The 576,716-nt window shown below is 32.0% G+C and overlaps 15 protein-coding genes, 1 long non-coding RNA gene and 1 pseudogene across 21 annotated transcripts; 11 read left to right on the forward strand and 6 right to left on the reverse strand.

The window, feature by feature from the left end:
- The first annotated feature begins 28,304 nt into the window (after nucleotides 1-28,304).
- On the forward strand, nucleotides 28,305-36,426 carry LOC103572291 (TBC1 domain family member 20). 3 transcript variants are annotated; one of them, XM_008550819.2, is made up of 8 exons: nucleotides 28,305-28,519; nucleotides 28,662-28,940; nucleotides 32,240-32,493; nucleotides 32,556-32,675; nucleotides 33,740-33,986; nucleotides 34,058-34,261; nucleotides 34,331-34,550; nucleotides 35,744-36,426. In XM_008550819.2, exons 3-8 carry the CDS (start codon nucleotides 32,376-32,378, stop codon nucleotides 36,047-36,049), a joined length of 1,215 nt encoding a protein of 404 aa, XP_008549041.1. In that variant the 5' UTR covers nucleotides 28,305-28,519; nucleotides 28,662-28,940; nucleotides 32,240-32,375; the 3' UTR covers nucleotides 36,050-36,426. The 3 variants fall into 3 exon arrangements, with proteins under 3 accessions (XP_008549041.1, XP_008549043.1, XP_053595960.1); XM_008550821.2 differs by having other exon boundaries at nucleotides 32,574-32,675; XM_053739985.1 differs by lacking the exon at nucleotides 28,662-28,940.
- Nucleotides 36,427-38,003: 1,577 nt separating this feature from the next.
- LOC103572293 (phospholipase A2 group XV) lies at nucleotides 38,004-45,595 on the reverse strand. The gene is made up of 6 exons (XM_008550822.2): nucleotides 45,247-45,595; nucleotides 45,022-45,164; nucleotides 40,953-41,187; nucleotides 40,456-40,855; nucleotides 40,256-40,378; nucleotides 38,004-38,430 (listed from the first exon to the last, which is right to left on the reverse strand). The coding sequence occupies exons 1-6, from the start codon at nucleotides 45,347-45,349 to the stop codon at nucleotides 38,172-38,174; spliced, it is 1,263 nt and encodes a 420-aa protein (XP_008549044.1). The 5' UTR covers nucleotides 45,350-45,595; the 3' UTR covers nucleotides 38,004-38,171.
- Nucleotides 45,596-47,695: 2,100 nt separating this feature from the next.
- Nucleotides 47,696-51,519, forward strand: LOC103572294 (heat shock factor-binding protein 1). The gene is made up of 4 exons (XM_008550824.2): nucleotides 47,696-47,823; nucleotides 48,030-48,183; nucleotides 48,264-48,330; nucleotides 50,690-51,519. The coding sequence occupies exons 2-4, from the start codon at nucleotides 48,088-48,090 to the stop codon at nucleotides 50,776-50,778; spliced, it is 252 nt and encodes an 83-aa protein (XP_008549046.1). The 5' UTR covers nucleotides 47,696-47,823; nucleotides 48,030-48,087; the 3' UTR covers nucleotides 50,779-51,519.
- Nucleotides 51,520-51,602: 83 nt separating this feature from the next.
- On the reverse strand, nucleotides 51,603-56,525 carry LOC103572295 (CBY1-interacting BAR domain-containing protein 1-B). The gene is made up of 7 exons (XM_053739986.1): nucleotides 56,431-56,525; nucleotides 56,226-56,327; nucleotides 56,007-56,135; nucleotides 55,701-55,878; nucleotides 53,144-53,368; nucleotides 51,769-51,927; nucleotides 51,603-51,702 (listed from the first exon to the last, which is right to left on the reverse strand). Exons 1-7 carry the CDS (start codon nucleotides 56,460-56,462, stop codon nucleotides 51,607-51,609), a joined length of 921 nt encoding a protein of 306 aa, XP_053595961.1. The 5' UTR covers nucleotides 56,463-56,525; the 3' UTR covers nucleotides 51,603-51,606.
- A 5,896-nt stretch (nucleotides 56,526-62,421) lies between these two features.
- Nucleotides 62,422-67,327, reverse strand: LOC103572296 (myb-like protein X). The gene is made up of 4 exons (XM_008550827.3): nucleotides 66,986-67,327; nucleotides 66,767-66,883; nucleotides 64,492-64,596; nucleotides 62,422-64,408 (listed from the first exon to the last, which is right to left on the reverse strand). Exons 1-4 carry the CDS (start codon nucleotides 67,139-67,141, stop codon nucleotides 62,483-62,485), a joined length of 2,304 nt encoding a protein of 767 aa, XP_008549049.1. The 5' UTR covers nucleotides 67,142-67,327; the 3' UTR covers nucleotides 62,422-62,482.
- Nucleotides 67,328-67,796: 469 nt separating this feature from the next.
- On the forward strand, nucleotides 67,797-83,436 carry LOC103572297 (probable deoxyhypusine synthase). Of its 3 annotated transcripts, none has more exons than XM_008550828.3 (8): nucleotides 67,797-68,197; nucleotides 70,166-70,333; nucleotides 73,116-73,390; nucleotides 81,202-81,420; nucleotides 81,519-81,711; nucleotides 81,774-81,877; nucleotides 81,971-82,096; nucleotides 83,279-83,436. In XM_008550828.3, the coding sequence occupies exons 2-8, from the start codon at nucleotides 70,237-70,239 to the stop codon at nucleotides 83,408-83,410; spliced, it is 1,146 nt and encodes a 381-aa protein (XP_008549050.2). In that variant the 5' UTR covers nucleotides 67,797-68,197; nucleotides 70,166-70,236; the 3' UTR covers nucleotides 83,411-83,436. The 3 variants fall into 3 exon arrangements, with proteins under 3 accessions (XP_008549050.2, XP_053595964.1, XP_053595963.1); XM_053739989.1 differs by having other exon boundaries at nucleotides 67,868-67,886; XM_053739988.1 differs by lacking the exon at nucleotides 67,797-68,197 and adding an exon at nucleotides 69,763-70,079.
- A 5,735-nt stretch (nucleotides 83,437-89,171) lies between these two features.
- On the forward strand, nucleotides 89,172-275,252 carry LOC103572303 (ecdysone-induced protein 78C). Of its 2 annotated transcripts, XM_053739894.1 has the most exons (8): nucleotides 89,172-89,193; nucleotides 115,356-115,524; nucleotides 117,489-117,568; nucleotides 209,204-209,328; nucleotides 233,268-233,409; nucleotides 246,313-246,848; nucleotides 262,120-262,419; nucleotides 274,590-275,252. In XM_053739894.1, exons 2-8 carry the CDS (start codon nucleotides 115,436-115,438, stop codon nucleotides 274,980-274,982), a joined length of 1,665 nt encoding a protein of 554 aa, XP_053595869.1. In that variant the 5' UTR covers nucleotides 89,172-89,193; nucleotides 115,356-115,435; the 3' UTR covers nucleotides 274,983-275,252. The 2 variants fall into 2 exon arrangements, with proteins under 2 accessions (XP_053595869.1, XP_053595868.1); XM_053739893.1 differs by lacking the exons at nucleotides 89,172-89,193; nucleotides 115,356-115,524; nucleotides 117,489-117,568 and adding an exon at nucleotides 155,765-157,435.
- On the reverse strand, nucleotides 89,896-91,941 carry LOC103572301 (uncharacterized). Its single transcript, XM_008550833.1, has one exon. It carries the CDS (start codon nucleotides 91,939-91,941, stop codon nucleotides 89,896-89,898), a length of 2,046 nt encoding a protein of 681 aa, XP_008549055.1.
- Nucleotides 150,522-153,447, forward strand: LOC103572298 (uncharacterized). The gene is made up of 7 exons (XR_008403857.1): nucleotides 150,522-150,681; nucleotides 150,776-151,335; nucleotides 151,563-151,660; nucleotides 151,747-151,782; nucleotides 151,899-152,103; nucleotides 152,213-153,047; nucleotides 153,108-153,447. It is a non-coding gene; the product is annotated as an uncharacterized LOC103572298 (long non-coding RNA).
- Nucleotides 275,253-295,449: 20,197 nt separating the features above from the next.
- LOC106694204 (uncharacterized) lies at nucleotides 295,450-296,184 on the forward strand. The gene has a single exon (XM_014444696.2). It carries the CDS (start codon nucleotides 295,450-295,452, stop codon nucleotides 296,182-296,184), a length of 735 nt encoding a protein of 244 aa, XP_014300182.2.
- A 3,103-nt stretch (nucleotides 296,185-299,287) lies between these two features.
- LOC103572304 (uncharacterized) lies at nucleotides 299,288-300,001 on the forward strand. The gene has a single exon (XM_008550835.1). It carries the CDS (start codon nucleotides 299,288-299,290, stop codon nucleotides 299,999-300,001), a length of 714 nt encoding a protein of 237 aa, XP_008549057.1.
- Nucleotides 300,002-320,006: 20,005 nt separating this feature from the next.
- Nucleotides 320,007-323,694, forward strand: LOC128668063 (uncharacterized; annotated as a pseudogene).
- A 27,337-nt stretch (nucleotides 323,695-351,031) lies between these two features.
- Nucleotides 351,032-363,078, reverse strand: LOC103569188 (centrosome-associated protein 350). Its single transcript, XM_053739827.1, has 6 exons — nucleotides 358,920-363,078; nucleotides 358,319-358,482; nucleotides 358,010-358,176; nucleotides 353,264-356,291; nucleotides 353,095-353,177; nucleotides 351,032-352,273 (listed from the first exon to the last, which is right to left on the reverse strand). Exons 1-6 carry the CDS (start codon nucleotides 362,687-362,689, stop codon nucleotides 351,551-351,553), a joined length of 7,935 nt encoding a protein of 2,644 aa, XP_053595802.1. The 5' UTR covers nucleotides 362,690-363,078; the 3' UTR covers nucleotides 351,032-351,550.
- A 2,734-nt stretch (nucleotides 363,079-365,812) lies between these two features.
- On the forward strand, nucleotides 365,813-367,893 carry LOC103569187 (uncharacterized). The gene is made up of 2 exons (XM_008546354.3): nucleotides 365,813-366,530; nucleotides 366,622-367,893. The coding sequence occupies exons 1-2, from the start codon at nucleotides 366,438-366,440 to the stop codon at nucleotides 367,045-367,047; spliced, it is 519 nt and encodes a 172-aa protein (XP_008544576.1). The 5' UTR covers nucleotides 365,813-366,437; the 3' UTR covers nucleotides 367,048-367,893.
- Nucleotides 367,894-372,297: 4,404 nt separating this feature from the next.
- Nucleotides 372,298-383,852, reverse strand: LOC103569186 (activin receptor type-1). The gene is made up of 7 exons (XM_008546353.3): nucleotides 383,517-383,852; nucleotides 383,252-383,427; nucleotides 376,584-376,779; nucleotides 376,238-376,509; nucleotides 375,523-376,163; nucleotides 375,205-375,439; nucleotides 372,298-373,024 (listed from the first exon to the last, which is right to left on the reverse strand). Exons 1-7 carry the CDS (start codon nucleotides 383,575-383,577, stop codon nucleotides 372,887-372,889), a joined length of 1,719 nt encoding a protein of 572 aa, XP_008544575.1. The 5' UTR covers nucleotides 383,578-383,852; the 3' UTR covers nucleotides 372,298-372,886.
- Nucleotides 383,853-537,481: 153,629 nt separating this feature from the next.
- On the forward strand, nucleotides 537,482-556,271 carry LOC103575580 (uncharacterized). The gene is made up of 3 exons (XM_014441152.1): nucleotides 537,482-537,658; nucleotides 555,731-555,816; nucleotides 555,902-556,271. The coding sequence occupies exons 1-3, from the start codon at nucleotides 537,482-537,484 to the stop codon at nucleotides 556,269-556,271; spliced, it is 633 nt and encodes a 210-aa protein (XP_014296638.1).
- Nucleotides 556,272-560,037: 3,766 nt separating this feature from the next.
- Nucleotides 560,038-561,157, forward strand: LOC103575579 (putative uncharacterized protein DDB_G0277255). The gene is made up of 2 exons (XM_008555421.1): nucleotides 560,038-560,708; nucleotides 560,761-561,157. The coding sequence occupies exons 1-2, from the start codon at nucleotides 560,038-560,040 to the stop codon at nucleotides 561,155-561,157; spliced, it is 1,068 nt and encodes a 355-aa protein (XP_008553643.1).
- Nucleotides 561,158-576,716: the final 15,559 nt, after the last annotated feature.

The following is a 576,716-nucleotide window of genomic DNA, read 5'->3' on the forward strand; positions in this document are numbered from 1 at the left end:
GTTATTGTTTTCACCCCGAATTTTGTAAAACGATTTTTTATAATTTTTTGATGAATCAACTGATTTAAATGGTTCCTGTGACAATTAAAAGAGTTTTTCAGTTGTCAACTTTTCCGAAAATTTTAGATCATTCGATCAAAAAGACCTTAAGAAAATGTAAAAATACTAAAAAATAAGAAAATTGTTTCTTAGATTTATTTATATTTCTCAGGAATAACTCCATGAATCGATTTGAAAATCTAATCAGCTCTAGAGTTTCATAATACGCGTCGATTATTGCAAGAACCATCTAAAGCGGTTAATTTATTCGAGAGAAATCGTTGACGAAAGAAATGCTAAAAAACAGTATTTTCTAAATATCCTCGAAATGGTTGAATTGATAGATTTTAAAATCTCATCAGCTCTACCCTCTAAAAATGAATCAGTAAAATTTTTTCCAATTAGTGAATATTCACTAGGAACCAGCTATAAGTATACCGCTGATTGAATTAGTGGTATACTTATAGCTGTAGAAATAGCGACTATCCATTGATTCACGAGAATTTCACTAATTCATTTTTAGAGAGTAGAATTCAATAAATCGCGTCGATTGTAACATTGAACGTCAAAATCGGTTGATTACTTCAAAATATATCGGCGCCGAAAAGTTTAAAAAATAGTATCTTATATTATTTTTCCGGGATAAATTGTTGTCTAGATTTTTTTATTAAAATTTTTTTTTAAATATCACGCTTTTTTGTCTTAGATGGTACTGTTTTTTCAATCTAACTATTACGCTACAGCTGGCACCAGTAGTTGATGGAGAGGAAAAAGCAAAAATAATAAAAATGGTAAAAATAAAAATGGTAGCTAAATTTTTTGTACTCTCTTAATGTGAATCAGTGGAATTTCACTGGTTCGCCAGTGAAATCTCACTGGTTTACTAGTAAAACACACTGATTCGACCAATAGTCTTGGCGGCAATTTAATCCCACTGGTTATTCAGTGAACTTCACTGTTAAACCAGTGAATTTTAATGGCGGACATAAAAATCACTGATTTATTAGTGAGAATTTCCAGTAATTCACCAGTGAGTTGATATAACTTTCATCATAACCCAACTTATACATATAGGGCATGATTATTTACGTAAAATGAATACATTAAAAACATATTTACGCAAATTTAGTAAAATTAACGTTCATTACATTAACCGTATTAAAATTATTCAAAGTAATATGTGGAAAAAAGAAACTGCACTCGAACTTTCTTCGAAATTTTACAAATATAATGGTCGATTAAATTATAAAAATTATCAAAGGCTCGGAGGATAGCTTAAACTAAAAACATAATATAATTTATGTAAAATAGAAAATGCAATAATAGGATCACAATTCAACTTGAAATGTATAATTCATTCAAACTACATTAATAAACAAACATCAGGTTATTTATAACTTTCTATAACCGGTATAACTAATCATTGGCCGCTGTTGACAACATACACTCGGGGTACTTAAATTTTGCGCTGGTTTGAATTAGTAAACCCAATACTCACTGGTTTACCAGTGAGTAACTTTGAATGCCACTGATTCACCAGTGACTTTTTTACTCACTGATTCAAATTAAGGAGCGTTAATAATCAGTTTTACGTTTTTAATTTATGACGGTTAAGCTAAAAGGATTGAAATAGTGTCTGTATGAACAAACTTTATATGTGAAAAAATATACTTTAAAATATATGAACATTATAATATGATATACACAGAAGAAAAGGATTACTTGAAATAAAGAATTTGCGTTCTTCCCAAATTTTTTCTTGAATCAAGCTTACATTTTATTTTCGATTCAAATAACAACAAAATTTAGATTTAGTAGCTAATTTCTTTATTGAATAAATAACTATCTCGATTCAAGAATAGAATTATTCAACTTGAAAAACTTTTGTTTTTGTTTAAAAACATTTCAGACTTATCTCAAGTATTTTTTTATTCAGTTTAAAGTATTTAGATTTTTGATTCCAGTATTTTTTTCTTGGCTTAATATAATTTAATTTTCGACTCAATTATTTTTAACTTCCCGCTAAGAAAATTGTGTTCGTCGGGAGCCGTGAATGATGATGGTAATTTGGTTGAATCAGCAAAAAAAAAACGATTTTTCAGGTTCTCTGCTTATTCGACCTGAATATTCTTTTTGAATATTGTCTTAAAGTTTTATTTTGTTATGTTACACAGAAAAAAATGAACTATATAAATTGAAAATGACAAGTAATATTATAACAAAGTGATCAGTAAATACCATTATTCTAAAACATGAATGATAAAAACTCGATTTTCGAAAATTGGGGTGAAAACAATAACTTTCCGAATTTTTTTAAAATTATCGATTTTCTCAACGGGAAGTTAAAAATGATTTCCTTCAAGACAAGCTCCAAAGTTTTGGTTGGATGAGAAAGGAGTCCTGTTAAAATTTAAGCTCTTAATGTTTACATTCCCTGACGGTTTTAAATCAGCCTGGAATCAGCCTGGAAACACCCTGGGAGTGAAAACACGGTGGAATCACGGTGGATCCAGGGTGGTTACAGGGTGGGTTTGTGCCATTTTATCACCGTGTATACACGGTGATTACATGGTGTTTCCATGATGGTAACACGGTGTACCCACCCTGATTCCACGGTATATTCACCGAGATTCCACAGTGTATCCACGGTGATTACGCGGTGTACGTGGAATCACGGTGAATACACCGTGTAATCACCGTGGAATCACGGTGATAAAATGACAAAAAACCCACCGTGTAACCGCCGTGGATTCACCGTGATTCCATCGTGTTTCCGGAGTGTTTCCAGGGTGAATCAAAACTGCGAGGGTAACAAAATATGTAAACTTCACTAATTCGAACGAATTCAAAACTTTTAATCAAAATAATGATTCTAATGAAATTGAAATGATATTAGGGGCGTTTATTAAAAATTGTAAACAAAATTTTGGAACAAGTTCTAATATCACCATAAGCAGAAAATATTTAATATAAAAAACTAAATCTGTTGAGACGTTGCCTGTCTAAAGAGTTTTATTATTTACTACACTAAATACAATCATACATTATTCCGAAAAGAATTTTTGAAACGGTTTGGATTGCAACTCGTAAAATATCAGATAAAAAAGAGGGCTACCTGTCACTACTTATCACGAGAATTACGTGATGGAGCTGCGAATTATTTGTCCTTCAAATGTGCATCGAAAACTTTTGACAAAAAAAAAAAAAATAAGCCTGTCAGGGGCATTGTTTGCCCTCGAAAGGCAGATAAAAAAGGTCGCACGTTTTGCTCTAGATGTGAGAAACCGATCTGTCAAAATCATTCAATTTTATTGCGTTCTGATTGTATAGATGATTCATAAAAAAAAATTGACATTTACTTCTGTTTCTGCCTTACAGTCTCTTTGCAGTCTACTATTTTTCTCAAAAAATTGTATAAAAATAACAATAAGGATGTTGAGAATAACAATAATAATATTAATATTTTGCTTGATACTGTCGAAAATAGTAAAGTCCAATTAATATTTCTTTAATATTAATATATTGTATTTTTTATCAACGAAATCTACCTATGTATGTAGTAAAATTTAATTGTTCTAATCATCAAGCTATTAAGCATAATGATTCCAAAGTCTTCAATAAATATTGTATTTTATGAACTCCATTTTCGATAATTAAATCATATTATAGTCATTCATTCTATTATAAACCATGCATTCTTTCTTTTAAGCGGACAATTTCATGTCTATCGATGTCTATTGAAAAAAAAAGCCACAGCATGACGATGAGCAACACATAAATATTGAAAAAATTTGCATTGAAATCAGATCCATACGAAACCTGTTAATAATCATCTAAATTGACTGCGAGAATCTATCTCTTCAATTGGCAGTCAAAAATGACATACAGCGGAAATTCGAGTTTGCACTGTTTGTTCGTAATAGAAATCATGTAGAAGTGCATAATTTTCATTACAAATATTGATATTTAACGAAATTTAAGGATTTTCTTCTTTTTCATGCGGACAATGTCATATTTGTCCATGTCCATCAAAAATATTTATATCGAATAAAATTCCAAGTTAGGTATCAATTACTAACCCTGATTAATCTGAGAACGAATTAAAGAACGTTAAAAGTATAAAGTAACCTAAAAGGTTTTCTCGACGAAAGTTTTGTTCTTACATTTCGCCGGCTAATTAAATTATAACAATAAGAAGCAGAATACAGAAATTATAAAAATTAATTAATTTTTTAAGTCTAACAAAACCTATATAGGGAAATCAAATCGATTCTTTTCTAATGTCGAGAAAATAATAAAATCAAAAAATATTCAAATCGAAAACCAAAAGTAAACTTATCAATTATTAAATTATATATAAATTTACGGAGTGGCTATTCGTACGCAAAACTGACTATAGCGTGACTCGAGCGTGAATTGAGCGTGAATATAAATTTTTATGGAAAATGAGCTTACTCGTAAGCTTTAGCGTGAACTTAAAGAATGGCGTGAAATAATTCATACGCATTAATAAATTATTTCAAGTTTAATTTAATCGTGAACAAATTTATCATTAAAATCATTGAAAATTAAATACTGAATAGATTATATAAATTATTTTAAGTCATAAAAAAAATTATATTTTAAATCAGATCTTAAATTTTATTTTATAACTGTAGATTATAGAACTTATGATATGTTCAGCCAAAGTTAAATATTACAATATGAATAATATCAAGAAAAACATTTGGAATTAAAAATGGTGACAAAGTTAAGGTTATACCACAACGAAAATAAACATGAAAAGAAGGAATAGTTTTGTTTCCATGAGTAGTATCCCCATCGTGAACGTTCGGAAATCGAGTATAATCGGAAGAAGTCGACAATACACGATCATAGCAACGTTAAATTTGAATTGTTTTTGGCGCGAAAAAGTAATGACACATGATTGAAATATTAATATATATCGATTAAAACAAGGAATCATAATGAAATGAAAATTTACAATAATCCCCAATTAATTACAGACACATATAATTAATTATTGTTGATAACTATCAGAAACTGAATGTTTGTAATGATACGAATCATTTAACATACTTGATAGTCTTAAAATGAAAAAGAAAAAAAACTTTGAATGTATTGAATAAATACATTAAACGATTCTTAGTGTATCGATATTTGTAAATTTGAATAAAAGCGGTGTAACTATATCTATGCCAATGACAATTAGCCAAGTACATGCAAGATACTTATATCTAGAAGGCAGGAATTCTGAATACGAGTACAGGTGCCCTGACTTTCTTGATAATATTAGTAATATGTAGATTCTATCTGGGATTAATTTGAAAATGCTGCGTGAAGATACAGACATTGTAGCTCCAGAACAAGTTTCAGTACCAGCAACTTGCATCAGCTATACTTATATTGACGTACAATTTCCCATCGCGTGAATGTAAAGAACTCTTATTTCCGCTGCGGAAATATACCGAACTTATATTCACGCGGCGTAACTTTCTCTACATACATAACAATTTGAAGTCTCTAATTAAGACCGATAAATAATTACTTACGTAAACATTATTTTAATTTATAGTAACTAGCGTCAGAGTCTGGCTTTGTAGCTCCAGAATAAGTTTCGGTACCAGCAACTTGCATCAGTTATACTTACATTATGGTACAATTTCCCATCGCGGGAATATAGCAAACTTATATTCACGCGGCGTGAATATATCGAACTTATATTCACGTGGCGGGAATATACCGAACTTAAATTCACGCAGCGTAACTTTCTCTACATACATAACAATTTGAAGTCTTTAATTAAGACCGATAAATAATTACCTACGTAAACATTATTTTAATTTATAGTAACTAGCGTCAGAGTCGGACTTTGTAGCTCCAGAACAAGTTTCAGTACCAGCAACTTGCGTCAGTTATACTTACATTATGGTACAATTTCCCATCGCGTGAATATAAAGAACTCATATTCCCGCTGCGGGAATATACCGAACTTATATTCACGCGGCGTGAATATACCGAACTTAAATTCACGCAGCGCTACTTTCTCTACATACATAACAATTTGAAGTCTTTAATTAAGACCGATAAATAATTACCTACGTAAACATTATTTTACTTTATCGCAACTAGCGTCAGAGTCGGACTTTGTAGCTCCAGAACAAGTTTCAGTACCAGCAACTTGCATCAGTTATGCTTATGATTTTTAAAGTAATAGATCAAAAACAGGACTTTTTACAAATATAAATAATAATAATAATAATAATAATAATAATATAGATGCATAAATTTACTTTAATTTTCTTGATAATTAAAACATGCTACCCTGTTTAGAAAATCTTATAGAATCCAATAGTTTCTTATAAATTCCCATAGACATTTTATAAGAATGAATAAGTTCTATGAGAAGTGCTATAGTTAAGTATAGGGCCTTATACCTTGGCTATAAGAATCTATCGGATTTTTTAAGCAGGGTAATGCGCTTCCGTAATAAGATGTCACAAATATTTTGATAATTTCAAATGCCATAATACTTTCGATTTTATTCAGTAAATAAGGAAAATTTCTTAATATTTTAAGAGTTATTTTATTACTTTTATTCAATGCTTTGAATATTCAGTTAATAAGATAGCTAAAACATAAAGCTGTAAAAACTTTTATCAACTGTCGACATTTTTAAACAAAAGACACTAAATAAATTGTAAGTAAAACATAATCGATTTTGTAACTTAATATATTTTTTATAAATATTAACAATAAATAAAAATATTACAAGTCCATGATATAATCTAGTTCAATCCTTGCAAATTTTCGGGACTAAAATTTTTTAAAGATCAAGAATTAATCTAGTTTTGTCTACCCGTAACGCAATTGTTTTTTAAAACAACAGATCAAAAACAGATTAAATAATTAACTAATTGAATAATTAATAATTAATTTTTACTTGTTGAAAGCTTACATAAAAACGCTGATTATTTCTAAACAAAAAACCCCGGGTTTTTTTTTACTGCTCGGAGCTATTCTTGAAAGCGTTTAGAAAAGATCGCCATTAGAAAAATTAAAAAATTTCGATTTTTTACTTCTATATTAAAAATCTAAAGCATTGAAAAATAATAAACGTAAATAAAGCAATCAAGAAATTTTATTTTTTTGATTATTTTGTTTTTTTGTTGCTAAAAGCTACACAACAATAATTTCTAAAAAATTTTTACTTGCATTGTTTAAATAATTGTTATAAACAAATGCATTGTTAATAAGATTTAATACAATTTTTTTTGAGAAAAAAATTCTTAATGAAAATAACGATTTTTGAAAAAAAATCGTTTCATACACTGAGAGAAAAAAAAAATTTTTTCAAGTATTTTTAATTTCCCGTTAAGAAAATTATTAATTTTCGAAAATTCGGGAAGTTATTGTTTTCATCCCGATTTTCAAAAATCGAGTTTTTATCCGATGTCGACTTTTGAGGTCCTTAGGAAGCTATTCTGACTATTTTCAGAATGATGTGTGTGTGTGTGTGTGTGTGTGTGTGTGTAAACTCTTTGTAACTTTTTAACTAATGAATTAATTTGGATGGTTGAGGTGGCAATCGAAAGAGCTTGAGTCACAACATTTACATTTATAAAAAAAAAAAAATTTATTAAAAAAAAAAAAACAAATAAACACAAAAAATATAATCCGTGTAAAAAACAAAAAATAAAAAATTTTAATAAATAAAGAGAGAGAAAAAATAAGGTGAGTGAAAATAACAAAGTGCAGAGACGCAGAGTGCAACAGAAAAAATTAGTATCAAGAATCACCGCTAGGCGCAGAAGAGCGCTGCAACATTTTCCTAATTGGACAGTTAGAATAGAAGTGATGAGCTCCGCTCAAAGAAGTAAAAAGTCGCGTTGTCAACTACTCACCTCAGGATAATATCCTAGTTAAAGAGTACAAGTACCCTAGGGGAAAATACCCGTGAGTACATTTTTGGAATGATTCTCAGGCATATCCAACAGCGCAGAGGATTCCAAAGAAGCATCCATACGGACTATTTTTAAATACTAAATATACATGTTTACCTTTTGAATTTGGATATTTTACATACTGAATGAGAATAGTCAATTTTTGTACTTAAGTATTTTAATTACAAAATATGAATTTTGAATTATTGAACTTGAGTTGTTCAAATACTAAATGAAAATTTTTTATTATTTTACTTCACTGTTCTAAGTAATAAATGAAAACTTATAATTATTAAATTTAAGTATTTTAAATGCTAAATTAAAATATTTAAATACTAACCACGATTATTTTAAATACTAATCTTCAATTTTTAATTATTGATCTTGAGTATTTTAACTACTAGGTTTGAATTTTTATTATTTAATTGGACTATTTCAATTACTAAATTAAATCTTTTTAATCATTTCTTTCAAGTATTTTAAATTCTAAATTTTAATTTTCTATTATTTAACATTAGTATTTTTTTAACTAAGCATAAGTTTTTAGTATTAATAGATTTCACAAGTATTTTTACTAGAATTAAGAAATTATTTACTTGACACTACTTAAGTATCTAAAATACTTGGATCAAGTATTTTTACTTGAAAATATGCACTTTTTTCTCTCAGTATAAAAAATTATTTTTATTGCCAAAAAGCAAATTTGCTAATTTACAATTTTTTTATATTTATAACAAAGTATTTATAAAAATTACTTTTATTCATAATTCATTAAGCAATTAACTCAGAGCTTTAATTAAAAGTTCAATTTGTTAAATGATTAATGGAGAATAAAAAAGACTTGAAGTGTTGTAGTTGTATCTTCAATAAGTTATTTTAATAACAATGAAGAAAAACAGGAAGATAGCGACAAGTCCAAGTGTACAATAATTTAAAAACTCATATCAAAAATAAAAAAAAAATTTTTTTCCAAAAAAAAAAACGCATAGTTGTTTTTAGTATTTAAAAAAACATATTGCGTAAAAATTTATTTGTTTATAACAAATTGTTTGCGTACGAAACAAATAGTAAATGAATGAAGAAATTTTTTTTTCTAATATAAGAGAACATGATAAATGATGATTTTAAAAAAAATTATGGTTGCTTAATATTAATATTGAGTAAAAAAAAGAAATTGTTAGTTAGCAAATACACTGTTTAGCAATAAAAAAATTTTTTTAAGAAACAATTCTTTTCTTAAAAATTGTTATTTTCATTAAGCGTTTTTTTTTAACTTCCCGCTAAGAAAATCGACGATTTTCAAAAATTTCGGGAAGTTATTGTTTTCACCCCGATTTTCGAAAATCGAGTTTTCATCAGATGTCGACGTTTTGAGGTCCTAGGAAGCTATTCTGACTATTTTCAGAATGATGTCCGAGTGTTTGTATGTATGTGTGTGTATGTATGTAAACTCTTTGTAACTTTTGAACTAATGAATCGATTTGAATGCTTGAGGTGGCAATCGAAAGAGCTTGTTGGCCTTCAACTTTCTTGAAAATTTCAGATTATTTGATCGAATAGACTCGAAAATATTGGCGAATTACGAAAAAAAAAAAAATTTTTTTTTTAGTTTTTGATTGATTTCTCAAAAACGACTTATACGATCGACTTCAAAATCTAATCAGCTCTAGTACTCAATAAAACGCGTCGATTGCCACCTCAAACATCAAAATCGGATAATTCGTTCGAGAGTTATCGCGGGAGAAAGAAATGGTGAAAAACGGTTTTTTCTAAATATTTTCGAAACGACTGACGCGATCAATTTCAAATTTTAATCAGCTCTAGAATTCAATAAAACGCGCCGATTGCCACGTCAACTATCAAAATCGATTGATTAGTTCAAAAGATATCGGCGTTGAAAAGTTAAAAAAATAACATTTTATGTTATTTTTTCCGGATAAATCATAATATAACGTACTAAAATGTGCCTGATATCATCCCAACTTATCTTTTTTATGGTTTCTTTCGATCATATAATGTCATCGAACTTGGTTTTTAGTTTAAATCATATTATCAACAAAAAAAATCGATAAAACGTAGTTTTTAATATTTTTATCGGATATTTCATATTTTATTGTTTCTGACATGAGTCAAAATTTATTTAAATCTTGATTTTGATCCCCGACATTGATTTCTGCCTCAATACACTTATTTTACTGAACAAAATCAGGAACTAAATTTTAAAAACCGCTTCATTGATGATTTTCGATTCTTAAATTTTCAAACTTCAGCATAACAGGTAACTTGTTAGAGCTTGAAAAGATCATAAAAAAACAATTGCATGTGATAGCATTTTCGAGCTCGAAGAGCTCGAAAATATATCTACACTAATGTTTTCAAGCTTTTTGAGGTCGAAAACAGCGGGAAGTTTTGGGGCTGGCCCGCAGGGTCAACCGACAGACCGATTAAATTTTTTTTTTCAAAAAAAAATTTTATTAAATCTTATTAACAATGCATTTATTTATAAAAATTATTTAAACTATGCAAGTAAATTTTTTTTTCAATTATTGTTATGTAGCTTTTAATAATAAAAAAAAAAAAAAAAAACAAAAAAAAATAAATAAATTTTACTGATTCCTCTATTTACGTTTTTTTTTTTCAATTTTTTAGATTGTTAGTAAAGAAGTAAAAAATCGAAATTTTTTAATTTTTCTAACGGCGATCTTTTCTAAAGCCTTTCAAGAATAGTTCCAAGAAGTATAAAAAAAATCCGGAGTTTTTAATTTAGAAATAATCAGGGTTTTTATGTAAACTTTCAACAAGTAAAATTAACTAATTAACAAAAGCATAGTTGATTAAAAAATCAGGATAAAAATATTTGTTCTCTAGATTATTATTGATTTATGTGTTTAGAAAGTACCAACTTTTTTTTATTCCTTAATATTTGAATTTCATCGACTCTGGGTTCATTCTGAAAACACTCTGATTTCATCCTGCACTCATTTTGAGCCCATTTTGAAAAAAATTTGATATCATTCTGGACTCACTTTGGGTCCATTCTGAAAACACTTCGATTTCATTCTGGATTCACGTTGGGTCCATTCTGGAAACACTTTGATCTACTCTGGATTAATTCTGAAACCACTTTGGTTTCACTCTGAAAAAAGGGCACAAAACCACTCTGGAAACATACTGGATTTAGAATGTTCGCATTCTGACTATGATTTCAGAGTGTTTCCAGAGTGGGTTGAAGGTCGTAAGGGGTAACAAATTTTCATAGATAGTTAACGAGACTCGTGAGAAATTAAGTAATTAAACTTTATTAATTATAGTTATAACATTAGTTTTTACATCCTCGGCAATACCATTCTTCATCAACGTCTTCATTTGTTTTAATCTTATATTTTGCACATTTAAAATGATACCATAAGAGGCAGCAATCGCATTGCAAACAATTTGACGCTGCCTTTTTATGGCATATTTTACATGTGAAGACTTCCTTTTCCTTCATCGCTTTTATTAAAGCTTGTAGCTTTGTAAAAGCTGACTTTGCACAGAATTCTTCGATCATATTTAATTCTATCTGCTCATCTAACAAGCTTTCTGGGAGGTTTTCCTTTAAATCTTCAGCAATTAGTGTAGCTTGTTTGCTTATAATTAGTTTGATGATTTCGTGCTTCGCCACGATCCATCGTAACATGATATTTATTTTTTCCTGGCGATTTTTATTTTTGTATGATGTTGCGTTAACTTTCAAAACTGCACCATGAGTTTTCTTCGGGCGCCGAAGAATAGTTAGTTAGATAGTTAACAAAAACAAAAAAAATGGTCTTTGGACGATACGATAGAAATTTACTTCGGAAAAAATGCTGGCGATTGGTGGTATCGACATTTTTTTTTTTTTTTTTTTTTTTTTTTATTTTCTTTGATTTTTAATGTAAAAGACTTAAGAAAAATATTTGTTGGGAGAATATATATGTGGAAGCGGAGAAAGTCATCGGCGCTAGGCGTCAGCGGAAGTAGTTCAGTGCTCGCCACTAGATGAGACTCAACTTCTTGTGCTGCTCCTGGTTAGATAGATATTTTAGAGTTTTTATATTCCATACTTGAGAATAATTCTGGCACCGATACTCCTCTGTTATTTGACAGAGTGTCAAGTGCCTGTTTTGGTAGTCATATAGTAGATCCTTAACTACATAATGACATCAATAATTCCTTGAATTATTTCTCGATATTAAAAAATAAAAAACGTTGTTAAATCAAAAACGTGACTGATTCTATTAACTTTTAGTGAAGCAAATAATAGAAATATTATTGTCAGTACTGCACTAGCTTGTTACAAGAACTTTATTTTTTTTTTTATAGTTATATCAACTATTCGAAATCTACTATGTAGACGTAGTTACTGATACTATTTAAATTTATTCAAATAAACTATGAATAAATTATCGTAACTACTGCGAAGGATTACGTTACAAAAACTAATTTTTCATAGTTATATCAACTACTTACGATCAATTAGATTAAAACGATTACTAATACTATTCTAATTTATTACAGCAAACTATTCAAACACTATTTTTCTTCACTGCTAAAATTCAAATTTTGATAACTTAATCATTATAATTATATCTACTAATTCATTCCCGCTGGGCTGAAATAGTTACTAACACTACTTTTATTTATTGAAGCTAACTAAAAAATTATTATTGTCAGTACTGCCCAAGCTTCAGCTCAAATAACTTTTTTTTTCAAGTTACGTCAACTACTCAACATTAACTAAGCCGAAGTAGTTACTGATACTATTTTAATTGGTTGACGCAAACTATAAATCGTAGTTATTATTACTATTAAATCTTAAGTTTCGAAGACTATTTTTTTATAATCGTTATGACCAGGTAAAAATTGTTTATAAAGAATAGTTAGTGCTACTATTTTGCATAGTTTCGTGGACTACCGTGTAGCACCAGTGACTACGAAAACTAGTTCACAGAACTAATATTTAATATCTGAGTTGTCGTAATTCAGGCTACTATGCATTTTTCTCTCAGTGTAATTCAATATGATTTATATTGATTTATTTCAAAATTTATACTCAAATTTTACTTTATTTATACTTTAATAATTTAGACAACTTGGAATGATTTAAAATAATTAAGAGTTACGTAATCTCAAATCATTCCGAATGAGACTTTTTAATCAAGGTAATTACTGTTCACTTACCACGCCATCAACGATCACTTCGTTACGCTCAGTAATGATGTGTTCACCAACATTTTCTTCTTGCAAGTTATCAGCAGCATTACCGACCACTTCTTTTCCACCAACGCTAGTACCGGCTATTTTATCTTGAGCGTTGTCTTTATTTTTTTTATCAAGTACTACTTGTTCATCGATTTCATTTTTATTTGCGTCGCTGTTTTCATTAGATTTTTTGTTTCTTTTATCTGGAAACTAAATGAGAGATAAATTTATTAATGCAAATACATATGTGTATATAGAAATATATATATATATATATATATATATATATATATATATATATATGTTTTTTTTTTAGTTAGAATTTGTTATTAACCTCGTACTCATCAGATTGATCGCCATTTTGGCGCACGAGTCCACGTTTCTTCTGTAAATACGAAAGAGATATTTAAGTTTTGAAATATTTCGATAAAAAAAATTTTTTTTTTTTACCTTCTCCGTAACAGGGTGGTTATGCACATCCTCAAACTCTATAACTTGCAAACTTTGCCCGTCGTCTGATGCTCTCAAGAAGAGCTTGACTGGACAATCGGTTTTTTCGCTTCTGAAAATATAAAAATTTTATAATTACAAGTATCTACATGTAGATCATACTTGTTGTGTTTTTTAAAACGAATTATATAGTAATTTATTTACTTACTTTCGTTGTCTTGCATTTTTCTTAGCTTTAGATTGAAATGTTCCCGCTCGGGGACATACAAAATATTTTTTATAAAATTTTAACTCTGCTCTCTAAAAATGAAACAGTGCATTTTCACTGGATCCCAGTGCATATTCACTATTTCTCACAGCTATAAGTATACCACTAGAGAATAGTGAATAGTCACTATTTGAATAAGTGATATTAAAGTACTTATTGAAGTAGTAAAATTTACTGTTATAATTAGTAATATTAACCGCTTATCAAACGAGTAAAATTAACAGCTAGCATTAGTGAAATTTTCACTAAAGGAATCAGTGAAATCCACTTATAACATCAGTGCAACGTAGCCACTTAATGAATTAGTAAAACTTACTTTAGCCGACATTGAAACTAAACAACTAATGAAATCAGTGAAATTCATTTGGAAAAATTGTAAAACTAATTCACTAGATACATTAGTGAAAATTGCAAAAAACATCAGTCAAACCGCGTAACTAAATTAATCAGTGAAATGCGCTGTATAAATGCTAGTAAAGATGAATCACTGAATCAATCAGAGATACTGGTAACAGACATCAGTAGAGCTCGATATCTGTGTTAATAAAATTCATTTGTCTGCATACAAATTAAATGCAGGAAGATCATGCATTAAAAATATTTACTTAGCAAATTAATTAATTATAATTATTATATTATTGCAATTATATTTATTAAATAATTATTAAATTACTTATAATTCTAAAAATAATACTAATAGGATCTGTTAGAGACAATTATATTTAAACAAACGCGTAAAGTAGTCCACAATTTATATATTATCAAATTTCAAATAAAAAACGAATAATGGTTTTACATGCATAAAATTGTGGTTATAATTTTTTTTTTTTTTATCAACTTAGTAAAAAATATTTTAATTGAAATTTGTATTAATAAATAACACATCAATAAACTATTCTTTTAATTAAACACAGAATAGAAACTTAATAATTTATGAAAATAAACTTAAGCTAACATAAATATTTAATCTTAATTAAATAAAACTCAAAAAAATATCTAATATTTTTTCTCGATAAAACATAATTGTTTCTTCGTTCTGAAAGAAAATTTTTAAATTTGTTTAACAAAATTTTAAATTTGAGTGAATAAATAGTTATTGAAGAATGTTATACTAAACATCGGACATCTCACTGTTATCACAGTTATCATTTAAATTAGCAATACTAATATGTAACGATGATACCCTACTTTTAGCAGGGACGTTCATTATAAAAATAAATTTTTTTTTTATGTGAGGAGGTAGATTTTGTATCGTGTAATAAAAAGCCCCTTGCTTATGTACCCCCGTTTTTGACCCAAGTGGGTTGACTATTTCAAGCTCATCATAGTAGAGTTGTAGTCTTAGAGCATGTGGATATCGTAAAAAAAATTCATGGTTTTGAGCATATTGACCATCAAGGAAAGAGCCTAGTATACCATGCGGAGATTTAGTTTCATTCAAAATAGCTTCTAGAATATCTGGGCTTGAAAAAACTAATTTTAAAATTTCAACAACTGATACGTTTTAAATGTTTCCATCACTGGGTCAGGCATATACGCACCAGATTCTTTATCAAGTCTAAGATCCATTCTATATCCAAGAGGAATATCCACTGGATTAACATAGCCATAATGAGCCTCTAGAGCTGATATTTGGTTGTCTAACGTTTGTAGTCCAGTAAAAACATCATCTAAATCAAATGCTTGTAAAAGATCTTTAGCTCGTTGATCATTAATTAAGTCCTGTTCAATTAAAAAATTATTCACTTTGATTTTTAACAAACGGCAAGTACTGATAAACATTTCTTCACATCCTTCCAAAACTTCAGTCAATGTTTTAGCAGTCATAGAAGCCTTACATTGAAATTGTGCTATCATTTTGACAATATATTTACGAATATCAAACTCATTATTATTATTATTATTATTATTATTATTATTATTATTATTATTCATATTATTATTATTATTATTATTATTATTATTATTATTATTATTATTATTATTATTATTATTATTATCATTATTATTATCATTATTATTATTATTATTATTATTATTATTATTATTATTATTATTATTATTATTATTATTATTATTATTATTATTATTATCATCATTATTATTATCGTCATCATTATTATTATTATTAATATTAATATTAAAATCATTATTATTATCAACGATATGGTCGTAATCATGATTATCATGCACATTATTATCAAAATTGTCATCATTATTATCATTTTCATCTTCTTCTTGATGAACATTACGATCATTGAGATGAATTTTTTTTATATGTTTCCTCAACGAATAAAAGTTTAAAAACCGACGCTCACAACCGTTCTGACCACACTCAAATCCTCCATTATCAACCCCACGAGTTATTGTGAGGCCATGTATATTAACGAAGTGTCTTGTCAAATCACACAATTCTACTCCAACGTTTTCATGACACAAAAAACAATTTAATTGTACCATAATTGGTAAATAACAGAATTAAATTACTTTTCAAAAAACGTCGAGAATAAATGGTAATATTTTCGAGATATTACTTACTTCTCAAAGCTTCAAGTGTATCTTCATCTTCTATAGTCTCACGTAATTTAAAAATTAAGTCTTCCACCGTTAAGTTTTTGAAACCATCCATATTTAATAATTACCCTATAGTAACAAAAAAAAGTTAGTTTATTATGAACAAATTTCAATATTAATGATAACTGAGAAATATAACTACATTAATTCTAAACAAAAAAACAATTTGATTGCTTTAAAGAACAGCGAAATTTGAATTTATTGAGTAAATTTGAGACTTCAAAAAACTCAAGCTAACCACCTGACGCTTACATACCACGGACATAGCATCAACTGATCAACCACTAATTTACCAGTAAAAGTCACTGGTTAGAGTCAGTGAATATTTTTGTTTTCTTTCGTAAGTTGTTCTAAATTATTTTATATTAATGTAATTTGCTGTCCTCCAATTAATTTTTAATTTTTTTTAAAGATATAATTATATCACGATATTAAATTATAAAAATTTTTAATTTTTAAATAAAGAATTGTCTTTTTTGAGGTTATACACATGTGAGAGTGGGATCTTGACCTTTTAGTTAATAATATTTAATAAACTATGAGAAATATCTACTACTAGTCACTATTTTATATTGATATTTTTAGAAAGTTGAAAAATTAAATGAAATGATATATATACCTGTTGATAAAAAAAATTAACACTCGTAGGCTGCGAAGTTCGTGAGGGTGCAAAGCAATATGGCGTTTCAATGATATGTAAAACGCTAGCCGAGTAGTTTCACTAATATAACAGTGAGTAATAACTATTAACTGGCAAAACCAGTGAAAATTTAACTCACACAAATACATTTCAATTGCAGTCACATATAAATAACGAATCTGATGTTAATTGTGTTTTATTAGTGATGGTTATAACTTTCATTACTTCATCGACTGATGGTGAAATATATCATGTATGAGAACAATATTTTTATACAATTTACTGTTTATATTTAGCGGGTTTTAATTTAGTTTACTCAAGAAACTACTAAAATAATTTTGCGAGTTCCAATCACTGACAATACAGTGAAAAAGTCAAATATATATAGAAAGCTACTGATCGAAATAGTTCACATTTCACTCACTGCACGAAAAAGTGATTACTTCACTGATTCCTTTACAAATTTACTACTTCTCCAGTAAATAATAAAGTTACTGCTAAAAATAGTGAAAATTTCACTGATTCATTTAGAAAATCACTATTTTTTCAGTGAGTAACAGAGCCACTGCCAAAAATAGTGAAAATTTCACTGATTTATTTTTAGAGAGTGGTAAAATATTTTTTTTTAAATTAGCACTGTCCACTTTTTTTGAGTCTTTTACACTAAAGTTATGTCCAGAACTTTCACAAAAAGCATCAAACTTTAGTGTAAATTCGCCCTGATTAAACAAAACGATTTGTGACGATTAAAACTGTTTTAATATTCACAAATCGTCAATTGATGATTCAAAACGATTAAATTTTTAATCGTCGTGAATCGTCAACTGACGATTCGAGAGGATTAATAACGATTAAGTTTATTAAATTAGCAGATTTTATTTAGATGAAAATCGAGCATTTATGATAGTATACATCATAGAAGCGGAATGTATTAGACCATTTGAACACTTATGGGAGATAAAGAACTGTACCGATGACACCATTAATTTACCGATTACAGCGGTCGAGAAAAAATTAATTTTTGTATCGATTGAACCTACGAACGCCGATGTTGATGAAACCTATAAAAACTATTTATGTATGCAACCAAATAATTATGAGATACAATAAAACATATATACTTGGCGTTTAATGGAATTGTTACTTTTTTAATATTTAGCAGTAGCTTAATTTAATTTATAACCAATTCCAATGACACAAAAAATAACAAATAATAAAAAATTCCTTAATTTCATAATATATCAATAATTGTAAGTAAACATCGAATCGTTATAATTTAATAAATATTGAAGATTGAAAACGATTCGTGACGATTAAAAATTTCAAATCGTCATGAATCGTTTTTAATCTTCATTCGGAACCAGAAATTACAATATTATTTTACGATTGAAAACGATTCATGACGATTAAAAATTTTAATCGTCATGAATCGTTTTTAATCGTAAAATAATAAATCGTCTTTTGACGATTTAGGACGATTAAATCTGAAAATCCATGACGATTATGACGATTAAAGACGATTAATGATGATTTAATTTTTAATCGTTTTTAATCGTCATAAATCGTTTTGTTTAATCAGGGTTCTTCATAGGTCGAAAAAGTTTCCCCCACGCGAAATGTTCGATCCATATTATATTATATTATAATTTTTATTAATTTACTAATTAAATTTAATGGTTTTATTTATTTTTTTTTTATTTTTTATTAATAAAGTTGATTAGCAGTTTTATTTAAACCAAATTTGGTATTTTTTTTTTTTATAAAAAACGCGAATAAATAATTAATGACGAGAGTAGCTTTCGGAACTTGTTCGTACTTGCTCGATCACGGTTATATGAAGAATTCCTTTGTTCGTTAAGACATGGATACATTCGATGCGTCGATGTTTTTTAATAATGTTGTCATGAGGGCGGGAAAAGTAGTAATGAATTCTACCAACTTGTAGAATAATTTTGAGGTAAGAAATTCCTTTACTATAGCAAAAACTAATCAAATACAGTTTGGTTTATGGCATAAAACAAGGGAATATGTGTTCAGTTCCATCTGGTGAACTTTCATATAACTCTTTGGGTGTTTTGAAAAATTATCACAGCTCAGTTTTCGATCTATTATGTTTACTAATAGGAGTAACGACTGGATGGATTATCCCAATGCTTTATTGAAGATTTAACTAACTAACGTTTACTAATCATAAGTTTGGATATTTACTGCGTTGTTTTTTGATCAATTGTATATAAAAAGTCATCCACTAAACTTTTCAGAATGGATTTTAATTTAGATAACAGGGTATTTGACAGTTATAATGACTTAAAATCTTTTATAGAGCAATATGAACGTCATATGAAACATTGTTTTTTAATTGCTCGAAGTAAGCTATTAAAAACTTATGAACAAAGTCGACAAACGGTGCTAGCATAAAAAAAAGTGGCTCCAAACAACCAATGCAAGTAATAAATGACAATGATATGGAAAGACTTGTATATTACAATCTAACATATGTATGTAAAATGAGCGGTGAATGCAAAACTACATCTACTGGACAAAGAAGTTCTAGGTATTGTTAAAGTATTTGCTTGATTAATTACACTCTAATAATTTTGTAAGATAATAGCTTTGATAATCTATATATGTATATTAGGGTGCGTCATTTCGAAGCAACATTTTTTTTTTAAGTGCATGTGGAAAAAATCATAGTTCAACACAAAAAAAAAAAATTTCGCGCAAGAAAAAAAATTCTATGTCGATTACAGAAGTAGCTCATTGAAAAATTCGATTTTCCCATTTAAATAACACGGGAAAAATTTTTTTTTAAGCTTGAAGTATCTTTAAATCTTTAACAAATCAATGGATCGAATAGACTAATGCATGATTTTGTAGGAAATTGATCGTTCTACAAATAAGGTTTCGTATCATATTTTGATAAATCGATCTGTTCAAAAGTTATTAGAGCTCGACATTAAAATGGGAATAACTAGAAAACAATGCGGAATTTTAAAAAACTTTACTGATACTAATTTGTAGAGAATAAAATTGTCAACAAAAAAGATCTTATAACATTTTGTGATGTTGGATAGTTTCACCGGAAAAGTAAAAACATCTCTAATTTTACTTCGAGCTCTAATAACTATTGAACAGATGGATTTATCAAAAAATGATGAGACCTTTTTTGTAGAGCGTTCAAATTCCTCCAGAATCATGTATTAGTCTATTCAATCCATTGATTTGTTAAGGATTTAAAAGTATTTAAAGCTAAAAAAAAAATTTTTCCCGTGTTATTTAAATGGGAAAATCGAATTTTTCAATGAGCTACGTCTGTAATCGACTTAAAATTTTTTTATTGCGCGAAATTTTTTTTTTGTTTAACTATGATTTTTTTCACATGAACTTAAAAAACAAAATGTTGCTCCGAAATGATGACACACCCTAATGTATATATATAAATTCAGATTTTCATGAAATTAAAAAAATTTTACAAGTTAAAAACTTTCTACAAAAATTTCAGATATTTTTATTTGCGATACATTAGAATTTTATAAGAAGCTTGAATTTAATTTGTATACTTATTTATTATTATAGCACTTATAAGAAAAATTGTCCTGCTTTTATTCGGATCACCGTCACAAAAGACAGAAAAAAGTTAGCCGTCAAAGAATTCAACGAGAATCACAATCATGAAGTGACGCAGGTTTGTAATCCGTACCATTCTACTGAAATATATTAATGAAGAAACGTTAAGTATCATTTTTATATTGTTTGAACTGGTACTCGAAAATACTGGTACGATAAAAAAAACTCTGGATGTAAATATTACCTTAATATTACTACAATATAATTTCGATTTTTGTTGTATTTGCGTGAAAAATATACTCATCTACTATTTGCTTAGCAATTGTTCAAATTTAAATTTTTGTTTTTTTATATTTGTTACATTTTAATTATACTGTTAGCATCCAAATTTTTATTTGTTAAATAGCTTTTGCATATTTCGAACAACTATTTGTGTGTATTTCAACTTTGAATAGGCATTCTTTGAAACATCACAAAAGTCATAATTACGATTGAACTGACAAACAGCTATTTGACTAACAAAAATTTCACATCAAGATCATACTTATTATACTGTATAAATAATTAAAAAAATAAAAGCATTCATTTAATAGTGATAGATATTCTTTACTAACTAAATTACTCTACTTTTTAGGAATATTTCGAGTATTATCCCAAAATTAGAAATTTAAATCCTGAGGAAAAAATAATTGTTGAGGATTTAATAAAAATGAAATGTCCTAAATCTCTGATTCAAAGAAGATCGAAGTGGAATTTCAAAAAAAAATACCGCGAAAGGATCTCCACAATATCGCCCAAGCCTCAAGAACGGCTGATGATGATTCTTTACCAGCGGCAGAATCATTATTACGGGAAAAATACGGTAACATTAAATCTACATACAAAACAAAATAAATTATTTAGATTCTATATTATTCATGATCATATTTACTATTGAGTAATTAAAAAAAGATAAAAAAACGCATTAAAAAATTTTTTTATTGCGCCTTGTAGCATACACTGATAAAAAAGTTGACTTGATTCGAGAGAAAAAATCTTGAACAAAGAATTTCATTTTGAAGAAAATGAATTTCTTGAGTCAAGAGAAAAAATTCTTGAGCCAAAAATTATTCTTGGGTCAAGTGAGTTTCTCTTGGTTCAAGAATTTTTTCTCTTCACTCAAGAAAATCATTTTCTTCAAAATATAATTCTTGGTTCAAAATTTTCGCTCTTGAATCAAGTCAACTTTTTTATCAGTGTACATATACAATGTCATTGGTCGGATTCAAATATTCTTCACGTCAACGTTTCTGTACATTACAAGCTCCAAATTTTATCATTCAATGCTACTCTACTAGCTTGTTCAGTGTTTCGTTAAGTCTATTAATAGTACTTACCTCGATTGCTCGTATTATTAAAATAAAATAAACTGTACCCATCGAATAAAATACAAATCTTCGGATTTTATTTAAAATTTTTAAGTATAAAAACAATAAGGAAAATATAGATATATAATTTTTTTATATTAGCTTTATTCTAATCTTTTTTCATTTGTTTACATATATATTTTCAATACCCTGCTTAAAAAATCTGATAGATTCTTATAGCTGTATGTATAAGACTCTATACTTCATTATAACACTTCTCAAAGAACTCATTCATACTCATAAAATCCCTATGAGAATTTATGAAAATCTATTGGATTCTATGAGATTCTCTAAACAGAGTAGTCCTATTGGCTCTTTAGGTATGGAAAGATCTGTCAAAAAACCAATTTTCATTTTTGATTCCCAGTTTCTTCAATTTAATTCTTTAAAACTGATTCAGAAAATTAACTTCTCAATTTCAAGTAAACAAAATTTATGATTTTTGAAATTTTGTATTGTGATGATTTTTATTTTTAAATTAAATCTATTGAAATTGATGAGTTGAATTAAAAAACGAAATAAATATAACGATTCATCTAATTATATTAAATTGAAATGAATATATAATGTATGAGAAATCAAATCTATTTAAAAGTCAACCACTACTAAAAGTTCTTCATTTTTTAAGGCCACATGAATGAACAAGTTGCATATTTTTTTTTTTTATTTAATCATTGAAATACTTGTTTTTGTTATATTATTAATGAATATTGAAATCATTTATGTAATCATTAAATTGAAAATAATTTATAAATATCAAATTGTTGAAAGAAAATTAAACAGCCAAAAAAAAATTCAGTTACTTGTGATTCTGTTGACTGAATTTTTATTTTTTCAGGAGCAGATGTAGAAATCTTACAAAATGATAAAAATGAGTTCGTTGGATTATTTTTCATCACTGAAAATATGAAAAATGCTATTAAATTGTATCCCGACATCGTTTTTATCGACGGAACGTACAAATTATTTAAAAGAAATTTTGCATTGCTACTGATTGTTGTGGAAGATTGTAATGCACAAACTATTATTGCTTCTGTCGGAATATTAGCAAATGAACAACGAGACACAATGAAATGATTCTTGACTTGTTTTAAAAACTATAACATCGAAGCATGTTCTAGAATAAAAAGTTTTATGACTGACAAAGACTTTGTAGAACGATATGTCCTCCATGAACTATTTCCGTCAGTACCGACTTATATATGTCTTTTTCATACATTGAGGACTTTCGAACGTGAAGTTTCAGTTTCGCATATGGGTATTAGCAAAGAAGCAAAAAACGTAGCTCTTCAATTGTTGAACAAGCTTGCTAAAAGCAAAACAGCAGAAATATACAACCGAGTCTATCAAGAATTTTCCACAACAGTTCCAGCTTCAGTCTTATAATATTACAATATCAATTGGCACAACATTAAAGAAGAATGGACAGTCCATAATATGGTTAACGGTACATTAGGAAACGATACAAATAATCGATTGGAGTCACTAAATGGAAAGATAAAAACTGCTATTCAACGTTACAACACTCTTGTTCAATTTATTGATGCTCTATTTGAATTTGAGCAATGCCGAGGTTATGAAGCACTGCATAAAAAAGCTAAAACGATTTTGAGACAAAAAGTAACCGACTCCAATTTAACTTCAGATGAAAAACTGTACAAAATGCACCTCACTGAACCAGCCTTTAACCATGTTATGAAACAAATTACATTAAGTAAGCGAATTCAATACAAAATTGAAGATGCGCAGGAAATGAAAATTTCTATTGAATTTTATGATGAAAGAATTTATACAACGCCAAATCAATGCAGCTTTAAAATTAATAAATCGTGGCTTCTTCCATGTGTCCACATTTTTGCAGCGCGCACATGTTTCAATCTATCATTATTTAAAAAAGAATTATGTCCTGATCGATGGAAACAAAATGATGATATCTTAAAACTGACGGATCAAGAGACCAATTCCACTCCAAAAATGAGGCGTGTGAAGATTAGCGAGATCGCGAGTCCAAAAAAATTGTCAGAAAGTCAGAAAAAAAATATACTTTCTCACGTCTGTAAAGATATAATTTTTACTGGATCTAAATCATCCCAAAAAATTTTTGAGACGACGATGAAAAAACTAAAAAAAATTCAAAGCGATTTATATAATGGCGTCAGCGATCTTTCATTAGAAGAGAAGTCAACCAAAGAAATTGACAATAACAACAGCAATGAAATCGAGACGTTGTCACTAAATGATTTAACAATTGACAATGTTAAGTTACCAACACCGTTTCGTATGATCGGTCGGTCAAAAGCTGCGTTATCAATATCTCAAAATATTTTATGACTTAAATATTGAGTCTTCCAGAGTTAAAAGACGATTAAGAATATCTAGTAAAACTATTATCTGCAATAACTTATAATTAATTACATATTTAGATTATTACATTTGATATTAATATAATTTTTAAATAATGATCATAGTGTGGTAGTCCTACGCTAGTTGTTATAAATAAAAAAAAAGTTAACATAGGTAATCAATTATTAGTCTTAACTGATTTCTTCATGTTGTTATATGAGTATGCCGCGTGGATATACGTTCAAGAAATTCACGCCGCGTGAATTTAAGATCTGCATATTCCCGCAGCGGGGATGTAAGTTCTGTATATTCACGCGATGGGCGATTATATGTCAATATAAGTATATCTGATGCAAGTTGCTGGTACTGAGACTTGTTATGGAGCTTCAAAGTCCAACTCTGACGCTAGTTACTATAAATTAAAATAATGTTTTCGCAGGTAATTATTTATCGGTCTTAATTAAAGACTTCATATTGTTATGTATGTGGAGAAAGTTACGCTGCGTGGATTTAAGTTCGGTATATTCACGTCGCGTGAATATAAGTTCCATATATTCCCGCCGCGTGAATATAAGTTCGGTATATTCCCGCAGCGGGAATGTGCGCTCTGTAAATTCACGCGATGGGAAATTGTACGTCAATATAAGTATAACTGATGCAAGTTGCTGCTACTGAGACTTGTTATGGAGCTTCAAAGTCCAACTCTGACGCTAGTTACTATAAATTAAAATAATGTTTACGCAAGTAATTATTTATCGGTCTTAATTAAAGACTTCATATTGTTATGTATGTGGAGAAAGTTACGCTGCGTGGATTTAAGTTCGGTATATTCACGCAGCGGGAATGTAAGTTCGGTATATTCCCGCCGCGTGAATACAAGTTCGATACATTCACGCCGCGTGAATATAAGTTCGGTATATTCCCGCAGCGGGAATATGAGTTCTGTATATGCACGCGATGGGAAATTGTAAGTCAATATAAGTAGAACTGATGCAAGTTGCTGGTACTGAGACTTGTTCTGGAGCTACAATGTCTGTATCTTCACGCAGCATTTTCAAATTAATCCCAGATAGAATCTACATATTACTAATATTATCAAGAAAGTCAGGGCACCTGTACTCGTATTCAGAATTCCTGCCTTCTAGATATAAGTATCTTGCATGTACTTGGCTAATTGTCATTGGCATAAATATAGTTACACCGCTTTTATTCAAATTTACAAATATCGATACACTAAGAATCGTTTAATGTATTTATTCAATACATTCAAAGTTTTTTTTCTTTTTCATTTTAAGACTATCAAGTATGTTAAATGATTCGTATCATTACAAACATTCAGTTTCTGATAGTTATCAACAATAATTAATTATATGTGTCTGTAATTAATTGGGGATTATTGTAAATTTTCATTTCATTATGATTCCTTGTTTTAATCGATATATATTAATATTTCAATCATGTGTCATTACTTTTTCGCGCCAAAAACAATTCAAATTTAACGTTGCTATGATCGTGTATTGTCGACTTCTTCCGATTATACTCGATTTCCGAACGTTCACGATGGGGATACTACTCATGGAAACAAAACTATTCCTTCTTTTCATGTTTATTTTCGTTGTGGTATAACCTTAACTTTGTCACAATTTTTAATTCCAAATGTTTTTCTTGATATTATTCATATTGTAATATTTAACTTTGGCTGAACATATCATAAGTTCTATAATCTACAGTTATAAAATAAAATTTGAGATCTGATTTAAAATATAATTTTTTTTATGACTTAAAATAATTTATATAATCTATTCAGTATTTAATTTTCAATGATAAATTTGTTCACGATTAAGTTTAATTTAAAGTAATTCATTAATACATATGAATTATATTCACGTCATTCTTCAAGTTCACGCTAAAGCTCACGAGTAAGCTCATTTTCCATAAAAATTTATATTCACGCTAGAGTCACGCTAGAGTCAGTTTTGCGTGTGGATAGAGTCGTCCATAAATTTAATTAATCCGTGTTTGAAATATTTTTGATTAAATGCTTTCAAAATTCTATAAATAATTATAATATTATTTACCTGTACTAAACTTTCTTATTATAATTAGTTACAAGGTAATTTTTTTATAATAATTGCACTATCGTACAATTTCTTACTCAGATGCTGATTAAATATATTATTGTACTATATTTAGAATTATAAAAATCATATCATTAGAGTTTACATCGGTTGTAATTGTTTATTACTATTATAAATAATAATATTAAAAGATTTACTTCGCTTCAATATATAAACCAATCGGCATGCTTACTATTTTCATACAAGTTCTCTAAGAAATTTATTATCTAACCAATTTTCAGTATGAATATGCCATCTATTAATAAACTTGCAGACTATTTTGTAAAATCTGCTTTATCTAAATATAGTACTTGTATTTGATATTTATACTTTTCCTAAACGCTACCCCAATGGCACCAATTATTACTCATGACTCTATGTGTGAACTCCTTTATGAATTTTTGGTAATATCCCCCCTTTCCCCTTTAATATCACTGCCACCAACCTTGTAAATTTCAGACTAGGCAGCCATTTTGTTGGCAAAGTGTCCCCATCTCGTGATTTCGTCGTTGTATTTATTTGATTTTATGTCTGAATAAGTACTTTACTCGCTCTCTATCGGAATTTACACAAACTATGTTTTCATCATTCTTCGTTATCAACATTTCTTTTTGCTGCTTTTGGCGCTCTGTTTTACCACTCTAGTTTCTTGGCGAAACTATCCCTACCCGATATATTATCTTGGACGGATAAAAACTCAAAACATAAAAATATACATGATCCCGACCTAATTTTATTCGTCGGCTATTTAATTAAATGAGGAATAAACCGCGAAAAATGTAATGAATATGAGATATCGTAGTTACCGCGCTCGGCCCCATAAAATTAATGCACAAATTTGAAAAATTTCAGAATAATAAAAACATTAACATAGTTAACATTTATTTACTTGAAAAAACAAAAATAATATTTTCAGTTTTCAAGTTTTTGGTTAAACTTTACAAACGTATCTTGCAATATATAGTCGGTTTTTTTTTAAATGTAAAGAACAAACTTTCATTTGAAGAGTGACTTTCTTTATTTTTAATAACTCCTGTCACGTTTGTAATTTTATCAACTTTTTCCAAAATATCAAAAAAATTTTTCAATAACACTGAACTATCTCCAGCCTCCGGAAATTTATAGAGAACTGCGTTTAAACTTTTACTTGCTTTACTCCGACAATTTCTTACTGCAGAAAATACTCAATTTTTTGACTTTTTACGTTCTCTAAATATTCCGACTTCGGTTTTAATTTTTATTTCTTGATAATTTGTTGTATAAAATTTATTGAAGATGTTAACAGCATGCATTTACTGTGTATATACTTGAGTATTGTAAGCTATCGTTAGTTTGCTTCTTTACCACCAGACTGCGGGACCCAGTTTGTCAGTTCCCAATAGGGCAGTAGCTTGTAGTTAACTCACGGTTAGGGTGGCTATCAAGATTATTTCTAAATTGAAGAAAATTAACCATAAATTTTTCTCTTTAACTTCTGCTGTCAAATTGTCAGCAAATGTCATGCGTTTTCAATGTCAAATTACTTTCAATTTCGAGTTAAAGTGGCTATTATGTCAGATGTATATATTTCTAAAATACTAGCAAGTTGACGTCAATTCATATTTCTCTCAACGTTAATTTCTTGCAGTCAACATGCCGTCAAATTTCAGTCAAGGATGTCTGTCAACTTGCAGTCAAGTTCGCTACCTGAAAACACTTCCGTTTTTAAAATACTAGTTAATATAGAAACGCACGGGTAGTAAAAAAAAAGTGATGAAAACACGGTTTGTACAATGTGTAACGTCAAGCATTAAATGTCATCAGCTAGTAGAAGTAAACATACGAAGATAAAACAATTCATATTTTCTCAATCTAATAGTTTTGATGTTACTACTTTACTGAAATATATATAAAATATATTTAATGTAACATGATAATGTAGACTTTATTAAACATCTGACTCTCTAAACGTAAGTTGTCATATGTAATTAATTGACAGTTTAAATAGCAAATATTAAATTTATAGTAATAGTAAATTGATCTGCGGATATTGTTTATTTAATAGTAAATGTAAAAGATTCATAAATATTTATGCACAAACACATATTTCAGTTCAAAATCACGATTTTTTGGAATAAAATACTTCAAAAAGTGTGCAGGAAAAAAAATTAAGTTATTGTCAATGTGCACCAAAGTTCGTTGGAGTTCAAAATTTAAACAAAATTATTTTTTAATACATTTTAATTTATCATCGTCATTGAGGAACGTCCATGAGTCTTATTATTAAATTTAACGATTCATGTTAAAAATTAGTGACAGTTAAAATTTTGCATTGTAGCACTGAGATAATTAATTTTCCGATACGAGATAAGGTTCAAAACTACTGACGAAGTACGTATTGGGAAAGAATCGAATGATTATTTTTTTTTTATAGGTTATCCGATTTGTCATCTGCATTTGACTTATTTTGAGTTAAATTCATATAGATTTATATATATAACGCACGTCACTCTGATAGCGGCTACAATTTTTATGGATCGCGATAAAAGATTTACTTATTTTTTTGTTGAACATCTTGATCTAGTTTGAAAATGAGCCAAATCGGCCCATTCTCCAAAATGGTGATTTGTTTAAAACCTTGGATAGGGTTGCGAATTCTTTGATGAGAATATTTGCAATTGAAAACTAAATTTTTAATCCGCAATTAAAATTATATCGATTAATATTGCGATATTATTTTTTAATTCAACAACTTGAATTGAAAAATTGAAAAATTAATTTTAATTCAGAAACGTGAGATTAAATATTCAAAAATTAATTTTAATCCAGAGACGAGGGATTCAAACTTTAAAAATTGGTGTTTAATTCGGCACGAGAGATTCAAAATTTAAAAATTAATTTAAATGTACACACGTGGGATTAAAAATCGAAAAACTAATTTTTAATCAGACAAGTCAAATTAAAAATTAAAAAATTAGTTTTTAAATTGACACGTGGGTTTAAAATTTAAAAAATTAATTCTAATTCAGACACGGGATTAACAATTAAAAATTACTTGTTAATTCAAACACGTGGGATCGAAAATTGGAAATTACTTTTTAATTTAGAGACGGTACGCAATCAGATAAGAAATCAAGACAAAAAAAAAATTGACAGCACTTATAACAGGAAAGAATACTGTTTCGTTTGACCTTCAAGTTTAAATATTTTTAAACTTACTCTTGATCGTCAGATATAATAGAATTCGAAATAAAAAGATCATTCAGAGTTGAGACATTCAAAAATTTAATTTTTTGAATAATTTTCAGTGTAAACAGAGAATTTAAAATTAAAACAACACTAATCCGATGTTCGGAATTTAAAATTTTTTATTTAATTTTTGATATAATAATAGAAAATTACAAAACGGAATGTAATTTTTTAGTCCCCTTTAGCTATGGCTAATTAAAATTTTGGATTTACTTTTCAATTATTAAATATGGAATTTCAGCTTAGAAATAAATTTTAGAATCTGGTTTTCCGAATTGAAATTGTTCATTCCATGTTTTATTTTAAACCGTAAATTTAAAAACTAAGCCATTAGATTTTAACGCTACTTTACGAATTAAGAATTTGAAATTTAATTTTTAATTCAAAAACGTAGGATTAAAAATTAAAAATTATTTTGAATTCAAAGACATTGAATGAAAAATTAAAAAATTATTTTTAATTTGTTTTTTTTTTTTTTTTTTTTGATTTTGAAATAAAAAAAAAGATTTAATTGAAACACTAATGCAATTATAAATTTAATGCGCTATTTGCAACCCTGACCTTGGATTTTCAAACAAAATCATTTTTAGCTGATAGCTTATTTTTGTTTATTGTATCTGATATTCTTGAACAAGCTTCGATTTCCATTGTTTAACTTATTAATTTTAACCATATTCTAGAGAAAACTGATTAAGTAAAGTAATAAAGTTAGTAAATAAAAATAATCATAAAATTCAACAGTTCATTCGTAAAAATAGAAAAATTTGGTAAATCCAAAAGTGCACGACTCTTAATACTCATTTGATCGTGGAAAATATATAAAAATAAAAGTTTTGTAAATTAAAATTAAAAAAAAAAAAAAACAGTAGCGAAACAGAGGCAAACTGAATTTTTTTATCGTAAAGTACACTGTAATGCTCCGCATTAAGAGTCGTGTAAAAAAATGTACGATAAAAGTTCCAAGGACAATTTTTTTTTATTCCTTTCTATTACACTAGAAATTCAAATTTCGCTCCAAAAAATAGTCAGCTATGTGTCTTCGCGCAGGCGCGACTGTTGTGACGGAAGTAAATGTAAAAAACATACATAGAAATACAAAAAATCAATTGTATTTTTTTATTAATTATAATTAAACGAGGCCGAATTTGATAGCCATTTATGACACATTTCTTCTTCGGCCCTAAAATAATCTTTTAAAAAAAGAAGTGATCCAAATAATGGCTTTTTTCTCGAGTTTTTGTGTTTACGGGTTACGGACACATTTCCCTGTTTAGTAAATCTCATAAAATCCAATAAATTCTCATGCATTCCTATAGAGATTTTATAAGAATAAATGAGTTCTATGAGAAGTGCTATAGTTAAGTATAGGGCATTAAACATACAGTTATAAGAATCTATCGGATTTTTTAAGCAGGGTTTCTACTACTTGACGGGAAAATTTTATTTTACATTTTGATGTTTTTTTAGGTATTTAATGCATCAAATTGGTCTTCATTAGTAATAAAATTAATCCTTATTAAATTCTCTATCCGATGATGTGTAACTTAGTTGAGCTTCGTGGACTTGCAAAAGTAAAACAGGATAAACAGTCGCGAAAAAGAGGCAAACTGAATTTTTCGATAGTAAAGCACTCTCTAATGATTCGCATTATGAGTCGTGTAAAAACATTCTCTGATAATTGAATTATTCATTCAATGCATAAATCAACTTTTGCTACATCTTTTATTTAAGAAATGTAGTTTTAAGAAATGAGATTCATTTGGAAATTATAATGACTTTTAACGGCAAATTAATGAATATGAAATGAGAAGTCTATTTCCTTTTCGGCTGTCAAATCGTCTTTTTTCAAATTACTATGAAAATATCATTAAGGATGACGAAAAAAAAAATTCTGTTACAATTTAAGTTCTTACTATTAATATTAAAAACTTAATTACCTCTTCGCAATGTTCTATTTCCCATTTAAATAACATGGCAAAATTTTTTTTTAATTCTTCAGAAGTTATTCAAGGTCAAAATTAAATTCATCAAACTTACCTTACAATGTTATAGGACTTTTTTTGTAGATCATTTAATTTCCCTTAAATTATTCTTGACAAAGTTTTCGAAATTCCGGAATTCTCATTATTTATCTTAGTATAAACGTCAATTTATTTAAAAAATCGTATACAGATCAGTTCTAATTGATTATAAAATTGCAAATAGTAGATTTAAACTAAAAGTTATTTCTTCACCATTCCAAATCATGAATAAGAATCTAATTAGGAAATTTTAATTCCATTTCCACATGACTATAGTAATTTTGACACACATTTTTTAGTAAGTTATACTGAATATTTTTTTTCGTGCATGTAAATCGTTATTGATTTTGTTTATAAATTTGCATAATTTTTGGGCTACATTCATTCAATACTTACCATCATAAATTTTTCTAAAATAAGGTATCGATAAAAGATGTCTCAATTTATGAACAAGTTATGATGTGCACTTGTATAACTTTTCAATTGGTATGTGGCACTTTAATGGTGATAATAAAGTCTTATCAAAAAGATTACCACAAATCAAAGTACACTAGCAATGGATGATCAAGATCACAATATAAATCGAGTTCCTCTTGTTTCTTTACCGGATTCATATCCAGCATGGACAGATGGTATACCAAAAATACCTGATACTGCTGAGGCTAATTCATCAGGTAAAATTTATGAAAATATTTATAACGAAGATATTTAATATTGGATAATTATCCGAATTCAGTTGGCCTAAACCATTTAGAGAGACTGAAAATAGATGTCATACGAAACAATGTTATCAAGCAAGATCTGACATACGGTGACTTTAAGCGACTTGGATCTAGCAAATTAGGATTTGTTACTGGTAATAAATAAATAAGATTATTTCAGAGATAAAATAAATTTGATTACAATGATTAATTACTTTTTTAACAAAAAATTGTTCAACTTTTTTTCAAGTATTCGTTCTTATAAATATTTAAAAAATTGTAAACTGCACATTAAAAAATATTGTGTTAAAATCAACGCAACCTATGTGTTAGAAACGGGCCAAACAATATTTATGTTTTTTCTTTTAACATAGATTATTTGTGTTAAAATTTTGATACAAATTTCAAGTTATACGAGACGTAAATTCAACACTTTTTTAATGTCAGTGGCGACACAAAAAAAATATTAACTTTTACATTTTATTATTGTGATATAAATATTCAGTAAATATAATTTTGAGGTCATCAATAGTGACTATTATTATTTAACATTCAACTGTTTTTTGATAGGAAACTATGTTTTTATTAGTCAGATTAAGTAAAAAAGCACGTAATATTTAATACTAATTGTAAATAATAACACCGACACACAAAATAAAAAAAGTGGTCTGTACTTTTGACCGAACCTACCTATCTATATGTATTTCGACGCGCTGAATCCGAATCTGAAGTCAGTTTTGCCCGTACACCCCCAAAATTTTAAGTAAATTGCAAAAAATCATAAAAATCGCCAAAAATTAGCAGTTTTGGTAAAAAAAAAATTATGGAACTATAGACCCAGTATGATTTTTACGTATTTTATTTCACTACATTAATTAGATATTAAGTAAACTAGCCCCCCCCCCCTCCTTTAATATATGTCGATAGTTTTAATTTTTGTACTGAGTAACACTTTTAGCGTTAAATAGTATATCGATTAAAAACTTTTAACTAACACAGTGAAATGTGTTGATTTAACAAAAAATAATCAATAACAAAAATTTAACACGGACCGTTTTTAACACAGATACACAATATTTTTTTCCGTGAGATTATTTCAAAGAGAGTAAATTTGATAGTAATCATTAATTATTTTTCTAACATAAAATTGTATTTCAATTTTTTTTTTTCCAAGTATTCGTTCTAATCAATGTTTATAAATTTGTAAACTAATTTCTAGATGATATACGAAGGGTATTATGGCCAAAGATATTAAGATTAACAGATAATGAATCAAACAAAGTAGGTGAAGAACTAGACAGTATTCACACCCTTATACCAGATGAAATATATCAACAAATATTAAAAGACGTAGCCCGTAGTGGCAGTCACTTATCACATAATGCAACTAAGTCTGAAATAGATACCTTTCATAATGAACTTACAAAGATTATTTGCTGGGTACTTTATAAGCACCCGAATATGAAGTATATACAAACATTTTGCATTTAATAACAATAAATATGAGATTTTTCTTGACTAATTTTTGTGTATGTAGCTATTATCAAGGTTACAATGATGTGGCAGCGACAGTACTAATCGTTATGGGCTTAAAACCAGGATTACACGTTCTTGAAAAAATATCAATTGAATTTTTAGAAAGATTTATGGAACAAACTATGGAAAAAGTTAATCAAGAATTATTTTATATATTTGCTCTCTTAGAAAGAGTACATCCATCTTTATTGGAACACCTTGAAAAGTAAAGTTTTTTATTACAGACATGAATTTAAAAAAAAAGAATAAAAAATTAATAATTATAATTTAACAGTGTAGAATTATTTCCACACTTTGCTTTGGCAGAGTACACAACGTGGTATGCTCATAAATTTTCTGAAAATCGAAGCTTACTGCATCGGTTGTTCGATTTCTTTCTTAGCTCTCCATTATTAATGCCTCTGTATCTTAGTACTATAATTGTTGCCCATAGAGCTAATGAAATCTTTGATACTACACCTGATATGGGACATACGCATAAAGTGTTATGTACAGTAAATATTTCCATGTATTTTTTTAGTTAGTAAAAAGTTTTGGGAAGACGTCAATTTCTTACACTGTTTTTGCTGAATGTATCAAATGCCTACAATATTTTATTCACCATACCTGCACCGAAAGCGTGAATTCCTGCCCTGTTAAGAGGGAAAAAAGTTATTCTCTCTTATGAGAAAACAAATGATAAAAATTAGTGCATGTGCCGTTCTTCCCTCAAACAGAGGCAAAATTTTAGGTAGGACCTCCCAATCTGCGTGTTTGCCACCCATGCCTTCGGCTCGGGCAGGCATCTATATACGCAATTGTTCTATTTTCCTTCCATTAGATCATCAATTTCTGATAAAAAATACTCTGTGAAGTTTTCCAGTTACTATTGTGAAAACTGATATTTTTCAGATCAGCTGTGTTTTTTTTTCTCAAATAATCAGTCGTGAACATTGATTGTTTCTTCTCAACAAGTACTTGATTTTCCCAGCAAACTAATCAGAATCTTGTATACAAATACATTAATTAGATATTCCTTTGATTTGGGTACACGATTAAATAGTAGTCAATTGAACATTATGAATTATTTTTAAGTAGGCAGTAGAACCGTAGAAAGTAAATTTTATTCAACACCCTATTAGGCAATTTTACTAAACGACTATTCATCGACCGGTGCAAAGAAGTTGAGTAAAGTCAAAGTAGATTTCCTCGTTTTCCACCAGCATTATGAAAAGTGAGTGTTATAATAAAATTTCACAACGCGTCTCAAGATTTTCGACTGAACTCAATCTATTAAACATAATAACTCGTGAATTTTAGAGTTGATGGTTTTTTGTAATTTCGTGGATGCACCGTGTCGCTAAACAGCCACAGACTCTGCTTCACAGGTTGTCATTAATCGCGTATACCAGGTAATCGTTGAATAAAATATAGTGCATTGTAGGACATTCAGATAGTCTTTAGCCGGGCCTTCGGCACGTGCATGTGACCCTACGACTCGTACTAAAAACATTGCTCTCGCTACATCAAGACTATCTTAGTATCCTAACTATGCAATAGTTGTACTGTTAATAGACAATTGAGTAGTAAGTATTTATAATGTACAAAAAATAATATAGGCATTTGATAGATCCAGCAGAAACAATGTAGGCAACTTAAGTCTTCCCGAAATTATTATTTTATAAATTATTAAAACAATATTTTTCAGCTACCGAGTGATTTGCCTTTTGAAAATTTGTTAGTAAATGCCGAAACTTTGTATCGTGATTATCCACCTGTATCAATAATAAAAAATGTACATGATTATGATAAAAAACGACGGCGTAAAGAACAAGAATGGAAACTAAAAGCGGAAGATAGTAAAAGAAAGTCAGAAAAGCAACGTCAACTTAAAGTATCATTACCACAATCAAGGTTGCCATATCATTTCAAACGTTATCGAACTATTACTGTCGTTACCATTTTGGCAATTGGGCTTTATGCATTCTTGAAAACAGGTTCTGGAATTAACTGACATTAGCTAATTATCGCCTTAGTTATAAATTATAATTTTATACTTCGATTTTTAAATACTGAAATATTTATGAATTATGTACCCTTCTCCAAAGATAATTCCTTATTATTCATGCAATGAAAACGGATTGAGATGATTGCTCTGGAAAAGGAACATTTACTGTAGTCCAGCATTTTTTTCTAGGAAAACTTGATCATTCCTGTCCTGCTTTTACGTTATATATCATGTCATAATATGTAATTAAATTCTATGTACAATTTTTACATGTATTGAAAGTATAAATTTGTCAAAAATGATCATAAAATTGTTAAATCTAAGAAATATAAAAATGTACAATTGAATTATAAGTCACAAGAATAAAAATTAGCTAATTTTTATTAGAAAAGATAGTTTTTATTTGATCATATTTCTATTGAATGTATATATAGCTCATAAATTTATAATAACACAGATATAATAAGGAAACAAAACTTTTTATTTGATTAACAATTTGGTATTTTAAAAAAGACAACTTTCACAAATTTTAATGTTTAAAATAAGATATTTACTGCTCGAAATTTCTTTTCTTTTTTTTTTTTAAATTTCAGAAATGAGTATGCTGATATTTAGACTTGATTTTATAAAAAATTTATAATAGTATATACTAGACTGGGCCAAAAAATCGACTATTTTTTTTTTCTTTCGATACTGTGAAAATATTATTCCTGATGACCAAAAAAAATTATTGTGCAAGTTTGAATCCTTAATATTGATATTAAGAGGTGTATCGTTACGACTATTCGTTTTTTGACAGGAATTTCATTTTTTACCCAAAACTCGTAAATCATCTATCTGAAAAATTTGAGCAAAGTATATTCTCAAAGGAAATTAAACTCCTTACAAAAAATCTCTCTTAGTAAATTGACGTAAAACGAGCCGTTTCCTTGTAACCGTGCCTTAAATATTGATTTGTTTTTTAAATTCTTTGTTTCTATTTTGGATTTTTGTAACTACTAGAAATATTAAAATTTTTTCTAGTCAAGATTCATATTTTTGAAGGAAATATAATGCTCTACTTAAAAGGTCTCTTAACATTTTTTGCTAAATTCACTCCTTCAAAAGTTATTCAAGGTCGAAGTTGAGTCAAAACGACTGATATAACCTGAATAACTTTTGAAGAAGTGAATTTAGCAAAAAATGTTAAGAGACCTTTTTCGTAGAGCATTAAATTTCCTTCAAAAATATGAATCTTGACTAGAAAAAATTTTAATATTTCTAGTAGTTACAAAAATCCAAAATAGAAACAAAGAATTTAAAAAACAAATCAATATTTAAGACACGGTTACAAGGAAACACTTTGTTTTATGTCAATTTACTAAGAGAGATTTTTTGTAAGGAGTTTAATTTCCTTTGAGAATATACTTTGCTCAAATTTTTCAGATAGATGATTTACGAGTTTTGGGTAAAAAATGAAATTCCTGTCAAAAAACGAATAGTCGTAACGATACACCTCTTAATATCAATATTAAGGATTCAAACTTGCACAATAATTTTTTTTGGTCATCAGGAATAATATTTTCACAGTATCGAAAGAAAAAAAAAATAGTCGATTTTTTGGCCCAGTCTAATATGTATACAAATGCGTAATACTAAAAGCATCTGAGGACTCTTCTTTGCATTTTTTAAGAATTTATATCAATAGATATTTAATTAAAATATTCTGATAGTTATATAGCTACATTTTATATTACAATTATAATAAAAAAAATAACGAATTATAAAATAAAATTTAGTTATAAATAGTACTACAAATTATATTTAATTACTATCATTACCAGGTATAATAAAATAAGAATAAAAGTTTTCGATTTAATTAGTTATCGAAATTAATCTAGAACAATATATTTAATTGATCGACGTAAATTTAATCTGGAGTTTTTTAAATTCACTAAAATAAAAAAAATAAACTTGGAGCTCTTTTTATCCCTGATATTTAATTGTTGAATTAAACTCATATTTGTTTTAATTTTAGAGGAAGAATTTTAATTATATGAGTATTTAAAATGATTAAAAGACTAAAAAGTAATATCCTTAGTAGTAGATGTAAGAAAAGTAATTAAAAATTGCTAAAATTTCAAATGATTTAATTGATCAATTTTTTAAACCTGGGATTGTATTGCTGACTCGTACTCAATGTTGTTCTAACATAATCTAAAACATGTTGATTCCTTAATATTTCCATATGATCTACTCCTGAAAATGGTTGATGATAAATTCTTTGTTTTTGTTTATTTCGCCAGTAAAGACAACCGTTTAAACTTCTTAAATTAACAGTTCCATCACCATCCCCGAGAATTAATTGAGGATATGTATCTATTGATACACCAGGCTTGTAGTATAATCTATTAAATATAAACAAAAAAAAATTAATGATTCGTTTCATTGATTAATTTTAACTTTCACATTTCACTACAATCATTTCTAGAGATATTTGCGCTCGAATTATAAAGAATATTTGATATTATTAGAGCGAATTTCAAGTTGTTTTGTGAAAGTTTTCTTTCAAAGAGCTTAAATAACTATTAAACGATGAAGATTATTAAAAAAACATAAGAAATAAGGTTTGTCGTTAGAAAAAAAAACTTTTTGAAATTGAAGAGATGAGTGAAAACCGAAGAATTGCTCATAATGCGATTTTTGGGGAAAAATATAAATTCAAAGCATCAGAACACTAAGAAAGAAAAAGCCCAGCGCTTTGAAATCTTTAGCGTTTTTTTTTTGGGACAATTAGAGGTTAAAAAAAACCAACGATATCCTTCCTTCATCTATTATATCCAAAGTTAAACTAAGATTCCTAAATATTCTTAAATATGCGAATTTTTTTCTTCAAGGTCGAAAATACTTTTGTATCCCGTTGTTTTCGAAATAAATATTTTTTACCATTTTTTTCTCCAACGATATCTCTTGAACGAATTGACTAATTAAGACGTTTAAAGTGGCAATCGACGCGTTTTATTGAGTTCTAAAGCGGATCATATTTTGAAATTAATGTATCTAGTCGTTTTTGAGATATTCCAAAAAAACCAAAAAAAAAGTTTTTTTTTTAATTTTTTCGTTTTCGATTTCGATCAAGCTCAATTTTTCACAGCTTCTAGATATTAACAAGCCGCGTCGAATGACATCTTAAAGATCAAATCGGTTCATCCGTTCAAAAGATACCAGTATTTACATATGTACATACGTACGTACACACATACACTCGGACATTGTCGAGAAATTAGTCAGGATATCTTCTTAGAACCTTAAAACGTCATGATTTGATAAAAATTCGGTTTTCGAAAATCGGACCGAAACCAATAACTTCCCGAATTTTCGAAAATTTTCAATTTTCTTAGCAGAAAGTTATAAATGACACGATTTTGATGGTCAAGGTGCCAATTGACGCGTTATATTAAATTCTAAAGATGATTAGATTTTGGAATTGTTTACTTCAGGTGTTTTAAAGATATTCGCAAATAACTGGCTTTTCTTAGCGTTGCTTTCTCCCGCGATATCTCTGAGACAAATGACCCGATTTTAATGGTCGAGGTGGCGACGCGTTTTAATAAACTGTAAAGCTGATCAGATTTTGGAATTCTTTAGTTCAGTTGATTCTCTAAAATTTACAGTTTTCAGAGTAGAAGAATAAATACCAGCTGATATTTTTTCTGCAGGTGTATTCTGTTGATATTTACGGTAATTTCCCTTATTTGCTTCGATTTCATTTATATACGGCCGTTTAAACCCGATCAATTTTTCAAAAATCGCTAATTTCAGATAGCTACTACTTTTTTTTGGAACTTCGATTTGCTTCAAAGTTGCTTTGTTATATCCCTGAAAAGCCCTAAAAATTTCAACTTTGGTATCGAGCTTGGATCTGAGTTATAAATTTTCTAACATCCCGAAAATTGCTTTGTTTGAAATAAGTTTTCATATATCTAATGATTTAATTATTTGTTATCAATACCTGATTGAAATTTTTTATGCTACTGCTGTTGACTCTTATTTAAGTAGTGTACTAAGTAATAGGGGCGATCGCAGCGATCTTAAACACGAAATATTTACTTAGTACACTACTCAAGTAAGAATCAACACACCTATCAATTTTGAGAGCAGGCATGCTCAAGCCTTGAACAAGATTGTTATATGGTCAGTGATAAAATAATTGTTTTTTGTTTTTTCAATTACCTTTCGACTGTGCCGATGTTTATTCCATGTAAACAATGGACTTCTACGCCAGGAGCTGTGAAATCGGTTTGAAATTTTTCAGTATCTTTTCGAAATTCCCATCCATTTGGCACATTAATGTCCCTAAAATCAATAAAAATATGATGCTAAAAATAACCAAAATTGAAAAACATAAAAAAACATTGTTTAACATTAATTACAAAAAAAATTGCTGTAAATCAAGCAGTGTATAATTTTTGATCTGTGTTTGCACCAACACTTCAGTCTCTTTCCAAAAAATCTTTGAGGGAAGTAGCCATCCTAGACTTGGACTCGTTATTTGCTGATCTTTCAAAATACTCTCTCTAAGAACGTATGCACCCAAATTATCTCCCACTGCAAAAACCTTTAGTGCTTTAACAGATCCTCCCCATACAGCTCCGAGAGATATTAATGTCTTTATGTACTGATCTTTCCACTTTTGAGATTGTTTTTGAAGAAATAGTAAAGTCATTGGTCCACCCATACTGTGAGCAATTAAAGTTATTGGTACTTTATTATTAATGATATATGTTTCTTCGACAAGTTGCTTTAACTTGATGAAAAACTCTTCATTCTCATCTGTTTAAAAGATTTATTGATAAATAAAAAAAAAATTCAAACTATAAATTCACAATTTTTTATCAGTTAAAATCTCAATAATTAATACTTAACTTACTTGGTGCTTTTCTAAAATCATATGGTGCTCCACGGAGTGAAAAATTTCTTACATACCCCAATTCGTCAACTAACATATTACCAATATTTTTAAAATAATATCCTGGAGATGCTTTACTAGAATCTAAATATTCTACTGTAAATGAATCTCCCCATCCTGGTACTCTTACAGATACACCATCGGTATTAGTTGTAGTTCGAGTATCATTATGATATATCAATTTCATATTATCAATCTATACAAAAAAAAATTCATAGTAAATATGACAAATCTTAGTAAGCATTTAAATACATATTAGTGTATTAAACAATTTTTTTCATTATGTATGTTAGAAACGGTCCACACATTATTTGCGTTCCTTATTACCACAGACTAAGTATTCGGGTAATACGAAGTGTATTCAACACTTTTTTAATGTCAGTAACGCCACAAAAAAAATGTTAACTTTTACATTTTATTTTTGTACCATAGGTATTAGACTGTGTCAGAAAAAAAAAATTATTTTTCATTTTAATTAAATACATCACAAAAGTTACTAATAAAAAAAAAAATTCTAAAATTTCAGCTCTATATCAGTTTTTATACAGTATGAGTGAAGCTTTCTTCTAAATTTCAAACCTAACGTTTAACTGTTATAGTTCTCTAACTGCACGCATTTATATATAAAAATTAGCATTTACTATTTTTTACAATGCTTATATCTCATAAGCAAATAATGTTATGACAAATATGCTTCGGGGCTTTTTTGTTACCTGATTATTAAACTATTCAAATATTTTTCAACTTCCCGCTAAGAAAATTGAAAATTTTCGAAAATTCAGGAAGTTATTGGTTTCAATCCAATTTTCGAAAACCGAATTTCCATTAGATTTTGACGTTTTGAGGTTCTAAGAAGCTATCCTGACTAATTTCACGAAGATGTCTGAGTGTATGTGTGTACGTACGTATGTAAATATTTATAACTCTTGAACGGATGAACCGATTTTGATCGTTAAGGTTTATGAGATTTTAAAATTTATTTTATTTTGATTATTTTCTATTTTCACTCTCATTTCTCTGAAAACAAATTGAAAGCAGAAGATTGGGGATAAATCGTGAAAATAATAAACAACACCCACTCATGGTTGCAGTGGTAAATAGCCCTTGGCCTGCACTTGCAAATAAGGGAGTTTGGTAACAGTGGGTGGATGTGGGTGATAAAAATGTGTGATGGGATACTTATATCTTTTATTCACACATTGTATAGCTAACATAAACTCATGCGCTTGATGAGTCTGGCTGTATCCAAACGCTCGGAGTACTTGAGCCAAACGAATCTGGTTTGACGTCAGGAATCTTTTTTTACAGTGTAGAGATTGTGCTGAATGACATTGAGTGCCTTTGTCGAGTGACAATGTTAAAAACCTTTCTAGAATATGATTAATGAAGATTAAAACTGTTTTTAATCATTTTAAATCGTCACAAATCATCAATTGATGATTAAAGAGGATTAATGACGATTAAATTTCTAGTCATTTCGAATCGTCATGAATCGTCTTTAGTCGTTAAATAATAAATCGTCTTTTGACGATTAGAGACGATTAAATGCGAAAAACTTGATGATTATGACGATTAATGATGTTTAAATTTTTAATCGTCACAAATCGTATTTTCTAATAAGGGCAGATTGCCCTAGAATGTTTTAGAATGTTTTCAAAATTTCAAGAATGATTTCTTAAGTTCTATAATATATCCACAAATACTTAAGATTATTAAAAATGATTCTTATTGATCTAGAATGTTCCAAAAATTTTGAGATTGATCTGGAAAGCTTTGAAATATTGTTTGAATTTTTAACACCATTCAAAAATTATTCAAATCAGTCCAGAATGTTCTAGATTGTTCTAAAAATGTCGAGTTACATTCGGAATGTTCCAAATCGCGCTCAGTTGATTTAAATCAATAAAAAATGATTCGAATATGTCTTAAGTGTTCTGGATTATTTTATAAATGTCTAAAATGATTTGGAAAATTCTAAAATATTTTTTAATTTTTAAAATCATTTTAACCAGTCGAGAATGTTCAGGATTCTTTGGAAGATTCCCGGAAAATTCCGAAAATCACATGGAAACCTCTAAATTATACTGAGTTATTTGAATGTCATAAAAATTATTCCAATCGGTTTTGAATGTTCCTGGATTGTTCCAAAAATTTCGAAAACCATTTGGAAAGTTCCAAATAGTACTCACTTATTTAAGTTTCATAAAAATGATTCTAATTTGTTTAAAATGTTTTGGATTATTCTGGAAATTCGATAATATTCTGTAAAATTCTGATATCTGTGTAAATGCTTCAAATTAGTTCAAAATTATTTTATCAGTGTCGAACGCTCTGGATTGTTTTAAAAATTTCGAAACATTATGAAAATTTCTAAAATATATTTAAAAGTTGTTATTTACACGAATATGATCTGAACAACCCAATCGGGAAATATTCAAGGACGATAAGAATTAATTTTAAGTGATATTCGACATTCAAATATTTTAGAACTTATCAAATCGTTTTCGAAATTTTCAGAACTGTCCAAAAAATTAAATACATAAATAAGTACACTACCAAAAAAACCAGCGAAGCGGGTTTTCGCAGCTAGTTTATAAATAATTTTGATGTTATCCATAGTGACAACAATTATTATTTAACATTCATCTATTTTTTGGTAATAAACAATGTTTTTATTAGAGTCGAATTAAGAAAAAATCACATAATATTGAATACCAGTTGTAAATAGTAAATCAATTGACTTTTCAAAACAAATTTTATGTTAATTTTAAAGTAACACTCAATAATGTCAATAACTTAAATTTTTGGATTAAGTAACACTTTTAGCGTTAAATAATTGATCGATTGGAAATTTTCAAGTAACACGGTGAATTGTGGTGATTTAACACAAAATAATCAATATAAAAAATTTAACGTGGACCGTTTTTTATAATACAGGTACACATTATTTTTTACTGTGAATTAAAAAAATGAATTTTATTCTGAATATTGTATTTTTGTCACTATACTGGTTAGGGTGGCCCAAAACGAATATTTTTTAATTTCGAGTCTCTTATGAAAATTAGTTGGTTTACGATGTTTTAAAAAGCCTCTCCAAAAATCAGCTCGACAAAAAAATTTCAAGAGGTCGCTTACAAATTTTGAAAATATCAGAAATGATCAAAATTTTAATTTTTTATTTTAAATTTTTTTCTTTCTCGTGGCAGCAATAGTTTATATTTGTGAAATCATGACCACGCTGAAAATTTAAGCCCGAAATTTGAATATTTAAACCTCGCTCAAGAATTTCGAATGTTTCCGAGTGCTGTATTTTGAACGTTTTCGAGCGACCCACGAATATTAAAAATAAAGCTTCTCGATTTTTCCACAATCAATTTGCATGACAATGAATGAAAATACAATCCGAGAAATAGAAATAATAAGTTTTTTACATACTTTTTTATTTTTTAATTTAATTCTTCGGTTTTTTCGCTTATTCAAAACTTACTAAATTTTATTGTTTAAAACTGTCCTGTATATTTTTTGTTATGCAAAAGTTATATTTTAGCGAAATGACAATAATTGAGTTATAAAAAAATACAAAAACTAATTCAAAGTATTAGTCACATATTATCAGTTAATATTAAAAATTCTTGAGTGCCGTTTAAAAATTTAAACTTTGGGCTGAAATTTTCAGCATAGACATGATTTTGTAAATATAAAATATTGCTGCCACGACAAAGAAAAAATTTAGAAGTAAAGAATTCGAATTTTGATCATTTTTGATAGTTTCAAAATTCGTAAGCGACCTCTTGAAAATTTTTTATCGGAGCTAATTTTTAAAGAGGCTTTTTAAAACATCGTGAACCAACAAATTTTCATAAGAAACCTGAGAAAAACTAATAGTCGGATTTTTTGGGCCACCCTAATACTGGTATAAGAAATATTAAAAATATTTCAAGTTCAATATTAATTTAAGTTGAATTTTATTTACAATTCTCAATTTTAAAGGAAGATTAAATATGAAAAGAGTATTAGTTTATAAACTTACAAAGCAATCAATTATGATTGGAACAAGAAGTTCAAGATTTAACCAAATATTAAAATAATCCGAGGAAACTTTTTCACAGAGATAATGAGGAACAGCAGTTTTATTAAGTTTTGCTTCCAGTTGACTTCCACCATCTCCAGGAACTATTTAAAAGTTTGTTTATTTTTATATTAGTTGTACTTAAGAATATTATAATAATTCATTAATCAAATATAAGAAGCTCACCTAAAATGACTGGTGATCGTTCTGTTACTTCAGGTCGCCAAGTCTTAACATCATTGATAATATACAAAAAAACAATAGTTATAATTATTATAACGAGTTTCATTGTCACACAGTCTTTACAAAGTTATTTGCGTTTTTACGTAGATAATTGAGTATTCATTGGTATTGATTTTACTGGAATTTTATTTACCAATTAAAATTTTATACATTCCGAAAATATTTATTTATGATACTTTTGCCATTTCCGTAATTTTAAACATAAATATCTCCCAATGATTGACATAATCAGCTGACTTAGTGTCAAATGTCTCAATCTCAATGTCCCCCATGGCAGAGGTTATATTTATATATACACACACACGCACACACACACACACACATATATATATATATATATATATATATATATATATATATATATATATATATATATATTGTAGACATTATTATAGACATTAAAAAAGAAATTCCCTGCAAGTTTCAGTCCTTAATTTAAATTTCAAGTTCTTTACATTTGATTTTGAAGTTTTTCCATTTAAAATACATAGGAAAGTTTTATGATTTTTTGTTTAATTCTCTATAACTCAGTCGCATTTCAAGTTATCGGATCACCGTTTGCGGCATTTTGTAGGTAATTTAATACTCTTTAAAAATAACTTAAGTAATTTTACTGAGATTCTAATTTTTTTTCCTGTATTGGTTCTGAAATTTATTTTTTTAAGAATAATTTGGGTTTTTAGTTGATATTAACTAAATAACAAAATTTACAGTCAAAATGCAGATAACGACTTTTTAGGAAATTTGATTTTCTACGAAAAAAGACCTCTTAATTAAGTGGCTCAAGTTCTTCCTTCATGTGAGGTAGGGATTTTATTAATTTTATAAATGCAGTCGAATCTCTCTAAAGTTGCCCTCCCCAAAGTTGACAGGATACGCTCTTTAAAGTTGCTTGGATTTTCTGCCACTTTTCTTTTTACTAGACGAATCAGAATTCAAGATTCTGACGCGCGATTCAAACATCTATAATTGATTAAATACATATTCTGTTATGCGAGATAGTTAACTTAGAAATACAATTTTTTTTTATCATTAACAAAACTATCCGAGCAACTTATAAATTATTAGCAAAAGTATTTTCGAGATATAATAAATTATATTAGTTTATTTTTTCAAATTTCTGCTCGGTAATTAAAAAAAAGTTTTTTGTCATAGCAAATAATAGTTCAATCAATGTTTCAAATTAGAGATTAATGCGCTTATCTATTATTTGTTATATATTTATTAATATTAGAATATTAAAAATAATTTAAAAATCACGATTTAAGGTTAGCCTCAATGTATATCTAACTTGGTTTGTTTTGATGAGAAGGGGAAAAAGCAACTTTATAGTCGTCCCATAGAAAGTTTGGGATTTTGCCCTACCGTAATTATTCCTCCTCTACCTCAATATTTGGATTTGCGCATGCGCAGAACATCTTTTCAAAATATTATAATAGAGGGAGAAAAGATAATGGTGTAAATCGTGATTTTAAAATTATTTTTAATATTCTAATATTAATAAATAAATAATAATTAATAATAAATAATAGATTAGCACATTAATCACTAATTTGAAACATTGATTGAACTATTATTTGCAATGATGAAAAAATTTTTTTTAATTACCTAGCAGAAATTTGAAAAAATAAACTAATAAAATTTATTACATCTCGAAAATACTTTTGTAAATTATTTATAAGCTGCTCGGATAGTTTTATTAATGAAACAAAAATTGTATTTCAAGGTTAACTATCTCGCATAGCAGCCCAAGTAGCACAGAGTCAACTTTAAGATGTCTTTTAAAAGGACAAGACAAATTTTTTTTTTGTCTCAAAATCATTTTTTTTTCATATGAAAAGACATGCAAATGTTGGTTCCGGAGACAGAAAAAATTTGTGTTGTTTTTCCTGTCTCATGTCAATTAAAAAGTCGTTTAAATGACTTTTTTACCACTATTTGTAATTTACTTTTTGTCGTCACTTGTTTTAAGTCTTTTAAGTAGTTATTTTTTCGGTGACATAAATTTTTGATCGTTTTGTCAACATATTGATACCTTATTGACAAGTCAAACAGTAGCCTAAAAACTGATATAGATGTCACAAAGGCAAGTGTACTACCTGGGAGAATATGTATTCAATCATTTATAGATGTTTGAATCGCGCGCCAGAATCTTTAATTCTGATTCGTCTAGTAAAAAGAAAAGTGGGAGAAAATCCAAGCAACTTTAGAGAGCGTATCCTGTCAACTTTAGGGAGGGCAACTTTAGAGAGCTTCGACTGTAAACATAAGAGCGGAAACTTTGAATGTTTACAACAATATTTTGAAGTGGGAGTGAAAAAAAAATTGTCGTTCTAAACAGACCACCCTAATATATATATATATATATATATATATATATATATATAGCTACTGGGTGTTTACGTGATTGTTAGATCAATTGATGGTGCCTCCCTCAAGTTGTCACTAATATCTGCTAAAACTGTACGTCACAGAGAAATCTCCCTATCTATGTAATCCTTCAATCTCTTGCTATAATATGTAAGTTCTTTCATGACATACACACATTACACAATATTCCTTACATATACATAGAGAATATCTTGAATGCAAGTAAACACTGAAAGAAACCAACACTAGGCTTTGAGGTTAATATCTGTATAAACACATTGTGTGAGCTGATCGAAAATTTCGCATGCGCCGGTCGAATGTCATAAACAATATAAATTTGTTGTATTCTGATATAGATACAAAAGTAATATTGTGTGATAGTTGTTCACAAAAATTGTGAAGTGAAACATTAGAATGGCGGATATTGAGCAAGAAAAATCTGATAATGCTGAAAATTTTTCTATGGCCACTAATGCTGATCCTAAAAATATGCAAGAATTAACACAATTCGTAAGCAAATAAATATATCATTTATTTATTAATCTAAGCTATTTATTATTATTTTTTATTTAATTCATTATTTTTTGCAGGTTCAAAGTCTCCTTCAAGGAATGCAAGATAAGTTTCAATCAATGTCTGATCAAATTATTGGAAGAAATATCCTTTTTTTATATTAATTTAAATATTGATGAACTTTTTGACGATAATTATTTTTTTTTCTTCGTGAAAGATTTTATATATTTAGTTTTAATTTAGTTTTTGATTTCAGAACGATTTTGATATTGTTTTAAATTATCTTACACTTGAAATAGGATATTATCTTAGGTACAGAAAAAGAAATTAATTAGGACCGATAACATTTTTTTTTTTTTAAATGAGTTTCTTAGTTTCAGTCACTCTGTTTTCTTAGTTCGAGAAACCATTGTTTTCAATTATTCAAACTCTTATATGGAGAACCACCAAATAATGTCTCTTATCATTTTATGATAAATCTATTTGTCCAAAGTTATCGGAGCTTGAAGTCAAATTTATGTAAAATTTCGAAATTTTTTTACTTTTCTGGCGAAACTATCAGACTTATCACAAAATGTCATAGAATCTTTTTTGTAGACAATTTTATTCCTTACAAATTATTTAAGATAAAGTTTTTTAACATTCCGCAGTGTTTTCTAGTTATTTTCATTTTAATGTCGAACTCCTAAAAAAATAGTGTTCTGATCGATTTCAAAATCTTGACATTAAAATGAAACTACCTAAAAAACACTGCGTAATTTAAAAAAAAACTATTAAAGATAATTTGTAAGAAATAAAATTATCTACAAAAAAGATTCTATGACATTTTGTGATAAGTCTGATAGTTTCGTTAGAAAAGTAAAAAGATCTCGAAATTTTGTATAAATTTGATTTCAAGCTCCAATTACTTTGGACAGATGGATTTATCAAAAAATGATAAGAGGTTTTTTTTTGTAGAGCGTTGAATTTCCTACGAAATTATATCCTGAGCTCATCTGAACAATCAGTCAATTCTAATGGTTATCGAAAATTCCAACTTTATGATTCGAAATTCTATAATTTTGAAGAGAAATGTACCATACATCTACTATTAAAATTATTTGAGGATTTACCGTATAGTTATTGAGAAAAAAATAATTAAAAATCGGGTTTTTTAAATCCTTATACATGGGCTCTTATGACAAAAACACTATGCCCCTAGCAATATTAACTTTTTTCGCTGTCAGCTTTCCAACTTTAAACTCTCAAAAACTGATATAAGAAAGTTCAATAAGCGTAGAATCAAATTATACATTTAAAATTTACTGTTATGGTTAAAATTAATAAGAAAAATGAAGTTGAAAAAATTATTTTAGTGGTTAATAAGTAGAGGCGATATAGAGGATAGACGTTTTGGCAACGCTGCCAGAGATAGCTGTTATGTGGCGCCAATTTTAAAAACACAAATAAAAAAAAAATGTTTTTTTGGTCTCCTCGGCGGAAATTCCAATTTTTAAGTAAACGTACAATATAATAAGACAATTTGAGAGATAAATATTTTGCATAAACCTGAAGTTCCCAACGTTAGATGCCAACGAATTTTCAAATTCCTTGAAAGCAGAATAAAACATTCCTGACAATACAATAAGATGCCGGATGTTGTAAAGATTAAAAAAAAAAATCCCTCTGGATACCGGAGGCCAAGTCCCACCCGCACAAATCAAGGTTTCAAATTTTAAAATCCGTAAAAAATACTCTTACACTTTTGTTCACCGCCAAAAAATTATGGAGGGTCTATTACACTTATATTGACTCAGAAAAAAATCTTGGACACTCTCCGTGCTCCGGAACCTAGTCAATCCAAGTCATTGTTGAAATTTTTTAAGTGTCACCAGTAACATCCGTGGGTGGATTGACTAGGTTCCGGAGTACGGAGGGTATCCAAGATTTTTTTCTGAGTCAATATAATTCATGGTATGAGAAATACCTTCTAGTTTAATAAACTTTTTGGTTTTTTTTTTTTTCGTCTACTGCGAAGGTCGCCATCACTGCAGCAGTGGGGGGACTTCTTTTCAGAGCGTTGAGAGATTGTGAATCACTCGCTGAATTTTGAATTTTTCCGTCTAAAAATTTATCTTGTATTCATTATATATCTACAATCTTATCCTTTAAACATTAAAACATTCCATGCGGTAGTTTTCTTTAAAAAAATTCCCAAAAATCATCTTTTTTCAGGCGATCATACTAGTGGTCCTGCTTAAAGTAAAAATGGTAGGTTCAGCACAATTTTGAAAATCACTTAATTCAAATTTATAATAAATTATAAAATACTTTGATACGTCATATTCTAATACATTTAGATTCACAAACTTATTTTTTGTAAAAGTTATAAAAACGCATTAGTCAGTTGAAATCAGAGACTAATAGTATTGATCGGGTTTATAAAAGTATTTTTTTTTTTTTTTTTTTTTTTTTTTTTTATAGAAATTATAAAACACTTTATGAACTCCTTAATAAAGGTTACTAGATGAAATGGGAAGTAGAATAGATGACCTTGAAAAAAATATTGCAGATCTGATGACACAAGCTGGAGTTGAGGGTGCTGATAAATAAATGAATCCATGACACAGAAAAACGTGATACTAAATTATTACCACTTGATATAAATTTTGTATCAGTGCTGATTATAAATAGAGTGATACTAAATTAGCATTTACTACTGATATAAATTATATACAAAATAAATTTTACATGACACTCACTATATACCTATTATACAGTATGCAATAGAGAAAATCTATGAATACAGATATAATTTATAACTTATATTTTGATTTTCTTTTATATAAAACGAAAAAATAAAATGGTATTTATTTATTGTTCATTGAATTTCTAAAAAATACTCTCTTAAATTTAAAATAAATGTAAAATAATTCATCTGAAAAGAAAGTTCAGTATACAACTTAACTGTATTATTTACAATCAGTAGTCAATGCAAACATACATGAAAAATAATACAAAATTTATATCACTGTGGTACACTAAACTGTTGAAACTGTTTCAAGAGTATTGATATTTTTTAGTATCACGATTTTTTTTTGTGTACGCCTATCGCTTCATAAATTTCCATATCAAGATATTTAATAATACTTTATTAGTATTCACAACACATTATTGAAATGCAATCAACATCAGATCAATTTTGATTTCTGTATACGTCAAATATGTATATGATTCTTTCCATTTTTCAAAATAATATTACATAAGTTATAATTATTCATACCATTAAATGATTTTGTTACAATGAATAATACTGTGAAATCAATTACAAAGCAATACATTGGATTCATTTTATAGTTTCTTTTATTTCCTTTCACAACAAAATGAATAGTGGCAATCTAATATCTAAATACTGATTTGGATTTCGATGTCACAGTATCGTCAATGGATAGTTTCACCTGTGGTATTGGAGCTCTCATCGTATTCATCAACTTGAACTAATTCTGAAGAATTAGTGACAGCTGTTTTCAAAGAATCCTGCAAAATAATTTTAACATTAATTTTTCAATAATTGAATTAATTTTTTTTTTTTTATTTAAATACCAATGATTCTGTTGTACGACTCAAGTTTTTCAACTGCACTGGTGATGATGACAAATGATTTGGTAAATTATTGAGAGAATACGATTGACGGAAAGATGTTCTTGTGACAGTATCAAATCGTGAGAAAGTTTCAGGGACATTTAACATCTCTCGAAATTTCTAAAAGCATCAAAATTAATTTTATAGAGGAAAGCTGTGAAATTATATTTATGAAAGCTAAAAATTGATGCATTTTTTTAAATAGTTTAATGTATAATGCCTTATAAATAATATGTATGCTAAATCTTTTACAACCAGTGTTTTTTTTTAACTTTCCTCTATGAAAATTGAAAATTTTCAGAAAAAGGGAAGTTATCGGTTTCGGTCCGATTTTCGAAAATCGAGTTTTTATCAAATCTCGACGTTTTCAAACCTTTACACGTTCATACATGCACACTAGGGTGTGCCAAAAAAAAAAAAAAAAAACAAATATTTTTTTTAACGTCTTATGGGCTCAAAAGTTATTTTATATAATAAGAAAAATCCTTACCAAATTTCAGCCAGATATCTTTGACATTAAGATTTTCGGAATTGAAATTTAATTTAATTATTGACTTAAAATATCATTAATTATGTTGATTGATTTAATTATAATAATCAGAAGAATTTCAGTAATGATAATCGGGTTTTATTTTAAGATAATTTAAAAATAAAAGTGAAAAACTGCATTTAGTGTATCTTTTGATATCGTCTTAATATTAATACTTAATATTAACAAACATTCTAATAGACGAACCGATGCTTGAAAAAATTAAAAATGAAATTTGACATTTTAGTAAAAATATCAAAGTAAATTGGTCTAAAATTAGATTAAATTCGTTAAAAACGATCTCTTCTTTGTAATAGCATGTTATTTTCATTATGTGTTGATTAAGTTTTCTATAAGCTGATAAGACAGTCTCGGTAAAGAGGTGAAAAATTTTTAATTTAGAACAGCACTGGCGGATCCTAATTAAGGTAATCACCGTAATTTACGGTATTCATAAAAATTACGCTAAGATCCGGCATTTTACGGTCAACGTAGGTAGTTCACAACAAAACTACGGTATTTTTACCGTAAACATGTACTAAGATAGTTTCTGAGCCTGAGGTAACTAGTCACCCCGTGTGACCACTAAGGGTTAAAAAAAAACCTATGACACTTACGGTAAAAATGCCGTATTTGACCGGAATTCACTGTAAAATAAAGTAAATTACCAATTATTACTGTGAATTTTCGTAAATTGTGGCAGAATGTAGTAAATTACTGTGATTCGGATCCGCCAGAGAGCACAATCAACGCTCAATTGTACTGTAGAAGTAATTGAATTTTTAATAATTTATTACTGGGACTCACCTCTAAGTCTTTAAATACATCTATCTCGGCAATATCTTGATAAGCTTTAGTGAAAAGTTCAACAGCTTTCGTGTGAAAACTTAACTCAATCATGACAAAATCGAGTAATAATGTTTTGAGATCGTGCAGTTTGCGTTTCTCAAAAGAATCTATCTGTTCTTCCAAGCCTTTGACAACTTTTAATACTTGAACTGTAGCTGTCATTGATTTCAAGTCAGCTTGCGACTACAGATTTTGGGTAAAAAATTGGTTGTAAAAGTTAAATAAATTTATAAATTATTTTTATATACTGCCACATATTGATATGGAAACACCAATTGTGGTCACTAGGGCCTTGCTGGACACTTATGTATATTTTGCTTTGATATAAGATGAATTCAAAAATTACTCTTATGACAATAGTAATATACAAGTATAATATAAGTATAATAAAAGTATTTTTGGATATACCCGGGAAAAAAAAATTAGATCTATTCAGATTAACTTAGATCTGATGTTTCGGATCTGAACAGATCTGCATTTTGGCCAGGTCTGTTTATATCAAATTAGATCTACTCTGATCAGAATAGATCTGCTTGGATCTGAACAGATCAAGGTAAATAACAAACACTCTTAGATCTGCTTAGATCAAATTTAATTTAATTCGCTAGATCTAAATAGATCTGTTTTTTTATCTCTATCCTAATGAAAATTGATATGTCTGATTAAAAAAATATTAAATATATCACAATAATATAAAATATATCGGATTGAAGCCATTCAAATTAAAAGTAAACGTTTCATATTCCATATGAAATCAGCTTTATCTTCTCCTTTAAATGATACAATTGAAATTTAACTTAATAAAGATTCATAATGAAGATCACTCTCCTCCAAGCAATACAAATTAACATATAATTAAGAAGATACTAATTTAAATAAAACAAAATATCCAATAGTTATTGATCTCGACGGTAATATAAAATGAGTATAAGTAATGAAATATTGTCATAAATTAGACTGATTTTTTTGTTAAATAAAAATGATTATAATCAATACGAAATATTTTGCATAAATATAAACGATCACTTTTTTATAAACAATAATGAAAGTAATCTCATTTTAAGATACATAAAGAATTTTTCGTTAAAGTATTTTATACTTATTTACCCAAGAAAGTCATGTAACAATGTATATGAAATACCTATATGAATATCAGATAATATTGATACTAGATTATTATCATGTTCATATTTTCTATAAAAAAAGAATAATTAGTTGAATAAACAAGAAAATGTATTTATTTTAATTACGATAGACTTTTTACAATTATCAACATTTAGGTAAATGTGTCAAAATTCAACTAGTTAATCTTATAATTATAATATAATGTGAAGAAATATTTCTTTATAATCTGTACCGATCTAATCTGATCAGAGCAGATCTGAACTTTCTTTCCCTAGAAACAGTTACATCAGCTCAGATCTGGTTTGATCCGTACAGGTCCAATTAGATCGATTTATATTTACTTCATAAATTGATCGTTTAATCAATGTTGATCTATTTTGATCTGACTAGATCTAGGTTGATCTGGGCTATTTTTCCCCATAGAAAAATGTCATATCTGATCAAATCTAGTTTGATTTGAACAGATCAAATCAGATCTACTCTGATCTGGGTTCAGTATAAATTATGATCAAATTTGATCTGAGCTGATCTAATTTGATCAGAACAGATGTAAATTTTTTTTCCTGGGTATAATAAAACATTAGTGATATTATCGTGTATTGTATAAATCAAGTTATAAAAAGTCTAAAAGTTTCCAAAATATATACTCAAAGTGTCCAAGATTAGCAGGTCTACTCTACTTTTAATAATTACAGTATCAACAATTTTGTGTTTATTCTAAGAATGTTTTCTTATTCTTAATAATCTTAGCTTATGATTACAAAAAATTTTATTCGTCTACAAATTAATTTTGTCATTTTAACAAATGAGTTTTTTTACTTTAATAGATCGATTTCGTAACAGTTACAAACCATTGTTAGGCGTCCTGGTGGATTCGAGTTACGGTAAATTTCGGTAATTACCATGATTTAGGATAAACTACCGCAGTTTACGGTACAATACTGTATTTTATGGCAAAAGTAAAATAAAAAAAAATAAATTCACAGTACGAGGAAGGTAATTTATCAGGAAATTGCGGCAAACCTGCGGTATTTTAACACAAAGTGAAGTATTGCAGTGTAAAAACTGTTAAAATGAAAAAATCTACGGTTTACGGTAACAATGCCACATTATGGTAGATTGTCGTATTTTGCCGTAATTCACTGTCAAGTATCATGAATTGCGGAAAATTTGCCGTAGGAATACCATATTTTATATCTTATCGACTGTTTTGTTATCTTTATATGAAGGAAGAAATTTATTACCGTTACTTTCTAGTTACGAAAAATTTTTTTCCACGTAATTTTCTCATAATAAGTGATAAAATTCTATCGAATAAAATATTGATACTGTAATTTTTGGAGTAGTATACAAATAATAAAAACAAAATTATTGAAATAAAATATACAACTGTGGGTGATTTTCCTGATTCCTTGAGCCGAAGCTTATCAATATGTTTTCTTCGAGCAAGTTCTTTATCACGGGCTGAGAAAGTGTTTTTAACATCTTCACGAGCATGTCGACAAATAATTGAATACTGCGATAAGATTGAGATTATCTTTGAATCAATACGTTGAACTTCAGCATCCCTGAAAAATTTTAATGACAGTTCTTACTACTATTTCACGGTTCGAGGAGTGAATTTATAGCAAAAAAGTAGACGATTAGAAAAACTAAGGGTCATGATGAATTGTTGCTACTTGTTGTCTAATATTACTTGTAATCACCGATGACTGATAAAGTTGCTGCAAAATTAGATAACCCATGGCTTAATGATATGTTGATAGTTTCTGATTCAGCATATGTTTGGATCACTTTGGCAACCTCGTCATTTTTATCTCGAAGCCTAAAATAATGAGTAATTTTATCGAAATGATTATACTAGATTTAAATGTATTAATGTAAATAAATTTATAAGTATATTATAAACTTTTACCTTGCAGATTTTCTTGTATAAGCTGCGAATGAAGTACATAATTCGGCGAAATGTTTTTCTACTCCTGTTATTCTTTCTTGAATGAATCTTGCTTCTTGTTCACTAGTAATAGAATAATATACAAATTAAAAAAACAGTGTTTGTAGTAGAAAGATAAAGTTTTGAATACAAAATATATAAAATTAAGCTTTTGATAAGATTGTACCAAATACTATTTTGCGATTTTGATTTTAGCATTATTTATGTTATTGTTTAACATTAAACAATCTTAGTTTTGAACTCACAATCCTAAAAAATGACCACTTAATACAAACTAACTTTTTTTTTATTCACATATGCTGCAGGATGACAGCTGTCTAGCGACAGGTGTTTGTTTACCAGGTGTGCTTTATATTTTAAATATATTTTACGGCAAAACATTTACTAATTTCGCCGGTAAAATAGAAATGTTCATAATAGACTAAAGGGCAATTTTTCAATTCGGATTATTTTAAATCCAAGTTATGGAGGGTAGATCGAGGTACTTCTACCTTATCTAAAATCGTCGGAAAGCTGGTGACCCATTTTGATGAAGTGTTTGATTCACTTCGAAAAACCATGCATCCTCGAGCAGTAAATAACAGCATTAGATTAATTTACAATCTTAAAAAATATGAATACATCACTCTATATCGTCGCACTCTTGGTTGACTATCAGTAAAATCAAGAATAGTGTATTATATAGCGTGTTACTTCAACAAATTATTAGAATTTGGAAAACCTCTTTATCTACGTGAGTTATTCATTGATGATGATGATACAAGACGTTCTGAAAGACTAGCTATTAAAAAGAACAATGTATAAATTTAAAAATGCCATACTTTTCTACTGTACTATCTGAGCAATCATTTGTTGTATCAATTATCCGTCTTTGGCAAGAATTACCCTTAGATCTGATTCAATCAGGCAGTATTGAGATCTAAGATCTTTAAGAACAAGTTGTATGATTATCTACTAAATCTAAATTTCAATTAACGGAATTTGTAACAGTGCATCGTTGAACTTTACATCCCTCATTATTTACTGTATTTTTGTCTGTATGACTGATTTAAATTGATAGTGTTATTGTTGTTTGATCACTTCAAATTTTTTCTACTTCTGTAAGATCATCTGTATGATTTCACCTTGCCATTTGGCCTGTGCCTTGGCATAAAAATTTAATAAATAAAAAAAAAAATCTTTTTTTTCTTTTTTCTTTACATTTATCGAGTAACCAACGCAAAAATAGAAAGAAAGTACAAAAAAAATTATTTTGTCATGCTGATGATGATTATACAATTAAATGAACAAAACTTGTTCCTTAAATTGTTAAGCAAAGCTTTGATCAATCGACCCCGCAAAACGGTTCGATAAATTAATTTAAAAATTTAGAGGGTTGTTAGTGTACATTAAGAAAGTACCTCGCAACATTAGTCTTTTCGTCGATATTTACAAGGTAGTGGTTGATTTACTAAAAACAACAAAAAAAAAGCATTTTTTTCTTCTTACTTCTAATGGATGTTAAAAATTAAAAAAAAAAATTTACGAAAAACGATAAAAGTATCTTGTAGGGAGTTTATTCGAGTTTTAAACGCCGCCTTCAAATTTACAGTGCGATCATTAGTACCCGAAATATCGATGATCAAACCCAAAAGAATCACTTTTCGTTTGAAGGCTGATATCGCAGCGACAAGTTGTACAAATCTCAAAAAAAATGCAAATTAAAGCTGATTGAATTTGCTAACCGACATTAGCATTGGTTTAGCAGACAAAGTTTTCCACAGCCCATGGAGTCTTTTAAAGAAAAGAAAAAATTTAGAAAATTTTTATCTCAAGGTATTTCTCACGTTTGCGCAATAGTCGTAGCTCTATAAAAAAATTTGATCAAAATGCATCGAAACTAGAGATTTCAGGCTAGAAAATGTTTTTTTTTTTTTTTAATCTCGATACGATTACACCGGCACACAAAAAAAATTAAGTAGAATGTGCATTTGACCGGACCTACTTACGGGTACGTATTTTGGTCCGCTGAATCCGAATTCGAGGTCAGTTTGACCCCTACACCCTTCGAAATTTCGAGAAAACTTCAAAAAATCGTAAAAATTATGAAAATTGACAGTTTTAATGATAAAAAAATGTTTTGGAACTAAACTAAGCGTGATTTTCGTGTATTGCGATCCGCTGAACATGAACCGAAACTTTATTGAGACCACGAGCCATTTTAAACGCATCTTAATTTTTTCAGTCTATTCACCCTCTAAAGCTGGAAAAATTCGAAAAAATTGTAAAAATTGCCATTAATAACAGAAAAAAAATTGATTGAACATGATTTAATGCCTAAAATAAATACTCAATAACGTAGATATATCAAATAACTTGAAATCTGTGAAAAACACAAGACATAAAAAGATAGAAAGAAATAATTTGTACGAATCCTATACTTTCCTTCGTTTGTATCGCACTCTTTTATCCTCAAATGATCTTCGTAGTGGATTCCTCTTTCGTTTACGATTTTATTCGGGTACTTCTCTTTTTAACATCCAACAAAAATCTGCCATCATGTAACACTCCAATTTCCTTGGTATCTACTCTCCATTTCACTGATGTCTTGGTGAAAATGTTTTTCCTGTTCTTCACTATAATCTCCACAATTGTCAGGGAAGTGGTCAAGATGAGAATCTAAAAAGTGTAATTTGAGATTCATTAAAAAACCCAAATTTTTGTAGTTTTCCAGCAATGCGTCAACTAAAGTGCTGTAATCCTCACTTCTGTTATTCCCCAAAATTTTTGTGAAACATTTTTGAAGCTTACCCAAGCTGCTTTTTCTGTATCGTTCATTGTTCCTTCAAAATTTGCATCCTGAAATAAAGATCGTATTTGGGGTCCATCAAAAATTCCATCTTTCAATTTCGCATCACTTATTGCAGGGAACTTTCCTCTCAAGTACACAAAACAATCACCATATTTATTCAGAGCTTTCACGTACTGTTTTATGAGTCCCAACTTGATATGTAGTGGTGGCAGCAAATATTTGGAAGGCTGAATTAAGGGTGGTCGTATAACGTTATGGGAACCTGGATTCAATGCAGATCTTGATGGCCATTCTTTTTTGACATAGTGATTTTTCCGGTCTCTGCTATCAAACAAACATAAATAGCAAGGATATTTGGCGAATCCCGATTGCTGACCTAAAAAGAAGTGTTGCAATTTTGAGATCTCCACAAATTTTCCAGTTATGCTCTGAATATTTTATTTTTCCCAATACAATCTGTAAATTTTCATAAGTTTCTTTCAGTTTTGTCGAATGAACTATTGGAATCGGCGCAAATTCATTCCTAATATGAAGCAAAACAGTTTAAAACTTCGTTTCGATGAATCGATAAAAAGTCTCCGCTCATCGTCCTTATACGTGTTCGGTTTCAATTCATCAACTAAAGCTTTAACATCTAAACTCTTCATCTTTAGAATATTCTTCTTCCGAACTTTTTTCAACTAGCGTATCGTCTTCTTCTACATCCATTTCTTAAACCGTATTAATTTCCTTGACAACTTCTATTTTTTGTGGCTCAATAGCTGATGAAACATTGGCGTATTTAATTTTGTTTTTTGTATTCCAGGTGAACCCGGTAGTATCTGTCATACAGAAATAACAATTCTGTAAACCAGTTGGTGAAGACCATATCATTGGTATTGTGAATTTCAAGTTGTCCTGTATCTTGTTTTTTTCCCATCGGATTAACATCATGTTACATCGACTACAAATCGTATGTGGAACCCATGCTCAATCCAATTAGTAATTTGGAGACCAAAACATTCTTCATAAATTTGTTTGATCTTATCAGATAACGATCTTCGATTCCTTTCCAAATTGAATTCTCCACAAATGTAACAAAATGAATCAGGACTTTTATTACACAGATGAGAATTACTTCTTGTAACAGTATACTCTCCAGTAGCCAAGTTTCCCACTTCTGAAGAGCTGCAGTCGCTTGATGACGACGCCTGCGAGCTTGCTTTCTCACCCTGACCAGACGCCGATACTGGGCCGATACCTTCATCGTAAAGTACTTATCACGTGGAAGTGCCCTGGTTACAGGCACAAGCAATCAAGTCTTCAAAAGTAAAAAACGAGAGAATAAAAACCAAAAAAATTACTTTTTTCGGAATTTTGGAGGGTTTGTGTGATTTTTTTACATTTAAAACGGCTCGTGGTCTCAATAAAGTTTCGATTCATATTCAGCGGATCGAAATACATGAAAATCATGCTTAGTTTAGTTCCAAAAAATTTTTTTATCATTAAAACTGCCGATTTTCATCATTTTTACGGTTTTTCGAAGTTTTCTCGAAATTTCGAGGGTGTAGGGGTTAAACTGACCTCGAATTCGGATTTAGCGGACCAAAATACGTATCCATAGGTAGATCCGGTCAAATGCACATTTTACTTAATTTTTTTTACTTTTAGCAAAAATTACTAAAAAATTTCTCAAATTTTTCTGTTCCTTTAATTTATGGCCAAAAAAAAATTTTTGCCATATTGTTGCTGCTTTTGTAATTTTTTTATGTTCTAGAGAAAAATTAAAATGAAGAAAAAAAAATTGTTTATAACAAATTGTTAAATAAATAAATTGTTGACAAAACAATTTTTTTTTGTCATTATATTTTGAAATGCAAATTATGACTTTTAGAAAAAAAAACGATTCCTTAATTATTTATTTAAACAATCAAAATATGAAAACAATGATTATAAACAATAAGATATTGTTTTTAAGAAAAAAAATTTTTTTTTAAATCATAATTTTCTGCCGCTAATAATACGGTGAAAGAAAATTTTTCAAGAATATTTAATTAATCCATTTGTTTATAAAAAATTTATAAATAAATGACATGAAAAATTTGAAAAGTCATCATATAATGCCTAACATGAGTATGAAATCAGTAATAGCTTAAAATTTAAAAACCAATTGTTTAACATACATTATTTTTAATTTTTTTGTTACTTCAAAAATTTATAATTAATGAAATAAAAATATTTTATAACATTTCATAACGTCATCTTGTTGAGGGTATTTATAAAAAGGGCTCCAAGAAACAAAAACTTATAGATTAATTTTATTTAAACTTTTATACCGCCTTTTATGACAACACAAACCCGTAAAAAAAATGTTAATTAACAATTGAAAAATGGTGATACAACTTTTAACACCGCGAAATTATCTTCTTTGAAGTGTCTAAATGACATCAGAATTTTTTCAAATTTTTTAATTAATATTTAATTGCATAAAAAAATTATGTAAAAACTACGCTCATGCCGAAACTGTCGCGCAAAAGCCGATTTTCAACCTTAAATTAAAATGATAAATTTTAGAGCTATGATTCGGGGAATCGAGAACTTTTTTACTCAAATTTTCTGCTCTGTCAGAAATGTTTTAATATTTGAGCTATCACTTATACTTTTTGAGATTTTGTCCAAAAGCTGGACGGCTAATTTTTTTAATGGTTTTTTGTTAATAACAATTGTAATTTTCTTTTCCAGAAAAAAACCAAAAAAAACGCTTTTTTTTCTAGACGCCATTCCAGATCGTTTAAGTCATCAACCATATTTTTAGGAGACCTGTAACTATTGTTCGCAGGTTTTCAACTTCTCGACTAGACTAAACTATGGATATACGTATGCATGGACTGTAGGTAAGGTTTCGCTGTAAGTCGGATAGTTACAACCGGAAAAATGTCAGCCATTCTCAATATTAGCTTAAAACAGTTCAGTAAATAATATATTAAAATGGCAGATGCCATAAAATACTTTAAAAATTTACTTCATTTTCACACCCGGCTCACCTGAGGGACCCCAAACTTACCGCGGCCGGGTTTAGCTAGTACCCATTGCTTGTTTACTGGGTATACGAGTCTCACGATGAAATTTCAGATACCGTAAAATATGTGTTGTCAGATTTAAGCTGGCTCTTAGACTATGAGTACTGTCCCTGAGAGTTGCCACTACTATATTGTTTTGTTCGTGAAATATGTAAAATATTTTTTATTCGGGAGTATATAATTTATACAAAATATTTTCAAAAATACATTTGACATTTTTGATATCAATGTCAAATAATTTGCTGTTCGTGAAGAAAAAAAAAACTATCAAAAAATCTATAGAATAAATTTTTAATTTATAGTAAAGATTAGTGACGATAATAAAAAATAACTTTATTAAATATTATTGTAACATTAATAATAAATTTTCAATCATCAAGTTTTGTTTTTTGTGTTTTTTCTCTCAATGTTCTTAACGCTGGAAAAGGATATTTCCGCCTCAAGAGCTCTTCGTAACCATTTGTACCAATAATTGATTTAATTTCTAAAGCATCTTTAATTGTAGCAGCTGACCAACACCTACAACGTTTTTTCTGTGATTGCAATGCTTCCAAATAATTTATTTGATCTTCATTGAAAATGGTTTCCATCATTGATCTCCATGAATCAAATTTAGCTTCAAGATCTTTTATTTTATATCTCGCAAAACCAAGTTTGTTTCTGTACACTCGAAGAAGTTGCTGTTGTTTTTCAATTAATTTGCTCATATAACTTACTTTGTCTTTATCATTACCACTACTTGTAGGCATTGACATCGACCCTGGCTTAAAATTCGTTGAAAACTGTTCTGGATCGTTGGTACTGAATGGATCATCATCGATCTCAACTTTTGTTTCGTTCAAATTATTTTCATTGTCTTTTGTATTGCTTGATATAATTTTCTCATTTTTGTCTTTTTTCTCAGGTTTTGAATTATTATTTATGATTTGTTCCACTTCGGTTGTATTTCCATTGGTTTTGTTTAAATGTTTTAAATATTGGCTTAACTTTATGCGATTTTCATTTAATTTTTCATGATTTTGATCGGTACACAACTTTTTTTGATCCCGAGTATCTTTGTTTTGACTTGAACGTAGCTTTCTTTTTATTGGACCAAAAGTTTCTTGACTTGAATTATGTTTTTCTTGGGATTGGATTGCATCCTTTTGAATTTTTACCGCCTCTTCTTGTTTTTTAGTAAGACTTTCTTCTTTTTGCGGTGCTGATTCTGGTTTTAGAATTAAAAATACTTGATTTTTAACTAAATTTGTTTCATTTTGATTCAAGTTTTCTTGGGTTTTCTGTATATTGTTTTGATTTTGAATTAAAATTACTTGACTTTTAAGAGACTTTTCGTTTTTCAAGTTCGATTTTTCTTGAGTTTGACCCGACTTATCTTCATTTTGCAGTAAACTCTCTCGATTTTGGTCTGATTTTTCTTGTTTGAGAATCAAAAATACTTTGTTCGTAAGATTAGAACTTAAATTTTCAAAAACTTGTGGCAATTTTTGAACGTTTGATGTTGAATTTAATTGTTCTTGATATTCTTCTTTTTCACATTTTATGGATTTTACGAGAACTTTATCAAACTTTTCTTTATCTTGAGTCGGATTTGTCTGTTTTTTAGATAACTTTTCTTGAACATGTAGTTTGTCATTATTCTGAGTTACATTTTCTTGTTTCACACATAATTTTTCTTTTGAGTTGTGAATTAAATTAACTCGATTTATGTGGGACTTTTTTGTATTCTGATCAGGACTTTCATTACTCTGTAACTTTTTATTGTGTTGCATTAAATTTTCTTGATTTAGACTCAACTTTCCTTGATTATGAATTAAAAGTACTTGACTATTACGTACTGTTTCTTTATTCTGATCATTTTCCTGATTTTCACGTAACTTATTTTGATTTTCAATCAAATTTTTATAAGCTGGCGGTGGATTTTCGTGTTTAAGGAGCAAAAGTACATGATTTTCAGATGATTTTTCTTTATGATAAAGCAAATTTTGTAAATCGGAAGAGTTTTTTTGCCATTTAATTATATTTTTTTTATTATAAAGTGTGGGGGCATCGTTTCCAGTTGAACTTTCTTTACTATTATGTAATTTTTCTGTGTTATCAATCGAATTTTTCTGAATAATACGCAGCTTTTTCTGACTTTTCAACAATTGTTTTTGATTTTGTGATAATGCTTTTTTTTCATCAACTATATTTTCTTTCTTCAGAGGAAAATTTTCTCGAACTTTAGACAAATTATCGCAGGTTTCACTCATTTTTTCTTGATCGTCTATTACGTCAAATTCTATTTCTTCAATCTACCAGCAAAAAAAAAAAAAAAAAAGTTAATTGTATCTTTTAAATGCGGTGCATAAATTTATTGTAATTATCTAATACGTACCACTTCAAACTCTGATGTATCATTATCAGAAAATAATATTTCATTATTTTTTAGTTTGAGATTCTGGGCTTGGTTTGAATTTTTCGACAAATTTGAAGACTTTACCTGCATTGTAAAATTGTGAATAATATATTTATTTGATGTTATTTCATTTGTAGGAATTATTTATATATTTTAGACAAAATTAAAATTATTTCTTTAATGATTAAAATCAGATAGTAAAAAACTAATATCCATATCAAAAAATCCATGTGGGATTCAGGGTTGCGAATTCTTTAATGAAATTATATGCAATCAAAAATTAAATTTTTAATCCGTAACTGAAATTATATTGATTAAAATTACGAAATTGATTGTTAATTCAACAACTTGAATTGAAAAATTAATTTTCATTTAGAAACGTGAGATTAAATATTCAAAAATTAATTTTAATCCAAAGACGTGGGATTCAAAATTTAAAAATTGATATTTAATTCGGCACGAGATTCAAAATTAGAAAATTAATTTAAATGTACACACATGGGATTTAAAATCAAAAAACTAATTTTTAATTGGACAAGTCAAATTAAAAATTAAAAAATTAGTTTTTAAATCGACACGTGGGCTTAAAATTTCAAAAATTAACTCTCATTCAGAAACATGGGATTAAAAATTAAAAAATTACTTGTTAACTCAAACACGTGGGATCAAAAATTGGAAGTTACTTTTTAATTTAGATACGGAATGCAATCAGATAAGTAATCAAGACAAAAAAATTGACGGCACTTAAACAGGAAAGTATACTGTTTTACTTGACCTTCAAGTTTAAATATTTTTAAACTTACTCTTAATCATCACATATAATAGAATTTGAAATAAACAGATCATTCATAATTGAGACATTTAAGAATGTAATTTTTTGAATAATTTTCAGCGTAAACAGAGAATTTAAAATTAAAACAACACTAATCCGATGTTCGGAATTCGAAATTTTTTATTTTAATTTTGATACGAAAATAGGAAATTAAAAAACGGAATGTAATTTTTTAGTCCCCTTAAGGTATGGCTAATTAAAATTTTTGACTTACTTTCCAATTATTAAACATGGAATTTGAGATCAGAAATAAATTTTTGAATCTGGTTTTCCGAATTGACATTGTTCATTTAATATTTTATTTTAAAAGGTAGATTAAAAAACTAAGTCATTACATTTTAACGCTACTTTACGAATTAAAAATTTGAAATTTAATTTTTAATTAAAAAATGTAGGATTAAAAATTTAAAAGTTATTTGTAATTAAAAGATATGGAATTAAAAATTAAAAAATCATTTGTAATTTGTTGATTTTCGATTATGAAATATAAAAAAAAATTTAATTGAAACACTAATGCAACTATAAATTTAATGCGCTATTTGCAACCCTGGTGAGATTGCATGGAACCCATAGGGATCCATATAAGACAGTATGGATTTATGTAAGAAACCATAGGAATTATTATAAGAGCATATGGATTTATATACGAATATTAGTGTTTCATTAAAATTATTTGCAATTTCTATAAAAATGTTATACTTCTTAAGTCAATCAATAACATATTACAAATACTGATATAAAGAGCATTAATTAATTTGTGTTTTTGTTCAAAAATATCTTGCTAACAAAATTTTATGTGGGTTTCCTACATGGGAATCCAGATATCCAGTTTCCTATGCGAAGTTCCATCGGAATTCAGTTACCTACAATTTCCTATGGGAATTTCCCATATGAAAATCTAAATACCCATGGATTTATATATAAATGCATACACTCCTATATTAATTCCTATGGATTCTTACATAAATCCATACTTCCCTATATGGATTCCTATGGATTTCCATGCAATCCCACATGGATTTTTGCGATAGGGTATTTTGATCTCTGATCACAAGGCTCAGTTACTCCATGATTTTACCCGATAAAAGAAAGATTTTATATAACTGTATACAGTTATATGTGAATTATATACAATTAGATAGAGGTGATGCATAATTATATAAAATTTTTATATAATTATATACAATCGTATATAATTCTATATAAAAATGCAAAAAAGAAAAATAAAATTATGTACAAATGTATATATTTGTATACAATTATATACGATTGTATATGATTGTTTACAATTAGATATAATTATGTCCGATTGTATACAATTAGATCGGGCCATTTTTTCTATCCAATTTTATAAAATCTTTTTTCATCGGGTAAATAAATCAACTAAACTAATAATTAATCAAAATGCAAATAAAAATATACCTTGTCACTGTTAGCTATTTTAAAAGTCTTCTGTTGTGAAAATGCTGTAGGTACAGCAAATGACTTAACAAATCGTTTACCATCAGGAGGTTTTGCAATCGTACCAGGTTCATGTTCCTACAATAAAAAATTAATTTATAAAAATTATATTATGATCGTCGTACTTTATTTAATAATCAACATATTTATTTATCTACGATTGTAATAAATATATAATACCTCATATAAACAATACGTATGTTCGCCTGGTGATCTATCAGTACGGCCAATGATTCGGATCCGTTTCTCTGGGCATTCATCATCACTGGACAATGTTTTTATTGAACGTTTTTTTTCTGATGAGTTATTACATATAGATGTAACACAATCTGCCATTTTAACTTTTTTTCATCAATTATTAATCAGGTTTATTTATTTAACAAACTTCCTGTTGTTTATGTCTAGCAATACATAGTTTTTGTCTTGGCTGACACTTCACTTCAAGCTTTACTATGTCTTGACATGTCTCTGCAATCTTCCAGCATCATATATTTTTTACTTACTTGTGGTAATAGTCGAGTAGTAAACGATCATAAAACTTTCTTAAAAGTAATTATTGAGTAAAGATGGCAGGACTTTAATGTTCTCCGCAGACCCCCATTCCTCCAATGGCAACTGTGACAGCAAATTGTCGTCAACTTATGTAATTACAATTTAAAATTTCTCTGATAGCCAATTTAGCTTGACATTGACAGTAATTTGACAATTGAAATGACCGAAATTTGCTGCCCGATTTTGCGGACAATTTGACAGCAAAAGTTGGGAAGAAAAATTTGCGGTTAATTTTTCCGCAATTCAGACGTAACTTTTTTTGCTAGACAAAAACCCTAATAACGGTTTCCTTGAAATTTTCCTCAAATGTCCGTCAACTTCGGGCTTTTCCGTTTTCGAGACGACAATTTGTATTGGGAACTGATAAACTGAGTCACGCCATCTGGTGGTAAAAAAATCAAACTAATGATAGCTTACAACAGTCAAGTAAATACACAGTACATGCATGCTGTTAACATCGTCAATAAATTTTATACAACAAATTATCAAGAAATAAAAATTAAAATCAAATTTGGAATATTTAGAGAACGTAAGAAGTCAAAAAATTGAGTATTCCGTGCAGTAAGAAATTGTCGGAGTAAAGCAAATAAAAATTTAAACGCAGTTTTCTATAAATTTCCGGAGGCTGGTGATCGTTCAGTGTTATTAGAAAATTTTTTGGATAATGTAGAAAAAGTTGATAAATTAAAAACGTGGCAGAAGTTATTAAAAATAAAAAAAGTCACTTTTCAAATGAAAGTTTGTTCCTTACATTTTAAAAAAACCGATTATATATTGCCAGATACGTTTGTAAAGTTTAACCTAAAACTTAAAAAAAAAATATTATTTTTGTTTTTTCAAGTAAATAAATATTAATTATAATAATGCTTTTATTATTCTGCAATTTTTTAAATTTGTACATTAATTTCATGGGGTTTTCTTTCACATGAGACGTTTATATACTAAGCGCGGTAACTAAGATATTTCATATTTATTAATTTTTTTGCGGTTTATTCCACATTTAATTAAATAGCCGACAAATAAAATTAGTTTGGGATCATGCACACTTTTTTTGTTTTGGGTTTTTACCCGTCCAAGATAATATATCTATGAAATTTAATAACATTTTATTTATTAACCCTACTATCGCATAGGTTACACATTTAAAAGTGTTAACTATCGTCCGACATATTTTTTAAGTCACGCCTCCGTGTCAGTTTCCAATGGTATCCAAAAATTAAAAGTATAACTAAAAATAAAAATTTTGGTCACACAATAAATTTTTTTGTAGGAAATTGAGTGCTCTGCAAAAAAAGTCTCTTATCATTTTTTGATAAATCTCACTGTTCAAAAGTTACATAAGCTTCAAGTCAAATTTATAGTAAATTTTGAGTTTTTTTTACTTTTCCGGCGAAACTATCAGTCTTATCGAAAAGTGTCATTAGAACTTTTTGTAGATAATTAAACCCTTACAAATTATTATGAATAAAGTTTTTCGAAATTCCGCATTGTTCACAAGTTATTTTCATTTCAATTTCAAGCTTTTAAAAATTTAGACCTCTAATTGATTTTAAGAGCTTGACATTGAAATGCAAATAACTAGTGAACAATGCGGAATTTCAAAAAACTTTGTTCGTAATAATTTGTAACGAATAAAATTATCTACAAAAAGTTCTAATGACATTTTTCGATAAGACTGATAGTTTTGCCCAAAAAGTAAAAAAATTCTCAAAATTTACTATAAATTTGACTTGAAGCTTAAATAACTTTTGAACAATGGGATTTATCAAAAAATGATAGGAGACTTTTTTTGTAGAGCATTCAATTTCCTACAAAAAAATTTACTGGGCATAAAAATCCGTCCATTGGTTCGTGAGCTAGAAAATTTAAAAAAAAAAAAAAAAAACAGTTTTTTCCCGTGTTATTTAAATGGAAAATAAAAAAATGGATTGTGGCAAACCTTAATATCATTATTAAGAGCCCGGATTGGTGCCAAAATTATTATTTTTAGTTATACTTTCAATTTTTGGATACCATAAAAAAAAAATTTGTTTTTTTCTTGAAACACCCCAATAGATATACTACTAATAGTAATTTAAACTCGGAAAATAATAAACCCGGTTCAAAAAACTGCCCCTAAAAATAAAAAATAAATTAATTAGTCAAAAATCAAATAATAATTAGTAATTTAAAGAAATGATCAAAATAATCATACATGTATCACCAAAGTGATAATTAGAAAAAAAAAAATCAATAATTATCATGAACGATTGAGGTGTGCACTTTTGGATTTTTTAACATTAAAAAAAAAAAATCTATATCGTTATTCTGTCATTTTGAATTCTATGGGATAGGTGGCAGATCGATCTTGGGCTCGGCGAAAATGTGCCACGGTCACTCATTGTCATTAATGCCTGGCCCCCTGCTTGGTAAAGAATTTATAGTCTGGAGGACCAGGCATTAATGACAACGAGTGGTCGTCTAGGGGAAATATAATTTTAAGCCTGGCACATTTTCGCCGTGCCCCATTTCCGCGAAATTTCGGAAGAAGGCTAATAAAGACATCTACTGTACATACTGAGAGTTTTGATGTGCAAACTAAACTCTGACAGTACTGCCGACAGACGATTATTTCATTGTAGAAACACAAATAATATCTCAAATAAACAAATACCTGAAATAAACAAAAAGAAAGTAACTTTATGGTTATTTCTTATCATAATCATTTTTTATCTGTAGTTATGTAATTAATTGTATAATAGTTTTTAATTTTATTCATAACTTAATACTATAAATTTATTTTCACGTGTCCCAAATTAAACATTGCAGTTATTATAATTAAAATACATCTGTCTTTCATGCATATTATTTATATTAATATATATAAGAATATTTGAATTATGGAAAATATAAAAGATGATAACAATATTTCAACATCAAGAACTGCTGTTTTAATGCCAAGTACATCTCTACCAAATGAAACTCCAAAAATTCAAGGTAATGTCAATTACTATTCATTTTAGTAGATTACATAGAAATCTAACTAAGGTAAATGTCCCAATACCGGAACTACGAAGGGTATACGACTGGTTTTTATCATTTTAAAAATATTCAAATAGATTATTAACCAAAATAATTTATTATATTAAATAGAATAGACACTTGCCTATTCAAAAATGATCAAATTAGTTTATTTTTCTTAAATTTAATTTAAAAAAATTTTTTTTTCCATGACACCCCAAAGACCCAATACCGGAACACTGAAATAGCCTTGTCCCAATACCGGAATTAGGTTGTCCTAATACCGGAACAGTAAATAAAATGAGTTATTTTTTACACTAATATGCATTCATTCTTAGTGAAAATATCAACAATTAATGAATAAGATTAATGTAAAATGTATTTAAAATGTTTAAGTGATTAAATATTTAATAAAAAATAAACATGGTGGCCACAAACCGGGAATATCGGGAATTATCATGGAATTAAATGCAACCGGGAAATATGGAAATGTCAGAGAATTTTGGAAAGTATCTGGGAATTTAATTGCAACAGTTCAAAATCAAAGAATTTTTCAATAATACACTAGTTATAAAAATTGAGGGATATTCAAAAAATTTCAAATTTGTGAGTGATTTTCAACAAGTTGTAACTCGAAGTAAAATGGTTGTAGGACAAAAACAAAAAAGGCAAAATGTAGCTTCAAGTGTTTAGTGTTCTGATCTGGTCTTTAAATTTTTTTATGATGTGCGGTTCTGGAGTAATCCTAAGAAAACTATCGAAAAATAAATTTACCAAATTTTTGCTCGTTTTCAAAACGGTTTTCGAGCTTCAATATATTTTTTTCGATAATTATGATTGATTTTGGATTGCAACAGAACTGTGCATAATAAAAAAATTCAAAGACCAGATCAGAAAACTAGACACTTGAACCTACAGTTTGCTTTTTTGTTTTTGTTGTTCGACCATTTTTCTTCGAGTTACAAACTATTGAAAATTACTAAAAAATTTGAAATTTTTTTAGAATCCCTTAATTTTTGTAACCAGTGTATTTTGAATTTATTTGAATCATAAAATTTTTTATTAAATATTTTAACTTACACATTCTTAACATCGAATAATCAAAAGTTGGCAATATTAATTCATTTTATTGCCATTTTTTATGGTTTCTCGCATGATTTAGTTATCAAATTTAATTATTGAAAATGAAAATATACGAAAAAATTTGAATATTTAAATGATATGAATACAATTTCTAAATCAGGGAAAATGTGAAAAACTTTACTGGGAAACCGAAAAATATCAGGGAATTTTGAAATTATTTCTTTGTGGTCACTCTGAATAAATATTTTGAATTACACTATAAAAATGATTAAAAAAAAATTGAATACAAAAATTTATTTTTTATGATTTAAATCAGAGTTTATCTATATTTAATGCATTTTTTATAACAATCATACTTACTGCATTGAATATTAGGTCTCCGGTAATAATTAATATTGCACTTAATTAACCCAGTCAATAAAACTCACCGTTAATGTCCATTGATAACATTAATATGACTGACTGTTCCGGTACTAGGCAGGGGTTCATTTGGGTGTATCAATAGACAAACAGTAAAATTAATATAATAATACTATTTTTTCATATTGTTAATATGTTTTCTTAGTTTTTATATCATTCAAGATGTAAATGCAAAAAAAAAATTATTGAAAAGTACTTTTATACATTTTCTATAAGCTTAAGATCATTGACTGATTTCTCAGTAAAACCATCAAGAGAAATGAAAAAGTCATGGATCCGAGAGTATTGCTATAATTAACATTTTTTATTGGGACATTTACCTTATTGTATTGTCATAACTAGTATCTAATAAGTTATAATCCCTTATTAAAAGAAACGATATAAAACGATTAGAAAAAAAAAAATCTCAAATAATTTTGCACACCTCAAGCGCGAAAGCGCTAAGGTTGCTTTATGATTGATCTAAATTTTTTGACTCATTCACTTACCTTAAATTATCTCTAGATTTTTTTGATTATATTAATATGGGTCAAATTTTATTCCAACACAAAGACAATTTATTAAAGAATAATTTCGATCCAGTATTAAATCGATTAATTATTCTATTAATTAATTATAAATTATTTTATTCCCAGTGACACGAGTCGTCAATTGTCCTGTATGTAACTTAGTAAACCAAATAACTCTCGATAGATACAATTAATCGGCCGAAACTTTTTTTTATTATCTTTGTATTATTGATAACAAGAACTCTTTTGAAAATCATTATCTAAATCCGTCTAGTATAATTGTAATTAAATAGAAAAATAGAAAAATTTTTTTTCCGCTTTAGCATTTGATAGCTTTCGAGTAATATATAGCTGTTAAATTTCGTTAGTTGTATGTTGTAACTTATCAAAAAAGCTTTAATTTTTGTTTTTATACTCTTATAATAGTTTTTTTTTTACCATACCTGCATCAAAAGTTTAAATTACTGCTTTGTTAAGAAAGATGGAAGTCGTTCTTTTTTCTTATGTGAAAATAAATAATAAATATTAGCGCATGCTCCATTCTTATCATAATCAGCGGCAAAAATTTAAACTTTCAGGTACAGATCTGGTGAAAAATATCGTATACACACCACGGGGGAAAATCGAATGTCCCAATGCGCCTGTTTGCCAATTACACACGTGGGTTGGAATGTCCTACTTTACTCCCTTGGTGTGTAATATACTATTATTTATGAATTTTAATAATGAACATTCTGGTTGTTTAGGATATGATTGGAATCAAGGCATTAATTATCATAATTTATTTGAAAATTATAAACATTCTGGTTTTCAAGCTACTAATTTTGGATTAGCGGTAGATGAAATTAAAAAAATGATAGAAACTAAAAAAATTCCATTAAGCGAAGAACAAAATGACAGGTTTGAAGAAGATGACTTTATAAAGAGAGATAGTTCTTGTACTATTTTTTTAGGATATACGTCAAATATGGCATCATGTGGTGTTCGAGAATCTATACGATTTTTAGTGCAACATAAAATGGTATTTACTCTTTTTTGATAATTATAATTTTTAGTTTCTTTTATACTATCACAATTTTTATCTTTATCTCAAATTTTTATGATAATTAAACATTGTCACAGTTCTCAAGTTGAATATAAGCTTACACAGCAAGCAAATATTTCTTTAATTTAGTTGATACACAGAAAAAAAGGAATTCTTGGGTCAAGAAGAAAATCTTTTCCAAAAATAAATTCTTAAATTAAAATATCCTCTTTTCTTGTTTGAAAAAATTTTCTCTTTAAAAAAATTTTCTCGTAAAAAAATTTTTTTTAAATAAAAATCTATAAAGCTTTCCAATAAAGAAATTCAATCTCGATTTAAAAATATAAATTTTTGCTTTAAATGTTTTTAGTTTCTCCGAATAAGAAAACAATTTAGTTGGCTCAAGAAAATTTAGCTCTTGTTTTCAGAAGATACCAACTCATTCTGAAAATATCGTTCTGTCGAATGTAGTCGATATCGATTCATTTCGATACATCAAATTTTTAAACGAAGTAACATTTAACTAACTCCAAATGAAAATTAATTCATTTGAAGATTTGATAACATTTAGTACAAATTTGTATTTTATTTAAACAAATGTAGACTTATCTCTAAACGATTAATTTTAGATTAAAAAAATAAAAACTCATTTTAACATTCAATTATATTTAAGACGTTCCCACCAAAATCACTTTTCTTACAATCTTCCTGAAATTTCGAATACACATGCATTTAAGTATCTTTTATGCGTAGAAATTTTTCAAAATCGCTCTTGCGATACTAAATTTGTAATTATTGACTTCTAAATTTTTATATTTAACATGTGAAGCCTACGCTGAGAAAAAAATTTTCTTCTGACAAATAAATTTTAGTTCTGACAACAAAACGATTTGATTGCCGATTGCCAATCATATATTCGGTTGTCTTAACTAAATATTTTATAATCCACCAACAAAACAAATTATTAGAAACTATAAAATATTTAGCAAAGATAATTACGCGTTAAGTAGCAAGCATTAAATCAAATTGATTACCTGTAGAGCTTATAAAGTCGTCATTCTGAAATATGTTAGTGAGCCTTAGAGAATGAGCTATTAATAATCATTAACTATTATTTTAAAATGACATAATGTTTATTTAAGAAGTAAATAAATGCATGTTTAGAAAAAGAATTTATTTACTTGACACGTACTTTTTTTTATACTAATATGACGAAAATCGTTCAGGGAAACATTAATATTAAACATTAATGTCATAGTGTCATACAGGATACCCCTGTATTACTATCAAAAAAGGGTTAGCGTCACTGCTAATTTATAGCGGGTAACCCGTCTCATAAATGCTTCAAGTTGGAAATATAATAACTCTGAAATAAGTTTCTTACCCGGGACACTTTAAGCTGTAGGCGCGATCTAGTGGCGAGCAATGAACTACTCCCGCTGTTGCTGCCTAGCACCATAACTTCCTTTCCACCATATTTATCTTTTCTCCCAAAAATTGTTTCTCGTAGTTTGATCCTCGATGCAAGCCAACAGCAGTGGGAGTAGTTCGTTGTTCGCCACTAGATCGCGCCCGCCTACAGTTTGTAGTGCCCCTGGTGAGAAACTTATTTTAAAGTTTTTATATTCCCAAATAATGGCACTCTGTTATTTATTTTAGTTAAATGAATATCTCTTTTTTTGTGTTATTAATCATTAGGTTTAAATATATATTTATTAACCTCAAACAAATATATATTTATTCTACATGAATATAATTTTCTGTGTCTAAGTAATATTTATTAGAGTTAATATAATAATATTTTGCTTTAATATTTGAGTTTGTTGACACTATAAAATAATTTAGTTGTCTATTAAATAAATATTTTCTTAACTTTACCAAATGATTTTATTATCTTAGAGAGAGAAATATTAATGTCAACCAAATAGAGTCTATTGAAACAGAATTTAAGAAAACCGATTTAATTGTCCAAAGAGAAATTTTTTCTCAGTGTACCTCGATCAGTGTTGTAGCACACGTTTTCGTGAATAAAAACAGAAATTTTCTTACGATTGTTTTAATAAACTGAAAATCACTAATTAAAGATATAACGAATATGTTTCTGTAAAAGTAAGAAAAACAAGCGGTATTTATTTTGTTGTAAAAAATTCTAAAAGTTAGCTACTCTTAACAGTTTTCGAATTTTTCAGTCATTAATTTTAACATTATAGAAATTTTTTGATTAATACAGCTAAACAAATGATAACCAACTTAAGCGAAATGGTTAAAGTTAGATATAGGCAATTTATAGTTTTATAGATCAAAATTTTACACTATTTGAAACATTGAAAAATAATCGATTTTAACAATCGATTTTTATTGAAACGATTCTACAACTTTAAAGTTGCGATGAAATAATCGAATGTCATATAATAGTCCCAGTATTGATTTATTTAACGGCGTGGGGATAACAGTAATGCGTGGGTCGAGAGCGCAGTTGAATCAAAATTTAAATTAAAATAACAAATGTAATTTGAAAAATCCCTATTACAATATATGGCAATATATGGATATATATGGTTCTATGTAGACACACAGATTTTTTAAATAAATGCGAGCTGACTATCACAATTACTTATTAAAAATAGACGGTGGATCATATTCAAATTTTGAGAATGCATAGATAAAGTACTTCTTTACATGTATACTAAGTTTCAAATCTTACAGTTGGAAAATCCTTTTTACATTAGATTCGGTCGAACCTCCTTGAAGCGTCGGTCTTTCGTGCGTAAGGTCCCAGGTTCGAATCTTATTAATGTGGATGTGGTCATTAATAAATCTAACGTTTTTATTCTGAATTAAAAATTTCTAATTCGATTAGGAATGCGATTATTCACATATCTAATAATCTCTACGTCCATGTATAGAGTACTCATATATGACCATGTATGATTCATTTTTCACGGGGATTTAAAACAGCATAAATAATAATTAATTTACTTTTTTGAGATTGAAACGACACCATTTAACTTAACTTGAATCAGGAAAAAAAATACCAGATATCATATAATAACTAATAACTACAATAACTCATATTTTTACTGAACACTACAACTCAAAACAATATATGTATACGAATAAGTTAATTGTACAATTAATAAACTAATACTATTAGAATATTGGTATGTAGTATATAATTGCACATATACGGCGCCAGCGCTGAATAGACTCGTTTTATTTTTTTGCGATCTTCGGGCGCCTATGTGTATATAGTCCACTTAATTTACTCTTAGGCGTTGTAGGGGGAAATTAACTACTAAAAAATTCCGTAGATCACGAAAATAATAATAAGAAAGTTCAATTCGGCCGCGTTTCTTAAATAAATAATAAAATAACAATAGGGAAGCCGAGAAACCGTGTATTTTCATTAAAAAACTTCTATCTATTAATGTAAAACCCTATGATGACTGGTATTAAATTAAAGGGCGATAAATTCTGAATAAGAAATGTCAAAAACCAATCTCTTGGGGCTTATTATGTTCGCGAAAAAAATTAATTAAAAAAACAAAATAATTAGTTGTTTACATTTTGTCACGCTGTCGGTAACAGAGCTGCAGAAACTGAGCTAGAGAGTGCGTGCAAGCCCGGGCTCAGTGGTTGTCATCTACTGCAATTTGAAATGTTCTCACTATTCTGTGTTATAGAAATTATTTTTTTTTTATTATTTATTATTTCAATTTCATTTCAAAAATTAAATTATAAATAATAAAAAAAATAACTCCACGCAAATGCTATTATTACGATGTTAATGTAAGAACGAACACGGAATGGTGAGAACATTTTAAATTGCTTAAGAGTAAATTAAGTGGACTAATACACAAAGTGTTGTCCGAAGTAGAGAAGCAGCATAGACCCAGAGTGCTGTTATCCGAATGCTGCTATGGACGGAAACGAGAGCTTGATTTTCTTGAGTTGAATTTCTTTTATTTTTGTTTCAAGCAATAGCCACTCGTTGGTTTAAGAAATCTGACTTCTTACGTAGAGAAGTTCAATTTTATAGAATAAAATATTTTATACATAAATGTAGAAATTCAAAATATAAATTCAAAAAGTAATTTACTTTTTTTAATAATTTTTCGTTTTGACCTAAAATGATATAATTTTAACTTAAAACTTGGACCCATTTGGGTTGAAAAAATAACTTTTTCAATCAAAATAATCAAAACTAAGAGAAAATTTTCTTCAATCAAGATATATTCTGTTTTCCTAAATATTCTCTTGGCTTAAGATAATTTTCTTTGAACCAAGATTACCTTTCGTTCAGTGTACGTTTTCAGATTTATTACAATTAAAACCTTCAATGAAACAATTGTCTCGTTGAATAAAAAAAAGGAATTGATAAAAGATATAATTAAAAATTAGAAAAAAATTCTTGCACTAAGAAAAAAAATTATTTATATAATAAAATGATATCTATCATTGGTATTGATAAAAATATAAAATATATTATTTTAATCGAGGGCTACTTTTATAAACTATTAAATATTTAAATTTTATTATTTAAGTTAATTTTACCTTTAAATTTGAAGCCCCCATACTATAAGTATATATCTGTTTGCTGAAGAGTTATAGAATTTTACTTGAAAAACGTTATTTTTTTAATCTATCCCCTTTGAGCTTCGATATCACTTAAGTGGTTGGATTTACGATAAACGTCAAAAAGTGTAAGAAACCTTTTTTCAAGAGCGATAAATTTCCTATAAGAAAATTTATAACGCTCAATTTTATGCCTGGGTGTCGGAGAGTTATCAAATCTCAAACAAAAACGCCAATTTTTTTGAACAAATCAAAGTTTAACCTTAAATATCTCTTAAGGTAGTTTGGCACCCACAGCTCTCAAACTTGACCCCCACTTTTTTTATTTTTATTTGAAAAATTATACTTAAATGTACCCCGATAAAAAAAGATTTTGTATAATTATACATAATTATATATGAGTCCATATATAATCAGATCTGAAAATTGGCCAGATCTGATCATATATGATTAGATATAATCATGCATGAACGAATATATAGTCATTTTTAAAAGCTCATTCAAAATATCTGAAAATTATTAATTAAGTAATTAAATTAGAATTTATTGTCTTTATTAACATAAATGTTGGTTAAATTTAAGTTGAAAAAAAAAAAAAAGTTACTATCGGTTAACTATTTTCGTACTAAGGGGTCACCCATCCAATTATTGATCCACGTCGATGCTGCGTCGATGAACTTTGGTAATCGCTGGATGGTAGTCTGATCCTCTAGTCTGTTATGAACTTACAATAAAGGAAAGTTTATGGTATAACTTAACTCAAATAATCAAATTGATACATCCTACTTAAATAATGCACCTAATGATGAATTTAGTTTTGTACATAAATTACGATAGAATTCATCAGATAGATATAATCAAATCTTTTTATCTATAAACTTATAAATATCCATATATAAATCGACATCGATATATACTTTTGAATTGCTGCCGAAACCTTTGAATATTTTTCAAGTAATGGGGATTTAAGTTTGATTGATAGTTGACAAAATGAAAATTTAATAACATTAATATTAAAATTGTCACATTATGTTATTTATATATACCCATGTAGGGGAAGGGGGCGCAATAGGGGTAGGGTAGGTAAAACGGGGTACCCCCAGAATTTCATAAGAGAAAATTTTATTTTTCAATTATTCCAAAATCACTTTTGTAAATATAATTGAGTAATATTTTAAATATTTTTCTTAAACTTTTTCAAAAATCGGCTTTCAGTCAAAAAATGTTGATGGCTTTTCATTTATGATAAAAACCAGTGAAAGATTTCTTTCTGCTTTTGCATCCAGTAATCGTGTAAGATGTAATGTTTCGTTATGGAAATTGCTCACAAAAAAATTTAATTTGATCAATTTTTTTTAATATGCAGAAATTTTTGTTTGGACCTTTTTTAGGGGATACCTTACTTTGCCCGCCAAGGTGAAAATTTTTTGTTTCAACGGCAACTGAAATTTTTGTTTATTTACTTCGCACATCATTAAAAACAAAAAGATTTAGCGTATTTGAATCCTTGGAACCATAGTATTTTCTTAAAAACCCCGCTTTGTTTCCCCCCCCCCCTATCCCACGTAATTAAATATTTATAGATTTCATATCATTGAAGCCTGATCAGATCTAATTATATATAGATTTATATATGATTAGACTTGATTATATATAGGCTTATATATGATTATACCTTGCTTTCATCAGTTAGATCTGATCAGATCTAATTATATATAGACTTATACATAATTAGACATGATCATATATAGGCTTATATATGATTATACCTAGCCTTCATCAGCCAGGTCTGATCAAATCTAATTATATATAATTCTATATATGATTATATATAATTATATATAATCATATATACTCATATAAACTTATGTATAATCAGATAAAATCTTTTTTTATCGGGACTTAAGAAAAAAAATCAGAATTTTTCACCTCGTCGTTTAAGAGATATAATTGATAAAAATCATGTAATTATACACGGGCTCTTATGGTTGTCCTTATTCAATTTTTTCGGAAATCAATAATTTGTAAAAAATTGGCAAACTTGACCCACAAAAAAAAAACTTTTTATTAGATAATTTGATATCTAAAGCGTATAATAAAAAAGTTTCAGAATGATTTACCACACGGTTTTTTTTATATTAATTTTTTAATATGATGATTAGCTATCTATCGTTGTTTATAGACGGACACTTACTTTCTCTCATGTTTACTAGGGAAAAAATGGCAGCTTCGTTGTGCGCGCTAAATTTGAAATATTCACTGAGAGACTAACTTATTGAATATAAATATAATTAATGTAAAGAAAATAAATAATGTAAATAAATTATTTACATAAATCCAGTTGACATTTGTTATGTAGTGGTTATGTTTACCTATTTAAAAAGTGAATAAACATAACATGTTAGAGAGATTATGGTACCAACTGTAAAAAATTTATGACAGTTGCTATAAGATCGAACTATTCTAGTTCTAGTCAATGTCATTTATGTAAATTTTGTAATTATAATTATTTAACTTTAATACATATTGATTTTGTCTTAATTATTACTGATATTAATTATAATGATAATTAATGAAAACAGTTGTTTCATTACTTTAAAAAAAAAGTCATTTTTTTGACTTGGGATGCGAGTGCCAAACTACCTTAAACAGTTGGATTTACGAAAAAAACATAAGTTACCTTTTACGAAGAGCGGTGAATTTCCTACGAAATTAAGTATTACTCATTACTGTAAACTTATTTTTAAGCAAGTAATAAAATTATGCTCATTGTACTAAAATGAGAATGTATCATTACTTAGGCAGGGTTAGACAGCATTAGAATAAAGTTTTTATTTTTTTATTATTATTCTTGGATCACAAATAAATGATCTATATCATGACCAAGTAAAAAAATCTAATTTGGTAAATAACGGACACCCTAATGTACATCTATATATTATTAAAATTGAATCGTTTAAATCATTTCTAATCGTTTTAAATCATTTTTTTAATCAAGAAAGTGTAAATACAATTTTTACGTGATCGAATCAGCCGGGACCGAGTAAGCGTTAGCAGAACACATCTCATTGCTCCACAATTGAGTTGTGTAATTGCTAGGCATCATTTTAGCAACTGAAATACTTCAATCATTTTTTCTTGAAAATATAGATTTTTTTCTCTGTGTGTAATATGAGATCTTGCACATTCATCATATTTTATAATTACTTATAATTAATAAATGTATTCAATAGGTTGATTGTATCGTAACAACTGCTGGTGGTGTGGAAGAAGATTTAATAAAATGCCTAGCTCCAACATTTTTAGGTAAATTTGGATTGGATGGTAGAGATCTTCGAGACAAAGGAATAAACCGAATAGGAAATTTACTTGTTCCTAATAATAACTACTGCCTATTCGAAGATTGGTTGATGCCTAAATTAGATAAAATGCTTGCAGATCAAAAAGAAAACGTTAATATTTTTATTACTAAACAACAACAAATAAAAAATCAAAATCATTCTCACTTTCATCAGTATTGTTTTGTGTTAATGATGAATTATTATTTTAGGGAATGTTGTGGACACCTTCTAAAATAATAGCAAGACTTGGTGAAGAAATTGACAATCCAGAATCAATTTGTTATTGGGCAGCAAAAAATAAAATTCCTATTTTTAGTCCAGCCTTGACAGATGGTAGTCTTGGAGATATGATGTATTTTCATTCATATAAAAATCCAGGACTTATTGTTGACATTCTTTCCGGTATATTTAAAATTTTTTAATTAATTTAAAACGTAACTAATGACTATTAAAATTTTTTACAGATTTAAAACGATTAAATACAATCGCTGTTAAAGCAATCAATACTGGTATAATTATAATTGGTGGTGGACTCATTAAACACCATATTTGTAATGCTAATTTAATGGTAATTCAATGAAATAATTTATGGGTCTTCTTTTCATTTTATTTATTTAGTGAAAAATTTATTTTTTTTAAAACAATATTTTTTTTTCTCTAGAGAAACGGAGCAGATTTCGCTGTATTCTTAAATACGTCATCTGAATTTGACGGTAGTGACAGTGGAGCACGACCAGATGAAGCAATATCATGGGGTAAAATTCGTAAAAACGCCACGCCAATTAAGGTAATTTTTTAAAAATAAATAGAAAAAATTTTGGGAAACTCAAAACTGCACATCTCAATCGCTCATGATAATTAATATTGATGAAAATTTCAAATCCTCATTAAGAACGGTTTTCAGATAATTTTGTCCCAGCTTTTCTCTGAAATAAAAGCTCTAAACGCAAAATAAAGACACAGACCCGATGCTTTACTCTATGAACTAGCGAAGTGCACTTGAATTTTTTGATAACTTCCATTTGTTTACGAAAAAAGCTTGGACAAAGTTCCTATTTAATATACAAGTGCAACAGAGATAGTACCGTTTATCCAGTTGAGTGCGAATAGAGAAACAAATGAAAACGCGTCTTAATCTTCATTTGAAAAATTTAATCGTTTTTAATCATCAATTGACGATTTATGACGATTTTAAACGATTAAAACAGTTTTAATCGTCACAAATCGTTTTGTTTAATCAGGACTGATTAGATCTGATCAGGCCTGTTCATGCCTGTTCATATCCGAGTAAAAAAAATTATAGATAAAAAATGGCCCTATATAATTATGTATAGCTATATATGATTATATATAATTATATATGTATAATTATATATAGCTATTTCTATAAAAATAAGAAAAAACAATTCGGGAATGTGCAGGATTTGAACTGTGGACCTTGCGCTTGAAAGTTTAACCCGCTACCTGTTGACCTAAGAGATTGACTTGAAAAGTAAGTTTCAAGTTAATCAATGCAAGTTTGCCATTTAAGTATTATTTTAATCAACTTAAAAGTTTATTTTTTTCATTTAAATTACAAAAAAATTTCTAAAATGTTCGATTGAGGTATTCTAATTTTTTTAAATTCATTCATTGTCAACATTATGAGAAAAACATTTAAATATTGAAAAAGCGATGTCGAGCTCATTGAGCGAGTTACGACGGTTTAAAATAATTCATTTTAAATCAATGGAATCATGAATCGATTAATACAAAGTCAAAATTATTCCTTAATAAATGATCTTCGTATTTGTGCACAATTTAACCAATTTTAGTGTAATAAAAAAGTGGAAAGATGATTTAACGTGATTGCATTAGTCGAAAAAACAATGTTGATCGTAAGACACAAGAAACAGCGTGTCACGTTTAAGGTGTACAATATATCGATCTATTTCGTTTTAACATACATTTTTTTTTTTATTCATTACAGATATATGCTGAAGCTTCTCTTGTTTTTCCTCTACTTGTCGGTGAAACATTTGCCCGAGAATTTCACTCAACTAAAAATTTATCATCTTCAAGCACCGAAGGAATCAAAATAAATAATTGTCACGACAAATGATCAAATATAAACACTATTGTAATATATTTTGGACTAGCGATTGTTTACTACTCATAGCATTAATTCAAATTTTCCCGAAGTATGAATTTTATCGCCCACTTCCTAATTTACACTTAAGATTATTCTCAGACAGTATCCCTCCCTCCACTTTTTAAAAATATTTGATAACTTTTAACTGTCATAACTGTATTGAAACTTTGATAATTCATTCAAAATAGTTGTAGAGCATTATTTGAAAAAAGGTAACGTAGCTACAATTTCGCTGAGATACAGATTTGAAAAAAAATACTCAAAGTTATTGTCAATTAAAACTTAAACCAAATTCGGTAAGTAAATTCTAGCCTACAAAATTATACACTTTCGAATTATACTGATGCAAAGATTTTACTAAAATTGATGTATCAAATTACGCTTGACTCCAATCTTAGTGGACCTAAATTACCGAAAATTTACGGCAAATTACCATCTTCTACGGTAAATCTACCTATCTTACGGCAAATTTTACCGTAAATTTATGGTAGGTTTACTGTAATTTCCAATGAATGTTAGCATATCCTGACGATTAATTATTTCACCTAGCGGATTTGAATCATGGTGTGTCCACCGTGGTTCCATGGTATATCCACCGTTTAATCCCGGCATGTCCACCGTGATTCTACGGTGTACCCATGGTAGCTTTGTAACATTTTATCACCGTGGTTCTAAGGTGTCTCCACCGTGGCTCTACGGTATCTCCACCGTGATTACGCGGTGTAACCGCCATGATTACACGGTATACTTACTGATATTTATATATAATAATATAAATCTTTATTGTTCAATTTCATTATTTTGTATATAGTCTTACATATTTATCTATTCAGTCAAAAAACTTAGATATAATTTTTCAATTTTTTACATAATTTTTTAAATTGATATAAAATTTTGTATGGTCATATAAAATTTTTAATAACTGAATTCTAGCAAATTCTATCTAATAGTAATTTCTGAGTGAGTGTCATGCTGTGCAGGTGTGTGAATCATAAAGTTTTGTAAAATAATTAAGATACGCCCATATAACGTGACATTATTCATAAAAACTTATTTCATGATTCATAAATCTTATAAAGTCGATGAAATTTCTTAATTTACCTCATTCATAAATGTTAGAAAGTTTATTACAAACTTTTTTAAAATTTCTGTAAATAAGCTAACAAGATCATTAGCGGGACAGTTAAGGGAACTTCGAAGTTTCCAAAATGAATTCAGTTATATATAACCGAGATGTAACTTACAAAAATTTTATTTAAGTTTGGAAAATTTCAACTTCTCATTTACATAATTAACCAAAACAAGTATTTATTGTCTCGTTATTAGTGGGTGTATCACTATTGGTCCTGTTACTGTATAAAAAATAATATAATTAAATATAACAAATAAGAAAACAATTATTTATTCCATATCTCTAATTTCCTTAAGTTCAATTTTATCTAAATAAATTCAATCAATCTCATCTTTCAGCCGTGAAATTTGGCGCAGTGGGTACCAGATCAGACTTCATATACCTCAAACGTTTAAGCATAAATTACCTTATGAAAAACTTGAAATCTTCAATAAACCACTAATCAAAATTATTAGAATAATTGCTGTTATTCTACTGCAATCGAATATAATGCAAAACAACTAGAAAGTAAGATTTATTTTTAATACACAATAAAATGTTAGATTAAGCTCAATATTTGAGTAGGCTCTACACTGAAATAAAAAAATTTGTAAGTGCACCATATAATTATTGTACATACACCATTATCCAATAAATATATTTTGAAAAAAAAAAAAAAAAAAAAAAAAAAAAAAAAAAAAATATATCAGACTTCAAATTCAAAGGTCTTGGGATCAAGCCTACAAGTCTGCGGATTTTTTTTCTCGCAATAAAATTTGTAGGTACATCATGGGACCATGGTGGGTACATCGTGGAACCATGAGAGGTACACCATGTAATCACGGTGGGATCATCGTGGGTTCACCGTGAAACCACGGTGGTAAAATGGCACAAATCCATCGTTTAACCACAATGGATCCACCGAGATTCCACGGTGTTTCCACCGTAATTCAAAACAGCTAAGGTAGGTTTCACTATATTTAAATAATATATTACCGTACAATGGACGACATTACTCAATGAGTACCCTGACGGTTTTAAATCAGCCTGGAATCAGCCTGGAACCACCCTGGGAGTGGAAACACGGTGGAATCACGATGGATCCAGGGTGGTTACAGGGTGGGTTTGTGCCATTTTATCACCGTGTATACACGGTGGTTACATGGTGTTTCCACGATGGTAACACGGTGTACCCACCCTGATTCCACGGTGTATTCACCGAGATTCCACAGTGTATCTACGGTGATAACGCGGTGTACGTGGAATCACGGTGGGTACACCGTGTAATCATCGTGGAATCACGGTGAGTACACCGTGTAATCACCGTGATAACATGATAAAAAACCCACCGTGTAACCGCCGTGGATCCACCGTGATTCCATCGTGTTTCCGGGGTGTTTCCAGGGTGAATCAAAACCGCGAGGGTTGTAGATTAAATTGAACGGAATATAGTATAGGACCGGATAGTTCAATTGAAAGAGCATGCGGCGTGATACCGACGTGGTCTGGGTTCGACTCCCAGTTCGGACTACCTATATTTCTCTCAATTTATCTATAAATTGTCTTATTAAGAAAGTTATTTGAAAGTTTAGGTTTTACTATATTTGAATGGTGACTATTAATGGTCATGACAAAAATATTGATCGCCCGAACTAGGATTTGAACCCAGACCATGTCGGTATCGCGCCAAGTGCTTTCTTTATCAAAAATATCCATATGAAAAACCAGCGTAGATTCTTATATGGGTTCGCCGAAATCCAGAACATGCCCAATCCATATGGAAAATCTAGTATGAATTCCCATGTGGATTTTTACGTCGCTTTCTTATTGAAATCTGATGCACCATGTCAAAATCCATATCGAAATCTTGTATGGATTAGGAATTAGATCAATTTACATAAAACGTCACCTTATTGATACAAATATCATAAACAGCGTATGTGTTTTCATAAACTTTTTTGGAGTGCAATGCCTTTGTACAATTTTTAATTTAGTGTTTTATGACAATTATTCGTCATTTCTATAAAGCTGTTATACTTCTCGAGTTAATAAATCAATAATTTATTACAAATACTGATATAAAGAGCATCAATTACTCAATATTTTGTTGAAAGATTTCCTGACAATAGAATACTAATCTGATCATTTATTCATACGGGTATCAATAGACAATAGATATAAAAATCCAGATATCCCAGATTCTATAGAAATTACTTACCCTAATTAAATAACTGAATTCAAAATTTTAATTCTGTTATATTCTGTCGAATTCTGCAAAACAGAATTCAACTGAATTGAAAATTCGAATTTAAATTAAACAGAATAAAACCGATTTAAAAATTTCAAATTCGTTTTAATTCAGTTTAATTCGGATTCAGAACCAGAAATTGGAGAATCATTTTCGAATTAATCAGAATTAAAGCGAATAGAATTATTTAAATTCGTTTTAATTCGGACAAATTCTAGTTTTCCTACCGAATTAGACAGAATTCATTTTCAAGTTAGGTACCAAATTAACAGAATTTATCTGAATTAAATAGAATTAAAAATTTAATTCTGTTTAATTCGATCGAATTCAGTTGTTTAATCAGACTAGGTAGAAACCCGAGTTTCTATAAAATTTTCCACAAAGAAATCCATTCATACAAGTTCCTATGCCAATTTCTTACAAGAGTATCCAAGTACTCACAATTTCTCTTATCGGGGATCTTGATACCTATGATTTCCTACGTGGATTCTTATATAAATCTATACAATCCTATAATAATCCCATGCAATCTCTTAAGGATTTTTTTGATAGGGTAGTCGAAAGTACATGAACCTTTTGTCTTTAAATTCGTTGATACCCAAACATTATAATGCTTTTTATGATAATTTGAAATACATCCGTGAAAAATAAACATATAACATGTTTTTCTGTAACCGGTAATAGTATATATATCTATAAGCGGTGTTGAAATATAATATTTTATATTTCTTTAATTTCATAATTTTATCTAAAAGGTTTTATTTGAAATGATTATAAGTATTATTTAAACTACGTGATATTAATATAAGCTATAATTTATAAAATCATGTGTCTCGTGAAAAATTTGAGAAAAATACTATGTTGTCATAATCAATAAATACTAGCACTAATAAGTTTAATAATAATATTGTTATTTTATTAAGAATAATTGAAAAGTTGATAATGTATTCCTGAATAAAATGATCCAAAAAGCCCATTCATCTCTGTGCTTTTATTTCAATTAAGAATACCGCAAACACGTATGTTACATTTGCCAGCAATTTTTCGGTGCAGCAAACTCGTATCTCATAAAATAAGCAAAAAAATATAATGAAATACATTTAATATTACAGTTGTTTTGAAAATTTATAGAAAGTTTGATTACTTTTTAAATTTGTAAAAAGAATTAATTAAAAAAAGCCAGAAGTTCCCTATAAAACGTTTTTTGTCTCTCCTGAAAAGTAATAGTCTATGAGATACGAGGTTGCTTCAGAAAACTCTCGAATTGACCGTCAGGTACGTTAGCATTCATTGAGCTATCCGGCCCTATAATGTATTCCGTTCAATTCGCCGTAATTTACGGTAAATCAGTACTTTGCGGTGGGTTATCGTAATTTACGGCATATTTACCGTAATTTACGCCCGTTAGGAAAACCAATAGTAAATGTCGGTAATTTATTTTCAAATCTATATCTCGGCGAAATGGTATCTACGTTATCCTTTTTAAATTAATGCTTCATCATTATTTTTTAAATAATCAAATTTTAACATGGTTATGAAAGTTGAAAGTCATTGAATCCCGAGTCAAAATTAAAACAGTATTTTGAGCCTCAAAAGCCTCAGTCCTGATTAAAAGAAACAATTCAAATCGATTCAAAACAATTGAATAAAAAAAAAATTCTTAATCGTTTTAAATCCTTTTGAATCGACTTAATCCACATCATTTTTTAAGAGTGAATGAAAATGAATTGTTCTGAATCGACGTACACAAAAAGATATAAAACGATTTAATTTTTCAAATTTTTCCAAATACTTTTAAATCGACAAAAAATTGTTGAATTTCTGTTCCGACTAGACTATTTAATGAGGTTCAATCCGATTCAATTTTTTATATAATACATGCTGAAAATAAACTCCGTTTAATGCATAATCTCGGCTTCATAAATTTTTTCATTAAACACTCATCATTTCTGATTGGTCGAATGCAGTGTTTAAACTTTCTTAAAGCATTTGTGCATCCTTTCTACCGCGAAATTCGACGAAAATAGGCGTGATATATCCCTACTCTATTATCCAAGTTATCAAAATGTTCTAGATAGGTTATCGGGGTGAACTCACCTTTACCTAAAGCTGCATACTAGCATAAAAATTCTCTAGATTACACACGCGCATAAAATTGATCGGCTAACGATTGTGGATCATCAATAACTGATAAATTTGTGTCACCTTAAATTTATAACCTGAGTTCTAATCTTATTAAAAAGTAATTGAAAGTGAAAATAAATACTACATTTCAATAAAATAGAATCAAAGGAGGATATTGATTAACCTAAAATTTTAAGACTTCTTAGTTTTATGTTCAGAAAAAAACTTGTTCAAGTTTTTATATTATACATGCATTAGACTTTTTATAAGGTTAGTTTTCATGTTTATTAATTAATAAAACAATAAAATAAAAAATCATTTTAATTTATATTAAATAAATAAGTATTCAATATTATTTTTAATAATTAAATAAATGAACACTTAAGTAATTTTTTATAAATAATTAAACAATCAAAAAAAAACATTGATTTCTATGGAGACAAATTATTAAAATGATCACGACCGCAAGACGCCGACGTTACACGGAAAAAAATGTTGGCTCAAAACCTACCAATTTTTATTATGCTTTCCTTCTTGTTTCAAGTTTGGTCGACAGCACAACAAAAATTGCTAGATTTCGAGTCGACACTTTTCTCCGTGTAAGCATTTAACGACGTTTTAATTTTAAGCATTTCCCTGCTTAAAAAATCCGATAGATTCTTATAGCTGTATGTATTAGGCCCTATACTTAACTATAGCACTTCTCATAGAACTCATTCATTCTTATTGAATCTCTAAGAGAATTTATGAGAATCTATTGGATTTTATGAGATTTACTAAACAGGGTTTTTTTTTTCCTCTTGCTAGGTTTTGTGCCCTGCTGGCCTCTGAATATTTCGTACAGCCAATGTTAATGGAATGTTTGCTGATTTGTTCAGCGAGTATATTTTCCCGCCATTAATTTGAATTAATTTTTATTATTATTATTTTATTTTATTTATTTATTTATTTATTTTTTTTTCCTTTTTATTTTTATGTAGTTGGATGTACTTCGTCGTCGACTATATGTGTGAGATTGACTGTTGATTTGATTTCTATTGCGAAATTGGTAATGATATTTAATATTTTTTCGTCCTCTGAAAAAGCCAGGTTTTTGATGTCATAGGGTGATTGAATTTTCTCCTGTTCTAATAAACTGTATAGATTCTCGGTTTCTGTTTTAGTGAGATCACAATTGAAGTATATGTGGTTTAAGTCTTGGATTTCATAACCGCATTCACAGGCTGGGCTGTCCTTAATTCGAATCCGATGTAAATATTCGTTGGTGCAAATGTGCCCTGCTCTTATGCGGTTAATGAAAGTGATGGTTATTCTTTTCAATTTTGTTTTTTTGAACCATGCTTTTTTTGATCTGATGTTTTGGTCTTTATATTTCCGATAAGTATGGCCCGATATTTTGAAAAAATCTTCGCTTATTTCCCTGTTTATGTTCAAAAACCTGCTTTCCATGGATCTGATGTATATTTCAGTGTTGGGTTGTAGGTCGATTGGAGTTCCATCTTGCCTTGCTTCATTCGCCAACCTGTCCGCTTTCTCGTTTCCCTGGATTCCGAGATGACTCGGGCACCACCATAGTTCGGTTTCTCTTCCAGCGGATTTCAGCCTGCTAATTAAGGATCTTATTTCTAGTATAATTATATTGGATTTTCCAGATAGACCAATGTTGTCCAGGGCTGTTAATGTGCTTGTCGAGTCTGTGCATATCAGAATTTTTTTGATGTTTGAGTATTTTATTTCTTTTAGTGTTTGGAGTATTGCCATGGCCTCGCCTTCTGCGATACTGAAGCTGGCACTCATTTTGAATTTTTTTTCGAGCTTTGGGCTCCTGCAAGTAAATGCTAGTCCCATGTGTATATCGTTTGTGGTTTTTGAAGCATCAGTGTAAAAAACAGTCCAGTCGGGTTTTTGTTTGTGGATTTCCAATCTGAAGTCATCAGCTTTTGCTTCTTTGTTTTTTATTTTCCTTCCTATAACAAAGTTTTGTTGTATGCGGTCGAGTTGAGGTTTAAGAGGGATTTCATAGCAAGGGAGTTTTTCATGTCTATGTATATGTGATATATTTTGCTCTTCTTCTATCCATACTGAATGGAGAAATGATATTCCTGTTTTTGTCATTTTTTTCTGTCTTCTTAGTGATTCGGCTTCTTTCAATTTGATGTTCAATGGATGTGATTTTGTGGCAAATATTCTGGCTAAAAATCTGCTGGTAAGAATTTTTGCTCGGATTTCTGTTGATGTTTGATTTGATAGGTCCCTAAGAACTACTGCTGGCGTCGCTGGATAACAGCCTAAGACTACTCTGAGAGCGGAGTTTTGCCCCCTCTCTATTTCCTTCTTTAAGATTGAGCATGCTGCCTGAGAGCAGAAACATGCCCAATCTGCTCTTGCTTTTGTAAGTTCTTTATAGACTTGTAGTAGGGTGGTTGGATGGGCTCCCCAGGCTGTTCTGGTCAGTGCCTTCATGACGTTAACGCTTCTGTTGATATTTCTTCTTCTTACTTCGTTTACAAATGGTTTCCATTTTAATTTCGTGTCAAGTATAACTCCTAAGAACCTTGCTGAGTCAGATCTACGTATCATGTCGTTGTTAATTCTTATTTGTAGCCCCCCTTGTAGTCTTTTTTTTCTGCTTAGAATCATGAATTTGGTTTTGGAAGTTGATATTTTTAAGTTGAGTTTCTCCAGCCAAGGTTGAAGGTAGGTGAGACCGTTTTCTAAATTTTGTATGCATTCTTGTTCGCTATCGCCTAATGTGTATAGACCTGCATCGTCTGCATACATGCCCACTTTGCATTTTTGTCCAACGTGCTTGTTAATTTCTCGTACATATGTGTTAAATATTATAGGGCTTGACACTCTTCCTTGAGCTGCGCCTTTGTCTATGGATCTTGTGCCTAGTAACCTTCCATTTCGGTAGAAATTGACGGTTCTTTTTTCGGCTAGTCTTGCTATTAGTTTTATTATCCTCTTCTGGAGTCTGAAATTGCCTAGCATGTCAATCAGAACTTGAGGGTTCATATTGTCATAAGCTCCCTCGAAGTCTAACAGCAGGAGGCCAACCAGTTTTTTTTTGCAAATGCATTATATGCTTCTGTTGTTATCATCGCAATGTTATCTTGGCAAGACTTGCCTCTTCTGAAACCGAATTGTGAGTTTGGAATTAGTAACTCTGTTTCAATGAAGTATTCCATTCGATTCAGGAAAGCCCTTTCGAACACCTTTAGTGTGCATGAAGCTAGGGTTATTGGTCTTAGGGCTCTGCTATTAGGCTTGGGTATGAGGCATATGTCGTCTATAAGCCATTCTTTTGGTATTTCTCCTGTCTCCAGAATTCTGTTAAAAATATGTGTCAGAAGTTTTGTTGCTTCTGGCGGGAGGTTTTTGATAACTTCGTTGGATACTTTGTCTGCTCCAGACGCTGACTTTGTCTTGAGATATTTTATGATAAAATTGATTTCGTCTTGCTTAAATGTTAGCCAAATACCTTGGATTGTGTTCGTACCAGCTGTTTCTGAAATAGAATTCGGTCGGGATAGACTTGTATCTTGAGGAGCTAATTTATTTATAGCTTTTTTTTTCTTCTTCTTTGTCCTCTTCTGATACTTTGTCCGATGACTTCTTTGACTTACCGTTATAGCTTCTGATTATGTTCCACACCTGTTTAATAGGCATTTTAGGGTTTAGTGATTCAGCGAACTTTTCCCCTTCTCTGGATTTTATTTGTTTTAATTTTCCACTGGATTCATTCATAACTTTTTTTAGTTCTGCCCAGTTCTGTTCACTTTGGTCTTGTTTATATTGTTTGAGCGTTTTTTTCCTTGTTTCTATTATTTCGTCAAATTCTTTGTTCCACCACATCTTGTTCTTAGTGGATTTTTTCCTCTGTATAGGATTATCTTGTGCTCTTCCAATTTCTTTAGCACCGTTGTTTCACAGTTCGTTTCTGATTGTGTCACAAAATTTGGTGTATATCGTGAGATGGTCGCTTGAGTGATAGTGCTCCTCTTTTATGACTCCTGCCATTTTTTCCCGGAATTTATCCCAATTAACTTTTGTCACGTAGCGATTCAAACGTGAATCGCTGCGCGCGCTTGTCCGTCTCGCCGTGAATTTGACAACACCTCCTAGCTGAAATCAAGCGCATTTATTTATTATTATTTAAATATTTGTATTATTTTGATAGATTATTTTAGTATGATTTAATTATGCATTTATTGATATTATTGTTTATTATGTTTATATAAATGTTTTGATAATTATTTTGAATTTATGTACTTAATCGATATTTTCATTTCAGTCAGGAGCACGCGTGTGTGTAGAGCATACATAAAAATATCGACCGAAGGGAGAGTAAGTCGATATAGTGGGTATAAAAATCAATATTTTTCTCCAGCCACGTGGTGCACTGGAATAATTATTATGTTATCGATTAAAGGGTTAATAATTATTATGTTTATGTTGATAAATAGGAAATATTGTTTAATTTATTATTATAACATAACTCAGGTCGTTTAATGATTTTGAATATTTTATTTTAATTGAAAATTTCGGGTCCGAGGTCATGAGAGGGGATAACACGGGAGCGATACCCCTCCCTCGGAAAAATCAAAGAAAAATAATCAGAGAGGACCGGGATTTTGTAAAGGTAGGACGTGTTGTTGTCCGTGATTATTTTTGAGTAAATTGTTCTGACCCAGTTGCCGTAATAAAGTTATTAAATAGTTAAAGTTCATTTAATTTGGATAATTAGTATTTTGTTATACTAAAGTCAAAAGTATAGTTTGAATATTGATTATGGTTAAATAGTTTCAGAAGTAAATTATTATCAAGGCCGATAACTCAATTGTATCATCATTTGTTGCATCAGCTATCACTGGTCCTTCAGTAGAGTTGATCGCGGTATTTGTTTCATAAATAATTGAACCTGAGTTATTGTTATAATAAGTTGAATATATTCGGTGTCCGTCACGGCATTTGGGCGCATATGTACTAAGACGCATCGAGTAAATTCCTTAGGAGATTAGACAAGGATAGCGTATGTAGATCCTTGTCTTACAACAGTACTTAAAATATTATTTCTCTGGGTAAAATTTATTTTATAATTTAATGGTATGCAACCCAGTGTTGCCAAATATGTATTGGGTACCCGCGTCTTTCTCTCCCCAGAGTAAATAACATAAAATAAAGAAAAAGATTTGTATTATGTTATTTGTTCACAATCTATATTAATTATATTGGGTAAAAATTTGGAATTTGTAATTTGGTTTCCCCAGTGGATAATTTAATAATATTATTTGAATTGAATTGATTATTATTGTAACCATTTGTTGAGTTTATTTAAATATATTTTGGATTGAATAATTTCGTAAAAGGAATCCAGTGATAGCCAATATTTATTTGTTTGTTTCCTGGATATATTTAGTAGTAATTATTCCTTATTATTATTTTTATTCATTATATATTTGTTTAGTTGTCATTCCGCTTGGTGCATACATTCTCGCTCGAGATTTTGTCCCGTGATCTCTCCCCTGATTGGTTATAATTTTTGTCCGTTTTTTAAAACGGGCTGGCGCCCTCGTACACTAACCCAGCCTGAGGAGCTGGTCCAGGCACACCTTTAATTTTTTTATAATTATTTATTATTTTTAGTTATAATTATTATCGTTATTCATAATTTTTTTAATACACTTGGGTGACCACATACGACTTCGGGTTTGTTTCACGTCTCCGTCGTGAAAATAAAAACGGTTTACGTTATACTTTGATTGTCAGAATTTGTGGTCTTGTTTGTTTTGTGCATTCTGTAGCGTTGGACATGGTGATCTGAATTACGACATGATCGCTGTTAAAAGTTTCGTCCGTAGTGTTCCAGGTAAAATCAGCTTGTGTGTTCTGTTTAACTATTGTAAGGTCTACTGAGTTGTTGCCGTGGTTATGGTTTATATAGGTGTGATCGCCGTTATTAAGTACGTGAAGATCTAGATCTATTGCTTCTGCTAGGTTTATGCCAGATTCTGGCGTTTTCGTGCTGCCCCAACGTTCGGGCGTTGAGATCTCCAGCAATGATGATGGGGTCATCTCTGCTGATGATTAGTAATTCTTTCAGTAGTGATCTCCAGGATGCTAGGCTTCTTTTGTAGTTTGGTGGATTGTAAATGCTTACTGCTAGTAAGTTTTTGTTTTGTAAAGTAACTTTGGTTGCTATGACTTCGAAGTGTTCTTCGACGAAGATAGGAGTGTCCAGAGTGATTTCTTCAAATAATAGTCCCTTCTTGAGGGCTATTGCTACTCCACCTCCTACTCTGTCTTCTCTGTCCTTTCTAGTAAGGTTCATTTTTGCTATACCGTAATTTATGTCTTCTATGAGCCATGTTTCAGATAGCAATAGAATATCGTTATTTGAACTAATGTTAGGAATCATATGTGATTCATTCCTTAAGCCGCGACAGTCCCATTGTGCTATATTCAATGTTGAATTGTTTTGAGCCATTTTATTGTGTATTAATGGAGATGGAGATGTTCTCCTTATTGTTAATATTCTCGTTTTGATTTATGTCATTGGTTTGTATAATTTGTTTGTTGATGTGATTTGTATTTTGTAGTGGTTCTTGGGTATTGTTGATTGTGTTTGTTATAACTTCTAACGGATTGTTAATTTGAGGTTGTTGTTTGTATTGAACTGTGACTAGGTTTGTCTCTCTTACTCCACTTTGTGTCAGCACAAAAATTGGACTTGTATGGGTCGTTAGTTGATCCGTCTCTTCTTCTTCCCTGATGAAGTTATGCTCAGACGATATAGTCGAGATTTGATCTGGATCGAGTGGAGCTAGGTCGTATTGTTGTGTCGTTGATTGTGTAGTAAGAATATAATCATTCTTCGTTTTTCTTATTTTCCTTTGTGATTGATGTAATTTTTTAACTGTATTTTTCCCTTTCGGTTTTATACGGTCGTGGTTCTCACTTGACACATGGCTTGTCGTTGATTGTTGTGTTGAGATGCTTGACCAGTTCGGTTGCATCCACGCACCTAGTGTGTGATTAATTGGGAATATCTAATTGTCTTCACTTTTTGGTTTTTTTTTAAGCCATAATGTCGCTTCATCTAAGGTGTTGATTCCTAGCAGTTTTTGTGCCTCCGTTTTGCTTATGTTATAACAGGGCTAAGCTGTTACTCTGGTCGTCCTTAAATTACTTTTTAAGGGCGCCACTGGAAGTGATAACGGCCTCCTAGAACCGGATCTTAAATCTTCAGGGTCGGTGTAATTTTATTTCATTGTAAGAGAAGGATGAGGAAGGATAACTTATAAATAATTTACTATTTCAATTCGCAAGTTAAACCTTTTATTTTCCAATGACCTAATTAACCTTTATAATTTAACTTCACTTATGACCTTTTATAAACCTTCTATTTTATACCTTTTATAAACCTTATAACTTCTTATATGAACCTTATAACATTAAACCTTATAAACCTTAAACCTTATAACCTTTTGAAACCTTAATTAACCTTATAACCTTTATAACATTAAACCTTATAACCTTTTGAAACCTTAATTAACCTTAAAACCGTTTATTTATTTACCCGCAATAATTTTATTTAATAAAATCAGCCAACTACCTTTGGCGGTTCCACACACTCACACATACAACAGTTTAAAATCGCTTAACCTTCGCGATACTTAATTACTAATATTTCACTAAAACAGCCAACTACCTTTGGCATTACCACACACTCACACACTCTCTGATTAAAAATCGCTCAACCTTCGCGATACTTGATTACTAATATTTTTCCTTAATTTCTTACTTATTTCACTCACACACTCACTCGGTCCCCTGGACTTATTTTACACACACTTAATTTAAATCAATTTTCCCGCAATTAATAATTTAATTAATTTAGAGAATTATATAATTATTAACTAATTTATTAATTGATTTTCCTTTCCTATTTTATTGATAACTATTTCTTTTCAATTTCTTATCACTTATTTTATTTCCATAATAACACGACCTTGACTTCGTAATTTAATAACACGTTACTTCAGGTACTTTTATCACCACAATAATTATCCTTATTTTATTTACGCCTTTTTCTTAATTAATTATAATTTCTTTAATTACGTAAATTTTTCTATTTAATTTACAAACGACTTTGACCACGGATCTCTCTTATCTTTCCGAGACATTTTTAATTGATTTTATTTACTTTATTAATTTTATTAAATTTTATTTATAATTAATTAATAATTGACTAGCGACTATGACTAGATTTAACAGTTCCGGTGCGCGCGTCACTCGACCCACCTGGAAACTTCTAGAACAATTCCGGCTACCTGCCTGGAAATATTTTTTTCGCAATGGCTCCGGCTACCTGCCTGGAGTTAATTAATTACTAAAATTTTATAATTATGTCCGAATTTAATTTATTAATTTTCTTTATGAAATTAATTTAATTCGCGAGAGTTTTCTTTAGACGCGACGATTTTAAACGTATGCTAAGTATTTAATAAACTTTTCCGGCTTCCCGCCTGGAATAAATTTTATAAATACTTCTCCGGTTAAACTTTCCAGATCTTTTTTGTCGTGTCTCTGTCCGGGTTTTGTCCGATTAATTTTCCTTGTTCTCGTTAGGTCTTAATGGTGGTTTCGTCTCTCTCTCTGTCTTTACTCTCATCTCTCTCTCTCTCTCCTTACTCTCCTTCAACCTGTTATAATCAGACGCAATCAGTAATGTTTATAAAAATACCGGCTAACTGCCTGGTATTTGTTATAAGTAATTGAGATTTTCACTGCTTGGTTCCACAAAAATAACTCAAGCTATTAATTAATTAATTACCTGTTATAATTAAATGAACGGCGTCTGTTATGATGTTGGTTACGGCGTGACTTAGTCGTTTTCTCCCACGTCTGTTATTCGGACGTCCCGATGGTTAATGCCCGTTTCTCGTTCCGGTCCCCGTTTATAATTACTCCTTCACTCTTGACTATAGTTGTCCTTTTTTCTCTCCTACTTAACTCTAGGTGGGGTCGACGGTCGAGCAAGTGAAATTTCCATTTCCGGACGACTAGTCGCTACCTACCCGGAATACCCGAAGTGGTAATGTCACATGACCGACAGTGCGCATAATAGATTTTATTTGAATTTACTTGAACGCGGTAAATACGAATTTACCCCGTTATAATGTTGAGGTGCGAACTTATTTTTATTGTAATCATGCTGTTGGTTTTAACTCTACAGCCTCTATCTGTTGCTTTGTGCTGATCCTTACAGTTCGCGCACTGTGTTCTAGTGTTATTGCAGTCCTTTTCTTCGTGGTTTTCTGCACAAATAGCGCATCTTTCTTTGCCACGACACTGCTTTTTTGGATGACCTATTCTTTGGCACTTACGGCATTGTTTTAGCCTTGGTTCAAAAGGTTGTATTTTGATGACAGTTTTAAATATTTTTAGTTGAGTAGGGAGTCTTTCACCTTCAAAGACAAACTTAACAGTCTCCGTTGGGACACTCTCGTGTTTCTTGTCCTTTTGATTTGAGGGTTTCGTAAACCTGTCCATGCGAATTACCTTAATTGCTTGATGGTCCCAGCTCAGGCCTTCCCTGATTTGATCTTCTGTGAGAGAGGCTTTGATCCCTCTGCCTACTCCAATTCTAGTGGTTTTGAAGTTTGGGACATAAGCTTGCCATTTTTGGGGGAGCCATTGTATTTGGTTGTTCATCAAGTTATTGGCTTCTAGTGCGTTGTTATATGTCACTTGTATCAAGTTTGCCCCTTTCCTGTCAATTCTCTTGATAGAGGCATCTTTACTTCTTAGTGTTTCGCCAACATCCATAGGATGGAGGTTTCCAATGTTTTTTGAAGTTGATTTACCGTCTCGATTTTTTGTGTGTTATAAAGACAATGTAGGGAGCTTTACTAAAATTGCTGTACCGATAGTTGGTTTGCGGTACGTCACTTTGCTCGAGATCTGTTAGGGGGCACCGCGTGTCTTCTCTTTTCCGCTTTGCTGCGTCTCGAGAAACTGATGGTGATTCTCCCCTCTCTGGGTTTCCTAGGTTAGGTTTTCCCTTGTTCATTTTATTTGTTAAATAAAATAAATTATCGACTCTGCGGAGTTAATTATTTTTTTAAAATATGTAGATTTTATATTTAACAGATAGAAAGCACTTTTTAGTTATAAACTGTGGTTTATTTGCTGTATCTCAATAATTTCACTTGCTCAATTTAAACGTGTGTAGTACGTTCGACGTCTTCCAGGCGAATCCTACTAAACAGGGTTATTATATAAAATATTGTAGACAACTAGTGACATCAAGGGTGCGTTCCACTAAGCGTTCACAACGCTCAAAACGCCTCAAAATCCTATCTAAATACACGTGAGCGTGGCATTGTGAACGTCAAGTAGAACGTACCCTTAAGGTATTATTAAATTGTTTTGAATTTGCACCAAGTAAATAATAATAATTATCTTAAAATTTTTAGCTCGAATCAAAATTTTTTGTCCTCAAGTCAACATGTTTTGATACTTAAGGTAAAAGCCTCTATACTCGCTCAGTATCATTAGTCGCTCGCTTTAACTGCTTAAGGCGTTTTTTTATCATTTTTATGAAAAAAAAATTACAACTAAAAGTATTTCAAATATATTAAAATATGATGTATCAAATCATTTTATAATAGATTATATAGTCGTCCCAATGAAAATTTGGGATTTTGCCCTACTACAATTATTTCACCTCTACCATAATATTTAGATTTGCGCGTGCGTAGAATCTTATTCAGAATATTATAATAGAGGGGAAAAAAATAATAGTGGTGAAAAATCCCAAACTTTCTCCGGGACGACTATAAATTAAAATTAAATAACTGTTTTCAAAATGGCACTCAGCCGGGGATTTTTTACTTAAACGTTCATTCGTTAGATTAAATTTAGGCTACGTCAAATTTTTTAAGAATTGTTAAAACTATATTTTTTGAATTCATTTTCAAAATTCATGTAATTTTCTATTATGAAAGAATAAAGTAGTATAATTCATAAATTATTTCCCAAATCAATAAGCTCATCATAGTTTAATTGATATTGTCGTTGAGCGACTATAGGGCCATGTGTTGATCGAGTAATGGTACATGACAACTTTTAGTGAGCGACTGTGGGTACACACAAAGACCTTATTTAAAAAATAATAATAATTAATTATCAACATTATTTTTCAAAAAAAATTTAATTTATATTAAGTTAGACTAACTAAGTTATGCTGGGTTGTTGTAACTAAAAATTTTATAGTATATTTCACTAGGAAAGCATAGTCATTTAGACTTTTCATATATACTGTCTTCCGAAATTTTGTTTTGATTCAAAAGCTTTTAATATAAGAACTCTAAAATATATATCTAACCAGCAACAGCACACGAGGTTGAGTGCCATCTAGCGAGCATTGAACTACTTCCACTGCTGCCTAGCACCGGTAACTTTCTTCTCTTCCACTTATATATTCTGCCAGCAAATATTTCTCTTAAGTCTTTTACATTAAAAATCAAAGAAAACAAAAATTAACAAAATGTCGATACCACTAATTGTCAGCATTTTTTTCGAAACGAATTTCTATCGTATCGTCCAGAGACTTTTTTTTTGTTAGCTAATGTTATAAATAAATCGATACGATGAAAATTCGATTCAGAAAAAATGCTGTCGATTGGTGGTATCAATATTTTGTCGATTATTTTTTTTTTATTTTCTTTGATTTTTAATGGAAAAAACTTATAGTTACATCTACTAATTCATTTCCACTGAGCTGAAATAGTTACTAACATTACTCTAATTTATTGAAGCTAACTACAAAATTATTATTGTCAGTACTGTCTAAGCTTCAGTTGCAATAACTTTTTTTTTCAAGTTACATCAACTACTCAACCTTACGTAAGCCGAAGTAGTTATAATTACAAGTATTTTAATTTGTTAACGCAAACTATGAAAAGTAGTTTTTATTAATATTTCATCTTAAGTAGCGAAAACTTTTTTTTTATAATTGCTATAACTAGGTTAAAATTGTTCGTTAAGAATAGTTGGTGTTGCTATTTTGTGTTAATTTTGAGCACTGCCGTGTTGTACCAGTGGCTACGAAAATTTTCACAGAACTAATATTTAATATCTGTGTCACCGTAGTTCAGCCTACTATGCATTTTTCTCTCAGTTTATCTGCTCTTAAAAAATTACTCATTAGTAGTGGGAAATTGATAAGTGAAAGATTGATTATAAGTTAAAACCAAGTGAATTAAAGATAATTAATAAATGAAAAAAACATTTAGCGTTAAAGGAACCGATCTATTAGAACTTATATTTTTAGTAAAGCGACAAAGAGAAAGAAGTTAATTAAAGTGAACTGTGTATGTAATCTAGGTCCGGTGGAAAAAAATTAAGTTATGATTAAGATTATGTCCAGGGGACACTAGAAATTAAGGAAAAATGCGGATTAACGTCCTGTAGTCGGTTTTTTAACAAGAGATAAAAATTAAGATTCAAGGTTTAACGTCCAGTGGACGGTGTTTTCTACAAAGTGTAGGTGTGGGAGCGTTCGGTGGACGATTAATTTATGAAGGAAATCATGAGGTAGATTGGTAAATAAATAACAGAAAAAGGATAAAAAGAAATTAGTTTATCGTAAGGATTTTAGTGTGTCATAAGAATTTTAGTTTGTCATGAGGAATTGGTTGTGTCATAAGTATTAGTTGTCATAAGTAAAAATAATAAAAGCACTGGCGGTCCTGAACCACGGTGTATTACGGTGAATCACCATCATGCTACCGTGATTCGCCGTGATTCACCGCGATTCACTGTGATTTACGGTAGCATCACGGTGATTCACGGTGACTTACCATGAGAGTCCACCGTGATGTTGCAGTAAATCACAGTGAATCGTGTTACGACCAGGGTAGAGAACACAAAAATTAAAGGAAAAAATCTATATATTGAAATCCTACCGTACCCTGGTAAGACAAACATTTTTAAACATAAGAAGAGGTATTCTCGCTATAGAAGCTCCCCTCCAAGTCGGAGCGGAGAATACGCGTGGTAGTGGGAACTAGAGCGGTGAGAACTGTGCGTGTCCCCTCGCAACCGAGTTAAAATTTTATTATTAAAGTAACATAGGGATTTTATTATTACTAGGGTAATAAAACATTCAAACACACCCTCACGGTCATCTGAATTAGGAGAACATAGAAACAGAAAACATAGCTGACGTAGCCTGCATGTGTACAGAGTAATAACTTATATTACTCAACACACCTACTAGGTACACTCACTCTCGAATTCAGTGTGCCTCTTTTTAATGCTGAGAAGAGAGGAGCAAGAGAGGACCCCTAATTTCACGAGTAAAACTAAAACACACTCGCGTTAGTTCTCTAATTCCTTTATTTCTACTCAAGATCGCAATCGCGTGATTTATGAGCCATAAAACCTCGGCCCTGACATCATGCTTGTCAACCGGTGATTCTAGCTTGTCCCCCAAGAGTTCTCGTTTTAATTACCCAGTAACAGGAGCCACTCAGTAGATGCTCTGGTGCTGGGCGATAACTCTTAGATGGCACCCCTCCATTCGTTAACTTGGAGGCCAAGCCGGGATGACGCGTGCCACCAAGAACAAGTCCATGATTACGCTTCCAGAATCTTCCTAACTTAACATGCATTAATTCTCACTCTTCGATGGAGACGCTGAATTTTTTTGGATAACCGGCATACGAATTGAAAATATTCTATAAAAAAGAAACCCTCAACTCGAATATCGAGTAATTAAAGAAATTATTTAATTAATTTCCTTCTCTTTTGACTTGACCTCGGGTACTGCACGTGCAGAATAAAACCGCAGGAGGAGAAGCACATTTAGAACTCACTAGAAAACCCATAAAACTAAACGCTGGTACAGCAAGCACCTCTTATATAGTGTACAAGATCCAGGGGCACGACTCGGTCCCCCTCGATTTCGGACTATATAAACCCGCAGTTTTTCGGTCTAATTGTCCAGTCTTCTAATCTCAGCTAAGCTAAAAACGTCGTAATATTTGTTGTACCGGGCATCGCATTAAAGAAATTATTCCGCACGGTTCTCAACCCTCAGCATACTGCCAAACCACATCCACCCAGGGGTACTGACTGAGCAGACGTTGAATACGGGGTCCTAGCCCAGTATACTATACAATTTACAAAAAAATCAACGATCTTCCAACCAACAACAACAGCCATCATTTGTACAACGGAAGCTGAATAAATTTTATAATTAACAATTGTAAGTTATCCAGTCGTTTTTACTATTATTTCTTTAGAATAATTCTCCATATTGATCTTATTCCTCATACTCATTACCGGAACGACGAGGTTTCCGTCGCCCGAGTAAAGGACTTAAGTGTCTTGACTCGAAACAAGAGACTGTACATTATATTTGTCTTTATTGCATGTTAGACGTAACAATCGACGCGAGATCTCACCGCGATGTCGTAGAACACGGCATTTTCGCGAAAATCACTGTTATTGTATATAAAAAAAGGCAATACATTATGAAGCTTCGATGGGGCAACAGAATTTTACAAAAATTCACCTTGAATCATGATAAATCTCCATAGTTCGATTATAGAACATCACCGTGATTCATCGTGAATAGACGTGAATCACCGTGGTTTTACCCCGAATCACCGTGAAAGCTCACCGTGATATTACGCATACATTCATGGTAATTTATGGTAATTCACCGTAAGTTCATGGTAATTCACGGTGACTCCCGGTGATTCACCGTGAATCTGCGTGAATCGCGGTGAATCACCGTAATTTCACTCTACACTGAGAAAAAAAGTACTATTTTCCAAACAAGAATTTCTTGGTTCAAGAAATCCATTCAAAATATTTATTTTATTATTTTTAATTATTAATTTCTTGAGAAAAGAGCATCAAATTTATTTTTGTTATTATATGAATTTGATATTATACTACGAGTAAACAAAAGAATAGCTTTACTTGAATTGAATAAAAATTATTTCCTTCAATTCTACGAATTCTTGAGACAAAATAATATATTCTTGAAAGTTATCAAGCATATATGTTCTTATATCAAGTAAATATTCTCATTAAAAGTATTTTTTTTTCTCAGTGTACTAGCGTGATTTACCGTGATTCACCGCAATTTACTCTATATCACGGTGAATCAGGACCGTCAGGGAGGATAAAAAGCGAGGTGCTTTTGGTTCAAAATAAATAAAATAAAGTGAACTTTTTTATACATTACTCCAGTTTATTTAATTATCTCTCTCCTTTCTGACAAAATCTTACGAATGATCCTGATTCAATTCAAACAAGTTTTCAACATCCGGTTCTAGAAAGCTGAGTCTATTTTCCAGTCGCGCCCTTATATTCGACCATCATATGAAGGAGTGATTAGACTTGGCAAGGATAAACCCTGCACATTCCCTACCAAAAGTGGCCTACTGATTTTTTCTATGATGCATTTTAAGCTAGTTATAAAAATCAGAAGACGCGAAAAAAATTTTTCTATGTTATTCTTATGGAAAATAGAAAATTGCAATGCGGTGTCTCTTAATCTTAATATTAAGAACTCTAATTTTCACAGGCGTCTTTTTATATCTAAATGAAACTTTTAAATTTATTTCCGAGAAGAAAAAAAAATTTGTTATTTTTGTAATCACCCTAATACATATAAGGAACATTCCACGCCAACTCGACCACTTTTGACCCCGACCCCTTTCGATTTGGCTGAAAATTTTTTTTCCTTTTCTACCCCATTAAAATCATTTTTCAGGAAATTTTCAAATTTTTTTTCTCAACCCAAAAAAAGCTATGAGTTTTTCCAAAATAAAGCTTTCATCTTTTTAAATAGCTATACATTCTTTAAAAATTGACTAATTGGGACGTTTTTTTTTTCAAAATTTTTGTCTCTGAATGAACTTTTCAGAAAAAAATACAAGAAAATTTTAAGATGATAAACTCTATGAAATTTTTGGCTTTTTTTAGAAAAACCGCCATTTTCTTAAAGTTCGACATTTTTGATTTTTTTTTTTAATTTCTCAAAAAAAACTTCAATTAATTTTGCAATTTTTCCCGCCAATCCCAGAGTAGGCACACTTTTCCTTCTATTTTTTTTATCAATTAAAAAAAAAATTTGCCCAGTTGGGTTTATTTTACGAAACAACACCCTAGAAATTTTTAACAATTTATCGACGACTGAGAAAAAAAATAGAAGATACCTATAAATAATATTATTGTAATTTTTTTTTTAAAACTACAATTGAAAAAAAAGAAAACAAAAAAAAATTGCCCTTTGGTTTATTTTTGACCAAGTCATAGGCTTTTGAAATAGCGATGTGCGTTAGATTTATACTTCGAAAGCATGTGAATAGGTCCCGGTGTGTGTACCCATGCTCCTGATCCACCTGTATGTTCCTCTTGGCTGTGGATTTAGCAAGTTGGTCTGCTTCGTCGTTTCCTTTCATCCCTTTGTGAGCTGGAGTCCATAAGAGGAATATGCTAGTTCCTAAATTCTTGGCTTATCTTAGTTGGTCTCTAAATTTTAGAGTCTCTAGTTGGTCTTTGGAAGTGTCGTATCCTTCCAAGCTCTTTATGACAGCTTGGGAGTCCGTGCAGATTAGTGCTTTTGGGGTTCCTTTAGCTAGTATGTAGTTGACAGCCATCTGTATTGCTCTTGTTTCAGCGGTGAAGATAGAATTGGTCTTGTCGAGAGCTCTTTTGTCGGTTTCTCATTCATTTGCATTCACCCATGCTGCTCCCACTCCATCTGTGGTTTTGGAGCCATCAGTGAAGATTCTTTCGTAATCCGGGTACTTTTCCTGCATCTGTTCCTCCCAAGATGCCGCGACTAGATCTTTTTTGACTGCTTCCGCTCCAATTTCGAGGTCGATTGTTGTAATTGTAAACCTGCTCTAATAATTTACCTGCGCTACCGCTGGTATATCGTTTCTGATTATATCTGCTAGTTTGGAACGTTCCGTGAGCCAGGTTTTATATAAGAGAGAGTAGTATCTCTTTCCATAATTTTGCTTGTTTCTATTCACCAGAAAATTCTGTGTGGCTTCCAAGAGTTTAAATGCTTTGTCCAGTTGATTCGTTTGTCTGCTTGATATTCTCGCTATATATATTCTTGCCAGGTAGTTGGATCTACTTTCTAAATCTGGTTCAGCTGCGATGTGCAGCAGTAAGTAAGTTGATAGGTGTGGTGATTAAATTCTCAGTGGCTTTTCTTAATGCAGCGTATTGTAGTCTTTTAATCTTAAGTAGGTTGGATTGCGAAGAGCCACGATATAGGATGACCCCAATCCGTCGTTGTTCTGATGAGGGCTTTATATATTTGCAGTACTGTGGAAGGATGAGCTCCCCACTTCCATCATGTTATAGCCTTTAGCATATCTCCGTATTTCCTAGGTTTCGACGGACTCATAAATTATTTTGCCACCAAGTGATAAGCTGGTAGGTTTTCTATTCTTTTTGCTTGTAAAGACCATCAGTATGATTTTATCCATGGAGACTTCTAGACCCCTGTCCTTTAGCCAAGGGTTCAGTTTCTCTAAAGACCGGTAGAATTTTTATGATGAGATTTAGGTCTTGTAGTAGGAGTTATACTGCGAAATCATCTGCAAACGACCGGATACTGACCCATTTATGGACGTGACATCTTATTGCTCTCTCAGGTGTATGTTAAAAAGGAGTGAACTGAGGATGCTTACCTGCGGTATACCTTTGTTCACGATGGATGTCCTTATGATCTCCTTGTTAACTTCAAAGTGAAGTATTCTATCCACCAAAAGTGTTTCGACTGCACTGATAAATATTTCAGGGATATACATGGCTCTCACCAATTCATCAACTCATCAATTAGAATAGGTATGTCAATATTATCCAATGCCCCTGAGATATCGAGTAACAGGGCACCCATGTATCTCCCTTTGATCATGGCCAAATTGGCTTCTAAGAGCAGTTGCGAAATGTTGTCTATGCATGATCTTCCCTGCCTGAATCCATTGAGCTCATTTGGTAAGAGCTTGAAGTGCTCGATCCACCACGATAGTCTGTCGCTTAAAATTCTCACATATATCTTCATTACGCAGTTGGAGATGGCTATCGGCTTGTATCCTTTGGATCGTTTCGGGATGAGGCAGACTTTGTACTCTTTCCAGCTATGTGTGATAGTAGCTTGCCTTAGAAAGTAATTGAAGAACTTCGTGATTAATTCCAACGCAGATATGGGCAGTTTGCATATGAGTTCATATGTGATGTCATCAGTTCCTGAGGATTTTTTTTTCTTATTTCTCGTTGATTCTACAGCAGCTTTTGTTTCGTCTAGAGTGATAGGATCTGATAGTATGTCCTGGTAGGTTTGATAATCTTCTGCTAATAGTTATTGCAGGTCGTTCTCTCTCTGGCGACGTTAATTTCTGGGTCGTTTGGCGAGAATGTGTCTTCGCTTGGCCTGACACTCAGTCTTCTTTTGAAGCTCTTGATACAGCTCCACATTTTATTGATTTCCATGTCCGGATTTATTGTGGTTTTTTTAAAATCCTTGTGTGCTTGTACAGCTTGGACATATGTATTTTTTCTAGGTTGTGTGCAAAAGCGACGCACTGCCAACCTTCTTGTCTCGATTTTTCTTTTACACTCCACTGTCCACCATCTGGCTGGTGGAGGGGCTTTTCTTAGTGGTGTTTGTTGTTATTATTGCTGTTCTTGGTATTATTGTTGTTCTTGTGATTTTTTTCTATTTTGTTGGAACTCGTTTCTTCCTCCTTTAATTCATCAACTGCTTTCTTGACGATGTTAATAAATTGCTCATATCCTGATGAATCTATAGTTTCGATTTTAGCTAGTTCTTGTGATATGTGTTTGTAAAATTTCTGATCGTTTATTCCTCTTGTGCAGAATTTCCTTGGTTGTTTGTCCCTATAGAAATTTGGAGCTTCCACAGTGATGATTATTGGTAAGTGGTCGCTGCCCATGCTGTCCTTGTACGTGCTCCATGTTATCTTAGTGCTTAGTTGGCTGTCGATGGTAGTGATGTCAGGAGCATTAATTTTGTTGGCACCCTCTAGCCCTGTTAATCTGGTACTAGTCCCATCGTTGATGATCATAAGGGCTGAATTGATTAATATCTCTTAGAGTAATAAACCCTGTTGATTAGGGATTGTGCTGCTCCAAGTCCAACTTTGGGCGTTGAGGTCGCCGTACATAATTAGGTTTCGGAGTTGTTGCAGTTTCCGTATAGTATCTTTCCATTGTACGCGGGTCAGTGATGCTGCTGGATCTGGAGGACGATAAACGTTTACAATATAGTATGTTTCGTTCTTTGCTTCTATTTTGAGCGAGATGTATTCCAGTTTGTCAGGAAGATTCAGAGTGTTAACTCTATCATAATATATATCATCCCTGACGAAGCATGCGACTCTACCCCCCGTCGTATTGATATTCCTATCCATACGTGCTGTGTTGAAGTCCTTTATGTGATATATTTGTTTTGGTTTAAGCCAGGTTTCTTCGATCAATAAGACGTCGATATTATGCTCATTGATGAAGTTTGGAATCGAATCTCTTCTCTGCCAGAGGCTCCTGGCGTTCCACTGGAAGATTTTCATGTGTTTTAATTGAGAATTGAAGGCGGTGGGGTCCCCACTGGAGTTTCCTCCACCTCCATTTCACGTGCTGCGTCGACTATTTGCTCGCTGAACTGATGAATACCTGGGATAGCGAGTATTCTGTCTAGTAGCTTATCCGTGTATTGTATTATCTTTTTTTCAACAACTTGATGGACCATTGTGTCCACGTATTTCTTGATAGCATCTTCCCCCATAGAGCTTGCTATTACTTTTACATCCGCGCTACCCGGCGTTTTGATTAAAGCATTTGGAGTTGCTTTTGCCTCTGATGATTGTTAGGAACGTGTGTCTATTGACTCTCTTCTTGTTTGGAGAGGATCTCGTCACTGTTTTGTATATCATAATAGAATGTGTCCTGGTGGACTGATGGAGAGATTATAGTCTCTTGAGAGTTGTAGGACGATAATCTGACTCTGGGTGTGCTCGAAGCTTTAATGGCTGATCTAGCCACGTTCCTCGCGACTCTGTTCCTGATGCTGTAGTTGATTATTTCTTGCTCTATGCCCCAGTGTGAGCACTGTTATGATAGAGTTTCGTGCTTGAGGCTACAGTTGGCACATCTTGGGTCCTGACTGATGCATTCCTTGGTCGGATGTGATCTGCTGCCGCATCTTTGGCACTTAGGGCGCTGACTCTTACAGTCACGTTTCAAGTCCCCGAAGGTTAGATAATTATAACACATGACTGGTCGGGGCATATATTCTTTTATCGGTATGGTGATATAATATATAGTGGCTTTTGCCGGAAAAGATCTGTTTCTGAAATATAATTTAACAGCTGTGGTATTTTCAAGTGTTATTGATTGAGAGTTACTATCATTCGCATCATTCTTTACTGGCTTTTTCATTCTTTGCACTTTTGCCCGTTGGACATCCAGTTGGTTGGGAAATTTAATGATTTTTTTAATTTCCTCATCTTCTAGAGTAGGGTCGACTCCCCTAATAACTCCGATGCGGAAGAAACTTTGTATTGGGATATAAGCAATCCAATTCTCACATAACTCGATCTTGATTAGATCCATAAATCTGTTGACCTCTAGATAAGAATTAAAAACAACCTTATGCTTTTCTTTCCTAATTGGCACTAAGCTTTCCATGGTTTTGTAGTACTCCTGGAGTTTTTTGCCCATGGACATGATGTGGAAATTGTCCAAGATATGACCCTCTCTCTCATCTGCGACTTGTACTGTAAATGGACCAATGTCCTTGCTGTCGTATCTGTTGCTATCTTTGATTCTTCTCTGCGCTGCTGGAAATGCATTTTTCGAGTCCTGTACTCTTGAATTTTTCTTCATATCTCTTGGTATTGTTGGAAATATATCTGCTTTACGTTTTAAACTTGAATCTGTGTCACTCATCTTAGAACTTGTAGACTCGATGACGATTGTGTGTGATTGACAACTAAACATTCGAGACGTTTGTAAGCTGATAAGAAAAAGAAAAAGAAAGTACATTATTTAATGTCTAAGCAGGAGGTAATCTTATATATTTTACATAGTTATATACTTGCAATTCAGTTAGACGTGATATCTATAAAATAATTTGCTAAGCTAGGCAAAGTTACTATCTGATAGTTATAGATTAAAGGCTAATGATATATTAAGCACAATTTGAATTAGTTTCAAATAATTAATTTACAGGCTTACTCTTACGGTATGAAGAGGTGATTGGGACAGGATAATGCTAAGTAAATGATGTTGAATTCCTTCTAATTTTAGGATCTCGTTTCTGACGAACACGTGCTCCAAATGTAATTCTTATAGGTCTGCTACTGCGAGTAACTTCCAAAATTCGAGGCTTACGCCTTGCCAGTTGTTATTTAAAGATTCCTTATATTGTATTAATTTGTCTCATCTTTTTATTGGTTTCTATGTTGTATGAAAATATTATTCCAGATGACCAAAAAATAATTATTGTTCAAGTTTGAACCGTTAATATTGATATTAAAAGATGTATCGTTACGACTATTCATTTTTTGACAGAAATTTCATTTTTTACCCAAAATTCGTAAATCATCTATCTGAAAAATATGAGCGATGCCTATTCTTAAAGAAAATTGAATTCCCTGCAAAAAATCTCTCTTAGTAAATTGACATGAAACAAGGTGTTTTCTTGTAACCGTGCCTTAAATATTGATTTCTTTTTTAAATTCCTAGTTTCTATTTTGGATTTTTGTTACTACTAGCAATCTTAAATTTTTTTTTTATTTTTGTAGAGTATTAAATTTCATTCAAAAATATATATCTTGACTAGAGAAAATTTTAATATTTCTAGTAGTTACAGAAATCCAAAATAAAAACTAATGAATATTTAAGGCACGGTTACAAGGAAATAGCTGATTTTACGTCAATTTACTAAAAGAGATTTTTCTTGGAGGGTTCAAATTCCTTCAAGAATATTTTAGGTTTCCACTATATTAAATTGGTGTAATACCGTACGATGGAAGGTGTGGCTCAATACGGTATAGATCAAATTGAACGGAATTTAGTATAGTGCCGGATAGCTCAACTGGTAGAGCACTCGGCGCGATACCGACATGGTCTGGGTTCGATTCCCAGTTCGGGCTATCTATATTTTTCTCAATTTATCTATAAATTGTCTTATTGAGAAGGTTTGCATGTTTTAGGTTTCCACTATATTAAATTGGCAAATTTTATTTCCTACAAATTATCATTGTTAAATTTTTTTTTATTATTGCATTGTTTTTTAATTATTTCCATTTTAATGCCAAGTTCTTAAAATCAATCAGAACACTATCTTTTTAGGAGCGTAGCATTAAAATGGAAATAAAGTTTTTTACAAAACGATTCCAGAACATTTTTTGATAAGTCCGATAGTTTCGCCGGAAAAGTAAAAAGATCTCGAAGTTTACTCTAACTTGACTTTAAGCTCCAATAACTTTTGAACAGATGGAATTATCAAAAAATGATAAGAGACCTTTTTTGTAGAGCATTCAATTTCCTATCACAAACTGTATTGAGAATTTCCGAATTCTCATTCGTTGACATGGTATAAAATTCAGAACGAGCAAAAACAAGTTCTTCGAATTTTATCAAACTTTGATGTCGAATATCTTGTGAATGGTTGAATTTATGCAAAACTCATAAAAGGTTTTTTTTGTAGATCAGAAAATTTACTGCAAAATGTTTAAGAAGAGATTTTTTGTATCTTGATTTTTTCGGAAGTTATGTATTTTTTACCACGTTACTAAATGAAAAACCGAAAATTACCGATGGCCACCTCTGAATATTAATATTAAGAGCTCAAATTCTAACTGTCACCATATTTTAGGATACCCTTTCGATTTTTCAATGTTCATAAAAAAAAAAGATATTTATATATATACAGGGTGATCCAGAATTACTTTCACATTTAGAAAATTTAGATAGAGGGGGTGATTCTAAGCACAGAGTTACTTTGTCACTTTTGAAAATTTTGAGTAGTTTTTGAGTTATTTAACATTTTAATCGACTAATTATATGTGAAAACTGGTATTTAAAAAAAAGTAAAAAAGAATAAATATTAAGTTTGGCAATGACGCAATTATTAACTTCAAGTCATACATAAATTTTTTACGAGTTTCGAATTCTGCAAAAGTTCGAAGAGCGAAAACAAAACATGCAATCGCAACTTCAAATATACTCTCATCGTACATTTTTCAAATTTACTTACTAAGAATTGTGAATAATGATTATGCTTTCATCATTACAGTCAGGACCACGGACAATTAAAGCACATTTATGATTGTGGGGCATTCCACGCTAAATCGATCACTTTTGAACCCGACCCCTTTTGATTTCGCGGATTTTTTTTTATTTTCTATTTCACTAAAGGCGTTTCTCATAATTTTTTAAAATTTTCTTACCCAACCAAAAAAAAAAAAGATACGAATTTTCAAAAAAAGTTTTTCTTTTATTTTCAAAATTCCATAACTTTTGCATTATATTGAGTTATTCATACACAATATAAAATTCTAAAAATGTTGACCACCAAAATAGGTACTAGTTACTCTCTCGTATGACAGAGAAGTGTTGATGCGAAAACTGCTTTCAAGTTTAGAATATAAAACTTCTAAAATAACTTTCTTACTGGGGACACCTCATAAGGTAGGTGATATCTAGTGACAAGCACTGAAGTACTCCCGTTTCCGTTGTCTAGTACCGGCGACTCCTCCTTTCTCTATGTATATTTTTCCTCCCAAGACATTTTTCTCTTGGTTTATTCAACTTTTATGTTCTTAGTTGAATCACACGAAATTTCCCGCGTTAAAAAAATAGTATTTATTCCGAGAAATTTAACTTTTTTTTTCAATTTAACAAATATTTTTTGGATCCAAAAAATTGTCAATAGAGTAAATAATTCAGTTAAATTCGCGAATAATTTTTGCAGTAAGCACAGCTAAAGAAATCGTTAGATTTTTGTTGAATTTGATTGAACAAGATATCCACAAGTATTAATTGTTAATTTAAATTAAATATGAAGCTAACGGCGTTATTTCGTGCCGCTTGGATACTAGTTAAATATTTTGACTTCAAATTTTTTTACTACAATATGTGCATACTTACTGCACCCTTTTACAGGTGGAATCCGTCATTTGGCTGATATAACAATCAAAGATAACAATTTTCGACACAGTTTAATGCAGCATAAAAGAATTTTAATCCGGTTGTCACGAAAATTGCCATTTTTTTTTTTCCAAAAAATTAATTGTAAAAACTTGTAACTTTTGAATTATAAGGTTTAAAAATAATTGAATAACATTATTGACGGATAATAAAAGGATCTACAAAAAAGTTCCTGACTTTTTGTTTTGTTACGTACGACAAAATTTTCGTATGGGACAAAAAAAAATATCAATTTTATTTCACACGATCTAATATATAGGGAAAGGAGAGGCAAACGGGGCACTTAAGGAAATAGTAAATTTTTAAGAACTCAAATACGTTAAATATTTTTTTTTTAAATATTTATAGCCAACAGAAAAAATTTTCAGCTGCCGTGAAAAAAAATTATAGTTAATATAGTTATCAGATTGTTATTTTAACTACGTGACGGTTGTAGTTACAATCATGAGTTTACTTATATTAATTGTAATCAAACGATTCATAATGCTACGTTTTTTTGTTTCATTAATACCAATTCGTTTAATTAAATTAACTATAAAGTTATAGTGCAATGAAGCTTCAACTAAAAAATTTTAGTTTTAGAAATTAACTCGATAATTAGAATAACTATTTAGTATTAACTATGAATCAACACTTCCGATTGAAATAATTTTTTAATTATTTGAACTAACGAAAAATTTACTGTAATTACTTAAAATTTATTTAATTGTAACTATATTTCAGTAGTTACGATAAAAAATTTTAATGACTATGAAATTCCAGTAGTACCAATAAATTTTATTATGTTTCAGCAATTAATAAATAGTTAATATTATTATCGAAAATAGTATAAGGAATTAATTTTAAATAGTTGAAGCTTTTTAGTTAATATGACTATCGATTTTTTTCTGAGTGTATAAATTAGCCTAATTTTGAGATATCGTTTTGAAACCAGTTTTTATTTGTAGAGCAATTGTTGCTTTTTAAAAGTGTATAAAACGGTTTTGGTCTAACTCGATCCATGTCGATTGTATCAGCTCCGAAAGTCAATTTTTTACTTTTTTCAATTATTTTCGTTAATAGTGAAGAAACGGCTTATCTTACAAAAAATATGCAAAAGACTAATCTTTTAGTAAATTTTGTCTTCTATAAAATTACTTACGACACTTATATTGCTAAAGTGCATTGTTCATGAGATACATGCATTTTAACATTTTACAGTAAAAAAGATTAGTACTATAGTAAGCTTACAATTTTTTTTACTGTAAAATGTTAAAATGCATGTATCTCATGAACAATGCACTTTAGCAATATAAGTGTCGTAAGTAATTTTATAGAAGACAAAATTTACTAAAAGATTAGTCTTTTGCATATTTTTTGTAAGATAAGCCGTTTCTTCACTATTAACGAAAATAATTGAAAAAAGTAAAAAATTGACTTTCGGAGCTGATACAATCGATATGGATCGAGTTAGACCGAAACCGTTTTATACACTTTTAAAAAGCAACAATTACTCTACAAATAAAAACTGGTTTCAAAACGATATCTCAAAATTAGGCTAATTTATAATAATTTAAGGGAGAAGTTATTCGATTTACGTGATTTTTAAATGGGAAAACTTTGATGCTTGAGAGGAAGTATTTAAAATTAAAATTAAAAGCTGAAATTTTCACGGAATTTTTGTCTCAACATAAATAACAAAATTTTTTTGTGTCCGCTAAAAAAAAAATGTTCGTTTCAAATGAAGCACCCTAATATATGCATATGTATTTAAGTTTATAAGAAAGACTGCAATTTGATTAAGAGTAACAAATAACTAATTCAAACGTTAAACGGACTACACAACTAAAAAAATTTAACTCAATCTACAGGAATTGAGAAGCTGGAGTTGAAAGAATAATAAATAAATATCTACATTATTCTGAACTGCGCCGGCGTATCTCTAAAACATTGAAACAGCAGGTGTACTAGCTAGCAAGCAAGAGCGCAGGGTTGTTCAGGGGGTTGATTATCATTGCAAGAAGGGGAAATATCGTTTGTCAGTTGTTAGTCGTAAGCCCGCGCACGCGGACGGGCGTGTGAATTCCACCCCCCTACCCTACTTGTTTCAAGCCCCGTTGTGAAGGCTACATTAATTAATTTTTTTTTTTATCCATTAATACATTCAGGAATATTTTTAAGAACTGTGTCGTATTCGTGATAATTAGTTGTACTTACTTTTTAATTCAAACCTCTGTGGATATGAAATATGATGGACGTCGAGGAAAATAATACCGTCTCCAACGCAAGCTCATCGCCGAGATCATCTAGTCCGGCTGCGGATTCTACTTTTATTAGGTGAATATCTTGGAGTTATTTTTATTTTCCGTTATAGGTCTTATACATTTATTTACTTATACGTCGTTTATTTTAAAAAATTTTTACTATTCAATAACATAAGCAAAAGTTTTATAATAGAATACGCTTAAAGTATATTATTTTATTTTACATTGATTTGTCAAAATTTCCTTGTGAATTCAATAATATTACTAGCATCTGAATAGTAAATTTTATCAAGGTTTTATATAATTCTTCAAATAACAGTGGATGGCTTTTTTTCATAATAAGTAACTGTCATTATCGAGCTTTTAGCTGCAGCCAATGCTTGTATAGATTAAAAATTTTCATTTTCCATTAAATCTTACTGCAAAATCGAGTGAATTAATATTCGTTGTAGCTTTTGAGAAAAATCAATAAGTTCTATTTTTAAACCAGTATTTATAAAACTCTGGTTTGGCTAAAATTTTTTGTAATACTTAATTTAATTCAATACAGTCGATTTTTACTCGATACTATTTTATGCATGATCAATACTATTAAAAAAAATTCTGATGGAATCCTAACGTCGATTCCCATCCACGGTTCTATTAGTAAATAATCGGATGGCGCGTTCATCCAAGTAGTCTTTGAGAAACAATCTCTCTAGCCTATTTCTGGAAACCGATTGATAGCTGTTGAGGTAAGTTTAACGTGATAAATAAAATAAGAGAATATAGGTTTAATAGCTTAAATATAATGTAAATTCGTTGTATAAACTGTAAAAAATTTTCGGGATTAAATCTAGAGTATATTCGGAGTGAATATGGAAGGGATGACTATTTATTTATTTAATCCCCTCAGAGTGAAATTTACTCCGAAGGGGAGTTCATTTTAATGTCGAAATTCCGAATCGGAGTGAATGCGGATTTAAATAAAATCCGCATTTATTCAGAATTCACTCCTGATTTTTTACAGTGTATTTTTATTTACAATGCATGAAAAATTCAAATATACATTGTGTATTTTTAAGTCGACTTCGACTTTATTTCGGGGTAAGATATTATTTATGAATGATCCTATAATGCTCTTTCAATTTAACAGTAGAACAAAATTTAATAATTAATCTTGGATAATGTGTACACATCAGATATAAAATTAATGCAATTCAACGACTATTTGTTGAGCCATACATTATCGTAGACAATGTTAAAATTAAAACAAAGTGAGATAATTTTTTATATTATATTTATTTTTCGGTGCCAAAAATTTTTACTCGTTCCAAGGAAATTTTCTCATCATAAATTGAATGTCCTAAGAAAATGTTTGTTTTTTATTTATAATGCAAAGTATTTTTTGCGCCAAGAAATCCTTGTTTTCTATGTATATATTGTCAATAGAATATGGAGAAAAATATTAAAAAAGTTTAGTTATTTTTTTATATCAGCTTTTGGTTGTTTTGTTTCATAGTTATGAGATAAAAGCTTAAGTATCTTTTATGAGACAAATAAACAAACTAATTAGATTATTAAGTAACACTCATAATGTAATGGAAATAAGATATTGTGCATGACAAAATACATTTATAAATAAAAAAAAACTTTTAAGTTATTTTCAAAGAACAACCTATAAATTGTTATATTTTTAAAACCCCTAAAATATACGTTTAAATTTTTTTATCTCACTTCCCGATTGCTTTAGGTATTTTTTTTTCTCATTTTCATTACTATTATATACATAACCTTGCCGCGTATATAGTCAAGGTAAAAAAGCTAGTTTAATTGGAAAGTAGGTCAGTGCTTCTTTATCACAGGATCTTTCGAGGGACCTTTCACACCACTGCTCCAATTTCATTTTTTACATGTTCGCAAGCTTCAGTAGTGCAGTCTTTATATGTATTTTGAATTCTATGAATAAAAAATAAATAGACATTTTATGTAGTTATTTTATTTAGTATTTGTACTAAATTATTTTCCTTCATTAATTACAAATTTTTCACTTTTCAGTATAAAAAGAGAACCCTGCACTGAAGAACCGAGCAGCCCATTAGAAGCAAATAGTCCTGGATCGATTTTACGTAATAATGGTAGGTTTTTTTTTTTTTTTGAAATTTGTAATAAGATAGAAAAATTTTAATGACTATTATACGTAATGTCATTGATACGGGTAATTGATAAAGTGAGAACCTCTGTTAACGTGTGCGGGAGGTAAAATGAGTTTCCCAGCTGTAGTCTCTCGCGATCGATTCAGAAGCGGCAGCATAGCGCCCCACCCTATTATGTTTTCTTCTTACCCAGTGAGCATCTACAGCCTCTGGGTTTTTTTTCTATCTTCTTATTGACATCTCCCTTGTTCTGTCTACTGTAAGCCTGCAACGGTTTACGATACAAGTAACCGGAAATGTGTTTGCAATGTTCTTTGTAATTAAATTCCATCTTCCTTTTTCGTTTATGATTGAATAACAATAATCTGTGTCAAGGTATTGACAATGAGTTTTCCTTGAATCTAGCTATCTTTTTTCTCTTCAAAGCAATGTAGAGAAGTGCTACAATTATTATTAGGGTTCTAATATCTCAGGATATTTGATAATTTCACGATGAAAATATATCACCGAGAGTATACATTTTCTTCAATTCTTTTTATATATATAAAGACTTCGTGATATGATTTTTTGAACTGGCAAATATCCATACCTGTCGTTATGATTGAATTTTAAATAATTGGTATTTTTTCATAACCTTGCAGAATTTTCAATAGCATTTATATTTTTCAATTCTTCGATATGACATTTTTATACAAATATAAATAATTAAAAGTGATGCTCAGTCCTTTTTTCGTCGGTTATAATATACATTTTCACTTCCTGCTATAAAAATAAAAATATCTCAAAAAAGTGTAGTTGAAAGCGGATTAAGAAAAATTATTTAAATTAAAAATTTTGCTGTTGTACATTTTTATCCAGATAATTTATAGAAATATAACTTATATAAATTATCAATCCAATAGATATACTATAATTTAAAAGGAGTCTAAACTTTTTTCTTTCTCACGAACAGTTCGACTTTGTCTATGTTTTTCTCTTAAACGAATGAATATTTTTTAAGAATGAAAACGTAGATTAATAGATTACAGGGACGATTGAAGAGCTTGGAAAAAAATTTCTGTAGACCCTCCTTAAGTAGATCTAATTTTTAACTAATTCTTTTCTTGGTAGTAAAAAAAATTCAATCGGTACCGAGAAAACAGAAATGAAAATATAGGGGAGAGTGCTAAGTACCCCTGGGGCACGGCGGCCCCCCTCAAAAATTTGGTACAAATTGTTTTTTTCATTTTCAGTCAAATCAAGATACCTCTTATGTTTTAAAGATATTTTAGGCTGATTTGCCATGTCTGGGGCATCATGGACCACCTAAAAAAAATTTGCAACAGAAAAAAATTTTTTTTTTTTTCTAAACTAAAATGAATTTAAAAAATTTGTTGATTAAAGCTCTTTTAGGTCAATAGATTATATTGTGGTTAAAATCAAAAAATGAAAATTTCAATAAAACTGTTTATATCAGCTAAATAAAATTTTTTTTAATATATTTGAAGTCTATGGGGTTATAATGGTAAAGAAATAGTCTATTTGTGCTTAAAAACATTTTTTTCAATAAAAAAAAAAATTTTTTTAAGCTTTTTTTGGAGAGAGGCCTTCGTATCCCAGAAAAAATTTTTTTTTTTTTTTAGTTTTGGTAAAATATTAATGGATTTGTTTAAGAGAGGACCAAATTAGGTTGACCTATAAATTAAAAGCCATAAAAAATAATTAATAGCTTAAGGGGGCCCCCGTGTCCCGGTCTCCCCTAGAGAAAACGAGGTTCAAAAAACGATTAATATTTAATATATTTTAGTACATTAATCCCTGTTTAAAAATATTGATAAATATTGAAAATATTGATAAATATTGAAAATATTGAAAAATATCGAAAAATCTGAAAATAATTAGAAATAATGAAATTCGAATTCTTTTCAACAATTTCAAATCTTTTGTTTGTATGTATAGATATACAGTTTGCATGGAGTAACCACTTATTAATTCTTTTCAATCCGTATTTTTAACCAGAGATCAAACCTCCAATTAAATATTCCGATAAAAACCGATTCATTCCAATTACAAGCCGGATTGTAAATAATGCATCACTTTTTTTAATGCATCGGCGATTATATTAATTATTAAATTGGATTTTTTAGTTGAAAAACTTCCATGAACTTTGAGACTCTATTTTTTAGTAGTGAAAATTTCCACTAACTATTTAATTAAATTTTTTAATGGAAATCATTTCTATTAATCATTAAATTCCATTATGCAACTGAGAATTATTTATTATTTATTAAGAATTTTACAACCCTCTGTGACTAAGAAATCTAATTAGAAATGAGTTGAAAAATCTAAATTATTTCATATTGTATTATATCAAAATAATTTGAAGTAATTCAAAATAATTGAAATATTATTTTTTAATTAAATTTAATTTGAAATGATTTGAGGGAGGTTGTAATAGAAGACTTTATGGTTTTAAGCTTACTATAGAAATATTTCAGTCAAAATCCATGTATTTGATGAAATAAAATGTGAGATTACAGGAAAAAATAGAGATGGTACTGATGTCGTCTATGTATGTGATAAGAACAACTATGAATTTGAAAAAAATACCGTTTCGAACTGATAGAAATCATTAATTTCTTTCCATCAATTTTGCAAACATTGTTGGTGAGAAGTTTTATGCAATTATCTTAAAATTTACTTTTTATTTTCCTTAATATATTATAGTGGTGAGTTCATCATATGACTTACTCAATAATAATACAAATGACTTCGAAATAATTGGATACTTTCTGGCCACAATGAACTACATAGAAAGAATTTTTGTATGAATATTGCCATATATGGTGTCGTGTAGGAAAATGGAAGATCTTCAAAAAAGATCTCTTATGATTTTTCGCTTTTCCCACTCGATTCAAAGTTATTTAATGTTAAAGTTTAAACTTAAATAGTTTATTGGCAATTTCACAATATTTTCAATTTTGACTTTAAAAATATTCCGGGAAAAAATGATCAGACCTGTTCATATATGATCAGGCTTGAAATGAGACATGATCAGGCCTGATCATACCTGTCTATGCCTGTTCATGTCTGAACCGTTGAATATGCTCAGGCATGATCGTACCTGCCCATGTCTTATCTAGCCTGATATACGGGATTAAATTTAAATTCTTAGTTATAATTCAATATGACTAACTTAGTTATAATTATATACAGTTAACGTAGTTATAAATATACATAAGTTATATAGAATTTCATATAACTATTAATCAATAATTAATAAATTAGATATCAAAATTTGTTGACCAAGAATCTATCACGTACAAGATTTTTATTACTTGAAGTTCGTCCGAAACTTATTTTTCAAGTCAACCGGTAGCGGGTATCTTTCGAGCGCAAGGTCCTTGGTTCTAATCCTGCACACGCCCGAATTTTTTATTTATTTTTTTATTTTTATAGAAATAATTATATATAATTGTATATAGTTATACGGATTTCCATTTCCGGTGACAGTGAAAGCGTGAGTGGTTTTGTGGCAAGTACAAATTATTTTGGAAAGTAGGCGAAGATAGGGGGAATAGAAAAGTGGAAAATAGTCGGTGGGAAAGAGAGAAGTTTTTAGAGTGCGGGGAAATAAAGAGTTGAAAGACATAAAGGAAGGTTTTTAGGGTGAGTTAGTGAGAGATCAGGGAAGTGAGGTTAGAGAGGTAAGTTCGAGGAAGGCACGGGAAAGAGGGAAGGCAGGAGTGTAAAGTAGGAAGTTTCAGGTGGTGACGCTAGGGTGGGTAAGGGAGGGGGTAGTGAGGAAGATATGGTAGAAAAGTAAAGAGAGCGATTTCAAGTGTAGTGTGAGTTGACTCCTCTACTGAGGTTTTTAAGAGGAGTAAATTAGTTGTAAGGGCGCCGGAGAAAGAAAGGAAGGAATGAAAAATGGAGGAAATGATGAAAATGGTAGAAGGAATAATGAAGTCGGAGTGCGATAAGATTGGGACGAGAGTAGGGGAGTTGGCATCCAAGACTAGGAAGGAAAGAGAGGAAATGAGGAGGTGGTGGGAGGAGAAGAAGGTTGCAACGGGAAAAAGAATAGCGGAACTAGAGAAAAAAGTAGCAAGTTTAGAAAATGACAGGCAGGAAGGTAGGAACAATGGTAAGGAGGCGAGAGAAGTAGAGAATGAAGAAGGAGGGGAATGGGGAAAAGGGGTTGAGGAAAGAAGGATTAGTAAGTTAGAAGTAAAAATGGATAAAAGGGAAAGAGAGACAAGATGGAAAAATATTGTGATCAAAGGAGTTAAATTAGGTGAAGGAGAAGATTATGAGCAGGAGGTAGAAAAAATTTGGGGTAGTAGGGGGTACGGTAAAAATGAGAAAAGTAAGAGGTGTAGATAGAGAGGGAAGGGGAATAGTATGAGTGGAACTAGAGGCGATTGAGAAAAAGAAAGAAGTTATGGATGCAAAAAGTAAATTAAGAGGGGAGCGGGAACGAATCGATGATGATTTATCGGCAGATGAAAGGAGGACCAGGTGGATCATTGAGAGAGAGGCACAGAAAGAAAGAATGCAAAGAAAGAGGACGAAAGTAGGTTTCATGAAGATGTGGGTAAATGGGGAATTCAAAGTGTGGGATGAAGTGAATGAGGTTTGGGTAGCGAGGGCGGGAAACAAATAAGGGAAAGGAAGGTAGGGGGGGCTGGAGAAGGAGAGAAGAAGGGGGAAAAAGGAGTTCTATATGGTTGGTTTTTGGAATGTGGCGGGATTGAAAAATAAGGATGAGGATTTTTGGATGGGGTTAAAGGATTGGGGTGTGTTGGTGATGATTGAAACGTGGCTGGATGAGAAAGGGTGGAAGGAAGTGTGAGGCAGATATAGAAAGAATTTAAATGGGAAATACAAGAGGCAGTGGGGAGTAAAGGAATAGGTAGAGCGAAAGGAATGGTGGTGAGGGTAAAGGAAGGGATAGATTTAGGAAGGGCTGGAAAAAGTGAGGAAAAAGGGTGGATGGAGAGGGAGGCAAAATTAAGGAAGGAATGGTGGTAGATGGTAGGAGTGTACATTAACGGGGATCTAGATAAGAAGTTAGAGCTGTTGGCTAAGTGTGTAGAAGGAGTGGAGGGGAAAGTGATAATAGGGGGGATTTTAATGCGAGGACAGTGGAGGCGGGGGGCGTTGTGTTCGGAGTGAATGGGAAAGAGACAGGAGTGAGGAGAAGGTCGAAAGATAAGGTAGTAAATGAGGAAGGAAAGAGACTGTGTAGCCTACTAGATGAAGGGAGGTGGGGAATATTAAATGAGTCAGTGAAAGGGGTTAAGGAGGGAAATTGAACGTTCATAGGTGAGAGGGGACGGTCGTTTATAGATTACGTAGTGATGAGTAAAGTGATAAAAGGAAGAGTGGAAAGGCTAGAGGTGGTAGAGAGGGCTGATTCTGATCATCTACTGGTAGTAGTTTTGGTTTAACGGAGAGACAGAAAGACTGTTAGAGAAGGGGTAACTGGGAGGAAGAAGGAGGTAGGGGGGGTATGGACAGAGAAAGAGAGTGAGATCTTTAGAGAAAAGTTTAGGGTTCGGGAATGGGGGGATAAAGAGGTAGAAGAGGGGTGTGTCATTAAGAGACAGGGTGAGAGAGGGTATAGGCGAAACAATGAAAATGAAAGGTAAAAGAAGTGTGAATGGGTGATGGGAAAAGGAATGCAGAGAGGCTAAAAGGACGTTGAGGGTGGAGCTGAAATTAGTTAGGGAGAAGGAAGGGCATATGGGAAAATGCAAAGAGAAAAAAAGAAGGTTCAGGAAATTATGTGAGGACAAAAGAAAGGAGGAGGGGGTGAGGTGGGAGGAGAAGTGTTAAGCAATAAGGTCAGAGGGACAGATCTGGGGGGTAGTTAATAAGGGTAGAAAGAAAAGGAAGGAAGTTAGTGATAGTTTTGACATGAAGGAATGGGATGGATATTTTCGGAGTTTGCTAGAGGGGGGGGGGGGTGGAGGGAAGAATAGTCAGAGAGGTAGGGGGGAAGAGAATTGTGGAGATGAGGAGGAGGGCATTCCTTTGAAAGAGGTAAAGGAGGTAGTAAAACGGTTGAGGGATAAGAAAGCAATGAGGGAAGATGGTATTTCGAATGAAGTATGGGAGGGAGGAAGTAGTGGTAGCGTTGTGCAAGTTATGTAGTAAATTGTGGAATGGAGAAGGGTGATCGGAGGGTAGGAGTGCTGGAGAAGAGACAGAGAGGAGGTAGAAGGAAAAGGGTTACTACCACCGAGTCAAGCTGGGCTTAGAAAAGGAATGGGAACAATAAATAACGTGTATGGGGTAAATTATTTGATGAATAGGGAGATCAGAAAGACTAAAGGGAAGTTAATGCTGTTGTTTGTAGACCTGAAGACGGCTTTTGACTCGGTGGAAAGAAGGAAGTTGTTTGAATGTTTGAGGAAGAGGGGAGTCAGGGAAGGACTGTTAAGGAGATGTGAGGTAGTATTAGGTGAGATAGCTAGTAAAGTAAGAGTGGGGATAAGTTCTGGACAGAGAGGGGAGTCAGGCAGGGATGCCCACTGAGTCCCCTTTTGTTTGTTTTTGTCAGATATGAATGAGGAGTTAGAAAAGGAAAGATGGAGACGAGTAGAACTGGAAGTCGGGAAAAAGGTCTATGGTTTGGCATATGCGGATGACGTGGTCTTAATGGCAAAGGAGGAGGGGGAAATGAAGAGAATGATTAGGACGCTGGAGAGATACATAGAAGGAAAAGGTGTAGAACTCAAGACAGGGAAGACGAAAATCATGAGGTGTAGGAAAGGGTGGGGAAGGCTAGGTATAGTAAAGTGAATTGGCGATGGATGGGAGAAGAGGTAGAGAAAGTGAGAAAGTATGTATATTTAGGGTAGGTATTGAAAGCAGGGAGTGTGTTAGGACAGATCTGGAGAATAGGACAAAGAAAGTTCAGGAATGACTGGGGGAGAAGGGTATAGTTGTTTGATAAGTTAGTGTGGTCGGTGCTGAGTTACAGGGTGGAGATCTGGGGGTGGAAGAAAAGAGAGGTGGTGGAGAAATTGCAGGAAAGGTACTTGAGATTGGTGTTAGGAGATTCAAGAAGGGTACCGGGATATATGGTCAGGGAGGAGTTAAGCAGGGATGAGATAATGGTAAGAGAAGAAATGAGAGTGTGGGGGTATGAAAAAAGAATAGAGGAACGAAAGGAGGAGAGCTGGCGCGAAGATGTAGGTTAGAAATGAGGAAAAAAGTGAAAGCGGAAAAAGGAGTAGAGGGGTGGGAAGATGAGAGGAGGGAATATTATGATAAAAGATGTTGGGACTTAGTAGAGGTAGAGGAGAAATGGGAGAAGGGAGAAATGAGAGGGGAAGCTTAGTAGAAGTAGATAGGAAAAGGCAGTGGGAGGATAGATGGGAAAAGATTAGGAAGTCGAAGGGAAATAAGGAGTATAAGTTTATTAAGGGGATAGGGTTTCCGGGGTATTTAAAGAGGGGCGGAAGGAAGAAAGGTGGAGAAGAGTGGTGAGGTTCAGGCTAAGGGATGGGATGAATGGGGGTAGGTATAGGAGAAAAGAGGAAGAAAGGAGATATAGCGTATATGGACACATGGAAGAGACATGAAAGCACGTGTGGGAGGTTTGTTCTGGTTTCGGGGTAGGGAGAGGGTGGCAGGAGATGAAGGAAGTATTAGGGGAGGATGGGCAAGGAGAAGAGTGGTTCAAAGAATTGGAAAGGATGAGGGGAGAGGGAGGGGAGGATAGTTAGAAAAAGAGCAACGGAAGCGGAGGTCACGGATGTGTGTGAGGGAGTGAAGGAATGAGGAAAGGCAAAAGAGATTTTTCTTTGAAAGTTCTTGTTGCCAGGAGTGTGAAGGATGAAGGATGGAAATTCTAGAGGATGTAAAGATGGAAATTGTAAAGGAGTGTAGATAGGATAAGAATATTGGTTTAAAGAATTGCTTTGATGTAATTTGGATGTTTATATATTGTTAATTTTTGTAAGTTTATGTAGTTAAGGACGAAAAGTCTGGTTGTAACCCATAAAAGAAGATTTTAAACTAATAAAAAAATTTATAGTTATCCATAATTATATAGGGCCATTTTTTATCTATAATTTTTTTACCCAGATGGGCATGAATAAACATGATCATACATGATCAGAACTGAACATGCTTGGCCAAGCCTGGTCAGGCATGGTCATTTTTCATGTCTGATCAGGCCTGAAGACTCATGCCTGTTCATGCCTGATCAGGTTTGATCATTTTTTCCCAGGATGGTTCGAAAATGAAAAAAATATTTTACTTTATAAATACACGTCACGTTTGCTGAAAAAATGTCAATTTTCTTTTGTAATTATTGATTGCAAATAATTATCATTTCTCACGCTCTAATTAAATTAGAGTTCTGAATTTATTTCGTTAGACGAACAATAATTTCTACAAAAACAATAAAATCCTGAATTATTGAAGTACTCCAATTTAAATAATCAGTGGTTTGTATGCTCAATTAATAAATAGTCTAAGGATTAAAGATATTGTCTTCATAATTTTTTAATTGAAAATAATTATTTGTATCACAATATAAATTTCAGAGCCTATTTTCAACTTACGAAAGTCAAATTTTAATTAATATTTTAGATTAATAGATATCAAATTGCTGTAGTAATTGTGATAGTATATCCCTGATTAAAAACTCCGATTGAAACTGATTGAAAACGTCCTATCAGATTTAATTGAAAAATAATAATTTATTTCTCGATTATATTCTGATTAAATCTGATTAAATTTGATTGAAATATTTCAATCAGATTTAATCAGATTCAGTCGAAATATAATCGAGAAATAAATTATTATTTTCCGATTGAATCTGATTGAATTCGATTAGACTTTTTTTAATCAGTTTGAATTGGTTTCAATCGGAAAATAATTTTTAAAAAATTATTATTTTCTGATTGAATCCTATTAAAATTGATTGAAATATTTTAATCAGATTCAATCGGAATATAATCGAGAAATAAATTATTATTTTCTAATTGAATCTGATTAAAACTGATTAAAATATTTTAATCAGATTCAATCGGATTCAATAGGAGTTTTTAATCAGGGATAGTTGAAAGATAATTAAGGTTATACTTTTATTTTATCTTTACTTTAATTTAAGATTCAAGACATCTTAAGTTTAAAACATTCAATCAATGATTATAAAAAAAATTCGATGTTTTTTTCAGAAAACGTGACGTGTACTTCATAAAGTGAAAAATTTTTTTCATTTTCGAAACTTATTTTTAAAGTTAAAATTAAAAATATTGTGAAATTGCCAATAAACTATTCAAAGTTAGACTAACATTAAATAACTTTGAGCCGAGTAGAACAAACAAAAAATCACAAGTGATCTCTTTGGTAGATCGTCCATTTCCCTACAAGGTTGAGTATCAATTTTTGCGATCCGATAATTACATGCTGAGTAGTAAAATTTTAAACATAAAAAAATTTTTTTGCTATGTTCTTTAAATAGGAAATAGAAATTGCAAATACACACCTCTTAATATTAATATTAAGAGCTCAAATTTTAACCGAATTTTTTTTTTTATCTCAAACAATACTTTCACTGCAACTAAAGAAAAAAAATCTGGGCGTCGGTTGACCCTGCGGGCCAGCCCCAAAACTTCCCGCTGTTTTCGACCTCCAAGAGCTCGAAAACATTAGTGTAGATATATTTTCGAGCTCTTCGAGCTCGAAAATGCTATCACATGCAATTGTTTTTTTACGATCTTTTCAAGCTCTAACAAGTTATCTGTTATGCTGAAGTTTGAAAATTTAAGAATCGAAAATCATCAATGAAGCGGTTTTTAAAATTTAGTTCCTGATTATGTTCAGTAACATAAGTGTATTGAGGCAGAAATCAATGTCGGGAATCAAAATCAAGATTTAAATAAGTTTTGACTCATGTAAGAAACAATAAAATATGAAATATCCGATAAAAATATTAAAAACTACGTTTTATCGATTTTTTTGTTGATAATATGATTTAAACTAAAAACCAACTTCGATGACATTATATGATCAAAAGAAACCATAAAAAAGATGAGTTGGTATGATATCAGGCACATTTTAGTACGTTATATTATGATTTATCCGGAAAAAATAACATCAAATGTTATTTTTTTAACTTTTCAACGCCGATATCTTTTGAACTAATCAATCGATTTTGATAGTTGACGTGGCAATCGGCACGTTGTATTGGATTCTAGATCTGATTAAAATTTGAAATCGATCGCGTCAGTCGTTTCGAAAATATTTAGAAAAAACCGTTTTTCACTATTTCTTTCTCCCGCGATAACTCTCGAACGAATTATCCGATTCTGATGTTTGAGGTGGCAATCGACGCGTTTTATTGAGTACTAGAGCTAATTAGATTTTGAAGTCGATCGTATAAGGCGTTTTTGAGAAATCAATAAAAAACTAAAAAAAAATTTTTTTTTTTTTCGTAATTCGCAAATATTTTCGAGTCTATTCGATCAAATAGTCTGAAATTTTCAGGAAAGTTAATGGCCAACAAGCTTTTTCGATTGCCACCTCAACCTTCAAATCGATTCCTTAGTTCAAAAGTTACAAAGAGTTTTTATACACACGCACACACACACACACACACACACACACACACACACACACACACACACACACACACACACACACACACACACACACACATACATACACACACTCGGACATCATCCTGAAAATAGTCAGAATAGCTTCCTAGGACCTCAAAACGTCGACATCTGATGAAAACTCGATTTTCGAAAATCGGGGTGAAAACAATAACTTCCCGAAATTTTTGGAAATCGTCGATTTTCTTTGCGGGAAGTTAAAAAAATAGTCACTTTTTTTGGCCCACCCTAATATACATATATGTTGTAACGTTATTTTTCGTATAGGGGTAAAATCAAAGGAAACGCCACAAGCACCAACGAGTTTTATTGTATTTACGAGCATGGTAACTTAAGACTTATAGTTTAGCTCATAGGAATTAACGGTTTTGATACAGATTTTGATTTGAGTAAAAGTTTAAAAATTAAATATGGAGTAACGTTTGGCTACAGTTATGGATTTTTATTGAGAAAAATTAGAGTAAAGAATTAGAATCAGATTTATGGAAATTCAATATGGGATATGGTTTAAAATTAAAGTTTAGGATAATGATAAAGTTTGAGTTTCGGTTTACAGTTTTGGTATTTTGAGTATGTTGACGAGTCAGAATTACCGTGGAGCGGGACTTGAATTAGTCACCCGGTATCATCTGATGACAGAACCTAGTTCTATCCCTCTGAGAATTCTTGGTAGATTGCAGAGGTCTAGCTGAGATGCTAGTGCTCCAGTATATAAGGAATCTGACGAATGCGGAATGGGATCAGTTTTGGAGACGTTTTTTTGGCAGGCCTCAACAGTAATTTTGGGACCGTTGCTGCTGTGGAAGCCGTTTGGTCATTTTTAATTGTTTCGTCTTGCAGGCCTCAGAAGACAAGCAATGACCACTTGTACCGTTGAGGAAGTCATATGTCATTTAGTTATAAGTTTTATGATCCCAGCTGAAGTCTGTTCTAGGAGAGCAACTACCAAGAATATCCATACTCAGAATTAGTTTTGTTAGTACGTTTGATGAGGTATAAGCCTCCAGTTATCGAAATAGTAGAGTTTGGGATTTGATTTACGAATTAGAGTATAGAGGTCAGTAATTGATAACGATATGATTGAGTTTTGAATTTTGAATTGGAAGAGGTCGAAGGGAGTCCTTTAAAGAATACGGGCGTGAGCATTCGACTCTCGCCACTCAAAGCAAGTAGACGTGTTCAGGAATGGTGCTACAGTATCATGGCATTGCGGAAGGCTACAGATTGAGATTGTAGTTAATGAAGTATTATTTTAGACCGTGTAAGACGTTACTCGATAATTTATTAATCAGTAATTAGGTATGAAACAGTTATTATAATTATCAATAATTAATTGAGCTCGAGTCAGAGCCTTGAGTTATTATGCTACTATGTTAATTGAAGAAAAGATTTACGATCTGAGAGAATTATGAGAATATTGTTACAGTTAGAGTTACGTTCACGATTTATTGTTAATATTATTTTTATAAAATAATTATGAGAAACATGTTATTAATCTAATTATTGTCTAAGTAACATCAATATGTCTACAAGATGGCGCCTACGGGGCACATGTGTGTAATATGTGATAAAAAATAAGAAATAATGGAGGTAGTATTTCTTGTTCTCCCTGATTCAGAAATCCAAGTTGAAATTATTCAAACACGATCTAAAACAATTCAAAGTTAGCAAAATTGACTATGTATAGGTATACACTCTAGCATGGATTGAATCATTCCAAATAAGATTTCTGAATAAGGGCTACTTGTAAAAACTTGCATCACAAAAAGTGTAGTGGACTTAATAATGAGGCATTTAAAAAGTTAGCCCTGGAGGTTAAGAGAACTGGCGTTACCAAGCAGTACTGCAATTCTTGTGTTTTGGAGGTTAGTATCATCGAGTTGGATGACGAAGATATTGATGATGACAAGAATACAGCTCCGTCAATAACAGCAATTATGAAAGGTATGGAAGCACTTCTTCTGAAGCATCTGGAGCCTGTCAAACAGGAGCTGAGGGATTCTAGAGATAATATGATGGTGTTGGATACGAAAATTAAAGCGCTAAAAGTATCGAATGTTGATATCAAGAAAATGAGTGATAAGAACTGTAAATCTATGGTTGACCTAGAAAAGCGTGTCACTAAACTAAAGATGATTAATCCTGATATCAACAAGGTTTTTCGTGAGACTAAGCATAGAAAGCGAAGAGATTCGTGTGTAATTGGGTACAACATTCCGGAATCGGACGAGTACAGGGGCTGAAAGACAATCACATGATAAGATGAAGCTAATGCAGTTGCTATCGGAAGATTTTGGAATTATGTTTGATAAAGTTAAAATCAATAGAATTGAGGAGCATCAGTTGGTAGGACAATACCAGTGGAAGTGGACCTTGCGACTAAGGATAACGATATGCTGGTATTGGGAACCAATTAAAAAAATGAGAGTGTTCATTTTAAGCCTGATTGGACATTTATGCAGAGGGATAAATTGAATAAGTTGTGCAAGGAATTAGAAGGAGGAGGAAAAGGAGGAGAGAAGGATTTGGTCATCAAGTTCAAGCTTAGTGAACCTGTCATCGAGAGGAAGGAGAATTTTCGGCGTGCTCGTCGAAGCGTGAAAGAATATTCGATAACATATCGCTTGTATATCAAAATGTCAGGGGATTACGGACTAATTTAAAGCAATTCTTCACAATATCTGCATCAAGTGAATTTAATATAATTTGTGTAACAGAATCGTGGTTGAACTATAGTATTTCAGACAGAGAGATGATTGACAGTACATACCACATATTCAGAAGAGACAGAGACTGTATTTCGAACGAAAAGCAACGTGGAGTTGGAATTTTCATCGCAACAAAAAAGGTAATCCAAGCTGATGTCTTGACGGTAAGTCATCAGGATGTTGAGCAGGTTTTTATAAAAATTAAATTGAAGCATGAAGACTTAATTATTGGCACAGCTTACATTCCACCAAATAGTGAGCAGGAAGTATGTGAGAAACGATTACAGGATGTGACTTATATGTCCAATAAATACCCTGGATGTGAAATGTTACTCTTGGGTGACTATATCCTTCCTGATGTTAAGTGACACGATTTTGGAGGTGATAAGGAATTCTCCGATGAATCTGCACAGACTGACATGGTTATGAGGGACTGCTGGTTGTTAGGCTTGACCCAGGTTAATAAGATATGCAACTGTGCTGGTAAATTCCTAGACTTATTCTTCACCAACTGCAATTTATCTATTAGGAAGTCGTCATATTTGGTTCTGGAAGACAAATTTCATCCCGCTATTAGTACTGAGCTTTAAGTTTATCGAACAATTAAACCAAAAGTATTTGAATATTTTAATTTTGAGAAGGGAGACTATGGGGCTCTGAACAAGTTTTTTCTCTGACATACCTGGATAACAATGTATGAGTTAAAGGACATTGACAGTATTGTTTCGTACTTTTATGATGTTGTTCGAGAAGGTATCGAAGTTTTCATTCCTCGAGCTGTTAGGAAAGACTCTAATTACCCCTGCTGGTTCAGCAGATCTTTGATCAGTAAAATAAAAGTCAAAAGGACAGCTCACCGCAAGAATAAGAGGGCAGGTTATGCTCATGATTATAAAAAATTCAGCAATTTAAGGAAAAAGTGTAAATCACTTTGTCTGAAGTGTTATCAGGATTTTATTGGTGGTGCTGAAGAAAGGATGAAAAAGGACCCAGCGTATTTTTGAAAGTTGGTTAGGATGAAGAGAGGATTAAATAAGGGAGTTGCGTCCACAATGCAATGGAATGACAAAAGGGCTGAGGGAGTAGAGGAAGTATGCAACCTTTTTGCTGTCTTCATCAGTATTTATGAGAATGATAATCCTCTGACCAAGAATGAGGTTGATATCTGGGAGAAGTCTGGGGGAATATACATTAGCTTGAATGGTATAGAAATTAAATTTGATGAACTTTTGAAGGAAATCTTATCCCTGGATCCATCCAAAGGATTTGGACCTGAAGGGATTCCTAATTTATTCCTGAAGGAATGTGCTGTGGGACTATGTGAACTTCTTTTATTCATATTTAACAAATCGTTGATGAGAGGAGTTTTCCCGGACTGGAAAAATGCATATGTGGTTCTTATTTTTGAATTAAGTTATAATCGTATAATTGGTGAAACATTTGTGATTCTGCTGAAGTAAAAGTTCCAAGAAATAATATTAAATAGTTACCACAACAAAACAAATGCTTATATATAGTTCAAGAAACTAGAAATATTAGTTAAGATGACTAATTTTTCATTTCCATCCCTTTCTAGTAACCACAACCATACACTTTTCTCTCAGTGTATGTCATCAATGTTAAATTAAAACCGTCATTGAACCTGCAAATTACGAATTTCCATTTTCACCTTTTTTGGGTAAATTTAGAGATAGAGAAATCTACCGAGCCGAAGGGGATAATTTGTAAAGTATTTTAAAATTTAAAGCCATAATAGGACGTATACTCAAGTTTTTTGCTTTTAATAAATATGTTACATACCGATTAATTTTTCCAAAACTCACAAGTTGTAGTTGAAAAAAAAAAAATACTATCTGGCAGCCGAACTAAAAAGTGCATTTCTCAAAGTCAATTACATTTGCCCTCTTTGATTTTTATTAATTTTCTAAAAACAGTTAATTTTAGAAAATCCAAGCTAGATCCTATCACGAAGGATCAAAAGCATTCAAAAACTTGTGTATCATGTTATTTTATCTCTAACAACAGTCACTGAGATACGAATACTTGTACCTATCACTGATGTTGTCACCAACAAAATGCTAAGTATTCCAAGTTTCATCGATTTTAACTATTATATTGCGCAATCCAGATGTCAAATGTTATGAACAATTCTATTTAAAGCATCAGAGGATATAACGAACGTTTATGTTACGCAATCTTATATGTATAATAATCTATCTTGTAACCAATTTTGTCATTATATTTATATTCCGTCACATTGAATTAAGATATTAAAGTATAATTGGAAGCTTATTTCATGAATGACAAGTTAAATTTAAGATATTTCAATTATAATTAGTGATTTAAAAGTTATTAAAAGTTGAAGCCACATAAATAATGTTTTAAATATAAAATTGTCAGAACAATAAATTAGCAATGGAAATTATAGCTGATTAAACAAGCGTTGAGATATAAGTAACAACCATGGGCTATGAATACATTGTGAAAAACTGAAAGTGATTCCTTAGTAAATACATATTTTATTTAAATTCGAATTCACTCCGTTACTCGGAGTTCCGGAGTTTAAAATAAATCACTTTACATATAGAGTGAATAGGGATTTCGTTTTGAGTGCCATGATTTTGGAGTGACACGGGTTTTATTTCAATCCGCATTTACTCTTGTCTGGAGTTTTGATTTCTAAATAAACTTACATTCAGTAGAAATAACTGTTTATGAAAAACAATTCTTTTAATACATCATTGATTTATGTATTAATAATTAAACATACAACATACTATTTTTCATTTATAAAATATTTTAGTAGCTCACTAAATTATAATTTCATATAGTACATAGTAAAAATGTTAAATTACTTTATATAATACATGCTCAAAATAAACGCCGTTAAATGCCTAACCTCGGCCTCATAAACTTTTTCATTAAACACTTATCACTTCTGATTGGTCAAATACAGTGTTTAAACTTTCTTAAAGCATTTGTGTATCCCTTCTACCGCAAAATTCGACGAAAATAGGCGTAGTATATCCCAAGTTTATAATCCAAGTTATCAAAATGTTCAAGATAGGTTACTGGGGTGAACTCACCTTTACCTAAAGCTGCATCACTAGCAAAAAAAATTTTCTAGATTACACATGCGCATTAAATTGATCAGCTAACGATTGTGGATCATCATTAACTGATAAATTTGTATCACCTTAAATTTATAAACTGAACTCTGATTTTATTAAAAAGTGATTGAAAGTAAAAAATAAATACTACATTTTCATAAAATGGAATCAAAGAAAGATATTAATTAACCTAAAATTTTAAGACTTGTTAGTTTTATGTTTAGAAAAAAACTTGTTCCAGTTTTTATATTAAATAATACATGTATTTGACTTTGTATTAAGTTAGTTTTCATGTTTATTTATTAATAAAACAATAAAATAAAAATATTAGCTTAATTTCTATTAAATAAATAAGTATTCAATTTTATTTTTGATAACTCAATAAATAAACACTTAAGTAATTTTTTATAAATAAATAAACTAAACTATAAGTCTTAAGTTACCATGCTCGTAAATACAATAAAACTCGTTGGTGCTTGTGGCGTTTACTTTGATTTCACCCCTATACGAAAAATAACGTTACAACATATATGTATATTAGGGTGGGCCAAAAAAAGTGACTATTTTTTTAACTTCCCGCTAAGAAAATCGACGATTTCCAAAAATTTCGGGAAGTTATTGTTTTCACCCCGATTTTCGAAAATCGAGTTTTCATCAGATGTCGACGTTTTGAGGTCCTAGGAAGCTATTCTGACTATTTCCAGAATGATGTCCGAGTGTGTGTATGTATGTGTATGTGTGTGTGTGTGTGTGTGTGTGTGTGTGTGTGTGTGTGTGTGTGTGTGTGTGTGTGTGTGTGTGTGTGTGTGTGTGTGTGTGTGTGTGTGTGTGTTGTGTGTGTGTGTGTGTGTGTGTGTGTGTGTGTGTGTGTGTGTGTGTGTGTGTGTGTGTGTGTGTGTGTGTGTGTGTGTGTATGTAAACTCTTTGTAACTTTTGAACTAAGGAATCGATTTGAAGGTTGAGGTGGCAATCGAAAAAGCTTGTTGGCCATTAACTTTCCTGAAAATTTCAGACTATTTGATCGAATAGACTCGAAAATATTTGCGAATTACGAAAAAAAAAAAATTTTTTTTTTAGTTTTTTATTGATTTCTCAAAAACGCCTTATACGATCGACTTCAAAATCTAATTAGCTCTAGTACTCAATAAAACGCGTCGATTGCCACCTCAAACATCAGAATCGGATAATTCGTTCGAGAGTTATCGCGGGAGAAAGAAATAGTGAAAAACGGTTTTTTCTAAATATTTTCGAAACGACTGACGCGATCGATTTCAAATTTTAATCAGATCTAGAATCCAATACAACGTGCCGATTGCCACGTCAACTATCAAAATCGATTGATTAGTTCAAAAGATATCGGCGTTGAAAAGTTAAAAAAATAACATTTGATGTTATTTTTTCCGGATAAATCATAATATAACGTACTAAAATGTGCCTGATATCATACCAACTCATCTTTTTTATGGTTTCTTTTGATCATATAATGTCATCGAAGTTGGTTTTTAGTTTAAATCATATTATCAACAAAAAAATCGATAAAACGTAGTTTTTAATATTTTTATCGGATATTTCATATTTTATTGTTTCTTACATGAGTCAAAACTTATTTAAATCGTGATTTTGATTCCCGACATTGATTTCTGCCTCAATACACTTATTTTATTGAACATAATCAGGAACTAAATTTTAAAAACCGCTTCATTGATGATTTTCGATTCTTAAATTTTCAAACTTCAGCATAACAGATAACTTGTTAGAGCTTGAAAAGATCGTAAAAAAACAATTGCATGCGATAGCATTTTCGAGCTCGAAGAGCTCGAAAATATATCTACGCTAATGTTTTCGAGCTCTTTGAGGTCGAAAACAGTGGGAAGTTTTGGGGCTGGCCCACAGGGTCAACCGACGCCCAGATTTTTTTACTCGGGATAGCTGTTATTTATTCTTTGTTCTGATTCTATTGGTTAACCTTATTCTATTCTGAAATAATAGTATTTGATATTTATTAAAATTTTTTATACTTATTTTCTTTATAGAAATATATGTAATTTTAATTTTCTCTATTAAAAATACAATTGCACTTTTTTATTTATATCTTTATAAATTTTTATATTATGTTTTAATAACGATTTTGGATTTTTTATACTGATTTTATATATCTCTTATAATGCTCGAGCATGATTTTTTGTAATCATTAGATGTCGCTTTCATCGCGCTCCCTGCCGATACAACATAACTGTCAGGATATTGAAGACCTATCATTACTATGTATTACTAAATTTTTTTATATTTTTCAAAACTCCCCTTCGGAGTGAAATTTACCCACTCTGCATTCACTCCGAAAATTTTTTACTGTCTATTGATTTAAATGAGACAGAGACATAAATCAGCTAAAGGCGATTTGTATTGAAAATCCAAAAAATTTTAAATACTCACTATACTTTCAAACGATATACTATTATATAAATCTGTATTGGCTCTGACTGCAAACTTATTTGATTCGTTGTGTGTTAAAAAGTCATGTAAAGACTCCATAATTAAATCAAAAATTCAAATTTTTCAAACCGTCCGAAAGTAGGGTGGAATGCTTAATATACCCTGATTAAACGACTGAACTTGGCAGAATTAAAAATTTTAATTCTGTTATATTCTGTTGGATTCGATAAGACGGAATTTGAAAGAATTCAAATTTTAATTCTGTTCAATTCTGGAAAACAGAATTCAACTAAATTGAAAATTTCAATTCTGCGATATTCGTAAAGACAGAATTGAAAAGAATTAAAAATATTAATTTAGCTCAATTCCGTCGAATTCTTGGGCCAAGTAGAAAAATTCAAAAAAAAATTTTTTTTTTTTTTGAATTTTAAAATCGTGAATTGAAAAAAAAATTCTTGCGCTAATGAATATTCATTCTTCGTATAAAATTTTAATAACTCCCTTGAAAATGTTTATTTCATAATTTAAATAAACCGTTCTCTTCATTCTAGACTATTATTTACTTAATTCTAATATGTTCATATTTCAACCAAAAATTTTACGTTCAAACACCAAGAATGATAAATTTTTAAGGCAAGAATTTGCTTTTCTTGCATCAAGAAAGTTTCTTGGTCAAAAGCTCCACCACTAAAGACCGAACTTCTAACGTGTGGTAGGGATACAGAAGTCATAAGTAAGCTAAAAGTGAAGAAGAGGAGAAAACCCTATTTAGGCTACTTGTATTTAAAAACGTTATCTTATTTCAATCGTTCACCGTGGCTACAGGTACAAAGCGTGAGATTGCCTGTCGAAGAGTCCTAAGTTCGAGTCCCATCTCTGACTAATTAATTTTTTTTTCAATGTATCTAAGACCTAAAATTTCATGTCTCAAGAAAGGTTTTCTTATTCCAATAAAACCAATAATCTTTAATCAAATAAAGTATTTCTTGAGTTAAGACTAAGGTAGTCTTCAGCTGAAATTAAAATTTCTTGTCCAAAGAAACTCTTCTTGATTCATAGCTTTCAAGTTTCAATTAAAAAAATTTGTTATTTTAAATTAAGAATTTTCTTTTTACACTCAATGAAATTACAATCTCTAACCAAAGAAATTTTTTTCTTAAGTTAAGAAATATATAACTTATTCAAATAAAGGGACTTTTTGGGCATAAAAAATTAGCTCCTTATTAGTAGATTTCATAGAAATCTACCCATTGTATTTGTCCTCATGATGAAATTTTCAAAAAATTTTGCTACATCTAAACTCAGCTTGACAAGATGTTCAGCAGGTCTACGATACACCCCTATGCCATAATTATTTACCCGACATCAGTTTTCTCTGTGGGATCTGATTAGGAACTTATTAAGATCCCTTACTAAAAAAAGCAATTTAAAACGATTTGCAATGTTAAATGACCGTAATAGGGTGATTCAAAAGCATTAAAAAGTATTTAAAATTTTTTATTTCGAATCGTTTTAAATCGCTTCTTTTAATAAGGGATAGCCCAATGTATAAATAAATGACTTATATTGGTTTTGCCACATTGGGATCCAATCAGGAACTTATTAGGGTAGCCCAAGGCAGAAATTAGTTAACTTTCATCAGGTTTTCCTAAGTAGAACCTGATTGGGAACTTGTTAAGATATCTCAATTCAAAAAAATATAACTTTTATTAGTTTTGCCACATCAGAACCCAATAGGGAACTTGTTGGGATATCCCAATGCAAAAACTAGTTACCCAACGTCAGTTTTTCCTGAGTGGGACCTAACTTAGAGCTTGTTGGGATAGCCCAATGCAAAAATAAATGACATATTGGTTTTGCCACATTAGGATCCAATCGATAACTTGCTGGGGTAGCCCAATGCAAAAATTATTATTATTTCAATAACTTTTATTATTCACATACAATCCGAAATGCTCAAAATTTGTTATTGAATTTTTGTTGTAATAATTTAATAATAAAACAAATTCAATTTTGACGCTCGTCCACTATATTTATGTTAGAATTATTTTTTTTTTATCTGAATTGTTTATAAACAATTTCATTTCATCAAATTTATTTAATTTTCAAATTAAAATATTTTTCGCTTTTTCTGAACAGGATATTCTATCCTGTGCCCCTCTCTCCTCTCTTTTCTATTTTTTCTAGTATAATTTTGATTGACTGAAATTTTGATTAAATTAATTTCTTCTTGTTTTACTTGAAGGACCCTGAGGTTTTAATTTGGTAATCCATTTGACCGTAGAATTTTTTATGTTTTTTTTTAAATTTTGTTTACTGGCAAAAAATTAAACAAAGTACAGAACAATTATATATCCATATAATGAGTACGTCGATCATTACATCACGGATTTTTTGTTTCTTCAAGTTATTTTTGGTATCATAATGATATACCATTTACACCCGTGCGATCGCATACGTGGGTCAGCACAGTATAGGTTCCCCATAAGGCAACCCAATAAGGTCCCAAGTGGGTGCACTTAAAAATTTCTAGTCGGGGAATTAAAAAAAAAAAAAATTTTCTTAAATTTCTCGAAAATGACTAGATAAATCAATTTCAAAATTTGAACAGCTCTAGATCGCAAGAAAATACGTCAATTGCCACCTCAACCGGTCAGTTCGTTCATAAGATATCGTTGGAGAAAAAAATGGTAAAAAACCTTCCTTTTCGAAAACAATGGCATACAAAAGTATTTGCGAGCTCGAAGAGCTCGAAAGTGTATTCACAACAATGTTTTCGAGCTTAGGGAGTTCGAAAACAGTGAGAAGTCTTAGGGCTGGCCCGCAGGGTCAACCGATCGACAGATTTTTAACTTCCTGCTAAGAAAATTGTAAATTTTCGAAAATTCGGGAAGTTATTGTTTTCACCTCGATTTTCGAAAATCGTGTTTTCATCAGATGTCGACGTTTTGAGGTCCTAGGAAGCTATTCTGACTACTCCCGGATGGGCCTCCGCGCGCGCGCGCGCGTGTGAGTATGTGTGTGTGTGTGTGTAAACTCTTTGTAACTTTTTAACTAATGAATCGATTTGGATGGTTGAGGTGGCAATCGAAAGGAGTTGTTAACCATCAACTTTCTTGAAAATTTCAGTTCATTTGATCAAGTAGACCCGAAAATATTTGCGGATTAAGATACGAATAAATTTTTTTTTTTTAGTTTTTTAGTGATTTCTCAGAAACCACTTGAACGATCGACTTCAAAATCTAATCAGCGCTAGAATTTTATAAAACGCGTTGATTGCCGCCTTCACCATCTCAATCGGTTAACTTGTTCGAGAGATATCGCGGGTGAAAGAAATGATGAGAAACGGGTTTTTCCGAATATCTTTAAAACAGCTAAGCCGATCGATTTCAAATTATAATTAGCTCTAGAATCTAATGAAACGCGCCGATTGTTACCTTAAACGTCAAAATTGGTTGATTAGTTCGAAAGATATTGGTGTTGAGAAATTAACAAAATAACATTTCATGTTATTTTTTCCGGATAATCCATAATATAATGCACTAAAATGTGTTTGAAATCATACCAACTCTTCCTCCTTACGGTTTCTTCCGATCATCATATAATGTCATCTAACTTGTTTTTTAGTTTAAATCATATCAACAAAAAAATTGAAAAAACGCAGTTTTTAATATTTTTCGCGGATATTTCTATATTATTGCTCTGACATGAGTCAAAACTTATTTAAATCTTGATTTTGATCCCTGATATTGATTGCTGCCTCAATACATTTAATTAAACATAATCGGGAATTAAATTGCAAAAACCGCTTCTTCATTAATGATTTTCGATTCTTAAACTTCCAAACTTCAGCATAAAACGGAACTTGTTAGAGTTTGGAAAGAGCATAAGAAAACAATTGTACGTAATAGCATTTTCGAGCTCGAAGAGCTCGAAAATATATCAACACTAATATTTTCGAGCTCCTTGAGCTCGAAAACAGCGGGAAGTTTTGGGGCTGGCCCGCAGGGCCAACCGCCGCCCAGATTTTTTTTTCTTTCTTTGCCCATTCAAAAGATATTTATTTATGGCATTAAATTAAAAATCAAGCAAAAAATGGACAGTTGTAAATATATACTATCAATGTGGAACATTTTACGTTTTTGGAAAAAGATATAAAGTCAAGAAAAATTAAAAAGTTAAAAATTATAAACATCACGAAAAAAATTTGGTAGCATTTGTTTTCTTTGGAATTGAAAGTTAAAACCTTAAGGAATTTTTTTCTGTATTTAGATCTGTTCGCGAGGTGGTCATAGAAGATTGAAAATATCATTCTTTGAAGGGCCACTCTAATATTTATATATGTAGTTCCAAAAAATCTGGGCGTTGGTTGGCCAGCCCCAAAACTTCCCGCTGTTTTCGAGCTCAAGCTCACTTGGTATAATTATAGCAGTGACACAATGAATAGTGACTGTTTCAGATTTAGAGAGTATTAAATTTTTCAATTTACCGCATTTATAAATGTTATAAAATATACAAAGTTTTTTAAAAATTTGTTTCAATAAGCTAACGAGACCAATTTTTGAACACCAACGGGAATTTCAAAGTTTTAATAATAAATTTAGATATAAAAAACTGAGATATTCAATTGCAAAATTTTAAATCAAGTTTAAAAAATTTTTACGTCTCGTTTTTTTTTAATTTACCGGAAGAAGTAGTTCTTGCCCCGTTATTAGTGGGTATACCGCTAATAGTCTCGTTACTCTATAAACTATATCATAATTGAATGTAATACAAATAACAAAATTAATCGTTTATCTGATGTCTTTAATTTTCTCAAGTTCAATTTTAGTCAAATAAATCTAATCAACCCCACATTTCAAGTATTTTTTGGTACACGGTTAATAGACCATGAGTCGGCTGGATCTTTTTTTTTTTTGTTTTTTCATGACAATTATTGTGTATACAGCTTGATAAAGTTATACACAATGTTATAAAATTGTATATAAATTTTATTCCCGAGATAACAATGTTGATCTCACTATATATATTCTGATATTTCCATATCAGAACATATCAAATCTGATCTGTACATATATTGTCTTTCATGGGCAATTTTCATATCAGGCCTGATATGGGCGGTTCAGATCAGGCCATCCCGGGTCGAAAAATTTGATCTGATGTTAGTCTAACTGGACTGTATTTGGACTGCTTAGTCTGTTATTGAACTTCTATAAAAATTTTAATCTGTTTGTAATCTACCTGGACCGAAAAATTTGATCTGATTTTACCCTGATTGGACTATTTGATCTGTTTTTGATCTTTTACAAAAATTTTAAGCTGTTTTCGACCTGTTGTTTTAAAAAACAATTGCGTTACGGGCAGACAAAACTAGATTAATTCTTGAACTTTAAAAATTTTAGTTCTGAAAATTTGCAAGGACAAAACTGGATTAAATCATGGACTTATAAAATTTTTATTTATGGGCAATATTCATTTAAAAAATATTAAGCTACAGAATTGATTATGTTTTGTTTACTATTTACTTAGTATCTTTTGTTTAAAAATTTCGGCAGTTAATGAAAGTTTGACATCTCATTTTCAAATTGTCTTGACTGCATATCATTAGCTTTTAATAAAAGCGATAAAATAACTCTTAAAATGTCAAGAAATTTTTGTTATTTACTGAATGAAATTGAAAATATTTTGGCATTAGAAAACATCGAAATTCTTGTGACATTTTATTGCGGAAGCGTATTAGCATATTTCAAATACCAAAAAATTAAAATGAAATTATAAATCTAGATTATTATTATTATTATTTATATTTTTAAAAAGTCCTGTTTTTGATCTAAAAGCGATTGAAAACAGACTAAAAATTTTAATAAATAAAGTCTATTTTTATCCTTAAAAATAATTGAACACAGGCCAATAATTATAATAAAAAAGTCAGTTTTTAGTCTAAACCCGATTTAAAACAGAATAAATATCATACGAAAATAAGTCTGATTTTGGCCTGGATAAGGAATAGTACGGGCAAAAACAGATTAAATTCCTATATAAAATAAATACGATTTATAAACTTAAATTAAAGTAGAAATATTTGAATTTATCATTTATATTAAAACAGATCTAATTTTTGATCCGGGATATCAGAAAATTTTTTTACGGGCCGTTATTTACCATTTTTTTTAACGATATCTCTCGAACGCATTAACCGATTGATATGATTGAGGCGGCAATCGACGCGTTTTTCTAAGTTCTAAAGCTGGGTAGATTGTGAAGTCGATCGTTCAAGTTGTTTCTGAAAAATTAAAAAAAAAACTAAAAAAAAAAATTTTTTTCTTTCGCAATTCACAAATATTTTCGAATTTATTTGATCAAATGATCTGAAATTTCCAGGAAGGTTGATGGCCAACAAGCTCTTTCGATTGCCGCCTTAACCATCCAAATCGGTCTATTAGTTCAAAAGTTATAGACCGTTCATAGACAACACACACACACACACACGCACACACACACGCACACACACACACACACACACACACACACACACACACACACACACACACACACACACACACACACACACACACACACACACACACACGCGGGTATCATTCTGAAAACCCGGGTCGAAAAATTTGAGCTGATTTTAGTCTAACTGGACTGCTTTTGGACTAATTGGTCTATATTTGAACTAGTTGATCGGTTTTTGATCTCCCAGGTCGAAAAATTTGATTCTGAGTGTTATTTGTTTCTGATCTAAATAGTCTATATTTGTATTTGTAAATCTGTTTTTGAACTTAGATGAAAAGTTTATACTATTATTCATTTATTGCTCGAAATATTTTTAATCTGTATTTGAACTTGTTGATCTATTACTGAAATTCAACAAGAATTTGGACTGTTTTTGGTCTACTGTTTTAAGTAACAATTCTGTTATGAATGATTAAAAGAAAACTAATTATGAAACTTAGAAAAAAATTTATTCTAAAAATCAATAAGGACAAAAACAGATCAAAACTTGTACTTGCAATTTTTTCACTTGCAAGTAATGGTCAGATAAAATATTTTAAGTACAACTTTGTACTTAGAATAATATCCTCAGGAAGGGGATATATTTGTGTGGGAGTGACTGAATTGTGCAGTTCTCGCGATAAATTCATTCGGAACAAATATTTTCGTCATGTCAAATTTTCTTTCCTGTAATAGAAATGTTAGGTATTAAAGTGATTTTATGTATTCGGAGCATAATTAGACACCCACGCAAAACTTTTAAAAAATTGAAGAAGTTTTTTTTTTTCTGTAAGTTTTTTATAGTTTTTAAAAAAGATCCAAATGATAAAGTAATATGTTAATCTTTGAATCAAGATAATTTCCAAATTATTTTTTTTATCGTTGACTCAAAGATCTAATTTTTTTTTTTTTACTGTTGATGTCTAATACACAAATAATTAACGATCGAAGATACTGAAGTCTTTTAGTAGTGACGAGTTTTTAAAGAGGATTTATTAAGAAATTCAGGTTAACAATAATTTTTAAAAAATATGAATCTTTAATATATAGTACTTCATACATTTATATAAAGTATTTTTTAAGAAATATACACGTGAGATCACAGATATTTCAAAAATTTTGTGATTATCATTTACATTATCCAATTATCTATGATTCCACGTATTAAGCATTGAACGTGAGAAAGATGGCTTAGAGACAAATTCGATATTTGAATTTATTTATTCACGCTCGTGGCTATTAATTTGGCATACTAAAAATAGTCTATCATCAATATAAGTACAATAGCACACACTTAATAAACTTTCAACAGGAGTTGAGGAAATATTATTTGTAACTTCACACTCATGTAAATACGGAAGCTTAAATTCATCTCCTTCAAATGTAAATTCAATATTTTTTTTAATTTTTAGACAATTTATGATTGCAAAATGTTTGCCATCACATAAACATTTATTAGTAAAACAATCGCAATCAGAAATTTTAATAAAATAAAGAATTTTTCCAAAATTTGATCTTTCCGCAGATTGGTACTGAACAAACGATGAATTCGTCCGTGATGAGTGACTATACGACGTTGAAGTATATAGTAAACCGCCCTTGAGTAAGCGAAAGTATTTCCTAGCAGTCATATTGTTATTATTATTATTATCATCATTATTATTATTATGACTATTATTACGACCATTGAAATTGTTAATGATGTTTTGTACTGCTAAGTCATTAATAGGGTTATAAATCTTATAGACTCCAATACTTTGAGCATCATTAAATGTTTCACAGATCTTGAACTGCTTTTTGTAACGTAAAATAAAATTTCGAAGGGTCCCTTCCGGTAAAGCTAGAGCATTTGTATTAAATTTTAAATGCTCCGAATGTCCACTCATAATTTGAGTTTCAATATTCGTTGTTCCATTAACACTACTAACTATTTTCCCATTCATATCTTCGAAGGAAAAACAGCTATTCACCTACGATGGTCCAAAATTCTTTACATCATTCGGTAAATGAAGTAGCTGATGAATATTCCCTGATTAAAAATTCCGATTGAATCCGATTGAATCTGATTGAAACTCAATCAGAGTTCAATCAGTTTCAATCGGAAACAAATTTTCAATCAGAAATGGTCGGGAGCGTTCGAGGTCTCCGATTGAATTTTTTCACGATTATTTCCCGATTGAATTCGACAGAAAATTTTCAATCAGTTTTAATCAGATTCAATCAGAAAATAATAATTCATTTATCGAATTTTTCTGATTAAATTCGAAGGACAATTTTCAATTAGTTTCAATCGGATTCCATCGGAAAATGACAATTGAAATAGTATTAATAATTATTAAAATTTGGGCAGATATGAATTTCATTTATCATAAATTCAGCAATTTTTAAAATATTCGAGTATAGAATTTTTATCTATCTTTCTAATTTAATCAATTTTATAAAAAGTTAAAACAAGCATTTTTTCAGGATTATATAAAAACTTTTTTTGAAAAACTGTATGGATCCCGGAAAAAATAGACCTGGAAAAAATAGACCCGGAAAAAATAAACCGGAAAAAATAGACTTGGAAAGAATAGATTCGGAAAAAATAGATCTGGAAAAAATAGATCCGGAAAAAATAAAACCGGAATAAATAGACAAGAAAATGAATCGGCAAAAATAGACCAAAAAAAAGCGGATGCAAACATCTCATGTTTTTCATTAGGCAACTAATTTGATTCTATTTTGTATATAAGGCTTTCTTCCTGAACCCTACCGGGACTTTGTCCCTGGATTCCTTAGAGCTGTCCTTTTTTCACGAAAGAAATTAACAAGTAAATTGATGGCTACATAACATTTGACCCGAAGACAATTTACCTGCGACAAAACACCCGCAAACCAAATTACTCGCAAGCCGAAATATCTATAATTAATATACTATCGGATAATACGCTAACAACAATTATTGTTATTAAATCCAACTTTTGTGTGGGTAATTAAAAAATTGTACCCACACATAAAAAAGTGTGAAAAATAGCACCCTTTTTTCACGAATTTTGTGTGTGTGCAATAAGATAATGTACCCACACATGAAAAAATGTCAAAAGTGGCACTAGCGGGTGTTTTGTCGCGAATGATTTGTCTTCGGGTCAAAGGTCGTGTTACCGAGTTCCGAATTAATAGATATTGAAAGGCATGATACCATCAAATTGTAGGGCCAAGTGTGAAGTTCCTCATGAAATCGGTAATCAGCTGATAAGTTGATTTGCTGGGTCTATTTTTTCCGGGTCTATTTTTTCTGATTACCAAACTGTGTTGATTGAATTTAAAACTATCACGAAAATAAAAGGAAACATCAATAAAAAATTTTATACATATTAAGTTGGTTAAAAAAAAAAATTTTTTTTTTTGGTATCCAAAAATTGAAAGTATACCTAAAAATGAAAATTTCGGTACCAATCCAAGCTCTTAATAATAATACTACGGTTTGCGTCAATCAATTTTTCTATTTTCTATTTAAATAACACGAGAAAAAAACTTTCTATTTTTTAGAATTTTCTAATTTACAAGCCAATCAACGAATTATTATGCACGATAGATTTTTTTGTAGGATATTGAATGCTCTACAACAAAAGTCTCATCATTTTTTGATAAATCTAACTGTTTAAAAGTTATTTGAGCTTAAAGTCAAATTTATAGAAAATTTTGAGATCTTTTTACTTTTCCGGCGAAATTATCAGTTTTATCAGAAAATCTCATAGCAACTTGTTTATAGGTAATTTCATTTCTCAAAAATTATTGTGAATAAAGTTTTTCAAAATTTCGCTTTTTGTTCTAGTTATTTTCATTTCAATGTCAAGCTCTACAAAAAAAGTTTTCTGATTGATTTTTTATCAATTCTAAAATATATTTTTTGTATTTTAACTTATATTTGACATTTCTGACACGTCAGAAATCTCTTTAAAAATATTATCATGATTCTCATTGTCGTTAGGATTATGTACAAGAAAATTATATTTTTCTGCTAGATCCAAAATCAACCGAGTTTGTTCTACAATAGATAAAGTCACGAAGTATCGGCCTTTTACTTCTTTATCGCAAACAGGACACTCGTCAATTTGTTTTTCCAGAGAAGAGCCACATATAGAACAAAAATACTTTTTAACTTCCCGCTAAGAAAATCGACGATTTTCAAAAATTTCGGGAAGTTATTGTTTTCACCCCGATTTTCGAAAATCGAGTTTTCATCAGATGTCGACGTTTTGAGGTCCTAGGAAGCTATTCTGACTATTTTCAGAATGATGTCCGAGTGTGTGTATGTGTGTGCGTGTGTGTGTGTGTGTGTGTGTGTGTGTGTGTGTGTGTGTGTGTGTGTGTGTGTGTGTGTGTGTGTGTGTGTGTGTGTGTGTGTGTGTGTGTGTGTGTGTGTGTGTGTGTGTGTGTGTGTGTGTGTGTGTGTGTGTGTGTAAACTCTTTGTAACTTTTGAACTAATGAATCGATTTGGATGGTTGAGGTGGCAATCGAAAGAGCTTGTTGGCCTTCAACTTTCCTGAAAATTTCAGATTATTTGATCGAATAGACTCGAAAATATTGGCGAATTACGAAAAAAAAAAAAAATTTTTTTTTTATTTTTTTATTGATTTCTCAAAAACGACTTATACGATCGACTTCAAAATCTGATCAGCTCTAGTACTCAATAAAACGCGTCGATTGCTACCTCAAACATCAAAATCGGATAATTCGTTCGAGAGTTATCGCGGGAGAAAGAAATGGTGAAAAACGGTTTTTTCTAAATATTTTCGAAACGACTGACGCGATCGATTTCAAATTTTAATCAGCTCTAGAACTCAATAAAACGCGCCGATTGCTACGTCAACTATCAAAATCGATTGATTAGTTCGAAAGATATCGGCGTTGAAAAGTTAAAAAAATAACATTTTATGTTATTTTTTCCGGATAAATCAGAATATAACGTACTAAAATGTGCCTGATATCATACCAACTCATCTTTTTTATGGTTTCTTTTGATCATATAATGTCATCGAAGTTGGTTTTTAGTTTAAATCACATTATCAACAAAAAAATCGATAAAACGTAGTTTTTAATATTTTTATCGGATATTTCATATTTTATTGTTTCTTACATGAGTCAAAATTCATTTAAATCTTGATTTTGATCCCCGACATTGATTTCTGCCTCAATACACTTATTTTACTGAACAAAATCAGGAACTAAATTTTAAAAACCGCTTCATTGATGATTTTCGATTCTTAAATTTTCAAACTTCAGTATAACAGGTAACTTGTTAGAGCTTGAAAAGATCATAAAAAAACAATTGAATGTGATAGCATTTTCGAGCTCGAAGAGCTCGAAAATATATCTACACTAATGTTTTCGAGCTCTTTGAGGTCGAAAACAGCGGGAAGTTTTGGGGCTGGCCCGCAGGGTCAACCGAAAGACCGATTTTTTTGCGTCGAATTACCTTAGTTGAAATATTTCTTATAATAATATGCATTTAATTTTTGCAAGCTTTGTGGGAGACAATGCATGCTTATTGCATCGAAAATATCATCAACACAAGCATCGGAAATATTATGTTTTAAAACTAAGCTCATCATAATCATCATGCTCTCTGCGACTGTCAATGGAGAACCTTCATAAACAGGAAGTTCATAGGATGCATCATCATAATGAAAATTATCCCTGTTGTTGTTGTTGTTGTTGTTGTTGTTGTTGTTGTTGTTGTTGTTGTTGTTGTTGTTGTTGTTGTTGTTGTTGTTATTGTTGTTGTTGTTATATACAATGTCATGTTCTATTATTTCTTCGTGTTCACATCCGTTGTCGTTTTCGGTACCATGAATACTTTTGAATTCATCGCTTCTTTCGTCTTCTTCCTGTTCCACTACTTCGTGTAATTCATAGTCATTTTCTTCTTTGGTTTCTTCATCTTCTTCTTCATGTATCATCATTTCTTGGATTTCCTGCCTCACCATTTCTTCATCATCTCGTCTCACTATCTCTTCGCCTACCTGTCCCATTATTTTTTCTTCTTGGTTTTGTTTGTCATTATTCAGAGACCAAATTCCTTCAAAATCATTACTTTCTCTCGATGTTGACGGAATCGCTGGATTTAAAAATCTGAAAAAAGAATTTTTTGATAAAATAGCTGTGATTTACTCGAGCAAATATAATTTAATTAGAGTGTAACCATTGCAAATATTTTTTTTTTAGTAAAAATATTCTGATATAATTGTGACATAATTCAAAGCTTGAAATAAACACTTAGAAAATTAAATAATAGGAGTTACTATCCAGTTATGGTAAAAATTTCTACCATCAATCAGATAGTAGTAAATATTATCTAGATAATTGTATAAATATGATAATATATTTATGATAATTGTTACAATCCTGTATATTAACTAGAGTTAATTATTATTATTATTATTATTATTATTATTATTATTATTATTATTATTATTATTATTATTATTATTATTATTATTATTATTATTATTATTATTATTATTATTATTATTATTATTATTATTATTATTATTATTATTATTATTATTATTATTATTATTATTATTATTATTATTCTAAATAGTTATATTTATAATCCAGATAGTAAAAGTTTCCATCAGAAATTATATTTGTTACCATCCTGATAGTAATTGTTTCGAAATTTATTGCAGAAGTTATCATCCAATAATTATTAATTCTATTAATAAAAATTATAACACTAACTATTTTTGCATTGAAAAACGTTCCAATCATTCTAGATGATTGGAATTAAAAATTTAGCATAATAAACGCAATTACTTCATTTTCTGAGTGTAGTAAACATCATTTTATAGGACGGCAAGGATATAAAATTATAAATACTTATTCAGCGAATAAAAAAATAATAAAACATCCAAATTGTCAACACTCCAAAAATGATTATTTTGATTGCAATGCTAAAAGAAGTGTAAATTAATAGAACAAATGGTATAACTATACGCAAATTGAGTAATAATTGTAAAAAAATTTAATTGCAATTTATATCAGTGTAAATATCAACAATAATTAACTCGTTTAATATTAATTTGCTAAGAATTATTTTCCAAGTATAATAAGCTTCCCTGTTTGTTTTATTTATATTTTCTCTCGATGGTTTTTCGCTCACATTGTGTGTACATGATGAACTTTCTTCATCTGATAATTTTAAACGTTTAAAAAATTTATTTTTACCATTTACAGTCAATTCATCAAATCGTTTTCGCATTTTAATTATATCGAGTTTAATTAATAAATTAAATCTGAAAATGCTGATGTTTTAAGTAATTAGCATTCAGCAATAATAAATAATAATAACAATGATACATGTACAGTTATTTTTGTGTCTCAGTGAATAAAAAACAAAAACATTGCAATAACATATATAAATTACGATGTAAGTATATGTATAGAATATATGTTTGTGCGCTCTATCTTTTGTTTTATAAAAGTCAATATTAAACTCCTAAGTTGTCAAAGATATTTTAAATTAATATTATTTACAATTTAAATAATGTTATTTAATTCAAGATGCTTAAAAAATTTTCTCTAGTTTACTGGATAAAAAGCAAAAGTATACAAACGCTGGAGTCTAATAAAATTCCAACTGCATCGAGATATGAAGGAGCCACAGCGAGATTGAAATTCCAAGATAATAAAAACAAACCAAAATATCTTGATGCTAAGATTATCAGAATGAGTAGTGAGTGTTTTTATAAAATTTCTCTTTAATTATTATTTTGAGTTTTTTTCTTAGTAATTAATCCAAAATTTTTTTTTTTTATGTTAATTATAAGTTGTTTTTCTCCAAAATTTTTACATAACGAAAATATAAAACTTCAAATAAATTTTCTAACATTGTTAAATTATTGATGATGATAAAGAATTAAATGAGCTAAATTAAATGAGGTTGATGAAGAATCGGGAGAAATTATTGATCATTCACAAAAAGCATTTACGAAAAAAATTTTAGCTTCAAGAGTTTTACTGCAGGAAGCAAAAAAAGATTGTGAAAAACGAAAAAGATCTGTTGAAAAAAAGCGTGAAGAAGATGCTCTAAATAATAAACCATTTTTAGCGGAAGAAAAAGGACCTAAATCAAAGAAAATTAAATCATCAAAAATTATAAAAGGCACTACTTCATTTCAAGCTCTTGATAAAGAACAAAAAAAAGTTAATACGGTTACAATGGCAGTTATTCCATCAACTTCATCCACCAGCGACCGAGTAAAGACACGAAGATCTCAAATACCGGGAAGTAATTTAACATCTGATACTAAAGACAATGAGGAAGAAGAAAAAGAAGAAGAAATTATGGATTCAATATCTCCAAAAAACGTTTGTTGGATACCTGGTGGTTTGTAAAAATTATTTTCTTATTTATCATAATAATTTCAATTTATTTAATTTAAACGGATATTCATATGAATATTTTTTCCACGCATAATTTTTACGAAACTATCAAAATTGTTTCATGACTTTAGAAGATTATTAACAGTAATTTAAAATTAGTATAATGCAAATAATTAATGTTTAATATAGAATCGATAATGATAATCTTATACTTTGCTCTTGTTTCGACAGTAACAACGGAAATTTTAGCTTTTCACATGAATCTTCTGGCATCAATCGAGTATTCTTTGAATCCTGGACGTCAAGATATTATTAATAAAGTGACGAAAGTATGAATTCTATATTTTTTCAGACAATTATTAATACTTAATAATTTATTTAGTAAATTAATTCCATTAATTAACTAATTTCACAGCTGACTAAGGAAATTTTGACCAATTCTGAAGATAAGGTATAAAATCTATAACATATGGATGAAATATATGACTTTTAAGTGATGATTGAACCAAGAAAAATATTTGATTTCATTTCCCGTTGACTTCAATTTTTTTTTGTTTTTTTTTTTAGGTAGAAATATTTCCTAATACTGGCTGCTATCTCCGTAAATCCGTAATGACAAGCATAGATCTTCTTAATTTCAAAGAAAATGATTGGAAAAAATATCTTACTAATATTTTAGTGCAAATGTTTGGGGACAAATTGAAATTTATATCTGTTAAAGGCTATCGAGGAAATCTAGCTCTGCATCCAAAAATTTAGCGAGCTCTTTTCAGTACATACATAAAAAATTATAATTTTATTTATTTTTAGCCTAAAATTGATTTTTTATAGTTCTAGGTTATTTTTAATAATTAAATAATTTATTTAAATAATTTTTCTAGGTTTAATGAATGATAAATCTGAAACTCAAATTTCTTCAAAGGCGTTTAACCAAGTCCTCAATAAAGCATGCACAAATAGAAAGGCAAATTCCATAAAATCTCTGTCATCATTGATGAGAAACAAGAAGACGAAGAAGATGACGATAATGGAAATTTTAACCAACATTTATCGACTTCATCGAATAATCAGTACTTACCACCACGATCTCTATCCTCATCACCGTGCTTCGATAATGATTCAAGAACATTATCACTAGTAATAGTTGACGACTGTAAAAAATTTGAACAAGTTCTGGAGAATAACATTGAAAAATCGCCAAATAATGAATTAATACTTACTTATTCGGAAACGAATGTAAATCTTAACGACCGATCATCGACAGTATTATTGAAGCCAGTCAATGACAATCAACTATCCGCAAATGGTGAAGAAATTAATGTAGGAGTGTACCCTTCACGAGTAAATACGCTTTTTAATAATGATACAGAACAGCAATCAACCCTTAAGTCATCAGCGATTAATCCTGTTCATTCAAAATCAAACTTCGAGAATCAATCAATAATTCCATCAACAGTTCCATCCACTCAATCAAATCTATATCCAAGTGCACAGTCAAAAGTTACTTCGACAATCGCTTCAATTCATTCCAATCCACACTTTCGCAATCAAGCGATGGTTCCATCAACAGCTCCATCCACTCTATCAAATCTACATCCCAGCGCACAGTCAACAGTCCCATCAATGATGACTCCAACTTACTTCAATCCACGCTTTTATAACCAGTCAATAATCCCACCAACAGTTTCGTCCACTTACTCAAATCAATATCCCCAGGTAGGTCAAAAGTTACATCAACAAATGCTGTAACAATCTAACTTTTATTTATACTTCCAGAATCAAACAACTATGACATCTGTCAACTCACATGCGTACCCTAATCATCGGTCAACAAACAACTTCGCTCAATCAACTGCGCACATTCAGAACCAATCAACTATCACACTTACTAACTTAAATTCATACTTTCGGCATGAGTCAATGATTACTTCAACAAATAGCTTACCTCACTCCAATTGATACTTTCCAAACCAACCAATGAATTCATCAACAGCTTCACCCATTTACTCGAATTCATATTTATATAATCAACCCCAAAATACTTTTACTGGATATCATGGTGAACCTAAATGGTATTCACATCAACAAAATTATTTTCCAAGTAACCAAAGTCAACACTACCAGCATCAATTAAATTTTAATTAAAATTTTACGAATCAATATCTACTAAAAAAAAGTTGTTTGTTCTTGTTCGAATTTATCATTTTTTTGTTATCGCTAATAAGTTGTTTAAGATTTTATTTTCTAAAAAGAATATATCTCGTATGTTTTTTTTTTTTTTTTTGGACCAATAAGAAATCTGTAATTTTAAAAATAAGATTTTCATGATTAACAAAAATTTGAATCATCCACTATAAATCTCAATTTTGGAATTACTATGAAAACACTGGTCGTATAGAAAAATCATAAGAGAAATTTTTTATATAAAATTAATTTTCCTACAACTTTTCTTTCTGAATATTTTTCATAAAATCAACATTTTCGCCATAATATCCAACATTTAAACCCTCCATTTTGAAATTAAAGCAAAAGTCATAATTATCAATTCTTTATGTTTATGTTAATTTGTTTAGTATAATAAATAATATACGTTTATCTCAAAAGAAGTTTCTTAAAAACGATTAAAAACCGCTTGAGAGTCGTTGAGCAAGAAGGTCTATTTTTGAGCTAAAAACGATAAAAAACAGCCAAATGAACGTGATAAATTAGTCTGATTTTGATCCGGAAACAATCAAAAAAATTTTAATATAATATTAAAAATGGTCTTGAATTAGTCTGAATCGGGAATAGTACGGGCAAAAACAGATCAAATCTTTATGTTAAAATGATATACATATTGAAGTTAAATTTGATGAAAAATATTAAAAATTTTCATTTATTCTAAAACCAATCAAATTTTTCGACCCGGGAATAGTCAGAATAGCTTCCTAGGACCTCAAAACGTCGACATCTGTTGAAAATTCGATTTTCGAAAATTGGGGTGAAAACAATAACCCTAATTTTTTTTTTGAAAATCATCGATTTCTTTAGCGGGAAGTTAAAAAGTACATTTTCTTGAGTTAGAAGAGTTCTAAAACATCTTAAATAATGTTTTCTAGCTCTATGAATTCAAATACAGCAGGATGTTTCAAATTCGATCTGCAGGATAATCGAGGGTTGGTTGGTGGGTCTAATCGTTTTTAACATTTTATTTTCATTTTGCTCATTGATTAAATACAGAAAGCTTCTAATTATATGTAAGTAATTTCATGCTGGTTTAAACTACCAATAGCTCATATACCGTAAGTATAGATACGAAAGCTAAGAGTATGCAAGGATGTAACCGGTTTCTAAGGTTCATTACTCTGACTTGGTGCATATCCTTTCCTGAATAAGTGTATATACCAAGATTTTCATGTTCATGATGGTATATATGTGGAACTTCATCCCCTTGTAAAGCCAACAAAAAAAAAGATCATGAAAGCAAGTTTTCGCGTGAAAATAAACAAATACAAAACAAAAAATGTGTCGTAAATAGATTTTATGACTGTGGTTTTGAGTACCCAAGTTCTATTAACATTTAGATATTTCAGTTCAAGTGAAAAACTTAATCAATGCTACTTATAATTTGAAAACATAATTTCTTATCAGCTAATGATATCTAAAGTTTGGATAAAAATGGCAAATTAATTATTATAAACTAGAGTCCAATAATTACCATTCGAAAATTTTTTAATTTTAAAATATTAAAAAATTATGAGAAAGTATGAAAAACCATAGCTTAGAGGAAATAAATTGAACATGTGTATTTCTCCTAATTTAAATAGTTCATACAATTATTTTTTTGGATTTTATTTCTTGTAGAAGTATTGTCACAAATCTACACCTTTTTCTATTTTAAATTCTCTAAAACAAGTTTCGATGGGATCGTAAAAAATATATAAAAGTTTGCACAAAATATTAAAGGTGCGAATAAAGAAGATTCGAAAAACATACACAGTCTTGATGAGTTAGTGAGTACGAAAATTCAGTTTTAGCATGAGATCGGGATAAAACGTTTGCTCGGGCTAGCTCGGCACTTCTCGGTCAATGAACTATCGTTACTGGTGAACCCAGTTGGTCCACTCGTTTCTCCCTCTTTACGTCTCTATACCTTCCAAACGAACGTGTGGAGCCTACTACCTCCTATCTTCCCCACTAACTCTTTCCCTCTTTACCTCGTGTCTACTTCGTTCATTTAATTCCCCTTCCATTCCATCCCTAACTCTCTACCTCATCATCATCATTCTCTTTCTCTCAAGCGTACCATCGTCTAACTCATACTTACCTTTTTCTTCTTATATACTATTCGTTGTTGGCGTTTTCGTCGTCGTCATCGTCGTCATCATTCTCCCTCGTGTACATGAGCCGGTGGTATCCCCACGCCCCGGACTACCTCTCGAATCTCTCGCGCGAGTTGCAATGCCGTAACATGCCGGGTTTTACTTACCTCACAGGTAAACCAAGCTCGCGCAACTTGCGTTTAAGCGTGCTCATACGTGAGGATTACTTGAGAAACTCAAATTCGCTTGAACCAGTGAAAACGTGAACACATGGTTTTTACATACACATGTTACTAATTTTTCATATCACCATTGTTGTTTATTAGATATTCATCTAAGCTAATAATTGTTCTTTGGCTTAAAGGAAACAAATCGGATGGTTTATTTTTAATTTATGTTCGATGTAATAGTGTATAAATATATAAACACATGGTTTAAGTGAATTAAAACAGTTAATTACAAATATGTTATTAAAATACCCTATTGCTATTTATTGACATTAAATATAAGTGATTTTCTTGAAACCATTGAATAACTAAAATATTCAGTACTGATTGGACTGCTGAAAGCAAAAAATCATAAAAAAACTTTTTTAAATATGCCACCAGTGCAAACTTAAAAATATTCATTAATTGAATTCAATAATTTATTGAAACTAACGTTTATTATTATTTTTTTTCCATTTGATTTCATTGGAATTAGCACTTTGGATACGCTGGATAATATATCAAATTTATTAGAAAAGTATTACTTTCTATTTTTCTATTTTCATTTTATTATGTACATATAAATATACAAATTTTCCATTTAAAATCAAACCACGCAGAGTTATGAAAGGATTTTGACAATGCTCGTATCCAAGGTGAATGCACTGTACTAGTGACGTATAAATGGAACGCGGAACCGCGGTGAAACATTGCGTTAGAGACAAATTGCCGTTTACTTACTGCAAAACATTTTCTCAAGATGATCTGTTTTTCATAGTGTAATTTAGTTTCTTTTCGTTAATTTACTAAAATTTTTATAGAAAATTTAGTTTTTTTCATCAATGAATCATTGACAATTACATTGTATGTGATCATGTTAAAATCGGCAAGCAAGTAATATGAGAATACGAATAACAATACGAAATTGAAAAGAGAAAAATTTATTATTCAAGTAAAAAGAAAAAAAAAATAAATAACGATAAAGGATTGTGAGTACAGAGAAAGAGCGGAGAAAAGAGACAAGACTTGTTAAGTCAATGTCCGAAGATTACGGCAATGACATTCACTTTTTCTCACTCTTCTCTTTGTATTTTTCGGCCTCTTTTTTTTTTTAACTTACCAGTATAAACTAAGAATCTTTTAGCATCCTGAGATTCAAATTATAGCGTGTAAAATAAAGTAATGAACTTTTATATTAATATTTCCAAGTAAAATTACATGAAGTCTTACGATTAAAATTTTTAATAATTCAGCCATATAAGATTATATAATTGCGAATGGTAATTAGTAAGACTAAGTTGAGGCTGTACAATGGATGTTTTTAAAATCGATCAATCATTAACGGTGGGCTTGGGAAGTACCCCGGCACCGGACACTCTTACGCCGGAAGTGTCATTTGATGCTGGAAGCGAGTTTAATCTGAGTTTTTTCGATGGTCCTGAGGACAATAGTGCCCAAGGCTTTAGTGATCCAGGATCGGTTGGGAGTGCAAGTGCATCATCTCCGCCTGGTACACCAGCTCATATTACTGTTAATTCGACGAATTCTGTCACTTTACCAGTAGTTCAAGTGCCTTCGGGTATTACCGTTAAACAAGGTTTGCTTTTATTTTATTATTAAACCGGAAATTATTATTATTATTATTATTATTATTATTATTATTATTATTGCTATTATTATTATTATTATTATTATTATTATTATTATTATTATTATTATTATTATTATTATTGCTATTATTATTATTATTATTATTATTATTATTATTATTATTATTATTATTATTATTATTATTATTATTATTATTATTATTAGTATTATTATCATTATTATTATTTACATTTCCTTATTTTTTTTATATTCAACTACTTTCACTCTGATGGCCTTTTACCTCTTCTTGCCACGCGTTTCTATTGCGATTTGACATTTCACTCTCACTTTAGACTTTTGCAACATTATACGACCGCTTTGTTCAAGTTTATAGACTGAGCATTTATGTATAATATTTTACAGATATGAATTGAAAAAAATTATCAAACTTATATTAACACAATCTATTACAAAGTAAATCATTTTTTAATAGGTATACATACGTAATGAAAAATCGTTTGTAAATTAGTGGTCAATATTTAGTAACCTTTATTGAGTGATAATCAATTGGAATCATCGATTTTGATGGTTAGATTTATCGATTTAGTAATTGTAAAGAGTGCGTCCTTGTAGACAGCTAATCGAATCGGTAATAACTGATTTTTAGTCAATAATAATTATTGATTCAATTGACAAATCTAACCACTAGAGCAAAAGATTTTTGAATAGTCGGAGTTACCGACTGCCAGTTATTAACCACTGATTTTTAATCCGAGATGTTTTAATTATTATATTCAAATTTACTTCTCTCTTCATAAATGAACTCTTCAGAAAAAATCGGAACCCATAAGAGTCCATGTAAAAAAGCATGGATTTATGTAAAAATTCATAAGAATTAATATAGGAGTGTATGAATTTATATAAGAATTCTAGTAGGAAGTCATAGGTTATCTGAATTCCCTTATAAGAAATCCATATAGAAAACTGGATACCTGGATTCCCATGTAGGAAACCTACATAGAAAATTGTGGGTGTCTGGATTTCCTTATAGGAAATTAATATAGGAATCTGGGTTTTTATATAAGTACTTTCGATCGATTCCAGGGTATCTGGATTTCTATAGGGGAGACCGGGGCAGGGTAGCCCCCCCAAGCCGATCATTATTTTTTGTGGCATTTAGCCGTCAGATCACTTTACTTTTGTCCTACTTCGAACAAGTTTATGGGCATTTTGCCGAAACTCTGAATTTTTTTTTTTTTTTTTTTTTAAATTGTTTTCATCATTAAGAATGTATTTCTTTCTTTTGACAACTATTTTTAGTTTTACATTATGCAAAAAAAATTTTTTAAGGTGTAATAAATCGTTTACCCACGATTAGTTTAATTACTGATTGTTATTTAATGAAAAAAAAAAAAAAAAAAAAAAAAAAAAACAATTTTCTACTTCTTATTTGCCATTATTTTTAGTGGGCAAATTTGCCCCAGTTATAGGGAATCATCCAAAGAATGGATTAATATATGGAATTTTTGATAATTTAACGATAAAAATATGAAAGAATCATTTTTTCAGAATTTTCGGCTGGCCCATTTTACCTCAGGTGTCATTCGTAGAGTTAAAAATGCGCAAATAGATCGGATTTACAGTAATGAGACAAAAAAAAAATTTTTGTTTTGATCAAACTTTCAGGGGGCCTCTTTGCCCCGACCTCCCTTACATGTCTATCGTATATTGATAGGCGTATATAAATGAAAAAAATTATTAATATTCTATTGGCTGAATACTTTTTGACAAAAAAATGATTAATCGATGCTCTTTATGTCAGTATTTGTAATACGTTATTGATTTCTTAATTTACTCAAAAAGTATAACAACTTGATAGAAATTACAAATAATTTTAAGGAAACAGTAAATTAGGAATCGTACAAAAGTATTGTACTCCAGGAAAGTTTATGAAAACACATACGCCTTTTATGGTATTTATATCAATAACGTAAAGCTTATTGTTACTTTCTTTAATTCCTAATCCAGACAAGATATCCATATGGATTTTGAGATAGTGCAGATTCCAATAGGAAATCGAGGTAAAAAATCCACATGGGAATCCATCCTAGATTCCCATTCCCACAAATTTGGCATGTTATGGATTCCCATAGGAACCCATGTGAGAATCTATATCGGCATTTACGCTAGATTCCTAAAGGAGAGCATATGGAAATCCATCTGACAACGCTATGTGAGAAACTATATAGGAATTTAGGCTGGATTCCTATATGAATCTTTTTGATGGGGTCGTAATCAAACAAGGCTTATTCTAAAAACATATAAAAATTGGAATTAATTGTAAAAATACCCAGCATTTTTATCAAAAATTAAATTGAAACTGGTTAAAAAAATAGTAATCTAAGCTTCAAAATCAAAACAATACATATTTAAAGAACGATCTTGTAGATCTTATGGAATCAAATAGATTCTTATGAATTCATATATAAGTTTTATGAGAATAAATGAGTTCTATAAGAAAGAGCTACAGCCCCATATAGGCTTTATGCATACGGCTATTATGAGAATCTATCGTTTCTTAAGCAGGGTGGTTTCATACATTAAAACTCTCAGCATCAATGCAGGTAATATAAAACATATAGTGCTTGGCACGGGATAAAACATGATTTCAGACTTTGGATGATGTTAATCCTCATCTTCAGCTCGGGCAGTCAACTTTACCCTTGTTTGAAGTCGTCTTCTTTCATCCCTTGCTACGCAATATTCTATAAACTCAATAATAAAAATTCTTTTAATTTTGATTTAAAAATATCGATGCATTATCTTCTTAAATGCAAAACAAAATATTTTTTTTTAACCACTACTTGTCTAAAAGAACCAATTTTAATAATATTAACCGCTTTTAAAAACAACAGCAATTGTTAATAATTATGAATTAAATGGTTGTGATCATATAAAGTAAAAATTAAATGAATGGTTCTTATATATTAAAGGAGCCATGGCTATAATTTTTTTAAAATTAATATTTCTAAATACCATAAAAAACGTTTCTTCATTAGTATGAGATATATTTCCGTATGTGCGTAAATAGTATATTAACGCATTGAGAGGAAGGTGTTTTCGACAACGAGTGTGATTGGTTCACGAGCCGTTAGGCGAGTGTTGCCAACACACGAGTGTCGAAAGCCAGTCCTACTCAATCCGTTACAATAGCTTTTGCATCGAACGGTAAAAAATAATGTCTTGTATTGGTAAAAAAGGACACTACATTAAATTTAATTTTTTAATTAAGCTCAAATAATATTCAATTGTATTAATATAAAATTAATTCCTGCATTGTTTCTGATACAAAAGATTATTAAATAATAATAATAACAATTAAATTTGATTGAATTGATTTTTATAATAATTTAAAATTATTTTAATTGTTTTCAACATATAGATACTAAGCAAAAATAACTAGAGTTTCGAGTCAAGGTCCATATAGTGAATTCCCGTGAAAAATGAATCATACATTGCCATGTATGAATGCTCCATGCATGGCCATATATGACCATACATGGTCATTTATGGCCATGTATGGCTGTACATAGCTTTATACGACCATATATGACTTGATATGACTATGTATAGAAATTTTAATTAAATTAAAATTTTTTTTTTTAAATTATTTTGGCGACGCAGAGATTATCAGATAAGTGAACAATTGAATTCCTAATCGAAATGGAAATTTTGAATTCAGAGAAAAAACGGTAGACTTATTAATGAGCGCACCCGCTTTAGTAGGATTCGAACCCGGGACCTTCCGTACGAGAGACCGACGCTTTGACGACTACGCTATACGACCGACAATTACAATAAAGTTTAGTTTTGCTACGTAAGGTTCAAAGAATACAATCACTTTCGAAAAAGTAAAATATAATCATCAACATGCTGTTAGTGATATCAAAAAAATTTCCTATTTTTTTACCACTACAACATTTTGTTTATAAGTAATTGTAATAGTTAACTAAATTTATTTAAATATATATATATATATATATATATATATATATATATATATATCCGTGAAAAATAAATCATACATGACCATGCATGGCCATACATGGAGAATATATGGCCATAGATGGAGCATATATGGCCATACATGGACATACCAACTTTTTTAATACAGTCATGCATGGCTATATATGAACCATACATGGCCATGCAAGGTTTTGTATGACTGTATATGGCCATACATGCCTGTATGAAAAAAGTTTATATGCCTACGTATGACCATATATGAGCCATACATGGCCATGTATGGTCATTAGACTGTTTCAAATTAGGGGACTACTTTTGTTTTTTTGATGAGCATTGAAAAATCGAAAGGGTATCTTAAAATATGGTGACAGTTAAAATTTGAGCTCTTAATATTGATGTTTAGAGGTGGCTATTGACAATTTTCGATTTTTCATTTAGTAGCATGGTAAAAAATACATAACTTCCAAAAAAATCAAGATACAAAAAACCTCTCCTTAAATATTTTGTAGCAAATTTACTGATCTACAAAAAATGTCTTTTATGATTTTTGCATGAATTCAACCATTCACAAGATATCCGACGTCAAAGTTTGATAGAATTCAAAGAACTTGTTTTTGCTCGTTCTGAATTTTATATCATGTGAACTAATGAAAATTCAGAAATTCTCAATATTGTTATTTATATGAGATTCAATGCCATACAAAAAAAGTCTCTTATCATTTTTCTATAAATCTATCTGTTCAAAAGTTATTGGAGCTTGAAGTCAAGTTAGAGTAAATTTCGAGATCTTTTTACTCTTCAGGTGAAACTATCGGACTAATCATAAAATATTATTGAATCTTTTTTGTAGGCAATTTTATTTTCTACAAATTATCTCTGATAAATTTTTTTTTAATTCCGCATTCTCTTCTAGTTATTTCCATTTTAATGTCGAGCTCTTAAAATCGATCAGAACACTTTTTTTAGAGCATTCAATTTCCTATAAAAAAATAATATTGAGAATTTCTGAATTTTCATTAGTTGACATGATAAAAAATTCAGAACGAGCAAAAACAAGTTCTTTGAATTCTATCAAACTTTGATGTCGGATATCTTGTGAATGGTTTAATTTATACAAAAATCATAAAAGACTTTTTTTCCAGATCAGTAAATTTTCTACAAAATGTTTAAGGAGAGGTTTTTTGTATCTTGATTTTTTCGGAAGTTATGTATTTTTTACCATGCTACTAAATGAAAAATCGAAAATTGTCAATAGCCACCTCTAAACATCAATATTAAGAGCTCAAATTTTAACTATCACCATATTTTAAGATACCCTTTCGATTTTTCAATGTTCATCAAAAAAATAAAAGTAGTCCCCTAATTTGAAACAATCTAATGGTCATGCATGACTGTATTAAAAAAGTTAGTATGTCCATGTATGGCCATACATGCTTCATATATGAGCCATATACGGCCATGCATGGCCATGTATGATTCATTTTTCACGGGAACTTTTTTAATACAGTCATGCATGGCCATACATGAACCATACAAGGCCATGTATGGCCATGCATGACTGTATAAAAAAGTTGGTGCCAAGTATGCCCATGTATGACCATATATGCTTCATATATGAGCCATATACGGCCATGCATGGCCACGGATAATTCATTTTTCACGGGTTGCGCATTATAATTAAATACAGTAAGATAATTTTCTATAATCTGGGACTTTCCGTTGTCCTAATTTGAGACGGCTATTCACTGGGTTTTCTGTTGGATCGTTTAGTGACCAATAAATAGTATATATATATATATATATATATATATATATATATATATATATATATATATATATATATATATATATATATATATAACGTGTAGATTTGTCATATTTTTCCCGAACAATGTGGACATTCTTCGCGATATTTGTTCTTTGCAGTGTCATTTTTAACCAATCTAAGACGTGCTTTCTTACTATGAGTTGCAAGAAATAATTTATGTAATTATTTATTCATTTGCATACACCAAAAAAAGCCTATCCGGATCATTGTCATAAGATTACAGTTTTAAACTATTTTTAATCAATTTAGTTATAGAATGAGGTAGCTTTTGAGTTACTACGGTGGTAAATTAATAAAGTACGATAATAAGTATTGAGGTTTCCCGTGCATATTTTAGCGTGACAGCAGCAGATTGGATTTGGAAGATTTTAATCTGGTTCTAATCTCATCCCAATTAGCTGAACTTTAGTCGACTATAATTTTTTCGAATGTGGGAGTTATGATCTCATCCTGATCCTTTGTTCCTGACTTGACTTAGCTAGTCAGGTTTCATGTTATATTTATGTTTCTCGTCGCTAAATCAGGTCTGAATATATTTTAAGATTTATCGAAAGGGTTTTTCAGTCGGATTGTTGCTGGAAGATTAGAAAAATGGCTGTTTTAAACATTTTTTTTAAATAGTTTCAAACATACTGATTTGAATACTCTTAATATTTTAACATTTCTTCACTTCGACAACATTTTTCAATTTCCATTATAATGATCTCACTTTGTTAATTAATTTTACAACTATAATGAACAAAATTCAAGTATATTTCCCTATTTGTATTAAAGTTCTTTAAGAGCAAACTCAAATGATTTTTAATATTAACCGGATCTAGATCGCGGTAAAACTTTTTGGTTGTCATCCTTTGTGGTGTGTGTGGGTGTGTGCGTACAATGTTTTTAAATAGAATTGACACGCTTGGTGATTTTAAGTTAATTCACATAGATTATTTAAAATTTGAATTTCTTGAGAACTTGAGATAGATCTGTTAAAAAAATTTTAAGTAATTCCAAAAATAAATTTTTTTTTTTTTCAATAACTTAACAACTAATCGAAAATTTGATCAGCTTTCAATTATACTCTTGTCAAATGCCGCAAAATTAATGTTAATTAGTGAATCATTCGAGAAATACCATTGACAAAAAATGATTATAAGAGAGTGAAGTTTATGTTTGTTGTACGATAATGCATAAAACGCGTGTTGTAACAATTAGTATTCGAACCGAAGGTGAGGTTGTCAACACATGAGCATCTCATTTGTAATTTTTCTAGACTCATGTATTAGTCTTAGTGAGAAATATTCGAATATACAGGGCAGCCTTAATTTAAATAGTATTACCCAGAGTATAACCGATAATTACGATTCGCACTATAAGTTTATGTTCGGTATTAAAGAGTCATTCATAAGTTACGAAAGACGATTTTTTATACTCTCTAGAAGTGAACTAGTGAAATTCACTAGAAATTATCGAATATTTACAAATTAGTAATAATTCACTTTTTTATAGATTACACTGAAAAGAAGGATTTCTTGGCGTATGAAATCGTCTCAAGAAATCTTTTATTACAAGAAAATTTTCGTTTTCAGTTGATAATACAGAAAATTTATTAAGGCAAGTAAAAATTTTTTTAGGGCGAGTAAAAATTATTCGCGCCAAAAAATCCTTCTTTTCTGTGTACACGGAGAAAACGAGTCTTGAGAATACTTTAATATTTAATATATTTAAGTAAGAAGTAGTAATGTAAATCAATATAATAAATAAGTGCATCACTTTTACTATTTATTACTAAATGTATAGTAAAAATGACAAAACAGTAATTAATACTATATGTTTATCTGAAAAATTGCTATATTATTACTTTTATTGCTAATTTATTTGTATCTTTAATAATCTATTCTTTATTAATCAAACAGCAAATTTTATAAAGAAAATATTAAATTATTACTAAACGTTTAGGACTATATTTGTTAATACGATTCAACGATTGTTGCTCTGTAAAAATATAAAAATTAACTATAAATATGCATTAAATACCAACAGTATACAAAAATAACAATCTGTTTAGCAATTTCTGTACACCAGATAAATAGCGTAGTATCAAGTATTGTACAGCAACTAAAAATTATTAAACGGCTTGTAATTTTTTCGAAGCAGATCGATAAAATTAAAAGTTGGTGGGGATATCATATACAAATATGTATTACAAGTTCAGAAACCTTTATCCAAAGGAGACATCGAACCACCAGACATAAGAAAAGACTAGCGTGCGGGAGATCAGGGTTTGAATGACGGTTATAACAAGCGATTTGTTAAAAATACAAATCGACATTAGCACCAATACAGATGACATAAATAATATAATAATAATGATAAAAAGTTAAAAAACTAAGAAATATTTAATTTTATTTATTTCCATTTTAATATAGTGAAATTTGCTAAGCGTGATAATAAAATTTATTAAATATATAGTCAAGTTTACTAATGCAGTTTATATTTAATTCCATATTTAAATTATAAAAATTACTAAATATAACTAAAAATTAATTTTTCAAGAAAGTAAAAGTTACACAATTTTAATAGCGTTGTAAAATTACAATATGAATTCAGTAATGTTCCTATATTTTTTTCTCCGTGTACATTTCAATTACCCCTTTTCGATATTGGACCCTATACGTAAGGCTCTGTGGGCAATCATAGATCGTCGAAATATTATTGTTAATTTCTATAGATTTTCATATATGGAATTGAATAGGTGTCACTTTTCTGTAAGCTGATCTGTTCGTTTGTTATAAGCAATTTAATTGTTTAAATCGATCTGGCAGATGGACCAATAATTTTATTTAAGAAATTTTAACATAGATTACTTGTTATTTTGTATGAAATAAATTTCGTAACAATAATTATTTCTTTAGTTCAATTATTTATCGATTTATTTAAACCAACGAATTGAAAAATGGCTCAATTAGTGTAGCGTCTTGCTCACGCTCCCTTACCTCCGCTGTCTGTCCTTTACACCTAACTGCGTTTATTTCATACTTATTGTTACCAGTCAAAAAATCACATTGCGCTTAGCTTCAAATTTAAATATTTTTACAATAATTATTAAAAATTTATTGGAATATGCAGTAATAAAATTACGAAAAATATAGTAATGGTTAGGATAATGTTCGTTCTAAGTCTCTAGTACCAATAATTGATAATAAAATCGTCATTTAACAAAAATTATTTACACACCTGTGAACTCTATTTAGAAAAAAATATCAACCATATCCGAAAGCTCTCATAGAAACTACTCAAATGGGTCGGAAGATAGGGAACCACATTGTTGTTTCTTAATATTTAAAGGTAATGTTTTATTTTCTTATATTTTGAAAGTTTGTATTGTGAATTATTATAACAACAATATTTAATTCTTTTCTCTTGAATGGATCAATGAGTTAAAATGTTATTTGAAATAAATCAAAAAAAATTTTTTTTCTGAACAGAGTTAAAAGATGTGTGTTCTCTAAAAATGAATTAACAAAATTCATAAGCGGCTAGTGAATATTCACTATTCAGTTTTAGAAAGTAATAAATTTATTATAAACTATGGGTCATAAAGACTTGTATAAATATTATTCTATTCATTATTATATTATTCAAAACTTTTTTATTCCACGTCACGAGAAATTTCTAATAGTTTCGAAGATATCAGGGAAAAATTTTTTTATGAAATTTGATGCGAAAAATGGACTGATAAAATTTTATAAATTTTCATGAAATTTTTTTTTTTCCGGGTATTTAGACACTATTCTAAGCACAATGTGTTTTTTCGACTCGTAACAATAAGTATGAGACAGGCGCAGTGAAAGCATAAAGTACAGACAGCGGAGGTAAGTGAGTGTGACAGAGATGCCACACTTGTTGAGTCATTTTTCAATATGTTGGTTTAAATAACTCGATCGATAAGAGAATTATAAAAAAAACCTTGCAAAACCATGCAAAATTTACTCTGTATAAAATAAAAAATATATCCAATAAGTTTGGATTTCTTTGATAAAGTAATTATTTTATCCCTAGAGCTTCTCAATGCTGAATTTTTTGTGTCATTTTGATAGAATATATTTTTAATAATCGAAAAGGCTTAAAAAATAATTACGTGAATTTTAGTAGTGTAATAAGAAAATAGTGACAGTATAGCTCTTTACTAATTTAACATTTTTTTATATTGGAACTCATACTATTGTTTTCAGACAGTATCTGTATTCAAATATTTATAAATTAAGTATACAGTAATACAGTATTTTATGGTATAATACTTTACAATAACATGTTATAAAGTATGGTATTGTATATTGCACTAATGCAAAATATTTAACGGTAATTTACGGTGAAAATTCGATGTTGTATCGTATCTTACGATAAACGGAGTCAATATTTAACAAAATTACGATACCATATCCTTAACATTCGGTATTTTGCCATACTGGAAAAATTTCGGATTTTACCGTGAAACACGGAATTACACCGCAAAGTACGGCATTCTATCGTAATCTCCGGTATTATACCGTGAAATACGATATTTTACAGTTCTTTACGGAAAACAGGGCAATCTACGGCAAAAATGCCGTAATTCACCGAAAGGTACGGTAGATTTCTGTAAGTTACCGTAATTCAAATCCGCCTGGGATAATTTAATATCGAAACTCAAGTTTTTAATATTTAATTAAATGAACGAAATTTTTTTTAAATATTTTTGTTACTTTCGAGTCAGTTGTTTTACCAATTCGTAATGGAATAATTTAGACAGTAACCCTTATCGGAGAAAACGATAGGCCCAAGCTTGGCTAAGGCTTGGTGCGAAACTTATTAACTTTAGAGAAAGCTTGAAATCCAAGCTTGGCCCAAGTCTTTCTAAGCATTGAAATAATAACCCCGAGTTAAGCCAAGACAGGCCTCGTTGTCAATATTTTTGTTCCTACAAGGGAGACACAATAAAAATTATTTAGTAGAGAAAATTAAAAAATGGTCATACTATTCAGGTTAACTAATCTACCCATATTTTTTCTACACCGAAAAAAAGGTTTATTTGAGCCAACTAAGACTTATCTGAGCCGAAGACATCGTTTATTCGGAAATAGCCAAATAAATATTTAATTGTGAATAAAGGCATAATATATTTGAGCGGTTTTATTACGTGAAATAAATGATTCATTTGTGGTAAAAAAATGACCCAATTGCTGCAAATAAATGTTAGTTGGGTTATGCGCTTCAAAGGTATGTTAAGTATAGCCAAATTCCCCGTTATTCGTCACGAATTTGATATCTTTATCACAAGTATTTCATTTACGTATCACAAATAAATGATATATGTCAGTCAAATTATAAAATCATTTTAATCAACGGTCATATTTAATTGTACCAAATATATTTATTTCCCTGTTCAGAAAATCTCAGAGATATATTACCTGGCCTAAGAATACTTGTAATTAACTTAAATTAATTTATTTTTCGAGATGAAAGGTGAGGGGCTCGCCTCGTTTCCCTGAGATCTGTGCTTATCAATTATAAACGGAACGGACCTGGTAATTTATTTAGTAACAGGTTTAGTTTTTATTATCACAGATAAATATTTTATTTGTTTAACCAAGTATCCATTTTACAATATGGAAGATTCCCCAATTTTATACTTTTGAATTAATTAGGAACAAATATAGCGTTAAGTTTTATATTTTAATTTACGCGGGAGGAGGCCAAGTATAATTTTAATTAGGGGAAAACGGAATCCCACTTATCGTGTACCTTACTACGTGCTCCAACCTTGTAGTCGTAGGTGGAAAATGACCCTCAGAAAATGCTGCAGCAGCGACGTAGGCCCAATCTTTGGTGGTAGAAAACCCCAGGAAATGACCAGCTATGATGTAGGACTCTCCAAATTTTATCGGCATAATTCACTTATTAAACTTTTAAATATAAATTTAATGACCACTTGTATAATTATATGGTGAATGCAAACGTTCTTTAGATAATGTTTTAAAAAAGTGAAATATGAAGCTAGTGGAAGTGATTTAAAGTAAACGGATCGCGATTTTTTGATTTGGTGACAATAGAGCACTACCTTTCTGCTTCGCGTTCGAGGTGTGCGATAATCACTGCGGCTATCAATACTAGACGACCAAACTCAAGGACATACAATAAATTAAATGAAACTCGTCTTTGGGAATTGATGACTAGATGTGACTTATCGTCATCAGTCCACTACCCTACTGGTCCGCTCTAGTTGGTGGCCAGGCCCTCAGTCGTTGAGCAAGTGCTTGCTGGCCTTTTTATAGGTAGATTTTGGCGACGTGAGACTACCCCACTGTCGTTTAAATTCAAGTAGGATTTGATCTAGGGGGCCTCTGACATGGTCCCGGGTGACTAAGAAGTGTCAATTAACATCCAATTATCATAATAGATGGTCATAGAATAATCTTAAGTATTTACGCTCGATTTCCAAGTCGAAAATCAAAATGCACTGTTACAGAGTCCAATAGATTCTCAAAAATTCCGATAGAGATTTTATAAGAATGAATGAGTTCCATGAGAAGTTCTATAGCTAAGCATGGAGCCTTATACATAGTTATAAAAATCTTTCGGACGTTTTAGGCAGGGTCGTCATTAAGAAATATTTAAAAAAAAGCCATAAATAAATTGATTTATTTGGGATAGTATATTATGGTAACCATTACCATAATAGTATGGTAATCATTACCATAATAGTATGGTAATCATTACCATAATTCTTTCACATGCGATATGGGAACTGCTACCATAATGATGGGAATTGTTTCCATACTTATGGGAACTTTTCCCTGAAAGTATGGGCCTATATTCCATAATTCCAAGTAATCATTGCCATAATAGCATGAAATAATTGTTCATAAAGTACTAGGAACGGTTACCATAAAATTCTCTTCGTGTATCAACTGTAAATTGCACGACTCTTAATACGAAGCATTAGAGTGTGCTTTACGATCAAAAAATTCTGTTGACCTCTTTTTTGCTACTGCTTTTACTGTTTTACTCTTGTTAGTCCACGGAGCTTAACCAAGTTACACATCATTGAATAGAGAATTTAATAAAGAGTAATTCTATGACTTATAAAGATCAATTTGATGTATAAAATAACTAAACAAAACATGAAAATGCAAAAAAAATTCCCCATCAAGCAGTAGAAAAAGTGTCCGTAACCCGTAAACACAAAAACTCGAGAAAAAAGACATTATTTGGATCACTTTATGTTTTAAAAAATTATTTTAGGGCCAAAGAAGACGTGTGTCATAGATGGCCATCAAATTCGGGCCCGTTTAATAATAATTAATAAAAAGAACTTAACTAATTTTGTATATCTATATATGTTTTTTACATATACTTTCGTCACACCATTCACTGATTTCAATGAATGTTTTGTGTTAAGAGATATGAAAAAGTAATAAAAACAACACATTTTAAATGTATTTTGACATTTAACACAAAATAACAGTTAACTAATTCCAAGAATACATTCAACTAATTGCATATTTATTATATGTGACCTACGTTAATTAAACACGAAAAGGATTTTACAAATTATTTGCAACATTAAATTTGTGTATGTTTTTCCACAAAACGTGTGGTATTAAAAGTTAATCAAAATTTTGTAAGCTGTCAGATCAACACTGAATTTGTGTTATTTGGATAAAGCTCAAAATTCTCGCACGCTTTGTCTTATTATTTACAACAACTATATTACTAGCGGCATCGTCGGCTTGATTTACTTACATGTTGAAAATACATCATTGATGTTGAAGCAATTACAAAAAATTCACGCCAAATCAACACAATATTAATGTCTTATGTTAATGTCCGAGCTTAATAAACATAAATAAAATGTTATATATTTATAGTATATATGAATAATATACTAATTTATTTAAACTCAACATTATACATATGTTAAATTCACACAAAATTTAATTTAAAGTTTTTCTTGTTGAACTTTTTTCAAAATATTTGTGTTGTTTTTCAACATGATGTAGTAAGTAAAAATAAAAAAAAAAAAATTGGTCTATCGGTTGACCCTGCGAGCCAGCCCCAAAACTTCCCACTGTGTTCGAGTTCCTTGAGCTCGAAAACATCGTTGTGAATACATTTTCGAGCTCTACGAGCTCGAAAATACTTTTGTATACCATTATTTTTGAAAAAAAACATTTTTAGCATTTCTTTCTCCCACGATATCTCTCGAACAAATTATCCAATTTTGATGTTTGAGGTGGTAATTGACGCGTTTTAATAGATTCTAAAGCTGAATAGATTTCAGAATTATTTTGTAAAGTTGTTTCAAAGATATTCGCAAAAAACTGTTTTTCACTATTTTTTCTCCCGCGATAACTCTCGAACGAATTATCCGATTGAGATGGCTAAGGCGGCAATCGACGCGTTTTATTTTGCTCTAGAGCTGATTAGATTTTGAAGTTGATCGTATGAGTCGTTTCTGAGAAATCGATGAAAAACTAAAAAAAAAAAAGTTTTTTTTCGTAATTGACCAATATTTTCGAGTCTACTTGATCAAATGATCAGCAATCTTCAGAAAAGTTGATGGTCAAAAAGCTCTTTCGATTGCCGCCGTAACTATCTAAATCGGTTTATTAGCTAAAAAAGATACAAAGAGCTTACATACATAAACACACACATACATACACACACATATATACATACAGACACTCGGACATAGTTTTGAAAGTAGTCATAACAGCTTTATAGGACCTCAAAACGTCGACAACTGATGAAATTTCGATTTTTGCAAATCGGGGTAAAAACAATAACTTCCTGAATTTTTCAAAAATTGCCGATTTTCTCAGCGGGATTTTAAAGAATTTAGATTTAATAAATAGTAATAGCAATAGTAGTAGTAGTAAACTTGGAGTAGGAAATAGTAATAGTAACCCGGGAAAAAAAATTTAGATCTATTCAGATCAAATTAGATCTGAACAGATCAAGGTAATTAAAAAGCACTCTTAGATCTGCTCAGATCAAATTTGATTTAATTCGCTAGATCTAAATAGATCTCTTTTTTATCTCTATCCTAATAAAAATTGATATGTCTGATTAAAAATATATTAAATATATCACAATAATATAAAATATATTCGATTGAAGCCATTAAAATTAAAAGTAAACGCTTCATATTCCATATAAGATCAGCTTTATTTTCTCCTTTGAATGATACAGTTAAAATTTAACTTAATAAAGATTCATCATGAAGATCACTTTTCTCCAAACAATACAAATTAACATATAATTAAGAAGATACTAATTTAAATAAAACAAAATATCCAATAGTTATTGATCTCGACGGTAATATAGAATGAGTATAAGTAATGAAATATTGTCATAAATTAGACTGTTTTTTTGTTAAATAAAAATGATTATAATCAATACGAAATATTTTGCATAAATATAAAGTATCACTTTTTTATAAACAATAATGAAAGTAATTTCATTTTAAGATACATAAAGAATGTTTCCTTAAAGTATTTTCTACTTATTTACCCAAGAAAATCATGTAACGATGTATATGAAGTACCTATATGAATATCAGATAATATTGATACTAGATTATTATCATCTATATATTTTCTATAATAAAAGAATGATTAGCTGAATAAACAAGAAAATGTATTTATTTTAATTACGATAGACTTTTTACAATTATCAACATTTAGGTGAATGTGTCAAAATTCAGCTAGTTAATCTTATAATTATAATATAATGTGAAGAAATATTTCTTTATAATCTGTACAGATCTCATCTGATCAGAGCAGATCTGAACTTTTTTTCCCGAGAAAGAGTTATATCAGCTCTGATTTGGTTTGATCCTGTACAGGTTCAATTATATTTATTTATATTTACTTCATAAATTGATCGTTTAATCAATGTTGATCTATTTTGATCTGACTAGATCTAGGTTGATCTGACTTGATTAGATTTGATCAGGGTAGATCTGGACTATTTTTCCCCAAAGAAAAATGTCATATCTGATCAGATCTAGTTTGATCTGAACAGATCTAATCAGATCTACTCTGATATGGGTTCAATATAAATTATGATCAAATTTGATCTGAGCTGATCTAATTTGATCTAATTTGATCAGAACAGATCAATTTTTTTTCCTGGGAATAGTAGTAAACTTGTAGTCTTAAGTTGAATTTAAAAAAAAAAAGAAGAAAAAAAAAGAGAGCATGTGTTATTGTTCGACATAAGCATATTCTGTTAAAGTAACACAAAAATTTACATCGACCTTTTGGGACATGTAAATTTTGTAAAATTTCTGACGATGCACTTCGATAACTAAAAGTTTAATTCAAAAAATAAAGAAATAAATATCCATGATTTAAATAATATATAATGAGTTCATTTTAAATATATATGAATGATCTAGGTACATTGCCCTTGCTTGTAAATTTTCTTCATTGCTCTTACTATTATTATTACACCTATTCACTATTCTATTTATATATTATACTAAAGTTCAATAAATTCTGAATAAAATTTTATTTATATTTATATTGTTTTATAAATTAAAACGGCATGAAAGGATAGTTAATTAAGATAAAATAAAAACTCTTAGGAAATCGAAAAAAACAAAAAATAAACATTTAATGAATCGTTTGAGTATTTAATGTACTTTTATTTTTCTTTTTACTTGTGTCTTCGTCTTCATTTCATTTCAACTTTACCTATCTTTTTTTCTTTTCCCTCTCTTCGGTCTCGAAGAGCAATGAACTCGAGGGTATATAATCGAAGGAGCGATGCTACTTATGCACATACGTTTCTGTATATATAAACTATTACATATACAGGGAGTTATGAAGACGGGCTTCTATATACATTCATCAAGTTACCTTTACTTAATGCATTTCTTGCATGTATGAAACATTTACACATATGTTTTGGAGTAGACACAACACAAATGTTACATAATCATTCAATTATGAATAGCAAGTATGCGTGTTTTAATAACTATCACGAAAAAAAAAAATTTTATAAAAATCGCTTAATTTTTAAATAAGAATGACAATGTATCTAAAAAAACAATATTGATAGCAATAAAAATAATATTTTTTCTTGCCAAGAAAATTGAAAATTTAAAAAATAAAAGGAAAGTTATTGGTTTCGGTCCGATTTTCGAAAATCGAATCTCTAACAGATCTTGACGTTTTGAGGTTCTAAGAAGCTATTCTAATTAATTTCAATATAATGTCCAAGTGTATGTATGTGTGTACGTACGTACGTATGCTGTATGTAAACATACAGTACCTTTCGAACGGATGAACCGATTTGGCTTTTTGAGGTGGCCTCCAAAGCGGCTCATTAATTCCAATAATTGAGCATGATCGGTACTGTGTTCGGAGCTATTTCAAAAATAAAATTCTTTTAATTGTTTCAAAACTGTTTTTTTTTTGTATAACTTGCAATGTAATCGATGGATTTATTCCAAAATCTAATAAGCTCTAAAACTTTATAAGCCGTGTCAAATGTGACCTCAACTGTCAAAATCGATTCTTTCGTTCAAAAGAAACCATTGTTAAAAGAATTGCAAGAAAGTTTTTTTTTCTAATAAATTCTAAATTGTTGAACTAATTGTTGACGGTGTTCTTTTGAACGATAGTGATTAAAAATCCGCGTCAAATGTTACCTTGAACGTCAAAGTTGATCCATTATTTCAAAAGATATTGATGATTAAAAATAAGAAAAATAACGATTTACTTCATTTATTCCAAATAACTCATAATACTATAAATCAAATGTTTCAAATAAAATTTTCAATAGCTTGAAGCCCGAAAACTGCATGAAATGTCGTTTTAAACGTCGAAATCAATTCATTACTTCCAAAGATATTGCGGATATAAATAAAAAAAAAACAACGATTTACTTCATTATTATTTTTTGTTATTGTTTATTACTTGAATTTTCACAATGAAATGTGTGGCATTACTATTGTTAAGCTTAAAAAGCTCAAAAGTGCATTGACAATAATGTTTTCGAACTCCTTGAGCTCGAAAACAGGCAGAAGTTTTAGGGTTGGCCCGCAAGGTCAGGAGATTTACAGATTGTTTTTTATCATAGCGGGGTATTTTTTTTAGTGAAACTGAGTTATAATTATGTTTATTAATATATTTATATCATTCTTTTATTTGACCCTGTCGGACAACCCTAAAACTTCCACTGTTTTCGATCTCTGAGAACTTGAAAACGTTATTATTGGTAATTTTTTGAGCTCTTCCAGCTCAAAAAACGGTTGGGCCGAAAAAATATATACTTAGTCGTACGTCCTTTTCGCGATAGGAAATACATTTCGCTGAGAAAAAGTAATTTCCTAATTTCTGTCTGAGGTTATCTTTGGAACAAATCAACTGATTCGCACGTGCTTTGCGGCAATCGAAAGAGCTTGTTAACACAAAGATTTGATCAAACTTAAAAAGAATCTGGTTAAGCGATTTACCAGTAATGCAACAAAAACCTAAAAATTTTGTTGTTTTAATTTTAATGTTTTGTATAATTTATAATCTACGTGATCGATCAACTTTTACACCCAATCATTTCTAAGTTTTGGTTGGCCCTTACGATTTCCGCCAAGTACGTATAAATCGGCTGATTTTTTACAAAGATATCGTCGAAGAAAACAAAGGTTACACACATACGCGAGCGTCTGTCTGAAAATGGTCAGAATAGCTTCCTAGGACTTCAAAACGTCGAAATGCGTTGAAAACTTAATTTTCGAAAATTGGACCGAAAACGATATTCATCCTCTTTTTGGAAATTTTCCGTTTTCTTAGCTGAAAGCTTAAAAATCACTTTACAGACCGATTCGGCGTCATGCGAGAGCTTTACCAGTTATGCTAACCGACCCTTCCTGAGAGTTCGTTTGCTTTACCTCTATCCATTAAGCACACTGTACAATGTAGAGCCTACACTACCGTCACTTTAGTATAGTACAGTTGGCTTTCCCAGGAGAATTTTCGCGTTAAGCCGTGAGTGCAGTTGCTGTTGGTTCAAACGTCTACACGTTCATTTGCCGCAACACAACAAAATACTTAAACCGAGATATTTCTTACCATTGAGTTGGGTACTTTTAATTCTTGACTAGAATCACAGATCATCCCGATGTAAAGTTAATTATTCTTAAAGAAAGAATATTTGACTCTTCGGACAATTAATTATATTCCATGGCAAAATATTTACTTTTCTCACCTTAAAAAAATATTTCTTAATTCAAGAAACAAATATTATATTGGCTGAATAAAAAAAAAATTTAGGTCAAGATAACTAAATTTAAGAAAATTTTGTTCTCGAACTAAGAAAATTTTTGTTTTCATTAAAAGTTACAAAAAATATTCCTGCGGCAAGAAAAAATTTCTTGTGCCAAGATATGCTTTTTTTCCATGTATACGTTCTGCGCGCTACTAAACATAATTGACATATATTATAAAAATTTTCTTGCTTTTAAACTTATTGATACCTTATTGGGTGTGAATTTTCATTGCCCTTATAGGAAAAAATGATAAGCCCAAGCTTGGCCAAGGTTCAGCGAAAGATTTATTTATTCTGGAGAATGCTTGAGATCCAAGCATGGCTCGAGTCTTAAGACATAGAAATTTCTAAATATCGAAATGAGAACACCGAGCCAAACTTGAGTGACAGTATTGTGCCAAGACTGCATCTAAGTATTGGGCCAATATCGAGAGTCAGTATTGTGTGGAGACTGCAGCTAAATAAGCATCTACACTTATTAAAAATCAATAAAAAAAAAAAAAGAAATATTAGTTGACATGTGCGTAATGGTGACATATGGAAATAAATTTGATCAATAGAGAAATTGGGTAGATCGATAAAACTAATTTTTTTTTTGCATTTGCTAGATCTCGAACCTGGTCTGCCATGGGTGTCAAACAAGTATCTTATCCACTAGGCTGTTACGCTATACATAGAAGCCAGAGGTTTTTAGGTACCATTTGTTATTTAAACTGGTAAACCAGGGCTTGTTACTTGAGTATTGGTTGAATCTTGGCCCAAAACTGGCAAACCAAGGACTGTCACTTGATTATTGGGTGAATCTTTGCCCAAGACTGACAAACTAAGACTGGTCATTTGAGTACTGGCTGAATCTTGTCCCGAGACTGGCGAACCGAGGCTTGCCACTTGAACGTTAGTCAGATCTCGGACCAACCTTTGGAAACCGAGCCCGGGTAGCCCAGTATTGTGCCAAGACCGGCCCCGTTGTCAATATTTTTTTTCTTATAAAGACGCTGCCAGACACAAAAAGTTTAATAGCTTTTAGTAATTATGTTTTATTGATGTGATCAATTACTACAATCGAAAGTGTAATTAAGTTAATAATAATTAGGTTTGAGTAGCACAAACTACGACAAAATAACTGTGTACGAGCGAAAAGGAAGTACAGTAGGACCTCGTTAAAAGGCTACGCGTTATAAGACTCTTCGCCTCAATTTGTTTAAACTCGCTCGGAACACTTCCCCCAACAACTACTCAATAAAAATTTTGTTCCAAAACCTCGCTATAAGACTAACGATCAGTACGACTAAAATTAAGATAAACTGTACATACATAAAGATTGTAGATTAAATAATTTATTTTCATAAAGAATACTTAAAATCTGTTTATTTATGATTGTATATGAAATAGATTCGCTGTATAATAAAGTAAAGTTGAACCGAATAGATAAATAAAACGTAAAACGGCGATAGTCTTATAGCGACGTTTGGGCGCAAACGCTGTTAAGTACAATCGTGGAGGCACCTCAATTCTAAGAATTTTTTCCCCTACAGCCCCGAGCTAGTCTTATAACGAGGTCCTAATGTAATTAATTTACTATGGAAAGGAATTTTCCGAAGTTTCAGTATGATAAACTTTCAATATTTTCAGAATGCAAAAATTCTTTCATTTAAATTATGAATCATCTTTTACCAGAATAAAAATTAATGTTGCAAGAATATGTATTTAAAAATATAACACTAATTATTAGAATTATTCGTTTTTTTTTTCAAGTATTTTTCGAACCAGAAAGAAATAAAATTCAATGCATAATTTTTGTTCAATTTGTGTGCTTTTGATTTAAATATTTCCAAAATTTGGTAAACTATCAAATAAACATAAAGTAATTTTCCAGATTTTAATATTATTATTCAATCTTGATTTGGATGACGCTTTATATCGAAATACCTTGCGTTTAATTACTTTACATTAAATACCAATTTAAAATAAATACAGCCATTTCCTTGAGTGTTTGAGAAGTGTCTATACACAGAGAGAAAAAAATAGTAATGATTACTATGCTACATAGGAGCCAGATTCGTTTTTTGTAAAATAGTAAATAATGCTATGTAAAATAGGACTCATTATTATTGTTCTGGTAATGATTACTATGTTACATTGAAATAACTAAAATTGTAAAAATTGCTATCTAGCATGGGAATCAGAGCTATGTAGAATGGTACTCAGTCCCATGCTGGAATAGCTGTAAACATGCGCGGACGCTTGCGCAGTAATCTATGTGTATGTGTATGCATGTATGCGATGTATTTCACTAAATATTTTAATTTATCCAATTATTATTAATCTGTTATCAAAAAATGATATTTCATTTTGACCAATATCTTAATTCAATTTCTAAATATATCTATTTATAGTAACCTGAGTTATTTGTTTTGTCATAACCTAATTTACTAAAAATTAAATAAATAAAACATCGTAAGCTTTACTAGGTAACATTGTAGTGATGTCCATTTACATAGTTCTCTCGTCAATGTAGAATGGTAATCAGTCCTATGCTAGCATAGTCACCGTTACTGTGTAGAATGGGGGGCGGGGATTACTCTGCCTGGTGAGTATCGACGCTAAAAAATCCTTGTTTCTATGTTTCATAGTAATGGTTACCATTCTACATAGGAATTAGAATTATTTTTTTCTCTCCGTGTAGTGTATTTGAATTTGGCTATAACTTTAGAAGTTTTAAAATTTTACACTCAGTAAGAGATTTCGATGCATAGTATTCATTTTTGCAACTTACAATATTAAACTGGCATTTTTATTATTATTTCAAATTGTGACTTATTTTTTTCTGTGCAATAAGTGACAAAGATGATTGAACAAGTAAAACATGTGCAACAGATCTTGTGGATTTTTATGGGACTTTCATATAAATCAAGAGTTCGTAAGGCAACAGGGACCTCGCCGTACAAACGCACGTGCGTAGTGTTTACAAACAAAAAGAAAAAGAAAGAGAGAAAGATCTTGACCTTGCCTCGAAGCTTACAACAGCTGGTTCGAGGGTCGACGTTTTTTCACCGTTTCAATCTTTCGAAAGGTATTATCTAATCTATCTACTATCCCTTTCGAAAGGGATTTATGTCTTGCTATTTAGATCGAATAAATTAAAAATATTATATATATATATATATATATATATATATATATATATATATATATATATATATATATATCTTATGTTAGTTAACAAAAACCGTATATTTTTCTAACTCTTACAGCCTTAGAAGTTAGTCTTAGATATTAAAAAATTTTTTCTGAAATATCAGCTCGATATTTATAAGGTGCTGTTTTTTTCGAATACTTTTTTTTTTAGATATATATAGCCTGATATAAAAATTTCATTGTAGACAATAAAACAAAAACTGTCTTAGAGATTGATTTTTGATTTTAATTTTGAAAAGTTTTGATCTATTTTCAAAGTTGTACCATTTAAATAGCATTTGAACACCATCTTTTTTGAAAAAAATTTTTACTCAGCTGACATTTTAGTTATTTACTTCTTTGTGGACTGATTTTGTAGAGCTTAAATCATGTTTAATAGTCTATTAGAGTTGTGACTGCTTTTTCAGAAATGAAAGTTTTCAACTCGAACAATTTAAACTTCGATTAAAAAAACATGATTATTGGATGTTATAATTCAAGCTCTCAACTTTTCCACAAAAATACAGATAAAAATTTTGTAGTGAACTCAATACTTTACAAAGAATTCATGAAACTTCAATTTTTACTTGAATACATTGTGAAACAATTTTTTTTTTTATTTTGGTATTTGAAATAAATTGAAGCTTGCTTGATTGAGCTTTTTTCTCAAATTCTCTTTTTAAAATCGTTTATTTAATTAATTAAAAGTTGAAATTATCTTTTTTCTGAATTTTATAATTTGTTAGCGTAAATTACCCACTAGCTATAATATAGTGACATTATAAAATTCAGCTAACACTAACCAAACTAAACAATAACAATCGAAGTGTGGATTGCTGGTGTCGATACCATTTTTAATATATATATATATTTATAGTTAATTGAATAAAAAAACATTACTAAACAAATATCTGTAAAACTTTCATATTAAATATTTATGAATTATTCATTCATCAATATATAACGACATAACAGCTTAAATACAATTTAGGTAGGATAAGAATACGAGCAAAAAGACCTGTTTTTCCCGCGCACTTTCACTTGTGACAAGAGCTCTCAATAATCTCGTTATCCAGCTTTTAACTTCCATTCTATTTAAATAGAAAATCGAATTTCTTGATGCACTAAGCCTCTCATCTACTTTAATTTCTTTTGAGTAGGAATATAATTTTTCAACTTTTCCCTGATGAAATTGGAAATTTTCAAAATAAAGGAGTTATTAATTTCGGTCCGATTTTCGAAAACTGAGTTTTCAACAAATTTCGACGTTTTGAGGTCCTACCCGTATGAAAAAACTATATGGTTAAAATATATACAATCATATATGTTTGCAACAAAAAAATATATGATATATTAGATTGTATATTATAAAAAATCATGTAGAGATTTTGGCCGATTCAATATAAACTTATAAACAGTAGTAAATATATGTATTCCATATATGTAACTTATATGTTTTTTATATTAAGCTATATACATTTACCTTATAATATACTATATTAATATATTTCCTTTTAAATTAAAAAAATATAAAATTTATACATGAAATGAAATATATGGTAGCATATAATTTATATTATATATGACACCGTATATGTTCTTTGCTATATTTAAATATACATTTTATTCGGCGTATGTATATGTATATGGATATATTATATATTCCCATCAAATTACCTAATTTTGAAAATTTTAACTGCAATTTAAAGAGTACATTAAAATTTAGATCTTATTTAATTAGAGTTGGTCATACGAATAAGAAATTTTTTTTGAGTAATTTAAAACTAAAAATAGTTGTCAAGCAAACGAAATTCTTAATGATGAAAACAATTAAAAAAAAAATTTATCATTTTTTGGAGGGGGGCCTTTCTGCCCCACAACAAAAATTGTTGTTTGCCTTCGTATCCACCAATGATGTGAAATGTAGTTTTTCTGTATGTATATTACTTATGAGCTATTTAAATTAATGAAATTTGATCAACTTTTAGAATTTTTTTTTTTCAACTTTTTTGAAGGGTAGCCCATTTTGCCCGCCAAAAATAAAAATTTTATTTTCTAACGGTAGTTAAATATTTTGTCTATTTACCTTGAATATCATTAAAAACAAAAAGATTCAATGTATTTTAGTCCTCGACAACTTAGTATTTCCTTAAGTACTCCCTTTTGTCCCCCCCCCTCCCCTAATTCATTAATTATGGGCATACATTATCATTTATAATTATACATAACTATGTATGTGCTACATAGCCTTACATGATTCATATATGACCATGCATAACTTTATTAAAAAGTTGGTATGTCCATGCTTAGCCATATATGACCTTATATGATTTATATATGGACATGTATAACTTTATTTAAAAGTAAGTATGCCTTATATAGCTATATATCGATACTGCCATTCTAATATGGCGTATCCTACATTTGAGAAATTTTTCGGGAAACGATAAAAACGTTTCATGGTCGCAAATAAAAGAAAAGTAGTAACTTTTTTTCTGACGTTTTTTTTAATGCATAAGTAGTAATAATAAAAGTAAAAAAAGTTTTTTTTGATAAACTATTTAATTATTATGTGGGTTACGACATATTGATTGCTGCTACCTGTGTGGGATACAACATATTGTCGTAAATAACTGCTTTCATTCGATTTCAAATTAAAAAATTTTTAATACATAGTTTGACATATTATATTTTTATACAGGTGCAGGGTACAACATGAATTTTTATTTTTATTTATTGATTTTTAGATAATTTTATATTTTTAGTATTTTTTACATTATCTTTAACTTTCTTATCATTGTTTTTTTTTTGTTAACTTTTGTTTTTTTAATGTTAGGTACATTCTCTTTTCCAGGTTCTTAATATTTTCTTTTTCTCATTTTTCTATCACAGGTTTTCTTATAATTAATAGCACCATTATTAATATCACTTTCAATTTTTTTTTCTTTACTATTTCGGTGTAATACTTTCCTCGTAACTTCACAATTATCTGGACTAGCTTTTCGTTTATTCTTGGTCTTCTTGGTTACTTTATCAATATTCTCATCCACGTCTTTTAAAACTTCCCTTGACAAAGATTAGTCAATAGTAGAGTCATCATTGTCTTTATGACATTTTATATTATCGTAGAAGAGATGAGTGTCTTGAGACAACACTTTCTTCAAGCCTTGTAAATTTTACCACTTATTTTCATTTATCTTTAATTTTTCATTAAATACATTGTGAGTATAAATCTTGGATAACGGTTTCCATGTCAGTTTCGGGTCAAAGGTCATTCCTAGTATTTTCATCCTGGTTGTGTTGCACATTTCGATGTTCTCTAGGAAGAGTCTGGTCTCTGGGAGTTTCTGATTTCTTGAGAAGATCATATACTCTGATTTTGTAAGTGAGAACTTGAATCGTGTTTTATTACTGGTTAGGATGTTTAAGCCCTCTTGTAAGATTCTGGTTGTGGACTGTATTTTTCAAGTACATTGGAGGGGAACATCATCAGCAAAAGTTCTTATTTTTATGGGCTTTGGTACTATTGAAAGAATTTTGTTTATAGCAACTAGAAAGAGTTTTACGCTTAGTACTGCCCCTTGAGGAAGACCATTTTATAATTTTATGATACTAGAGTAAACTGACCCAATGCGTACCTGGATTTTCCTGTAGATGAGAAAGTTTTTGATCATATGGAGTATGTGACCACTGAGGTTTAGTTCTTGGAGTATTTCTATGACTCAGTAAATCCAAACTGTGTCGTAGGCTTTTTCAAGGTCTAGTAATACCGAGATGCATTGGAGATTGTTAGCGAAGGCGTTACATATATCTGAATGTGGCTGGTTAAGGTGGTCGTTGGTCGACCTGAATTGTCGAAATCTAAACTGATTTTCTGAGATCAACTATTGGGATTCGAGGAACCACCTGAGTTTGCGGTTAATTATTTTTTCAAAAATTTTACAAAGGTTGCTCGTCAGTGAGATGGGACGGTAGTTCGTGAGTGGGGGTACGGTTTTTTAGGAGAACGATTTCGGAGTCATCCCATAATTGTTCAATTAGTTTATCTCTTTCGTCAGCGTATCTAGATCCCCAGAGTTGATTATGGCTGTTAGTCACCTAGAAGGATGAATGGTTTTGGGAGTTGGTTTACTATATTTTTTAGTTCTGGTAGGTTTGATGGTTGGCTGTACGGAAGATAGATGTTGCCGATGGAGACTTTGCTTGGCATCTTAATTTTTATGGCTATGGCTTCTAGGTCAGTGTCCAGAGTAATTTCGTCTGCTAGGATAGAATTTTTGGTGAAGATGGCTACCCCACCGCTCGCATTTTCAGTGTTGGTTCGGTTTTTCTGGTAATTGCTATATCCCTTTAATTCACTTACTGTATCTTGTTTGAAATTTGTTTCTTGTATGCATAGTATATATGGTTTAAGTTCGTTTTGTAGAATTTTTAGATGTTCAAATCTGGTTTTGGAACCGTTGATGTTCCATTGGATAATATTTAAGTCTTTTTTTAAATTAGCCATTTGGATGGGGTGAAAGTGATGATGTTATTCTTTGGTTTTGGAGTAAACTTTTTTCTTGGGATGCTAAGTTTCCATAAGATAGAAGTCTGAGGGGTAAGAGTCGGCTGTGGATTCTAGCTCTTCCTCTTTTTGTGGTTTAGTTAGGGACGATGGTCCGACAAAATTTGTTTTTTGTTCTTTTGCTGGATAGGCGTGGGTATAGACTTTTCATCATACTTATTAATTTATTTTTGTCTTCTATGATCTCGGCTGCAGCTTCTTTTGGTTGCACTTTACTGATTACTTTTTTAAGGAAATTTATCAGTTGTAAATAATTCAAGGGGTAATTTCTTTGATTCTCTGTAATTTCATTTTGTAGTTCGGATAGTTGTAGTGACTCTAGGGGGTTTGGTGGCGTTTGGGTTTTCAGTTTTTTTACTTTGTTTTGATTTGCAATTAGCCGTGCGAATTGTTTGCTTGGTATGAGAATTTAAAGCGTTATAAATTATTGGATTCGCAGTTCAATAATGTATAAATGTTGAAAAGAAATTGTTTACAACGAGTTATTAAATTTCAATAAAAAAATTTTTTTTCATACTTTAAGATTTTTTTTCTCGACAATAACCTAATGTTTTTTTCTTCTCTCAAACAGGTTTAAAAGTTTCATTTAGATATGAAAAGACGCCTGTGAAAATTAGAGCTCATAATATTAACATTAAGAGGTTCCGCATTGCACTTTTCTATTTTCCATAAGAATAACATGGAAAAATTTTTCTTTGCATGTTCTGATTTGTATAACTAGCTAACGATGCATCATAGAAAAAATCAACAAGCTATTTTTGTATGAAATTAAATGCTCTACAAAAAAAGTCTCTTATCATTTTTTGATAAATCCATTTGTTCAAAAGTTATTCGAGGTTGAAGTTGAATTTATATTAAATTTCGAGATCTGTTTACTTTTCCGGTGAAACTATCAGACTTATCACAAAATTTCATAGGACCTTTTTTATAGACATTTTTATTTCCTACAAATTATTACTCATAAAGTTTTTTTCGAATTCCGCATTGTTTTCTAGTTATTTCCATTTTAATCTCAAGCTCATAAAAAAAAATAATCTTCTGATCGATTTTAAGAACTTGAGATTGAAATGAAAATAACTAGAAAACATTCAGGAATTCGAAAAAACTTTATGAATAATGATTTGTAGAAAATAAAAATGTCTTCAAAAAAAGTTCTATGATATTTTGTAATAAGTCTGATAGTTTCACCAGAAAAGTAAACAGATCTCGAAATTTAATATAAATTCAACTTCAACCTCGAATAACTTTTGAACAAATGGATTTATCAAAAAATGATAAGAGACTTCTTTTGTAGAGCATTCAATTTCCTACAAAAATAGCTTGTTGATTTTTTCTATGATGCATCGTTAGCTAGTTATACAAATCAGAACATGCAAAGAAAAATTTTTCCATGTTATTCTTATGGAAAATAGAAAAGTGCAATGCGGAACCTCTTAATGTTAATATTAAGAGCTCTAATTTTCACAGGCGTCTTTTCATATTTAAATAAAACTTTTGAACCTGTTTGAGCGAAGAAAAAAAAAATTTGTTATTTTTGGAATCACCCTAATATATATATATATATATGCATGCTTTTGAACCAATGATACTTTTTGTAGCTACTTGATTAATTAGGATAAATTATGGATACTATGGGAAATTTTATGAAAATCGTACCGCGAGAACTAGTGTAATAGTTGGATTTTTATGATATCTACCAAAATCAGCTAATCAAACCAAAATTATCAAGCTTAATCAATGTTTTTATAATTTATAAATAATCTTATCAAAATCTTACCAGTGCTGAAATAGTGTAATTTTTACTATCTTGAGAATTTAATTTTTATTTATTTCTAGCAGTATCTTAACAGTTGAAAAACCACAATTCATTTTTACTTTCTTTAAATTTCCCTGTATATTTTATTCTTCACGTGAGATCGGAGAGCTTGAATACCCGTAAAAGTTTTTTTATTAGTTCGCGAGGTCATCTGTTTTTGAAATTTTCTTGAGCAATGCTGATCATTTAATCTATTAAACAGGTTTGAGATATAAGAATCATTTAAATTAACTGATCTGAGCGATAGGAAATGTCTTAATTGTAGCTTGTATTTTGCTTGTAATTATTTAATAATATCGAGATTTAATTATAAATTCTTATGGTAGCTATTTTTGTAGCTCTACGAACTCTCAATCCATTTTCGCCTCTGGCTTCAACTGCTTAGTTGTTTTGTCATGAGTTAAATCAGAGACTCGAAGCTTTCAGAATGACGGGAATAAACTTGTTCCGCATTGCGATATTTGTTATATTATCTCAAGATATTTTCTTATTATTAAGGTACATCAAATGTACATTGTCTATTTTTTTAACTTGTGCATTTTTTATGGATGCATTTCTAACTTTAGCATAAGGTTTGGGTATGCGTACAAATACTCTACTATGTCTAAATTATGCAGTCTTGCAATTAGATCTGACGACAGTTGAAGGTACTAATTAATATTTACAATTGAACCAAGTTTTGAACCATTCGGTCAAATGATTCCAAAGTATTGAAAATAAAAACATTTGCAAAATATTTTTTTCGAATAACTAGACAATTACTAGACCAATTGATCACTAAATCCGATTGCATTAGTGTACTTTTTTAAGCCTGCACAACGAAATATTTCTAAAACTATGTGCTCCTTTTTTAGTTGATCATATCAAGAACTCCTGATATGAAATGTTTCAAAATCTTATATTTCAGATACGAATTTCGATCGTCCATTTGAAGCAATATTCATAAGATTCAAATGTATTGAATCCTTCCAAAGTTTAATTAAAGTAATTAATTTCTCTTATTATTTCCATTACAACAACGAATTTCCGAGTTTATAGACAATAGAAACCAGCTAAATTTATATCGATGCGAATTAGCGAAATAAAAATATCTTTTTCATCCTTAGAGATGGAAAGATGGCTCGTTTCTGCCTACTGCATAAGTTTGTGATATCATTTTAGCCCATCAGAATCACATTTGTTTCTTATAAACCTTATTTTAACCTTTAAATTTCATCAATTTCGAGATCAAAAACTGTCAAAGATAAAAATAATCGAGTTTTGATCACAACTCAAAAGTCATTAGTATAACTTTAAATCTTCATGAAAGTTTGAAAAATTATCGTAAAACAAAATGAAAAAAAAAAACATAGATTATCCTATCAGCTTTGACGATCTTTTTAAATAATAAGGATAGATGTTTCCATTCAAAAGTTAATCAAGAAAAAAAAAACACGAAAGCAGAATTATTATTAAGTCGAAAATTTACAGTTGCTACCAGTTCCCAAATACTCAACTGGTTGTTAGGACAATGGTTGCTGTGACAACAGCTGTTATGTCAACGGTTGTCATCGCAACGGTTGGTCCTTAATAACTTTAAAATTTAGCATTTCATTGCTTCCATGCCTCAAACATTCACTAAGATAGGATTTCATAAATATCGTATTCAAAAGAGCTTCCCATTTTTTAAAAGACCCTCTTCTCAATACTTTCTCTTTTGCTCTCTCCTTTTTATTTTTTTCGAGAAAACTTATATTGAATCCATATTAGTATATATTATCTATATCACTCACTTATCGCAAGATCTCCGAAACTATAGATGCTATTCACTTCAAATTTGGCATATTTCCTTTATGACGAAGACACCCATTAAGAGCGGATTTTATGAACCTGCTCTCTTAAGTGCGTAAGCTGGCTGAGCACACATACAACTGCTTTCATAGTAACAGTTGCCATAGCATCTGTTACTTACGAAAAATTAAAATTTTCACGCTTTTTGACCAAGATTTGCAGACTTGAAATTTAAGATAAATATTAGCTTCAATACGAGAAATTCAATGAAGTCAATTTTTTTCATAAAATCAACTCTTGTGCGGCTTCCCGAGGTTTGGTTTTTTGAACCAGCAGACCTATATACTTGAAATTTTAAATGAATATTATCCGTATGAAAAAACAATATATGGTTTAAATATATAAAATCATATATGTCTGCAACAAAAAAAATATATAATCTATTATATTGTATACTATAAAAAATTATGCAGGGATTTTGGCTTATTTAATATGAAATTATATACTGTACACTGAGAGAAACAATTGTTTTCTGAATTATAAGAAACATAGTTGAATAAGACGTCCACTATTAATTGCAGTTTAGTTAACTGATATGATATTACTTAACAGTAACAGAAAAGTATAGTTAAGGCGACTATTTAGTAGTAAATTTAAAATTTCCTTATTCAGCATGTCCAGAAGAACATCGTAATGACAACCATACTTCGATAGTTAGCAAGCCTAATTCGATATAATTATCATCACAATATAAATATAGTAACCACTATTAAGAATTTTTTAGTTATCGATACAGTATTTGTTTAGTGCCTTCAATTATTTCAACCATGATACATTCAAAAAATTAATTTATCTTACAATACAAGGGTAATTACGTTTATACAGCATTAACTTATTAATATTATACTAACATGTTCACTCTTCTCTCTGAAAATTGGATTTTCGCCACTATCCTATGGAGGATTCGAACCTAACGCCTAACATACTAGATGCGCGAGAGACCAACGATAAGACCGCTACGCTACGGAGCTAGTTGGAAAATTACAGTTTGTAATATTCTTAAGATAGTTTGGCGTGGATAAAATAGACAATTTATTTTGTACATGATTATTTTTAACTTCCCGCTAAGAAAATTATCAATTTTCAAAAATTCGGGAAGTTATTGGTTTCATCCCGATTTTCAAAAATCGAGTTTTCATCAGATGTTGACGTTTTGAGGTCTTAGGGAGCTATTCTGACTATTTTTAGAAGGATGTCCGAGTGCGTGTGTGTGTGTGTGTGTCCGAGTGTGTGTGTGTCCGAGTGTGTGTGTGCGTGTGTGTGTGTGTGTGTGTGCTTATGGATGTAAACTCTTAATATCTTTTTAATAAACAGACCGATTAAAATGCTTGAGGTGGCAACTAAAGGAGTTTGTTGGCCGTCAACTTTTCTGAAAATTTCAAATCGATCGATCAAATAGGCTCTAAGATATAGAAGAAAAACAAGAAAAAAAAACATTTTTTTTTCAGTTTTTTTCAAATTTATCTGAAATGGCTCGATCGATCAATTCCAAAATCTAATCAGCTCAAGAATTCAACAAAACGCGTCGATTACCACCTCAACCATCTCAATCGCTTTATTCGTTCGAGAGGAATCGATCGAGAAAGAAATGTTGAAAAACGGTTTTCTTCGATTATCTTCAAAGCGACTCATCCGATCTATTCCAAAATTCAATCAGCTCTAAAACTCAATAGAACGTCGAATGCCGCCTTAACCATCACAATCGGTTAATTAATACGTAAGATATCGTGGGAGAAAGAAATGCTAAAAAATGGTCTTTTCCAAAAATAATGGCATACAATAGTATTTCCAAGCTCGAAGAGCTCGGAAATTTATTCACAACAATGATTTCGAGCTCCTTGAGCTCGGACACAGCGGGGAGTTATAGGGCTGGCTCACAGGGTCTACCGATAGACCGATTTTTTTTTTAATAAATTTAATGAGTTCCAGCTTAAACAATTTAACTTAATTATTTAAATCAACAAGGCATAAATGAAATGCCAAGATTGATATATAGTGTTCAACAAATTAAGAGAAATAAAATTTAACAAAATTCTCAATATATATTTTATTGGGTTTTTCCAAATATTGTTTTTTACCATTTTTTCTCCAATGATATCTCTCAAAAGAGTTGACCGATTGAGACGGTTGAGGTAGCAATCAACGCGTTTTATTGAGTTTCAGAGCTGATCAAATTCTGTAATGAATCGGATGAGTCACTTCAAAGATAATTGAAGAAAACCGTTTTTAACCATTTCTTTCTCGATGGATATCTCTCGAACGAAGGAACCGATTGAGATGGTTGAGGCGGCAATCGACGCGTTTTATTGAATTCTTGTGCTGATTAGATTTTGGAATTGATCGATCGAGCCATTTCTGAAAAATTAAAAAAAAAAAAAACTAAAAAAAAAATGTTTTTTTTTGTTTTTCTCCGATATCTTAGGGTCTATTTGATCGATCGATTTGAAATTTCCAGAAAAGTTGACGGCCAACAAACTCTCATGATTGCCATCTCAAACATGTTAATCGGTCAGTTCATTAAAAAGATATTAAAAGTTTACATTTACACACACACACACACACTCGCGCGCGAGCACACACACACAAACAATCGGACATCCTTCTAAAGATAGTTAGAATAGCTTCTCAGGACCTCGAAACGTTGACATCCGATGAAAACTCGATTTTTAAAAATCGGGGTGAAAACAATAACTTCCTGAATTTTTGAAAATCAAAAATTTTCTTAGCGGGAAATTGAAAAGAAAAAGTAAATAAAATTATAGCTTAGAAAAAAAATATTTAGTCAAACTAATAAAAATTAAAAAATTTTATGATCCTTAAGTTAGGAGACAATTAACAATTTTTGTTTTTTTTTCGGCTAATTAATTACAAAAAAAAAATCTAAAAATAAGCACATGTAGAAACTTTGAAAAACTATATGCGCAATGATTTGAAAAATTTTTTTTTTATATATTGTTTTGCATGGCTGAGGACGACGAAGAATTCACATTGTCTCAATTTATCTCGTTTAGATCAATGTATAAGCAATTGATTGTATATATCCATCCAATATGAAAATAATAACTAGATGCACAATTAAACTAAAGCTATTTTCAAGCTTTTTCAGAAACAATGTTAGTATCTTCAACCCTTTCTTTTCTTATAATAATTTTTTTTGATTGCTCAAAGAAAATTCATACTTTTTGAATATTTATGGAATTAGGGCATAATTTTATTAAATAAAATTATCAGTCTGTACACACAATATATAGATTATAATTCTAGTGAATTTGTTTACATGAGAAAGCATTAGCAAAGGGTTCATAAATACATTCTGAAAAACTGTAAATGTAAAACAGAGCTGAGGTTGAGAGGGGGGTAGCAGGAAGTTTTTTAAACACTATACCATCGAAGCGACATCGAACCTACTGTACGATTGTAAGAGCTACATTGTTTACTCTGTCGTTTCTTCCATTTTCCGGCTTTTCATTAACGTAAATAATTGCTCTGGTGGGGTCGTTGCACTTATTTGCGGGTGCTTATCTATGCAGGACAATCGAACGTGGGATCTGTGTGTAATATTCTAACCACAAGAAAAAATTATTGTTGGATTTATCAACGTCTATTTATATTTTTTGTTTAAATAAAAATATAACTTAATTCACAAAAAAGATTATCCTAACCTGGTAATCAATCAAAAATATTGTATTTGATAATGAAGATTCTGAAGTTTTAACAGTGATCAATTGTAAATTAATATTAAAATTTTTTTGATAATTGTTGGTCTATGCGTAGCATTTGAGCATCATTGAAACGCTCTATTCATTCTATAAATGGATTCTTATTTAATAATACTTTTATAAATCGTAGTATGGTTCACAATATCAAAATTTTCAAAAGTAATATTCATAATTTATTTAGTTAAAATTATTCAAAAGATAAACGATAGTTATAGAATGTTGGATAATACGAAAAGGTCAATGGCCGTTGCAGAGAGTTATATAGAGGTTAGCAAAAAAACATGATGTTTCACCACTTTGCTCCTTTATTCTATTTCTCTTCCGCTTATGTTTTTTCTCTTCTTGTTTGCTAACACGCTCCAGTCTACCGTTCTATGACTTGTTCGTTTTATTCCTTCTATTCCCTATACAGCACTAATCTTTCTTTACTTCTAGCTGCTTACATATTCTTCCACGATCGTATCATTACCAATTACGTCTTTATTTATTAATATTTATTATGTATAAAATTTTAAAAATGTGGATTTTTATCACTATTTTTTTTTTTTATCATTTCTTTACTTAACATCTGAATTAAAGCATATATATACATATATATGGAAAATAATAAATTTATGAAATTATATTATCGGTATTACGATGATGAAGTCTCATTAAACTCTCCCGGAAGACTTTTGTTTGAAACTATAACCTTTACAACAGACGATGGAGCCACCTACTTGGCTGGCAAGAAAAAAGTATCAAGCAGCTATAAGACAACTCTTCTGTATACATATACCTCTCTCTTTCTATTTTTACTTAATTTCTTATGTACTTAGAACAAATTTATGGCAATTTATTCTTGACGTCAACCTTTCGACTCCTAATCCATTTCAAACAGTAAAGACATTCACCGCGTCTTATCCACCGACCTATGCTATTACATAATATTTAATACTATATACCAATTACACAACAGATTGGTATTACTTTTAGATAAAAGTTAACTTCAATAACTTTTTTGCTTTTAGTATTGACTTTACTTCCTGTTAAGTTGATCATTATAATAAAATACACAACATGACCATTGATTATATTGAAGTTTTGTTTATATATTGTACTAACATGCTTATAATTGTTTTTATTTTATTCAAAAAATATTATGATACACCTATTGAACGATGCTGTTATTAATATTTGTAATTATGAGACAAAGGAATGATGAAGCAATATAAAGTATTATTTTTTCATCTAGATTCATTAAAATATTTGATAAGTTATTTATTATTGCTATAATAATTCACATGAAGTTGAAAAATAAAAATAAATAAAATGAAGAAAAAAAAATACAGTACGTAGTAAATAAAATATGAAATACAGTTTCGTAAAATGTAATATATTATGCTTAAATTTGAACGTTTTGAAAATAATCACGAGTTATTAAACTATCCAGCTAGAATAAGCCGAAAAAATAGAATAAATATATAAGTGTATAAAGAGACAGAAGTAAAACACATAGAATAATGGATAAAGCAGTTGTAGGAATCTAAAGTGCAAACGTCTTCACAGATACGTGACACAATTTTACGAGAGTATTTCTGTATACTCTTTGCGCGATTAAATAAGAGAAGAGAAGGAAATAAAGAAAACGAGAGAGTCGAGATTAGCGTCCGAATTGACTAGACTAATTAAGTCTCAAGCGTATGCTTGGTCACGTTTCCGGGTTCTCATTTCATAACACCTGTCCGATCTTTATTTCAATTCAAAAAATGAACTTTTCAAATATCACCATGTTTTATCTGCGATAAAATCATTATTTCCCGTAATATTTTTTCACATACGTCTGTCATTTTCTATATATCATAGAATCATATAACAAAATATAGTACAATAAATTCAGAGAGGTCGAAAGATAGAAACTATAAGTCTTATAGAGACCAACTGTAGAAAGTGCATTAAGGAAGTGATCAGATAAATGCTATCATCAATTATTGTCTCATGCTCGTGGTACTGAGTTAAATATAACTTGATTTAAATATATATATATATATATATATATATATATATATATATATATATATATTTATATGAGGGTTTGTTATAACGAAAAATATTTTTATTTTTATGTCTCATAGTCTAAAAAGTTCCTTCAAGACAAAAAAAAATCTTCTTAGAATATCTGTTCGATATCTCGAAAATTGAGCTGACGCCTTACAAGTTCATTTTTCTGTGTTAAATGAATGTTAATTTTTTTTTAATTTTTTTCTTTTATCTAATGATAGCTAAAATCGATAATTTTGATGTATTTTTTGTAAATTTTTTTATTTTATTTTATTTTATTTTAATGATAATTCACCATGGATGTAGGCATTACCTGTCACATAGTTTACAATATTACTTAGCTCAAGTTTCCTATTACCCGGTTTATGTGTGGCTGTGGACCGACTTGTGTCCGCTGTACTGCATCATTACAGGATGTCCTACACCTCCCCTTGGATGAGAGTGCAGTGGCAAGGGAAAACCACAGAGAAAACCCATTCCTAGTACAGTTCAGATCCGGTGAAGTTTCAGTGATCGATGAAATTTCCATCTTACCGATTACTGGATCTTCAACCCGCATGTAGCGCACAGAGACCTCCACTCAAGCTCAACGCGTGGCTAAGAAGTAATCCAACCAAGTAGCAACCATGCTCAATGCCACTTAACTTAGTAATCGTCCGATCCACACAGGAACCGAATGACTGCCTCTGCCGCCTATCCCGAGTCGGAAAATTTGATCTGATTTTAGTCTAACTAAACTGTATTTGGAAGGCACTTAAAATCTATCAGAAATCTATTTTTTAAGAGCTTGACATTGAAATGCAAATAACTTGTGAACATTGCGGAATTTCGAAAAGTTTCGGTCGTAATAATTTGTAAGGAATAAAATTATCTACAAAAATGTTCTTACGACATTTTTTGATAAGACTGATACTTTCGCCGGAAAAGTAAAAAAATCTCAAAATTTACTATAAATTTTACTTGAAGCTGAAATAATTTTCGAACAGTGGGATTTATCAAAAAATGATGAGAGACTTTTTTTGTAGAGCGTTCAATTTCCTACAAAAATATTTTTTACTGGGCATAAAAATCCGTCGATTGGTTTGTGAGCTAGAAAATTTTAAAATAAAAGAATTTCTTTTCCCGTGTTATTTAAATGGAAAATAGAAAAATGGATTGAGGAAAACCTTAATATCATTATTAAGAGTCCGGATTGGTACCAAAATTTTTTATTTTTAGTTATACTTTTAATTTTTGGACACCATAAAGAAAAAAAAAAATTGTTGTTTTTTTTGAAACTCCCTAATATATACACACACACATATGCATATGTATATATATCTATAAATATATATATATATATTCGGGTGCTTCATATGAAACGAACATTTTTTTAGTGGACACAAGAAAATTTTGTTATTTATGTTGAGAACAAAATCCCCTGAAAATTTCACCTCTTAATTTTAATTTTAAGTGCTTACTCCCGAGCATCAAATTTTTCCCATTTAAAAAGCACGTAAATCGAATAACTTTTCTTTTAAATTACTACAACTTAGCCCGGTTTTGAGCTATCGTTTTGAAATTAGTTCTTATTTGTAGAGTAATTTTTGCTTTTTATAAGTGTATAAAGCGATGTTGGTCTAACTCGATCCATGTCAATTGTATCAGCTCCGAAAGTCGGTTTTTTACTTTTTTTATTTATTTTTGTTAATAGTGAAAAAACGGCTCATCTTACAAAAAATATGCTTAGAACCAAACTTTTAAGAAATTTTGTCTTCTACAAAATTGCTCATGATACTTATATTTCTAAAGTGCACTGTTCATGAGATACATGCATTTTAACATTTTACAGTAAAAAAGATTAGTACCTTAGTAAGCTTACCATTTTTTTACTGTATATATGTGCAAATCAGGCCGCTGGAGAATTTTTTGAACTTTCCCAGACAGGAAAGTACGACGGGCCCAGGCTTGGCTCAGGCTTGGTTCAACTATGTTGAACTCTGGGCCAAGCTTGTAAGCTAGCCTTGTTCCAGCCTTGGTAGAAGTCTGGAATGATAACTGGGTGCCAAGCCTGGTTGCCAGCCCTGACCCATGCTTGCTTGCCAGACCTGACCCATGCTTGGTTGCCAGGCCTGGCCCATGCTTGGTTGCCAGACTTGGCCCATGCATCGAAAAAACACATAAATTCAATAAAAAAAAAAATTATTATTATTAAAGTACTAGAGTTTGTGATCATTAACGTTTAAACTATTTAAGTGAAGTAAATAACGTGAAAAAAACTCGGTGAAAATTCTGCTGGGCTCTGGGCGCGAACTGCCGTCCTTCTGATTGCTGGGTTTGAACGCTGGCTACTGGACAAACCTACTAACGTTCAATTGAAACTTTTATATGTTCTACTTGTTCATTTTACTACAACCACTCGGTTTTATGAAATATAAAGAGCAATTTAATTTATATTTTCGATTAAGAAAGAAAAAAATACTTTCGTATTATTTATATTATAATTACATAATTTTTTAAAATAAAATTTATTAAATTTAATTGATTATTTATCAAGAACCCAGCTTAATTATCTTACTCTACCACCATAATTCCCAAGTTAGGGTGACTCTAGGGTTGGCCAAAGCTAGGGTATTCAGTCTTGGCCCAAGCCTGGGTAATCATTGGAATGGCCAATACTAATTACCCAGTTATGGCCCAGGCATGGGACAGTATAGGTTTGCCAAGACGGGCTTCCCAATAATGTCCCAGGCATGGCCCCGTCGTTCAACTCGGGGGCTTCCTGTATGGGTAGAAGTTATTCATAGCTGGGTCCTAGCTAGGGTCTACCGTGGAAACCCAGAGCTCGGTTAAATAGTTCTGGTTCAAGCTTGGGCCAATATTGAAGAGCTAGAGCAGGGTTACCCATGACTGGGTCTCGCTTGGGGCCAACAGCGGAAAGCCAGCGCTAGGTTGCCCACGACTGGGCCTTAGCTAGGGCCGACACTAGGAAGCCAGAGCTAGGTTGCCCAGTCCTGGGCCTTAGCTAGGGCCGACACTGGGGAGCCAGGGCTGGGTTACCCAGTCCTGGTCCGTGCTTAGCCTTGTTGTCAGAGCTTGTAAGTTCCTACATGGGTTTAAAAAAGTCGATTTTTCATTAATTTTCAAATATATGTATCTCAACTTGTATATAACTTGAAGATTCCTACCCAGTGGCATTCTTCTCAGTAAGACTTCTGCTTTTATGAAAAAAATAGATATTAGGTCTAAACTTACGTCGGGCTTAGCTAATAGCTTCCAACTAAACAACTGTTTTGGTTAAATTTCGCCTATTTATAAAACACTATTATATGTACCGTATTTGAAATTGAGAGTCGACCAGCAGCTAATATCTTTTTTCGAGGTATATTTTAATGGAATCTACTCAGCTTTTGTTTAATTGCTCCGATTTTGTAAAGTAATAACTATTTAAAACCAATAAAACTTTAAAAAATCGCTGTTCTTAAATAGCTAGAACTTTTCTCTCCGAACTTCGATTTGTTTTAATCTTCTAGGAAAGTTGCTTTATTCTGTTTCTACGAAGCCTTGAAAATTTGAACTAGAGAATCGAGCTTGTATTTGAGTTATCAATTTTTTAATATTGTCAAAATTGCATTGAACCTGATAAGAAATTCTTTTATAGTCACCAATTTAGCACATAAAATAATGATTATTGAATTAAATAGAAATAATTTTAGGTACATATTCAATAGTTATTGAAATTTTATGTTCTAATCTTACGTAAAAGAACAAAAAATATAAAGGAAATGACTATTGTAAAAAATTTGAAAAATTTTTATTTGTAAATTCAGTTTAACTACTTTACGATCTTTTTCAAAAGAATTCACTCTTACTTCTAAAGAATTGTCGTTGATAGGTGTAAAGGAATGGTTAATTCGAGTGTCCTTGATGGTTTTCAAAGATTCAAATTATTTATTCAATTTTTTTTATGTTTTTGAATATCAGCATCAGATACCCATATCGCTCTGAAAATATAGGGTATTATTCACTATGAGTTATAATTTTACTCATGTTATCCGAATTACAAACTTGAACTTTGGCACAAATATTATCAACAATCTTAGAAATTCCCGACCAACGGTATTTTTTCTGAAACCTAACCTCCAGGGGGGTTTCAGTAGGGTCTAGAATTAAAATAGTCGCATTTTTTCATTATTTGGATTACAGGATTAAGCTTGGGCACAAGTATTCCCAACAATCTTACAAATCATCCACCTTTCCTATTTTCCCGAAAACTAACTCCAAGGGGGGTTTCACTGGGGTGAAAGATTCAAATACTTACATTTTGACATAATGAGACTTACAGGCGTGAACTTTGGCACTAATGTTCCCACCAATCTTAGAAATCCTTCACCATTTGTATTTTTTTGAAAAACCAACTCCAAGGGCGATTTCAGTGTGGTCGAAGCTAAAAATACTCCTTTTTTCTATCTAAAGTCTGCCAAAGGTGCACTTTGGCACGAATATTCCTAGGAATCTTAAGAATTCCCCATCATCGGTATTTTTTTCGAAAACTAACTCCGCGGGGGGTTTTAGTGGAGTTAACGATTAAAATACTCTCGTTTTATTTCATTATTTAAATCAGTTTTCGAAAAAATTACCGATGGTAAGAAATTCGTAAGATTGTTGAGAATATTTATGCCAAAGTTCAAGTCTGTAAGCCAAATAATGAATAAACGAGTGTATGTAAATCTCCTCACTGAAACCCCTCTCGAAGTTAGTTTTCGAAAAAATCCTGTTGGTGGGGGATTCATAAGATTGTTTGGAATATTCATGCCAAAGTTCAAGCCTGTAAGCCGAATAATAGAAAAATGAGAGTATTTTAATCGTTGACTCCACTAAAACCTCCCTCGGAGTTAGTTTTCAGAAAAAATACTGATGGTGGAGGATTTGTGAGATTGTTTGGAATATTTGTCCCACAGTTCAAGTTTGTAAGCCGGATACTGCAAAATCAGGAGTATATTTATCTTTCAACCTATTAAAACCCACCACAGGAAATCGAAAGAAATTGATTTTGTCCATCTTTTTGAACATTGAATATCAAGATGACGATTTCAACGTCCACTCGTCTGACTTACGACTCCAACGTTCATTACGTCCGACTGACTTCAGAATTTGTAAAACTTCTTTTGAGAAATTTACCTTCCAATCTGGCTATCTAAAGTGAAAAAATTATGTTCTTGATTTTTCGTGATCAATTATTACTGATTGTAATCCTTTTCAATCATAACTGCTGGAACTGTTATTATGGAATGATAACAATGAAGTTATTCCTGACAAATGAAATACATTAAAGACTGATAATAGTTGCAAGAATGCTCTGTGTGTTGTATGCCAATGACGAACGGAAAGAAGAAGCAGAGAGTCGGTGAAAGTAATATCGATATTCTCATATCTATATGCTGTGCGTAATAATGCTTATTCACGTAGAGTTAAGCCGTCATTAGAATGCAATCGCTTCGTTTTATAACTCAACGAATAGAGCACTGTATGAGAAACAAAAGTAATAAATAATTGAATTTTTTTTTTTTCATTTGAATAAATTCTATATCATCAATTCAGTTTTATGTACTCAACAATTTTAATTTTCTTCCATAAACCATTTCATGCTCCAAATTAACTTCTTTAATTTCTGATTAAAAAATTAAAAAAAATTAGAAAAGCTGTGGCTTTCAGTTTGATTTTCGATCGTCAAATTTTTTTTAGGTGTCGACGTTTTTAAGTCTGAGGAAGCTAATACTTGCTACATTTCGGGTGACATGCGTGCATGCGCATGCGTGTGTGTGTTTTTTTCAATACAGTTCAAATTATTAGTTTACAAAGTAGGTAGAATGCGACAGTTACATCAATTCAAACAAAACAAAAATATTTAAAAAAATACTTAACAACTTCAATTCTAATTTTTAAATAGATTTCTTTTCAAAATGAGCTTGTTGCAATGGGTCTTCTTAAGTAACTTTGTGAAAATTCTGTCACGGTTTTGTTTGAATGTTTGTCTGTCACGTTGGTGCTTTAATTCATACCCTTCATAAACCACATTTTTCAACCTTCAATTGTTTATATCTCGGGTAAAAAATTTTTTAGGTTTATGAAATTTTGGATAGGAGTAGAAGAGACTTCAATCTATCGATCTATATGTTTCACGTTCTAATGCCATTTTTTTTATATATAAGTTATTCATGTTTTAAATTTAGGGCCAATACTTTATGACCAGATAGTAGGTGTCTTTTCTCAGCTGTAAATTTTTTTTACAGTGAGACTGTATTTTTTAAATTGTCACCCTAACTTATTTTGCTATAGTTCGCATGTTAATTTTTAAATTGGCGCTTTAACTCATTTTAATATGGTACTTTCTATTTTTTTCATATACTGTAGCTAGCCTCACTTATTATTGAAATTACAAAGTGTCATTGTAAAATATAGTAGTGAGTAAATAAGGTTCACCAGTAATATGCACCATAATAAAATGTGATGCCCATGAAAAGTTAAAATTAATAGAAAATTTTCACAGTGTATGTTTTATTTTATCGAGTAGAATTGAAAAATACTATTGGCTCAAAAGTTTATATACTTACTAGCCGTAAATTTTCGGCATTTATGCACATGCCGTAAATTTACCGTAATAATTTGGTATTAATATGGTTATATTGGCCAGTTTTTTTCCTGGAGTTATGGCAAATACTTACTGTACTTATGCTGTAGAGTAACCAGATTACTACAGTAATATTACTATAAAAATGTCGAACTTTTACCGAAAAAATGCTGTAAAAAACTATAACAATACCGAACTTTTACCAAAAAAATGCTGTAAAAAAACTGTAAAAATGCCGAACTTTTACCAGTAAAATGCTTTATAAAAACTATAATACGATAATGTTGTAATAATAAAATCATTGTTTTTGTGATAATAATACCGTCAGTATCCTGCAACTTCACCAGATTTACGCCGATAAAGTAGAAAATTGTAAAAAATATGGTTTTATTTTTTGTTCGCTTCTGCATTTAAAATCATCGAAAATGTGCAAAATGTAATATTTTTTATTTAATTTTATTGGTTCACACAATTCTCACTCAAACAAAAAAATGTAACTGAAAATAACTATCTGTGAAAATTGATGTTTTCAATTTTCTTAAGTTTGTTTGTATCCATGTGAATACAATTAGTAACATATTTCAAGTAAGTAATTTGACATAATGGCTACCAGATCAGACTTTGAATAAATAGATCTCGGGATCGAGTCCACGAGTTGACGGGTTTTATTAATTTTTTTTTTTTTCATGACAGTTATTGTATATATAACTTTATAAGGTTATATATAATTATATAAAATTATATATAACTAAATAAAATTTTAGATAATTACATATAAATTTTTTTCCGGGTAGAACGGTTTGATGCTGTAAAAATGCCGAAAATATACTATAAATATGCTGTATAATTACGGTTTTAATGGTGTGAAAATACCGTATTTTTTCTGTTTTATCACCGTAAATAGTCTGAATTTATTTCGCAAATTTTCGGTAATAATGCGTAAAATAACTGGCCAAAATAACTCGAGTAATATCATATTTATGCAGTATTTATACCGTATAATTCCGGTATTATTTCAGTATTTCCAAAACCGCGAGGGTTGATATCAAAATCCTAGTATTGACCGTTCGAACATATTCGGCAATATTCTTATCCTATCACAACTTTCTATAAAAAAAACGTTGCGATTGTTAATGACGTAGCGTGAACTGCATTTTTATTATAGTAAAAAATAATTCAAATTTGATTTTCACGTCGTGTAGATGGTATCTATTTTGAGTTTTAAGCCTGTAGGGCGTTAAGATCAGAAACATGAAGCTTCCAATTCTTACGCCTTCGCGAATTTCGTAAGAGTAGATATTCTGAAGACAATTCACGCCTTCGATTTTCTTCTATCATAGGTAATAGTCGTTTTAAATTTCAAGTTTGTTGGTTTTTGACTAAAAATTCTGATTACTTTCATTTTTCACTTACCCGCAAACCCTCATCAGTTTAATTTTCTTAAAAAAAAATCACGCTATCGATTTTCTCGTACTGTAGAAAATGGTAATTCAAAATTTCGAGCTTGTAGATCTTTTGCTTTAAAAACATGAAAGCTTTTATTTTTCACGCTGCCATAAACCCATCTCAAAGCTTGATAAGTGCTGACGACAAACCGTTGCTAAGGACCAACAGGTGCCATATCAACTGTTGCTAAAGACAATCCGTTGCCATGACAATTGTTTCTAAGGGCCAACCGTTGTCAAAGCAACCGTTGCTATTGACCAATCTTTAGGGGGTTTGATAATAAGGTTAAAAAATACATTTTGAATTAGTTTCATAAAATGCGTTTTTAGTGAGCATATGTGCCATCAAAAAAATGCATACGAAAATTTAAAGTTAATAGGACCTATAATTTCAGAGATCTTGTGATGGGTGAGTGAGTGACATTTTGCTTATACACATTTATAGTTAATAGTGAGGTTCTTAAATATACATAAATTAATTAAACTGATTATGTCAAATAATTCTTTATTTAAAGAACAACGTACAGTAAAAAAAAACAGTAATGAAGTATAGAACAAGAATGTGTGTACTGTTCCACTTGTAAATGCTTAATTTATAAAATCTCAAAGGAATAGAAAAGAAAAAAATCGGTCTGTCGGTTGACCCTGCGGGCCAGCCCCAAAACTTCTCGCTGTTTTCGACCTCAAAGAGCTCGAAAACATTAGTGTAGATATATTTTCGAGCTCTTCGAGCTCGAAAATGCTATCACATGCAATTGTTTTTTTATGATCTTTTCAAGCTCTAACAAGTTACCTGTTATGCTGAAGTTTGAAAATTTAAGAATCGAAAATCATCAATGAAGCGGTTTCTAAAATTTAGTTCCTGATTTTGTTCAGTAAAATAAGTGTATTGAGGCAGAAATCAATGTCGGGGATCAAAATCAAGATTTAAATAAATTTTGACTCATGTAAGAAACAATAAAATATGAAATATCCGATAAAAATATTAAAAACTACGTTTTATCGATTTTTTTGTTGATAATGTGATTTAAACTAAAAACCAACTTCGATGACATTATATGATCGAAAGAAACCATAAAAAAGATAAGTTGGTATGATATCAGGCACATTTTAGTACGTTATATTCTGATTTATCCGGAAAAAATAACATAAAATGTTATTTTTTTAACTTTTCAACGCCGATATCTTTTGAACTAATCAATCGATTTTGATAGTTAACGTGGCAATCGGCGCGTTTTATTGAGTTCTAGAGCTGATTAAAATTTGAAATCGATCGCGTCAGTCGTTTCGAAAATATTTAGAAAAAACCGTTTTTCACCATTTCTTTCTCCCGCGATAACTCTCGAACGAATTATCCGATTTTGATGTTTGAGGTGGCAATCGACGCGTTTTATTGAGTACTAGAGCTGATTAGATTTTGAAGTCGATCGTATAAGTCGTTTTTGAGAAATCAATAAAAAAATAAAAAAAAAATTTTTTTTTTTTTCGTAATTCGCCAATATTTTCGAGTATATTCGATCAAATAATCTGAAATTTTCAGGAAAGTTGAAGGCTAACAAGCCCTTTCGATTGCCACCTCAACCATCCAAATCGATCCATTAGTTCAAAAGTTACAAAGAGTTTACATACACACACACACACACACACACACACACACACACACACACACACACACACACACACACACACACACACACACACACACACACACACACACACACACACACACATACATACACACACTCGGACATCATTCTGAAAATAGTCAGAATAGCTTCCTAGGACCTCAAAACGTCGACATCTGATGAAAACTCGATTTTCGAAAATCGGGGTGAAAACAATAACTTCCCGAAATTTTTGAAAATCGTCGATTTTCTTAGCGGGAAGTTAAAAAAAATATGACGGAAAACCAAAAATCACTGATCCGGCTTCGAAAATTGCCGAATAAATTATTAATCGCAGTTTCTGTGGCAAACGCCACAGGATTCCCTTTGTTTTTTATTTCCCGCGAAGAAAATTGAAAATTTGCAAAAATTCGGGAAGTTAAATGTTTCGGTCCGATTCTCGAAAACCGAAAGTTGAGGTGTCATTTAACGCGGCTTGTTAACCCCTTAACGGCGAAGTCGGACAAAATAATTCGCGCGGCACTAGAGTGGAGATCGCCTCTCACGTGCGCTCTTAGTCCCCACTACCGCAGTTTATGAGACTCAGGCTTGGACATTACTGAGATTCACTCATCTGATGGGCTCCATTAGTGCCCTTTCATTTGTTTTGTAATGTTTTTGCTGATTTTATTTTTTTAAATAATTAAAATCATAAAACTATACAAAATGAAACGTAAAAATTTAAAAGCTTTGAACAAAAATAACACACCCAATCAAATTTCAAAACAAACAAAGAAGAGAAAAATTCAAAATAAAATAGCGGCAATAAAAAGAAGTCAAAGTTGTAGTCGTACTGAAGAATACGAGAATTATCACAGTACTAGTTCGAATTGCTCTTTTAATGATGACGATGATGGTATCGATGATGATTATAATAATAATAATTTTGAAGGTAACAAATGAGTTAATTTAAAATTATAACTTAAATAAACAGCTGTAGGTTGATAATAAATTTTTTTTCTTGGTTTCATTGACATAGAATGTAACTATATCAAAAAAAAAAAGTAATTTAAAAAAATTTGCTTTTATAGACAAAAATATTGTCATTAAAAAAAAAAAATGGCTTAATGAAATAAAGAAAGCAGAAGTAGACAAATTTGTTGGGTATACTGGGCCTCTTCATATGCTCACTGAAGGTAGTATTGAACAAAATTATTTACAATTATTCCTTGACGACGATTTTTATGAAATGACAGCTGAACAAACAAATTTGTACGCCCAACAAGAACATGGAGCTGGTCGCCCTAATAAACGCTGGAAACCTGTAACAGGTCCCGAAATACAAGGATTTATAGGCATTATTATTTACATGAGAATCGTTACCTTTCCACAATTAGATATGTACTTTCAGGCTGATTTTTTTCAGTGTCCAATAGTCAGGAATGCAATGACCCGTGCTAGATGTAAGTTGATAAAGCAATATCTCCACTTTAATGACAACACTAAGATGCCAAAGTTAGGTTCAACTGACTATGACGGACTCTATAAAATACGCCCTGTATTAAATATTATAAATGAATTTAAATATGTTTATCGTCCCAATCGGGATATTTCAGTAGACAAGGCTATGATTGCATATAAAGGCAATTTTTCAGCTAAACAATATATGAAAGACAAGCCAACACCGTGGGGCTTAAAATTTTGGGTTATAGCTGAAGCTTCAACTGGCTTCACGCTTGATGCGAAACAATATCTTGGCAAGAAAGAAGAAACTGATGAAGATTTATTATTGGGCGAGCAGGTTGTTTTGAGCTTATCAGATTTCTTCGGTCAAAAGAATCATCATCTCTACTGTGATAATTTCTTTACTTCAGTAAGATTATTTAATGAATTAAAAGAAAATAAAATTTATGGCTGTAGGACTATTAGACAAAATAGAAAAGAATGGCCGGTGGAATTTAAAAATCCAGATAATTTAAAGTTGAAGAGAGTTGATTTTTTGCAGATGCAAATGAATGGCATTACTGCAGATGCAACTGTGTGGCAGGATAATCATCCAGTTACAGTTTTGTCATCTAATTGTGATTCTACAGAAACGGTCATGTTAAAAAAATACTCAAAAAAAGATAAAACGTATGTTGAAATTCCTTGCCCTTTGCCTGTGAATAATTATGATAAACATATGGGTAAAGTAGATCTCGCAGATCAGAAAAGAACTTATTATAGTATTTCTCGTCCATCCGAGAAGTGGTGGAAATATTATGTTTATTTTATACTAGATGCATGTGTCATTAATAGTCATATTATTTATAACGCAAGTGAAGCTAAGTCAATTACTCAGTTGCAATTTCGGCAGAATTTAGTAAAGCAGCTGATTAATAATTTTTCTAATCGAAAGCAAAGAATCGCTGTTGCACAGAATATGCCCGAGCCCGATGAAAATTCCAAATCCCACATATTAATGAAAATTAATGGTCTTCGCCGTTCATGTGCATTATGTTCAAAAGAAAAAAAAAGAAAAACTAAAGGATATTACGTACAAACTAATTTCCAATATCTTGATTGTGATATTCCACTTTGTCGATTTGATTGTTTTTCTCGGTTCCATCGTATTCAATGATTAACTCATTATTATAATAATAATTATAGTTAGTTGAGATAATATTTTTTTTCAGGATAATTTCAATTTAACTTTTAAGTACGTTTGAACTTTGTTATCCTGATACTTAGTATATTCAGAGTTAAAACAATTATTTTGTGTTCTTGATAGGCTTAAGTATCATAATTTACTATATCAAAATACTATTTTATTAATATAAATCTCATAAGATAAATATTTAATTTTATGCAATGTTTTATGTGAAATATATTCTATATAGTAAATTATATTTCAAATGTTTTATGAAATAAAATTTTTATAAAAAAAAAAATATTGTTATGTTTAAGTTCTAAAAAAAAAAAATCAAATTTAACTTTTTTTTTTTAATTATGAATCTCTCATAGTTATTTATTTTTTAAATTATTTTCTTTAATTGTAAGGACCTCATGATACGGTACTGCTCACGGATACACACTAACGCAGATACGCGCTGCCCGCTTGACCGGCTGCAAAGTGCGGGAAACGCCCAAAAGCGTTAAAGGGTTAATATCTAGAAGCTGAAAAAATTGAGCTTAATCGCTAGAGTGTGTTCGAAGATATTCCAAAAATAAACTTTTTTCAAAAATGTTTTTTTTAGATAACTTTTAATGTGCTCGTTGGATCAATTCCAACATCTAATCAGCTCTCAAATTTTATAAGCCGCGTCGAATGCAACCTTAACCATCAAAATTGGTTCGTTTTTTCAAGAGAAACAGTGAAAATGAAAAGAAATTAAAATCGCGTGAATTTGTTCAAATATTACATCGGGCTTTCTGTTTCTGAGTCACGGCTGTTGTATTTATTTGTTGCTAGTGTTAATTGCACACCAGTACGGGTGTGCAAGCACTAAGATTCTTGAAACAGAAAACAATGCTTGCTGTCTCCCAAAGCTTACAAATAACAACGATTTTGAGCTCTCTGTGTTCAAAAACAGCGAAAGTTTTAGAGTTTGCCCATTAGGTCGACCGTTGATCAGATTTTTGCGAAAAAATTTCACCTCCCAGATAGGAAAGTACGACAGGCCCAGGCTTGGCTCAGGCTTGGTTCAACTATGTTGAACTCTGGGCCAAGCTTGTAAGCCAGCCTTGTTCTAGCCTTGGTAGAAGTCTGGAATGATAACTGGGTGCCAAGCCTGGTTGCCAGCCCTGACCCATGCTTGCTTGCCAGACCTGGCCCATGCTTGGTTGCCAGACTTGGCCCATGCATCGAAAAAACACATAAATTCAATTAAAAAAAAATTTATTATTATTAAAGTACTAGAGTTTGTGATCATTAACGTTTAAACTATTTAAGTGAAGTAAATAACGTGAAAAAAACTCGGTGAAAATTCTGCTGGGCTTTGGGCGCGAACTGCCGTCCTTCTGATTGCTGGGTTTGAACGCTGGCTACTGGACGAACCTACTAATGTTCAATTGAAACTTTTATATGTTCTACTTGTTCATTTTACTACAACTACTCGGTTTTATGAAATATAAAGAGCAATTTAATTTATATTTTCGATTGAGAAAGAAAAAAATAATTTCGTATTATTTATATTATAATTACATAATTTTTTAAAATAAAATTTATTAAATTTAATTGATTATTTATCAAGAACCCAGCTTAATTATCTTACTCTACCATCATAATTCCCAAGTTAGGGTGACTCTCGGCTTGGCCAAGGCTAGGTTATCTAGTGTTGGCCGATGTTAGGGTCACCATCCAACGGCCGAGGCTAGGTTATTCAATCTTGGCCCATGTTAAGGTGACTCTAGGGTTGGCCAAAGCTAGGGTATTCAGTCTTGGCCTAAGCCTGAGTAATCATTGGAATGGCCAATACTAATTACCCAGTTATGGCCCAGGCATGGGACAGTATAGGTTTGCCAAGACGGGCTTCCCAATAATGTCCCAGGCTTGGCCCCGTCGTTCAACTCGGGGGCTTCCTGTATGGATAGAAGTTATTCCTAGCTGGGTCCTAGCTAGGGTCTACCGTGGAAACTCAGAGCTCGGTGAACTAGTTCTGGTTCAAGCTTGGGCCAATATTGAAGAGCTAGAGCAGGGTTACCCATGACTGGGTCTCGTTTGGGGCCAACAGCGGAAAGCCAGCGCTAGGTTGCCCACGACTGGGCCTTAGCTAGGGCCGACACTAGGAAGCCAGAGCTGGGCTTACTAGTTCTGGTTTAATCTCGGGCCAAGGATGGAAAGCCAGCGCTAGGTTGCCCACGACTGGACCTAAGCTAGGGCCGACACTGGGGAGCCAGAGCTGGGTTACCCAGTCCTGGTCCGTGCTTAGCCCCGTTGTCAGAGCTTGTAAGTTCCTACAAGGGCTCCTTTTTTATTCACTCAGAAAGCCTGATTTCTTCGGAATCGCACTGACGTCATCTCTTATGAAGTTCTGAACTTCCGGTGTCAATTTTCAGTTTTGTCTTATAAAGTACTTGCCTGTTTTGGCACTTTTATCTTCTATAAAGGAATATAAATGACGTGAGATAATCAAATACATTATAATCTTAAAATTATGATCTGAAATTATTAAAAATGGTTCAAACTTTCCAAATAAATACTTTCAAATAGTCAGCTTTAAATGAAAAATATTTATATGATGAGCTACAATCCCAGACAGAAATGAGAATATTTAAATTAATCAAAAATTTTTATGCATTAAGTACCCTTTAGAGTGAACTGTAATATTCGAAAGTATTTTAGAATTGTAGATAATTGAAGAAAATTAAAAAAATCATTATTATTCATCGTACTTGGCTTGAAGACTTGTCAGCCAGGAACACCTTTAAGTATTTTACAACTCTCTTGAACATAAATTATCAATTCATAATCTTTACTTTTTCATTAACTCAAAACCGATATTAACACTTTTTTTATTATTTTCTTTTTAATCTTCATATTGCTTCTGTATGTATTTCACCTCAATCGATAAAACTGGCACCTATTGGTTTTATATTATTAGGTATATTTTACATTTTTTGTGGTACCCATGCGCATACGTGATACATCACTCATCCACGTTTTTTTTCTAACCGAACCCTATATTATTTATTTACAAGGTTTTCTTAGAAAAGTGTCTGATATCTTCATAATTTCAAAAGTATTCCATTAAAGGACACTAAAAAAAAATCGTTTACTTTTTGGAAAGGATATAAGACACTCATTACAAAATGTTTTTTCTATAATTACAGAGCAACATTATGCAGCTGCAGATTCTAATAGTTCCACTCCTGCCAAGAGCTTTGTACCTTGTAAAGTTTGTGGTGATAAAGCTAGCGGGTTTCATTACGGTGTGACCAGTTGCGAGGGATGTAAGGTAAATAAATATTTGAGATTTCTTTTAAATAGTATAATTTACAAAATTTCACATACTCTTCGTGTTATTGTTATTTATTTTTATTGTAAATTTTATTTCTTTAAAGTAACAAACTTCTTGGTTCTTGAAACAGTTTACAAATTCGAGAAAATGAAAGATACTTCATTTTAAAACGGTTCAACTAGATGAATAACGTATGAAACAATTAATCAACTCTTTTATCGCTGTTCGAACGTTGTTTACAATGAGTACTAGGTGCTTTGTACCCGGTGAAAGTCAATCTTTGCTCATTAGGCAAAATATTGTTTTTCATGCTGAAAAAAAATTTTCGCTGAGTTTGGGCTCTTGATTTTAAATCTAAGTACTTCCCATTTGATTTAAAAGATTTTCACTCCAAAATACACGTAAATTGGATTACTTTTTTTTTAACTTTGTATGCGTAGCTGCATTTTATGATATCGGAGTGTTATCAATCTCAATTTGTAGCAAACTTAGTTTTCTTCGAGAGTACCTTGAGTAACTTAGCTGTTATTTTTCATCTTGCAGAGCGTAAACAAATAAAAATACACCAAAAGTGTTAATGAGAATTTTATAGAAAATTTGGTTCTCTTTGAAAAAGCCCTGTGAGTTTAGTCGCTAAAGCTTACTTTTGCAGTGCCAAGTTTACTTTTCTGTACGTTTTATCAATCGAGTCTAATTTGTATTGATGAGACTTACGATGATGCTAGCAAGTCAAAGAGAGTTACATAAGAATATGAGTTATTTTATTATGGCTCGGATAGCTCAACTGTAAGAATACTTGGTAGGCAAACAACATGGTCTGGGTTCAACTCCTAGTTCGGACTATGTTAGTATGACTGTATGTAAATATTTAGATTTGTGATTGAGTTAGGAGAATAATATCGGTTTAAAATTAGTTATCGATTGTTTGTTTTTATTCGTTGCACAATATATACATTTAACACTATAATTATTTTACACTATTCACAACAATTTTTTAAGAGCTTGATGCTCATATGGTAGCTCGTGTTAGTACATGTGAAGGTAACACCCACGTAATTAGCACGTGGCTAATATAACAACTGCACTGATCAATTAATTTATTAGTGCGAAAATTTATTGAGATAACACAAAAATATATAAAAATTATTTTAAATGAACTATTCTTGAGTTGACTGAGATTTTCAATTAATTAATTATGAATAAAATGGGCTAAATAATAGACGACAGCGTCTATAAAAATAATAATTGCATCGGTATAGGTCAACTCTCGTTATTTTAATGCTTGCTAATAGTAACAGTTAGTGTCTTTTCGTTTTTACCGGATCGTTACTGCCCAAGTCATTGATTTTCTGGCAATCAGAAAATTAATTAAGAAGCCAGAATTATTTTTAGCTGATAGAGAAGTCTGTAACAAAGTGGTGTGATAAGACGACCAATCATAGAATTCGTTACAAGTTATCGTGCTTGAGGCTACAATGCGTATGCGTCAGTAAATCCAAACGAAACAATTTTCTAATTAGCTGAAGTACTTCGGTTAGTTGAAAAAGTCGAAAGGTGCTGCTACCATGATTACTAATATGAATGGCGCGGCTTATGAACAGTAATATTATCGGAAAAATGTGAGAAAAAGCACTGCTTTTCAAACGTTTGTCGGATATTATATATTTTAAAGCTCTGATCTGATTCTAAACTCATTGAACTTTCTATTGAAATCGCATTCATTAATTTTTGTCCGAATCTATTGATTTCATTAAGCAAAATAGTGAACAAAATTTAAAAAACTGCTTGTAAAGATGGGTGGGCCTCAGCTTTGTTACACTAATTTTCTTTTTCTTTCCGTCAATTCTGGCCGTGTTCTGAGGAAGGCAGAGAAAAAAGCTTCGAGATCTCTTAACCAAGTAGTATGTCCATCAACACATAAAGTTCGTACAATGGGACAATCTACATAAGCCGGCATGCGGGGAACTGAATACTAAAGCTCTATATGTATGAACAAAAGGATCTTTGATCTGATCATAGGTTCTAGGGAATGCCATTAATGAGCTTATGCTCAATATGATGCTATGATAACATTATGGTTATGATTATATTATGGCTATAATTATATTATGTTAGTATAAAGAAAACTGTTTAAGTTTTTGAATGGAAACGCGATTTAACCGGAAAACGTATTTGACCACTCACGCGTAAATAAAAATTTTCAATATGTCCCAAGAATAATAAATAGAACAAAGTTGTGCCTGGACCAGTCCTCCAGGCTGGGTTAGAATACGAAGGCGCTAGACCGTTTTATAAATGGACAAAAATATAATTATTCAGGAGGGAAAAGTTGCGAGGGAAAATCGGAGCGTGTCGATAAATACCAAACCGGATTGATAAACAACGATAGGAAAAATAAATATCAAATTTCCATAAATAGTAGCAATAAATAGAAAATTTTACAAATAATAGTAAAATAGAATTAAAGAGACAAGAAAGATTCAGGAAAATAAATATTTAATATTCCCGGTAGCTATTGATGTCCACTTATGTATTAAAAATAAATAAATCAGGATTTACTTACAATATTTCGTTCTCGTTATCATAACTTTGATATTGAATTAAACAAATAAAGCCTCTCAATAGTCGTTCAATTCAATAAACAATACTTTTCAAAATTAAATAATTGATCATGTAAAATGAGCGAACAAACTAAGTGGATCTGGTTTAGGCGTAAGGGATTTAAATAATTAAAAATTTCACAATTTTTATCAATAAATAAATTAGTTATTTATTTACACTATTTACAATTAGAATTGTTAGAACTTTATTAATAAAGCGAATGCGACTAATAAAAAACGTGATAGAGAATGCAAACTATTAGAAAGAATCACGTACAATAAAATTGACACGTGGTCAATAGCAGTTAGCAATGCGGTAATTATTTTTTAAATAATTATACGCAGCAATCAGTAAATTTACTCTCAGTAAGTAGCAACCTCAATATACTGACTAAATATTAAGAGAATTAAGCGTAATATAATTAGCGGTTTTTCGCAAGAGACAATTACTGAAATTAAAGCGATTTTAAGACACGAGGTTGTACGATATAAAGCACGTTGTAGAATGATTCGTCGTGAATGTCGTCGTGAACGCTTGGTGTTGACGTGGCAGCCTTGCTGCATAAGACAAATTTTCCCATTGGCTTAAAAGTGCGCCAACAGGAGGTAGTTGATAGCGGATTTTCTCATTGGCCAGCCAATATAAGACGAATTGTCTGATTGGCCGGCTTGTAGCAGGTTCTCATGGCGTCTTGACACGGCCATGAGCTAGAACTTGTGTGTCTCGGGCTCAGATAGCGAGTGGCCCGGCGCTATTCTGACCTTGAAGTCAGTAGCGAGTTTGGCAGCTCCCGGACGTAGCAGAAACGCGCGAAGTTTATTTAAATTAATCAAGCCCGTGACTGAACAGATCTTTACTAAACGATGTAGTTTTTAATTTAAATTAAACTTTGAGGTCGTTTAATTAAGTAAATAATAATTGATTTACCTATTTAATTAGCCGCAGTAGCATACAGTAACATGATTTTCTATAGCCTGGGACTTTCTGTTGTCTTAACTAGAGACGGCTCGTTGCTGGTCTTCTGTTGGATCGTTTAGTGACTAATAAATAGTATATATATATATATATATATATATATATATATATATATATATATATATATATATATATGTGTGTGTGTATGTGTAAGAAGTGTTGACTTTCCATATTTTTTACGAAAAATCTGGACATTTTTCAATATGTACCATAGGCAGACCTCTCGAAGCCAACTTCGTCGAGGGTTTCTCTATTTCTTTAGACGGATGCAGTGTTAAATCCTCGAAGTATGCATTAATTGTGGCTGTGGTTCTATTTTACATGTTAATAAGGTTCGTTCTTTGTGCATATCGCTGGATAATGTCCATCCTTAGTCACTTGATTTTATTTGAAACAAAGGGTGCCACCTAGCCCAAATGATCTGGGGCGAAAAATCAAAATGTGAGCAACGCGTGTATATCTGAAATATGCTAGAATACGGCCTCCCGTAAAAAGGCGTTGACCATAGAAAGTAACTGGCTTCAATTGTCATTATTATTATTGTGTTATTTCAAGTTTTATTATTTCCGTAGAGATACCGTATTAGTCTGAGTAAATATTATCGTTAAAAATTCCTGGCAAAAACAAAATTACCGCTTTAAATATGTTTGCTGTCCCGGTTTGAATAGAGTCATTTTCAAATTGTTATGTTTGGTCTCTTTCATAATTTAATATTAATAAGAATGTCACCGGAAAATAAATAGCCGTCTAGAACCGGATGTTAGATTCATTATTTCTCAGGGTCATTGTAATAATCGTAAGAGTAGGAAATAATAAGGACTTTAATTAATGCTAAACAAATTATAAAAATATTACAATTTCATTTACAACCATCAATAAAATTAAAATTTCAGTCTCCTGGGCTTTATTTAAAACAACAACTAAATTTAGTCCCTGGACTTTTGTACTCATTCGGTCCCCTGGACCTTTTGTTATTTTATTCCCTGGATAATTTATTGATCTCCTGGATCTTAATTCATTATGTCTCCTAGACAATTTTCTATTGATCCCCCGGATTTTTCTGATTACATATAGGTCTTCGCACCTTGACCTTGAAACGTCTTCAGTCTTACTGTCCCAGTATAGTCGATTCCAGTGTGTAGTAACGCTTTAGATTACACAAGCGGCTGGCAACTGTCCCATTAATTATTGTGCACAAACACCTCTATATCTCGTGCACACGACGCAGCGTAGAATGTGTGATCTGACTGGAACTCAACCACCTTCTATCCAGACAGATCTTCGTAAATCAGCGAGAGTCAACTTCATCATCCAGCAGCGAATTCTTCAAGCGACCGCCGACTCTGAGTACTCCGTTGTAGTCACGAAGGGAATCAATTTAGCGAGACAATGATTTCGATGTAGAGAATCACCATCTTTCAATATCTTCAGCTCTTGCGAATACTACTCACTTTGAGTATACTTTATCAGCAAAGTCGTAGCGAGTTCCAGGTCAACTGTAGAGAGTGGTGTGGCCAGTGTGGACTGTGGCACTTATTTAAATTTAATAATGGCACTTAGACAGATTCTAAGAGTACGAAGTAAAGGTGACAACTTAGAGAATTTATCCAGTCGCATGTATAGCGGGTGTGATTCTGCCTTGAAGATGGTAAAAACCAGACCTTTAAGACCATCTTTAAGATGTGGTACCGTCTGCGTAGGGATGTCAAAAGATGGCCAGTTTTCTTTTGATTGACTGAGCCACTTAGGTCCCGTCCACCATAGCGAATGCTGTTCTAGTTTAGCTGCTGATAAACCTCTTGAAGCACAGTCAACTGGGTTAAGTTTCCCTGGAACAAAATCCCAGTTGACACTTGATAGCGATTCTTGAATCTGGGTAACTCTATTGCGAATGTAGACTTTCCATCTAGCTGGGTTATTTCGTATCCATGTTAAGGATACAGCGGAGTCTGTCCACCAGAAAATTAGTATATTATTCCTGGTATAGTATTGGGTTCCAGTGGTGCAACTTGTGGTTTGGAGAAATAGTGGAGCTCCCAGTAGCGTCAGTATTTTTTAAGAAGGCGATAGCAGCCATAGCGAGTTGTGAAGTGTCAAAGAATCCATGTAATTCGATCGATACACCTTTTTGTACAGAATTCCAGCAAGTTATTTGAATCTTTGAAATCTGATGCAGTTCATCTCGAATTAAATTCCTTTCTTGAAGAAGCAACGGTGATAGCGTAGCATTCCAGTCGAATTTCTGCAGCCAGCGCTTCTCCATGAACATCTTGGCTCTCACGATCATGAGTGCCAAAAAGCCCAATGAGTCAAACAAGTGAGCAATTTCAGATAAAATTGTGCGTTTTGTAGTTAGTGATGCTTCTGGAAGGGAATAGTAAAACTGGAATTTTTCCTGTGTTGTATTCGAGGTTAAACCGAGCACTTTTACTGTAGTGTCCCTAAGTTCTCTTGGTATATCTTCTTGGGTTTCAACTGGAGCGACTCGAGCAAGTAATTCTGTTGAATATAACTACGTATACATAACTATGTATGGCCATGCATGGCCTTATATGATCCATAGATGGCCACGCATAACTTTATTAAAAATTTGGTATGCCCATGCATGGTCATGTATGCCTATATATGATCCATATGTGCCCATGTATGAATTATTTATGACCATTCATAATTCATTAATTACGGGCATAAATGATCATCTATAGTTATACATAACTATGTATGACGATACATAGCCTTATATGATTCATGTATCATCATGCATAACTCTATTAAAAAGTTGGTATGCCCATGCATGGTCATATACGCCTATATATGATCCATATGTGACCATGCATGAACTGTATATGACCACATATAATTCAGTAGTTAAGGGCATGCATGGCCATATATAGCCTTATATGGGCATGCATAACTTTATTAAGAAGTTGGTGTGTCCATTAGGGTGTCCGTTCTTTACCAAATTAGATTTTTTTTTACTTAGCCATGATGTAAATCATTTATATGAGATCCTAAAATAATAAAAAATATTAAAAAGTTTATTCTAATGCCGTTTAACCGTGCCTAAGTAATGATATACTCCCGTTTCAGTACAATGAGCATAATTTTATTACTCGCTCAAAAATAAGTGTGCGGCAATGACTAATACATATTTTTGTAGGAAATTCACCGCTCTTCAAAAAAGCGCTTGTAAGTTTTTTTTCCGTGAATCCAATCATTTGAGAGATATTGAAGGTCAAAGTTGGATTTGTTTATAAAAATTGGCGCTTTTGTTTGAAATTTTATTAATTCCTAATCCATAGGCATAAAACTAAGCACTATAAACTTTCTTCTAGGAAATTTATCGCTCTTTACAGACAACTTTAACAAACCATCTCAAAATTTCGCTCTAATGATACAAAAAATTCCTTCTATTTTGAGCTTGAATATCTCTCAAACGGTTGAGTTTATTAAAAAAATCTAAAAGTCCTTTTTTGTAGAATGGTAAATTTCTGACAAAAACTTGTTAAATGCCCGAGTAAATATCTGTTTACTGAAGAATTATAGAATTTTAATCGAAAAACATTATTTTTTAATCCTATCAACTTTGAGTTTCGATATCGCTTAAATGGTTGGGTTCACGAAAAAAAGTGTAAGAAACCTTTTTTGACGAGCGATAAATTTCTTACAAGAAAGTTTATAGTGCTTAATTTTATGTCTATGTATTGAAGAGTAATAAAATTTTAAACAAAAACACTAATTTTCTTAAACAAATCAAATTTTGACCGTAAATATCTCTCAAATAGTCGGATTTACGCAAAAAACATACGAGACCTTTTTTGAAAAGCGGTATATTTCCTACATAAACATGTATTGCTCATTGCTGTACACTTATTTTTAAGCGAGCTTACATCCCTTAGGCAGGGTTAAACAGCGTTAGAGTAAGTTTTTTTATTTTTATTTATTATTTTTGGATCACAAATAAATGTTTTATATCATGGCCAAGTATAAAAATCTAATTTGGTAAATAACGGACACCTTAATACCCATACATGGCAATATATAATCAGAATCATAGAATAAAAATTTGGACACGTGTAATTTAAAACTTAAATGTCAAATAAAATAAAAAATATTTAATTGAATTATATCAGAGTCATAAAATAAAAATTTGAACATGTGTAGCTTAAAATTTGAATGTTTAATAAAATCTTAAAAAGTTCAGTCCAGTAAGAAAAGAATATTAAAATTTAAAATTCGAACACATGTAATTTGAAATTAAAATAGTAAATATAATTTTTGAATTGTGTGATAAGAGTCGGCTGCTAGTCACCTAATACTTCTATTACAATTGTAAAGAATTGATTAAAATAACGTACTTATATAATATAATATACTGAAAAATTTTATAACTGAAAATGATCTAGTACTTATCGCAAACAGTGTTATTAGAGAATAATCTTTTAGTCTCAACAATTTTGTAATTGAGTTGATAATGCTGTTAGAAATTAAAATTTACACATCGCTTAATTAATTTAAAAATAAACCAATCCGACTCAATGTAAGATCTCTGGGGTTTCCCGTCTATAGGCTTCGGCTTGAGCCAAATACCCACAAAACATCATTATATCAATTCTGACATAACAGTGCCTACATGCTGCAGCTTTGGTTTTCCGGCATGTTCATTAGCTTCACTATACCTATTGCCTCTCTTAGAGTCTCTCTAGAATATCTTTTTCTAATCAGCGGTTTTGTAAATATGTCAGCTAGTTGTGACTCGGATGGCACATGTTTTACTTCCAGTTCCTTGTTTTCGTTCGTATTCTTCTGCAATAAATGTCTACTTCATGTCCATGTGCTTGAATCGCGCATGGAAGTTTCTACACCGAAGCCACTTAATGGCGCTTTGATTATTGGCATAAAGTATAGGTTTTGTCTCTTCTTCAGTCAGTTTGCTGACTAGTCTGATCAGCCAGATCAGATTTGATGTGGTGTGACATGTTGCCACGAATTCAGCTTCAGATGTAGACAGAGTCATCGAATTCGGTTTTCTGGTCCCTCACATCGCTCGTGTGCCTCCGAGTTTTAGAAGATATCCAGGCATGGACTTTCTTGTGATAGCTGCATAGTCGGCATCGGAATATGTTTCTACGCTGGTGCTTCTTGTTGCGTTGAACTTAACTCCAGAGCCATTTGTTTTTTTTTAGATAATTAAATGATCTTTTTACTGCTTGCCAGAGAATTTTGCGTGGACTTTAACGGTGTCGACTTACGTGGTTGACCGCATATGCTATGCCTTGCACCGTCACCATTGCTAGAAAGAGTAGTCCTTCTACTGCTTCACGATATGGTACCTTGGCTGATAGATCTCGCTCTCCTGGTTCCTTCAACGCGTTCAAGTTTTGAAAACTGTTGGCTGGCACACTAACCGCGTTGGCTTCTTCCATGCTAAATCTTGAGATTAGCTTTTTTGTGTATAGGCCTTGGTTGGCCAGAATTGACTCATTTGTCATCCTTGTTAGATAAAAACTCACGAACATAGTTGGCGTCGACACCGTGATTTCAACTTCTTGCTTCAGTAGCTCAATAAACTGTTTTACCTTATATTTGTTTACATTCATTACGAGTCCATCATCTACGTGAAGTGTCACTATTATGCATTCTCTGTTGTTCCCTGGTGACTTGAATACACAAGGGTCTGCTTCTGTTGTTTTTAACTTGAATTTCTCGAAGCTTCTTGTAATTTTCCGATTCTAGTGCTTCGGTCCTTGCTTGAGGCCATATGATTCTCTCTTAATCTTGCAGCTTCTCTCTTACCCATTGTTGAAGCCTTCTGGGTGCTCCATGTATACGAACTCTATTAACTTACCGTGCAGAGAGACCGTATTCATATCAAATTGTTCAGCATACATATTATTTGATGTGGCTAGCGATAGAACAGTTCTGACTGAATCGTACTTTTATTCAGAGACTGAAAAATCTGTGCTGTCAACAAACAACTCATTCTCGATACAAAACTACCTACGCGATCAAATTTATGACTAGAGTAATTCCTGGAGGAATCTTATCATATAGTAATTTAATGTACGGAGAAAGAGTTTCAGATGATGCAATATTCGAACAATCTAAAATATTAGATCGACTGAAAAAGGTGAAGTAGTGATAGATGACAAAGGATTGAGAGTTGATAAACTATGCAAAGGTAAATATATTCAACTCAAACGGCCTCCATTCAAAAAAGAACAGCTCCAATTTTCTCGAGAAGAGTCGCGATTAAGCGCCAAAATCGCAAGAGCACTTGGAACGTTCTAATCAATGACTTAAAGTTTTTAGAGTCTTAGGCTCACGAATGTCAATCGGTTTAGTCAAAAAAGGCAAAGCAATATCATTTATGTAATTGTTAATTTAAGTTCTTCTACCTTGAAGGATGTTAAATTTTACGAAGTTGTCTATACGTAAGAAATAACGTAATTTTTCGTAATTCTTGGAATAGTCAATTAATAAGATCTAAAAATTTTTTTTTAAATATCTTTGCAAATACACATTTTACAACAAAAATGAACATGACCTTTCTTTGTCAAGAATTTGATTTTCTACAAATTAGTTTCTATGGCTTTTTCCTTCAATCTGCATATTTCATGAGATATTTAAAAAAAACCGCGATTGTATCGAAAAATGAACTTTGATCGTCCTGCGGCACGTGATCTTCTTACTTTTCCGGCGAAACTGTCAGACTAATCATAAAATGCCGTAAGATCTTTTTTGTAAACAATTTTATTTCCGACAAATTATCTTTGGAAATTTTTTTTTAAATTCTGTGTTCTATTCTAGTTATTTCCATTTTATGCCAATCTCATAAAAAAAATAGTGTTCTGATCGATTTAAAGAGCTTGGCATTAAAATGGAAATAACTAGAATAGTTATGCTGCAGGATCACCACCTCATTCTTTTCTATGCACTCCTCGATTTTCTTTGCTTTTTTTAACTCTCGTCTCTGTACTTTTGTCTTTTAATTAGTTCCGGCATTTTCATTGTCCTCCCAAGTATCTCATCCCAGTACCACCATTTACCTTCCAACAGCACCTTCATATAGTTTCTGCTTGCCCTTTTGCCTTCTTTTCTCAATCTTTGCACCTCGTCTTCCAGCCACTGAAGTACTCTGGCTTGCTGCTCCATGTAATCGTTGTCCACCCAGATGCCCGTTCCTTTTAGCAGTTCCTTCTTTTTCATCAACCTTATTTTAATCTCCACTTTATTCAGTACCAGAATATACTTAACCTTGTTATTCATTATCTCCCTCGTGTTTCTGACTATGATGATCCTCTCACCCAGCTTTTCCTCAGATAGTTTTTTAAATTCTTCGATTGACACTTCCTCCTTCCCGAAATCTCCCCACACCACTGTCCTATTCCTTCTGTAATTTCTTTCATTCTTTCCTCGCTCCCACACTTCTTTCGATAGCAGCTTTGGTCTCACTGCCCGCTCCGTCATGTCATGTGCGCCGAACTGCTTCTGGATTTTCCTTGCGCTGTTCGAATCACCTGACTTTTCCGATCCCTTCGCCTCTGCACTACTGCTTTTTCCACTTCCTTCCCTATTTAATAACTTGCTGTAGTTTTCACTGGCAATGCCTTTAAGCGGAAGGTCTCTGCCGTCAACGCTTCTTGAACCCGGCTTGACCTCCTTCGAGCTTTTATTTTACTCCATCCCTATTATTGCTACACTACTTATGTACACTTTCTATACGTATCTAGATATTACTCAATAACAATTACGATAATACTTATAATAGTATTACCAATTTTTCTACTAAATAATATGATTATCCGTACTTATCATTCAGGTCACCGATTAATTAGTTTTATCAATACGGAGGTGCAATTCTAGCACGCAAATACCTGATAGCGACCAACAGCTGCCGGTATTCACAGGTAAAATACCACGAAAAAAATACAAGGCACTTACTCGGAAATAATAAATCTCAGCAACATAGCGATCAACGCGATAAAATGGATAATTAAATCTCCCGGTGGCAATTAATCAATTAATATTACTTGATTAATTGTAAAATGAAACCAAAACGTAGAACGGAACATAATAGCAAAAGATAATAACGACAGTGCGCCTGCTCGCTTTGAAGTCCCGTATCTCTATAATCAGTTTTTCGGGTAGCCACCTGTTGACAACCCATGGAGCGCATCAATCGCCTCTAACTATTTAGCTTTAGGCCTCACTTTCAATAAATAATTTAATTATAAAAATATTTTCCTTAACCCTGAATGATACGCCGATAAATACCTAAATACACGTGATACTTTTTTTCTCAAAATTGATATTTATAAATCATATACTTAATTAAATAATAATTATTTTATTTCATTAAATCAGCTGCAGTTGTATTTAGGAAAAATATATCGATCTTTTTCACCCGGCGCTCAATGTTTCCAATACCTCATAAAACATGTTAATAAATAAGTTTCAATGTAAAAGTGTACTACAAGCTTATGCGTTGGCCTATTATTGAATAAACATTTTCGATTTACTTAAAAAACTAGAGTCAACAGAACACGGGAGAAAATTTGTAGCCTATGCTGACGACCTCCTCGTCATCATAGAAGGCACCTCACGTGCCGATATTGAGAGAAAGGGGCAAGGGATAGTAGACACAATACTGGGATGGTGTCGTTCCGCGAAGCTAGCATTGTCGGAGTCCAAGACCGAGGCGATATTCCTCAAGAGAGAGTACACCCGACGCGGTCCACGCAAGGACAAAGGTCCGTACCCCTATGAAGCGAAAAGACAGAAAAAGCCCAAGTATGATTCAAAGCCACCGAAAATCGTAATAGGTAAAACAAAAATAGCATTTAAAAAGAGCGTTAGATACTTAGGGGTACACTTCGACCAGGACCTCAAACCAACAACACACATAAAGACAAGGCGCGCGAAATTAGACAAAACTTTTGGTCGTCTACGCCGTCTCGCACGGACTGAATGGGGACTGCGCTTTCCGGCTATGTCCACTATCTACAAGGGTTACTTCCTGCCTGTTGTCACTTATGCGGCAGCAGGCTGGAGTGACCTATGTGGGGTAGAGGAATGGAAGGCTCTTAGGGCCCTGCAACGTCGAGCTCTGATTACGATGACGTCTTCATACAAGACGGCATCGTATGAGGGACTTTGTGTAGTTGCGGGGGCAGTGCCCATTCAGCTTGTGATTGATGAACGTTGCGCCCGCTACAATCTTCGCATTGGCAAACAGGCAACCCTTGGAAACGCGACCGTGCAGCCAGATGACGAAGAAGGCCTTGTCTCCCTCAAGAAAGAAACCATTCGCAGATGGCAAGAACAGTGGTCCACAGCGGAAACAGGACGAACAACATTCAACTTCTTCCCCGACGTTACTGAACGTCTAGCGAGCAAACACATCAGCCCTAATTTCTGGCTTACCCAGATTTTAACCGGACACGGCTGCTTTAAAGATAGACTCTTCAAGTATGGACTCGCAAAGAACCGCGAATGCCCCCAATGCAACGAAGGGTGGGATACCGTTCAGCACTTACTGCTAAAATGCACCGAGTTCGAGCCTCAGCGTGAGGTGCTCCAAAGCATAGAAGGGTGGGTCGCGGAGTGGCCACAAATCGGGCGGGTTCTTGCCGCATCCCCAGACTCCTTTAATATTTTCAATGGTTTCAGCAAGGATTGTCTCCACCACAAGCTCAGCAGCCAGTTCCAGCACCGAGAGGAAGGAGGAGAGGACTATTAGATCGCGGTTCAACTGGCATCCACTCAGTTGTTGTCGGAGCTTCTGGGCATGGATGTGCGGAGCTCACGATTTGTGAAGACTCTGTACATCCCGGGTGTCAGTCCGAAGTTAGGTGTGTGTGTGAATGTGTTGAAGTATGGATGAATGAATGTGTAACAAACTGGGTGTCTTCTTAGGAAGGCAGGGGAAGAAACCACGTCCCCTCTTGACCAATTGTGGTATGTTGACCAATACATGAAATTGGTACTATGGGGGGCCCATTCCAAGCCCCACTTCGACCAAAAAAAGTCTCTTTATTTCCTGAGACGGAAGGAGTGCATGGGCCCGTTTGAGGTAGGACTCGTAGTGGCTGTTGGTTCGGCACCCACACGCAAAGGATCTCCGATCCTAAGGGTTATAACATCCGCCAATATTGAGCTTGCTCAATGTTTCGCTTTAATAATATTATGGTAGAAGATAGGGGATTTACGCAGCGCGAGTATGCCCAAAAGGGCGAGGCCTCGGCTTCCGGTCGGCGGAGGTGAACTTAGGTTCCGTTACATTAATTAATTAATTATTGAATAAACATACACAAAATCCGTGAAAAAAGGGCACATCATGATAATAAGCTAATGATTGTTCTCAATTAATGTCTATAATTCTTAGAAAATTTTTTATTTATATGCTGTAATAGGGAAAGAGAAAGCAATATACCTTGTAGGCCATCCCTGACATTTCCCATGTTGGACCCAAAACGCAGTGTACCGAATCTAATAATAAACCAATTTTTTTTTTTTATATTTCTTAATAGAGATATATTGTTCCTGGGATATTTTGTCGGGGGATACTTTGTCGCGGGGATATTTTGTCGCAGCGATATTATGTCCGAGGATATTTTGTCAGGGATATTTTGTCGGGGAAATTATCGCTCAATACTAGGCTGGAATATTTAATTTAAAAATACAAAATTAAAAGACTAAACGAGCACGCCGAAGGCATGTGAAGTTTGATCGTAATTATACTTCGAGCTTCGTTCTCGAGATTAAATATATTCAAATAGATTTATTAACAATGTAGTTATCTCAATGTTTGCTAGAGTGCACAACTGTTTAGAGAAATTCGAGAAACATCGGTCTCTCTGGCTGCATCCATCTTGTACTTCCATGTTTAAGAGTAAGCTAGAAAAGATGAAGAGAAAATTTTGGATCATTTGTCTTATTTCCATTGGGTTGGGTGACCAAAGGATATCTTTGTGGGTGAGAAGTTAATCTCTTCGAATGAGGCTCGAATTATAATAACGATCAAACTTCGCACGTCTTCGGGTTTAATTTAAATGCTCCTTTCATAAACCTTAATAATAGTAAATCGGCTTCCACCTTCTCCTGGTATAACAATGAAACTGCGCACCTCAATGTGTTTAACCACGAGTATGAAACGCCTTCTATTTGTTTTGCAGTTAAAAAACGGAAAAGAGCGCTGCTGTTTGATTTCAAAGGGTCTAGCTTGTAATGACTGCAGAATTTACACCATCGCTGCAAAGCTGATTGATATTGTTTCATGGTAGAAGGTGTCAGTGAAGCCAAGATTATTTCTGCGGATTCTTCTGGGCAGCCTCTCTTGATGAAGGCTTGCCTGATAATAGTCCTGTTATTAGCTCTAAAGAGGCAGCTCTCGGGTGTTGTTTTTTCCTGCAAGGTGATAACAATAAATTGATATTAGACTTTCAGTGCAATGGATTTCCTACTAGGAGCTCGAGAAAGAGTGGGTACCAGGCTTGGTTCGGCCAATTTGGAACGACAATTATACCAGTTGTTTCTTCCAATTTTATCTAGTGTAAGACTCTAAGAATTAATGCAATTGGCGAAAACGCATAGAATAATCTGTCTGCCCATTTCACTGTAAACGTGTCTATCTTGACCGCACTAACGTCTGGAAACCGAGAACAGAAATTACTACATTTCTTGTTAGTTACTGTTGCAAACAAATCTATCTCTGGTCCACCAAAACTATTAATAATCATCTCAAATGCGTAATTAGCTAACTCCCATTCCGTATCATCGTTAGCTAATCTCAACAGACAATCAGCTTCTACATTTTCCTCTGGAGGGATGTGAGAAGCAAATAGAAAATTGTTTCTTCTCTCAGCCCATTGCCAAATTTTTTCTAGTCAAGTTGTTTATGCCAGCGCTCTTGGTCTCCTATTCAAAAGCCATGTATATTATTTATGCCGTCAGTAGCTACTCATCCTGTATCTGACGCGTATATAAAAATTGTCTTACCAAACTCTACCTTCTTAATCTTACTACTTTCTACTTTTGATTTTTTTACCCATCAATGGAAATCTTGGAGTAGGTAGTCCGGAATAACCACATTCGTGTCGTAGTCAAAATTATTTCTTGCCAGACTTATGCTCTTAAAACTTTCTAAAGGCCTTAAGTATAGCCAACCGTAGTCTACACCTGGGCAGGCTGCCACTAATTTCCTTAATAGCTCAAATAAGTCTCTGATAGAATGTATTCTTCTCGATATAAACGCGGTGAATAATTTACTCAAGTGCAGTCGCTTGTCTACTGTCAATTCAACCAGCTGCTTCTCTGAGTCTAACGTGAAGCCTAGGAAATTACATCTTGTTTCCGGATTTAATTTACTTTTCTTCTTATTTATCAAGAATTCTAGAGATTTTAATAACTTGGAGCCTTGATGTTTTCCTCACGTCTTTCTTTTAACTCCTCTACTCATAAGATATCATTTAAATATATGATCGATTTAGACCTTTGGATCTCAACTGTTTGATAGCCGGCTTCAACACTTTTGCAAAGACGTATGGGCTCGTACACAGACCGAAGACCAAACACGTAAATTGATAGATTCTGCCCCTAAATCTGAATCGAAGAAATTTTCTACTCGATGGGTGTACCGCTACCAGATAATATGCGTCTTCTATATCTAGTGTTGCTGAATGACAATCTTTGACAACCAAAACTCTAGCCGTTCTCAAGTCTTCCATTTTAAAATGAGATAAAGAAATAAACTTATTTAATTGCTTAAGGTTTAGAATGAACTGATCAAAGCCATCTTTTTTAGGAATCAAAAAATACGACGACAGAAACTGTCCCTGAACCTCATCGCACTCCTCGATGGCACCCTTAACTAGCAAGGCTTGAATTGTCCTTTCAAATCTTGTGATCTGACTACTATCAATAGCTACTCTAGGTTCCTCTACTTGAACAACCTGTCTATCAAATATTATCTTATAGCTTCTCGTACAGCCTAGAATGAACTTATTATCCGCCATCTTTCTCCAAGCTCCATAAAATTGTCAGTCTACCCACAACTTTACTTACTGGTATTTTTGAAGACTCTTGGTCTTCTGATTTTTTGCAGGAGGGACCATGTTCCTCTGTGATTGATGATTTAGCCGAAATGTTCCCTCTGGCTCTGCCTGCCGACTAGTCGTGGGCGACTCTGGCTCCAGTTGCCCTGTTGGTGGAGATCTGGTCTGCGTCCCATCGGGCGCACTAAGTGAATTCTTGTTTTGACTAAAACTTCCTTTAAGTGATGTTCTGACAATGGATGTAACTTTGTCTGCTGCTTTCACTGTTTTTATACTCTCAACCAAATCTTTTCCAAATAGAAACTCGTCAGCTTCTCCCTTTTCGAGTATGTCCTTTGTTGTTTCAGTGGGCTAACAAGAGTGAACTGGCAAAAGCAGTAGCAAAAAAGAGGCAAACAGAATTTCCCGATCGTAAAGTACACTCTAATGCTTCGCAAGAGTCGTGCAGTATATACTTAAAACTAGTAATTATAATTCATCAATATTTTTAAATAATAAATTAAAGTTACTTCATATACGCTCACACATACAAGGTGTGACGTGCATGCGCCTTTTTGTGAGCAGACAGCTGTCTTGACGCCGGCGCGATGGTGAAATGTCTTCATAACGATTTAACTTCAAACACAGGATTCAATTTCTTTCAGACTAACTAATTAATATTGAGCAAATTAAATCGTTACGTGACACTCCCCTCCACCAGGCCATGTTTTAGCCCCTGATAGAACACGGGCGAGACCCTCCATTTCTCACGGTCACCTGAAAATTAAACTCAATATTTATACCTAGATCTTATGTACTGGATACCTAAAAGAACTGTAATAATCACAAACCAAAAGAAAAATTTATATAACAAATAACTCACAGGATATGTCGACCAATCTGACACCCAACAACTCGCTTAAACCATCAGTGGAAAGAGGAGCGTGAGGGAGGTCAATTATTTCGGTTATCAAATAAAATAGTCCGTAATTGATTGGTTGCGTCATTTTATTAAATTTTTAGTAAACACGGGCGTCTTACAACAAGTAAATATAAGTATAAGCATAGGAAAGTAAAATAAAACATAATTACAAAGAACAAGTTGTACTCTTAGTAGTGAAAAACAATAAAAATATACAGGAATTCCTGTACTACGTTACCAGTCAGGTAACTAGACCTTCAACTGAGTCACCTTTAGGTTACTAGGGTCCATTTGTTCCGGACAATAACTCGCCGTATATGTTCATCGTTGTTTAGTCATCCCAACCATGAGACTGCACTCAATTCATCACCCCATTCCCGTGGCCATTTGGTAAGACTCGATCTGCAGTCGTTGCGCATAGACCATGCAGTGACCACGTGATGCCAGATGGAGTCTGCTATCTACTCCTCGGCATTTGCCAGTGTAAAAGCGCAAACACTTCTCACAGAAAGGTCGGCCCTCCAAGTGTTGGCTTATTCATAGTCTCGCCGGGTGTCCGAGATGTCCACACTTAGCATATCCAGATCTCAGATCAGCCCGGCGCATTGAATGGCTCCTCAACACCTTGAATTTCTGTTGCAGTGCTCTGAATCTAGGCACCATCTGTCTTGAATTTGAGCATTTACTGGAACTGTATGCAGAGTTACTTTAATGAATGCGTTACTGTTTTTTTGCTTCGTGAACTTAGGGTTCTCATGCTTGCCAGACCCTTTTTGGCCCCTTATCTTGATTCGACATTCTCTTTCCCAGTGCCCCGGAATCCCACAGTAATTAAATTTTTTATAACGCATAGATTTTCTTGACCGTCCTGTTGCAGCTAGTGCCTCGCCAGTGCTGGTTGACACACAGATTTCCATTCGTGTCTCCTTCGTCGTGAGTCACACCACCAGATTTAGTAACGTTTGAGCAGCCTGCGCCGTTGACTCCCATGCTGTGGTAAAATGTCTGCAATCGGATGGAAACGTAACGAGAATTTTTATCATAATTTCATTGTCTTAAACGGTCTCACCCATTGACTTCAATCTGTGCGCCAGGTCCTCTACTTTCGCAACGTGTGTAGCGATGTTGTCAGCATCATTTCTCACCATGGTGTACCATTGTTGATGCATCATGCGTATTCCGATGTCTGTTTTGCTCTCATATACCTGCTGCAATTTAGCCCAGATGTCCTTAGCTATCTTGCAGTTTATTATATGGAGCACAGCCTCCAGATTCGGGCTAGACGTAATTACATACTTTGGCATTGCCTCAAGACGTTTTGAAGTTCTGAACTGAAGCTCATATGCTTTGATCTGGACTCCGGTTGGTGCAGCGACCCCAGCTTTTCTCGGTTCTTGTGGTTCCTTCGTGTCGACCTTAATATCTATCTTCTTGGCCAGTAGCGCTATTTCAACTCTTAAGTTGATTTTATATTCGCGCTATTCGCCCTTTCACATATGGTCCGCTAATTTCGAAATTGTTATTTACTCAGTGTTTTGATAGCACCACCTTTTTTTTATAAATTAATTAGTTAGCATCTCTTACCCATACTTACACTTCAAACGTACTCTAACACCTATAAGTCATACCTATATCATACACGTACCGTAAACTTGATTCTACCTGAAACTCAACTCCACGTACCCACACTCATAGATACTACATATTTAACTCAAAGACACACTACTCATATTCGAATTCACATTAACTCACTATTGATACTTTAACAGATACCCAAGCTTTTTGGCGATACTAAATATTTTATTTAAGTCTACGATACAATCGTAACAGTTCCAAAATGTAACGTTACAAATCGTTGTTCAATTGATTATTTTACTAGAAAAACAAAGGCATTTTTCATGATTTTTGACTCGGAAAATAATTCTACTGATCCTGTACAATTATTCTGCCGGCAAGTATGTGAAATTTAAAAAAGTACCTCTTTAAAGCCTAAGCTCATAGGGGTGACTTAACTTTCTAGAAATATTGTTCCCGAAATCGAAAAGAGAATACTCTCTTAGATCTCAATGTAGGTCAAGACACCTCATGAGATCTTTGATTACTGCGGTATTATTGAAATCGAAGAGAGACACTCAAGAATGTTTCCTCGGAAGAATGATAAGAGTTCGTTAAGATTCCATATGTTTAAAGTAAGCTTTGTGAGTCTATGTAATTTCAAAATGTTCAATTTTTTCATTTGGAATGAGTTGAGAAAAATATATGCAGCTAAAAACTGATAATCAGAGCCAATCACATCACATCATTTTTTCTTAGGTAACTATCATAATAAAGGAATTTTAAGTATAGCGTATAGTATACACTTATCCAAAAAATTAAAGGAACAAGAAAATTTCATAAATTTTTTAGTGATTTTTGGAAGGCTGTATTTTCGTGAAAAATGATCGTATCGAAAAATAAAGCAAATTGAAGCTCGAAATCTCTAGTTTAAAGATCCTTCGACAAAAAAATTTTTTGAGCCACGGTTTTCGCGGAATCATATGAAATAACTCGAGACAAAATTTTTCTAAATTTTTTAGTTTCGTTTTTTAGGTCTACAGGGCCAGGAAAATTTTTTTTGAAGAAATCAATTTATGGCTCATTTAGAAAATTTATTCAGCTACAATTTGCTTTTTTTTGTTTCTCTGTACGACAATTTGCTGGTGAGATATCAGCCTTCAAATTAAAAGGATCCTTTTGTCTTCGACTATTGATATCTCAGCAACTAATGGTCGCACAGTAATTTAAATGGCAGTTTGAGAAACTTGATTAAATTCCCCACAAGCTCCATTTTTGATTTAAAAAAAAAAAATTTTTTTTCATCCTCAATATCAATTCGAAAAACTCTTAAAAAATGGCCATCTTCTGGTATTTAGTCAACTCATCGCTACTTTGCCAATATTGACGGAAAGGTTAATGTAGCCAGGTGATTTTACAGCTTAATGTACCCTCAAAAACCTTGTAAATTTTCAGATTGATCCACTGAACCGTTTGTCCCGATCGATTGCTCAAAGTTTTACAAAACAATCAAAGCAACAAGTTTTGTTCCTTAAATTGTTGAATCATCTTCAAAATGAAAAAATTCAATTTTTCTTCGAGTTTATTTCCGTTTTTTGTTAGTTACTCGATAAATTTGAGGTAAAAAAAATAAACTATTTTTTTTTTTATTTTATTTCTTATTTTTTTTTGTAAAAACTTGTGAAGCATCATTGGAAATAACACTGATTTATTTTGGAAATGACTCGGCCTTTGTGTATCACATTTCCACTTTTTTAAATCAATTGCATGAATTAAAAGTCGATACCCCCAAGGTGATTTCAGTGCTCAGTCTGCGAAGATTCAAACGATTTATTCTTATTACTCTCTGTGAAATTCGTTAGTGCAAAAGAAAAAAACAGTTTTTTTCAAAACTCATTTTTTCTTGTCTTTTTTTTTTTGGGAAATCAAAATTATTCCGAGAAACCGCTGGATACGGTCGACGGCGAGGACAAGGTCGACGTCGTGAAACAAAACCTCGAGACGATCGTGCAATTGTTCGACGTGTTCGTCGAGAACCATTTGCCTATGCAAACGTCATTGCACAGGACTTTCCGAGCCGTCGACAACAATAACAGCAGCAACAACCATAACAACGACAACAAAGACGGCCGTGAAACATTTCGTATCAAACCGTTATCAACCGATACCATGAGACTGGATTACGAACCAGACGTCCCGCCCGTGTGCCTATGTTGACAGACAGACATCGCCGAGCCCGTCTGGCGTATGCTCGTCAGCGGAACATGAGGCAATGGGGACAAGTTTTATTCAGTGACGAGTCACGGTTTTGTTTATACGGTAGCGACAGAAGACTCCGAGTTTAGCGTCGTCAGGGAGAGCGTGTTTCTCAAAACTTTACTCGCCCCGTTGTCGCTTTTAATGGAGGATCGGTGAGGGTTTGGGCTGGAATTTCAAGGTGGTCGCGAACTCCGTTAGTGATTGTCTGCCCAACCCTTGATGCTCGTCGCTACATTGACCAAATTCTAAGGCCGATTGTGTTGCCATGTCGACAAAATGTGAGGGGGTACATTTGTATACAAGATAATGCTCGCCCTCACATAGCAAACGTGACAAAACAGTTTGTCGAGAGGCACGATATAACGTTATTAAGACATCCAGCGATGAGCCCCGATCTCAACCCCATAGAACACGTGTAGGACATCATGGGGCGGCGATTGCGTCGCGAATATCCAAACTTGCCAAACCTAGCGGCGTTGGAGCGCACACTGATAAGAATGTGGCAAACGATTCCATAATCAGCAATTCGACGTTGCATCAATATGCCCGATGGATTAGCTGCAGTGATAAGAAGTCGCGGCGGTAACACACGATATTAAACACAAACAGACACACACGCATGGACGCACACACAGACATACAGACGGATGGATACTCACATACAGACAGACACGCACAGCAAGACAAAGAAACACACACACAGACATGTGCGTAATACACAAGAAGCGTAAATCCAACCGTGCAACCTCCACGTGGTACGCTTTGGGTAACGCAAATGCCGACGGTTAACGATACAAATTTTCGCAAAAAAAAAAATTGTTTTTTTTTTTACCTCAAATTTATCGAGTAACTAACAAAAAACGGAAATAAACTCGAAGAAAAATTGAATTTTTTCATTTTGAAGATGATTCAACAATTTAAGGAACAAAACTTGTTCCTTTGATTGTTTTGTAAAAGTTTGAGCAATCGATCGGGACAAACGGTTCAGTGGATCAATCTGAAAATTTACAAGGTTTTTGGGGGTACATTAAGCTGTAAAATCACCTGGCTACATTAACCTTTCCGTCAATATTGGCAAAGTAGCGATGAGTTGACTAAATACCAGAAGATGGCCATTTTTTAAGAGTTTTTCGAATTGATATTGACGATGAAAAAAAAATTTTTTTTTTAAATCAAAAATGGAGCTTGTGGGGAATTTAATCAAGTTTCTCAAACTGCCATTTAAATTACTGTGCGACCATTAGTTGCTGAGATATCAATAGTCGAAGACAAAAGGATCCTTTTAATTTGAAGGCTGATATCTCACCAGCAAATTGTCGTACAGTGAAACAAAAAAAAGCAAATTGTAGCTGAATAAATTTTCTAAATGAGCCATAAATTGATTTCTTCAAAAAAAATTTTCCTGGCCCCGTAGACCTAAAAAACGAAACTAAAAAATTTAGAAAAATTTTGTCTCGAGTTATTTCATATGATTCCGCGAAAACCGTGGCTCAAAAAATTTTTTTGTCGAAGGATCTTTAAACTAGAGATTTCGAGCTTCAATTTGCTTTATTTTTCGATACGATCATTTTTCACGAAAATACAGCCTTCCAAAAATCACTAAAAAATTTATGAAATTTTTTTGTCCCTTTAATTTTTTGGGTAAGTGTAGTTAGGGACTCAACATTATTGATTAGTTTAAATATTGTGCAAGCTTGTTTAGTTGTCTTATGTTCTGATTTTTTTTCTTGTTTGAGATTTGGTGCTGAAGCAAATTAGCGGTTAACGTAAAATTGGACGTGTCACAAGCTCATATACGATTATATTCAAAAATAATGAATGAGGTGACCAACCATCAATTGGTGGTTGGAATAATCTGGTTGCTTAAATTGGTTATTAAATATAATATAAGAAACCGATTTATTCATAAATAAAGAGATTGTGAGCAAATGCGAGAATTAAATTCGAAGTGATTTTATAACATCGGTAGTGTTATTACCGATAGCTTCGAGACCTGAGAATTGAGTGTGTTATTATCGAGTCTGACTACTTTAGATCGAATTCTATTTTCGACTGCCCTTTCAATTTCGCACAAAAAGTAAAGTTTTCATCATGATAGGTTTGGACGTAAAATCCGCTCGATAGCGAATAGGGAAGGGACATTCGAAATAATCAACATTCTCAAGTGATCTATTTTTTAATTTTTTTAAATGATTTCATACTCATGCGCTCTCTGTTATTGTTATAAAGAAATAAGTGACTTATCTGTCAATGAAACTGACCTTAAAACAAAGTAGATGATTATGCAACTGCACGTTTTGGGGAATTTACTCGAGACGTCAGCGCTCATTTCTAATTGATAAAAATAGGAAAAAATGAATTTGTCTACTTATTGTTCATATTAATATAGTTCAAATATTTTAAATAATATTATATAATGTAATGACTTGTAAATTATGCGGGTTGCTAAATAATCGATGTACCATATTATGAGTTAGATTCTAGTTTAGTTATTTGGTATTTACGAAATTACATGCTCGCGTCATCTGACATGCAGGATGGAACGTAATAGCTGCATCAGTAATTAATATGAAATTATATTCTTGTTAAAGGGATTCTTCCGAAGGAGTATACAGAAACAAATCGAATATCGATGTCTAAGGGATGGCAAATGTTTAGTCATAAGATTGAACAGAAACCGTTGCCAGTACTGCAGATTTAAAAAGTGCCTGGCAGTCGGGATGTCACGAGATTGTAAGTATTTTTTATAAATAAGTTTATTTCTTAAATTTGTATGTATTACAGCCAAGTCCCGTTATAAACAGTTTTGTTTTAAGTCATTTTCCTTGGTTTCTAGCTTTATTCAGATAACAAGTTCCTTAATGTTAAAAAAAGAATTATTAAATGTGTATTGTGAAGAACTGATCAATTAAGAATAAAAATTTAACACTCTCAAAGATATATTAGATAATTTTAGTTATAAATTATTCACTTATATAAATTATTTCAACAATGATAATTGCATCATGTAATATTTAACAACAAATACGTATAAATTTGCAATAAAAAGTTTAATTTAATAGTTATATTATTCTTTAAATAATCGGGACCATAATTTATCATCCAAAGAACGTAAAAAAACAACATTTTCGAATTGTGTGATCCCTGTTTGTTGTAATAATTAGTATATAAATACATGCCAGGACTGGTTGGTGGTTGGAATATTTAAAATATATGCTTATTAAAAATATTTTTATTCATCACAGGATATAATATCACTGAGTCAAATAAATAATTCGTTGATTCAATTTATTTAATACTGATAACTTTTTGAGCTCGTGATTAAGTGATAAATTGAATATAAATTATATTATTGAGCTCGAGTAATTAATCACCATTAATTGAAATAATTATATTGAGTCTATTTGAACACTGAATTGATTAATAAATTGCCATGAAAATAAGTAACATGAATTCAAAGTTTACTAAGTGAAGAATTAATATCAAACACTTAATTATTTCATTAATTGTGATTCTGAATATTAAACGCGTAAATATCCGAGTACATTGAGTTCATGAAAACATTGAGCACTTAGTTTAACTGATTTCAGAAAGTTTATAATAAATTACACTGATTTGAATTCATTTATAAACACGTGTTAGCATGATGACAGAGACTACCAAGCGAGAATTGAATTTTATAAAAATAATTGATCGTAATGATAATCAGAATAATTTGTAATGGGTCCACTTGTCTCATTAACTGAATTGTGGTCTCAATAAAAAAAGGGCCAACACATGTGTAGAACTTAAGGTGCCTTATGTACCTGTCTAGCTATGCTCTCTGAATCTCAGGACGAGGATAACCCCGTACTAGACCACTCAGTATTAAAATTAGAAAGAGATCTTATACCTACTTATCAGGAAGGTTGTTATTAAATGTATGAAATAAACATATAGAATTAAAATATAAAAACCTTGGCATTTATTCAAACGAAATCACTTTACAAATAAATAATGAAAATATGAACAATAACCCAAAATGACTGATAAAATTGACTCGACTGAATTTATTAAACTGACTCGACTAAATTAATTAATTATAACGACTCCTCAATTCAAAAATATCATTTTACAAACAAAATAGTTAACCCGACAAAAACAAAACGACTCGACTCACTTACTCCAACTATCTCCAATCCAAACCAGTCCTTCCTTCCACCGAACCTTTTCCTCCATGACTAAAGCCTCCAAACAGTTCCTTCGAAGTCCACCAATCCATTTCAAACCTTTCCAAATCTACCAGGTCCAATCCACAATAATTATTAATAATATTTAATTTAAACAAAACTTAAATAAGAATAAGCTTCCACCTGAGGTGGGCTTATATGCTCTCAGCCCATTTAAGAATATGAATATCAGCTTGTGTCGTAGCAGTAGTAGATAGTAGTAGTAGTGGAAACCAAGGTGTTAGTCGTTGAGCACGTCCGTCCGCGGCAGTTGCTTCGAGCCAAGAGACCGGCAGCTCGTCGTCTTCGTGCCTTGTACCTTTCTACTCAGGTTAGCCAACCCTTAAAACCAAAAGTCGAAAACTCGACCGTAGCGACCCCGGCGCATCAGTGTCTGTATTGTCTTCAATATTGACAGTTGTTGAAGAAGGAGGGCGGATCTTTTGGCGCGAGTCGAAATTAAATTTAAATTAAAATGCAGGAGCATTCCACCCCGTTACAAATTGTAAAATTAAGTCTATTATTTATTTGATCACTTGTAATCATTAATTGATTGATTGTGCACCTGTTATGATTTCCGTGAGATTAAATTTTTCAAAAACGTAGCCGTGGATCACTTGAATTTTTGAGTTCTTAATATTAACCTATTAGATGAGTTTTGATGTATAAATTATATAAATAATTATATAATTATAGAGCTCGATGATATCTTTAATTAATTAACTTATCATTTTTAATTAGCTTTTCGAGATGAGTGCAATCTTAATTGATTACAAAATAACAAGTGCTGTTACTTGAAAAGTACGTTGTGAAATATAATGGCGTCGGTCTTCTCGACACGAGGCAGGAAAAAGGCAATGTGTATGCGTCGCACTGTGCATGATCGAATTCAAAAGCTGTAGCCATTGGCCCCAGCAAGTACTACCGCTAGCAGCTGGAAGTGCGACTGTATTTGAATTCAAATGCAGTTGTAATGAAGCAATACTGTATAAAAAATTTTATAGAATCCATTATATTCTCTTGTATTCTTATAGATGATTTTTGTAAATCAATGAGTTCTATGAAAAACTTCTAAAGTCAAGTATCGGCTCTATTCATACAGCTATGAAAATCTATTTATTTTATCAAGTAAGGATGACAAACGACCTTTTTTTTATGAGCACTAATATTTTCATGAGAAAATAAAATGTCACAAAGAAGTGACGTAGTCATAATCGGTGAGAATTTTTTCGTTCCTGTAGAGGTGAGAATGCTCGGTTTTTATGTCTAACTAAACAACAAAAGAACTTAGATCAATATTATAATTGACAGCTGGTCGAGTTAACTATTGGTGCAATCGAATAATTAGTTAATGTAATGGCATCAAAAGAAAGGTGCTAAACAGTAAATTCTTTTATGGAAAATTTAAAAATTATTTAAAGAAAAAAAAGGTGACCTAACGAATAAATTAGGGGATCTTAATGGACCTCATAGAGACCTGTCGATTGAGGTCATGTTGAATACACGATTTTTAAGAAGAAGTGCTAAAATTATGTAGGTGACAAAGTTGTGATGATAAAAGAGCCTGATAATAAGGTCGTGCTCGTTGTTGATCAAGTAGAGGATCTTTACTTCGTGGGAGAGAGTAACAACGGATACGCGCAAGTCGTTATTCAAACCGGGTTTAGAACTTCAGAAAAGCTACCGAGATCCAGGACAGTAATTAGAATTTCATAGAATCTCTGGCATAGGAGATTGGGCCATATAGTTTAAAATGCAGTGGTCATCCTCTCTCTCCCCTCATACGATAGATACTCTCTGTCGAAAAATATAATCGATTGACGACTAAGGTGGACATTAACCAGAAGTATTAATTAATTAGACTCGTTAACTTACCACACAAGGAGAATATTGCAATGTGCAATGTTTGCTGCCGTGAAAAGCTAGCAGCAAACCATATGAAGAAAAAATCGACAGGAGCAAAATACATCGTGACGCTCACTGATGACAACAGTACGTGGTGTGAGGTTTACTTCTTGCGAAAAAATTGAGGCCCAATGAATCTAAAGAATATAAAAGTATGGTTGAAACTTTCACTGGTAGGAAAATTAAATTTTCGCAGTCGGATAACGGTCGTAAATACTGCATTAAAGAGTTCGACGATCAGAGAGAATAAACAGGACGCTGCTCGACACGGTGAGGTGCATTTATATTGGTGTCGAAAAGTTTTACAATAACATTTTATTTTATTTTTCCCGGATAAATCATAATATAATATACTAATATGTATTCAAAATCATACCAAGTCTCTGTCTTTATGACCTCTTTCAATCACTGCATAATTTAATGTACTTCGTTCTATTGTTTAAATAATATTATCAGTAAAGTAATTGAAAAAACTACATTTTTAACCCTTTAGCACTCCTGTGTTTTTTAGTGTCGCTTGCACTACAGCAACATTCTATAATGTGAATAGTGTCATGAGAGTAAAATGCTCATAATAGGAGTGCTGACGGGCTTATATTTTTTTCAAATATTTTATATATTAACGCTCTGATCTAAGTCAAAACTCATTAAAATACTTATTTCTATCACTTACATTGATTTCATGCTGAATACAATTATTGTATTAAACATTATCGTGAATAAGAATTCAAAAAACGCTTTTTCATAAATTACTTTTGATTCTCAAATTTTCAAACTTTAACATAAAACGTAACTTGTTTGAGCTCTAAAAGTTCATAAAAAAATTGCATGCAATAGTATTTTTGAGTTCATTGAGCTCGAAAACAGCGGGAAATTTTAAGGCTGGCCTGCAGAATCAACCATTGCTCAGAGTTTTTTTTATTAATAAAGTTATTTAAACTAAGAAACGAACTGTATTACGTTCTGTTGCGTCGAACTGTCCTCCATTTCTGATTTGGCTTAAATTTATTTAAATCGGAGCGTCTCACAGCTCGGAAAGTAGAAAATTCATCAAGGACTAAACAAGTGGATAATAGCTTGTTAGGAACCCGAAAGATAACAAGTGGAGAAAGCTCTTTTCATAGGGTATAGGGAGAAGTTCCGTCCCACTACTTATCCATAAGCAACCTGCTTACCAGCGCTGAGAGACTGATACCACAGGGGGCCTTTTCAAGCCTACTTCAATCAGAGTCTTTTTATTTCCGTAGATGTTAGTAGTGTTTCATACACAGATACTAGTACTGTGCGCAACGAGGATTTTTGATTATACCTCCAGTTAATGTCGTTCGATTTTGTCGTTTGAAAGATATTCACGAATACCCAATTTTTACTATTTCATTCTCCGACAATATCTTTTAAACGAATTAGCCGATCAAGATGGTTGAGGCGGCAATTAACGTGTTTTATTAGCCTCTAGATCTGATTGAATTTTGGATCCAATTAATCAAGTAGTTTTTATGAAATTGAAAAAAAACTCTAAAAAAATCTGGACAACGGTTGGCCCTGCAGGTAAGCCTCAAAACTTCCCGTTATTTTTGAACAAGCGTTTTGTAAATGTTTATTTCCAATTATGTTCAATAAAACAAATGAGTTCAAGCAAAAATCGATGTAAGAGATCAAAATAATTTAAACGACATTCGACCTGGACCAAACCAATAACATATAAAATATCCGAGAAAAGTGTTGAAAACACTGTTTTTTTTTCACTTCTTCGTTGATAAGATTCGTTAAATTAAAAAACCAGTTCAATTTTACTATGTCGTGATTCTTAATTATTTCGCATTCGAGTAATTTTTTACAATCAAACTGTCATTCTGATCTGGAAAAATACAGTGCAGTTTCTGGATACTTGTTATAGTTTTTGCATGTTTGTAACTATTACACAGTTCTTGTTCATTACTTATATTTACAATGAAAAAAATTTATGTTGATAAAAAATATGTATTCATTTAATAACAAACTCCTACTACTCACTATTATGCAATAATAATATTTTCACAATGAAAAACGACGCATTGAAGGCAGAATTATTTATTTTTTTTATATTTTTCAATTAAAGAAAAATATAACGGATCGAAATCGCATGGTGGGATCAGGCTCAAAATTTTCTATACAACATACATTATTTTTTATATTTTTTTCAAGGAAAAAAAAGTGTCATACATCTTAGAAATCGCACCTTTATGTTTAAAACAAAAAAAAATTGAAGTGAAGAATTTCAAATTCTCAAAAATTCATAACTTCTTTAAAAATCGGTATACAAATTTGAAAAAAATCGGGGATGCGTTTTTTAACAAAGACTAGAATAAGTTACAAAATTGGCTACGTACATCCATCCCGGAGTATATATATGTACTTAACTATACATTTACTCATTTTGGTATATTATTGGACCCCAACAGGCACTCATACATTCTTATACACACATGTACCTACCTAAGTTTCGCGGGTTTCACGTATACGAGTTACAAGATGCAAGTTACAAAATAAGATTAACACTACAAGATAAGGAGTTACAAAATTTTTTTCCCTACAGCACCTAAAGAAGTTCCACTTCAAAAACGTTGCTCCAAAATGACACCCTAATATATATATATATATATATATATATTATATGTAAATAAAATGCCGCTGATTGACTGACTCACTCCAAATCTCCAAAACTGTAGGTCCTTCTCTGATTGGTTACCAGATAACGTAGCAACCGTTGCCATATTAACCGTTACCATATCAAACGTTACCATAGCAACCGTTATCATAGCAACCGTTGTCATAGCAAAATAATAGTTATACTTCATGTCTTGTCCTTTCAAATTACAGATGGTACGTTACTTCATGCTTACAAACCACACGTTTGGAGCCTTAAAAGATTTGAAATTCCCACTGGCTCGCTCTTGGCGGCACCAGGTGCTCACTTTTGGCATTAGTTATTCGTGTGTCAAAGCAAATTACACGTTTGAGCAACTCCTCGTTTAATTTTATATTTTCAGCGAATACAGAGAGTATTTATTTAAAACAATGGGAAAACATAAGGAACGTTTATATATTGAAGATAGAGATGAAGATGTACACAACTAAACCAACATGGACATGAACAATAATAATAATAACAACGATAAAGGTGAATAATTTCCTTTTTACTCAATAATATTCAGCACATGAAAAGCGTAATAGGAGAGCTCGTACGAGAGACAAGTTAAATCCTAATTATTCAGTCAAGCCTGGACGAGAGGTAGGATATAGACTAAAAATCATTAAAATCGAAGTTGAAAAAATATTTAAAAAAAAATAAAAATCACACGAGAAGTGATATACACAAAAAAAAATATATAAATAAATTAAACCGGGACATGTGCTCAGTGTATACTCAGATACTATAAGCAACCACGCATACTCTAAACCAAACTCGTTTGGATCTGTTGCAGATAACGGCATTCAGACAGGAGACACTAACCGCAAAACTCTGGAAATACCTCCAGCTCAGAAGTTACAGACTCAAAACGACCCAATGAATTTATCTGGAAGTGGTCTACCGGCTCGGGAAAAAAACAAAAGAAAACGCAGCCCCGTCAACGCAAGGGGAAACAGGAAACCAAGCCAAGAACACAGATTCAGAACAGGCGCTAGTCCTCGATGAGGAAATTATAAAAATAATTAGTCAGACACCAAGAAAAGAAGAAACTTGCCAAAAATCCATTCATACATTTCAATTCAATAGAACGCATGGTTCAAAACTAGTCTGAAAAAAGAAGAGAAGAATGAGTTACTTATAAAATATACATATTACCCAGCCTTACAAAGCAGGTAGCGTCCTCACTGGAAGAGAGAGAGATGGATTCGTACTTATTCGGGAAAAAGCTTAGAGACAAGATTAAAGAAATAAAAAGCATGCATAAATTAAGCCATGACCTAAAAATCCAAGGCCCAAAAAAAAGTACTCCAACTAGTTTGGGAAACTAGAACGGCCCGTCGATACCTCGAAAACCGACGATCTCGACGGGCAAGAAATCCAAATCTCACAAGACTGTCACTCAGAAGATTTCATCGAGACAATCCAGCCAGCACAAAATGAATCAGACCCAGAATCCAACCCATTATCGTCGACACCCGAACATGAGCAGAACTCGGACTCAACAAGAATCAGGACCAGGTAAAACTAACAGGTAGATTAAGACACTTTTTGAAGCCTTGGGAACAGCTGACGCTTGATAAATTTATTAGACAATGCGTAACAGGCTATAAAATTAATTTTAAAGAAACACCTAGCAAAAATTTTCTTCCAAAAGAGAAAACCTGGTCTTTACGAGAAGCAACAGATATCCAAATGCAAATAGATAGGCTCTTGGTGATCGGAACGATCTTAAAGTGCTCAGACACAACCGGTCAGTTCCTAACAACCTATTTTTTTAAATTTTAAAGAGAAACCAGACGGCTCCAAAAGATTTATTCTAAATCTTCAGGAGCTGAACATGTTCATTGATACTGAACATTTCAAATTAAAAGACCTCAGATCTGCTTGCAGGTTACTAGAACATAACATGTATGTGGGAACAGTAGATATTATGGAAGCATATTTTGCAATATTAATACACAAAAGTCAGAGAATATATTTAAGATTTCGATTCTGGAGTCAGCTATATGAATTTACATGTTTGCCTTTCGGCCTTTCAGAGAGCCCGTACGTGTTTACAAAACTTATGAAACCGGTGATAGCAAGACTAAGATTAAATGGATTTTTATCGGTTATCTACCGAGATGACATCTTGTGCTTAGATAACTTTATAGAAGGGTGTCACTATAATTTACAAAGTACACTTTACTTACTTGAACAACTTGGCTTTATAGTAAATAGAGCTAAATCACAATTATCACCAAGGCAACGATGTAAATACCTAGGATTCGTGCTAAATTCTAAAGAAATGGTAGTAGAGCTCCCAAGTGAAAAGAGAAATTCTCTTATCACATACTTAAATTACTTAATGGGTAAGAAAACTTTCAAAATGAAAAAATTTGCCCAGATAATAGGTATGTAAGTAGCTAGTTGCCCAGGAGTGAATTACGGGATGCTTCACTGCAAGATGTTGAAAAAAACCAAGATAGAAGCTCTAGAACTTAGTCAAATGAACTATGACAAAAATATGAACATCCCAAACTACGTTGCCGATGACTTGATCTGGAGGCGTAACAAACCACCCGCAGAGGTTAAGAACGTTAGAAATTTTGAATTTCAAAAAGAAATTTCAAATTTCAAAAAGAATTTTTTTCAGACGCCAGTCTAACAGGGTGGGGTGTTTTTTGAAACGGTAAGGGGGTTCACGGACAATGGTCCCAAGCTGAAAAACCTCACCACATTAATTATTTGGAACTAAAAGCAGCCCTTTTAGCACTAAACCGATTTACAAAAAATCTACGCTCCGCTGAAATACTGTTAAGAGTAGATAATACTATTACTCTTGCATATATTAATAAACTAGGAGGGACAAGATCCGAAAACTTACATGACTTAGCCAAAAAGTTGTGGGACTGGTGCGAAAGTCGAGACCTGCGGGTGCACGCATCCTACATTGCATCCAAAGATAACGTGAAAGTAGACTCGCTGTCACGGATATCAAACCACTATACAGAATGGTATCTAGCAAACTATGCATACAAAAGAATAATCGAAAAATTTGACACCCCAAACATTGATCTCTTTGCAGCAGGAAAAAATAAGAAAATCTTTACCTACTGTTCATGGGACCGGGATCCAAAAACCTTAGCGATAGATGCCTTCACAATAAGCTGGAGCAAATGACATTTTTACGCGTTTCCACCGTTCGCAATAGTTGCCAGAGTAATTCAAAAAATTAAAACCGATGAGGCAGTGGGAATCCTAATAGTTCTTTTTGGCCTAGTCAAAACTAGTTCCCAGCCTTCAAAAAGATGATAGTAGGTGATTGGATCATTTTTGAACCAAATAATAATATCTTGTTTTTTTCTAGCCTCGCAACACACCCACTGAGCAAAAACCTTACCCTGGTGGTCGCGAAATTATCCAGCAGGTACTTTTAAACAAAAAGACGCCAGAAGAATCTATTGAAATCATGATGGCGTCAATAGCAAATTCGACGATGAAGCAATATGAATCAACATACAAAAGGTGGTGGAGATTCAACCAAAAATCTCACTGTAACCATCTCATCATTTCAGCACCTAAGGTTTTGTCATTTTTAAAAAAAAAGATTTCAAGAAAGAGTTAGCCACGGGACAATCAACACTGCTAAAGCGGCATTAGCATTAATTTTAAAAAAAGAAGTCACCAATTATAACTTGATCAATAGATTTATCAGAGGAACATACAAGAAAAGACCCAGTAAACCCAGCTACGACATAATTTGGGACGTAGACCCTGTACTAAATAAAATCGCAGAGTGGTACCCACTCAAACAACTCAGTCTAAAAAAGGTAACTAAGAAGATGGTACTGTTGCTAGCCCTAGGAACAGCGCACTGAATTTAGACTTTAGCAGCTATAAAGATAAGCAACATTATCAAAACACCAAAAGGCTTGGAAATAGAAATCCCGGAACATATTAAAGCATCGACAGCAGGTGCTGTACAGCCCCTCTTAAAGTTACCGTTCTTTCAAAAGAAACCTAGCCTATGCATCGCAAAAACCTTGCTCTATTATTTAACAATGACTGAAGATTTAAGGCGCAAGGATGACAGCTTCCTGATATCTTTCCAAAAACCGCGTGCAAAAGTATCACGAGATACGATTGGAAGATGGATGAATAGCACACTCAGTGAACTCGGAGTAGACGAGCGATATACGGCGCACAGCACTCGGCACGTGTCAACGTCGAAGGCAGCAGAAAAAGATGTTAATATCGACGAAATAAAAAGAGTTACGGGATGGTTATAGAAATCCAAAATATTTGCAGACTTCTACAAGCTCTCAATTAAGGCTCGGGAAGACAGCTTTGCAGAAAAAGTGATGCTGACATAAAAAAAAAAACTTTTTAATGTAACTCTAAAAATTTACATCTGTAATCTCAAAGGGCGAGACATGAAGTATAATTGAACCATCAAGCGAGGCGGCCGAAGCTTGATGATAATTGTACGAATGTCTCGCCTGAGAGATTACTCACCCAGTAAATGGTATTAGTTTTTAAACAAAAAAAAAAAATTAAATAATCAATTTTATTTTCCCAACCCAATCTCTCAGTAAAGTATTCAAAAATTTTCTTTATATTAATAAGAGGACACAAACTCTGAACAAAATAACGAAAGTGAACACCTGGTGATGCCAGGAGAGACCCAGCGGGAATTCCAAATCTTTTAAGGCTTTAAACAAGTGGTTTGTAGGCATGAAGTAACTGTTCTACATTTGTAATCTCTCAGGCGAGACATTTGTATAATTATCATCAAGCTTCGGTCGCCTTCGGCTGCCTCGCTTGATGGTTCAATTACTGATGAACTGAAAAAGTCAATGGTATAAATTTATTTGTTACACTCGACTCCGGTGAGGCTTTGCAGGGGCGTAAAAAATAAAAATTTTCAAGTTTTTTGGCCAAGAGAAAACTAGAAATTTGAAATAAAAATTACCAACGATACGAGAAAATCAATGGCACAATTTTTTTTAAACCGATTCTCACAGGGGTTCGCAGGGGTGTAGAAAATCAAAATTTTCGCGTTTTTTGGCCAAGAGACGAAATTTGAAATTGAAATTACCTAGGATACCAGTAAATAAATAATGTGAATTTTTTCTTTCCAACTGACACTGGTGGCGTTTTGCGAAGACGTTCTTCATTCACGGAGGCGTTATTCATTCACTTCCAAATCATTTCGAAGATAATTATGTAGCAAAATATCGAAAAAAAAATTTTTTTTTTAATCAATTTTCTTGAAAAAAAAAAAAAAAAAAAAAAAAAAATTATTAGAAATTTTTTTTTTTAATCAACAATTACTGTTTTTGATTCAAGAAATAATGCTTGTCGCTAAAAAATACTTTTTGACCATAAAGGAATGAATGAAAACTAAAGAATCGCTCCTTATGTGTTTTTTAGCAAAATCGATAAATTTAACTTCGGAACACTAAAAAAGAAAAATCGCAACGCTTTGAAATTTTCAGGGTTTTTTCAGGACACTTTGAGGTTAAAAAAAACTGACGGTATCCTTTGTTCATCTGTTATATCCAAATTTATACCAGGATTTCCGAATATCCTTAAATGTGCGAATTTTTACCTGTTTTTTAATAAACATTATCGCCGCAAAAAAATTTTTCCAGCAAAAGCCATTAATTATGCCTTATAGAGAATATTTTTCAGTTTTTAAAACCCTACTTTCATCCTCTATATGACCAATCTGTCCAGAGTTATTGATTATCAGCTCCAAAGTGGACTTTTTTGCTTTGATCAATGATAACTCGGCGCCGAATCGTCGTCGAGACTTTTTGAGACCGGCAAAATTAAGGGCATAACATATCCTAAAAGAACCATAAGATCAGATTATCAAGAAAAATTTATTGAAGCCCATAGACTTGTTGGACGACGAGCAAAAATTTGAAAAATTTTTTTTTCGTTGGTTTTCTGAAGATTACTCCGGAACCGTGCATGATAAAAAAATTTGAAGTCCAGATCTAAAAACTAAAAACTTGAGGCCACAATTTGCTTTTTAATTTTTACTCTACGACCATTTTCTACCGAGTTACAGCATGTTGAAAATCACCAAAAAATTTATAACTTTTTTATGTCCCTTAATTTTGTGATCAGTATAATTAGCGTACGCATTCATGGCGTATAATTTTTATTATAAAATTTGGGTATAGTTTAGCTTATACAAAATTTATATAACTCAAAGTCTTTTAAATCATAAATCTTACTTATAGTGATAAAGTATAATTAAGTATATCAAAGCAACAAAAAATAGTACCATGAGAATATATTGAGAATTACGTATTGAAGTATAATTTTATATAATACAATAATAATTTAAGATATACTTTTCGTCTAGACACTTTTTTCATGCGGGGTGTAAAAAATATGTTAATAAGTAATGGTACTAGAACGCCCATTCTCATTCTGAGACGAAAATGCTATTTCTTAAATGTTTTAAAATACTCAGTACGTGTTTTATTTTAATACGAATACAAATTATATTTATCTCAGTAATAATATAGTGATTGATGATAAATATTGAAACGTATTATTTGAATCATCTAAGAGTTGTAAATGTTTGAAGTAAAAAGTTAGTTTGTAAACGTTTTTAGGTGTTCCAACATAATTGAGGTTACCGTCTCAATGCCCTATATATTGATATTATAAATTATAATAATATTCAATGAATAATTTTAGACATTAATCAGAAAAAATGTTAGCATCTAATATATATATATATATATATATATATATATATATATATATATATATATATATATATATATATAAATATATATACTGATCACTAATTAAAGTGTTTCTCACTTATTGTCGTTTTTTTTACAGCTGTTCGATACGGTCGGGTACCAAAACGTTCGAGAGAACGTGGGTCTGATGATTCGATTCCAACGACAACAGTTTCAAATCAACAGCTTAATTCCGGCATTAACAATAAAAACAATAATAGTACTACAAACGCAAATAACAGTATCGTTAACAACAACAATAATATAAATAATATAAGTAATAATAATAATAATAATAATAACAACAGTAATAATAATAATAATAATAATAATAATAATAACAACAGTAATAGTAGTAATAATAATAATAATAATAATAGTAGTAGTAGTAGTAGTAGTAATAATAACAATGTCGTAAACAATAACAATAATTGTAACGGTAATAACAATAGCAGTCAAAATATAACTGTACGAATACCAACGGCTACCGTAGTTGAAGCCGATCAATCAGATGCTGATAATAAACAACTAGCTGTTTATGATGTTATTCTTCAAGTATCACAAGCTCATCATGCTCACTGTGGTTTTACTGAAGAATTCACAAAAAGCCTTGTACGAAAACCTATGATCATACCGGTACGTCAATGATTACTTATTTAATTACTTTAGAATTATTAAGAATCGAAAGTTTAAATTTGAAATGTAGTTTATTTCCATCAGTCAGCTTTAATTTTCACGTTGCAATAAAAGTTGTGATTCATATTATTGTCCTCTTTGCTATATCTCTTTGAAGTGGTAGGGTCGTATTATCAAATTCTCGAATTTGAGATTTCTAATAATGTTTTGAATATTTTGGGACTCGAATGATGAAAATCATCTGAGTAAGTTCGTCTCATGCATTTTCCGGAAGCTAAAAAAATCTCTGTTATGATAGTCATTTAATGAATTGATAGAAGTCTAATATTCTAAAATTTGTAAGATACGACCCAGCCTTAACACCATACTCAAAAAACAGCATTTATGCTCGCGGGATATTTTTGCTCTGACAGCAATATTAGTATTATAATATCATGAATACCAAAACTTACTTCACAGAAAAAAACGCATATTGACTAGACCATGAGTTGATTTCATTACGTTGAGAATACCAAAATAATAACTAAATGTCCTAAATGTCGCTTTATTTGCATAAGTTTATTTATATAACATGAGCATAGTATTAGCAGAACTAATGAAATAAAAAAAAATTTGATACTAAATGTAACACACAATCAGCATTGCACTCTGGTTGCAGTGAAAATAATAAAATGCAACAGGGAATGTTTCAATTGGATGATATAACAATGCAAGTTATGGTGATACCATCTTACATCAAGTTTTTGCCTAAGAATCAAAGTCAGTCATCTCAATATTTAGTCGTCTTAATTTACGAGCTAAATATTGAGAATAATATCGCTATAATTCAGCGGAATGAAAACTTACGAGCAATTAGTAATAATCAATAAGATTCGAAGCGACAGTCAAGCACGTGGCGACACGAAAGTTTTCACGATACAGAATGAGTATCATGGCGGCGTCTTCTTCCTTCGTTACCACTCGGTGGCGACTCGTGCAGCGTGGCTGCATAAGTGAATTTTCCCATTGGGTTAAAAGTGCACCAACAGGATGTAGTTAGCCGCCAATTTTTCCTATTGGCCGACTGGTAGTGGGGCTCTCATGCCGGCTTGACACGGCCATGAGCTAGAAATTGTATTTACCGGACCCAAACAGCGAGTGATCCAGCACTATTCTAACCTTGAAGTCAGTTGCAAGTTCAGCAGCTTCTAGACGTAGCGAAAGTACACGAAGCTTTTCAAATAATTAAGCTCGTGACTGAACAGAGGCAGATGTCCATATCTGGCATCCAATTATAATACAGTTATTATAATTAGGTGACTACGAAATTAGATCTCAGATAATTATTATTGATATGATCCGAATTTAACGCTCAGGTACTTCCAATAATTGTTATTCGGATTAAAACAATTAGTTTACTACAGTTTCAAACAGGTTTAGGTTGAAAACAGCAAGCTCCGAAATGAAATCACAAAGTTCAGCTTACATAATTATAAAATATAATAACAAGAAGTATATTGAACGATACATAATTATATTACCCTGATTATGAACACGATTTGTGATGATTAAAAACAATAAAAAATCTAATCATATTTAATATTCATAATCCTCATGGTTTTTCACATTTAATAATCTCTAATTATCAAAAAATTATCTATTATTTTGTAATTAAAAACGATTCATGGCGATTAAAAATTACATATGATCTACTTGCATTTGAGTACGGTATTGACTTAGCTCTATTACACTGTAGAGCAATCTTACTTCAAAAACTTTTGAAGGTTTCGAAAATATACTGTGATCATAAAGGTATCAATACACTTAAAGTTAAGAAAAAAATTAATATTTACAGAAAATTTACTCACTTCAAGCGAATCATCGCGAAGGATGAGGACAGATGCGGGCAACCGCGGCCAAATGCGGGCACATAACCAGGCATATTGAACCCATGTCTGGTATATGTGTACAGGCATCTGTATGTACAAATGGCATTGTGTGAAACTTCCTTAAAAAAATGGTTGGATCGTAGAGAAAACCACATGCCAGTGTCGAACATAAGTGCAATATTTATGCAAATCTTGAAGGGTTTAAATTACATACATTCTTACGAAATTATTCATCATGACATCAAGCCATGTAATATATTTATTTCTACATCAAAACTAATTCACATACAAATCGGTGATATTAGATTAGCGTGTCTTAATAAAAAAGAAAATAAACATGCTGATCCGTTTGGAACTAAAAATTATGCAGCGCCTGAACAATTTAATGGTTGTTATGATCCCAAGAATGATTTATACAACCTTGGAATTATTCTGATGGAACAATTATATCCTACGGCAACACGTATGGAACTTGATAGTACATTGAAATTATTAAAACTTGGAAAAATTCCTGATAGCTTAGAAAAACAATACCAAAAATTCGGTGAAATAATGATCCAACTTCTAAAACCTGATCTAACAGAACGACCATTGTCATCAGAATTATTGCAAAAATTGAAACACAATGAATATCTTATACTAGATGGATTAGAAGAAGGGATGATTAAAAAAGATGAAACCATACGTAAAAAAAAAAAAAAAGAAAGAAATTATACGTGAAAAAAAATGAAATTATACGTAAGCAAAATGAATACATACATGACTTAAAAATACAAAATCACATATTGCTGAGTCAGTTATTGGAAGTTAAAATGAATAATAATCCTAAATGAAAAAGATGAAATGTTTAAATAAAAATCAGATATTCTGATAAAAAATAATAATTTAGCACCGGTAATATATACCAGCGATATTTATTTGTATAGTGATATTGTAAGTTTCAATTGTAAGTAACGATGGCTGAATAGTTTAATAATGAATCATTATAGTTTTTTTTTTCTTTTTTTTTTTTAAATGAATCAATTTTTATAAAAAAAAACAAAAAAAAATGAAATTCACTTGAAACTCTTTATTAAGGAGTTATAAAATATAAATAATTCATAATTTTATTTAATCATGTATTTTTTTTTGTTTTTCTAAATTTTTCTTTTTTGTTTTCATTCACTCGTTGCAAGTTTGGTCCTCGAAGTGAGTAAACTTTCTGTAAATATTAATTTATTTCAAGCCGTAAGATGGACGGTGGAGTCATTAGGTCCACCCAGATGCCCCTACACATATACCAGACATGAGTTCAATATGCCTGGTTATGTGCTCGCATCTGCCCGCATCTGTCCTCATCCTCCGCGATGATTCAAGAACGAAAGTCAATGTTTCGTCCTTGAAGTGAGTAAATTTTCTGTAAATATTAATTTTTTATTTTTTTCACTATGAGTGTATTGAAAACGAAAAGCTTGAGGGTTAGCTCAAGTGTCAGATCAGGTAAACGTGATGCTCTTATTCTACAAGGATAAAAAGGTTGAAAACGTCAAGTCTTACGTCTACCTCAGTACCCCATTCAATTCTGCGCTCCAAAGAGACCTACAAACACTCAAAGGGGTAGCAACCTTAATTCTACACAAAAAAAAAGTCATATTTTCGATAATTTTTTTTGACGACCATGTTAAATTATATTCATTTTCATAATTACTACATAATCAAATAACATCTGAAGGATATTCAATAAAATTTTTATTAATAGATATCAAGGAATCGTCCGTTGACAGCAAATCTCCGCGGACGTTTAAAAAAAAAGTTCCATTGCGGTGCCCCTCATAAGTTATCACTGGATTATCTAACATCAAAAAACTAAAAAGATTTTATAAGTTGATAAATTTTGACAGATAACAACATTGAGTTTTTATTTTTTTATTGACTCTTTTTACAGCCCTTAGAAGTCAAAAAACTGAATTTTCATCAAAAAAATTGAAAATTTCGTTATTTTAAAATACGTTCAAATTAAAAAAAAACTCGACGTCATTAGCTCGTTATCAATGTAAAAAAAGAAAGTGCGTAATTTCAAAAAGATCGGTGCAGCAGATTTTAAGCGCCAGTGGGCATGCAGTCTGAGAAACCTAAGGGTGCGAAAAACGCGTTTGAAAGTTTTAAAGATTTTTTGACTATTAGAATGTATTTTTTTCTACTTACATTGAATCATCGATGCCGGTTTTATAATGTGAAAGGCTTTCAGTTAAGATGTCTAGCGTATCGTTTTGATCTTGCCTACGTCGAATTCTACTTTTCTTAATTTCTTTGGCAGCTTCTTGCTCCGTTTGGATTATTCGGATGCTGTCTACTGTCGGCACCCATTTATGAGAACTTATCCCAGTTTTAATCTCCATCTCTTGCATAAACGCCAGCAGAGCAAAACAGTCTTCATTAAAAATACAGACTGCTACATTTGCTGCAATTTCAACAATATTTGAGGAACCATTTCCAATTTTTGGAGTACTTTTCCGAATAAGTTCGTTGAGACTCTTATTGCCATTTTAAATGAAGCCTCCAACACATCACTCTAGCAGGGCGCTCTTACTCAAGTCTTTATAAATAGGCTTCATGGTTAAAACTTTATCTAAAAGTGCCGTGCAATTATCTTTAAATGACTTTAGATCTTCTTCAGCTGCAGTTTTCTGACATTCACACCATGAGTCTGCGCCACTTGGACACTTTTGCTGAGGTGGATTCTTGTCTGTCGAGTTGTAGTGGTAGTGAGTTGCCTAAGTGGCAGTTCTCATTTTCTACACGGAATCATGAATTCAAACATAAGTTCACTGCACGTGTATGACTGCTCGGTAGAACAGCAAATTTTAAACTAAACTTTCTTTTCATTACAGAATTTTAAGGCATAGGTATAAGCTTTTGCATACATCAACTCTTTCGCTAATGCAGATATTAGGGGATTTGTGACAAAGAACGAAGCAGCTGCTAGAAATTACCTGAAAAATCGTCTTTTGTTTGTGTTATCTCGTAGCTGGCCCTTGCAATACGGAACCGGACCAGAGAGGCAGATACTCACAACTCAATATCTCCGTTAGTTCAACTTCAATCGACTTCAAAGCCCTATAACTTTTTTCTCATTCATTTGACATATATATATGATATCAAATATAAAGGGCTGGCAATAGCCTATCGAACAAGGTACTTGCTCACCACAGCGTTGGACCAGGTTCGATTCCGGCATGCACCAATGAATTTTATTTTTACAATACTATTTATGTGCATTACATTGGCAGCACTCTGGTGGTAGGATACCGACAACTTTTCGACCGCTTTGAAGTGGCGCCGATTTCATGACAAAATGATAGCGAAACACAAAAACTCGATCGAATCTGCAGGGCTCTGCTGCCTCTATGACTAGGCTAGCGGGTGGAGCTTCTTATCAGAGAAGAACACCTGTACCAGCCGAGTATTGATGGCGGCAGAGGCCCATAAAACATTCGCAGAATCTCTAGCTTTGGTGTAAGCCAACGTGTCAAAGCAATGATAGAGGGAGACCTTCACCACCAACGTTGCCTTTAGATAACAGGCAAACTCCATTGTATAAGTACCTTATCCTACACAGTGAGCTCTGAAGGATCGATCATCATTACACCCACATTAACTTCTTCCCGCGACATGCTTCCTTGGACTCGGGGCGGGGAATCACCGAAATAAATCAATGTCGCCTCCACATATCAATTCACAAACAATAGTATCTGCAATACTCAAATTATAAATAGTAGTCGGAAGGACAGTGAGCTTGCTGAGTTCGTTGTTAGGTGGACTGGCAAAAACGCGAGGTCTAATAACAATGATCACCAGGACCACGATCCTTTTCGATAACTATAAAATTGTCCTTAATGGGCCCGGATACAATGGCTAACACAAGCTGAGTGCCCGGTTACCAACCAATTTAATTCCAATGATATCAAATATTTTTTTGTGGGAAATTAAATTTCTTACAAAAACGTGCTTGTCAAAATTTAAAAAAGAAAGCTTTTTGATAAAATGAAAATAAAAAATAACAAAAAATAATTTTACACCGAGGAAACTAAATATTTGTCGATCTTCAAAGCCCCGTAACTTTTTCCCAGTTTGTTTTACGTACATAATGCTTCAGCACTTTTTTGTAGAGAATTTAATTTTCTACGAGATTATACTCGGCGGAATTAAAATAAATCTTTTTCATAGTCTTCATAATGAAAAACTAGAATAAAAAATTTTCGTGTGTATTTTAAATGGGAAAGGGGACCTCCCTTTGAGATAACTGAATTTTAAAGATATCTGGCTGAAATTTGGTGAGGATTTTTTTATGAGGTAAAGTAACTTTTGTGGCTATACTCGGTTAAAAAAAATATTTGTTTTTTTTTGGGACACACTAATATATGTATATGTAGTGACTACGTCACTACTTATATTATTAATATTCATAATTTCGGATAAGTCCGTTAATCATCGATCGTCATTGATCGCCGAAGATTTTCCCCCACGCGGATACGATATGCGGTAGCAACAATACACAGTACAGTACACACGTACAAAAGAGAGATACACGGCAACTAGCTAACACATATCTAATGCGACCAGCATTATTCTGTATTATATAATAAATTATATAAAACTCATTATTTATTATTTTGTTGACACTAATAATTGGAGTCAGATAAATTAATTATCGTAGTGATTAAGATCCTAAGAACCTCGTCCCAGTCACTACACACACACACACACACACACATACATATATATATATATATATATATATATATATATATATATATATTTTGTGACGCTATTTTTCGTATGAGGCTTAGATTAAAGTTAACTGATTTTAGAGCACAGTCGAGCATAATGACTCAAGATAATAATTTAGCTTACAGTTATTAAGAATTTTTAATTCAGATTTTTATTTAGTTAAACTTTGTGAATTACGAGAAAAGAATCAAGGGCGCAAATTAAGTAGTGAGAGTGTGGAAGTTGTCATTCGGAGCTAGAAATATTGAGTATGCGGAGAAGTCAGAGTAACCAAGAAGTGGGGCTCAAGTAATTGCCACCCGGTTTCACCTGATGTCAGGATGCTTGCCTGACTTCATGAGACTTCCGTGTGGAGTTTGAAAGTCTAGCTGAAATGCTAGTGCTCCAAAATACGGATTATGGATTAGGCATATGAGATCAGTTTTTTTTATTCGTATGATTGGCAGGACTCAGCGATAATTCTGTGACCACTATCACTGTGAAAGCCACTATTTCTGGTCATTTTGAGAGTTTTCGGTTTTTGCAGAAGGCCTCAGTAGATAACTGTGACTAGTGTGCTGCTGAGGGCCACTGCTGGTTACTTAGATTTAGGAATTCGGTCTGCAATCTCGACTGAAGCCAAGTCCAGGAGAGCAAACACATTGGGATATCCATAGTCAATATAATTAGAGAGTCCTGGAGACGGGAAAGAAAAGACACAACTTAATTCTTGCCCGTTGAGTCTTTGATATCGAGTGGGAGTTATGAATTGGAATATAGAGCCGGTATAAATTACGATAGTAACTAGTTTGGGGAGTGCGGACGCGAGCATTCGACTCTAGTCGCTCGAAGTGAGTCGACGTGTTCAGAAATAGTGCTACAATTCTTGAGTGGATCTATCGCCACCATTTTTGTCCCTTAAAACATCAATGGCGTCCTCAAAAAGCTCGGAGATAAGTGAACACTAGGTGACAAATGAGGGCAAATGTGTATAATGGCTTGTCTCAAATCCTTAGTGCTTCCGGTTAACGTCCACTCTTAGTCAATTTTCGACTAAGAGTGTCGTCTGGGTGGTAAATGGGGACACCCCGCAACGCGAGTGTACCCAAAAGGGTGTGGTATTGGCTACGACAAGTAAATATAAGTGAAAGTAAAAGCTCTGAATCATCTAACGTCCGTGAACTTCCAAAGCTTACTGCGTGTCAAAAAAAAACTTAAAATTTATTTTTATCTTTCGGTGGCATGGAATGTAAACAAACAAATTAAAACTGATTGCAGTAAGACTGCTGCCTACCTTATTCAAAGATCTTTTTGATATAGTTTTATTTCAAAGAAGATGATAACAAATTTCATGTTGTCAAAATATTTTTAAGCGCTACTGTGCATATATATATATATACATTCATACACTGAAACATTATCAAATTATTCAGAATAGCTTACTGGTTACTTAATATGTCAAGATCAGTTCAAAAAATAGTCTCTGAAAATCGGACCAAAATCAATATGTTCTTTCAATTTTGAATACTTTTAACTCTCTTAGGTGGGAATGCGAAGAATTCAAAAGTGAGGTTAGTGGTGTGCTAGTGGAGTATGTGGACGATGATTATGATAATGATATCGTCAAAGTAAATAATCTGGATGCCTCACTTAAAAAACAATTCTCATCCTTCAAAAATGATATTGATAGTAGCCTTAATTCAATAAAAAATGTTATGAACAAGCTGTCAGATGATAACAGGGCAGGACTGGAAGAGAATGCTAGACTAAAAAATAAAGTTAACGAATTGGAAGATAAATTAAATAACTTAGGCCAAAATAATAAGTCTTATGGAGTCGACTCTATACTTGCTGAGATAAATGAGAGGGAAAAAAGAGAGTCAAAGTTGTAGCATTTAATAGACTTGAATCAAATAAGCCAAAAATCGAATTGAGAAACACCCATGTAACAATTTCCATTACAAGTTGCTGGCCAAGACGCTTTCCACAATATAATGGTGGGCCCAGGCTAGTGCGTGTCCAATAACCATTAACCACAGTTAATTAAATTTCCTGAATAATTTTAATTAGTTAATTTTAAATTACTAAATATAAATATAAATTAAAGATTATTTTGATGTTGGTTCGGAAAGACGGGAATTATATCTCAGGGTGTAGGTAGACTCGTTCTGACCGGACACGTGGCTGAAATATAACTTATTCTAAGAGACGCTGGTGATGAAAAAAATTTATTATCAGAGACTCATTTAAATTATTATTTAAACAAATTCCCCAAATATATATTTACAGAAATTTTCCCTTTTATTTATAAAATAATTAGTGGTGAAAATAGAATATGCGTCTAGCGACAAATAAATAAATTGTTGAAACGCGCAAGATTTATTGGACGTGGTAAACAAAATTATTAATCAATTAAAAATGAATGTCACGTTAAAGAGAGAGAAAAGGTTTGTGAATAGTTTGTCGAGACTTATCCGGTTGTACGTGAGTTACTGGTGATATCTGTCTCCGATTCGTTGCGGACTTCTTGGACTCAACTTCGATCCTCTTCGGGCTCCCTGGATTCGGTGTCGATCCTCTTCAGTGAAAATCCTCACGGGCAGACGTTGTGCACGAAACCACCACACTCACTTAATAATCGAATTTAGTTTTTTTTTTTTAACCAGGCGAAGGAGTCACAAAATCTCCCTATTTAATAAATTCGAATAAAGCAAATGTCACTTATAATAAAATTAATAATTTTGTTTAATATATAAGAAAATTTTCGATAAATAAAATTATTCTGGTAACAGACTAACCAAGATAGAACTGAATGTTGGACTAAATAACTAGATATAACAAACTAATAGACCAGATATCGTTAGGCCGATTCAAATAAATTGTTATGAGTCCTAGTGCTAGAGTAGGGACCTCGCTAAGCGTCCTCAGTCCACACTGGTTGTCTATGTCTTTATATGACCCTGTATCTTGCTGCGGACACTGGTCCAAAGATTTATATTCCAAGTCTTGCGCGAGACTTGTTATAAAACTTTGTGTAATGTTATACTCTAAGAATTGCACAAGAATCTTGAATATATCTTGCTCAAGATGTATTGGTACACTTAACTTGGGCACATCTTGCACTAGAAACTATCGGCAGATGCTCGAGTATATCTTGCGGCAGATCTACTCAAAACGTCATGATACACTGTCTATCTTACTTACTCCTGTCTTTCTCACTTACTCCTCTCCATCGGCACATATTACCATGGTTCAGCGGTACTCAATTGTAATTATAATTTGACAGAAAAACTTTTGTAGTATGAAATTCATTTTCTGAATGAGTATCGCAGTAATTACAAGATGCATTGACATATTTATGAGCTAATTTTCAAATTAGAAATAACTTCAATAATATTGATTTATTTAATATATTCGCCTTTTAAAATTAGGAAGTTTAATATTTTTATATTGATTGAAATATAAATTTGTTAATAAAATATTTTTTTGCAAAACACAATTTTCAATTCCCTGATAAAATGTATTTTTCGCAAAATAAAAAATTTTAGTACTTAAGTAAAAAATCAAAAATATAAAAATTTTTGCATAAATCAGAATTTTTAATATTATACACAAGTAATACAATTGATAATTAAGTATAAAAATATTGAAATTTTAAATTATTTTTGAAAAGAAAACATTCTTTGGATCTTAATTACTGATTAAAAAATAGAAATGTAGGTTTATTAGTTAAAGATTTATTATTTTTAAATTTAGTATATGTTCAGTCACGAGCTTAATCATTTTCAAAAGCTTCGTGTACTTTCGCTACGTTCGGGAGTTGCCGAACTTGCTACTGACTTCAAGGTCAGAATAGCGCCGGATCACTCGCTATTTGGACCTGGTACAGGCAATTTCTAGCTCATGGTCGTGTCAAGTCAGCACGAGAGCCCCGCTACCAGCCAATCAGGAAAATTGGTGGCTACGTGTCGAGTTTTTATGCTTGATTTTTTTATAGTTTGCATTCGCTATCACGTACAATACAAAGTTGGATTCGCTATTAAGTATATTTTTTCTTACAGTTTTTTCAGTGTACATATTGCTTAATAAAACCGCTCATTTATCATCTGTTATATTTTGTGTTAATTTTATTTATTGAATTAATCACACCTACACCAGAATCCTTTTGTGCACTCGCTTAATTTTACAGTTTAACAAGTAAACTTTTTTTTAACTTAAAAAGAAATACGTAGCTTAGTAATTAATAAAAGTTAATTGTCTACTCAAAAGATCGCATGAAAGTTTGAGGTGTGTGCTATTGAATTTGCCAATTTTTTTTAGAATATAAGCTAAGAACAAAAGGAAAAGTAACCAATGTTGACGAGCAATATAATAAAATAAAATTGTGGAAATTAACTACTAGACTGGAATATATCAAATTATGCTTTTTTTTCAAACTAATCAATAATATGATAGTTCCCCCTTGATTTACTGAAATAAGGGTTAAGGGGTTGATAGAAGCGACGCGAAAATGGAAAAAGGAAAAGATGGGAGAGTAGGATTTGGTGACGAAAGAGAAAGAGAAACAGGAAAGAGAAGGATGAGGCAAAATAAGAGAGTTGAGGAGTAACAGGTTGCAGAAGTATGTACTGAGTGTAGAGGTTTCAGGATACTTCGAAAAGGGGTAAAGTAAAGAAAGATGGAAAAGAGTGGCAATATTTAGTTTGGAGAATGGTCTGAAAGGGAAAAGCACTAAGATAGAGAAAGAGAAAGTATTTGTGAGTATCAGGAGGAGACGTTGAAGCATGTATGGGAAGTATTTCTGAGGGAAGGATGGAAAAAATTGTTGCAGGGAATGAGGAAAAAGGCGTTAGGAAACGATGGAGAGGCTGAAAAGTGATTAAGAATAAAGGAAGTGAGAGAAGAAGTAAAGGATAGGTTAGGAGGAAATGGGAAGTAAAGGGGTAAAAAGATGCAGTGGAAGTGGAGGTTACACGGTGTTTGAGATGGATGCAGAAATTAGCGAACGGCGGAACCATTTTCCTTTTTTATAAATATTTTTCATTTCCCGGTAAATACGAGTAAGGTTTGGAAGGATGGTCTCAAGAATTGTTCTGTACTTGAATGTTGATATTGTTGTACTAGAATAATACAGTATTTGTTATTATGTTATAAGAAAAACGTTAAGCCGAACGTTCGTTGCTGTGCCCCCGAAGAAGTTTACTAAGCTATTATTATTCTTATTATTTTGATAATGATAAATTTACAAGCTGTATTAACTCTTATTCAAGATTAATTAGAACTATAAATAATAACACTGAATTGTAGGTTTCGTAGAAAACAATAATTGTAGGATGAGCGAATATACAAAAGGATTCTGGTGTAGGTATGGTTGATTCAATAATTAAACTTAACACAAAAATTACAGATGATAAATTAGCTGTTTTATAAACAATATGTATACTGAAGAACTGTGAGAAAAAATATACTTAATAGCGAATGCGACTGTTGATTATATACGATAGCGAATGCAACGATACAAATTTCACGTATAAAAACTCGACACGTGGTCGGTAGCGGATCAGAACGCGTTAATTAATTTATAAGTAATTAGACGCGAGCAACAATCAATATATACTCAATAATCAGTAGCCTTGATATACTAGTTAATTATTGAGGATATTTTAGTGTAAGTTAAACGAAATTATTACACAAGAATAATTAAGACTAAGCGAAGTGAATTGAGAGTACATGGTAGCACGCTAGACTCCTCAAAGTAGGATGGAATGTCCGAGGTGATCTGTTGAACACCAGAAGCGAAAGGACATGGAATGCCGGCGTCTTCTTCCTTTGTTACCGCTCGGTGGTGATGTGGGCAGCATGACTGTCCCAACGAATTTTTCTATTGGTCGGCTGGTAGCGGGGATGTCATGCCGACTTGACACGGTTATGAGCTAGAAATTGCCTGTACCAGGTCCAAATAGCGAGTGACCCGGTGCTATTCTGACCATGAAGTCAATAGCAAGTTCGGCAACTCCCGGACGTAGCGAAAGTACACGAAGCTTTTCAAAATGATTAAGCACGTGACTGAACAATAATGATGTGAGTATATCACTGTCAGTAGAGTAGAATTGTAATCAATTGAAGTAATTGCGTACTAACGTTTAATTTATTTTAAATGAATACTCATAACAATTCATTCGCATATGCGCAGTTTTCAAGATTCAAAATGGAAGTAAAAAACGTTGTCTTTAGTATTGCAGGCTACGTTCTTCGAGTATTTTTACTTTTCTTTACAGTCATGCGTTGACGTGAAAAATCTTCATGTGAACATAGCACTATGACGCTATGTATTTCGAATCGGTAACGATAAGAAGGCATAGGAAAGTGCCACGCTGAAAGCAATAATGATCAATCTTTTTGTCTCAAGCAAATCGATTAATGTTTCTTATTGATGAGAAAATCCAGGGGACTTCTGAGCTTGAACACAGATCCTTCCGATTACATATTTTCGCTGCTATCCATTATAATGACCCACATACTTAGGCGCGTACGAATAAGTATTAATTGTCTATTTATGAAGATTCCAAAAAATTACGAATTTATAGTGCTTTTACGGTAAGAATATTGTGTTACAGTATCTTACCATCATGAGTGAAGTACCGTGACTCTATCATATCTCTATCGTAAATCTACTGTAATTTAACGGTGAGCTTACAGTGTTCTTGTTATTAATTTACCGTTAAATCACGACAAACTTTTCTTTGATAATTTAACGCTATCATGGCGAATACAACGTAATTTCACTCACAAACTCTATCACATTACAACTCAACCAGATGACAACCCTCCAAGTATCAAACTCAACCATAACAATCTCTACCACAACATTGGTCACTCATAAAAATGCCTATTATTAGCATCTCTACCATTTACAAGCCTACATACTACTACCATAAATAACACAACCATATTTTAACTATACCAGAATAAATCTTCATCAACAAAATTCACTACCAGAAGACAGCTCTACTATTTTCCAAGCCTACCCAATAAGAACACTACCATATAGTGGACACTATCAGAAAAGTAACAGCGTTTTTATCATATACTATTGTTCAGTCACGAGCTTAACTACTTCGAAAAGCTTCGTGCATTTCCGCTACGCCCGGGAGCTGCCAAACTCGCTACAGACTTCAAGGTCAGAATAGTACCGGGTCACTCGCTATCTGGGTCCGAGACACACAATTTCTAGCTCATGGCCGTGTCAAGACGCCATGAGAATCCGCTACAAGCCAGCCAATGAGATAATTCGTCTTATATTAGCCAGCCAGTGATAGGATTCGCCTTATACTGAGAGCTCGGCAGCCAATCAGAAAATTCGCTATCAAGTACTTCCTGACGGCGCGCTTTTTAGCCAATGGGAAAATTCGTCTCACGTAGCGAGGCTACCACATTACCTCCAAGCGTTTACAACGATGCTTCAATGCTCTCATCATCCATTATTCTACAACGGGCTTTATATCTTGCAACCTCGTGTATTAAAACTGCTTTGCTAATATAATTCTTGTGTGATATTTTTCTAAACAGCTACGCTAAATTATCATCAATATTTAGTCAGTATACTAAGGCTGCTATTTATTGAAAATAAATTGATTGTTATTCGCGTGTTATTAATTATTAAATTAATTTCCGTGAAACTAACCGCTATTGACCACGTGTGAAATTTATTATACGTGATTCTTTTTTATAGTTCGCATTTGCTATCACGTTATTACTTTGTCGAATTCGCTCTAACAATTAAGTTTTTACAATTTTAAGTGTAAATAGTGTAAATATATAACTAATTTATTTATTGATAAAATTTGTATAATTTTTAATTGATTAAATTCCTCACGCCTAAACCAGATCCATTTCGTTTATTCGCTCATTTTACAACTATGTATATGATAAAAATTCACTTAGTATATTCCATCGAAGTCAGCCAAGTATGTTGGATATGTGATGCTGAAAATTCATATCCATTCATTTTACTGCTGTTTATAATAAGAATTATTTAAATAAAGGAAATTATGAACAATATTATTCATTCCTTGTCCAAAAGTAAAGTTACCCAAATACTATGATAAACGGTCTCTTAAGTGTAATTACCTCAGTGAGTACTCGGGTACCTGGTCATTGAACGGAGGAGGTTTCAAGTTTGATATTTATTGATTGTTATTAAGTGATTGATTACAAAATTGTTTGACGCAAAATGGGTATCAACCTACTTCAATTCTAGGGATCCGGGTTATCATAAAATTTTTTTAAGAAGTTGATAAATTCTACATTAGAAACTAAAATAGATATCCAAGTACCCGGTTGTTGACTGGACGGTTAATTAATAGTTGAGCTTCAAATATTTTATTATACTGACATCAACCAATAAAGAATCAAGCTTTACGTTGACAAACTTAAGTGCAATAAACACACGTTTTTTTAACCACTATACTGAATTACTAAAAATACTTATATATCAACTTAAATTTTTTTATCAAAATATCGATATAAATGAATTAATTATCAAATATGCGATGACTGATTAAAGCAAAATAGAATTTATTCATTTAAAACAATTTTTAATTTTAAATGCTTTCATTTTTGTTTTAAACAAACGTTTTGTCTTTATTTATCAGCCGACAAGTCCAGAAGATCCCGAAGCAGCATCATCTACTGCTGAGACCGTAGAATCTCAACGAATTTGGCTTTGGCAACAATTTGCTGCTCAAGTAACGCCTTCAGTACAAAGGGTTGTAGAATTTGCGAAGCGTGTACCAGGCTTTTGTGAGCTTACTCAAGATGATCAGTTAATTCTCATAAAAGTTGGATTCTTTGAAGTGTGGCTGTGTCATATTTCTAAAATGACTACTGATACTTCAATGACATTTGAAGATGGGACTTACATTACTAGACAACAAATTGAATTAATGTATGAGGTAAGAAAAATAAAATTAATAAGGTTCATGAAAATTATGTAGTAGATTCTCGAATTCACCCTAATGTAATTGATTCAAAGTGATTTACAGGGTGAAAAGTAAGAAGTTGCCAAAATTAAAATATTATATTTTTTTTCTTAAGCTCAAAAAAAAAAAAATATTTGATGAATGATAAAATACTGGCATTCCATTTTCTAATAGTCTGTATTATGATATCTTTGGTCTTAGGTTTCTTAACATAACAATCATCTGCAAGATTTACTTACAGGCGCCACCAAGAGATCTAAAATATAGATCTTGATTACTTGGCCTTCTGGTACTAAGTATACTTTCACTAGCTCAGGTCTCAGGCTGGGTTAACCCGCTTCCTGGTCACAAGGAGAGTCTTAGTGATTGAGAGTAAGGTACTGAGAAAGCAACTGCTTGTAATTAGTTGAGTTGTAAGAAAAATTTTAACAAACTTCATTTATTCACCCGACAAACAATGAGACGACTTTACAGTCATAGAACATTAATAATAAAAATTTTATTGTGACTCTATATAATACTAAAAAATTTTATAAATTACTTTACTAAAATATTGATTGAACTTCAAAAACTGTTAAGTACAGACGTCGCCCAAAATGGCGGACGCTGACGTGGCACAACCACGTTTTCTTAGCTTAAACAATTTAAATTTATCTAATTTGATTTTGAGTCTATTTATAAAACCATAATAATGAATTTAATTTTTAGTGAGTTTCACTCTCAGTGTAAAACTCGCAAAACTCAAGTTTTGTTGAGTACCACTCGTGAAAAAAACGTATGATGAGATTTTATGCTGAACAATACCAATATCTTTAAATTTTTAAATAAATGTTAAACACCTACGTCTCGTGAGTTCTTGGCATAGTCCTCCATACCCAAGAAGGTCCAGCCTGTCGATTGTCTTGATAGTTTCCCATAGCCTCAATTAGTCTCGGTCCAGGTGTAGTTGAGTAATAATAACTTTCTAGCAGCTTCCGTCGTCCAAGTTAATTAGTTAATAGAATTATCCTCCACGTAGCGCTCGTAAGATAAAACCTTACGGCCAAAATGAATTTGTATCAAGAACTGGTCGAACTGTGACCATTGAGTGTGCGACGACGAAAGATAGCGAGCAGCCCGTAGCTGGGACTCATATATTCTTGCCTCTGTTTTCTGCGCCGCGCCTGGAACAACTCTCCAACTGACCGTAGGAACCCAGAATTAATTTTCTCCTTAACCATCTGGAGATAATCTCGCACAAGTGACACCAGTGACCAACTCCTCGAGCGCGTAGTTTGAATTTCCAAAGTACCCCGTTACAAAAAAAAAACTATAAAACGGTTGACACAGCAAGCCAGCTCTAAAAATTCCCTCTGTTTTCAAGCCTCTTGAGCTCGAACATATTATTTCAAATACATTTTCGATTTCTTCACACTCAAAAATGTTACGCAGTACATTAATGCCTTCGAAATAATTTATTATTCAAGTATCCTATCGAAGGAATGAGAATTTAATAAATAGTTAAAAAAATAAAAAAATGCTATTCGTTTTATTATTTTGGTATTTTTATTATCACTTTTGGTTACTCGAATTTTCATGTTCAATCTTTTATGGTATTGTTCGGTGAGAAACATACAGCGCATGCATGAACATCAGCTGACTAACAGTGCTCAAACGAACATACCTACATGTGGTAGTTCGGCTTCACTCTGTGAGATGGCACTGTACAACTCATGCCTCTCGCAGTACCTTATCCTTATGCCTGTTTCAATATATAACATTTCCAACATGTATCTGCCAACACGGCGTCTTAGGTGGGGTATACGATAGACACACCTGACTCATGAGTCTCAGCTATCATATACTTAGATGAAACGCCTCTCACCCCCCCCCCCCCAATTCCTTTTCCCTCCTTCCTTCTATTCATCATCTCTCACAACGTTTCACTCTTTGGTGTTTAGCAACTTAGGCAGTAAATATTTCAATCCAATCCTGAAGAGTCGTCGCTAAATATATGTAGGTATACAAAAGACCAGTGTTGTTCGATATTTTTTATTAATTATAAGTAAACGACACCGAATCAAACAGCCATTTTAAATAGCAAATAATCTGGTGATGTTCTGAAACTAATAAAAAAAGGATGGTCCTGATAAGTTTAGTTTTTCGGTCGTAATTGTTCTACATCGACACATGAAGACATTCGGACGTCCACCACAAATTTTTTTCAATCAGATTTTTTTCAATATCAAACAAAATATATATGTTTTAAACACATCAAGTGTGATAATAAGAGCATTTATCTTGATAATAGTGTGCGTGTATTAGCTTACAAGTATAAAATACACGACACAGAGGCAATTCAAGTCCTGGAAATTGCTGGACTTTCACATATTGAGAGTAATGCACTACCTCAAACGCTTCACATTATGATGCATGCAAAATAATTAATATAAAGACGGAAAGAAGCTTCGAATAAAATAAGACTGTTGGTGTATGAAGTATCTGAGATAAATAGCGAAAAATGTAATGTTTCGTTAAAGGTAGTATCGAAACTAATAAACCGATTACAATAAATTATGCGTTGATAAGAAGACTGTAAAGATGAAAATTAAATGTTGTTTTCGAAGTAATTAATAAATCACACTATAAGTAATTCAGTGAAAATGTGATAAATTGTTATTTTTTAAATATTCCGTCATCGATATTTCGTGAACTACTAAATTAATTTTAATATTTAATGCGGTATTCAACTTACCTTTTCGCATCTAACTATGATGGAATTTTAGGATCAATCAGTACAACGATTTCAATTAGATTAGAAAAAAACACGTTTTCGATATTTTTCCGTCAAATCTTTCAAAGAAAGTATCTGATTTTTATGGTTAATACAGCAATTAACGTAATTCATTAAATTTCAGAGTTAATTAAGCTTTCGTATCCATTAGTTCAGTCGTTTCGAAGGTATTTGTCGAAAACCCATTAGGACCATTTCTCTCTTTAGTGTATCTTTCTAGCGAGTAACCAATTAACATAGTTGTTGCACCAATCGACACACTTTATTGAATTCTAGGGCTGATTAGTCTTGGATTTGATCGATCCAATTATTTTCGAGGAATTTGAAAAAAAAAAAAAAAACTAAAAAAAAAAATATTTTTTTTTTCTTAATTCTTAATTATCTCAGATTCTGTGTAATCAATTAATCTGAAATTTGCTATACAAAGTTAATGACGAACAACCTGTTCGATCATCGCAGAAACTATTCCATTCAGTTAATTAGTCAGACATTTATAGAAAGCCTACAGACAAACACATAAGCACACGCGCACACGCACAAATACATACTAGCCCTCAAAATACTCAGAATAACCATCTAAGATATCAAAACGCTGACATCTGACGATAACTCGATTTTTAAAAATCAGGTCTATAACTCCCGAATTAAAAATTATCGATTTTTATAGTGGAAAGTTAAAAATAACACGTATTTAAATCTCAGGAATGCAGTGACTAGTTGATGTCTGCTTTGGCAAGTTTCGCATACTTTAACCCAATGGCGAGATCATCATTGACTTTGAATATTCCTCTAAGTTCATCATTGGTCCAATGTGTTGATGTTTTATTTTGCATAAATAGTTTTCGACAAATCTTTTTTTTTTTTTTTAACAAAAGGAAAAAAAGCCATTTGGCAACAAAATAAAACGAGCAGAGTTCTCGTTATTAATAAAAAAAAAAAAGTTTTTTCCGGCACTTTTTATGAATTTCAATATCATAAAACGTTGTAACAAGAACAGCCAAATTAGCGAGGTGAGCAGGTTATTAAACCAAAAAATATGTGTGCAAAGTTTCATTAAGATCCATTCAGAATTGTGGGCAATATTATGACCTCAAACCTCGATATTCATAATGAATCATATAGTTACTTCTGAATGTAATGAATAAAAAAATGTTTTTAGATGCAGTCAAAGCATGGATATATATACCTCTAGGTAACCGCAGGCTCAAGACCTCACAAAAGGTACTAACTCAACTGATTCTAAACATGAGTATCCTCGGTAGTTGCTTTTCTGGAACACAATTCAACTGGGGTCACACTTATAAACTAAGTGACCAATAACTTCATCATGAGTACAAAAGGTCGAGGCTTGTCCTGTGAGACCTGTCAGGATAAAACAATCAAGAATGACCAAGCGGCTTTTAAAACAGCATCGGTTACTAAATTACTATTGATACCTGCCAAACGAAAACTCAAAAACGGATCCTAATCTGCAACCGTCAGATTCCGCATATCCTGGAGCTCTAGCATTTCAGCTAGACCTCTAAAAGCCATTAAGAAGTCTCAGGAAGATAGAACTAAATTATATCATCAAATTTTACCAGGTGACTAATCACGTCCCACTCCAAGGTAACACTGACTCGTCTACTCACTCAAAAACCAAAACTGTGTAACAAAATTCCAACTTTTACTATTTCATTTTCTCAAATTCTTATCTAAGATAATGTCCCATGTTCAATTTCCATACACCTAATTCCAATCATTTACTTTTTTTTTCACAACAAAATCCATAGCTGTAGGTTTTATTATTGATATCAATATCCTAGCATTAACTGTTCGAATATTCCTAAGTATTCGTAGTCTTCTGCACCTTTTTATATGAAAAAAAAGAAAAAAACGTTGTAGATGGCAATAACGTTGTATTGAGTCAACCTTGAATAACTTGGCTGGTCCCATAACAGTCAGTTTTAGAAAGAAAAAAAAATTCACCGTTGATTTTTTCGTAGCGTGAATAATAAATATTTCGAGTTTCGAACCAACCTTTTGGAAAAAATCTGGGCCTCGGTTGACCCTGCGGGCCAACCCCAAAACTTCCCGCTGTTTTCGACCTCAAAAAGCTCGAAAACATTAGTGTAGATATATTTTCGAGCTCTTCGAGCTCGAAAATGCTATCACATGCGATTGTTTTTTTACGATCTTTTCAAGCTCTAACAAGTTACCTGTTATGCTGAAGTTTGAAAATTTGAGAATCGAAAATCATCAATGAAGCGGTTTTTAAAATTTAGTTCCTGATTATGTTCAGTAAAATAAGTGTATTGAGGCAGAAATCAATGTCGGGAATCAAAATCACGATTTAAATAAGTTTTGACTCATGTAAGAAACAATAAAATATGAAATATCCGATAAAAATATTAAAAACTACGTTTTATCGATTTTTTTGTTGATAATGTGATTTAAACTAAAAACCAAGTTCGATGACATTGTATGATCAAAAGAAACCATAAAAAAGATGAGTTGGTATGATATCAGGTACATTTTAGTACGTTATATTATGATTTATCCGGAAAAAATAACATAAAATGTTATTTTTTTAACTTTTCAACGCCGATATCTTTTGAACTAATCAATCGATTTTGATGTTTGAGGTGGCAATCGACGCGTTTTATTGAGTACTAGAGCTGATTAGATTTTGAAGTTGATCGTATAAGTCGTTTTTGAGAAATCAATAAAAAACTAAAAAAAAAATTTTTCTTTTTTCGTAATTCGCAAATATTTTCGAGTCTATTCGATCAAATAATCTGAAATTTTTAGGAAAGCTGATGGCCAACAAGCTCTTTCAATTGCCACCTCAACCATCCAAATCGATTCATTAATTTAAAAGTTACGAAGAGTTTACACACACACACACACACACACACACACACACACACACACACACACACACACACACACACACACACACACACACACACACACACACACTCGGACATCATTCTGAAAATAGTCCGAATAGTTTCCTAGGACCTCAAAACGTCGACATCTGATGAAAACTCGATTTTCGAAATTCGGGGTGAAAACAATAACTTCCCGAGATTTTTGAAAATCGTCGATTTGCTTAGCGGGAAGTTAAAAAATTACGTTCAATTAACTATAATTTATTATCTTCGATTTCTCCTTTTGGTAGCTATAGAAAAATTTTAGCGAGCGAGGAAGGTTTCCACTTCCTATATTTATGATTTATTGTGAGTTTTTTTTTCGAAGATTACGAACCTATCGTCTTCGAGCTTAGTTACGTAGCATTTATTGATCGATCAATTAAGAGAAAATATTCAAAATGACTCTCATTCACTTTTAGATAAGTTTTTCTTCTAACACGGTTGGTTGTATACCTCCAGAACTTTACAGCTCACTCGGCCTCGTCCTGAAGGAGCTAGTTGAATAAGCGTCACTGGTGCTGTAGGATAGAATTTTCCAATGAACTCACTAGGCTAATATTGAGATCTATTGTTTGTTTATATAACTTCTCAATTATAATATTTTCGATTAAATTGCACTTATACACTATAACTGTTGCAACTAACTGTAACTTAGAAAAGATATAGTTAAGAATAGAATTAGGCAATGCGTCCTTATGTAGCTTTATGCCTCTTTATGAGCAGATTGATTTGACATAAAACATCAAAACTAAAACTGATAGACAATTTTAGTTAGAAGTATCTTAAAGCTTGTCCAGTAAGCTTTAATTTTTCGCCTCAAACTTTATATTTAGACTATTTCTTTCAATAATCGATAGTCGTGAAAGCTTGGACATTGTCAAGAAAATTAGAACATATGGTTTTCATTCCAGATAACTTATACATTTCCTTATATAATTTTATTCCGTCAGTTATATTTCGTTGTGAACAAAATAGTCTGGAAGCTTTTGTTGCCGATTTTGATTGTTCATAGGGCCCCGGCGGTTGTTTACCACAATAAATCTCCGTATTTAGTGTGTAAAAGGTTTTGAAGTCAACTAGAGAATAAATTTTAATTCCATATTTCGCTGATTTGTTTTGTATGTACTGTCGAAATTTTCAACGTCCTTTGAACGCTTGTAGCATTTCATCGATGGTCACGTAAGGTCCAACTAAATATTTTTTTTGACATTTTGGAATAAATCCAGAAGAGAATTTATGAATTGGTGCGAGGTTGTCGAATTTTTTTCGCTTGTTTTGATCGCTGTGATTATCGAATCTTATTGACGTCATATATATAAAGTAGCCCGAAGAAAGAATGCAACTCTTGAACATCCGTTGGGTGAACTGAAGATTCTTGTTCATAATTTGGTCGTACTTTGTCGAGATAAATATTTGTATTTTTAACTATTTGTTCAATACAAACATCAGGGAAAAATAGCTTCCAGCACTTTAACGGAGTTTTAGCCGATTGAGCACTTTGTTTCACATTTGGTAAGCGAAAGCCAATGTTGTAATCCAGAGTTCTTCTTTTTTGATTGGGTAGATTCATAAACCATTGAGTTTTTTTATCATTTCCTAACAAGACGTGTCCGTATTTATTCACTTTCATCATCAGAGTTTTCAATGTTGTTGTTGTTGTTGTTGATGTCGTGATCATCTGATCCAGAGACTTCGCTTGATGATTCACTTTCACTATACGAATCGGTACACTCTGATCTACTTATATTATCATTTTGAGAATCATCCGATTCCTCAAAGTCACTGTCAGAACCGTAATCTTCATCATTAGCGTCTTGGTCATTATGCAACCACTCGGGATGAATCCGTGACAATTTTTTATTCATAATAATTTCCGTAAAAAATAATACGAATGAATGAATGGAGGCACTATCAATGAATCAAACCATCGTTATTTTTGCTATAAACATATACTCCATAAAATAATAAATTAATTTTAATAGCAAAATTAAACACATTCGTCGATACGTCAAAATTTTACTTAACTAAAGTATTGTTTTATTTTTTAATAATTAATTTATTATATTTTGTAAAAGCAACATAACCAATAATTTATTTTTTAGTGACAATTGACTTATGATATTGTAGACTAATGAAATACATACTTACATTATTGAAATAATTTAAGTAATTATATTTGAATAACACGGGTCAACACGAAATTTGACCTTGACTTAAAAGTGTGAAATTTCTTCAGTTTAGGTCACAAATACACCAATTTCTTCAAACATACCTTTGATATCATTGCAGAAACAAAGTCCATCCTCTTTTGTGAAAAACGTTGCAAATGTTTCATGCCTAATTCGCTGATCTGTTATATTGACATCATCAAGTAAATTCCACTGTTTTAACCGAGAGCCTAGAAGCTTTGCTTTATGTTTTGGTAAATTTAAATCTCTGATTAGATCATTGTAATCTTCTGTAGTAATAAAATGGTGTTTCGGTTGTTCTGGCGTAGGTAAAAATTCTTTATCGCAATTACTTTTATAAGAACTCAGAGATGAGTAACTTTTTTGAAATAGTTTCTTTGGTGGTTCAGGCACTGGTCGAGTTAGATCATGTGGAATTGGAGCATAAGAAGATGCAAGGTCAGGATATTCGACAGGTTTTGCATTTTTACCTCTACGTCGTTTACTCGGGTTAACAATACAAAAGTAGCAATCATGGATGTGGTCCTTTGGTTCACGCCAAATTCTTGGTGTCGCAAACTTCATAGACCTTTTTTCACCTCGATACCAGCCTAAAATATAGAATTTTAATTAATTTCTATTACCGTTAATTCACCGCTGAATTAAAAATCACTTACCTTCTGAACATCTTTTACAATAACCACAAGCAACATGTGGAGTCCATGATTTATCTTGATTTCAAACAGCACAGTCAAAATATGCTTCTTAGGTATCACAGAGAACTTGAAATGACTTTAACTCATATTTTGTGTCTCTAACTTCAATGAATTCACCACATATATAACAAAATGCATCAGCATCGTATTTACACTTTCTCGATGACATTTTAACGTTTTCTGGACATGTTCGAATCACCTGATCGTTATTTATCACTTGAGGGCCATCTGGAGGCACTTTCTGAACATAAAAACTCTACTCCAATCTCGCGGTATTTTTAAATGCATTAAAAATAATTAAAATTCTTAAAAAATCAAAAAAAGTGGATTGTTATTGTAACTATCGCAAAAGCAAACTATATACCAAAAAAATGTATTTTCTTCTCGTTTTTGTGTCTAAATAATCGAAAAATCGTAGTATAAAGTTTAGGACAAACAATAATTATTTTTTTGTTGACCCGTGTAATTAAAGTGACAGTTTTTATATTTTTCCAAGTAAATATATTTTTCTAAATAAATAATATAACTGATCATCATCCATTACACTAATATGTAGATATGTGAGTGTGTCTGAAAATTTAAGCAAACATGGCCGCTGCCGTACAGCGGAATTATCCGAACGACTCCGAATAGAAACGACCAATCAAATTTTTCATCCATTAATACTTTCACTATGAGAAAAAATCTCATAGTCTTTCGAAAAAAAATTTTTTTCCTTTATTTATAATGAAAATAAGTAATTTTTTAATAAAAAATTAAAAAGAACATAAAATTTGGGGAAGGTGAATAAAATTTCAAGTGGTCTTTCCATTTGAATTTGAAAAAATAATTAACATTGAAACCGAGCGTGTCTGAAATTTTCATAACGTGGGTACTGAATGGTTAAAGAACTGCGCCGATCCTAATTTCTGATGCATTGGTAAAAACTGCTCGATCCACGTCGTTTCTCGAATACTTGAGAAGTATTGCATCAGTAAGAGCTCGTTTAGCGGTATCAAAGGCGTTTTGTACCATAACTATGCTGTTGACAGGATGTTATCCTTTTTGTTCTTGGTCTTTTCGATGCTTTAGTTAATAATGCTAAAATTTTTGCAGCGTTCTTAAGAAGTTTTCTGCAGAAATTTATAGTACCTGAAAATCCACGAAATATTTTGGCAGTTCTAGGATCGAGGTTTACGACCCTGATTAAACAAAATTATTTGTGACGATTAAAAACAATTAAAAATTAAATCATCATTAATCGTCTTCAATCGTCATAATCGTCATGGATTTTCAGATTTAATCGTCCCAAATCATCAAAAGGCGGTTTATTATTTTACAATTAAAAACGATTAATGACGATTAAAATTTCAAATCGTCATGAATTGTCTTTAATGTTCATTCGAAAAATTGAATCGTTTTTAATCATCAATTGATGATTTATGACGATTTAAAACGATTAAAACAGTTTTAATCGTCATAAATTGTTTTGTTTAATCAGGGGATAGCCTCGAATTTTTCAGGCAATTATTTAATGCTAAGCTCGTTTACTAAATAACCAAGAAATTTAACTTCGGTTTGGCCAAGCTGGTACTTTAGAACGTTTATCACTGGCCATTTATCACGAAGATGTTGAAATGAAACTTTCAAATGTTCGAAGTGCTACTTTACGTTTTTGGATGCAATTAGGGTGTCATCAATGTATGAAAATTTATAATTTAGACCACCCAGCAAGGAACCCACTTAACTCATTATGATAGACTACGACGAAACTATTTGAAAATTTTGCCTTAAGGACAAATACAATAACTATATATCAAAGAAATCTTCCGAAAAGAGCATTTCCGACGTTTCTCTATAGCTTTCACTTGTAACAGTACTTTTTAACTACTTGTAACAGTACTTTTTAACTACTTCAAGTATATTTATTTATTTGGAATAGCTTCTCAAATATTTACTTTGATTGGATAAACCGGACTTGTTAAACTTAAATTCGAATTTTACGACAATTTGTTATTTCTAAACTTATGGCAAAATCTCCGATAAGTTTTAATATAATTTTGATGCCAAGAAAAATAGCACTCGATGAGATACTTTTTTCTCCATCGCTAAAATCCTTCGATTTCACACAGTCAAATAAATTTTCACAGCGTCTCAAAACAAATTCACAACGGCCTAGTACAGGTTGTAATATGAAAATTTAACTTAATGCTAGGTAAATTTAATCAAACAAATAAGAGCCTTGAATCAAATTCATTCAGGGAAAAAAATAAGATTAGACTACGTTACACTTCGCTTGCTGATCACCTTCCTTACCACCTTCAGATCTCGACGGGCGCCACCTATTTCCCTAGTATCTGTAACTGTCCTGTATAATCGTAACTGTATTTTAAAACCTAACATCTATATCCTTCAAAGATAAACGAAATGAACGGTGATAGCGGCACGTCTTGGTGCGCTCAGTTTGCTTAAGTTATGAAGAAAGGGTCGAGCTATATCCAGGTTGAAAGAAGATTCGTAAACTCAGCTATAAAATTAAATAAAATCAAGAATCAGCAATAGACGTGAATTAATTGGACATGACTCAGAAGATCTAGTAGTCCATGATATAGCATCTATTAGATAACGGATTTAAAAAATAAATACCTGATTATTACAGTAGAAATTGCATTCAGACGACACACATGACGTATTAACAAAATTACACCAGAATAATACATTAACAGAAGTTGCAGTAACAATGTCCATGAATAATATTAAATTATTCAATAAGGGTTGGGAACTTCTGGAGATTAAATTCACTCATACACTCGCCCACTCCCACACCTAAGACTTAGCTTAATAGGCCTTGCTGAATTGCCACTCACATTGGGCCCCAGAGTTTGTGTAAAATTTAGCTTCCTCGAACGTCGCAAACGAGGCCTGCCGCACATATATATTCGCATCCGTACTTCCTTAGACAGCACGTCGGCCAAAGAGCTTCATTCTAGACCCAGGCGTTATCATGGCTAATATCCATGACTCAGCAAGATTTCCAATATGGGACTGTCCTTACCGATACACACAATTCAACTATACTCCAAAACCCTATTATTCATAGCCGGATCATACATGTACCACAAACAACTCTTCATTAAAGACAAATATACGAACCCATACTCACACGTATCCAATACTTGACTACAAGACACACTATACATACTCGTACTCACACTTACCAAATACTAACACTTACTTGCTACTCATACTCTAACTCAAACTCATTTCCATTACCCGAAATTTCATGACGATATTGGACTTTTTACTCGAGTCATCTGTACAATCGTAACCGTTGCAAAATTTAATCTTACAAGGTATGCAAATATTTCAGTTGTTTCTATAAATAACGAAAGAAAGTTTAGAAAAAATAGTTTGAGCAACTTCTTATCTTATTACCCTGTGTAATCAAGTAAATTGCAATACTTGTTTCATTTTCTTACACTTTTGAATTTTATTAGTAAATGTAATTCCAGTTTTAACACTGCTGGCAACGTTACTACGTAATCAAATATTCAGTTAAAATGGTATATAATTTATTTATTGTAAATTTTAGCCGGATTTCGTCGCTGCATTAATGCAGTTCACAGCATCTCTAAACGCTTATCAGTTATCAGATGCTGAGCTTGGACTGTTTTCTGGTGCTGTCTTATTAAGTGAAAGACATGGGCTCAATGATGTTAAGGCTGTGCAAAAATTACAAGATCGTTTATTGGAAGGATTGCAAATTCAAAGTAGTAGAAGTCATTCTTTATCAAATGATATTATTCCAGTCAGTGGATGTTCACCAACAACTAGTATAACGCAAAGGATACCAGAATTAAGAGCCCTGGGTTCACGACATGCTAATTTACTTGATTGGTTTCGAAGAAACTGGACAAAGCTCAAATTACCACCGTTATTCGCTGAAATATTCGACATTCCGAAGTGTGAGGAAGATCTACAATGAAAGAGTATAAATAAATGTAACTGTTATTTTATTTTTTTGTTGTACTTTTACTCAAAGTATTGACTTCTAAACTTCATTGAAAAGTTATCTTCTTTTTTGAAACTTTTGCCTGCTCAAAGTGATGAATGATACAGGATGTTCAATTTACTCATTATTTATTACAATCATTTTTCTGATTAGATAAAGTAAACGCTTTGATAGTGAGAATGACTATAAGTAAAATTAAATTATAAAGTTATTGAATTCTGAACGCGACACAACTATAGTAGATAAACGTATTGTTTATACTAAGAGTATCTGTTGAAAACAGTATATAATTAATATATATGAATAATATATATATATATATATATATATATATATATATATATATATATATATATATAACAATTACAGAATCTTTGTAACTGCATGTGCTACGTATCTCATTCTATGCAATCTATTTTTATTACTTGAGATAGAATGAAAAAATAGATCTTATCTCAATGTCAGGCAGAATGAAAAGAAAATACATATCTCTCAGGTTTTCATTTTCTAAACATTAAAAGTAATTATCACTATTAATAATAATTCGTTATTGACATTTTAGCAATTGATTGTAAAAAATTGTAAAATACTATGTGCAACTATTCGTTTGCTCAGAAAAGCACAATCATGTCAATATCCAGTATATAATAAATAAATCTGGAAAAATAAAATCATTAATACACTGAAATATTCCAAATAAATGTTATCACTTGTATAAAAAAATGTCTTTAATGTTGAAGCAAACTTGTTTGTGATTTGATTTTGTATGAAAAAGGGTTTTTTCATCATTAAATATAATCTATTGACTGTACTTACTTTATTGTTTTTGAAATTGTTGCAGAGGACTTGATATTGACGAATATATTTCATACACACTTTTTCTGCTGATCGAGTTTATCATGACTTAAAATTATCGAATAATTAAATTTTATAATTTATATTCAAGTAAAAAATAACGATTTCTTAATTGTTTACTTCAAGTAGTTCGGGAAATTCATATATATATATATATATATATATACATATATATATATATATATATATATATATATATATATAATTGAAAATTTGAAATCAATGGTTTGTGCAAGCTTCAATTATAAAATTAAATGTGCAACACTAAAAAAAATTATTTTTGTTTTCATCGAAATTTTTACAATTTTTAATGTTGTACTTGATAATTTATTGATAATCACTTCATGAAGCAAACTTTTATCGATATTAAAATGTTTTTTAAAGAAAAAAGAATAATACCAGTTCAGTTAAAAGGCCATTAGAATGATAAGTATAATAAATTGGATTTCATTAAACAACTTAATCATATTTTAATGATGTATTTTTACTATTAAACTATTTCGTTACCATAATGAAAACTGAAAAATAGGAAACTATTTGTTTGTCAGAATTGATTAACTTGATTTATATAGGAGTTATATCTTTTTTTTTTATTTTTTTGTTCTAATGGATAAAAAATTCAGAATATATATGATTAAAATGAATATTTGATCATAACTTTCTCTGATTCTACTACGGCTAGTTGGAACTGAAATAAGTTAATTAATTTTTTATAGTCTTACATTGCATAAGAGAAAGACATATTCTATATTTTTGAAATATTAATAAATCAGAAAATATATTGAAGGCCAAAATAGGGACAGTAAATAAAATAAATAGTAATGAGGAATATCAATATAAAACAATTTCTTTCGTGAAAATTTTGAGAACACTTCAGTTTGCCTATTTCTTTTATACTTCATGACAAATACCCATAAAACAATCTTATTGAAATCTTTCGATAATCTGGTTACAATACTATTCTAGTTGTCTAGATGTTTATATGACTGTGAGTCTTGCTGCAAATACTGATGAAAAGGTTTTAACTGCAAATTTAATACACAACTTACGACACAAATGTATGGTATATTACATCTAAAGAACTGTGAAAGCTATTCTGTGACTTGTCAATAAAATTAATTACGCATTTCTGGTGCAAAAGTTGCGCCAGAAATTTATCAAAGATACGCATGCCTTGAGCCACATTTGCTCAAAAAGCGCTAAACATATATCGTAGGCCAAAGGAACAGGTAAAGTGATAGAGATAGTTGCATATTGATTCTTGAGCAAATCTGGCGGAAGGAATGCATGTGCATATTTTTAATAATAATTTCTGGCGCAAGTTTTGCTCAAGAAATGTCTAAGTAATTTTATCAACAAGCCATATGTAAGATATCTACAATATTATTTCATACAATATCATATGCAAGTCATACTAAAATCTTGCATTAATATCTTGTGACAGATTTATAGTTACATATAGACGTAGACACGTTAGAATTTCCTGCACGACACATTTACAAAATTAACACAAGATTGCTACAAGATTATCTTTTGTAAGTCATCTTGTGCAAATCCATGTAGTATCTATTAAAAGATTCTAGTATCAGTGTCTTGATCAGCAACTTGGGATCATAATTGTTGCATCCCTGTTTAGAAAATCTCATAGAATCCGAAAGATTTTCATAAACCCTAGTGGATCTGAATTACGGTAAATTACAGACATTACCATATTTTACCGACATTGCAAAAATTTACCGTAAATTATCTCACCTTGCTGCAAATTTCCGTACTTTACCATAACTTACGGTAATTCTACTGAATGTCGTAAATTACTGTAATTATTGTAAATGATTATTATTATTACGGTATTTTACGGTAAATTACGGTTATTATTGTAATTTGCCGTGATTTGAATCCGCTAGGGAATTCCCATAGAGATTTTATAAGAACGAATGGATTCTATAAGGAGTGCGATAGTTAAACATAGGCTTTATACACACAGCTACAGAAATGTATCGGCTCTTTGAGCAGAGATGGGTACTCATCTATTTTTTTCATTTTGATTTTATAAAACTCAATATCACAGTATTAACTCGAAATTATAGTAATAAAAAGCATAGATTCATAGTCAAAATATTATTTGGAAATTATTGATAGTATATTGATTGCCCTAAACTTATCCGTTGATTAAGCGTGACAATTTTCAAATTTCTTAAACGTTAACGAAAATTCAAGAGAAAATAAATGTTGCCTAATCATATCTAATAACATGTATCATTTCATATAGTCGTATGTAAAATTACATATGGTTATATATAAGCATATATAGAACTACATATGATCATATATAATCATAACTAGGTGCAAGCATGAATATATGTATATGGAATATATAATTAATTTTGAGCTAGTATAAGCTCAGATCTGAGTAAGTACAGATATAAATCCATACGTGCTTAGGCGTGATATTGTCTGTTTGGGTATGAGGTCATATATGATTTGATCTACACGAAAAAGAGAAATCTCTTAAATTGAATCACCTAAAAGATAGTATTATGTGTTTCATGACGCCAGTGTAAAACAAAATCATTAAAAAAAGGTCTAAAAATCTTTAACTATTGTATACTTTAAAACGTGACACAATGACAAATTTTTTTTTGAGAAAGTTGTGATATAGGCCTCATCAGTAAAATTTTATGAAAAGGAAATGTGATATTAAGATAGATGTCTAGAATTTAATTTTGAAAAATCAAAATTGTAGACCGATTGTGAAGTCAGATATTGATAATCAAAGTGCACATAACTAACATGGAGTGGGTCGGATTAACCTAAAAGAAGTCATATTTTCACGTACATTTTAAATAGCTCTTGGTAGAATCTTTTCGAAAACTAAGAAAGTGCAGGAAAAACAATTATAAATTAAACAAAAATAAAATAATTTCATCACTGATTAGTAATTAACTTGTAAATGTTCGAAAACATCCATCTCATATCGATCTAAGAAGCAAGCAATAGCACACACTATAGGTAGCACAAAAATTACTCTATAGTTGAATCTGCACAAGAAGTGGCTTTTCTCCCACTATTCACCTATGACGAAGTCCATTACTTTGCTATTTTCGAGCTAAAGGAACTCGAAAACATTATTTTGAATATTTTTTTTGAACTATAGAGAATTTCTAGTGCGCGGATGCGTGAATCAAAGTTTAACGAAATAATTTAGCTACAACCAAATAACGTGAAATTATTAAGAAAAAATTGGTTTGATAATGATTTATAAGATTTTATAGTTTCATGCACTTTTTTAATTTACGCATTTAACAATGTTATAAAGTATTTTCAAAAAAACCGTTTTTTCCCATTTCTTTTTTGAACGATATCTCTAGAACAAATTATCCGATTGAGATAGTTTTTGCGGCAAACAACGCGTTTTCTTATGTTCTAAAGCTTTCTGGATTTTAACATCGATTCACCAAGTCGTTTCTAAAAAATTTGGAAAAACCAAAAAATTACACTTTTTTCCGTATTTCTTCATTTTTTCAGAGTCGATTATATAGAATAGTCTCGAATTCACAGGAAATTTGACACTTGACAAGCTCTTTTAATAACCACAACTGGTTAATTAGTTCAAAAGTTTTAGAGTCTTTACACACACATACTCACACGCGCACACACACAGACGTTCCAATATTTGGTGAGTACTTTATATTGTACATAAAGGTTTTTTCATCGCGTAAGCTTTTTTTGACTTTATTGAAAATTCTGCCTTTTCTTATTTTTTAAGCATATTTTGATAGTATTAAATCAACCATTGATGTTTTCCTTGAATTCTCATAAATTCCAAAAATATTGCATAAAAGCCCGCCGTTGTATCATGTTTTGAAGTTTAGGAAGGTCAACGCTTTTTAATCTTTTTTTAACGACTTTTTCACACGGGAGGAAGCAATCTGTATAGCTTTAGCCCGAGTAGCATCTTTAAGGAAATCTTAGGTAAATCTGTATCTTCAGTCTTGAGCAAGTCTGCATCATTAGTCTGCATCATTAGTCTTGGGGAAATCTAAAGCATGAAACTTTCATAAGATATCTGAGTTAAATCTGTTGTTATACTTGGCTAAGATATTTGCGTAGGACACATTGGTCAGACTTACGATGAGATATTTGCACATCCCAATTGAGTAAGATGAGTTTTTAGAAGCTAAAATTATACGTTTTAATAAGAAAAAAATCGCAGTGTCTACTGTGATTGGTCTTGGGTTGCGCGGATTTAAAATCTGAACATTTAACCATCAGTCTAGATATGCGATATTAGTTGTATGTATTTGGAGGGTAATTGATTGAAGAATTTTAGAAATAACATCACATGATTAATGCTATTATTTTGATAATTTATATGATTTTATTGTTTATGTTTCTACAAATTTTCGAAAATTTAAAGTACGTTACAACATGATGCGGGAAATGAAGTTTTACGAAATTCTATCAGATTTTATAAGTTTTTGCAAAGTCATATTTTACATAATAATATGGTTATTTTACCTGATGAAAAAGATTCTACGAAATTTCATAAGATTTATACTTCAGCGTATCATAACAATCACTCAACAGTCGTCATAAAAAAACTTTGCTGGAAAGCCAATAAATGGCCTTGGTTGTATGCCCTATCCAAATGTTTATATTGAAACCAATACGAGTATTACTGCAATATTTTCAGATTTGAGTGAAGACAAAAAAAATAGTTGTTCCAAATGAACCACCCTAATATGTATTCCTGGCTATTTTTCGGATGTAATTATATGTATCGAAAATCAGATATAATCATATGTAATGATCAGACAAAATTTTGTTTGGTTCTGATAACCCTTGCAGTTTTAGCGCCACGGTGACCTCACAGTAAAAACACCGTGGAACGACTGTAAGAATGTGGTTGTAATGCAGTGGAGTTACAGTATTTTTCGTGCAGTTACGTCACTGTATTACGACCGCGTTTCCATTGCATTTAAAGAGTGTTTCCACGGTGTTTCAACCGTGAGGTCACAGTAATCTCACGGTGGTTTTACGGTGGCTCCACAGTGGTTTTCAGCGATCTTCATGGTGAGTTTACAATGGCTTTCCGATGGCTTGACAGTGTTTTAACCCTGAATTCACCGTATTTTCACGGTGATTTCATCGTTCAATGGTGTATCCATGAATTTTATAGCGAAAAAACAAAAAAAAAAATAAAGCCGACTCGAAGGATCGATCCCATCGCCTTCGCATTCAAAGTCTGATCTGCTATCGACTGTGCCGAATCACAAACCTGAGAATACGGATTAATTGTATTCCCATAAACACAAATGAACTTTAGAAAATTAAAAATACCAAATAAATGATTGATTTTTTGATTTGTATTACATTCGATTATATAATTGTTTGTAGTGTAACGAGACCAATAGCGGTATACCCAGTAGTAGCGGAGCAATAAAACTTTTTTTGGTAAATTATGTAAGTGAGAAGTTAAAATTTTTCAAACTCAACCATACAATATTTTAAATTTAATATCTCAGTTTTCTATAACTAAATTCATTATTGAAACATCAAAATGTCCTTAACTATCTCACTAATGGTCTTGTTTGCTTATTTTCAAAAATTTTAAAAAAGTTTGTGTACTTTATAACATTTATGAATGCAGTAAATTGAAAAATTTCATAGACTTTATACGATTTATGAATCATTGTAAAATCATTTTTTTCGAATAATGTTACATTATTTACTCGTATCTAAATTATATTACAAAATGTAACGATTTACATACCTGCACAGCATATTTACTCAGAAATTGTTATTAATTAGGATTTGCTAAAACTTAATTACATAAAATTTTGCATTATAGAATATTAAAAAAATTTACTTTGGGACTGGAAAAATTTTTTGACGCAAAAACATTTTGTTTTCTCCGAAAAAAATTTTTTTAGGGCAAATCAAAATTTTCTTAGGGTGAGTGCAACTTTTTGGCGCCAAGAAATTCCGTTTTTTTGTGTACTTATATTGATAAGATAACTTAAAATAATAAGCTTTGTTCATTTCAATAATTTAACAATACATTTGAGAAAAGGTAATTATCAAAAATACTGAGTAAATAAGAAAATATGATTGACAGAGATTTGGAAACTATAAAAAAAAAAATATATGAATGGTAAAGAAGCCATGAAATCATCGTGAAAACAACGAGGAAATACCGAACTACCACAGTGAAAACGCTGAAAAATCGACGCAAAAATACTGTGAGGTCACCGTGGGCCCACCATAAGCTCACCGTGGAAATTACTGCAAACCACTGTGAAGCCACTATGAGAACACTGGAAATTCACCGTCAGAAAACTGTGAACTCGCTTTCGATACACTCTTAAACCACCGTAAAAACACAGTGGGGACACGGTCGGAACATAGTAGCGTGACTGCACAGAAACCACCGTGGTTTTACCGTAAATTCACCGGCAAATCTCCGCCGGTTCACTGTCAGAACACGGAAGGCGTGTTTTCACGGTAAAAACATCGTGATTCGACCATGTTTTCACCGTCGCGGTGAAACCGCTAGGGTAGCCAGAAAACTATTCAGATTCGATCATACGAGTTTATATATATTTATAAATAATCGTATGTTATCATGCATGAACGAATATGGCCACACATGAAACATTATTCAAAATGTTTATAAATAATTATCAATTGGATAAGACCATTGGAGGCATATTGTCTATCACAATATTATTAGAAATTATGTTTCAATAGTTAAAATTGAAAAAAATGCTAAAAATATCAAAGTTGCGAAACCTTTAGTCCACTGGCAATATTACTTAAGGGTGATGGAATTTCATATCTTTAGGACAATGATATACTTACATGCTTGAAATAATATATGCAACACAGAAAATGCATCTATCCCATATCACCTAGATACGATTGAATCTTTTTATTAATAATTCTATACCAGACCTGATATTCCCTGCTTAAAAAATCTGATAGAATCTTATAACTGTATATATAAGGCCCAATACTTAACTATTGTACTTCTCATAGATCTTATTCATTCTTATAAAATCTCCATAAAAAATTTATGAAAATCTATGAGATTTTCTAAACAGGGTTATCAGATCCGTTCGTGTATTGCATGTGTGCAATCATATGTAAGTCTTTACTTACTCAGATATATGAAACTATACTGGCTGCATATCGTCTATTCTTATCGTCTACCTCCAAAGATAGCCTAATAAGATCAGGTCTACTTATATACATGTATCTCGCCATCTAGCGAAACATTATAAAGTCCAATTATGAGTTTATCCATATTTATGAATCCGTATTTACTCAAGTGTGAGGCACACTAGTTATCTGTCGTCAGAAATACCCTGATTATAAAATACGATTAATGATGATTAAAATTGTTTCAATCGTTTTATAACGTCATAAATCGTCAATTGATGATTTAAGAGGATTAACAACTATTAAATTTTTTATCGTTTTAAATCGTCATGGACCGTCAATGGATGATTAAAGAGAATTAAAAGCGATTACATTTTTAATCGTTTTAGATCGTTATAAATCGTCTTTGACCTTTGTGCGGAACCAGAAATCGTAAGATAATATTACAAATTCTGGTCCCGCTTGAAGATTCAAAACGATTCATGATGATTAGAAATTTTAATCGAGATTAATCGGTTTTAATCGTATTTTCTAATCAGCGTATATATACGTATATGTACATACTACATCGAATTTTATGTATAAGCATATAGATTTTTATGTATGACCTATGTAATTATACGGCTATATGTATGATCTGGCAAAATTTTTTTTCAGAACATCAGATAATCGATAAAAACAACTTTTTTAATAGGTTCTTTGTGCATCGATAACTGTCATAAGTAATTTTCAGGTACTACAGAAATTATTTTTCTGATATTGAAAAATTCCTCCACGAAAATTGCAAAGAAAATTAAAATTCTAAAAAAAAATAATATTGGCTAGTTGGAAACAATCTTTTCTCAACAATATATATATGTTAACTATATATTTCATGAAATATAAATAACACCATGAATTAACCTTTGAACTGCCTTAGAAACAAATCAGTTTTTCAGACATTTTTTTTTCTCAAATCATGAAGCTTTAAAAAATCTATGACATACATAAGAATTAGAAGAAGTCACTTTATGCTTTTCACAAAAATAAATGACGATTTAAAAAAATAACGAGCAGAAATATTAACATATCTATAATTTACAGTAATATATATCTATCTGTTACATTTTTTCATAAAAAAGTTGTTAAATGGCCAATAAAATATTAGGTTCTCCAGCTAAATTGCTTTCATCAATTTTTAGAGGATAATGATTTTCAATTTTTTCGTCTTTATTAAATTAAATAAGTCTTACACTATATGGAAATTAATAATGCTTATACTCTTGTGGCCTTTACTTGGATTATCTAACATAATAAAAATGAGTGTTACTATGTAATAACATATGCATTTCTTGCAATGTCAAGGAAATATTTCATTATCAAATGCTCACATCCAATGGTGAATAAACATATCACAATATATAGTTGTACATACATACATTGTCATATATATAGTAAAAAAAATATAAATGATCTTATTAAATTGATATTAATATAATAAAAAGTTAATATACCTACTATTATAATGGTAATAATGTTCTCTATGTTATTACTATAAATTATTATTATAGAAGGGTGATGTGTTAGTGAAATAAGTGATCTTTCACAATCTTCGAAAAGTAATTGTAATAATTCAAAATTTCTAGTCTCGATTACTTTGTTCAAATTTATCTGGATAAAAGTTCGAATAGTAAAAACAAAACATAAATAGGAGTTTCAAAAAAAGTAAGCATATAAAGAAAAAAAAAAACGTTAAAACGGCCAAAAACTTTGCTATTGATAGAAGTGGATTTATTATATAATCAATGATGTGCGATACATGAAAAAAAAATGTCTCGTTTTTATTCTATTTTTTTTTTTTATATTTATGACAAGGTCCATAAATAACTAAGCTTTAATAATATATTTCAAAAAATTTTTATTTTCATTATATATGTTATATCGTCTAAGTTAAGGATGTTTGAATTTTTTTATTTCTTTTAATATTTTATTTTGTTATTTTTAATCTCTTCTCTGGGTGCTATTTATCATAATATATTGAAATTCTGCTAATATTTTAATCTGTTTTATCACAAATGTGTTGTATTAATATTTTTGTAACGTTTTTATAATGTAGTCAATTTAAATAATTTTCTTCTTTTATTGAATTTATTGACAGCTTTATAGTTTCTATTACTGTGGAAACTGATCATTGTAATTAATTTTATAATGAGAATAAATTATAAATGTATACCCGAATCGCAGAATCGTTAAAAATATGATAAATATACATGTATCTATATAAATATATATATATATATATATATATATATATATATGAGGTTATACATAAGTATGCACAGCGATTTGGATGAAATTCTACAAATGACTGCTCTATACTGCTAAAGTACAAATGTTTAATTTAATTACTTTTTATAATTATTACAAATATTATTTTATATTTTATTTCGTTTATAATTTAATCATAAAATAAACATTAAATTTACGCATGCATTTATTTTTTACAATAGTACAATCTTAACAATAATACCTTTTTCTGAAATGGTGGACTACGAACTTTCATCTTTTTGATTAGGCAATAATTCTTGATAATAATTCTTAAAAATACGACGCATAGTTGACTTTTGAATATATTCACTTAAAGTAGATGTTAAAATTAAACATTTTGTAAGCAATAAATAAACATACATTAATATATGTTAATATCCTCACCACAGCCTTACGTTGTGAATCTTCTTGAAAATAGAAACAAAATTTCTTGATTAACATCCTTTTTATTTATTGATATTAATTAACATAATTAACAATACGTTAATGTAAGTTTCAGTTGAATTCAATAGTACATCGAACATTGAGTTCATTCAATAGAAATATAAAATATTTTATTTTAGACTATGTTAAAATTTTCAAGAATTTATATATATATAAACAAAATTTTATTTGATGTATAGATAATTAATGTTAAGAAATGATCGCGTGTATGAAAATGAATCTTAATATGAAGACTAAGGTTCGTTATCCTCCAATTTCATTATTAATTTCATACGTGTATCACATTATTCCACGAAGAATTGGATCAATTCGTTTCACCTGCAAAAATTTTGGTATCTTATTTGTATAATTGTCAACTTTTAATTTAATGTTTTCGACAGTGGTGTTATAAGTATGACAATCAATCGAACAGTGCTCTCGACGATAATATAATAATTTAGCGAGTATCTATCGTTTGTAAATAACAAAAAATGCAATTATAGAAAAATAATAATAATAATAATAATAATAATAATAATAATAATAATAATAATAATAATTGTTATTATTATTATTATTATTACTATTATTATTATTATTATTATTATTATTATTATTATTATTATTATTATTATTATTATTATTATTATTATTATTATTATTATTATTATTACTATTATTATTTTCATTATTATAATAATCAATAGTTAATGTACCATTATTACTAGTATGACTGTTATTATTATTATAAAAGCTGAAATTGTTGAGTTTTAAGTATGAATAGCTGTACATTTAATGTTATCTAACACACCAAAGAAGGAATAAGACATCCCAATCCATATTCGTTATTGTCTACCCGTGCCGAAGGCGACGGTAGCAAACACGCGGTAAAAATGACTTACCTTCCTCCGTGGTGTGTACATTATTTTTCATCAAACCTGCACCTAAAAGTTTAAGTTTTTGCTTTTTTTTTCAGGGACAAATGGCGCATGTGCTAATCTTGATCATTTATTTTTTCTTACGAGGAAAATACGATTTTTTCCCGCGAAACAGGACAAGAATTTAAACTTTTAATGCAAATATGATGAAAAATATTTCCATGCTTAAGCTTAAAGTTATGAAAGTATATTGAACTTTTGTTAAAATTAATTGTTATGCTATTTATAATTATTATATAATTCCTGATGTCTTGTGATACGCTCGTTTTTCCGTCGTAAATAATAAAAGTTATTAAAAAATTGAAAATACATTTCGAGGATATCTTTAAGAATCACGATTTTGTTATTATTTTCGTTACTATCATAAAATTAATAAATGTACAAATAAACTAATAAGGAAAATAGAAATAATTCAATTGTTCGTTACTTAGAAGTTAATAGAAATCGATAATTTTTTAAATGAACGGTAATCGAAAAAAAATTTAGCTAACTAAATATTCTCATTTATATGCATTGCATCAGACATAAAAAAATGTTCCACTTATATAAATAAGCAAGTTAAAGAGATATGTATAGAAAAAAATGCCATTTGGCAGCCAGAATGAAAGTAGATTTCTCAAAAGACGCTTTCAAAATTTTTAATTTTCATAATAGCAGTAAAATTTATTATTAAACGATAATCAAAACAAATTATAGACTTTCCGTAAAAATAATATCGGTGTATAACATCAACTATACACATGCTTATGAAACCTTGTAGAAAACAAAAGAAACATTTGTCGATAAAGTTACAATAGTGCTATTGAACCCTTTAGCATTCCCCTGTTTTTCAAGTGTCTCGCTCGCAATACAGCGACATCCTATAATTTGAATAATGTCCTGTGTGGTAAATGCTCATACCGGGATCACTGACGGGTTAAACCATATTCTATAAGTAACAACATGCATATAACAGAATTCCGTCATGACGTATCATTCAAAATTTATCTGAGGTTAAAGCCGCAGAAATGGTTTTTCAGTATTTCTTTTAAGTTTTCAAGTTTATCGAATAAGTAGCAAAAAAAGCTAAGTGATAAGAAAAAGAGCAAAATTGGAAGCTTATTAATTCATACTCAAAATGTTTTTAACAGAAATAAACTTTTGCGTTTGATTTAGCGGTGTGATTTACCGGTTAAGCGGTGGAAGATGATTTTTCTTGAAAATTGAAAAAGTTTAAATCACCAATAACTTCTTAATTAATCGACGATTCAGTTCATCTTCTCGTAAGACCGAGATAATTGCCTAAAGGATGAGTGTACATAATTTTAGTGTGATCCGATAAGATATTGTGGGCGCTATTGTTATAAGAAGGTGCGTTATTTTCACGATAAACTATACATGCATGTTTGAAACTTCAAAATTAATAAAAGACATACTTTTAAATAATAATATAGTAGTGAAATTGATAGATAATTTTAATAACTATAAGAAAGATTCAATGAAATTCGACTATTATGTATAAATTATGTAACCTATATAATGTTTATTAGTGAGAAACTGATTTTTTTGACAAATCGTAAAAATTACAAACAGCCGTAACTTCTAAACTAAGTCGACGAATTAGCCTATCTTTCAACTTGATCAAGATAATTACCCATGCAATAGATGCAGAAAATTTTATTAGGATCCAATGGGATTTGAATGTGCTATACTGATGACAAGACTTATATTCATAGGGCGTACAGGTACTTTTGAACCATCATAAGTAATAAAAGGCATACTTTCTAAACATGAAATAGTTGTGAAATTTAAAGATTATTTTGTTCACTATAAAATGAAACTGACGGAATTAAATTATAATGCGAAATGCATGTTATTAGGGATGAAAACCATACTCAGTAATTTTCTAGGTTCAAACTCTTAAAGCTATTACATTATTGGAACAAATAGTCAAAAGATGGAATCTCTGTTCAAGAATTAAAGCTTATTAAACAAGCTTCAAAATACCTTTTACAGGAATCGTCTACGAGTTTTAGTTTTAAAGTTATAACAGCTTTTACAGTAAAACACTGATTTCTTTGATGAATCGTGAAAATTTCAAGAAGCCATCACTTCTGAACCAATCGACCGATTTAGCGCATCTTTAATCTCAACTAAAATTGCCAATAGAATCAGTGTAGAAAATTTCATTACGATCCGGAAAAAGTTGTAGGTGCTATCGTATATGAATTTTTTAACGAGTGGTATTTTTGGAACCTATTTAATTATTTATAATAGGTTATGACAAAATTTCTTGAAAAATCGACCATAAGAATAAAGACAATAGCTAGAATTTTGAGGGAAATCTACCTATTAAAACATATCGAAAGAGAGCGCGAATAAACAAAATAAAATAAAACTCACGGAGTCTATTAAATGATATAAATTCGATATTACATTCATTTCCATATTTTGTTAAGTAGTAATTATTTGGATCATTAAAAAAAATTTAAGTTTTCATTTCTAAACTACTTCCAAATGCATAAAAGAAAGTTCTCACGGAATTATTATACTTAATCTTAACAGAAGGTTACGCTATTGATTTAAATTAATTTTTGTTAGTCTTTGAAATATTGTGAACAACCCTGTTTAAAATATTTCATGCAGTTCCATGGATGCTCATAAGTTCTCATAGAGATTTTCCGAAAATTAATTAGTCCTATCTGAAAAGCTAAGAGAAATGCAAATTTTCTTTGTCTAACACTTGCATTCCATTTTGATCTTTTCCGAAACTATTAATTTATTCTTGTTCGATAAATTTTGTAATGCACAAGTTATCTTTCAAACATATGTGGACACCTGGGAGTAGATAAAAAAAAGCTCTTTCTGTGCAATGACTTACTGTTGCATTCAGATATCTCTGCGGACATCTTTATACTTGTATTAATTTGCAGGTGTAGGTGCAGTCAACTTTGCAACTAAAGAGATAAGCGCTCAGTCGATTCCTTTTACCTAGCCGTCCGCTCTAGGAATACCCGCAGTAATAAGGGTATGCGCAATCCCTTCAGTTTTACAATATTCTTTGAATCCGTTTGGCGTAAATGCAGTCCCTCCGTCACTTTTAAACCATAAACCTTTCCACACAACAGACTCAGTTTTATTTACTCCAAAATGTCCACACTTCTAAGCTTGATACACTATTTGTGTTTGCATTCCCTTATATATTTCTACTAATAGTCCATTATCTACATACTATTATAGGATATTATTTTTTATAGCATAACCACTGACACAATTGCTCGTTGCTGCACCTATAATATCCTTCCGATAATCATCGTCATTTTGTGTCTTTATCAATCAAGTGATCAAGCTGTCGTCTGCATTAATTAACATTACACTAGACAACGGGTTGCGATTTAGTACGTCAACATATCATTTACTTTGTTCCAGCCTGTGTACAGCCTCGTAATTAGAGTCTTCTAACAGCAATGCCTATCTGGGCACCCGTTAAAAGAATTTTTTTTTACTACGTCATTTTCAAAATTTTCCAATCTACTACAATTTTGGAAAGAATACCTAATCAATAGACTCTAAACTGTTTGAATGCTTATACAATCGCAAGTACCTTCAGTTCATAACTAGTATACTTGTCTTCTGTTTACGGCTTTCCACTAGCATTATACACAGGATGGAATTTACCATCTTCGGTATCTAGTTGCATTGGACTTGTCCTATAATCGAAATCTTATGGATATGAGAGCAGTTCAGTCTTTGCACATACTCAGTATAATCTAAGTACTGGTTTGCTGACTACCACTACTTTCAAAGTTGTATACGCTTTTATTTCACGATGAAATTTCGTATCCTTTTTCAACAAGTCCGTCAGTGATCTAGCTATCTTCGCATTTTCCTCGATAAGCTTTCTAAAATAACCTGTTAGCTTTAGGAAACTCTAAACATCTTTAACTGTCGTTAGTTTCAGAAAATTGGCCTCGGCCTTGCTTTCATTTTCCTATAACAGGGATAATCTAAAATAAATTGGTTTTAATTGTAAATTAAGATTTGAATTTGAATTTGATTCGACTGCGCTCTCGGCCCACGCATCTCCGTTGTCCCCACGCCGTCGATGATCGATAACCTGGGACTCTACTAATTTATCGATGCATTTGGCCGTGCGACGAATGGGTGCTTTGCGAGGGCCCCGAGTCCCGCCATTTCTAGAAATTTAAATTTGGGGAAATTTTGGACGGTACGAGCCTGACATGGGACTGAGAGTGGGGAGCTGCTGGCTTCGCGGCGCACCGAGAGGCACTCGAGCGTCATTCACTGCCCAGAGCTACTGAAGCCCAGTCGCTGCTAAAATTTGCAACCTTTGGTAGAAGTAAATTTCATTTATTAACAAAGTCTGGTGAGTCTCACGACCCCATATAATAAATTAATAAAAATCCGAACTTCAAGGAAGCTACTGAGGAATTTAGTAAAAAAATTTATATACGGTGAGTTGAATAAACCCCGTACTCGGGTACAACTAAAAAGAAAAACCGGTGGGTCTAAGTTTGACCCCGGACGCCATTTTAAGGCTCGTGTTTAATTACGCTGAGTTTTAGCAACCGCTTAATCAATAAAATTGATTTATTTTATAATCGGCAGCCGTAACAAGAACGCAGAGAAAAGAAAAAAATATCAGCGTCAATAACCAGAGCGGCGGACTTCCCACCACATGGCGTCTCTACATCCTCAGGCAACAACCTCGGTAAATTTATGAAGAATATTTTAAAAGAATAGTTTTCTTAAAAACTTATAATTATTAACATTAAATTTGGAAAGATTTATTGGTAAATTCATGAGCTAAAGTTTATCGGTATCGTGGCGTGGGTTCGAGAGCGTTCGGTCGCCATTTTTTATCAAGTGTCTGGGTTTGTCGTTATTAGGTAGCGTCGTAATCAAAATTTTTTCAGTTGAGTCTAGCGACCACAGATTAAATATTTGATAATTAACATTTAAATTTAGCAAACTCTAGTTGGTATTTTTCTGGAGGTACTGAGTCCCAAAGACCGTTCTCTAGAAGGTGCCAGAAATTCAGTTTGAAAGTGACCGTGGTGCTGAGTCTCACCGATCGCATCACTGGGAACTTTATTAAATAAAATTTAACTAAAATAAAATTTAGGCTAAAAGACAACCCAGAACTTAAGGCGTTATTTAAGAACTTAAAGTTGCGGATAGACTGTGTGTGAATATGAGTTAATTTATTTATTGCCTCGCCAGCAAAATTATTGTATATTAAGGAGAAAAATAATTGTTATTATGAATTAAGGAAATTTTGTATGAAATTTCAACACAGTTTAAAATACGTAAATATTGTCGGGAATTTAAAAATTTTATATTAACCAAACAGATATATCCGTTACCAAAGAGATATTGTAAATAAATTTTGAATATTTTATTAAAATCATATTTATTAAAATAATTATTCTCAATCGATTAGTGACGCTGAGTCTCACCGACCGCTCATTAAGGGGTTGATAAGAACCTAACTCTGCAGCTGTGTGGTCCAGTCACGATAAGGAAATTTTCGAACTCGTTCTTGAGATTTTCATTCCTCTCTGCTTTGTTTGCCTTGCACACGATACTGAGAGATCGTGCAACTTACTCTCAGTGGCGCCCTTAGAACTTTTGAGTTCAAAAGGTGTCCAAATCGTGACCTCGTAAGCCTCGTCGTCAAGACCACGGAAGACGAGGGGTACCCGGTTATATTCCGATGACTTGATAATATTCTTAGATACTAAATACCCTAAATACTCGATCTCTTTTTGAAATAAATGGCATTGCATCCAGTTTATCAGTAACCCGTGTCACTCGGATACACTAATACTGCCTGCAGCCGCTCATACGCTACTTCTATATTTGATGTGATGATAGTAATATTGCCCATATATAGTGCTAGATATCTCATGTCAATTGGCGACTTAAGAACTGTTATTATACATTTTTGAAATACTTGCGGCGAAATAGCTAATCTGAAAGACGTCTTTAAAAATTCATACTGCCCATCGGGCGATACAAATGCAATAAAGAACCTGTATTTACTAATGCTACAAGCTTACACTCATTTCTTTTATACACTCCCAAGTGGGCCATACCCTGCTGTGATTTGTCGTAAACACTCATGGTGCCAAAAAAAGCTCAAAGATTAAAGATCACTTAGCGATGGATGAGGGCAAGTTTGTGTAATGGCATATCTGAAATCTTTGTGATTATAAGTGGAAAAAACCCTCTTTAGGATATCAAGGTAAAGTTGCATCTTATCACTAATCTATGCAACATGTAGACCAATCCAGGAAATTGGTACCACGGAGGCCCTTCTGTTTAAACTATCCGCGAGCGATGTCAATTCTCTTATCGCAAGAGATTTCCGTTACATTGTTGGCGATGAAAAAATAATATCGGCAACAAAGTAACGATTTATTAATTTATTATCTATTTATGATTCTAAGAAGTGTCGAACCATTTATTCGCCCACCGTGGCGAATAAATAATTCAGGACTTCAAAAGAAAAGTTTCTAAAATTTGTATTTAAATTTGATTAGAGCCAGAACGTAACACCGGATATTTTAAAATTGACTGACTCATCCCTCATAAGTATTAGTGAAATGTGGATCTACAATAAAGAGCCATTTATCTGCCTTAGATAACTGGCATAGTTGCTTTGTACTAGCGAATAAGGTGCTAGGCACGCCAGGAAGGGATGAAGCTGAAGCTAGCGCGAAAATAGTCCCTTGTAAAACAGAGATGAACTTCGGTCTCTTTACATTAATTAATTCTTTTATATACTTTTGCTTTTCAGGACACAACGCCACTCCACACTTAAGTGGTATTTGTTCCGTCGGGGAATAATAGTCTTACATTAGTTTATTATTTTTACGTATATTTAACGAATTTAATTTACGCCTTATCATATTTTTGTATTTTAGTTTAAAATATTTGTCTCTGGAATTTGGGAATTACCCATCTTTTTTTTTATCTGCAGTTTTATTTTATTGTTATATTAGCTTCATTTATTATACCTTATTTTAAACATCTGTTTAGGATTTAGTTGAAACTTATTTTTATGTCTAAATATTTTTTGCTCAAGTAAACGGCCAAACATCGGCTCTATTGTTTAGGGATTAAGTTTAAATTTCAAAATGTAAAATACTTCGAGTCCCATGTTTACGGCTCCTTTGCTCCTTATCCTGAAATTATTTAAGCCCTATCATAAAATCAGTCCGGAAATCTGTTCCTAATTGCACTCGTCTACTCTCCAAAATAGTCCGGTCACCATTTCTCCTGTATTTCCCTCTCTCGGCTCGTCCTCTTCCACTTTCGTTTCGCCCCCCCCCCCCCTTCTACTCGGCCATACTCCCACTACGATACGACCCTTCCACATTTTCTCTGGCCCTTCTAATGCCTTTTGCGCTCCAATCACAACCCTTAGTTTTCCACTTTCCTTCTATCACGCTCCTTTTTCCCTCAATCATAGTTCCTTAAGTTTAATGCTAAGATATTTTTTGTAAATGAAAAATTCAGTTGTACTCGATACTTTAAAGAGATCAGCATTGCGCTCGGTCTAATAAGTTCACACCAATATTTATTTAGCAAAATTGCTTGTTGAATATTTATTTCTTAACAAAAGTACTTGTTAAGATTGACCATATTTTAATTTTTTAAATTATTATTTAACAAATTTAATTGTTAAAATTATTCTCGCGGCAAACTAGTCGCGAGTCATTTCATGGTCCTTCGAGCCGGATATTAAAATTAATTAATTCTGGCATCAGTTCACAATTGTTATCATTAAGTAAACTATAATTGCGTAGTATTGTTCGAGTAGCTTGTGAAAAATAACAGTGCTAGTTATTCAGTGCGTTATTTATTGTGGCTGTCACAATCGCCAGTGTATTTACTGCAAACGCACAACACAAATAAGTGTAGTCATCAAAGTTATTACGTCAGTGATAGCCTGCAGTTCCGGAGTTCAACGCATCGTCACTCCGGTCAACATCAACTTCAAGTCTACGTCGACGTCGACATCATCTACATCAGCGGCAATCCAGCATTCCGAGAGATCGTCGTAACCAGATTTGCAGTCACGCGTTCATCAAAAGGTTAGTCAGTGTGGCACCAATCAATATCATTCCATAATTAATTTCATTTATTATTGCTTCCGTTTTTTATCGCGCTGCTCTCTGCATTAATTTTTTTTCATTTTTATTTTTATTTAATTTGTTATCCTCATTATTAAAATGACTGCTGAGCAAATTAAAGCGTTAAAAACTAAGCGCGGTAATGCTAAGCGATCGTTAACGACATATGAAAACTTTCTAAAGAAATTTGATCTTTTGAAAGATTTTCCAATCCTTGTAAAGCGGTATAACAAAATTGAGACTGTTCGGAAATCATTTGAAGAATATCAACTTAAATTAGAGACACTTCTTGAGGAGTCTGAAGAATTAACCGCATATCCTACTGAATTCGAAAATCTATATTATGAAACTTACGCAATTGCGACGAACCTTCTTTCGGAACAACGCAAGCGAGCCACTCCCTTGGTTCCGTCTCCAACAACCTCGAGTCCTTCTGCGACCACCAGCTCGTCACTTTCGGTATCTCAAGGCGTTGTATCGTCAATTGCAGCTTAGCTTGTTAATACCGTTCCTATCCCTTCTGTGACTATTTCTCCTTCTAATCAATCGGCTGTGTTTTCAACTCCCACACCGGTTAATAATAATTTTACCGCACCTCATGCATTTAACTATCCTATGAGTATATTACCTGCTTTACCCACCATCACTCTACCTACTTTTAGCGGGTCCTTTGACACTTGGTTGGGATTTTATGATCCGTTTAACTCGTTGGTCAACGAGGATCACAATATTCCACCTATACGAAAATTAATCTACCTAAAGGGTTGCTTAACTGGCGAAGCAGCCAACGTAATATCTTCTCTTGAAACTTCATCTCAAAACTACGAAGTAGCGTGGGGCTTATTAAAAGAACGGTACGATGACAGAAGATTTATGCGGGACAGTTACATAAAATCTTTGCTGGATACTCCTCTAATCTCAAAGGAGTCTTCTATCCGATCATTTCTTGGTCACATACAACGGCATCTGCGTGTCTTAAGTCAGCTTGATGAGTCCACCGATTATTGGGACTCACTATTGATCGTGCTATTCGTAAGCAAATTTAACAATTTTATGCGGGAGCGATGGGAAGAATTCAGTTGTGGCGTAAGTAAACCCACAATGAAGCAGATGCTTACTTTTTTAACAAAGCGCACTCAATTTGAAGGTTCTAGGGCTCAAGCACCCGCGCCTCCTCCAAATAATTCTAGGCAAACGCCGTCAAACGGACGAGCTCAATCGCGTTCTCAGCAATCATTCGCAGCCTCTACCTCTCAGAATCGCTGTCTCTATTGTCAAGGTGGTGATCATTATATCTATTCTTGTAAGGGCTTAGGAGCTCTATCGCTATTGCTCGCTATGAAGCGGTAAAGGGGTCTAATTTATGCACTAATTGTCTTCGTAAGGGTCATCACTCTTCACAGTGCCCTTCAGGAAAGTGTCAAGCGTGTGGTTATAGACATCATACTCTACTTCACTTTGATAAATCAAAACCTAAAATTCCGCCGTTGAATGCATCTGCGACGGCCTTCGATATGCCTAAATCCACTATAAATATGCACGCTCAGGTCTCATCTGAAGCGTTGCTAGCTACAGCTATTGTAGACCTTGTAAATAAGCATGGAAAAATTAGGCAATGCCGAGTATTCCTGGATGCAGGATCTCAGGCGCACTTTATCACAGAAAAGGCTGCTAAGTTTTTAAATCTGAATAAAAAACCGGTAAACATCCTAGTAACTGGAGTGGACAACACCTCTACGAGTGTCAAACACTCTGCTCGCGCCACTTTAAAATCGCGTCATAGCAAATTTCAAAAAACTGTTGAATTTTTAATTGTTCCTCAGATCAGCCAGTCAATGCCATCTATGAATTGCCATTAACGTAATTCAGCTCGAAATACCTAAAAACATATCCCTCGCGGACCTAGAGTTCTATAAGCCGTCTGAGGTCGATGCTCTGATCGGAGTGAAGTTTTTTTATAAGCTCCTTAGTGTGGGACAAATTTCCCTCAAAACTCATCCCGACACTGTTCTGCACAAAACGCTGCTTGGGTGGATAGTTGCTAGGGAAATGAACAGCAATTTGAACATTTCCAACGTGTCATGTCATCTTAATTTAAACTTACCATCGTCTGATATATCTTTAACCCGATTCTAGGAAGTGGAAGAAATTTCGTCTGTTGCAATCTTATCTTCGGAAGAAAAGGCTTGTGAAGAGCACTATAAGCTCCATACCACTCGGACTGTAGAAGGTCGGTATGTAGTTCGCTTGCCGTTCAACAGTAAAAAGAGCAGACTAGGCGATTCATATTCATCAGCCTTGAAAAGATTTTTCGCGCTAAAAAGGCGTTTCCAACGAGACCATGCAATCAAGCATGATTACCTCGAATTTTTGCGGGAGTATAAAGAGTTGGGTCACATGTCGGTGTCCGATGACTTATGTGAAGCTCACTTAGGGTTCTATCTCCCTCATCATGCTGTCCTAAAGTACGACAGCATCACAACCAAGATCCGTGTAGTCTTCGACGGTTCTGCGAAAACCTCTACGGGAATTTCCTTGAATGACACTTTAATGGTTGGTCCGCAACTTCAGGACAGTTTATTTACAATACTCACTCGTTGGCGATCTCACCCTTACGTGCTCACTGCCGACGTAGAGAAGATGTACAGGCAAATCCTCGTACACCCCGAGGATGCAATCTACCAAAAAATTCTGTATCGTGAAACCTCCCAAGAGCCTATTAAGACCTGTTTTCTGAGCACAGTCACCTATGGTACTGCTTGTGCGTCTCACTTATCAGTGCACACCCTCCATCAACTTACTTAAGATGAAGGCCCTGCATACCCTCTTGCTGTCGTCGCTCTGCTGAGGGACTTTTACGACGACGATTTGTTTACCGGCGCTAAAACTCTCACAGAAGCAGAGCTCATACGTGACGAATTAATTGATTTATTAAAAAGAGGCAAATTCCGTCTTCGCAAATGGGCCTCCAACGAGCCTGCCTTTATCCAAAATCTACCTCAGGCCTCAGAGGAAACCCACATGTCCCTTGATCCTGACGCTACTATCAAAACTCTCGGTATACGGTGGAGTCCTCGGGACGACACACTCTTCTACACTATTAGCGTGCCTGCTTCTGAGGCCACTACCAAGCGTGCAATTTTATCGCAAATTGCGAAACTATTTGATCCACTAGGCCTCCTTGGCCCTATAATTGTTTATGCTAAGATAATTATGCAGCTTTTGTGAAAGGCTGGACTAGCCTGGGATGAATCAATCCCGATCTCAATTCACTCACTATGGACCCAATTTCGGGCCCAGCTGTCTATGATTGAAGAGCTGCATTTCAAGCGCAGCGTTGCTTCCTCGGGAACAGTCGATATCCAATTACATGGATTTTGTGACGCAAGCGAGCGAGCATACGGAGCGTGTATCTACACCCGCTCTATCGATGAGACTGGGCATGTTCGTACTCATCTGGTTTGTTCAAAATCACGAGTTGCCCCAGTGTCGTCACTATCATTACTTTGATTAGAGCTCTGCGCTGCTTTATTACTTTCCAGACTCTCTGACATAGCTATTAAAACCCTATTGTTAGATATTAAGGAGTCTACTTATAGTCTGACTCAACCATCACACTTCACTGGATAAATGCCCCTCCTCATCTACTAAAAACCTTCGTCGCCAATCGAGTGGCGGAGATTCAGAGGCTTTCTCATCGTTGCCATTGGCGCCACGTGTCTTCTCAAAACAATCCCGCGGACTATATTTCTCGTGGCCCAACTCCGGCTGAGTTCGTTGCCAATAACATCTGGCAGGCTGGCCCAAGCTGGCTGCAGTGCGAGCCTAGCACTTGGCCTAAGTGGGCTCTCCCTTCAATCGACATTCCAGAAATAAAGCCCGTGATTCCCGATCGCGTACTTTGTATGAAAATAGACTGCGGACTTAATGATCTGCTCGAAAAATACCACTCTGGCCATAAATTAAAACAGGTCGTGGCTTACGTAATGCGTTTTGTTTATAACGCTCGCCATAAAAATCATCGCAGATTTGATCGATTAAGTTTACAGGAGCTACAACAGGCTTATGATATCATAATAAGGATCACTCAGCGCTCAGCCTTTGTGAAAGAAATTAAGCAATTAAAAAACAATGAAGTTATCTCCGACAATAGTAAATTAATTCCGTTAAATCCCTATGTTGACGAACAAGATCTCCTAAGAGTAGGAGGAAAACTGGCTCGTTCCTCACTAACTAAGGAGCAGCAACACCCCCTGCCCCTACCAGCTCGTCATTATATAACGCGTCTTATCATAACCGAAGAACACATGCGGCTGAAGCATGCTGGCACTCAAGCCACCCTATACTCGGTGCGTCAAACGTTTGGCCCTTAGACGGTCGCAACATTACGCGAAAAATTATCTATCGTTGCATTACCTGCTTTCGAGCAAAACCGCGTGCCGCTAATCACGTCATGGGAATCCTCGCTGAACCCCGTGTCACCCCTTCCCGTCCTTTCCTCCGTGTTGGAGTCGACTACTGCGGTCCTTTATGCATAAAAGAAAAACACTTTCGCAATCGTAGCCGATTGAAGGTTTATGTTGCAATTTACGTATCCATGTCAACCAAAGCAGTTCACTTAGAACGAGTAAGTGATCTCACCACCGAGGCCTTTATTGGTAGACTCCGAAGACTGTTTTCAAGGCACGGAAAATCAATCGAGATATACTCGGATAATGCCACGAATTTTGTCGGGGTAAACCGTGAGCTTAATGAACTACAAACATTGTTTAATTCGGAGGAGCATAAGAACTCCGTCCTAAGTTTTCTTACGTCCGAAAGGATAACTTGGCATTTTATTCCTCCTCGTGCCCCTCACTTTGGTGGGCTCTGGGAGGCCGCCGTAAAATCTTTTAAGCACCATCTGATTCATACAGTTGGTGATACACTTTTAACATTTGAACAGCTCGAGACTTGCGTTATAGAAATAGAAGCAATTTTAAATTCCTGCCCTATTTCTCCTATGTCCTCTGATCCAAATGACCTGCTCTCCCTTACCGCTGAGCATTTCCTAGTTGGTGGCCCTCTGACAAGCTTTCCTCAGGACGACCTCACCGACATACCATCTAATCGCCTATCAGCTTGGCAACATGCTCAGCAGCTGAAGCAACATTTTTGGAAGCGCTGACACAAGGAATACCTACACCAGCTCATAACCCTGAGCGGGCACCTCGACAAATCGAACGATCTACAGGTTGGTTCACTGGTGCTTATTGTGGAAAATCTTCCTCCACTTCAATGGGCGCTAGGATGCATCACCGCAGTACACCCCGGAGCAGACGGCATCATCAGGGTGGTTACCGTGAAGACTTCCACCGGCAAATACAAACGCTGCACCAAACGCGTGTGCCCATTGCCCCTTGACTAGCTGCGACTTCACCAATATTTATTTTTGAACGCAGATCCGTTCAAGGCAGGCGGCATGTTCCATCGCAGAATAATAGTCTTACATTAGTTTATTATTTTTACGTATATTTAACGAATTCAATTCACGCCTTATCATATTTTTGTATTTTAGTTTAAAATATTTGTCTCTGGAATTTGGGAATTACCCATCTTTTTTTTTTATCTGCAGTTTTATTTTATTGTTATATTAGCTTCATTTATTATACCTTATTTTAAACATCTGTTTAGGATTTAGTTGAAACTTATTTTTATGTCTAAATATTTTTTGCTCAAGTAAACGGCCAAACATCGGCTCTATTGTTTAGGGATTAAGTTTAAATTTCAAAATGTAAAATACTTCGAGTGCCATGTTTACGGCTCCTTTGCTCCTTATCCTGAAATTATTTAAGCCCTATCATAAAATCAGTCCGGAAATCTGTTCCTAATTGCACTCGTCTACTCTCCAAAATAGTCCGGTCACCATTTCTCTTGTATTTCCCTCTCTCGGCTCGTCCTCTTTCATTTTCATTTCGCCCCCCCCCCTTCTACTCCGCCATACTCCCACGACGATATGACTCTTCCACATTTTCTCTGGCCCTTCTAATGCCCTCCGCGCTCCAATCACAACCCTTAATTTTCCACTTTCCTTCTATCACGCTCCTTTTTCCCTCAATCTTAGTTCTTTAAGTTTAACGCTAAGATATTTTTCGTAAATGAAAAATTCAGTTGTACTCGATACTTTAAAGAGATCAGCATCGCGCTCGATCTAATAAATTCACACCAATATTTATTTAGCAAAATTGCTTGTTGAATATTTATTTCTTAACAAAAGTACTTGTTAAGATTGACCATATTTTAATTGTTTAAATTATTTTTTAACAAATTTAATTGGTAAATTATTCTCGCGGCAAACTAGTCGCGAGACATTTCAGTATTGATCACCATAATCAAAACATCTATTCACTTGCGCTAGAGATTCAGTGTTTTTTTTAACACGATTCTCTGGTCGCTTCAATTCATCATTTTTACGCTTAATGGCCTCGTTTTTGTCTTCATTATCCGTTCCATTACTTCGTACTGTTTAAATTTTTTCTTCAATTTTTGCATGTTCTTGACTTCATAAAATGCAGATTTGCTGGTAGCCTCGACGGGGATGTCTGGATTGATATAATCAATCAGTAACGACGTATCAACTGTTTCTTGTCCAGCGATTTTTCGCATCTGGTAAATATTCTTTTGAAGAGTCTCGTTTTCCTTCTTCTTTCTTTGTGCTAACTCTCGGTGTATTTGCTGATTACTGATTAAATGATCCAATTCGCCTTTTTATGCTCTTCGGACTTTGCCCATATTTTCGTACACTTCTTCTTTTATACAAATGCATAAGCTAAGTCTTTTCTCAAGCGCCATCAAATGCATGTCTTACCAACTGCAAACTGATTCCATTTCTTCAAAATCATCCAGACATCTAGAAACACTCAATAAATCGTCTCCACTGAACTTTTCAAGCTTACTTTCAACGACTTTCAGCAACAATATTATGTTTTTAATTGTTTTCATCGTCTTGAGCGTTTTGATCACCATGTGCAGCACGCTCTCGCTTAAGTAACAAGGCAACCCCGAGTCGGCCAACCAACTCTGGCTTTCCTCCTATCGGCCACAGCTTACGTCGTCAGTTCCTCTTTAATCTCAAGAATTCTTATGCGAGCTACTTGCTCTCCACTGTACCGTGCTACCGTAATGTAATTGATGTTATCCATCGTATAACGCAATTTCAAGCGTTTTATGCATTAAAATCTGTGTAGGGTAATGAATGGTACGTGATTGCAAGTACAGGTGATTAAAATGAAAGTTGTGTTTTAGTTTAAATTATTTTCTATACAGGCTATGGTCATTAGTCCGCACCGCTTTCAGGTCCATACGCCCTCTTGATTTCACTTATTCGAACAATTTGTTGTCAACCGAGTCGTTACAACGGAGCTGCTGAGAATAGTCAATCTTAGTCATACTAAACTTAGTTTTTATTACTTTCTAACAACTTTGAAATTTAGTTTTGATTCTTCCAACACACAAACTTATTTTATTTTTACTATATACATTTATTCCGACTAACGGATACTCAACTCGTGTAAGATCTCACTGTACTAACTTTGCATTGACTCGGAGTAATCTGTTAATGCATATATGTATAAATGCATACCGCGTATAAATTAACCTGATTTACTCTGAGTTAGATTTCCAATATTGTTACAAGCTAAATCAGTGAGGGATTTTTTTGTTTTGTAAATGCAACTGACTTGAAAGAGGATAAACAAAAAAATGTCACCTTTTTATCTGAGCCCTTCCATCCTCTTACAACCTGACAGATAGTGCCCTTGGTACTCCAGCCTGAACAAGTTGGAATTTTTAATTAGGGGGCATCCATTAATTACCTGAGCTACTTTTCGATCAGTTTAGACTCCCCCCCCCTTAGGTGAGATTTGCCTGGACCCTTCTCCTACCCTTACGTGAGATTGACGCTAAAAATGTTTTAGACTGAATTTATTTCTAGTATTTGGGAAAATAATGAACTGTTCAAGTAGGGGAGGAGAGGGGGCAAAAAGGGGTAGGGCAGGCAAAACGGAGTTCCCCTTAAAATTTTATAAGAAAAAACAATTTTTTTCTTTTCGCCTAATTACTATAGATCCGATATATTTGCGCATTTTTACCCCACGCATGACGCCTTGAGCAAAATGAACCAGCCGAAAATTATGAAAAAACGATCCTTTCAAATTTCTAAGTCAAATTTTAAAAAATTGGACAGTGGACCAGCTGAAAAATATGGAAAAATTTAAGTTAATGAAATTTAATCAACTTTCAGAATTTTTTTTCAACTTTTTTTAAGGGTACCCCATTTTGCCCGCCAAAAGCAAAAATTTTATTTCTTAACGGCAGCTAAAAACTTTGTCTATTTACCTTGAATATCATTAAAAACTAAATAATTTATAATTAATAACCATGAGATTTATTTTAGCGGGCAAAATAAACTCTCAAACTAACTTTTTTTTAATATCTGTTATATTTTTTATTTTTTGAAGTTGAGGTGAGATTTTCGATTACCCCCCTCTCGGTTTAAATGAGATTTGGTGAGATTTCATTGGACCCCCCCCCCCCATTCTGAGCTCACGTAATTAATGGAAGTCCCCTTATTATCCTGCCCCCCCCCCCCCCTACCCTTCACAAAAAAATCTAAGCTCTTTCATTATCTTATAACCTGACACCTAATACCCTTAGTACTCCAGCCTGAACCACTTCATGGTTGTAATGCTTTTAAAATATGAATCTTACATGTGCAACGTCCGAGACGTTAGAGTTATGTTTGTAACGCTCGAGACCTTGGAATCACACTTGAGACGCTCGAGGTGTTAGAATAACACTTCAGATTTCGACTCGGGATAATCAACCGATTTTAATGGTCAACGCAGAAGTCGACGCAACTCTTTAGCTTCTACCTGCAAATTGAAAATTTTCTTGATGAAAATTTCATGTTGAACGTAAGAAGTCTTGCTGAAAATTCCATTAAATTTGCGGAGCAATTCGAATATACTGTAAATTATCAAGAACATATTTAGTATTTGAGAATGATTCCAGTATGTTTCCAGTATATCTATAAAAATATGCTTAAACTGTACTCTATCATACTAATAATTTTGGTGTGTTTTTAAAATGCTTGTACCAAAATTGTAGTAAGTATGAATAATGATAAATTTCTTCGAAAAATTCAATTTATTTAAGAAAAATACTTAAATCATTTATAGACATATTTGGTAAAAAAAAAAAAACGGAATAATCTACTGTACTGAGGTTTCAAACTTGTGACCGATTGCTTGAGAGTCTCGTGGAGTAGGCTTGATGCTGTTACAAATCATGATTGAAGGCACAATTTTGTTATTATTTATCGTCTGAATTCTTTCATAAGCGTTATCTATATTGCAATAGAATCAAATCAATAATAAATTAACTATAATTTGATGTCTATCAAACATAGACCGAAATCTTTCCTGTAAAACCGAAAAATTTTTTTTGTGCGTAAAAAAACCATAGTATAAGTAAATAATTAAGTCAAAAGATAAAGTATCATAAACGTAATTATTTGAACGATTTGTGACGAAAAAGCATTTTTATGCGGGAAGCTTAACCCTCCGTCCATTGCGCGGTCCGCCACCCTTCGTTGATCGCACCGAAGCGTTCCGCCGCCTTGTATTTAATATTGCGGTGTTGCCAAGTATCATGACTATGATTTTTGAATTCGAACCACTCAAGCTTATACTGTACAATTGTATTTTTTTTTTTTAATTTCCTGACTACAAAGGAAAATATTTAAAAAGAAGATGAACTAATTAATTAAGTTCGAAATTAGAAAAATAATTTTTTTATACATTTTATTCAGATTTGAAGATGGTTAATAATAAAAATACCTAAGATAATTAATTACTTTATTGTTTTTCGGGCGTATGTACATTCATTAATTTTTAAATTAGCTTTAGCACTAATTATTTTTTATTAAAATTTTCATCGTAAGTTTTTTAAACATGGGAGTCCATTAGTGGCGCTACTGTGGTGATAACGTCTTTGCTTATGTCATAATTTCTACAGTGATTCGTTATAATTACTATCTCCGGATGGTTAATCTAAATTGCGATATAACATTGAAAGCCTATCCATTAGGGTTTTCTCAGCATGTAATAATCCTCATTCAGCATACTCTAGTTTAAGTGGTTTAATTTTTTATAAATCCAGTGTAAAACCTTCGAGGTTATAAAAAATTAAAAAAGTAAATGTGCTTCGCAACGCTGAGCTGGAAGAACTCAGAGTTTCTTTTACTAAGGAAAACGAAGTGATTCGCCCAGAACTCGACTTCGCTACATCCTGCACCAGCAATTTGGAGTCATCTTTATATACAAAAAATCACGACACTATTATATTGTACGAGTCTACAACCACTCTTTCGAGCTTTGAGGATGGGATACTTACTGCACGCTAGTATTTACAAAGTTGAAAAGTATATTCGGCGTAACGACATTATCATCAGAGAATTAACCAAAAACAATGAGGATGTTACAGTCAAAATCAATAAATTTATAGCGGATAATTTACTCTTGAAAACTGCATACTCAGCGCGAAACGTATCGGCGAACTTGGTGACAGAATCAAAGCTACGGTAAACAGCAGCTCGAATAAATCCATCATTATAAAGAAGAAAAGAGATCTCAAAGTTTAGGTCTACATTGATAATGGCTTGTAGCGTTAGAGCTTACGTTCACCTGCACTTTAGATGGAGTCTTGCAGCTTTTCGTGAGTATTACCCTGCTAGCACAATATGAGACTTGTCTTTTACAATAAGCAATAAGTGAAGGTCCCAAAGCTTAAGCCGAAAAAGGTGTAAAGCGCGCATTAGCACGTGCTTTTATAGGTGGCTGCGCTATATTGAAGCATGTGATAATAACCACCCGAAGAAAATCGGAGACGCATGATCCCACATTGTAACACCACCCCTCTTAAATTTAACCCAGAGTTATGCCAATGACAAATTAATATGAGTCCGGTTGAAGTTAAATTAAACTAATAGCGCCGACGGAAACATTCATTCATTCCATACAATACAATAGGTTTCCATTCACACTGTGGCTATAGCTGGTGATATTGCTGTTCAATCATTAGCTAATATCCCAGTTATATCAAGATATTATAAATTTTTCATATATTAAATACAATAATAAATATAGCTATAAGCACAATAAATGTTATTTCACTTCTGGGCTCATCATTGTCCGTTTCTCTAGTCTACTTCAGATACACTTTTCCGGTAGTAGAAAAAATAACAATAAACAATACTGATAATACCAATCTTCAGTTGAGAGTGTTGAAATTTTCTAAATCTGATAAATAACAAATAAACATAATACAATGTCACTGTTACGTCCCAGCCTGCTCATCAGATGTCTCTGACTATTTTTAAATACTAATTATTAAGAGACTGATCTGAGACCTAACTAATTAATTAAGATGTATATTGATAATTTAGCAAGTTGCATAATTAATAAGTTACTCTATATTATAGGATATAATATAATATAATAATATAGCATAACATAATAATATAAAATAATAGAACATAAAATGATATGATATTATTTAAAATATTTGAAACATATTGATAAAGTTATTTTTCTCTCAATATTTGTTATGTACAAATAAACGCTGACGCCTCGAGTAAATCCTCGAGACGTGCAGCTGCACAAACATCTATTTTGTGCTAAGATAACTTTTGTTCATAGATAAGTAACTCATTTGTTAATAACAAAAACGGAGAAAGCGTGAGAACGGAGAATGTATCATTCGAGAATATTGCTTATCACGATCCACCCCTCTATATCGAACGATGCGCGGGCCTGATGCCCAAGCGCCTCGTATTGATAAGAGACTTACTTTAGTTTTTCTCGATCAAGAGGAGTCAGTCTGAAATATAGAATCATAGAGAGCAGTCAGGCCCAATACTAAACACTCAACTTCTTTCTCACCCTTTCGAAGTTATTGTTAGATGAACTTTAACAATATATAAATTGATTCAATTGTATATTTTCACATTATTGAAATTATTCTTTTACAATTGAATAAATCGGATTGAGATATAAAATAATAACCAGTTTATTTCAACCACCGAATGGTGGCTGTTCAACCCCTATCAAATAATTATTTATAATTATATGTAAGTTCTCATTACGTCCAATTCAAATCGACCGCTTAACCACGCCAGCGACAAAACATCGACCACGACGTAACAGTCACAATGGAGAATTAGAATTTATGTTCTCAATAGTAAACAAACAAGGATCAATAATAATTAAAATGGAAACAAAAAACAAAAAATAAAAATGAACAAAAAACCGGTTTATGTATTAATCACTACTTTTGGTTATCACACTGGTTTCTCGAGCAATCTTTTATCAATTTGATTCCGCACGTAAATTCGTTGTCATCATCTAGTACTTACGGAGGCAGGACTAAATATGCTCCCCGTGCTGCTTAGGTCAACTGAACCCGCTGTCTGCAATCTTGACAAGCGTCATTCACAAATGGATACTGGGTCGAGCATCGCTTGATTCATAGCTTGGTATCCATCTGTACGCCAAGTCTGATACGGGCAATTATTATTGGTATGCCCCAATCTTCTGCAGTTGGTACAATAGCTTTCATCCCTGAAATCATTTGGGCATTTATCAAACGTATGATCTCGTTCCTTGCACTTAAGACAACCTGGTTCTAGAATTCAAGTCAACCTGTTCTTGATGGTCTGCGTGGCAATCGTACGTGTTGATTCAGGCGCCAGGCCTTGTGCGGTCTTCTTAACTGTCTCTTGTTATTCAGCTTTTGACAAGATATTTTTAACTTCCCGCTAAGAAAATTGCGAATTTTCAAAAATTTAGGAAGTTATTCGTTTCACCCCGATTTGTGGAAATCGAAATTCCAACAAATGTCGACGTTTTGAGGTTCTAGGAAGCTATTCTGACTAAATTCAAGATGATGTCCGAGTGTATGTATGTATGTACGTACGTACGTATGTATGTAAATATTCTGTAACTTTTGAACGGATGAACCAATTTTAATTTTCGAGGTGCCATTCGACGCGGCTTGTTATTTACTATAAACACTAAAAATTTGAGCTTAATCGGTAGGGTACGTTTGGAGATATTTCAAAAATAAAATTTTTTCAACAATATTTTTTTCGAATAACTTTTAATTCGCTCGATGGATTGATTTCAAAATCTAATCAGCTTTTTGTAAGCCGCGTCGAATGCCGCCTTAACAATCAAAATCGGTTCATTCGTTCAAGAGAAACCGTTAACGAAAGAATTGAAAAAAAAAAAAAAATTTTTTAGTATTTTCGAAATCTCTCAAAAACGAGTTGATAAATCAATTTAAAAATTTTATCAGTTGCAGAACTCAATAAAACGCGTCGATTGCCACCTTAAACGTCTTAATCGGTTTATTCGTTCGAGAGATATCGTTGTAGAAAAAATGTTAAAAAACGTTATTTTTCGAAAACAAAGGCATACAAAAGTATTTTCGAGCTCCTTTCGCATTTATTTCGACTCTATCTATTTCAAATGTAATAAATATTCTTCGTAAACTTTAAATAGCTGACTTATCTGCTAAAATAGAAGAACTTTCAGCCGAGTCAAATTTAGTTTTAGTTATATTATCTGGTATTTTATCTGCGACCTGCAGTGTTATGAAATTTCTGCTGGCACCGGAGTCGAACAATGCTGTACATATCATGTTATTCATTTTCACTAGACATGTAAAGTGTTTACTTATAGAAATCCGAATCTGTTGATAGGTTCGTGCACCTTCTGGTATTCTAATGCTATAAACTTTTCTGGGTTGTTGCTCTGTCACCGCTGGTTTCCTCACCCTCACCGGTGATGGCTCGTAATAGTCCTCCCAGCAGCACTTCGATATACACTTGCCCATTCTGACACTGCAATATCTGACACTGGTATATTTGTGGTCACAAATTTTATTATTATCCGTTCCGTTATTAATTACACCACTTACTTCCGACTCGCTCGATGTTTCGTGGTCAACTTTGACATTGCATTCGATATCTACATAGCAGTGGCGGGATGATTCACCCCCTGGCCGCTGATGTGATGCATAAGCAGGAACTATAAGTGGGACGAGTGCCAACCCCTGCATTTGTTGCACTCGCTCTTTCAGCTTTTTATACAGCTACATTTTTTCACTGTTTCTCCCACTTTTAAACAGCGTACACAGATATCTGCTCTGTCATCCGTGCAGTCTCTCATCCGGTGATCTCCTTTTTTTCCGCAATATAAACACGTGTACGTGCCTCCTACGGATCTTGATAATGATCTTGAAGAGTTAGATCCTGATCTCCTGATACGATCATTTGACTGCGCGGATGACAGAGTAGATATCTGTGTACGCTGTTGTGGTGTTACGATATGGGATCGTGCGCCTCCAATTGTATTCGGATGGTTATTATCACGTGCTTCAATATGGTGCAGCCGCCTATAAAAGTACGTGCTAATGCGCGCTTTACACCTTTTTCGGCTTGAGTTTTGGTGCCTTCACTTATTGCTTATTATCAGTTACTCAAGATCAGTTAGTATCGTAACTGGAAGTATAATTAAACCAGTGAATTGTCTGCAATAATTAACGTTATATTGAGTTACATTTAGTCAATTCGGTTAATTATTCAGTATATTTATTACATGTAGTTAATAAATACAATAATCAGTTAGTATTATACAATTTATCGGGTAATTTCAGACGATTATCAGTAAATTGATAGAAGGTTCTGTGCAGTTTATCACAGTATCAACGACATTACTCACAATTAGTTGCTTAATATCAGACATTTTGTAATCAGTGTGTGTGCGACGTGGCGAAACGAATAATTAGTTAAATAAATAATTATCTTGTTAATAACTGAACCAGTGTCTGAGTGAATTTACCCGTGTATCCAATGCACCTCCTACAATTAAGTATAAGAGAAGCTGAACTTAAGGTACGAGTGTCGCGGTCCAAGAAAAGTATCCTAAAGGACCAATCCAACCAGCCAGTTCAAGGACATCTAAAACTCTTCACCGAACTCTACTTTAAGCTAAGTACTAGTATTAGTTTAGATTGTAAGGCTATATTGCGGTGGCGACCTCATCTAGCTGATCATTACAAAAACCGCCTACTATGCTCCCCTTTAGTTACAGCCCACTTTGATTCTGAATCAACAGACGCTATCCAAGGGAGACTACATGCTGCCATACTCGATGGTGCATACGCCTCTAACATGATTAAGTCATCTCACAAGAGAACATACATGAACAAACTCTGGTTTGACAGAGAGTGTACCAGCTTAAAGTTAGCCACTAATAGTCTATTAATAACCTGTCAATCACCCCCTTCAAAGGACCTGATCTGGAACACATATTATGCAAAGAAAAAGGAATACCATGCCTCCATAAAAGAAAAGAGACAAGTGTATGAACAGCTCATCCACAAGAAATTCGCTTCAATTAAAAACACCTCCGAATTCCGGGCAGCGGTTAACTCAGTCCGTAAACTCTAATACCGTCACAATAACATTCCACTCAACACTTGAGAACAGTTCTTTGCATCAGTTTATCCACCTAAGTCTTCCTTTAGCTCCTTTTGACGGACATGTGCACTCAACTACTGATGGTAAAATCTGAATGAGAGAACTCTTGGATAGTCTGAAAAATTTAAGGCAAGAAAAGCCTCTGGTTCTGACGGCATTAGATATGAGCTCTTTGAAATGCTTCGTGATAATTGATCCTGGTACTTATTAGCACTATTTAATAAGATACTTCATACAGAAGATATACCCTCAGACTGGCCCAGTGTCAAAATGGCTATGCTACATAAAGAAGGCGATCTCAGCGACTCCAACAACTACCGCGGCATCACTCTTATTAACTGTATAGTAAAAATTTTTACGCAAATTATATGTACGAGGGTACATAAGTGAGCCACGGACAATAAACTGATCTCAGAAGAGCAGTCTGGTTTTTGTCCCGGTAAGGGTTTCGCTGACAACGTGTTCTGCTTATTCGTCACCCTACGAATGGCTATTCGGTTCCAGGAAATACCCGCCTATATTTGTCGATTTTCTACGTGCGTTCAACAGTGTTCCCAACAAATTCTAGAATAAACTTTTTCACTTGGGATTAAGCTCGAAAATAATTGATATACTCAAGAGACTATACGACACAGCCAAGATGCAAGTCAAGCTTGATAACGATCTGTTTTCACCAATCGACTTTACCATGGTAATCCTTCAGGGAGAGATCTTAAGCCCTCTGCTTTTTATCCTTCACATTGCGGACCTAGTAGGGTTCCTTAAAAGTAAAAACTTAATACTCAACCTAGGGGGCACAAAAGCCATTATAGATTTGAAATACGCTAATGATCTGGCACTATTAGCTTGTACAGCTATACATTTGAGAAAATTACTGGAAGCCCTAGAAGCATATTGCGATATCAATGTACTCACTGTCAACGTCTCCGAGATAAAAATATTACTAGTAAGCTGCAGCGGTAGAGCCGATAAGCGAAACGAAACATTCACTTTCAAAAATAAATCTATCGAGATGGTATCCTCCTTTACCTATCTGGGAATTACCTTCAACTCTTCCCTACAAGGGGATGCTGCCATTCTTGAAGCCATCAACAAGTCCAAAATTACTATTGACTCAGTACTAGGCATCCTGTCTAAAAAAAAATGTATTGATTAGTGAGAATTACATTCTCGATAACATTACATTTTTTTAAAAATAATGTCCATATAATTTAAATTATTTTATTAATAAAATATCCGAGTTCACTCGTGCCAGTGGCAGATCGCCGCGTTTCTCAGGGTTTCCGACAAAAAAAATTATTTTTTGAATATTCAAAACATCGAAAAAATAATTATCATTTATTCATTCGATACTAAAAGGTATAGTAGAAGAACTCATAAACTTTCAAAGGTCTAGGAAATTTATTTTCTTTTTAAATAGTCTTTTGATAAAAATTGTGGTGCCGCGCTCATAGCGCGACGGACGAAGGGTTAATTGAAATAATATTTTTATAATTTTTTACGTATTCTACAAATTTATTTACTACTAACATCAAAGAATCTTTTTGTCTTTGTCATGAGTGAAGACTGATGTAAAAAAATATTGCCCTTAGCCGCTCTAATTTCAATATAATTTGAGTATAAATCGAGTTTGGAATATTTTCTCAGTATCATTCAAATGTAAAAAATAACAAAATGTACCCAAAACATGAGATGATTTGGGTATGATCTGAGTATATACCCGGGATGATTATGCTTTCTGATACATGATCACGCATGCTCATGACTGGCAAATATTCAGGCATGATCATGCTTGAGCAAGCATAATTATGTTTGACTAAGCATAGCTCAATTTTAAATCAACTTATTTTGTTAGTATTAATGTTTACTGGCTGAAAAGTGTTATTCAAATTTTACTCCTAACGGATCTCGAACCCAAGACCTTCGTGTTATGAAGCACGTCCGCTGTCCACTAAGCTGACCTGTCTCGTTCAGTTTACGACGATTCTTAACATCTTTTGAAAACTCAGGGTTGTAAAAAATCAAATATTGGAACTCAATCTTGATTTGATAATTAGGTATTTTTTTAATAATAAATGAAAAGAATCCTAGTTATAAATTACATGCAAACTATAAATTAGTTTAATCATAATTATTAATTGAAAAAAAAATGGGAATTCAGCCTAGATTTCTATGTGAGTTTCCACAAGGTGTTTCCAAATTTGATTATAATCATAATCAAAATGAAAAAATAGATTTTTTCTACTTTTCTTTCATTTTGGCGTTGGTTACTCAGTAAATGTGAGGGAAAGTAAAAAAAATAAAACATTTCCAGAAAATATAAAAAAAAAGTCAACGAAAACAAAAAAAATTGAAACTTGTTTTTTGTGGTCGAAAATTTTTTTCCTGACACCTTTTTGAAAATTTTTTATTTTTTTCTCTCTTTCCCTCACATTTACTAAGTAACCAACGCAAAAATGAAAGAAAAGTCGAAAAAAATTACTTCTTCATTTTGATTATGATTACACAATTAAGAGGACCCGGTGGTTTAGAGGCTGAAAATTTCATAATGTAAAGAAAATTTTTTTTTATATGTTAACCCTTTTCTGGTCGACCTTGAATCCCTACACTTAATTGGAATCGTACGTCTTATTCTTAAAAGGAGAGAGCCATAGTTTGTTTTCTAGAGAGGGGACCGGAAAAATGGTCGAAGAGGATGCTCCTCTACAATACCACATCTAAACTTTCACTCATACAGACTTACGTCGGACTTTCATTAGCTCTATCCCCACATGACTCACACCTAGACTCGCCGATACTCCGAGCCGGGAAAGGGTTAATAAATATTAAACCTTTTGAAATTTCGAGAGATTATTTTATTGTGATTAATATACACAAAATGCTTAAAGCTAAGAAAAAAAATCGGTCTGTCGGTTGACCCTGCGGGCCAGCCCCAAAACTTCCCGCTGTTTTCGACCTCAAAGAGCTCGAAAACATTAGTGTAGATATATTTTCGAGCTCTTCGAGCTCGAAAATGCTATCACATGCAATTGTTTTTTTATGATCTTTTCAAGCTCTAACAAGTTACCTGTTATGCTGAAGTTTGAAAATTTAAGAATCGAAAATCATCAATGAAGAGGTTTTTAAGATTTAGTTCCTGATTTTGTTCAGTAAAATAAGTGTATTGAGGCAGAAATCAATGTCGGGGATCAAAATCAAGATTTAAATAAATTTTGACTCATGTAAGAAATAATGAAATATGAAATATCCGATAAAAATATTAAAAACTACGTTTTATCGATTTTTTCGTTGATAATATGATTTAAACTAAAAACCAAGTTCGATGACATTATATGATCAAAAGAAACCATAAAAAAAGATGAGTTGGTATGATATCAGGCACATTTTGTTACGTTATATTATGATTTATCCGGAAAAAATAACATAAAATGTTATTTTTTTAACAATTCAACGCCGATATCTTTTGAACTAATCAATCGATTTTGATAGTTGACGTGGCAATCGACGCGTTTTATTGAATTCTAGAGCTGATTAAAATTTGAAATCGATCGCGTCAGTCGTTTCTAGAATATTTAGAAAAAACCGTTTTTCACCATTTCTTTCTCCCGCGATAACTCTCGAACGAATTATCCGATTTTTATGTTTGAGGTGGCAATCGACACGTTTTATTGAGTACTAGAGCTGATTAGATTTTGAAGTCGATCGTATAAGTCGTTTTTGAGAAATCAATAAAAAACTAAAAAAAAAATTTTTTTTTTTCGTAATTCGCCAATATTTTCGAGTCTATTCGATCAAATAATCTGAAATTTTCAGAAAAGTTGAAGGCTAACAAGCTCTTTCGATTGCCACCTCAACCATCCAAATCGATTCATTACTTCAAAAGTTACAAAGAGTTTACATACATACATACACACACACACACACACGCACACACACAGACATTCGGACATCATTCTGAAAATAGTCAGAATAGCTTCCTAGGACCTCAACACGTCGACATCTGATGAAAACTCGATTTTCGAAAATCGGGGTGAAAACAATAACTTCCCGAAATTTTTGAAAATCGTCGATTTTCTTAGCGGGAAGTTAAAAATTATTTTTAGTATTTAAAAGATGGCGTTGAACCCAGCTCCTTTAAAAAAAGGGACCCGGGTGGCGTAGAACAATTCAGCTCTTCTGTGGGTCTGAAACAAAGAAATTTAATGGATTTTTAATCAGTGCAAATATACCTATCGCTGGTACTAGAATAAGAAAAAAAAATCTTTTAGGAAGTGGCACTTTGTTAAAATTTTTAGTCCAAAAATTTTTTTTTTTTTCGTAACATTTTGCATGTTAAAAAATAGAAATATTCAACGCAAAAATTTTATTCTAGTACCAGCTACAGCTATTGGTGTATTAAACAACATATTTAAATTTGAAAGCAATCGAACGGATAATTTTTTTTTTCAACTACGCCAGGCAGAAAAAGTAGTTTCGAGATAAACGCGTTTAAAGTTTTAGTCGAAGAAATTCTGAATAAAACTAGATTTGAACATATACTTACGATTAATCAGCTATTCCAGCACCATATTTTTTTCTTGTGCACTTCTTCGGTTTTTCTTGTTTTTCATTACATTTTGACTTGTTTATCGTTATTATAACTTAGGTATAGAAACCAAAGCAGATGTTTTCCGCCGCACAATAGAATAAAAATTCCTTACTCGGCCAGCCTGCTAAATAGTTTTTAGAACATACTGGGGAGATCATCACCATATTTTTACAGTATATTTTTGAAATACTATACTTTCGAAATATGCAAAAAAAAATCGATTTTTCAAAATTTCTAGACCACCGGCTCCCCTTAAAGGAACAAAAGTTGTTCCTTTAATTGTTTAGCAAAACTTTGATCGATCACCCCCAAAAACGGTTCGATCGATCAATTTGAAAATTTACAGGGTTATTAAGGGTACATTAAGCTAAAGAAAGTCCCTAGAGACATTAGTCTTTTCATCGATATTTACAGAGTAGCGGTTGATTTACTAAAAAACCAAAAAAAGTCATTTTTTTGTCCTCACTTCTAATGGATGTTAAAAATATTAATTTTTTTTTTAAATGATGAGAATGTCTTTTAGGGACTTTATTCAAGTTTTTAACGCTGCCCTCAAATTTACTGTGCGATTATTAGTACCCTTATTATCGATGATCAAAGCCAAATGGATCATTTTTTGTTTGAAGGCTGATATCTCTGCAACAAATCATCTAACTAGATTTAAAAAAAAGCCAGATTGAAGCTGAATAAATTTTCTAAATGACTTATGCATTGATTTAGTTGAAAAATTTTTCCACGGTCCGTGGGCTCTTCGAAAAAAAAAAAAATTAGAATTTTTTTGTCTCGCAGTGTTTCTCATGTTTTCGCAATAACCAGAGCTTTTAAATAATTTTAATAAAAATGCACCGAAACTAGAGATTTCGAGCTATATAATGCTTTTTTTTTTAATCTCGATACGATTATTTTTACAAAGTTAAAGCCTTCCAAAAATCACTAAAAAATTTATGGAATTTTTCTGTTCCTTTAATTTTTGCGTTAATGTATATAGATATATATATATATCATTATATAGGGCCATTTTTTATCTATAATTCTTTTACCCGGATGGGCATGAACAGACATGAACATACCTGATCAGACCTGAACATGCCCAGCCAGGTCTGGTCAGACTCAGTCATTTTTCAAATCTGATCAGACCTGAAAATTCGTGACTGTTCATATCTGATCATTTTTTCCCGGGTAGGGACATATCTGCACAAAATTTGATCGTCGTGAAAGTCCGTTACATCGGTTGATTTATAAAAAGAAATCTGGAAGGTTTACATTTACACACACACACACACACACACACTCACACACGCGTGTGCTCCCGTGAACATATACGTACACAGACATCACTCTAAAAATAGTTTAAAGCTTCCTAGGACTTGCCAACATCGGCATCAAATGAAAACCTAATTTTTTAAAATGAGACTAAGTACTTTGCATTCCGATATTTTCAAAGGTTTTATTTTCTTAGCAGGAAGTTTAAAAAAACAATTTTTTGGCTCCACAATAAGTTATTTCCTTTTCCTTCATACTTGTGACTTGTGTATATCAAATAAATAAGACTTGGTACTAATTATAATAAATATATCATAAAATGTAATAATAACAATAATAATAATAATAAATGGTTAAATAGAAGTTTTATCAAACAATTTGAATTGAGCTCATAATTATAATCGAATCAATTGTTTTATTAATTGAATATTTCAAGTTTTTTTTAATCAAATATCTAAAAAATAATCGATCCTTTTCGGAAGATCTAAAATCCGAGTAGGCAATTAAAATAAAAAAATCTTAAGAAATTATCTCCTTCAACATTGCTTGAACCATACTAAAGAAAATACGGCAATGATAAAAATAAAAACAAACTTAGTATTTAATTATAATTATTAATTAATCTTTTTTATTAAAACTTTTTGTGACTCGTAGTAGATAATGTAATTTATTTTGTTACTTTAAATGAAAGGATTGAAGAATAAAAACTATATGATGAATTGAACTAAATATTTTATCCAGTTTTTCAAGCTTTATTTTTAAGAACATTTTAAAAAATGGGTGTATAGTTTATCAAATAGATTCCAGTTATTTAATGGTGTTTTTTTTTTTTGGAAATCGCCAATGTTTCAGTAGTGGAAAAAAATTTGCAAAGAATTAAATAGTTCATTAATATAAGAAAATTAATTGTTGTGTTCAATATTTTGTAAAATTATATGTTGAAATAAGATTTTATTGCAAAGTTAATTTTTTTTAGTTTTTTTTTATTTATATATATGTATATATATATATATATATATATATAATATTATATTGAAGTAAGCGACGATCGTTTTGTATTATAATTTTGATTAGTGTAAATTATATTGAGTTTTTATAAACCATTTGTATCAAAATATCAATTTTAGTTTTAATTAATTTAAAGGTAATAAATTACTGTTGATGTTTACCGAGACATTAATTTTCTTATTTGATCGATTACTTTTTTTTTTTACTACCTTAGAATAAATTATTTCCAACGGCAATTTTCAAAATGCTGTACTTTTTTAAATAAAGAGATATTGCTGAACCGAATTATATTTAATTAACTGAAAAAAATTGTTTTGTCATAATAAATGTCAGAATTACGCAGCAATTTGCTATGACAACAAAATGATATTGGTAAACGCAGCTAAATGACAGTTGTTATGGTAAATAATATGAATTTGCTGTTATAACATATGAAGTGAGTTGTGAGAAAAATTTTTCTAATGCTTACACGGAAAAAAATAAATAGAACTAGCTACTTTTCTTTCAATAAATATATGTATATGATAAGGTCTTGGGCATATCCAACCTAGCCAAATGATAGAATTCATATACCAATCCAATTCACGCCTCAACCAAATCAAATTCAATTTTGAAACCAGATCGAATTGAAGGATCGACGACAGGACGAACCTCAGGGCCAAAAGACCTCACGCTGTTTTTGTGAAAAATTCTTTCGGCAACCGCTGGGATTCGAACCCACGCCTGGCCAGTGATCAAATTCGAGAGGCCTAGGTCTTGCGCCTTAGACGGCTCGGCCATGATCACTGTACAACCGGGACCTATTTGATGTGCTAAGGTGACCTACACCTTCAAGACACGATCACAATGGCGACTGGCAAGGTTTACATGTTAGGCGCCACTAAGATATTTTTTTATTATTAACAGTCAGCTCAGCCTCTTGGTACTGAATTGACTGACTAGGCTAACTTATATACAATGAAACTGTTAGGGTCGGGTATCATCCCGCTTCTTGGTCACTAGGAATAATGAATCGAAGGAAAAGAAATTTGATTAACTATACTCAGTGGTTATAATATGAACAATTGACTAACTATTAATTTTTATTAAATTTGAACGTTCAATAGAATCTATATCACTATATAACATTAATAATTTAATCCCGATAATATCAAACGGACTCTACTTCACTCAATATAACATATGTTTAAAATGGCGTACTCAAACTCATGCCTGCGTGGCTGTTTCACTCACGTACATCTCACGAATGTAAATTTACCCGGAAAACTAATTGCAATAACAATAGTCTAATTAATGGTTTGCCTCGCGTACAACACACTTATATAATCTTACTGCGGACTTATGATCCAAAATCCAAGGCGAAGTGGCCAGGCTTTCATCCTTCCTGCTCGAACTGTCCCAATCCTCCATAACGACATGACCTTCCAATACACTTAATACAATATTTACCGTAAGCTAGGTAAATAAGGGCTTTCCCGCTGACCAAGACTCGCCCAGTTCACGTACCCAAGGTGACAATGATACGGCTGATATTTCCGTGATATTTCGTAAGTTGTGCCGCAACCCAAATATGGCATCTCCAGGTGGTGACAGAGATTGAGGCCTACCAGGCCTGATGGAACGGAAAGCCAGGACGGTGTCCGGCCGACGAAAAAGAAAGAGCCGAGTGTTCCTGATTTTTATACACTGGTGAAACGCCCTCTATAATTTAGATTTGCGCTCTTGAAGCCTTCCTCAGGATCTTGACTTAAGCAGTCAACAAGAACTGGATGCGAACTACTATAAATTCTGAAGCCGAATGCGCAGTCGTACTATGGCTAGCTAGGCAAATTTAAATAATACAATAAAAAAATATAATTCAATTTTCCCGGTTACAAACGGTTAGAACTGGCTACTATATTAGATAGTAGTCAGTGCCATCTGTAGAAAAAAAGAATAGAGATAGCAGTGGGTCCTATCTACGTAGTACTGGCTACTCCATGAAGTAGTAGATACAAGGAGTCCGAACGTAATGTTAAAAGAATGTTATCAATTTAGGGGATCGGATTTTTGCCGTTAGAGCGCGCTATTTTTCAAGAAATACCCATTTAAATTTACGCGGGAATTCTTGTTGCTAATGACAGCTCTGAAAAAAAAATATTTTGATAACCGTGGATTTAAATAAAATTTTTAAAAAATTTTGCTCAAGGGAGGTTTGCTTGCAATGAGAACAGAACCATCCTCAATGAGAAGCCGGGTCCTGTAGAAAACCTAAGTCATGTGTAAACTGTAACGGGAATCATAGTGCCCTTGATTCCCGCTGCCCGAGTAAAACCTTAGAACGGGAGACTAAACTTGGGATGGCTAGAAACAACATATTCTTTTTAGAGGCTAAAAAAATTTTCAAGCATAAGAATGATAAACCTAGTAATGAAAGAGAATCAGTTAATGTTGTTAGATCGGTTAAGGATTTTCCGCCTCTTCCTCCAAATAAGAAGAATTTGGTTAAGGATATACCACGTAGAAGAATCAAAGAAGATAGTTCAAAACTGGATGTTTAGAAGCATCCTCCTGCTAGTATTGAGTCTCCATCTAAAAAGCTTAATCAGAAAGGAGTACGTCCAGTGGATAATGGTCTTACTGAATTGATAGGAGAGGCGTTGCAGAAACTTTTAAATGCTTTATTAGAGGCTCCGAATACGAGTTTGCTAATTGGACGGATTGTGAAGACGGTTCAACTTCATTGTGAACATGGCGCTGCCCAATAAGAAGAAGAGTACTGGACATTCATTAAGTATTATTCAATGAAATGCCAGAAGTATTAGATTAAAATTTTCCGAACTTGAACGTTATTCTAGTGTTACTGATATTTTTATTCTTTCAGAGACATGGCTCAAAAAGACAAAGGCTATGGTTTTAGGTTCAAATAGTAAATTGAGACAATTACATTCCATCGAGGTACCTCCTATTGTAGTTAATGGTGTCACCATCCCCTATGTCAAATCAGCGAAGTGTTTGGAATTAAACTTGAGTCAAAACCTATCTTGGAATAATCATGTTTCACTCTTAAGCAAGAAGATAAATTTATCACTTCATAGTCTGAAAGTCCGTAAGAATATTTTCACTGTAGAAATCAGAAAGCTTTTAGTCTCAGCAACTATTTTACCTCTTATCGACTATTGAAGTTTAGTACTTATTGATTGTACATCCGAAAACAATCTCAAATTGCAACGTGCAATAAATTCTTCAATAAGGTTCATTTTGAACTTCAGAAAAGATGAATACGTCACTCCACATCGCCGCAACCTGGGTTGATTATCAGTTAAATGTCGCAGACTCTATTACATGGTATGTTTTTTCTTCAAGTTATTGAATGAGGGTAAACCCATGTATCTACGTAATCTGCTTATTGAAGACGCTGATGTCAGACGGTCTGAAAGACTTTCAGCCAAAAAACATACTTGCTTTAAACTACCTAATTATACAACTACTTACTCAGAGAAATCATTCCTGGTTTCGGTCATAAAGATGTGGGAAGAACTACCAATTGAAATTGTAAATTCAAGCAGTTTGGGAGTATTTAAACACAGAGCCTTTGACTATTTATTAAACTTGGACTACTAAAACAAATTGTGTGATGGTGTTTAGCTTAAGATCATTAAATTATTTGATTTATTATTGAGTTAAATCTATCGTATATTTTATTCTATATTTTATAATTATGTTTATTATTACGAACTCACATTTTTTACCTAGTATTTGATTTTAAAATATTGTATACTTGTATTATATATGTCGAATAGCAATTCAAACGTGAATCGCTGCGCGCGCTTTTCCATCTCGCCGTGAATTTGACAACAACTCCTAGCTCAAATGAAGCGCATTCATTTATTATAATTTATTATCATTCAAATATTTATATTATTTTGATAGATTATTGTAGTATGATTCAATTATGGATTTATTGATATTATCGTTTATTATGTTTATATATATGTTTTGATAATTATTTTGAATTTATGTACTTAATCGATATTTTTATTTCAGTTAGTAGCACACGTGCGCGTATGTTGTAGATAAAAATATCGACCGAAGGGAGAGTAAGTCGATATAGTGGGGATAAAAATCGATATTTTTATCCAGCCACGTGGTGCACTAAATTGATTATTATTTTATTATTTGAAAGAGATAGTACAGATTATGTTTATGTTTATTGATAGGAAATATTATTTAATTTATTATTATGATACAACTCAGGTCGTGTGACAATTTTAAATATTTTATTTTAATTTATAATTTCGGGTCCGAGGTCATGAGAGGGGATAACACGTGAGTGATTACCCTCCCTCGGAAAAATCAAGAAAAGATATAGTCAGAGAAGACCGGGATTTTGTTAAGGTAGGACGTGTTGTTGTCCGTGATTATATCTGAGTAGATTGTTCTGGCCCAGTTGCCTTAATGAAATAATTACATAGTTAAAGTTTGGTTAATTTGAATAATTGGTTTTTTATTATATTGAGTCAAAAGTATAGTTTGAATATCGTATGGTTGAATAGATCCGGAAGTAATTTTTGTCAACGCCGGTAAGTCAATTGTGTTATCATTTGTTGCATCGGCTATCGCTGGTCCTTCAGTAGAGTTGATCGCGGTATTTATTTCATAGAAAATTGACACTGAGTGATATTGTTATAATAAGTTGAATTCGTTCGGCGTACGTTCCATGTACGTAGACGCGTCGAGCGAATTCCTTGAAGGATTAGACAAGGATAGCAAGTGTGGCTCCTTGTCTTACACTAGTATTTCATATGTTATTTTAAAAGTATAGTTGAATATTTAATATTATTTCTCTGGGTAAAATTTATTTTCTAATTTAATGGTATGCAACCCAGTGTTGCCACATATATGGAGTACCCGTGTCTTTCTCTCCCCAGAGTAAATAATTTAAAATAAGAAAAGATTATTATTATTATTATTTAATACAATTTTGTTATAAAGACTTAAGTATACTAATTATATTGAGTAGAAGTTTGTAATTTGTAATTTGGTTTCTCCAGTGGAGAATTTAATAATATTATTTGAATTGAATTGATTATTATTGTAACCATTTGTTGAGTTTATTTAAATATATTTTGAATTGAATAATTTAGTAAAAGAAACCCAGTGATAGCTAATATTTATTTGTTTGTTTCCTGGATATATTTAGTAGTAATTATTCCTTATTATTATTTTTTATTCATTATATATTTGTTTGGTTGTCATTCCGCTTGGTGCATACATTCTCGCTCAAGATTTTGTCCCGTGATCTCTCCCCTGATCGTTATTAGTTTTGTCCGTTTTGTAAAAACGGATTGGCGCCCTCGTGCACTAACCCAGCCTGAGGAGCTGGACCAGGCACATCTTTAGTTTGTTTATAATTATAGATTATTATTAGTAATAATTATTATTGTTATTTATAATTTTTTTAATACACTTGGGTGACCACATACGACTCCGGGTGTGTTTCACGTCTCCGTCGTGAAAAGAAAAACGGTTTACGTTATATATACTTGAAATTTGCCATTTGGATTTTGCCTTGGCATAATAAAATATCAATCAATCAAAAAGAAAGATACATTGTACCTGAAGGGTTTTGACACTGTAAGGACTGACCGGCTACAAAGTACTGGAAGGGATGTTGCCATTTTGCTACAAAACACCTTCAAGTATGTTGTGATTCGGGATCTCTGGAATTGTAATGGAAAAATTGAAGTATGCGGAATCAGATTGAGCACTGCCGATAGTATATTTACAATTGTCTCTTGCTATTAACTGCCCTTACCTTCTCATGACGTTGATGGAGGCGATTGGTCTCGTTTTTTCAGTCAATTTTCTGGTCAATTTTTGTTAGCTGGTGATTTCAACTCGCACCATTCTTTATGGGACAGCTTAGGGGGTTGTAAGATGGGAAAAGCTTTGGTTGAGGGCCTTGAGGAAAGTGATATCATATGTCTCAATGATGGCAGTCCAACGCACCTCTGTCCAGCTACAGGCTCAAAGTCTGCTATTGATTTATCTTTCGCTGACATTAGGTCGTCTTGGTTATTTAATTGGAAAGTTGGAGATGAATAATAGGCTTTATAACAGAACAATAGATTGGTTAAGTTTTAAGAATTCTTATCCTAATAAAGTGTTTGATCTCAGGGAACTGATAAGGTCAGATATCGAGGTTCAGGTTAAATATACAACTTTCGCAGATTCTATCGAGGATGCTATTCATTCCGCATGTCCTGAAATTAATAGACGTGACCATAACCGAGGTCAGAGTAATGTCGACCCTCCTAGATCTAATGGGTCCCCTTGTCTCTGGGGGAATGAAAAGTGTGATGGGTTAATTAGATTGCGAAGGGCTAAATTAGCGAAGTTTAAGTTCAATAGGTCTTCAGTTAATTTCTCAATATAGAAAAAGTGCCAAGCGGAGACTAGAGCGAGTCCGAAGAGTATCAAGGATGAAAGTTTTAAAACTTTCTGCGAGGGTTGAACCAAGGATACAAATCCTAAATTTATATGGAATTGTACTAAGGGTTTTAAAAATAGCCGGAACTTCCGAGACAACCGAAATGAATATAGGGAGGGTAAGATTCTTGCAGTTAAGAAAATGATCGATGAACTTTGTCCCCCCTGGATTGAGGGCCCGATTCCGGATTTTGAAACAGCTCAAGGTGATGCTTTTCTGGATCTTTCATTTACTTCTGAGGAAATCAACTTCGCTATTTCTAACCTTAAGCTAAACTCCAGTCCTGGGCTGGACGAGATTGACTATCGGACAATTGTCCAATTACCTCAAGAGAATAGGATCCTCCTGTTGGACTTATTTAATCAAATTTATAGCTCATAGATATTCCCGGAGGAGTGAAGGGAATACTCCATTTTCTTCATTCCGAAGGCGGAATCGGATAAATATCGACCAATCTCGTTAGCTCCTTGTCTTTCTAAGAATATGGAAAAGATGATTAACACTCGCATGATGTGGTTGGAACACAATTGGAAACTCCCAGAGTCTCAGAATGGATTTAGAAAAGGTAGATAATGTTCAGATAATCTTGCTATCCTGTGTGCGGAAATTATTAAAGGCTTTAAAAGAGAAGAAATAACTACTGCGCTGTTTCTCGACATCAGCTTATGATAACGTGCTGCCGGGGTTACGAATAGGAAAGCTGAAAGCCCTTGGATTTTTCCTAATCTGCTAACATTTATTTACAATTTGATTTCTAAAAGACGTCTTAAATTTCAGTTGGGCGATATTGACGAGACTAGATGGGTTTTTCGGGGCTTACCACAAGGAAGTGTACTAAGTCCTATTCTATGCAGTATATGCAATCTATGTTGCAGAGTTAGATAATACAGTTAAAATCGACAAGTCCTGTTTGTTGCTTCAATATGCAGACGATGCTTGCGTATTTGCCCTCCATAAAAATACTCCAGTGGCTATCCAAAAGGTTGAGAGGATCATGAACAACCTTACCCTTACTTTGAAGCATCTGGGACTGGATTTATCTGTGGCTAAGACAAAGTCTTACATTTTTTGTAGAGGGAACACAGAACTATAGAAAAAAAGAAAATGGAAAGAGGGTCAAAGGTAAAAGAAGTTGGATAATTAAGGTTGCGGATACGGAAATAGAAAATTGTGAAACAGTTCGTTTCTTAGGTTTACACTTGCAGTCTTCTTTAAAGTAGAATATTCATATTGATGATGTTGATAAGAGAATCATATGGTTTATAGTCTTTACTCTTTTTATCTTTTTTTTTTTTAATTGCACGTTTTATCATCACTTTTAATTTCTTCCTTTTCTCGTATTTCATATAGCACCTTTTCTATCTTTATAAACAGCTCGCACATTTCTTCATTCAGTTCACTCCATAACAATTGACATGGACTTTCGTATTAGTCTCTGCTGTCTCCAGTCTATCCCACTCTTTTATGAAACTTGTGACGCAGCCACCCGCTTTCCTCCTCACTTCCTTGCATTCCAGTAAATGCATTAAGGTCTCCTGTTTGCTTTTGCATCCCCTGCATGTCCAATCTTTCCCCCCTTTTTTTTTGGTGCTCTACCTAAGTTGCCACACCTTACCCGCGACCAGACTTCTTTATAACTGCTGCCTCCCTTTTCTTTCAACCAGTAGTATTCTTTTTCCTCTGCTTCTTCTAATACAATGTCTTTATACATTGTGTTATAGCTCGATGCTCTGATCGTTTTGTAGTCAGCTTCTTTTTCGTTTTTGGCCATCCTCATCAGCCCCTCCTCCAGACTCTTATTAAATTGCTCCGACTCCTTGTTTTCATATATCAATCGTACCAACTCTTCACATCCTATTTCTCTTAGTACCTCTTGTACTTTTCTTCCCCATACTGTAATGTTCTTATTCAGATCCCGCACATCTCTTCTCTTAGGCAGATCCTAGGTCACCTATCCTCTGTCATTCTTAAAATATCTTGTAGGTATTTTATTGCTCTCGCCCTGCTTTCGTATATGCAGCTTTTTATTCTCATCTCACTTCTCCACAAGTATCCCGGTATATTTCTTCTCACACCAATCGTCATTTTTGCCATTTTTGCGTACGCTCTTTCTATTCTCATGACCTCAAACCACCCCCACCCCTCAGCCCTATACATGAGTACTGACTTGACTAGTGAATTCATAAGGTACACTCTGTTTTTTAACCTGTTTCTTTTTGCTCTCCTAATTAATCCCCAGGTTAAGTTTGCGGTTTTCACAGTTTTATCAGCCAGCTCCTCCGACTGCTTCGCCATGCTGTTACCAGTCGTGAAATAAAAGCCCAAATATCTGAAACTTTTCACCACTTCCAGTTCGTTCTCTCCTAGCTTCCATGTTGTTTTTTCTAGCTTTCCACCCTTTCTAAAAACCATAATTTTTGTCTTTTTTGCGTTTATTTGCATTATATTTTTCATTGCCCATTTTTTGGTGAGTTCTATCATTTCTTTTAGGCTTTTCTTGTTTTCCGCAACTACCGCTGCATTATCAGCATATTTCAGACAGAAGATTTTCGTTTTCCCGATTACAGTTCCACCTACTTTTTTTCCTTCATCTCCGTTTCCAGGTCGTCAATCGAATAAAAATGCACTAAGGGCGCATCCCTGCCTCACACCTTGATCTACTCAAATTCCTCGGTTACCATGTCTCCAACTACTACCTCATTAGTTGTTTTCTTGTAAATACTCGCAATCATCTCGTGCATCTTCCCCCTTATCTCTTTATCCCAAACGTTTTTTAATAAAATTTTTCTGTCGACTTGGTCGAAAACGGCTTTTAGATCTACTAGCAACGTATAGAGCTTCCCACCATTTTTTATTCTGTCGTTTATCAGCGCATTGAGGACGAAGATGTAGTCCCTGGTACCCCTGCCTTTCCTGAAACCCGCCTGACTCTCATCCAGTATCCTTTCCTTATCCGCGAGTTTGTTGTCTTTCCGTCATCAAAATCGTGAGCAGTTTATACCCCACGTCTAGCAACGATATTCCTCTGTAGTTACTCTTATCGACTTCCTCTCCCCCTTTGTGAATCGGTACTATCTTTGCTCTTCTCCATCCTTCCGCTAATTCCTCACCATTCCATAGTTCATTCATTACTTCTCTGATTTTTTCCATGATATCATTCGGTAAATTCTTCAAGAACTCGGCTGTTATACCATCTTCCCCTGGCGCTTTGTTGTTTCCAAGCTTTTTTATGCCACTCCACACTTCCTTGTAACTGAAATCATCATCCAGGCCATAAAAAACACTGTCACCTTCGCCTTCATTGTCTTTCTCCTCGGCATGATTCTCAAATCTTTCCTCCCCTTCTTTTTTAAAAAGTTTAGCATAGTATTCCACCCAGTGTTCCCCTTTTATCCTGTTACTTCGTCTTTTTCTTTTTTTTCCTCTATAATTGTTTATTGCTTTCCACCAATCAGCGATGTTTCTGGCTTTGTCAATTTTTCTTCTTTTTTCCTCTTCGTTTTCTTCTTTTGCCTCTTTTACTGCCTCTCTGTATATCTTTCGATTTTTTACCAGATCTTTTTTGGCTTCTTGATCCTTTCTTTCTCACTTCTTTTCTCGCTGCTCTGCATTTCTCGTTGAACCATTCTTTCCCTCGTTTCTTCTTGTTGGCCATTTTGGGCTTGCTTATCATGCCCGCTTCCTTCGCGGCTTCCTTGACCTTCTCTACAATATTACCCCATGTCACTTTCTCATCCTCATTTATTTGTTGCTGTCCTTTTAGGATAGCGTTCCCGTACTCCATTGCTTTCTTGTTATCCCATCTTAGCTTAACTTCTCCAATTTTCCGTAGGTCCTCCGCTTCACACTGCTCTCCACTTTCTGTCCCTCTTTCCGCATGTCCAGTTTTCTTGAAAGTAAATTCTAGTGGCAGATGGTCTGATTCGATTCTTTCAAGGATCTTCATTCTGCTCACACACTGCTTCTCTCTTTCCACCTCCAGTATCAGGTCTAGAACTGACCCCACACACTCGTCTCTTCCCCCTGTGAACGTCAGTTTCCCTTGTTTATCACCCTCAGTTTTGTCATTCAAGATTATTAAGCCGCACTCTTAGCACAGCTCCAAAAACTTTATCCCTTCGCTGTTGATTATTTTATCTCCTGATGCTCTTACCACATAGTCATCCTCCTGTTCTTGCTCATCTGCCATTTTCTCCTCTCCTATTCTTGCATTCATATCTCCTACTAGTATAATGTGCTCTCGCTCGTATGTGCATTCTTTTATTACTTTCTTGCATACTTTCCCGAATTTTTTCATTCCTACGTTATTGTAGGCAATGACAATTATTACAACATCATTCTCTGCTTTTGCTATTTTGAAGCCATACTCCCATTCACTCACCACCCATTCTCTGCTCCAATTTTTTCTAAATTGGCTGTCCTCCACTGGCTCTGCCCCTTTTTCCCTTATTGTTTTTGACTGCCGGTTCGGTCCACCACACAAAATCATCACTTAGCAGGTTCCTTAGCTTCAGTTCGTTTTCTTTTGGTACCCATGTCTCCACGCAGCTTATGATGTCGTATTTTTCCCATAGCTTCTTCTTACTCTCACATTCGTGTAAACCTGCAAAATTCCAGAACAACATTTTTCCCTTCCCTACTACTCCTTTGTTTTCTTTACTTAATTCCTTTCTCATAACGTCAGCAGCTTCCTCTTCACCTCCTTTTTGCGTTTGTTGCTGTTATTCCCTCTGCACTTGTTCCTCCATCAGATTTCCCTCACTCTCGCTCCATCTCCATACTACCTGATTTATTATAAGTTTTCTGTATCCTATCTTCACCGCGTACCCCTTCTGCCTGAGCTCGTCAGCTTCTTGCCTCATCCATGCTCTGACCTCCCTCTGTCTTTCTGTTTCGTCGTCGTCCATCCATATTTTTTCATTCTTCAGTCTTTTTTTTTGGCTCATTAGTCTCTCTTTCTCTTCTAAGTTATCACAGTAAAGTATGATCTTGTTGCTTCTTCCATATCTTATTTTCCTTCCTTCCAATTCTACTCTTAGTATTCTTTCCACTTTTCTCCGTACTAGCTCTTTATTCTCTTCTTCAAATCTTATGCAAATATTACATTTTCTCCTTTTTCTTAACTGTCTCTCTCTTTCGAGTTCGTCCTCATTAAGCCATTTTGGTCTTTTTCTTGTGTTGCTGTGCCCTTTTGATTCACTTCCTTTAATTCCACTTTGTCTCAGTTCACCCGTCACTTTGTTTTTCACCGATACCTTGCTTCTTGTGTCTCTTGCTCCGTTATTTGCTACTGCGTTGTTATTTTCTGACCTATTGCTCTGCTTTTCTCTTCTCTGGCTTTCCGTATCGCATTTATGTTGTTCTCGCTCCGTTTCTTTTTTTCTTAGTCTCTCCTTAATTTCTGTGATTTTGTTTTTTAGCATTGTTTCTTTCCTGTGGCATCCTCCTTCACTCTGTCTAACTTCTTTCTCAGCTCCATATTAACCCTTGTTGTCGCCTTGCATTTTTCACATTTAGACTGCTTTAGCAGCTCATTTGTCTCCCTTCTCGTGTCTTCCATCCAATTTTTAATTTTATTTAATTTTTCGCAGTTTACCGCTTCGAAAGCTTACAGTCCCATTATCCTGCTATCTAGCTCTTTGTTTTTCACTCTATTCTCTGTGCTTATCGTTTTTACCAGCCTCTCCAGATTTTTAATTCTTGTTTCCAGCTCACTTATCTTGTCACTTGTTGTCTCACTATTCTCAAAGTATATTCCCAGTAATTTAAAAACTGGGTTGGATTTGACCTCTGACCTGCAATTGTGAGTGACCATTTCCTGGATGCGATTCTGCTGTCCCGACTAAAAACACACAGTTGATATTTATCTGGTGATGGCTGTAATCCACTAGAATCGAGAAATGTTAGGACATCTTTCATAGTATCTTCTAGATCTTCCAGCGTTTGACTTGGATGTTTAGATCTCTTGTAGTAAGTGTCGTCGTCAGCAAACTCATCAAGTTGACACCTGTTGCATGGAATGGATTCTAGCGTCTCCACGTAAAGTGTATATAGTAAAGAACTCAGCACTCCCCCTTGGGCAAGGCTCTTGAAAATAGTTCTTTTTTCATCTATCTCTATAGCTGAGTGTCATAGTTCTGAAACTGACTAATTGGTAGACAAAAAAAAGAAATAATTCCGGGACTCCCTCTTTTCGGAGTCTGTCAACTAATACATCGGGTAGCACACTATCATAAGCGCCTTTTATGTCCACTGACAGACAGACTAGCACTTCATCGTCGTCGAAAGCACTCAGGATTTCAGCGTTCAGTAGCGCCAGGTTGTCGATGCAGGATTTACCCCTCCTAAATCCAAATTGCAGGCTGGGTAACTTTTTATGGTATTCAAGCCACCAAGATAGTCTGATGTTTAGGATTCTTTTAACTGTTTTTAAAAGACACGAGGCCAGGGAGATGGGACGAATCTTGTTAGTACCACTTTTGGGAATAAAGAAAACTAAATATTTGCGCCATTCGTTTGGGGACGCTTTCTTCTCAAAAATTTTATTGAATAAGATTAGCAGTAGCCTTTTAAGTTCCACCGGGAATCTTTTCAGAATTGAATAATCAATTCCATCTACTCCTGGGCTGCTGTTTATGTTGCATTTGTCTAGTGCAATCTCTAGTTCGTTCATGTAGAAGGGTCGTTTTAAAAAAGGGTCCCCGGATTCGTTATTGAAGTCGGGTTCTTGTAATGGAGTCCAAGATGGGCATAATTGATCAATAGCCATATTAACATTATTAATGACCTCTTCCGAATATTCATTGGAGGTATATGAAGTATTCCATCTACTTTTAAAGACTTTAAGTTTCTTCCAAATGAACGATGGATCGGTGTATTTTGTTAGTGAGTCGCAGAACGTTTTAAAGTTCGCTTTTTTAATCTTAACTAATCCGACTTTGGTATTGTGCTCCGCTTTTACCAATTTCCTGAAGTTGTCTCTACTAGCATTGTGTTTGAACTGCAGCAATGCAGCTTTTCTGATTCTAACTAATTTCTCGCATTATTTATTCCACCAAGGGGCGGTATTTGGAGTATTAATTTTCGTTTTTTGTTTGCTGTTGTTTTCAGATCTGTTAAAGTTTTTCCTTGGGTTGGTTTCTTCTATACAATTGGTAATAATGGCTAAGAATGTTTTGTACTTAACTTGTGTGTTTATGCGATTGTTATTGATAATTTCAGCACATTGTTTGACATACTTTTTAAGGTTTTCAACTACTAAATTCCAATCGGTTTTGCAGTTAACGAGTCTCGTTAATTTAAAGTAAGTTTTCTGTTCAGTTCTTTCATTAAGCGTGATAAAAATGGGATAGTGATCACTACCCCATGAATCACGACCCACCGACCAGTTGTACGACGCCAGCGATGTGTTATCAACGAAAGCTAAATCTATAGCGGATTCTGTACCATATTGGCGCGAGTAGTATGTACTACTGCCCTCATTTGAAATTCCCACTTCGGATCCTTCAATCGCGTTAAAGAGTTTTTTACCTTCTTCGCAACGTACTCTATTGCCCCAGTAAGGGTGATGTGTGTTGAAGTCGCCAACAACAATAAATTTTTCCTCAAATTGTGTCAGAAAGCGCAACCACGAAGTTTCAGTGATATTATTGGTTGGAGATCTGTAACAGAAAACAACAGTAAGTTTTGATTCGGGTAGAAAAATTTGAATTGCACATAATTCAATACTACCCTTACAATTGTATAAGTTATAGATTATTTTATACTCAAGACTCTTACTTACTAGGATGGCTACTCCGCCACCCACATTATCCTTACGGTCATTCCTTACTATATCGAAGCCATTTACAAAAATATTATCCTTCTTATTTAGCCACATTTCGGATAATAGAACCACGTCGTAATCTTGAGCTATTCTTTGTATTTCTGGAAGCTTTCTCCGACAACTGCGGCAATTCCATTGAAGGAGTCGCAGTTGGCTAGGATCTCATACCATCTTGGATTTAGGGTTTAAGTTGAGGTTGTATTTAAGCTATGTGCAACGACATAACTTTCCAAATTCTCTGCCATAACGTTTCTTGATTCGGGATAATTGGTATCATCTCCGCGAAATCTTGAAATGATTTTTCGGACGTCTCCGAGGATGGAGATGATTTCAGTCTTCTTCTCTCTTTTAATTGATCCTTTAGTGCCTCAGCAGTGATAATGCTTTCTTTAAAAGGTTGATTCAGTGCTGGCCTTTGCGCTGGGACTGAATTATTCATCAGAGGAGGGAAGTTTATAAGGGTCATATCAGGTGTTGATGATGATACCCTTCCTTTTGCTTCATAAAGGCTTTTTGCTTGTTTGTACATAAGATTGTCGTACGCCATAATTCTACTAATCTCAGTAGCTTCTTTAACTTTTTGGCAATCTCTGTCAAGTGAACGATGGGAGTCACCACAGTTAATACATTTAGGAGCCTGTTGACATCCATTTTCTTGATGTTTACTCTTGCACCTTTCTTTTGCTTTTTAATTATTTATTAACACTCTTTACTCCCACTGTTCGCTCTACGCTTACGCAGCACCCTCTTCCAATTGAGTTATTTATTTGATTGTGAATGTTTACTTTACTGTTTTTCTGCTTTCAAGTTGATAATAAGTGAGTTATTAAATAAAAAGAAAAAATTATCTATTATTATATTTTTGGTACTACTTCATGATTTATAATCTAAGTTAAAATTTAGTTAGTTCATTAAGAGACAGATGACAGGACAAAGTGCAATTTCACTGGCAAAAATATATGTTTGTAAACCTGTCTTTTTTCTGTATTATTTGTAAACGTGCCTTATAAATTATAACCGGGCAGCGTGGGTACGACGTGAGAGTGCGGCTCTCTCGCTGTCTTTGTTGGGTTTGGTCTTTCTCTCTCTCTCTCGTTACAACCCGATTGCTGAGTTCGGCTGAGTTAGGTGCTAGACCACAGGGAATGATCTCGCGCAGCAGGTGACCGTGAATTGGTCCTTTGCGCATAATTAGGTAGGGGTCATCAGAGGTTGGGACCTAAGAGAGTAAAAGCTGAGTCGACAGTGCAGTCAAAGTGCTGATACAGACAGCCTCGTTTACTAGTTGCTCGATTTTTCCTATTGTGAAAAACTGTAAAAAAATCCTAAATAAATTTTGCTCTCTATAAACTGGTTTACAAAACCAAATTTGATTAAGATTATTATCAAGTGATTTGTGTGAGAGTATCCAGTACCAAGTCCAACATCAACAGCCAGGATCCGGAAGAGGAGGTCCAACATGCAGCGGCGTCCAATACCATCAGTACGTCGAACACAATAAAATCCAGATAAGATTTATGATTAAATAATTAATTTTTATATCTCTCTCTTCAACGTAAATCTAACGTGAATAATTATTATTTTATTTCCCGTGTCCATGACACAATTACGTATAAATAAATTTATTTCGTTGTCACTAGACACTTATTTATCTATAGAAGAAACTTAAATTTATATAAAGGGAAATTTTGTAAATATTTGGGGACTTGGTTAAATAAAGTTAATTGTATATAATAATTAAATTAAGTCTCAAAGAAATTACTTTTCATCACCAGTGTCTTTAGAATAAGTTGAATTTCAGCCGCGTGTCCGGTCAAAACGAGTCGACCTACTCTCTGAGATCTATTTCCCGCGTTCAGAACCAGCAACATCATAATTAAAATTTATATTCATTATTAATAATTAATTATTTAATCGGGAAATTTTGTAACTGTGGTTCGTGGCTACTGGACACGAAGTAGCCGAAGGTCACCGTTATATTTGGCGCCCAACTCGTGTTCCTGGTTTTGGAAAATTCTAGACCTGGTGATAAAGTAAAAATTAAATTTGGAAAATTTTGAAAAATTAAATTAATTAAATATTTTACCGTTGAAGAGAGAAATACTGGTATTATAAATCGTAAATTGAATTGATACTGTGCTAAATTATATATATATATATATATTGGTTGCCCAAAATTATTTAAACTAAATTTATAAAAATTATAATAATTTCTTTAAAATATTAACTGGCTAAATAGTGAGTAAAATACTTAAATTTTAAAATATAAAATATCGAGTGAAAAAAATAAAATTAAAATTGAAATCGTGGTAGTGAATAAAATCGATAAATTCCGGTGGTCTCGTGAAGACCAAGACAAGGTCATCGTATTACGCGTTGGTCGTACGCGTTACTCGTAGTCCAAACAATAGGTACGATACTATGCCCAGAGAAATAAATAAAATAAAATCGCTTGTTAGTTTTGCTGTAAACTCTCGGGTAAAATAAACTAAGTAAAATAAAATTATATCAGTAAATAAAATTTATATTTTAAAACTAACAGTGACAGTAATTTTTTCGTTATTAAATAATAAATTTAAACAAAGTAATAAAAATAAATTCGGTAGTAAAATTACAAGTTAAAATTCTAATAAAATAAATACAGTTAATTTTAATTACTTTAGTTTAATATAAACCTTCGTTTGGATTATTAAAATAAGTTTGAGGAAAATTCATTAAGTGAATGAGTCATTGCAATAAAATTGTTGATAAAAATAATATTATTTTCAAATTTTAAAATAATTTACTCACTAGACTTAAGTCTGGGTAAATTTTTCAATTAAATAAATTAAAATAAATAGCTAAAATCTTTATCGTGTAAAATAGAATTCAGGGCTTGAAGTTTCAAGCGTCGAAAAAATTATCAGTTAATAAATAAAATAAAATAGTAGCTTAAAATTTTAGCCATTGTCTAAAATTTTCTTTATAATAATTTTAAACAAATTAAAATTCAATAGATTTGTGGTTCATTACTTAAACCATTATAGTTAATTCAAATAAATAAAATTTAATTTACAAATACTGTGATTGTTAGAGATTACTTAGCTATCGCCACCTGGTAACTAAAATAAATTCTTAATCCGGTGACAAAGGAATAAATTTTAACAGAAATATTTTAAGAAATTTGAATTTACTACCGGTAATTAAATTTTATATTTAAGTATTATTGGGGCTCGTAAGCTGCTTGTCTTACCAGCTAATATAAATCAAAATTAAGTCCCAATAATCGTATTATGAGTAACACTCGACCAGTGACGCGTCAAAACTCAAAGCGTTCGGTTCAACAATCGGGTAGGCAGGAAAGTGAAGAGATAATCTGCGAAGGAATTAGTTCCTCAAACGGTAGAAATCAAAACAGGGTAGTGCATTCACCACCCTCAACTACGTGTACAATAACATCAAGTACTTCGGTTTTGCCAGCGAGCTCGACGATGCCAAATCATACTCCGTTACCCGGTATACCAAATTTGACCGTGACTGCAGACACCCCACAGCAGGTTAGACCGCCAGTAAGGCGTAACTTGGGGAATATGGTAGCAACTACCACGTCTATGGTCACGACAGTGACCACCACTATACCAATCGCTACCGCGACTCTACCCAGTACCGTCATTACCACACCTATTACTGTTACAACTTCGTCTGGGTCAATTCAAACGAGCGACCCACAGGCCGTTAATACAAATGAACAATTAAATTTAAATTCGACAAATATTAATAATAATTTACGGGCGTCTATGGATGAAGTATTCATAGAAAACCCCCCATCGGTACTTTCTCAACAAATTCAGCCTAATGCGGGATCCGTTTCTCTTCCTGGCACCGTTCCAGTTTCCACACAGGCTGATCAAGCGGCAACTCAAACTGCCCTGGCTCAAATTTTGAATTGTTTACAAAATTTGACCATAGCTATGAGCACGCAACGGGTAAACAATCAGCAAGTGCCTGTACAGTCAATTACACAAACTGTTCGCGAAGTAACTCACAGTTTTGGCGACGGGGAGTGTAGTACAGGTCACTTGAATCTTGAAAATAGGACTGCTACGACCTCAGCCCTCCCGGAGAATATACAATCAAGTACCAGTGACATAAATAATGTTCACAACAATACGGCCGGTCTCAGTAATAATAATTATAATAATAATCTAAGCAATTATATGAACAATAATAGTAACGTTTACCCCGTTATTAATCCTAGCGGTACCAATAACAATAATCTTAATAATAATTTAAACAATAATAATAATAATCACTCTACTATTAATCCCAGCGTAATTCAAAATAATAATTTAAATAATAACCTACCAATAAATAATAATTACAATAATAATTTGGAAATATTACGGGAAAATTCATTCGCCGTTAATAATAATAATTCCAATGGGAATTACGCCGGATACCGGAATAATAATGGTCAAGAAAATCACCAAGAATATTATGAGCAACCTGGAGCAAATAATTTGGTAATACCTAATGCTACGGCGGTTTCGCTACGTAAATGGCGCGATATAAGAGAAATTGTCAGAGCGTGGCCAGTACGTTTTCCGCAAGGCGATTTATCAGCCAATAGTTTCTTGGCTTCATTTGAAGCCATGGCGTTTCGCGAGGGTTGGCTCATAACGGATTTCGTGAAAATTCTTGGGTATGTTTTTACTGGAAAAGTTACTAAGTGGTACGACGTGTACAGCAGACATTGGTCGAACTATGACCACTTCAAACGAGAATTTTTAAGAGCATTCGGCTCACAAAAGACGGACACCCAGTTGTTAATGGAAATTGGTCAGTTGAGACCAGAATCTGGTGAATCGTCAATTGATTTCACTTTTAGAGTTCAACAAAAATATAGTGAGATGCGTAACCCACCCCCTGAATCGGAACAGGTTACGTGTATTCGTAATCACTTGCCTAGAAATCTCTCCATCTTAGTATTCTCTAGGTCAGTGAACTCGTATGATGACCTCTTATCGGTATTACATGAGGCCACCGCGCTACTAGAAGAAAATAAACGCGCGTCTGAGCCATCCGATAGGTCGCACGCTAAGACAAAAGAAAAATCGCGATTCTCAGCAGTACATTCGTTCCCGCGTACTCCTATTTTGGTTGATATGATGAATGATAAACAACCACTCATTATCGAGGAAATTAGAGAGGGAGAGGACGGCAAAGTAATTGTTTGTGCATCGACAGTTACTGTCCAAACTCCTCAAAACAATATCTCATCAAATAGACCTCCAAATAATCGAGTACGTTATTCCTACAACGCGAATAATAATGGCAACTCGAATGCCATATCGCGTACATTTAGTGAGGTAACTGCTGGTCGTAATTCCGACCATTACTTTTGTTTTAACTGCGGGCAAAATGGTCATCTATCTAAACAGTGTATAAATAACAGAGTAGATGTCTGTAATTATTGTTTTAAAATAGGACACGTAAGACAAAATCGTTTTAAATTAAATTTAATAAATTTTAATTCGGAACCTGACGGCGGCTTAGAGCGTACTATCGGTCCGGTCGTGTCAACTAATGGTGAACTGATAGGTGATGTAATATTAGAAAATCAAATAGCGAATATAGCGAGCTCCGTTTCAAATAATAATGATAATGAATTTGGGACTGAGGTCAATTTAATTGACCTGCGCAGCCCACTATCGTTTGAAAATAATTTAAATCATGTTACTGAAGATTTAATTTGCTTTGATAATGAAATTAGTAGTGGTAGTAATTTAGAAAATTTGGATGTTGAAAAAAATCCATTCCCGCAGTTTTGAGATATATGATAATACGAACGGTTTATCGATTTTTAATAATTTGTCTGTTGTAAATAATAAATTGTCCGTTTCAAATAATATTCATTCTATTTTAAATACTGACGAAATTAATCATTGGGAAGGCTTGAGAGAAGAAGCACAGCCCATGGTTAATTTACCAATGTCTAATAATTTAATTGAGGAAATTTGTGCCGGTCTTGATCGTTCCGTTCTTTCGGTCGAAAATGATCCGAACGAAATACATCCGAAAATCTTAGAGACTTTAGAGGCTAGCGATTTTATTGTGTCAATTGGTTCAGACGAATCGGAAGAACCAAGTTCCGTAGACGTCCCCGGTATGCCATATCTATGTGGTCTGGAGCCACTTGAGAGTGATGAGGAGACTGAAGAAGAGTGGGAGGATGAATTGGACCCAGGATTAGAACCTGAAGGTCCAGCTCTTAGTCATAGCTCTCCACCACCGTGTTCTTCGCCTTCGCGCGCGTCGTATCTTCCTGAGATACTCAGAGATAAAACATTACCCTCACGTATCGCCAATCGTATTGCATCTCTGACCAAATTTTATACGGGTACTGGTCCTGTTCCACCAACAATTACAGCTCGTATACCGGTGCCCATCTGGATATTCGGGGTGCAAGTGAACGGTATTATTGATACGGGAAGTGAGAGGTCCTACATCAATCGGCGAGTGTATGACCAAATACGTGAGCTTAGCTCTGGTCAATTACAACAGGATGATACGAACCGTCGGGGAGTTCTTCTCGTGAATCATACCCAATGTAAAACTATTGGAGGAGCTCCATTTATCATTCAAATCGGTACAATAGCAGGAGAGCAGTATTTGAGTGCGCTACGAAAACTTGGCAATTCAAAGACACTAACGAAAATCATCCATTTGAATTAATAAATTGTCGCGATAAACGAACTAGTTGTCAAACGTTGACTTCGGATCAACAAAAAGATTTTGATGTATTTTTAGAATCGGAAATGTCTAAATTCGCGGAGTTACCGAACCAAGGTCTAACTGACCTCGTGCAGCATACGATCATCTTACAACCGGGAATTAAACCCATTCAAATCCGTCCGTATCGGCGTAGTCCTGTTATTGCGGGGGAATTAAATAAACAAATAGACGAACTGCTCGAGAAAGGCTATATTAGGCCTAATAACAGTTTCTGGTCGTGTTCTCCGGTAATGGTGACCAAAGCCTCGGGTGGTTGGCGTTTTTGCGTCGACTATCGACCAATCAACAAATATGCTATTTTACCTGCGCACCCCCTTCCTAATATACTACGTATTTTAAGTGCTCTTCATAACGCGAAGTATATTACCACCATGGATCTCAAGGAAGCGTTCCATCAGGTTTTAATGTCACCGGAGTCCATTCCTTATACTGCCTTCTCTGTCGAAGGTAGGGGGCAATTTGAATGGGTTCGCATGCCTTATGGTCTCGCGGGAGCGCCATCAACGTTTCAAAAAGCCATGGATAAGCTTCGCGATAGGTTTATCGAGCGAATACATAAGAGAAACCTACCGAGTTCTTGGACTGAAAAGGTTTTCGCGTACCTGGACGATCGGGTAATTATAAGTGAGAGTTACGATGAACATAAAGCTATTTTATCTCTTGTTTTCGAAATATTTCGCGAGACTGGATTATTAATCAATCCAAGTAAATGTAAATTCGCGCGATCCGAGGTAAAATTTCTTGGCTTTATTGTTGATAGAGAGGGTCTAAGACCTGACCCGGAGAAAATAGCACCCATCGCGAACTTCCCTCGTCCAACGTCTCGTAAGCAAGTACGCAGTTTCTGCGGGCTTGTAAACTGGTACCATAGGCATTTACAAAATGTCGCGAAGGTCCAAGGACCTCTGAATAAATTGTGTAACGTTAATACCGAATGGAAATGGGGAGATGAGGAGGAGAAGGCTTTCCAGGATCTTAAACAAGCCCTGGTTAATGCTAAGCCTTTGGCTGTACCACAGCCAGATCTTCCGTATTATTTATATACTGACGCGAGTGATACGGGGCTAGGCACGTTCTTGGTTCAAAAGGAACCACACACCGGGAAAGAGTTCCTGATTATATGTTTAAGTAGACCGTTACGAGGTGCCGAAACACGATATACTACAACTGAGAAGGAGTGTTTGGCGGTTGTATGGGCCGTAAGAAAATTAAGATGTTATCTTGAAGGGTTTCCATTTGTTGTGGTTACCGATCACGCTTCATTAAAATGGCTCCATACTTTAAAGAATCCGAACGGTAGGCTTGCCCGCTGGGCCATGGAACTCTTGGCCCACCAAATTACGATCGAACATCGTCGTGGAACCGAGAATGAAGGCCCGGATGCCTTGTCGCGTCTATACGAGGACCAGGAGCCCGTAGAGTGGTCCGAAGTCCTCGATGAAATTAAAACTAAAGGCGTAGATTTCGTACATATTCAAGTTTGCTCGTGGTACGATATAAAGAAAGCTAACGTTAGAAAATATCCGGAAAATTTTGTTGATTGGCGAATAAATAGCGAGGATAAATTAGAGTATTATAAGCCTGATTACTTAAAAGAATATATTGACGATCAAGATGCGTGGAAATTGGTTTTAACAGAGAATGAGATCCTCGATATTTTAAAAGAAAACCACGATGTACCGGATGCGGGTCATTTGGGTCGCGATAAGATGTATCATCGGATACGCACACGCTACTATTGGCCTGGTATGTATCGCGATGTCGGCGAGTATGTTGAGAACTGTGAAACTTGTAAAAAGGTCAAATATAAACAGACCTCGTCTCAAGCGCCGATGCGCACGCGACAACCTATTGAACCCTGGGCCATAGTCGCTGCCGATGTGACTGGCCCATTTCCGCGATCGAAAGCCGGTCATCAGTATGTGTTGATTGTGCAAGACCTATACACGCGCTTCATTTAGGTCTTTAGACTTCGTAAGCAGACGGGACTAAATGTTAAGAAGAGTTTACGTCGTGTTTTCTCACGCTGGGGATACCCTCTGTTTTTGATTACGGATAACGGCAAAGAGTTTATCAATCACGAGATCAAAGAGTACTTAAAAGAAACGGGAGTAAAATCAGTACCAACCGCGATCGCGCATCCTCAGAGTAACCCGGTTGAAAGAATTAGCCGTACTCTTAAACCAATGATTCGAGCATTTATTTCGAAAGATCAGACGTCGTGGGATGAGCACTTAGGCGAATTCCAACTTGCTTATAATAGTAGTTATCATGCCTCACTGCACATGTCGCCATACTACTTGGTTCATGGCAAAGAACCACGGCTGTCGGGTAAAATTACTGGACTCGAAATAGATGACTTGGACCTCGATGATACTGCGTGGCGTACTCGGGTTGATCGCCTTGATCAATTACGGCATAAAATTGAAGAAGTAATGAGAAAAGAAAGTGAAAAACAAGCCGTATATCACGATAAAGGACTTAAGGAGCCACCTAAACTGCAGGTGGGTGATCCGGTATACTACCCAAATCGGAAATTAAGTAATAAAGCCGACAAATATTCGTCTAGTTTGGCTAGTAAATTTCTAGGACCAGCCATTGTCAGTAAAATCATTGGTCCTTTAGTCGTTGAGCTAAAATCAGAGGCTGGTAAAATTTTGGGCAATCACTATGTTCCGGATTTAAAATTGCCCAGGCGCAGCCCTCGGTTATCAAAAATTGTTTAACTTTGTTTCAGAGAGAAGAGCGAGACCGCCGAGTTCGCGAACGCATGGCTCAAGAGCCGGGGAGATTTCGCGACGAGACTCATTGCCGCACTTGGATGCGCCGGGAGCGCAAGAACGCCTATCTGGCTCAAGTTGCTTGCATGGGGTTACCAGCCCCGCCATCTCGTCTTCGCACGCCTAGACCAGATCTTCCGCCGCCACCTGCTCCAGTCGTTCCGGCCACTTCAGCAAAGGAGTTGTTGCCGTGTCATCTTGTGGTCGCGAAGAAACCCCGACCAGGCAGCCCGATGCGTTGAGCAAAACATTGCTCATTGTCCCGAGCTGTAGAGCAGACTGGTCGCCCCTCGGTGGCTAGGTTCGTCGAGCCGGGTTACACCCCCCCTGCTCGCCCAAGTTCATCAACAGCTGTCACTAAAGCTCTGAACCAGACCCGCTGGGACCTACTGCAAGCTCCAGATGAAGTTGATCCAGAGGTTGGAAAATTGGTGGCACCCGTAGCTGTTCCGGAGGTGGTTTATATTGAACCAATGCAGGAAATTACTTCTCCCACATTGGACCACGAGGAGGATCCACTTGCCTTGGCTGATATGGAGGTCGACGAGCAGCCAGAGGAGTCTTCAGATGACCCCGATACTCTTGTCATCGATGAAAAAGTGGTCATAGACCCTGCTGTGCCCATTCTGTTTGATGAAGAGTAGACGAGAGGAAAATTTTATAAATTTGTTGTTCACTTATATTTTTTTAATAAACTAGTTTCTTTCGAACCTGACCACCCGTAAACATTATTTAGTCTTTTCAGCTTCCGAGCCCCAATCTCAAGTCTGGCGACGGGGAGTATAACCGGGCAGCGTGGGTACGACGTGAGAGTGCGGCTCTCTCGCTGTCTTTGTTGGGTTTGGTCTTTCTCTCTCTCTCTCGTTACAACCCGATTGCTGAGTTCGGCTGAGTTAGGTGCTAGACCACAGGGAATGATCTCGCGCAGCAGGTGACCGTGAATTGGTCCTTTGCGCATAATTAGGTAGGGGTCATCAGAGGTTGGGACCTAAGAGAGTAAAAGCTGAGTCGACAGTGCAGTCAAAGTGCTGATACAGACAGCCTCGTTTACTAGTTGCTCGATTTTTCCTATTGTGAAAAACTGTAAAAAAATCCTAAATAAATTTTGCTCTCTATAAACTGGTTTACAAAACCAAATTTGATTAAGATTATTATCAAGTGATTTGTGTGAGAGTATCCAGTACCAAGTCCAACATCAACAGCCAGGATCCGGAAGAGGAGGTCCAACATGCAGCGGCGTCCAATACCATCAGTACGTCGAACACAATAAAATCCAGATAAGATTTATGATTAAATAATTAATTTTTATATCTCTCTCTTCAACGTAAATCTAACGTGAATAATTATTATTTTATTTCCCGTGTCCATGACACAATTACGTATAAATAAATTTATTTCGTTGTCACTAGACACTTATTTATCTATAGAAGAAACTTAAATTTATATAAAGGGAAATTTTGTAAATATTTGGGGACTTGGTTAAATAAAGTTAATTGTATATAATAATTAAATTAAGTCTCAAAGAAATTACTTTTCATCACCAGTGTCTTTAGAATAAGTTGAATTTCAGCCGCGTGTCCGGTCAAAACGAGTCGACCTACTCTCTGAGATCTATTTCCCGCGTTCAGAACCAGCAACATCATAATTAAAATTTATATTCATTATTAATAATTAATTATTTAATCGGGAAATTTTGTAACTGTGGTTCGTGGCTACTGGACACGAAGTAGCCAAAGGTCACCGTTATAAAATGTATAATCATGAAGAATAGATAACAGGAGACCGAGCGGTATAGGCGATTCGTCCGTTTCTACGTCCTCAAAAAAGTGAAGAGATCATAATTCTTATTCCCGCCACTAGCAGCAGTGCGAACTCCAACGTACTGAATTATTATTATTATTTTAGATTAAAACTGATAGTTGATAATTTCTGTTATTATTTAATGTGTGCTCTAAAAATTGTTTCTTATTATAAATAATTACAATAATGGGACGGTTTTGTGTAGTAAATGGTTGTTTAAGTGGTCGTAAAGTGTAAGAAGACAAAAATATTTTACATTTACGAAAACATCGCTTATTCAAAGTGCCAAAGGTAAGTCACCTCAAAAAAAGAATTAAGCCAATTTATTTTCAATTATTTTGTTAATTATTTTTTCTCAAAAAAAGAAGCCAGATTTACTGGAAAAATGGAGCACAGCAATTGGCCAAGAGTTGAAATCAACAAACTGTGTTTGTGAATTACATTTTAAAAAAAACAGATATTATTAAGTCAGACAGCACAACGTTACCGGATGGAAATGTTTTTGTATCTGACAGATGCAGAGCTACAATAAAGCCAGGTGCAATACCTGACTTAAATGTAAATCAATGTTATGATACTGGCTGCGATAATGATAATTTATCTGTTATCAATTCTATGGACATTGTTGATGACGAAGTCAGCGTTGACATCCTTCAAGAAAATAATTCTTTATTAATACAGCCTGTTGTCGATAATTTAGAAAATGCAAACGCTAAAAATCATGCTGATCTTTCTGAAAATTGTGATGTAGAACCTAAAAATAAAAATGATCAGCAGTTATCTGTGCATGATATTTATAATGTATGAGAAGTGAAACCTTTACCAAGGAATTGGAGATGGACGTTTGATCATGATCAAACTATAATACTATCGTATTTAGATTCAACTTGTTTCAAACTTAAATGTCATCTAAAAATAAAAAACGATTCAACAGTTACAGTAAGTTATTTCAATTTATTATTGAAAAGTTTTAAAACAGCCGTGTTATTTCACTAACTTTTATAATTTATTTTGTAGATTGTAAATGCATGTACAGACGTATGTATCAATTTATCTGAAGACATTCGACAAGTCGATACTGTTTGAGGCCTTTTAAATAAAGCTGCAACTTATTATTTTTGCAGTGGCACTGGATATAATGAAAACAAGTAATCTTATTTATTATTTAAGAAATTTTAATTTAATTGATTCATTATGAAATACAGCCTAGTATTAAAGCCATTAAATAAAATATTCTTTAATTTTTAAGAGTTTCATCTGGTTGTAAAGGTATTCTGTCATCAGATGAATATAAGAAGAAAATGCCACTATACCGATGCATTGCTTGTCGACAAGCAAGACAAAATATACAAAATCGGAATAATAAACAAAGTAAAGATTTTAAAGGATTATATAATAGTAAAAAGATTGAATTGGTTTTAGAGAAAAAAAAAAATAAGACGTCTCAGTGAAAAGGTATACCAATATTTTTTATTTGTCTCATTAATATTATGTTTAAGTGTTAATTTCCAAGAAATAGATATTTTTTTAATCTGACAACATCTTGGAACCAAAATTTTATTACTATTGATTTCGCAGGCGTTAGAATCTTCTATTGATAATTACTTTTGGCTTAATTGTTTTTTGTAAATCATAATTAAAAACTTCAGAGTCTTAAGAAATTTGTATGAATAATTTTAAGTTATTTAACATCTAAATTTGATATTGCTATAATATCTACATCAATTTATATCAAAAAATTTTAATAATAATAATTTTTCTTTCATTACAATCTTTTGTGTCTCACTTCATCACTTAATTCTTTAATTGTCGTTGTATTTTAAGTATTTTAAGTTTTTTATACACTTCTATCTAATGTTTTTCTTAAACAAAATACACAACACTGCAACTTCATTATACATGTTATTGGTAACCATTTCGTAAAAAGTTCACATAGAAGATTCAATATCTATCAGAAATGTCGATTTCAAATTCAAAATATTGTCGCAAATATAAATTAATTTTAATGTCAATCGGAAAATAAGTAGCATATTTCAGCTTTTTTAGTTAAACTCGATCATGTTCGCTATTTTTTTTTACCATTAATATTTTATAATAACATTGTTATTGATAAAAATTTGAGCATTATTCAAGTTTTATAATTCGTTAATGTTCGGTTGTTAAGATACTTGACTTTTATTAATTTAGAATGAAACTTTAAAGAGTAATCTTTTGAAAATGAAAGACGATTGTGCCGCTTTAGAAGAAACAACATTATTAAAAAAAATTTCGGATTTACCACCTCTACAGCAAGAAGCTGTACGTACTTGTCTCAATGCGGCGAAAGCGACTAATGCAAAACAGCGCCGATATTCGACTGAGTGGGTATATGAATGTCTCAATGCGAATTAAAGGCAGTGCATTATATGATCAGATTCGAAAAAAAGAAATTCTTCCGCTTCCTTGTAAAGACACTTTGAATCGGTATATTCAAAAACTAGATAGCGCTTTCGGTTTCCCTAAAGCCGTCTTCGACACATTAAGACTTAAAGGTTCACGTATGGAAGAGTATCAAAAACGGGGTATTATAGCCATCACATTACACAAAACTCATGCGGGATTGTATCTAACAAATATCTTCACCATATCGTTTTAAGTATTAGTAACCACAGTTTGATAATTGCTTCGTAATCATTTTATAAACAAAATAGGAGTTTACCATTAAAAAACAATATTTCCTAAAGTATCACACGTCTCCTCTTCTTTACTTTCTTGTGCTTTACTTAATCAATGCATACTTTCTCGTGCTGATGTTTCTCTTATAATTCGAAAATATTTATTGATTAATATTTTCTTCTTCATACTAAAGCTTAAACTAACTTTTATATGATGTAAATTTTGATTTAAAAGCTTGTAAACTTACACTAAATTTATATCACTTATGAGTTAGTAAACGGTAGAAACCTCTCCTCATTTAAATATTGCGTATCAAAATTTGCAATAAATGGGTGCTTAAATTGCTACAATGTTTGGATTTGTCATGTATTAACCTAACATTGCTTTCTCAGGATCTTTGTTGCTCGATGAAATCGGTTTGAGTGAAGGAATTGCATTAAATCGCAAAACACTGAAATTAGATGGCTTTGTAAATTTAGGAGATTATACTCCAGATCATCTTAAAAGCACCCCAGCTGACCATGCACTAGTATTTATGTTCCAACCATTTCAAGGTGACTGGGTCCAAGTCGTCGGGCAATTTTTTAGCAAAAATGCCGTGACTGGTGATATTCTGCACAAATTGATTAATGAGTGTGTGATATTACTCGAAAAAGCTGGTTATTATGTTGATGCAATTATTTGTGACGGAGCCCAATGGAATCGTGGTGCGTGGAAATTATTCGGAATATCTGATGGTCAATGTAGTTGTGAGCATCCATATGATTTTGGACGTCGGCTTTGGTTTATTTCCGATTTTCCACATTTATTGAAATGTCTTCGAAATAAAATTTTGGAAAAATTACAATTTTGGGTTGGATAGCTACTTATTTAACAAAAATCATTTTACTGGAATGTTATAACTAAAAAACGTATATATTTTTATTGTAGACTCCAGATGGTATAGTTAAGAAAAATCATTGGATTGCACTATTAAAATACGAAGGACATTTGAATCTTAATTTGAGGATGGCTCACAATTTATCGATGCATAATGTCAATCCACAAGGCTTCGCAAAAATGAATGTACCTCTTGCTATCGAGGTAAAAGTTCTTAATTTTAAAATAATCCGTATGATTGAAGGTTACGCTCAAGTTAATTTTGTTATGCTGCTAAAAGTAGAGTTTTATATTTATAAAAATATTTTTTGAATTTAGTTATTTTCTAAAAAAGTTCGAGCAGCTATGGAGACGCTTAAAAATGAACCGAATTGCCCGGAGCTGGAAGATAGCTACGCAACTATTGCTTTCATCACAAAAATCGGGAATCTGATTAAAGCAATGACGTCTAGGACACCCGTGGATGCTTTGAGACCTGATGATGAGAATTTGTCGAAAAAAGTATATATTTACTCTCATTGAAAAAAATAATCGCTGACTGCTAACAAAAAAATCGCTGCCGACTAGCAATTTTTTTGCTAGCAACGATCATGGTGTGGAATAAAACTTACATCGATTTAAAAGTTCCCCATGCACGCTTTTAGCGAATAAAATGGCTTCAAGCTAGCGATTTTAAATTGCTAATTGTTAGCGAAAATATCGCTGGTGGCTAGCAAAATGATCGCTTGCAGCCATCGATTTTTAATCGATAGATACTATAGAAAACAATTGCTAGCAGCTAGCGATTCTTTTTTTCAGTGGTTTAATAATTAAACTTTAAGAAAATTTAATGTTATATTCAACATTAATTTATCTAAATTTATGTGATAGATATTTCTCGTAAAAAAAATCTGAAAACCGCCTGATAATTTTCTTAGCAGGAAGTTAAAAATTTCTTTCTTTTGAATAAAGTGTGATTTATCAAAATAAATTAATTCAAATAAAAAAAACTAAATTTTATAATTTGATAAATACTGGAATAACAATTAACTAATAATTAAAACCGTGAAGTTAATATGTGAATAAGTTTTTTTGCTAATTTCATAATACATAAACATAATTATTGAGTAATTGATATTATTTTTTTAATTTTGTCGACAATCGTTGAGTTTATAAATTATTTACGTACATGGCAGTCAAAAGCAACAAAAGAAAAAGAAAAACAGAAATTAAAAGTCAAAATTGAAAAACAAAAGAAAAGAAAAAGTCAAATAACAAATGATTTCGATAATATGAATTCCGATAATTTTTTTTTTTTGCAATTACCGCCAGTAATTTGTCAGGACTTTTAATCTCATTACAGTCGACTTTAGAACTATTAGATTTTCTACATGACAAGTGCTGTTACAGTTATTTAATGACAGCTCGTGTGACGCAAGATATGTTAGAGGGATATATAAAAATTATAATACTAATTTTCTTTTAAATAAATGTATCGAGTTTTTAATAATGACATTTATTTTATAGAAGTTTTTTGGGATAATCCGTAGTGCGTGTGGCAGTAATGACCATCCAGACCCCATTCTATTCGGACAAGTATTGCGCTTACTTTGTTCTTATTCGTTGGCAACTCCACCTAAAAGTTCTAATGTTACCGCTGGTGAACTACTTGAGTCATTAATCCAAACAAAAGAATCTTTAGCTGCTGCTGTTGCTCCTAAAAAAGATTGGTTGCAAAAAATTGACGAAATAATTGAAAATGGTTGCTCTGACAAGATATGCGCTGCTGGAAATGAAGTTGGAAGCTCAAGAGACATTGATAGCATGACTGATAATGATTGCCCTATGAATTATGATCACTTATTCACTGATGATGACGATGATGATGATGATGATGATGATAATAACGATGGAGAAACAGAAAAAGATGCCAAAAAAAAGGAAATTGAACATGAACATTTACCAGATCCTCGATTGCAACACGATTATGACGTAGCTTATAGCAGCGAGTATGTAATTTCTTATATTGCTGGATATATAGCTAGAAAAATGAACAGATTCTCCAAATGTTTTGATTGTGTTCAATGTATGCAATCGAATAACCCATGTGAGCGTGATAAATATATCAAAATTATGAGTGATGGCTACTTGATTTATCCTAGTGAGAATCTATTTGCTGTCATAGAACATTTAGAGCGAATAGTACTAACCACTGTCGGTACTAAGACCATTACTATTGATATTATGTATCAAATTGCTAATGATCTTTCAAAATCAGAAATTCCTGCTTTAGTAGGATGTGATGAACATAAAAAAAAATTTACTAGGACCATTATTAATAATTTTTCGATTATGCGTGGACACTTTTTGGCTAAATCCTTTAATAACAGAAATTGTGATAAAAAAATGAAAACCAAAAAAAATAGAAAAAATGCCAAATTACTCTAGCTCAATTAATTTTTTACTCTTTTTATTGATTTTATTCATAAATTTGTAATTGTTCTAAAATGTTAAAATAAAAATTTCGGTCTTTATATGTGACTTCACTCTGTGTGAATAATTTAAGTTTCGTTGCAAATTAAATAATACAAACAATAATGATTTTTTTCATTTTCGTTACTAATTTCTCTGTAGTAAAATTTAAAACCGATGTACTTTAAATGAAATAAAAGTAATAAGTTTTGATTTATCATTATTTTTAAGTATATTCAGCTTATTCTTATGAAATATGAGAGATTATAATTTTACTGTAATGAGTAATTTTCTCTGATACTTTAAATAAATGTTTTATTTGATCAATTACTTATTTATTACCGATTGTATAATTTGTGTGTTTTGAATTTCGTAAGTGATAGAGCTTCGATTTTGATGTAATACTTAGGTGGAAGCTTAATGCCATACTCTATAATGTAGCAATCTATTTTTTTATTTCTTAATTAATTTTCATTTGTTGAAGAGAAAATCAAGTACAAAATTTACGTTTACTGTGCACATGCAACAAAAATAGTACTGTTTGATATTTCAGTGCTAAAGGAAAAAGGTACAACTGCTCTGATAGATTATTATTCGTTATTAAATAGTGTTTTATAATTATTTGAAATAATTTATAATTATTTCAATTATATAATTATATCTAATTCATCGATGACATTTTCCATTTATTGGAAATTTTATTTCTCTAACAGTTAATCTAATCGATCTGTGATCTGGCGCCAACGTTTGAATTCAGTACACTACTAATAGAAGCGCTGCCTAGTGTTGAAAAATAGTTACACCAATTTATGGACACTCATTTAACATTACGTTCGGTCTCCTGTTATCTATTCTTCATGGTATAATTAAGAGTATTAATTTGTGTTTGGCTGCATTGGGAGTTCCCAAACGCCACCTATGTATTTTATATTTTTCCTTAATAAAAAAAAAAAAAAAAAAAAAAAAAAAAAAACAATGAGACCGACCTGAGACCTATCAAATCGATATATTTAAATAATTGTATCATTAATAATAATATATTTTCTGTAAGTGTATATTAATAGGCATACATCTAAAAATAGTCAAATAGATATTTTTAATGCATTAGAATACTTATTCATCGCTGAAGATTTCTCTAAAAGAATGTCGATGAATAAGAATAGATAAGAGCGATTGTACGACAAATAACGAACATCAAAAGAATAAAAAAATGGAAACTAGTTTTTTCCGGAAATATCTGGAAACTAAGAGAAACATCGTCCGACTGCTGGCACAACTGCATCAGCGTCGAACGATGATAACAAACTCCCACTTTTGGGAATAAGGACCTAATACCTTATCCCACTTTTCTCTAGAGTGTTGGCTCGCGTAATGATATAAAAAGCCGATGCCCAATGCATCCCTCGCTTAGACTCTCTCACATCAACCAGAAATTATAACAGTGCAGTTTATTAAACGCAAGTAAACTCCCGGTTTAATTTAATTATATTATTCCATTGACTCGAAGTTATTTGTCAAATAGTAATTGTAAAACTCAAATGTATTTCCAACTAAATTCTCTGACTATCCTATTTTATATGAATAAATCAGATATATTTATTCTTTAATTTACGACCAAGTTATTTCGAACTTTCGAGAACTACCCATGTAACCGAAGATCTACAGTCACGTCTAATTCGAATAATTCGCGCCAGCAGATCTCAAGCTGACACGACTCCAGGACGTAACAAAACAATTGTATTCAAAAGTCTTTTCGAGATCGAAAATGTACTTACAATGTTTTCAAGCTCCTTGAGCGTATAGCGCCGGCGTAGATCGTAGTGCCCTAGAAGATCCAAACTACGGTAATTTACTGCATTTTACCGTAAGCACCGTATGTTTTTTTATTTTTATTTTAACAGGTAACAACGGGTCAAGATTGAAGAGTAGTTCCGTGTTAACGGAATCCGACTTAATGGACTTCGACTGTAATTAATTGTTTCGTAACCAACATAGTTTCTTTTGTCTTTATGATTTATCAACTTTATTGATTGGTATGATAATTTATTATAAAATATATTACAAAATAATATTTTTAGAATTAAAGTATAATTTATCACTAGTTAATTAAAAGTGCATTTCTTAATAACTACACTACTTATTGTTTAATTTAAATTCTTCGTATTAATCTCAATATTTATTATTTATATAACGTATGGACAAAGTATTAACAATAGTTATAATTAATAATATTATGATAAATAGTTTAATGAATAATTAAAGTCATTTTTTGACTCTTTTGATCATAACAGAACACAAATTTGTTGATTAAATATCTAGTCTATAGCATTAAACGTAATAAAATTAAACAATAAAAATTAAGACGAAAATACACAAAATATTACAGGTACATAAGTAAAAAATTTGATCTAAAACAATTATTTTTTTTTGCAGTAAGAAGATTAAGAAAAAATTGTAGCTTAATTCCGATAAAAGAATGGCCCCGAAATAGTCAGTCTTAGGTTTAAAAATTTTCGCTGCTGATATTGATACTTAATAATTATGAGTACTTGAGCATGACTTAATAAAGTCTTAAAGAAAGAGTGAAAAACAATAGATAAAAGTAATTTATCTTTAATACATCAACCGAGCAATGAAATTAAAACATTATTCGTCGTTTTTTAGCGTAAACAGTTTTTACAACATTAGTTGTTTCTAAAATTAACGTACCAAGTATCGCTACAGTAAGTTCATTTTTCACAGCTAATTCGTCATGATGAAATTTCGTCCACTCATCTTCTTCAGCTTGAGCTTCTCTAGCTAATAATTCATCAACTCTATCTCGTCGTTTTCTACTCCATCGCATTACCATATTTTCGCGTTGTAACTTTGTTTTAAAACCAAATAACGTAGCTACTTCTTTATTAACATAATCATTTAATTCATCAATTGTTTTAGGAATTTTAATAACTGGTTTTGTTTTAACATTTGGTTTGATCCAACTTGGACCGGGTTTTTCATAGTCTAGTTGATAAAGTTCAGCTATTGTTTCTTTACAAAGATCAAATAAAAATGTATTATATATTTTACGATCTTTTTTCACTACTTTATTATTGTCATTATGTAACTCATTTATTTCCGGTGGTGCTTCTAACGCCATTATATCTTTTCCCGATTGTTTGGCATCGTATATAATGACTGTTGCTTTCTCAGTAAAGGCTGTTAACTCATCAATATTTGTTGGTATAATTGCGTGTGATAATGTTGGTGATGATTCCGGTGATGATAAACTTCCTATGCTGGGTGGCGTGTAAGGCGGTGGAGGTTTATTTGGAATTTCTCTAATGTAATAGGACACTTCTTCTGCTTCCAATTGTTTTATCTATAAAAAAATTTTTAATATTAATTATTTCAGTTAATACTGATCAACTTGCTCTTTTATAATAGCATTTTCATAAAATAATATTTACGATTTTTAATTAGTAAAGCCATTTAAAATAAGCATTATTATTTATTTATTTAGATTTTACTATTTTATTATTGTACTATGAAGTCATGTTATAAACAGTCTCGTTATGTCATTTGTCTTATTTTCGGTTTTATTTAGATCAAAAGTTTCCTCACTTTTCCATGTATTTATTTTTGTGGTTAGTTATCTCGTTATAAGTTTCAAATGTGATTCAATAAAGAAATTATATTTTTCAAGTCTTACAACGAACACTTTGCGATGATTTATGAATATACACAAGGGTGTTTCAAAAAAAAAAAAAAGAATATTTTCTTTTGATTTTAAAAGTTGGTTTCAAGTAAGAAAAAAATCCTATAAGAGCAGCTCAAAATCTCAATCCCACGACGAGCTCAACGAATATTCTTTTTCCCATTTCAATCGCATGTAAAAAAAATTGTTAACTTCCTACTAAGGAAATTACAAATTTTCAAAAAAGGGAAGTTATTGGTTTCGGTCAGATTTTCGAAAATCGAGTTTTCATCAGATGTCGACGTTTCGAGGTCCTAGGAAGTTATTCTGACTATTTTCAGAATAATACTGAGTGGCGTGTGTGTGTGTGTGTGTGTGTGTGTGTGTGTGTTTTTTTTGTTCAACATAGACAACAATCTTTTGCTTGGTGAGTGTAAAAAAACCACTGGAAATGAATCACCCTAATGTTAAATTTGCAATAATATAGAAATATTTAATATTTTTACCTGTAGTTCTATTTGTAATTGTTCGATTCGTAGAAGTCTTGCATTCAAATCTACAACTTCCAATCCTGGTTGATTTAACGAAGCTGTAAGAATTGAAGTGTTTTTTTTTTAATTAAAAAATGAATATTTAAAAAAAAAAATAAGAAAATATTAATCAAATAAATATTACCTCGTAGCTTGTCAATCATTACTTCAATGTCTTTTTCTGAAGTCGTATGTACACCATCAGATTTAAATTCAACTTTTGAATCTTTTGAACATTTACTGTTACTTTCATTATTAGCTAATAAACTATCATTTAATATTTCAATATCTAAACGCGATTCATCTTGATCTCTAGTTGAATCCATATCAATTTCAGAAATTCCTCTAGGTGTTTCAGCAACATCAGCATCTTCACTACTTTCCGCAGATGTATCATCTTTCTTACTCGAATCTTTATCATTTTCGCTATATTTTTCCGAATTAATTTCTACATTATTTTCAACATCATCAATTTCTTCTATAACAACTCCAGTATTGTCTGTAGATTTAAAATTTTCAATAGAATTGATATCTAAATAATCTTCAGACGATTGAATCATAAAATTCAAAGGTTTTTGATTCAAAGATTCAGTTGTGATTTTCAATAAAGATTTTTGTGATATTTCATCAAGTATCCGTAGTACATTATCTGGTTGATGTACTGCTTCATATTTTTCTAGCATTTTGTGTGATTTTTGTGATTGAGATTTTAGGTTCTCTGATTTATCTAAAATTTCTGATACTTCAAGACTTTCTTCAGAAATATCTTCATAATCAGGATCTTTTACTTGTGTCGTATGCGAAATGAATTTTTTGAATTTTTCCATTCGTAATTTATTTGAATTTTGTAACTCTGTCGTAAACTTTTCAGTATCTTCATTTAGTCTATTTTTATCATCATGTTCTCCATCATCTTCATGTAATGAGTCTAAAGCTTTATCAAGATATTCATTTAATTCAATTTTTGAATCTATTTTTTCTATTTTCTCACTAAGATTTTCAACCTTATCACCAGCACAATAAGCGTTACCTAATTCTTTATTACGAGCATGTTTTTCAATATTTTTTTCAAGACTTTGTAAAGATTCAGTTATTTTTTGTAAAACAGGTTCATAGTCAGTTGTCATATTTAATTCATTATTATTTAAAGGACCGTCTTGTGTTTCATTGCTCGAGTTCATTTCATTTGGAGTATCAAGTGGCTTTGATAATTCTGGTGTTTGATCACGTGCGATAATATTTAAAATATCACTCAATTCATCAGTATGAATTTTATTTTCTCCTTGCAGCACATTAATCGTCATTTCTTTTAGTTGAGCATGGAGTTCATGTATATTGGTTGATTCTCCAGTTGGAATAAATAATGACTCTTCAATATCCGTATCATTTGCTGAATCTTTTTGATATGAATTCATTGTGTGTTCATTCAGATCATTGTGTTTTTCAGAATTTTCATCCAATTGAGATAATTCATGATCGTCAAAATCTCGCGAAACTGCTTCTAACGAATAACTTGTCCAATCGTGATTACGCCCTTCAGAAGGTTCATCATCTTTATCACTTTTTTCTTTTCTAGAAGTATTTAATGGAGATTGACAATAATCTTTGGATTCTAAACCCGAAGAAGTGCATGTTTTATCTTCTGTATTTTTATTACAATCGTTAATATTTTCTAATATATTTTCATTATCCTTAATCTCTTTGATTATTTTACTATCATTGTTACCAAAATTTATTTGTTCTTCATCAATACTTTCATTATTTTCAATTATTTTATCACTCAATTGTTCTACAGTTTCTGTTGAATAATCGAGCTCTTGTTGCGAAAATTTATCATCTTGATTTTCCATTGAATTACTTATATTACTATCAATTTCTTCAATAGTTATTTGAGTATCCTGATCTAACTTGTTCAAATCTAAACTGGGTACGTTAACTGGTTGAGGGGAAAAAGAATCGTCCGAAGTATGAGAAGATGTTAAATTATCAGCAATAGTACTTAAATTTTGACTACAATTCATTTTTGATATGATTTCTGATATTGATTTAATGTCACCCTCTAATGAGTTGAAGTCTGAAGAAAGAGCTTCGTTATTTTTATGTAAATTTAACATACTTTGTTCCAATGCAGCACCAGTAATTTCAAAATTACTTGCTGACAATTTAGAATGTTCTGAAATAATTGATTTTTCAATGACATTGAGAATTTCTTTGCTCTTAGCTTCAAAATCAATTTCATCGGATAATTTTGATTCTAATGATTTACTTGGTAATACTGTAGATGCATCATCAGGAATAGTTTCAACTTGTGTTTTCATGCTAGATGATTGATCTTGTATTTGTAACTCATCAATTATATTTTCTGATGATTTTGATTTACTCTGAATTGTTTCTTCAACAACTTCGGATTTAGATAAATCTTCAGTAATATCTTTTAATGTACTTAGTTCACTATCAGGTTGATTATATACTGATCGTAATTTTTTATCTGATTTTTTACTGAAGCGTGATACCAATTCAGATAATGTCTTGAGATCATTTTCTAGTGTACTTATATCTTCAGTTAGATTATCATTATTAAGATGTAATAAGTTAATTTTATTTGAAAATATACTTGGACTATTTTCATTTATTTCTTTATCTGACAATTGGTTTGATGAAATTTTATTGCACCTTGCATTGGTACTTATTTTTGAATGAATTGATGTTGAAATATTGGATTTTGTGGAATTTCCATCAGCCTTAGAATCAACTGATTTTTGTTCAGTCGCATTGGACGATATTAATATGTTCGAAAATTGTTTTGAGCTGATTTCACTTTTGTCTACTTTTTTGCTATTCAACGGTTCGCTAATTTTTTTTGATGCACTTGGAGTTATTGCTTTTTCTAAAACTGATTGAATACTATGACTTATATGATGTTGATCATTATTTTTATTTACAAATGAACTTGTTGATTGATAAACTGTATTGTCATGATTTTTGTCAGATTCTAAATGTGAACGCAATGATTCATTTTTTTTATAAATTTCTTGAATACGTTTTATGGGTATCTCAGGTACTTTTAAATCAGCTATTGATTTCGCTTCAATAGCTAGTTTACCACTTTCTTTTATTGAATTTCGTTTATGTTCTAATTTTTTCCGCATTTCATTGATCGTCATATCGTACTTCTAAATTGACATGAAAAAAAAATTTTTTTTAAATATTGATGATTAACGAAGCTAACTTTAAATCAACGGTATTGTAAAAGTAAAAGAAACCGTTCAACTATAAGAATTAAAGTAATTTTTGATTGCTTTAAGGAAATTTTCATCTATTGATAATGAGTAATGAAGATAATTAAATTTTCATAATTTGTAATAAAAATTTAACTCTATATAATCTTTTCAAACTTTTAATATATTTCCTTCTACTGTACTATTATTAAGGTTTTTCTTTTCTTGAAACTAAGACTATAATTTTTTTAAATATTGAATTCAATTATGAAATTAAAAAGTTTATGGGTGATTCCGTTCAAATTGTGATATTCAACGCCCTGTATTATTTGCTCTCACAGGTCATTAATAATCAATTAATGAAATTTTTGTGTTAATTGGATAGTGATGAACATATTTCAACATTATTTCTCTATTATATAACTTGCCACTCAGAGAAAACTTACAACATATCACTTGAATGTCAGTACCGTGTCATGTCCATTTCTATAATTTACCAGTAAATTGTTAATTTCTTTTGTCGCAATAAATGACTTAAACTAATCACTTCATAAATTCTAATGTTTATGATCCAACTGAGAAAAATTGACACACTTTCTGTTTAATGTATTAACATTGAATTCCGGTTCAATAACTTTTGTCTTTAAATTTTAATTTTTGAATTTGAATTTATGTGATTCGAACGCCATGTTCCTTGAGATTTATGAAACGTCTAGTGAACCATCTTGAAAGTACGTCACCTGAGTAATATTTACAAACACTGAGTTGATGAAAAAGTGCCAAAAGTTCGTGTCATGTTAGAACTTAATTTTGAAAAAGGTATGTCATAAATTGTCTTGTCGATACCGTGGTATTGATAAACTTCATTAACTATTAATTTTTTTTTGAACAAAATATTAAATTCTTGTACTTAATACCAGCCTAAACTTTATAGTAAATGGATATTATCAAATACATAACCAAATAATTACAGTTGTTATTTAAAATGAAACTGTCAGTACCATGTAAAATAATAATAAAAATAGTATATAGTTATTACAATTAATTGTAAAATTATTTTGATCATTAATTGTAATTTTTTTTAATACAGATGGCACCAATGTTTCGTACTAGAAAGCTACCTGATACAAGTGACAATTAATTTATTTAATGTTTATTAATTTAATTAATTAATTTATTTGTTAGTAAATTCTATAAATTAAATTATAGTTGCTATAAATTATAAAGTTAATCGTTATTAATGATCATAAATGTGTTAAATAATTATTAAAAAAAGAGTTTAGAAGTATTATAACAGAATTTATAAGTGAATTTAATAATTTTCTCAAACAATTTCTACCGAATTTATTTTATATCAGTACCATGGAACGCAAAATTTGAAATTTGTTTCTCGTTCTTGACGCTTTCAAGTTCTAGTAAAATCTTCTCAGATTTTTATTTTTACATTAAAATAGAGAAATAATGTGCATAAAAAAATTAAAAAAGTTCAACTTCAAAATCTGAAAATTTTTAATAAAAAAAATCACAGTTAGAACGGAATTACCCATATACTTTAAAAACTTTCGTTAAAATTAAATGGATAACGAAATTAAATCAACTAAACTGATGTTTTTTTCAATTTGTGGAGCTGAATAGCTTCTCAAATAAATTTCACAACATATTCAATCACTTACAGTTATTTGATTAAGTAAATTTGCCTCAAGAGTTTTTAATCTTTGTTTAGCTTGTCTTCGAGCTTCCTTCTTAAGTTTGGCCATTTCTGCGTGTCTTTCTGCAAGTTGTTCAGCAAGTAATTCAACTCTACCCTCTACCTCACTCGTATCTGAAGATATGGTTGTATCTTAAAAGAGAAGTATATAAAACATTAAAAATAGATATAGTTATTTATAGTTAAATAGAAATAAATAAAAAAATTAATATTTTGAATAAGTGTGTCATTTTCTACGATATGTCTTTAAAATTATTTAGTGTATCGAACTTACCATTGCAAGAAAAAGCATTAGTGGTTGCAGTGACAAGTTTTAAAGCAGCTTCCTCCATACGAGCAACGCGATTTTCTTCTGCTTTAAGCTTTGCATGCCAGGCAATCCAATCTTCAACACAATTGCGACGGGTGTTAAGAGCAGCTTCTCGTGCATGTAAGACTCTGTAATATTTTTTCGAACAAATATAATTCACTAATTAAAAAAATTGCAAAGTTTAAAGAAAAAAAAAAAAAGTTGAATTTTTTTTTCTTATTTTTTTTTTCAAATATGAAAAAAAAATGCATTTAACATTATGTGTAAAATAAGAACAGAATTATTATTTGATTTATATTTATAAATTGGCATTTTAAAATGATTTAATGCACTGATAAATTTTAATTTTAAACATGATACGAAAACCACTGAAAATCTATTTTTACAAAAGCTTCAAGCTATCATGGATACACTGCATTTCACGGTTTATTTTTAGAATATACTGACATCAAAATACAGAAAAGAGTTAATTAATTTTTTTTAACTAAATCAATAAAATTTAATTAGAATAGGAAAAAAAACATAAATGAATAATTTTAGTATTAAAAATAACTGCTTTACTTACTGCTCTAACTTTTTGGATGTTTTGAACTGATGATCTTGTTGTGATCTAATTACGACTGATCTTGAGTAACTCTTTTCGCTATCTCCAGAACTGTGACGTGAAATAGTAAAAGTGCTAACTTGTGATCTAGTCGATATGTTTCCAAGATTTTGTATATCTCCATCTTTCATATTGATATTAGTAGTGTTATAATCAATTAAACCATTTCCAATCATATGGTGTGTTGATATATTTTCTGCAGTTCCACGTTCATTGGCAATATCACGTAAAAGCTTATTATTTTTTTCTTTGACAGCTTGAGAATGTTTAACAAGTGCTTGAAATGAATTTTGACTGTCATTTAAATTTGTTCCATCAAGTATTGGCTGTTGATACTCATCATCTGGCTGCAATAATTCTTTGTCAACTTTTGAACGTTTATACTTAACAATATCATCAGTAGTATGTAAATTTAACTTTGATTGTAATAAATTTTCCGTCAATACATTGGCCGGAGATTTACTTTTTAAATTTTTTGGATTTTTACGTTTACTATTTACTTTAGATTCCTGATTATATTGAGATTTTTTCAATGAATCTCGTTCAATAATCATTGGTTTATCAATTTTCTTTAAATTTTTAGTTATATCATGATTATTATCACCAATTATATCATTTCTATCTTTCAATTTAGATTTTTTTGATAACTCGTCAACTAATGTATCAGACTCAGTTTTAATATCCGACGAGATATCTAAAGTTTTATTAACAAATATATTATTATTATTGTTATTATTATTACTGTTTTGATGTGCCCGTTGTAATTTTGATCCAAGTTCTACATGATATCCTTTTAAACATAATAAATCACTTTTTGGCATTTTTTCTTCAAATTTACGTGTTCTCATTTGATGACACTTTTGAGGTGATGAAATTTCTAAGTGCGATGAATTACTGGATTCTTCAAAAAATTTTTTATATTTATCATTTTTCAAGTCAATAATTTTTTGAGACATTAAAGTTTCTAATCCTTGTAAAGATTTTTCAGTTGTTTTATCATTTATACTTACATCAGAAATAATTATTTTTTCATCTAATTGTGATCGATCTATTTGCGATTTATCTGAGTCTATTAATGAACTAATAGAACTATTACTTCTTATATCATATCCTTTCATGGGACCTGATAATCTTCTCGGCGACTGACTATCTGCGCTACGTTTTAGCTTAGTTAAAAAATTTTTCGTTGACATTTGTGGATTAAACATATTCCTTTGTTTTTGTAACATAACTTTACGTTCTTGACTTGCTAATTTATGTAGTTCTTTCAATCGATTCATTTCATCTTTTTCTTGCTGTAATTTTAATAATAAAGCTCGTTGTTTTTTTTTTACTGAACTAATTCGACTGTCTTGTCCCGTATCTCTTAGTGCACGTTTTTGTTCTTCTAATTTAACTAATTTTCTAGTACGATCATGTAAAGTTTTTTCACGGGATTTAAATAACATTTCAATTTTATCATACATTTGTTTTTCATCTTTAATTAATTGGGCCATTTCTAAATCAATATCTTTGTTAAATGAACAAGTTACATCGCGAGTTGATATATTTATTTCCGTGCCTGTTTCAGTTTTTATCGATGATGTTGTTTCGTGTAAACTTATCTCTGACATTGTTCTCATTTTTCTAGGCAGAGACATATCATCTAATTGATTAAAATCTTCAAATTCAATTGTTTTTAATGACATTTTAGGTGTATTTATTGAAGATTCTGTTGTATATGTTATTTCAGGATATAATAACCGTGACTCATTATTATCACGTGTAAATAATGTATCCGTTTGAGTGGCAATATCATTTGCTGTTTGAGTTTGTACTTCTGCAACTTTAACACTCACTTTATCATCTTCTACGTCAATGTTTTCTTTAGATATCAAATCATTACTGTTAACTTGATGAACTTTTGCTGAAATCAAGTTATGTTTATTAGTATCAGCCATTAACTGTTGCATTTGTAATTTTTCTCTTGCTTGATCTTGTTTTACATTGTATAGTGAATTTTCAACATCTATAACTTGTCTAATAGATTCATTGTACGAATCAAATAAATGTAATTCTGCTTGAAATTGCATGTGCAGTGCAGTTGGATGTAATAAAGGCATGTCTTCTTGTTTATCATTCGATGGATGAGATTTTTGTTTCATGGATCCTTGAATTAAATCATCCTTTAGTAATGATTTACAACGTAAATCTTTTTTTCTTTTAGGCCGAGAAACTAAATTTAAATTAGGTGTTACTAAATTACAAAACTCTTCTTGTGGAGAATAATTATGATCTCTAAATGATATTTTATGTGAATCCAAAAATAAGTCATCCGAGGACTGAGACGTATCAATTTTTTTATTTACATTAATACTGTTTAATTCACCAAATGATGTTAAATTTTGTGATGGACTGGGAATATTAATTGGAATTATTTTATCATCTTTATTTTTCAGTTGCTGAGATGATAATTCTGTATATATGCTATCTGATTTAGTAATTAATTCGTTGTCATCTGAACGAGAATCATGAGCTGACATTCCACTTGATCGATGATGGATTTTATTTGTTGACAATTTTGTTTTTTCTGAATTCTTCTTATATGATTCTTTTGGATTCAATTGATGCTTCAATTGTTTACTATCTAATGCAATGTGATATTTTTGTTGATCGACAATTTGAGATAAACCATTTGAACTTTGACTTTGACAATCATTACTATTATATTTATGATTTGTATCAATAATTGAAGATCTTGAACCTTCTCTAACGGTAATATAATCATGAAGTTTATAATTGCGATCACATATCGATTCACTGCTTGTTGTTTTTCTTTGCGCTTCGAGAGATTTATCTCTTGATAATTTTGCTGAATGTAAACTTGCTGAGCGTATTTTTTTTTCATCATCTTTTTTATTAGATAACCCAAAATTTTTTGCTTTCGTTTTTTTTATTGGATCATTATCTTTTATTAAATGGGTTGCATGCCGGCTACTTTTTATTGAAGAATTTGTTAGTAAATCTTTTATATCTCGGCGTGAAACATGTTTTGAGTTTCTTATTCGTTTTATACTTTCGATAGATGAATCGCCTTCTCTTGATAAATTTAAATCATCTTTTTTAATCCGTTTGCTACGATTTTCTTTTTCACGAGAATTATCACGTGAGTGTTCTAACTTTTTTCGTGAAAATGACTGCGATGAAACATCTGGCGTTTTCACATTTATACCATCATTTAATAATTCTTGAGACGATAAAAAATCTAATTTTCTACTCACACGATCTGAGCTTCTAGAAATTCTATCACTCTCTTTATGCAAAATAATTTCCTCGGATTGTTGTATCACTGATTGAATTGGTGATAAATTTTTTCGGAGAGTTGTATTTTCACGAGACGAAGAAAAATAATCGGATATTTTAGGGGTTATTTTAGGTATTTTTAGTGGCTTGATAAAATCCATTTTTTCGATTTTATTGCCCACCAAATCTTGTGGTAATTTTTTTTTTATATCATCATTGTCATGTTGGACAGCTAAAGCTAATTTTTGCCTTACAGCTGAGATAAATGTAAACGGATAGGGTTGTACTCGATAATTACTTAGTTGAGAATTTGAAGTAAATTTGTGTTCTTGCTGTATCGAATGTTTTTTTTTTGTTTCTGATAAATCAATTTTGTTATCAGTTAGTTTTATATCACTAAATAATTTACCACTTTTTTTCTCGTCAGTTGGCTCTTTATTACCATTCATTCTATCGAAAGAATATTTAATAATTATTTCTTTGTTAAATATTATCCATTATTTTCACAGTTATTGATGATTTAGTGTAATACTACAATAATAAAAAAAAAAAAGAAAACAAATTCCATCATGTTCAGCGATGTAACGGCGTAAAATAATACGTTGAGAACATTGGTGTTCTTCAATAGTCCGGCAACTTGAACAATTTTTTTTATTTCACATTTGTTATTAATCTAAATGAATAGCTAGGATTTATTTATACTTTATATGCGTCACAGTTTTTTATTAATTGAATTGTATTATTTTATTGACCACTTTAGATTACTTGGACAGATCTTATTGTCACAAGTCACAAATGCCATCACACTACTCGACATATAAACATGTATCATGAATATGTATGTATGTATAGGTATACATACGCAGTGTTGCTGAGTTAGTTTGCTTTCATTTTACTGTCCAATCACGGCAGTAGATTTTGGACAAATTGAATTTTAGGCTTGCTGAGCAGATGTCTCTTCAATTTGATGGCAAATGTCCGTCAATTTCTGTTGGACACTCGGTACCTCACATTTAGCATCCCATAATGAGTAATTGCAAATTTTTTTTTTTGCAATCGTTTGATGGTTGTTTGATGGTGTATGATAGTCTAATATTATGGTTTGATGATTATTTGTTTATTTATAAAATAAAAAATAAAAATTGATCTAATTTTTATTTTTTTTCAGCACCCCATTTTTCAAGTATGCCTTTTTTTTTAATACAATTCGATGTAAAATTGTTTGATGGTGAATGATAAATAATCGATTATACTTAATTATTGATGTTAATTGAGTAATTGAAAAAAAACATAAATACCCTAATAGCACAGATTACTTGGCAAAAGTTTACTTTACAAAAGTTTCCTTGAATTTTTCGTCAAACATTTTTGCCGTAAGCACCGTATACTTTTTTATTTTTACAGTTTTTATAGAGCAATACTTTACTATACGGTGAAATACCGCAGGCTTGTCTCAATTTTTTACGGTAAATTGGCGGTCTTCTATTCAAAAGAAACGATTTGATTATATCCGATTGTTTATAACTGATTTTTAGGCGCCAGGTTCATACAGATAAATAAACAAGTGTCCGCCAAACAATTTAAATAAACCAACAAACAATTGCGATAGAAAAAAATCATATCGGTTATAAGTACCCTGATAGCCATCTTAACCGTAAGTTAAATTTAAGCTACAGCCGTTTTCTGAAGTAAACTTAAAGGAAAGTGTTGGAGAGCAAGCAGTTACCTTTAAGTTGACAGTAAATTGTCTGTAACTTGAGTTCAAAATTTGACTACAAGTGTTACTGTTAGAGAATGACGTTAAATTGGTCGAAAGTTTCACTTCAAATTGACGTCAAGTTCTTCTGTCAAATTACATTCAGATGACTGCAGTAAATTTGCACCAATTTGCACGCAAGTATTATCCAATCGAGGCTTACCAGAAACTTGTCGTTAAGTTAGCTGTTGATGCTTTTCTACAGAACTTGCTAAGCAATTATATTTAGAGTGTGGCAATACGGACTGATAACCCGAGTACAAATTTTTTTATCATTTACTCTAAAATTACTCTAAATTATCCATATATAAGTATAACTAATTATCCATCATTCACCATCAAACGATGTTAAATCGAATAATAATAAAAAAAAAACTGGCATATTTTGAAAATGGGATGCTAAATAAAAGAAAAAAGTAGGTCAATTTTTAATTTTTATTTTATAAATAAACTAATAACCATCAAAAAATAAAATTAAACTATCATAAACCATCAAACAACCATCAAACGATTGCAAAAAAAAAATTTGCAATAACTCATTATGGGATGCTAAATGTGAACCGTTTGGACACTCTCATTATCGCTAACCTTGACTTTAGCTTGAAATAGACAATAATTTGATAATTGAAATTACCGAAATTTGCTGCCCTCATTCGCCAACAATTTGACAGCAAAAGTTGGAACGAGAAGTTTGCGGTTAATTTTTCCTCAATTTAGAGGTAACTTTTTTTTACTAGAAAATAAAAAAAACCTAATAAAAGTTTCCTTAAATTTTTCGTCAAATGTCAATCAACTTTGGGTTTTTTCGTTTTTGACGATAATTTGTATACCACTTTTGAAGTGAAGTTGCATTCTAATTCGAGTTGTAAATTTACGTCAAATTGTATTGGCAACTGACAAACTGGGTCACGCGGTCTGGTAGTAATAAATCAAATTAACGAAAGCTTACAACAGTCAAGTAAATACACAGTAAATGCATGCTGTTAACATCTTAAATAAATTTTATACAACAAATTATTAAGAAATAAAAATTAAAATCAAAGTTGAATATTTAGACAGCGTAAAAAGTCAAAAAATTGAGTATTTTGTGCAGTAAGAAATTGTCGGAGTAAAGCAAATAAAAATTTAAACGCAGTTTTCTATAAGTTTTCGGAGGCTAGTGGTCATTCGGTGTTATTAGAAAATTTTTTTTATAATTTGAAAAAAGTTGATAAATTAAAAACGTGGCAGAAGCTATTAAAAATAAAGAAAGTCACTCCTCAAATAAAAGTTTGTTCCTTACATTTTTAAAAAACCGATTGTATATTGCCAGATACGTTTGTAAAGTTTAACCTAAAACTTAAAAACTGAAAATATTATTTTTGTTTTTTTCAAGTAAATAAATATTAATTATAATAATGTTTTTATTATTCTGCAATTTTTTTAATTTTTACATTAATTTTATGGGGTTTTCTTTCACATGAGACGTTTGTATACCAAGCGCGGGAACTACGATATCTCATATTTATTACTTTTTTTGCGGTTTATTCAACATTTAATTAAATAGCCGACAAATAAAATTAGTTCGGAATCATGTATATTTTTTTTCGGTTTTTACCCGTCCAAGATAATATAAAATATATCTATGAAATTTAATAATATTTTATTTATTTACCCTACATCACATAGGTTACGCATTCAAAAGTGTAAACTATCGTCCGACATGTTTTTTAAGCCACGCCTCCGTGTCAATTCCCAATGACGTTAAGTTGACTGAAAGTTTCACTGGAAATTGACGGCAAGTTTTTCTGTCAAATTACATTCAGATGACGGCAGTTGATTAGCATCAACTTGCACGCAAGTATTATCCAGCCAAGGCTTACCAGAAACTTGTCATTAAGTTAGCCGAAAGTGTTTCACTGCAGAACTTTCTGAGCAATTATATTTAAAGTGTGGCTATCAGGGAAGATTTTTCTTTAAGTTAGCTTCAAAATACTGCAATAGCTTGAAGTTAACTTACTGTTAAGGTGGCTATCAGGGTAGGGATAGTAAACATGTGCACAAGTTGTTGGAAGTGGACGTGAGATAGCCACTTTCTTAACAAGTTGAAGGTGAGTTCACCTGGCTTCCACAAGTAGTGAAATAATTTGACAGCTGTTATGTAAACATAAAGTGAACTTTTAAGAGGTTATCTGTGTAACTGAAAAAAAAAAATTAATGATATGAATTTACTTGAAATATAAAAATATTTAAAGCTATTTGTGTAAATAATGCGGATGCTTGACATATCAATGGTAAACGCAAAGTTTGATGAAAAGCGGATTTATAAAAAAAGTGGATATTGAACAAATGTGACTGTTATCATTTAGAATCTTAGAGTAGTTCTATCTATTAGAGTAAAAAAATATACGAGTTAACATAAATAATTGACGTTACAATATAAGTGAATTATTACAATAAAAATGTCTAAGAAAGCTAAAAGTATTGTAGCTGATGTAAATAATTCACAAGTCATATCAAATACAGTAGCAAGAACAGCTAGCAAAAAAAGTGTGGTTTGTATATTTTATTCGTTCATAACTATTAATCATGTTAATTATTTTATTTTTTTTTTCCAATTTGAAATGTATTGCAACATTTTTTTAGGATAAAGCTCTAGAGCTAATCCGGAGCAGAACATTTAAAAAGTCAATAAAGAGACAAGCTGATGAAGAAGATGAAACAGATCATGCAATAAATAACTGTTGCATAATGAGTTATACTACTTCATTAATGCGAATTAATATGTCTTCAGCCTTTACAAATAATTTTTCCCCAACTGAATTGAGAAATGCTTTTAGAAGTCAAGATTGGAGGTCCATACAGCAGTTATTTGTAATTTTATTGAAATGTTTCTATATTGAAACATTAGCATGGAAATATGCATTTTTAATTTTTTTATCAAGTCCAGCTAGTGATCAATCAGAATTTCAAGAATTTATTAAAATGTGTATTGGTATCAATTCGGCTAATGATGGGCATTTATTAGAGCAGTTATTATCACTACAAACTAAAGTTCTGACTGATAAATAAGTAAATCATTTACTATTCAACTTTTAAATTTATTTCATTTCCTTGTCTTTTGAAACGAAACTGAATATTTTTATTTTATGAATGTTAATGTGGTTTATGACGAATTTTGAAATACTTTGATCTGCACGTTTTTGGTATCAGTGAATTTATTGAAAAATTTAGTCAATTAACTTAGAACTCGATTCAATAAAGTCAGACTTTATAAATGCATAAATGTAATCAAAATGATTTTTAAAGTAACTATATTGAAAATTTTGTATTATTTTTTTTTCTGTGATCAAAATATTAAAATAATATCTAAGTTTTTTTTTTAACCCAATCACTTATTCAGTTAATTTATTTTAAACATTAATTCTTTTAACGTAGGGTAAATGTACCAATAGATGGATACCTCAAACAGATGGACGAATATTATTTTAATAACCGATTAAATAAAGTTTAGGAATGAAAATGCAACATAATAAATTTTTTTTTTAACTATATATATTTCTGATGCTTGAAAATAATTTTTTTTCAATTTAATATATGTTATAATCATTAAAAAAAATTATTTTTATTTGACGTAACGACGTTTTGCTTCAAAAGCGCAACCACTACTAAGCATGCGATAGACAACCGATAAACAATTCTTGTTATAACTAATATAAATAAATAAATTAGTGTGAATGTAGGAAACATCAGACAATCAAAAAGTTCAACAATCGATATCTCTGCGACACAACGATTTAAGAAATTAGTAGACCCGGGAATACATTCGTTTCTGAATTATCTCTACATGCATTTTATTCTTTGTATCTTACTTTCTTTTTTTAAGCTATAATTTTAAAAATAAAACTTTAATGAACATTTTCAGAAATATATATCAATTAAAAAAATATCAAATTAACCCATTTACATTCTTTTTTAATGAATAACAGATGATTTTTTGTTTTTTTCAATAAAATTTATATAATTTATCATAAGCTATAACTATTTAAATAATGACTAGAATAAAAAAAAAAATTCATCTCTTCATTTCATCAAAATCTGCAGATGAATTTTTTTTTAATTATTTAAAAAATTCTTATTTCACAAGTTATCAGTTTTTTTCTCATCCAACAAATTTTTATAATGAAATAACTGCGAAAATGTGGTTTTGTCGATAAAAAAATAAAGGAAACATATCTAATTTTAAAAAAACTACAAATGAATTTTCATATATATATATATATATATATAATTTAATGTAACTAAAACTTATTTTGCAAGTGTATTATATGCAAAACGAATTGATGATATTGGTGATAATCCAGTACAAAATGTAACTCTTTTCTCGGATCGTTGCAATCATTTTAAATTGAAAATAAAAAACGAAATAAAAAGATTTCGTACAGATTTAAATTTTGCTTGGAAAAACGATCACAATAGTTTTAGAAAAAAAGTTATTAATCAATTGAAACTAACCTAAGATAACTCAGCGGAAGCTTCTGATGATTCTCAGCCGAATGCTCCATTATCAAGCACTGAACAAGATCTAACTGATGCTAATAATGATACGGGAGAATTGATTCGGCAATTAAGTCGTCAGTTTAGTAACTCATCGATATCTTCAGAAGAAACAAGAGATAAAACTACTAGTAGTGATGATACAACTAAAATAAAATATAATTACAATTATATTGGCACATTAGTTGTTCCTTCCACTAAAGTTGTGCACGATGAATCGATAATTTCTGATTTAGTTCATCAACATTTACGCGAGTCATTACCAAAGAAGTTTGACATCAATTGTTTCATTATTTTTTCTGGCTTTAAGTCATGTAATGATAACCGTTTTCGTGATTACGCATTTTGTGCCCAACCCAATTGTCAAATCAGATTTAAGTTTCATGGAAATATGATCGGTCTTAACACTAAAATCAAAATTTTTTCGACTTTGAATACACCGAATCATAATCTCAACTTAGCTTACCAATTACGTGGTATTCAACGGCAAAATATCAAACAGCATTCGAGATGTGTAAAACCTAGAACAGCTCGTAACTTGATGATAAAGAAAATGGATAAATCACTCGCTAAAACTGACGGCAATTACCAATTTACACCTTCAAAAGTTACTGTTCGTAAAGTAAGATCGTTAGAGCTTGGAAAAAATGATTGTGACCCCAATGATATTGTTGACATCATTCTACGATTGGACCAAGCAAATAATAATCATTCATACATCAAGAAATATATTCAGCCATTTACTATCTATCTTGGGATTGAACAACAAATAGAATTACTAAAAACGCATAAAAATTTGGTGTTTTATTTTGACGCAACTGGATCGGTCATCAGAAAGCCATATCCACATTTCAAACGGATTTATTATTATGCTAGAATCGTTACTATCGATAAAATAATTTATCCTGTTTTAGAGATGATCACAAATAATCATAAATCTGCTTCCATTGCTGAATGTTTGCAGTATTTTAAATCTTTATGGACAGAACATAAAGTTGATTGGCCATGGTTTGAAGCGTTAATTTCTGATTGGTCATGGGGAAATATTAATGCTTTAATTCACAATTTGAACGATTGTGCGGTTTAAGAATATTCCAATATTACTTATGCCGTCATTTTTTTAGATACTCCATTACCTACAAAAGTTATTCCATTGTTCGTATGTTATCCTCATCTCATGAAAATGATTTCACGATATGCGAAAAAATATAAAGTTGAAAAAAAAAAAAATACTAAATTATTTTAAACTAAACTATTAAATTATTATTTAGAGGCCATTGCAACTTTAGCGCACTGTAAAAATATAAAAATTTTCGATAAGTTAGTCGAGTCAATATTCATTATATGATTATATCCGCTGAAAAACTTGAAGGTGATAAATGCAATGAAATTCCTTTCAAATGAAAAATACTTAAGTGAGGAGACTGATTTTGATGATACTGATGAAAATGAAGAGTCTCTGATGTTTGATGATAATCCAATACTTGCAGCTTACGAATCCTCGCATTATTACTAACGTTATCTACGTAGCAAAAAAAAAGTTGAAGTTGATGCTGAACAGAGTAAAATATGTTTATCATCAAAAAATAAATTTTACTCTAAAATTTTGGCTCAGTAGTTTTTAGAACTTTTGCTGTCATATCTTTTTTTCTGGACAACTTTTTTAACAGTAACTAAAAATCATTACACAAATATGACAGTTAAAAACCATTTTAAACAGGTCAAGATGGAAGATGTAGAAAATTTAAAAGTTGGACCGTATAATGACATCAGAGAATTATCACTGCGAGCTGTCTATGATGAAATAGGATTTGAAGAACCAAAGGTGTACGTCAAAACGGCTAAAAAAAGATCAAAATCCATCAGTGAACCAGATAATTTAAAATCCGAAGAAGTTTGGAAACCTCGACACGGAGAGACTGAGACTAAACGGCCGAAAACTTCGTATCAAAATTCGACAAATTTAAAAACTGCATTTAACGATACTCGGCGATCATATTTGAATATTAATTCAAATAATCGGGCCATTGAAAATTAATATTATTATTTTGGTCCCAACATGCCTCGAAATTACTTTGTATCTCTAGCAAGAGCTTTTTACGACAGCAATAAAGTCTTATATTTATTGGGTGAAGATTATTGTACGTTATATAATAATAACTGGTTATCGAATGAAATCATAGATTATTGTACAAATTTATCAATTTCTCAATCACCTTTCCGTCATTATATTGGATATACGTCGTGTGAGTTAATAAGTGGTTATATTTTACATTATAAATGTTCCAACTTTAGGTTAAATTTTTCGAAAATTTATTTCAATTATGGAACAATAAATCAGCTATTTTTCTTCCGCTTAATATCAACAACTCACATTGGATTCTGATTTATATTGATGTAAAAAATAAGCACTTTTATTGTATGGATCCTTTGACAAAAGACTGCGTTGGAAGAGAAAATCTTCTTGAAAACTTTGTTTTTGCTTACCGGAGAGTTTTTCCAGACTCAGAAAACGAACACTAATGGAAGTTGCTCCCATTAAAAAGTGAAATTTAATTGTTAATGGAAATCATTGCAGAACACAAGTAGGAAATTTATGTTCTTCTTTCCGTCCTAAACATAATCTATGTTATTAAATAAGAGAATAAGGAAAATTTTGTTCCCGCCATATCTGTACGATAGAATTGGTTGATGTTATTAAATTTGGTATCGTTAGAAAGGTCTTAACTTGAATTTGTACCTTTTTATATTTAAAATTTTTTTTATTGCCAAGTATTGAGATAAATTAATGGATCTGTATCATTTGAATTACATTCAAATTACGCGAGAAAAAAGACAATCGTACTTATTTTCTTTAAATAAATTAATATTTTAATTATTCTGACACTAATTATGACTAAATGTCACTGAATATAGCTATATTATTTATGTCACATTACTAATTCCAAAATGACATATTTTTATACCCTCTTTTGATTTTAGCGAGCTTCTCAAAGCCAAAAGAGCGTACACAGAAAAAAAGGATTCACCGACGCAAAAAATCTTGACTCGCCTAAAAAAAATTTTTACTTAACCCAATAAATTTTTAGCATTGTGAATTGAAAATAAAAATTTATTCAAAACTAGAAAAAATTACTTGGCGCAAAAAATTATTTCTTACCCAAAAAAATCTTTTTCCGCCCCAAGAGAATTTTTACATTCAATTCATAGTGCATAAAATTTCTTGATGTAATTAAACATTTTTTTGAGGCAAGAAATCTTTTTTGTTTGTGTATTTCATAAATTTAGTAGTGATATTTGGGCAGTCACTGCGTAACTGCAGGTTGTTAGTTTCTAATAAAAAAAACCATTTAGATGATTTATTTTACCATTATTTGTAATTTACTTTTTGTTGTCACTTGTGTCAAGTCTTTTAAGCAGATATTTTTTCGGTGATATAAATTTCAGATCGTTTTGTAAACATTTTGGTGCCTTATCGGTGTAAAAAAAAAAACAGCCTCAAAACTTCTATTTCATAATGTCACAAAGCCGTGTGCTACTTGAGCGATTTGCGCACATTTTATTTTAAATTTTCATAGCGATAAATTAACAAGAAGTATGTTGTGATAAATTTTTTTACCAAAAATTATTCTTTTTTTCTTTTCTCAATAAATGTATGGAGCTGACTGCAATTTATTTATTCAATCATACATAAATTAATTATTATAGATAGTAATTTTTTATAATAAATAATTGTTATGACTTTATACATTTTTATATAACGTATGAATGTTTAGATATTGCATATTTTTTACATCATTTTTATATTGAAGTTATAATAAATATAAAATGTTATTTTAGTTTGAAAATACATGAGACAATGAAAAATCTTTTATTTTACACGAAATATTACTTTTTATAATAAAAACCTTAAATTTAACATTATAAATAACACGAATAATACAAATCAATAAGTAATGTAATTAATACCTATATTATAATTTCACTGTACAGTTGTATTTCATTAATTTATATATAAAAAAAAAATGTGTCATATTTTATAAAAAATTTTGAATAAATTTTTATATAATTTAATTATGTTCGAGATTTAATTATGTTGTTTTTGTTAAGTTAAAAAAATGTAATAAGAAAAATTTAATTTTATATGAATTCTCGTGATGACTTACAATAAATGATAGCTAATTCATAGCAACGATTAAAAATGATTTGTATACTTTCTCAAGTGTAATGTAAAACACTGGAAGGAGTTACGATTTATTATGAAAATATTTGAGTACATGACAGCAATGAAGTATTGGTGAAATAATGATAAAAATAACAATAAATACATGTATGAAATTACTATAATCTCTGGTCAGTCAATTGTTAAGTGAACACGGCAATCATTGGCTGCTAATTTAATTAATGTTTTTTTAACTCGAAGAATTGGTAATCGTGCTGCTGGCTTACCATGCCAACACTCTCTCATTAGTTTTCCCATACCTGACAATGTCTATAGTTAAAAAATAAAAGTAATTAGCAATTATATTGTTATTAGCATTTACTTTTGTAAGATTATATTAAACTAGCTTTAGCGAATTCATATAATCGTAAAACATTAAAAATGACTCAATTCATTAAATTTATTTTTGATAATTTGAACCATGTAAATAAACCACATTGAGAGAAAAAAAAATTAAATTCAAAAAATTACTTTTTCTCGTTTCCATAAATATTCAAAATAATGAATTTTTTTCTAACATGAAATTAATAGTTTTTATTATAAGAAAACTATTACTTCACTCGAGTAATAAATTTCTACAAGCATGAATTACTTACGGCAAGCAAATATTTCTTCAATTTAGTTGATAAGTTCTCAAATTTATTACGAGTAAAAACTTCAAAAAAGCAATAATTTGGTTAAATAGAAAAAAAAAGAAATTAAAATAAGATATAATTAGGATTAAAAAAAAAATTTTTGCACAAAGAAAAAAAATTTTTTTTCAACAAAATAAAATTTTTCATTGATATTGATAAAAACATGGTGGCCACATTTCTGGGAAACCTGGAAATGTCAGGGAATTATACATATACTGGAAAAATCACGGAAAAGTCTGGGACTTTTGTCACAAAGCTGGAAAAATTTTTATTTTTTTTTTCTTGACTGAAAAGATCCGATAAATTTTTTTTCAGTCAACACTGTTCAAAAAGTGGCGGGACGCGAATGCGATTGCAATACCATTTTCTAAAAAAATTAGTAGAAATTGATCCCGATAGCGAAAATATGAAGCAGTTAGAATTAAAAGGGTGTTAGAAAAAAAAATCTCAATAGAAACCAATCGTCAGGATCTTCAAGCTATTAACATGCGTATTGGCAAGTTAAAAAACCAAATCATTAAAAATATACATAAGTATTGAACTAATAAATTTCATTACATTTATTATTCGCGTGCTTTATTAATATTTTATAAAACATTCTTATTTATGAAATTTATTCTAGAGAAAATAAGAAGTTTAGTTATATTTTATTTTAGAGTAAGTTATATAAAAACATAGATTCAAAATTCAAAAATAAAAAATTATTCGTTTAATAAATAAAAAAAAACCTATGAACATTGACAAATAATAAAATAAAGTTTCATTTAACGACAACGATTGATTATTTATTAAACTGATTTATGTCATTTTATTTTGAAATATTTCCAATGATCTAATATTAGTACATATGGTTAAAGAATTTTTTAATTATTTGACTGGAATACCTGGAAAAGCCAGGGAATTTCAGTTTAAAAAATGTGTGATCACCATGATAAAATATTGGAATAAAATATCCCTGATTAAAAATACTCATTGAAAAGGATTGCAAATTATTTCAATTCTTTTTAATCCACACAGAGGTTTTGGAAAGTATTGAATAGAATTGAAATTTTGATTATTTGCATACTTTGTAATTCTTAAAATGGAATTCAAAAGTATTGAAAGGAATTCAATCTTTCATCATTTCAATACCTTCCGAAATGACATTATTTAGGTATTGAGAAGGATTTAGAAAGATTAAAAAATTTCAATTCATTTGAATCTTTTTCAATCCCACTCTTAACCCGAAATATGGAACTATTTTGGTATTAAGAAAGATTAAAAATATCAATTCTTTTAAATCTTTTTCAATTCCTCGGAAGTTTAGAAATTCTTATATTATTTTTGGATTCAATATGATTGAAAAGTATTAAATTTATGTCCAGATGAAAACCTTGGGATATAGAAAGTATTCAAAAGGATTCAATTCTTATCTTATTAAATACTTTTTAATGAGTATTTTTCATCAGGGATAATTATTTTATTTCATTGAAGAAAGTAATAGCTTGGCACTATTTAAGTCACTAAAATACTTCAATCAAGATTTTTTTTTTAAACAAATTTTTTTTTCTCAGTGCAACAGTAAACGTATAATCAAAAATCATAAAAATTAAACGAACGATCAAAAAAGTTTGATAAATTAGTTAAATTATAGTCGATCTCTGATAATTGAACTAAATTATTTTTGTAATCAAATCTCACATAAAAAGTACATGCATTATTTTTACTTAGTCCATTGAATTCGCTAAATTATTTAAATAATAATAAAATATTTCTTTGGCTTCGAATATTTTATAAATTTAATAAAAAAAAAAAAAATGAAGTAATAATACATACTGGATCTGAGTGCCATCGATTTGGTAAAGGTGGTCTTCGTTGATCAACAGAAACTAATTTACGTATTTCTTCAATAGATGGTTCTTGTGTGTTACTAGAGAGCCATTCCGAGTATGGAGCAGCATAGTCAAGGGCAACACCATTACTGATACATCGTCTACATACTTCCCACATTATCAGACCAAGACTATAGATATCAGCACGTCGAAAACTTTCTAAGCATTCGACGTTTAATCTTTTTAACAGACAAAAATAAAATTGTATTATCACTGATAAAATAAAATTAATAGTTTCAACTTATATTTATGAAATACTTACGTTTGCGCCAATATTTCAGGACTCATATATCGTTTAGTACCTTGGCGTAGATCGATCCGATCTGTACTAAGACGTTCTTGTGTTGTCGTAAGAGCAAAATCAGCAATTACACAACTCCCATTTGTTTTAACAAGAATATTTTTTGACTTAAGATTACGATGCGCGATCGAAGGCTTGCCCTTAGTACCATGTATCTCAGTATGGAGGTACAATAGACCATTAACTATTCCTAGGCAAATATTGAGTGTTTGGTGATGTGTTAAAGGATGTGGTGAACGATTTAAATGATCATAAAGTGAACCAAGTGGATGATAATGAGTTACTAGCCACAATTGGGTACAGCTTGCTCGACTTGTCATATCACTTCCTACGTAACCAAGAATGTTGTCGTGACGTGATGGTAGAAGTTGTGAATAAACTTCAGTTTCACGTGCCCACGCTGCTTCATCACGTGAGAAATATATTTTCACTGCTACGCACTCACCATGCCAAACTCCTCTCCAAACCTCACCACCAAATCCGCTTGATCCTCCATTACCAAGACATTCAACTAATGCCACTTGCTTTGCTAAAGTACGTTGTACAAGCAATGGTAACCCAGAGCCTGAACCACTCGTTAGACTCCTTCCATCTAAATATTCCTTCAGGGAAAGTTAAAAAATATTATTATTTATTCTGTAACATAATTTTTTTTAGTAAATACACAAAAACATACTTTTAATGTACTGTCACCCGCGGCAGTTGCTCGTAATTCATGTGGATGATAATTAGTTGTTGATGTTAATGATGAAGATGGAAAATGTAACATTGAAGGTTCCAATTCAGGATCAACTAGTAGCTTATTACGCTTTAAAACTAAAGATCGTTTTCTTCGGGTTTTACCCGCTAGTGTGTAAAATAAAATTCCACCGACAATTGAACTAATTAACAATATTGAACCCACTATTGCAAGTGCTAATTTAGTTGCATAATATTTTCCTCCAGTATCTAGTGATTAAAGATTAATTAATAATTAATTTTTAAATAAATAAGTCAATAAAAAAATGTATGATTTTAAATACCACTTAGTGGTTCCAAAACTGGAAACGGTCCTTTATTACATAGATCTGAATAGCAGCATTCTACATGATATACAGCTTCGGATTTACTACTTGGAGCCTTTTTATTACATGTCAGTAATACTTGATCAGGTTCTGAAGTACACGCTCTTTTGACTCGCTCTGTACCGTCAACTTGTCTTACAGTAGATTTCCAACACTGTTTTGATTATTAGAATAAAATATTATCAATTATAATTATCTAAGTCTCTCGCTAATCAGACTATAGTTGGATTAATGAGAGATTGTAATTCGTGTTCCGATAAGTTATCATGCATGAATCAATTAATACACATAGGAACATAGATACTCAATTCGCAATCTCTCGCTAATTACACAACAAAAATAAAAAAAAATTTTTTTTTAAATTCCACTTAGCATAATTTCGTAGGAAATTAAATTCTCTACAAAAAAAGTGCTACTTTATTCGCATCACACAATGTTCGAATGTTTAACTTTGTTATAAGAATTTGACGGTTGTTAAATTGATTATTATTTACAAACTCATAATTTGTCAATAGAAATAAAAATTTGAAAGCTTATAATAAATTGTAACAGGTACAATAACAAGTTAAAAAGTGTTAACAATGAAAAATGATGAAAAAAGTCGTATATTCTTAAAGAAATGCGCCGTATAGAGGACCCAGTTTCTGACCTTTTAAGAGTAACAATTGCTGTTGAATTGGAATAGTTATTAGAAAAATTGGTATTTGTATACAAGTGGGGCTGCACACATTTTTCAAAGTTCCAAGTACTTACACCTTAAATATCTATAATTAAATTTTTTCCACGTGTTCTGCTACCCGGCGGATTAAATCTTCTGTATGTGTTTATGTCTCTAACATTAGATATCTATTCGGACATTGTAACTAAAGTGTGCTAAATTTATAAAAATAACATAAAATTATGCAAATTTTAAAAAAAAAAAAAATTTTTCTAATAGATATAAGTAATTTTATATAATACCGTAAGAAGGACGGTGGTGATAGAAAGGTCTATCTAAGAGTTACAATAAGTTTTTGAACTCTTGTAATAGTGACAATCAGCATATTTATGTTATTTTAATATTTTTAATGTATATAACAGCTCACATAACATTTTATTGCAACTAGTTTGGATGGCATTTGCCTCCCTTTGCTAATATAGTGTCTGGCTGAAGCCCACAACACTGTTTTACGCCAGCGCGTACTAGTAAGAGATGTAGTCTAAGGTAAGAGTACGTTAACTTAGCCTTACTGACGAGTCCGTTAACGTACTTAGGACCAAACTACAAACATTATGGCAAATAGGCATATACCTTAAGTTTTGATGGTTGACTTAAGAGTCAATACATAGAATGAAATATAAAATATGTCAAATAGTAATGGGACACGGAACTTAAAAATGTTAATGCTAACCTGAAAAATAAGTAAAATTCATACCCTTGGTACCAACTTTTGGCTTAGTAAGTCTTATATAACAACAAATTAACGAAATGTATTTCAAAGATGCAGACAAACGCTGGATAATGACACCTCATTTGAAACGATTGGTCTAAAATTGGATGTTTGGTGATCAAAAAGGTTAGCATCCCTAATTCTGCCTGAATACCGAAAAATTATTAATGATTTTATCAACGAGTTTAAAATGTTCTAAATAAAATCGTATAATTTTTATAATTTTATTAACATTTTAACTAATTGTTTAAAAAATCGACGTTCATGGACTCAGTTTTTGACCCTTGAATTGAAAGCAACTCATCACTTTTGACGTTATTTATGACAATTTAAAAATAATTAAAATTCACAAATATTAAATTTTAATTAAAAAAAAAAAAAAAAAAAAAAATATATGAAGAAATGAAAATTTTCATAGAATTTTATTTATTATTTTTATTTTTTTTTACTCTTGGCAATTTTTTTAATCTAATTTTTTATTCAACTATTCGATAAAAATAAATAAAATGTGATATATTTATAAATTCAGGAAAGTATATTTATAATTAATGTTTATTAATTATTACGACAATAATTATTTAAATTCTAACAAAGTTTGAGCTTTTTCGATTGTCATTATATCATTACTCAAAATGATATTTCTTGAATCACAAATATATAATTGGTCCATCTTAATAAATGTTTGATTAAAATTTTAAATTAAATATTAATAGACAAAAAAAAATCAATTAGTAAATTGTTATTTTTTGGCATATTATCAATATAAGGTAAGTGTGGATATTACTGCGGGCGTGAGTATTACCGTGGATTTTTTTCATTATATTATAAATGAATAATGCATAATTTTTTGTAATTTAAAAAAAATCCAGCAATTAATTTAATATTTCAAAAATGTAATTAACAAACAATCCGGTATAAAATGTAACTATTATAGTTTGTTATAAGTTATTGAAAATCGATTGATCGTTTTAATAGAAAATACAGTAGGACCTCATTATAAGACTATCCGTTATAAGACTTCCCCTCAATTGATTAAACCTCGCTCGGAACACTTTCTCCACCAACAACTCAATAAAAGTTTTGCGCCGAAACCTCGCTAAGTTAAATTTTTCAGTAAACCTAGAATAATAATCAATTGTATTAATGTAAAATTAATTCCTGTATTGTTTATGATGAAAAAGATTATTGAACAATAATAGTAACAATTAAATATGATTAAATTGAATTTTATAATAATTAAAAATTATTTTTATTGCATGCCTTAAGCGCGAAGGCTATGCTCTACACTCGCTTGAAAATGAAAATTCGATTTCGTCATATCAAATTTTTTCAATATATTGATACTCAGCAAAAATAACTAGAGTTTTGAGTCAAAGTTCATATAGTGAATTGTACGTTATAATTAAATACAGTAAGATGATTTTCTATAGCCTGGGACTTTCCGTTGTCTTAAGTCGAGATGGCTGATTATTGGGTTTTCTGTTGTATTATTTAGTGACTGATAAATAGTATACACAGAAAAAAAGGATATCTTGGCGTAAGAAATTTTTTCTTGCCGCAAGAATATTTTTTGCAATTTTGAATGAAAACGAAAATTTTCTTGGTTCAAGAGCAAAATTTTCTTAAATTTAGTCATCTTGGCATAAGATTTTTTTTATTCAACCAATATAATATATGTTTCTTGAAGTAAAAAATATTTTCTTAAAGTGAGAAAAATAAATATTTTGCCCCAATATATAATCAATTGTCCGAAAAGTAAAATATTCTTTCTTGAAGAATAATTTATTTTGAATCGAGATGATCTGTGACTCGAGTCAAGAATTAAAAGTACTCGATTCAATGGTAAGAAATATCTTGGCTTAAGTATTTGTTGTGTTGCGGCAAGTAAGCGTAGACGTTTGAACCAACAACAACTGCGCTCACGGCTCAACGCAAAAATTCTCTTGGGAAAGCTAAATGTACTATACTAAAGTGGCGGTAGTTTAGACTCTACATTGTACAGTATGCTAACTAGATATGGGTAAAGTGAACGAATGTTCAGGAAATGGTCGGGTAGCATAACTGGTAAAGCTCTCGCGTGATGCCGAATCGGTCTAGGTTCAATTCCTACTATGAGCAAACAATTTATTTTTCTCAATTCGTTCATAAGCCATTTAATCGAGAGAGTTTATTCCTTATCCTCTCTACTGCTGTATTGCCGTGTTCTAAATATACGCATACACTTTCCTGCGTGACAATATTTAATTATTTAATATTTATATTAGGTTAGATTCCCTGAAAAATATAGGTCGATATATTTTTTTAAGTAGAGTCATTCATTTTCTTGAATCGAGACTAGAATTTTTTTAAGTCAAGAAAAAAAATCATCAATGGGAGAATTTTATGTCTTCCGTTATGTAAATATTTACATGATTCAAAAAAAGTTATTTTGTTAAGCTAAGATTATAATTTATTTAAATCAAAATTAAAATTTTCTCATTACAATAGACGGTTGTCTTGAGTCGATAATGTAGTTTTCTCAAACTGAGAGTAAATGTTCTTCTGTCACGCAAAAAAAGTTCTTGGTTTGAGATGTTGATATATATTGTGACAATTTACTATACTCACCAACCAAGACAGAAAAGTATCTTGTTTTGATAGTTTTTTTTACTTGGTTAGAAACAAAATATATTTGACTTGAAATAAATATTCTTAAACCAAGATTATTTAACTTGAATTGAAATTTAATTATTCTTGATACAATATTTTTATAATATTAGTCGAAGAAAATGTTCTCGAATTAAAAAAACCCAATTACTCAGCCCAAGAATAAAAAAATGAAAGCAAAAATTATCTTGGGCCAAGTCAACCTTTTTTTCTGTGTATCTATATATATGTAATAAGTGTAGATTAGTCATATTTTTCACGAACAATGTGGACATTCTTCGCGATATTTATTCTTTGTAGTGGCGTTTTTAGCCAATCAAAATGGTGTTTTGGGGAGTCAAAATTAGTGCACGTAGAATAGAAATTGGTAGATTAAGATAAAATATTTGCTATAACTGATTAAATATAGGCTCCCAACAGAGTATAAAATCATATAATTATACCACTTTATCTGCTGCTAAAAAATTACTCACTATTAGATTAAAATATAGTCTAGTGATATTAATATTTCAACGAAAATTTCAAAAGTTGAAATACAAAATACAGATATTTTGGAATGGCCCAGGATTACTCAAAATCACAGAGTAATTTTCATCACAAAATTCTTTCCGCGTATTATCGTTAGTCTCTCTCACGTCTAGTTTGTTAGGCGTTAGGTTCAAATCTTCCGTAAGGTAGTGGCGAAAATACAATTTTCAGAGAGAAGAACGAGCATGGACGTATGATATTAACATGTTAATGCAGTATAAACGTAATAACCCTTGTACTATACTTGAATTGAGAATAAAGAAAAAAATTAATTTTTTGAATTTGTCATCGTTGAAATAATTGAAGGCACTAAACTAATATAGTAGCTATAACTTAAAAATTCTTAATAGTGGTTACTATATTTATATTGTGATGATATTTATATCAAATTAGGCTCACTAACTATCGGAGTATGGTTGTCACTACAATGTTCTTCTGGACATGCTGAATAAGAAACTGTTAAATTTATTACAAAATAGTAACCTTAACTATACTTTTCTGTTACTATTAACTAATATCATATCAATTAACGAAACTGCAGTTAATAGTGGAGATCTCATGCAACTATGTTTTATATGGTCCAGAAAACCATTTTTTTCTCTCAGTGTTGGCTAGAATCTTAGGATTAACAAATGCAACAGGTGCAAAAAATTGGGCCCAGTTATTAACCTCTATATTTTAACAACAAAATTGAAAAAAAAAAAACTTTTTTATGTTAGTATTTAATTACGCTTTAATTAATAATTGACCTGTTTATTTGTGTATTATCGCATTTTTATATTTATATAACAAAAAAACTTTTGATTCAGTTTTTAGTCCTTAAAATTTGTTTCATTAAGCTGTTATATTTTTTAATCTATAATCGCTGTTAATGAAACGTAAAATATTTTATCATCGTCACAACACATTTTTTAAACTAAAATCCCTTGACTTTTTTAGGTATTCCAGTCAAATAATTAAAAAATTCTTTGATCATATGTAGTAATATTAGATCATTGGAAATATTTCAAAATAAAATGACATAAATCAGTTTAATAAATAATCAATCGTTGTCGTTAAATGAAACTTTATTTTATTATTTGTCAATGTTCATAGGTTTTTTTTTTATTTATTAAACGAATAATTTTTTATTTTTGAATTTTGAATCTATGTTTTTATATAACTTACTCTAAAATAAAATATAACTAAACTTCTTATTTTCTCTAGAATAAATTTCATAAATAAGAATGTTTTATAAAATATTAATAAAGCACGCGAATAATAAATGTAATGAAATTTATTAGTTCAATACTTATGTATATTTTTAATGATTTGGTTTTTTAACTTGCCAATACGCATGTTAATAGCTTGAAGATCCTGACGATTGGTTTCTATTGAGATTTTTTTTTCTAACACCCTTTTAATTCTAACTGCTTCATATTTTCGCTATCGGGATCAATTTCTACTAATTTTTTTAGAAAATGGTATTGCAATCGCATTCGCGTCCCGCCACTTTTTGAACAGTGTTGACTGAAAAAAAATTTATCGGATCTTTTCAGTCAAGAAAAAAAAAATAAAAATTTTTCCAGCTTTGTGACAAAAGTCCCAGACTTTTCCGTGATTTTTCCAGTATATGTATAATTCCCTGACAATTACAGGTTTTCCATGAACTTGGCCACCGTGATAGAATATATTACTTTAAGTTCTCATATAATTTATTTCATTATCTGAATCAAAAATTTTTTTAAATTTCGATTGAAGCTGAACAAGTCAAAAACTGGGCGACGGTCAATATCTGAGTCCTTAACATTCGAAAAATTTTTATACCTTGACATCGAAATCGTCTAAATTCACGATTATAAAAAAACTAAATTTTTACGCAAAATCTTTATCTTTAACCTTATGGTATTCAGTTGCGTGAGAAATTAATGAAAAACAAATAACAACATGAAAACGTTAACCATTAAAAAAAACCCCAACAAATCACTATACTGTTATTTACTAAAATATAAATAAGAAAAAAAAACAAACAATAAATCTTACAGTAGCTGCATCATGACACAATTCAGGTTGCGAACATTCCTCTCCTTCACAAGAATAACACGTTAGTTTTTTTTGTGCTCCATTATGGATATATTTTTCATTCGGATATTCTGTTGGTTCTTCACTACTTAAACCATTTTGTTTATCATCTAATAATAGTGTCCGTTGTATATCACCTTAAAATTCATAGTCAATAATGAATATACTATATACAAAAATAGCAAAATTATTAATAAATTCCATATGAATTATTTTTTCGTGATACCTTGAGACAATTTAAATGTTAAAAACACCATGAACTGCGTGATAATTATAGTATTCGCCATTTCTGATTTTGCTGCGCGTCAAAACAATGGATTGTTTGAAAATTAAACATTTATAGTAAATATAATATTAAACTTTATTATATCTAATTGTAATTATTAGGAGAAAATAGTGAGTAATTATCCACATGATGTTTTTATTATTTCTTATACAGTGTAATTATTTTGATAGAACACTTCTGGAACTTAAAATTAATTCTCATATTCAGACTGTATACTGCGTACAGTGCATGAGAACACTCGTTGACGTTGTTATTTAATGACGAACCCCCACACTCCAGTTCTCAGCCACTGCTGCCAGAACATGGACGAAAAGTTCCCCTTCCCAAGCATCGTTTAGGATGTACATATGTGATGCTAAAGTGATGTGTTATCGTTATCTCCTGGGAGGTTACTAGGATCGGAGCTGACGCCACCTCTTGGACAACAGGTAGTTCGTTGTCACGCGGGACTAATTTTGAATTTGAAAACAGTGATAAATTTATTGCTGACTATAATGTTGATTATGATTACTATTTGATGAAATAATGAAGTTATGGATAAGAATAGATGTAATCGATAAAATAACTTTTTTCTGAAGACTGAGTTTTATTATAAAGTATAGATAAGATTTGATCAGTAATAACAGTTGTGCTCGTCAATAATTTTCGGACAGAAGTGAAGTTACATTAGACGGCAGAAAGATATGCGACTTCTCCCATTATTCTCATGCTCACACACAGGATACAGGCTTATGCAGTATATGTACTTATACATATCAACGTTCTTTACAGGGTATATATACATTATGCATTAGGGTGTTTCAAAAAAAAAACAATTTTTTTTTTATGGTATCCAAAAATTAAAAGTATAACTAAAAATAAAACTTTTGGTGCCAATCCGAGCACTTAATAGTGATATTAAGGTTTGTCTCAATCCATTTTTCTACTTCCCATTTAAATAACACGGGAAACAAAATTGTTTTTTTTTTCTTTTTTTTTTTTTTTTTTTAGAATTTTCTAGCTCATAAACCAATCAACGGATTTTTATGCCCAGTAAATTGTTTTGTAAGGAATTAAACGCTTTACGAAAAAATTCTCTTATCATTTTTGATAAATCCCACTGTTTAAAAGTTATTTAAGCTACAAGTCAAATTTATAGTAAATTTTGAGATTTTTTTACTTTTTCGGTGAAACTATCAGTCTTATCAAAAAATGTCATTAGAACTTTTTGTAGATAATTTTATTCCTTACAAATTATTACGAATAAAGTTTTTCGAAATTCCGCATTGTTCACAAGTTGTTTTCATTTTAATGTCAAGCTCTTAAAATTAATCAGAAATCTATTTTTTTAAGAGCTTGACATTGAAATGCAAATAACTAGTGAACAATGCGAAATTTCAAAAAACTTTGTTTATAATAATTTATAAGGAATAACATTATTTACAAAAATGTTTTTATGACATTTTTTAATAATTCTGATAGTTTCGCCAGAAAAGTAAAAAAATCTCAAAATTTACTATAAATTTGACTTGAAACTTATGTAACTTTTGAACAGTGAAATTTATCAAAAAATGATAAGAGGCTATTTTTGTGGAGCGTTCAATTTCCTACAAAAACATTTATTAAGCATAAAAATTTATTGATTGGCTTGTGAGCTAGAAAAGTCTAAAAAAAAAAAAAACAATTTTTTTTTTCCGGTGTTATTTAAATGAAAAATAGAAAAATAGATTGAGGCAAACCTTAATATCACTATTAAGAGCCCGGATTTGTGCCAAAAGTTTTATTTTTAGTTATACTTTCAATTTCTGGATGCCATAAAAAAAAATTTTGTTGTTTTTTTTGAAACACCCCCATATACATACACTTATACATCCTACTAATACAAGTAAGAGATATCAGCTTATCCACATTTACGCTCTTTACTTTATCCATTCTACGACTTTACTTATTACTTATATTATTTATATTCTAATTTTCTGTACTTGGATACAATCTTCCAGTTAAATATTCTAGGCTATCAGAGATATCTCCCTCTATAATTATTCTATATTTAATTATTTAATACGATGGACGTATCGTGAAACATCATTTTAATTATTCTAATGATATATTTCTATATTTCTATTAATTTATTTATTATAAAAGTCACTCATTATTGAATAAATACCCTGTTTAAAAATATAGATTGAAAAGAATTAAAAATGATGAAATTCGAATTCTTTTTAATAATTTCAATTCTTTTGTTTGTATATATAGATATACAGTTTGCATGGAGTGACCGCTTCTCAATTTTTTTCAATCAGTATTTTTAACCAGGGTAACTATATATTAACAATAATAGTTAAGTTCGTGTGATATGGTTTTTATTTATAAATAACATTTATTTATTATATATTTCCTTTCCTTTTTTGTTTATAGAGTATGCATTTGTTTATTACCATATTTACTGTTAATGTTAACTATCGAACAACGGCCTATTCATGATTTTTATGCGTGTGTTTTGTTAAGGTTTTAAGTATCGGGTGACAGGAAACGTTCCAAAATTACTCAAACTGTATTTATATTTCTCGGAATACAAAATAAAGATTTATTTATCTATTTATTTAAACTTTCTTATAATCTAAAAATATTATTTAATAAATATATGTTACGACGATTTATTATTTAAATTATTGACCAAATATGGATAAGACGCAATAAGTGTTGTAAGATTTTATATAAATTTCAAATGGAATTTAAATGCGCGCCTATTTCTGTATTTCAGGTTCATTAATTCATTAACAGGTGAAAGCACCTGAGGCCACTGAGAAGTCTCAGTTTAACTCGTTGAGTTAACTGCTCTAATAGCCACTTTTGCTTGAAATTGACGGTAATTTGATGTCGAAAGTACCTGAAATTTGCTGCCCGAATTTGCCAACAATTTGACAGCAAGAGTTGAAAATAAAAATTTGCGGTTAATTTTTCTCTAACTTAAAGGTAACTTTTTACGAAAAAAAAGTCTGTACATTCTTACCATTTCAGAAGGTAAGCAAATTTATACATAAAATTGTCTACAATTTATAATTGCTCAGAAAGTTCTGCGGTGAAACATTTACGGCTAATTTCACGACAAGTTTCTGGTAAACCTTGGCTGGATAATACTTGCGTGCAAGTTGATGCAAATCAACTGCCGTCATCTGAATGTAATTTAACAGAAAAACTTGTCGTCAATTTGAAGTGAAACTTTCAATCAAATTAACGTCATTGTCTGACAGTAACACTTGTAGTCAAATTGAATTAGAGATTACAGACAATTTATTGTCAACTTAAAGGTAGCTGCTTGCTCTCCAACTAGAGATGGGCAATTACCGATATTATCAATTTATGTGACATGACCGTCACAGATACCGTCTTGCGACGGTCACTGGCGTCACAAAAATTTTTTGATAAGTCTGTTGTGCAATTGACGGTCATAATGCCGGTCACAATTGTTACCGTCGAATACTACTATTGGGAACTGACAAACTGGGTCACGCAGTCTGGTAGTAAAAAAAAATGCAAACTAACGATAGCTTACAACAGTCAAGTAAATACACAGTAAATTCATGCTGTTAAAATCTTTAATAAATTTTTTATGCCAAATTATTAAGAAATAAAAATAAAAATCGAAGTTGGAATATTTAGAGAACGTAAAAAATCAAAAAATTGAGTATTTTGTGCAGTAAGAAATTGTCGGAGTAAAGCAAATAAAAATTTAAACGCAGTTTTCTATCAATTTCCGGAGGCTGGTGATCGTTCAGTGTTAGAAAATTTTTTTTGATAATTTGGAAAAAGTTGATTTATTACAAACTAGCAGAAGTTATTAAAAATAAAGAAAGTCACTCCTGAAATGAAAATTTGTTCCTTACATTTATAAAAAAAAGGTCATTCCCCTGACGGTTTTGAATCAGCCTGGAATCAGCCTGAAAGCACCCTGGGAGTGGAAACACGGTGGAATCACGGTGGATCCAGGGTGGTTACAGGGTGGGTTTGTGCCATTTTATCACCGTGTATACACGGTGGTTACATGATGTTTCCACGATGGTAACACGGTATACCCACCCTGATTCCACGGTGTATTCACCGAGATTCCACAGTGTATCCACGGTGATTACGCGGTGTCTGTGGAATCACGGTGGCTACACCGTGTAAACACCGTGGAAGCACGGTGGGTACACCGTGATTCCATCGTGTTTCCGGGGTGTTTCCAGGGTGAATCAAAACCGCGAGGGTCGGCAGCCGAAATGGAAGTAGATTTTTCATTATTTAATTATTTCAACCTTTCAAATAAACATTAATAACAAAATAAATTTTTTTTTTAAATCCTCAGAAATTCTCAAAATTATAGAACAAAAAAAAACTGCCAAAAATTTTAAAGTTAAATGCAATAAATTTGAGAATTGAAATTAGAGAATTAAAAAAATTATCGGAATGATAAGTTAAGTAACGAAAATTGAAATTAAAGAGAATAAAATTGTTCACGAAAAAGTATTCTGTTTTTTTTTACCATAAGATTAATATTTAATACGAAATTAAATAAAATAATCCCTGATTAAACAACTGAATTCGATCGAATTAAACAGAATTAAATTTTTAATTCTATTCAATTCAGATAACTTCTGTTAATTCGGCACCTAACTTAAAAATGAATTCTGACTAATTCGGCAGCAAAACCAGAATTTGTCCGAATTAAAACGAATTTAAATAAATCTATTCGGTTTAATTCTGATTAATTCAAAAATAATTTTTCAATTTCTGGTTCTGAATCCGAATTAAACTGAATTAAAATGAATTTGAAATTTTGAAATCAGTTTTATTCCGTTTAATTTAAATTCAAATTTTCAATTCAGTTGAATTCTGTTTTTCAGAATTCGACAGAATATAACAGAATTAAAACTATGAATTCGGTTGAATTCAGTTGTTTAATCAGGGATTTGAATGAAAATTTCAATTATAATAGATCTGTCATACTTGAAATCAGTCATATACACTGTAAATAAAACGAAATTAAATATAGACACTTGAATTGAAAGATCAGGATTTTATAAGTGTTACACAGCAATAATATAAATTCAATCAGTTTAATAAATTTACTAAAGAATACAGTAGTTAGATTTCTATAGATTCTATCGAAAGTACCCAGTGAACGCATGACCTTGTTTTGACGTCATACTCAGGTCATAGAAATGTCACGGCATTTTACGTAAATTTGATGTCAATCTGACGTTCTACATGACTTTAATATGATGTAAAAACTTGACATCATATTGATGTAAGCATGACTCTTGTATGACGTCACAGTTATGACTTATGTATTACGTACGCTTGACATAAAATTTACATCACATTGTTACGTAGTATTAAATGTCATTATTGTATATCATAATGACGTAATTTAAAAATCATACATTTATGTCGATAGCAAAGTCACGGTTATAAGTAATGTGGGTGTCACTCTTTAATCATATCTTTACATCAGTGACAAGTCAGTATTTTATGCAATGCTGATGTAATTTCTGAGTCATAGTGTTTTTATCATCTATTTATTAAAATAAAACAATCATAGAATGAATTTTCAAAGATGTGTAAATGTGTAAAAATAACAACTAAATATCGAACATTTTTGGGGCTAAAGTAATCGATAAACTCGATAATAAATTTGAGACGTTTTAGATTAAAACATTAGCGTGAGCATAAAAAAAGTAACTTTATTTTTTTAGATGATATACCGAAAATATCATTGAAAATAAAAAAGAAAACGACAGTTTGAACTCTTTTGATATTAAGATTGCAAAGCGTAGTATTGCAATTTTTCAATCGATTGAATTTCTTAAAATTTTGTGAAATTTTTTAATGTTTCGCAAAATTTTATATAAGATTTTTTAAATTTCACATCACAACAGAAATTAAAAAATTTGAATAAATTTAATAAAGTTTTATAAAATTTTTTAGAATTATCATCGAGTCCGACAAATATTGTTTTTATAAAATTTCATATGAGTTCATGGAGTTTTTTTGAATTTTGTAAAAATCCATGGCGAAAACTTATGAACTTTGCCTTTACCGGCATTTCACTCTAAATACATCAATTAAGCATAAGACTTGAACTCTCGTGTTGTGGACCAGTGATCGACGTTCAGGACTACCAGCCAAGAGGAGCCGTGTTCGAAGCCAGCAGACGCCAAGGATTTTTTCATCATTTACTGCTATCAATTCGTGTTTCTGAATGTGTAATGGGTTCGCGCGGTAATAATCAAATAAAAAATTCGGTATTTTTTTTTTTTTTTTTTTTTTTCTAAAATATTTTTTCCGGATTGATGATTTTGACATCACCCATATTTCATACTGACGTCATGGAATGTCACACAGACATCACATTTACGTCACGTATACGTCATTAGTTTTACATCATAATCTTACGTAAAAAAGTGTGGAATAATGAGTCACACCTGACTCATTCGTGACTTATATCTTACGTAAATTATGACATAGCGTAAAATCACTCTGACGTCAAATTTACATCCATGTGTTTACTGGGACCTTTTTTGAAGAGCGATAAATTTCCTACAAGAAATTTTATAGCGCTTAATTTTATGCCTGGGTGTCGGAGAGTTATCAAATCTCAAACAAAAACGCCAATTTTTTTAAACTGTCACGGCTACTACATTCAAAAATTTTATTTTTTTTTCTTCCGAAATAAGTACACATTGAGACCTTTTATACGTTGACCTTTTTATATATTACGCCGACTTATTGACGCCAGCAGCCGTACTGGACAAAGATATCTACCTGAGCGTTGTCAACGCTTTACAATTAAGTCGAATTGTACTAATGGACCACGTGTATTATAAATTTCTCTTTTCTTGAAATTTCATCATTTTTACTTAACGTATTTTTAAGATTTATATATCCGTTCCCATTTAAGAATCTAAGCATAAGCGCTGTAATTTTTTCTTTAATTTTTCATTTTAAAACTGTAGACCACCCAACTCATGTGCACCTGCATGTGATTCTTGGAAATTAGCGAAAGCTAATGGAAACCTCCCAATTTATGGTTTCCTGCACGAGCGTTGCTCGGAGACAGAATGACGCCAGACTCATCGGCCTACTTTATAGTCAAATATATGTCCCCGGGATCACACGTGTGCATGGGTCTAGAACTTTCGGGCGAGTCCGAGTCTTTTCGTATGGGAAACAAGTTACCGCCACTTTTCATATGTGAAGACCATATAAAAAGACAATGGACTTTAGCTCATCAGTTCTTTTGGGAATCAAACTCTGGACCTTACTGAACTCCGGACACTTGACGGTGTTCTTGGCTCGAGGATTGATGTCTCGATTGAGCATTCGGTTAACGGTAGCTGGACGTACGAACTGGACCTTGATCGTCGTAAGCACTCAAGAAATCGGTGTATCATTTTCTACTAGTCTCAGGAGAATAATTGACGTGATATTAATTTCACCATTCGGTCAACGGTAGCTAGGCATACGAACCGGACCTTGATCGTTGTAAGTCGTGAACTAATATCGATCGGAAGCACCGGTAGCGTTGATCATCTTCATCTTATTTTAATCCATTTAATTTCATTTTTATTTTATATTGAATTATACCACGAGGAACGTAAAGAATCCAAGAATATTTTACCGCGATAAATGCGAAGATTTTTAATTATATTTTACCGCGATAAATGCAAAGATTTTTAATTATATTTTACCGCGATAAATGCGAAAATTTTATAAACAAATTGATATTTTATATTACCGCGGAGACGCGAAGCATTTAAATACGTTAGAATTATTTTACCGCGAAAAGCGCGAAGACATTCATTTTATATTGAATCTACGAAGATTTAGAAACGAATAAACATTTAAATTGATGCAACAAAGCATACTTAATGAATAAATAAACAGATAAATTAGAATCATATTAATAAACCGCGAGAACGCGTTGTGAATAAAGTGTCCTGTGTTACTGCTGACAGACCTGACACCTCACCTAAACCTGTTAAGGGTGATTTTTTGAACATTGTAAGCACTGTTAGTGTTTTTTATTTTCAGATATTTTAAAATATTTGTAAACCATATGCATGAAACATTTACTTTTATATTTACTACTCTAAATATTGACATTTGTAGCCCTTCTGTATTTTGAGAATATTTTTCTCTTATTAAATAAATACTCGTTAACATAAAACGGTTGAAAAGCATTATTTATCAGAAAATTTTACGTTAACAATGAGATACTAGCTTCACGAGGCTTTTCGGCAACCCACCTTCCTTTATCCCTTATTTTTCTACCTGTCTAGCCGCTCAAACCGATAGTTCACAGTAGGCAGTACACCATATAAAGTTTACCGCTCGACGTTTGATTGTGAAATTAGATCAGTCACATCATACAATGGAAACCGTTTTGGGTTATTATCAATATTGTCCTCAACAATATTGTGTACGCCCGATTTAAATATAAAATAGAATGAATTGAGCATTTGGTTAACAGTAGTCGGGCAAACGAACTGGACCTTGATCAATATAGGTACCCTTTTATTCACTACATTTTATACGAATATCGTACCTACACCTATCACGATATCCAATCGTGACAAAACAAATCAAAGTTTAAACTTAAAAATCACTTAAATAGTTGGATTGACGAAAAAAACATAAGTTACCTTTTTCGAAGAGCGGGAAATTTCCTACTAAACTATTTATCACTCATTGCTGTGAACTTATATTTAAGCAAGTAATAAAATTTTTCTTAATTTCCTAAAATAAGAATGTATCATTACTTAGGCAGGGTTCAACGGCGTTAGAATAAACTTTTTTTTTTTTTATTATTATTTTTATATCACAAATAAATGATTTTTATCATGGCCAAGTAAAAAAAACTAATTTGGTAAATAACGAACACCCGAATATTTATACATACTGAGGTACATTATAAATTAATTGTAACAAATATTAAAAAATGTGGTTTTTTTTTTTTTAAGCAGATAACGAATAAATATCAATATTGAAAAATTATAGGAGCAAAGATTGAATTTTAAGGTTATAAAACTTGAATATTTTTCTACGTATAAAAAATTTGGTGGCCCTGAAAAGGGCCGTTTTCAACTCAAAGTTTGGAAATTTGAGTATCTAATTATTTTAAATCATCACCTAGAAAAACTGTCAGCTCTAATTGTAAAATTAGAGTTCCATCTACCAACAAACCACAAAAGTCGTTGAAGTCATGTCGTCTGAAGAAGTCCCCGAGGTATATAAAGTTGTCATAATCATGGAAAGGTTTGGTCTCTCCAGTCAATCGCCGTAAGTTTCCTTCGCAATCCATAGCACAGCATTCGACCTCGAAGCTGATTTCGGAATGCTCCGATTTTACTGGAAAAATCCCTAAGGAGATCCAATGTTCGTCTTCTTCGTCGTGGCTGACCTCCACTTTGAATCTCCAGATGTCGTCAACATGGACACCTGAAGAAAACTCCGTAAATAACGGAGTAACTGTTCCAGTTTCGTTGGTGTAGAGGAGTTGGTCAACGTTCTCCAATTCGAAAGTGCGTACAGTCGTGTAAGTCAAGTTTTGGAATTCACAGTCCATGATGTTTCGATAGTCGTTAGTAACTCGGGAAAGAATTGAAATTACGAGGCGTATAGAGTGAAGTTTCGAGCGTAATGACTGCCACTGACCGTGTGACCGATGAACTTCGACCGTCCCCTCCACTAAATTTTAACTCATTCCCGGAAAGGTCAATTTTACCCCCACTCCTTAAAACGGACCAATTATGATGATTAAGATTTTCTCACTCCATTCTTAATTTTAACTCATTGAAATCAACGTATTGCATGAGAATGAAATGTTACCAATGTAAGCGGACTTTTTACAATAAATTATATTTACACTGGCATACAGATTTAGCCAGCAGAGAATATATATATTTATTTTATTTTTTTATTTTCAGATACACTAAAGTTGTAACGTTGATGTATTTAAAAATATGTGTACAAATTTCATACATGTCCAGACAAAGGATTTGAAGACTTTTGTATCAAAGATTTCAATTCATGATATATACATATTTCGAGGAAATTCCCTAAAACTAACATTAAATATTTATTTTGAATCCTTGATGACAAACTTTTTTTTGTGACCTAGGCTATTTTTCCCGCCACTCTACTACTTCCTTATTGGCTCGCAGGTACCGATGTCAATACTATTGTTATTATTTCACATCGGTTCCTGCGATCCAATCACCGCTCAGTCAATATTCCCTCTGCACTATTAATTTTTTCATTGGCTCGCTGATACCAATACAGTTAATATTGTTATTTTTTTTTATCGGAAGCTGAGACAAGAAATTTTTTGATGATTTTTGTGTTTAAATCTCGAAATTCATAGATTGCCAAGTAGAAATCACTGATCGACGTTTTGGACCCTGGCTTTTCTACCATCAACGTCAAACTTGTCACCATCATGCCCAATTGCCTCATCGTCCGCAAGAAAGCGCTCAAGTTATCTGTTACAAAATATGCCTTGTAAATATCTAGTGAATTTTAATTCTCTGTCGTCTTTTGTGAAAACCAACTTAAAAAAATAAACTAATAATTGTCAAATGATCATCACAATCAGTCATTTTTGTCAAACAGATTAGTCAAGCAACTCGCTTTCATGCATCATCGTTCCAATATCTCTTTCCCAAATAGTACCTTTATAAGTGATAGAATCTGTTTCAAAAGGATTAGAGCTCCCAAGTAAGAAAACTATCATTTTGCTTCACTGTAAAATACACAGAGTGAAATGTCAAGTAAATATGCCTGTGCTGCAAAGACATATTCACTTGACATTTTTCTCCGTGTACTCCGGCATGCTTTATGAATCAATCAAATAACAAAAATCCCGATACTAAAATTTAAAATTATCCATAGCATCAATATTCATTTTACTTTTAACTCCATCGTCAATCAGCATTCTCCAATTAAATGTTACAGTTCCACGTGATTGGGAACTAATACACCCGCCCGTTAATTCCAACGACGTCTGGTCAATGAAATACTTTGGATGTTGATGTATTTAAAAATATCTGTATAAATATTATATATTTCTAGATAAAATAATTCCAAGATTTTGATATCAGCAAATTCGATTTATAATATATAGATATTACAAGATATTTTCTAACAATAATATTGAAAATAATTTTAAAATTCATGATTGCAAACTTTTTTTCGTAACCCCAATTATTTTTTCTGCTAGCACTCTATTATAATTTATCTATAAAAATCTGATAATCTTTATTAAGAATTTAATACATCAATATTGATTCGGAAAGAGTTTTGGGCCAAGGATATAAGTTTTTATGATACTGTCAAAAAAAAAAAAAACAATACGTATACATACATATACTTTTAAACAGAAACCCATTACAAATTAAATAGCAATAAATGTTGAAAATTTGATAATTTGTATTGAGCATTTAATGAATAAATATTGATATTGAAGAGTTTCGGAGTAAGAATCAAAGTTAAGAGATAAAGAACTTGAATTATGTTTTACGAAAGGAAAATTTGGTGGTCATGAAAAGGGCTATTTTCAACCAAAAGTTGGAAAACTCGGGTATCTTATGATGAAGAATCGTAAGCTAGAAAGAAAAACTCAGTATTCTTACATGATACTGTCAGTAAAAATTAACATACACATACAACCTGAAATACATTGTAAATTATGTTGTAACCAATGCTAAAAATATGATATTTTTTATTGTGCACTTAATGACTGAATATTAATAATGGTATTAGAGTCAAGATCTAAATTGAATAAAAGTATTGAAGTAGAGATCTAAATTGAAAGTAATTAAACTTGAATTGTTTACGTATAAAAAATTTTGTGGCCCTGAAAAGGGCCATTTTCAACTTAAGTCTGAACTTAAGTATCTAATAGGGATGGATCGTTACATGTACAATAACAGTAACTTCGTCGTTATGGTCTAAAATACTAAAAAAGTCGTCTTCGTCATGTCGTCTGATGCAACTGCCCAGGTGGATATATTTGCCATGGGCCTTGAAGGGAGCGGACTTCTCGGTGAGGGTCATTAGGTTGCCGTAGAAGTCAAGTGCGAAGCACTGAACTGAGTATCTGGCATTCTGGTTCCAGGAGTCTGATGTATGAACCCCCAACGAAAGCCAAAAGTTGTCTTCTTCGTTGTGGCTCAGCTCTACACGGAAACTCCACGTTTCCTGGATGTCCGACCTCGGACACAGTGGTGACTCCATAACTTCTACAGCTCCCGATTCGGTCGTGTACATCTTCTTACTGATTTCACTCAGCTTGAAGCAATGGCCAGTGACGTTGGTCAGTCGAGTCATTGGATAGTAAAAGTCCATCGTGATGCGTGAAGTTGAAAACTTGAATAATTTACGTGACGTACGGGGTAAGTCGTCGGTTGAAAATGACTTGGAAGGACCGCGTTACCGTTAAGTAACCTCTGATTTTTACCATCTCCAACGCGAAATTTCAATATACTGCTTTCTGATTGGCTCGCAGCTACCGATGTGATTATTCTCCCGTAATTACTTTTTATCGGTAAGTGCACACCGACCACAGCAAAGGAAATATCCCCTCTACTGCATCTAGACTTCCCATTGGCTCGCAAGTACCGACGTCGTAAATATTGTTATTATTGTAATCGGAACCTTGCGAAAAGAATATTTTTATCAATTTCTGTGATTAAATCTCGAAATGAGTAGATGGTTGCGAAATGAAATCGAGTAATTGACACTGTAATCTCGTGCTTCTCTACGGACCACTTTAATCGTGTCATCGTCATGCCCAAGACTTAACAAGCAGCTTGTCCTATTTTATTTGAGGAAAAGGTACTCAGAGGACGAGTCCACTAAGCAACAAACTTTAACAAATCAAATGGCACTTTTCAGGGCTAACAAATTCTGCATGTTAATAAAATTTTATGGGTTTTCATATTTGGATCCAGATTATTGTTAAATCGGTGAAAACAATAAATTTCTGAGGTCGCTCCTAAACCACGGAAATGCACATACGCAGTAGTTTTTTAAAAATTCTCATCGTTGCAATAGGAAAAAATAAAATTGAATAAAAAGTTCTTGTTCTCCACAATACTGTCAATAATGAATTATTTGCTAACTGTGAAACAAAGGATCAATGCTAACTTGAATCATTTTTCAAGTATGGAAAATTTGGTGGCCCCGAAAATAACCGATTTGAACTCAAAGTTCGGAAAAATGAGTATGAAATTATGAAAAATCTTGAGCTAAAATAAAAAAGGCAGTATTTTTTATAACACTGATAGCCAAAACCAAAATGCATTTATGCAACCTGAAATACATTATAAATGATATTGTAATAAACGTTCTTTTTTTGCTGCTTTTGGTTATCGTCCCAACTCCAATTGGGCCACGTGCCAGATACTATGCTATGTAATTATTGTAATAAATTTGTAATAAGCATTCGAAAATTTATAATCTTTATTAAGCATTAAATAAATAAATATTAATTTCGAAAGCGTTTTGGGAAAAGGATAAGAGTTGAGGTATATGAAACTTGGATTATCTTTTACGAATTAAAAATTTGGTGACTCCGAAAAGGGCCGTTTTCAACCCGCGGTTCGGAAACTTGAATATCTTATTATAGAGTCGTGAACTAGAAAAAAAGGCAGTATTTTCACATGATACTATCCGTAAAAATAAATATACATATACAACCTGAAATACATTACAAATTATTTTGCAAAATATGTTAAAGATATAATATTTATTATTAAGCACTTAATCACTAAATATTAAAAACGGAATAGTATTGGAGAAGGGATTTGAGTTGAAGGTTATTAAACTTGAGTTGTGTTTTACATATTTGAAAATTTGGTGGCCCTGAAAAGGGCCGTTTTCAACCTAAGTCTGAACTTAAGTATCTAACTAGGGAGTATCGTCACTTGTACCATGATATAAACTTCGTCGCTGGCTTCGTGTAATATGCCAACAAAGTCTTATTTGTCATATCGTCTGATGCAGCTGCCCAAATGGATATAATCGTCGTAGGCCTTGAATGGAGCAGACTTCTCGGTAAGGGGTATCAGGTTACCGAGCAAGTCAAGGGCGAAGCACTGCACAGTGTATTTTGTCTTGAGATCTTTCGATTTGGACGGTTGGATGCCTAATGAAAGCCAAAATTTATCCTCCCGATCGTGGCTTAGCTCCATGCGGAAATTCCATGTTTCCTTGATGTCTGGCCTTGGATACAAGGGTGACTCCTTAACCTCAACAGATCCAGACTCTGTTGTGTACAACTTCTTGCTGATCTCAGCCAGCTTGAATGTATGGCCAGTAATGTTCGTTGGATTACTCATTGAGTAGTTAAAGTTTATCGTGATGCGTAAAGTTGAAAGCTTTGATAATTTCACGTGACGTACAAGGTAAGTTGTCGGCTGGAAATGCCTTGTAATGACCGTCTGACCGTTAAGTAACCTCTGTTCTTTACCATCTCCACCACTAAATTTCACCATACTGCTTTCTGATTGGTTCGCAGTTACCTACGTGGGAATTTTTGTGCAATTGTTTTCTATTAGTAAGCGCGCACCATCCACATCAAAGGAAATATCCCCTCTACTGCTTCCAGCTTTCTCATTGGATAGCAGGTACCGACGCCGTGAAAATTATGGTTATTTTTCATCGGAATCTGCGATCCAATAGAATTACCGAATCATCGATCCCTGAAATATTTGCATCAGATAAAATATTGAACATTATCATCGATGATATATTTGGATATAAAATATCAAAACTCAAAAATATTAATATATTCCGTTCACATTCTGTCGATTCTTTAATAGTAGATGCGCCATTTGCTACTTCAACGATTTTACCAGACTGTGAATGATATGAATAATTTTATTTTTTTTTTTTTACGGAGTTTCAGAAGACTTTCATCTGATAGGTAGACTCTTCATTTTTCTTTATGCCAAGTATACAAAATAATTGTTTCAAAAATTAAAAATAGTTCTACTATTTGTAGCTGATCAAAAAGTTTTTCACAAAAATTTTCACAAAAAAAAAATATTATTCCGGTACCGGGAATTGAATTTTTTTTTTTTTTTTTTTTTAAATGATCGTTATTACAATATAGAAGTTAAACAAAAATAATAAAACGAAAACTTTATCATCGAATGGTTGAGAACCAATCACAGTTAAATGGCTGATTGTTAGTGGCAACTCGTTGCAGATCGATCGTTGTATTTTTGTACTACATGTAATTTAACTTCGCGACTGATGCGGGTTGTAATTACTGTGCCTGATCTGTCTTGATTTGTCAATTAAACTGTAATAAAATATGTAAAGAATAACAACTTTCACTATCGTCCGGGAATCGAAACTGGGTTGCCTAGGTGAAAACCAGGAACAATAATCCCTACACTATACTGGAGGAAATACAAGTCATTGTCATTATTGGCTTACTTGTTCTTATAGAAAGCTGTAATGATATGCATAAAATTTTTGTCTTAAATTAGAAAAAAAAATTACTGTGCAATTAAAAATAAGAAATTTATATAATTTAAAACAATGATATGGATTTTATCTAGATAAATTTTAACAAACTACTTGAAACAGTCAGTATATCTCTGCAATACTATCAACAATAATGTATATATCTATATCCATATGTAGAGTGTGGAAAACATTATAAATTATATCTCAATAAATGATGAAAATTTGTGATTTATTATTAGACATTTAATAAATAATCATTAATTTTTGAAGTGAATTGGAGCACAAGTGTGAGGTACTTTTTATAAAACTTGAATCATTTCTCACGGATAAAAAATTTGGTGGCCCTAAAAAGGGCCATTTTCAACTTAAAATTCAGAAACTTTAGTATATAATTATGAAGAATCATGAGCTGGAAAACAAAAGCAGTATTTTTACGCGATATTGTCAGCAAAAATTAATATGCATATATATTTATACATATTGGAGTAAAATTCGAATTATATTATAATAAATGTTAAAAATGTGGTATTTTGTTAATGAGCACTTAACAACTAAATGTTAATATTGAAAAAGTATTAGAGCAAGGAATGACTTTTAAGGTTATAAAACTTGAATATTTTTCTACGTATAAAAAATTTGGTGGCCCTGAAAAGGGCCGTTTTCAACTCAAAGTTTGGAAACTTGAGTATCTAATTATTTTAAATCATTACCTAGAAAAACTGTCAGCTCTAATTGTAAAATTAGAGTTCCGTCTACCAACAAACCACAAAAGTCGTTGAAGTCATGTCGTCTGAAGAAGTCCCCGAGGTATATAAAGTTGTCATAATCATGGAAAGGTTTGGTCTCTCCAGTCAATCGCAATAAGTTTCCTTCGCAATCCATAGCACAGCATTCGATCTCGAAGCTGATTTCGGAATGCTCCGATTTTACTGGAAGGATCCCTAAGGAGATCCAGTGTTCATCTTCCTCATCGTGGCTGACCTCAACTTTGAATCTCCAGATGTCGTCAACGTGGACACCTGAAGAAAACTCCGTAAATAACGGAGTAACTGTCCCAGTTTCGTTGGTGTAGAGGAGTTGGTCAACGTTCTCCAATTCGAAAGTGCGTACAGTCGTGTAAGTCAAGTTTTGGAATTCACAGTCCATGATGTTTCGATAGTCGTTAGTAACTCGGGAAAGAATTGAAATTTTGGCCATTTTGGCCACTTTTGGGCCAAACCACCTGTAATCTTGAGCATTGAAGTGAGTGCCCACTTGGACGAGGTCCATCAACCCTACTCCACTCATGCATCCTCAAAACATCGAAGAAATCCGATTTGATCGCCAATTTGGAACAACATATTTGGGGTTTAATCATTCGCCTCGAGGCCGCCAAACTGTTCTACGATTGTCCATAGATGATTTGAAGCTCTAGAAGTATATAATATAATTAATATTATAATTATACATAATTTTTAGGTTCATGTATATTATCTTACGAAATGACCTTTTCATCGGACCAAATGAGAGCATCTCACTGATTTTGGGTCCAATTCAGATGGTCTCGCGCATGCTGGATTCGCTTCCTACGGTGCTCGTCATTTAAATCATTTTTTTTTTTGCCGTTGGTTTATTTATGTCATTTTCTCGAAGCCTTCTCTGTCCAGTTCTCACTGAAATATTCAGCTGAGATTCTTCAAGTGACTTAGCCACTGATTGGAACGGTTTGTCCCGTGCAGTAGCCAGAAATAATTCATTCTCTTCAGCTGATGTTTTACGTGGACCATGATTTGTTTTCCGTTGATCTGTTAAACCATCTTGCCCATTTTCAGCATACCGTTTGGCCCATTTGTCTATTGTTTTCACGGTACAACCAACTTCTTCCATTATATCTTTTTTTGTTTTACCACACTGCAGCATGGTAATTATTTTCGATCTTCTTATCAAACATAATTCGCTGTCGGTTGGCATCTTTTCAAGCTTGTTTATAATGCTAATCAATTACTTTTAATACAAATATGTACAGAATGTAATATATATACAAATATGTATATGATATAATATGTACAATTATGTATAAAATGTTTAGTTTCTTATGATTATAATGAGTAAAATTAAAATGTAACAAGGTAATTTTCAACCTTGCCAAATTTGGCCCCTTTATTAATTGATTTTAAAAAGGGCGCCACTGGAAGATAAGACTCGGCCTTCCAGAACCGGAGATGTTATATTTAAAAATTTCAGGGTCGTTGAATATTATGAGAGTAAGAAAGGATGAGGAATTAAATTTATCACACAATACTTTATTAATATAATTAACAATTTTATTTATCACCACAATTTATACCCACCGGGTTTTGCTTTACTTATAATTATTTTATTACAAGGCGTCCACCGGACTGTATTACATTAACTGTTTGGTCCCTCGAACCTTATAAAATTAAAATAATTAATTAGCCCCTGGCCTGATCCCCGGGATCTATTCAAAACCTAGTCCCCTGGACTTATTAATATACTTGGCCACCGGCCTGATCCCCTGGATCATAAATAAAAATTTAGTCCCCTGGACTTTATATAAATTAATTAGGCAACTTGCCAGATCCCCTGGATCCAATTATTTCCAAAATATTTAATAAAAATTCCCCTGGAATTATTTCATGTCACACACACACACACACACACACACACACACACACACACACACACGCGCGCGCGCGCACACACACACACACACACGCACACACGGTTAATTAATCTATTTCCTTGTCCACTGGACTTAATTCACACACACACAGAATTTAAATTTATTAAAATTTTTTTTCACTAATATTTCAAAGTTACTTAATTTAATTAATTTTTATTTCCCCTTTTATATAATCGTTTAATTAATTTATAATATTTTCCAGTAAAATTTATCTATCCAGTGATATAACTTCTGACTCGAGTAGCTGACGCTATCTCTCTCTAATTCGCGCGTCTCAGTCTGTCTCTCTCTATTTCGTGTCTTTTTCTTCCCGTTAACTTTAGATTCTTCTTTAACTAATTTACAAATTTTACTGACATCAATTTATTCTATTAAATTTTTATTTAATTAAATTCCCAATATTTTCTTGTTTATTTTCACAGCACTTAGTTATGGAATATATTTTTTTCTCATTAATTCTTATAGATATGATTTTCTTATTAATTATTATCGATTAATTTATAATAAAATTTTGACTTAAAATTATTCTAACTTCTGGCTCCACGCCGAGAAATTTTTCAGTCTTAGAAAATTATGATTCAAAATTCTGGCCTCTCTGCCGAGAATTTTGTCCGACGGACCGCGTAATAAATTATTAAAAGAATTCTGGCTTCTGCCGAGAATTCGAATTATGTCCGGAACGACTTAGAAATGGTGACTGCCCACGAGTAACAAATTCTTAGTAATTATGAAAATTAATTGTTAATAAATTGTGGCTACTGCCGACAATTTATTTACCTTTACTTTTCCTCGTGACGGTTTAACTTTCCCTCTGTCCTTTCACTGCCGATTTCCTCCTTCCTTCCAATATCTCCCAGCTCTGCTTTTTAAATTTTTATTATTAGCAGTTAGATCTGTGAAAAATTCAATACAAATCAGTTCTTTATCTTAAATTGTATCGGCCTCCTGCCGGATACAAGAAATTCACTCAATTTAATATAATTATTGCTTCAGGAAGGTTCCACTCTAACCTCTCCAGAGCATGTATAATTACCTTTATGATTTGCGTGCAGTTCCGCTTGGTCTGGTTGCCGGTCCGTCCGACTCTGTCTCAATTCACCTTGTGCACTCACTAATATCTAAGTCCGCGACCCCTCGGCTATTTTCGTAAATTTTCCCACTCTTCTTAGTTACTAAGTAGGGAGGGAGGGTGAGTCTCCAAAGTTGGCGTTTTCCGGGGACCAGTCGATAAACTAGATTACGGGGTTAATCGATTTTCGATAACTAACCAACCGCGGGGAATTCAAGAACAATTTAAATTTCAATTATTTGAATAAGTTTAATTTTACCCCGTTACAAAAAATATGGACACATTTAATTTTAACAACAAGATTAAATTAAAACTATGAAAATAACAACTATCCCAGCGAAAGAAACCGCAAAAAAAATTTTTTTTAATAAGTTGTAAGCTGTATCTGTCAATGTTAATCAACGATTTATTCGCGTTACTAATCAACAGACAGGCATTTATTTTTTATTAATTCTTTTGTTTCAATTATTGTCACTGTCAGCTAACTATTTTTTATTTATTAATTTAATATTTTTTGATATCGAAAAAAACAGAAACCTTAAAAATTTGTATTTGAAATCATAAACTGAAACCTGGATGTCAATATAGGAAATTTTTAAATTCTAAAGAATAAATTTCTTATTACGTGTCATAAATTTTTAATATATGTTACGATTTTTTATTTTCAATGTCACGGCTGCTACATTCAAAAAAAATTTTTTTTTTCTCTCTCTTCCAAGATAAGTACACACTAAAACCTCCTGTACGTAAACCTTTTTATGTATAACGCCAACTTACTGACGCCAGAAGTCGTACCGGACAAATATACCTACCTGAGCGTTATCAACGCTTTACAATTAAGTCGTATTGTACTAATGGACCACGCGTATTATATATTTCTCTTTCTGGAAATTTCATCATTTTTACTTAACGTACTTTTAAAATTTATGTATCCGTTCCCATTTAACTAATCTAAGCATAGAAGCGGTAGTCTTCTTTGATTTTTCATCTTAAACCTATAGACCACCCAACTCATGCGCACCTGCATGTGATTCTTGGAAATTAGAGAAAGCTAATGGAAACCTCCAAATTTATGGTTTCCTACACGAGCATGCTCAGCGACAGAGTGGCGCCAGGTCATCAGCCTACTTTAATAGTCAAAATCTGTTTCCCAGGGATCACACAAGTGCATGGGCCTAGAACTTTCGGGCGAGTCCGAGTCCTCTCGTATGGGAAACTGGTTACCACCACTTTTCATATGCGAGGATCATATAAAAAGACCATGGACTTTAGCTCATTAGTTCTTTTGGGCATCAAACTCTGAACCTTACCGAACTCCGGAAACTTGACGGTGTTCGTGGCTAGAGGATTGATATCCCGATTGAGCATTCGGTCACGTGAGCCCAGATCATTGGATCGGTCCTTGATCGTCGTAAGCACTCGTATAATCGGTATATTATTTTCTACTAGCTTCAGAAGCATAATCAACGCGATATTAGCGTATAGCATCCGATCACGTGAGCCCAGATCGTACGATTGGTCCTTGATCGTTGTAAGTCGTGAACTAATATCAACCGTTTAGCACCGGTACAGCATTGATTATCTTCATCTTATTATAATCCATTTAATTTCATTCATTTTATTATTTTTATATTGAAATATACCACGAGAAACGTGGGGAATCAAAGAATATTTTACCGCGATAAATGCGAAGATTTTAAAGAATATTTTACCGCGAAAAGGCGAAGAATTTGAATAATATTTAGAAATATTTTTTCCGCGAAAAATACGCGAAGATTTTATAAATTTATATTACCGCGAAGACGCGAAGAATTTGAATACATTGAAATTATTTTACCGCGAAAAGCGCGAAGACCTTCATTTTAATTTAACCTACAGAGATTTAAAAACGCATAACCATTGAAGCTTATACAACAAGGTAGACTAAATAAATAAATAATTCGATAAATTTAAAATCACATTAATTGACCGCGAGAACGCGTCGTGAATAAGTGTCCTGTGTAACTGCTGACAGTTTTGACACCTCACCAAAACCTGTTTAGGGTAAGTTTTTGAATATTGTAACCATTGTTTGGTATTTTTATTTTTATATACTCTGAAATAATTGTAACCAATTGAAAAACATTATTTATCAGACAATTTTACTTTAACAACGAGATAATAGCTTCACGAGGCTTTTCGGCAACCCACCTTCCTTTATCCCTTATTTTACTACCTGTCTAGCCGCTCAGACCGATAGTTCACAGTAGGGGGTACACAATCTTACGTTTACCGCTCGACGTTTGATTGTGAAATTAGATCAGTCACATAATAAATTGGAAATCGTTTTGGGTTTTATCAATATTGTCTTCAACAATATTGTGTGGGCGCGAATTAAATATAAAATAGAATAAACTGAGCATTTGGTCACGTGAGCCCAGGTCATAGGATCGGTCCTTGATCAATGTAAGTACCTTTTTATTCACTATACTTTATACGAATATCGTACCTACGCCCATCACGATCTCCAATCGTGACATCAAATATTAGTTGTTCCTGCATAAATAATAAATTTTAATATTTAACTTAAAATTATTAACGTTTTAATTACAAATGAAAAAATTACTATTTAGAATAATAATATTTATTGATCATTTTTATTATTATATTATTTGTCGTTACTAAATTTATATAAATCATTTTTTCCGTGTAGGAAAATTTGAAATAATACTTGTAGTTGATAAATCATCATTTAATACTTACCTGATACTGTGATAATAGAGTTTACTGAGAACTTGAAAAATGAATTTTTACAGTATCACCGGCAGCTTTTTTCTGTTGCCCAGAATTTAATATTCTTCGATAGGCTTTAAAGTATCCTGAGCATTGGCCTTGTTTGAAAAATGCATAAACAAACTTCGGATCAGTACCTTTAATAATTAATTAATTTATAAATTAAATAGTACAATTATTAAAAAAATATAAATAGCAAATAAATAATAAAAACCTTCTTTTTCTGGAATATTTTAGGATCACCTTTCTAGGATCCAGCTCTACGTTTAACCTGCTTTTCTGCTTGTTGTATGAATTTAGGTTGATTCGCACCATTTTATTTTTAATCCGGATAGTTTGTCTTGAAATAAAAATAAAAAAAAACATTATCATTTAACAATAATAACAAATAAATAAATGAAAAATATGTTAAATTTTTTGTTGAATTATAATGATATATTACACATCACGGAAGTAGAGTAGAACATTTTACTTCTTCTTTTATCCGTAGTATGTATACGATTTTTCACCAGATATGCACCTGTAAGTTAAATTTTTTTGCCTGTTTAATGGAAGAATAGCGCATTCGCTAATTTTTGTCATTTGTTTTTTTATAAAAGAAAAGAACTACTAGCTTCCTTCTAAACAGAGCAGGAATGTAAACTTTCGGCACAGGTATGGTGAAGTAGTATATTATACACATAAGGCAGTAAAATAAGAAATGTCTCAGATCACATGTAATTGTTGGCCGAAGCGAAGCCAAGGTCAACAAATATGTGATCTGAGACTTTCTTATTTACTTCCCAAGGTGTGTAATATATTATTTTTCCTCGACGATGGCGGAAAGCGGCAACTTCGTTTTGCACAGCGGGACGAAAGTTGACGTTTTCTGCCGGAGTCGAGAGAAATATTGAACTTGTAATAATAATTATGTTGTATAAAGACCTCAGTACCTTTTTTCCTTCTCTTCAACCCGGTTTTTTGGCGGCATTTAGAGTTGTAAATTTTATAATTAATTACCATCCTCAGATGCCAAAAGAATGTCAACGGGAATTTTTGATTTTCTGTCATCACCTCGATCTAAAACAATTTTTAAAATCGTCGATTTCATGAATTAAAATTTTTTAGCATTTTTCACCGTATCGACATTCGAAGTTAAAATTTCTACTCTGGAGATATGGTGGGAAATACAATATATACGGCAGAAAGTAGGATATATTAACCCGTGTGTTTGTCATCTTCGACTTCGGTTCACCGAGACAGTTCCACAAGCGGGTTTTAATGTCTAACTTTCTTTCCTTGCTAGATAATATATTATTTCATAATAGTTTTAGTAATAATTTTTACATTGAACAATTTGAAGCTGGTGGAGTATTTCATCAATCATCGTAGCTGTCGCAGCATTTTTGAAAAAATCAATCATTGAAAGCTCTCCGCTATCGAGTCTTGTCAGCTATTCAATAATATGTCCATTAATGAAAATGTATCGATCGCGTTGGAATTTAATTAATTCTACTCCATTCTCTAGCTTCATCCATTTTTCATGGCTATCAATGCAATTTCTTCTTATTCGTTCTAAAAAATTGTGTTGTAGAATTATTATTTTACTCATTTTTGTAAATTTCAATTAATTAAAGATATCACTTGAGAAATAAAATGAATTAACTGAAGGAACTAACAAATAAATTAGAGTAATAAAGCTGCAACGAGCATCGATTACATAATTAACTGCGGGTAGAGATACTATTTTCTGTTCGTTGTGTGAAGGTATGTGTTAAGGATACATATGAATGTAAATAGTCTATAGCTTTTGAACGGATTAACTGATTTCGATCGTTGAAGTGGCATTCAAAACGACTTAATAATTCCTATCAAAATCATTCAATTCATTATTTCCAAAGACTTTTCAGTGTTAGAGATTAAAAATTATGTCAAATGCTACCTCAAACGTCAAAATCGGTCAATTAGTTAAAAAGATATCGGCGATGAAATATTCAAAAAATAATAACTATCTTTGTTTTTCAACTTGAGGAGCTTAAAAGCTTGCCTATAATAACTTTTCCGAGCTCTCTAAGCTTGAAAATAGCGGCAAAATTACGAAATGGCATACAGGGTCATCCGGTTTTTAGATTTTTTTTATTGCTTACCAAGATATGTAAATAAATTTGGATTATAACCTCCAAGGTTATTAGCAATATGTCTATTAAAATTTTCTGCTACATTTATTACGTTTTCATGATTATTGTGATAGGAAGTTGCCTCAGGTTTTGACCCAATCAATCCCCTCAGACACCGTATCAATGAAATAAGATCCTCCTCAGATTCATCATATATTTCATTGGTATCTTGTATGGTAGCAGTTACTTCATTAAAAGCTTCTTCATAGCAATTAGGTGGAAGTAATGGTATAAGCCAACTATACCGAAGTATATCATACTTTAAATTGTCTTTCAAGTTCAGAGTCCTCCATAGTCTACTGGCAGCCTTTATAAGGGACAAAAAAATTTAATTTAAAGTTTCATTTTAAAACAATTTCAAATACCAATTTGGTAAAAAATAGTGTTTGTTCAAAAAGAAAAAAACAGGGTCACTCAATCTGCGTGCTTACTACCCTGCTTAAAAAATCCGATAGATTCTTATAGTTGTATGTTTAAGGCCCTATACTTAACTATAGCATTTCTCATAGAACTCATTCATTCTTATTAAATCTCTATAGGAATGCATGAGAATCTATTGAATTCTACGAGATTTTCTAAACAGGGTACTTTCACTTTCGGTTTGGGTAAACAGTGACGTTCAAATTAGAATTTTTCCTATTATCATTTAACGCTGAAAATGTTATTGAATATACATACTTTGATATAGTTGAACCAAGTCCCCTGTAATTTTACATCATCGAAAGATTTCTTCGCAGCTGCGATAAACGCCGGTTCAAAATCACAAAATATTGATTTTAAATTTTGTTTCATGGTGGGTATGCGCTCTACCAGACCTTTCAATATTGCCGAATATAAAGCTTCAGTTGTAGAATTGCATAGAATGAATAGGTATGGTAATCCCTACAACATAAATAAAGTAATCATTTTTATTAACTAAATATAATTGAAGGCACAATTTCAAAATTTCAGATCGACTCCGTGAAGATCGAGATTCATAGTACACAAGCATGTATTATGCAACCTGTATTATGTTATGTGTCTGCTCGATCTATAATAATTTTTGATCCAGCATTTACTCCATTTTTGGATTTTCAAAATCATTTTTTATATTTATAATTCTTATTGAATATTTCATTGTCGTTTACTCACGATATTATTATGCCGCAAATAGAATATTAGTAATTGTGCCATGGAGGGTTCAACAGGGACAGACTAAAAATATAAAAAGGAATAAGTGGCATGCTGTTGTAAATTTAAAAAAATTTTTGAAATAAATATTAAAAAAATATATTTTTAAAAATGGTATTTCAAAAAAAGAAAAATGTAGATCATAGGCCTCAGAATCAAACTAAAAATAATTTTTTTTGTACGCTTTTCACAAAAAAAATTATGAAAATTACCGGAACTTTTAAATAATACTTAATTAACTTCATCTGAGTAAAGTATATGGTCATAATTTAATAAAATAAAATCTGAAAAACGGTTGACCCTGTGGATCAAATTAAAAACTTACTGCTCTTTTCGAGCTCGAAGAACTCGAAAATTGTTAATCTCAACTTTTTTAAATTTTCTCAATTATTAATTCTACTCAAAAACGTAGAAGAGTTGAAACTAGTGTAGTTTTTTACTTCCCGGTAAGAAATTTGTAAATTCTCGAAAATTCGGGAAGTTATCATTTCTACCTCCATTTCGAAAATCAAGTTTTCATCAGATATCGACATTTGGAGGACATAAGAAACTATTTTGATCATTTCTAGAATGATTTCCGAGTGTGTGTGGGTGCATATTACGGTGTGTCATTTTATGGCAACTTTTTTTTCAACGAACAAGCAGCTTCTATACTTGCAGGTAGGCAAAATAATAAGCCTATTAAAATTTGAGTCTTTAATATTAATGTTACCCAGGTGTCTCATCACGATTTTCTATTTCCCATTTAAATAACGTAGGAAAAAAATTTTAACTTTGGAATTTTATACTTCAGCAATGGCTCATTGAATAGTTAATTAAGTTCAAGGTATAATTTCGTAGGGATCTAAAGGCTCTACAAAAAAAGTATTTTACACGCAGAGAATTTTACGGTATTTTTTACATAAAAAATTTATAGTAAAATTACTATGTCATAGTAATTTGAGGACAGTATGAAATTATTGTACAAATTACCGACAACGTAAAAATTTTTAAAATACCTCGAACAAAGTTTACGAGGTGCATTGTAATTTTGACAAAGCAACAGATTAAGAAATTTTAATTTCTTGGATAAAACTTAATCTGTTGTTTTGTCAAAATTATAATGCACCTGTACAGAAAATAGGAAGTTATTACCTAAGTTTCACACTCTGCGTTACATCTATTCAATACCAATTTCAAAAACCGTTTTTCATCCTATCCAAAAGACACAATAATGTTGACAGCTTAGTAAGGAATAAGGACAAAAAAAGTACTTATTAAATATCTTCAAACGACAGGAAATAAATGAATATTGAACTACGAATAATCACCAAATGAATCGTCTGTAGGACTTGTCAATCAAGACAACTTTTTTGAGACGATAAAAATAAAGTACATTTATGTATGTAACTGCGTTTCAAACGTTCATCAAACGAAATCATGTAAATGATTGGTAAAAAGTCATTTAATGCAACAAAAAAGCTAAGCCAAGGTAAAGTAGGCGTAAATTCAAGGCTCAGTGAGTAACTATTGAAATTAAAGAAAGCCACACTCTAAAAAAAAAAAAAAAAAAAAAAAACGTATGTAAAGATTGAACCAATCTCAAAAATTTTGAAAGAAATAATCGGAATTTGTTTGTTTCATTTAAAATTCTTTAGTCTTTCATAAATCCTTCAAAGGTTATTAGTAATATATTAAAAACTATTTGAATTAATTAAATAATACAAATAAAATTAATTGAATAAATAAAAAAATGTAGTTATATTTAAATATTGTACCTCATATACTCCATCAATTTGGATTTCATTACAATCTCCCATCAGTTTTATTAATTCATTGGTAGAAAGCATTATAGCGAATGATCCATCTTCTGCTTCAATTTGTCCACGATAAATACAAGACGTCTTGGAATATTTTCGAATACTTATCTTTTAGTTGGTGAGAGTATTCCGGAACTTTTAGCAAAGCTTTTTTTCTCGTAAAGAGACACGCGAGTTTTTATGGCACCACGTCGTACTTCAGATTGTTCAGCACTAGAATATTTATATTAATTAATATTCTGCTAAAATAAAATGATTATATACTTGTCAAGAATAGATACAAACTAAAAAACATTATATACAATCAAATATTTGTTGGGAATGGACTTTTGAAGTAATTGACCTATTCAGCTTATTTTTAAGTTAAATCGAGATAATCACCACAGAAAGAGTATAGAAAATTTCACCAACATTTAATACGAATTATGGATACTATTGTGATGAGAAGGTGTTACATTCATAATAAGTCTCATAGTTGCATTTGAATTGTCATAATTAATAAATGACATACGTAAAAATTATAAAATTCTAAGAAAATTAAAAGATTATTTAGAAAATAAATTTAATAAAATTTGATTGTAATGTGTAATGCACGTTATCGGCACTTTAAGCCATATAAAGCATTTCTTCGATCATTTTCTGAACATTCAAGGCTTTTAAATTGTTACAAAAAATAGTGAAAACATAGAGGTTAAGAGCTTGAAGAAGCTTTTTGAACATATTTAACGCGTGTTAAAAAGTTTTAATAGAGAAAACTCCTAAATTTATTTACCGATTCAGCCTATTTTCGAATTTGATCAATGTAATCGCTTATAGAATAATTGTAGAAAATGTTAATAAGATTAGATAAGTAGTATCGACGCTATCGTGATGATATTGCTGGTTATATTACATGTATACATATATTACATATATACATGCAAGTATTCATACATACATATATGAATTTTTTAACCAATTATATTTTTGGAACCTACTCGACCAATTATGAAAATTCATAACATAATTTGTTTAAAAATCTATCATGAGGACAAATACAATAGCTTGATTTCTCAAAACCCCACCTAATAATTCGAGCAATGAAATTAATAATTTGCCTTTCACATAATACATTGATAACCTCATTAGATGATAAATGACATGTAGTAGCTAGGTTTTCCAGTTTCTTCTCTAACGATTGTTTTAATTTTGAGTTCGGTGGTGCGGGATGATTGTGTTTCAGGGCTCTTTGAATATATTTTCCACCTTCTTTAATAATCGTTACATTACAATTCTCGTATGCTCGTTTAAAGGTACACTTGTATATATATATATATATATATATATATACATATATAGAGAGAGAGGGAGAGAGAGAGAGAGAGAGAGAGAGATTAGATTACATAAGATAACATAATAACTTAATTGTCCAGGGTGTTTGAACAAAAGTACAATTGGTACATAGAATAATAAAAAAAATTATAAGCTAATTATTTACACAGAAAAAAATAAAGTATAAAGCTATATCTGTGAGTGAGATCACGCAGAAAAGAATTTAGTCGCCCATGACTCGTCAATTGTCAACAGCCAGGATGTCAACTCGCTATTAAAAGTAGATGCATCGCGTTCTAATCTCAGGGTTTTTGGCAAGCTGGTCCAAAAATATAGGGAAGCAACAGCAAATGCGAATTTAAAAGTCTGAGTGCGATGTTTAGGTATGAGCAATCTATTCGAGTCAGCCTGATTCCTCAGAGACCTGGATGCTAAGTACACTGCACACAGTTCAACTAGGTAAGAAGGTGCACGTTCTATAAGAGCTATACGTACGACTATTTAGACCACACGTAATCAAGCCTAGAGTAAGTCTAGCAAAGACTTACTCTGGCTTTGGTGTTAGGTGAGTCCTAGGGCAGACCCAGAACATACCTAACTCCTTTGTTTACCAACCTTTGTTTACCAAGAGAGAGAGAGAGAGAGAGAGAGAGAGAGAAAAATTAATTGATTTTTGAAGAATATTGAGGTACGGGTGTGAGGTAATTAATATTTAAGCTTTAAGTTGAAAGAAAAGTACCACAAACTAACTCAAAACTTGGCTCTGATGATATAAAAAAATTTCTTTTATTTCGAGTGTAAATATCTCTTAAACGGTTAGGTTTTTCAAAAAAATCTTTTCTGAACACAGTAAATTTCCAACAAAAAACAGTTGAAAGCTTGAGTGAATATCCGTTTCCTAAAGAGTTATAGAATGTAAACCGGAAAAAATTATTTATTAAATCTATCAACTTTGAGCTTCGATATCACTTAAATGTTTGAATTTACAAAAAAAGTGTAAAAAACATTTTTTAAGAGCGATGAATTTCCTATAAGAGAATTTATAGCGCTCAATTTTATGCCTGGGTGTCGGAGAATTACCAAATCTCAAACAAAAACGCCAATTTTTTAAAACAAATCAACATTTAACCTTGAAAATATCTTAAATAGTTGGATTTACGAAAAAAACATAAGTTACCTTTTTCGAAGAGCGGGAAATTTCCTACTAAACTATTTATCACTCATTGCTGTGAACTTATATTTAAGCAAGTAATAAAATTTTTCTTAATTTCCTAAAATAAGAATGTATCATTACTTAGGCAGGGTTAAACGGCGTTAGAATAAACTTTTTTTTTTTTTTATTATTATTTTTATATCACAAATAAATGATTTTTATCATGGCCAAGTAAAAAAAACTAATTTGGTAAATAACGAACACCCGAATATTTATACATACTGAGGTACATTATAAATTAATTGTAACAAATATTAAAAATGTGATATTTTTTTTTTAAGCAGATAACGAATAAATATCAATATTGAAAAATTATAGGAGCAAGGATTGAATTTTAAGGTTATAAAACTTGAATATTTTTCTACGTATAAAAAATTTGATGGCCCTGAAAAGGGCCGTTTTCAACACAAAGTTTGGAAACTTGAGTATCTAATTATTTTAAATCATCACCTAGAAAAACTGTCAGCTCTAATTGTAAAATTAGAGTTCCGTCTACCAACAAACCACAAAAGTCGTTGAAGTCATGTCGTCTGAAGAAGTCCCCGAGGTATATAAAGTTGTCATAATCATGGAAAGGTTTGGTCTCTCCAGTCAATCGCAGTAAGTTTCCTTCGCAATCCATAGCACAGCATTCGATCTCGAAGCTGATTTCGAAATGCTCCGATTTTACTGGAAGGATCCCTAAGGAGATCCAGTGTTCATCTTCCTCATCGTGGCTGACCTCAACTTTGAATCTCCAGATGTCGTCAACGTGGACACCTGAAGAAAACTCCGTAAATAACGGAGTAACTGTCCCAGTTTCGTTGGTGTAGAGGAGTTGGTCAACGTTCTCCAATTCGAAAGTGCGTACAGTCGTGTAAGTCAAGTTTTGGAATTCACAGTCCATGATGTTTCGATAGTCGTTAGTAACTCGGGAAAGAATTGAAATTACGAGGCGTATAGAGTGAAGTTTCGAGCGTAATGACTGCCACTGACCGTGTGACCGATGAACTTCGACCGTCCCCTCCACTAAATTTTAACTCATTCCCGGAAAGGTCAATTTTACCCCCACTCCTTAAAACGGACCAATTATGATGATTCAGATTTTCTCACTCCATTCTTAATTTTAACTCATTGAAATCAACGTATTGCATGAGAATGAAATGTTACCAATGTAAGCGGACTTTTTACAATAAATTATATTTACACTGGCATACAGATTTAGCCAGCAGAGAATATATATATTTATTTTGTTTTTTTATTTTCAGATACACTAAAGTTGTAACGTTGATGTATTTAAAAATATGTGTACAAATTTCATACATGTCCAGACAAAGGATTTGAAGACTTTTGTATCAAAGATTTCAATTCATGATATGTACATATTTCGAGGAAATTCCCTAAAACTAACATTAAATATTTATTTTGAATCCTTGATGACAAACTTTTTTTTGTGACCTAGGCTATTTTTCCCGCCACTCTACTACTTCCTTATTGGCTCGCAGGTACCGATGTCAATACTATTGTTATTATTTCACATCGGTTCCTGCGATCCAATCACCGCTCAGTAAATATTCCCTCTGCACTATTAATTTTTTCATTGGCTCGCTGATACCAATACAGTTAATATTGTTATTTTTTTTATCGGAAGCTGAGACAAGAAATTTTTTGATGATTTTTGTGTTTAAATCTCGAAATTCATAGATTGCCAAGTAGAAATCACTGATCGACGTTTTGGACCCTGGCTTTTCTACCATCAACGTCAAACTTGTCACCATCATGCCCAATTGCCTCATCGTCCGCAAGAAAGCGCTCAAGTTATCTGTTACAAAATATGCCTTGTAAATATCTAGTGAATTTTAATTCTCTGTCGTCTTTTGTGAAAACCAACTTAAAAAAATGAACTAATAATTGTCAAATGATCATCACAATCAGTCATTTTTGTCAAACAGATTAGTCAAGCAACTCGCTTTCATGCATCATCGTTCCAATATCTCTTTCCCAAATAGTACCTTTATAAGTGATAGAATCTGTTTCAAAAGGATTAGAGATCCCAAGTAAGAAAACTATCATTTTGCTTCACTGTAAAATACACAGAGTGAAATGTCAAGTAAATATGCCTGTGCTGCAAAGACATATTCACTTGACATTTTTCTCCGTGTACTCCGGCATGCTTTATGAATCAATCAAATAACAAAAATCCCGATACTAAAATTTAAAATTATCCATAGCATCAATATTCATTTTACTTTTAACTCCATCGTCAATCAGCATTCTCCAATTAAATGTTACAGTTCCACGTGATTGGGAACTAATACACCCGCCCGTTAATTCCAACGACGTCTGGTCAATGAAATACTTTGGATGTTGATGTATTTAAAAATATCTGTATAAATATTATATATTTCTAGATAAAATAATTCCAAGATTTTGATATCAGCAAATTCGATTTATAATATATAGATATTACAAGATATTTTCTAACAATAATATTGAAAATAATTTTAAAATTCATGATTGCAAACTTTTTTTCGTAACCCCAATTATTTTTTCTGCTAGCACTCTATTATAATTTATCTATAAAAATCTGATAATCTTTATTAAGAATTTAATACATCAATATTGATTCGGAAAGAGTTTTGGGCCAAGGATATGAGTTTTTATGATACTGTCAAAAAAAAAAAAACAATACGTATACATACATATACTTTTAAACAGAAACCCATTACAAATTAAATAGCAATAAATGTTGAAAATTTGATAATTTGTATTGAGCATTTAATGAATAAATATTGATATTGAAGAGTTTCGGAGTAAGAATCAAAGTTAAGAGATAAAGAACTTGAATTATGTTTTACGAAAGGAAAATTTGGTGGTCATGAAAAGGGCTATTTTCAACCAAAAGTTGGAAAACTCGGGTATCTTATGATGAAGAATCGTAAGCTAGAAAGAAAAACTCAGTATTCTTACATGATACTGTCAGTAAAAATTAACATACACATACAACCTGAAATACATTGTAAATTATGTTGTAACCAATGCTAAAAATATGATATTTTTTATTGTGCACTTAATGACTGAATATTAATAATGGTATTAGAGTCAAGATCTAAATTGAATAAAAGTATTGAAGTAGAGATCTAAATTGAAAGTAATTAAACTTGAATTGTTTACGTATAAAAAATTTTGTGGCCCTGAAAAGGGCCATTTTCAACTTAAGTCTGAACTTAAGTATCTAATAGGGATGGATCGTTACATGTACAATAACAGTAACTTCGTCGTTATGGTCTAAAATACTAAAAAAGTCGTCTTCGTCATGTCGTCTGATGCAACTGCCCAGGTGGATATATTTGCCATGGGCCTTGAAGGGAGCGGACTTCTCGGTGAGGGTCATTAGGTTGCCGTAGAAGTCAAGTGCGAAGCACTGAACTGAGTATCTGGCATTCTGGTTCCAGGAGTCTGATGTATGAACCCCCAACGAAAGCCAAAAGTTGTCTTCTTCGTTGTGGCTCAGCTCTACACGGAAACTCCACGTTTCCTGGATGTCCGACCTCGGACACAGTGGTGACTCCATAACTTCTACAGCTCCCGATTCGGTCGTGTACATCTTCTTACTGATTTCACTCAGCTTGAAGCAATGGCCAGTGACGTTGGTCAGTCGAGTCATTGGATAGTAAAAGTCCATCGTGATGCGTGAAGTTGAAAACTTGAATAATTTACGTGACGTACGGGGTAAGTCGTCGGTTGAAAATGACTTGGAAGGACCGCGTTACCGTTAAGTAACCTCTGATTTTTACCATCTCCAACGCGAAATTTCAATATACTGCTTTCTGATTGGCTCGCAGCTACCGATGTGATTATTCTCCCGTAATTACTTTTTATCGGTAAGTGCACACCGACCACAGCAAAGGAAATATCCCCTCTACTGCATCTAGACTTCCCATTGGCTCGCAAGTACCGACGTCGTAAATATTGTTATTATTGTAATCGGAACCTTGCGAAAAGAATATTTTTATCAATTTCTGTGATTAAATCTCGAAATGAGTAGATGGTTGCGAAATGAAATCGAGTAATTGACACTGTAATCTCGTGCTTCTCTACGGACCACTTTAATCGTGTCATCGTCATGCCCAAGACTTAACAAGCAGCTTGTCCTATTTTATTTGAGGAAAAGGTACTCAGAGGACGAGTCCACTAAGCAACAAACTTTAACAAATCAAATGGCACTTTTCAGGGCTAACAAATTCTGCATGTTAATAAAATTTTATGGGTTTTCATATTTGGATCCAGATTATTGTTAAATCGGTGAAAACAATAAATTTCTGAGGTCGCTCCTAAACCACGGAAATGCACATACGCAGTAGTTTTTTAAAAATTCTCATCGTTGCAATAGGAAAAAATAAAATTGAATAAAAAGTTCTTGTTCTCCACAATACTGTCAATAATGAATTATTTGCTAACTGTGAAACAAAGGATCAATGCTAACTTGAATCATTTTTCAAGTATGGAAAATTTGGTGGCCCCGAAAATAACCGATTTGAACTCAAAGTTCGGAAAAATGAGTATGAAATTATGAAAAATCTTGAGCTAAAATAAAAAAGGCAGTATTTTTTATAACACTGATAGCCAAAACCAAAATGCATTTATGCAACCTGAAATACATTATAAATGATATTGTAATAAACGTTCTTTTTTTTGCTGCTTTTGGTTATCGTCCCAACTCCAATTGGGCCACGTGCCAGATACTATGCTATGTAATTATTGTAATAAATTTGTAATAAGCATTCGAAAATTTATAATCTTTATTAAGCATTAAATAAATAAATATTAATTTCGAAAGCGTTTTGGGAAAAGGATAAGAGTTGAGGTATATGAAACTTGGATTATCTTTTACGAATTAAAAATTTGGTGACTCCGAAAAGGGCCGTTTTCAACCCGCGGTTCGGAAACTTGAATATCTTATTATAGAGTCGTGAACTAGAAAAAAAGGCAGTATTTTCACATGATACTATCCGTAAAAATAAATATACATATACAACCTGAAATACATTACAAATTATTTTGCAAAATATGTTAAAGATATAATATTTATTATTAAGCACTTAATCACTAAATATTAAAAACGGAATAGTATTGGAGAAGGGATTTGAGTTGAAGGTTATTAAACTTGAGTTGTGTTTTACATATTTGAAAATTTGGTGGCCCTGAAAAGGGCCGTTTTCAACCTAAGTCTGAACTTAAGTATCTAACTAGAGAGTATCGTCACTTGTACCATGATATAAACTTCGTCGCTGGCTTCGTGTAATATGCCAACAAAGTCTTATTTGTCATATCGTCTGATGCAGCTGCCCAAATGGATATAATCGTCGTAGGCCTTGAATGGAGCAGACTTCTCGGTAAGGGGTATCAGGTTACCGAGCAAGTCAAGGGCGAAGCACTGCACAGTGTATTTTGTCTTGAGATCTTTCGATTTGGACGGTTGGATGCCTAATGAAAGCCAAAATTTATCCTCCCGATCGTGGCTTAGCTCCATGCGGAAATTCCATGTTTCCTTGATGTCTGGCCTTGGATACAAGGGTGACTCCTTAACCTCAACAGATCCAGACTCTGTTGTGTACAACTTCTTGCTGATCTCAGCCAGCTTGAATGTATGGCCAGTAATGTTCGTTGGATTACTCATTGAGTAGTTAAAGTTTATCGTGATGCGTAAAGTTGAAAGCTTTGATAATTTCACGTGACGTACAAGGTAAGTTGTCGGCTGGAAATGCCTTGTAATGACCGTCTGACCGTTAAGTAACCTCTGTTCTTTACCATCTCCACCACTAAATTTCACCATACTGCTTTCTGATTGGTTCGCAGTTACCTACGTGGGAATTTTTGTGCAATTGTTTTCTATTAGTGAGCGCGCACCATCCACATCAAAGGAAATATCCCCTCTACTGCTTCCAGCTTTCTCATTGGATAGCAGGTACCGACGCCGTGAAAATTATGGTTATTTTTCATCGGAATCTGCGATCCAATAGAATTACCGAATCATCGATCCCTGAAATATTTGCATCAGATAAAATATTGAACGTTATCATCGATGATATATTTGGATATAAAATATCAAAACTCAAAAATATTAATATATTCCGTTCACATTCTGTCGATTCTTTAATAGTAGATGCGCCATTTGCTACTTCAACGATTTTACCAGACTGTGAATGATATGAATAATTTTATTTTTTTTTTTTTACGGAGTTTCAGGAGACTTTCATCTGATAGGTAGACTCTTCATTTTTCTTTATGCCAAGTATACAAAATAATTGTTTCAAAAATTAAAAATAGTTCTACTATTTGTAGCTGATCAAAAAGTTTTTCACAAAAATTTTCACAAAAAAAAAATATTATTCTGGTACCGGGAATTGAATTTTTTTTTTTTTTTTTTTTTAAATTATCGTTATTACAATATAGAAGTTAAACAAAAATAATAAAACGAAAACTTTATCATCAAATGGTTGAGAACCAATCACAGTTAAATGGCTGATTGTTAGTGGCAACTCGTTGCAGATCGATCGTTGTATTTTTGTACTACATGTAATTTAACTTCGCGACTGATGCGGGTTGTAATTACTGTGCCTGATCTGTCTTGATTTGTCAATTAAACTGTAATAAAATATGTAAAGAATAACAACTTTCACTATCGTCCGGGAATCGAAACTGGGTTGCCTAGGTGAAAACCAGGAACAATAATCCCTACACTATACTGGAGGAAATACAAGTCATTGTCATTATTGGCTTACTTGTTCTTATAGAAAGCTGTAATGATATGCATAAAATTTTTGTCTTAAATTAGAAAAAAAAATTACTGTGCAATTAAAAATAAGAAATTTATATAATTTAAAACAATGATATGGATTTTATCTAGATAAATTTTAACAAACTACTTGAAACAGTCAGTATATCTCTGCAATACTATCAACAATAATGTATATATCTATATCCATATGTAGAGTGTGGAAAACATTATAAATTATATCTCAATAAATGATGAAAATTTGTGATTTATTATTAGACATTTAATAAATAATCATTAATTTTTGAAGTGAATTGGAGCACAAGTGTGAGGTACTTTTTATAAAACTTGAATCATTTCTCACGGATAAAAAATTTGGTGGCCCTAAAAAGGGCCATTTTCAACTTAAAATTCAGAAACTTTAATATATAATTATGAAGAATCATGAGCTGGAAAACAAAAGCAGTATTTTTACGCGATATTGTCAGCAAAAATTAATATGCATATATATTTATACATATTGGAGTAAAATTCGAATTATATTATAATAAATGTTAAAAATGTGGTATTTTGTTAATGAGCACTTAACAACTAAATGTTAATATTGAAAAAGTATTAGAGCAAGGAATGACTTTTAAGGTTATAAAACTTGAATATTTTTCTACGTATAAAAAATTTGGTGGCCCTGAAAAGGGCCGTTTTCAACTCAAAGTTTGGAAACTTGAGTATCTAATTATTTTAAATCATTACCTAGAAAAACTGTCAGCTCTAATTGTAAAATTAGAGTTCCGTCTACCAACAAACCACAAAAGTCGTTGAAGTCATGTCGTCTGAAGAAGTCCCCGAGGTATATAAAGTTGTCATAATCATGGAAAGGTTTGGTCTCTCCAGTCAATCGCATTAAGTTTCCTTCGCAATCCATAGCACAGCATTCGATCTCGAAGCTGATTTCGGAATGCTCCGATTTTACTGGAAGGATCCCTAAGGAGATCCAGTGTTCATCTTCCTCATCGTGGCTGACCTCAACTTTGAATCTCCAGATGTCGTCAACGTGGACACCTGAAGAAAACTCCGTAAATAACGGAGTAACTGTCCCAGTTTCGTTGGTGTAGAGGAGTTGGTCAACGTTCTCCAATTCGAAAGTGCGTACAGTCGTGTAAGTCAAGTTTTGGAATTCACAGTCCATGATGTTTCGATAGTCGTTAGTAACTCGGGAAAGAATTGAAATTTTGGCCATTTTGGCCACTTTTGGGCAAAACCACCTGTAATCTTGAGCATTGAAGTGAGTGCCCACTTGGACGAGGTCCATCAACCCTACTCCACTCATGCATCCTCAAAACATCGAAGAAATTTGATTTGATCGCCAATTTGGAACAACATATTTGGGGTTTAATCATTCGCCTCGAGGCCGCCAAACTGTTCTACGATTGTCCATAGATGATTTGAAGCTCTAGAAGTATATAATATAATTAATATTATAATTATACATAATTTTTAGGTTCATGTATATTATCTTACGAAATGACCTTTTCATCGGACGAAATGAGAGCATCTCACTGATTTTGGGTCCAATTCAGATGGTCTCGCGCATGCTGGATTCGCTTCCTACGGTGCTCGTCATTTAAATCATTTTTTTTTTTTGCCGTTGGTTTATTCATGTCATTTTCTCGAAGCCTTCTCTGTCCAGTTCTCACTGAAATATTCAGCTGAGATTCTTCAAGTGACTTAGCCACTGATTGGAACGGTTTGTCCCGTGCAGTAGCCAGAAATAATTCATTCTCTTCAGCTGATGTTTTACGTGGACCATGATTTGTTTTCCGTTGATCTGTTAAACCATCTTGCCCATTTTCAGCATACCGTTTGGCCCATTTGTCTATTGTTTTTACGGTACAACCAACTTCTTCCATTATATCTTTTTTTGTTTTACCACACTGCAGCATGGTAATTATTTTCGATCTTCTTATCAAACATAATTCGCTGTCGGTTGGCATCTTTTCAAGCTTGTTTATAATGCTAATCAATTACTTTTAATACAAATATGTACAGAATGTAATATATATACAAATATGTATATGATATAATATGTACAATTATGTATAAAATGTTTAGTTTCTTATGATTATAATGAGTAAAATTAAAATGTAACAAGGTAATTTTCAACCTTGCCAAATTTGGCCCCTTTATTAATTGATTTTAAAAAGGGCGCCACTGGAAGATAAGACTCGGCCTTCCAGAACCGGAGATGTTATATTTAAAAATTTCAGGGTCGTTGAATATTATGAGAGTAAGAAAGGATGAGGAATTAAATTTATCACACAATACTTTATTAATATAATTAACAATTTTATTTATCACCACAATTTATACCCACCGGGTTTTGCTTTACTTATAATTATTTTATTACAAGGCGTCCACCGGACTGTATTACATTAACTGTTTGGTCCCCTGAACCTTATAAAATTAAAATAATTAATTGGCCCCTGGCCTGATCCCCTGGATCGTAAATAAAAATTTAGTCCCCTGGACTTTATAAAATAATTAATTGGCCCCTGACCTGATCCCCTGGATCTATTCAAAACCTAGTCCCCTGGACTTATTAATATACTTGGCCACCGGCCTGATCCCCTGGATCATAAATAAAAATTTAGTCCCCTGGACTTTATATAAATTAATTAGGCAACTTGCCAGATCCCCTGGATCCAATTATTTCCAAAATATTTAATAAAAATTCCCCTGGAATTATTTCATGTCACACACACACACACACACACACACACACACACACACACACACACACACACACACACACACACACGCGCGCGCGCGCGCACACACACACACACACACGCACACACGGTTAATTAATCTATTTCCTTGTCCACTGGACTTAATTCACACACACACAGAATTTAAATTTATTAAAATTTTTTTTCACTAATATTTCAAAGTTACTTAATTTAATTAATTTTTATTTCCCCTTTTATATAATCGTTTAATTAATTTATAATATTTTCCAGTAAAATTTATCTATCCAGTGATATAACTTCTGACTCGAGTAGCTGACGCTATCTCTCTCTAATTCGCGCGTCTCAGTCTGTCTCTCTCTATTTCGTGTCTTTTTCTTCCCGTTAACTTTAGATTCTTCTTTAACTAATTTACAAATTTTACTGACATCAATTTATTCTATTAAATTTTTATTTAATTAAATTCCCAATATTTTCTTGTTTATTTTCACAGCACTTAGTTATGGAATATATTTTTTTCTCATTAATTCTTATAGATATGATTTTCTTATTAATTATTATCGATTAATTTATAATAAAATTTTGACTTAAAATTATTCTAACTTCTGGCTCCACGCCGAGAAATTTTTCAGTCTTAGAAAATTATGATTCAAAATTCTGGCCTCTCTGCCGAGAATTTTGTCCGACGGACCGCGTAATAAATTATTAAAAGAATTCTGGCTTCTGCCGAGAATTCGAATTATGTCCGGAACGACTTAGAAATGGTGACTGCCCACGAGTAACAAATTCTTAGTAATTATGAAAATTAATTGTTAATAAATTGTGGCTACTGCCGACAATTTATTTACCTTTACTTTTCCTCGTGACGGTTTAACTTTCCCTCTGTCCTTTCACTGCCGATTTCCTCCTTCCTTCCAATATCTCCCAGCTCTGCTTTTTAAATTTTTATTATTAGCAGTTAGATCTGTGAAAAATTCAATACAAATCAGTTCTTTATCTTAAATTGTATCGGCCTCCTGCCGGATACAAGAAATTCACTCAATTTAATATAATTATTGCTTCAGGAAGGTTCCACTCTAACCTCTCCAGAGCATGTATAATTACCTTTATGATTTGCGTGCAGTTCCGCTTGGTCTGGTTGCCGGTCCGTCCGACTCTGTCTCAATTCACCTTGTGCACTCACTAATATCTAAGTCCGCGACCCCTCGGCTATTTTCGTAAATTTTCCCACTCTTCTTAGTTACTAAGTAGGGAGGGAGGGTGAGTCTCCAAAGTTGGCGTTTTCCGGGGACCAGTCGATAAACTAGATTACGGGGTTAATCGATTTTCGATAACTAACCAACCGCGGGGAATTCAAGAACAATTTAAATTTCAATTATTTGAATAAGTTTAATTTTACCCCGTTACAAAAAATATGGACACATTTAATTTATTTCTGTTTGCATATATATGTGCATGCGTATTAATTTTTTTTTGACAGTGTCATGGAATACCGACTTTATTCTCTTAAATCTTAGAATTTGCATAAGAAGATATTCAAGTTTCCATGTTTCAGTTTGAATACAGCCGTGTTCAGGATTTTCAAATTTTTTGTACATGAAAGACAATTAACCTGTTATCTCCCTTAACTTAAATCTTTGCTCCAATATTTCCCCAACATTTATGTCTACTTTTAAAAGTCTAAAAAAATTAAATAAATCTGACGTTTATCAAATAATTATTTTTAAGCTAAATTAATAACAAAAAAAATGTTGTTGGTAATTGCGAGCCAGAGAAAAAATTCATGACACAAAGGAAATATTTCCCGAGCGGTGATTGGATCGTAGATACCGACGTGAAATAATCAAAACAATAAGAACGTAGTAGAGTGGCGGGAAAAATAGTCTAGATTAAAAAAAAAAGTATGTCATTACAAATTTTAAATTTGGTTCCAATATTACTTGGAGGAAATCTCCGGTAGTATTTATATATTATAAATTGAAATCTCTAATACCAAAGGCTTGAAATTATTGAGTTTAGAAATATATCAAATTTGTACACATATTTTGATATACATCAACGTTCCAACTTTGGTATAACGGAAAAAAACAGTATTGAAAAGAATTTAAATTTCTTGTTGGCTAGAATTTGATGCTAGTGTAGAATCAATTCATTATAAAAAGTCCGCTTACATTGGTAACATTTCATTCTCATGCAATACGTTGATTTCAATGAGTTAAAATTAAGAATGGAGTGAGAAAATCTGAATCATCATAATTGGTCCGTTTTAAGGAGTGGGGGTAAAATTGACCTTTCCGGGAATGAGTTAAAATTTAGTGGAGGGGACGGTCGAAGTTCATCGGTCACACGGTCAGTGGCAGTCATTACGCTCGAAACTTCACTCTATACGCCTCGTAATTTCAATTCTTTCCCGAGTTACTAACGACTATCGAAACATCATGGACTGTGAATTCCAAAACTTGACTTACACGACTGTACGCACTTTCGAATTGGAGAACGTTGACCAACTCCTCTACACCAACGAAACTGGGACAGTTACTCCGTTATTTACGGAGTTTTCTTCAGGTGTCCACGTTGACGACATCTGGAGATTCAAAGTTGAGGTCAGCCACGATGAGGAAGATGAACACTGGATCTCCTTAGGGATCCTTCCAGTAAAATCGGAGCATTCCGAAATCAGCTTCGAGATCGAATGCTGTGCTATGGATTGCGAAGGAAACTTATTGCGATTGACTGGAGAGACCAAACCTTTCCATGATTATGACAACTTTATATACCTCGGGGACTTCTTCAGACGACATGACTTCAACGACTTTTGTGGTTTGTTGGTAGACGGAACTCTAATTTTACAATTAGAGCTGACAGTTTTTCTAGGTAATGATTTAAAATAATTAGATACTCAAGTTTCCAAACTTTGAGTTGAAAACGGCCCTTTTCAGGGCCACCAAATTTTTTATACGTAGAAAAATATTCAAGTTTTATAACCTTAAAAGTCATTCCTTGCTCTAATACTTTTTCAATATTAACATTTAGTTGTTAAGTGCTCATTAACAAAATACCACATTTTTAACATTTATTATAATATAATTCGAATTTTACTCCAATATGTATAAATATATATGCATATTAATTTTTGCTGACAATATCGCGTAAAAATACTGCTTTTGTTTTCCAGCTCATGATTCTTCATAATTATATACTAAAGTTTCTGAATTTTAAGTTGAAAATGGCCCTTTTTAGGGCCACCAAATTTTTTATCCGTGAGAAATGATTCAAGTTTTATAAAAAGTACCTCACACTTGTGCTCCAATTCACTTCAAAAATTAATGATTATTTATTAAATGTCTAATAATAAATCACAAATTTTCATCATTTATTGAGATATAATTTATAATGTTTTCCACACTCTACATATGGATATAGATATATACATTATTGTTGATAGTATTGCAGAGATATACTGACTGTTTCAAGTAGTTTGTTAAAATTTATCTAGATAAAATCCATATCATTGTTTTAAATTATATAAATTTCTTATTTTTAATTGCACAGTAATTTTTTTTTCTAATTTAAGACAAAAATTTTATGCATATCATTACAGCTTTCTATAAGAACAAGTAAGCCAATAATGACACTGACTTGTATTTCCTCCAGTATAGTGTAGGGATTATTGTTCCTGGTTTTCACCTAGGCAACCCAGTTTCGATTCCCGGACGATAGTGAAAGTTGTTATTCTTTACATATTTTATTACAGTTCAATTGACAAATCAAGACAGATCAGGCACAGTAATTACAACCCGCATCAGTCGCGAAGTTAAATTACATGTAGTACAAAAATACAACGATCGATCTGCAACGAGTTGCCACTAACAATCAGCCATTTAACTGTGATTGGTTCTCAACCATTCGATGATAAAGTTTTCGTTTTATTATTTTTGTTTAACTTCTATATTGTAATAACGATAATTTAAAAAAAAAAAAAAAAAAAAATTCAATTCCCGGTACCAGAATAATATTTTTTTTTTGTGAAAATTTTTGTGAAAAACTTTTTGATCAGCTACAAATAGTAGAACTATTTTTAATTTTTGAAACAATTATTTTGTATACTTGGCATAAAGAAAAATGAAGAGTCTACCTATCAGATGAAAGTCTCCTGAAACTCCGTAAAAAAAAAAAAATAAAATTATTCATATCATTCACAGTCTGGTAAAATCGTTGAAGTAGCAAATGGCGCATCTACTATTAAAGAATCGACAGAATGTGAACGGAATATATTAATATTTTTGAGTTTTGATATTTTATATCCAAATATATCATCGATGATAACGTTCAATATTTTATCTGATGCAAATATTTCAGGGATCGATGATTCGGTAATTCTATTGGATCGCAGATTCCGATGAAAAATAACCATAATTTTCACGGCGTCGGTACCTGCTATCCAATGAGAAAGCTGGAAGCAGTAGAGGGGATATTTCCTTTGATGTGGATGGTGCGCGCTCACTAATAGAAAACAATTGCACAAAAATTCCCACGTAGGTAACTGCGAACCAATCAGAAAGCAGTATGGTGAAATTTAGTGGTGGAGATGGTAAAGAACAGAGGTTACTTAACGGTCAGACGGTCATTACAAGGCATTTCCAGCCGACAACTTACCTTGTACGTCACGTGAAATTATCAAAGCTTTCAACTTTACGCATCACGATAAACTTTAACTACTCAATGAGTAATCCAACGAACATTACTGGCCATACATTCAAGCTGGCTGAGATCAGCAAGAAGTTGTACACAACAGAGTCTGGATCTGTTGAGGTTAAGGAGTCACCCTTGTATCCAAGGCCAGACATCAAGGAAACATGGAATTTCCGCATGGAGCTAAGCCACGATCGGGAGGATAAATTTTGGCTTTCATTAGGCATCCAACCGTCCAAATCGAAAGATCTCAAGACAAAATACACTGTGCAGTGCTTCGCCCTTGACTTGCTCGGTAACCTGATACCCCTTACCGAGAAGTCTGCTCCATTCAAGGCCTACGACGATTATATCCATTTGGGCAGCTGCATCAGACGATATGACAAATAAGACTTTGTTGGCATATTACACGAAGCCAGCGACGAAGTTTATATCATGGTACAAGTGACGATACTCTCTAGTTAGATACTTAAGTTCAGACTTAGGTTGAAAACGGCCCTTTTCAGGGCCACCAAATTTTCAAATATGTAAAACACAACTCAAGTTTAATAACCTTCAACTCAAATCCCTTCTCCAATACTATTCCGTTTTTAATATTTAGTGATTAAGTGCTTAATAATAAATATTATATCTTTAACATATTTTGCAAAATAATTTGTAATGTATTTCAGGTTGTATATGTATATTTATTTTTACGGATAGTATCATGTGAAAATACTGCCTTTTTTTCAAGTTCACGACTCTATAATAAGATATTCAAGTTTCCGAACCGCGGGTTGAAAACGGCCCTTTTCGGAGTCACCAAATTTTTAATTCGTAAAAGATAATCCAAGTTTCATATACCTCAACTCTTATCCTTTTCCCAAAACGCTTTCGAAATTAATATTTATTTATTTAATGCTTAATAAAGATTATAAATTTTCGAATGCTTATTACAAATTTATTACAATAATTACATAGCATAGTATCTGGCACGTGGCCCAATTGGAGTTGGGACGATAACCAAAAGCAGCAAAAAAAAGAACGTTTATTACAATATCATTTATAATGTATTTCAGGTTGCATAAATGCATTTTGGTTTTGGCTATCAGTGTTATAAAAAATACTGCCTTTTTTATTTTAGCTCAAGATTTTTCATAATTTCATACTCATTTTTCCGAACTTTGAGTTCAAATCGGTTATTTTCGGGGCCACCAAATTTTCCATACTTGAAAAATGATTCAAGTTAGCATTGATCCTTTGTTTCACAGTTAGCAAATAATTCATTATTGACAGTATTGTGGAGAACAAGAACTTTTTATTCAATTTTATTTTTTCCTATTGCAACGATGAGAATTTTTAAAAAACTACTGCGTATGTGCATTTCCGTGGTTTAGGAGCGACCTCAGAAATTTATTGTTTTCACCGATTTAACAATAATCTGGATCCAAATATGAAAACCCATAAAATTTTATTAACATGCAGAATTTGTTAGCCCTGAAAAGTGCCATTTGATTTGTTAAAGTTTGTTGCTTAGTGGACTCGTCCTCTGAGTACCTTTTCCTCAAATAAAATAGGACAAGCTGCTTGTTAAGTCTTGGGCATGACGATGACACGATTAAAGTGGTCCGTAGAGAAGCACGAGATTACAGTGTCAATTACTCGATTTCATTTCGCAACCATCTACTCATTTCGAGATTTAATCACAGAAATTGATAAAAATATTCTTTTCGCAAGGTTCCGATTACAATAATAACAATATTTACGACGTCGGTACTTGCGAGCCAATGGGAAGTCTAGATGCAGTAGAGGGGATATTTCCTTTGCTGTGGTCGGTGTGCACTTACCGATAAAAAGTAATTACGGGAGAATAATCACATCGGTAGCTGCGAGCCAATCAGAAAGCAGTATATTGAAATTTCGCGTTGGAGATGGTAAAAATCAGAGGTTACTTAACGGTAACGCGGTCCTTCCAAGTCATTTTCAACCGACGACTTACCCCGTACGTCACGTAAATTATTCAAGTTTTCAACTTCACGCATCACGATGGACTTTTACTATCCAATGACTCGACTGACCAACGTCACTGGCCATTGCTTCAAGCTGAGTGAAATCAGTAAGAAGATGTACACGACCGAATCGGGAGCTGTAGAAGTTATGGAGTCACCACTGTGTCCGAGGTCGGACATCCAGGAAACGTGGAGTTTCCGTGTAGAGCTGAGCCACAACGAAGAAGACAACTTTTGGCTTTCGTTGGGGGTTCATACATCAGACTCCTGGAACCAGAATGCCAGATACTCAGTTCAGTGCTTCGCACTTGACTTCTACGGCAACCTAATGACCCTCACCGAGAAGTCCGCTCCCTTCAAGGCCCATGGCAAATATATCCACCTGGGCAGTTGCATCAGACGACATGACGAAGACGACTTTTTTAGTATTTTAGACCATAACGACGAAGTTACTGTTATTGTACATGTAACGATCCATCCCTATTAGATACTTAAGTTCAGACTTAAGTTGAAAATGGCCCTTTTCAGGGCCACAAAATTTTTTATACGTAAACAATTCAAGTTTAATTACTTTCAATTTAGATCTCTACTTCAATACTTTTATTCAATTTAGATCTTGACTCTAATACCATTATTAATATTCAGTCATTAAGTGCACAATAAAAAATATCATATTTTTAGCATTGGTTACAACATAATTTACAATGTATTTCAGGTTGTATGTGTATGTTAATTTTTACTGACAGTATCATGTAAGAATACTGAGTTTTTCTTTCTAGCTTACGATTCTTCATCATAAGATACCCGAGTTTTCCAACTTTTGGTTGAAAATAGCCCTTTTCATGACCACCAAATTTTCCTTTCGTAAAACATAATTCAAGTTCTTTATCTCTTAACTTTGATTCTTACTCCGAAACTCTTCAATATCAATATTTATTCATTAAATGCTCAATACAAATTATCAAATTTTCAACATTTATTGCTATTTAATTTGTAATGGGTTTCTGTTTAAAAGTATATGTATGTATACGTATTGTTTTTTTTTTTTTTGACAGTATCATAAAAACTCATATCCTTGGCCCAAAACTCTTTCCGAATCAATATTGATGTATTAAATTCTTAATAAAGATTATCAGATTTTTATAGATAAATTATAATAGAGTGCTAGCAGAAAAAATAATTGGGGTTACGAAAAAAAGTTTGCAATCATGAATTTTAAAATTATTTTCAATATTATTGTTAGAAAATATCTTGTAATATCTATATATTATAAATCGAATTTGCTGATATCAAAATCTTGGAATTATTTTATCTAGAAATATATAATATTTATACAGATATTTTTAAATACATCAACATCCAAAGTATTTCATTGACCAGACGTCGTTGGAATTAACGGGCGGGTGTATTAGTTCCCAATCACGTGGAACTGTAACATTTAATTGGAGAATGCTGATTGACGATGGAGTTAAAAGTAAAATGAATATTGATGCTATGGATAATTTTAAATTTTAGTATCGGGATTTTTGTTATTTGATTGATTCATAAAGCATGCCGGAGTACACGGAGAAAAATGTCAAGTGAATATGTCTTTGCAGCACAGGCATATTTACTTGACATTTCACTCTGTGTATTTTACAGTGAAGCAAAATGATAGTTTTCTTACTTGGGATCTCTAATCCTTTTGAAACAGATTCTATCACTTATAAAGGTACTATTTGGGAAAGAGATATTGGAACGATGATGCATGAAAGCGAGTTGCTTGACTAATCTGTTTGACAAAAATGACTGATTGTGATGATCATTTGACAATTATTAGTTCATTTTTTTAAGTTGGTTTTCACAAAAGACGACAGAGAATTAAAATTCACTAGATATTTACAAGGCATATTTTGTAACAGATAACTTGAGCGCTTTCTTGCGGACGATGAGGCAATTGGGCATGATGGTGACAAGTTTGACGTTGATGGTAGAAAAGCCAGGGTCCAAAACGTCGATCAGTGATTTCTACTTGGCAATCTATGAATTTCGAGATTTAAACACAAAAATCATCAAAAAATTTCTTGTCTCAGCTTCCGATAAAAAAAATAACAATATTAACTGTATTGGTATCAGCGAGCCAATGAAAAAATTAATAGTGCAGAGGGAATATTTACTGAGCGGTGATTGGATCGCAGGAACCGATGTGAAATAATAACAATAGTATTGACATCGGTACCTGCGAGCCAATAAGGAAGTAGTAGAGTGGCGGGAAAAATAGCCTAGGTCACAAAAAAAAGTTTGTCATCAAGGATTCAAAATAAATATTTAATGTTAGTTTTAGGGAATTTCCTCGAAATATGTACATATCATGAATTGAAATCTTTGATACAAAAGTCTTCAAATCCTTTGTCTGGACATGTATGAAATTTGTACACATATTTTTAAATACATCAACGTTACAACTTTAGTGTATCTGAAAATAAAAAAACAAAATAAATATATATATTCTCTGCTGGCTAAATCTGTATGCCAGTGTAAATATAATTTATTGTAAAAAGTCCGCTTACATTGGTAACATTTCATTCTCATGCAATACGTTGATTTCAATGAGTTAAAATTAAGAATGGAGTGAGAAAATCTGAATCATCATAATTGGTCCGTTTTAAGGAGTGGGGGTAAAATTGACCTTTCCGGGAATGAGTTAAAATTTAGTGGAGGGGACGGTCGAAGTTCATCGGTCACACGGTCAGTGGCAGTCATTACGCTCGAAACTTCACTCTATACGCCTCGTAATTTCAATTCTTTCCCGAGTTACTAACGACTATCGAAACATCATGGACTGTGAATTCCAAAACTTGACTTACACGACTGTACGCACTTTCGAATTGGAGAACGTTGACCAACTCCTCTACACCAACGAAACTGGGACAGTTACTCCGTTATTTACGGAGTTTTCTTCAGGTGTCCACGTTGACGACATCTGGAGATTCAAAGTTGAGGTCAGCCACGATGAGGAAGATGAACACTGGATCTCCTTAGGGATCCTTCCAGTAAAATCGGAGCATTTCGAAATCAGCTTCGAGATCGAATGCTGTGCTATGGATTGCGAAGGAAACTTACTGCGATTGACTGGAGAGACCAAACCTTTCCATGATTATGACAACTTTATATACCTCGGGGACTTCTTCAGACGACATGACTTCAACGACTTTTGTGGTTTGTTGGTAGACGGAACTCTAATTTTACAATTAGAGCTGACAGTTTTTCTAGGTGATGATTTAAAATAATTAGATACTCAAGTTTCCAAACTTTGTGTTGAAAACGGCCCTTTTCAGGGCCATCAAATTTTTTATACGTAGAAAAATATTCAAGTTTTATAACCTTAAAATTCAATCCTTGCTCCTATAATTTTTCAATATTGATATTTATTCGTTATCTGCTTAAAAAAAAAATATCACATTTTTAATATTTGTTACAATTAATTTATAATGTACCTCAGTATGTATAAATATTCGGGTGTTCGTTATTTACCAAATTAGTTTTTTTTACTTGGCCATGATAAAAATCATTTATTTGTGATATAAAAATAATAATAAAAAAAAAAAAAAGTTTATTCTAACGCCGTTTAACCCTGCCTAAGTAATGATACATTCTTATTTTAGGAAATTAAGAAAAATTTTATTACTTGCTTAAATATAAGTTCACAGCAATGAGTGATAAATAGTTTAGTAGGAAATTTCCCGCTCTTCGAAAAAGGTAACTTATGTTTTTTTCGTAAATCCAACTATTTAAGATATTTTCAAGGTTAAATGTTGATTTGTTTTAAAAAATTGGCGTTTTTGTTTGAGATTTGGTAATTCTCCGACACCCAGGCATAAAATTGAGCGCTATAAATTCTCTTATAGGAAATTCATCGCTCTTAAAAAATGTTTTTTACACTTTTTTTGTAAATTCAAACATTTAAGTGATATCGAAGCTCAAAGTTGATAGATTTAATAAATAATTTTTTCCGGTTTACATTCTATAACTCTTTAGGAAACGGATATTCACTCAAGCTTTCAACTGTTTTTTGTTGGAAATTTACTGTGTTCAGAAAAGATTTTTTTGAAAAACCTAACCGTTTAAGAGATATTTACACTCGAAATAAAAGAAATTTTTTTATATCATCAGAGCCAAGTTTTGAGTTAGTTTGTGGTACTTTTCTTTCAACTTAAAGCTTAAATATTAATTACCTCACACCCGTACCTCAATATTCTTCAAAAATCAATTAATTTTTCTCTCTCTCTCTCTCTCTCTCTCTCTCTCTTGGTAAACAAAGGTTGGTAAACAAAGGAGTTAGGTATGTTCTGGGTCTGCCCTAGGACTCACCTAACACCAAAGCCAGAGTAAGTCTTTGCTAGACTTACTCTAGGCTTGATTACGTGTGGTCTAAATAGTCGTACGTATAGCTCTTATAGAACGTGCACCTTCTTACCTAGTTGAACTGTGTGCAGTGTACTTAGCATCCAGGTCTCTGAGGAATCAGGCTGACTCGAATAGATTGCTCATACCTAAACATCGCACTCAGACTTTTAAATTCGCATTTGCTGTTGCTTCCCTATATTTTTGGACCAGCTTGCCAAAAACCCTGAGATTAGAACGCGATGCATCTACTTTTAATAGCGAGTTGACATCCTGGCTGTTGACAATTGACGAGTCATGGGCGACTAAATTCTTTTCTGCGTGATCTCACTCACAGATATAGCTTTATACTTTATTTTTTTCTGTGTAAATAATTAGCTTATAATTTTTTTTATTATTCTATGTACCAATTGTACTTTTGTTCAAACACCCTGGACAATTAAGTTATTATGTTATCTTATGTAATCTAATCTCTCTCTCTCTCTCTCTCTCTCTCCCTCTCTCTCTATATATGTATATATATATATATATATATATATACAAGTGTACCTTTAAACGAGCATACGAGAATTGTAATGTAACGATTATTAAAGAAGGTGGAAAATATATTCAAAGAGCCCTGAAACACAATCATCCCGCACCACCGAACTCAAAATTAAAACAATCGTTAGAGAAGAAACTGGAAAACCTAGCTACTACATGTCATTTATCATCTAATGAGGTTATCAATGTATTATGTGAAAGGCAAATTATTAATTTCATTGCTCGAATTATTAGGTGGGGTTTTGAGAAATCAAGCTATTGTATTTGTCCTCATGGTAGATTTTTAAACAAATTATGTTATGAATTTTCATAATTGGTCGAGTAGGTTCCAAAAATATAATTGGTTAAAAAATTCATATATGTATGTATGAATACTTGCATGTATATATGTAATATATGTATACATGTAATATAACCAGCAATATCATCACGATAGCGTCGATACTACTTATCTAATCTTATTAACATTTTCTACAATTATTCTATAAGCGATTACATTGATCAAATTCGAAAATAGGCTGAATCGGTAAATAAATTTAGGAGTTTTCTCTATTAAAACTTTTTAACACGCGTTAAATATGTTCAAAAAGCTTCTTCAAGCTCTTAACCTCTATGTTTTCACTATTTTTTGTAACAATTTAAAAGCCTTGAATGTTCAGAAAATGATCGAAGAAATGCTTTATATGGCTTAAAGTGCCGATAACGTGCATTACACATTACAATCAAATTTTATTAAATTTATTTTCTAAATAATCTTTTAATTTTCTTAGAATTTTATAATTTTTACGTATGTCATTTATTAATTATGACAATTCAAATGCAACTATGAGACTTATTATGAATGTAACACCTTCTCATCACAATAGTATCCATAATTCGTATTAAATGTTGGTGAAATTTTCTATACTCTTTCTGTGGTGATTATCTCGATTTAACTTAAAAATAAGCTGAATAGGTCAATTACTTCAAAAGTCCATTCCCAACAAATATTTGATTGTATATAATGTTTTTTAGTTTGTATCTATTCTTGACAAGTATATAATCATTTTATTTTAGCAGAATATTAATTAATATAAATATTCTAGTGCTGAACAATCTGAAGTACGACGTGGTGCCATAAAAACTCGCGTGTCTCTTTACGAGAAAAAAAGCTTTGCTAAAAGTTCCGGAATACTCTCACCAACTAAAAGATAAGTATTCGAAAATATTCCAAGACGTCTTGTATTTATCGTGGACAAATTGAAGCAGAAGATGGATCATTCGCTATAATGCTTTCTACCAATGAATTAATAAAACTGATGGGAGATTGTAATGAAATCCAAATTGATGGAGTATATGAGGTACAATATTTAAATATAACTACATTTTTTTATTTATTCAATTAATTTTATTTGTATTATTTAATTAATTCAAATAGTTTTTAATATATTACTAATAACCTTTGAAGGATTTATGAAAGACTAAAGAATTTTAAATGAAACAAACAAATTCCGATTATTTCTTTCAAAATTTTTGAGATTGGTTCAATCTTTACATACGTTTTTTTTTTTTTTTTTTTTTTTTAGAGTGTGGCTTTCTTTAATTTCAATAGTTACTCACTGAGCCTTGAATTTACGCCTACTTTACCTTGGCTTAGCTTTTTTGTTGCATTAAATGACTTTTTACCAATCATTTACATGATTTCGTTTGATGAACGTTTGAAACGCAGTTACATACATAAATGTACTTTATTTTTATCGTCTCAAAAAAGTTGTCTTGATTGACAAGTCCTACAGACGATTCATTTGGTGATTATTCGTAGTTCAATATTCATTTATTTCCTGTCGTTTGAAGATATTTAATAAGTACTTTTTTTGTCCTTATTCCTTACTAAGCTGTCAACATTATTGTGTCTTTTGGATAGGATGAAAAACGGTTTTTGAAATTGGTATTGAATAGATGTAACGCAGAGTGTGAAACTTAGGTAATAACTTCCTATTTTCTGTACAGGTGCATTATAATTTTGACAAAACAACAGATTAAGTTTTATCCAAGAAATTAAAATTTCTTAATCTGTTGCTTTGTCAAAATTACAATGCACCTCGTAAACTTTGTTCGAGGTATTTTAAAAATTTTTACGTTGTCGGTAATTTGTACAATAATTTCATACTGTCCTCAAATTACTATGACATAGTAATTTTACTATAAATTTTTTATGTAAAAAATACCGTAAAATTCTCTGCGTGTAAAATACTTTTTTTGTAGAGCCTTTAGATCCCTACGAAATTATACCTTGAACTTAATTAACTATTCAATGAGCCATTGCTGAAGTATAAAATTCCAAAGTTAAAATTTTTTTCCTACGTTATTTAAATGGGAAATAGAAAATCGTGATGAGACACCTGGGTAACATTAATATTAAAGACTCAAATTTTAATAGGCTTATTATTTTGCCTACCTGCAAGTATAGAAGCTGCTTGTTCGTTGAAAAAAAAGTTGCCATAAAATGACACACCGTAATATGCACCCACACACACTCGGAAATCATTCTAGAAATGATCAAAATAGTTTCTTATGTCCTCCAAATGTCGATATCTGATGAAAACTTGATTTTCGAAATGGAGGTAGAAATGATAACTTCCCGAATTTTCGAGAATTTACAAATTTCTTACCGGGAAGTAAAAAACTACACTAGTTTCAACTCTTCTACGTTTTTGAGTAGAATTAATAATTGAGAAAATTTAAAAAAGTTGAGATTAACAATTTTCGAGTTCTTCGAGCTCGAAAAGAGCAGTAAGTTTTTAATTTGATCCACAGGGTCAACCGTTTTTCAGATTTTATTTTATTAAATTATGACCATATACTTTACTCAGATGAAGTTAATTAAGTATTATTTAAAAGTTCCGGTAATTTTCATAATTTTTTTTGTGAAAAGCGTACAAAAAAAATTATTTTTAGTTTGATTCTGAGGCCTATGATCTACATTTTTCTTTTTTTGAAATACCATTTTTAAAAATATATTTTTTTAATATTTATTTCAAAAATTTTTTTAAATTTACAACAGCATGCCACTTATTCCTTTTTATATTTTTAGTCTGTCCCTGTTGAACCCTCCATGGCACAATTACTAATATTCTATTTGCGGCATAATAATATCGTGAGTAAACGACAATGAAATATTCAATAAGAATTATAAATATAAAAAATGATTTTGAAAATCCAAAAATGGAGTAAATGCTGGATCAAAAATTATTATAGATCGAGCAGACACATAACATAATACAGGTTGCATAATACATGCTTGTGTACTATGAATCTCGATCTTCACGGAGTCGATCTGAAATTTTGAAATTGTGCCTTCAATTATATTTAGTTAATAAAAATGATTACTTTATTTATGTTGTAGGGATTACCATACCTATTCATTCTATGCAATTCTACAACTGAAGCTTTATATTCGGCAATATTGAAAGGTCTGGTAGAGCGCATACCCACCATGAAACAAAATTTAAAATCAATATTTTGTGATTTTGAACCGGCGTTTATCGCAGCTGCGAAGAAATCTTTCGATGATGTAAAATTACAGGGGACTTGGTTCAACTATATCAAAGTATGTATATTCAATAACATTTTCAGCGTTAAATGATAATAGGAAAAATTCTAATTTGAACGTCACTGTTTACCCAAACCGAAAGTGAAAGTACCCTGTTTAGAAAATCTCGTAGAATTCAATAGATTCTCATGCATTCCTATAGAGATTTAATAAGAATGAATGAGTTCTATGAGAAATGCTATAGTTAAGTATAGGGCCTTAAACATACAACTATAAGAATCTATCGGATTTTTTAAGCAGGGTAGTAAGCACGCAGATTGAGTGACCCTGTTTTTTTCTTTTTGAACAAACACTATTTTTTACCAAATTGGTATTTGAAATTGTTTTAAAATGAAACTTTAAATTAAATTTTTTTGTCCCTTATAAAGGCTGCCAGTAGACTATGGAGGACTCTGAACTTGAAAGACAATTTAAAGTATGATATACTTCGGTATAGTTGGCTTATACCATTACTTCCACCTAATTGCTATGAAGAAGCTTTTAATGAAGTAACTGCTACCATACAAGATACCAATGAAATATATGATGAATCTGAGGAGGATCTTATTTCATTGATACGGTGTCTGAGGGGATTGATTGGGTCAAAACCTGAGGCAACTTCCTATCACAATAATCATGAAAACGTAATAAATGTAGCAGAAAATTTTAATAGACATATTGCTAATAACCTTGGAGGTTATAATCCAAATTTATTTACATATCTTGGTAAGCAATAAAAAAAATCTAAAAACCGGATGACCCTGTATGCCATTTCGTAATTTTGCCGCTATTTTCAAGCTTAGAGAGCTCGGAAAAGTTATTATAGGCAAGCTTTTAAGCTCCTCAAGTTGAAAAACAAAGATAGTTATTATTTTTTGAATATTTCATCGCCGATATCTTTTTAACTAATTGACCGATTTTGACGTTTGAGGTAGCATTTGACATAATTTTTAATCTCTAACACTGAAAAGTCTTTGGAAATAATGAATTGAATGATTTTGATAGGAATTATTAAGTCGTTTTGAATGCCACTTCAACGATCGAAATCAGTTAATCCGTTCAAAAGCTATAGACTATTTACATTCATATGTATCCTTAACACATACCTTCACACAACGAACAGAAAATAGTATCTCTACCCGCAGTTAATTATGTAATCGATGCTCGTTGCAGCTTTATTACTCTAATTTATTTGTTAGTTCCTTCAGTTAATTCATTTTATTTCTCAAGTGATATCTTTAATTAATTGAAATTTACAAAAATGAGTAAAATAATAATTCTACAACACAATTTTTTAGAACGAATAAGAAGAAATTGCATTGATAGCCATGAAAAATGGATGAAGCTAGAGAATGGAGTAGAATTAATTAAATTCCAACGCGATCGATACATTTTCATTAATGGACATATTATTGAATAGCTGACAAGACTCGATAGCGGAGAGCTTTCAATGATTGATTTTTTCAAAAATGCTGCGACAGCTACGATGATTGATGAAATACTCCACCAGCTTCAAATTGTTCAATGTAAAAATTATTACTAAAACTATTATGAAATAATATATTATCTAGCAAGGAAAGAAAGTTAGACATTAAAACCCGCTTGTGGAACTGTCTCGGTGAACCGAAGTCGAAGATGACAAACACACGGGTTAATATATCCTACTTTCTGCCGTATATATTGTATTTCCCACCATATCTCCAGAGTAGAAATTTTAACTTCGAATGTCGATACGGTGAAAAATGCTAAAAAATTTTAATTCATGAAATCGACGATTTTAAAAATTGTTTTAGATCGAGGTGATGACAGAAAATCAAAAATTCCCGTTGACATTCTTTTGGCATCTGAGGATGGTAATTAATTATAAAATTTACAACTCTAAATGCCGCCAAAAAACCGGGTTGAAGAGAAGGAAAAAAGGTACTGAGGTCTTTATACAACATAATTATTATTACAAGTTCAATATTTCTCTCGACTCCGGCAGAAAACGTCAACTTTCGTCCCGCTGTGCAAAACGAAGTTGCCGCTTTCCGCCATCGTCGAGGAAAAATAATATATTACACACCTTGGGAAGTAAATAAGAAAGTCTCAGATCACATATTTGTTGACCTTGGCTTCGCTTCGGCCAACAATTACATGTGATCTGAGACATTTCTTATTTTACTGCCTTATGTGTATAATATACTACTTCACCATACCTGTGCCGAAAGTTTACATTCCTGCTCTGTTTAGAAGGAAGCTAGTAGTTCTTTTCTTTTATAAAAAAACAAATGACAAAAATTAGCGAATGCGCTATTCTTCCATTAAACAGGCAAAAAAATTTAACTTACAGGTGCATATCTGGTGAAAAATCGTATACATACTACGGATAAAAGAAGAAGTAAAATGTTCTACTCTACTTCCGTGATGTGTAATATATCATTATAATTCAACAAAAAATTTAACATATTTTTCATTTATTTATTTGTTATTATTGTTAAATGATAATGTTTTTTTTTATTTTTATTTCAAGACAAACTATCCGGATTAAAAATAAAATGGTGCGAATCAACCTAAATTCATACAACAAGCAGAAAAGCAGGTTAAACGTAGAGCTGGATCCTAGAAAGGTGATCCTAAAATATTCCAGAAAAAGAAGGTTTTTATTATTTATTTGCTATTTATATTTTTTTAATAATTGTACTATTTAATTTATAAATTAATTAATTATTAAAGGTACTGATCCGAAGTTTGTTTATGCATTTTTCAAACAAGGCCAATGCTCAGGATACTTTAAAGCCTATCGAAGAATATTAAATTCTGGGCAACAGAAAAAAGCTGCCGGTGATACTGTAAAAATTCATTTTTCAAGTTCTCAGTAAACTCTATTATCACAGTATCAGGTAAGTATTAAATGATGATTTATCAACTACAAGTATTATTTCAAATTTTCCTACACGGAAAAAATGATTTATATAAATTTAGTAACGACAAATAATATAATAATAAAAATGATCAATAAATATTATTATTCTAAATAGTAATTTTTTCATTTGTAATTAAAACGTTAATAATTTTAAGTTAAATATTAAAATTTATTATTTATGCAGGAACAACTAATATTTGATGTCACGATTGGAGATCGTGATGGGCGTAGGTACGATATTCGTATAAAGTATAGTGAATAAAAAGGTACTTACATTGATCAAGGACCGATCCTATGACCTGGGCTCACGTGACCAAATGCTCAGTTTATTCTATTTTATATTTAATTCGCGCCCACACAATATTGTTGAAGACAATATTGATAAAACCCAAAACGATTTCCAATTTATTATGTGACTGATCTAATTTCACAATCAAACGTCGAGCGGTAAACGTAAGATTGTGTACCCCCTACTGTGAACTATCGGTCTGAGCGGCTAGACAGGTAGTAAAATAAGGGATAAAGGAAGGTGGGTTGCCGAAAAGCCTCGTGAAGCTATTATCTCGTTGTTAAAGTAAAATTGTCTGATAAATAATGTTTTTCAATTGGTTACAATTATTTCAGAGTATATAAAAATAAAAATACCAAACAATGGTTACAATATTCAAAAACTTACCCTAAACAGGTTTTGGTGAGGTGTCAAAACTGTCAGCAGTTACACAGGACACTTATTCACGACGCGTTCTCGCGGTCAATTAATGTGATTTTAAATTTATCGAATTATTTATTTATTTAGTCTACCTTGTTGTATAAGCTTCAATGGTTATGCGTTTTTAAATCTCTGTAGGTTAAATTAAAATGAAGGTCTTCGCGCTTTTCGCGGTAAAATAATTTCAATGTATTCAAATTCTTCGCGTCTTCGCGGTAATATAAATTTATAAAATCTTCGCGTATTTTTCGCGGAAAAAATATTTCTAAATATTATTCAAATTCTTCGCCTTTTCGCGGTAAAATATTCTTTAAAATCTTCGCATTTATCGCGGTAAAATATTCTTTGATTCCCCACGTTTCTCGTGGTATATTTCAATATAAAAATAATAAAATGAATGAAATTAAATGGATTATAATAAGATGAAGATAATCAATGCTGTACCGGTGCTAAACGGTTGATATTAGTTCACGACTTACAACGATCAAGGACCAATCGTACGATCTGGGCTCACGTGATCGGATGCTATACGCTAATATCGCGTTGATTATGCTTCTGAAGCTAGTAGAAAATAATATACCGATTATACGAGTGCTTACGACGATCAAGGACCGATCCAATGATCTGGGCTCACGTGACCGAATGCTCAATCGGGATATCAATCCTCTAGCCACGAACACCGTCAAGTTTCCGGAGTTCGGTAAGGTTCAGAGTTTGATGCCCAAAAGAACTAATGAGCTAAAGTCCATGGTCTTTTTATATGATCCTCGCATATGAAAAGTGGTGGTAACCAGTTTCCCATACGAGAGGACTCGGACTCGCCCGAAAGTTCTAGGCCCATGCACTTGTGTGATCCCTGGGAAACAGATTTTGACTATTAAAGTAGGCTGATGACCTGGCGCCACTCTGTCGCTGAGCATGCTCGTGTAGGAAACCATAAATTTGGAGGTTTCCATTAGCTTTCTCTAATTTCCAAGAATCACATGCAGGTGCGCATGAGTTGGGTGGTCTATAGGTTTAAGATGAAAAATCAAAGAAGACTACCGCTTCTATGCTTAGATTAGTTAAATGGGAACGGATACATAAATTTTAAAAGTACGTTAAGTAAAAATGATGAAATTTCCAGAAAGAGAAATATATAATACGCGTGGTCCATTAGTACAATACGACTTAATTGTAAAGCGTTGATGACGCTCAGGTAGGTATATTTGTCCGGTACGACTTCTGGCGTCAGTAAGTTGGCGTTATACATAAAAAGGTTTACGTACAGGAGGTTTTAGTGTGTACTTATCTTGGAAGAGAGAGAAAAAAAAAATTTTTTTTGAATGTAGCAGCCGTGACATTGAAAATAAAAAATCGTAACATATATTAAAAATTTATGACACGTAATAAGAAATTTATTCTTTAGAATTTAAAAATTTCCTATATTGACATCCAGGTTTCAGTTTATGATTTCAAATACAAATTTTTAAGGTTTCTGTTTTTTTCGATATCAAAAAATGTTAAATTAATAAATAAAAAATAGTTAGCTGACAGTGACAATAATTGAAACAAAAGAATTAATAAAAAATAAATGCCTGTCTGTTGATTAGTAACGCGAATAAATCGTTGATTAACATTGACAGATACAGCTTACAACTTATTAAAAAAAATTTTTTTTGCGGTTTCTTTCGCTGGGATAGTTGTTATTTTCATAGTTTTAATTTAATCTTGTTGTTAAAATTAAATGTGTCCATATTTTTTGTAACGGGGTAAAATTAAACTTATTCAAATAATTGAAATTTAAATTGTTCTTGAATTCCCCGCGGTTGGTTAGTTATCGAAAATCGATTAACCCCGTAATCTAGTTTATCGACTGGTCCCCGGAAAACGCCAACTTTGGAGACTCACCCTCCCTCCCTACTTAGTAACTAAGAAGAGTGGGAAAATTTACGAAAATAGCCGAGGGGTCGCGGACTTAGATATTAGTGAGTGCACAAGGTGAATTGAGACAGAGTCGGACGGACCGGCAACCAGACCAAGCGGAACTGCACGCAAATCATAAAGGTAATTATACATGCTCTGGAGAGGTTAGAGTGGAACCTTCCTGAAGCAATAATTATATTAAATTGAGTGAATTTCTTGTATCCGGCAGGAGGCCGATACAATTTAAGATAAAGAACTGATTTGTATTGAATTTTTCACAGATCTAACTGCTAATAATAAAAATTTAAAAAGCAGAGCTGGGAGATATTGGAAGGAAGGAGGAAATCGGCAGTGAAAGGACAGAGGGAAAGTTAAACCGTCACGAGGAAAAGTAAAGGTAAATAAATTGTCGGCAGTAGCCACAATTTATTAACAATTAATTTTCATAATTACTAAGAATTTGTTACTCGTGGGCAGTCACCATTTCTAAGTCGTTCCGGACATAATTCGAATTCTCGGCAGAAGCCAGAATTCTTTTAATAATTTATTACGCGGTCCGTCGGACAAAATTCTCGGCAGAGAGGCCAGAATTTTGAATCATAATTTTCTAAGACTGAAAAATTTCTCGGCGTGGAGCCAGAAGTTAGAATAATTTTAAGTCAAAATTTTATTATAAATTAATCGATAATAATTAATAAGAAAATCATATCTATAAGAATTAATGAGAAAAAAATATATTCCATAACTAAGTGCTGTGAAAATAAACAAGAAAATATTGGGAATTTAATTAAATAAAAATTTAATAGAATAAATTGATGTCAGTAAAATTTGTAAATTAGTTAAAGAAGAATCTAAAGTTAACGGGAAGAAAAAGACACGAAATAGAGAGAGACAGACTGAGACGCGCGAATTAGAGAGAGATAGCGTCAGCTACTCGAGTCAGAAGTTATATCACTGGATAGATAAATTTTACTGGAAAATATTATAAATTAATTAAACGATTATATAAAAGGGGAAATAAAAATTAATTAAATTAAGTAACTTTGAAATATTAGTGAAAAAAAATTTTAATAAATTTAAATTCTGTGTGTGTGTGAATTAAGTCCAGTGGACAAGGAAATAGATTAATTAACCGTGTGTGCGTGTGTGTGTGTGTGTGTGTGCGCGCGTGTGTGTGTGTGTGTGTGTGTGTGTGTGTGTGTGTGTGTGTGTGTGTGTGTGACATGAAATAATTCCAGGGGAATTTTTATTAAATATTTTGGAAATAATTGGATCCAGGGGATCTGGCAAGTTGCCTAATTAATTTATATAAAGTCCAGGGGACTAAATTTTTATTTATGATCCAGGGGATCAGGCCAGGGGCCAATTAATTATTTTAATTTTATAAGGTTCAGGGGACCAAACAGTTAATGTAATACAGTCCGGTGGACGCCTTGTAATAAAATAATTATAAGTAAAGCAAAACCCGGTGGGTATAAATTGTGGTGATAAATAAAATTGTTAATTATATTAATAAAGTATTGTGTGATAAATTTAATTCCTCATCCTTTCTTACTCTCATAATATTCAACGACCCTGAAATTTTTAAATATAACATCTCCGGTTCTGGAAGGCCGAGTCTTATCTTCCAGTGGCGCCCTTTTTAAAATCAATTAATAAAGGGGCCAAATTTGGCAAGGTTGAAAATTACCTTGTTACATTTTAATTTTACTCATTATAATCATAAGAAACTAAACATTTTATACATAATTGTACATATTATATCATATACATATTTGTATATATATTACATTCTGTACATATTTGTATTAAAAGTAATTGATTAGCATTATAAACAAGCTTGAAAAGATGCCAACCGACAGCGAATTATGTTTGATAAGAAGATCGAAAATAATTACCATGCTGCAGTGTGGTAAAACAAAAAAAGATATAATGGAAGAAGTTGGTTGTACCGTAAAAACAATAGACAAATGGGCCAAACGGTATGCTGAAAATGGGCAAGATGGTTTAACAGATCAACGGAAAACAAATCATGGTCCACGTAAAACATCAGCTGAAGAGAATGAATTATTTCTGGCTACTGTACGGGACAAACCGTTCCAATCAGTGGCTAAGTCACTTGAAGAATCTCAGCTGAATATCTCAGTGAGAACTGGACAGAGAAGGCTTCGAGAAAATGACATAAATAAACCAACGGCAAAAAAAAAAAATGATTTAAATGACGAGCACCGTAGGAAGCGAATCCAGCATGCGCGAGACCATCTGAATTGGACCCAAAATCAGTGAGATGCTCTCATTTGGTCCGATGAAAAGGTCATTTCGTAAGATAATATACATGAACCTAAAAATTATGTATAATTATAATATTAATTATATTATATACTTCTAGAGCTTCAAATCATCTATGGACAATCGTAGAACAGTTTGGCGGCCTCGAGGCGAATGATTAAACCCCAAATATGTTGTTCCAAATTGGCGATCAAATCGGATTTCTTCGATGTTTTGAGGATGCATGAGTGGAGTAGGGTTGATGGACCTCGTCCAAGTGGGCACTCACTTCAATGCTCAAGATTACAGGTGGTTTGGCCCAAAAGTGGCCAAAATGGGCCGGGCAAGTATACATCGACCTTTTCGCGGTACCACCATAAGTACCGTAAGGGAAACCAACGATGTCACTGCCAATTCAAAGGGACATTACTGTGATTTTGGAAAAGAAAGAAAGAATGAATGAGTGGTAATCTCTCAGAGAACCGACTCAAGTATCCAAGGGTTCGGGATACATACATACATACATAAACACATATATACACAATGGTACAAAGTACCAAAAAGAACAGGCAAATATTGGGCGTTCGCATGTGCGCACCCTGGAGTAAAGTGAATCAGGAAATAAACTAAGACGTCATGTTGCTTACTTCGTCTAAGCAACTTATGACTTTCGAATACCGTATAACGTATATCTATCCTGCAAATTCGCGACGGAGACGCGGAACAGCTCAATATATCGTATGCGATCACCCACGTGTTAAAAAAAAAGGAAACTAAATAATAATTGATAATACAAACCAAAAAAATTAATAATATTTAAATATTCACAAGTATATATGAATAAACAAAATAATTTTAAACAATAAACGTAAAATAAATACTGGTTGTGCCTGAACCAGCTCCTCAGGCTGGGTTAGTGCACGCAGGCGCCAGACCGTTTATCCTAAAACGGACAAAATTTAATTCAGGGGGAAAATCTGCAAGGGAAAATCCGAGCAAGTGACTCACGACAAAGCGGACAAACAATTGAGAAAAATAAAATGAATAATAATAAGAAAAAGAAAAATAGTAAATATGTAATAAATAATTATATTACAAATAATAAATAACATCAGAAAAATAAAGTTAAGTAGTAGGAAGAGATCCAGGAAAATAAATATTAAATTTTCCCCGACAGCTGTTGGTTTCCGTATTTTAATTTTAAACAATAATAAATATAAATAATGATATTTTACAATAAATAGCTTTTGTTAAATTAACCACAATAATGATACTCGGTGGTTATAAAAAAGAAAATAATATAATAATATATATATATTCAATAATAATAATAATATATATATATATATATATATATATATATATATATATATATATATATATATAATAATATAATAATATATATATAATAATATAATAAAATATATAATTAATAAGTCCAATATAATAAATAATAATAATCCCTTGATTTTATTTTACTCTCTCAGCCCTGGTGAGAGGGAGAAAGACACGGAAGTTATTCTCACTCACACTCAAAAAGATAAATTTCTCAGTATTACTAATTTATAATTTATAAAATATAAAGTTAAATTATGATTTTTAGTATAAAAAATCTCATTAATAATGTTCACCGCTGGGGTACGTAAATAAACAAACCATAGAAATAAAGTTACTTAATTATTTTAAATAATAATAAATAGAAATAATACTTGATGATATCGCACAGATATCTTAAATAAAAATAATAATTATAATAATTCGGGAATTTTTCATCCGAGTGTTGATATCAGTGCTTGAGGAATTTATTCAAGCACTGTATGCGCTCTATACCTATATATACTATACGTGTATATATAGGTATACCGGCAACGCTTTCCCAACGCTGCACTTAACTCATACATATACACATATATATATGCGCAATAATATCAGGACAAATCCACCAATAATAAACGATAACAATAATTAAAGATAATTATAAACAATAAAAATCATGTATCATCCAATATCAATTATAAATTAATTAACTTTCCTCACAGCGGCGACCAACAACTACCGGGGGAGGTTATCACATGAAAAATGTTATCCAGCAAAAAGAAATACAAAGTACTTACTCAAATTTTCTCCAATGACTCAAAAAAAACAATATGATAGATGTAAGTTACTACCAATCAAGTTCACCCAGTGAATTAATTTAATAAAAATTATTTCTAACTTTCTTTCTAACTAAATATTTAATATACAATAGTATGGATCAGTTTTCGCGTCTACGCACAGTGCTCGTCCGTATCTTTCTGCCTTAATTCTCTCAACCTCCACCTGTTGGTCGTCGCACACGTGGCACCACCGTCGCCCTTAATTTTTATTTTAATTAATTTTGTCAGTCCTGGGCCTTACTTAAATTAAAAATATAAAATATACAAATAAATTCTCGGACATCTGAATGATACATAATTAATTAATTAAATATATGAACTGTTTATCTATATCTTTAGTATCGGATAATAAATTAAATAATAATAGCCCAAATAATAAACATCACTTGACATCCTCAGTCGGATGACAAGCTCAAATGAAACAATATGATAACAATTGTTGGGGCATAATTTAACGCTGGATTATGCATCCCAACTAATTCAAAATTATAAATAAATACTTAAAATAAACAAAAGTCAAGCGTTTGTGTTTCAAATCATAAATTATAAAAATAAAATTAAATCACACATGCGCTCTCTCATACCCTTCGCGCATGCGCGAGCACCGTGCACGGACTGCCGTCTCATCGGCGGAATGGCGGAATGCCCGCGTAACGATTCAAATTCAAATATATAATTAAAATAATTAACTTAAAACTAAATAAAATCAAATAATTTGAATCGTTACGTGACAACCGTTTCTTGGACACAAGATTTGACTAAGGATCAGTCAAAAGAAAGAACAAAGTACAAAGAGTACTAAAGTACAAGAGTACAAAAAGATCAAAAGCAGAACGAATGTTCCCATTCCCTAGAGCAGCTCGAAAGCCGGTGGACCGCAGGGCCAAACTAACTGAGAGCCGTGCTCGCTTGGAAAAGCCCAAGAGACTCAGACATCAAACTGTAGTTTAAGGTGTTAACCTAGAGGTCAGGGACTTCGGTTCTCACTACTTACGGGGCGATGGTTCAGATAGTCCCAGCTATGACCACTTAGTTCATAAGTGGACTGCTACGTGGATAAGGTAACTTAGCTGATATAGGTCTCAGTGGGTCGGAGTACAAGCCGGGGTCCTTGAGAATATAAGTTCATGCTGGATCTCGAAATATAAAGAGTTCAAAAATTCTCAAAGAGGGCAAATAACTCTTCCCAACAAGACCACAAGGGGAAGAGAATTAATGCACTAGGGTGTGTGCGCGCAGATGCCCTTAAGTCTATAATTAATCAGGCTCATTTAAGTTTGGCGTAAGAATTTCAAAAATCTCAAAAACATGTATGTTCCTCAAAAAGACAACTTTGATTGGTTATCAAAGTGAAGTGTACTCCAATCTTGTGGGCCAAGGCGCTACACAAGCCGGAGTGACTACACTAACGGAGCAAAAGACTCCAAGGAATACTACGATTCTGTGAACTCAAAAGAAGTTACTCAGACCTGAGATGCTATTCATTTGAATGTAAAGAGGTCTAAAAACCTCGTATAGTACCACAATCTTGTGGACCCTTAGGGTTACACAAGCCGGAGCGGGTACTTCGCAGCCGTCCCAAAATCTCTTCCTTAGAAAGAACAACCTTGAGTTGAAAGGAGGGATGAGGGCCAGGAAGGCATTCTACCTCATTGCTTCCACGCAAATAATTCTGGCGGAAGTAACTCAGGAAAAGCAGCGCACGTTCGATTCGGAGGCTTTTAGGCCGCCCCGTTCCGGAAATGGATGTGTTATAATTTGTACTTGTACAACGCTGTGGACCTCTGTTACCGAAACTACGAGCAGGAAACAATGTTGTAGGATGTAGCAGCTTGTGTGCTAGTAGGATTCCAACGGGACGGAATTCGAAAGGACACCGGCATGGGGTGGTAGCCCAACGCTGCCAACCCCTAAAAGTGATGCCAATCACTTAAAAATCAATGGAAAACTTGAATGATTGTTGATTATATACAAAAGTGATAAGGCCTGCTCCCTTCGGGGAAGCGGGCTTTTCACTTTAATCGATTTTGAATATATAAGTGATTGACTAGCTTCATGGCCTGCACCATGAAGCGAAATTTTTCACTTTAATCGATTTTGAACGATTGATGATTATAAGTGAATAAATGGTCTTGGGGTCCTCGGATCCAGGGCCATTTTTTTTTCACTTTAATCGATTTTTTGAACGCAAAGATGATAGTCAAAAACTATTATTATATGTCGACAGTGGACTGATACCACCGCAAATAGGCCCAGGCCCTGCAAAAATTTTTGATTATCATACAATTTGCGAAAGCAATACGTATAAAATTTTCATGCAAAAACGGACAAGTATCAGCTCCCAGACAAACCTAAACCCCATATCCTTCCCCCCTCTCCCAAACACTAATTACGCCTTTTCTCTTTTACAGATAGCAGCAGCAACACTAATTATAACTTTTCTCCCTATAGGTACTACCAGGAGTTTAGCGACTCAAACAGCAACAAAAACAAAAACATGGCAGTTCACTCTCTTGAAAAATTATCCGCACTAATGGACTGGCGTTCGGATTGTGCGGGACCGGTCCTCAAGGGAGAGTAAGGTCATGGAAATTACCAATCTGGGAGTTCCACGACGACATCACCATCAGCAACGACAACCAATACCACGTTCGTTCGAAGGAGTGCCAGAGTGGCAAGCCGTGTTTTTGCTACCAATTTGTTCGCTAAGCCCCCTGGTACCCCCGCTAAAAATCGTCGGCACGAGAATCGGGACACGCGGACGCGCACGGGTAAAATCACGCGACCAATCGAATTAGAAAACGCGAAACAGGAAACAGCTAAAGTAAATTCATTAGCAGACGGGAGAAATTGTTCGCGGGGCACAAACCGACGTGAGTGTCCGGGGTTGAGTAACTTTGCCCACGGCTCGCAACACAAGGAGAAACAGTAGACGGGCTCGGCACGCGAAACGAAATTCCACCCCACCCAAATCCGACAGAGAGAGAAGGAGGAGAGAGAGGATTCAACGTCAACGGTTTTCGAGTCTTGCAAGTAAACTTGCGAAATGATAAGGCGGGAACACTGGAGACAGGTGCCTTGTGGGAGGAGGAACGTATTGATGTCCTTCTTCTGCAAGAGTCATACGCAGCGGTGAATAACAAGTGTTTCAGAATACCTGGTTTTGGCAGCAATGTACAAATTGCTGCTACAACTGGGAAAAGGCCACTTGCGGCCATTTGCTTAACTAACTCGAAAAACAAGATGATTCACATCTCACAACTAAGTACATCACACTGCGTATGCGCTCAAATTGTGGGCCCAGGCATTTCTCTCTACGTGGTATCGTCATACTTCCAGTGTCGCGAAGAGATAGAAATTCACATCACGCAACTAGAAAAGGTAGCTCAGGCATTAAGGGGAAAGAAAGTATTATTTGGGATGGACGCGAATGCTAGGTCTATTAGATAGGGGCCAGAAACAAATGAGAAAGGAGAGAGATTGGAGGATTTTATAGATGATTACGAGTTAGAGATTTTGAACAAAAAGAGGGAGGGCCCAACTTTTTCATCAACCTCAGGAGAGTCGTACATAGATGTCACATTAACTACCCCAAAACTTGCACGGTATGTACGAAACTGGTCCATCAAACGCGAGTGGGTGCAAAGTACCGACTACTATGCGATTGAGATCAACCTTGGAATTCCAAGAGACCGGGAGGGCCTCGATGGGGCGGACCCCAAGCGTTTCAACATTGCGTTGGCCGATTGGGAGAAGTTCCATGAGAAACTACCGGAACTCGCAAGAGTGAATCTTGAAGGCCTGGCGCTGGAATCAGTCGAGGACGTGGAAAGGTACGCTGTTGCACTCACTAAAACGATCATAGAGTCATGTGAATTTGCTATCCCACGTAAAAAGCCGCATAAGAAATCATACCCGTGGTGGGCCAGAGAGCTAACAAGAGAAAAGAGAGCAGTTTACAAAGCCAGGAGAAAACTTCAGAGAGAGTTGGAAGTAGAGAGAAGGACTGAACTTAGAAAGACTTACTTGACAATTTGCAAGACATACTCGAAACACGTAAAAAGACAGAGAGAAAACAGCTGGCGAGAGTTTGTCACGTCGAACGGTAACAAGGAGCCCTGGGGCATCGTTTACAAGCTCCAGGCAGACAAACACCGAGTTAACAGAGTGCTCACCACACTCCGGCGTGACGGACAATCCACAGAAAGCTTTAAGGACACAGCTAGCTACTTTTTTAAGACACACATTGTTGACAATAACCCAGAGAAAGAAACGGAAGAGCAATTAACAACGCGAGTAAATTCAGAGACGCCACCAGACACCGCGGACGCCGATTCATTCACCCCGCGCGAGCTATACAGAATTTTAAAGACCTTTAAAAATAAAAAAGCACCCGGAACAGATTTAGTGGAGAATGAGGTGATGAAAAGGGCGGGAGTAATTTTATCAGGGGAGTTCTTAGAACTATATAATAGATGCTTAGAATTAGGAGTTTTCCCAACGTCATGGAAAGAGGGTGGGATTATCATGCTCCTTAAGAGTAGTGACAAAGACGCGAGTGACCCTAAATCATATAGGCCAATATGTTTACTTTCGGTAATCGGGAAGGTATTTGAGAGATTAATTAAGTCGAGACTCACCACCACAGTCTTAGCTGGGGATAAGATCTCCAGTCAACAATTTGGCTTTATGGCCAAAAGGTCGACTAAAGATGCAATCGTTGAGATGCGTCGCTTGCTAGATTCGACAACAGAGAATCTAGCAATCGGACTTCTCTTCGATATTTCTGGCGCCTTTGACAACGTGTGGTGGCCGCGAGTACTCGAAGGATTGAAGAATAGAGAGTGCCCCAAAAATGTGTATAGGGTAGTTCAGAGTTACTTTGAAGATAGGACAGTCTCACTGTCATGGGGATTTGGGAAAGGGAGTAAAAAACCAACAAGGGGTTGTCCACAGGGATCAGTATTAGGGCCTTTATTTTGGAACATTATGTTCGATGATTTACTTAAAAAACTAGAGTCAACAGAACACGGCAGAAAATTTGTAGCCTATGCTGACGACCTCCTCGTCATCATAGAAGGCACCTCACGTGCCGATATTGAGAGAAAGGGAAAGCCAGGAAACCAGGGGCAAGGGACAGTAGACACGATACTAGAATGGTGTCGCTCCGCGAAGCTTACATTGTCGGAGTCTAAGACCGAGGCGATATTCCTCAAGAGAGAGTACACCCGACGCGGTCCACGCAAGGGCAAAGGTCCGTACCCCTATGAAGCGAAAAGACAGAAAAAGCCCAAGTATGATTTAAAGCCACCGAAAATCGTAATAGGTAAAACAAAAATACCATTCAAAAAGAGCGTTAGATACCTAGGGGTACACTTCGACCAGGACCTCAGACCAACAACACACATAAAGACAAGGCGCGCGAAATTAGATAAAACTTTTGGTTGTCTACGCCGTCTCGCACGGACTGAATGGGGACTGCGCTTTCCGGCTATGTCCACTATCTACAAGGGCTACTTCCTGCCTGTTGTCACTTATGCGGCAGCAGGCTGGAGTGACCTATGTGGGGTAGAGGAATGGAAGGCTCTTAGGGTCCTGCAACGACGAGCCCTGATTACGATGACGTCTTCATACAAGACGGCATCGCATGAGGGACTTTGTGTAGTTGCGGGGGCAGTGCCCATTCAGCATGTGATTGATGAACGTTGCGCCCGCTACAATCTTCAATTTTTAATGGTTTCAGCAAAGATTGTCTCCACCACAAGCTCAGCAGCCAATGAATGGTAAATAAACTGGGTGTCTTCTTAGGAAGGCAGGGGAAGAAACCACGTCCCCTCTTGACCAATTGTGGTATGTCGACCAATACATGGAATTGGTACTATGGGGGGCCCATTCCAAGCCCCACTTCGACCAAGAGTCTCTTTATTTCCTGAGACGGTAGGAGTGCATGGGCCCATTTGAGGTAGGACTCGTAGTGGCTGTTGGTTCGGCACCCACATGCAAAGGATCTCTGATCCTAAGGGTTATAACATCCGCCAATATTGAGCTTGCTCAATGTTTCGCTTTAATAATATTATGGTGGAAGATAGGGGATTTGCGCAGCGCGAGTATGCCCAAAAGGGCGAGGAATCGGCCTCCCGTCAAACGGAGGTGGACCTAACCGTCCCGTTACATTAATTAATTAATTGCTCAAGATTACACCCAGAAGTGGTTTTGGCGTCCTCTAGGGGACGTCAAAATTGGCAAGTACCACCCTCTCCACGGGTTCTGGGACTAGTACTCCAACCGTTAGCGGTGCCCGCATGTCTTGCACCTTGTAATATACGGCAACTCCGTGGTTGCAGGAAGCCAATAGGTACCACTGCGCGAGTGAGACCAACTCTTCAGACTGTCTTAAAATTCTAAGGGATACTAACTCGTACACAATACTATCACTAGCATATAGTGATAATCACTCAGTAATAATAATTGAGGGCAAGTTTATTTAACTGCTGTCTTAAGCCCGAGTGAGTATAATGTGGAAGAAACCCTTTTTGGGGTAATGAGTGCAGGCTGTAACTCACTCCTAATCTGCAGCATGTCCACCAATACATGGAATTGGTACCATGAGGGACCCATTCCAAGCCCCACTTCGACCAGAGTCTCTCTATTTCCTGAGATGGGAGGAGTGTTTGGGTCCAAGTGAGGACGGTCTCGTGGTGGCTGTTGGTGAGGCACCCACATGCATTGCATGCCTAATGGGTAAGCTAATGTGAGCTTATGCTCACATTTCGCTTTTATAATATAACGGTAGTGGATAGGCGATTACGCAGCGCGAGTGTGCCCAAAAGGGTGAGGAATCGGCCTCCCGTTACATTAATTAATTGCTCAAGATTACATTGAAGTGCTTGAGAACGTCATGTTACCAGCAGCTAGGCGAGTTTTCCCCGTGGATCAGTTCCCACAAATTACGTTTATGCACGACAACAGCCCTGTACATACTGCTGGAATTGTGAGAGACTGGTTCAATGACCATGACGATATTGTACTCTACTCTCATCCACCAATGTCACCGGATTTGAATCCCATAGAAAATATATGGGGTAAAAAAAAATTAATTATATAATTTTTAAACATGAAAAAATGAAAATTATAGAAAATCTTTTATTTAGGTTTAATGGATAAAAAATGGAGTCCAGCAAACCGGCCAAAAACAGTAACTGAGCTGAATAATTACACAGAACAGCTGTGGGATGAACTGAAGGATCGGCCAGACTTTTGCCGAAACATAGTCAACTCAATGAATAAACGTATGCAAGAAGTTATAGAAAAAGACGGTTATTGGATTAAATATTAATTATTAATTTTATTATATATATGTGTTATATATATATATATATATATATATATATATATATATATATATATATATATATATAATACATTATACATTAATAAATCTACAAATACAAAACATTTTTTTTCTTGAATTGTAGTTCGTAAATCATTTATAAATTACAGTAGTACATTTAGATGTAGGCAGATATAATAGTAATATAAAATAGATTCTGAAGGAAAAGAGAGCACGAGCAAATACAGATCGTTATATCAAACATCGATCGTTAATAAGCAAAAAAAAAAAAAATTTCATGTTTTTCTTGGCAAAATTTAATTTATGACTGCGCTATTAAATATTATGGCTGCAAGATTCACGAAGAGCTTAAAGGTCGTATCGGTAGATCGGAAATAAATAACGGCAGTGAAGTGTAGTGACATAAATGTTTATGGTTAATAATAACAGTAATTACTTATTCAACATCCTTGAGATCTTGACGTAGGTGTGACTGAATGGATTTCAATACGCTTATTGACAAATTTCTTAGCTCATTAGTAATACGTTTCATTGAATGAATATGTAAACTGCATACTTGAGGAAGCTGCTTCATTCTCATTTTTTAGTGCTTTCACTTGCATCAGTGCCTCATCTCGCTATTGTTCCGCGACTGAGACTTTTCTATTATCCTCTTCACTCTCCAATTGCCAAGCCGAGCAAGTGGCACGTGCTTGATTTATCCTCTCATCCCAAGTAGCCAGTTGTACGCGAATAGAAGTCAACTCTTCTCTCAACCTTTGAACCTGCAACTTTTTGCTTTGTATTTACCACTGTTCAACTTACTTTTTCCCTTACAAGTGAAAATAAACAGAAGGGAGAGACAAAGTGGATTTTCTATGAAAAAAATTATAATAGTATGAAATTTTTTTTTCTGATCTCCATGTAAATATTCGGTGTCAAAATAACGCAGCAATAAAAAGATGGAAACATTTTTTTAATGTGGGGCAAAATGGGTTTCCCTAAAAAAATGAAAACTTTGAATAATTCGAGATAAGATTTAATTAATTTATTAGATTAATAATGTTTGAGTAGCCCGTAATGTCCCATTATGTCCAGATAATTTTTTATGAAGTTAAAAAAAAAAAGTGAAAAAATTTATGAGGCTCATTCCAAGCATTTTTCTGTATAAAATGAATGTACAATCAGCGCCATGTATTCATACCGTACCTGGTTACAAGCAAACTTATTACTTTTTTACTTTTAGTACTCTGCCAACATACAACTCTCTTAAATAGATTTCTATGCGAAAATAACAATATTAAATATATTTATGTTGCAAGATAATTCATGTCTAAAATATCTCTATATTATATATCTCTATGAAAATTGAGTCTCTACAAAATTTACTATAATGTGATAGAATTAGGTGTTAACATATTTATATTATGGCATTTCTCCATAACTATACAACTATCCTCAATATTTCTCTATTCTGCATATTTCTATGACACAATAATTCTATGAAAAAAATTTTCTATTTAAAAATTTTTCTATGTTGACCAAAGTCAGTCCCAACATTTCTCTACCACAAAAAGAAACTAAGTTTTATGAATGATTTTGTATCTTACCACCAGCAATCGCGTAATGCTACCATTCAATTTCAACAACAATACAATAATAATGATAATGATGTTAAAAACAACAATAACAAGACAATGGCGTCATTAAATTTGAACCGTGACTTTGTTAGTATTGTACAGCCCTCTCCAACTCTCCATCTAACCATGCACAAAAATGGTGACCACTATTGACCCTTGCCACTACGTGACGCTAGTGTTTCTTTACCGCTGACAATATGGGTCAAAGAAAATACGTGGTTTCCAAGTTAGGTTTGAAAATATATATCGTACCGGCTCTACCATATTTAGCTATGAATTTTTTGAACTATAATATTAAATATCTCCACAACAATGAGTTGGAAAGGATTGGTATTACTTGTTAATATTATAATGCTTATAATATTTTGTATGAGTTCATTTTCTGATAATTTTATACTATTTATTTAATAACTTTTTTTTATCAAAGTTATTTAATACAATCTTTTATTTACAGAATAATAATATAGTATGAGGAATAAAATATTCCCTGATTAAACAAAACGATTTGTGACGATTAAAACTGTTTTAATCGTCACAAATCGTCATGAATCGTCAATTGATGATTAAAAACGATTAAATTTCTAATCGTTTTAAATCGTCGTGAATCGTCAATTGATTATTAAAGAAGATTAAAAACGATTAAATTTTTAATCGTTTTTAATCACGGTGAATCGTCAACTAACGATTTGAGAGAATTTAAAACGATTAAGTTTTTGATAGTTTTAAATCGTCGTGAATCGTCAATTGACGATTCGACAGGATTAAAAAAGATTAAAAATTTAATCGTTTTTTATCTTCTTTAATAATTAATAGACGATTCGTGACGATTAAAAATTTCAAGTCGTCATGAATCGTTTTTTAATCTTCATTCGGAACCAGAAATTACATTATTATTTTACGATTAAAGACGATTCATGACGATTAAAAATTTCAAATCGTCATGAATCGTTTTTAATCGTAAAATAATATTGTAATTTCTGGTTCCGATTGAAGATTAAAAACGATTCATGACGATTAGAAATTTTAATCGTCATGAATCGTTTTAAATCGTAAAATAATAAATCGTCTTTTGACGATTTAGGACGATTAAATCTGAAACTCCATGACGATTATGACGATTAAAGACGATTAATGATGATTTAATTTTTAATCGTCTTTAATCGTCACAAATCGTTTTGTTTAATCAGGGTTTGTATATTTATGCTTAAATTAAAATTTATATCGTTAAATAACACACAAATTAATCTTAATAAATATCACAAAAATGCAGATCTTTTTATCCATAATCACAGCTTTTTAAAAAAAAAAAATCGAAACAAATTGCAAATTTAAGTTTTGAACTCGATTATTCTCATGTAGAATAAAATTTTGAAATTTTTTTCTTTTCTTGATTTTTTTTTATGCTGGAAATATTAATCGCAGTTGCAGTTTTATGCATTCTCATTCGAATATAAGTAAATATAATAGAAGTAAGTATATCAACAGCGTGATCTTTACATGGAAAATTTAATACATTCTTGTCAATTATTTTATGTAAAATATTTTCTCAAATGAAATTACAACTATTCGATTTTTGAGAAATTTCTCCAAATACGTATTCGATTTTTTTTATCAGATTATAAAAACCTGAATTCGGATGCTGAAACAAATTCTTCTCTGAATTATTCAAAGCAACAAATGCATCTGATACAAAAGCTGTTGGCTCCGAATTTCGAATAGCATCGTGATATTTAACGCACTTTACATTTTTAAAATTCGATTAGAAATTTCTTCCGTCGAATAGCAAAGGACGCATTCAGATATTTCCGGAGAGTTGTAGTCATGTCCGCAAAGTAAGTTTTCCGTTTGCCAATCATCACCAATCACAGCTTCTTTGAATGTTGCTTTTACTTTATCCAACATACTTCTCCCTGATTAAAAACTCCGATTGAATCTGATTGAAACTCAATCAGAATTCTATCAGTTTCAATCGGAAACGAATTTTCAATCAGAAATGTTCGGGAGCGTTTAAGGCCTCCGATTGAATTTCAATCAGATTCAATCAGAAAATAATAATTTTAATTTTCGATTGAATCTGATTAAATCCAATTGAAATATCCCAATCATTTTCAATCAGATTCAATCGGAAAATAATAATTTTTTTTAAATTATTTTCCGATTGAAATCGATTAAAGCTGATTGAAAAAAATTCAATCGGAAAATAATAATTTATATCTCGATTTTATCCCGATTGATCAATTTTTTATTTCTTCGTGTAGAATGTTCTAATTGATTTTAAACTATCTTCCTGATGAGCTAGATATATAGCTAAAGTCCTTAGTAAAAATGAAACGAGGCACTGGCTAGCGTCTCGCTAGCGTCGCTAGAATCAATGCTAACGGTAAATGACAAACGAGGCGGCCCTCGTTTATTTTTAATAGGGGTCTGCGTATTATCTATGAGATACGAGTAGTTTAACATTAGACAGTATAAAAATTTTAAGCTTAATACAGCATAAATCCTTTTTACTGTAGAATGTTCTACTGATTGTATCTTATAAACAGTGCACTTTAGCAATATCACTCTGTTTAGAAAATCTCATAGATTCTCATACATTCCCATGGAGATTTTATGAGAATGAATGAGTTCTGTGAGAAGTGCTATATGGTTAAGTATAGGGCCTTATACATACAGCTATAAGAATCTCTCGGATTTTTTTTAGCAGGGAAATATAATAAACAATTCCGTAGAGGACGAAATTTTCTAAAAGATGGGCGCTATGCATCTTTTTCGTACGATGAGCCGTTTTTTTTTCACTATTAACAATATTATATGAAACAAGTGAAAAATAGACGTTCAGAGCAGATAGAATCGACATAGATCGAGTTAGAGCGATTTGGTTTATAGACTTTCAAATTCAACAAATTCTCTGCAAATTAAGATTGGTTTTAAAACGATAGCTTAAAATTTGGCTTAGTTATAGCAATTTAAAAAAAATGTTATTCAATTAACATACTTTTTAAATGGAAAAATTTAATACTCGAGAGGAAGTACTTTAAATTAAATTTAAGAGCTGAAATTTTCAGGGAATTTTTTTCTCAATATAAACAACAAAATTTTCTTGTGTCGGCTAGAAAAAAAAATTTCGTTTCAAACGAAGCGGATTCAATTAGAAAATAATAATTCATTTATCGATTATTTTCCGATTGAATCCGATTAAATCCGACAGAAAATTTTCAATCAGTTTTAATCTGATTCAATCGAAAAATAACAATTCAGATAGTATTGATTATTATTAAAATTTGGGCAGATATGAATTTCATTTATCATTAATTTAGCAATTTTTAAAATATCCGAGTATAGAATTTTACCTGTCATTCCAATTTAATCAATTTTATAAAAAGTTAAAACAAGCATTTTTCGGGATTATATAGAAACTTTTTTTTAAAAACTGTATTGATTGAGTTTAAAACTATCACGAAAAAAAAAGGAAACATCAATAAAAAATCATATATATATTAAGTTGGTTAAAAAAAAAAAATTTTTGTTTTTTTTTTGGTATCCAAAAATTGAAAGTCTACCTAAAAATAAAGATTTCGGTATTAATCCAAGCTCTTAATAATAATACTACGGTTTGCGTCAATCAATTTTTCTATTTTCTATTTAAATAACACGGGAAAAAAAACTTTTTATTTTTTAGAATTTTCTAACTTACAAGCCAATCAACGAATTATTATGCACGATAGATATTTTTGTAGGATATTGAATGCTCTACAACAAAAGTCTCATCATTTTTTGATAAATCTAACTGTTCAAAAATTATTTGAGCTTAAAGTCAAATTTATAGAAAATTTTGAGATCTTCTTACTTTTCTGGCGAAGCTATCAGTTTTTTCAGAAAATCTCATATAAACTTTTTTATAGGTAATTTTATTTCTCAAAAATCATTATAAATAAAGTTTTTCAAAATTTCGTTTTTTTTTCTAGTTATTTTCATTTCAATGTCAAGCTCTTAAAAAAGTAGTCTTCTGATTGATTTTTTGTAAATTCTAAAATATATTTTTTGTATTTTAACTTATATTTTTTGAATAAATTTTTTTCATGGGGGTGTTTAACGCAAGGATTTTCGTATGCTCCAACTAATAGAAAAAATAATTGCTTGTACCAAGAGAAAAATTTCTTAGGAGAAAAGATATATATGAAGAGGCGAGGAAATTCACGAGTCCTAGGCAATAGCAGTGGGAATAGTTCGGTGCTCGCCACTAGGTAGCGCCTACCACTTGTGAAGTGTTCCTGGTAAGAAACGTAGTTCAGACGTATTATATTCCAGACTTGGAAGCAATTCTGACACAGATTAGATGATTGATGATAGAATGGTCATTATTCTCGATTCTGACACCGAAGTGAAAGGTCGATAGTGTATACTCATTGAGACGTGCCTTCAAAGTACAAAGTGCATATCCAATTGTAAACAGTGAAAGCTGACAGTATAAGTGCTACTCAAAATCTCGCAAAGCACAAGTGCATGCAGGATAGTGCACCTTCTACTAGTAATGGGGCAGTAAGCACCATCAGTGATCTTGCTCTCCAACCTAACTCAAGATACTCGAGCAGAATAAAAAATTTTAAGATTATGAAAACAAGACGTATCGTACATAAAGCAATGGAGAGAATTAATAAAAGAGAAACTGAAACCAATAGAAACAATAAACTACTTAAAGAAATAGTAAAGGACAACTTGAAGAGGAAAATGAATCAAGAACCGCACCAAATCCAAGACTTACGAAAGAGGAAGCAAACGGATAAAAATGCTGGTAATAATCCGCTTAAACTAACTGATAGATTCGACCCGCTCAAACAAACAACGGATAACCAATTCTCAGAAGAAGATGACATGGAATACGTTGAAGAACAGCCAACCCGCAAGACCAAAACAGTCCCAATTGTAATCAATTTGAAACCTTTACAACCCAAACAAGTAAATACTCTCATGAACGAAATCAAAAACATATCCAAAGCTACAACTCTGAAGTATGCAGCTGAAGCAATAACAGTACACACAAGTGAAACGACAGACTACACAACAACATTAAACCACTTGAAAGCTAAGAGATACTCGTATCATACCTACACGCAAAAAGACCAAAAAGATAAAAAATTCGTCATCAAAGGCCTACCAAAATTGCCTGTTGAGCACATTACTGAAAGTTTAATTGCTCAAAATATAATGCCGAAAAAAATTTCTCTTATGAAAAAACCTAAAGATAAACCAAATCAACCCCCATTATATTTCATGTCATTAAATTCGGAAGCTGATGTGGCTGCAGTTTACAAGGTCAAGGCAGTCTGCAGTATAATAATCAAATGGGAAAGATACCACAACCCGAAAAAAGGCACCCAATGTTATAATTGCCAATGCTATGGACATGGGACAGTTAACTGCTTCAATCCCTCACGTTGTGTTAAATGTGCTGGAAGCCATAAAACAGAAGAATGCAAAAAAACAAGCGGAGAACCACCTAAATGCGCAAACTATGGCAAAGACCACCCGGCAAATTATTCGCAATGTGAGGTATACTTAGATTACCTAAAAAATAATGAAAACAGACGACAAAAATCAACAACAAAAAAAACTCAGCAGAGGAGGATACCCGAACCACCAACGTTGGAAGAACAAAACTTTCCAAGGCTCTTCAGCAAGAATGTGAGCAACACCAACATCCAGCAATCAACAGAATTCCATCCGGCAGCTACAACTAGTAATATAAGTAATAATAGTAAGTTTAACTTAAGTTACAGTAACATATCGCAAACTAAAGACAAAATAACGAACGGTATGACAGACTTAAATGACTTACTACACGAACTGAATATTCTAAATAGCCTTTGCGACATTAAATTCATGATCACTGCTCTCAGACAACTAAACTCAAAACTCAAAAACTGACCTGACAAAGCATCACAATGCGTAGCTTTTATAGAATTTATCAACGGACTCAATAATGAATAATACCCCTCGTTGCAATAATAATATAAAAATAGGCCATTGGAATGCCAATGGGTTAGTCAATAAATGGAACGAGTTGAAAGACTTTATTTTTAAATATAAGTTAGATGTTATGCTAATAAATGAATCCAAAGCACCAACTAGTCGTAGTTTTAAGCTAAATGGATACTCTATTTATAAAAAAGAGAGGCAAGGTAAAAACCCTGGTGGTGGCTTATTAATTATTATTAGTGAGAAAATAAAACATAGTGAGCTTAGCAATGACTTTGATTTTCAAACAATAGAAACATTAGGCATTAAACTCAATAATGAACTGACACTATATTCAATATATGTACGACCGACAGTAGGTAAAGTTAAGAACGTAATCGACGACAAAGAGCTACAAACACTAATTAACAGCGCGAATAAAGTTATTCTAATAGGAGATTTTAATGCCAAGCATAATAATTGGAACTGTAAAACTAATAATAGAAACGGCAGAATTATTTTCAATTATGTAAACAATAACCCTGTAGCAGTAATAGCCCCAGACAGGTATACGCTTTATCCCTCTAACGGCGGCCAAGCAAGTGTCGTGGACTTTTCAATAATCAAAAATATGAATACACACATTCCCATTGAAACCATAGATGAACTGGACTCTGATCATATGCCAATCACCCTGACAATTAGTAATACAACAAATTATAGACATGACGAACGCTACTACTTAGATTACAAAAAAACGGACTGGCCACTTTTCAGAACACACATAAATGACAATCTTACCATCAATAAACATATACAAACTAAAAAAGACGTTGACAGTGAAATAGATAACTTAACAAAAATAATAAATGAAGCTAAAAACATAGCAATACCGAAACAGAAGCATAAGACATATATGCAAGAACTACCCTCACATATACAACAAATTATTAGAGACAGAAATATGTACAGAAGAAAATATCAAAGACATAGAGTAGACGCAGATAAACAGCTGTTCGTTAGTCTCGCTAAAACTTGAGAATGGCTGAAACGATTTGGCTAATTTTGGTCTTGAATTATTTGTGAAAGTCCAAAGAAGGTTTGAAAGGTGAATAAATATGAGTTTAGTATAGTGCTGGATAGCTCAACTGGTAGAGCACTCGGTGCGATACCGACATGGTCTGGGATCGATTCCCCAGTTCGGGCTATCTATATTTTTCTTAATTTATCTATAAATTGTCTTATTGAGAAGGTTTGCATGTTTAGGTTTCCACTATATTAAATTGGTTTTTCATATAGTGGAAACCAATTTAATATAGTGGAAAGCTAAACATACAAACCTTCTCAATAAGACAATTTATAGATAAATTGAGAAAAATATAGGGGGCGTTCCACGCCAAATCGGACACCATTTAGCTATTGCACCTCAGCTTTTTTTGTAACTTTTAGTATAGGTTGAAAGAGGCCTTCATGATTTTTTTCAAATTTTTTCCCTCTACCGTTTTTGAAATATCAAATTTCGAAAAATGTAGATTTTTTTTTTCAAATGCCTGTAACTTCGCGAAGTGATTTAAAAAAAATTTTCAAAGAGACAAAAAATGTTCATTTGTAGACACCTTATCGGCAAAGAATATCAAAAAATTTATTTGAACCACGCTTCAATTGAAATTTAAACTTTTTCGTATAAACTGTCGATTTACTAAAAAACACGTACTCATCGATTCTCCTCGTAATTTTTCACGGCAAACTGTCACCTATTCTACAACTTTTCCAGACATGCTCATAATGGGACAACGATGGGATCTATTTTTTTTTTTTTACTTTTTTAAATTTCATATCTCAGTTTTTTTTAAAGAAAAATGTCTTAATATAATAGCATGCTCAGGATTTACTGTTAATAATTATCTGGCACACAACTATCATCAAAATTTTCTAATTTTATTTCCTCAGAAAAATTATTACTAATAAATTTATTATTATTATTATTATTATTATTATTATTATTTTTATTATTATTATTATTATTATTATTATTATTATTATTATTATTATTATTATTATTATTATTATTATTATTATTATTATTATTATTATTATTATTATTATTATTATTAATAAAATTATTATTCATTTTTTTAATTAGTAATAATTTTTCTGTGGAAGAAAATTTTCATGATAGTTATGTGTCAGAAAATTATTAACAGTAAATTCTGAGCATGCTATTATTTTAAGACATTTTTCTTAAAAATAAAGTGGAATATGAAATTTAAAAAATCTAAAAAAAAATAGATTCCATCGTTGTCTCATTATGAGCATAGCTGGAAAAGTTGTAGAATAGGTGACAGTTTGCTGTGAAAAAATTATGAGGGAAATCGATCAGTAAGTGTTTTTTGTAAATTGACAATTTATACTTAGAAGTTAAAATTTCAATAGAAGTGTGGTTCGAAAAATTTTTTTTGATATTTCTTATCAAAAAGGTATCGAAAAACAAACATTTTTTGACTGTTTAAAAATTTTGTTGAAACCACTTTTTGCGAAGCTACTGGCATTTGAGAGAAAAATCTCTTCATTTTTTAAAATTCGATACTTAGAAAACGGTTGGAGGAAAAAATTTGAAAAAAAATCATGAAAGCTTCTTTCAACCTATGCTAAAAGATAAAAAAGTTTCAAAAAAATCCGAGGTTCAAAAGCTAAATGGCGTCTGATTTGGCGTGGAAAGCCTCAGGGATAGCCAGAACTGGTAATCGAACCCAGACGATGTCGGTATCACGCTAAGTACTCTCAGTTGAGTTATCTGGCACTATACTATATTCCGTTCAATTTGATCTATAAGTTATTGAGCCACACCATCCATCGTACGATAATACACCAATTTTATATAGTGGAAACCTAAACAGAGTTGATTTTTTTATTTTGCTCTACAATCGATTGAGGCAGTACGAAGTCTGCCGGGTCAGCTAGTTTTCATATATAATTAATCATTGATAATTACTTTCTGATAGTGCTCGGACATGGAAGTGGTAAAATGTTATTATCTCGTATGAATCTAAATGTTATTGGAGATTTCATGTGTAATAACATGCACAACATCATCCAGTCTTCCGAATAATGACGACCGTTACGAGATTTATATTTTGAAGCGTTGATAATCTCTTGAATGGCGTTTCGTTGTTGTTCAGGAATTTTCTCAGCATTTTCGGTTAAAACATTATTTAATACATCGGTACTCATCTTTGTCATTTTTTTATAACATGTAGCTATCGAAGTTTTCAATTTTTTATTTGACTTTTGAAAGGAATTATTTTGCTTTTTAATTCTGAAATAATTTTTCTGTAATTTTATTAAATGTCTTTTGATTTCGAGCTTCGCAATATTTAATCATTCTACTTTTGATACCGGTATTACTTGCAGATTATCTTTTTTTTTACGTTCTAACACTTTTTTTTACAGATTTAGTCTTTACAATGTCCAATTTTACTAATTAATACACACTTTTTATGCCTAGTTATTTTAAAAATTTCAGTGTATGTAAACAAACTGTGATCTAAATTTTGTAAGGCATTATTTAATTTAACACCGTTATATACTTGTAATAAATGACAACTAAAAATAATATTTTCAAGATTTGCTAAACTTTTCACTTTTTCACAATATTGTTCTCTTAAATTTATAGGTGATTCATTAACTTTAAATTGCACTTCTAAACTCTCAGTTATAATAACTTTTTTCGAATAAGTTATTGTTGCACTATTCTTTTCTTCAAAATATGTATGGCTGAAAGCAATCATAAGTTTTCCATTAACATCATATTTTTTTACTTTCCCATGAAAGTGGTAAATGTAGTGTTTCATTTAAAATTATATCCTCGAAAATCAATACATTGTTGTTTTTACTTGTTTCAATAAAAGATTTCTGTGATGTACTCGCTTCCGTTACATTAATTGTACCAGTCGGTAAGAAATTTGGTTAGAGTTGATTATTCATATCTCCATGTGTTTCTTCTTGATTTTTTTTTTTATTTATCATAAAGCTCATTCCACCAGAATTGAGAAGAAGTAACGTTCGGCGCTAACTGAGGTTTCTTCTACGTCGACTAAAATATAAAAAAAAAAAAAACAGAAAGTTTAGTTTAATTATAATTAAACTTATAGTGTGGTATATATACTTAATACAATCAAAAATGATAGGTAAAATGCCTGCAGAAATAAAATATTCGTAGCCATAGCAGATTATTCCTACAGAAGTAATATAACTATAAAAAGATAAAAAATATACTTACCATCTTTATCAGTAAGAATTTTTTCATGCCGATTTTCATCTTTCAAAAAATGTTTATCACAAACTTTTTGTCCACACTTTAATTCAACTTTTCGACAGATTGCAACTTGCCACTTCTTTCTTAAGTCCAGATCTTTGGGAACGCCAAATAAATGTTTTTTTTCTTTACAACTTTTATACCCCGATTGACATCCAGAAACTATACAACTGGACATTTTAAATAAAATATTTTTAATTACAAATAAAAAAAAACTATTAACAATTTATGCACAGGATTTAATATCACAATTTCGTGAATAAAAAATCTAATACTTAGCAGCGAAACCTAAATTACAAACTCCTGTAGATGTTCATTCGAGGACAGTATGACCACGACGGATGACTGATTGAAACGTTTCCAAATGCACTTTGACGAAGTTAAGTCAATTCACTTTAATAGTAATGAGCCTAAAAGTGGGACTAGCAATAATATTTATGATCCTTGCTTTATCTATTTTATATTTCACCTTCAACATTCGGTCGAGACGAAATTTTATTTTAAGTATAATAGTATAAAATTTAACAATGGACAGTTTGAAGAGGGTTAAAAGTCACAGGATTTATTTTCAGTAGATGACCATAAAAGACAGAAATCACACTCTTCAATTGTTATTTTTTAAACTTTGTGTAAAGTTTTAAATAGTTTATTCTTTCATTCTTAAATAAAGAAGAGAATGTTACTAAATAATAACTCTAAACGTAACGTCGTTTTAATTACTCATTACAAAAAAAAAAAAAAAAAAAAAAAAAAAATGATTACCTATCAATGTCAAGAATCGAAAAAGTTTTAAGTCCTATGAAAGTCATAGAAATGAAAATTTTCATTTGTTAAATCTCGAGTAGCTGATTGCTTGGACAGCGTTTGGAAAGTTTGAGAGTGTCGTTTAACTTGGTGACGTCAGGTAAACGAATTCAGATATAAAACCATTGTTATTTAACACTCTAAGTACTATAAATACCGTGGGTACTAAGTGAAATAAATAAAATAAACTACTCCCTGGTCACGTTTGATTTACATTTTTAAATTTTTCATCATTTTCGATAGTTTATTTAAAAATTGTAGTTTTTAAATAATGTAAGATTAGAAAATTTTACTATTGTATTCGAGGGAAAAGAGGGGAAAGTAGGCATAATGAGTCTCTCAAGATAATTACAAATTTTATTTCATAAACAATTTTAGTTGACCTGTCTGCACTTCGCTTTGTTAATTTGAAAACTTGAATCGTTCGAGGTTTATAAATTATTATGATGAATAATATTTTGTACTTGATGCGCGTTGAAAAAGTAAATTTGATGAATTTCGTAAAAGTAACATTGCTTCTGAGACAAAAATTCGTAGTAGAATAAATTTACAGTGATATTTTATGATATTGTTGGAAAGATTCGAGTCATACGTTTCAAATTACCATAATTTATTATAGCACTGAAAAATACCATATTCATCATGACAATGAGACTATGCTAAAAGTCTTACATAAACAAATTTTTCGAACTTATTTATGGGTTTGAGTATATTTCTAGAACTTTTATTAAACACCGAGAGAAAAACATTATAAATTCAAAAAAAAATCCCTTATTAAAAAAAAAACGATTTAAAACGATTAGAAAAAATAAATTTTTTAAACTTTTTAATACTTTGAATACTTCGTCATCGACCTTCTTGTGGGCATTTAACATTACAAATTGTTTCGAATCGTTTCTTTTAATCAGGGCTTGTTTACTTATAATTTATAATACTAAAAACAAAAAATTTTTACCACACCGAAGTATAAAATATCTTATTTCAATAACTATTGCTTCAATCCAATTATAAATTTCCACGGGCAATGCATTTTTATTAACAAATAAGAAAATTTTTCCTTGGCTCTATCCAACAAAAATAAATATATGTACTTCAATTAAGAATATTATTTTTAAAAACGAACATATTTTTCTTTCAGTGAAGTATATAGTACGGATGGATTAATTTTTATTGTAATTAATATTTTGTAGGCAATGTCTTGGAAACTTTTAGCGTATTCAAATTAGTTTTTAAGTATTTTCAATAACCGTAAAAATGATTACATTATTAAGAATTTATTAGAAAATAAAAATATACATATAATTATATAATTATATTTATAAATAATTTTTCAAAATCCATAATCATAAAGTTTTAAAATTAAGACTTGATTTTTTTGAATTGAGTAAATTAATGAATGAAAAAATTATATATATGCATTAAATGGGAAATTATTTAAAAATATTTTACAACCGATTTTTCTTAAGCTAAAAACGTTTAGAAATACCCGCTTTTCAGAAAAATTTTTGACCCATATGCTTGACGGTAAAGAAACACTATTGCCATCTACTGTTTTATCTCAAATGGAGTCAGTAAGGATCTAAAAAAGTGGGGGAGTCGCAGAGGGCTGGTATTGTATTATAAGTAATAGAATAGAAATAAGAATATTTATTTAATGCATGAGTATAATATTGAAAATAGCAGGCATGAAAAAAATGTATTAATTTTGAAAAAAAATAGAATATTTATAGAAACAACTTTTAAAAATTTCACATTAAAATAATTGAATGGTAGCGCCACGCGATTGCTGGTGGTAAGATACAAAATCATTTATAGAACTTAGTTTTTTTTTTTGTGGTAGAGAAATGTTGAAACTGACTTTGGTCAACATAGAAAGATTTTTAAATAGAAAAATTTTTTCATAGAATTGTTGTGTCATAGAGATATGCAGAATAGAGAAATATTAAGGAGAGTTGTATAATTATGGAGAAATGCCATAATATAAATATGTTAACACCTAATTCTATCATATTATAGTAAATTTTGTAGAGACTTAATTTTCATAGAGATATATAATATAAAGATATTTTAGACATGAATTATTTTCGCATATATTTATGTTTAATAAAATAAGTTTACATAGAGATAATTTTGAATATAATTATTTTGCAACATAAATATATTTAATATTGATATTTTCGCATAGAAATCTATTTAAGAGAGTTGTATGTTGGTAGAGTACTAAAAGTAGAAAAGTAAAAAAGTACGCTTGTAACCAGGTACGGTATGGATACATGGTGCTGATTGTATATATATATATATATATATATATATATATATATATATATATATATATACAATCAGCAAATGCGAATTTATAAGCCTGAGTGTGATGTTTAGGTATGACCAATTTATTCGAGTCAGCCTGATTCCTCAGCGACCTGGATGCTGAGTACACTGCACACAGTTCAGCTAGGTAAGAAGGTGCACGTTCTATAAGAGCTATAAGTACGACTATTAGGACCGCACGTGATCTAGCCATACTAACAGAGAGCCAACCAAGACTTACTCTGGTTTTGGTGATAGGCGAGTCCCAGGGCAGACCCAGAATATATCTAACTCCTTTGTTTACCAACCTTTGTTTACCAAGAGAGAGAGTGAGAGAGAGAGAGAGAGAGAGAGAGAGAGAGAGAGAGAGAGAGAGAGAGTGAAAAACAAAATAAATTATATCTTAACAAATGATGAAAGTTTGTAATTTATTAATAGACATTTACTAAATAATAATTAATTTTTTAAGAATATTGAGATACGGGTGTGAGGTCTTTTGTGAAAACCAACTCCAAAAAATGAACTAATAATTGTCAAATGATCATCACAATCAGTCATTATTGTCAAACAGATTAGTCAAGCAACTTGCTTTCATACATTATCGTTCCAATATCTCTTTCCCAAATAGTACCTTTATAAGTGATAGAATCTGTTTCAGTAGGATTAGAGCTCCCAAGAAAACTTTATAATTTGCTTCACTGTGAAATACACAGAGAGAAATGTCAAGTAAATATGCCTGTGCTGCAAAGGCATATTCACTTGAAATTTTTCTCCGTGTACTCCGGCATGCTTTATGAATCAATCAAATAACACAAATCTCGATACTAAAATTCAAAATTATCCATAGCATCAATATTCATTTTACTTTTAACTCCATCGTCAATCAGCATTCTCCAATGAAATGTTACAGTTCCATGTGGTTGGGAACTAACACACCCGCCCGTTAATTCTAACGATGTCTGGTCAATCAAATACTTTGGACGTTGATGTATTTAAAAATATGTGTATAAATATGATATATTTCTAGACAAAATAATTCCAAGATTTTGATATCAGCGACTTTGATTTATAATATATAGATATTACGAGATATTTTCTAACAATAACATTGAAAACAATTTTAAAATTCATGATTGCAAACTTTTTTTCGTAATCACAATTATTTTTTCTGCCAGCACTCTATTATAATTTATCTATAAAAATCTGATAATCTTTATTAAGAATTTAATACATCAATATTGATTTGGAAAGAGTTTTGGGCCAAAAATATGAGTTTTTATAGTACTGTAAAAAAAAAAAACAATACGTATACATACATATACTTTCGAACAGAAATCCATTGAAAATTATATAGCAATAAATGTTGAAAATTTGATAATTTCTATTGAGCATTTGATAAATAAATATTGATATTGAAGAGTTTCGGAGCAAGAATCAAAGTTAAGAGATAAAGAACTTGAATTATATTTTACGAAAGGAAAATTTAGTGGTCTTGAAAAGGGCCATTTTCAACCAAAAGTTGGAAAACTCAGGTATCTTATGATGAAGAATCGTAAGCTAGAAAGAAAAAGTCAGTATTTCTACATGATACTGTCAGTAAAAATTAACATACACATACAACCTGAAATACATTGTAAATTATGTTGTAACAAATGTTAAAAATATGATATTTTTTATTGTGCACTTAATTACTGAATATTAATAATGGTATTAGAGTCAAGATCTAAATTGAATAAAAGTATTAAAGTAGAGATCTAAATTGAAAGTAATTGAACTTGAATTGTTTCTTTACGTATAAAAAATTTGGTGGCCCTGAAAAGGGCCGTTTTCAACTTAAGTCTGAACTTAAGTATCTAATAGGGATGGATCGTTACATGGACAATAACAGTAACTTCGTCGTTATGGTCTAAAATACTAAAAAAGTCATCTCCGTCATGTCGTCTGATGCAACTGCCCAGGTGGATATATTTGCCATGGGCCTTGAAGGTAGCAGACTTCTCGGTGAGGGTCATAAGGTTGCCGTAGAAGTCAAGTGCGAAGTACTGAACTGAGTATCTGGCATTCTGGTTCCAGGAGTCTGATGTATGAACCCCTAACGAAAGCCAAAAGTTGTCTTCTTCGTCGTAGCTCAGCTCTACACGGAAACTCCACGTTTCCTGGATGTCCGACCTCGGACACAGTGGTGACTCCATAACTTCTACAGCTCCCGATTCGGTCGTGTACATCTTCTTACTGATTTCACTCAGCTTGAAGCAGTGGCCAGTGACGTTGGTCAGTCGAATCATTGGATGGTAAAAGTCCATCGTGATGCGTGAAGTTGAAAACTTGAATAATTTCACGTGACGTACGGGGTAAGTCGTCGGTTGAAAATGACTTGGAACGACCGCGTTACCGTTAAGTAACCTCTGATTTTTACCATCTCCATCGCGAAATTCCAATATACTGCTATCTGATTGGCTCGCAGCTACCTATGTGATGAGTCTCCCGTAATTACTTTCTATCGGTAAGTGCACAGCGACCACAGCAAAGGAAATATCCCCTCTGCTGCATCTAGATTTCCCATTGGCTCGCAACTACCGACGTCGTAAATATTGTTATTATTGTAATCGGAACCTGCGAAAAGAATATTTTTATCAATTTCTGTCAATACTGACTGTTTCAAGTAGTTTGTTAAAATTTATCTAGATAAAATCCATATCATTGTTTTAAATTTTATAAATTTCTAATTTTCAATTGCACAGTATTTTTTTTTTTTCTAATTTAAGACAAAAATTTTATGCAAAACATTATAGCTTTCTATAAGAACAAGTAAGCCAATAATGTCAATGACTTTTATTTCCTCCGGTATAATATAGGGGTTATTATTCCTGGTTTTCACCAAGGCAACCCAGTTTTTATTCCTGGACGATAGTGAAAGTTGTTATTCTTTACATATTTTACTACAGTTTAATTGACAAATCAAGACGGATCAGGCACAGTACTTACGACCCGCACCAGTCGCGAAGTTAAATTATATGTAGTACAAAAATACAACGATCGATCTGCAACAAGTTGCCGCTAACAATCAGCCATTGAACTGTGATTGCTTCTAAACCATTTGATGATAAAGTTTTTGTTTTATTATTTTTGTTTAACCTCTATATTGTAATAACGATAATTTGAAAAAAAAAAAAAAAAAAAAATTCAATTCCCGGTACTGGAATAATATTTTTTTTTTTTTTTTGTGAAAATTTTTGTGAAAAACTTTTTGATCAGCTACAATTATTTTGTATACTTGGCATACAGAAAAATGAAGAGTCTACCTATCAGATGAAAGTCTCCTGAAACTCCGTAAAAAAAAAAAAATAAAATTATTCATATCATTCACAGTCTGGTAAAATCGTTGAAGTAGCAAATGGCGCAACTATTATCAAAGAATCGGCAAAATGTGAACGGAATATATTAATATTTTTGAGTGTTGATATTTCATATCCAAATATATCATCAATGAAAACATTCAATATTTTATCTGATGCAAATATTTCAGGGATCGATGATTCGGTAATTCTATTGGATCGCAGATTCCGATGAAAAATAACAATAATTTTCACGGCGTCGGTACCTGCGATCCAATGACAAAGCTAGAAGCAGTAGAGAGGATATTTCCTTTGATGTGGATGGTGCGCGCTTACTAATAGAAAACAATTGCACAAAAATGCCTACGTTGGTAACTGCGATCCAATCCTTATGCAGTATGTTGAAATTTAGTGGTGGAGATGGTAAAGAACAGAGGTTACTTAACGGTCAGACGGTCATTACAAGTCATTTCCAGCCGACAACTTACCTTCTACGTCACGTGAAATTATCGAAGCTTTAAACTTTACGCACCACGATAAACTTTAACTACTCAATGAGTAAATCCAACGAACGTTGCTAGCCACACATTCAAGCTGGCTGAGATCAGCAAGAAGTTGTACACAACAGAGTCTGGATCTGTTGAGGTTAAGGAGTCACCCTTGTATCCAAGGCTAGACATCGAGGAAACATGGAATTTCCGCATGGAGCTAAGCCACGATCGGGAGGATAAATTTTAGCTTTCATTAGGCATCCAACCGTCCAAATCGAAAGATCTTAAGACAAAATACACTGTGCAGTGCTTCGCCCTTGACTTGCTCGGTAACCTGATAACCCTTACCGAGAAGTCTGCTCCATTCAAGGCCTACGACGATTATATACATTTGGGTCGCTGCATCAGACGATATAACGAATACGACTTTGTTGGCATATTACACGAAGCCAGCGACAAAGTTTATATCATGGTACAAGTGATGATACTCCCTAGTTAGATACTTAAGTTCAGACTTAAGTTGAAAACGGCCCTTTTCAGGGCCACTAAATTTTTAAATATGTAAAACACAACTCAAGTTTAATAACCTTCAACTCAAATCCCTTCTCCAATACTATTCCGTTTTTAATATTTAGTGATTAAGTGCTTAATAATAAATATTTTATCTTTAACATATTTTGCAACATAATTTATAATGTATTTCAGGTTGTATATGTATATTTATTTTTACGGATAGTATCATGTGAAAATACTGCCTTTTTTTCTAGCTCACGACTCTATAATAAGATACTCAAGTTTCTAAACCGCGGGTTGAAAACGGCCCTTTTCAGGGCCACCAAATTTTCAATTCGTAAAAGATAATCCAAGTTTCATATACCTCAACTCTCATCCTTTTCCCAAAACGCTTTCGAAATTAATATTTATTTATTTAATGCTTAATAAAAATTATAAATTTTCGAATGCTTATTACAAATTTATTACAATAATTACGTAGCATAGTAACTGGCACGTTGCCCAATTGGAGGTGGGACGAAAACCAAAAGCAGCAAAAAAAAGAACGTTTATTACAATATCATTTATAATGTATTTCAGGTTGCATAAATGCATTTTGGTCTTGTCTATCAGTGTTATAAAGAAATACTGCCTTTTTTATCTTAGCTCAAGATTTTTCATAATTTCATACTCATTTTTCCAAGCTATGAGTTAAAATCGGTCATTTTCGGGGCCACCAAATTTTTCATACTTGAAAAATGATTTAAGGTAGCATCGATCCTTTGTTTCACAGTTTGCAAATAATTTATTATTGACAGTATTGTGGAGAACAAGAACTTTTTAATCAATTTTAGTTTTTCCACTGCAACGATGAGAATTTTTAAAAAACTACTGCGTATGTGCGTTTCCTTGATTTAGGAGCGACCTCAGAAATTTATTGTTTTCACCGATTCAACAATAATCTGGACCCAAATATGAAAATCTATAAAATTTTATTAACATGCAGAATTCGTTAGCCCTGAAGAGTGCCATTTGGTTTGTTAAAGTTTGTTGCTTAGCGGACTCTGTCCTCTGAGTACCTTCTCCTCCAATTAAATAGGACGAGCCGCTTGTTAAGTCTTGGGCATGACGATGACACGATTGAAGTGGTCCGTAGAAAAGCACGAGATTACAGTGTCAATTACTCGATTTCATTTCGCAACCATCTACTCATTTCGAGATTTAATCACAGAAATTGATAAAAATATTCTTTTCGCAGGTTCCGATTACAATAATAACAATATTTACGACGTCGGTAGTTGCGAGCCAATGGGAAATCTAGATGCAGCAGAGGGGATATTTCCTTTGCTGTGGTCGCTGTGCACTTACCGATAGAAAGTAATTACGGGAGACTCATCACATAGGTAGCTGCGAGCCAATCAGATAGCAGTATATTGGAATTTCGCGATGGAGATGGTAAAAATCAGAGGTTACTTAACGGTAACGCGGTCGTTCCAAGTCATTTTCAACCGACGACTTACCCCGTACGTCACGTGAAATTATTCAAGTTTTCAACTTCACGCATCACGATGGACTTTTACCATCCAATGATTCGACTGACCAACGTCACTGGCCACTGCTTCAAGCTGAGTGAAATCAGTAAGAAGATGTACACGACCGAATCGGGAGCTGTAGAAGTTATGGAGTCACCACTGTGTCCGAGGTCGGACATCCAGGAAACGTGGAGTTTCCGTGTAGAGCTGAGCTACGACGAAGAAGACAACTTTTGGCTTTCGTTAGGGGTTCATACATCAGACTCCTGGAACCAGAATGCCAGATACTCAGTTCAGTACTTCGCACTTGACTTCTACGGCAACCTTATGACCCTCACCGAGAAGTCTGCTACCTTCAAGGCCCATGGCAAATATATCCACCTGGGCAGTTGCATCAGACGACATGACGGAGATGACTTTTTTAGTATTTTAGACCATAACGACGAAGTTACTGTTATTGTCCATGTAACGATCCATCCCTATTAGATACTTAAGTTCAGACTTAAGTTGAAAACGGCCCTTTTCAGGGCCACCAAATTTTTTATACGTAAAGAAACAATTCAAGTTCAATTACTTTCAATTTAGATCTCTACTTTAATACTTTTATTCAATTTAGATCTTGACTCTAATACCATTATTAATATTCAGTAATTAAGTGCACAATAAAAAATATCATATTTTTAACATTTGTTACAACATAATTTACAATGTATTTCAGGTTGTATGTGTATGTTAATTTTTACTGACAGTATCATGTAGAAATACTGACTTTTTCTTTCTAGCTTACGATTCTTCATCATAAGATACCTGAGTTTTCCAACTTTTGGTTGAAAATGGCCCTTTTCAAGACCACTAAATTTTCCTTTCGTAAAATATAATTCAAGTTCTTTATCTCTTAACTTTGATTCTTGCTCCGAAACTCTTCAATATCAATATTTATTTATCAAATGCTCAATAGAAATTATCAAATTTTCAACATTTATTGCTATATAATTTTCAATGGATTTCTGTTCGAAAGTATATGTATGTATACGTATTGTTTTTTTTTTTTACAGTACTATAAAAACTCATATTTTTGGCCCAAAACTCTTTCCAAATCAATATTGATGTATTAAATTCTTAATAAAGATTATCAGATTTTTATAGATAAATTATAATAGAGTGCTGGCAGAAAAAATAATTGTGATTACGAAAAAAAGTTTGCAATCATGAATTTTAAAATTGTTTTCAATGTTATTGTTAGAAAATATCTCGTAATATCTATATATTATAAATCAAAGTCGCTGATATCAAAATCTTGGAATTATTTTGTCTAGAAATATATCATATTTATACACATATTTTTAAATACATCAACGTCCAAAGTATTTGATTGACCAGACATCGTTAGAATTAACGGGCGGGTGTGTTAGTTCCCAACCACATGGAACTGTAACATTTCATTGGAGAATGCTGATTGACGATGGAGTTAAAAGTAAAATGAATATTGATGCTATGGATAATTTTGAATTTTAGTATCGAGATTTGTGTTATTTGATTGATTCATAAAGCATGCCGGAGTACACGGAGAAAAATTTCAAGTGAATATGCCTTTGCAGCACAGGCATATTTACTTGACATTTCTCTCTGTGTATTTCACAGTGAAGCAAATTATAAAGTTTTCTTGGGAGCTCTAATCCTACTGAAACAGATTCTATCACTTATAAAGGTACTATTTGGGAAAGAGATATTGGAACGATAATGTATGAAAGCAAGTTGCTTGACTAATCTGTTTGACAATAATGACTGATTGTGATGATCATTTGACAATTATTAGTTCATTTTTTGGAGTTGGTTTTCACAAAAGACCTCACACCCGTATCTCAATATTCTTAAAAAATTAATTATTATTTAGTAAATGTCTATTAATAAATTACAAACTTTCATCATTTGTTAAGATATAATTTATTTTGTTTTTCACTCTCTCTCTCTCTCTCTCTCTCTCTCTCTCTCTCTCACTCTCTCTCTTGGTAAACAAAGGTTGGTAAACAAAGGAGTTAGATATATTCTGGGTCTGCCCTGGGACTCGCCTATCACCAAAACCAGAGTAAGTCTTGGTTGGCTCTCTGTTAGTATGGCTAGATCACGTGCGGTCCTAATAGTCGTACTTATAGCTCTTATAGAACGTGCACCTTCTTACCTAGCTGAACTGTGTGCAGTGTACTCAGCATCCAGGTCGCTGAGGAATCAGGCTGACTCGAATAAATTGGTCATACCTAAACATCACACTCAGGCTTATAAATTCGCATTTGCTGATTGTATATATATATATATATATATATATATATATATATATATATATATACAATCAGCACCATGTATCCATACCGTACCTGGTTACAAGCGTACTTTTTTACTTTTCTACTTTTAGTACTCTACCAACATACAACTCTCTTAAATAGATTTCTATGCGAAAATATCAATATTAAATATATTTATGTTGCAAAATAATTATATTCAAAATTATCTCTATGTAAACTTATTTTATTAAACATAAATATATGCGAAAATAATTCATGTCTAAAATATCTTTATATTATATATCTCTATGAAAATTAAGTCTCTACAAAATTTACTATAATATGATAGAATTAGGTGTTAACATATTTATATTATGGCATTTCTCCATAATTATACAACTCTCCTTAATATTTCTCTATTCTGCATATCTCTATGACACAACAATTCTATGAAAAAATTTTTCTATTTAAAAATCTTTCTATGTTGACCAAAGTCAGTTTCAACATTTCTCTACCACAAAAAAAAAAACTAAGTTCTATAAATGATTTTGTATCTTACCACCAGCAATCGCGTGGCGCTACCATTCAATTATTTTAATGTGAAATTTTTAAAAGTTGTTTCTATAAATATTCTATTTTTTTTCAAAATTAATACATTTTTTTCATGCCTGCTATTTTCAATATTATACTCATGCATTAAATAAATATTCTTATTTCTATTCTATTACTTATAATACAATACCAGCCCTCTGCGACTCCCCCACTTTTTTAGATCCTTACTGACTCCATTTGAGATAAAACAGTAGATGGCAATAGTGTTTCTTTACCGTCAAGCATATGGGTCAAAAATTTTTCTGAAAAGCGGGTATTTCTAAACGTTTTTAGCTTAAGAAAAATCGGTTGTAAAATATTTTTAAATAATTTCCCATTTAATGCATATATATAATTTTTTCATTCATTAATTTACTCAATTCAAAAAAATCAAGTCTTAATTTTAAAACTTTATGATTATGGATTTTGAAAAATTATTTATAAATATAATTATATAATTATATGTATATTTTTATTTTCTAATAAATTCTTAATAATGTAATCATTTTTACGGTTATTGAAAATACTTAAAAACTAATTTGAATACGCTAAAAGTTTCCAAGACATTGCCTACAAAATATTAATTACAATAAAAATTAATCCATCCGTACTATATACTTCACTGAAAGAAAAATATGTTCGTTTTTAAAAATAATATTCTTAATTGAAGTACATATATTTATTTTTGTTGGATAGAGCCAAGGAAAAATTTTCTTATTTGTTAATAAAAATGCATTGCCCGTGGAAATTTATAATTGGATTGAAGCAATAGTTATTGAAATAAGATATTTTATACTTCGGTGTGGTAAAAATTTTTTGTTTTTAGTATTATAAATTATAAGTAAACAAGCCCTGATTAAAAGAAACGATTCGAAACAATTTGTAATGTTAAATGCCCACAAGAAGGTCGATGACGAAGTATTCAAAGTATTAAAAAGTTTAAAAAATTTATTTTTTCTAATCGTTTTAAATCGTTTTTTTTTTAATAAGGGATTTTTTTTTGAATTTATAATGTTTTTCTCTCGGTGTTTAATAAAAGTTCTAGAAATATACTCAAACCCATAAATAAGTTCGAAAAATTTGTTTATGTAAGACTTTTAGCATAGTCTCATTGTCATGATGAATATGGTATTTTTCAGTGCTATAATAAATTATGGTAATTTGAAACGTATGACTCGAATCTTTCCAACAATATCATAAAATATCACTGTAAATTTATTCTACTACGAATTTTTGTCTCAGAAGCAATGTTACTTTTACGAAATTCATCAAATTTACTTTTTCAACGCGCATCAAGTACAAAATATTATTCATCATAATAATTTATAATACTGAGTTTACACTATTACAGACGAATCTATTCTAATTCGTTCAAGATTTACGATTAAATTCTACATCTGATCATAAACCTCGAACGATTCAAGTTTTCAAATTAACAAAGCGAAGTGCAGACAGGTCAACTAAAATTGTTTATGAAATAAAATTTGTAATTATCTTGAGAGACTCATTATGCCTACTTTCCCCTCTTTTCCCTCGAATACAATAGTAAAATTTTCTAATCTTACATTATTTAAAAACTACAATTTTTAAATAAACTATCGAAAATGATGAAAAATTTAAAAATGTAAATCAAACGTGACCAGGGAGTAGTTTATTTTATTTATTTCACTTAGTACCCACGGTATTTATAGTACTTAGAGTGTTAAATAACAATGGTTTTATATCTGAATTCGTTTACCTGACGTCACCAAGTTAAACGACACTCTCAAACTTTCCAAACGCTGTCCAAGCAATCAGCTACTCGAGATTTAACAAATGAAAATTTTCATTTCTATGACTTTCATAGGACTTAAAACTTTTTCGATTCTTGACATTGATAGGTAATCATTTTTTTTTTTTTTTTTTTTTTTTTTTTGTAATGAGTAATTAAAACGACGTTACGTTTAGAGTTATTATTTAGTAACATTCTCTTCTTTATTTAAGAATGAAAGAATAAACTATTTAAAACTTTACACAAAGTTTAAAAAATAACAATTGAAGAGTGTGATTTCTGTCTTTTATGGTCATCTACTGAAAATAAATCCTGTGACTTTTAACCCTCTTCAAACTGTCCATTGTTAAATTTTATACTATTATACTTAAAATAAAATTTCGTCTCGACCGAATGTTGAAGGTGAAATATAAAATAGATAAAGCAAGGATCATAAATATTATTGCTAGTCCCACTTTTAGGCTCATTACTATTAAAGTGAATTGACTTAACTTCGTCAAAGTGCATTTGGAAACGTTTCAATCAGTCATCCGTCGTGGTCATACTGTCCTCGAATGAACATCTACAGGAGTTTGTAATTTAGGTTTCGCTGCTAAGTATTAGATTTTTTATTCACGAAATTGTGATATTAAATCCTGTGCATAAATTGTTAATAGTTTTTTTTTATTTGTAATTAAAAATATTTTATTTAAAATGTCCAGTTGTATAGTTTCTGGATGTCAATCGGGGTATAAAAGTTGTAAAGAAAAAAAACATTTATTTGGCGTTCCCAAAGATCTGGACTTAAGAAAGAAGTGGCAAGTTGCAATCTGTCGAAAAGTTGAATTAAAGTGTGGACAAAAAGTTTGTGATAAACATTTTTTGAAAGATGAAAATCGGCATGAAAAAATTCTTACTGATAAAGATGGTAAGTATATTTTTTATCTTTTTATAGTTATATTACTTCTGTAGGAATAATCTGCTATGGCTACGAATATTTTATTTCTGCAGGCATTTTACCTATCATTTTTGATTGTATTAAGTATATATACCACACTATAAGTTTAATTATAATTAAACTAAACTTTCTGTTTTTTTTTTTTTTATATTTTAGTCGACGTAGAAGAAACCTCAGTTAGCGCCGAACGTTACTTCTTCTCAATTCTGGTGGAATGAGCTTTATGATAAATAAAAAAAAAAATCAAGAAGAAACACATGGAGATATGAATAATCAACTCTAACCAAATTTCTTACCGACTGGTACAATTAATGTAACGGAAGCGAGTACATCACAGAAATCTTTTATTGAAACAAGTAAAAACAACAATGTATTGATTTTCGAGGATATAATTTTAAATGAAACACTACATTTACCACTTTCATGGGAAAGTAAAAAAATATGATGTTAATGGAAAACTTATGATTGCTTTCAGCCATACATATTTTGAAGAAAAGAATAGTGCAACAATAACTTATTCGAAAAAAGTTATTATAACTGAGAGTTTAGAAGTGCAATTTAAAGTTAATGAATCACCTATAAATTTAAGAGAACAATATTGTGAAAAAGTGAAAAGTTTAGCAAATCTTGAAAATATTATTTTTAGTTGTCATTTATTACAAGTATATAACGGTGTTAAATTAAATAATGCCTTACAAAATTTAGATCACAGTTTGTTTACATACACTGAAATTTTTAAAATAACTAGGCATAAAAAGTGTGTATTAATTAGTAAAATTGGACATTGTAAAGACTAAATCTGTAAAAAAAAGTGTTAGAACGTAAAAAAAAAGATAATCTGCAAGTAATACCGGTATCAAAAGTAGAATGATTAAATATTGCGAAGCTCGAAATCAAAAGACATTTAATAAAATTACAGAAAAATTATTTCAGAATTAAAAAGCAAAATAATTCCTTTCAAAAGTCAAATAAAAAATTGAAAACTTCGATAGCTACATGTTATAAAAAAATGACAAAGATGAGTACCGATGTATTAAATAATGTTTTAACCGAAAATGCTGAGAAAATTCCTGAACAACAACGAAACGCCATTCAAGAGATTATCAACGCTTCAAAATATAAATCTCGTAACGGTCGTCATTATTCGGAAGACTGGATGATGTTGTGCATGTTATTACACATGAAATCTCCAATAACATTTAGATTCATACGAGATAATAACATTTTACCACTTCCATGTCCGAGCACTATCAGAAAGTAATTATCAATGATTAATTATATATGAAAACTAGCTGACCCGGCAGACTTCGTACTGCCTCAATCGATTGTAGAGCAAAATAAAAAAATCAACTCTGTTTAGGTTTCCACTATATAAAATTGGTGTATTATCGTACGATGGATGGTGTGGCTCAATAACTTATAGATCAAATTGAACGGAATATAGTATAGTGCCAGATAACTCAACTGAGAGTACTTAGCGTGATACCGACATCGTCTGGGTTCGATTACCAGTTCTGGCTATCCCTGAGGCTTTCCACGCCAAATCAGACGCCATTTAGCTTTTGAACCTCGGATTTTTTTGAAACTTTTTTATCTTTTAGCATAGGTTGAAAGAAGCTTTCATGATTTTTTTTCAAATTTTTTCCTCCAACCGTTTTCTAAGTATCGAATTTTAAAAAATGAAGAGATTTTTCTCTCAAATGCCAGTAGCTTCGCAAAAAGTGGTTTCAACAAAATTTTTAAACAGTCAAAAAATGTTTGTTTTTCGATACCTTTTTGATAAGAAATATCAAAAAAAATTTTTCGAACCACACTTCTATTGAAATTTTAACTTCTAAGTATAAATTGTCAATTTACAAAAAACACTTACTGATCGATTTCCCTCATAATTTTTTCACAGCAAACTGTCACCTATTCTACAACTTTTCCAGCTATGCTCATAATGAGACAACGATGGAATCTATTTTTTTTTAGATTTTTTAAATTTCATATTCCACTTTATTTTTAAGAAAAATGTCTTAAAATAATAGCATGCTCAGAATTTACTGTTAATAATTTTCTGACACATAACTATCATGAAAATTTTCTTCCACAGAAAAATTATTACTAATTAAAAAAATGAATAATAATTTTATTAATAATAATAATAATAATAATAATAATAATAATAATAATAATAATAATAATAATAATAATAATAATAATAATAATAATAATAATAATAATAATAATAATAATAAAAATAATAATAATAATAATAATAATAATAATAATAAATTTATTAGTAATAATTTTTCTGAGGAAATAAAATTAGAAAATTTTGATGATAGTTGTGTGCCAGATAATTATTAACAGTAAATCCTGAGCATGCTATTATATTAAGACATTTTTCTTTAAAAAAAACTGAGATATGAAATTTAAAAAAGTAAAAAAAAAAAAATAGATCCCATCGTTGTCCCATTATGAGCATGTCTGGAAAAGTTGTAGAATAGGTGACAGTTTGCCGTGAAAAATTACGAGGAGAATCGATGAGTACGTGTTTTTTAGTAAATCGACAGTTTATACGAAAAAGTTTAAATTTCAATTGAAGCGTGGTTCAAATAAATTTTTTGATATTCTTTGCCGATAAGGTGTCTACAAATGAACATTTTTTGTCTCTTTGAAAATTTTTTTTAAATCACTTCGCGAAGTTACAGGCATTTGAAAAAAAAAATCTACATTTTTCGAAATTTGATATTTCAAAAACGGTAGAGGGAAAAAATTTGAAAAAAATCATGAAGGCCTCTTTCAACCTATACTAAAAGTTACAAAAAAAGCTGAGGTGCAATAGCTAAATGGTGTCCGATTTGGCGTGGAACGCCCCCTATATTTTTCTCAATTTATCTATAAATTGTCTTATTGAGAAGGTTTGTATGTTTAGCTTTCCACTATATTAAATTGGTTTCCACTATATGAAAAACCAATTTAATATAGTGGAAACCTAAACATGCAAACCTTCTCAATAAGACAATTTATAGATAAATTAAGAAAAATATAGATAGCCCGAACTGGGGAATCGATCCCAGACCATGTCGGTATCGCACCGAGTGCTCTACCAGTTGAGCTATCCAGCACTATACTAAACTCATATTTATTCACCTTTCAAACCTTCTTTGGACTTTCACAAATAATTCAAGACCAAAATTAGCCAAATCGTTTCAGCCATTCTCAAGTTTTAGCGAGACTAACGAACAGCTGTTTATCTGCGTCTACTCTATGTCTTTGATATTTTCTTCTGTACATATTTCTGTCTCTAATAATTTGTTGTATATGTGAGGGTAGTTCTTGCATATATGTCTTATGCTTCTGTTTCGGTATTGCTATGTTTTTAGCTTCATTTATTATTTTTGTTAAGTTATCTATTTCACTGTCAACGTCTTTTTTAGTTTGTATATGTTTATTGATGGTAAGATTGTCATTTATGTGTGTTCTGAAAAGTGGCCAGTCCGTTTTTTTGTAATCTAAGTAGTAGCGTTCGTCATGTCTATAATTTGTTGTATTACTAATTGTCAGGGTGATTGGCATATGATCAGAGTCCAGTTCATCTATGGTTTCAATGGGAATGTGTGTATTCATATTTTTGATTATTGAAAAGTCCACGACACTTGCTTGGCCGCCGTTAGAGGGATAAAGCGTATACCTGTCTGGGGCTATTACTGCTACAGGGTTATTGTTTACATAATTGAAAATAATTCTGCCGTTTCTATTATTAGTTTTACAGTTCCAATTATTATGCTTGGCATTAAAATCTCCTATTAGAATAACTTTATTCGCGCTGTTAATTAGTGTTTGTAGCTCTTTGTCGTCGATTACGTTCTTAACTTTACCTACTGTCGGTCGTACATATATTGAATATAGTGTCAGTTCATTATTGAGTTTAATGCCTAATGTTTCTATTGTTTGAAAATCAAAGTCATTGCTAAGCTCACTATGTTTTATTTTCTCACTAATAATAATTAATAAGCCACCACCAGGGTTTTTACCTTGCCTCTCTTTTTTATAAATAGAGTATCCATTTAGCTTAAAACTACGACTAGTTGGTGCTTTGGATTCATTTATTAGCATAACATCTAACTTATATTTAAAAATAAAGTCTTTCAACTCGTTCCATTTATTGACTAACCCATTGGCATTCCAATGGCCTATTTTTATATTATTATTGCAACGAGGGGTATTATTCATTATTGAGTCCGTTGATAAATTCTATAAAAGCTACGCATTGTGATGCTTTGTCAGGTCAGTTTTTGAGTTTTGAGTTTAGTTGTCTGAGAGCAGTGATCATGAATTTAATGTCGCAAAGGCTATTTAGAATATTCAGTTCGTGTAGTAAGTCATTTAAGTCTGTCATACCGTTCGTTATTTTGTCTTTAGTTTGCGATATGTTACTGTAACTTAAGTTAAACTTACTATTATTACTTATATTACTAGTTGTAGCTGCCGGATGGAATTCTGTTGATTGCTGGATGTTGGTGTTGCTCACATTCTTGCTGAAGAGCCTTGGAAAGTTTTGTTCTTCCAACGTTGGTGGTTCGGGTATCCTCCTCTGCTGAGTTTTTTTTGTTGTTGATTTTTGTCGTCTGTTTTCATTATTTTTTAGGTAATCTAAGTATACCTCACATTGCGAATAATTTGCCGGGTGGTCTTTGCCATAGTTTGCGCATTTAGGTGGTTCTCCGCTTGTTTTTTTGCATTCTTCTGTTTTATGGCTTCCAGCACATTTAACACAACGTGAGGGATTGAAGCAGTTAACTGTCCCATGTCCATAGCATTGGCAATTATAACATTGGGTGCCTTTTTTCGGGTTGTGGTATCTTTCCCATTTGATTATTATACTGCAGACTGCCTTGACCTTGTAAACTGCAGCCACATCAGCTTCCGAATTTAATGACATGAAATATAATGGGGGTTGATTTGGTTTATCTTTAGGTTTTTTCATAAGAGAAATTTTTTTCGGCATTATATTTTGAGCAATTAAACTTTCAGTAATGTGCTCAACAGGCAATTTTGGTAGGCCTTTGATGACGAATTTTTTATCTTTTTGGTCTTTTTGCGTGTAGGTATGATACGAGTATCTCTTAGCTTTCAAGTGGTTTAATGTTGTTGTGTAGTCTGTCGTTTCACTTGTGTGTACTGTTATTGCTTCAGCTGCATACTTCAGAGTTGTAGCTTTGGATATGTTTTTGATTTCGTTCATGAGAGTATTTACTTGTTTGGGTTGTAAAGGTTTCAAATTGATTACAATTGGGACTGTTTTGGTCTTGCGGGTTGGCTGTTCTTCAACGTATTCCATGTCATCTTCTTCTGAGAATTGGTTATCCGTTGTTTGTTTGAGCGGGTCGAATCTATCAGTTAGTTTAAGCGGATTATTACCAGCATTTTTATCCGTTTGCTTCCTCTTTCGTAAGTCTTGGATTTGGTGCGGTTCTTGATTCATTTTCCTCTTCAAGTTGTCCTTTACTATTTCTTTAAGTAGTTTATTGTTTCTATTGGTTTCAGTTTCTCTTTTATTAATTCTCTCTATTGCTTTATGTACGATACGTCTTGTTTTCATAATCTTAAAATTTTTTATTCTGCTCGAGTATCTTGAGTTAGGTTGGAGAGCAAGATCACTGATGGTGCTTACTGCCCCATTACTAGTAGAAGGTGCACTATCCTGCATGCACTTGTGCTTTGCGAGATTTTGAGTAGCACTTATACTGTCAGCTTTCACTGTTTACAATTGGATATGCACTTTGTACTTTGAAGGCACGTCTCAATGAGTATACACTATCGACCTTTCACTTCGGTGTCAGAATCGAGAATAATGACCATTCTATCATCAATCATCTAATCTGTGTCAGAATTGCTTCCAAGTCTGGAATATAATACGTCTGAACTACGTTTCTTACCAGGAACACTTCACAAGTGGTAGGCGCTACCTAGTGGCGAGCACCGAACTATTCCCACTGCTATTGCCTAGGACTCGTGAATTTCCTCGCCTCTTCATATATATCTTTTCTCCTAAGAAATTTTTCTCTTGGTACAAGCAATTATTTTTTCTATTAGTTGGAGCATACGAAAATCCTTGCGTTAAACACCCCCATGAAAAAAATTTATTCAAAAAATATAAGTTAAAATACAAAAAATATATTTTAGAATTTACAAAAAATCAATCAGAAGACTACTTTTTTAAGAGCTTGACATTGAAATGAAAATAACTAGAAAAAAAAACGAAATTTTGAAAAACTTTATTTATAATGATTTTTGAGAAATAAAATTACCTATAAAAAAGTTTATATGAGATTTTCTGAAAAAACTGATAGCTTCGCCAGAAAAGTAAGAAGATCTCAAAATTTTCTATAAATTTGACTTTAAGCTCAAATAATTTTTGAACAGTTAGATTTATCAAAAAATGATGAGACTTTTGTTGTAGAGCATTCAATATCCTACAAAAATATCTATCGTGCATAATAATTCGTTGATTGGCTTGTAAGTTAGAAAATTCTAAAAAATAAAAAGTTTTTTTTCCCGTGTTATTTAAATAGAAAATAGAAAAATTGATTGACGCAAACCGTAGTATTATTATTAAGAGCTTGGATTAATACCGAAATCTTTATTTTTAGGTAGACTTTCAATTTTTGGATACCAAAAAAAAACAAAAATTTTTTTTTTTTTAACCAACTTAATATATATATGATTTTTTATTGATGTTTCCTTTTTTTTTCGTGATAGTTTTAAACTCAATCAATACAGTTTTTAAAAAAAAGTTTCTATATAATCCCGAAAAATGCTTGTTTTAACTTTTTATAAAATTGATTAAATTGGAATGACAGGTAAAATTCTATACTCGGATATTTTAAAAATTGCTAAATTAATGATAAATGAAATTCATATCTGCCCAAATTTTAATAATAATCAATACTATCTGAATTGTTATTTTTCGATTGAATCAGATTAAAACTGATTGAAAATTTTCTGTCGGATTTAATCGGATTCAATCGGAAAATAATCGATAAATGAATTATTATTTTCTAATTGAATCCGCTTCGTTTGAAACGAAATTTTTTTTTCTAGCCGACACAAGAAAATTTTGTTGTTTATATTGAGAAAAAAATTCCCTGAAAATTTCAGCTCTTAAATTTAATTTAAAGTACTTCCTCTCGAGTATTAAATTTTTCCATTTAAAAAGTATGTTAATTGAATAACATTTTTTTTAAATTGCTATAACTAAGCCAAATTTTAAGCTATCGTTTTAAAACCAATCTTAATTTGCAGAGAATTTGTTGAATTTGAAAGTCTATAAACCAAATCGCTCTAACTCGATCTATGTCGATTCTATCTGCTCTGAACGTCTATTTTTCACTTGTTTCATATAATATTGTTAATAGTGAAAAAAAAACGGCTCATCGTACGAAAAAGATGCATAGCGCCCATCTTTTAGAAAATTTCGTCCTCTACGGAATTGTTTATTATATTTCCCTGCTAAAAAAAATCCGAGAGATTCTTATAGCTGTATGTATAAGGCCCTATACTTAACCATATAGCACTTCTCACAGAACTCATTCATTCTCATAAAATCTCCATGGGAATGTATGAGAATCTATGAGATTTTCTAAACAGAGTGATATTGCTAAAGTGCACTGTTTATAAGATACAATCAGTAGAACATTCTACAGTAAAAAGGATTTATGCTGTATTAAGCTTAAAATTTTTATATTGTCTAATGTTAAACTACTCGTATCTCATAGATAATACGCAGACCCCTATTAAAAATAAACGAGGGCCGCCTCGTTTGTCATTTACCGTTAGCATTGATTCTAGCGACGCTAGCGAGACGCTAGCCAGTGCCTCGTTTCATTTTTACTAAGGACTTTAGCTATATATCTAGCTCATCAGGAAGATAGTTTAAAATCAATTAGAACATTCTACACGAAGAAATAAAAAATTGATCAATCGGGATAAAATCGAGATATAAATTATTATTTTCCGATTGAATTTTTTTCAATCAGCTTTAATCGATTTCAATCGGAAAATAATTTAAAAAAAATTATTATTTTCCGATTGAATCTGATTGAAAATGATTGGGATATTTCAATTGGATTTAATCAGATTCAATCGAAAATTAAAATTATTATTTTCTGATTGAATCTGATTGAAATTCAATCGGAGGCCTTAAACGCTCCCGAACATTTCTGATTGAAAATTCGTTTCCGATTGAAACTGATAGAATTCTGATTGAGTTTCAATCAGATTCAATCGGAGTTTTTAATCAGGGAGAAGTATGTTGGATAAAGTAAAAGCAACATTCAAAGAAGCTGTGATTGGTGATGATTGGCAAACGGAAAACTTACTTTGCGGACATGACTACAACTCTCCGGAAATATCTGAATGCGTCCTTTGCTATTCGACGGAAGAAATTTCTAATCGAATTTTAAAAATGTAAAGTGCGTTAAATATCACGATGCTATTCGAAATTCGGAGCCAACAGCTTTTGTATCAGATGCATTTGTTGCTTTGAATAATTCAGAGAAGAATTTGTTTCAGCATCCGAATTCAGGTTTTTATAATCTGATAAAAAAAATTGAATACGTATTTGGAGAAATTTCTCAAAAATCGAATAGTTGTAATTTCATTTGAGAAAATATTTTACATAAAATAATTGACAAGAATGTATTAAATTTTCCATGTAAAGATCACGCTGTTGATATACTTACTTCTATTATATTTACTTATATTCGAATGAGAATGCATAAAACTGCAACTGCGATTAATATTTCCAGCATAAAAAAAAATCAAGAAAAGAAAAATATTTCAAAATTTTATTCTACATGAGAATAATCGAGTTCAAAACTTAAATTTGCAATTTGTTTCGATTTTTTTTTTTTAAAAAGCTGTGATTATGGATAAAAAGATCTGCATTTTTGTGATATTTATTAAGATTAATTTGTGTGTTATTTAACGATATAAATTTTAATTTAAGCATAAATATATAAATATTTTATTCCTCATACTATACTATTATTCTGTACATAAAAGATTGTATTAAATAATTTTGATAAAAAAAAAGTAATTAAATAAATAGTATAAAATTATCAGAAAATGAACTCATACTAAAGATTATAAGCATTATAATATTAACAAGTAATACCAATCCTTTCCAACTCATTGTTGTGGAGATATTTAATATTATAGTTCAAAAAATTCATAGCTAAATATGGTAGAGCCGGTACGATATATATTTTCAAACCTAACTTGGAAACCACGTATTTTCTTTGACCCATATTGTCAGCGGTAAAGAAACACTAGCGTCACGTGGTGGCAAGGGTCAATAGTGGTCACCATTTTTGTGCATGGTTAGATGGAGAGTTGGAGAGGGCTGTACAATACTAACAAAGTCACGGTTCAAATTTAATGACGCCATTGTCTTGTTATTGTTGTTTTTAACATCATTATCATTATTATTGTATTGTTGTTGGAATTTAATGGTAGCGTTACGCGATTGCTGGTGGTAAGATACAAAATCATTCATAAAACTTAGTTTCTTTTTGTGGTAGAGAAATGTTGAAACTGACTCTGGTCAACATAGAAAAATTTTTAAATAGAAAAATTTTTTCATAGAATTGTTGTGTCATAGAGATATTTTAGACGTGAATTATTTTGCATCATAAATATATTTAATATTGATATTTTCGCATAGAAATCTATTTAAGAGAGTTGTATGTTGGTAGAGTACTAAAAGAAGATAAGTAAAAAGCACGCCTGTAACCAGGTACGGTATGAATACATGGCGCTGATTGTATGTATATATATATATATATATATATATATATATATATATATATATATATATATATATCTAAATTACTATTGATGGCATTGTGGAAAAATACTGACTGTTTAAGGTAGAGTTCGTTACAATTTATCTAAATAAAATACGTATGATTGTTTTTAATTGACTGTTAAAAAAATTTCAAAATGTTTCAAAATTAAAAATTTTCGAATTATAATTACACTGTAATTTCTTTTTTAATTTCTTAATTTAAGATGGAAATTATATTGAGATCATTATTGCTTTCCATAAGAAGAAGTAAGTCAATGTTGTTAGTTGCTTGCATCTGCTCCGGTATAGTTTAGTGGTTATCATGCCTGATTTTTACTAAGGCAACCCGGGTTCGCTTCGTGGCTGCGAGACGTAAACGACTTCCTTCGCACTGACCCTGAAAAATTTTGGTAGCTTAAAAGAAGCCAGATTCATCAAAGACTTAAATGTACATGAGAAGCCTAAAAAAAGAACATAATAGTCGGTCCAACAGCTGATCCAAACATGAAAGTTTCAAAATAAAATAAGCAAAAAAAATTTTTGCAACGATCACAGGGCTCCACACTCAACCGCATGGTATCTAAATGTAAATAATTGTAAATATCAAATATAAAACATAGGATTACGTAGCGTTAAGTTTGAGTTTTAGATAGTGAAAATGTTTTATTTTTACAATGTCTTCCACAGTTTAATTGCCGCTAACAATCGGACATTTCACTGTAATTGATTTTAAACCGCATTAGATGTTAAGGTTTTTATCCTATAAGTTTTTTTTAACCTTGTTATTGTATTAATGATTGTCGTAATAATAATTAAATAAATGCATGCCAGGGCTGGTTGGTGGTTGGGATGTTGGAAAAATACGCGTATTGAAAAATATAACAATATTTTTATGTGTCACAGCACATAATATCACTGAGTTACAAAATTAAATAGTTGATTTAATTTATTAATACTGTTAAATTGTCTGAGCTCATGAATACATAATTAATTGAATGCAAATTGTAAGATTAAGCACGAGTAAATAATTGAAATAATTAATTTTAATACTAATTTGATTGAAAAAATGTCATGATAAAAAGTAACATGAAATCAGAGGTTACCGAGCGAAATTTATTATTGAACACTTGAATTACTATTTAAAATAGCACCACCCCTCGCAAATTTGAATCACGGTGAAAACACCGTGGGTTTGTTTCATTTTACCACTGTGATTACGCGGCGGCTTTACCACCGTGTGTACACGTTGTTTCCACTGTGATTAGGCAGTGGATACACCGTGGAACCACGGTGGTGAAATCGCACAAAGTCACCATGGAATCACGTTAGATACTTCGCGTAATCACAGTGGTAACACGATGTATACACGGTGGTAAAGCCAGCGTGGAATCACGGTTGATACACAGCGTAGTCATAGTGGATAAACTGTGTATACATGGTGGTAAAATAAAACAAACCTACCGCGTAACCACGGTGTTCACACTTCCACGGTGTTTCCACCGTGATTCAAATTTGCGAGGGAATGCATGAATAAATTAGGTTATTGAGTTTATCATAATTATGATCACTTAATGAATTGATTTGGAATGAGTTTATAATAAATTGCACTGTATTGAATTTATTTTATGAACACGTGGTAGCATGATTGCAGAGGCTACCGAGCGAGAATTTACTTATAAAGTTATTAAAATATTGAGTATGTTGATAATTAATTAACTATTATATAGAGTCTTTTATATTTATGAACACTTGATATAATTATTTTTTTGATAAATAAGCATCTGTACTGATTTGCGTCGGAATCACTTCTTCAGGAACGTAGTCGATGATCACTGGAAGTCTTGAGTTTTTTATTGAATTATTTATGAGCTCTGGTGCCCACAATTACAAAAATAATCATATTTTTGATGAGCTTATTGATTACTTAATTGATTTCAATTATCATTTATAACTAAGTACTCGAGATGAGCGTAAAAAGATACGATTTTTAAAATACGTGTTATCACTTGAATGTGTATATGCGAAAGATAATGGCGGCCGTCTTCTCGACACGAGGCAGGAAAGCGAGGTTGCGCATGCGCAATGCGGCGCGTGCTCCGATTTAAAATTATAGCTAAGCCCCAGTAGGTGCTGCCTCTATTTGCAGGAAGTGAAACTATATTTGAATTTGAATATAGTTCCAATTACACAACAACGATAATTATTAAAAAATAAAAAAAATTATTTGAAAAAAAAAGTTCGAGTTTCGGTACCGGAATGTTATTTTATTTTTTTTTTTTTTTTGGTGAAAATTTATTATCCATAACGTTTGATCAGCTATTCATAGTGTAGAGCTATTTTTAATTTTTTGAAACAATTATTTTGTCTACTTGGCATACAGAAAAATTAAGAGCTTACCCAACAGATAAAAGTCTCCTGAAATTCTGTAAAAAAAAAAAAAAAAAAAAAAATAAAATTATTCGTATCATTCACAGTCTGATGAAATCGTTGAAATAGCAAATAGCGCATCTACTATCAAGGAATCAAATGAATGCTATTGGAATATTTTAATATTGCTGAATTTTGATATTTCGTATCCAAATGTATCATCGATGATACTGTTCAATATTTTATCTGATGCCAATATATCAGGGATCGATGATTTGGTAATTCTATTAGATCGCAGATTCCGATGATAAATATCAACAATATTCACGGCGTCGGTATCTGCGAGCCAATGAGAAAGCTAGAAGCAGTAGAGGGGATATTCCCTTTGATGTGGATGGTACGTGCTCACTAATAGAAAACAATTGCACAAAAATTCCTACGTTGGTAACTGCGAACCAATCATTAAGCAGTATGGTGAAATTTAGTGATGGAGATGGTAAAGAACAGAGGTTACTTATGGGTCAGACGGTCATTACAAGTCATTTCCAGCCGTTCTCCTCTATTTTACGCGTCCCACGGCGGAGTGTGCTTGGCACTCAATAGCCGTTATGGCTCTCCGTTGGTGAAAAATAACTAAAAAATAAAATAATAACAACCAAAAGTCCCATCTGGAGATATCCCGAATCTCCCTGGACACACAGCTCTGCTCAGGCTGGGTTAGATATCCTAGTTGGGCGCTATTTCGCGTGCCCCACGAACAAAATTAACTCAAAATAAATACAACGGAGAAAAATGAAAATAAAAATAAATGACAGGATAACAGTTTCAGATTTTAGGAAAAGGAAAGCAAGAAAAAGATAGCAGTACTTTAAATAAATAAATTTAAATAACTACCGGGTTGATGACCATTTGTTTCAAATATATTTTAAATTATAAATTGATTAATGGTATCGCACAACCAAATAAACAATATCAAGGATAAAATAATAATAGTTCACTTACAAAAATAACACGGTATGCGTATACAAATTAAGAAAATGATAATACTGAATGAACAATAAATATATTATCCACAAAATCATTTATCGCATGTAAATAATATTATCACTCACTCGTGATATTCGAAAACTAATGCTATAATCTTAAGATAATCTTTAAATATTGTAAGTAATTATTTCGTACAATTCGACCACTAGTGAATGCTATCCACTATTAACAAAATAATAATCGCAAAATAATAATATAATAATAATACGTAAAATTAGTAATAATTACGTAAAATAATATCTAGAAACTCTTGTATCACTCACACGTTATAATAAAAATAATAACGCAGAAAGTTATAATTATAGCAGCAATAATTTACTTTAATATTAACTGATAATGAAAAATAGCCAAATATTTATCCCAATCAATATTTGGTAATAATAAAATAATACTGAATATTTTTTTACTGATTGTATTAGCATCTACTGGGCACAATAGTCACGCATTCCATCATATGCTTATGACAAATTATTAATAGTCAGAATTCACTATCTCTCTTACTCTTATGCTATAGACAAATGATCTTCAACTCGGGAACCAAATTACACGCCAATGTATTAGCCAAAAAAGTACTTACAGTTTACGTATTATTCAACTCCCTTGGTTGCACGCTAATACGGTAAATGTATTTCCCTTTATGCGGTTTACCAAAATACTCACATAATGCCAACGGGTTTATATTATCTACTCAAAATACCAAATGGTGACAAATTTATAATTATCTTAATGTAACAAAGCACACACGCTACCCTTACAGAGACTTTCCCACGTCTGACCATGGCAGCACGTGAATCTCATGCCGGTACCTAGGCCGACGCTATTTCGTCGTATATCTCACTTTGACCAATGGAGATATACAATTGTCGCATGTTATTTTTTTACAGTACCACCAACGTTATACATAACTTTGGCCGTGTAATTTATCAAGTTCCCGACGCTAAACGACCAATTGTATCTTTCATAATTAATTCTTAATATGATTAACCGATAAATCAACCAATGATTTATTTATAAAACTAGTAAATTTATTTATAAGAAATAAATTTACGGATGCCAACTGTTGCGTTGACGCGCATGCGCTAACCAATTCAAAATAATCATAAGCACATAAATGAAATGCGCAACTATTTTTCCCAGAGCTACAAAAATCCAAATATATACGCAAATTAATCCGTCAAATCTCCTGATTCAAATACAATTTATACCTAAGAAATCAATAAAGTATTATTAACGCAATAATTAAATAAAATCTTACATGTAAACAAACAATCATTATAATAAAAATGTCGGGTGAGACGTGTGAGCAGCGTGTGCTGCCCTCTGCTGCTCACCCACCTGATGCGAGACTGCCGTGATATTTAAATATCGTGACAACTTTACGCATCACGATAAACTTTAACTACTCAATGAGTAATGCAACGAACGTTACTGGCAATACATTCAAGCTGGCTGTGATCAGCAAGAAGTTGTACACAACAGAGTCTGGATCTGTTGAGGTTAAGGAGTCACCCTTGTATCCAAGGCCAGACATCAAGGAAACATGGAATTTCCGCATGGAGCTAAGCCACGATCGGGAGGATAAATTTTGGCTTTCATTAGGCATTCAACTATCTAAATCGAAAGACCTCAAGACGAAGTACACCGTGCAGTACTTCGCCTTTGACTTGCTCGGTAACCTGATAACCCTTACCGAAAAGTCTGCACCGTTCAAGGCCTATGATGATTATATCCACTTGGGCAGCTGCATCAGACGATATGACAAAAACGACTTCGTTAGCATATTACACGAAGCTAGCGACGAAGTTTACATCATGGTAAAAGTAACGATACTCCCTAGTTAGATACTTAAGTTCAGACTTAAGTTGAAAACGGCCCTTTTCAGGGCCACCAAATTTTTAAATATGTAAAACACAGCTCAAATTTAATAACCTTCAACTCAAATCCTTAGTCCAATACTCTTCCGTTATTAATATTTAGTAATTCATTGCTTAATAAACAGTAAGATACATTTAATATATTTTATGTATTGTAATACAATTTATAATGTATCTCATGTTGTTTATGTTATTACGTTACATGCCGAAAAGGTAGAGTTCAAGATTGAGTAAGTGCAAGTTGGTGTGTTAGAGAAAGAGGAATTAGTATATGTGTTGAGTTGAGTGTAGTAGATGGTGAGTTGGGAGTATGGATCTTATGTGTGCGGTAAGTTGAGTGTGTTGAGAATACGTGTACGTGTACGTTATGTTGTGTGTTTTGGCGTGTCTGTGTGATGGAGCGTGGATTTAACGGGAGATGTCTAGTTGTGTCGCGGACAGTGGCCAAGGTAACGTGCCTCCCGATGAGTGATGACGACTAGGCCTAGGCTTAGTCCTCGGGGTTGATGTAGTGATCGCGGAGGAGCGACTGAGATGTCGCCATACCTTCGTGTTGGTACTCGGAGTTAGCGGAGGTACGTTTACGTTTATTTGGGAATGACAGGCCTTGTTTGCGATGCTCGAGGAAGCTAAAAATTCGCTAACTTCGGATATCACGGGAAGTGACATTGCGGGAAGACCCACGAGTCCCCGGCTTGTATGTGGTGGGGGAAGAATGGATGAAGAAGCGAGGAAGTAAGAGTGACTGCTAGTAGTAGTGCGTGCGATGGAATAGTGTTGAGAATATAGTTAGTTTCTACATTATCCTCAGCTGAGTACAGGGAGTGAACTGTACATAAAATATCTGTATTGAGTCTCTCGGTTTTGCTGTAAAAAAAAAAATAAATATAAACTGAACATTTATAATCCGTATTTTTATTCGATATCCTGCCCAATCCATATTAGGTTTCAACAGGTTATGGGCCCAGTTGAATTGTAAAACATATTTGTAAAGATATTGAATAAAAATATAACAAAGTTTTGAAAACAAAAAAAAACGAGTCTAAAGTTTGAGGTTAGTCAACACGTGTAACAAGTACAATCATCCAAAATGGAAGATAGCTCAGAAACTAAGACAATTAAGCGACGAGGTCCCGAAAATTGGGCACTCTGGAAGTTCCAGGTCAGAATTGCTCTGATGGCTAAAGAAGTGTTTGGAGTGGTAACTAGAACAAGTCAAAGACCGGTGGAACCAGTTGCAGTTGCGGGTGTACAGCTAACTCAGCAGAGCCTGGAGTTATATCAAACCAAAATATCTCAGTGGGAGCGCAAAGAAGCCCAAGCCCAACACTTGATTACAACCAGCTTGACTGAGAGCTCAATGCTGCATATTATGACCTGTGGAACTGCTAAAGAGATGTGGTATCGACTGCACGAGGTATTTGAAAACAAAACCGAAACAAGTGTACATATGCTAAATCAACAATGGTATACAATGGGTATGGATCCTTCAGACCACATAACTACTCACATTTCAAAGGTACAGGATTTGGCACACCGACTTAAGACAATGGGTGAGAATGTTTCTGATAATCAGATTAGCATGAAAATTTTACTTACCTTGCCAACTACTTTTAGCCACTTTTGTACGGCCTGGGAGTCGACACCACAGGTTGAACTCTGGCGACTTTGACGGCGCGGCTTGTTATGGAAGAAACAAGAATGGGAATGCGTGAGTCAACTGAGGCTGGTGAGGCACTAGCTGCTAATGGGGGGCGTCGAGAAGATGGCAAAAAACGTGGTAGATATCCCCCTTGAAGAGGAAGTTGTAATTATTGCGGAAAGCCTGGACATTGGGAACGGGACTGTTTCATAAAGAAAAGGGAGTCGGGTCAGAATAATTATCAAATGTCCAACAGAGACAAGAGTGGTGGTGTGTCTATCGACGAGATGTTGTTATCAATGGCTGAAACCAAAGCAATGAAGGAAAGGTGGTGCCTTGATTCAGGTGCTACCAGTCATATGAGCGGAAGAAAAGAGTGGTTCTCTGAGCTGGTGAGTTTTAATCCTAAATTACCAATAAGAGTGGGAAATGGAAAGATAATCTATGCTATCGCCAAAGGGTACGTTAACGTTCGCGTGTTTGATGGGACAACATGGGCTGATAAACACCTAGATAATGTGCTATATCTACCTGATCTCAAATATAACCTATTCTCCTTAAGTTCCACACTAGACAAAGGCTTCACCATGGCAACGAACTCTATCAGTTGCAGGATAAACAAAAATGGTCGCACTGTTGCAGTGGGAGAAAGAGTCAAACAGTTATATCTGATGAATTTCAAAGTGGCAGCTCCAAGAACGAAATTTGCGTGCGTTGGGGAAAGTATAAACAAAGGTATAAATAAATTAAGTCTAAAATACTGGCATGAAAGGCACACTGGGAAGCAGTGAAACGAATTCTGAAGTATCTTAAAGGCACAATAAATTATGGAATTAAATTTAGTTCTAAGAAATCGCTAGTGAAAATCACTAGCTTCTTGGACTAAGACTTTGCTGGAGATACTCGGAGCAGAAAATCAGTGACAGGATACATTCTGAAAATCGGTGATTCTCCGGTGATGTGGGGATCAAAGAAACAGAAAACGGTCACTCTGTCCACTGCTGAGGCTGAGTTTGTGGCCGCGTGTCACACAGTCACGAATGTCATCTGGGCGAATATGCTGATTGTACAGCTACTTGAAAATAAAGTAGATGGACCGACTCTAAATATTGATAACCAAAGTGCGATCTCATGGATCAAGAACGGTCAGTTGGAATCGATATCGAAACATATAGACGTCAAGTACAAGTTTATCTTTGAGAAATTCAGCAACAAGGAATTTTCATTAAGCTATGTACCGTCGGAACTCCAAGAGGCAGACATATTCACTAAGCCACTTGCCAGAAAAAGATTTGAATACCTAAGGGAAATTATTGGAGTGAGAGATCTCAATTAGTTTTTTTTGCTCTTTATTATTAGCCTTACTAGCATTCTACTAAAACTTAGTTTTAAAAAAAAAAAAAAAAGTAATTCTGAAAAACTAGAGATTTTTGTTTATTATTTTCTTTATTTTTATTTTGTTATTTTTTCATTTTTTTATTATCATTTTGCTGGTATAATGTCAAAAACTAAAGTAGGAGTGTTGAGAATATAGTTAGTTTCTACATTATCCTCAGCTGAGTACAGGGAGTGAACTGTACATAAAATATCTGTATTGAGTCTCTCGGTTTTGCTGTAAAAAAAAAAATAAATATAAACTGAACATTTATAATCCATATTTTTATTCGATATCCTGCCCAATCCATATTACATTTCAACAAATAGAGTGGGAGAATATAGAGAAGTAGTTGAGGAATGACCATGGTATAAGAGAGTTAAGATTTGGAGTTGTTCGAGTACGAGTTAACCCAGGAGTCAACTTTGGAGTTTTGAAACGAGTGGAAGTGAGTCGGAGAGCCACCAAGGTAGGCCTCAACCACACCCTTGACTGATCTCGTTTTGGAGTTTATGGCCCTGAGTATTAGATTCTTGGGGCCGTTTGTCGTGATATTTGTCGTCTTGATTTATTGCACTATTCATTTTATTTGATTAATTGTCTAGAAGTGTGTTAAGTTTTATGATTTGTCGTCCTCAAGAGGTTCCCGATGTCATACTCAGGTATTTATTTGTCTAAGAACCGAGAGGACTCGATCGTGGGCCTTTTGGGCTCTCCGCGTCACTCTCTCATCATCTTTACGATATTTATTTCGTTTTCTTTTCTTTATTTGGTTTTGATTTAATTTAATTAATCGGCTTCTTCCGTGTAATAAGAACCGCGACCCTCTCTCCACAACCTAGCATACTGAGCGCATCAGGTAGCGCCGCTACCACCATTGATTTCTCTCATCTCCAAACATTTTAGATATTAGGTTTTAATTTACGTGTACGTTTATACCGGTTGTCGATACCGGGGAAATAGAAATCGGCTGGCGCCCACCAGGATCTGGAGGAAATGAGAGGGGTGATCGGTGGGCGAAGTGTTACGTAGCCCAATTTTGAGTAATTTAAGTTTGAGTATTTGAGTAATTTTATTGAGTAAGAAGTTAGGTGTAATTTTGTTGACTTTATTCGAGTAATAACTAAAATTTACGTTACAATTTATATTTATTTTTATGGATAGTATGATGCGAAAATACTGACTTTTTTTCCTAGCTCGGGACTCTTCATAATAAGATACTCGAGTTTCCGAACTTTGGGTTGAAAACGGTCCTTTTCAGGGCCACCTAATTTTGAATTCGTAAAGATAACTCAGTTTCATATACCTTAACTCTTATCTTTTTTCCAAAACCCTTCCGAAATTAATATTTATTTATTAAATTTTCAATAATGATTATGAATTGTGGCCCAATTGGGACGATAGCTAAACAGAGCAAAAAAAAAAGACAACGTTTATTACAGTATAATTTATAATGTATTTCAGGTTGCATGAATGCATTTGGGTTTTGGCTAACAGTGTTTTTAAAACTACTGCCTTTTTTTAGCTCTTATTTAAATTATTATCAATATTTAATAAATGGATAAATAATAATAAATATTTAAAATTATTTATTATAATACATAGTCAAAATAAACGCCGTTAAATGCCTAACCGTAGCTTCATAAACTGTTTCATTAAACACTCATCATTTCTGATTGGTCAAATGCAGTGGTTGAACTTTCTTAAAGTATTTGTGCATCCCTTCTCTGGTGGATGCGAGCGACAACAAAACGTCGGTCGCTTTGTTCACGAAAGCATCGACGTTTTCATAAAAAACGACAATGGTTTAAAATATTGATAAATAAGCTAAATATAATGAAGATTGTAGTTGTACTGATTATAGGAATTTATTAACCTCCCGCTAAGAAAATCGACGATTTTCGAAAACTTCGGGAAGTTATTGTTTTCACCCCGATTTTCGAAAATCGAGTTTTCATCAGATGTCGACGTTTTGAGGTCCTAGGAAGCTATTCTGACTATTTTCAGAATGATGTCCGAGTGTGTGTATGTATGTATGTATGTGTATGTGTATGTGTGTGTGTGTGTGTGTGTGTGTGTGTGTGTGTGTGTGTGTGTGTGTGTGTGTGTGTGTGTGTGTGTGTGTATGTATGTAAACTCTTTATAACTTTTTAACTAATAAACCGATTTAGATGGTTAAGACGGCAATCTAAAGAGTTTTTTGGCCATCAATTTTTCTGAAAATTTCAGATTATTTGATAGAATAGACTCGAAAATATTTGCGAATTACGAAAACAAAAAAGTTTTTTTTTATTTTTTTATTGATTTCTCAAAAACGACTTGTACGATCGACTTCAAAATCTAATCAGCTCCAGTACTCAATAAAACGCGTCGATTGCCACCTTGAACGTCAAAATCGGATAATTCGTTCGAGAGTTATCGCGGGAGAAAGAAATAGTGAAAAACGGTTTTTTCTAAATATTTTCGAAACGACTGACGCGATCGATTTCAAATTTTAATCAGCTCTAGAACTCAATAAAACGCGCCGATTGCCATGTCAACTATCAAAATCGATTGATTAGTTCAAAAGATATCAACGTTGAAAAGTTAAAAAATTACATTTTGTTATTTTTTCCGGATAAATCATAATATAACGTACTAAAATGTGCCTGATATCATACCAACTCATCTTTTTTATGGTTTCTTTTGATCATATAATGTCATCGAACTTGGTTTTTAGTTTCAATCATATTATCAACAAAAAAATCGATAAAACGTAGTTTTTAATATTTTTATCGGATATTTCATATTTTATTGTTTCTTACATGAGTCAAAACTTATTTAAATCTTGATTTTGATCCCTGACATTGATTTCTGCCTCAATACACTTATTTTACTAACTATAATCAGGAACTAAATTTTAAAAACCGCTTCATTGATGATTTTCGATTCTTAAATTTTCAAACTTCAGCATAACAGGTAACTTGTTAGAGCTTGAAAAGATCGTAAAAAAACAATTGCATGTGATAGCATTTTCGAGCTCGAAGAGCTCGAAAATATATCTACACTAATGTTTTCGAGCTCTTTGAGGTCGAAAACAGCGGGAAGTTTTGGGGCTGGCCCGCAGGGTCAACCGACGTCCACATTTTTTTGTTATATAAGGAGAGGTATAAAGTTTATATATTAATGGGATAACAGTAAATAAAAAAATAAAAACGATTAAACGAAATGAGTCGGACGTATATTATACTGAGCGTGTAATATGTAGGATCGCATGACCGCTGACAAACCCAATAGCGATATTATCGATACATAAGGGAACGACGATAAAATCAGAGATGGCGCAAGGACTACGGAATTTCAGTCAAGAAAATAAATATCAATTTAACATGATGTGGAGAGCTGTTGATCGATCGAGAGAAAAAAAGCGTCGTCGTTTTATTGTGGGTGTCGAAAATAACGACAAGGATGAAATATACGAATTTTTTTTTCTGTAAAAACTTTGTTTTGTTTTTTTTTTTTACTTTTCTTCGCCAATAAATATGCAATCTGGTTTCAAAATAATGCTTTCGAAAATTGTATCGCAAGCGAGAAAAAAAACGTCGTCGCTTTAATGTAAGCGTCGAAAAAAACGTCGGCTCGACATTTTACTAATTCTTCATCTGTTTAATTTTTGTTTTATTACGTTTTTTCCTCTCGCTAATAAATATGCGATATGCGTTCAAAATACCTGCAATTTCCGGCACTACGAATGTCATTATTTTGCGAAAATTCTAAAATCATAATTGTATTGCGAGCGAGAAAAAAAACGTCTTCGTTTTATTGTAAGCGCCGAAAAAAACGTCAGCTGAACATTTTACTAGTATTTCTTTCGTTTAATTTTTGTTTCGTTACTGTTTTTTGCCCGCCAATAAATATGCAATACGCCTTCGAAATACTTGCAATTTTCGGCACTACGGATGTAATTATCATGTGGGAATTGCGAAATCGAATTGCATCCAGAGCAAGAACAAAAAACGTCTTCGTTTTATTGTAAGCGTCGGAAAAAACTTTAGCTGAGAATTTTACTAATTTTTAATCTGTTAAATTTTGATTTTATTACGTTTTTTTTTTGCTCGCTAATAAATATGCGATATGCGCTCGAAATATCTGCAAATATCGACACTACAGATGTTATTATCTTGCAAAAATTCTAAAATCAAAATTGTATTGCAAGCGAGAAAGAAAACGTTGGCTGAGAATTTTACTAATTTTTCATCTGTTTAATTTTTGTTTCATTACTTTTCAGTTTGCTCGCCAATAAATATGCTATCTGCTTTCGAAATTCCCGGAATTTTTAGCACTATGGATGTTATTATCTTGTGGGAATTGTGGACTCAAATTGCATCCAGAGCAAGAAAAGACACGTCGTCTTTTTATTGTGAGCGTCAAAATAAAACGTCGGCTAAGAATTTTATTAATTTTTCATCTGAAAATTTTTGTTGTATTACGGTTTCTTTCCTCGCTAATAGATATCTAATATTTTTTCGAAATACCTGCAATTTTCGGCGCAACGGACGTTATTTTTTTGTCGAATATTCAAAAAATGGAAGTTTATCAAAGGTGAGAAAATAAATGTCGTCGTTTTATTGTAAGCGTCGGAGAAAACGTCTGCTGAAACTCATACAAACTATTTTCTCAGTTTAATTTTTGTATTATTACTTTTCCTTTTCCTTACCAATAAATAGATGTCAAATTTCGAAAGACGCGGAATTTCGGGTATAGAGGACTTAATCAATTCGAAATAATTACAAAATTAAATTGTATCGAGAGCAAGACAACAAATCATCGTCGTTTTCTAGTAGAGAAAAAACGCCAGCTAAAAATTATGTAAGTGTTTGTTCTGTTAAATTTTTGTTTTATTACTTTTTTCCATCCTCGCCAATCAATATGCAATCTAGTTTCGAAATATCCGGAATTTTCGGCACTTCAATGTTATAATCTTGCAGAAATTGCATAATCGAAATTGTGTCGAGAGCGAGAAAGAAAACGTCGTCGTTGTATTGTAAGCGTCAAAAAACACGTCGGCTGAAAATTTTACTAGTTTTTCATCTGTTACATTTTTGTATTATTGCTTTGTTTTTTGCTCGCCAATAAATATGCAATCAATTTTCGAAATACGCGGAATTTTCGGTATCATGGACTTCGTATGAGAAAGCAATGTATGGTTAAAACATACACAGTCATATATGTTTGCAACAAAAAAACTATGTTATAAATTATATTCCTGACTCGTATTTTTTCCCGATTCGCCTGAAGTATTATAAGGACTTTTTTAGGTTAATATAATGTTTGCCTTATTAAAGCACACGTGTCGAGTTCCTGATCAAGACCTCGTCAGGATATCCTTAATAAAAAAAAAATCATTTGCAATCGGGTCGACCTGACAAATTCCTTGTCAGGACTTTTTCAGGATGTCCTTATTTTGAAAAATCGGTCTGTCAGTTGACGCTGCAGGCCAGCCCCAAATCTTCCCGCTGTTTTCGAGCTCCTTGAGTTCGAAATCATTATGGAGAATACATTTTCGAGTTTTTCGAACTCGAAAATACTTTTGTATGCCTTTGTTTTTGACAAATAACGTTTTTTACCATTTTTTCTACAATGATATCTCTCGAACGAATTCACCGATTGAGACGGTTGAGGTAGCAATCGACGCGTTTTATTGAGTTCTAGAGCTGATTAAATTTAAAAATTGATTTATCAAGATATTTTTGAGAAATTTCAAAAAAACTAAAAAAAAAAATTTTTTTCAATTGTTTCGTTAACGGTTTCTCTTGAACGAATGAACCGATTTTGATGGTTGAGGTGACATTCACCGCAGCTTACAAAGTTTTAGATGATGTTCAAAGCTAATTAGATTTTGGAATCAATCCATTGAGCGAATTAAAAGTTATGCAGAAAAAACATTTTAAAGAAAATTTTATTTTTGAAATATCTTCAAACGTACCCTACCGATTAAGCTCAAATTTTCAGTGCTTATAGTATGTAACAAGCCACGTCGAATGACACCTCGACGATCAAAATATTTACATACATACGTACATGTATACATACTTACACACAGACTTCATCTTGGATTTAGCCAGAATAGCTTCCTAGAACCTCAAAACGTCGACATTTCATGGAATTTTGATTTTCGCAAATCGGGGCGAAAACAATCACTTCTCGAAATTTTTGAAAATCATCGATTTTCTTAGCGGGCACCCGAGTCAGAATTGAAACAGTAGTTTGAGCCTCCAAAGCCTCAGTTCTTTTGATGTTGGTCTTACCGCTGAATGTAATGTTATTTAAGTCTTTGATGTCCTAAAAGTAGCGTACGGTGCAGTAAATCACCTTTTTAAAATGGTATTTTAACCCTCCATGGCGTACCATATATTTTAAAATGCCAATCAAGTTCTCAATACCGTAAACGATGCTTGGATCAAGACAGGTTACTCAATCTTGGCCATTCCAATCATTACCTGTGTCTGGGCCAGGACTGGGTTTCTCTATTTTGGCCTTTCAGTGGTGACCCAGGCTCGGGACAGGGCTGGGTTCTTTGGTCTTGGTCATCCAATGGAATCCCACACTTAGTCCAGGATTGGGTAATCTAGCCTTGGCCAACCCAATGATTACCCAAGTTTAAGCCAAGACTAGGTTTCTCTGCCTTGATCATTCAATGACAACCCAGACTAGGGCCAAGGTAGGATTATCAAAATTCGGGGATACCTATAGTTTCCCATCCTTGGGCCAGAATTGGCTAATCCAAGTTTTTTATTAATTATTCAATCAACTTATTATTATGGTTTTTGAAATTAATAATTATTTATTTTTGAATTAAAATAAGTTTTAATGAATAAATATTTAAACATTCCGATTAGAATTATTTACAACTACTAATTAATACATCTTTTAGTTCGTTATTATTTGTAATCAACAACCGTAATTTTATAATTTTACTTATAAAAATTAATGTAATTAAAAAATAACTCATGAATTTTCATAATAAATGTTATATTTAATAATGGTGGTAGAGTATGATAATAAAGCTGGGTTCTTGATAAATAATCAATTAAATTTAATAAACTTTATTTTAAAAAATTATGTAATTATGATATAAATAATACGTAATTTTTTTTTCCTTAATCGAAAATATTAATTAAATTATTCTTTATATTTCATCAAACCGAGTGGTTATAGTAAATGGGGCAAGTCTGGCAAGCAAGCATGAGTCAGGGCTGGCAACCAGGCTTGGCACGCTGTTATCATTCCAGAGTTCTACCAAAGTTGGAACAAGGCTGGCTTACAAACTTGATCCAGAGTTCAACATGGTTGAACCAAGACTGAGCCAAGCCTGAGCCCGTCGTACTTTCCTGTCTGGGTAATTATCGAGAATCAATTACGTCCGTGATATCGAAAGTTCTCGGAGGTTCGAAGCAAGGTTGCATATTCATTGGCGGGCAAAAAAAAAGTAATAAAACAAAAATTAAACAGATGAAATATTAGTAAAATTCTCAGCCGACATTTTTTCCGACGCTTAAGATAAAACGACGACGTTTTTTACTCGCTTGCAATACAATTTTGATTTTAGAATTTCCGCAAGATAATAACATCTGTAGTGCCGAAAATTACAGGTATTTCGAAAGCAGATCGCACATTTATTAGCGAGGAAAAAAGTAATGAAACAAAAATCAAGAGATAAAAAATTAGTAAAATTTTCAGCCGACGTTTTTTTGAACGCTTACAATAAAACGACGACGTTTCTTTTCTCGCTCTGGATGCATTTTGAGTCCGCGATTCCCGCAAGATAATAATTTCAGTAGTGCCAAAAATTTCGTGTATTTCGAAGGTAAAGTGCATATTTATTGGCGGACAAAAAAAAGTAATGAAACAAAAATTTTGAACAGATGAAAAATTAATAAAATTATTACCCGACGTTTTTTCCGACGTTTACAATAAAACGACGACGTTTTCTACTCGCATGCAATACAATTTTGATTTTAGAATTTCCGCAAGATAATAACATCTGTAGTGTCGATATTTGCAGATATTTCGAGGGCATATCGCATATTTATTAGCGAGCAAAGAAAACGTAATAAAACGAAAATTAAACAGATTAAAAACTGGTAAAATTTTCGGATTAAAAATTAATAAAATTCTTAGCCGACGTTTTTTCCGACGCTTATAATAAAACGACGGCGTTTTTTTTCTCGCTTTGAATGCAATTTGATTTCGCGATTCCGGCACGATAATAGCATTTGTAGTGCCAAAAATTGCAGGTATTTCAAAAGCAGATCGCACATTCATTAGCGAGCAGAAAAGGTATTAAATCGAAAATTAAACTGTAAAATGATGTAAAATTAGTAAAATTTTCAGCCGACGCTCACAATAAAACGACTTCGTTTCTTTCTCGCTCTCGGTGCAATTTAATTTCGAATTTCTCACAAGATAATAACATCCGTAGTGCTAAAAATTTCGGGAATTTTGAAGGCAGATATCATATTTATAGGCGAGCAAAAAAAAACGTAATGAATCGAAAATTAAACAGATGAAAAATTAGTGAATTTTTCGGCCGACGTTTTTTTGACCGCTTACAATAAGAATTCAACGTTTTTTTTTCGCGGGCAACATAGTTTCTATTTTAGTATTTTTGCAAGATAATAGCATCCGTAGTGCCGAAAATTGCAGGTATTTCGGACGCATATCACATATTTATTAGCGAGAGAAAAAAACGTAATAAAACCAAAATTAAATAGATGATAAATTAGTAAAATGTCGAGCCGACGTTTTTTTCGACGCTTACAATAAAGCGACGACGTTTTTTTTCTCGCTTGCGATTCAATTTTAAATCTAGAATTTCCGTAAGGTAATCAAGTCCGTATTGCATATTTATTGGCGAGGAATAGCAAAACAAAAAATCTGGACGTCGGTTGACCCTGCGGGCCGGCCCCAAAACTTCCCGCTGTTTTCGACCTCAAAGAGCTCGAGAACATTAGTGTAGATATATTTTCGAGCTCTTCGAGCTCGAAAATGCTATCACATGCAATTGTTTTTTTACGATCTTTTCAAGCTCTAACAAGTTACCTGTTATGCTGAAGTTTGAAAATTTAAGAATCGAAAATCATCAATGAAGCGGTTTTTAAAATTTAGTTCCTGATTATAGTTAGTAAAATAAGTGTATTGAGGCAGAAATCAATGTCAGGGATCAAAATCAAGATTTAAATAAGTTTTGACTCATGTAAGAAACAATAAAATATGAAATATCCGATAAAAATATTAAAAACTACGTTTTATCGATTTTTTTGTTGATAATATGATTGAAACTAAAAACCAAGTTCGATGACATTATATGATCAAAAGAAACCATAAAAAAGATGAGTTGGTATGATATCAGGCACATTTTAGTACGTTATATTATGATTTATCCGGAAAAAATAACAAAATGTAATTTTTTAACTTTTCAACGTTGATATCTTTTGAACTAATCAATCGATTTTGATAGTTGACATGGCAATCGGCGCGTTTTATTGAGTTCTAGAGCTGATTAAAATTTGAAATCGATCGCGTCAGTCGTTTCGAAAATATTTAGAAAAAACCGTTTTTCACTATTTCTTTCTCCCGCGATAACTCTCGAACGAATTATCCGATTTTGATGTTCGAGGTGGCAATCGACGCGTTTTATTCAGTACTAGAGCTGATTAGATTTTGAAGTCGATCGTACAAGTCGTTTTTGAGAAATCAATAAAAAAATAAAAAAAAACTTTTTTGTTTTCGTAATTCGCAAATATTTTCGAGTCTATTCGATCAAATAATCTGACATTTTTAGGAAAGTTGATGGCCAACAAGCTCTTTCGATTGCCACCTCAACCATCCAAATCGATTCATTAGTTCAAAAGTTACGAAGAGTTTACATACATACACACACACACACACATACATACACACACTTGAACATCATTCTGAAAATAGTCAGAATAGCTTCCTAGGACTTCAAAACGTCGACATCTGATGAAAACTCGATTTTCGAAAATCGGGGTGAAAACAATAACTTCCCGAAATTTTTGAAAATCGTCGATTTTCTTAGCGGGAAGTTAAAAAAACAAAACACAATTTTAACATTAAAAATAATTTGTATATTATATGCTTATCGTTATTTTTGACGCCCATAATAAATCGACGACGCTTTTTTTCTCCCAATCGACTAACAGCTTTGCACATCTTACCTTATATTGATAAATATTTTCTGACTGGAATTCCGAAGTCCTTGCGCCATCTCTGATTTTATCGTCGTTCCCTTATGTATCGATAATATCGCTATTGGGTTTGTCAGCGGTCATGCGATCCTACATATTACACGCTCAGTATAATATACGTCCGACTCATTTCGTTTAATCGTTTTCATTTTTTTATTTACTAATAACCCATTCATATATGAATTTTATACCTTCCCTTATATCAAAAAAAATTCCTCTAATCAGTACAACTACATTCTTCATTATCTTTAGCTTATTTATCTATATTTCAAACCATCGTCGTTTTTTATGAAAACGTCGACACTTTCGTGAACAAAGAGACCAACGTTTTGGTGTCGCTCGTATCCACCAGGGATATACCGCACAATTCGACGAAAATAGGCGTGATATATTCTTACTCAATAATACAAGCTATTAAAATGTTCGATATAGGTTACCGGGGTAATTTCACCTTCACCTAAAGCTGCAGCATTAGCAAGTAAAATTCTCTAGATTACATATGCGCATTGAATTGATCGGCTAACGATTGTGAATCGTCATTAACTGATAAATTTGCGTCACCTTAAATTTATAACTTAAACTCTAATTTTGTTAAAAAGTTATTGAAAGTAAAAATAAATACTACATCTTAATAAAATGAAATCAAAAAAGGATATTAATTAACCTAATATTTTAAGACTTGTTAGTTTTATATTTAGGAAAAAACTTCTGCAAGTTTTTATATTGAACAATACATTATGACAGAGAGACTAATCTTGCCAAGTCTGGTCGCACCTAGTATTATAGTCGAATATTAGGGCGCCACTGGAAGATGGACTCGGCCTTCCAGAACCGGGTGTTGGAGGATTTTATTTTAATTAATTTAAATTAATTTGTTACTCAGGGTCGTTCGTAATATTTTGTAAGTGAGAAGAGGAATCGTAGAGTAGGCTGAATTAATGTTAATCCAAATTTTAATAAATTTAAGCACCTTGCTTTATTTCCTTAACCTGTGACAATATTTACTCTTATGGCAAACTAATATACTTATGACAAACTAATTTTCTTATGACAAACTAATTTCCTTATGACAAGCTAATTTCCTTATGGCAAACTAATTTTTCTCGTCCCCTGGACGGTTTCTTATGACAAACTAAATTTTCCTCGTCCCCTGGATGGATTTCTTATGACAAACTAAATTTTCCTCGTCCCCTGGACGGATTTCCACACCCACACACCCACATTAAAATATACCTCGTCCCCTGGACGGTAAGCCTTAACATTAGTTTAAAAACCATCCCCTGGATGTATAATTATTTAAAATAAACTTAACATGTCCACCGGACCTAAATCACAGACACAGTTTTTCTTTACTTAAAATTTACTGACTCTACTTTACTTTATTTAACTTTGTGACATCACTTTCTTTTAGTCAATTATTAAACTTGACTTTTCAATACAAAAATTTCACTAATAAAATTTCTAGTATAAAATTTTCACAATTATTTAATTCTTATTTCTTTTCAACGATTTATTTAATTCATTTATATTTATTAATTAATTAATTTTGGTTTGGATTTAATTATTAATTAATTAATTTTCACCAACAATTTTCATTCAATATCCAATTCCAAAATTTATATATTTTATTTCCTCAATTTACTAATAATTATTTTCATTATGTATTTTAACACTCAACTTAATTTACTGACAAAATAATCCATTCTTAAGCTTTACTCGAGATAATTTTATCGTAATTTTCTAGCGTCTTACTTTTGATTTCATAATTTTAATTAGAATTATTTTAACATTATTTTATAAATATTTTATGACTAATTTTACGACTAGAATTGACTAGAACATTCGGCCGGAGAATTGGCGTCGCAAGGCCTTAATGTACGATCTTACACGCGGACAACTTTTGTCTAGAGCGGCCGACAGGCCTGAATACTTTTATTAAATTATTGAATTTAATTGAATTTAATTATGGAATAATTTACGGAAAAATTTATTTTATTCCAGCCGAGAGGCCCCGAATAGAATAAATTTAGAGTTACGACAGAACGACGAGTACACGGCAAAGATTTTACGGAAATTTCGAGACTTCGAGATGCGTGGTTACACTAGCCGACGGGCCTTGAGTTACCAATCTAATTCACGTAACTAGCAGAGAGATGTTATGTAAATTAATTATAATTAATTCGGCCCTCTAATAATTAATTGAGAGACCTTAATTCATTACAATTTTTACCTTGAGTAAAACTCCAACGATTACGGTGAGCAAGGTATCTCGTCAAGTGGTCTCGTCGCCTCCTCTAGTTTCGCTCCGCTGGTCTTCACACTCTCTCGTCCTCGCACACCCGAAAATCTCAACTGATAACCTGTCAATGATCAGTCCGCATTAGTACTATGTTAAATGATTATTAATTATTATAATTATCAGCCTAAAGGCCTGGTAATTAATTGACAAGTTGAATATTAATTAATAAATCGCCTCGTTCCACGTGAAGCGTGAACGGACTTATATATTTACCTGATGTTTATTTTTCGTCCGGTGTTCTCGCCGTCTGGACAACTCTCCCTCTGACTCTTTCTCGTTCCGCAGTCCATTATATCATTTCACTCCCGTTCACTATTCCGGAAACCTATTCCCACTTTCTTAGACTAAGGAAATGACGAACGGACGTACCTTAGTGATCCATGCGGCACCCGGTGACTAGTCGCAATACTACTCGTAACTTACGAGGTCATCGGCCGGTCATTGGCGGGAACGAAATTCAAATTCAAATCGATTTATTTATTCATGTTTATTAAAATTACCCTGTTACAACATGTATTAGACTCTTTATTAGGTTAGTTTTCATGTTTATTGATTAATAAAACAAAAAAATTATAGTACCTTAAATAACCAGTGTCATCGAGTATAATACTCGAGTTCGAAGTTGGGGAACACGAGCGAAGCGAGTCGGAACTGAACCAAAAATCGGACTGAACCAATATAGTATAGTGCCGGATAGCTCAACTGGTAGAGCACTCGGCGCGATACCGACATGGTCTGGGTTCGATTCCCAGTTCGGGCTATCTATATTTTTCTCAATTTATCTATAAATTGTCTTATTGAGAAGGTTTGCATGTTTTATCTTTCCACTATATTAAATTGGAACCAATAACTTCCTTGTAAATCAAATTTAGGAGGAAACCACCATCGTCGCAGTTACCAATCAATCACGCTAATTTTATTTATTTGACCTTGAGATCAGAAAATGCTAGTACTTGAGTCTCAAATACGTATAGGAAAAAGTTGAACCCACGCTTGTGAAATTAAATTTGGAGTGAAATTTACGTCCGTCGCACTTATCGATAGATTTGTCCACTTTTTTTCTGTGGCCTTGAGACTAAAAAATCCAAGGAAGTTCACTCAGGTCTTGATTATGTTTATAGACAAGGTGGGGCCCATGCTGTCATAATACGATATCATCGTATAATTACGTTCGTCACACTAACCGATGGATTACAATAATTTTTATGGTCTGTTTATTCAGCCTTATTTTTTAACTTTGTTTTTGAGGTTGAAAAATGCTAGTAAATTTATTTCAAACAATATAAATTAAAAATCTCAATATATTTACATCTACTTCTGCAGCTTATGATTTTTTTAGTGTTTGTTTTGTAATTATTATTATTATTATTATTATTATTATTATTATTATTATTATTATTATTATTATTATTATTATTATTATTATTATAATTATAATTATTGTTATTATTATTATTATTATTATTATTATTATTATTATTATTATTATTATAATTATAATTATTATTATTATTATTATTATTATTATTATTATTATTATTATTATTATTATTATTATTATTATTATAATTATAATTATAATTATAATTATAATTATAATTATTATTATTATTATTATTATTATTATTATTATTATTATTATTATTATTATTATTATTATTATTATTATTATTATTATAATTATAATTATAATTATAATTATTATTATTATTATTATTATTATTATTATTATTATTATTATTATTATTATTATTATTATTATTATTATTATTATTATTATTATTATTATTATAATTATAATTATTATTATTATTATTATTATTATTATAATTATAATTATTATTATTATTATTATTATTATTATTATTATTATTATTATTATTATTATTATTATTATTATTATTATTTGTTGTTCATCTGTTAAATGCTCAAGGGGTTATCCCCGGTAGTCCGACTCTACCGAGAGCCTCACCTGAGTGCCACATCATTACTGCTGCGATGCATCATCAACAAGATGATCAGCATGCGCAGCAGGCCAAGTTTCGTTGCCTTAGGAGACGGAGGGATTTGAGAATGACAGCCTTTTGCAACCGCGATGCCAAACACTCAATTTGCGATAAACAAGTTGGGGTTTTAGCCAATGCGGACACAAAAGTCTGCTTCATTCCTCCTAGGACGCCAACAATGAGTACGACGAGCTGGACACGGTAGCCTGGGTAAAGTTTGCCAATTTCAAACAGGAGATCCTGATATATCTCGTGTTTGTGCTCTTCTTTAACCGTGATGTTATATTCAGCTGGAGCTGAAAACTCAATAACATAAATGTTACGAGCGGTTTTATTGAAGAGCAAAATATCAGGTTTATTGTGATCGATTTTCCGCGTTGTTGCGAATGGCAAGTTCCAATAAATATGGCAAGGGTCATTCTCAACAACTTGCGGAATATCTCCTGGCAGATAAGGCAGCACTGATGTTTTATCGATACCGTGAGTATCTCTGAGGTGGTAATAAAGTACTCGCGGAGCAGCATTGTGACGCTGGACGTATGCATTTCTTGCCAGCACAGGACTTGCAGACAATAGATGCATAAGCGTCTCAGGGTGTTGTTTACAAGCCCTACACAAAGTGTTAAGTAGCTGCATCTGGAGCACCTTAGCACGGTATTCAAGAGTATTGATTACACTATCTTGGCAAGCAAAAATATACCCTTCGGTCTCGGACATCAGGCCAGCTGACTTAAGGAACGAAAACGTCAGCTGCTCGGACAAGCCATGTTCACGCACGTGTTTAAAGAACACGCTGTGCATGGACTTGTCCATATGTGTGCTGAGCAGTTTTTGTTGCTCATCATTGCTGATGACCCTCTTAAATTCCTCCTTAGGGAGTTCGATAAGAGGGTTTACTCTTCCAAGACCGAGGGATTTTGCCGCGTACATTGCTGCCTTGTATAAAAACGCCCCCCTATGCCTATTCTCGTGACTATGAACAATCTGCATAAGGAAGTCGTCTCCATCTGCAGTGAAATTGACAATCTCGTATGTTATACCCAATACCAAACGATCGTGTAGACACACCAAGCTCTGTAGACCTCTCCCTCCGATGTGCCGGGTAAGGTATAATCTGGTGATTGAGGATTTAGGGTGCATGCTCCGATTCATATTCATGACTTTGCGTGTCTTGATATCGAGATCTCTGAGCTCTTTTCGGGCCCATTTAAGAACACCGAAAGAGTACAGAAGTACCGGGACAGCAAGCATGTTTGTTGCAGAGACTTTGTTTTTTCCGGAAAGTTCTGATAACCAGATTTTCCGGAGTCTCCGCACATACTCGCTACAGAGAGTCGTTTTGATTTTCGAGACGTCCTGCATAGCACTCCCGTCAGTTCCTAGATATTTGTACGACTCTCCGGCGTCAAGATGGTCAATGACGCTCCCATCTACTAACTCGATATCTTCACGCACATCAGAGCACTTACCTTTCAACAGATTAACGGCCGCGCACTTGTCCAACTCAAAAGCCATGCCAACATCCCTGATATACTCCCCTACTATATTCAAGGCTGTCTGAAGGTGTTCCTCATCAGGAGCATACACTTTCAGATCATCCATGTAGAGTAGGTGGGTGATCGAATATTTTCGATCATTTGGTGGGCCCACTGAGTATCCACGGGTGCGGCGTAGCGCAACAGATATTGGCAGCAGTGAGATGCAAAACAGCAGAGGGCTCAGAGAATCTCCCTGAAAGATTCCTTGTTTGTACTGTACAACTTCGGTTATACGTTTGTCGTTGCCACATGAAATATGGAACCGTGTTCGCCGAAGCTGCATCGTACGCCGAATGCATCCCACTGTATCGTGATTGACCCCAAGGCATTTGAGCAAAAAGAGAATAAGCTCATGAGAAGTTGAGTCAAATGCCTTGCGGTAGTCAATCCAGGCCATTGACAGGTTGCGCTGATAGTAGATCGCGTCTTGAATGACACATCGATCCACTAACAGATTCTCTTTGCAACCTGACAGGCCTCTTTTACTGCCACGCTGTTCGTATATCCGTTGCCATACAGGGTCTATCTCCTGCAGGATGCGATTATTCAAGATTTTAGTAAAAATCATATAAACCGCATTTAAACAGGTGATAGGCCGGTAATTCTTTGTGTCAGACAAGTCACCTTTCTTAGGGATGAACACGGTTCGCCCTTCTACAAGCCAACATGGAATCGGTTCGTCACCTCTAACGAACGCTGTAAAAATCCGGGCCAGATGACTATCGGTAGAAGTTAGTTTCTTCCACCAAAACAAGTTAATGTCATCTGGACCCGGAGCAGCTCAGTTCTTACCATTATTCAGAGCTGAACGAACTTCTTCCACGCTAACTTCAGGGCTCTCTTCATCAGCATTGTCGTTGCGATGTTGTCGAAAAAATGCCTCGAAGTCTTTGAGAGCTGGAGTGTCACGATTCACGTTCGGTTGATCACCATACAACTCGGACCAGAAAGCTTCTACTCGCTCGATGGATGGGGGATCGCCAGAAACAGATGTCTTAGGTGTCAGAAAGCGTGAAGGACTTAACCAAAACAAAGAGTTATCGGTAAGCCGCTTTAGCTTTTTCTCTAGTGACTTTTTAGCAGTCACAAGAGCCCGCAATCTGTTAAGGGAACCTTCTTTGATGTTAAGAAGATTCTCCTTATTCAGTGTGTGATGCTGATAGCGTAGTCCAGCCGCAATGTGGCGGAATTTAGATGTAAATGCTTTACGTGCATTTACATACTCAATCACACACTGAATGCGAGAGACATGTTTCCGGAGATCATCAATCTTTAGTGAAAGCTGCCTAATGCGCCCTCTCATCTTAGCCTCAGGAGAAGAAATATTTCTCCTCGCTGAAGGTAAGAGTGAGAAAGCAGTATCAGAGACAGCTTGATTAATGGTGAGCAAAATAGAGTCTTCCTGAATCCGAGCAGACAGTTCGTGGTTTTCCGTGTCAAGTAGATGTTTTGGGTAATGTATCTTCTTAAAGATACATACTTGTCGTCTTTCAAATTCATTGTTGGCGTCTTCAGAAGAACGGCGTCTCTCCTGATGCAGCTGTGCTGAAATGACAGACGGTGAGATAACCGTCTATTTGTCAACAGTGACCTTCGTGTACGCCGGAGATGAGAGGCATAATCACGGAGATGTTGTTGTGATAACGGCTATGGTCAAGGTGCATATCGCTCCAAAGAGCATGCATCCTCGCCATGTAGCCTCTCGGCTCCGGTTCACTGTTATTGAAGCACATCTAGAGATCGGCTCGAAATTCCTCCGTCCACCTAAATGCAGTCCGTTGTGCGCCAAGGTCGTCATCGTTCGGAATTATTATTATTATTATTATTATTATTATTGTTATTGTTATTATTGTTATTATTATTGTTATTGTTAGTGTTATTGTTATTGTCATTGATATTATTGTTATTTTTAATGTTATTGTTTTTATTATTATTATTATTATTATTATTATTATTATTATTATTATTATTATTATTATTATTATTATTATTATTATTATTATTATTATTATTATTATTATTATTATTATTATTATTATTATTATTATTATTATTACTATTATTACTATTATTATTGTTATTATTTAAATATACCGCGTAGTGACTTGAAATTTGCGCACGCGCAGTAGAATTTACTTGATCATGTGCAGCTTCGTGGGTGTAATTATATAAAAACAATGAATTATAAAGAAAATTAAATCAAACAAACCTTTTTCTTTGATCTATTAAACAATGTCTGGTTAAGATTGAAAAAAAAATTAAAATAAAATAAACAATTCAGTTCCATATTATCAAGAGCCAGGTCCTAGTGAATTTTTTTTTTATATTATTTATAAAAAAAAACACTATCGGATAAAAGTCAATTTCGATCGATTAGTCGAACGAGCGTCGAACAAACACTTAGTACAAAAAAAAATTAATTTGCTCCTCCCACTTTAAGAGCCGCACTCATGCGCACCACTTCCCCCACCCCTGCGCTGCTCCTACTACCACCTGTAACGTCGCAATATTATTAAATTATGCATTGAAATTATGATTTCGATTAATAAGTATTAAATTTGAATATTTTGCTAAATAAATTACTGCTCGCGATGGAAAAAAAGAGGAGCAATTTAATGACAGCGATCAATATTAAAAATAAAATTTATTTATGAAGTTATACACAAAATGAGTTGTGTATTTTTAATTGACGATAATTAATTAAATATCAATTTTGTGCCTGGAACAATTGTGGATTCTGGAAAAGCATTTTGAGAGCAATATTTTAATATATCGTTTATTCAAAAATATTAAATTTCTGCTCCAACTTAATTGTAGTGCTTACATCGGTAACATTTCATGCTCATGCAATATGTTTTTTTCAATTAGTTAAAATTATAAATGGAGGAAGAAAATCCAAATCAACATGATTGGTCCGTTTTAAGGAGTGAGGGTTGAATTGATCTTTCTGGGTGTGAGTTAACATTTAGTGGAGGGGACGGTCAAAGTTCATCGGTCACACGGTCAGTGGCAACCATTACGCTCGAAACTTTACCCTATACGCCACGTAATTTCAATTTTTTCCCGAGTTACCAACGACTATCGGATTATCATGGACTGTGAATTCCAAAACTTGACTTACACGACTATACGCATTATCGAATTGCAGAACTTTGACCAACTCCTCTACACCAACGAAACTGGGACAGTTACTCCGTTATTTACGGAGCTTTCTTCAGGTGCCCACGTTGACGACATCTGAAGATTCAAAGTTGAGGTCGGCCACGATGAGGAAGATGAACACTGGATCTCCTTGGGGATTCTTTCAGTAAAATCTGAGCACTCCGAGATCAGCTTCGAGGTCGAATGCCGTGCAATGGATTGCGAAGGAAACTTACTGCGACTGACTGGAGAGACCAAACCTTTTCATGATTACGACAACTTCGTATACCTCGGGGACTTTTTCAGACGACATGACTTCAACGACTTTTGTGGTCTATTGGTAGACGGAACTCTAATTTTACAATTAGAGCTGACAGTTTTTCTAGGTGATGATTTAAAATAATTAGATACTCGAGTTTCCGAACTTTGAGTTGAAAACGACCCTTTTCAGGGCCACCAAATTTTTTGCGTAGAAAAATATTTAAGTTTTATAACCTTAAAAGTCAATCCGTGCTCTAATACTTTGCCAATATTTATATTTAGTTGTTAAGTGCTCAATAATAAAGTACCACATTTTTAACATTTGTTACAATATAATTCGGATTGTACTGCAGTATGTATAAATATATATGCATATTAATTTTTGTTGACATTATCACGTTAAAATACTGCCTTTTTTCCCAGCTTACGATTCTTCATAATTAGATACTAAAGTTTCTGAATTTTGAGTTAGAAATGGCCCTTTTCAGGGCCACCAAATTTTTTATCCGTGAGAAAAGATTCAAGTTCTCTAGCAATTATCTCACACTCGTGCTCGAATTCACATAAAAAATATATGATTACTTAGTAAATGTCTATTCATAAATCATAAATTTTCATTCTGATATGATTTATAATATTTTCCACACTCTATATATAGTTATAGATATATGGATTATTGTTGATAGTATTGCGGACAACTAATGGCTGTTTCAGGTAGATTGTTGATATTTATCTAGATAAAATCCGTATCATTGTTTTAAATTAACTGTTAAAAAAATTTCTAAATTTCTAAAAATTTCTAATTTTCAATTGCACAGTAATTTTTTTTTTAACTTCCCGCTTGGAAAGTCGATGATTTTTAAAAATTTCGGGAAGTTATTGTTTTCACCCCGATTTTCAAAAATCGAGTTTCCATCAGATGTCAACGTTTTGAGGTCCTAGGAAGCTGTTCTAACTATTTTCAGAATTATGTCCGAGTGTGTGTATGTATGTATGTATGTATGTATGTATGTATGTATGTATGTATGTATGTATGTATGTGCGTGTGTGTGTATGTGTATGTGTGTGTGTATGTGTATGTGTGTGTATGTGTGTTAATGGTCAATAACTTTTTAACTAATGAATCGATTTAGATGTTTAAGGCGGGAATCGAAAGAACTTGTTAGCCATCAACTTTCCTGAAAATTTCAGATCATTTGATTAAGTAGACTCGAAAATATCGGTGAATTACGGAAAAAAAAATTTTTTTTTTTTTAGTTTTTGATTGATTTTTCAGAAACGAATTGAACGATCGACGCCAAAATCGAATCAGCTCTAGAACTCAACAGAACGCGTCGAATGCTGCTTTAACCATCTCAATCGGTTAATTTGTTCGAGAGATATCGTTGGAGAAAGAAATGGTAAAAAACGGTTTTTTTCAAATATATTCAAGACGGCTGAATCGATCGCTTTCAAATTCTCATCAGCTCTAGAATTCAATAAAACGCGCCTATCACTACCTCAAACGTCAAAATCGGTTCATTAGTTCAAAAGATATCAGCGTTGAAACGTAAAAAAAAAAAATTCTATGTTATTTTTCCAGATAAATCAAAATGTACTGTACTAAAATGTGTCTAAAATCTTACAAACTTTTCCTCTTTATGATCTCTTTTGATCATCATATAATGCCATCAAACTTGTTCTTTAGTTTAAACCATATTATCAACGAAAAAATCGAGGAAACGCAGTTTTTAATCAATTTCTCGGATTTTTTATATAATATTGCTCTGACCTAAGCCAAAACTCATTCAAATCTTAGTTTCGATCACTGCCATTGATTTCTGCCTCAATATATTTAGTTTCTTAAACATAATCGGAAATTAAATTTTAAAAACCTCTTGTTCATTAATGATTTTCGATTCTTAAACTTTTGAACTTTCGCATAAAGCGTAACTTGTTAGAGTTCGAAAAGCTCATAAAAAAACAATCGCATGCAATACGATTTTCAAGCTCTAAGAGCTCGAAAATATAGTCACATCAATATTTTTGAGCTCCTTGAGCTCGAAAACAGCGGGAAGATTTAGGGCTGGCCCGCAGGACCAACTAACGCCCGGATTTTTTTCCATAATTGAAGACAAAACTTTTATTCGAACTATTATAGCTTTCTATAAGAACAAGTAAGCCAATAATGTCAATGACTTATATTTTCTCCGATATAGTGTAGGTGCTATTATTCCTGGTTTTCACCCAGGTGACCCAGTTTCGATTCCCGGACGATAGTGAAAGTGGTTATTCTTCACAAATTTTATTACAGTTTGATTGACAAATCAAGACGGATCAGGCACAGGTATTACAACCTGCATCAGTCGCGAAGTTAAATTACATGTAGTACAAAAATACAGCGATCTATCAGCAACGAGTTGCCGCTAACAATCAGCCATTTAACTGTGATTGGTTCTAAACCATTCGATGATAAGGTTTTTATTTTATTAGTTTTGTTTAAACTTTACATTGTAATGACGATAATTTAAAAAAAAATCGGTCAATCAGTTGACCCTGTGGGCCAGCCCCAAAATCTCCCGAGCTCGAAAACATCGTTGTAAATACATTTTCGAGCTCGAAAATACTTTTCTATACCGTTATTTTCAAATCCGTTTTTAACCATTTCTTTCTCCCACGATGACTCTCGAACGAATTATCCGATTTTGATGTTTCAGGTGGTAATTGACGCTTTTCAATAGATTCTAAAGCTGATTAAAATCATTAAAAAACTTAAAAAAAAATCTTTTTCGAAATTGGCCAATATTTTAGAGTCTACTTGATCAAATGATCTGAAATTTTTAGAAAAGTTGATGGCCAGAAAGCCCTTTCGATTGCCGCCTTGACCATCAAAATTGGTTTATTAGTTAAGAAGATATAAAGAGTTTTCATACACACACACACGAACACATACAGACACTTGGACATCATTCTGAAAATAGTCAGAATAGCTTCCAAGTAATGAAATCCCGACTTTTGCAAACCGGGGTTAAAACAATAACTTCCCGAATTTTTCGAAAATTTCTTTGTTTTGTGAAAATTTTAGTATAAAAACTTTTGATTAGCTACAAATGGTATAGCTATTTTTAATTTTTTGAAACAATTGTTTTGTCTACTTGGCATACAGAAAAATTAAGAGCCTACCTAACAGATAAAAGTCTCCTGAAATCCCGTAAAAAAAAAAAAAAAATAAAATTATTCATATCCTTCACAGTCTGGTAAAATCGTTGAAATAGCAAATAGCGCATTTACTATCAAAGAGTCAAATGAATGCTATTAGAATATTTTAATATTGCTGAATTTTGATATTTCGTATCCAAATATATCATCGATGATACTGTTCAATATTTTATCTGATGCAAATACATCAGGGATCAATGATTTGGTAATTCTATTAGATCGCAGATTCCGGTGATAAATATTAACAATATTCACGGCGTCGGTACCTGCGAGCCAATGAGAAAGCCAGAAGCAATAGAGGGGATATTCCCTTTGATGTGGATGGTGCATGCTTACTAATAGAAAACAATTGCACAAAAATTCCCACGTTGGTAACTGTGACCCAATCAGAAAGCAGTATGGTGAAATTGAGTGGTGGAGATGGTAAAGATCAGAGGTTACTTAATGGTCAGAGGGTCATTACAAGTCATTTCCAGCCGGCAACTTACCTTGTACGTCACGTGAAATCATCCAAGCTTTCAACTTCACGCATAACGATGAACTTAAATTACTCAATGTGTCACCCGACGAAGATTACTGGCCACACCTCCAAGCTGACTGAAATTAGCAAGAAATCGTACACGACAGAGTCCGGATCTGTTGAGGTTAAGGAGTCACCCTTGTATCCAAGGCCAAACCTCAAGGAAACATGGAGTTTCCGCATGGAGCTAAGCCACGACCGGGAGGATATCTTTTGGCTTTTATTAGGCATTCAACCGTCCAAATCGAAAGACCTCAAGACGAAATACACCGTGCAGTGCTTCACCCTTGACTTGCTCCCGAGTAAACACATGACCTTATTTTGACGTCATACGTAGGTCATAGAAATGTCACGGCTTCTTATGTAAATTTGATGTTGATCTGACGTTCTACATGACTTCAATATGATGTAAAAACTTGACATCATATTGATGTACGCATGATTCTTGTATGACGTCACAGTTATAACTTATGTGTTACGTACGCTTGACATAAAATCTACATCACATTGTTGCGTAGTAATAAAGTCATTATTGTGTATAATAATGACGTAATTTTAAAATCTTACATTTATGTCAGTAACAAAGTCAAGGTTATACGTAATATGGATCTCACTCTTAAATCCTATCTTTACATCAGCGACAACTCAGTATTTTACGCAATGCTGCTGTTATTTCCGAGTCATAGTTTTTTATCAGCAATTTATTAAAATAAAACAATCATAGAATGAATTTTCAGAAATGTGTAAATGTATAAAAATAACAACTAAATGTCGAACATTCTTGGGACCAAAGTAATCGATAAACTCGATAATATACTGTGATGGGATCGGTGTACGGACCAGTTTTTTTTATTATTAACGATGGTGATTTATCATTATTATTACTACTACTACTATTATTAGGCTATGGACAATATTCAATTATTACGATTATTTATAATTTCTTATTACCATTGACTAATTATTTGTGATTTTCTTATCACTATCATTATTACTATTATTATTCTATTGACTACTACTACGAGTATTAATTACTATTTTATATTAATATTTTTATGACTATGACTACATTTGTTTACTTATGACTAAACTTAAAACTATGGTGCTTACTTTAATTACTATTTGTACTTAAAAACTATTTTTTATATTAACTATGATTGTAACTATTACAACTATAACTTAATTGCGACTACTGTGTTTATTATACTAAAACTATTACTTTACACTATGTGATTTATTATTTATTATGGCTGCGTTATTACTAAGATATTGTGTGATATTACATTGGTACGAATGTATAAGTATGAGTATAGGGATACGCGCCGAGTGGAAATTATTCTAGTCCCGAGCCGACAGAATCAAAGGGAAAGAAAAAAAACGTGAATAATAATTCCATGTGAATCTTTTAAAAGATTCAAGAGATTGAAAGAAATATGAAATAAAGTAAAATTATGAGAAATAATGTGCGAGAGTTGAAATTAACTTAGTATTTTAATCGCGTATTCTTCCATTCTCTTTCCGTTCGCTCGCGAGAACGTAAGCCGTACGGCTAATTCCTCCGTATTCAATGTTTGCTCAAACTCTTAAATACATTCTTTTTCTTTACAAACCATTTTTATATTTCGTTTAAATTATATTTTTCAATTCTCGTTGATATTACCGCACAAAATTTAGAAGAAATTCAATCTCTTGACATATTATTTTGTAATTTTCTGTTTCCCTTTGATTTAGTCGCCCAGGGACTTAGAATAATTTCTTGATCGCTACGCTTAAGCAAGTGACGCTAGAGGGCGATGAAATTCATCCCTTTTCGTATGTGTGGCGGATGGGTCAGGAAATAAAAGCGCTGGTAAAGGCCGTATTGGCAACTTAGTCTCCCGAGACGTTATCTGGAGGAAGACCATTCCCTGGACAACATCTGGAACTTCGACTACCCCGAGTCCGACCAGACCAAGGTATGCGAAATTTGATTCTCGGGGAGATTTGAGGGTCCCCACTCGGAGGCCTTCTGCCAAGGGGTGGTAGGTGAAACTAGCCGATTAGGTGGGGGTTAGACGGAGACCATCCGCTTACCCTCGGGGAAGGGGAATTCGTACAGGGCCGACGGGAAGTCGACCAGACACCCCTGAAGCACCCGGGAGAGGGTAGAACCGCGTCACTAGTCCGCGTAACTTTTGTGTGTGCGTGAATTGACCGCGTAACCGTGATTTAAATAATTAAAAACCGTAATCATTTATTGTGGAGGTAGTAGAACAAGGGCTCGAAGTCCATGTAAAGTGTTGATTTGAATAAAATTTAAATTGTCATATTTAATATTGCCTGTCTCTTTGAAGACCCCTTTTGTTTTCCACCCTGGACTCCGGCGAGCAGTACCCGAGCCAAAAGGAGTAGTTGGTGTTCTAAGTTGCTAATTAAAGGTTACTATGATAGTTCAGTGAACCAATTTTATTTTGCATTGATTTGAAGTAATATTTATTGAGTAATACTGGCTAATTATTAAATTCAGATTCTTATCAATTTACTGGTTCATCTTTCTGGTTCTGTGTGGTTCATTTTTGAATTATCAATTAATTAATAACTTTTAATTGGCCATTGAAAGTTACCCCAGTTTTACCCGTTACAATATTTCAGATATTTAGATTAAAACATTAGCTTGGGCATAAAAAAATTAACTTTATTTTCTTAAATAATAGACCGAAAATATTATTGAGGATGACAAAGAAAATGTAACGACTGTATGAACTCTTTTGATATTAAGATTGCAAAGTTTAGCATTGCAATTTTTCAATCGATCGAATTTTATAAAATTTAGTAGAATTATTCAATGTTTCACAAAATTTTATATAAGGTTTTTTAATTTTCACATCATAACAGAAAATTAAAAAATTTAAAGAAACTTAATAAAATTTTATGTAATTTTTTATAATTATCATTTATATGTTCACGGAGTTATTTTAAAAATCCATCACGAAATTTTATGAACTATGTATTTTCCGGCGTTTTACTCTAAACACATCAATTAAGCATTAGACTTGAACTCTCGTGATGTGACCAGAGAGCAACGTTCAAGACTGCCAGCTAAGAGGAGCTGTCTTCGAACCCAGTAGATGCCCAGGATTTTTTCATAATTTACTGCTATCAAATCTTGTTTCTGAATTTGTAATGTGCTTGCGCGTTAATAATCAAATCGGAAATTCGGTATTTATTTTTTTTTTTTTTTTGTTTTTTTCAAAACATATTTTCCTGCTTGATGATTTTGACATCACCAATATGTCATACTGACGTCACGAAATGTCACACAGACATCACATTTACATCATGTATAGGTCATTAGCTTTACATCATGATCTTACGTAAAAAAGTGTGAAATAATGAGTTGCACCTGACTCATTCATGACTTATATCTTACGTAAATCATGACATAGCATTACGTCACTCTGACGTCATATTTACGTAAATGTGTTTGATGGGTCGGTAACCTCAAAACCCTTACCGAGAAGTCTGCACCGTTCAAAGCCTACGACGATTATATCCACTTGGGCAGCTGCATCAGACGGTATGACAAATACGACTTTGTTGGCATATTACACGAAGCCAGCGACGAAGTTTATATCATGGTACAAGTGACGATACTCCCTAGTTAGGTACTTAAGTTCAGACTTAAGTTGAAAACGGCCCTTTTTAGGGCTACCTAATTTTTAAATACGTAAAACACAACTCAACTTTAATAACCTTCAACTTGAATCCTTACTCCAATACTCTTCCATTTTTAAGTGTTTAAGTGCTTGATAAAAAATATTATATCTTTAACATAATTGCAAAATAATTAATAATGTATTTCAGGTTGTATATGTATATTTATTTTTACGGATAGTATCATGTGAAAATACTGCCTTTCTTTCTAGCTCACGACTCTATAATAAGATACTCAAGTTTCCAGACCGCGAGTAGAAAACGGCCCTTTTCAGGGCCACCAAATTTTTAATTCGTAAAAGATAATCCAAGTTTCATATACTTCAACTCTCATCCTTTTCCCAAAACGCTTTCAAAATTAATATTTATTTATTTAATGCTTAATAAAGATTATAAATTTTCTAATGCTTATAACAAATTTATTACAATAATTACGTAGCATAGTAACTGGCACGTGGCCCAATTGGAGTTGGGAAGGTAACCAAAAGCAGCAAAAAAATAACGTTTATTACAATATCATTCATAATGAATTTCAGGTTGCATAAATGCATTTTGGTTTTGGCTATCCGTGTTATAAAGAAATACTGCCTTTTTTATTTTCGGTTAAAATTTTTCATAATTTGATACTCATTTTTACGAACTATGAGTTAAAATCGGTCATTTTCGGGGCCACCAAATTTTTCATACTTAAAAAATGATTTAAGGTAGCATCGATCCTTTGTTTCACAGTTTGCAAATAATTTATTATTGACAGTATTGTGGAGAACAAGAACTTTTTATTCAATTTCATTTTTTCCTACTGCAACGATGAGAACTCTTAAAAAACTACTGCGTATGTGTGTTTTCTTGATTTGGGAGCGGCCTCAGAAATTTATTGTTTCCACCGATTTAACGATAATCTGGACCCAAATATGAAAACCTATAAAATTTTATTAACATGCAGAATTCGTTAGCCCTAAAAAGTATCATTTGGTTTGTTAAAGTTTGTTGCTTAACGGACTCGTCCTCTGAGTACCTTCTTCTCAAATTAAATAGGACAAGCCGCTTGTTAATTCTTGGCCATGACGATAACACTCTTGAAGTGATCCTTAGAGAAGCACGAGATTACAGTGTCGATTATTCGATTTCATTTTGCAACCATATACTCAGTTCGAGATTTAATCACAGAAATTGATAAAAATATTCTTTTCGCATGTTCCGATTACAATAATAACAATATTATAGTATTTTTTTTCTTGCGAGAAAATTTTTTTGTTTAACTATGATTAACTATGATTTTTTTTCCCATGCATATATATATATATATATATATATATATATATATATATATATATATATATATAAGTTATTCAAAGTTAAAGAGAAAGTTATAGTTAATTTTTGATTTTTTTACTTTGACCGCAAAATTGCCGTTATTTCTGTAAAAGTAAATTGTTTCTTGCAACGAATTTTCAATTTTGACTCAAAAACTCAAAAACGACCAACGAACCTCAAAAATATTTATTAAGCCTGAACTTACCAAAACAGAACAATTAATTGACTGAAAAAATCTAAAATTCGCCAGAAAAGTCAGAGGGGAGGGAAAAACTGCCATAGTCAGACACTAAAAAGCCCTCATGGACAATAAACATTACTGTTGGTCCGTTGATAACAACGAAATGGTTGAAAAACCTACCACAACTAGGTCTGTCTTCTCTAGATTCCGCACCACCCAAGAAGAAGCGCACAATGTCTCCATATCAAGAGGAAGAAAATTTGGCCATTCCACGACTCTTCCTTCTCTTCCAAATAGTCAAAAAAACTCCAATCTAGCGCAAGCTCATCTATATTAAGTATCTGTTTTTTCAAGATTAACGGCTATAAAAAATTCACAAGTTGCAAGCAAGATTTAGCGTATGACATAGTATGTATTAACGAAACACACTTAATTTCAGCCCTTATGTAGTTTCCTTCCCAATCGGACTTCACTATGTTCTGGGTCAATGCAATCAAAGAGAAATCGGTGGGTCGGGGCGGTGGAGGTCTTATCACTCTCACAGATGCAAGTCGTTACCAGACCACGGAAATTGCTACATCAAAATGGTGGATCTTCATACTGATACAACTAGACAATTCACAGCAAATCATTGTCGGATCCATCTACTCAAGCCCTACTTCAGACATCACGAGTATGCTAAACAATCTCCACCTACTACTAGAAGTATTTCAAGCGTGCTATGATTCTATTCCCATTGTTATTGGCGGTGATCTGAACGCTAGGGTAGGTCTAACGGAAGACATACCCGCGAAACTAGCAGCAGACCCATATGTGCGAACTGATAGACAAACCAATGATAATTTTGTGAGCAGCAGAGGCCAGATTCTTCGAAAATTTATGTCTGAAAGCAATTATACATTGATAAATGGTCGCTCATCTAGTGACTGCCCTGCAAAAGTCACTTTCTGCAATCAAAACGGAACCAGTGTAATCGACCTAGTTTGGGTAAACCAGTATATACTTCCCCTCGTAGTTGACCTTCATGTTGCCTCGACGATCACAGGCTCAGATCATTTCCCGGTCATCATCGATATCAAAACTGGCAATAATCCATGAAAGGAAGGTGAAACCTGCACAAATAGGATTAGATATAAATGGAAACCGAACCTCAAGAATACCTTCATCCTGTATCTAGCTGCTTTCGATGACCTACAGCTCAGCAACAAAACGGAGGTAGACCTGAAAATGCAAGCCCTCTGTAATGCCATTGCAGAAACAGCTGGCTTTGCAAAATGCTCATTCAACGACAAGAAACCACAACGTACAAACCGTCAAAGCCGTGGTTTGATAAGCAATGCCTAACAGCAGAAAAAAAACCTAACCAAATACCGGAAAAAATGCCTTGCCACTGGTTTACCAGATAAGGTGAGGCTTGACTACCTTATGCAGAAAAAGTCCTACCTGGGTCTCCTCGAATCAAAAAAAATTCAGCATGCAAATAAAATTCAAGAATGTTTTGCGCGGGTAAAAAATGCAAACCAGTTCTGGAAAACTGTCCAAAGCTTTAAAAAACGAAAATTATTTTACTCGGGCCCCTCTGCTGACGATTGAAACGATTTTTAACGTAAGCTGCTCCCGCTTCGTCGGCCTGTTCAGCTGACGGCTCCTGTTATCTTCGTGGAGGAGCTAGACCAAGACATCTCACTTCGAGAACTTAAAATATGCCTACATAGCCTGAAGCCTAATAAATCACCTGGTCCAGATGGCATCAGCAATGAATTTTACAGGCATCTTACATCCAACTGGAAAATCCATCTTCTGAACGTCTACAACTCAATTTTAAACTGTGCCAAAGTTCTCAACCAGTGGGCTGCTTCACTCTGCTTGATCTACAAAGCTGGAAATAAACTGGATCCATCCAACTACAGGGAGGTAGCCCTAATTAACAGCATCGTAAAAATTTTTACAGAGATTCTTCAAGCCAGACTCTCAAAATGGGCGGAAAGCATGGGCATCATTCCGGAGTCTCAAATGGGATTCAGATCAGGCAGGAGTTGTATTGATGCGTCTTTTGTCCTCCAATCAGTCATACACTTCAGGTTACGTCAGGCTTCAGCCAAAGCATACGTCCTGTTTGTGGATTTTAAAAGGGCATTTGACTCGGTCCCCCATAAACTTCTTTGGAAAAAACTCTATGTCTTAGGTGCTAGCTCCAAGTTAATCAACGTCCTCATAAGCTTATACGATTAAGCATTTATTCAAATAAACCACAATCAAATAGTTTCCGATAAATTTCTGGTCACTGAAGGCGTCCTCCAAGGGGAAACCCTCAGTCCACTGCTCTTCATCTTATTTCTGGCCGACTTTGAAGTATTTTTTAGAGATCATGGCTGCACGGGACTGAATCTAAACAATACGCTTGATCTCTTCACTCTTCTATATGCAGATGACGCAGTTCTTCTCGCCAGCAACCCACAAGACATGCACAAGCTCCTAGTGTATCTAGAGAAATACTGTGACTCTAATGAAATGGCGGTCAATGTAAAAAAGACCAAAATCATGGTGGCCAGAGCTGGAGGAAAGTTAAGAATCTCAGACTTAAGCAGATTTGATTACAAAAAGGAAGTAATTGAAATTGTCAGTAGCTACAAATATCTTGGATTATTTTTATCCAGCTCAGCATTAGGTCTCAGGTCAGCAGAAAAAAAAATAAGAAAAGCGCTTTCAACCTTACTCTATGGAGTCCCAGTATGGGGCATGGCTTACTTGGACAAGCTTGAAGTCGTACAAAACGAGTTCTACAAATGTGCCTTATGTCTCAATCGTAACACTTCCAACGCCGCACTGAGGATAGAACTAAACCTGAGGAAGATTAGTTACAAGGCATGGAAGCTGATTTTTGGTTTTTTTTATCAGGATCATAGAATTAAATGATGAACGCCTTCCTAAGTTGTGTTTCTTGAGACAATTTGAACTTTGTGAGTACCCACTAGGTTTAATAGGCAACGAAAAATATAATTGGGCATGCCTGTTTAAAAAATCTGTGGTTGGCATGAAGCTACAACATCTCTGGGGCAACTGGGACCCTGTACTGTGGAAATCTGCCTACAAGTCCTGCTTAGCCAAACTTGACGAACAGCTAAGACCTCAAGACCTTACAGAATTATTTCGGCTTTCTGCTGCTCCCTCTTTGACATTAGCTCCCCAATGCGTAGATTTACCCCCATATCTCAGACATAAATCTCCTATGCTCCACAAAAGAATCTTGGCTCAACTTAAACTTGCCAACACTCACGTTTTCAATCTCGGCTCTGGATCGAGTGTCACCAAGTTTCACCCGAAACATCCTTGCTCAACCTGCCATTCAGGTGAACCCGACTCAGTCGACCACTTCCTATACTACTGCCCTGCTTACTTTACTCTGAGAGTTACATACTTATATCCAATCAGGGACTGGCTGAGGATGAATGGATACTCAGATTGTGACATACTGTGCATAACAGACTACAAAATGCTTAATTTTATTATTAAATATGTGATTGCTTCTCTAAAAATCCGTTCTCAAACTTAACTCAACTTATTTCATCTTGAGTCATTTCTAAATCCTGGTTTGCGCTGGATACATATATATATCTACCATATTTTCCTATACTTGAGCTTGTAAACTATTGTTTTTTAATCGTGCTAAGTATTTTATTTCTATAATGCAACATGTACTTTTCACTTTATCATTCGAGTTTTTTTTATATGTATTTAATTTTTTATCTCTCTCTCCAATGCTGTAAGAGTACCTCTTTCTGTAAGCATTTAATTAATAAATAAAAATATTGTCTTTGAGGCACGGTTTAATATGAATATTAAAGGCTTATATATGGTCAAATATGTTTAATTAATCATGGGCATACATGGGCATATATAGCCATACAATAACATGTGTGGCCATACATGGTCTTGCATGATTCATATATGAACATGCATGACTATATTAGAAAAGTTTGTATGCCCATGTATGGCCATATACGGACATGCATGGTCACGTATGTTTAATTAATCATGGGCATACATGGGCACATATAGTCATACACAACCATGTATGGTCATCCATGGCCTTGAAAAAAAAGTATACGTCCTTTTGCTTTTAGTCTCTTATTTTAAAGCCAAAAGCGCGTATAATTTTAGCTATATGCTTCTTTGGCTTTTAAAATTTTGATTTTTTTTGGCAATTACATATGTTCAAAAAACAAATGGCAATGAAAAAATAAAATTGTTCGCCCTTTTGGCTTTACAGTGTTTTCCAAAGCCAAAAAGACATATAAAAATATGCGCTTCTGGAATTAGTAACGCAATATAGTTGTGATGAGATATTATTTCAATATAATAATTTAAAAGGAATTTCTCACGGAAGGAAAAAAGGAACTTGGTGAGAAAGAACATTTTAAACATTTGAATAGTCAGTTTATAATTATTTTCTCTTTACTTTTTATATTATTATTCTTTGTTTTTCATTTTTGATCGTGAACATAAAAATATAAATACATGGTTCATAAAAAAATTACTATTTGTATTTATCTAAAAACTACTATCTTATTAATTGATATAAATATTTTTTAGAGTAAGATATAAAATATATATATTTTTTTTTTATAGCTCATTATATCAGATTGTTTTTTTATGAAGGGCTAGTTTTCCAAACCTGCTTTGTTTTTATTCAGGTTTAAATTAATATTACTCGTATGTCTTTATATTAATAATGCATACATGTACAGGTAATAATAAATTGAACCCGTAATTTAAATAAGCTTGGTTTGACAAACTGGTGTCTTTTAATTACCCTGGTGGTCCTAATTCACCGTGATATAGGGTGAATTACGGTGAATCACGTTAACAGCGTGAAATTTCGGTGATCCGCTGTAATTTACGATTAATTACCGTGAATCGCGGTGAATCATCGTAAATCTCCGTGAATGTGTGCGTGATATCATGGTGGGCCTTCACGGTGATTTGGAGTAGAATCACGGTGATTCACGTCTGTTCACGGTGAATTATGGTGATGTCCTATTTTGCAGCTATGGAGATTTACCGTGATTCACGGTGAGTTTTTCTAAAATTCTGCTGCCCCATCGAGGTTTCACAATGTATTGCCTTTTTTTTTTTATACAATCACAGTGATTTTCGCAGAATCACCGTGATCTACGACATCGAGGTGAGATTTCACGTCAATTCACTGTGATTCACCGCAACATCACAGTGAACTCTCACGGTGATTTACCGTATTACACCGTGATTCAGGACCACCAGTGGTATTAAAGAAATAACTTTTGAATAATAAATTTTTTTTTTTTTATTTTTTCAGGCACGTATTTCTATGATTGCGATGCTCGGTTGCTTGAATATGATGTAAGATATGGAGTAGCTCTCTCGATGAGTATTGGCTCGTCGTGCTTGCTCTTCTATTCTATGCTTGCATCTCAAGCACAAGCATTTATGGCCACAGGCTCTGAAAGCTGCCTTAGGTATGTTGATATAGCACGCACGACAAGATAAATCATTTTCGTCAGCCTCTTCATCCTTAAAGCTCATTCCTCTTGTGGTATCATAAATCCAGGGTGTCTCCTCCGGTTCATCCAATCCATTTAGTATTATTTGAATTTTTCTGTGTAGTTCAAATCTTACCCTGGCGACTTTTGCCCACGTTTCTCTGCGATAAGTTCGAGGCATACATATTTTTAATGGAATCAAATACCTTATCTGATTCCAAATTGATGAAAATTGTAACTGGTATTTTTTATTATATAGTGCAAACAATACCGAGGAGCCCTGTTAAATAAAGAAATCTCATTTGTAAATCATACAATACAATTTTTTAATTTCAATGCAAATGTTTTATCTTACTGTGTTTTCCCGTCGCAGTATGATTGTTAGTAACAAAGAACAATTTATTTGTGAGGGTACGCACTAAAATAAGAATAAATTTGATTAAAAATTGAGAACATTAATTTCATAAGGTTTGAATTTTTTGTTAATTGATATTTATTATTTACTTGAAAAGACATGTCAATGTGCTATTCTGACACTTATCCTAGTTGTTTGATTAAGTTTGTGTCACTAAACAGGTAACCAATATAGAATTATCAATGCCAGTGACTTGACCTTGATAAATTCTACCGGTTACCGGATTAATTAACAAATCATCACCAAGATCTTCAAATCTTGGTCGTATATTTGCAAGACGTGGGTTATTGTAAATAATTTTAAAAAATTATTAATAAATAAACCAGAACTAATAATTAAAATTAAATTTACATTCCAAATTATATATTTACTTTCTTCGAGGTAATCCTCTTACTGCTGGTGCTCTTCGAGCTGGTGTACGTAATTTAATAGGTATGACCTCCGGTAGAGGGTGATTATGGTTCCCAATTTTCAAAAATTGGCCATTATTCAATAGCCATAACTTGACTTGACACTATCTAGAAGAATTGTGATTGGTACATTCATAGCGCTGGCTATTTTCATTATGATGCCTTTAGTCTAATTTCAATAGATACCCTTCGTACGATACACTAGTCATAACGAAGGAACTTTTTACTGGAACAAAAGATATTCCAAAAATTAGGCCCCACTATCTACCAACGCAATGAAAATTTTGGGCTAAATGTTCACATTTACTTTATGTAGCGTAAATTTTATATTATCTAAGAGCTTTCAGCAGGAATAAAATTAGCGTAGATATAACACACTATTGTAGGAGCTTTTAACATAGAGTGACGTTTTCTAATGAAAATGAAGTGCATGATATATGCCAAATTTTTTATAAGTATATCTTCATCAGCAGTATATGATTTTTTCTTATAAGAATACGGGAGGGAGCAACAATATTACACAGAGTAGCCAAGTGTGGTACATTTTCAACGGCGCGAAAAATGACAGTTTTAACAAAATATAATATATATATTTTTTTTTAATTTATTTTAATCCTATAAATATTATGAATGATTTTTTTTTAACATTTTTGATACACTGCGTATAGTTTTAATGATATGTGAGTAACTTTTTTTGTATCTAAAGAGAAAAATTACGCATTTAGGGATTAAATACGAATTAAAATGAACAATTATTAGTTACACAAATTGTCAATATTGATTATAATTAAAAAATTATAGGCCCATGATAATTTGATTCAGAACACTGATTTATCCGTGGTCCACAATAAACTATGGATGAAACTCTATCAACTTGGAGTTAGCGCGCAATACATCAGAGTTCTCCAGGATCTGTACGCGGAAGCACACATCAGGATAGTTTTGGACTCCGACAAAAATCCAGACCCGATTAACATAACGGAAGGAGTTTTTCGGGGGGACCCTTTAAGTGACTTAGTTTTCATCCTAATGCTATCGGATATAGAAGAATTTTTCATTCAAGACGGACATATAGACATATCCAATAAAATAATGCTGTAACTTTATGCAGATGATGCGGCCTTCGTCACCGAAAATATAGTCGAAATGCAACACCTTATGAACACACTAAAAAAGTTTGCCTATATAAATAAACTGATCGTCGAAGTCGATTGATTATCGAAAAAAATTATGGTGATTTTTGGCAAAATCGATCACTTTAAAGCTTCGGGACACTAAGAAAGAAAAATCGCAGCGCTTTGAAATTTTTAGGGTTTTTTTTTAGGGCATTTTGAGGTTGAAAAAAAAAACGACGATATCCTTTGTTCACCCGTTATATCCAAGGTTATAGCAAGATTTCCGAATATCCTTAAATATGCGAATTTTGATCTATTTTTTAATAAACATTATCGCTTAAAAAAATTTTTTTTATCAAAAGCCACTAATCTTGTTTATAGAGAATGTTTTCCAATTTTTAAAACCCTACTTCCATTCTCTGTACAACCAATACGTCTGGAAATATTGATTGTCAAAGTCAAAATGGACTTTTTTGCTTTGATCAATGATAACTTGGCGCCAAATCGTCAAAGAGACTTTTTGAGGCCGCCGATTTAAAGATCATAAAATTGTCTAAAAGAGTCATGAGTTCAAATCATCCGAAAAATTTATTGAAGCCTATAAACTCGTTGAAAGATGAGCATAAATTTTGAAAATTTTTTTTTCATCGGTTTTCTTAAGATTACTCCGGAATCGTGCATGATAAAAAAATTTGAGGTCCAGATCTGAAAACTAGAAACTTGAGGCTACAATTTACTTTCCTTTTTTTTTTCTACGACCATTTTTCACTGAGTAACAGCATGTTGAAAATCACCCAAAAATTTCGAATTTTTTCTCTATCTCTTAAGTTTTGGGACCAGTGTATATAGCAGCGTATTACATTTTATTTAGCACTGACTTATATATATTTTTTACACAATTTGTATTTTACTCTTCTTCATTCTTTTCTATTTTTTTTTTAAATTATTTTCGATGATTTTTAACTTCTCTTTTTCATTTAAAAACTGTTCTTTTTCTTTCAACTCTATTTCTTTCTTCTCAAGTTCCATTATTTTCCTTTTCAAAATATCAAAACTTTTTGTACTGAGCCCACTTATTTCTTCTTCTACTTCTAGTTATAATGAATTCAGGTTCACCCCATCTATTGAATCTTCTCTATTTTTAATTTTGCCTTTAATTTCTGCCTCCTTTCTTTGAAATTTCGAATTTGTATCTCAATTTTAAAACTTTTTTTTTCACATTCTTTAGGGGATATTTTTCGTTGAGATTTTCAACTATAGCTGTAAAAAGAAAAAACAAAACTCAATCAAACTATATCAAATTAAATGTTGCTTTTGAACAACATGACTACAACTTTATTCGTTGTTCGATTAGCGTGAAAGCAGTGTGATCAAATGTTTATTTTAATATCTTCAACACTTCATTAACTACATTAAATCGCAATGAATAATTCTGAAAAGCTCATATTCCGAATTAAAAAATTTAATAATTCGAATACAAAAATTTCGAAAGATTGTTATCACAATAAATTAACCTAACAAAAACAGATTCCCAGTTAAAAAATTGCGCTAAGTATATATTCAACTGTTTTTATAAAAGATAAAAATTTACTCTACAAAAACGTTTTCGTTAGCACCCAAACGGATCGGACATGTCTACCGGCCCATATCACGTGTTCAAACAAATTAATTTAGTGTATTGTGAGTGACGTGTTCGTTATTACAAATTATTTGTACCCAGTGTGGCAGTGCATTAGTCACTGCAGCTGGTGGTCGCTCGTAAGCTACCAGTCAATCAACTCAAGAAGCTCTCTGACAACAGGAAACCTTCATAATCGACCCAGTAAACATGATCCAATCAATGAATTTCACCCAAGCCCATTTGAAAGAAGTTACACCTACTAAAGAGCAAGCCACCGTTCTTGATAAAGTCGAAGGAACTCCAATTCAAGCTTATGTCATCGCCATCGCAGACAAAATTGCTCTAGAGAATATCCTATCTACATCAAGAATCGCTAACAACCGTGTATGTGTATACCTACCATCTAAGCAATTAGTTGAAAAGCTTATCGATCAGGGGTAGGGATAGTTTCGCCGAAAAACTAGAGTGGTAAGACAGAGCGCCTAAAGCAGCAAAAAGAAATGTTGATAACGAAGAATGATGAAAACATAGTGTGTGTAAATTCCGATAGAGAGCGAGTAAAGGACTTATTGAGTCATAAAATCAAATACGACGACGAAATCACGGAACACCAGAAAAAAGGCTCGTTCATAAAAAATGGGCAAAGGATGATTTTGTTGTTCATACTGCTATAGTTTGCCCGTTTAAAAAGACGGAAAAGTTAATTTTTTAATTATAATTTAAAATTTTTTTATTTTATTTAATAACTGATGAACTTGGTTTACTTTGAGAAAAGTAAACATTATAATGTGGTTAGAATATTTCGCGGTTAGTTGAAAGACAGCATTGAGAATATACTGCAAGTCATCCATTTGAAAAATCGGCTGTTTGAATAATATTACTTTATTAATATAATTTTTTTTTTTCATTAAATTAGTAACGCAATCACTTAAGATTAAAAGGGCGCTGACACTACAAGTCTATAAGAACAGTACTACTTTGCAATGTGCAGCAGACAGGAAACTGTCGGTCCACCCGTTCAAGAAAACGGGTAGATTAAATTTTAAATTTTAATTAATAATTAATATTTTTTTTTTTATTTAACGGCGTAGTGACGTTCAGTCGTACATAGCTGTAAGAGAAAAATCACATATCCGCGTATTGCCTTGCAGTATATGCCAGCGCCTAGAGAAACCACCAGACCGCCCGTTTAAAAAAACGCGTAGCTTAATTTTTATGTTTTAATTAATAACTAATTAAATTTTTTTTAATTAGTACCGTAATGACTTTAAGTCTTACTAACTGTAAGGGAATCATGTCCACAACTTAAGTACATCCTGGCAGTATGCCAGCGTATGGAAAAACCACCAGCCCGCCCGTTTGAAGTAACGGGTAGATTAATTTTGTGTTTTAATTAATAACTAATTAAATTTTTTTAAATTAGTGCCGTAATGAGTTTGAGTCTTACTCACTATAAGAGAATCATGTCCATAACTTAAGTACATCCTGGCAGTATACCAGCGTATAGAGAAACCACCAGCCCGCCCGTTTGAAGAAACGGGTAGCTTAATTTTTATTTTTTAATTAATAACTAATTAAATTTTTTTTAATTAGTACCGTTATGACTTCAAGTCTTACTAACTATAAGAGAATCATGTCCATAACTTAAGTACATCCTGGCAGTATGCCAGCGTATGGAAAAACCACCAGCCCGCCCGTTTGAAGAAACGGGTAGATTTATTTTATGTTTTTATAACAGGGCTATGCTGTTACTCTGGTCGTCCTTAAATTACCGTTTTAAGGGCGCCACTGGAAGTGATAACGGCCTCCCAGAACCGGATCTTAAATCTTCAGGGTCGGTGTAATTTTATTTAATTGTAAGAGAAGGATGAGGAAGGATAACTTATAAATAATTTACTTTTGCAATTCACAAGTTAAACCTTTTATTTTTCAATGACCCAATTGACCTTTATACTGTAACTTCACTTATGACCTTTTATAAACCTTATATTTTTTACCTTTTATAAACCTTATGACATTAAACCTTTTAAACCTTAAACTTTATGACCTTAATTGACCTTATAACCTTTATAACAATAATTGACCTTATAACATTAAACCTTATAACCTTTATAACTTCATTAAACCTTATAACCTTTTATTTATTTACCCGCAATAATTTTATTTAATAAAATCAGCCAACTACCTTTGGCGTTACCACACACTCACACTTACAATAGTTAAAAATTGCTTAACCTTCGCGATACTTAATTACTAAATTAACCAACTACCTTTGGCATTTCCACACACTCATACACACTCTGATTAAAAATCGCTTAACCTTCGCGATACTTAATTACTAAATTTTCCACTAAAATCCTTATCTATTTCACTCACACACTCACTCTGTCCCCTGGACTTATTTTACACACACTTAATTTCAATTTATTTTCCCACAATTAATAATTTAATTAATTTAGAGAATTATATGATTATTAATTAATTTATCAATTGATTTTCCTTTTTCTACTTTATTGATCATTATTCCTTTTCATTAATTGCTTGACACTTATTTTAATATCACAACCTTCACTCAGTAATTTAATGACGCGTTACTTCAGGTACTTTTTTCACCGCGATAATTATTCTTATTTTATTTACGCCCTTTACTTAATTAATTATAATTTCTTTAATTACTCAAATTTTCCTATTTAATTTACCAACGACTTTGACCACGGACCTCTCTTAGCTTTCCGAGACAATTTTAATTGATTTTATTTATTTTATTATTTTTATTGAATTTTATTTATAAGTAATTAATAATTGACTAGCGGCTATGACTAGATTCGACAGTTCCGGTGCGCGAGTCACTCGGCCTACCTGGAAACTTCTAGAACAATTCCGGCTACCTGCCTGGAGTTAATTAATTACTCAAATTTTATAATTATATCCGAGTTTAATTTATTAATTTTCTTTACGAAATTATTTAATTCGCGAGAATTTTGTTTAGACGCGACGATATCAAATGTATACTAAGTATTTGATAAAATTTTCCGGCTTCCCGCCTGGAATAAATTTTATAAATACCTCTCCAGTTAAAAACTCTCCAGATCTTTTCCTCGTCGTGTCTCTGTCCGGGTTTTGTCTTATTAATTTTTCTCGTTCTCGTTTTGGTCTTAATCGTGGTTTCGTCTCTCTCTCTGTCTTTACTCTCCTCTCTCTCTCTCTCCTTACTCTCCTTCAACCTGTTACAATCAGACGCAATCAGTAATGTTTATAGAAAATACCGGATAACTGCCTGGTATTTGTTATAATTAATTGGAATTTCCATCGTTTGGTTCCACAATAAACTCAAGCTATTAATTAATTAATTACCTGTTATAATTAAATTCGGCGTCTATTTTTCGTCGGTTGTCTCGTCACTTTGTTCTCTCCACCTCTCTATTCGGACGTCCCGATGGTTAATGCCCGATTCTCGTTCCGATCCCCGTTTATAATTGCTCGCTCACTCTTGACTATAGTTGCCCTTTTTTCTCTCCTACTTAACTCTAGGTGGGGTCGACTGTCGAGCAAGTGGAATTTCCATTTCCGGACGACTAGTCGCTACCTACCCGGAATACCCGGAGTGGTAATGTTACATGACCGACAGTGCGCATAATAGATTTTATTTGAATTTACTTGAACGCTGTAAATACGAATTTACCCCGTTACATTTTAATCAATAACTAATTAAATTTTTTTTAATTAGTACCGTAATGACTTTAAGTCTTACTCACTATAAGAGAATCATGTCCATAACTTAAGTACATCCTGGCAGTGTGCCAGCGTATATAGAAACCACGAGCCCGCCCGTTTGAAGAAGCGGGTAGCTTAATTTTTATGTTTTAATTAATAACTAATTAAATTTTATTTTAATTATTACCGTAATGACTTTAAGTCTTACTAACTGTAAGAGGATTCTGTTGTAACGGGTAAAACTGGGGTTAATATCAGTTGCTAATTAAAAGTTATTAATTACTTGATAAGTTGAAAAATGAACCATCCAGAACCAGAAAAGATAAACCAGTAAATAGATAAACAATATCTGAATGCAAGGAATTTAATAATTAGCTAATATTATTTTAAGTTAACATAAAATATCCCAGAAAGCAAAATTAGAAAATTTACAAACTACCCTTTTTCGCTCGGTTTAGCTCGCCGGAGTCCGGGGTTAAAAACAAAAGGGGTTTTCAAAAGACAGACATTATTAAATATAATACTTTAAATTTTATTCAAATCAACACCTTTACATAGGCTTCGAGCCCTTGTTCTACTACCAATTATTTAAGCAAGGTTTTCATCACGGTTTATTATGATTTTTAAATACGTACACACGGTTACGCGGTCAATTCCCACACACACACACAAAATTACGCGGACTAGTAACGCGGGTCTACCCCCTCCCGGATGCTTCAGGGGTGTCGGGTCGACTTCCCCGTCGGCCCTGCACGAGTTCCCCTTCCCTGAGGGTAAGCGGATGGTCTTCGTCTAACCCCTACCTACACGGCTAGTTTTACCACCCCTTGGCAGAAGGCCTCAGAGTGGGGACCCTTATATCTCCCCGAGAATAAAAATTTCGCTTACCTTGGTCCGGTCGGACTCGGGGTAGCCGAAGTTCCAGATGTTGTCCAGGGAATGGTCTTCCTCTAGAGAACGTCTCGGGAGACTAAGTTGCCAATACGGGCTTTACCGAGCGCTTTTATTACCTGAGCCATCCGTCACACATGCGGAAAAGGATAAATTTCATCGCCCTCTAGCGTTGCTTTCTGAAGCGTAGCGATCGAGAAATTATTCTAAGTCCCTGGGCGACAAAAATCAAAGGAAGCAGAAAAACGATGAAATATTATTCAAGAGATTGAATTTCTTCTAAGTTTTGTGCTTTAATATCAGTAAGAATTGAAAAATATAAATTAACGAGATATAACGAATGATTCGGAAAGGAAAAGAATGTGTTTAAGGCTCTAAGTAAACATTTAAATACGGAGAAGCTTAGCCGTACGGCTCACACACTCGTGAGCGAAAGGAGAGAGAATGAAAGAATACGCGATTAAAATACTAAGTTAAATTAAACTCTCTCTCACATTATTTTTTTTTTCATATTTTGTCTTATTTTATATTTCTTTCAATCTCTTAAATCTTTTAAGAGATTCATATGGAATCCTTTTTCACCTTTTTTCTTCACCTTTAAATTTACTGGCTCGGGACTTAGAAATAATTTTCACTCGGCGCGCATTCATATTATCATTCTATACACTCGTACCAATGTAATATCATACAAAATCTTGGTAATAATATAACACAGCCATAGTAAATAAATCAACATAGTTATAGTAATAGTTTTAGTATATTAAGAAGAAACCACAGTAGTAGTTAATAGAAATAATAGTAATTAAGTAATAGTTATAATACCAATATTTATAAGTAGATCACAATAAACATGTAGTAATTAAGTAACGTAGTTACCTAGTCATAGTTAATGAAAAAAAATAGTTTTTAAGTGCGAGTAGTAAGTAGAATAAACACCATAGTTTAGGTTTAGTCATAAGTAATAATAATAATAATAATAATAATACTAGTTATAAATCATAAGTAGTAATAAGTAGTAATAATTATTCTAGTAATTTAGTCATAGTAATAAGAAAATAGTAGTAATTTAAAGTACAATAGGTTAGTATAGTAGTAGATATAAGAAAACAAAATAGTCGTAAGAATAAGTCAAAAACTTGGTCCGCACAAACTGGTCTACCATCACACTGTCTATAACTTAAGTACATCCTGGCAGTATGCCAGCGAATATTGAAACCACCAGCCCGCCCGTTTGAAGATACGGGTAGATTAATTTTTATGTTTTAATTAATTAATAATTTTTTTTTTTATCAGTACCGAACTGACTTCGAGTCTCACATAGCTGTCAGGTTTAAATGCCATGTTTCCCTTTCGTCTTGCACTATGCCAGCAATAGAGAAACCATCAGCCTGTCCGTTTCCGGAAACGGGCAGATTACTTTTTAGGATTCAGTAAATATTTAATTTTTTTTTCTTTTAAATTGTAATGGAGTGACTGAGTTCAAAAATGCTGTCATTGAGTCATGTGTCTAAATGAAGTACTGCCTGGATACATTTTTTTTTGTACTCTATCCTGCCATTTAACTATTAACTATTTACTCATTTGCTAGTAATCACAAATTACATATCTGTCCTCTTAATGTTAGTAATCATTTCTATTTTATTAATTAGTGTTATTATTTAATTGCTAAATAATATTTACAAGTTATACAGTAGATATTTTTTTTTCTTTTGAAAATGTTTTGGCCTGAGCTTTTTTTTGGAACGCGGTGACTGTACTTTTCACTTATGCGTACATCATTCCGTTTCTTCCTCCGAGATTATGTCACTTTCCCAAGCTTCTCTTATCGAGCTTTCTTCTTCTTCAATTTCACAGAGACCTTCTCTGTTTCTCAGCTATTGAATCACATTGAAATCATTTAGCTTTTCAATAATATCTTCAATCATTATTCCTCGCGTGGAACTTAGCTGTATCTCCACATCTCTCTAGAAATTATTAAACTCGTCGTTTGACTCTCTTGTGATTTTTTTTGATTCGCCGGTGACATCAATGCCTTTTTCAATCGAGGCTTTCACTGACTTGGCCTTTACGTAAACGTCCTTCAAATTTTCTAGACGAATAAAGTTTACTGTTTAGTTACTTATGTCATCTAGTATTATTTTTATCGTTAAAAGTTCTACTTTCTATTTAGAAACTCTCATAGAATGCAATAGATTCTCATAAATTCTCATAGCGATTTTATAAGAATTAATGAGTTCTATGAGAAATTCCATAGTTAAGTATAGGGCTTACACATAGAGCTTTAAGAATTTATCGGATTTTTTGAGCAGAGCTTACCGAGGAATTGGTTTGGATGAGGATGCTTCCATAGTACAGCATTCCAATCTCGGTGATAAGACTCCATATGGTTGTTCATCCTATCACCAATCATTCCGTATACAGAAAATGATTTTGGTCCTCTCTGATTCAACCAAAAGCTTTCATAATATTCAAAAAATCTATCGAATAAGTTTTTATGCTGTCTTCTGGTCTGATCTTTGATAACTTCGTAGGTCTGAAGTATAAATTCAGCGGGTAGTAATGCCAGTAGTTTAATTAAATTCAGCACGATAAATCTATCTGGCACGGTCTTTCGGTTTTTTTTCCAATTAGACTGAGCTTTTTAGCTTTTTTGAAAGTAGCCTGAAAAAAGACAAACTATTAATAATCTACATGATTCAATAACAGAGAAAAAAAGATTTATTCAAATTTACCTGCGCGTAGTGGAAGTAGCAGTGCCTTGGAAAAATCCCTATGAACGTAGATTCCAACGAGTTATGGAGCGCTTTCTCGTGGTCCGACATATATGATATGGGCTTAAATTTTGGGAAAGTTTTTGTCAAAAATTGCCATACGTTTAAATAACAAATTTCCTCTTTATTTGTCATTAAGACGTGCATGCATGGGATAGGCTACAAAGAAAATAATTTTAGCTGAGAAATTGAATTAGTAAGCATATAAAAAAAAAAAAAAAATCAAAATCAGAAATGAAATATTTTTCCCGTTGAAAGAAGATGAGCATATAAGTCTTTATATTTGTTCTATCAGTATTTTCCTTCAAGTTAATAATTATTGAGAATTTAAGTATGCTTGGTTGAAAGATCGAGAACAGGTAGTACAGGTAGTACGCTTCATATTTCAGAATATCAATAGATATCAAAAATCATACCTTCTCACATTTAGTTGACGGATTTTCAATTTTTACCATGATTGTCATCATTTGTACTGCACAGTTTAAAAATTTCGGTGGGCACTTAAATGTTGCGTCAACATAAATATGGAGTGAATCAGAAGCTATCGATTCTAATAAATTGGAGTCGTAGATAAATAAATTTTCAGCTACTTCACCTTTCTTCATCAAAACGTACTCAAAATTAATTGATAGTTAATTACTCAAATGACTGCCATATTTTAATAATCCTTTGTTTTTTGCTATAATTAATGATTGCCAGAAGCCATGTAAAGTGTTTTCATCAATGTGCAGCCGTACACTTTTAGGCTGTAATTTTTTTCGACGCCAATATTTAATAAGAGATTTACTCTCTGAAAATGGAACTAATGCTCCAACTTCGTCATCACTGTAAAAAAAATTGTATTGATGAAAAGATAACAAAATTGATTCAAAATTTAAACCAAAGAACGTAGTAAGTTAAAATCCTACTAAAAGATTCATACAACTTACACTTTTACAGTGCTTTTATATATTTGATGAGGTTTTAAATAAGGAACGCTGCTGTATTTTTTTATATTATCACGATAAACTCTTCTTGTGATTAAATCCGAATCCGGTTCATGATTGTGCGTTACTTTAAGCGACGTTTCATGAAATACATGCTTATCATCAAAATATCCCCGAACTTTGCACCCTTTTTTATCCTTATTACATTTTACGTAACTATAATCAAACTCATTATGAATTTGAATGAACCATTATCAATTTGAAATGATTTAAAACAATTTGAATCGACTGATATACAGATATACACTTAACATGGAGCAAATTATATTTCTTAATCAGGGGTATTATGAATTAATTTATTAGATAATCTTTGACAAGTCCAAGTTTGTGGAAGATTTGAGCTAATTATATTAAACCTCTTTCAGTAGAGCGACAATCCTATAAGTGAACAAGATTGGCCACTTGAATAAAAAACTGAAAGTTAACGTTTGAGGTTTTTTTTATCAACAAAGTAATGCATTCCAATAATGAATTATTTAATTGTTTTGAGGTGGGCTTCATAAAGTTCAACTTGTCTGATGTCAATAATTTAAATTCCTACAGATCAAAAAAATATTGAAATTGATCTAACTTGACAGTTTAAAAGTAATGGCTCGATTAGTTATTTATAAAATTTTTGATTTCAAAAAAAAAACATGTTATAATTATATGATAAATAAATAGATTAGCATGAAAATAACAACTTTGGCTTCAGTCTGATATAACTAAATTAAACTTATTATATGATCAATTGATTATATGATCAAAAGAAACCATAAAAAAGATGAGTTGGTATGATATCAGGCACATTTTAGTACGTTATATTATGATTTATCCGGAAAAAATAACATAAAATGTTATTTTTTTAACATTTCAACGCCGATATCTTTTGAACTAATCAATCGATTTTGATGTTTGAGGTGGCAGTCGACGCATTTTATTGAGTTCTAGAGCTGATTAGATTTTGAAGTCGATCGTATAAGTCGTTTTTGAGAAATCAATAAAAAACTAAAAAAAAAATTTTTTTTTTGCCGTAATTCGCAAATATTTTCGAGTCTATTTGATCAAATAATCTGAAATTTTCAGGAAAGTTGATGGCCAACAAGCTCTTTCAAGTGCCACCTCAACCGTCCAAATCGATTCATTAGTTCAAAAGTTACAAAGAGTTTACATACATACACACACACACACACACACACATACACACACACACTCGGACATCATTCTGAAAATAGTCAGAATAGCTTCCTAGGACCTCAAACCGTCGACATCTGATGAAAACTCGATTTTCGAAAATCGGGGTGAAAACAATAACTTGCCGAAATTTTTGAAAATCGTCGATTTTCTTAGCGGGAAGTTAAAAATTAATGTTATCATGTCTATGAGGTTTTTAATATTTTCCAATAAATAAATCATTTATTCGTGGTACATTTTTATGAATTTCATTTTTTCATTTCGTTACATTTTTTAATGTTAAAATATTTTTCTTTGTGCCTAAAGTACTTGTTGTCTCAAAATTTGTAATAAATGTAAATTGAATATAGATCTCACTATATAAAAAACATTTAGTATTATTTTGGATTTAAAACAATTAAATTGCATTCAGTAGTATTCAAAAAATAATTGTTTTATTCCTTTCAAATTCTTCTGTGTCATTGATGGCTTTTTTTTAATTCTTTCCTCTTAATCATGATTTTTAATTCTTCTGACTACCCAAATATGTTTTGCTCCTCTTAAAACAAACCAACTATATTTGTAGTGCTAGCATACTTGTAATACATAAAGTTACATTATTCTAAATCTTAAATTTTTACTTTTCAACCGAACGCATGGCTCATTGGTTTATAAATAGAAAATATGACAACACTGATAGCTTGGCTAAAGATTTAGATGAGTATGAAGCTACGACAAATTATAGTTTGAAAATTTATGAGTCTCGAACAATTGAGACCTTCTGTAAAAGGAGAAGGATTACTGAAACATTTGAAGGCATCAAATATTATGAGTGCTATTGGAATGGTATCACTCATGTCGTAGGAAAAAATACTGATAAGTAAGTAATGAATAAAATATATTATCTTTGAAATTCTCGAATGCTTTTTACGACACAGCACATTAATATTTTTACTTAAATAAATTACATTTAGACTTCCAATCAATCGTAAAACTAATTCGATAATTTTGTGAAATATTTAGTTATAATAAAATTGTCTTAGTAAGAGCAATCAATAAACATTTTGATGATTTTTGTTGTTTACAGATCGCAAGAACCGTGTCCAGTACAGTTAGTTGGAAGAATCGATCTGAAAACAAGTCAATTCTGTATAAAAACGTGGGTTCACACGCATAATCATCAACCAATTAAAAATGTAAGTTACTCCTAATCGCTTTGCTCAATAATTCAGCCAATTACGAATTAAATACGCTATTTGCAACCCTACAGATCAGTAAATCCTGATGAATCATCCGTGATTTCTTGTTTGTATCTTTATATGTTAATAACAGAGTGGTCCTTAATAACGTCGTAGTTGCTTGTTCGACATTCCGAACGATAGAACGCTTTTTTTATGAATAATAAAATTTTATAACTAAGCTACGGCCCAAGGTCGCTATGCTTAAATACTCAAAAAAGATATAAAAGTTATCCTTTTCGATAAAACGAAAATTTAGTGTTTTCATTTATCGTTCTTGAATAACTTATCTATCTTGGATCAAAAGAGTAACTTGATTTTAAGATTTCTAATTTATTAGACTTGCTTTTGACTCAATTAACATAATTTTGACGGCTATAATTCTTTTGGCTTCAATAGGATTTTTTTCAACTTAGAAATTTAAGTCAACTAAGTAAAATCCAAGACAACGTGACTTTAATTAGACTTGGTTGGCGTAAATCGATACTGAGTAAGACAACTTAGTCAAAAGCAAGTCTAAACTAAATGTATTTTTATATCTTAAAATATGAATAGTAAAAAAAAACAAATAAACTTGTGATTTGTGAGTGTGAATGTAGCAGACCATCGGCAAATTTACAATTATTACAATTATTAATAAATAGACTATAAAATTAATAAAATGAAATTAAAAAAAAAATGCTCATTTAAAAAATTTTGAAATTAACAAGTGCGTTTTTACTAATATTATTTTATAAAATTATTTGCTCTATTGATTTATAACTTTGAATTTGTCTAACGTCTGCTACATTCACGCCCATTGTGATTTACGAAAAATTAGGATAGACATTGGTGAACATTAAAAAAAATCCTTATTAAGAAGTACTCTTTCATGCTAAAGAATAGTCAACGTTTGTATCCATGCTTAAAAAATTGGAAAGATACTAATAGCTGTATGTATAAGGCCCTTTACTTAACTATAAAACTCATTTCTCATAGAACACATTCATTCTTATAAAATTTCTATAAGAATTGATGAGAATCTAATGGATTCTATGAGATTTTCTAAACAGGGATGCAATGTGCTTCATTCATTTCTTTTCAGGATCTTCGAAAAGAAAAAAAATGGGTCGAGAAAATGGCTAGAGAGAGAACAAATAATAAAAAAAAACAATGTGAGTTTGGAGGAAGAAGCTACGGATAAATTGTTGAAAAAAATAAAACTAGGAATACTGAGAAACCCAGAAAATAAAAAAAAAAAATTGATATAATGGAGGCTTGTTATCGAAAATTGAAAATGATGGATGACGGTGAATCACATTCGGAGACATCAGATGTAGATGAGGATGAACAAAATCCAAGAACAGGTGAAAATAGTAAATCCCGAGAAGCAGAAGAGATGATAGCCGATCATCTGGAAGTCAACAATATGAAAAAAAAAAAATCTGGGCGTCGGTTGACCCTGCGGGCCAGCCCCAAAACTTCCCGCTGTTTTCGACCTCAAAGAGCTCGAAAACATTAGTGTAGATATATTTTCGAGCTCTTCGAGCTCGAAAATGCTATCACATGCAATTGTTTTTTTATGATCTTTTCAAGCTCTAACAAGTTACCTGTTATGCTGAAGTTTGAAAATTTAAGAATCGAAAATTATCAATGAAGCGGTTTTTAAAATTTAGTTCCTGATTATGTTCAGTAAAATAAGTGTATTGAGGCAGAAATCAATGTCAGGGATTAAAATCAAGATTTGAATAAGTTTTGACTCATGTAAGAAACAATAAAATATGAAATATCCGATAAAAATATTAAAAACTACGTTTTATCGATTTTTTCGTTGATAATATGATTTAAACTAAAAACCAAGTTCGATGACATTATATGATCAAAAGATACCATAAAAAAGATGAGTTGGTATGATATCAGGCACATTTTAGTACATAAAATTATGATTTATCCGGAAAAAATAACATAAAATGTTATTTTTTTAACATTTCAACGCCGATATCTTTTGAACTAATCAATCGATTTTGATAGTTGACGTGGCAATCAGCGCGTTTTATTGAATTCTAGAGCTGATTAAAATTTGAAATCGATCGCGTCAGTCGTTTCGAAAATATTTAGAAAAAACCGTTTTTTACCATTTCTTTCTCCCGCGATAACTCTCGAACGAATTATCCGATTTTGATGTTTGAGGTGGCAATCGACGCGTTTTATTGAGTACTAGAGCTGATTAGATTTTGAAGTCGATCGTATAAGTCCTTTTTTGAGAAATCAATAAAAAACTAAAAAAAAATTTTTTTTTTTTCGTAATTCGCAAATATTTTCGAGTCTATTTGATCAAATAATCTGAAATTTTCAGGAAAGTTGATGGCCAATAAGCTCTTTTAATTGCCACCTTAACCGCCCAAATCGATTCATTAGTTCAAAAGTTACAAAGAGTTTACATACATACACACACACACACACACACACACACACACACACACATACATACACACACTCGGACATCATTCTGAAAATAGTCAGAATAGCTTCCTAGGACCTCAAACCGTCGACATCTGATGAAAACTCAATTTTCGAAAATCGGGGTGAAAACAATAACTTTCCGAAATTTTTGAAAATCTTCGATTTTCTTAGCGGGAAGTTAAAAAATAATACGAATTCGATAGACTACTCGACAGATGAAGATGATTTCCTGGGCTTTCCGACCAGCAATGTGTCCAATGCAGATGTTGAAAAAAATTGTCAATGATAAAAATATGTCAAAAGCGGAAACTAAAAACTCCAGAATGAAAACTCAGCGACGTACAAAATAGGAACCAGGACCAGAACAACTTGATAAATATAATAAAACTTACAGGAGTAAAGAATTTTTTTTAATGAAAAAGAACACAGTAAATTGCTGAAGAAAACATGATAGTAATGTGAAAAACTGAAACAATAAAACGACGATTTTTTTTAGTCGAACATAATTTTTGTCTTAGAAATAAATTGAAATGATACCCGGGAAAAAATGAATTTGCCTAACCATATATATTTATATATGATTATATATAAATTTTTATGTTGAGACAATGTGAATTGTCTTCGTCGTCCTCAGCCTTGCGGTTCCCATTTTTCCCCGTCTTCTTGTCGTCTGAAACTACCCAAGTCATAGTGCCGTGGTCACATGACTAATTTTCACATCGACGCATGACCGTAAGGGTGAAGTGGGGACAGAGTTCAGCGGCAAGTCCCAGACCCTCAATTATCGGTTAGACAACAGAGACTTCGATCTTGGATCTATTAGCGTCTAGACGTACTCGAATATTCTAATTTAATATTAGCCGGCAATTTACTTGCATTGTATTCATTTATTATTTAATTTAGTTATTATACTTTACATCTAACTGGCAACTTAGCTTGCGATTTCATTATATATCGTACATCCTTATTATTATTTGAGACTAAGGCATATTTAATTTGTTAAGTTCATTAGTATGTTACCGCTGATACATTTGTAGTATCAGCGTATTAATTATAAAATATAAAATCAGTGTATTCTTTGATTATAACAACCAACGCTTTCTACGTGGCCATCCATTGTTCGGACCACCTAAATTGTATTATTCAGCGACATTTATTGTAAGTAATTGAGAATTATTATAACTGGCAATAAACTTGCATATTTTCTGTATAACTTCATATTCTATCTACTACCTTTTAATCATATCCTAAAATACTGGTAAAATTATTTAATAAGACATAATATTGATTGATTAAGTTATATACGATAATTAAATTAATTATAAGAAATAATTTATAAATAATAAGCCGTGAGGTAAGTTAACAGATTTTTATATACGTTGCCGAGTTTGAATAAGTGCGGGTCCTTGCTTTGCAAGAACTCTAGCCCATTGCTCTGTCCCAAATAAAATAAAATTTGTTAGAGGCCAGCCTAAGCCAGGGTTCAACCCGCGAATTCTGGTGGCTGCTGGTAAAAATCGCGAAATGAAAAGCGGTTTGTCTCAATGTAAAATATATATAATCATATATGGACTAATGTATTATATGTATGTTTTATTTAAGTCTATATATGATTAGATCTGATTAGATCTGACTTATATAGGTCTATATATGATTATATATAAGTCTATATATAATTAGATCTGATTATACCTGAGTTATCTAGGGCTACATATGATTATATATAAATCTTTATATAATTAGATCTGATTAGACCTGAATTATCTAGAGCTATATATGATTATATATAAATGTATGTATAATCAAATTTAATCAGACCAGAGTTATCTAGGTCCATACATGATTATATATAAATCTATATATGATTATATCTAATCAGATCTAATTTATATAGGACCATATCTATAATTAAACGTAAAGCCTTGTACATAATTATATCTAATCAAATGTAAATTATAATTTTATTCATAATTGTTGATTTTATGTTCTTTAGTGATTTTAACATGAATATAAGTATCTGAATTTTTTTATTAATTATTAAAGATGAAGAGCCAAATTATATTTTATTTTATTTTGCCACTATTATTATTTATAAATCAATACTAAATTAATAATACATTTTGCTTACATTCATCGAAGTAATACATTTATTATAAATTATGTGTAATATTTCCTAAATTTTACATGATATATTTATTAGTATTTTAATAAAGTATACTTTGTTAATGTCATTTTTACCACACAGTTTTCAAAGTATTTGGTTTTTTGCGTACACAATTTTCGACTCTTATAAGCTGTGTCATTTTTTTATCATCAGAATACTTGATCAGCACTGTATCATTATTTTCTTTTATAGAAATAACGTGTTCAATAATACTTTTGGTTTTTATGTGATAGAAGACTTTGGTATGTTCAACAGTGAACCAATTTAAGATGAAATATAAATTCTCTTGAAATTTAAAAATGTACCTAATTGATTCATTGATAGCAGATTCACCAAGATCTATCTGTACAGTGTGACTATTTGTTTTTGTCATTTTATAAATCTCTGATGTATAGATACCTTATTAGATTAAAAAAAATAAAATAATATATACTTGTTTGTACTTAAAGTTTGATAATATTCAAATGAAAAATTCTTTGGTGACTAAATTCAATTGCAATAATTATTATGTAAGTTTGCGTACGATTATTTAAAAAATTTAAAAATAAGTAACACTAAAATTAAAAAATTTTATAGATAGATATAAAATATATTAATAGATATGATGGATATCTCGATAATTTCTTTAAAAAATAAATAATTTATGTTTATAAGTACTTACAATTTGATAATATTCTAATGACAAATTCATCGTTTGGTGATAAGTTGATTTGTAATCATCATTATATAAATTTACGTGTAATTTTTTAATAAGTCTATGAATATTTTGTGTTGCTCTATCAATATGAGATTGTCATTTTTCTTAAAAATTGGATGAATATTGAATAAAAATAAGACATAGTGGAAAAGTTATTGATTCTAATTTGTATTAGATTATAAGTCAACTGTAATTATAAGACAACAATAACTTCCAAAATGTATGATTTCATCAAAATTTGACTCCAAATATTTTATTCAATTATACATGAATACATATGATTATATTTAACTGATTAAATAAGGCCAATGATTAGGTCTCATTAAATAATAATTGGCCATATATAATTATATAAACCTTATATAATTTTATATGATTATATATGATTAGACCTGGCCAATTTTCAGGTCTAATTATATATAAGTGGTTATTTGTAAATATATATGATTAGGCAAATACTTTATATAATTATATATGATTAGATCTGGCCAATTTTCAGATCTAATTATATATATGTTTTTATATATGATTATATATGATTAGGCAAATTCATTTTTTCCCGGGTAACTGTCTTTAATAGAAAAAAAAATTAATTAACAAAAATTAATCATCTTGTCATTTTTACTGGATAGAATAATCAGAAAAATTTAATCTGCCCGTTTCCTTCATCGACTAGACTGACAGTTTTCTTATTGCTAGCATACTGCCAGACAGGACTCAATAAACATTCTTCTGCTACAACTCTTTAAATCTTGAAGTAACTACATTACGAGATAAAAATAAAAAAAAATTATGTATTAATTTAAACTTAATAGTAAATCTGACTGCTTTCTCAAACGAATAGACTGACAGATTCCGTATTGCTGTAATACTGCGAGACAGAACTCAAATGATAAACATTTTCCGATTACGACTTTTTTAAAGTCAAAGTCGAGATGCTACTAATAAAAATAAAAGAAAATTATTTATTAATTGAAACACAAAAATTGATCTGTCCGTTTCGCTAAACGGGCAGGCTGAAGGTTTCTCTATTGCTGGCACAATGCAAGACGAAAATTGAATGAGTCTTTCTTCTCTTACAGCTATTTAGGACTGGAAGTCACTACGGTACTAATTACAAAAGATAAAAAAATTGTTTACTAATTAAAACATAAAAATTAAGCTACCCGCTTCTTCAAACGGGCGGGCTGGTGGTTTCTATATACGATGGCATACTGCCAGGATGTACCTAAGTTATGGACATGATTCTCTTATAGTTAGTAAGACTTAAACTCATTACGGTACTAATTAAAAAAAATTTAATTAGTTATTAATTAAAACATAAAAATTAAGCTACCCGTTTCTTCAAACGGGTGGGCTCGTGGTTTCTCTATACGCTGGCATACTGCCAGGATGCACTTAAGTTATGGACATGATTCCCTTATAGTTAGTAAGACTTAAACTCATTACGGTACTAATTAAAAAAAATTTAATTAGTTATTAATTAAAACACAAAATTAATCTACCCGTTTCTTCAAACAGGCGGTCTGGTGGTTTCTCTATGCGCTAGCATATACTGCAAGACAATACGCGGATATGTGATATTTTTCTTACAGCTATGTACGACTGGACGTCACTACGCCGTTAAATAAAAAAAAAAAATATTAATTATTAATTAAAACTTAAAATTTAATCTACCCGTTTTCTCGAACGGGTGGACTGACAGTTTTCTGTCTGCTGCACATTGCATCTAGTACTGTTCTCATAGACTTGTAGTGTCAGCGCCCTTTTAATCTTAAGTGATTGCGTTACTAATTTAATGAAAAAAAAAATTATATTAATAAAGTAATATTATTCAAATGGATGACTTGCAGTATATTTTCAATGCTGTCTTTCAACTAACCGCGAAATATTCTAACCACATTATAATGTTTACTTTTTTCAAAGTAAACCAAGTTCATCAGTTATTAAAAAATTAACTTTTGTCCTTCTTTTTAAACGGGCAAACTATACCAGTATGAACAACAAAATCATCCTTTGCCCATTTTTTATGAACGAGCCTTTTTTCTGGTGTTCCGTGATTTCGTCGTCGTATTTGATTTTATGTCTCAATAAGTCCTTTACTTGCTCTCTATCGGAATTTACACACACTATGTTTTCATTATTCTTCGTTATCAACATTTCTTTTTGCTGCTTTAGGCGCTCTGTTTTACCACTCTAGTTTTTCGGCGAAACTATCCCTACCCTCGATCAGCACCCAGCTATCACTATCAGTTTCCAAGGAATCTTAATCCGGCCATAAGTCATTAGTACAGTCAACTTCGACTGTAAATTGATTGTCCCGACGCTGGAATATGCCTAGTTATTCGTTAGTCCTCATAAAAAATTATAAAAATTTAATCCTCGCAAGAAATAATTTTAGATATTTCCAGTGTCACGACCAACAAAGTTCGAGTTCCTCACTACAAGTGGATCTAGTTCTGTAACAGGGGAAAAATTTTGGACGAAGTACACAATTATAATCACTCACATGACTCAATGCAGTCTTATAATAATATAATGATACAATAATTCGTGCAATTTTTTTTTATAGCGAAAAAGTATTTAGTAGTATCAAAGATGTTAAAGCGGGTGCATTCATTATTCATGGCAATGATGACAATGATGATGATGACGATAATGGTGATGATGATCTAGCTGGAAATTCCAACGATAACGATAACACGCGTGATGAAGGTGAATCCGATGTTACATCTGATGATGACATCAATAAAACTGATGATGATGAAAACCATGATAAGGAAGACAATGACGATGATGATGATGTTGATGCCGATGATAGTGATGATGATGATAATGATGATAATGATAATTATGATAGTGTTGATGTCAGTGATTGCGACAGTAATTATGACCGTGATCTTGATGAAGATAGTGTGAAAGTGTGGACTGCTGATTGCTGACATGAGAGTTGAGGCTCTCCATCTTTGTTGTATTCCTTAAAATTTTTAGCCTAACTTGTTCTTAGAGCAATGGCTTGATAGGGGTAAGTCTCGCGCAGCAGGGAACCGTAATTGAGTTCCCTGCGCAATTCAAAGTGGGGTCAGCTGAGGGCTTGGCTGCCTCAAAGAATTATTGATACAACACGTATCCTGGACGCTAAACTAAGTGCTCTGATAAAACTTTTGCGCTTCTTATAAACGTAATGTTCTCACAACTAAAATAATCCAACAAAATTTACTGTTATATCTAACTAATAAAAGAAAATTCCAATAAGCAGTAAAATATATATGTGGTGGTTCGGCTTCACTCCGCGAAATGGCATTGTACAACTCGCCTCTTGCAATACCTCGTCCCTACACCTATTTCAATATATAACATTTCCAACATGTAACTTCCAACTCGGCATCTTAGGTGAGGTATACGAAAGACACACCTAACTGAGGTGTCTCAGCTATCGTATACTTAGACAAAACGCCTTTCACCCCACAAATACCTTTTTCCATCTCTCCTCTTCTCATCATCGCTCACAGCATTGTACTTTTTGGTATGTGGTGACTTAGGCAAAGATTGTTTCAATCTAATCCTAAAGAGTCGCCGCTACATATATAGATAAATCTTATTAATAACTGTGGTGGTGATTTTTGCATATATAAAAAAATACTTGGATATGATCAACTATATAAAATAATTATCCAACGATACTTAACAATAATTATTTATGCATATGTCGTGTATCATTCAGTTCTTAATTATAAACGAAGCAATTGTATCCTCCGTGGCGACCAACAACTACCGGGGGAGGTTATCACATGAAAATATATACAGCGAAATAAATTCAAAGTACTTACTCAAAAAAACTCAGCAAAATAAATACTATCAAAACAAGTATTAATTTATTCACCCGGTAAATTACAGCGTCTACAATAGCTTTTTATTAATAATCTACCAATCTATCAACCAAATTTCAAAATCTTTCTTCTCGAACAACGTCCGTGCACACTCACTGCCCGTATCTTTCTAATTATATTCCTCTCTCCCCCACCTGTTGGTCGTCCCCACGTGGCGCACCCGTCGCCCTTATTTATTATTATTATTATTTCTACTAGCCCTGGCCTAGTTTTAAACTAAAAATATAAATTATAAAGATAATTTCGCGACACCTGAATGATACATGAATAATTAATTTTATGTATGAACTATTTATTCATAACATATGCATGTTTTTATTTTATCTAACAAATTAAATAATAATTATTTAAAATCATAGAATTGACGTCGGGAATAAAGCCAAGGTATTGATTTACCTTTACCCGGCGGTCAATATTTTCCCAAACCACAACTAACATCCTTAGTCGGATGACAAGTTTAAATAAAATAATATGTTAAACAAATGTTGGGCATAATTTTACGCTGGATTATGCATCCCAACTGTTTCAAAATCATAAACAAATACTTAAAATTAACAAAAATCAATGGTTTGTACTTTTAAATCATAAAATAAAAATAATTCACACACGTGCTCTCTTATACGCCGCGCGCATGTGCTAGCACTGTGCACGGACTACCGTCTCCATCGGCGAAATGGCGGAATGCCCGCGTAACGATTCAAATTTAAACGTAAAATTAAAATATTTAACTTACAGCTAATTAAAATAAAGAAAATTTCGAATCGCTACGTGACAAGTTAAGTTAATAATGAATTAAATAGAACAAATAAATTAAAATAATTAATTAGTGACGAGGATCCGTGATTGGTTGACGAGAACCAGTAAAGGTCACCCGTTATAATAGTGAACATCAGCCTGGTTATGGTTATAATTATGATGCTGAGTATAACATTAAAGATCGGAAGGAATGTGATATTTATGGTGTTCGGGATGAAGATAATTATCGTCGTAGTCAAAGATAAGCGAAAATGGTAAACGTTGATGACAATGATCAAAGTTTTGGAAACGATAAACTTAAAGTCAGAGAAAAAAGCATTAAAGACGATAAGGAGAATTTAAAAAAGATTAAGAACGTGAATAAAAGTGAGGCAGTTGAAAATGCAGAACATGTCTCTAATCAAGTTGTTTGTTGGTGATGACGATGATAATGATGATGATGAGAATGATGATGATGATGATGATGATGATGTTCATAGAGTATTACAATTCATGACGACCACAGAAAAAATGTTTCAGTTACCTCTCAATGTAAAGTCGAATTTCCACCAAGGAGTTTGCTTGGTGGCTGTATTAGCAATTTCAGTCAAATATAATTTAAGTTATCTAGCATCAATCAGTATTTTAAAGTGGGTCAATATTTCTAATCTTGCAAACAAATTACCAACGACCAAAACGATGCTATGGAAGTCTTTGAATCGTAATGATAACATCATCACTCGACATCTATACTGTCAAGATTGCTACGCATCTGTTGGAACTGGGAAAAAAATAAGTAAAGAATGGCCGTGTAAAGCTTGTGGTTTTAAAGTAAAAGTGCCCAAATTTCAATATTTTCTACAAGTAGACTTGCTTGCTCAATTAAATACGCTGTTTAAAATTCCTAATATTTATGGATCCTTACAGTATAGGTTCAGAAAGATAGAAAAAATTATGGAAGGTATTGAAGATATATACGGTAGATAATATCGTAAACTTTGTTTGCCTTGGAATTTTCTAAGTAAGTCAGATAATTCTTCATTTACAAGAAATACATATGGTTATCAGGTGTTGAAATCTTCAAAAGCCAGTGCGTGGCCTATTTATTTACAGATTAATAAGGTTCCACCTCATCTAAGGAAAAAGTATATGCTCTTAGCAGAAGTGTATGCAGATACAAATCAGTCCGTTGTGAATCAGTTCTTCCTCCCAACTATACACGAACTAAAGAACCTGTATAACAATGGGTTTCAATGGAATATGTCAAATGCTACAACAAAAAGATCAAAATTTATTATGACGATTTACAGCGTCGATTCTCCAGCTCGGGTAAAAGTTTTACGATCTGTCTAATATAACGGATACTTCGGGTGTTCATTCTGCAAAGCAAAAAGAACCCAAGAGTTGTCAAGGCATACGTATCAAATCAGCCACAGTTTTGGACCACTTTAGAACGGATAATGAATTAAGAAAAGATATAAAAATGGCTTTAAAATTCGAGGCTGATGTTAAAAGAATCAAAGGAATTTCATCGCTCATAACATTACCGGAGTTTGATCTTGGTAAAGAAATAGTTGTTGAGTCGATGCATGCAGTGTTTCTAGGAGCTATAGGGCAGCATACTACAATTTTACTTACGAAAAAAAACCATATTCCATCGGAAAAGATAAGCAAATGAAACAAATTGATGAACGCCTTTTGCCTATAGGACCACCAAGGCTTGCCGACCGTGGCTTCAAACGTATTACTAACAAAGAAGAAGGTAATAGTGCGGCTTCAGAAATTGTCTTCTACCATCAAGAGCAAGGGCAGCGGCTGAGCCGTCTCCAAGGTCCCCTCACCACCATCATGTGTCCAGACCAGGTCCATGAGGGCAGGCAATGTGCCCCCTCCAACAGCTATCAGCAAGACACCATCTACTGCTACCCTGGTGACATCAGCTGTGTCTTTTGCCACCGTCGCCAGGGACACAAGGGCACAATCTGCCCCACCAACTCCAACTCCATCACGGAAGAGACCTGTTCGTCCACGAAAGGACGTAGCCGTTGCCACATCAACAGATATAGCGGCTATTACCATAGCCATGGTTACGACCACTACGATACGGGGCTTCATCACTTCGCCTCGTATATCATTCAGCGCAGTGACATCACCAGCTACGTCGAGCAGACTGGGTACGATCAGAGAGGCCGATAGGGTGCACACAGGGACTACGGGAGATAACGACGATAATATTAACAATTCAATAGGCACGGGGAACAGCCACCAATATCAGCAGCAGTCCACGGAGCCTCCAACGTCATCGGCGGGCGATGTGGACCAGCGTCAGCCGCATCTGTTCCCCCAAATTGTAATCAATACACCCCCAAACATGGCTACGCTTCACGCCCCTAGGACTTTCAGCCCTGCTGTCACCACTCACCCACCACTCAACACCAGTGTTACTGATACGTGCAATAGCAATATTTCTAGTCAACCAATTAACAATAATAATAATAGTATCACAACAACAAATAATAATCTAGTCAATAATACAGTAAACCTATCCATTACAAGCAATAGTTTCACGACTGATGGCAGCAGGGCAGATACTCCTAATAGCGCGAGCAATGGCGGCAATGGCAACAATAATAACAATAATTTTAGTATTTTTAATTCTAGTCGACACACTGCTGCTGCCGAGAGCGACAGTGGCGTCAATTACCGTGGCTGCAATAATAATAATAATAACAATAACAACAATTCTTACATCAGGTTTGAATGTGCTAGACGCATCACACCTGATGTTTTTTAATAATTCAAGTAGTCGCGGTAATACTAATGACGTCACTGTCGCGAACAGTAGCAGCAGTAATAATAATAATAATGACAATGACAAATTAAACAATGTGGTTAGACACAATAAATGGACGCAAGTTACAGGCGGTCGCGGCGGTCGCAATGGTGGACGCAACACATTTAACAATAATAGTAGAGTCACCACCAATAGCCCAGTTTTACATACCTCTAACATTTTTAATTCTTTAAACCATGACGACAGTGAAGATGTAAGCCAAGGGTTAGATCCGTGTCCGGGCGGTCGTTTGGGTGTCCCGCGTGACACTTCGGGCCACATACTCCAGCGCGACACAAATGTATCTTTGCGCGACCACATAACTTCCAAAACCCTCCTTTGCCAAACTCCCAGCGTGAAACCACAATAAACTCTACGCGTCGTAACCCCCCCCCCCCACAGAGCCGTAAGAACCAGCAACAACCGATCTAACGGAATTCGGCTGGGCCTACACGAGTGGTCTCACGTTATAATAAGCGTCAAGGCAATGCGATGGCTAACTCCACTGAATCATGGGATGAACTGGAAGAGATGGACAGGGAACAGTCTGTGTTCTTTCAGGGCATCACAGAATCCAGGCCAGCGGGTCGTGGGCAGCCTGGAGGTAGAACGGTGACCCGTAATCAAGGAGGCAATCGTGATCGCGAAGGCCCACAAGAACAGGGTAACGATGGCGAATTCGAACTGCCACCCATATACAGAAGCTCTGCAGGGAGAATAGGCGAAAAGCCATGCAGGAAGTGCTTGAAGGTCCATCACCCTTTTGCCAGGTGCCTAAGGATGATGTCGATAGGTACTTCCGAACCATGTATTCGGGCAATTCCCCCTTGGATGCTGGGTTGCCAGCAAGACAAGAATGGCCACTGGACGAGGGCGATGAGTTGGCTGAGGCCTTGATCGTTCCTCTGACGGCCACTGAGGTCAGCTGGAGGTTAGCTAGGATGCAGAACACTGTACCTGGCCCCGACGGCTTGAAGTACAGTGACTTGAAGAGGATGGATCCTGATTCCGGACTGCTCACCACCGCATACAATGCGTGCTTCCATCTAGGGGCCATACCAATGTCGTGGAAAGTCTCCAACACTATTAATTTACAAGAAAGGAGACCGAAACGACCTGTCGAACTGGCGACCTCTCGCGATGGGAAATACCACCTACAAGCTCTTTGCTGCCTTGATTGCGGATCGTCTGACTGCCTTTGTTGTCAACGGGAACAGGCTTACCTCCGCCCAGAACATTGGAATTATTACAACTTCGATGAAGCTGCTTCCAATTAAGGTAGTAAGGTTAATATTAAAATAAGGTTTTAAAATTAAAAAATTGGATATATTTTATATATTATAATTAATCACACATATTTTACGTACTTTAATCGCTAGATAATTCAAATTATCAGACTCATTGAGAAATTTGTTCACTTGACTTAATGTCAGTACACGAGTCTTTTTGGAGTGGCACCCTTTAGCACAGTTTTTTATGAAAACTTTTAAATTATGATAGGTATTTATAAAAATCTTATTTTTTAGATTTATGGTAGTTCTCAGCATGGACCATCGGCTCCATAACGTTGGCAACTTCATAGTCTTCGATAGTTCGTTGAAATAAACTAACAACGCATTTTCGTTGAAAGAATCGATTTTCTTTTTTCTTCGCCACAATAAAAATTCTTGATAACACAAGTTATACCGAACTTTCGATTTTTCGGGCAACAAATTATTACTAATTTGTTTTGCTGCTTCATCCAAATTTTTTATTATTTCTTCTTCACTCAATCCAGCTCTCGAATTATCAGAACTCATTTTATTAGAATAATTTATTAAGTTTCAAGAATTTATACTTAGGTTTTAATTGCAAATGTAAGTTTATATTGTCACTGTAGGCTGATATGTTTGCAAATTTTTATAAATAAATAACTTAATGCCTAGTTACGAAGTTAAGAAAACTGAACATCAAATTTGAGAAATCGAAGCATGCGAACTGATGATAACAAACGCAAAGTAGCGATGAGTTAACTATAAAACCAGAAAATGACCATTTCTTGAGGGTTTTTCAAATTGATATTAAGTATGAAAAAAATTTTTTTTTTTTATAAAAAATGGAACTTGTGGGAAATTTATTTAAGTTTCTTAAACTGCCCTTTAAATTATTGTGCGACCAGTAGTTGCTGAGACATTGATACTCAAAGACAAAAGGACCCTTTTTCATTTAAAGGATGATATATCAGCAGCAAATTGTCGTACAGAGAAACAAAAAAAAATAAATTTTAGCTGGATAAATTTCCTAAACGAGCCATGAATTGGTTTTTTCGAAAAAATTTTCCCAGCTCCGTAGACGTGAAAAACAAAACCAAGAAATTTAGAATAATTTTGTCTCGAGCTATTTCTTATGATTCCGCAAAAACCGTGGCTAAAAAAATTTTTTTGTCGGAAGATGTTTAAACTAGAGATTTTAAGCTTCAATTTGCTTTTTTTAATTTTTCGATACGATCATTTTTCACGAAAATACAGCCTTCCAAAAATCAATGAAAAATTTATAGAATTTTATTGTTCCTTTAATTTTTTAGATAAGTGTAAATAAAGACAAATGAGGTTAAAACAAATATGTAAATAAACATATCGTTCAGTTTTTTTTTTATAACATACACACTGAAGTTAATCTCAAATGAATATTGAGATTTAGAGAGAGCGTCTCGATGGGATCCAAGGGTGAAGCCCTGGCAGGAAGCTGTGGGGAACCAGTCCAAAAAAAACTATTCTTTTAATTTTTGAAATAAATTAAAAAAAAATAAAAATCAACCCTCTGTTACGTCCTGGTAGATGTTTTGGCGCTGGCGTAGTTGAGCGGTCGATTTAAATTGAACGTAATGAAAACTTACATATAATTATAAATAATAATTAAGTATGGGTTGAACAGCCACCATTTGGTGGTTGCAATAAACTGGTTGTTTGATTATATATATCTATATACATATAAGCGAAATACCACTGACTCATCCCCAGATCTCCGAAACTATTTGACCGATTAATTTAAAATTTGGCATAGGTACTCCTTTTTCACTGTAGATGAGAGATAAGAAGGGATTTTGCGCAATTCCTAGCCAAAATGGATTTTTCGATAACCATCACGTATGCTACCCCCTCCCCCCAACGTTGCCATGGTTACTGTTGCCATGGTTACCGTTGCCATGGTTACCATTGCCATGGTTACCGTTGCCATGGTTACTGTTACTATGGTTATCAAGGTGGTTACCATGGTAACCGTTGTTATAATAACTGTCAAAATGAATAAATTGTAATAACAAATTCAGTTGTCAATTAAATTCAGAGGAATCATTAGAATAAAAGTAGAAAGATATTAAATACTAATATTCTATAAATCATCTACAGTATTATTTTATATAATGTTAGGCAAATATATTTTGATTTCAAATTTTCTACTAGGTCGATTCAGTCTAAACTATTGGTTAGTTAATCATTTTTCTTCTGAAAGTTATAGGTCAAAATTAACCCATAATTGTAAGATTCTAAAATGGTTTAAAAAAGTAATATTATAAAAAAAAAAAATATAAAAACGGTTGGCCTTAAAGGTCATCCCTACAACTTCCCGTTCATTTTATATTTAAGCGCTCAAAATTGTACTTACTCCGAGCTCAAAAATCTGGTAAAAGTTTAATATAACATTATTTCTTAAATTCTAAAACCAAAATACTTTTGGATGAATTAACCGATTTTTACGCGATTGGTGGCATTCGACGCAGTTTTTCAGGCCTCATAAAGAGTCTTTGAGTTTCAATCGATCGAAGTATGAATTTCGATATAATTCAGAAAAAACATTTTTTTTTGTTTTTTTTTTTTTCGACAACGATAACTCATAAAAGAATGAATCGATTATGACCGGGCTAGCGGCGATCGACGTGGTTTCTTGATGTTGAGAGCTGATTAGTTTTTGGAATTGATCAGTAGTCGTTTAAAAGTAATTCTATAAAAACCACATTTAAAAAATTTTTTTTTTGTAGTATTTTTGAGATTTCTCAAAATATACCGGTTCGAATCGGTATAAATTGTATTTAAAATCTAAGTTTGGTCGAGCCCTTTCGGATGGCACCAACCGAGATCAAATCGGTCGAGCCGTTCAAAAGTTATAAGAGGTTTACATACGGCCACACACACACACACACACACACACACACACACACACACACACACACACACACACACACACACATACATAAAGATATACGGACATCACTGCGGAAACATTCGGGGAGACTTCCTAGGACCTCAAAACGTCAACATCCGTTTAAAACTCGATTTTCTAAAAAAGGAGTAAAATTAATAACTTCCCGATTTTTCAGCGGGATGTAAAAATGTTGTATTAGAGATCGGAAAGAGTATATCAAATAATAATAATTATTCAATTTTATTTATTTTAAACACACTTTCTATAAGTTAATGAATCTTAGATTATTAATAATCATAAAATGGTATTTGACGCAATTTATTGTAAATAATTCACTCAAGAAAGAGCTATTCTGACTCCAACGAATGATTCAGCGAATAGCATTAACAACTATCTTATAGAAAAGCTATCAACTAATCAAATGAAGTATAAATCTATTGATACAGTCGTAGAAGTTGATGATGCTATCCATTATCCTGTCGAGTTCTTACATACACTCAATCCACCCGGAATACCATCTCATATTCTCAATCTTAAAATTGGAGCACCAATAATGTTACTGCGCAATTTGAATACTCCAAAACTATGTAACGGTACCAGACTACAAGTGAAAAATTTACATAAAAATATTATTGAAGCTACAATTTTAACAAGTAAACATGAAGGAGAAGTCGTATTTATTCCAAGAATTCCTTTGGTTCCATCTGACTACCATTTCAACTTCAAACGTCTACAATTTCCTGTTAGGGTTTGCTATGCTATGACTATCAATAAAGCGCAGGGGCAGAGTTTAAAATTAGATAGTGTAGATTTGAGACATGATTGTTTTTCTCATGGTCAGTTTTACGTGGCATGCTCAAGAGTCAGTTCACCAGACAACTTGATTATTCTTCAACCAGAAAAAAAGACGAAAAACATTGTTTACAAGGAAGTTTTAAGTTTGTAACTGTATAAAACTGTTAATTTTATTCATTGATAAGTATTGAGTGATTGTTATATTTTTGTTCATTATGAGAAATAAATTTTTGTAAAAAGTTAAAACTTAATTTTTTTTTTGTTGTGTATGCCTCTTGGGGATCCCGCAACGTTAAATAACGGGGACGCATTCCAATACACAGTACCTCATGGGTGATGCGGAAATCTGTGAATGACAAATGCATTGACTGGTACTATTTTTCCTGACTAAAAATTTTAAAAATTCACTTCATTTATCGATAAGAAAATATACATTTTGTATTTAATATAAGAAATAAAGATTAAAATTAATAGTGTGCCCAGCGAAGCGGGCGGGTGGCTGCTAGTTATTTCATATATCTAAATCCGATTTATTCAATTATAAGGGTATAATTTTGAGTGATGTGAAAATATACAGTTGAATTAATTTATAAATTGTTAGTGTACTCTTAACAATAACTTTGAGAGGGTGAGAACGAAGTTGAGGTTTTAATATTGAGCCTGACTGCTCTCGATGATTCTATGTTTCAGACTGCCTTCTCTTGATCGAGAAAAACTAGAGTCACTCTTATCAATACGCTTGGGCATCAGACCCATGCATCGATTCATATGGAGGGGTCATTCGAGATAACGCATGTTCTCGAATGATCCATTCTAATATTTATTGAAAATACGCAATTCTCACGATCTCTCCGCTTTTGTTACGAACAAATAAGTCACTTATCTATTAACAAAAGTTATCTTAAACAAAATAGATGTTTGTGCAGCTGCACATCTCGAAGATTTACTCGAGGCGTCAGCGCTTATTTATATTTGATAAAATATAGAAAAATAACTTTATCAATTATTACTCATATCCTTAACGTTCGAATATCTTAAATAATATTATTCTATTATTATATTATATTATTTTATATAACTGATGAAATACTACGGAAATTACTTGATTATCGATATTCGATATAATTAGTTAGATTTCAGGTCGATAATTAGAGAAGTAAATGCCCACGTCATCTGACGTACAGGCTGGGACGTAACACCTCCATACAAAACAAAACAAGTTAATAATTTTGAATAGTAATGTGAACATTTTAAACGATTTACATAATTATACTTCAAATAATAATACTTATTATTAAGAAGAATAGGTGTTATGTCCGACTATTATTTATTTAATTAGTTTGGTTGCGTGGATTAGGCGTTCGCACTAACCAATGCAATTTTCGGCTGAAAATGTTTAGTTCAAGCCTTAATTTGTTTGTTTTGGGATACGTTTCGATGTGGACTTTCTTTTATTTCTAATTCGGTTAAAATAGAGTTATTTCTATGGGTAGATGAATGAAAAAAACTGCGCTAATCAATTCATACGATTTTAATTTAATAGCGTCCTTATTTCCTTTAAAATTTTTGAGGCTGATTGGAAAATTTGTTAAAATTGAAAAGAAAAGAGGTCAATTATAATGGCCTTACCTTTTTTTGCTGATTTATATATATACATGGATATATTTATATTTTCCTTGAGATAGTTCCCGCGTTGTAGACCCTGGAATTGGCTGCTAGGCCTCGATGCAGGCAATCTCCGGATGAGGGTGGGGTGATGACTTATTACTTAACTTATTTTATGAATAATACGCAAAATTTATTGTCACTTATCGTTTTTTTTCTTTATTTTAAACTCCAATTCTAATTTGGTAATAAAAACTCCTTTAATTTTCTTTGAAGAAAATAGAACTAATACTCTTTAAAGGAATATCATTATTATTTTAATCATTAAATAATTACACTCAAAATGTAGCACAAAGTTTTACAATGATTATTATTTTTAGATTTGAATTTTATGGATATAATAATGCTCACAAATTTGAATTAACACTTAACTTAGCACTCACAACCAATAACACTTTTATCCTTTCGTAAATTTATTTCTTTTGACACGGAAACATTTATTCATAGAAAGTTTCAAAATTCCTTTATTTTCCTTTACAGGAAATAGAAGTAGTGCTCTTTAAAGAAAGCAGATTTTAATGTTAAACATTTGTTTAATATTTCTTTCTATTATACACTTTTCCGCGATGTGATTTAGTAATTGCTTGATTTTTGAGCTAACTGATGCTCTGATGTGTTTATACAGATATATAGCTGTGTATATGTATACTTTGATATATTTTTCACTGTTTTAACTTTTTTTTCCGCGATGCGATTTTTCTTTAGGATTTATTTTATTGATTTATAAAAGCGATTTTTATTGGTTTTATCAAATATGGGAATTAAGGATACTGCTGTACCCAGTTTGCGACTCTTGACTGAAAATTTTGAATTCAGCTGATAACTGAAATGCAAGCCTGTGCTCGGTAGAGTGTGATTGCATTCAAAATTTCTTCATTTAACGCCGCAACCATGGGAGTCCGAGTTTAGGGGAAGGGGAAATTTTAGGTGAGTTGCATTTTGTAAGATGTCCCGTTGACGGAACTTCATTGAGTCAATGCTAATTGCGCACAATAGAGCGATCTTAGCTGACAATAAATGGGGACCGAAGAATACGAGAATGAAAGACAGAAAGAAAGAAATCTGGTAGAATAGTTTTGTCACACTTCATTGAACCCATCCTTGTTTCTCTCAAGAGAAAATGGAATCTCTATTCCTATGGAGTGTTCAACATCAATAATAATAATAATAATAATAATTATTATTATTATTATTATTATTATTATTATAATAAAGTAATTGATATAATTATTTTCATAAATCTTAATAAATAATTCGATTTATTTTTCCTGAAATTATTGTCAAATAGAAATTTTTTATTTCTATTTTGTTTAAGTTAATTCTGATATTTTATAATTTTATTTGTCTTTAAATTCTGATATTGTAATGTGTAAAGTGAGCGAATAAACTAAAATGGATCTGGTTTAAGCGTGAGGAATTAAACAATTAAAAATTACACAGTTTTTATCAATAAATAAATGAGAGATTTAATTACACTTATTTACACCTTAAATTGTAAAAAATTATGATTAATAGCGAATGCGACAAGACAGACACGCGATAGCGAATGCAACTTTAGTGATAAGATTCACGTATATAATTGACACGTGGTCAGAGCGATTATCTAAGCGGCAATTATTTATAATATAATTATAAATCACAATTAATTAATTTACCCTTAGTAAATAGCAGCCTTAGTATACTGACTAAATAAAGAGAGAAATTAGCGTAGCGGGTTGATTTAATATCACACAAGAATTAATAATCGAAGCGGTTTCAAGAGCACGAGGTAACAAGTAGCAAAGCACGTTGTAGAATAAAAAAGATGGTAGCGTCGTTGAGTCGTCGAGAAGCTCGGTGTCGACGTGGCAGCCTTGCTACATATAATGAATTTTCCTATTGGCTTAAAAACGCGCCAACAGGTAGCAGTTGATAGCAAACTCCCTCATTGGCTGACCAATAAAAAACGCATTATGTGATTGGCCAGCTTGCAGCGGGTTCTCAAGACGTCTTGACACGGCTCTGAATTAAAAATTGTATGTACTGGGCCCAAATAGCGAGTGACCCGGCACTATTCTGACCTTCAGTCAGTAGCGAGTTCGGCAACTCCCAGACTTAGCGGAAATGCACGAAGCTTGATTCAAATTAGTCAAGCTCCTGACCGAACATAATGTTTTATTCGATTTAAATTAAATTCTCATATTTTACTATTTGATTTTATTTTTAATTTGAATGTTACTATTTTATTCTAAATTTTCAAGATTTTATTATTTTATTTTATTACATTCAAAGTTTAATATTTTGATTGTTTATTTAAAGTCTAGTATTTTAAATGTCAGTTTGTTATTTACACTTTGTAGTAAAAATTATTTGTTTCCCCCCTTTTTAACTTCTCGCTAAGAAAATTGTAAATTTTCAAAAATTCGGGAAGTTATTGTTTTCATCCCGATTTTCAAAAATCGAGTTTTCATCATGTCGACGTTTTGAGGTCCCAGGAAGCTATTCTGACTATTTTCAGAATGATGTTCGAGTGTGTATGTGTGTGTGTGTGTGTGTATGTATGTAAACTCTTTGTAACTTTTTAACTAATGAATCGATTTGGATGGTTGAAGTGGCAATCGAAAGAGCTTGTTGGCCATCAACTTTCCTGCAAATTTCAGATCATGTGATTGAGTAGACTCGAAAATAATTAACTAACTAATACTTTACTTATTTTGTTCAAGGATCAAACATCAATTTGCCATAATTTGCCGATTTAAAGGATCCAGGCCGTTACCCCATACATCGCACGTCAACTTCGAGAATTGACATCATTAATGATGGATCACTGTTAGCGACAAGTCGCCGTGTCTCTCCATAATCGTCGTCTTCGTATAAGTCTTCTAACGTCATCAGAAACAACAGGACATTGCATTTCTTCGCCGCCATTGCCTCTACATTCTAATGGATCATATTCACCGTCGTCAAATCCTGGACCATCAAGCGATGGAACTCTGCGTACACAGGCGTCGCAAGCAACAGGTCGCACCTCCCCTACACCGTTGTCATCCGATACTCAAAATTCTGGTGGCACAAGTAATCAACCAACTCCTGGAACATCAGGCGATAGACTGCCTTCGGAAGTACTGATGATGAACGAAGATACTTTATTTCTGGAGTCTGATGATATGATCGAAGATGAAGGTAAATATTTATTTGCACATATCATATATAAAATATGATCAACTGAGAATATTGGAAAATCTAAAATTGCACACATCAATCGCTCATTTTATTTTTAATCATTACTTTTTTTTTATTATGAATTTGTATTCAATTTTTAAATTATTAATTTGACTTTTTTATTTCTTAATTCCAGTTTATTTTTTTTTTATTCAAATTTTTTCTAAATATCCCGCATTTTTGTTGTAGATGTCACTCTTTTCTTTTTAATTCTACTGTTTTACGCTAGTGCTGCTGCCAGTAGTTGATGGGGAGAAAAAGAATTAAAAAAACATTTAGTTTTGTAATAATAACAATAGTAAAAATAAAAATGGCAGCTTAATTTATCGTAAAAAATCAGTTTTATTGTTTTATTTAATTACAATTAAAATAGACGGATTTAGATAGTGATTTTCAAAAGGATTCTTGTGATCAATAATACAAAGAAAATAAAAAAAAAAGGTTAGGCCGATTAATTGTGTCTATCGAGAGTTATTTGGTTTACTAAGTTACATACAGGACAATTGACGACTTGTGTCACTGGGATTAATAGTATATTACACATCTAGGAAAGTAAAGTAAGAAATGTCTCAGATCACATGTAATTGTTGACCTCGGCGTCGCCTCGGCCAACAATTACATGTGATCTGAGGCTTTCTTATTTACTTTCCGTGGTGTGTATACTATTTTTCGCGTCGACGGAGGCGGAAAACGGCAACTTCGTTTTGAACAGCGGGACGAAAGGTGACGCTTTCCACCCGGAGGCGTAAAAAATAATTTATATTTAATTAATGGAATAATCAATTGACTTAAGATTGGGTCGAAATTATTCTTTAATAAATCGTCTTCGTGTTGGTATACAATTTGACCCATTTCATTGTAATCAAGAGAGTATAGAGAAAATTTAATGTGAATGAATGAGTCAGAAAATTTAGAGCGATCATAAAGCACCATCAGCGCTTTCGCGCTTGCGAAGTGCAATATTTGCGAATTACGAAAAAAATAAATTTTTTTTTTAGTTTTTTATTGATTTCTCAGAAACGACTTGAATGGTCGACTTCAAAATCTTATCAGCTTTAGAATTTGATAAAACGCGTCTATTGCCGCCTTAATCATCTCAATCAGTTAATTCGTTCGTAAGATATCGGCGTTGAAAAATTGAAAAAATAACACTTCATGTTATTTTTTCCGGATAAATCATAATTTTATGTACTAAAATATGTCTGACATCATAGTAACTCTTCCTCTTTGTGGTTTCTTTCGATCATCATATAATGTCATCTAACTTATTTTTTAGTTAAAATAGTATTATCAACAAAAAAATTGAAAAAACCCAGTTTTTAATATTTTTCTCGGATATTCCATATTTTATTGTTTCTGACATGAGTCAAAACTTATTTAAATCTAGATTTTGATTTCTGACATTGACTTCTGCCTCAATACACTTATTTTATTGAACATAATCGGGAATTAAATTGTAAAAACCACTTTTTCATTAATGATTTTCAATTCTTAAATTTTTAAACTTTAACATAAAACGTATCTTGTTAGAGCTTGAAAAGATCATAAAAAGCAATTGCATGTAATAGCATTTTTGAGCTCGAAAATATATCCACACTAATGTTTTCGAGCTTCTTGAACTCGATAACAGCGAGAAGTTTTGAGGCTGGCTCGTAGGGCCAACTGACGCCCAGATTTTTTTTTTTTGTTTTCATGTATGAAATTTTTGATTCTATTGTATCTTCGATTTTATATTTTACCCTTAACAATATTTAAAATTGTTTAATTTTATTATCTAACTAAAACCTTTTATTTTTTATTTATTTAAAGATTTATTTGTCTTAACACCATAGTTTGCTTTTAAGTATTTTTCAATTTAGAAAACATATTAAAAATACATTACAATAGTACTATTCACCTTAAGTCTTATTTTAGAGTGCAGTTGCGATAATAAAGTGCGTTACTGCCACTCTGAACATCGTAAGGATTAAAATTCCTTTTTACTTAATATAATATTCGAATATGAATTATATGTTGAGACAAATTTTAAAAACTACAATAAAAGTAAAATAACATTAAAACTAAAAATTTACTCGGACGTAACCGACTTATGCATTGGTTTAGTTGAAAAAATTTTTTCACGGTCCGTGGGCTCTTCGGAAAAAAAAAAATGTAGAAATTTTTCGTCTCGCAATATTTCTCGTGTTTGCGCAATAACCCGAGCTTTTTAAAAGTTTTAATGAAAATGCACCGAAACTAGAGATTTCAAGCTATAAAATGCTTTGTTATAAATCTTGATACGATTATTTTTCACAAAGTTACAGTCTTCCAAAAATCACTAAATAATTTATAAAATTTTTCTGTTCCTTTAATTTTTGACGTTAGTGTATATATTAGGGTGCTTTATTTTAGAGCAACATTTTTTTTATCAAGTCCCACCTGAAAATCTTGTAGTTGGTGGAGAAACAAAAATTTTGAGCCGTATGGCAGCTCTTAATTTCGGTTTTAACCCTTTGCTAATCCATTTTTTATTTTTCCCATTTAAATAACATTGAAAAATAATTTTTTATAACTTTTTCCTTCCGCTCACCGGATAAAAAATTTTCTTTTGCATTTTGGCTTATTGGCTTTTGTAGAGGACTAAATTCGCTACACAAAAGGTCATTTGAGTCGAGTCCGTAACTCAATTAGATTTCTACGCACATCTCTTCTTAGATTAAAATTTCGTCAAAATTACACTAAATCTCATCTAGTGCCCAAACTATTGATAATGGATATAAAAATGTAGAGTAAAATTTTGTAGGAAATTTTATAACCTACAATTTTTGTAATCAAATAATTTGTCCTAACTCTCGAAGATTAGTAACTACAGCCTCTTAATATGTAAAATCGGAGAAAAATTTAGTTTTTACGTCTCCAAAAACTAAGTTAATAGATCCATGAGAAAAAGTTGAACCGAAAAATTGTGATAAAAATACTGATACTACATAAGTTGTGCATGAATTTTAGACCTAACATAAATAATCAAGTTACTTGAGTAGTTAAAAAAAATTTTCTTAAATATATGATACACAAAATTAGTACTAACTGTAGATTAATTGGTTTGAAAAATTTTACAGCTGTCAGATTTTAGTGTCCGATGACATACAATTTTTGGGTTCAACTTTTTCACATAGATCGATTGAATTAGTTTTTGGAGACGTAAGAACTAAATTTTTCCCCGATTTTATAATTTAAGAGGCTGTAGTTACTAAACTTCGAGAGTTAGGACAAATTGTTTAATTACAAAAATTATAGGTTATAAAATTTCTTACCAAATTGTACCCTATATATTTTTATCCATTATCAGTGTGTAGAAATCTAATTGAGTTACGGACTCGACTCAAATGACCTTTTGTGTAGCGAATTTAGTCCTCTACAAAAGCCAATAAGCCAAAATGCAGAAGAAAATTTTTAATCCGGTGAGCGGAAAGAAAAAGTTATAAAAAATTATTTTTCAATGTTATTTAAATGGGAAAAATTAAAAATGGATTAGCAAAGGGTTAAAATCGAAATTAAGAGCTGCCATACGGCTCAAAATTTTTGTTTCTCCACCAACTACAAGATTTTCAGGTGGAACTTGATAAAAAAAATCGGTCTGTCGGTTGACTCTGTGGGTCAGCCCCAAAACTTCCCGTCCATTTCGAACTCCTTGAGCTCGATAAATGGTTGTGGATACATTTTCGAGCTCTTCGAGCTCGGAAATACTTTTTTATGCCTTTGTTTTCGAAAAATAACGTTTTTTACCATTTTTTCTACAACGATATCTCTCGAACGAATAAACCGATTGAGACGTTTAAGGTGGCGATCGACGCGTTTTATTGAGTTCTACAACTGAATAGATTTTGAAATTGATTTATAGAGTCGTTTTTGAGAAATTTCCAAAATACTAAAAAAAATTTTTTTTTTTCAATACTTTCGTTAACGGTTTCCCTTGAACGATTGAACCGATTTTGATGGTTGAGGTGGCATTCGACGCGGCTTACAAAGGTTTAGAGCTGATTAGATTTTGGGATCAATCCATGGAGCAAATTAAAAGTTATTCAAAAAAAACATTTTTGAAAAAATTCTATTTTTGAAATATCTCCGAACGTACATTACCGATTAAGCTCAGATTTTTAGTATTTATAGTACATAATAAGTCGCGTTGAATGACACCTCGAAGATCAAAATCGGTTCATCCGTTCAAAAGTTACAGAACATTTACATACGTACGTACGTACGTATATACATACGCACATACACTCGGACACCATCTTGAATTTAGTCAGAATAGCTTCCTAGAACCTCAAAACATCGAATTATGAAGTTTTGACATATTTCTATTGCTCAAATTGTTGTTTTAACGCAGGAGTTTACCATTATTCGAGGCGTACATAATAACATAATAAGAATAAAAAATTCCACAAGTATATTTAATTCCATTCAAAGTTTTAATAAAAATTGTCATGGTATTATTATAGCATCATATTTGAAATGCTGATAATTAATTTTAATACATTAGAATAATCAATACTGCAATTCTTGATGGAGTGCCCTAATAAAATTAAAACAAGTTAGTAAATAAAAAATCTTTTGTATTTAGAGCTTTGAATTAATTTTTCAAATTAGTTCAATCTTATAGCAATCACTATTCCTTTAATTTTTTAAATATTCACTTAAAATTTTTAATCGGAATAAATAAGTTTCAATCGGAAAAAATAATGAAATAATAATATTATTTTCCGATTGACACTTATTTATTCTGATTAAAAATTTTAAATGATTATTTTAAAAATTAAGGGAATATTGATTTCTATAAAATTGAAATAATCTAAAAAATTAATTTAAGGCTCGTAAGTTAAGACTCTTTTCAATCTTCATTTTGACCACTTACATTGAATTCTGCCTGAATACACTTATTATGTTGAATATAATTATTTAACATTATTATTTGTTAAACATGATTGTTTTGAATTCTTAAATATTCAAATTTTAGCATGAGACGTAACTCATTTGACCTTGAAAAGCTCATAAAAAAACAATTGCATTAAAAAGTATTTCGAGCTCGAAAATGTCATCACAATAATGTTTTCGAGCTCCTTGAGCTCGAGTTTTTGGGCTGGCCCACATCAGAGTCTATCTTTTCTCTCCCTCTCGTTTGAAGAAATTTAAATATAAATTGAGTATAAAAAAATATGTAATTTTAGTAACATTGAATACAAAAAATTTTAAAATATCTAACCGGGAAAAAATGTTTTTATAAAATTTCATACAATTTCATAAAATTTTGTAAGATTTTATAAAATTTCAGAGCAAAATTTTATAAAAATTCATACAATTTTATAGAATTTTATAAAATCTTATAAAATTCAATAAAATTTTATAAAGTCGGATCTGAGTAAAAAACGTAATAAATAAATGTAATTTTATAAAATTGTATAACATTTTATAAAATTGTATGAAAATATTATAAAATTTTATCAGATTTTATAAAATTTTATATAGTAAGATCTTAAAAGAGACGTAATAATTAGATACAATTTGATATAATTGTATAAAATTTTATAAAATTGTATAACATTTTATACAATTTCACAAAATTATATGAAATTTTATAAAGTAAGATCTTAGTGAGGGACGTAATAATTGAATGAAATTTGATGAAATCGTTCGAAGTTTTATAAAGTTTTATACGATTTCATAAAATTATATAAAATTTTATACAATTTTATAGAAAAATGTAAAAAAAAAAGTTCTGAATATTGAAAAAGTTTGATTTTATTAAAATTTTTTGTAAGTTTTACATTAAGAAAAATTATTTTTTACATAATTATTGGATGCAAAGGAAGATAAAAAAATTGTTAATAGTTTTTATCATAATACAAAAGTCATTAACATTTTGCGACCGATACTCGATTTTTGGAAAAGTTTAACGAAAAAAATTCAAAATAATGCTCAATTATATTTACAAAAGTAATTTTGGAATGGTTAAAATACATTTAAAAAATAAAATTTTTTTTTTATAAAATTTTGGGAGTACCTCGTTTGCCTACCCCCACCTCCCTTTTGCCCTACATGTTTATATATAT

This window comes from Microplitis demolitor, chromosome 6 (genome assembly GCF_026212275.2).
Source record: "Microplitis demolitor isolate Queensland-Clemson2020A chromosome 6, iyMicDemo2.1a, whole genome shotgun sequence".
NCBI lineage: Eukaryota > Metazoa > Arthropoda > Insecta > Hymenoptera > Braconidae > Microplitis > Microplitis demolitor.

Excerpts from the sequence above, each read along its gene's own strand:
- LOC103572291 (XM_008550819.2), top strand. The coding sequence starts at position 32,376 with ATGGATGATCAAGATCACAATATAAATCGAGTTCCTCTTGTTTCTTTA. Across the intron at positions 32,494-32,555 it reads TGCTGAGGCTAATTCATCAG|TTGGCCTAAACCATTTAGAG; the intron begins GTAAAATTTATG and ends ATCCGAATTCAG. Across the intron at positions 34,262-34,330 it reads TTATTGGAACACCTTGAAAA|TGTAGAATTATTTCCACACT; the intron begins GTAAAGTTTTTT and ends ATAATTTAACAG.
- LOC103572293 (XM_008550822.2), bottom strand. The coding sequence starts at position 45,349 with ATGAAACTCGTTATAATAATTATAACTATTGTTTTTTTGTATATTATC. Across the intron at positions 45,165-45,246 it reads ACGATCACCAGTCATTTTAG|TTCCTGGAGATGGTGGAAGT; the intron begins GTGAGCTTCTTA and ends ACTTTTAAATAG. Across the intron at positions 38,431-40,255 it reads AACATCGGCACAGTCGAAAG|ATTATACTACAAGCCTGGTG; the intron begins GTAATTGAAAAA and ends TATATTTAATAG.
- LOC103572294 (XM_008550824.2), top strand. The coding sequence starts at position 48,088 with ATGGCGGATATTGAGCAAGAAAAATCTGATAATGCTGAAAATTTTTCT. Across the intron at positions 48,184-48,263 it reads TGCAAGAATTAACACAATTC|GTTCAAAGTCTCCTTCAAGG; the intron begins GTAAGCAAATAA and ends TATTTTTTGCAG. Across the intron at positions 48,331-50,689 it reads TGATCAAATTATTGGAAGAA|TAGATGAAATGGGAAGTAGA; the intron begins ATATCCTTTTTT and ends AATAAAGGTTAC.
- LOC103572295 (XM_053739986.1), bottom strand. The coding sequence starts at position 56,462 with ATGCTAAAATCAAAATCGCAAAATAGTATTTG. Across the intron at positions 56,136-56,225 it reads TATACAAGAAAATCTGCAAG|GCTTCGAGATAAAAATGACG; the intron begins GTAAAAGTTTAT and ends TCATTATTTTAG. Across the intron at positions 55,879-56,006 it reads TCAGTCATCGGTGATTACAA|GGATGCTGAAGTTCAACGTA; the intron begins GTAATATTAGAC and ends AAAATTTTTCAG.
- LOC103572296 (XM_008550827.3), bottom strand. The coding sequence starts at position 67,141 with ATGGCAGATTGTGTTACATCTATATGTAATAACTCATCAGAAAAAAAA. Across the intron at positions 64,597-66,766 it reads AAATAGCTAACAGTGACAAG|GTAAAGTCTTCAAATTTGTC; the intron begins GTATATTTTTAT and ends TTTACAATGCAG. Across the intron at positions 64,409-64,491 it reads ATACATCAGAGTTTGAAGTG|ATTGAAGAAATAGAATTTGA; the intron begins GTACGTATTAGA and ends TTTTGCTGGTAG.
- LOC103572297 (XM_008550828.3), top strand. The coding sequence starts at position 70,237 with ATGGAAAATATAAAAGATGATAACAATATTTCAACATCAAGAACTGCT. Across the intron at positions 73,391-81,201 it reads TTTTAGTGCAACATAAAATG|GTTGATTGTATCGTAACAAC; the intron begins GTATTTACTCTT and ends TGTATTCAATAG. Across the intron at positions 81,878-81,970 it reads TTTGTAATGCTAATTTAATG|AGAAACGGAGCAGATTTCGC; the intron begins GTAATTCAATGA and ends TTTTTTCTCTAG.
- LOC103572301 (XM_008550833.1), bottom strand. The coding sequence starts at position 91,941 with ATGAACCCTCAAGTTCTGATTGACATGCTAGGCAATTTCAGACTCCAG.
- LOC103572303 (XM_053739893.1), top strand. The coding sequence starts at position 157,150 with ATGGATGTTTTTAAAATCGATCAATCATTAACGGTGGGCTTGGGAAGT. Across the intron at positions 233,410-246,312 it reads AGTCGGGATGTCACGAGATT|CTGTTCGATACGGTCGGGTA; the intron begins GTAAGTATTTTT and ends TTTTTTTTACAG. Across the intron at positions 246,849-262,119 it reads GAAAACCTATGATCATACCG|CCGACAAGTCCAGAAGATCC; the intron begins GTACGTCAATGA and ends TTTATTTATCAG.
- LOC106694204 (XM_014444696.2), top strand. The coding sequence starts at position 295,450 with ATGAGTATATTACCTGCTTTACCCACCATCACTCTACCTACTTTTAGC.
- LOC103572304 (XM_008550835.1), top strand. The coding sequence starts at position 299,288 with ATGGGAATCCTCGCTGAACCCCGTGTCACCCCTTCCCGTCCTTTCCTC.
- LOC103569188 (XM_053739827.1), bottom strand. The coding sequence starts at position 362,689 with ATGAATGGTAATAAAGAGCCAACTGACGAGAAAAAAAGTGGTAAATTA. Across the intron at positions 358,483-358,919 it reads ACATCCAAAAAGTTAGAGCA|AGTCTTACATGCACGAGAAG; the intron begins GTAAGTAAAGCA and ends AAAATATTACAG. Across the intron at positions 356,292-358,009 it reads ATTTACTTAATCAAATAACT|AAGTACGATATGACGATCAA; the intron begins GTAAGTGATTGA and ends ATGTCAATTTAG.
- LOC103569187 (XM_008546354.3), top strand. The coding sequence starts at position 366,438 with ATGTCTAAGAAAGCTAAAAGTATTGTAGCTGATGTAAATAATTCACAA. Across the intron at positions 366,531-366,621 it reads CAGCTAGCAAAAAAAGTGTG|GATAAAGCTCTAGAGCTAAT; the intron begins GTTTGTATATTT and ends ACATTTTTTTAG.
- LOC103569186 (XM_008546353.3), bottom strand. The coding sequence starts at position 383,577 with ATGGCGAATACTATAATTATCACGCAGTTCATGGTGTTTTTAACATTT. Across the intron at positions 376,780-383,251 it reads TGTGTCATGATGCAGCTACT|TGTTGGAAATCTACTGTAAG; the intron begins GTAAGATTTATT and ends TAATCAAAACAG. Across the intron at positions 375,440-375,522 it reads CCTGAAATATTGGCGCAAAC|ATTAAACGTCGAATGCTTAG; the intron begins GTAAGTATTTCA and ends TCTGTTAAAAAG.
- LOC103575580 (XM_014441152.1), top strand. The coding sequence starts at position 537,482 with ATGATCCAATCAATGAATTTCACCCAAGCCCATTTGAAAGAAGTTACA. Across the intron at positions 537,659-555,730 it reads CAAGAATCGCTAACAACCGT|ATATTTCCAGTGTCACGACC; the intron begins GTATGTGTATAC and ends AAATAATTTTAG. Across the intron at positions 555,817-555,901 it reads GGGGAAAAATTTTGGACGAA|CGAAAAAGTATTTAGTAGTA; the intron begins GTACACAATTAT and ends TTTTTTTTATAG.
- LOC103575579 (XM_008555421.1), top strand. The coding sequence starts at position 560,038 with ATGGTTACGACCACTACGATACGGGGCTTCATCACTTCGCCTCGTATA. Across the intron at positions 560,709-560,760 it reads AACAACAATTCTTACATCAG|TCGCGGTAATACTAATGACG; the intron begins GTTTGAATGTGC and ends TAATTCAAGTAG.